This window comes from Acinonyx jubatus, chromosome B1 (genome assembly GCF_027475565.1).
Source record: "Acinonyx jubatus isolate Ajub_Pintada_27869175 chromosome B1, VMU_Ajub_asm_v1.0, whole genome shotgun sequence".
Taxonomy (NCBI): Eukaryota; Metazoa; Chordata; class Mammalia; order Carnivora; family Felidae; genus Acinonyx; species Acinonyx jubatus.
Genome location: NC_069382.1, coordinates 197,009,842 through 197,537,717, shown reverse-complemented (window position 1 = coordinate 197,537,717; position 527,876 = coordinate 197,009,842). Strand labels below are relative to the sequence as shown.

The 527,876-nt window shown below is 53.3% G+C and overlaps 11 protein-coding genes and 3 long non-coding RNA genes across 37 annotated transcripts; 6 read left to right on the top strand and 8 right to left on the bottom strand.

Annotated features, from left to right (window-relative positions):
* Positions 1 to 60,111: 60,111 nt before the first annotated feature.
* Positions 60,112 to 64,313, top strand: LOC128314595 (uncharacterized). The gene is made up of 3 exons (XR_008296437.1): positions 60,112 to 60,333; positions 61,231 to 63,374; positions 63,761 to 64,313. It is a non-coding gene; the product is annotated as an uncharacterized LOC128314595 (long non-coding RNA).
* A 10,075-nt stretch (positions 64,314 to 74,388) lies between these two features.
* Positions 74,389 to 82,939, top strand: GRPEL1 (GrpE like 1, mitochondrial). The gene is made up of 4 exons (XM_027075536.2): positions 74,389 to 74,546; positions 76,999 to 77,161; positions 78,423 to 78,504; positions 81,288 to 82,939. Exons 1-4 carry the CDS (start codon positions 74,485 to 74,487, stop codon positions 81,632 to 81,634), a joined length of 654 nt encoding a protein of 217 aa, XP_026931337.1. The 5' UTR covers positions 74,389 to 74,484; the 3' UTR covers positions 81,635 to 82,939.
* A 1,613-nt stretch (positions 82,940 to 84,552) lies between these two features.
* TADA2B (transcriptional adaptor 2B) lies at positions 84,553 to 100,019 on the bottom strand. Of its 2 annotated transcripts, none has more exons than XM_027075438.2 (2): positions 99,675 to 100,019; positions 84,553 to 87,022 (listed from the first exon to the last, which is right to left on the bottom strand). In XM_027075438.2, the coding sequence occupies exons 1-2, from the start codon at positions 99,942 to 99,944 to the stop codon at positions 86,030 to 86,032; spliced, it is 1,263 nt and encodes a 420-aa protein (XP_026931239.1). In that variant the 5' UTR covers positions 99,945 to 100,019; the 3' UTR covers positions 84,553 to 86,029. The 2 variants fall into 2 exon arrangements, with proteins under 2 accessions (XP_026931239.1, XP_053073601.1); XM_053217626.1 differs by lacking the exon at positions 99,675 to 100,019 and adding an exon at positions 88,791 to 90,237.
* A 232-nt stretch (positions 100,020 to 100,251) lies between these two features.
* On the top strand, positions 100,252 to 108,002 carry CCDC96 (coiled-coil domain containing 96). The gene is made up of 2 exons (XM_053217625.1): positions 100,252 to 107,186; positions 107,316 to 108,002. The coding sequence occupies exon 1, from the start codon at positions 100,522 to 100,524 to the stop codon at positions 102,259 to 102,261; it is 1,740 nt and encodes a 579-aa protein (XP_053073600.1). The 5' UTR covers positions 100,252 to 100,521; the 3' UTR covers positions 102,262 to 107,186; positions 107,316 to 108,002.
* On the bottom strand, positions 107,795 to 318,299 carry LOC106982728 (TBC1 domain family member 14). Of its 16 annotated transcripts, none has more exons than XM_053217615.1 (21): positions 318,123 to 318,287; positions 284,086 to 284,582; positions 266,015 to 266,152; positions 254,183 to 254,249; positions 252,917 to 252,998; positions 247,587 to 250,884; positions 245,832 to 245,903; positions 241,225 to 241,333; positions 205,499 to 206,237; positions 168,740 to 168,860; positions 141,597 to 141,715; positions 139,759 to 139,841; positions 138,472 to 138,589; positions 136,399 to 136,505; positions 133,299 to 133,379; positions 132,283 to 132,377; positions 129,413 to 129,484; positions 128,565 to 128,693; positions 124,622 to 124,731; positions 113,949 to 114,207; positions 107,795 to 110,412 (listed from the first exon to the last, which is right to left on the bottom strand). In XM_053217615.1, exons 2-21 carry the CDS (start codon positions 284,314 to 284,316, stop codon positions 110,347 to 110,349), a joined length of 6,096 nt encoding a protein of 2,031 aa, XP_053073590.1. In that variant the 5' UTR covers positions 284,317 to 284,582; positions 318,123 to 318,287; the 3' UTR covers positions 107,795 to 110,346. The 16 variants fall into 16 exon arrangements, 15 of the variants coding, with proteins under 15 accessions (XP_053073590.1, XP_053073592.1, XP_053073591.1 ...); XM_053217617.1 differs by lacking the exon at positions 318,123 to 318,287 and adding an exon at positions 317,297 to 317,614; XM_053217616.1 differs by lacking the exon at positions 318,123 to 318,287 and adding an exon at positions 294,647 to 295,132.
* Positions 318,300 to 320,991: 2,692 nt separating this feature from the next.
* On the top strand, positions 320,992 to 322,474 carry LOC113604306 (uncharacterized). Its single transcript, XR_003426167.2, has 2 exons — positions 320,992 to 321,188; positions 322,237 to 322,474. It is a non-coding gene; the product is annotated as an uncharacterized LOC113604306 (long non-coding RNA).
* Positions 322,475 to 382,986: 60,512 nt separating this feature from the next.
* On the bottom strand, positions 382,987 to 384,340 carry BLOC1S4 (biogenesis of lysosomal organelles complex 1 subunit 4). The gene has a single exon (XM_015080907.3). It carries the CDS (start codon positions 384,282 to 384,284, stop codon positions 383,628 to 383,630), a length of 657 nt encoding a protein of 218 aa, XP_014936393.2. The 5' UTR covers positions 384,285 to 384,340; the 3' UTR covers positions 382,987 to 383,627.
* A 2,752-nt stretch (positions 384,341 to 387,092) lies between these two features.
* Positions 387,093 to 395,016, top strand: LOC106982714 (MORF4 family-associated protein 1). 3 transcript variants are annotated; one of them, XR_008296435.1, is made up of 3 exons: positions 387,093 to 387,620; positions 388,160 to 388,246; positions 393,898 to 395,016. XR_008296435.1 is itself a non-coding variant. In XM_053217614.1 (2 exons), the coding sequence occupies exon 1, from the start codon at positions 387,224 to 387,226 to the stop codon at positions 387,605 to 387,607; it is 384 nt and encodes a 127-aa protein (XP_053073589.1). In that variant the 5' UTR covers positions 387,093 to 387,223; the 3' UTR covers positions 387,608 to 387,620; positions 393,898 to 395,014. The 3 variants fall into 3 exon arrangements, 2 of the variants coding, with proteins under 2 accessions (XP_053073589.1, XP_026932048.1); XM_053217614.1 differs by lacking the exon at positions 388,160 to 388,246 and having other exon boundaries at positions 393,898 to 395,014; XM_027076247.2 differs by lacking the exon at positions 393,898 to 395,016 and having other exon boundaries at positions 388,160 to 388,310.
* A 4,016-nt stretch (positions 395,017 to 399,032) lies between these two features.
* On the bottom strand, positions 399,033 to 401,664 carry S100P (S100 calcium binding protein P). Its single transcript, XM_053217613.1, has 2 exons — positions 401,453 to 401,664; positions 399,033 to 399,237 (listed from the first exon to the last, which is right to left on the bottom strand). Exons 1-2 carry the CDS (start codon positions 401,588 to 401,590, stop codon positions 399,088 to 399,090), a joined length of 288 nt encoding a protein of 95 aa, XP_053073588.1. The 5' UTR covers positions 401,591 to 401,664; the 3' UTR covers positions 399,033 to 399,087.
* Positions 401,665 to 415,439: 13,775 nt separating this feature from the next.
* On the bottom strand, positions 415,440 to 417,071 carry LOC113604370 (putative MORF4 family-associated protein 1-like protein UPP). Its single transcript, XM_027076321.2, has 2 exons — positions 416,551 to 417,071; positions 415,440 to 415,583 (listed from the first exon to the last, which is right to left on the bottom strand). The coding sequence occupies exon 1, from the start codon at positions 416,899 to 416,901 to the stop codon at positions 416,566 to 416,568; it is 336 nt and encodes a 111-aa protein (XP_026932122.1). The 5' UTR covers positions 416,902 to 417,071; the 3' UTR covers positions 415,440 to 415,583; positions 416,551 to 416,565.
* Positions 417,072 to 426,535: 9,464 nt separating this feature from the next.
* LOC113604329 (putative MORF4 family-associated protein 1-like protein UPP) lies at positions 426,536 to 429,375 on the bottom strand. Of its 3 annotated transcripts, none has more exons than XM_053217612.1 (3): positions 428,767 to 429,375; positions 428,337 to 428,464; positions 427,328 to 427,451 (listed from the first exon to the last, which is right to left on the bottom strand). In XM_053217612.1, exons 1-2 carry the CDS (start codon positions 429,115 to 429,117, stop codon positions 428,345 to 428,347), a joined length of 471 nt encoding a protein of 156 aa, XP_053073587.1. In that variant the 5' UTR covers positions 429,118 to 429,375; the 3' UTR covers positions 427,328 to 427,451; positions 428,337 to 428,344. The 3 variants fall into 3 exon arrangements, with proteins under 3 accessions (XP_026931873.1, XP_053073587.1, XP_026931946.1); XM_027076145.2 differs by having other exon boundaries at positions 428,337 to 428,461; XM_027076072.2 differs by lacking the exon at positions 428,337 to 428,464 and having other exon boundaries at positions 426,536 to 427,451; positions 428,767 to 429,372.
* A 98-nt stretch (positions 429,376 to 429,473) lies between these two features.
* LOC113604412 (uncharacterized) lies at positions 429,474 to 441,959 on the top strand. Of its 3 annotated transcripts, XR_008296434.1 has the most exons (6): positions 429,571 to 430,275; positions 434,167 to 434,388; positions 435,004 to 435,062; positions 439,348 to 439,459; positions 440,115 to 440,271; positions 440,884 to 441,959. It is a non-coding gene; the product is annotated as an uncharacterized LOC113604412 (long non-coding RNA). The 3 variants fall into 3 exon arrangements; XR_008296433.1 differs by lacking the exon at positions 429,571 to 430,275 and adding an exon at positions 429,474 to 429,524 and having other exon boundaries at positions 439,348 to 440,271; XR_008296432.1 differs by having other exon boundaries at positions 429,561 to 430,275; positions 439,348 to 440,271.
* A 1,457-nt stretch (positions 441,960 to 443,416) lies between these two features.
* Positions 443,417 to 445,678, bottom strand: MRFAP1 (Morf4 family associated protein 1). 2 transcript variants are annotated; one of them, XM_027076635.2, is made up of 3 exons: positions 445,551 to 445,678; positions 444,999 to 445,432; positions 443,417 to 444,492 (listed from the first exon to the last, which is right to left on the bottom strand). In XM_027076635.2, exon 2 carries the CDS (start codon positions 445,393 to 445,395, stop codon positions 445,012 to 445,014), a length of 384 nt encoding a protein of 127 aa, XP_026932436.1. In that variant the 5' UTR covers positions 445,396 to 445,432; positions 445,551 to 445,678; the 3' UTR covers positions 443,417 to 444,492; positions 444,999 to 445,011. The 2 variants fall into 2 exon arrangements, with proteins under 2 accessions (XP_026932436.1, XP_026932378.1); XM_027076577.2 differs by lacking the exon at positions 445,551 to 445,678 and having other exon boundaries at positions 444,999 to 445,544.
* An 18,202-nt stretch (positions 445,679 to 463,880) lies between these two features.
* MAN2B2 (mannosidase alpha class 2B member 2) lies at positions 463,881 to 494,589 on the bottom strand. Its single transcript, XM_053216183.1, is given in 25 exon segments — positions 463,881 to 464,059; positions 464,062 to 464,077; positions 464,154 to 464,264; positions 465,329 to 465,599; positions 466,257 to 466,410; positions 468,060 to 468,202; positions 469,191 to 469,243; positions 469,246 to 469,412; positions 469,415 to 469,466; positions 470,336 to 470,469; positions 472,041 to 472,485; positions 472,939 to 473,029; positions 473,154 to 473,343; positions 475,168 to 475,191; positions 475,194 to 475,290; positions 475,293 to 475,321; positions 475,324 to 475,369; positions 479,526 to 479,759; positions 480,625 to 480,711; positions 481,473 to 481,559; positions 481,562 to 481,644; positions 483,531 to 483,582; positions 483,865 to 483,919; positions 484,013 to 484,189; positions 494,513 to 494,589. Coding segments are annotated over 25 exon segments (3,054 nt in total).
* Between the last annotated feature and the right edge of the window lie 33,287 nt (positions 494,590 to 527,876).

Sequence of the window (527,876 nt, the reverse complement as noted above, 5' to 3'; positions counted from 1 at the left end):
TGGAATACTCCTCTGCCTTGAAAAGGACAGAAATTCTGGGGCGCCTGGGTGGCTGAGTCGGTTAAGCGTCCGACTTCGCTCAGGTCACGATCTCACGGTCCATGAGTTCGAGCCCCGCGTTGGGCTCTGTGCTGACAGCTCAGAGCCTGGAGCCTGTTTCCGATTCTGTGTCTCGCGCTCTCTCTGCCCCTCACCTGCTCACGCTCTGTCTCTCTCTCTCTGTCTCAAAAATAAACAAACAAAAATTTAGAAAAAAAAAAAAAGGAGAGAAATTCTGACCACACTGGGACATGGCCGGACCCAGAGGACACGGCGCTCAGTGAAATAAGCCAGGCACAAAAGGCAGCCAAATCCCACGAGTCCAGGGACATGAGGAGTCCAGAGTTGTCAAACTCAGAGACAGAAAGTCGAGGGGCCGATGCCGGGGGCTGGGCTGGGGAGCGGGGGGAACGGGGCGATGGCTGTTTCATGGGGACAGGGCTGCCGTTCAGCAAGACGAAAAGAGATCTGGAGACAAGCGGGGTGACAGTTGCACGACGTAAATGTACTTGATGCTATTGGACTGGAAGCTTAAAACCGGTTAAGGTGGCAATTTTGACGTGATGTGCATTTTGCCAGTTTATTTAATTTTGTACACGTCGTGGGTTACATCCATCACCTTCCTCTCCCTCGTCCTGGTCTTCTTCCCCACCAGGGATTCAGGTGGGGGTGGCTGCCGGTCCCCACCCACGGGCTGACTCTGGTCGTGGGGGCGTCTTCCTGGAGCCCCCGCCGGAGAGCAGGCTTAGTGGGCGCCGAGCCTGATGGATTAGGAACGTCCACCCCGGGCTCAGGCGGGGCCAGCGGCCGAGTGGCCCGTGCGCCAGTCCTGGTACACGACGTTTGGCCTCCCGGGAATATTTAACTTTCACAGGAGGACTTGGGTTGTGTGTCCACTGGGGGGGTGGGGGGTGGGGGAGGGAGGGCCGTTCTGGGGAGGCACAGGTGAGTGGAGAGGGGAGCCCCCCACCCCATGTAACCAGGAGAGCTCTCCCCAGGTCCACACAGCGTGGGTCTGCAGTAGAGCCCCTCCCCCGCACTGCACAGTCGTGGGCGGTGGAGTTCGCGGCTCCCTTTCGGAACCGGTGAAATCAATACGGTTTGAGTGGAGGGAGGAAGGCGGGCCGGTGGGCAGGCCCGTGGGGGAATCACACGGAGGTCCCCGTCGGTAAGTGTGCTGAGAGGTGACTGACCAGATGATTGAACGCCACTCGTACTAAAAATATTTTTAGAGCCCTTCTCTTGATTTATACCCAAAAGAAAATACCGCAAAGGAGAATGAGTTTTCAACTCGAGTAGCACTTATGCCTGACCTAACTAAATTAGCTCTTTTAAACTGGTGGTTTGCTCTGATGCCTGTAATAAAAATAACAATAATGTGCATTTAGAGGGTGTTTTATCCTCTCTGAAGCACTGGGCCTTCTGCGGTGGACATTCCCCTTCACTGGGCTGGAGACCAGCAGGGTGACGGGGTGGGGGGGCGGGGGGGAGGGAGAGGAGGGTTGGGCGGGGGCAGGAGTAGTTCCCCAGCGTCTGATCACGTTTGGTAAAATCAACAGATTTCAAACACGCGAGACAGTGGGGTTCGCGGTGCCCTGAGAAGAGAGAAAGGGGCCGGGAGTCAGGTCTTTCCCTCTGTCAGGAACTGGGTTCCGTCTCCCCAAGTTCAAATGCGGAGCCCTACCCCCCAGTGTGGTGGTCTTTGGAGGCGGGGCCTTTAGGAGGTGACGGGGTCCTGAGGTCATGAGAGGGGGCCCCCAGGACGGGATCTGCGCCCTTCTAAGAGAGTATGCTCCTGTCTCTGCCGCGTGAGGTCACAGCAAGGAGGCGGCTGCCTGCAAAGCCAGGACGAAGAACGCCCCTAGGCCCCTGCAGCTGTGACCCGGTGACCTGGGACTTCCCAGCCTGAAGCTCTGCTCTTTAATCCGCACCCCCCCCCCAACGCCGCTGTCTGTGTTGCTTCGTTGTGGTGTCCCCAGCTGACACCTCCCTTCTTTCAAGTTTGAGTGTGGGCTTTGCTCAGCCTGGAGGGATGGCTTCGGGGGCCTGCGGTGACACCAAGGTGCCCGGGGTTCCCGCCATCCTCCCAGCGCTCTGCACCACCTGCCCGAGTCTGTAGGTGACTCAGTCTACGCTCCCGGGCCCCTCTGCCCTGCCAACTCCTTCCCACTCCGCTGTTCAGTTGAAGCTGGTTCACTGTCACCTCCTCCAAGAAGCCTGCCCTGACCACCCACATCCTCAGGAGGGTGGCGAGCCCCGTCCTCCCACAGGCCCCCCCTCACTCCATGTTGTCACTGTCCATGAGCACATCAGCTTCCCCCACTGGATGGCAAGCTGTCAGGGGCGGAGGCTTCGAGTCACGCCACCGTGTCCGGGCATCCAGCACAGAACAGACTCAGTGTGGGGCTCCCTGCTCGCCACCCGCAAGCCCAGCCCCATCACAGGCTCTGGCAACAGACTGTCCCCGAATCCGGGGAGGCCTGAGGAGCCGGAAATTCATGCCAGGTGGTCATTCGCTCGCAGCCCGGCCTCCAGTCCAAGAACCCTACCATCACAACTTTGTACAACAGGTCCCACCCCAGACCCGCCTCAACACAGGTATCCCAGCGGAGCCCCGGCCCTGAACACCAGCCCTAAAATCACAGCCAGGGCCGTTTCTGGAGTGAGTCCTGTGGGCCACCCGCGGGCCAGCTCTTTCCATGAGTCACCTCCTTCAGCCTTGTGCGACGAGCATCCTTACCCCATTTCCCAGATGAATAGACTGAGGGACTCCCAGAGCCCCACGGCTAGCAAGGGGCAGGGCCGGGACTGGACCCCACGTCTGCTTGACTCTAAAGCCAGAGATTCCCACCCAGGACCACCGTGGGGGCCACCGGGTCAGTGGGAAGAGGGCGGTGGGCTCATAGCCAGAAAGAGCCCAGTGTCTCCCGTTGTTCTGGGACCAGCGCCTTCCCTGCAGAAGCTCCCGGTCATTCACAAAGGAGTCAGCTTGTCTTCGTTTTCACCCCGGACATTCTTCTTCATCTTGAGAGGCTTTCGGCTGCAGGCGACAGCATCCCGGGTGGAGAGCACAGCCTGGGCGAGGGTACAAGCCCCTGGGGAGGGGTCTGCCGCACGGTGGGCAGGCGAGGAGCACGGAGGCGGTGAGCTGGAGGGCTGAGCCGGGGCACGGATCTGAAGGCCTCAGACCTTATTCCCCCAGGCAAAGGGGGTCACTGTGGGGCCTTGAGACAGAGGGGGCCCTGGCCCTATTGCCCCTTTGGAAAGCATACGCTGGGGGCCACTCTGCAGGTGGATTGGCGGGGGGTTCTGTGCCTTTCCCGTTTGAATTACGAGCTGGTGCCTCTCCTCTCCCAGGGGTCACCACGCTCACCCCCACCGCAACCCCCTGGGGGGTCACACCTGGACTCACCGCCTTCCCCTGGGCTTCTCGGCCTCCTTATGCTCTGGCAGCTTCTGCCCCGCCCTCCTCATTCAGTGTGGTGATACAGAAAACCCAGGTAAAGAAACCTCAGGCCGGGACACGAAAGGGCATTCGCTTTCGTTACAGAAAACCAACCAGGCCCCAGAAAGCCAGGCAGCTTATGCCTACAGCGATTCCAAGACTCCCTGGATGAATAATATATGAATAACCATATAACTTTGCATTTTTAAAATGCTTTAGTCCAAGGGCTTTGGGCTCTTTGAAAATCATGAATTCGATTCAGGGAACGTTCCCTAAATACCTCCTCTCTAAGCTGGGCATAGGGTCATTCCAGAATCACGGGCATTCGGGAAGGATCCACGAGGTGCATGGGAGCCTTACTCAGAGGGGAACAATGGGGTTCGAGGAAAGGGCTATTGCACAAGCCTGGGCTGGCTTTGAGGAACACACAACAGAAGGTGTTGTCCTCCAGGGTCAAAAGCAGGAAACGGACTTCATAGCTGAGGGAGGGGCCCCCGGACAGGATCTGTGACCCAAGGAGGAGGACACAGCCCCTTCCAGAACCAAGGCCAGGCAGGGAGGAGTAAAGGAGGAGTACCCTGGCCTCTCTCTCGGCCACCCTCCAGTCTCCTGCGGGCGCCTCCCACTGGCTGAGCCGGGCAGCAAGTCTGAGGCCAGCCTGGGGGAGCAGGTTCACAGAGGCCAGCCTTCCAGGGCCGGAGCAGGGTGGGGAAGGGCAGAGAAGGGGTCTGAGAGTGGCAAACGGGTCTGGTCTGCACACTCGGAAGATGCCCTTTCTTGGACGCTCAGAAGTTAAAGGATTGCACGCGGTCCTTGGGACATCCCTTAGGACACCGATGGCATTCTTACTGTCCTTTTACGGCTGCATGAACTACAACTTAAAGAGTTTATGGGCTGAGTTGTGTCCCCCCCAAAATTCACCTGTTCAAGCCCTCACCCTCAATATCGCAGAATGTGACTGTATTTGGAGGTAGGGTCTTTCAAGAGGCGATTAAGTTAGGGATGCCTGGGTGGCTCAGTCAGTTGAGCATCTGACTCTCAGTTTTGGCTCAGGTCATGAACTCGCAGTTTGTGGGTTCAGGCCCTGCATGGGCTCCGCACCGACAGCCCAGAGTCTGCTTGGGATTCTCTCTGTCCCCCTCTCTGCCGCTCTCTCTCTCTCCCCCTCTCAAAATAAATAAATAAACTTAAAAAAGAAAAAAGAGGTAGCCAAGTCAAAATGGGTCACCTGGGTGAGCCCTGATCCAGTATGGCAGGTGTCCTTATAAGAGGAGATCAGGACATAGAGACACAGAGGGACGACCACGTGAAGACACAGGGAGAAGACGGCCGTCTACAGGCCAAGGAGAGAGGCCTCAGGAGAACCCACCTGCCCACGCCGTGGTCTTGAACTCCCAGCCTCCAGAACGTGAGAGAATAAACGTCTGCTATTCAAGCCCCCGCCTGTGGTCCCAGGAGACGAACACAGGGCACTTGTAAGTGGTGATCTGGGGTTGTGGCCAAGGGTCCCTGCCTCCTGAACCTGCAAGTCTCCCCCCGCCAGGGGGCCGAGGGACGGCAGGGCTGAGCTAGTGATGCCCCCAGCCCTGACCCATGAACGGTTATAAAGGGCACTGGGAGGGGTCTGCCACCACCACATCCTATGTACTTATTTCCTACCAGACCCCAAGGCCTCTCTCCCACCAGGCATAAAAGGCCCTTGTTAGAAACGATGTCTAATCCCACTCGTGACGCAATTAATGCTAAGCAGACGCCCCTGGTCTCACCAGGAGAGGGAGAGAGACAGCAGCTTCTGACCCCCCAGAGCAGAATTCTGGGAGACTGGGTGGCCCTGAACCCGGAGTCAGCCCTGAGGGTTCCTCTCTGAACCCACCGTGGCCCTTCTGTGGGGAACAGAGATCTCTTCTGGGCTTCGCCAACCAAAATAGGTGGCAGAGAGAATGACACGAGGGGTTTGGGTTGGGGGTATGGGTCCTCCCGTCCACCATGACCTAAATCAGAAGTGCTGTGGCCCAAGACTTGACTGCAAGGCTTCTTTTTCTCTTTTTCCTTTTCTATTACACGTTCATTGGTTTCCTAGAGCAGCCGTGATAAAGTGCCACCAACTGAGAGCCGGAAACAACAGAACTCGATTGTCTGGCAGCTCCGGAGGCCGGCGGTTCCGGAACAAGGTGGCGGCAGGCTGCCTGCGTCTGCGGGTTGTGAGGGGGAACGTGTCCCAGGCCTCCCTCCCCCGAGGACGGGGTTTGCCGGCACCTCCGGAGACCTCTACCGTCACCTTCCCGGGGCGCGCCCCCTGCGCACGTCCAGCTCTGCGCCCAAACTTGCCCTTTCTGCAACCACACCAGTCGTGCAGGATCAGGCCCACCCCGACGACCCCGCGGCAAAGACCCTGTCTCCAAAGGAGGTCACGTTCCGAGGCCCTGGGGGTTAGGACTCCCAACGCATGAATTGGCAGGGGCCACAACTGAATCCAGACACAGTAGAATCCGCGTGCACAAGAGTATGGGGAACAGAAGTACCACCACCAGCATCAAGAGGCAGAACAGGGCCGGCCCCCAGAGGCCCCTGTGCCCTCCCTGATGATAGTGCCCCGAGGGCACCAGGATCCGGACCGTGAACTCACGGCGGCTGGCTGCGCTGAGTGCTTCTGCACCCACCGCGCGTCCAAACCCGGAGCCCTTGGCCTGTCGTCTGAACGTCACAGAAGTGGACGCCGACCCCCGAGTCTGGCTGCTTTCACTCAACGCCGTATTTACAAGGCTCACCCCTGTTGTCACGCATGGGTTCCCATCGCAACAGACGGCCAGAGGGTCCCGTTGTGGGGACACGGCCCCGCTTACATCCGTTCCCACTGTGTGGACACGGCACCACCCCCCCCTGGGCTGTCCCCACGTGGACCACCGCAGACAGGCCTCCAGGAACAGCGTGCGTGTCCCTCCCTGCCCACGGGGAGCAGGAGCGTCCCAGCGGACCTGCTAAAGCAGGGGGGATGTGGATCTCTGACTTCCCTGGAGCACGGCGCGCCGTCTTCCCCAGCGCTGACGCTGACTGAGAGCAAATTTCGGGGAGAACGGAAAAGGATGCCCAGAAGAACTCGCACTCCGGTTCTCAAGAGCATGGCTTCCAGCGTCCCCGGGAGGGCTGGACCTTTCTGGACGCCATCCCTGCGCCGGGCCCTCGTCGACTTCACTGACCATCATCCCCTAACCCCCCGAAAGATGCTGTCCAGCCGCCGCACCTCACAGGGGAGAAGCTTCACTGGCAACTGGGGACGAGGTGACATACCGAAGGTCACACACTCGGACAGAAGCCTTCCAATCTCACGGCCTCGTTGAGGGCAAAGGCGCGGGGCAGCGCTGGACAGGCTGGCTCAGCACAGGCAAGAGATCACTTAATTCTCCCCGGCCCGCATCCCTCACTCTATTAGCTCCCGGACGTTAGGGAACCCGTGTTCTGACTCCGACAAGCTGTCTTGGCTGTGTTAGAACCTCGGGGCAATTTAAATGTGTTTTGTGTTTCATGACTTATAGATGAGGCCCCTAAGAAAGCCTGGTCAGACAGCGACAGCAAGCATGTTAACAGAGCAGCGGTTACGTGCGTTATTTCTGGTCTACTTAGCAAGTGGACCGCTCTTCTCCCTCCTGGAAACCTTTGTTTCGAGGCGCTCCTCTCTCTCAGCAGAGAAATCTCGGAAAGTCTATTCCTGGGAGAAACATGGGCTTTGTCCCCCGCCCTCCTGGTCTTTGGTCGTGCGGCCATTTCAGAACCGTCCAGAGCCGTGAGATGTGCCCAAAGTCAATCCGCAACAGAATCCTCCCGAGACACGTCTTCGGCTGGAGCCCTTGGCGCCCCACGTCTGTCCCTGTCCCTGTGGGCCTCCCCCTCTCGGTGACCAAGGTTCTGGCAGCTTCCAACCCAGAATGAGTGACCCACGGCCAGCACTGTTGGGGTCCCTAAGCCCATTCACAGTGAGAGGACACTCGGGGCCGCCCCAGGGGACAGGAGGCAGGGCCTGGCTCCCCTTACACCTGTTGAGAGAAGTGAGGGTCGGGCCAAGTGGCCCCAGGCGCAGTTAACAGCAGGACCAGCGCTGGGGCCCCGCCTTGCCCTCCGTCTCTCATCCCCCTGCTCTGGCCACAGAACCAAGGAGGACATCCCAGTTTCCAGTTTGCGTAAGGGGTCGGTGCGATGGAGACGAAATTCAACGAAACAGTGAGGTTAATAACAATAGCACTGCCCGTGATGGGTTCACTTGCGCCCCCTCAAAAATTATAGGTTGAAGTCCTAACCCCAGGACCTCAGGACGAGACCTGATTTGGAGACAGTCATGGCAGGAGTAATCAATAAACTGAGGTCACCCTGCAGCAGGGGGGCCGCAACCCAGTAGGACTGGTGTCCTTACAGAAAGGGGACAGTTAGACGCACGGCAGGTGCAGACGGAGGCAGAGACAGGGGTGATGCTTCCACAAGGAGCGCCGGGGACACGGGGGAGGCCCGGGACGGGTCCTCCCTCAGGACCCCCGAAGGAACCAGCACTGCCCACACCTGGATTCTGAGCTTCGGGGCCCAGAACCGCAAGAGAATACCTCCTGAGTGTGTGTGTGGCGTTATAGCATCCCCCGGGAACCAACGCTCCGCCCCCTGCTCGGCAGGTACGTGCGACAGCTTTAGGCCGGAGTGCAAATGTGGGCCACCACCAGCCGGCTGCGTGGGACCGTCTCCAACCTCTCTGAGCCTCAGAAGCTTTGTGAGTTACGGCTGCCTTTGACAACAAATACTTACATCTCAACTCAAAATGACTCACACCGTAAAGAAAAGGTACTGTCCTCACCGAGTAAGAGGTCTAGGGGTGTGGTCACTCGAGGGTCACTCCAGAGAGAGGTCACTGGGACCCTGAGCGGTGAACCCAGCTACCCCCTGTGCAGACCCCTAGCCCGCAGGGTAATAAATAACAAATGGGCCGTGAGAGAATACGTGGGTGGTGTTTCAAGTCGCTCCGTGTGTGGGGATCTGTTCTGCAGCGACAGGAAACTAACACAGCGAGGATCAAGGTGAAAATGAAATCCACCTACCGGCCCCTCCGCGCGGCTCAGTCCAGCCGGATGAACTGGATGAGCGAGCTGGCTCCTGACGCACCGACAGGGGCAAGTGTCAAACAGCAGCCCGTGTAGCGAGCTGAGCAAGTTGCTAGAGGAATAAACTACGCAGCCGTCTGTGCAGACGCGGGACAGCGTAGCGTAAGTACAGAGCCTCGTGGGAAGGACAGACTTCAACATGGGGACAGCAATGGGGCGCCTGGGTGGCTCAGTCGGTTAAGAGTCGGACCTCGGCTCAGGTCATGATCTCGTGGTTTGTGGGTTCGAGCCCCGCGTCGGGCTCTGTGCGGACAGCTCGGAGCCTGGAGCCTGCTTGGGATTCTGTGTCTCCCCCTCTCTCTGTCCCTGTCCCACTCATGATCTGTCTCTCAAAAATAAACATTTAAAAAAAATTTTTTTTTAAAAACATGGGGACGGCAGTTACTTGTGGGGCAGAGGGAGGGGGATGGGCAGTGCCCGTTCTGCATCAGCAACATCAAGTCTCCCGTTTGTTTTTGGAAAGAAAGAAACCTACAATCGTAAACAGTGTCAATGGTGGGTACGCGGGTGCTTTTTAGTCACTTTCTGAATTTTTCTCCATGTTTTAAGTATTTTTAAAAACTTCTTGGGGCACCTGGGCGGCTCAATCAGTTGGAACGTCCAACTCTTGGTTTTTGCTCAAGTCGCACACCGTGCTTCACGCTGAGCATGAAGCCTGTTTCACAGTCTCTCTTTCTCTCTCTCTCTCCTCTTCGGGTACACACGCACTCTCTCTCAAAAAAAAAAGATACATAAAAATTCTTAATTAAAAAAAATAAAAACTTCTTAATTGGTTCTAATACATAGGCCTGACGTTTAAAATCCAAGGATTTGACACAACTTTGAGAAAGCCGCCATCCGGGGGGTCCAGCGCCAGGCTCCCTCCCTCCCGCCACCCACTCATGCGACCCCCCCCCCCCCACCGAGTCCTAGATTCCCCAAGGGCAGCACGCTGTGCAGCCCGAGGCCCCGAGGACACACGATGCTGCCTGGTGGGGTCTGGTGAGGTTTACGGGGCACAATCCACGGCGTAGCCAGTTATGACCCGTGACCAGGGCCGGTTGTTCCAACGGGTAAAGGTGTCTGACCTACCTCATCAAGGCAGTCAAGGGGCAAGACGAAGGTTGGAGGCCCCGCCTCAGCCCGAGCTCCCCCAGAGGGGGTGGGGTTCCATATTTGGGCCCCACCCTGAGCCCCCTTTCCATGTGTCTCTTTACCCTCACCCCCCTCGGCCCACCAGGATGGCCACGGCCTGGCCTCTGCCTCTGAAACATCTCCAATCCTCTGGCCCCACTCCCCGCCTCCCCCACCTGTCTGGCTATGCCTGAATCAGTTCAGGCGCCGTCTCCTCCAGGAAGCCCACTTGTGGGACTCTGCCCCCTCCCCCCATCCAGAGCAGAGCCTACACACTGCCCACCTACAGGAGACGAGCATGGAGTGAACAGCTCTTGGCATGACCCAGGTGTGTGTCTGTCCCCCCACTAGCCTGTGAGCTCCCTGAGGCCCACAGCTCTGTCCTATTCATCACACACGAGGCTCAGTGCAAAGCAGGCCTGCAGGCAGTGATGAGCCAGTGAACAAACGAATGAGTGAAGTGACTGGTCCAAGGTCACACCTGCTCTACCTCAAGCAGCGTCCTGATCGTCTAAGTTCACAGCAGGAGCAACAGACAGAGTGGGGAGGCCGCCAGCCGTGAGCCATGCAGAACTGAAAACAAGCTGGCCTCGGAGATGCCCCTTCCAGAAGGAAACGGAGCTCTGGCCCCAGTTCCCCGGGCATGCCCACAGGGAGGACGTCTCCAGAGATGCCCAGGGCCTGGCCACTCTGCCCAGGGCTCCTCACAGCCTCTGACCCCAGGGGCCTCGCCTGGACTCAGGACTGAGGGTCATTTTTCCAGATCCTCAACTGGCCTTTTTTTTTAATTTTTTTAAATTTTAAAATTTTTTAAAATTGAATCTAGAAGGAATGCATGCTTGTTAAAAAAAAAAAAAAAAAAAAAAAAAAAAGACCCTGACAGTCCAGAGGCAGATAAAGAAATACATACAGGAAACACATAAGGGCTCCCCCCGCACCCCCCCCCCCCCCCCGCCGTCCAGACCAGCATCATGAACAGGGCGTTGATCCTTCCAGACGCCTGCCCTCCCCGACACACGCACATTTGTTTATTTTACAATGGCTCGCTTTAAACATTCACATCCTGTCGCCTGGACCCGGCGAAGCCTCGTGCGCCTCATCTAGAGGTAGGTTCTCGAACGCGGAGTCCAATACTCCACGTCCGTCACGATGTGGTTAAATAAGCATCATCCACTGCACAGAATCAAGAAACAGTGTAAGACTCTGGGAAGGAAATGTGATCCTATGGCATTAAAACTACTACTCAAAGACACTCTTCTTTGGGTCGATGAAACAGAATTGTCTTTTATTCCTTCATTCAACGAGTATTTGCTGGGGCCCGGGATGGAGCGGGCACTGGCCTCACCGACAAGAACAGCGGTGAGAGACAGTGGCGGTAAGTCCCGCCCTCTTGAGCTTACCGTCAAGTGGAGGGAGGGGGACATCAAACACAGAAATAAATAAAGCTCCAGAGTGTGTCAGACTCCTCGTCCCAAGGGAGCAGCAGAGAGCAAGGCGGGGCCAGGGCAGGGGTGAGGGTGTGCCCACAGCTCCAGCGTCCTGGCCCGTCTCCTGCCCCTGCCTCTCCGCTCGCCCCCCGTGCCCGGGCCCTGCGCTTTCAGACGTGGAGAACACATCACACACTGCAACCTGGGCTCTGCCACCTGAATGGCCAGCAAGGGGCTGGGCGGGGAGAGCCGGACCTGTGAGTGAGTCAGCCCCCTGGGCGTGGGCCTTGACCTGTGAGAAGCAGGAGGGGAGAGCCGAGCGGACACATGCCACCCCCCCCACACTCGCACCTGCGGACCCCTGCAAGGCGGCCCCAGAGGACCAGAGCTCAAGCAAGGTGCCCTCTTAAACGCTCCACGAGGCACTAGCCTCACTAAGCAAGGGCACTTGACAAAAACCCCAAAGAGGTGAGGGAAGAAGCCATGTGGATATTTGGGGAAGGAGCATTCTAGGCGGAGGAAACAGCAAAGGCCCTGAGGCAGGAGTGTGTCTGGTGGTGTCTGGGAATGGGAAGGAGGCCATTGTGGCAGGGGAGGTAAGCTGAGAGAGGAGAACCAGCCATCAAGTAAGTTGGGAGCAGGGAGGAGGAGGGGGAGGGGCAGACATTCACGCTCATAGGCACAGAGTTCGAGTGCCCATCACACAGGCCCGTGGGAGGCCGCACAAGCAGTGGGACACGTGAGGCTGGGGCCAAGGGGGGGGCGACCCGGGACAGGGACTGCCGGGGGGGCACCCGTGCTCATAGAAAGCACTGGATGAGATCTCAAGGCCACATGCACCAAGTAACAAGGGGAGAGTCCGGGAACTGCTTCCGGGGCACATGAGAGTCCTGGAGTTGGGAGAGGAAGAGGAGAGACCCAGGGCGGTCAGCAAGGCAGGGGGCAGGCGGGAACGCGGGCGGGCCGGAAACGAGAAAACTCTTTCAAAGGACAAAGTCAAAGGCAGCACGTTCACGGAGCAAGGCGCGGATCAGGACTGACCATGGTACTCGGTACTTAGCGCGGAGGCCATGGCTGAACCCGAGGCACCAGTTTCCCTGGGGCAGCGAGGGGAGCACCTGACTGCAGGGGAGGGTGGTGGCCAGAGGGGAGGAGCAGAGCACAGGGCTCGAAAGGGGCTGGTGCTGCAGGCTGGGGCCAGGAGAGTTTTCTGTGAGGACGGCAGGAATAAACCGCCTGTGCTCCTGTGCTAGCGTTAAGGATCCAGAAGGGAGGGAGGGAGGGAGGGAGGGCGGCCACCAGCACAGAGAGAAGGGAGAGTTCATCCTCATAACAACAGGAAAGGAGGGGTGACAAGGACAGACGCTGGTGAGTGCGCACAGGTGGCGGCCAAAGAATGAGGGGGAGCTCTTCTGTTCTTACTTCCCAACGAAGTAACGGGCAAGGCCACCCCCGGAGACTGAGCCGGGGGAATGTTAGCCAAACAGGTGCACGGATGTTCAGACAAATGGAGAGATGGACGGCTGAGTGGGTGGGCGGGTGGGTGGAAGGAGAGACACTACAACGGATGGGTATTTGTGGGACAGATGTACACGTGGACAGATAGATGGCTGCGTGATGTCATAATGGATGGACGTGGTTGGACAGGTGGGTGGTTGAATGGACAGGTGTTCTTAACTTGCGCGTACCCAAGAAAGGTCATTCATCACCCTCATTGCTCTCAACAGAGACCTCAAAGTCGGGTCATTATTTTCGAAAAGAAAGGATTGGACTAGGATATCTGATCGCTCTCGGGGACGGACCCGGAGGCAGCTGGTCCAGAGCCCGAGTTAGTTGAGCACGAACCTGTGCAGGGTGGTGAGTGAGGCACTTGACATAGGATCGTCCCAACGTCCCTGTGACTGGCATGACCGACCTTCACTGTCCAGACCAAACAGTGACACTGTTGAGATGAAAGCCAGAAGCATCGGTAATAAGCCACGAGCACAGGCGTCCGACAGGCGTCCTATGCTGTAATGTCTGTTATTCCCATTTAAAGATGGGGGACCTGGGGCGCCTGGGGGGCTCAGTCAATTGAGCGTCTGACTTCGGCTCAGGTCACGATCTCGAGGTTCGTGAGTTCGAGTCCCGCGTCCCGCGTTGAGCTGACAGCCTCTGTCCCCCCTTCTCTCTGCCTCCCCCCCACTCTTATGTACACATTCTGTCTCTCTCTCAAAAGTAATAAACGTTGCTAAGCGAAATTAGTCAGAGAAAGGCAAATATCATATGACTTCACTCATGAGGACTTTAAGAGACAAAACAGATGAACATAAGGGAAGGGAAACAAAAATAATATAAAAACAGGGAGGGGGACAACACATAAGAGACTCTGAAATATGGAGAACAAACAGAGGGTTACCAGAGAAGTTGTGGGAGGGGGGCTGGGCTAAATCGGGAAGGGACACTAAGGAATCTACTCCTGAAATCATTGTTGCACGATATGCTAACTTGGATGTAAATTAAAAACAAAACAAAACAAAACAAAAACAAATAATTTTTAAAAAGGGAAAAGGAAAAAAAAGTAATAAACATTAAAATAAATAAATACAAGGGACCTGAAACTCAGAGAAGTTCAGTGACACTGGGATCACCTTCCTTCCCGTCATCCCCAGCCACTAAATGTCCCACATGAGTGGGCAACACCCTTGCCAGGGCCACCCTCACCACCGACCTCAGACACCCCTGCCCATCTGGGGGGCTCACCCATGACCCTCCACTGCAGACTAAGGCTGGCGGTGACCCTCCGTGGCCCCGAGACCCTGGCCAGAGTGCACCTGCACTTCCGTGTGGGACAGGCCCGTCCACGCTGTCCCCCTTCCGTTCTCAGCTCACACTCTGGCGTCTGTCCTGCGGTGGGGGGGCGGGAGGGGTGCAGAGCCAACAGGGGTCCCCCCACGGCCCCCAGGCCCACACTCGGGGAGCAGCTGGGAGGGAAACTGAGCACAGACATCTCTCTCTGCAACACCGGGTCCTACTTCTTCCCTGCTCTGAAGTTCAAAAATTGATCACGAAGTAAATACCAATGAAACTACAATCCAGGTCAAAAAACAGGGTGCTCCCAAGGCCTGCGGAAGCACCCCTCCCAGCACAACCCCTACCAGAGGTCACACACTGTCCTGACTTGTGTGTGAAACACTTCCTTCCTCTCCTTTATAAAGCCACCAGTAAGCTGCATCCCTAAACACCACGCTTTTCCTCAACAGCGTGACTGCAATGTAATTGACGCACAATAAAAATGTTTATTTAAGGTATAAAATTTGGTAAGCTCTGACCCTATCTACGTGCCTCTCCCTCCTCCCCATCCCATTCTCTCTGGAAACCACTGCTCTGCTTTCTACAGGGGGTTCCCACTGGGCCACCGTCCCTCTCCAGGCGCCCCCAGCACGGCACAAACCAGTCACAAACCAGAGTTCAAAGGTCCTGCACTTTTTTTTTTCAACATTTATTTATTCCTGAGAGACAGAGAGAAGCAGAGCATGAGCAGGGGAGGGGCAGAGAGAGAGGGAGACACAGAATCCGAAGCAGGCTCCGGGCTCCGAGCTGTCAGCACACAGCCCGACACGGGGCTCGAACTCACAAACTGTGAGACCGTGACCTGAGCTGAAGTCGGACACTCAACGGACTGAGCTACCCGGGCACCCCAGTGGTCCTTCACTTTAAACTTCCTGTTTGACCCACTGCATTTTCTCCCTCCAGGACCCAGGCTGCTACGGGGACTCTGGTTGAAACTGAAAGGACATCCTTGGTGTAGAAGTCCACGCTGGCCTGTCCTTCTTCCCTCCAGGTGAGGGTATTGTTCGCTATCTCCTGGCTTCTGTAGTTTCTGTTGAGAAGTCAGCTGACGTCCTAGTGGCTGTTCCCTTGAAGGCCACCCGAGCGCTATTTCTGGTTGCTTTGAAGACTTCCCTGTATCTTTCGGATGTGGCAGTTTCGCCGCGGGGTGGAGAGACGTGGGTTTGCTTTATCTGTCCCACGTGGGTTCACCCAGATTCCTGAATCTATGGCTTCCTGTCTTTCCTGTGGCCTGAACTGTGTCCCTTCCCCCAACGCCATCCCCCCAAAATGCCTATGTTGAAGCTCTCACTCCCGGGACTTCTGGATGTGACTATTTGAGGTAGTGTCTTTAAAAAGGTGATGGGGGGGGGGGGGCGCGCCTGGGTGGCTCAGTCGGTTAAGGGTCCAACTTCAGTTCAGGTCATGACCTTGCAGTCTGTGAGTGAGAGCCCCGAGTTGGGCTCTGTGCTGACAGCTCGGAGCCTGGATCCTGCTTCAGATTCTGTGTCTCCCTCTCTCTCTGCCCTTCCCCCGTTCACACTGTGTCTCTGTCTCTCAAAAATAAATTTAAATACTTAAAAAAATTTTTTTAAAAAAGGTGATTAGGGACACTGGGGTGGCTCAGTCAGTTAAGGGTCCGACTTCGGCTCAGGTCATGATCTCACAGTTCGTGAGTTCGAGCCCCGCGTCAGGCTCTGTGCTGACGGCCCAGGGCCTGGAGCCTGCTTCGGATTCTGTGCCTCCCTCTCTCTCTGCCCCTCCCCCGCTCCACTTTTTGTCTCTCTCTTCCTCAAAAATAAATAAACATTATGAAAAAAATTTTTAATAAATAAATACAAGTTAAAAAGGGAATAAAAAGGTGATTAAATTAAGGCTTCTGGGTGAGCCCTAATCCAATCCGATGTCCTTCTGAGAGGAAATAATGAACGCACAGAGAGACACCAGGGATGTGTGTGGGCAGGGGACGGCCACGTGAGAACACGGCGAGAGGCCCACCTCTGTGAGCCAAAGAGGGAGGCCTTGGGAGAAACCAAACCCACCCACACACCTTTGGCTTCCAGAACCACGATAAAGTAGATTTCTGTTGTTTACACTGCGCAGGCTGTGGGACTGTGTTACAATGAACCCAGCAAACTACTGCAGTCTAGCCTCAGATCCCAGCCCTCACCTCAGATCCCAGCCATCACCTCAAAGAAACTCAGAGAAGTTCAGTGCACTCACATCAGATCCCAGTCACCCCAGATCTCAGCCATCACCCCAGATCCCAGCCGTCACCCCGGATCCCAGCCCCAACCTCTTCAACATTGCTTCTGGCCCATTTTCCTTCCTCATGTTCCAGAACTCCAATCTCACGTACGAAAGATGTCAGACTGTACCTCACCTCCTACGTTCGTTACTCTCTTTCAGGGGCTCTCTGTCCTTTGACCCTGCACTTGATTCTGGGCTTCTTAACTGTGACCCTTCTCCCGAGTCACTGGTTCTCCCTTCCGCCGCATCTAACCTGCCGACAAACCCAGCCACCGGCTCCTACTTCCACCTCTTGTGCTTCTGAGGCCCCGAGCTTCTGCTCGGCTGCTTTTTATACTTCCCAGTTCTTCGTGGAAACCCTCAATCCTGTCTTCTAATCTCTTTGGACACAGGAAACGGTCGCTTCAAAGTTCTCGTGTGCTGACCACCGTCCGGACCTCCCGCGGGTCTGTTTCTATAGCCTGTTGTTCACGTAGAGCGTTCACGCTGCCTTGTCTCCCTACGTGCCCGGTGATCTGTTCTCATGTACAAACCCCGGATTTGTGAAACAGAAGTTTGGGATGGCGCTACCCGTCCAGAGAGGACTCACATTCCTGTCTGCCGCATCTCTGGGGCACGAGTCGCCCCGACGGTGTCACTGCAATTTCAGAGGTCAAGGTCACGTGAAGCTTAAGCACAGTATCCACGAGGGTCTGTCTGCTTCTGGTTCACCCTCACTAACAAGGTGCAGCCGCTGCAGTCCTAACTCAAACAAGGCAGGACAGGTTCCCTGGGTGCGTCCCTGGGTTCGTTCCCTGTGGCCGCTGTCATAACTCGCTACCAACTTGGTGGCTGACAAAAACACAGATTTATTTTCAGACAGTCCTGGAGGCCGGAAGTGTGAAGCTGGTTTTACTGGGATAAAATCCCAGCAGGGCTGCTCTCCTCTAGAGGCACTAGGGGAGAACCCGTTTCCGGGCCTTTTCCAGCTTCTAGAAGCGGCCGCGTCCCTTGGCTTGCGGCTCCTTCCGTCTCCAAATCCGGGAGCCCGGCATCATACATCAGTGGTCACACGGCCTTCATCTTCTGTGTCAAATCTCCCTCCGCTCCCTCTGTGCTTACATTTAGGGCCAACTAGATAATCCGGGATAATCTTCCCATCTTAAGATCCTTAATCGTATCTGCCAAATCCCCATGCAAGGAAGGATAACACAGGATTAGCACCCGATACCCTTGGGGCCATGGTTCCGCTGACCACAGCCTTGGACCCCGGTTCTTGTCCCCCGGCCATATGAACCCATCAAGGCACCGCTCGGCATCTCAGAAAGCACGCTCCAAGATAACCGTGGCCCCAAGGGCTGCGTTCTGGTGCCCGAGCCTCTCTCTGCCCCCCTCCCTGCCCCAAGATCTTGCCCAGGGTCCCCCGATGGTCTCGTTACTTCCCTAAAGCCTACAAGCATCATCATTACTATTGCATTTCCCCGTGGTGCTTGTGGGAAGGTTAGTTCCACAGCCTGGGGAACAGAGGCTCATCGTGCTCTCTCCGTGATGGACAGACAGTGGGCAGGGGTCAGGCCCCAAGTCGGATCCTCCCGAGGGCTGGGGGTCAGGTTCTCTAAGTGCCAATATCGAGAGCAGACTCCCGTAGGTCCCCTGACCTCTAAGATTATCGACTCTGGGAGCGCCCGGGTGGCCCTACTCTGTGCCCAGAGCACGCACAGTGAGGCCTGAGTGCGGTGGCCCGGAGAGTGCGGAAGCCAGGCTGCCTCGCTTCAGATCCTGCCCTCCCTGCTTGGGTTCTTCCCCTTTTAAAATGCTTTCGCTGGTCCAGGTGAGTCAGAAGTGGGTCCTAGAACTTGGAAACAAGACCAATTCCATCCACCTCTGAGAGAGAACTGTTTCTTCCACAAGTTTCCAGAGAGCTGCTCGCAGAAACCCCCTCTGTCCCCAAGTAAGGAGGACACCTGCCCCGGGACAGAGACAAGGTGCGGCCGCCTTCGGTGGCCTGGGAGTCCCGGAAGCCTCCGCACTCAATCCAGGGGCCCCGGCGTGCCTGTAGCCTAACCAAGGACCATCTCTACTCACTTCCGGAAGGAGCAGATGGGGAACCAAATGGAAGACAGACGGCGTTAATCCAGCCACACGGCTGCCAGGTCGAGGGGGACCTGCTTTTAGAAAGAATCCCCGGGGAGAGGAGGATTTGGGCCCGAGCCTGACAGAAATAGCTGCTGGGAATGGCTAAGTGCCTACACCCTCATTCTGGCACTTCGCGGCGAGAAAGAGGGAATCGGCCGATAACAGATCAATCACTGTAGCCTAACATCTTTTGATGAACGAGCTCACCTAATACCAAGACCTGGTTTCAAAACACCGTCCTCGAAAAGGAATGAAGCTGCTAGGGGGGAAAAGCTGGTTCCGGATCTGGGGCAAATGTAACACCTTGTGGTGTGATGGAGGAATGGATGAGGAAAGTCTTTAAATGGGGAGGAGAGGGGCGCCTGGGGGGCTCAGTCGGTCAAGCGTCCATGATCTCACGAGTTGTGGGTTCGAGCCCCGCGTCGGGCTCTGGGCTGATGGCTCAGAGCCCGGAGCCCGCTTCCATTCTGTGTCTCCCTCTCTCTCTGCCCCTCCCCCGCTCCACTTTTTGTCACTCTCACTCTCTCAAAAATAAATAAACATTTAAAAAAATAACAAAAAATTTAAAAATTAAAAACAAAAAATGGTGAGGAAAGACTCCCACTGGCCAAGCCGGGGTCGTTTCATCACTAAAAAGAACAGGGACTGGGGCACCTGAGGGGCTCAGTCAGTTAAGCTTCCGACTTCAGCTCAGGTCATGATCTCACAGTTCATGGGTTTGAGCCCCGCGTCAGGCTCTCTGCTGACCGCTCAGAGCCTGGAGCCTGCTTTGGATTCCGTGTCTCCCTCTCTCTGTCTCTCTCCCGCTCATGCTCTGCCTGTCTCTCAAAAATAAATAAACGTTAATTTAAAAAAAATTTTTTTAATGTTTAAAAAAAACAGGGACAAGGACGGATTATACCACACACTGGGGGGGACAGGAATCCATACACGTGCAGTGGGGAGGGCAAGCCCCAAGAACAAGGGCCAGTATTCACGGCAGGCAGGATAATCTCATTAGAAAACCAGCATTTCACTGCACTCCCCATCCCACGGATGCACCCCCAAACCACGGCGTGGCCAATGGAGCCTCGGAGCCCCACCCCACTGACTGGGGACCAGTTACTGAGTTCCTGGGGGTGTCAGGGAGACGTATCCATGCACCAAGAACCCTGGCAGAGACCTCCTTCACCAGGCAACCAAGCCTAGCCTCACCCACAGGGACAAACGGCTTCCCGCCCTTCCTTACACCACGTGCGGAGAAAGACGCGGCAAATGTCTAACTGGATCCACTGGGGAGGAAACCACCGGCGAATCCAAAAGGACACTCTGCAAGGTAAGTGGTATTCTTCTAAAGTGCCAACGTCATAAAAGTTTTTCAAAAGGGTGGCTGGGAGCTACTCTAGGTTACAGGGGACTAGAGGCCATGGCAGCTAAGTGCAGTATGTGACCCTTGATTGGATCCTGGCTTTGTCAAAAGGAATGGGGATATCTGAATGCACATTTATTTTAGATAATAATATCGTATCAATGTTCAATTTTTTCAGGTGATCGCTGTTGTGATGGTTAATCTGATGTGTCAATTTGGAGGGTATTTTTGGATAAAATGAACCCTTAGGAGCGCCTTGGTGGCTCAGTCAGTGAAGCCTCCAATTTCAGCTCAGGTCAGGATCTCACGGTTTGTGAATTCAAGCCCCGCGTCAGGCTCTGTACTGATGGCTCAGAGCCTAGAGTCTACTTTGGATTCTGTGTCTCCCTTTCTCTCTGCCCCTCCCCTGCTCACGTGCTCGTTCACTCGCTCTCTCTCTCTCTCAAAAATAAACATTAAAATTTTTTTTCTTTTTCATTTTTTTTAAAAAACACTTAAATTGGTGACCTCTGGGTAAAGTAGACCGCCCTTCGTAACATGGGTGGGCCATGTCCAGTCAGTCAGTTAAAGGCCTGGACAGAACAAAAAGACTGGCCTGTCTGAGCAAGGGGGAATTCTGCAGCAGACAGACAGCCTTCAGACCTCACCCGCACCATCAACTCTTCTGGGTTCCCGGCATGGTGGCCCACACTGCAGATTCCGGACTTGTCAGCTTTCACAATCACGTAAGCCAATTACTTACAATGCGTAATACATACAAATTCGACATAAATCATACGTAGAGAACACACTGTATGTATTACACATGTTGTACTTAACATATGGTTTATGTTACACATGTTATATGCAAAACACATATTTACGTATTAAATATACGTAACATATACCCACCTCGTTGGTTCTGTTCCTCTGGAGAAGAATAACAAATACAATGAAGTTGCGGTTACGCAGGAAAACACTGTTGTCCCTAGGAAATGGGGCTGAGGTGGTGTGGAGTGAGGGCGCATGTCTGCAACTTACTCTCAATGTCTCAGCCAGCAAAAAGGTGTGCGGGACGGTGTGCATGGGATATGTATTCTACATGTGCTCTGGGTACACGTGTCCCATGTTGGGGGGCAGGGGTGCACGCGTACATCTGAGGCAAAGAGGGAGAGAAAGCACACAGCGGTGGCTGAACGCGAACAATCCCTAGATTCTAGCGAAAAGGACACTTACGTTTTTAAACTTTTTCCATCTTCCTATAGGTTTTAAGTGTTTCAGAATAAAAACACAGGGCGGTGGGGTGGGGGGGGGGGGGATCCTTTGACACCTCCTACCGCCTCTGGGTCACGACTCGGAGCGCCTTCTGGGAGGCTGCTGGGTGCCGGGGTGCCAGCGAGCAGCACCCCACTGTGCCACCGTGGTTCTGGGCCAGCCGAGAGGACACAGGAGCCAGCGGGTGGGAAGCAGGCACCAGCCCTGTCACGGATCTCTGGCGCTGGCAGGGGGCAGGGAGAGCCATACGGGCGTCCGGCTGGAACAGCCGGCCTAGGAGAAGTCTGGGTGCGTGGAGTAGCTCTGCCTTCCTGGGTCACTGCTCCGGGCGGGGTGGGAAGGGGGAGGCCCAAGCCTCCCCAGCCCGGAGCTTCCATACTAAGGACCAAAGAGGGATGGTCCCAAAGAGGGTGCAGGGAATCCCTCCGCCTCTGGGGAGGAGCCCAGGACGAGGCAAGGTGTGGGAAGGCCCCAGCTAAGGCCTCTGTAACCGTCACACGACGGTGCCTCCCTGTGCTCCCTGGTCTGCTCCTTCCCCGCTTCCCGGCGGCCCAGTCCGCTTCCGCCTCCCTCCTTAACCACCCAGGCTCCTCTCTTCCATCTGCTACACGGTGCTGTTCCCTCTGCCATACCCCATGGCTCCCAGCCACCGCTCAAGGTGCCCCCGCCCGGTGGACGGCTGTCTCAGGAAGACCTGCAAGGTGGCTCGAGCCCAGCCACCCTGCACAGGGTCTGTCCTCTTGGCCACAGAACACTCACCACCTTTGGCAAAGGAACGCCTCCGCCCCACGATGCCAGCTAAAATGAGCACGAGGGCCACCCTAGATGCACAGACACAGCCAGACTGAGTGTGTGTGATAAGGCTGTAACAGACCAGGGTATAAAGCTGACATCAGGGCCGAATCAACACCTGCTGGGTGAGGGCTCCTTACCTCGGGAGAGGCCCGGGGTCCCCATAGGTCTGCCCAGTTGCAGACGCTCTCTGGAATTCCTACGGTGTTTGAGGTCCTGGAGCCCGAACTCTGACTCCGGGACAACAGGGGGCACACCCTGCTCGGTGGCTGTGCTGCGGCGAAAGGAACACCCAGGAGGACTCCCCGCGGAAGCCACTGGAACCTCTGAGTGATGCCAGGCAGCCACAGGGGCTGCTCTGTGACGGGCAAGGCCCCCCCCCCACCCTGGTAGTAGGGGGTCAAGGAAATTCTCACACTGGACCAGGAGGGGACAGTGTGCACCTGTTCCCTTCGGCACCGTTTGGGTCGTGGGAGTTGGAGGCAACCTGGGCCTCCCTGGGGTCTGTGGTGGGTTAGACCAGGAAGCAGGGAGCAGTGAGAAGCAGCAGAGTAGATGCTGAGAGACTATACAGTGGCCACACCACATATAAAAACAGAACTCTGACCTGCAGCCCACAGCAACCTGCTCAGGGAGCTGACCCCTGACCCACAGTGACCCATCCAAGGAGCCAGCCCCTTACCCACAATGACCTGTCCCCTTACCCACAGTGACACGCCCAGGGAGCTGACCCCTTACCTACAATGACCCGTCCAGGGAACTGACCCCTTACCCACAGCAAGCTGCCCAGGGAACTGGCCCCTTACCCACAGTGACCCGCCCAGGGAGCTGTAAGTCAGATCTGCAGGAAGTCAGATTGCTGTCTCTAATCACAGTCTAGGAACCCGAACAATGACCCCTGTGACCTTCGGCCAGAACTTGATCGATAACGGACAACTTCCCTACTTTCTGTCCTGCTTCAGACTCAGGACCAACCCGAGAAAGCCACACCTGCTCCCCTGACCAGCCGCATGGACGCCCCCTTCCAGTGGGCCTCCCCAGCCTCCTGAGCAACCCCAGCCTCCCTGGCCTCCCCTCTCCGGCCTCCCCAGCCTCCCAGCCTCCCCAGCCTCCCCGGCCTCCCAGCCTCCCCAGCAGCCCCAGCTTCCCATCAGGCCCACCTGAGCCCCCTTTCCTCCTCTGGGAAGCTCCCCAACTGCTCTGCCCACCCCTGGGGCTCTGGCAAACGCAAGTGAGGGGGCCGACCCCCCTGCTCCAGCCAGTGCTGGGGAGACAGCTTTGCCTTTCTCGTTTGGGGGGGGGGCGGTCTTTGCTTATTTCTGCAATATACGGAATAATAGGGACAAAGCTTTAAAAACACGCAACTTGGTGAAAACCACGGACGGTAGGGGTCTCATCTCCTCGGTGTGAACCTGACCCAACCGTGGCCAGCCAGGCGTCAGGCTCGGGGGCAGATGCGGTTCTGGGACATCATTTCCAGCTTCCCGTCCAGAGCCCGTTCCTGCAGTTACCCGCCGCCCCCCACCCCCCGCCCCCCCCAACTCACTGCCACCACTCCTGCAGTCCAGCTTCAGAAAGGCCTGGGGCCCATGTGAGCCCGCGGGCCATCCACCTCCGAGGGTGCAGGTACCGGGAGGGTGAGGGTGCTGGGCCGATCTCCCCTGTTGAAGCTGAAGTGACAGGCTCTTTGGTTTCCCGCTTCTGGCCGTGGCGGTGTGGTTCCCCCGGATCTGGAACACACCCCAATCCTACCTCCTGCCCCTCCTCGCCTAGCAGCCCCGTCCTCACCCCCCAGAACTCAGCACACACAGCACTGTGGTGGGCGTGGAACCTGCAGCCACCTCAGCCCACGGCCCTTACTATCTGGGTTGTCACCGGTCACTTGTCCCGTCATACAGGTCAGGGGCCCCGTGATGGGTAATGGCGTCAACTCAGCTGGTTATATTCGTGCTCAGATGTGGGTATGGAAAGAGGGAGGGAAGGGGGTAGGGAGAAGGGGGAGCGGAGGGGAGGAAGAAAATAGGGGAGGGGAGGGGAGGGGAAAAAGGAGATGGGGAGGGGAAAGAGGAGGAGAGGAAGAGAGGGAGGAGAGGTGGAGGGCGGGGAGAAAGGGAAGAGAAGAGGAGGGGGAGGAGAGAGGGGAGGGAGAAGGAAGAAGGGATGGGAAGGAGGAGAGAAGGAGAAAGGGGAGGGGAGGGGAAGGGAGAGAGGACGGGGGGGGGGGGGGGGGGGGGAGGGGAGGGGAAGTCATCCGACAGGTAGGCCACTGTGTGCCTCTCCGTCTTCCCTCTGAACCCCGGCTGGCTGGTTGGTCCCCAATTGCCCCCCGACCCTCCTTTGTGCCCCGTCCTGTGCAGAGGCTGGACCTCATCGGAGGATCCCATCCCACCTCCCCGTCCTCGGCTTCCAGGTGGGCTCAGCCAGGGGGAGACAGGAGGCAGGAAAGCTGAGCGGGGGTTCATCTGCCACCTCCCAACCTGCTGCAGACGGGGGTCACTGCGCCCCCCTCCCCTCTTCTGGAGCCTCGGCCACCACCCGCTCAGGTCCCGCCCTCCACCCCTGCAGGCAGTAGTGGCTCCCCGCCCTGTGCCTCACCTGCCCTGTGGGTCCCCCACCCACGTACATGGGGCCTTCCTTAGTGCCCTTCCCACCGTGCCCCTCTGGAGTGGGTCAAACAGTGGCCCCAAAGTGACAGGCCCACAGCCTGACCCCTGCACCCCATGATTGTGACCTTCTTAGAAATGGGGTCTTTGCAGGGTTAGGGAACTCGAGATGACACCGTCCTGAGTTTAAGTCCCCGAATCCAACGCCTGGGAACCCTATACAAGAAGGGGGGTCTGAGACACAGACACACAGAGAAGGCCACTCCGTGATGGACGCAGAGACTGGACTGACGTGGTTGCAAGCCTAGGAGCGCCGAGGAAACTGCTGGAAACTGCTGGCAGCCGGGAGAGGGACCTGGAACAGATCCTCCCTCAGAGCTTCCAGAATGAACGACTCTGTCAAGCCCTGGAGCTCAGACTTCCGGCTTCCTGAGTCGCAGGTGGATAAATTTCTGACCACTGGGTGTGGAAGAGAGCCCGCTGGCCTCCTCCGCACTGGGCCGTCGACCCAGGAGAAATCACAGCAGCATTCGCCATCCCCTGGGCTTGCTTTCCCCAAACTCTGCCGCCTCCCGCAGGACAGACACGGGGACACACGGCTCAAAGGAACCTGTCTCTCCAGGGGGTGGGGCCACCGTGCCTGCCCAGCAGCAGCGAGGGGACCCGCGGGTCTGTCTCAGATTCCCGGGAGATGAGCCCACCTCATCCGTCCGCAAACCCTGCTGCAGCCGCCCTAGGGGAGCCCCAGAACCTCACGGCCAAGGCTGGACCGTCCAGCCACCTGCTGCTGGAGGGGCCATTCAGCGACTGTCAGCGCCCCAGGGCTGGGCTCCCAGCAGCTCGTGCAGGCACAGCCAGAACCCGGGGACCAGAGGTTCCAGGTCGGCACCAGGACACCCACCCCGGCGCCTCCAGGTCCCACTGAGCGCGAAGCTGCGTCAGGAGACACACACCGTAATCTGGCAAAAACGCTGTTCTGCGCGGAGGAAACGCAGCTGGTGCTCGTGGCTCCGGCCAGATCCCGGCTCCGGCCTTCTCCACTCTGGTGCCTCCTTCCCCGTCACTCTGCCCTTTGGTCTATCTTGGGTCAGCCCAGCCCGCGGCAACAAGGGTCCCTGCTTAAACAACAGACTCCTACTTCTCACAGCTCTGGGGGCTGGGGACTGAGATCAGGGTGGCGGGCGCCCGTTTCTGGGGGGGGGGGGGGGGGGGCGCTGCTGCAGGTGGGACGGCTGCCTTCGGGCTCTGTGCTCACTCGGTGGACAGCCAGCGAGCTCTGTCTCTCTTCTCATCAGGGCGCCCACCCCATGCGTCAGGGCCCCCCATGACCTCCTCTAAACTTCACCACCTTCGTAAAGGCCCCATCTCCAAATATAGCCACACCCGGGGCTTTGACACAGCAGCTGGGGGCACATTCGGCCCAGAGCAGGTGGCCCTTCTCTGCGTTTAGCCAGTCCTGAGGCCTCTTGGGATTTCAACTTTTGCGTCCAGTCGAGTGCGCAGCAGGCCCTGGGGACGCGTACTGAGGGGCCCTGCGGCCAGAAGCCTCTCCCTACCCCCGCCCCCCAAACCGGGCCTCACCTCCAGGGCATCCCAAATGCTAACCCAGCTGGTCCGCCCGACCAGACTGGGGCCTCAACCCTGGCACAGTAAGATTTGAACAAATGCTCACATGGTTTCCACCAGCCCAGAGATGACCCCAGGACCCCCGAAAGTGCCTGCCCGAGCAAGCTCAAGGCTGCCAAAGAACTGATGACAGGCTGCGTCCTGCAGCGAATTCACTAGAACTGACTGGCTTACACGGCAGCCCCGGGCAGGGCAGAGCGGGTGCTGTGAGACGCGGTGGGGCCGGCAGGGGCCGGGGGTCCTAGTGGGTGCAGAGGGCCAGGCCATGCGTGCCGTATGGCACAGGGACCATGGTGCACAGAGGTCCATGGGCACAGACACCAAGGCCCCGCATGCTGACCTTGCCTCTCCCCTGACCCACGCTGGCCCTTCTCCAAGGCTCTTCTCTCACCCAGACAAGCTGCCCTCCACACCACAGCCAGAAACCCTGACTGGCTCCAGAAAGGTCCAGAACGCCTCGGAGGGCAGCAGCACGCATGAGCCTTTGCAACAGGACCACACCGTGTCTGCTGCCCCACCATGTGGGGTTCCCATGATGGCCGGGCGACGGTAATGCCCACAACTGCCTGTGTGGGCCTGGCTCCCCAAGGCCGGAACGCGTGTGAGAGCTGGGTGCCGAAAAGGGGGCAGGTTCAGAGGCTCAGAGCCCGACCCCAGGCCCGCATCCCCTGCGGAGCACGTCCACGGCCTTGTGTCTGGGCTTTGCTCACACGCTGTGTGGCCTGGGTGGGCTGTTCGGCCTCTCAGAGCCCCTCTGTGCACCGGGCCGCCAAGCCGGTGTGGACACACGTGGTCAGCGCAAATCAGTGCGCCTGGACCTAGGTGGACAGCGTCTTTACCTTTCAAGGGACAGAGCCTGCTTCTCCCAAACCTGGGGGCCGGCTCTGGCTCACGGGGAAGGGGGTGGCCGGTGGGGTCACAGCTCTTTCCTCACAAACTGACCGTGTGGGTTTTGCTCAGGCCACCCTAACAAAGTTCCGCAGACTGGGGCATGAACAACCCTCGCGGTCCCGGGGGCGGAACATCCACAATTGAGATGTCGGCCAAGTTGGTTCCCCCCCCCCCCCCTCCAGGAAGCCTCTCTTCTTACACGTGGCTGGCGTCTTCTCCCCGTGTCCTCGTGTGGCCGTCCCTCTGTGCGTGTCTGTGTCCTGATCTCTCATAAGGACACCAGTCAGATCGGATCAGGGTCCCCCCTAGTGACCTCATTTCACCTCAGTCACCTCTGTAAAGACCCCGTCTCCAAACACATCACGTCTGAGGTCCTGGGGGTAAGGACCCCCACGTACAAATTTTAGGGGGGACACAATTCATCTCCTAACACTGAACATCTCAATTCGCTCAGCAGGGTGGGGACAGAAATGGGCATCCTATGACAGAGCGTGTGGCCATCGGCCCAGAATATTCTCGTGGTAGAGAAGGCTCATGCCCGTCGATAACCATGCCTCTCCCCTCTCTGGGCAAAGAGGCAACAGGGCAGGGCAGGGCTGGGCGCCTGGGTTCTGGGGACACACCACTCGCCTGGCCAAAGAACGCCCTAGCAGGGTCCACCCTCCCCACCCTCTCCATCCTTCGTCCAGAGCCCAGATCCCGGGTCACTGCCTGGAGAGCACCCAGCCAGGAACTCCCACAGTGGACTTTACTTACTGAACCCGCTGAGACGTGGGAATTTTACTGCAGCACATTCTTGCGTTGCTGACCCTAATGCCGTCCTACACGCCCACGGGTCCCTCACTCGTTCAGTAACCTTGCCCTCAGCGGTGCTGACGGGCCCAACACCGCTGACCTCATGCAAAGCCAACCATCCATCAGCTCGGCCAAAACTCCTCTCGCCCTCCAAACAAATGCTTCCTGAGTGCCGACGACGTGCCAGGCTCTGCGGCTACAGCCATTCACAGATCGGCTCACAGATCAGCAAGCAAGAGAAGTAAACAGACGAGGACACAAGGTGTGGCTGGGCCCATCACAGAGGGCAGCTCGGGAAGAGCCCTGCCCGGGCCCTGGCTTCAGGGGAGCTCCCAAAATGCACCGGTCAACAAGGCAGACTCCAGATCCGGGCAGACCCGGTTTGAAACCTCAGCTCTTCAGCTGAGACCTACATCAACTCACTTAACCCTCTGAGCCTCGGTTTCCTCACCTGTATAATGGGGCCCAAAGTCACACCAATGCTGTGGGGTGTGTGAGAGTCAAAGGAGAGGACTATAAAGTGCTTGGAAGGCACGGCTCCTGGCCGGGGAAAGAGGGCAGGAAAGCCCAGCAATCACCGTCCTAGTAGGAAGGTGAACCAGAAAAAGGAGCATCGTGTGCAAAGGCCCAGAGGCAAGAGAGAAGGGCGGCACCCTCCAGACCGCAGGGGCTGATCAGACGGGAGCAGGGGCGCACGGGTGAGTGACAAACACAGTCCTTCAGAGTCAAGACAGGACGTGGCCCTTCTGAGTGCAACAGGGTTTTGAACGGACGTGACAGAGTCAGATTTCCTGAGAGTGGCATCACTTCCGCTTAAGTGTGAAGGACACCCTGGGATATGAGAGGCCCGTGATCAGGCATGAGACGGTGGATACCCGGGCCCAGCAGGCACAGGGGGAGATGCTGCAGAGACACAAGCCACGTGAGAGACAGAAACAGCAGGAACAGACCCCCGCCAAGCCGGGTGCGGGGAGGCCCAGGGGGAGCAGAAGCACTGGCACCCCCCCCCCCTTCGTCATCCAGGGCGTCGGGAGGCACAGCCTCGGCCTGGCAGAGCACTCAGGCTGACACACGAGGTCGCCACCGGCCACGGACGTGGGGGGCCACGCCTGCACCAAATCCCAGGCGGCCCCGCCGAGCCCGCGGTGGCTGGCTCTCGCCTCCCCGCACACAAATGAACATATTCAGTCTCCATCTGGGGCAGGAAAGGGGGAGGGTTGCCACCCACAAGAGAGATGGAAGGACCCCTCTGAGAGACAGACGTGATCAACAGCCAGGGGCTTTGATTCACGAGGGAAGATGTAAAAACCTGCATCTGGATAGCTGGGCGGGGAGGGGGGTGAAAGGGTCAGAACTGAGGCACGAGCACAGAGGAACACGAGGGCCCAGAAGCTCCGCTTGGGGCTGACCTCTGGGCTGAAGCCAGCTAACAGGTGAGCACGCAGTTTGAAAGGAAAGGAACTTTCCAACACCAAGAGGGGCTTTCCTGCCAGCTCGCGGGAGGTCACCCCCAAGGCGCAGAGACGAGCGCCCCCGCTCGGGACGTTCGATCAGCACGAGCACTGGCCGTGCACTTTCCGGGGGGGCAAGTCAGGCCCGTGGTGTCCGGGGAGGTGGGAGGGGGTACAGGACGCAGGTCCTGATGGAGGCGACAGGTGGTTCTGTGACCCGACCCTCAAAAAGGTCTCTAGCGGTCAGGGTTCTCCAGAGAAAGAGAAACAGTAGGCTGCGAGCATGGGTGTGTGCATGGAGAGAAAAAGATTGATTCTAGGAGTTGGCTCACGGGATGGTGGGGGCTGACAAGTCCAAAGTGAAGAAGGGTGGACGGGAGACCCAGAAGAGGGTGGGTGTGGCCGCTTGAGTCCCAAGGCCACCTGATGGCAGAACTCCCCCTTCCTCCAGGGACCGCTGTCTTTTTTTGCCAAAGCCTTCGATGGATTGGGTGAGGCCCACCACCCTTATGAAGGAATCGTCAGCTTTACCGAAAGTCTGCTGCTTTAAATGTTAATTCGTTTCTTAAATATCGTCACAACAACATCTAGACTGGTGCCTGACCAAGTCTCTGGGCGTCACGGCCCAGTTAGGTTAATGGACAACATTAACCATCGCGGGGTCCCTGTCGGTGCACATTTGTTCTCAGGGTCCCCCGTGCGCCTGGTCCTGGGTAGGGGACGCGGTGGCAGAGAACACAGCCCCTGCCCCCACAGAGCCCCTGACGTGATGCGGGCCTTGGGTCAGCAGACAGCCCCTTCTCCCTGACCCAATGAGAGCCTGGACGCAGGGTCGAGCCGCTCCTCGCTGAAAACGTGGCCCTCATCAGGATCGGGCCGTGAGGGAGGAGGGGGCTTGCTCACACTCCCCTCGGGGTTAGACTCACTCACAGAGTCCCAGAGTCCCAGGGGAGTCACAGGCCCCCCACACCCACCCTGCCGGCTGGGTGTGGTCCAGGCCGCCATCTCGCTCTCCGTGCCCGTGGACAGACCCTAAAGAGCCTGAATGGCAGTTGCCGTGTGCCGGGCAGCATCCTAAGTCCCATACAGACGATCCATTGAATCCTCTCAGCAATACAAGGCCCATTTCACAGGTAAGTAAACCGAGGTAGAGAGGCAAAGTTGCCCAGGGTCACAGCAGCGGCCCGGCCAGGATTTGGACACAGGCTGTCTGGCGCTCAGTCCCAACCCCACACACTACCTTTCAAAAGGAAAGAGGACAGGACTGAGAACACCCACTCATCGTCCGGGGCTCACCCCTACTCCCTGGGGGCCATAAAAGAGGGCTGGTGAAGGGGCCTTGCCGTGAGTCCAGCATAGGGCTGCCAAATAAAATACAGGACGTCTGCTTAAATCTGAGTTTCACGGGGCACCTGAGTGGCTCTGTCAGTTAAGCGTCCCAACTTCAGCTCAGGTCATGATCTCGCGGTCCGTGAGTTCGAGCCCCGCGTCAGGCTCTGTGCTGACAGCTCAGAGCCTGGAGCCTGTTTCAGATTCTGTGTCTCCCTCTCTCTCTGCCCCTCCCCTGCTCATGCTCTGTCTCTCTCTGTCTCAGAAATAAATAAACGTTAAAAAAAAATTTTTTTTTAAATCTGAGTTTCAGGTAGGCAACAAGTTAATTTTTTTAGCATGAGTATATCCCAAATAGTGCACGGGACATACTCATACCGAAATCCCACAATTCCCTGTTTACCTGAAATCTGAATTGAACTGAAGTCCTGTGTTTCTATTCACTAAATCTCTGACCCCTGTCCGCCAGGATCCCTCTGTGGGGACACAGACGGCATATGGACTGTGCCCCCGCCCCACAGTGAAACACCAACGTCACAGTGTGCATGTGCAGAGTCTCTGATGGAAGGGAAGGTCATCGGGGAAAGGGTCCCAGGGGGTGGCTCGTCACCCATCACCCTCCCCATGTGAGTGCTATGACACAGACGGGTTCACGAGGGGCACCGCAGACCACAGCCAGGTGACGAGACGAGGGGGACCCACCTCAGGCTCTGAGAGGCCACGAAGCCAGCTCAGCCGGTCAGTGAGGAGGACCACAGGGGGGCTCCCACAGGGAGTGACATCGGAGCCAGTGCGCCGACCCTGGAGGACCCGGGGGCCCACGCGGCAGAGGGGCCGGGCTAGAGACTGGAGGGACCCTGGCGCGTGACATGGCTGACCCTCAGTTTCCTCCCCTGTAAAATGGGAGCAGCGATCCCTCCTTGCAGGGGAGCAAGGCACGTGCCTGGCCTGGGGGAGCCTCCGTCTTCATGCTGTGGAACCTGCCCTGTGACGGGGGTGACGGGAGTGCGGGCAAAGGCCCCTGCTCTCCTCCTGGGCCAGGGCTGCGTTGCCAGTGGCAGAGGGGGTTGCCAGAAGGGTCTCCCTCGGGAGGCGGGTGCTCGGGGCACAGCACAGGCAGGAATAGGAGGGTCGGGGGCTTGCAGGTGGGAGACCCGCAGGGACGGGGTGGGCTCCAGGTGCGGGAGAGAAAGCCCGGCCCAGCAGGCAGACCTGGGCACCAGTAGGGAACGGCCAGTCCGGGAGAAGCCGGGCTCAGGCGTGTCGGCCACAGGGGGCAGGTCACTTGATGGCTCTCTCTCCCTGACACTGGGTTTAGACCCCAGCTCTGCCACTTACTGGGTATGTGATGTCTGGCAAATCACTGAACTGCTCTGAGCCTCGGTGTCCTCGCCTGTAAATGGGACAGTAACAGTGCCAACCAGCAGAGATGTCACGTAGCTCAAAGGAGATCCACACACACCGGCACTTGAGACCTCGCTGGAAATGAGCGACCTCTCCTGCTGCGTGACCAGGCTGCCCTGACACCGCTCTTTTCCTAAAGAAGACCTAAATGGTATATTGGCGGAAATACACGGTGGTAAGTCTCACCAGCTGGGGACCTGCCTGACCACGTGCGGGTCTATTTCTTCTGGATGTTTTCAATTCGTAATTTTTCCACACACACACACATCACGTGGTATGCATAATCTTGCCTTTTGCTTTTTTCACTTAAAACGTAACCATAAGCATTTCACCCTCTTATTAAAAGTTTTCATCACCAGCATTTTTGTTAAGAGGATACAACATCTTTTAACAGGTCGATACAGAAGAACTCATTACCCTCAATGTCTGGATTTTTACTCTCGTAAATGATTCTGATAAACATCTCATCCATTTACCTCTTTGTCCAAATTCTTTTTCCCACCTCCAGTCCCCAAAGTGGAATTCCTAAGACAACTGAAAGGCTCTTGACAAAAAGGGGTAAGTCACTTCCCAAATTTGCTGAAATTCAGCTGCCTAAAAGCCAGGCGGTGGCCGTGCCCACAGAGCTCCACGTGGGACCTCGGGACCGAGGTGTGGACACCTTTCAGGGGCTGCTCACAGCCCTAGTCTCCAACTCCATTCTCAGTGTTCCCTCAACTCTGACTCCCAAGAAGCCACAGTTGTGGAAACTTCTGGTGGAAACTTCCAGTCACAGGCCGAACAAGATGGCAGGTGACATAAAGCATAATTCTGCAACTTGCTCCTTCCCAAATGTTGCGTCAGACCAAAGTAAAACACAAAACAAAACAATACAACAGCTCTTCTGAGGCCTCTTAAAAGCCCTGACAGGGCCTGCATCACCTGCACTAACAATACCATTTCCCCAATTTCTCTCTTCTAGAAAATGGACTTATCTCCTGGGGCCAGGAAGAACATGGATGCTCTTAATTCCTGGGATCACGTGGTCATGAAAATGCCCTATGTCAAAACTTGCAAAGTACGACAAAAGTTGTTCTTAGAGGGGGGCGCCTGGGGGGGCTCAGTCGGTTAAGTGTTCACCTTCAGCTCGGGTCATGATCTCGCGGTTTGTGGGTTCGAGCCCCGCGTTGGGCTCTGTGTTGCCAGCTCGGAGCCCGGAGTCTGCTTCGGATTCCGTGTCTCCCTCTCTCTCTGCCCCTCCCCCACTCACACTCTGTCTCTCTCTCTCTCTCTCTCTCAAAAAATAAACGTTTTTTAAAATTTCAAAAAATAACATACCTACATAGAAAACCCAAAAGAGATCTACAATCAAATAAATTATTAGAAGCACTAAGAGAATTCAAAACCATTTTTGGGCTTAAGCTCTACTTAGAAATATCACAATTACATTTTTATACACCAGCAATAAGCAGGAAATGTAACTTTGAAAAGATACCATGCATAGTATCAACACAAAATACTAACTACCTAGAAGTAACTCTAATAAACATACACAAGACTTTTCTAAAAAAGTATCCTTAACTAAGATATCACACACACACACACACACACACACACACACAGTTAAGCTCACCCTTCTTAGTGCACGGTTGTACAAATTTTAACAAATACATGTGGTCACGTGACCACTACTAGTCAAGATAAAGAGCATCTCCAACAGCCCAAGTAGTTCCCTTGCGTCCCTGAAGCTGTCATCTTGGGCCCCAGCGTCCTGCACACCCAGTGGAACGTGTAAGATACTTAGGAAAACACCATCCTATACCAAGGGCTGAGCTAGGGGGTAGGGTCCACGGTCACAGAGGACAGGATAGCGAGGAGATGTCCCCATAATGTGACCCTACTGGATAAAAACTAACACAGGTCCTCAGGCACAGAGAAATTAGGACGTTTTTGTACAGTGGGGTCAACGACCTTCCCCACACCCATAGGTTTCTCCAACCCAGAGCCCTGATGCACAGAGAGGTTATGTATCCAGAGTCACACAGCACATGGGTGGCAAAAGTCTCAAGCCTCCTGCCCCTCTGCAAACACTCTCTCCCCACCATAAACTCTTCTTCCCGTCTTTCTCTTCAGCCCAGCGCCTTGGAAGCATACGGAGGGTAATGAGCGAGGGGAGGTGAAAGCTGAAATTCACATGAGCACTTAAGAATGACTTTTCAATGGTTCAGTGACATAAGGCCTCCAATGGCAAATCTAAACTCTATCAGACAAGACAGTACAGGGGAGCGAGTCCATGGTGGCTAGAGTGAGGGGAAACGGGGCGGATGGGAAGGCCCGGGGCCTGGGGAGGTGCTGGGGTGGGCACCTGCGGGCCTCAGTCCCAGGCTCCGCCAACCAAGGCATTTGCATCCCCAATAGCAGGGATGCCTGGTTCCCAGCCCACTCCACCTGGGATCCGGATGGTCCCCAGGGGAATAGAGGACTCCATGCCCAGTGCTCGGCAGGACCTCAGCGCCAGGTGGCCGGCAGCTGGGCCTGTCCCAGAGGAGCCCCAGAGGGCAAGGGCCAACCCCACTCACACTGTGTGCCCTGCAGCCAGTGAGGCAGTGGTGGGGCATGAGGGTTAAGTGTGTCACTGGTGGGGACTGGGCACCCCGAGGCCTCCACGCAGGGAACTTTCCACTGTCTCCTCCTAGGACGGCCGTCCCTCCACAGGTCAGCCTGTCAGGCTTCTATCTGTGCTCAGACTCCTCTGTGCTCCCTGGGGATCCTACAGCGCTGCGTGGTGACGGCCAGACTCCTTTGGTCTCCCCAGCTAGATCGCAAACATCCCCAAGGCACAAGACAGCTGGCAAACCCCATCTTCCCCACTTCCTCGCTGTGTGACCTTGAGCAAGTCTCTTAACACCCCTGTGCCTGTTTCCTCATTCATAAAATGGGGCTAGTGACAGCACCTTGCTTATATGCGCTTGACTTCAGAAGATTAACGGAATGGATAAATGACATGTCCCCAGTGCCCAGGGATTCAGAAACACCTGCTAAGTGACTGCCTGGGGGAGGGCCTCTCCTCTGTCACCCCGACACGGCTTCTGTCTAGTACTAAAGCAGTGATGCGGAGTCTGAAGAGCACAGACCACGGACCGGGCTGCCTGGGTTCAAACCTCAGCACCCCTGACTCCTTGCTGTGTGACATCGGGAGGCCCCTCAACCTCTCTGTTTCTCTGCATGCTCATGCCTGCCCCGTAGAACTGTCGGGGAGGAAACAGATGAGCCCTTGAGAAGTCAGTGCTATTACAACCATTAATAAAAATTCCTTTCCTTCCCCTCGGGCTCCCCTTCCCTCACCGGGAAGGCTGGAGGAGACGGGGAGCAGGGAAGCTAGGACAGGAGACTGATGAGGCCCTGGTCAGCCCCCCCGTCAGACGAGGCTGACAAATGGAGCCTGATCCAGGAAGGATTTAGCAAGCCCCTCAAGCCGGCCGTAAATAAAGCACTGGCGGCTGGTGGGGGGAGGGGGGGCAGGTGGCAGGACAGAGACAAACGAGCGACAGATGGCCAGCCACCCATCGCCCTCCTGTGGCGGCCAGAGCCCCCAGCACGGCCCACCCAGCAGGTGGCCTGGGAGGCGGGTGCCCAGGTCGTGTATTTGAGAGGCTGACTGCAGACCTATCAGTGGGCCCTGAGGGGAGGGGGCACTGCACCCCAAGGGAGCCAGCTCTGTACCCACGGGCCGAGGTCCAGGCACTTCAGCCTGGAGGGCAGCAAGGTGCCAACTGCGCCCCGCCCTGGGCCCGGACGCCACTTGGGGGGCACTCGGCAGGGTAAGGCTCAGCAAGGCTGACTTCTGGGAAAAGCCCACTGATGTCTTCATCCATTCATCAGTGAGCACCTACTGTGGGTCTGGCAGTGGGTGGGTACACAGCAGGGACAGAGAGCCCCGGGCTCTGGACCCTGCCTCATGGAGCACACGGACAAAGGCTGCGTCAGACACAACCCCCCTCCCACGTGCCAAACGGCCTCCCAACAGTAACAAAGACGATCACAGTCAGTCATGCAATTCTGGGAAAGGTTGCACGTCCCACAGAGCCCAGGACAGAGCTCAGAGCCACATCTGGACACCGAGAGGATGCCCAGCCCTCTACTGCTGGGCCCAGGAGGCAGGGCCATTGGGGAGGGGCCCTATCCTTAGGTTCCCAGCCCAAATCCCCCAGCTGTGGGGACTGGGAATGCCGGTGGGCTTCCGGGAGGCTCAGAAACACCCCAGCGGGCACGCCCTGAAGATCAGCAGGGCCGAGCCAGGCAGGAGGAAACAGGCTCCCCAAACAGCGCGGGGCCAGGCTAGGAGCACAGAGAGTAAAGATGAGTATGTGCCAGCCCCGGTCCCCCAGGAGCCCACGGTCTGACAGACACAGACGGCCATTCGGTGACAGCCACGCACAGGGGCGGCAGGTCTAAGGGCAGGAGATGCCTGGCAGGGACACTTCTTGGGACAGAACCGAGCAGATGTTTGCAGGATGCATCGGGCTCAGGCAGACAAGGAGAAGGAGAAGGCCGGCAGAGGGAACCGCGGAGGGGGGAGGCTGGGCGGAGCTGAGCACGGGCAAGGGCAGGGCCAGAAGACCTCGGCCTCATACGGAGTGTGAGGAGGCGGGCGAGGAGGGAGGCTGGGGAGGTGGACGGGCCCCAGGTTAGGCCCAGACGTGTCCTGGAGCTTCACACACACGTGCACTTGACCTGCCAACACCTTGAGAGCTGGGTGCTCTTATCTCCCTGGACAGAAGAAACCGAGGCACAAAGAGACTAAGAAACTTGCTCAAGGCCACTAGGCTAATACACTGATCGAGCCAGGATTTAACCTCCCACCACCACCACCACCACCAAGCCCAGACCTTAATGCCTCTCGGGCAATAGGGAGCCACGGGAGGTTACAGAGTGTGGGAGTGGCTGGGTTCTCGGTGTGGGGCTGGGCAGAAAAGGGGTGGAGGACGAGGCTGGGGATGGGGTCCTGGCACAGCCCTGACACACTGCAGGAAGGAGCAGCACAGAGACCCCAGAGCCAGGCCGTACTCGGGGCCCTGCTGCAATGGAGGCAGATGTGCCAGCCCCAGATGCGGGGGTCGGAGAGCCTCCTCCAGCAGGTGGCTCCCCCCCTTCCTTATGGGGACAGGCCAGCGTCCCTTCCTCCCCAATCCCCAGAGCCCCTGCCTCCGTCCAAAGGCCAGGCCTTCGGGCTGCTCGGAAATGCGGGTGGCATTGGTGAGGCTCTGCCCGGACACCCCATTTCAGATGCCCCCGCTTCACCTTTGCTGGGGGAGGCTGGCCCCGGTCGTTCCACCGTTCTGTTTTGTGGCTTACCTGCAGGTGAAATATCCAGAGAATAGCCCTTCTCCTGCGAAGCCCCCCGTTCTAGAGCGCGGGGGGCCACGGGGGAGCAGGAGGCGGGCGGGCGTCAGCGGGGGAGCCTGCGGCGCCCCGGGGCCCGGCCGGGCAGAGACACGGCTGGGTCTGCGAGAGTAACAGAACACGAAATTCATATTAATTTTCTGTGTAGCCAGGATTTGAATTTCAAATCAGGCCCCAAGTTGATTCAGATTGACTGCAGCCGGTCTCCCAGAACCCGTCAATCGGCGCCCAGCCACTCGGGCAGCCAGGAGACTTTCTCAGAGGGGCCTAGCGCCTCCAGCCGGGCGCAGGGGCTTCGCACCCAACAGGCAGGCTGACCCGCCCCAGGCTCTGCCTCCAGGGGCCGGGTCCAGACCGTCCCCTGGCTTTCCATGCCAGCATCCCCCCAAAATCTCCACTTGGTGGGAGGGGGGGTTTGTTCGGCTTTGCTGAGATAGGACCGACAAAATGTAAGATACTTAAAGCATACGCTATGATGACTGGACACGCAGATCCACTGTGGAAGGGCACCCCAACTAACTAACCAGCTCATCAATCACCTCCCCTTTTCACGGTGTGTGTGTGTGTGAACACGTAAGCTCTACACTCAGCAAGTGTCAGTGGTACAATATGATGTCACAACAGTGTGCTCAGCTATAATCACCATTTTTTAAAAGTTTTTTTTAATGTTTATTTATTTCTGAGAGAGAGAGACAGAGTGTGAGTAGGGGAGGGGCAGAGAGAGGGAGACACAGAATCCTAAGCAGGCTCCAGGCTCTGAGCGGTCTGCACAGAGCCCGACGCGGGGCTCGAACCCACAAACCGCGAGGTCGTGACCCGAGCCGAAGTTGGATGCTCAACCGAATGAGCCACCCAGGCGCCCCTATAACCATTTTTTGTAGTAGCTCCTCAGGCCTCATTCATCTTACAGCTCACAGTTCGTGCCCTTGGACCACCGGCTCCCTACCCCCACCCCTGCCACCCACTAACTGAAGGCTCCCCCTGCACTGGGGCACCAAAGGCACGGTCACCCGTGACCTGTTCCTGGCACCCGCTACCCACGTGCTTACCTGCGGCAGGCTCCGCTTTCCGGAGCCTCATTTCCCTCACCTGGGAAATGGGACAACAGCTCCCGCTGGCTCTGCAGGGGATCTAAGAAGCATTCCATTCACTCAGCAACACTCTGCAAGTATTTAGCGCCCCCCAGGTTCCAGACCGTCTCCTTGGGGCAGGGGCAGAGGTGGACACCTCAGTGAACAAACCAGACCAAACTCCCTGCCCCCAGGATGCTGAGGTCCCAGGGCCGTGGTTCTCAACCGGGGGCGGGGGGGGGGGGTGCCCCAGAGGACAATTGGCAATGTCGGAGACAGTTTTTCCATAACCCTGGGGTCAGGGTGCTACTGGCAATCCAGGGGGTGGGGGTCGGGGTCATCAAGGCACAGGATGGCCCCGAGCAGGCAGTTTACCTGCCCCAAAGGCCAGTAGTGCCCAGGGTTGAGGAACCCTGTTCTAGGGGAGGCAGTAAGATAAATAAATAAGCCGAACAGATTGCTAGAAAGGGCTACGTGACAAAGAGTTCAAGTCCGCACAAAGAATCAAGAACATAAGTTCCGTCTGCCTCGGCACAGCAAGAATGAGGCTCGGAGGGGAGGGGACGCTTCCAGCCCTGAGACCCAAAGACAGGCCGCCCGCTTGGCATCAACCCGGGCCAGAGATGGCCCCCAGAGGCTGCCAGTGGGACCCAGAGATAAATGGGGCCAAGTGCCTGCCCCCAGGGCCCCCGGACGGCCTCCTGCCGTCCACAGCCGTTGCCGAAAGGCACGCGCTCCCTCTGTTTTCAGATTTGTAAGAAACAAGCATGTTTCTGCACTTCAGGCTCTTTCACACCTACTTTCGTCTCTTGCTGCCACGTCGTCGAGGTCTCCCCGTCCCGGCGCGGGGCTGTGCGGGTGCGCCTTGCCGAGGACCTTCCAGAGCTGACCCCTCCACTCCCCAGGTGGTGGGCACTGGGGTGGCGTCCAGGCCCAGCGAGTGAGCCAAGAGCTGCTAGGACACTCCCCGCGGGGTGGGACCGCCGGCTCCCGAGTCCCCACGCCACCGCCCGCCTCCGTGAGGTCTTGCCGAACCAGCTTCCCCAGGGGTGCACCTGCAAGCCCACCGGCTACAGACAAACCTTCTGATTGGCCCTCATCCTGCCCGTGATTGGGCGACGCGTAGGCACGTGACGCCCATCTGGCCAATGAGAATGAGAAGAGGGCTGCCCAGGGGATGGCGGCAAATTCTCTAACTCCCGGGACTGGCTGACCTCCGCGCTGAGCCCTAACCCGAACCCCGACTCACAGGGGCTCGACGGGCTCCCCTACGCGTCTGGACGCGACGGGACGCGCCAGCCACCTTTGCGAGCACCCGGAGACCGCGCAGAGCAGATGGCAAGCCTGGGCCCTAGGCGTCCATCACAGAGCCCCTGAATGAACACCCACCCTCCGGCCCCCCAGGCCCTCCCCTTGGCCTTCAGCTTGTTAACAGGGAACTGAACTTCTTTTCTGACTTCGAGTTGGGTTTGCTGTTGCTTTCAGCCCAAGGTGCCCCGACCGCCCCCCAGCCTGGTTCTCCAGCCAATTCCGTGGCGGCTCACCCGCCTTTTTATCAAACTCATATTGTGCTTAAATCAGCCAGGGTTGATTTGGGTTACTTAGAACCCTGATGATCCAGAGGAGAGTCTGAACCCAGTCCTGTCTGCCAATGAGCAAAGGTGCCAAGACAGGAAGGAGGGAGTGTTTGGAGACAGAGGTGAGAGAGAACGTGGGGCAGAGGCTGGGGCTCCAAGAGGTAACCACCCCCTCGTGGGTGGGAACACCAAGGTCACAGGGCAGGAGCACAGCAGGGGTCAGATTCCAGAGGGACTTCAATGCCAAGGAGAAGAATGTTGATTATATTTTTAAAGTCCTGAGATTTTGACCAAAAGAGTCACCTAGTAAAGTTGGCACTTCGGTGGGGGCACCTGGGTGGCTCAGTCGGTTAAACGTCCTGCTCTCGGTCTCAGCTCAGGTCATGATCTCAGGGTTTGTGAGTTCGAGCCCTGCATTGGGCTCCACACTGTCATCCCAGAGAGTCTCTCTATCTCTTTCTCTTCCTTTCCCCTACTTGTGCGCTCGCTTGCCCTCTCTCTCTCAATATAAATAAACAACAAAAATAAATAAAATTCTCTTTTTAAAATTGGCACTTTAGGGAGTTCACCTGGACCAGGTAGTTAGGGGCCCAAGAGAGGGGTCTGGCATCCTCGGAGCCAGCCAGGGCCCACACCATCTCAGCTGGTGCACACAGCTTCCCCTCCCCAGGGAAGGGACCACCACAGCCCCCCGCTGGTCAGGGCCACAGCAGGAATTCAGACAGACACCAAACCCAGGGCTGTTTCGCTACATCCTGCCACCCCAAGTGTAGGAAGAGAGTTAGCACCCGGGTGCGATCCGGCCAGAATCATCCCTGCTGAAGGGAGAGACCTGTACGCCCACCAGCAAAATGTTTCTGTAATGCTTCAAACCCGGGGAGCGGGTCACTAGCTTTAAGGCCATCTCGTCTCACGGCTGCCGAGGCTGGGGAAGTGACATCCCATCTTTTTATGGGACATTAATTTAAATAAAGCCTTTGCCAGATGACAATCCTTGTCTGTGGGTAGTGAAGTAAGCTCTCTGCAGGAGCAGGGAGAGACATAAGCCAAGCTTTCCCAGGGTCTCAGGGAAACCACAGGGTAGGTCTGAGACCCTGGCCGGGGAGGCAGAGCCCAGAAACTCCTGCGTCCGCGGGTGGCGGCAGCAAGGGGCAGCTGCCAGGATACCCCCCTCCCCCAAGCTGGGCTCACTACAAGCCTCTTCTCAGCCTGAGCAGGCTGCTTGGGGTGTGGAAGGGCATGAGGCATTTGCAGAACCCCTGGGACGGCCGTGGAGAAGCAACGGTCCCTGGCACCTGCCACGGCCAGGCCCTCCGGGGTAGGTGTGGTTGGGTTCTTCCAGTGACCCCCGAAAGAGGTGCTGCTCTTACCATCCCCGTTGTGCCGGCAGGCAAGTGAGGCCCAGGGGCACTGGGGGACCTGCTGAAGCTCACACAGCTGGCAGGGCCTGAACTTGAACCCAGTGCCGTCCACACTCATTTACTCACCCCTCACCAGTGAGCACTGAGGGCACAGAAAGGCTGAAGGGATCAGGGAGGCTTCATGGAGGAGGAGGCATTGCACTGAGCCATGAAGGGTGAATCGGAGCCAGGGGCCTTTAGAGCAGGGAAAGGTCTTTCCCTGAAAGGGGAAAAGTATGAACCAAGGCTCAGAGGTGAGGGCAAAGGTGCAGGTCAAAACAAAATCCCTTCAAGCCCCTGAAGAATCCCCCTTTTGAATGCGTCCAAACTGGGGAGCTGGAGAGACTCTAAGTTCCAAAGGAAGATTTGCTATTCGCTGTCTCCTTGAGCAAAACTCTCAAGCCAAGATTTTAAAATCCTCTTTCTTCTTGACAAAGACATCTCTGGTTTCCAGCCTGTGTTTCTGGCAACCTCATTCCCCGAGTCTCGGCATCTGGGAGAAATCATGCACTCAGAAAAAGAAGGCGTGGGGCCGCCAGCAGGGAAGAGGCCAGAGCAGGGGGTGAGCCAGCAGGGAGGAAGCAGAGAAGGAAACGAGGGGAAGGGGGCCCTGGAGGGGTTCTGCTCCAAGGGGCGCCACCAGAGGGAAGGAAAGTGACCCCGCTGAGTGCCTGCCTTTCGGTTGGGCCAACGCTGATAAAGCACCTGCTGGGTGTGCCATGCCACTGTGTCCTGGGACAAAGGAATTAAACTCTTGGGACTCCTTTCCACCTCGGGAGGATGAATTTGCTTTCTTTTTTTTTTTTTTAATTTTTTTTAACGTTTTATTTATTTTTGAGACAGAGACAGAGCATGAACGGGGGAGGGGCAGAGAGAGAGGGAGACACAGAATCGGAAGCAGGCTCCAGGCTCTGAGCCATCAGCCCAGAGCCCGACATGGGGCTCGAACCCACGGACGGCGAGATCGTGACCTGAGCCGAAGTCGGACGCTCAACCGACTGAGCCACCCAGGCGCCCCTGAATTTGCTTTCTAGATCAGACAGGTAGTCTACCAGAGGGACTCAATCAGTTAGATGCACAAGGAGGAAGAAACATTACTTAATTAAAGACGTCCCCAGTGGAAGAGGTCTTGTGTGGACGGCTCCGGCACTGGCAAGGACAGCAGCAGCCAAGCAGGTGCTTCCAGGTGGGGGGCTCTGATCCTCACAGACTCTGAGCACCCACTCTTCACTGGCACTCGGACCACACAAGACTCAGACACAGGCCTGGAAGGTACTTCTTGGCCCGCAGACCTTGGCTGGGGACAAAGGTGTGTCAGAGGCTATCATGTGAGCAGAGGCCTTAAATACACTTGCATTTTGAGACTTGGCGTCTTGTGCTCTGGTGATCCGCCGTGAGCCAAGCACCCAGAACAAGACACATGAAGGGGACCTGAAACCGACCCAAGGCCCGGAGCCAAACCCTGCTGGCCCACAGCCTTGGCCAGACTTGCTGCAGCCATCCTGAAGATCTAGGAGTGACAAAACAAGCATTTCCTGTGGTAAGCCAGCAAATATGGGGGTGATTTGTTACACAGCATCACCGCAGCAATAGCTGACTGATACAAAATGACCACACGGTACAATAACTGCTTGGAGGTATACTCAGAGCTCAGAGGAAATCCTAAGGAGCTAGAGAAGGCTTCTGGGAGGAGCTGACATGTGGTCTGAGCCTGGAACAACACATATGAGAAGAAAGTCAGAAGATGCTCCGGGCAGATAGCGTAACCACAGGAAAGGAACAAAGGCAGGGATGAGCCGCACTGCAAGACACTTGGTGTCACCAGAGCTTGCTGTGGGACTTGTGGTCACGGTAGCAGCCCCACCTAGAGCCCACCAAACAGGAAACTCACATGGTTCATGCCAACCGTCGAGCCCAAGTGCTAATACTTCCTCATTAGCCAATCTGGCCCCCGCCGTCCTGCCCCTGGGAGACAAGCCATTGTCCATTGTCCTCCACGGCCCCAGTCCGGTGCTCGCTGGAGAGGGGAATCTGCTGGCCCACAAATCTCCACGTCCACCTCTGGGTCAGGCATTGGAGAGAATGCCGTTCATTCCTGGGGGCCGACCCCCTTCACCGCCCACCTCCTCCTGGTGCAACTGGGGAGCTGGGGACAGCCTTAGGGGCTGAACAGGCAGCTCCAGGGTTTCACAGCAATCCAATTCCCTCAAAAATCTAGCAAGCTTCCAGTCCATTCCATGTGCATGTGTCCACAGTGAACATTCTCGTCCAAGCTTAGGCTCAAAGCCTCAAGACTCTGAGTGTCCCCTGCCCTGTGTTCTGCCCACTGCCCCGGCCCTGGCCCAGTCACCTTTGTCCTGAGATCATTCAAGACGCCAAGTTCCAGAGAGAAACGTCTCCTCAACCAGATGGTTTCTGGTGGTTCTCTCAAGAGCCCCGGAGAAGGACCGGACATCAGCCCCCCCGTGGCTGTCCACACCGTGTCAGCTTGGGGTGGAAAAACATTGGCCCTTTCGGCTCTGGAGGGCCCTAGGTGCTGGGATGTTTGGTCACATAGATGCCAGCTGGGCTTTCCATCTCCTCAAAGACAGGCTGGGTCTGACCCCAGTCCACACCTCTCGGGCGGGCCTTCTCTACGATCCCCAAGGAACCAGCCAACATTCTGAACCTTTCCGTCCACGTCCCCCACGCTACGACCCCAGACAGCACACGGCCGTCGTCCCAAAGCACAGCAGAGGACAGTGAGATAGAAGACCTCACCGCTGCAGGACCTGGGTCACCAGCTTTCCCACCTGTGATGAGTCCGCATTGCACAACACCCCCCGCCTTTTCCATTCAGCCAAGTCCACGTTTCTGGAGGTGTCACTTACGACATCCTGCTTCCGGGCCCAAAAATCTGCCTCCGGTTTTTAAGCAGCTGCACGGAAGGGTTACCTCATTTTCCACGCTCAGAGCCCCCAAACGGGCCTCAGTTGCACTGGCTGCTGCTTCCCTGGACATCCCTAGGCCCTGGGGACCCTCGCTGGGAGGCAGGTGGGCCCTCAGAAGGGCACGGGGGAGGCGGGGGGAATGTGTGGACTTTCTGCTCCCACCAGAGTGTCGAATCTGCCGAATCTGCTTCCTTCCCTCCTTTCCCAGGAGTTGGGTCCCAGGGAGCACTCCCCAGTAACCCTCTGGCACGCCATACTTCACCTTGGAGTTGGCTTCCGGGGAAGCCCAGCCAGGAACACCAAGACGTGTATCACTGGCACGCCAAGGAAGGTGGTGGAAGTTCTTCACTGTGAAGGCCGGGCTGCGACACAGATCCAGGAAGAAGTTCAAGGGCCACACAAGGGAGCAGCAGGCCTCAGGGGCCAGAGCTGCGAAGTCCCTCCAACATCCAGGAAGCTCAGGTCCCGGGGCCAAGGGGGCAGCCAGGCTGCGTGCAGGGGGGAGGGGAGGGGGTGGCTGGGGCAGAGGCATCACCTGCAGAGCGTACAGAGAGCACGCGCACACCTGTGGCCTGCGGCAGTGTCCCTCCGAACCTGGAGACTCGGGTGAGTCCTGTCCGGGTGCAGGGATGAGACACAGAGGCAGGCTGCCCAGCGTTTCAGTCATAGGGTGTTTGAGCAGCAAACCTTCACCCCTACCTGCCCGGACCACAGCCCCTGGCCCACGAGTCCCTGGGCAGCCTGGGGACACTGGGGGCCTGGGAACCCTGCGGCCCCGCAGTAAATGCCCACCCACCCCTTCTCTGGGCAGCTGCTGTGCCCTGGAGCCAGGAGCCCGCACACCCAGGCAGCAGCCAAGGGGGCAGAGGCTTCACCTCCACTTGTGAAGAAGAGAGGAGTCCAAGGGGTTTCAGAGTCATCCCAGAGGCTGGCGGGGCCCTCAGGGTCACAGAGGGGCCGGAGTTGGAGGAGGGGGCTGGCGACGGGAGGAGGGTGAGGCCGCTCTCTCCCGAGTTCATCCCAGAGTGCTCCCTCAGGGAAACCAAGGGCCAGGGGGAACAGAGCAGAATGCCTCAGGCAAAGAGGCAGAAAGAATACGGGACGCATCCCATTCCCCAGACTCTCTGGCTATGTTCTGATCTCCATTCCTTTTCACAGGCCGTTCCCTACCCTGGTAGGTTCTGGGAGGTTCTCCCACCACCCTTTCAACAAGCAGGCTAGATAGCAGCAGTCCAGGGCTCATCAGGAAGTTCCAGAATTTGTTCAGAGACTCAGGCTTTTTCTATCTTCTTGCTCTGGGATCCGCAGCACGTAGTTTCCCCCCGCCACCACCACCCCTTAGAGTCACAAGATGGCTGCCAGAACACCAGGCATCATATCACCATTCCAGGCAGGAAGGAAAAGTCTAAGTATGTCCCAGAGGCCCCACCCAGAAATGCACTCAGAGGTCTAGGGCAGCACTGGGCCACATGGCCACCCAAAGCACAAGGGAGCTTGGGAGTCTGTCCTTTATTGGGCCACAGTGCTGCCCCGACACAAGGGAGCATCAGGGTTCTGGTTGGTGTAAAGAAGGAAGGGAATGTTGGATAGGCAACTCATCCTCTTCCAACTGTGTGGAGGGTGGACAGGAGGGATCAGAATGGAGGCAGGAGACCAGGGAGGGGCTGGGCAAGGGTCCGGTCGGAGCTGAGAGCGCCCTGGGCCGGGAGGACAGACCGCACAACACAGCAAGGTCTCCAGCCTCCTGATGTGTGAGAGGAAAAAGCTGGACAAAGCGCCTGGCCAGGGCAGTCAGCTTCCCCAAGGTCCGTGACCTTGTCAAGCCGGCTGCGTGGGGCCATCGGCCCCGTCCACAGCGGCCTCTCCCCGGTCACCCTCACACAGCGTCCACCACGTCCCTCTGTCCTCCACTCCCCAGCCTCCCTGGCTTCCTCCAGGCCCGGAGGAGGGGTCCGGTGGGGAGGGCGGCTCTGTGGCTGGTGCCGAGGAACATTCCCTGGGCCCTTCACCACGGCCCCAGACCGGAGGGCTGTGGCGGGCGGGCTGCTTCTTTGCTATCCTCCCAGGCTTAAATTCCGAGTGGCTGTTTGCCAAGACCTCTGCCTCGCGAGGTTTTCAGGGCCCCCCAGAAGGCGGCTCCCACAGCCCGCCTCCTTCCCTGGGCCGCTGGCGGTGCCCGCACCCACGGGGAGAGGGAGCTGAGCCGTCCTCTCCCTCCAGAGCCCTGTCCTGTCTGCCCCTCACCTCCCTCCCCGTCACCATCCCTGAGATCCTAACATGGCCACTTGCCTGAAGCCTGCCTCCGTTTCCCCGACTGCCTCGCCCACCGTTGCCCCTCCAGGATCTCCCCTGCAGCCCCGCCGTGTCGGTGCCTCTGTGTTCACCTCCTCTGCAGGCCCAGCTCACATGCAGCTCACACGCGTGTGCACATGCACACACACACCGCACACACTCCCACGGCCACCACCCCACCCCCAGGGACGTCCTGGCTGCGGGCCCGTGGCCCTGCGGGAGCCACACCAAGCAGCCAGTTTCTCTCCTGACTCGTCACGCAGGGCAATGCAGGGCCGGGCGGGCCTCTCCTCTCCCACAGAGCCGCTCCCCCCCCCCCCCCCCACCGTGGGCCCTTGTCCCTGTGCGGCACCGGGTCCCGGCCAGTGACTCCAGCAGCGTCCCCGGCAATCGCTCTGCCCCAACAACGCACACACAGCAAAACCCTCCTCCTCTGCCTCTGACCGAAGGTTCTAGTTGTGTTTGAGGGTCCCACTCGTGACCCCCACATCTCCCACCTGCAGGGCCCTTAGGTCAAGGTCAGGACTCCGCCATTGCTGTCTCCCTGCTCTGGGCCCAGGGTTCAGCCTCCTGGGCTTCCTCTGCAAGGCCTCCCTGCTCCCAGTCTAGCTGTGTGCCTTAAGGGAGGCCGCTTAACCTCTCTGAGCCTCATATCCACCTTAAGAGGAGTCACGTGGAAAGGAAGGGGACTCCCAGAAGTCAGGGAAGCTGGACAGACGAAAAAGGAACAGATGAGCCCCTGTCTCCCCGGCATGGGGGTCATGGGGTAACGGGTCGGTGACTCGGCAGCGCGTTCTGTCCCTAAAGGGAGACTGGAAACACCACCACTTAGCTCTTTCACTTTTCTGAGAGAACAGCCACGCCCTCCCACACGAGAGCCGTGGCCGTGGCCGTGGCCCCAGGCTGCCTGCTGGCTGGACACGTCTTGGTTTTCACTTAGTCTCCAGAAAGACTGGTTTCTGGACCCAGGTGTGGGAGGCAGTGTGGACCAGATGGAGGGAGAGGGGCCTGGATGGGACCCCAACAGAACACAGCCTGTAAAAACCCCACCCAGCCTCCTTCCTGCCAAATTTCTCGTTTCTCCCAAGAGCCCCCCTCGTGCACACACTTCGAGGTGCCAGTCGCCAGCTTCCGGCCGAGAACACGCCGCTGACCAAGCACTTGGCGGCTGGCCGGGGAGGATCCCGGCGACCTTGTGTCGACCTCACGCGGAGGGGCAGTGCTGGCAGCCCTTCTAGGACATGTCACGTCGTGCCCACGACACGGTCTGCATCTCCGCCGACATCACGCGCTCCACACACACGCAGAGGACGGCTGCTCTTGCCCCTCCTCCCCACCCTGCCTTTCTTCACGGTCCACACACGCGGAAACGTGAGGCAAGGGCTCGCCTTCAGGATCCAGGACCCCGCGCGGAGACCACTGCCCCCGAGAGGGGCGGAAAGGCGGAGAGAACCCAGGAGGTATAACACCTTCAGGGGGCCCCATGATGATGTTTGCCTGGAAGAGATTCCGGACCCCCCCCCCCCCACCACCACCATGCCCTGGGCACAGCAGACAATGTTCACAGACAAAATGACAAGGGACTCCATGGGTATCGCTGGGAGACTCAATCTAGCAGAAACACATCTCCCCTCGAGTGTATCCTGTAAAATTACCCAAGAAAGGGGTGCTTTGAATTGAGCAGCACTCCCCCATCACCGTGCTGCTGTCATGGGGCACCGCTCACGCTCCGTGCACACTTTCAGGGTCACTTACTTACCAAATATCGATTGAGAGCTTGCTTGTCATAGAACTTGCCCTGGACACCGGGATACAGCAGTGCCTGGGCACACGGGGCGCCGTCCCAGGGGCTGACACTTCTGGGGACGAAAACGGGGTGCCCGGGGAGGCGCTGTTCCACGGGCCTCTCAGCCCCGTGGGAAGAGCGGGCGTGGGGCTCGCAGCCAGCACACAGGAGGCCTCTTGGGTTGAATAAAGGAATGAGCAAACGGAAAATAAGACAAGATACGTAGACACCATTTGCTAGATATGAATAGAAGGACCCAAACGAAAATCCTCAGGAACACAGCCATGGCCCAAAAGCGGCTCTGCAGGTGACTCCCTTGCTTTATTCTCGAAGCAGAATCTCTCAGGGGCCTCCTTCCTTCCTTGCCAGAGTTGCCAATTTTAGCAAATAGAATTCAGGATACCCAGTGAAATCTGGATTTCAGATCAAACAACGATTCTTTTTAACGTAAGTATGTCCCATACGTTGTTTGAGATATACTTATACTAAAAGTATTCACTGTTTATCTGAAATTCCAATTTAACTTGGCGTCCTGTGTCTTACCTGGCAACCCTATTCCCAGGTAAGGGCAAGAGGCAGGGTCAGAGGAAGACCTGGAACTGGGGCCGTGCCAGCCTCCCAGGAAGAGCCTGGACAGGGGAGGCTGGTGGAGAGGCCAGCCTGTGAGGACACACCTTTTGTGCACTCTGAATTTTGTGCGCTCTGAATTTTGTGCTATGTACATGAGTTACTTCTTTCTTTTTTTTCTTTTTAAATGTTCATGTTTGAGAGACACAGGCAGAGACAGAGCGGGAGCTGGGGAGGGGCAGACAGAGGGGGAGACACAGGATCCGAAGCAGGCTCCAGGCTCCGAGCCGTCAGCACAGAGCCCGACGTGGGGCTCGAACTCACGGACCGTGAGATCGTGCCCTGAGCCGAAGTCGGACGCTTCACCGACTGAGCCCCCCAGGCGCCCCTTGGTGCCCCAATTTCTAAAATGATTATTCCGAAAATGAGAGTCGATGTTAACGTCAGGGGAAGTTGGGGTTCAGCTCTCCTAAGCCATTTCAAAGTTAAGCAGGGAGCTCAGTGCGGGTCAGGACGTGTCTGAGCTCCTCCAACCACGGCAGCCGCCTGGCTTCCCTTTTTGAATTTAGGGCCCACGCTCCCTTTCTCCTTCACCAATGTGAAGAAAGCGTGAACTTTAACAAGACCCGCTGATGTGTCCCCCCTCGAAACGGCCACACGGCAATCTGCACACACATGTTCAGAGCAGCACCGTGTGCAACAGCCGAATGGATGAATGAACGAGCAGGCGCACGAAACATCTACACCGTGGGGCGAGGGAGAACACGACGCTCGGTGGGAGGAGTCGGACACAAAAGGCCGCATACCGTGGGATTCCGTTCGCGAGAAACGTCCAGAACGGAAATCCGGAGAGACGGGAAGGAGACTAGTGGCTGCGAAGGGCGACGCCGGGGCCCGGGAGAGACAAGGGTGACTGGTAGCAGGTGTCCCTCTGGAAGGATGCAAATGTTCTAAACTGGGCTGTGCTGATGGCTGCAGATGCTAAAACCCATTTACTTGCCGATAAAATGGGAGGATTAAATGGCGTGAGAATCACAGTAAAGCCGTTGGAGAGCCTGAGTCGGTTGAGTGCCCGACTCACGATTTCAGCTCAGGTCATGATCTCATGGTTCATGAGTTCGAGCCCGGCGTCGGGCTCTGTGCTGGCAGCATGGAGCCTGCTTGGGATTCTCTCTCTCCCTCTCTGTCCCTCCCCAACTCATGGGCATATGCTCTCTTCCTCTCTCTAAAATTAAAAAAAATAATTGTTTCAAAAGCTGTTAATTCTTTGAAAGATCCAATGGTCCCTTCTTCCCCCAGAGGGAAGGCAGAAGTCCTGGGAAGTGCTGTGTGGTCTGTCCCCCCCCCCATGCCCTCCAGCGGGCCAGGCCCCCCAGCCTGGTTTCTCACAGCCCATCCCCCTCCTGGACCTCGCTTCCCCAAATGGGTAAGCCCTGCCCCTGTCAGTGGGGCCTGCCCACCCTCCTACCGTTAACCTAGCTCATTTCTATCTCTTTCCTCCCTTCCACACAGTGCACAGCCCCTCCCCCATCGACCCAGCCCATCTCCTCCCTCCCTCCTCACAGCCCCACGTGTCACAGACGATGCACTCACTTTGCTGGTGCATCACTTGTCCCCACTGGACCACACGCACCGCTCAGCGGGCGCCACACGGATGCGTCCCCAGCACCTACGACAGTGCCTGCCACCCACTCAGAGCTTAAAACCTATTTGGGGACTGGAGAAGATGGGGGGTGGGCTGGTGGGAAGAGGAGCGAGGTTCCTGAGCCACCCCTCCCCCCAGAAGAAGCAGGGCTAGAAATGTCTGAGGGCCCCAGAAATAAAACAGAGCAGCTTATAGATCTGACGGTCCCCTGGGCTTCCCACGGGCGTCCAAACTTGGCGCCTGCAGCTCAGAAAGGGGAGTCTGTTCCCTCCCCTACACCAGCTTCCCATCCCCTCCCCGTGTGGCTCAGCCAAGGCACCCCCGCCCCCAGGTTCTGCCTCACTCCGGGTCTAAACCACAGCAGCCCTAATAACGGTCCTGGATGAGACCTGCCTCCATCCAGGCCCCCCATCGAGGCTGCCTTCACCCCAGCTCCTGTCCTCACTCAGATGGCGCCTATTTGCAGAAGCCAAAGCCACTGGAGGGGGGAGGGGGAAGCTCCTGCTGGAAGAGGAGGAAGAGACAGATCCCTCCATCCCTCCCCCTCCCCCTCAACTCCTGCCCGCAAAGCGTTCTTTCTCACTGGCATTTATCTAAACCTCGCCCAGAGAACTGTGAGCCATGCCACCCCCCCCTCCCCGCATCGCAGGCGGACCAGCAGCCTGGGCACACAGCCCATGCGGGCCTGGCTCGGGTCTGGGCACCATCCCGGCCCCGGGGGGGGGGGCGGCGGGTTTGCCGGGAGGAACGTGGCCGGCACAGCCTGCCGGTGACGCTCGGTGAAGTGGGAGGGCCCTTCTGCTCGGAGAAAGACTTGGCAGCCGTCTGTGTCTGCGCACCGAAGAACCGGAGTTAAAATATTGTACCCAAAACATGAGGCGGTTTCCATACAGAAATCCCTGGGGATGATCAACTTTGGCACGGCACCTGAAAAGGCGGCTCTTTCTACTCCGGCCCATGTTCAGAGCGGGCTCGCACACGCGCAAGACCAGAAGCCTGTGGGTCAAAACCCACGGCAGGTTTTGGGCTTTTGTGCTTCGTGCCCAATCTTGTCTGGGCTCTGCCACCAAAGCCCTCCGCGCCCCGTGAGGACGTCCGAGCCTTTCCCGCCTGCCTGCTTCTTCTCCTTTGCTGGGACCTCCGGGCTGTCTGTCCTTCACGGGCCTGAGCCCGCAAACCCAACCTCTGTCTTCTTGGCCCAGGACTGGGCCCGAGAACGACTCCAGGGATCGGCTGCTTGGAACCAGGGGGGTGGGGGGAGCTCTCTCTTGCCCCGGGACCTGAGTTCTGAGGACACAGAAGCCTGGATCTTGGGCACCCAGCTTCCCTAGCTGCACAGAAGAACCACAGAGTAAAGCCAAGGCCAAGAGAAAAGCCAGAGCTGGGAAGTGGAGAGAGAAGCGGGGACACCCGCACCCCCAGATTCAGCAGAGCCCAGAGCCAGGAGTCGCCTGGCCTTCCTAGTTACAGGAGCCACCAGCTCCCTCTCCGCTGCAGGTGCAGACAAGAATGTCCAAATGAGAGGTGCCCAGGTGGCTCAGTCTGTTGAGCGGCTAAGCGTCTGGTTAATCAAGCGTCTCTTGATTTCAGCTCAGGTCATGATTTCATGGTTCGCGGGATCAAGCCCAGCGCCGGGCTCTGTGCTGTCCGCGCAGAGCCTGCTTGGGATTCTCTCTCTCTGCCCCTCCCCTGCTTGTGCGCTCTCTCTCTCTCTCTCTCTCAAAATAAATAAATAAACTTAAAGAATAAAAAAGGAAATCCTGAAATCCTGACATCTGTTACAACATGGCTGAAACATTGCTCAGTGAACTAAGCCCATCACAAATGGGACAAACGCTGGGGTCCCAGAGTATGTCATTTCACGGACACAGAAAGTGCAATGGGTCGGTGGGTGGGTGCCAGGGGCTGCAGGAAGGGGGACAGGGAGTCAGTGTTTACTGGGAACGGCATTTCCGTTAGGAAAGGCAGAACGTTCTGGAGATGGAGGGTTGGGGACAACTGGATGACATCCTGAATACACTTGGTGCCGCTGAACTGGCCGCTCAGCGGTGGTTAAGATGGCTTCGGGTTATGTGTTTGCACCACAGTGTTTTTTTTAAAACCTGGAAAGCATGACCTGAAACATGCTGAACGGGACGCGTTAAATGACTTGGGCAAACGAAACAGGGAAGCCCGACACAGCTGTTCGCAAGCCACGAAAGTCACTTTTGGAACCATGACAGGAGTCATGATTTTTTTGGTGTTTGCAGAACACTAGCCAGGGCTCACGCCTGCTCAGCTAGACACGTGTCCTGGCTGTGGACCAAGGCCATGGGACCGGCTGATGTTGCCCGTCGTCAGGAGGGGCCCAGCCAAAACCATTTAATCCCCGCACACACAGAGCGCAGAGACCCTTTCTCATCCCCACATGAGCTCAGCCGAGCTGAGGTTCCAAGAGCTGTAAACCGTCGGAACATATGGCCCCCGTGTGGCCACAGAGCAGGGCCACGCCCAGCCTCTCCGCCGCAGCTTCTTACCTTCTAGATGTTTCTGCGTTTACAGCACGTACAATGTTCACAGCTGTGAATCTTGGGAGTTGAGAGAAACCCTTCACACTCTACATTCCACACTTGATCAGCGTGTGGTTCACCTTTTTTCAATCACATGTTTCCATGTTGCAACTTAAAAACACATTTAAGAAGATGGGGTCCCTGGGTGGCTTAGTCAGTTAAGCATCCGCCTTCAGCTCAGGTCATGATCTCACGGTTCATGAGTTCGAGCCCCGCATCGGGCTCTGTGCTGACAGCTCGGAGCCTGGAGCCTGCTTCAGAGGCTGTGTCTCTCTCTCTCTCTGCCCCTCCCCCACAAAAAATAAACATTAACAAATTTTTTTAAAAAACAAGTTTAAGAAGAAAATTTCCTTTACGTGGGAAGGTAGGATTCTAAAAATCAAAAATGAGTGCAGGGCGTTGTATTTAGAGAGAGCTCACCCAGCCAATGATTTTATCTGGTCTTCAGAACGACACCAGGGTGCACCCGTGAGACAGGAAAGAGGTGCTGAGAACATGTAGGTCGCCATCCAAGCACAGAGGGCTGAATCTGGCACAGCCCGGGGGCCTCCAACTCCACGTTGAGCAGAGCCCCAACCAGGTAAGCACCTGTGTTTCCTAATTCCCACAGCCAAGGCCGGCCTCTCCCCATCCCCCGGCTGCCTCTCTCCCTCCTGGCCTGTCTTACCTGCGCGGTCACACCATTCTGGTGCCTGCCTTGGAAGCCAAGGGGAATGACCTCTCTATGACTCGCGGTCCCGGAAGGCAGGGCACAGCTCCTTCACTTCTGAACCCTGAGCGCCTAACACCAAACCCAGGGCTTAGATCAATGTGGAAGGAAGGGAGGGGCGGGGAGGGAGGGAAAGGGGAGAGGGGGAAGGGGAAGAGGTCAAGATTAGGGGGTCGATTGTCAACATAGTCTCTCCTGGGTAGGAAACGCCAGCAGGGGCTTTGCACATAGCTCACTAATTGCTAATCCTTCAGGCAAAATAAAGTCATCATCAAAAGTATTAGTTCACGGCCATGGCAGGAGAGTGGAAATAACACTGCCTGTGCGGTTATACAGGGAATTCTACCCTCCAGCGACAGCCGGCAGTGAAGCGGCAGTGTGGACAACACTACTCCTTCCGCGTACACTTCCTGGCCTCTGGGGACACCGTGGGTGCAGGCAAGTCACAGCCGGGCCTTCCGCAGAGCTGGAGTCTGGACGCCTGCAGCCCAGCTCTGAAACCGTCCTCCCCTGCCACCTCCCCTGGGCATGCAGTGGGGCCTGATTCAGCCTGCACAGGGGGCCGGAGAGGGGCGGGGAAGGGGGAGGAGAGGGGGAGGGGCAGGAGGGGCTGGAAGGAAGTAGGAAGGGGGCGGGGAGAGGGGAGGGGTGAGGAGGGGCGGGGAGAGGGGGCGGGAGGGACTGGAAGGGGTGAAGGCAGGGAAGAGGCAGGAGGGGGCGGGGGGGGGCGGGGAGGAGGCGGGAAGGGGCGGGGAAGGGGGCGGGGAGGGGTGGGAAGCAGCAGGAGGGGGAAGGAGAGGAGCGGAGGAGGGCGGGGGGGGGGGAAGGAGGCGGGGAGGGGCGGGGAAAGGGTGGGAGGGGGCGGGGCGGGGAGGGGTGGGGAGGCAGCAGGAGGGGAAGGGGAGGGGCGGAGGAGGGCGGGGAAGGAGGCGGGGAGGGGGCGGGGAAGGGGTGGGAGGGGGCGGGGCGGGGAGGGGTGGGGAGGCAGCAGGAGGGGAAGGGGAGGGGCGGAGGAGGGAGGGGAAGGAGGCGGGGAGGGGCGGGGAAGGAGGCGGGGAGGGGCGGGGAAGGGAGGGGGGGCAGGAGGGGCTGGAAGGAGGTAGGAAGGGGGCGGGGAGAGGGGAGGGGTGAGGAGGGGCGGGGAGAGGGAGCTGGAGGGACCCCTTCCAAGGGGTGAGGGCAGGGAGGAGGCAGGAGGGGGCGGGGGGGGGCGGGGAGGAGGCGGGAAGGGGCGGAGAAGGGAGGGGGGGGACGGGTGGGAAGCCACAGGAAGGGAAGGGGAGGAGCGGAGGAGGGCGGGGGGGGGGGGGCGGGGGGGAAGGAGGCGGGGAGGGGCGGGGAAAGGGTGGGAGCGGGCGGGGCGGGGGGGGGAGGGGCGGGGAGGCGGGGAGGCCTCGGAGACAGAGAAAAGTTTTCAGGTGGAGTCCAGAGCAGGGAGGGTCCGGCGTCCAAATCCATTCCCTGTGTCTGTCATTGAGGGAGCAGGGCAGGGAAGAAGCGAGCCCCGAGGAAAATGAGGGCAGCCCCCAAGCCCCATAACCCGAGTTCAGCAGAAAGATTTGATCCTAAAGGCCGTGGGGAGTTCCGGAAGGGTTTAGACAGGTGACTGCCAAGGTCAGAGTTTTATCCCAAGGCTGTCTTTTGGGGAACCCAGCCTCAGGCACCAGAAAGACTCTGAGCACAGCCCCCGCCGGCCCAGCAGGGGCAGGGACTTGATCAGAAGTAAGCCTTTGCTTCAAGCCCCTGGGGTTGAGGAGCCCTTTGTCACAGCAGCATGACTTAGCCAAGCTGGAGACCATAATCCCGTTCGGAGAAGAGGACATAGGGCTCAGGGAGGTAGGTGGCAGTCTAGATGTTCCCAGAGCTGTCCCACAGCCACTCTTCGCTGCAGGGAAAAGGGAAGGAGGGAGGTGTCCCCGCTCAGCCTTAAAGGAACAGCAGGGGCTGTGGCTGCAGCCCACGGCTCCTGTCCACTCTGGGAGCTGGCTCTCCGACATCCTGTGGGCCTCTGCCCACCTCCCGGCCACTCCTCAGTCCGCTGGCAGCTGTTTCGGCCGCTGCCATCAGACCTGGGGCCCCAGGGGCTGGGAAAGGTGACTCTTCCCTCTGGTGTTTGTGTTCTGTCTCCACGGAGTCACACAGCCTTTCTCAGCCTGTTGGGGCAGGGGGGCGGGTAGAGCGGTGACCTCAGCACACAAGCACCCACTGAGGACAGCCCTGGTGCCCCCACTTTGCACCTTCCTGGGGGCCGGGTTCTGTCTTTGGTATGGAGTCAGGGAGGAGGTTGTGGGTGAATCAGACCCTCCTTGGTTGGGCTGAAGGATCGTGACCATTTGTTTGTTTTCCAGAGTCAGCAGGCCCTGGAAATCCTCAAGGTGCCTTTCGTTAAGTGTCTCCTAGGGTGTTAATGAGAGGAGGAGAGAGAGACAGAGAGAGGGAGATGTTCTGAAGACCTCTCAGATCTGACTCACCTCTCGCAGCCGAGGGTCAAAGACACGCCAGGGGTGGGGGTGGGGTGTATTGAAGAGATTTTTCTCTTTAACAACTTGAAAGCCAGGTCTGGGCAATTCAGCCTCTTGGCCCCCTGATAGGGCCGTAAACTGTTTGCAGGCTTCCGTAAACTGTTTTTCTGCATGCCACGGCCGGGGTGTGGATGATGCCTAGAACTCTCCCGGCTCAGCTTCCACGGTCCATTTGCCTTCTGGTCTCCCCAGGGACTGAGACGTCCTCTCTGTGCCCACAGTGGCTGGACAGGTAGAGAGCTCCCCGCCCCTGGGGGTGTGCAAACCAGAGATGCCACCGATGGTTCGAGGGCCCTCGAGGGGGACCCTCCCTGCCAGTGTCAGCTCAAGCATCTGCCAGGGGAATGTGAGCAGGTACAGGCCACGCAGGCCCAGGAGGTGGCAGCCAGATGCGACCCGCTGCTTTGCCTCGTCCTCCTTCCTCTGTCGTTACAGGGGGATGTGGCCAGCTCCTACCTGGGTAAGGTACGTGTGCAGACTTTGAACTCCCTTCCCCCAGCCCCCACTGCCCGCCATCACCCCATCCCTGCCCTCACCCCCCCCCCCGCCCCCGTCACGGTGCTTCCTTCTTTCCTCCTTCCAGACCTCCCTCCTGTCTCCACCAGCTCACTCCATCCCTCAGACACGATGACCCAGGCCACTCAGGTTCCTGTCCAGAGACCCCGGGGCTGCTGGGTGACCGTGGCCATCCAGCTCCTCCCCCCTCCCCCATGCGGAACCACAGCCCACAAGCGAACTCGGGCCCCACAGAATCAATCCTGCGGTCCCCGGCTGTGGTCCCCTTGCTTACAATGGGGTGAGTTGAGGGAGGGGACGACCACCACACTGATGGATCGTCATGCACCATGTGAACACAAGGCCTTTCCAGGTCACTCGACATCTTCCGCCTGAGAGTGGGCCAGGGGCCCCCCTCAGGGTCGTGGGCATGATGTCAGGTCCCTGCATGATGGTCCGGGTGTCCTCACTTCCTTCTTCCCTGACTTCCTCTCTGGGCTGTAGCCCTGTTGAGCTCTGATTTTTATTTTATTTTATTTTACTTTTTTGAGAGAGAGAGTGAGAGAGAGCGAGAGCAAGCATGAATGGGGGAGGGGCAGAGAGAGAGAGGGAGACAAAGAATCCGAAGCAGGCTCCAGCCTCGGAGCTGTCAGCACACAGCCCGACGCGGGGCTCGAACCCACAAACCGTGAGATCGTGACCTGAGCCAAAGTCGGTCGCTTAACCCACTGAGCCACCAAGGCGCCCCTGATTATTGTCATTAATAAAATGTGTCTGAAACAGCTACCCCTCCGAGTGTAAGGGTTCAGGGACGGAACAGCCCACGTGGTCACTGCACACACCTTTCCCCTCTTCCGCACTGGCAGGAAGGCCGCTGTGCCCCGCACCTGGGCGCGTCTCCCCTGCAGCCCCAGGATGATCAGGGGGAAGTGAACTTTCCAAAGGGAAGACCTGGCTTCAGAGAAGCCCCACCGGCCCCTGCCGCGGGGCACAGCGTCCCTCACGCGTCACCATATGCCACGCTTGCACCCTTCTCTCTTATGGCCTCAAGATCACTCCATCTCGCAGGTGAGGAAACTGAGGCTGGGAGCAGTTAAGCAATTTGGCCAAGGCCACACAGGAAGAAAGAGAGCGCGTTTACAAATACAACTAGTCGAGCCGGCCTTCGCGCTGTCTCTGCCACCCCCCCCCCCGCCCCCGCCAGACTCAGTGGGTCACCGAACGTGGGGGCTGGCAGTGCAGCAGGGGTCCGGCAGCCCACCCCCGTGCTCGCCCTGCTAACTCCAGGGCTGCGGAGCCCCGGGGCCGCCTGGGACAGATGGCGAAGGGGATGTGAGCTGTCCGGTGAAGCCCCCAGGAAACCATGACTTGGAAACCCAGAGGGAGGCTGAAGGAGGGGAAGGATGGGAAGGCTCGGCTAGACAGGACGCACACTTGACATTGGAGAGAGCATAGTCGCTCGAAAAGTGTGCTGGCTTCAAGCATGCTTCATCCCGTACAGCCAAGCATCTGTCCATGCATCCGTCTGTCCGTCTATCCATCCACCCACCCACCAACCACACATTTAACCATACATTTAACCTTTCACTGGCCATCCAGCCATCCAGCCATCACCATCCATCCATCCATCCATCCACCCACCATCCATTCCCTCCATAAGAATTTACGATGAAGCCCCTCCCCTGTGCTGGGAGCCATCCTCAAGAAGCTTGGCCCTGTAGAAACAACTGCAACACGACGAAGGTTGGCGGGGCTGTGCCCGAGAAGTCCTGTGGTCTGTGGAGTCCCGGGAGGCACCTGACCCACATAGGGCTTGTCCAGGAAGGCTTCCTGGAGGGGGCGGTGCCAGAGCCAAATCTTCAAGGATGAGTGACGCGCCCAAGCAAAAGGAATGGGGGTTCCCCCCACAGCACAAGCACTGGCGCAGGGGTGGGGAGGGAGAGGGTGGAGAAGAGGGCCGTGTGGAGAGATGGGGCCGGCTGGGGAACGAACCCACCCAAAGGGGCTGGCCCTGCACACCCCGGTGACTCTGTAGAGGAGGTTTAGGGGGGAGGTTTCTCCCTCATAAATGTCTCCTCTAACTGTCGCACCCATGGACCGTCGGTGGCCCGAAGGCAGGGGCAGGCCGTCCTCCACCGCCAGCACCCGCGGCAGCACCGGGCACAGAGCCGACAAGGTCACACGTCTGCTGAGTGGGTGTCGGCACCGAGTCAGGGCCTTCCCGGAGGGGCTGATTCCCAGACGCTCACGGCCACTGTGCACAGCCACCTGGAGACCGCTGGGCCGAGACACAGGTGCCGGAAGCCGGGAGTCAGGCCGGCACCAGGGTCACGGCCAGAGGCCCCAGGACTTCCAGCTGGAGCCCTCTGCTCGGTGCCCCAGGCAGCCCTAACCCTCCCCCTCATCTCCACAAAGTTACAATTTTGCTAAATCAACGTAACATTTCGCCTTTTCGAAAGTCATAACCAGCAGGGTGATGCGGCTGATAGAGAATGTTCCCCGTGGGGCTGCCGGATGCTCTGTGCGCTTTTCTGTGGCTCCTGTACAGGTGTTTTGTGTGGTCTGTTCTGTCGCTGCCCCAGTGGGCACGCCTGCTGAGGGGGATTCGGGCACAGGCCTGTCCCAGCCCCGACCTGAGCTCAGCGTCCCCGGGGAGGGGGGCGTCTGGGGGCATATGTTCCCACGTTTCGCTCAAAACACCCGTGAGCGGCACCCGGTGATCGGGTCTCCTCCTCCTCAGCTGTGGACAGACAAATTCCAAACGCCTCCAGTCCCTCTCGTGTGGGGACTCATCTGCCACAGGTGCCCTCCCTATTGAGAGGAACAGAAATACGGGGCAAAGAGAATCCCATCCTCCCTGGCCGCGGAGTATATGGGGCACCGTTCGGCACATTGATTTTTCAAAACACAAATAGTGTGCAAGATATTTCCAGGAACGAACAAAGAAAGCCTGGGGACAACTTATTTAAATCACCTCTCTTGGCTGAACTCTGCAGAGGCGGGGAAACAGCAGGGCGGCTGGGGACGGGGCCCCCGGAGCCCTGGCTGGGGGCCCAGCCCCAGTGAGCCCTGCTTATCACCTTGAAGCAACCGCTTCCTTCCAGACAGGGCCAGGCGCCTGGCGAATGAGCCCAACGTGTCCAATAAATTGAGGCTGACGCGGGGAACTGAAGCAGGGGCGGCCCAGAGAGAAGGCCTCCGAGGTGGGGGGGGGGGGGGCCCAGAAGGAGCCTCTGCACGGTGGTATCACTATCCCAGCACGTGAGGGAATCCACACGGTGGAGGAGGACGAAAGGAACCCAGCGAGGAAGGGAGGGGTGAGGAGGGGGCAGTGATGGGGGAAGGAAGGAGGGAAAAACAGTGCCTTCAGACCTCCCAGGGCAGTAGGAGGTCACTCTGGCCTGGTCAACAGCCCCCGAGAGGAATCAAGCTCAGCCCTCCTCCTCAGCCCAGACAAGAGCTCAGACCTCTCGGTGTGGCCAGGGCCCCGATGGAGGAAGGCACGAAGGAGACGCCTGAAGCGGCTTGCACAATCCAGGAATGCTGCCTGGTGGAGGTGACAGCGAAGTTGTCAAAAGGTAGCTATCAGCCAGGTAAAGGGGCTTGGGGTGGGGGGTTCAGGAGGAGAGGAAGGAATGTTCCAGGCTGAGACTCTAGAGAACACGGGGTCTCTGCGAGATACTCGGTGTGCTGATGGGGGCTGGGGGCAGGGACTGAGGCCAGAGGTGAGGGGTACCCGGCGGGGGGTGGGGAGGGGGGGGGCAGCCTTCCCAGGATGTGCGCTTCCTCCCGGCAGCGGCAGGGAGCCACCTGGAGGTTATGAGAAGGAACTACCTGATCAGGCGTTTGCAGGGGCCTGGCTGGCGGCTCCTCCCTCTGTTCTGACTCAGGGAAGGAATCAGGAAAACCACTTGGCAGAGGGGAAGCCAAAGTATTCCCTTTATTGCTGGGGAAGTTGATTTGGCAGAACGTGGCTTCTATCTGCTGGCCAGTGGGTCTCCAAACACTGAGCCCCAGGCCTCCCCAGCGTGAGCACCCAGAGAAGAAGGTGGGGTCCCCGCTAGCCGACCTCCTGCATTAGCTCTCTTCCTCTGAGCAGGGGGAGGGAGGCCGGCCAGATTATGCTGGAGTCCCCTCCCCAAGGGAAGGACCCGTCAGGAGGGGCGGCATCAGCCGCTCAGTCCCCGGCAGAGCTGCAAGGCCGGGCTGAGGAGGTTTGGGTAGACAGAGGCCCAGAGCCCCCCCCCCCGGCCCCCCAGACAGGCGGGGTCTGTCCCACCGTGCCTGCAACTCACGTGTGGCCAAGAGCCAGAATGGGCCCCGGCCCCCATGGAGCCCAGGGCTGTGTGTTAGAACACAGGAAACCAGAGCCCAGAGAGAAATAGGTCCCGTTCTTGGTCACACAGCGAGTTAGGGACGGAGGCCGTCTGGGCATGCAGGTCCCGACGCCCGGCTCACAGCTCTGTCCCCTACAGCGCTTTCTACCTGCGGGTGACCCTGAGGATTTGCACAGTCTGGAACTCCGTGCACGCGGCGGGTGCACTGCCAACGTTGGGAGAATGTCACCAGCAGAAATCCTGGCATGTAAAAAACAGATGCCATCACCCTCCCGCCTGAACCCCTTTTACAGATGGGGCAAAAAGAGGCTGGCCTCAGAGGACCAGGCGGCCTGACCGGCGACCCTTGGCTCAAGGAAAATCCCTGCACCCCGAATTCTGTGCAGGTCCCCGGGAAGCAGGCCGGGGACTTCCCAGCCAGTCCTGCCGTCGGCTCAGAGCCAGTGCTGCGGAAGACGCCCAGCCCAGAAGCAGGGGCCCAGGTCGGTACCAGTCAAGGCTCCCCAGAGGAACAGAACCAGTAGGATACATAGAGACACATCTAAGAGGAGTTTTATCATAGGAATCCGCTCACAAGGTCACGGAGGCCGAGGAGCCCCACGATCTGCCACCTGCGAGCTGGAGACCCAGCAAAGCTGAAGGGTGGTCGGGTGGAGTCGGAAGATCGGAGGGCCGGGAGCGCCCGTGTCTGCGGGCGGCAGAAGGTGGATGTCTCAGCTGAAGCGCAGAGCGCAAATCCGCCCTTCCTCCCCCCTCAGTGGAGGTGGACTGGGGGGTGCCCCCCACATCGGGGAGCACAGCCCTGCTTCGTTCCGTCCACCGCTTGAAGTGCTGATCGCTTCCGGAGACACCCGCACACGCACAGCCAGAGAGTGTTCCACGAGCCAACCGGCATCCCCGAGCGCAGCTGGGAAGACACACGAAATTGACCATCACGAGGCTCCGACTCTGACTCTGTCACAAAACACCATGAGCCCCGAGGCGGTCAGCCGCCGGTTCCAAAGCCCTCACGTGTGCCCAGCCCTTCCTCTGCTGGGGGTGGGGACCCAGCAGTGAAAATAAACGACCCTTCCCCCTTCAAGGACCCCGCAGTCCAGTAGAACGTGCGGGTTAGTCCTTCCCTCTGGGAACACTGCATCAGGGTCAGCCGGGTTGCGGCACAGGGCTCGCACCTGTCACCCTCCCCCGCCATGGCGGCAGATGACATCACCAGTCCACTGGGGGCCCCCTTCCCTCAGCCAGAGGGCCCCTTCCCCTCCCTCCAGGGGGCCCTGCAGGCAGCTGTGGTCACATCTGCCAAACCTACGTGCCGTCCTGACGACTTGGAAGGTCTGCCCAAGATCCCATTACTTTGGGGTAGAGTTAAAGTCCCACCCAGCTGACCGCTTTGTCACTTTGCCCTCACTCTCTGGGCCTTTCCTCCATGTGCTCACTACATGCTATTATCACCTCGGATTGTAATTGTTAGGTCAGCCAGCAGCCGCCTGGTTTCCTCCATCGACAGCAAGCTCACTGCCTCTGGTGATGAAGTTCTTTATGTTGGTCCCAAATCCCTCCCAGGCCCTGGTTCATGACTCACGCTTGACTTGAAAGGCACAATGTCAACCGATAACTAACAGCTGTTTTCTGTGGACTGAAACCCCACTCCCCTGGGTCCGAAACCCACCCGGCCCCCAGCATGGCTCAGCGCATGACTGAATGAATTAACCACAGCAACTGTGTAAAGCCTTGGCGGGTTCTCTTTTCCCTGTTTCAACAGAGAAACTGAGTCCCGGAGAGTCAAGAGTCTGCAGACCATGGCAGAGGGGATGTTGGAAGCCATGCTCCCTTCTACCGAGACCCTTGCTCCTTCTGAGAGCACATTCCGCAGAGGCAGAAACAAACACCCACCCCTCCAAGCCCGTCGGCCCCACGTGCACACAGGCTTTTCCTTCCAGAACCTTCTCTGTCTGCTTCCTCCCTTCCCACCATCTGGGATGGAAGCCTGCACTTGAACTGCCCGTTCCCATAGTTGTTCCCCAAAGACAGTGGCCTGACTTTGTGTTGACACTCACAGCACATGATAAAGGATAAAAGATTTGGAGCCACCCTTGAGGGCCAGCAGGGGGAAGGACTCTGTGAGAACAGCCATCTGGAGAGAGATAAGGGGAAGGCACAGCAAGAAGAGACAATGCCAGGAGCTCCTTAAAGAAGAAAGACAGCATTTCCCTGCAGGTGCTTAGCAGCAGCTGTTGAAGCTGTTATTCCGGGCAGGGCCAGAATATCTACAATCAAAATGTCAGGTAACGGCAAGCGTTGGCAAGGGTGTGGGGAAATCAGAGCCTTCACGCACTGCTGGTGGGCACGTAAGTGGTGCACAGCTGCTCTGGATCCTACAGATGTTTTTTTGTTTTGTTTTGTTTTGTTAATTTTGCTCAGTTTGTGTCCAAATCCCAGACTTGTAATGAAAAACACTTTTCAGTTCTGTCTAGGGACATGGAGTCTCTGCAACAAGAAACAAAAAGTCCGTAGAAACAGTTTCACTTTGTTTTACTAAATGCAATCTCCTGCATTTTTCAGGTTGTTTTAGGTAAACAATCACAGATCACTGTGATAAGCATCTCGAAGGAAGGAGCCACGTTTTCCGTTTTATCCTGATCATGAGTTTCTGTCTTACGCCTCCCTCCAGGCTCGGGGATTCCAATCCTGGTCTGATTGACACACTGCAGGATCCCAAGAGCAGCGTCCGCAGAAGGGCAGTGAGCAGTGAGGACGTGAGTAAATGCTGGTAGTGGTGGTGGTGGCAGTGGTTGCTCTACGCTGCACCGAAGCAGAGTGGCACAGAAGCTGGCTCCTGGAATCGGTGTAGGATTCTGTACTCTCCACCAGGCTTTCCCTGAGTGTGTCCCCCGTGCAGCCTTGGGCACAGAAAGGAGTAGAGATCCGAGCCTGACTTGATGGGATTTAGATGCTGGAATGGTTAAGACTTTGGGGGATATAGGGATAGTGTGAATGTACTTTGCATATAAGAAGGACATGAATTTGGGGGGCCAGAGGGCAGATTGTTATGGGTTAAGTGGTATCCCATTGAAAGATACATTGAAGTCCTAAGCCCCAGTGCCTGTCAAAGCGACCTTTTTGGGAATGGAGTCCTTGCAGATGTTAATTAGTTAAGATGAGGTCATACTGGAGTCGAGTGGGCTCTAATCCAATATGACTGGTGTCCTTAAAAGAAGAGGAAATTTGGGACACCTGGGTGGCTCAGTTGGTTAAGCTTCTGACTCCTGATTTCAGCTCAGGTCATGATCTCACGGTTCATGAGCTCGAGCCACATCTTGGGCTCTGCACTGACAGTGTGGAGCCTGCTTGGGATTCTCTCTGTCCCTTTCTCTCTGCCACTGCCCTGCACACACCCTCTCTCTAAATAAATAAATAAATAAATAAACTTAAAAAAAAAAAAAGAGAGAGGAGGGAAATTTGAACACAGATGTAGCAGGAGGAAAAAATTTGTTTTTCTAAGCTTATTTATTTATTTAATTTAAAGAGACAGAGAGAGAGCATGAGTGGGAGAGGGGCAGACACAGAGGGAGAGAGATAGAACCTAACATGGGTGTTGAACCCACAAACTCTGAGATCATGACCTGAGCTGAAACCAAGAGTCAGATGCTTAACTGACTGAGCTACCCAGATGCCCCCAAAATATCTGTTGTTTTAAGCCAACTGTATGAGCTTCCTAGGTACATAACAAAGTACCACAAATTGGTAAACAATAGGAATCTGTGGCCTCACAGTTCTGGAGGCTAGAGACCCAAGATCAAGGTGTCACAGGGTTGGTTCCTTCTAGGGTTGTGAGGACGGGTCTGTTCCCTGCCTCTCCTTGCCCCCGCCCCCCAGCTTCTGGGGTTTAACGGCATCATTGGCACTTCCTGGCTTGTAGACATGTCTCCCGATCTCTGCCTCCTCTGTGTCCAAATGTCCCTTTCTATAAGGACACCTGCCATGTTGGACTAGGGCCCACCCTGATGACCTCATTTTAACTTGATTACTCTGTAAAGATCCTCTCTTCAAATCAAGTCACATTCTTTTCTTTTCTTTTCTTTTTTAATGTTTATTTATTTTTGAGAGAGTACAATCGAGGGAGGGGCAGAGAGAGGGGAACAGTGGATCTGAAGAGAGCTTTGCACCAACAGCAGTGAGCCTGATGTGCGGCTTGAACTCACGAACCATGAGATCATGACCTGAGTCGAAGTTGGACACTCAACCGACTGAGCCACCCGGGTGCCCCAAGGTGACATTCTGAGGTCCTGGGGGTTAAGACCCCAACGTGTAAATTTTGAGGGGACCCAATTTAATTTATAACACCTGTTCAAGGTTCAGGGCCTGGGCTTTTTTTTCTCATGCTAATTGTAGATTTACAGTGTAAATGTGCCATGAATTTTATCAACCTTGTTTTTGTGAGAAGTATTGAATTTGTTGGTCTCGTATTGCTACGTAGAAGGAATTAAGAGTACCCAAGCAAGAGGTGTCGATCTCTGCCAGGATTTTCCTAAGCACGCCCATTCCTGCTTCCAGCAAAATGTTTCCAAATCTATCCCAGGTGTTTTTTGACATTATTAATTTTTTTAATTGCGGTAGAACATATACAACATACAATTTACCATTTTAGCCACTTTTAGGTGTACAAGTCAGTGACGTTAAGTACATTCAGTTTGCTGACCAGCCACCACCACCCCCCGGTCTCCAGAACTTTCCAAACAGAAACCCTGTCCCTATTAAGCACTCGCTGCCCGCTCTCTCCTTGCCCAGTCCCTCGTAACCGCCTCTCTACTTCTGTCTCTCTGGATCTGCCTCTTCTGGGCATGTCCTACACGCGGAATCATACGATATTTGTCCTTTTGTTGTCTGGATTATTTCATGGAGCACCACGTTTTCAAGTTTCATGCACGATGTGGCAGGTGCCAGCATCTTCTTCCTTGTTAGGGCTGAATACCATCCCATGCGTGGATGGGCCACACTGTGCTCACGAGCTCCCTCGCCAAGAAGGCCGCGTCCCCTCTCGGCAGCCGGGAATGGGGCCGTTTGGAGCACGAGAGTACAAACATCTCTGCATTCCTGCTCTCAGTTCTTTCAGGTGAATACCTAGGAGTGCAATTTCCCATCCCGGATACGTTTAACTTTCAAAAATCTTTAGGACCATGTACTTGCCTCTTACCTGAGCGTCTGACAAGTCGGTAGAAACCCAAACATTCCCGCATGGGTTTCTGGTGGGAAACTCCACTGTTCCCTGGAGAGAAGGGCAAGGCCTGGCGTCCGGCCTCCTTCCGGGGCCTCTCAGCACGGCCACGCTGGACTCTGCCTGTGACCCGACTGGGGGTGGAGGAACGGAGCCCCTGAAAAGGTCAAGGCGGGGGCTGGAGGATCTCCCTGCAGCAGGTTCACCATCTCATCGCGACGCAGATGTTAAGACTTGCTCACACTTCCTGAGTGCCGGCTGGATTCCGTTGGAATAATAGCCCAGGGGGAGAGCTGTTGGGGAGGGACCCCGGGGTGAAAAGTGGCAGCAAAAATCATAGCAGGGATCAGATGTCCTTTGTATTTGAAAAACAGAGTAATGCCAGGATTGAGGCTCCCAGAGCCAGAACGTACATGTGCACACACACACACACGTACACAAACATGCACACATAGAGACACGTGCGGATACACAGACACAGCTCTGGCTTACACGTGGGCCCCGGGCTCCTCATCCAGCTTATGGTGAAATTGCCACACTGTGGGGGCCACGCGGTACTTACTCGAGAACAGGGCGCATGGAAAGAGTGTGAGGTCCAGAGCGCAAGACGGTGGGCCCTGGGTCCTGAACTCAGCACAGCTCCCTCCTCCATCCACTGGGGTTACGGTGAAGCCTGCCTCCGACGTGACCGTCAAGAGCCACTGTAGTGACCACAGTCCATCGCAAGTGATAGAAGACCAACTCAGAGCAACTGAAGCAAATGGAACCGATCTGTACTTGGTTCCTCACGCTGAGAGGGGGGCTGACAGTGCCTCAGGAGTGAAGAAATGGCTTCCAGAGTGAGGATTTAGGCTCTGGGACAGGGACTCAGACCCTCAGACCTCCCTCCCCGCTTGTCTCTGGGGCATGGTGGGCAGGGACACAGGGCACCAGACCCCCATCTCCCTGTGTGGGGACCCTGGCAGGGGGAGACCCACTTCCCCTAGCTTCTATAAAGCACGTCCAGGGAACTATCTGATTGGCCCTGCCTGGGTCACGTGCCCTGTCTTTGAACCAATCACTTTTGCCAAAGGACGGGATCTTATCAAAGGCCTGGGTCACAGGCAAGCCCTCAGGCTAAGAGTGGGTGGGGGCCCAGTCTGTCCAAAGAAGGGAATCAAAATACATGCCAGGAAGTTCAAACAAACAAACAAACAAAAAAGCACAACAATTACAAAACAATAGAGAACTACCACGGTGGCCGAGTAAAGATATGTGACCCCCCTGGAAGAGCCCCTGGAACAGAGCAGATCCTCAGCATCCGACGGCCGCTGTCCTAATAGAGAACAGGCCAATACAAGTTCCCTTCCCCCACCCATCACCGCCACCACTAGCGGGGAATCACCCTTGAAAACCACTTTAAAACATTACGCGTGTTTTCATAACCCAATTTTTGAGAAAGAGGCTCTGGGTTGAAGTTGTTTGCTTCGTACCCAGATGCCGCCTGTTCCAGAAACAGAGCCCCGCACCGGCCATCTGTAACACCACCTGGGGCTTCTCAGATGCCCTTTGCAGCTCACGGTGGGGGAAGATGGGCCGAGGCCCGGCAGGAGGCCGGGTAAGCCAGGCAGGGGCATGGATGGGCTTCTCCCTAGGGTCGCGGCCCTGGCCAAGCTCCGATGTGCTTTTCTGCGGCCTTAGGGTGCTGGCTCTGTCTCTGAAAAGAACATCTTTGGCTTCAGAAACTCCCTTTGGGGAAGGGGAACGCCCCTGAGTTTCCACACCTAAGGGGAAACCGTCCAATCTGCGAAGCAGCGATGATTTTAATCCTGCCACGGAGAGGGACGACATTCTGATCTAGTCACCAAAGAGCCTTCTCCTACTCAGACTTCCCAGAGGCCTTCACCACGCATCCGCTCAGCCGGGCCTGCACTGAGCGCCAGGGGCTGTCGTGGGCCGTCGAGATCAGCAGTGGGTAAAACAGACCCAGGGCCGCCCCCACGGAGCTTACACTCCAGCGTAAGGCCCACTAGAAAACAAGACGGACGAGACATAGATCCACACCAGGGTGGACAGGGGAGGTGCAGGGCCGAGGCTGCGGTGGAACAGCGGGAAGGAGCAAGCTCACAGGCTGCACGCAGTGACCCAGCATCCCAGCTTGCAAACCTCCCCCTCCACCCACCCCCGCGCTGAACGTCCATAAGAGATTGCGGCGGCGGTGTGGCCTTTCCCCTCCCCCAACTCCTGGGGTCTGACCTTTGGGATGCTGCAGTGATGATGGCCTTTGCTCCACCCCAATGGTGAGGACAGGGCCACGCGGTGGCGAGGGCAGAGCCGCAGGGGGAAGGAGTCTGGGCCCCCGAGAACCTGGGCGCACAGGGCCACCATGGGAGCCGCGCGCTGCCCACCCTGGACTTCCGCACGCGGGGAAGTTGAGGTCTGCGGTTTGGGCCACTGCTGTTTGGCTGATCCAGGAGGGGTTAGTGTCCTGTGTGGGCCCCGCACCAGCGCAGCTGTGTCCTGACGGCCAGCCCAGGCTGCCAGTGGCAGGGGGAAGGGACAGCGGGTCAGGAGGCTCCCCGGCACCCAGCTTCAGACGCAGCCCCCGGGAGCCCCGCGGCTCTCCAGCACTGCCCGTGGGAAGGCACCGCACGCATCACCCATCGCCATCACGTCACCCGTCCCCTGAACCCTGTTGCTGGTGGCAGCCACGGCCACTGTCACCACCACAGATCATCTGGGGGATGTGCAGCCGAGCCGCGTGCTTCTCCCAATACCACGAGTGTCCTTAGCCTCATTATTCAGGGGAGAGACCCACTTCACCCCTGTTCACTGTGGCCCCGCAGGGTCACAGCCATCACTCCAAGATGCCTCTGGCACCAGTTCTGGGCTTGTAATCAATCCAAGGGCAGAGTCGGGGGGAGCCGGACAGCACAGGACTCGGCTTCCTACTGGGAGCGCGCGTGCGCGCGCGAGAGAGAAAGAGAGACGCAGAAGGTGGGGGAAGGCTGATGTTGCCTGACTACCCCATGGTTTGCATCTTCCAATGCCTCTATAATAAGCTCAATTATTTTTCTAATGAGGAACCGTCCCTCCTGCCAATCCTCACCCACAGAGCTTTTCATGGTTCTTTTTTCTGGCCCATGATGGATTTGACCAACACACAGGAGGGTTCGAAACGCAGTGGGCTTGTGGTGAACAATTTAATCAGCCTTAGATTCAAATTATCTCTCACGTCCGCAGGCTCTGTAAGGAGCTCTCCCCAGGATTCAAGGGGCTCACCGCCTCCTCCCTCTTTTCCTGTCCTTTGGGCAAGCCAAGGCCACCCTCTGCCTACCTCTGCGGGAGAAAAGAAGGCCACCCGGGGGGCCACCTGAGCCCCACGTGGTCTGAAAGCTGCAGGTATCTTTACAATGTTCTCAGGGAAATGCTGTGAGTTAATGGCACATTCACTTGTTCCCCGTGCAAATGACGGGGCTCTTTTTGCAGAAAGTTATTTCAGCTTCAACGGCTGTGGCCCCTTCTGGTGGCATGTTCTTGCCAAGCACATCCTTTCTGCTTGGAGCCAGTGTGCTAGGGACAAGGGGCAGTGAAACTTGCTGCCAGACCTCAGGTACCTCATCCAGGCACGTCTCGGGCCTGGGAACCCCGGCTTCCTCTGGGCAGAGGGTTCAGCCACCAAAACAAAGGAACAAGCAAAAGTGGGCCGAGAATGAGCCACAATGATGAAAAAGGGAACGAGGTGTATGATTAATCCATTCTGTGTGCTGAGATCCAAAACATGATCAAAGATGGGGCGCCTGGGTGGCCCAGTTGGTTAAGAGTCCGACTTTGGCTCAGGTCATGATCTCGCAGTTCATGGGTTCAAGCCCGCGTCGGGCACTGAGCAGAGGGCTCCAGCTGGAAGTCCTGGGGCCTCTGGCCGTGACCCTGGTGCCGGCCTGACTCCCGGCTTCCGGCACCTGTGTCTCTTTGCCCCACCTGCCCTCGGGCCTCGGGGCCCAGCGGTCTCTGTGCACAGTGGCTGTGAGCGTCTGGGAATCAGCCCCTCCGGGAAGGCCCTGACTCGGTGCCGACACCCACTCAGCAGACGTGTGACCTTGTCGGCTCTGTGCCCGGTGCTGCCGCGGGTGCTGGCGGTGGAGGACGGCCTGCCCCTGCCTTCGGGCCACCGACGGTCCATGGGTGCGACAGTTAGAGGAGACATTTATGAGGGAGAAACCTCCCCCCTAAACCTCCTCTACAGAGTCACCGGGGTGTGCAGGGCCAGCCCCTTTGGGTGGGTTCGTTCCCCAGCCGGCCCCATCTCTCCACACGGCCCTCTTCTCCACCCTCTCCCTCCCCACCCCTGCGCCAGTGCTTGTGCTGTGGGGGGAACCCCCATTCCTTTTGCTTGGGCGCGTCACTCATCCTTGAAGATTTGGCTCTGGCACCGCCCCCTCCAGGAAGCCTTCCTGGACAAGCCCTATGTGGGTCAGGTGCCTCCCGGGACTCCACAGACCACAGGACTTCTCGGGCACAGCCCCGCCAACCTTCGTCGTGTTGCAGTTGTTTCTACAGGGCCAACAGCCTAGAGCCTGCTTCGGATTCTGTGTCTCCCTCTCTCTCTCTCTGCCCGTCCCCTGCTCATGCTCTCTCTCTCTCTCTCTCTCTCAAAAAACAAACATTAAAAAAACATGATCAAAGAAGGCCCAGACAATAAACGTATGGCCGCCTCCCGGGCTTATGCTGTGGCTCAGTGCACGGGGCTGGGGTCTCCATTCTGGGCCTTGGAACCACAGGTGCTGGCAGGCTGGGCTCTTGGGGGGCTCCTCAGGCTGCTGGTGGAGTGCGGCTCCTTGAACAGCAGATCCGAGGTCCTCATTTCCTTGCTGGCCAGCAGCGGAGGGCCTTCCTCTGCTCCTAGAGGCCACGCCCTTGCCTTGTCTCTCACTCGTCCCCTCCATCTCCAAAGCAGCCACCCGACCCATTCTCATGCTTTGAAAAGCTCTGTGACGTTGCCTGCTGGGGCAAACTCTCCACTTGTGAAGGGCTCACCGAGGCCAAGGCCGCCGGATAATCGCCATTAAGGCCGACTGGCTCGGGCCTTCCATTACGCCTGCCAAGTGCCTTCAGAGAAGCATCTAGATTCGTGTCGGATTGGCTAACCGTAGGGTGGGGATCTTGGGCCCATCTTTAGAATTCCACCTACCACACCATTACCATATTTTTTTTTTTATTGGCTCATTTCAGAGTTGGATAAAAGGATGAAAATCCGTGTCCCTGCTCAGGGACAATAATAAAATGAGAATGATAATAATAATAACAAAAACAATGCAGCTTGTGGCAGCCAACATGGATGCAGGTCTGACTTCGCCTCTGACAGTCATACCGAAGTTGAGAAAACTATGCAAAAGCTCTGCCTTTTCCCGCCTCTGTGACCTTGAACGGGTCACCTAACCTGACTGGGCTCCGTGTCCTCCTCACCATATTGTGTGCTGACCCAAAAGAACATCTGCCCGGAGCCTGGCACCCACGGGCGCTCGACTATTATGAGGATCACACCCATGGCCCACACGCTATTGGGCCGTCTGCCAGACCTTCTCCCGAGGTCGCCTTCTTAACCGTCATCTCATCTTCGTTGGGGGCGCCACGCCCACGGGATGGCTTGCTTTTCCCGCATCGCTGTCCGCGGCACCCATGACCTTTGCTAAAAGTGTGTTTTGCAAGCTGACCCAAGAGTCTTCCCATACAAGCAGCTTCATCTCCATGGAGAGGACTTGCACTGAAGATCTCGGGGAACTACCTCAGCAGGATCTCAAGAGCAGTGGCCAACTGACATCTTCCCAGGCGTGACCCAAGCTCCCTTTGGAGCAGTTCCCAATGTGGCCACGAGGTGGCAGCACAGGCAGACTACTGTTCAGGGAAATTCCAAGGGCCAGGATACAGATGGAGAGGGCATGGCTTCCTGGCAGGCCTTGACCAACTGGTGGCCGGGTCTCCGGTGGGGCATCGCCCCCGCGACAACCTGTGCTTGTCTCTGTCTCGGGACACAGTGGCTATAACTCTCTGCTGGTTGCCCGCATGCCGCGCTACAAGCTATTTAGGATGCCCATTTGATTTCTTCTGAGTTTGAAAAAGTTAGGAAATGAATATTTGTATCTCTTTTAGACTTCACAATAAATGATACGATCCCAGTTTTATAGGTGAGCAGATCAAGGATCAAGGCCAAGACCATGTAAGTGGCTTGCCCAATGTCACAGCCAGTGAGAAATATCACATGACCATTTTACATTTTATCACAGAAAATCTCAAATACACAAAATAGTCATAACTCTGACGGTGTTCACCACCCAGCTTTAACCATTATCGACATTTTGCCACCGAGTTTCTCCTATCCTCATGATTTCCTTACAAGAGTATTTATAAAGCAAATTCCAAACACTGTGGCAATATACTGCAGATGCTTCTGTTTGCATTTCCAAACAATTGGGACATTTTTACCTAACCATTGGGCCATTACATCTCCCTAACAAAAGCGTCAATAACTCCTTAGTATCATCTGATACTGTTTATACTCAAACTCCCCCACCTCGTGTCACACAGGTCTTTTTTACTTAAAAAAAAAAAATTTTTTTTTTAATGTTTACTTATTTTTGAGAGAGAGAGAGAGAGAGAGAGAGAGCAATCAAGGGAGGGGGCAGAGAGAGGGAGACACAGAATCTGAAGCAGGGTCCAGGCACTGAGCTGTCAGCACAGAGCCTGACACGGGGCTCAAACCCACAAAACAGGCAATCATGACCTGGGCCAAAGTCGGATGCTTAACTGACTTGAGCCACCCAGGCTCAGAACAAACCAACTATAAAAAAGACATGTATAGTTCCTTTGCTCTAGGATGATCCAAATAAGGTCCACACATCCATTTAATTATGCTTTTAAGCTTTTATTCTCAACAGTCCTACTTCCTTTTTCCCCCTCCAGCCCTTTACTTAATTAATAAACTGGGTCCTTTTTTCCATAGAACAGCACACATTCTGAATTTGGCTGTTTGCCTCTCCCTGCAGGTGTCACAGGCTCGGGCACAGCGCACACATTCATTCAGCATTACCAATGCTTCTAACGCGGGCAGAGCAAAGAATAGAGGCTTGGTCCTCACAAGTGTGAGGACCCCCTGGGAGACCACAGGGCCAGCCCTCCAACTTACGGGGTGCCTGCAGGCTCCGGCCTGCCCTCTTGGCAGACAGGACTGCGGGCCAGGAGTGCAGGAGCAGGAGCTGAGCCAGGGCTCCTGGGGGCCCCTCGCTGGAGGGACAGCAGCCAAGGGGTGTAAGAAAAGCCGCACCTCCACTTCAGGGCATGTGATAAAGTACCAACGGCCTTTGTCAGACTAATGACAACGTTTGGATATATGAGCTTTAGCGGAGTCCCCAAGGTATTCCTAGGTGCTCTTCTTATTGTTATAATTTGTGTTTCGTCCCGAGGAAAGCGAAGGTGCAAAGAAAAGCAACATACACGCGTATCTCCGTCCTCCACCGTCCACACGGTAACGCTGTCACATCCGCCTCCCAGGTTCCGGCACCCGCCCCACCAAGTGTCCGGGACTGAGAGTGCCCGCCAGCCCGTCCCCGGTCCTGCCCGCCATCCCCACCACGAGTCCGCAAACGGCGGGTTTACGGCGGCCCTCACGTCCCCGCAGGTGCACAGACTGCGCCCCGGCCCTCAGGTGACGCGCGCGTAACGAACGCCTGACACTCCGGAGACCCGCACCGCGCTGCACCCGCCCCCAGGACGAAGGGCAGCGGAAGCACAAAAGGGCTCGCCGGTCGCAAGTCTCTCGGGCGTGAGCAGTGCACTTCCGGAGCCCCGCCCCCCGAAGCCTTTTCCCCATTGGCTCTGCCCTGGACCCCGCCCCGCCCGCGAGCGTCTCCTCCCACAGTTCCCTTCACCTTTCACCTCCTCACCTTCTGCGGCTCCGTAAAGCCTAAGACCTCGCCCACCGAGAGGGGAAGCTGAAGCGTGAGAGAGCGCTCAGCAATGACCCACAATTATTAGTTAATATTTTATGTCCATCAGGGGAGAAGCGGTTACGGACTGGCTGCAGGGAAGTAGTTGGGCGGGGAAGCAGGCACAGAATCTACGCGAGTGGCCAGGCCTCCGAGGGGGCGGGCCAGCGGCCTCTACGCCTGCCTGGTGCGTGCGCAGTGACGGCGGCGGCGGCAGTCATGGCGGCTCGGTGCGTGAGCGTGGCGCGGCGTAGCCTCCCGGCTTTGGCACTGTCTCTTAGGTAAGGGGCGCTCTGCTGCGGGTGGCTGAGGAGGGGCGTGGGCCCCAGTGCCGCTCCTGCTCGGGCCGGGACCGCGCCGCCGGCCCTGCCCGGCTCTGGCCCGGGAGCTGGGCGTGCTGGGCCCGCGGTTCGCCGACGCGGCGCGCGGACCAGCCGCGCAGGGCCTTCGTCTCGGCCCGGCTTCCGGCGCCGATCCCCAGCACTCGCGGCCTCGGCTCTGGCCCCGCGCCGGAGGCCGGGTCGCTAGCAGTATCGGGCGTGCGTGCCCGGGCAGCGCCAGGCCGGGCCCACGGGGGCGCTCGGGGAGTTTGGTGGCGGTTCCCGGGCTTTTTCCACTCGGCCCCGAATTCCTTCTCCACCTCCGCCTTTTCCGGAGTCTCAGGTCCGAAGTGCCTCGAAGCCCGCTCCGTCGTGGAGCGAGGAATGTATTCAGACAAGTGCAGTGACTCCGCAGGGAAGGCCTCAAGAGTCGGTGCGCTCGCCTAGTTCATTATTGTTATTATTACTTTTATGTGTATTTACTTGGAGAGAGAGCGCGAGCGGGGGAGGCGCAGAGAGAATCACGAGCTGGATCCTTGCAGAGCCGGAGGCGGGGCTCGATCCGACCAACCGTGAGATCATGACCTGAGCGGAAATCAAGAGTGGGGAGATGAAATGACTGAGCCACCCCCGCGGGCCCTGTTTTCTCTTCTTCTCATCCTGCAGCTGCTGTTTCTTCAAAGTCCTACCTCATAAGTTAGTTTGGGAAGTAGTTAGCATCTTTGCTGTAGGAACTGCTCAGAACCAAGTTATTTGCCAGAGGAGCTGCTCTGGGCCAAGTGGAGACTGGGCAGAGCAGGACCTGCACTATTCCTTGGAGGAGCTTTTGCACATGGATGGGAAGCCCCGAGAGTGGGCGAAGATTACCTACAAGGAAAGGGGATGAAGGTGTGATTGCCAGCCTGATAAATTATGTAAAACAAAACAGGGGAACAGAGAGCGGGGACCCACCTGGATTACCTGAGTAAAAAGGCATTTTTTTTTTTCTTTTTCTTTTTTTTTTTTTTTTTTTTGCTCAAGTAGTTTGTGGTTTTGTATCTAAATTCACGGCCAGGAAAGCGATCAGCAAGGTAGAATTAATTGCTGTCCTTGAACTACTTTTGTGGAAAGAGGCTCACATGGGGGTGGGGGTGAGAGCTGAGTAGCCGTCATGGCTCTGAGAGCAACTAAGCTCCATGAGGCTCAGTCTCGCTCTCTGGAGACCCGGATGGGCACGGACTCTTCCCTGTCCTTCCCCTGCCACGCTGCTCCCCGACCCTGTGTGGGCTGAGCCACAGGAATCGGGACCGCGGAGCAGAGCGGAACTGCAGAGTGACTGCGACTTTCCCACCCAGGAATCAGCACCACGGAAAAATCAGACCGGCCTCACAACAGCACGCTGAGTGTTTAGGTTCTGAGCTGTTTTAAATCACAAAAATAAAACACGAAAGAAAGGTTAGTGCGGTCCTCCCCCTAGTAACTGTGGGTCCTTCCATTCTTCTCCGGGCCTGAGACTCAGGGTAGGTACACAGGATTTCTGGTTCGTCCTTAGAAAGGGCGTCACGTCTTGCCGGTTTCTCTCCGTTGCATCTGTTACCGCACAGTACAGCTGTAGCGTGTCCCAGAGAAGAGAGCCGGACGTTGTTTTTGGTGGCTGCGGAGTAGTCCATGTTGTGGAAGCAACAGTTTATCCAACAACGTCCCCTCTGACGAGCGCTCTGTTCCCAGCCTGTCGCTGTGCTGCCGGAAACCTCCTTGTACGTGTGTTCTGCGTACTGACAACTCTCCGGTTCGTTGAGGCAGTTAATCTGGGCAGAAATCTGAGTTTTGAGACCATTCTGTCATTCATGAAAAGCTTCGTGACCTTGGGCTTATGACTTAACCTTTTTCCTGTGGGGGTCAGATTGGATAAGATCTAAAGTCACTTCCAGTATTCGTTTCAGAGCTCTTTGTTTCCCCCTGTATATCCCTCCGCTTTCCTACCCCAATCCAGACTCCTTATGCGTAACTCTTATCTGTCCTTCAGAGCCCCTCTGCACAAAGCCTTTCGCGGTCTTCCATTTCCCCAAAGATAGAAACATTCTCCTCTGAGCCTTCCGGAGCACATGGTTCTTCTTTTATCATGTTTAAACCCAAAATTATAGTACCTTGTCTGTAGATACCTTTTTTAAATGTTTCTATTTTGAGAGAGGGTGTGTGTGCACATGTGCAAGCAAGTGAGGGCAGAGTGGAGAGGGAGAATCCCAAGCAGGCTTTGCACTCTGAGCGCAGAGCCCGATGCAGAGCTCGATTTCACGAACAGTGAGATCATGACCTGAGCCGAAATCCAGAGTTGGGCACTTAACCAACCAAACCATCCAGTTGCCCCTCACACATCTGACTTTTAAGCAAAAAACCCACAGTCTTCATTCATAGCGTTGTGGACTTATCTTAGATCCTCTCCTCGGCTGTTGTGCACCGCTATGAAACAGAAGAACAGTGGCCAGAACCTGGAAGAGGACGTGGGTCAAAATGAACAGAAGACAGATACTCCCTCTACAGAGAAGATACTCCTGGACGAGAAGGCCAAGCTAGAAGAGCAGCTGAAGGAGACCGTGGTAAGGTGGCACAGGCTCTTGTGGGGAGTGTGGTCTGTTGGACTGCAGGCGAGGTTCTTTGGATAAGTTTGGTCATTCGCCCGTTGGGACCTATAGCAGCTTCTTGCTGAAGAAGGGACTAGAACCCAAATCCTGTGTGGCTCTGGTTCTGGCATGAGAATCATCTTCACGCGCCGCATAGATTATACTGAATTAAGACTTGAGATGGTGTTTACAGGTGAGGAACACTCACTTTGGCACTTGAGCTGGGTCTTAGGGGAAGACCAGGGTTGGGGCCAGAGGTGTGTGTGGTGGTTGTGCTCTTCCAGGGAGGCAGGGAGTTTCATGAACTAGTTAGAAGGACTGATTGTTACTTCACATGAAGAGGCATAGGTGGCACAAATCTGGACCTTTAAGGATTTGCAAATGATAATATCAAACGCTATATACTGGCTCTGTTCTTGCCACCTTGTGTATATTAATCCTCACAACACCCTGTGAGCCAACCGTTAGATCCCTGGTTACAGATGGGGAAACTGAGGCCAAGAAAGGTTAGGTGAAGTTCCCCAGGTCGCTTGGCTACAGAGTGGCAGAGCCAAGGTTTGAGCCTCCAGAGCCGGCTTCTTAACCACGGCACTAGAACCGCCTGCAGACGGAAGACAGGTGAGGGTAGAGGCCCCAGAGTAACTGAGCCCATGTTAAAGCAGGAGCGCTCAGTAGATGAGCGCGATGACGGCGACATTGGAGAAACGAACAGGGCGCCATTGTTCAGTGATCGCTACCCAGCAAATGTTGGGATGGAGCCACGTCTGGGCAACGTTCAAAGTATCGAAGGTTCGCAGATGGGGTTTTATCTCCTCGGTGGGCTGTGGTTCTCCTCAACCCCTCCAGGTGTGGAAACTGGGTGCGTCAGCCCCAACCAGCCTTCTAGGATCCACTGAGGTTGGAAATTGTGCCGAGGAAGTGAGTGGTCCTTCCTTGATGGGTGATGAAACCATCAGAGCCACGAGAAAGTAGATGTTTTTCCTCGCCCTTTCCCAGCTGTGCACACGGGGGCAGTATAAATGCGAGGCACCTTGACATTTTCCTCTCCACGCATTGAAAATAAGGACACAGGTGTAACTTACTTCTGCGTATTAAGCTGCACTGCCTGTGGTCTAAAATCCCAAACATGATAAATGTCATCTGTGTTTTGACTTGGAATTTGCTAATGTCAGATTTGCTCTCATGAATTTGTTCCATGATTCATTCATGTAAATTTCCTGTTTTTTTCTTTTTTTAGGAAAAATATAAGAGAGCTTTGGCAGATACTGAGAATTTGCGACAGAGGAGCCAAAAATTGGTGGAAGAGGCAAAATTATATGGTAACTTTAAACACCATATGATATCAATCCTAGAGAACTGTGAGGTGGGGAAGGTGGGCGGAGTGCGTCTGTGGGTATCAGACAGCAGAATCCGCCAGGGTGAGGCAGTGGAGAGGCTGCTGGGTGCATTCTCTCTAGTTGAAATGGGTCAGCAGTAAAGTTGTAAGGAGCAAAAGTCACGGTTGTAACTTGCACTAGAATTCTAGGTGTAATCTCTCCAGTAAGGAGTGTGCTCACTGCCCTGCTGCGTGCAGACCTTGGTTAGCCTGAGGTTGTCTGAGCCTGCAGATAATTCCAGCAGGTCGGCCTTCCTGATGATCTTTCTTTAGCTACTTCAGCAGTAACCCGTTAGAAAGATCTAAGCTGTCTGCACTGTCAGCATTTACATACTCGTGTTACTGTCCTTCCCATTTTACACTCGAGGTCATTGAAGCTTAAATGACTCTCCACGCGTCACGGAGCCAGTAAATGGTGGTGGTGTCCGTTGAACATAAGGCTGCAATTTGAGTACTCGCTGAACTCTTTTTACGGAACCGGCAGGCAGGCATCATTCTCCCACATTCTAGAACCACCTCGGGCTCACAGTGAGACATTAAATACTTTGCCCAGGGACACACTGTAGGTTCACAGTCAAGTGGACACCAAGATCCAGATCTCGTGCTGCCACACCGAACAGATAGCAGATCTCTTCTCAACGTATTTTTTATTCCTTTTGGTGGTAATGCCGTTCGTTGACTTCTTATCTCCCTGGCCTTCAAATGCCTGGGTCCTTCAGGGATTGGGCTTGGCCTCCCCTCCTGTCGTCGTGCTCCCCAGGAGACTCGCCCTCCAGTGGGTCTGAAAGGCATCACGCACAGGTTTCTTGTGGCTCAGACATTTCTTCTGAGTTCTACTCCTGTGTGTCCTGTGCGTGCTCCCCGTCTTTACCTGGATGTCTCACAGGTATTTCAGTTTTCGCTCTATCTGTGCTTTTCTTTCTCATTTTAGTAGATGATTCTGTTATCCATCCTAGAGCTTATTTAGATCAGTAATCTGAAGTTACCCTTTCCTGTCCCTTGGCCCCACGCGCATCCCGTCCCACGAGTGGTGAACGGCTGGTCTCTCATCCGTCCACTTCCCTCTGCCGCCTGCGCCCTGGTCTGAGCCAAAGGGATTTTAAAACACAGGCATACCTCACTTTACTACACCTCGCAGATAATGCAGTTTTTTACAGATTGAAGGTTTGTGGCAGCCCTATGTTGAGCAAGTCATTTTCCCAACAGCATCTGCCCACTTCATGTCTCTGTGCCACATTTTGGTAATTCTCACAATGTCTCCACCTTTTTATTGTTATGTTTGTTACGGTCTGTGGTTACAACCCGCCAAAAGCTCAAATGATGGTTAGCGGTTTTGGGGAAAAAATATTATTTAAGGTATGCTGTTTTTTTTATACATAATGCTATTTTACACTTATAGATTACAGCATAAACATAATTTGATTTGCTCTGAGAAACCACAACATTCATTTGATTCTCTTTTTTGAGATGTTTGCCTTACTGGGGTGGTCTGCAGCTGAGACCGAAGCGGGCCTGTGCAGCTGGGACACATGTCCACCCGTTCTGCTAACCCATCTGGAACCTTCCTCTACTCTGGGCCCGCCTCTTCCCTGTAGAGTGGCCGCTCTTCAGTCCTCAGATGTTTGGATAACTTCAGGCCTTGGCTCACAGACCTCTCCCCTGACTCTCCAGTCTGAATGTAGCCCCTTAGTAGGATCTTTCCTCAGCGCCCTGGAACGCTCCTTCTGGGGGTGTGGTCTGTAATCGTACTTGTCACCTGTGGGATTACCTGGTGCCGGTCTCTCAGACCGTCCAGTCCGTGAGGGCAGGCAGTTCCCCAAGAACTGGCACAAGCTTAATCCACGATAGACGCACGTGTTTTTATTAGGTAGGAATTTTTAAATTCCATTTTACTTATTTATTAAGAGTTTGAGAGCGAATGTGTACACGAGGGCGTAGGAGGGGCAGAGAGCAAGGGAGAGAAGAGAGGATTCTAAGCAGGCTCTTGACTGTCAGCACAGCCCCGATGTGGCGCTCAGTCTCACAAACCGTGAGACCAAGACCTGAGCTGAAATCAAGAGTCAGGACGCCTAACCGACTGAGCCACCCAGGCGCCCCTAAATTCCATTTTAAAGCAGGAGGGAAAGTGACAGGAAGTCATACACAGGTGTTGCCTCCTGCAGAGCCAGGCACGGGATGCCGCGTCGTGCCCCGTCAGAGCCGTGGGGGAGGGAGGTCCCCGCTCGAGCGCTCCGCTCACCCCCAGCTTCGCTCAGCATCTGACACGTTGTCCTGAAACCGCACACCACCCGCTGGGATACACCGCCTTGGATTTTGCGTGCCTTTTCTCCTGTGTTGTTTTTTCTGTTAGGTGACGTGAGGTTAAGGCCCGGGGTGCGTCTGGGGGACTTTGACCCAGCGCAGCTGCCCCCGCCCCACTCGGCCTGCGGTTTGCGGGCAGCAGCGGTGACGTCCGCGGAGCGATGTGTGCGAGCGCGGGGTTTCTCAGCCCGGGCAGCACTGCGGGGGGTGCGGTTCTGCATGTCGTTAGCTGTTTGCCTTCGTGCCCAGTTAGCTCTGGTCCGAACCCAGAAAAGGTTTTTGGTTTTTGTGGGGTGGGGTTTTTTTTTCCCCTAAACATACCACGAACATTCGAGGACAGGTGAACGGTTTGCAAGGCTACCGTTCAATAGCTTGTGCAGCAGTGGGCGGGGAATGCAGATGACGAGGTCTTTCCACCTCATCTAGGCATCCAGGGCTTCTGTAAGGACCTGCTGGAGGTCGCAGACATCTTGGAGAAGGCGACGCAGAGTGTCCCGAAGGAGGAGGTTAAAGACGACAACCCGCACCTGAAGAACCTGTATGAGGGGCTCGTGATGACGGAGCTCCAGATCCAGAAGGTGTTCACGAAGCACGGCCTGCTCCGGCTGGACCCCGTGGGGGCCAAGTTTGACCCCTATGAGCATGAGGCCTTGTTCCACACGCCGGCGGAGGGGAAGGAGCCGGGCACGGTGGCGCTGGTCAGCAAAGTGGGTTACAAGCTACACGGGCGCACGCTGCGGCCCGCCCTGGTGGGGGTGGTGAAGGCGGCGTAGCGGCCGCCGCAGGGCTGCCCTGGGTCCTGTGAGATCATTTGCTGTAACTCCTGAAAGGTTGGCTCATCTCTTCTCTACTTTTGACCCTTTCCCAAATCTTGTTGGAAAACTGTAGTAACCAGCGGCTAAACAGAGAATTCAGCCGGTTGCACAGATGTGTGAATGACCTCTAATTCGGGAGTCTGTTCATTGATTTTTAATACACCTTTAATAGCCCCACATGCTTACGGAACAGGCCAGCGGGACGCTACTGGAGCCTAGTGTCACGGATGACACGAGCTCGATCTGCTCACGGCCTGGCGATGTCCACGTGTCGTAAGCCAAGTACGTGTCTTCAGGAACCACGCTGGCCACCCGGCTGCCCTGTGGCGCACGCTGTCCCCTGTGCTCAGCCTGCTGCCTCCATCCAGTGAAGGGAAGGCGAGGGTTTAAGCACGTTCCTGCTCGGAACAGTTCCACGATGCCCTTGCTGGAGTACGTGGGTTCGTTTATAGTTGGTTACCGTCTAGCTGCCGTGGGTGGCCTCCGGCTTTTCTCTGGAGACGGGAAGTGAGCACGAGCACCTGAACAGCCCTCACCACCTTATTTTACCGGTAACTGAATTTGACAAAATCGGTCACTTTTGCCCTGTTTCTTTCATCTATTTGTAGAAATGTCCAGATCTGTATTAGCTAGTTACTGATGGCCTGGAGGTTATTTTCCCCAGTAAGGTGGACTTTCTCAGAATCTGACAGCTGCATGCTTGGTATATTTGAAACGTTAATGTTTAATTTTTAAATTTTATTTAAGAGGATTAAAGCCCTAATGTTTTATTTTCCTACTTTCTGATAACCGTTTTGTGTACTTTGGTGGAGGGGATCCACCTACTAAGTGTGACTTAGTCTTCCATTCTCTGCTCAAATCCCAAGGCCATGTACTTGGCCCACGTCCGCACACAGGTCAGCTTCCCTCTGGTGCAGCCACAGGCTGGCATGTAACTGGGCCTCTGCTGGGGGCAGATGTCTCCACCCACAGACCTGGGAAGGGGACCAGGAAGGGGACTGCACACACACGGGAGCTGCAGCAGAACACCTCCCCTCCATTCCTCATTCACATGGAGAGAAAAGTGGAGCGAGCGACGTTACAAACCAGAGAGAATCCAACCTCCCACTGCCTTTGCTTCCAGGAGCTATTTGTAGGAGTCAAGGTCAACACTGTTAAATTCATTTACTGCATATAAAGGTGGGGCAGTTTATTTTGCTTGTAATTTTGAAAGATGTAGGTAATATTCCCATAATTAAAATTTTAATTTATACCACTTCAAAACATTCTCTTTTCCTTTAAGCACTCTTAAATTACTTGGTCAAAAACTTGCCCCAGAACTGCAGTCAGTGTAGTGCACTGAGAAAACCCAGCTGGGGTCACAGCTCTGCCCTTTGTGTAGCTGGGAATATCTCGGGTCACCTTCCTGGAACTCCTCTGTAAAAAAAAACCAAAGCGGCATAAGTGACTCTCAAACGAATTTCTACAAACGGGTGCAGCCCCCTCCCTTGTCGACTGGAGCTGCCGCTGCTGAGAGCTGAGGCCGAGAGGTGGACGGCTGGACTGCGTCTCACCACAGTGTCGCCACCAGTGGGGACACATTTAATTACATGCCTGTTTACACTGGAAATCAGATCGGTAACTGCATTCTCCTGGGGTTTGCGGAACTGCAGGCTGGACGCGTTCAGTGCAGACCATCGAGCTGGCACAGTCTGCTCACGAGGAGCCTTCGCGGCCTGGCTCCGGGCTGGACGCACCTTCAGGGAAAGAGGGCCGCCTAACAAAGCAAAGTTACCACTTTGGAGGGAAAACTGGTCGGACACAAGTGCTGGGCTAAAGCCTGTCCCACGCTGCCCCCATCTTGACTCCGTAAGCTGTCTCACACCTGAAGCTTGAGGAGCACTGACACCACTTTGTTCCCAATTTGTGAATATGTAAAAGGTGATAAAAATTGTAGAGTTCAGGGTTTTACACATTCCTGGGATGTCGGCCATCCGGAAAACATTCTTTTGAATAGCTGGATTATCTAACTTTCTTGGCTCAAAGTCTGTTTAAATTTTGAAAACCAATTCCATGGGATTATGGGGGCTAATTTTTCAGGAGCATTACATATGGAAACTCAAGGACTCTGAGCCAGCAGGAGCAGTAAGGACTAGCGTGACCGTAACAGCTGGAGTTGATGGGGTCAGAGGCAACCCATGATAAAGTCACTTTTGCTCATAACACATTGTTGTGTTAGTACTTTAGCGTAAGTTAGGCATTCACTGTGTTTTAAAACAGTCAAGCCTAAATAAATTCTTCTTACTCTCCGAAAGATACATACACTAAAAACTTGCATAAGCACAACATTTTTCACTTGATAGCCCTTGGCCTAGGCCACACATTGACAGGGATCTTTTGCTTCTTAAGCTTAAGTCTGGCAACCTCACCAAACCAGGAACCGGATGTAGAACATCCAATGAATGCCAACAGCAGAGTAGCTAACAGCTTGCATCCCAGGCACTTGGAAGACTCAAAAAAAACCTGCTCTAAGGGCCCCAGCCCTACAGTTTCCAAATCTCCAGGGCTGGGCGGGACCCAAGGGTCCGCAATTCCAGCAGGTTCCCAGGACAGATGCTGCTGGTCCAGGAGCTTCAGGTGAGAATCACTGGCTAAGACTCCTCCCGTCAACACTAAGCACCATCTCCATCACTGCTCCGTGGTAGATGGCACTGCCCTCTGCCAACCATAGTTGCCCTGCGGGCAGGGGGGTGGGGGTGGGGGGATGATGCGGAGGTGGCCTCGTGAGTAGTACTACTGCTCACTGGTTTTTTCCCTTCTGTCCACAGAGAAGTCCTGGGCTTAGCTAACGGAGCGCTTTCTGCCAGCATGCAATGTACTTTACAACTAAAGCCACATACAGTATATTTGAAATGTTTTATTTAATGCTGAAAAATTTACCCTGGGGGACAGGAGGGTGTAAAAAGAAAGGAAAAGGCACCGTAATTAAGTCCTTGGAAATGATGAGGGTCTTTTTTTCTCTTGTCTTTCAAATAACGTCACTTTAATGTTAACTTCAAGCCCAAACATTCTGGAAGGTCAAGTCTCTTGGTAGCTATGGGGGCAGGAGAGGCAGGATGAGCTCCAGGAAGAATGGGGTGCTGGGGTCTGCGGTCACTCTGACTCTAAAGCAGGGTCTTAAGACATGAGAACCAACCCTGAGCAGCAGGAAGACAAATGACTCAAGTTCCAGAAGGAAGGTACCGTGTATATCCATGAATGAGGGCCCTGGGCAAAAGCCGAGGCCAGCGGTCCAAGACCGGGACCCAGAGGAGCAAGGCAGGGCCTCGCCCTCCAGACTCCTTCCTGCTCCGCCAGACCCTGCCGTGTGAGCAGCCCAGTCCAGCCGGCTGGTCTGCAGAGCGCCGGCCACCACCCGAAGATGCTTGAGCCAAGCTAGCACAGTCAAGGTCAGTTTCAGCGGAAAAAGGTAACTGTGACCGCGATGAAAATCCTGGAGAAAGTGTACTCCAGAACTCAGAGGCGTAAACCTTCTAGAACGAGTTCTTCCGAGTAAGACGCGTCGCAAGCATTAGAGCAGCAAGCAGCAGCCCCCTGAGCTGGCTCAATCCCGGCACCCATGCTAACCCTCCCGCACCCAAGCTCCCCACTGGCCCCTTCCGCACACAAGGGAGCCTGCCCAGGGCTCCCGTGCCTGCCCAAAGTGAGCGGAAACGGGGCAAGGGGCGGTTTCCCGACTTGGGAACTACAAGCTGGAACCCCACGCTGCCGACACTCGAGGAGAAGCTCATCTGGACCCTGTTCAACCCCAGAGTCTTCCTCTAAAGCTTATGTGGAAACTTCCCGTGCTTCTCTGGCCTCACTTCCCACCTGCCCCACCCTGGCCCCCACCTAAAGTGCCGTGTGCTGGGGCTGTGCTGGGGTGTCCGCGTGGGTGGCCATACCCCCCCCCCACCTCCAAGGGAGCCCCCAGCACCAGCCACAGGTCATGTCACAGGGTAAAGCTGGCAGCTGGCGGGCGGAAAGTCGCTCCTCTTACCCACAGCACGAGTTGCGTACCAAAGGGAAGACGCAAAAGGAAATTACCCAATCTCATAACCCCAGACTGAACATAAAGGCCGATCGTCACCTTCAGGTATCACCTTAGGACTACGTTAAAATAGACCTGTATCGGCGTCCCCCATGATCCGACGTAAAATCGTTACTATTGCTTCTTTCAGAGGACCACGAAAAGAATTTATAGCCTACAAGAAAGGAACTCAATTTGCTTAAAAAAGAGCAACAGCGGGTGGGGGGAAAAGCGTTTCCTTCCCCCACCCTCACCCCGGCCCTCCTGGCTCCCGGAGCCGCGCCCCGACTCTCCACGCTGCCGCTTCAGGAGGCGTCCCTGGAGATCCAACCACTTTCCGTGAGGAAATTTAAAATCCTTTTCTTTAGCACTTTGTCCAAATAGCTAGGCAGGCGACTTTTGGAGGGAATCCCCTGTCGCTTCTGCAGGTGGTCTTTGATGATGATCGTCTTCACGGTCACGTAGCGCGCGGGGCTCAGGTTCAGGGAGCTGCAGAGCACCTTCTCGCGGTCGGACAGGAGCTCGAAGCCGGGCAGGTTCTCGATGGCCGCAAACTCGCCGTCCTTGCCGTCCTCCCTGCCCCGCCGGGCGCCCGCCGCGCCCTTGTTCTCCTTCCGCTTCTCACGCTTGTGCCGCGCCGCCTCGTACTCGGCCGACTCTTCCATCTTCGTGATGCCGTTGCGCCGGTAGCGCTGCAGCTCGCGGATCTTGGCCCGCAGCATCTTCTCCTTGTGCATGTTCTCGAACAGGTCGTCGAACTCCTTGCACGACATGAACTGGTAGAGCGGCCGCAGCTTCAGCCGCAGCTCCTTCTCCTCCTTGGTGATCTTGCGCTTGGCCGGCCGCTCCTTGTCCTTCTTGTCCTTGCCCAGGAAGGCGGGCACCAGGTTGTAGTCGCGGGCGATGTTCTTGCGCCGCTGCCTCTCCCTGAGCTTGCGCACGTACATGTCCACGTGCGCGCGCTTCAGCTCGATCTCCACGTCCTCGTCGTCGTAGTTGACCGAGAGCCCGCTGATGAGCGTCTCGGCGTCCTGGTCGTACTCGATCTCGTAGTCGTCGCGCAGCGGCATGTAGCCCAGCTGCTGCTGCTCGGCCACCGAGATGTCTAGGGGAGGCAAGGGGGTGGTGAGGCTGGGAGAGAGGGGCCCTCCGCTGGGGCACGTGTGGTCGGTCACCCGGTTGGGGATGGTGTCGGGGATGCAGGCTTTCCCCAGGTTTCCGTGGATGTACATGCTTACGTAATGCTCCATCACCTCCTGGGGGGTGCGGGAAGCTCCAACGTGAGCGGCCATATCTTCCTACAAGACAGAGGTCACAAGTTATTCCCAAAGTCGGAGTGTCGGGCTCGGGGCTTGCACGGTTCGCTGAACATTTTCACAAAGGTGTGCCTGGACCGCTTCCTGTCCACACCTCCCCCACCCCCAAAGGGCATTCGATGGCTCCTCCTTGTAAGCTGGGCCCACGGCAGGGATGTGGGCACTAGAAGGAGCCGTCAGGGACCATACGGGCAGGGATGACCCGGGCAGGCACAGCTTGCCGGGGCTCACTGCTGGAGTCGGCTGCACGCTGACACCGGAACCCCCATCTCAGGTCCAGACTTTGCTCTCCTGGGTCCTTGCAAAGGACCAGCAGAGCCCACTGCAAACCCTGCACTCTCGGGGCCAGCAGACTGTCCCCCCTCTGTGAGCGGAACAGGACACGGGTGGGCAGTGGCCACAGAGCTCCTGAGGTGCCCTGCCTCTTCCCAGTGCGACCAGAGCTGCCCGCCCAGGGCTCCCGACCACAGGAGGGACCCTGTTCCACGGCACTGCCCGCCTCCAGGGCCCCCGGGGGGGTAGGGAGGTGGCAGCCTGTCCCTTTCCTAGGTGGCGGTGCAGAGGACCAGGTAAATGCCTTTCAAAGGGGTGGGGACCATCACTGATGACGGCGTCCACAGTTGGGTAGTTAAAATCCGCCCGGTGCTGCGAGCACTCACTCCCACAGAAGGTGACCCGTGAACACAGGGTTATTAACGAGAGGAAATTATACAGCTCCCCCAATCTTTTCCTTCTGCCAAGAGGCCTCTTCCTTAGTCAACCGCTAAAGCCACTTCACAAAGTAGCTGCCCGAAATGCGCACTCATTCACCGGCAGCCACTCGGCCCCTGCCTCCAGCCCCCACTCACCCTGCACTCTGCTCTCTCGGCTCTGGCGGCCGCCAGGGCCCCACATCAGCTGCTCTGCGCCCCAGTGACACTCACCCCTGCAAGACTGGGGTGGTCTCTGCACCCCCAAAGGCCAAACTGGAATCCAAGAAAGCAGCCAACCCACCGGGGCTGACTGGTGACAAACGGGGCGCTGTGGGAGGGCCACGCTCCCACCCCACATCCGGCCCGCACCTCAGGCACACGGGGCACTCTTCCCACTGGGTACCAAGTGCCCGGTGCAGGGCTCCACAGCCCGGGGACAGGGGCGATGCTGGGGCCTAATGGCAGAGGCCTCTTGCCAAGAAAGGGAAAATTAAAGCAAAACCAGATTCTGGTCTTAAGGAGATGGACTGTGGACATGATTAACTTCTCTAAGACATTACCATTTGCATCAGATCTGTTCATTATATTTCCCAGGAAGCATCTGGCTCCCCCCCCCCCCCCGCCGCAAAAAAAAACCCCAAAAACAAACCAAGTCACAATCATCCCCAGCATCTGCTGCCCCTGTGTGACCCATGCTGCTCACTTCCCATCTCTGGGCCTCGGGTTCTTACCAGTAAGGGAGATAGGGGTCAGCCCCTCGCCTCCACAGGTGCTGCGGGCACCGTGCACAGAGCACGGGCAGAGGCTTCCGGTGCAGGAGCCGGCTCTGCGAGAGTGAGGGGGTGGCCAGCACAGGCCGGTGGGTGTCCTTCTACCCTGGCGAGCCGTGCCGGAAGAACACCGTCCCCGACACCATCCCTTTCGGGAAGATCCGGAGGGCGGAAATGCCCACATGTGCCCAGCCTGAGCCCCCAGTGGCCTGGCCGGGCAGCCCGAGGCATGGCCAAGCCTCGCCCGTCAGCTCCCCCACCCCTCGCCGCAGTGGCCGCGGCCCCTACCAATTCAGAGTCGAGTGTCCGGGGAGCCTCCTGGGGGAGGGACTGGGGTACCCCTTCACCCGGAGGCTCGGAGGGGCCGGGCTGCAAATCTGGGCTCACGCGGTTACGAAGTCGGGCCCAGGCCTCGGCTCCCTCCCTGGCCGGGTGAGGAGACCTGTAGAGACAGTGGCTGTGAGCGTGCAGAAGCCGAGCCGCCCTCCCAGAGAACGTCTGCTCACCCCGAACCTCGGCAATCTGCCTTTCAAAAACCATTGGATGCTCAGAGCACCACATCCAGGATGAAATTTAAATCCTGAAAAACAGAAGGGTTCTGAGGAGTCACATCGAATCATATCTGACCAAACCAAGGTATTTTTATTTATTTGTTTAGAGGTTCTTCCGATCACCTTTGACACTCTGGGAACGAGAGCAGAGAACAGAAACCGCAGGGAAGCCTTGGAGCACTGGGTCGGAGCAGGGACACACGGGACCGCCCTCGCCCAGCAACGGTCCCCTCACACACGCAAGGCAAGTGCAAACGCATCACGGGAGCGTGTGTACACGCTGCTACTTTTGTGCAAAGGAGCTGGAAGACGAGATGCTATTTGCTGGGGCTACATCAGGACACGACAGGACACTCGGCCACGCGGGGCAGCAGGGCTGAGCTGGGAAGGAGCCACTCCACCATACACCTGTTTACAGCTTAACCGTTTTCAGCTGTATGAACACACTGTCCAATTTTAAATTGTAAGGAGCAATCCCCCAACGGGAGGAAGTGTCAGAAGAGTGACTCTGTCCCACTCTGCGCACGGCTGTGGGCCCAGGACCTGGCACCACAGCACAGCAGCCAAACCCGAATTACAGCTGAACAAAATACCAGCCAGCACTCCCCGAACGTGTCACAGTCACAAGAGACAGAGGAAGAACCATCCGGACTGGAGGAGACGCGTCAGCGAGACATCACTGGGGGCTCCTGGGTGGGCCCCTGGCCGGTCCACGGTGAGAGAACGGTTCTGCATCGATGCAAACGTCCTGCTTTCTGGAACTACACCGTATGCATGCAAGATGCTAACATTTTGGGAGGTTTACGGGACGGATGTATATGGGAACTTTGTGTACTATTTTTTCACTTCTCTGAATGAATCTAAAATAAAAGTTATTTAATTTAAAACATAAAGTTAAGGGGCACCTGGGTGGCTTGGTTAATGAAGCATCTAACTCTTGATTTTGGCTCAGGTCACGATCTCACGGTTCATGGGACCGAGCTCCGAGTCGGGCTCTGCGCTGACAGTGCAGGGTCTCCTTGGGATCCTTTCTCCCTCTCTGCCCCTCCCCCACTGCACATGTGCTCTCTCTCAAAATAAATAACTTTTCTTTTTAAAGTAAATTCTGCCTCCTAATTCCCTGTTAAAGAATTCTAAGATTTACATCCAAATGTTAAAAAAAGAAAACAGTACTTGAGAGGACTCTACCGTTACGTGAACAGCGCCCCCCCCCCCCCCCCGCCACGGACAGATGCAGTGTTGCTCTACATTCACAGGCAGGTGACAACAGCAATGTCACACTCTACAAACATGCACCCTCCTAGGGACACATGGATGCAGGCTGACCAGTGACCGCGGCTCGGAACACGAGGTGTCTCCTGCTTCACGCCCACAGCCTGGGCTCCCCACCTGGCCAGGCAGGTCAGCCAGCTGTGCCGACGCTCCGGACATCTGGCCCCTCTTCGCGTGACAGAGGGGGATTTGGACTCTCACATGGACCCAGGTTGTGAGTATTTACGAAGCCACAAATTAGAGGGGCCAGCGTCTTGTCACCAGGGGCCCAGGACCCCCCCGACTGATCAACCTTATCCGTTGCCCAATGACAGCTAAAAGACCTGCCAGGAATGATGCTGGCCATCGGCCACCACTGGAAGAGAATCGCCCCCGGGGGCCGCTACCTTAGTTTAATGATCACTGACGAAGGCCCAGGAAAACACACAAAACCTGAATTTTCAAAGACTTTGAAATAGAGAGTAACACGACAACGGAACAGCCTAAACGAGAGTGAAGACACGGCTTTGGCTCTAACAAGAATCCACAGAGGACAGACAGGTTCCGTGGAGCGGAATATACTTTAAAAGAGGATTAAACACGGCAAGAGACACAGCACCCACCTTCCACCCCCTCAATGTTTAATCTTCATGGGTCGGCAGTCACGCAAGACCTGCCTCCCTCTCGTGAGGGACTAGTGTCCTGTCACCTCACTACAGCGCCACAGGTGGCCGCAGCAGAGCGGTGCCAGGCCAGTTCTTTCCCTCACGTGTTCAAGACCAAAGTCTCTGCTTAATACAGATGACGGACAGATGGACAGGCAGAAGCAACAAAGTGGGTTTGGGGGAATAGATCTGGACAGGCAAGTTCAACTCAATGAAACCACATAAATGTACCCTGCAGCTGGTGTTCTCCAACACAAGGAGCATGTGGGTCAGCACCCCACAGTCTATAGTAACACAATCCCAGTTTTGTTTCTTTATGTTAACTAAAAACAAAGACACCACTTTTGGAAAAAGATAAGGAGAGAGAGGTCCGCTACTTCCTTAAAGTCCTTTGAAAAATCAAGGAAAACACGCCTCCAGGACACTGACCGGGGCTCTAAAGTCTACTCTCCAAGGTCACTGGGCTCCCACTAGGACGCCTCCCCTCCAGGACAGGAAGTAAGCACCCCAGTGAGTCATGACTCCACTGGGTTCTCTGGGCGGTCTGGTCTCCTTCCGGCCCTTTCATGGCTCACTGGAGCTAGCCTCCAGCACCTGAGCAGGGACAGGAAGGAGAGAACAGTCCAGAGAAATCGTGGGCGATGTGTGTGGGCCGGCTCCCCCAGCGGAGCCGCTCAGGGTCTCTCTCCTCTGTTCTGTGGCCCGCACACACCTGCAGCCGCCCAAACACTTCCTCAGCTAGGCCTGTCTGCCAGGCACATCCTCCAGACAAAAGCAAACCCAGCGGGGTCACTCCTGCCTGACAAACCTTTAGAGGCTCCTATCAGCCTCCTATCAGCGAGTCCACTGCCTCTCAGACTGCACTGGCCCGTGACCAAGGGGAAAATTTTTAAAAATTTTTTAAATGTTTATTTATTTATTTTTGAGAGAGAGAGCACGAGCAGGGGAGGAGCAGAGAGAGAGGGAGACAGAATCCGAAACAGGCTCCAAGCTCCGAGCTGCCAGCACAGAGCCCGAAGGGGAAAATTTTAAAACACAGGGACAAGGGGTGCTTGGGTGGCTCAGTCAGTTAAGTGATTTTGGTTCAGGTCGTGATCTCACAGTCGTGAGATGGAGCCCCATGTGGGGCTCTGTGCTGGGCATGAGCCTGCTTGGGATTCTCTCTCTCCCTCTCTCTCTGCCCCTCCCCCACTTGTGTCTTCTCTCTCAAAATAATAAACTTTAAAATAAATAAAATTAATAAAATTAAAGGGGTGCCTGGGTGGCTCAGTCGGTTAAGCGTCTGACTTCGGCTCAGGTCATGATCTTGCTGGTTCATGGGTTCAAGCCCTGCGTCAGGTTCTGCGCAGACAGCTCGGAGCCTGGAGCCAGCTTCGGATTCTGTGTCTCCCTCTCTCTCTGCCCCTCCCCCACTCACACTCTGTCTCTTAAAAATAAACATTAAAAAAATATTTTTAGGTAATAAAATTAAATAAAACACAGACGATGTAAGGGTCTCCCATAAAGCTAAACGTTTCCACTTAAAGGACAGCCCTTCATTGCCAGATTACGTTGTTCTTATTGGGCAGTACTAAGATAATCTTTTTTTTTGCAAAATGGTAACAGATTATTAATTGGACCTTTTCCTTTTTTAAATATCCTCACCCGGCAAACTTGAAGTTAGCAACTCAGCCTTCAGAACTTTTTTTTCTTTCAACATAACTAGTCCACCAAGTCTGGGGGTCTGGGCAGCACGAATCTGTCAGGTCGGCCGGAAGACACATGTGTTTCCAAAGGGCCTCTCAGATCCGCGCTCGCCCCAGTCAGACCCCACAGGCCACAGGTGCCCTGGAACCCCTGCTGGGAAAGCCCTTTCTCGGTGCCGCCAGGCGTGGCTTCCAGTACTGGCTCCACCCTCGCTGACTGAGGACTTGGACAAATGACTTAAGCTCCCAGTGCCTCCGTTTCCTCATCTGAATTAGGGAAGCACCACCACCACCTGCGTCGTGCTGCTGGGGCGAGCAGATGACGCATGGCCCTAGCTGGGGGCTGGCTGTTGTCGCTCACGCAGCTTGTTCTCGCCCCACACCCAGGTCCCCTCCTCCAGGGAGCCCGCGGTAACCCACCGAGCTAGGTGTGGGTTCTGGCTGGGCCGCTCATGGATTGTGATCCTCACCCTCCCAACTTCAGCTTCCTCATCTGTCGTCCCTTCTCTCACAGGGTTTTGTTAGGATAAAGTAAACCATCGTCACAATGAACAGGTGTGTGCGTCTGCACGGGTCACCTGGATGCATCCCCCGTCAGCCCCACTGCACAGACGAGCAGCTCAAACCTCGGCTGCAGCTCCCCCCGGGGCTTCCGGAGCTGGCAGTCTCGCTCCAGAGCACACGTCCCTGTCACCACTGTCATCCGGGGCATCTGGCGGGGCAATGACACGGTGCGCACCACCGGGAGAGCTGTGCAGTCAAATGCCTCCTGATCCTTTAAAAAGGCAGAGCGGGGCCAGACCGCGGGGCTTCCGCGCTCCTAGAACGACACCGTCTCCAGCTCAGCGCCCCCCCCCCCCCCCCCCCCGCTATGTCTGGGGTACGTGCCCTCTTCGTGTACAGGCCGGCTCTGCTACCTGTAGCTTCCCAGAGCACCTCCCCGGGCAGGAGCCCTGCTACCCGCCCCCGCCCTCAGGGCACACCCCTCCTCAACCAGCAGCACCTGCCCTGGAGGCACCAGGCAGAGGCCAGGGCTGGCTTGCCTCCCCAAGGGCTCGGGAGCCAGACTCAAGAGGCGGACCTTCCTTCTTCTTCAAGGCAAGAAGCTTCAAAGAGACAGAAGCAGCCAGAAGGCCCAGCACACGAACCCACGGGTCCCTGGACCGCCCTGCAAGCAGAGACCCCAGGAGCAGCTGGGGACAGCAGAAGGGAGAAGAGGCCTGCACAGGGCCAGCGAAGAACAGAGAGCTGAGGGATGTCTGTGTCCTAACGGGCAAGGAGGGACCGCTCTGGCTCCGGCCCCGAGGAAAAGGGGGGACGAGACCCAGAGCCCCGTGGCCGGCCTCCCGCTCTCCTGCCTGGCAGCTCGCTCAGCCAAGTCTGTGAGCCCAGCACAGCGGGACCCGGTCCCTCCCGAGCTGTGGGATGTGCGCCCGCCGGGCCCAGTGTCACCTGACCGGTCACCGGCCTAACACCCGGGCCTCGTCTCCCAGCTGCATCCCGCCCGGTCCGGCCTCCAGTCACCCGCAGAGGTTAGAGAAGAGCCACCCGCCTCTCAGGGGCTGGGAGGACGGGGCACCCGCTGCTCGGCCACCAAGCCCGGGCCGTCCCCGTGCAGCCCCCGCCTCCCCCGCAGACACACTGGTGGTCGGTGCCACCTCCCACATCAGAGGCCGACGACTAACACCGGCTTGTCGTCGGTCCTTACAGGTCACCAGCTGTTCCAGGGACCCCATTTCCCTTGGCCCCTGAATCCGCTTACGTGGGAACGTTCTGCAATCCTCGGTTCCAGGTTCCCCAGCCTCCTCTCTAAATTCAGAGAACTCACACAGCTGTGACTGGCCCTCGAGGGGACAAGAACCTTTCGGGTCAAATACACCTGTGAGAGCCTCACCAAGTGTGTCACAGCACGACGGGGCCTCAAAACAGGAAACAGGTGACCCAGTCATTCCACCGCGAGGCGTTTACCTGAAAGAAGGGCGGGTGCGGACTCCGACACGTGTGCAACCCGTGCCCACCGCGGCCAACTCCCAACAGCACAGGTGGGAGCAGCCCGGGCATCCGCGCTGGACGGACGGTCGGATGGACAGTGGGACGGACGCACAGCAGAATGTTACTCGGCCTTAAACAGGAAGGACTTTGAGACACCCTACGTGAATGAACCTTGAGGGTGTTAACCTAAGCGAAATAAACTAGTCACAAAAAGCCAAATGGTGGGGAATTCCTCTTATGTGAGGTCCCAAGAGGAGCCAAATTCCCAGGTGGAAGGCAGGAGGTGGGCGCCCGGGGCTGGGGGCGGGGCAAGCAGGGCGCTGTTGTGTAAACAGGTACAGTTTCTGTCTGGGACGATGAGAAAGTTCTGGAGGTGGTTGGTGGGGATGGCTGTCCAACAGTGTGAACGTAACTAATGTCACTGAATCGGACACTTAAAAATGGCTAAAACAGAGGCTCCTGGTGGCTCAGTTAAGTGTCCGACTTCATCTCAGGTCACGATCTCGCGGTTCGTGAGTTCATGGCCCCGCGTCGGGCTCCGTGCTGACAGGTCAGAGCCTGGAGCCTGCTTCGGATTCTGTGTCTCCCTCTGTCTCTCTTTCCCTCCCCGGCTCGCACTCTGTCTCTCTCTGTTCTCAAAAATGAATACATGTTAAAAAAATTTTTTTTAATGGCTAAAACAGAGGCACCTGGTGGGCTCCGTCAGTACAGCGTGTGACTCCGGATCCCGGGGTCGTGAGCACAAGCCCCACACTGGGTGTAGAGCTTACTTTAAAAAAATGGTTGGGGCACCTGGGTGGCTCAGTCGGTTAAGCATCCGACTTCGGCTCAGGTCATGATCTCGCGGTCCGTGGGTTTGAGCCCCGCGTCGGGCTCTGTGCTGACAGCTCGGAGCCTGGAGCCTGTTTCAGATTCTGTGTCTCCCTCTTTCTCTGACCCTCCCCTGTTCATGCTCTCTCTCTGTCTCAAAAATAAATAAATGCTAAAAAAAATTTTTTAAAAATGGTTAAAATGATAAATGTTATTTGTATTTTACCACAATAAAAGAAAAGGGGGTCTTACTCTCTCTACATCAAAGGTTCTTAAGGATAGGGTCCCCGAACCAGCCCCAGCACCACCAGCATCGCCCATGAAGTTGGTAGAAATGTGAATTCTCACACCAGACCCCAAGGCCCCAGACCTATGACTCTAAACCCAGAACCAAGGCAGGAGGGGGCAAGGTTTGTGTTTTAACACGCGTCCCCCCACCCCCACCCCCGCCCAGGGTGTTCTGAGTCACACTGCAGTTTGAAAACCACTGCCCTGCATAAATCTCTTACTTCTGGCTGGCTTCTCCAGCTGGGCTCTTCCCTCCCCCTCCCTCTCCTTGATGGCAATTAAGAACCCCACTGTCAGGATGCTCCTGGGATGGGCCTACCCGTTCTAACCAACACGCAGAAGGGCCTTCCGCCTTGGTGAGAAGGTGAACGTTCCCACGGTTCCCAAACATGGCTGCGTGGACCACATCCGAACTCCATGGGGGTCTTTCTATAAACACGTATTTCCAGACCCTTACGGATGCCAATTCAGGAGGTCTGGGGGGGGCGGGGGGGGGGAGGGCCTGGGAATCTGGGACTCCTCAGGGAACTCTGCATGCACTCAGGAAACCAGAGACAGATGGTTCTGGGCATGGAGTCAGAGGACCTGGGTCAAATTCCAGCTCTGCCACGTTCCTTCACCCACAGCGGTTTCCAGCAAGATCTGTATCTCTTAGCTCTGAACATGAGCAGCACCCACCACAAAACCGGCTGCTTCCAGGCTCTCGACACCCTTGTGATGTGACTCTGGCTCACTGTCCACCTGTCAACCCTTCCCTGGTGTCATATTCACAGGCATCTCCCCACCCTCCTCAAAGACACGGGCACACAGTGTCAGAGCGCAGCTACACAGTTCTTCCGCAAACCCTCCCGGGCTCACCGTGAGCGTCCCTCAGCCACACCGTCCCTGTGAGTCTGCGCTTCAGCCCTCGGGCAAATGGGAGCAAACAGCGCCTGACTTCACCCCCCTTCCCCCCGCCAGGAATCCCACACAGAGCAATGCCATCTGGAGTTAACAGGTCACATGTGACATCTGAAAAATTAGAGCGAACAGGCTCACCTTCCTCTACATCACTGCTAGGGATTCGTGTGCCGCCTCTCTCCACACGGCACCCCAGCCGTGAACCCTGCACTCCCCTGGTCCCCTGGCCATCTCCCCGCTGCCCGTCCCATACACTGACCTCCCACTGAACCAGGTCAAGACTCTGCCTCTCTGAAAAGCCCTTCCAGGCCGGCCACACCTTTAGCTGCACCAGTAAGCTCCCAGCCTCTGACCCACAGTATTTAATGCTCTTACACGAGAGGTTAAGGCCCACACTTCGGAATCAGCCAGGCCCGCACCCGAGCCCTGACAATACGGGTGACAAAAGCCAAAGCATCCTGGACAAGTATTTTAAATTCTCCACGTCGCTGTTCCTTGCCTGTAAACTAAAAACCCACTCCCGGAGCTGTTGTGAAAAGCACGTGATGGGGTACACATGCCAAGAGCCTCACTCAGAACGGGCACATGCTCAATACGGCACACGTGGGACACATTGCTTATGTGCACGTACCTGGACGTGTGCTCGGAAGGAAACCCCACGACGCAGAACTGCAGAAGAGCCTCAGATGAAGCACAATGAAGTCTAGCGGGTAGAGCAGGTGGCCCGAGAGCACAGCTAGAGAGACACGAGAGCCCGCAGTCTGGCAGCACTCCAGGCGTGGTCAGCAGGCAGAATCTCTGGCCTCCCCCTGAACCCACCGCGGGTTCGGCAGGGAGAAGCCCCCTCGGCACCCAGGCCCGAGCCCCTCCTCCTCCTCCTCCTCCGGCTTTGCCTCTTGTAAGAGCTGAGACTGCTGGCTGCTTTGAGAAGGAATCCACAGTCCAACAAGCTCCCCAGGTGATTCCTGTGCACGTTCGTTTCAAGAGTAGTGCTTTGGAGAGGGCCCCCTTCCAGCCCCACGCTCCCCCCAAAATACTACAGACAGTTTAGTCCTCATGTGTTCCCCCACGGTGCTGCAGGGAAGGCAGCGTGGACCAGGGAGCAGGGCAGCTGGGAGTACAGACTCTGACGTGTAGCTATTCAGTTCAGAACGCGCTGCCCAGGGCTGCTGGGAAGATTTCACGGGAAACAAACTGCTCAGCACACTGCCTGGCACTCAGCAAAGCGCTGGGGCCACCTTAGCTATTTTTGGCAACGACTGCAGAGAGAAGTGTGGAGAGAATGGAGAGGGAAGCCTCTCCGAGGCTCTGATGTGGAAGCAGAAAGGCCAGTGACGAGCCATGAACGGGAGGAAGAGCACTCTAAGCAGAAGAGGGAAAAAGTGATCAAAGGGGTAGCAGCTGAGGTCTCCGGAGGCCATGAGATTTACTCTAGGTAGACCTGGAAGCCGCCGAACGCCGATGTGTTGGGACATGTCCGCAAAGATCACTCTGATCATGGTGCACAGAATGGGCTGGAGGGCACAAGACTGAAGCAGGAAGACCAGCTAAGGAGGCCCCAGAGGTGGTCAAGGCAAGAGAGAAACACCAGCCTGGACTAAGGTTGTGAGCAGTGGTTAGGTTCTGGAAATACGCTGGAGATACAGCTGCTGCCCAACTGGGTCTGGAAGAAGGACCCGAGGACAGAGGGCTCTGAGTCTGCAGTCTGCGAAACTCAGTGAGGTGGGGGCAGGTCTGGGTCACGTAGGGTCAAGATGTCAGAGCGATGAGCAGGGAGGACGCCCGGTAACGGCTCACCATCGAAGGCTGGAACTTAGGGAAGAGGCCCTGGCTCAAACGACTGAAGGCCGCTTGAAGCCAGAGACCAGGCCTTTCTTTCCTGCAGAGTCCTTCAGCACCGCGCAGTGCGCTCAGAGCAGACGCTCAAGGCACATCAACGCATTTCAAGACAAAATGAGGCTTTCAGAGCATGGCCATCGCCATGCTGGCGCTTAGGTGAGGATTCGTGGAGCGGTGTGTGTCTGGGAGTTGAGAGAAGAGGAAGGATTCCCAGGCTGCAGAATGGGTATTAGTCCCCGGAGGCTGGCTCACTTCACGGAAAGGAAAGCAGGCCAGGTTTGGGAATGAGGGGAAAAGAGTGGAAAAGTCTTCCAGAGGGAGCCCAGGAGGAGGGGAGTATTGCCAGAGAAGCAGCAGCAAGATGAAATACCGGCTCGGGGAAGGAAGGGGGGCCTCGTGTGGAAGGGTCTGGAAAGACTAAGGAGCTGGGGTCGTGGCTCCTCTCCCTACTTCTCATCGCGCCTGCAGGTGGACACGGATGAAAGCTGCCCAGCCCCAAGGGGGAGAGCTCCTCAGAGACTGTCCAGAGAAGAGCAGCCCCTGTCCCCCCACCCCCCAGGGGCCTAGCACACGACCCCGCTGGCCTACACGAGCCCCGACCTCGCCTTGGCCTCTCAGCTCGGCCTCCACACCCCACTCCCGGCCCAAGCTCCTTTGTTCGGAACTCACCCAGCACTCGTCCTAGGGTGTCCCGGGCCTGGTGGGGACCCGGGGAGCCACGAGTCCCTGCCGGGGGACACAGGGCACACGCCCCGACAACCGCACAAAGCCAGCGGGGCCGTGTACAAAGCAAGTGCACGGACGCCTGAGAAGGCGGAGGGCGGGCGTGAAGCCTGTCTGGCCGCCTCCTCCTCCACCACCACCACCACCACCACCACCACCACCACCACCACCGTTCCCTGGGGCAGAACCGAGTCCTTCGCCAGTCCGCGCTCCTACTGCTCTGTCAAGTCCACCGACCTGTCCCCGAGCGGCAACTCGACTCGGGTCAGGCGCGGGTCTTGCCCACAGTGTCTGGCTTCGGCCAACACCTATGGAAGTCCTCCTGAGGTCAGGAAAGCCACGGTCCGAACCCCCACCTTGCTACTTCCTGGCTGTGTGCCCTTGGGCAGGTTGCTGCACCTCTCTGCGCCCGCCTCCCCGCCGGCGCGGGCACGGAGCGAGCAGGTGCGCGTCGTGCCGGCCGCTCACCCAGTTTCCGAAGCCGAACTGCTCGATGGCATCCAGCAGCAGCTGCTCCTCGCGGCTGGTCCAGCCGCCCTCGGCCTCGGGCCCCCACAGCGTGAAGCGCCCGCCGTCCACCAGCTGATAGCCGTGGTAGCGGCGGTGGTGGCCGATCTCGGCGCCGGCAGAGAAGCACTCGGGGCACAGCTCGATGTCCTGGCACTCGGTGCAGCGGAAGCGCAGCGGGCTCACCTCGGCCAGGCAGTACACGCAGTACTTCTTACCGAGCTCCGCCATCTTCCCCCGCCCGCCGCCCGCCGCCGTCAGCGCGCCGCCGCCCGCGCCCGCCGCCGCGCTCGAGCAACCGCCGCCCGCGCCCGCCGCCACCGCGCCGCCCCGCCCAGGCGCCGCCGGAGCCGGCCAGCCGGGCCGCGTCCCGCCTCAGCACGCAGGCGCCCTCGCGCCCGGCCCGGCCGCCGCCGCCGCCGCCTCCGCCGCCGCCGCCGGCTGCACCGCGCAGGCGCCCCGCGCGCGCCACCTCGCGGGGGCCCGGCACGCCGCGCTGCGCCTGCGCGCCGCTCGCGCCGGCCGCCCGCTCCCCGCGGTGCCTCCAGGCCGCCCCGCCCCAGGCCCGGCGCCGGGAAATGGGCGGGAAGGCCGCGCGGCGCGAGCCTGCACCCCCTTCCAATCAAGGCCGCCCGTCGTCCGTCCGCGGCCTCCCATTGGCTCGCTGTCTCCGGAGGCGGGGAGAGGGGGGCCGGGCATCTGCCTTACTCTTGGCCAATCGCCGGGCCCACCGCGCGCGCCCCTGGTTGCCCCTGGAAACCCAACAGCCGGCGTCCGGGATCGGTAGTGCCTGCGGAGCTGGAGAAGGATGGACGGCCTCTCCGAGAACCCTGGGGACCCCGAGGCGGAAGACGGAGATGTGGCGAGCCTGTCCTCGAAGCTGTCCGGGGTCAAGGCCATCTCAGGCCTCCAGTCCCCGGCCGAACCAACGGAGCCGGAGCCGGAGTCGCAACCGGAGCAGGGGACCGTAGAGGCTTCGGCAGGAGGCGCCGCCGAGGATGAACCCGCCGAGCCCCGGGAAGGGCCGGCGGCCACCGAGGCTGGGGGCGAGGCGGAGCCCGGAGAGCCGGAGTGGCCGGCCGAGCTCGAGCCTGAGCCGGAACCCGAGCCCCCGGAGCCGGCTGAGGCCGGGCCTGAGGAGACAGCCCAGCCGGGGCCTGAAGACGGGCTCGCGGAACCGGAGGAGCAGGCAGAGGCAGAGACGGAGGAGGAGGGGGACAGGGAGGTGGACGAGGAGGAGGAGGAGGAGGAGGAGGAGGAGGAGGAGAAGGAAAGAGAGAAGGTGGCGGCAGCGGTGGTCCCGCGCAGGAGGAAGGAAGCCCCGTCTCAGGTCTCTCTGCCTCTGTCCACCACCGGCCGGGAAGAGGCTGTGTCAGCTCGGGAGGCCGAGGGGGAGGAGAGGCAGGGGGCGGAGAGCGAGGAAATGGAGGAGCTGGGCCTGCTAAGAAGCCCGTGGAGAAGCCAGGTAAAGCTGAAAGATGAGGAGGAGAGCCTCGACGATGAGGACGGTGAATGGACCGAAGAGGTGCAGAGGCTGCAGGAGCAGCAGCTGCGCGCTGAGCTCCTGCAACAGTACCAGTCGCTGGTGGCGGAGCGCGGCCACTACCAGCGCTACAACATTTACCTGCAGCACAAGATCTCCGAGGCGCTGCGCAAGAAGAAGGGCCCGGATGCAGCCCAGGTGCCCGACAAGGGCGCGGAGCCCGAGGCCCCGGGGAAAGAGCAAGCGTACCTGCGCTATCTGGCCATGCTGGAGGAGCTGAGGAAGCAGCGGGCAGACGACCTGGACTGGTATCACCAGGAGCTGGAGCAGCTGAAGCAGGAGGGCACGGAGGAGCTCGCCAGGGCGGAGAAGGAATGGCGAGCCTTCCAGGCGCTCAAGAAGCAGGTGATGGTGCAGGCCATGGGCGGCTCCTGGATGAGGGGCGGTCGCCAGGCCGCCCTGCGGCAGGTGGAGCAGATCCAGGCGCTGGAGGATAAGAAGGAGAAGGAGATGAGTGCCGTGAGGCTAGAGAACGTGCAGCTGAAACAGAGCTTGGTGCATCTCGAGACCCGGATGAGGGCCCAGGAGGACCTGACCGAGGGTCTGCTCCTCATCGATTTCGAACAGCTCAAGATTGAGAACCAGACCTTCAATGAAAAAGTCGAGGAGCGAAATGAGGAACTTTTAAAACTGCGCAACAAGGTGACCCACAACGTGCAGATCGTAACCCACGTGAAGGAAAAGCTACACTTCGTGGATTTACAAAATGCATGCAAGAAGTCACAGCTTTTGGAGATTGAGGCTCAGGTAGCCCTAAGGAGGGACATCTTGACCAAGACTAAGAAAGCCCGGGACGGCCTGAGGATTGACAACATCAAGTTGAACCAGAAGTGTGGGCTTCTGGGCAAGGAGCCACTCCTTTGCGACCTGGAAGAGAAAGTGGACAAGGCAAAACTGCTCAGGCAGCGTCTGGAATCCCTGAAGCGCCATCACGCCGGGCTCATTATGTCCTGCAGAGGCGTGAAGCAGAAGATGCGGGAAGCCAAAGCCTTTCTCCCATCTTAACACACACGACGATGGGAAGGGCCGGCAGAGCGCCTTCCGTCGCAACGACTCTCCGCCCTCGTGAAATCCGATTCTCCGCTCGTGGCCATCTTTAAAAGGCCTACAGTATTGGGAATGGGGCTGTATTTTGTATCGACCTCATCATTTTTCAGCTTCCAAGTCTGTCCTGAGAGCAAAATGGGGTTAACAGTCGGTTTTACATGGCGTTAACTAAAATAGGCCCAGAGAAACACACACCAGGGATGGCTCGGTGTCCCGAACGTCTCACAAGAAGCTGTCTTTTAAAAAGCCTTTCCTTACCTGAGAAATTCCATAATTTCAATGCCCCAATCCCGAGGAAAATGGTCCCTCCTCCGCGTGTGGGAGGGTCTGACAAATAGGCAGGGGACCAAGAAATTTCCTGTGCACGCCAATTATTAAATCCCCTTCGAATTTTTAAAACATGTAGTCCTGAACATTTAAAATATGTAGTACATTCTCAATTCAAAGCTCCCTGATTACTTTAGATGAATCTAAAACTGTGGTGTGTGTAGGCAGCACTAGCGACTGGGTAACAAGACTGGGTAAGAAACAAGACGCAGGAAACAGGAGAAATGATACATAGGAAAAGGAGCTGTGGTTTTGTCCTCTTTCCTTTTGCCATGAGAGGGGGCTCAGTCTGCTTGACCGTTCACGTTTGTTTCTGGCTCAATGACGGTCTTCAATTCTAATGAAATGTTTTCTTGGATCCTCTAAAGAAACACATTTGTCTATACAAAAACATGCACTTTTATTTTCCAGTGAAGACAAAATGATGATTGTATTGCGTTTGGCCAGGTGCACAATATAGGGAATAGTGACTACCAACTGTCCATGAGCCTTTTGTTTCCAGCAAGATAGTTGTGGATCTTGGGCCCTCACTATGCACATGATTTTACTCTGTTTCCACTCTTGAAATGTCTATCATTCCTTGTGTTAATGTAAGAAATGCCTGATAGGTCTGCCTCTTTAATCCAGAATCAGTGATTAACATTTGCAGTTTCCTCCGATGCTTCTGGAGCTGGGGGTTTGGCTTTATTTCTCCTTAATTTTATAATTTTTTAATCTTTAATTTGTGAGAGAGAGAGAGACAGAGTGCATGCGGGGGGAGGAACAGAGAGAGAAGGAGACACAGAATCCGAAGCAGGCTCCAGGCTCCCAGCTGTCAGCACAGAGCCCGATGCGGGGCTCGAACCCACGAACCGCGAGATCATGACCTGAGCCGAAGTCGGACGCTCAACCGACTGAGTCACCCAGGCGCCTCTCTGCCTAATTGTAAATTGAATTTTGAGCCGTGCAGATGTGAGATCAGAAGTGTTCTCCCATCCGCAAACTTAAGTAGGTCCTAGGAGGAGTGACCTGTTTGGTGCTGAACACCTTGACACAATGGTAGAAGGCCTGCTCTAGGCAGATGACTCGGTGGGTCGTGGGTACTTCACAATTATTTTACCTTTGGGTGATGCGATCTTACGTTCCCTTTCAAGCCAATGAAGGTTGGTGAAAATCCCTTTTCTAACTTCTACAGCTTAAATACACTCCTTTACAGGATCAGGCTTACCCAACCTGGGGGAGTAAAAAGCATTCACTTCCTGCTTCCACCCTCCTTCTCCCCTACAGTCGTTTTCTCCCCTCTACCCGGTTCCTCAAGGCCAAAGAGAAGGTGTAACTCACGAGCAAATGGAACTTCATCTTCCGCGTGCCTCAGGCTAAAAGCAGCACAGGCCACTGGGTTCTTCTGTGGTTGGGAAGGCTTCAAAGTGCAACTGGCAACAGGCACCTGCCTTCCCCAAGCAAGCAGCTTTCGTTGCAAGAGTGCGTATCCCTTGGGTTCGCTAGGGGGGAAATGGGTATTTTCAGCTGACTCTGACCCACTGGCAGTTAGCAAGGCTGAACCAAGCACTCCTGAACCAGCCCTGAACCAGGCTCTCGTGAGCACAGAGAGACTGATGAAGTTGGCATTGCTTTAAGCTGCAGAGTTACCGGCGTTCTCTCCAATTACATTATCTCATGCTGGAGATGTTACAATTAATTAGAAGACCAAGAATGTGTTGATTACTTCCTAGCGAGGGTCCTAATTAGATTACGGGAGAGCTCTTAATCGTGAAATAGCCATGCATTCACACGTGGTTTCTTTCGACTGCCTCAGAGGAGGGAATGCCACACCCCGCCCCCCCCCCCCCCCCCGTCTTCCTGATGTGCCCTCTGTGCCCCACGGCCGCCTGTGTTTAGCCCCATCCCAGCCTCTGACCCACTGCTTTATGACCGTCTGCTTAGTTCTCTGGACCCCAGTGAGACAGAGGCCCTCAGGGTAAGTAGACGGTCGTCCTCCCCAGTAGTCAATACAAAGCCTAACACATAATCAGTGCTCCATAATTTGCCGGGTTAATACATCAACATCATGCCACTCTCCTCTTCTGAAAATAAGTTACTTGAATGCCTATTGTATGCCAGGAACTGCTAAGTGCTCTATCGGGTTCTAAAATGATCACAGGTAGAAAGAGGATGTCTCCAGAAGTAGGAGCAATGAGAATGACAGGGTCTTGGAAGGACACCACTCCAGAGACCGAGTCCATTCTGGCAGGGACCACTTCCGAAGAGCCTCCCTTCCTCTAGAAGATTTCGGGGGGAGGGGGGCGGGGCTGGACTAGAAATCTCTAAAATCAAAGGCTAGAGATTTTGTCACCTTGTCAAAAATTCGGGCCTGCAAAATGCAGGCACAGAAAAATCTGAGATGTTACGTGAAACTTCTTTTTAAATTGGTCCGAGTCGAGGGGCACCTGGCTGACTCAGCTGGTTAAGTGTCCAACTCGTGATTTCGGCTCAGTTCATGATCTCACTGTGAGTTCGAGCCCCATGTCAGGTTCTGTGCTGACAGCACAGAGCCTGCTTGGGATTCTCTCTCCTGCTCTCTGACCCTCCCCTACTCTCTGTCTCTCAAATATTAAAAAAAAATAAATGGGTCTGAGTCAGAAGTGTCCCAGGCCACTTTTGTCTGTTTGTGGCCCCAGGGTCAGGAGGGAATCAGGCAGTACCTACATGGAGCCCAAGGCATCTGAAAAGGAATTAGTAGGTGAAAGTCATTTTTGGAGACTTACCCATTTCAGATTATAAAATTACCTAAGTGGTCAAACAAACGCTTTCTTTCTTTGTAAATTGGTCTGAGCCATAATTTAGATTTTTGCCCCTGGTCGGGGATGCCTGTCTGATATGATAAAGTCACTCAAAATTAATGCACCCCACTTTGGAACTTCCGTTTTCAACTTGGAAGACAGTCTTCGTGAGGACAAATTGTACAAGCAATATGGTCGGGAACGACTCCGGGTTGGGGGGACCCGCCTCTGAGCGGCCGGCGGGAGCAGGGGCCACACAGGCTGGGCACCGCTCGGGCCCACACCTCCTGCTTGCCAGGCATGCTCCTGTCGTAACCACAGTCTGAACAGGCACAGGTTTGAATGAATACATTTCCACCCGCCCCAGCTTTCTCCCTGATGCAGGCTTCTAATATTTCACCCAAAAGATGCCACGATGAGCACAGAGATGCATCGAGGAGGAAGACCGTGTAGCACCCGCAAATGAAGGCTTTGGCATCAGGCTGAGCTGGATTCTGGTCCCTTCTGTGACCTGGGACAAACACTCGACGTTTCTAAACCTCAGCGTGCTCCCTGGTACGATGGGGTAAACGTAAGAAAAAGTCAAGCGTATGAAAAAAGTGTCTTTCCTAGGTGGTGAAATTATGATTTTTATTTTTTGTGTGCTTTGGGGCATTTCCAAATTGTATTTAACATGCATCCGATAATTAGAGGGAAGACACTGATTTTTACAATTCGTAAGTTCACCAAGAGTTCAGACACCGAAAGTCTGTATGTCAAGAGCACGAATCTAGCTCTCTATGGTGACGCGTTTCTTTTGATGACAAGTAATTCAGCATCTTTTTTAATCCTCACGAGCCAGGGGATGGAAGCTGGTACGCTTTTTAAAAGAGAAATGAGGCTGATGCAGTTTAAATACTTCTGCTGGCGTGGCCGTGCCCGGCGGAGCACCCCCTCCTGGCGCCAGCCGGCTGCAGGCGCAGTGGTGCTCACGGAGGAGCCCGAGGTGCCTTGAGCCAGCCAGCGCTCCAGGCCTCGCAGAAATACCCGGGGACTTGCGGTCACGGCGAGCCGCTGGGTGGGCGGCTGGGTGCTGTGGCGTCTCCCACGGCCCCATCTGAGGACTCGCCTTGGCTCTAAGGCCTGCCTCTGCTGGCCAGCGGCTCCCCTCAAGGTCCCGCGGGGACCCCTCCCTGTGCTGCTGGAGTATCTCATTCCCTCTCTGGGCTTTCGCGGCAGGTGCACGTTGGGTGTTTGAACTGTCCGCCCCCAGTGTCCACAACCTCCATCCCCAAGGCTCGTACGTCCCCAAGGTCCTCCCGGAGCTGGCTGGCATGGCTGCCTCCTTCCCGGCAGGCTGGGCCTTACACCCAGGAGGCATTCGGGTGAATGAATCCAGGCCTCGCCCCGCACCCCGCACTTGGGAGTTGAGGTCAGGGCCAGAGGAGGAAGGCCTGTGCCCTGGGGAGGGGGCCGGCAAGGGCCCAGGAGCCACAGGGCCAGAGTCTGAACCCCAGGCCCGTCCAAGCAGACCAGCTCTCGGCATCGCACCCGCGGAAAGGGGACGCTGACAGGGCTGCTGTGGAGAGAAATGGGGCCTGGGGTGGGTGAAGCGGTGCAGTGAGCCCCAGGACACGACTGCCATCCACCGTGGCCACCCTCGCGGCCACAGTCCCTCAGAGCCTGCGCCAAGTGGAGAAAAGAGAACTGTGGCCCAGGGCAGCGACGGGACCCCCTCGTGAGGACAGATGGGAGCCTTGTGCTGGGGGCCAGAGATGGCGAACGCCGTGACAGTGAGCTGCGCGGTCCCTGGGGAAGGTCAGCGGGGAGGCCAGTCCTGGGGCGGAGGGTACGGAGGTCCCCAGGGCGCGGACACTGGAGGGGCGGCAAAGTCCGCCTGGGGACAAAGAAGGCAGGAGCCCCAAGGGCCGCATACTTTCTGGCCAGGACTCGACAGGCTCCTCCCCGGGCCTCCAGCCCTTGGTTCCAACCGCCCAGCGCCCCACCGACGAACGTGAGCACACACGTGACCTCTCGGACACTTACGTTCTCAGCCACGGACAGGGACGGAGGTGCACAGCAGCCCGGGAGGAGCCCACGGTCACTTGGAGGGTGGCGGTGGTGCCGGACCGCGACACCAGCACTCCGAGCAGGCTCCAGGGTGAGTGTGCACCAGCTGCTGGGTCGGGCGCAGAGGTGTGAGCAGCGAGCCTGGCGGCACGCGGCACCAGACCACGGGGGTGGGCAAGTCTGAGGTTCCCCTTCAGCTTGGGGTGGGGGCACACGAAACTCCCAAATCCCTTGACCAAATTAACTCCTTCACTGAACTGGGCCTCGGATTTTCAACCAGCACGACGCTCGAAGTCAGGTGTTGCCATTTTTAAGGTGGGAACTTCAATTTTAAACCAAGCGACAGTGAACACAAGTAACAATTTTACATGACTTTAATAAAACCACATATTTACAGTTCAAAAAGTCCTAATTTGATAGACTTTACTAAATAAAATTAAAGGTTAACTGTACAGGCAATTAAAACATGATATGTAGCAAGTATTATCAGGAATTTTTCTATCAGCAAACTATTTAAAATAGTCAAAAACTGAGCAGTTAAAAAGTACCATTTAAAGTGAACAATGTTTCTAGGTGAGCTTTCAGGGACCGGTGGGGACGCAGCTTTTGAGCCTAAAGTGCCAGACGCGCCAAGGTCGCGAGCCTGAAGTCCTGGAAATCGCGGGCACAGGAAGGGGAAAGTGCAGACTTCCAAAGGGGCGTGGCATTTCTACTTGTTTCCAGTTTTCCTCAACGGTAGCGTCCAACAGAGATGCCCGGCCGGGTGCCCTCTGCTGCCCTCTGCGGAAAGGGGCCGCGGGACCCTGCGTGGGGACTCAGGACCCCCGGCCTGTGAGGGGGACACATCAAACCGCAAGACCTCACGTGGTCCCTGAACAGGTCACGAAAACCTCTTCCGAGCTAAAGATTCGCTAAGGATTCCCGGTCGGCATGGGATCCCGTTTAAAAACTTAATGCATCAGTAGTGACGTAAATCGAAAGAGATTTAACGTCCAACTGTTGGGACAAAAAAGGGTTAAGGGCTGGGTTCTGAATGCACGTGACGTCCCACAAACGCGTTCCGCGGCAGTGGCACAAATGCCCCTGTGGCGTGGCTTCCTGTCCCGATTTAGGAACATCTTTATGTACAGTAAGAAAATATATACATCTTTCCGGACAGAACGCCCACATCACGGAACGCAAGTCAGCACGTGTGGGAGGAACGGCCGGGCCGGGCGAGGGGCCGGCTCAGTGTGGGTTACATTCAGCATCGCGGTGTCCGGGGACGGCTGCGTCTGGAAGCGCGAGACCTCGGTGAAGACGGGACGCCCCCCTCCCCGCCCCCAGAGGTGGGGAGAGTCAGCACTTGAAGGCTGAGGCAGAAAGTGTATCCAAGATGATCTACAACCTCCTGGGAGAACTCGGTTAAGTAGACACGGGGCGAAGGCAGTTCGAGAAAACAGGACACACGGAAGAGGGCTGGGGTGAAGGGCACGAACGGGGCCCCGGCTCCGCAACTGGCCGTCGCACCTGCGCGTGTCGGCAGCGGACGTGGTGGGCACGGAAAACCCGTAAGGGCGAGGTCACGGTCGGGCCCCGGCCCCCTGCCGGTCTCCTTGCCGCATGCCTGCTCTCGGGGCCGAGGGCGGACGTGCAGCTGAGGGGGCGGCGGAGGGCCGGGCGCAACCGACGGTGCCCTCGCCCCGTCCACGGGCACTCGCACAGCCCGGCTGGCACACGGGAGCCGGCTTCCACACAGCTGCCCGTCCTTTGGGCTACTCCGTGTGAAACCGCTCGTGTCTTTGAGTTTGGATAAACAAAGCTCTTACAACAAAATTCGTAAAAGTCAGTCAAGGGAAAGTCAGAACAAGAAAGCTGCCGGCTGATGAACTTGGGGGAAACCAGCTAACGTGGGGAGAGGCGCACAGGACAAACCCCGAGAGCCCCGAGTGGCCCGTCGTCCGTACCACTGGAAGCGTGCGGCCTGCTCATCGGCCCTCACCTCGGTCTACCTTGAAGCCGAGTACGCGAGGAGGGAACATCTGGTACCAGGACCGGTCCTGCCGTTCAGGTGACAACAGAAAGAGCAGCAGCCCGTGACAGCAAGGGAGCAGGCTCCCCGCCCCCCCCCCCCCCAGCCGCCTGGCCTCCGCAGATGGGAGGCGTGGGGGTCCTCCCGTGCTCTTTCCGCCAGGTCTCGGGCCGTCCGTGTGAGCAGCTCTTCTGCTCAGGAGCTGGAGGGCGCAGCAATCTCGGAGAGCACGGGTGCCCCGGAACCTCAGCGTGCATGGGACTCGTGCTGGGATTCTGTCAAGGCCACGATGGAGAAACGCCAACCCAGAGGTCAGGTCGAATCCCAGGGAGCCCTCGGGCACTCGTGCGTGACCGCCCTGGGACAGCCCATTCTCCTTTCCCACAAGCTTGGGTAGGTGGGCTGTGAAAACATCACCTCCAGCTCTGGACAGGTCGTCCCGGGAACAGAATCGACAACCCCTTCCCTACTCACGTACGTAAATGAGCCAATAACCTCTCCGAGGCCTCCCCGGGAGGATTTCTCACACACCTTGGCTAAGGAAGACTGTAATGTACTTTTCATTAGTTGACATAAAAGCATGACAATTTAATTAACTTTCGCTGAAATGAGGGGGGAGGGGGGGATTAGCCACTGCCTTAGGTTGAAACCATGCAGAGTACGCAGTGTTGGCCCTGGTCAACACTGGCTCATCTTTCCACCGAGCTTCTTAAGGCTAAGCCTTGGTGTAGTTCTTTGAAAGTTGTTTGTTTTGTTTAAGGCCAACTCCAGTGTTAGGATCAAACGTGAAAACAGCCCGTTCTCGTCCGCGGTCAGCGCGTGCGTGCGTGCGTCCGAAGCCACGCAAGGTGCCACCTGGAGGTCTGCTCGGTGCCGAGCGCGGGTCCGCCTGTCCCCTCAGTGTCTGAGCGACGGGCTGCCTTTCTCCACGTCCCGGCTGTCCTTCTGCAGCGCGGTCAGTACCTGGAAGCACAGGGGACGCCCGTGGGTGATCTGCAAGGACACTGGACACAGGTGTGGTGACGGGACGCACGGCCTCCTAGCAGGGGCCTCTGCCTCCCCACGTCCGCCGCTGCCCTGTTCCGCCTTCAACACCCGCAGCCAGGGCCCTCTTCCAGACTTGAGAATCCAACCGTGCCGCCTCCGGCTAACGTCCCACAACCATGTCCCAGCAGCCATGGTACCAATGTCCACACGGGGCTACAGGGTTCTCCTCCCACATCTGGCTCCAGCCCCTGGGCTCACCACCCCCAAGCCAGGCCACCCGCTCCAGCACGCCAACGAGCGCCCCCGGACCGTTAGCGCGGCCGCTCCCTGCCTGCCTCTCTGCTTCAGCAGCAAACCGTGCTAACAGACCCGGGCTCTTCTCAGGCCCTCCCGAGCTTCCCCAAAGTGACTTGGCTCCCAACTCTGTGCTCTCTCGGCTGTTGGTTAACACCTTCGTTTTTAAAGACACTACATCCCACTGCGACGGCTTAACACAGCAGTGGCAACAGCAAGGGCTCCCTAAGTCGGCGCAGCTCGCGCACAGCGGCTGTTAGCACACAACAAGCCCCGCAGTCAGGCACCTGAACGACGGGCGCTCAAGAGATCGGCTGTTCAAGCAGCACACACGTTCCAACCTGGATCTGCCTGATTCCAGAACCAAGCGCTCATCTCCTGAGGCCAGGCCCTGTGTGACTTCAACTGAATCACAAATTACATGGGGTAGAGCAGAAACATCTTCTGTAGGTTTCAAATAAATCGCACGGAAAGACTAACAGTAGATAAAGGTCCCCCGTCCAGCTCTGCCTCCATGGGACTGCCAAGCAGACGCGGACGTCTACTGGTTTTGGAAAGCTCGCCAGGGTCTTAACCCGAAGCACAGCATTTGGGAGAATGTATACAGACCACAACTCCTGTGGGACTTAGAATGGTACAAACTCGACGCCCACCTGCACCCCCAGCATCAGGCCAACGACTATCACGATCCCATTATTAGAAAACGTCCTACTGTTCACGAGCCTCTGACCTACCTTTAACCAAACATTTTTACCTTGTCCTAAAACACAAGAAGCGACACAGAAGACCTGGGTTTCCTCCTTCCCTCTGTGCGCGCGCGCGTGCGTGTGTGTGTGTCTGCGCCTGCCTGTCGGCGGGGGGGACACATGGGGATGTGCGGGCTGGGTACCAGTGACAAGCAAAGGAAGGTCGGCAGACCCATGACTGCACGTGTAGACAGTAGGCACAGTCCCACGAGCTGCATGAAGGCTGCCAGGGAAGGCCTCGGCTCACTGCCGCGACTTCAGGGAACCACCGTGAGCAGGTGCGTCAGGAAGACCGCAGCACACCCTCCCGCGCAGCGCACACGGCCCAGGCAGTGCCCACCTTCACACTCTCAACCATCCTGAACCTATGGCCCCGTGTCTTCATTTCGCACCGTCCGCTTATTTCTTAACCAGAGGAAGGCTCTTTCTCTGCCTGTCACCAGATCCCTGCTAAGCGGACCGCCAGTCCTGCTCACAAACGAGCCGAGCGTATTCTGTCCCAGTTTTACTGAGGCGTACTTCCTTACCGCGTCATCTGTCCGGTGAGAGCGTACCGCTCGCTCAGTGGCGTGTAGCGTGTCCATCCACGTGTGCGACACTACCGCGGTCCGCTTTAGAGCGTCTGCACCGCCTCAAGAAGGACCCTGCGAACTCCCGTCCCCGCTACCCTGCCCGGTCTCGCCCACTGCCTGGGGAACCACTCACCTGCCCTGGACTTGCGTACGAGCGGAATCATAGGGCACGTGGCCTTCGGCGTCTGGCTTTCTCACACACAACACACGGTTTTCAAGGCTCACCCACGTATGCAGCACTTGAGAAATGCAAAGCCCATCACCCTCAGCACAAAACAGGGCCTCTCCCCGCCCCCAGTTAAGACCAGGGGAGCACCTCATGGTATTGCCCAAGGTCCCGTCACAACAGCCATGCTTCTCCCCAAAAGAGCCAGACGGGAAGGGAGTCTGCCAGCCAGACCGAACAGCACATCACAGGGCAGCAAGGACAGAAGGGGCCAGCTCAAGGGCCAGGACAGCAGACCCAGGTGACAGGGGAACTTCCCTCTGGTTAATCAATGTACTCCATCGTACGCTTTCAAAAGGGTGAATTTTATGGTACATAAATTACATCTCAATAAAACTGTTATAAAAATAAATAGGCTGCTGGAGCCTGATCACCTTCGCAGTATTACGACCAAACATAAACACCCGAACACGATCAAGCCGGTGGATCTAACAGTCACTTTACAGGAAATCGCCCATACTGAAGACCACGGTCAACACCCCTGCAAGGGTACAGCCAGCAAGATCCAGACCCTGGGAAACCCTGTAGATCCAATGACCTCATTTCTTCAATAAATACAGAAGGAGGGATAAAAGGTGGGGTATATGGATTTAAAATCTCCCACTAACACCCTCTCAAAAAATAAATAAACATTAAAAAAATTGCTTAAAAAAATAAAGGTGGCACCTGGGGGGGGGGGGGGGTGGTGGGAGGCTCAGTCAGTTAAGCGCCTGACTTCAGCTCAGGTTATGATCTCAAAGCTCATGGGTTCGAGCCCCGGGTCGGGCTCTGTGCTGACAGTTCAGGGCCTGGAGCCTGCTTCGGATTCTGTGACTCCCTCCCTCTCTCTCCCTCTCTCTCTCTCTCTCTGCCCCTCCCCTGCTCATGCTCTCTGTCTCTCAAAAAGACAAACGTTAAAAAAATCGTTGAAATCTCCCACTAACACAAAGGGTAAATGAGGGATGTGCTGTTTGGCATACACAGGGGAGTAGAAACATCCACAGATAACTTCCCAGTGCGACCTACCGCTCAGACAAGCTTTGAGCCTGTAAGGCTCAAATAAGCCTGTAAGAAGCAAGGCTTTTTTCCTTTTTTGCCCAATAAAGACTTGGAACCAGCAACACCGGCTAATCCCCCAGGGGACAACCCTAGACGGGACGTCCAGAGGAGGTGAGAGGGATCTAGAAGGAGGCCCAGGTTGGACTCGCTCCCACAGGGCAGCTCAGCCACTCCCCCAACTCAGCCACCAGAGGGCCAGAGGACACAGCCCAGGGGGGCCACCCTTCAGCCCTCCTGCCCTCCGCTGACCGCTGAGGGCAAGCATTTCGCCTTTGTGGGTCTCGTCTGTTGATCAGCGATGGGGGACAATCCCTTCCGCCCGGCGCCAAGCACAGCAGTGGGGGTGGTGGCGGCGGCGCCTGGTTTTACAAAATGCCTTCTAACCTGTGGACAGCACAGGGTCCCCCCGGCGCCACTGCAGAATGGCTGAGAGGCTTCTGTTACCCGCCCCTCCACCTGTCCATCCGATGACCCCCCGTGGCAGAGCCCAGCCTCAAACCCAGGCTCCTCATCTCCAGTCCAAGGAGGACTTTCTTCAGAGAGGGCTGGTTTCTCAAAAGGCAGCAATGAACTTCCTCAGTCATGCTACTGAGCCAAACTGCTCTGCAGGGAAAAGAGAACGAAGGATCCGTTTACCTGAGCCCACTTCTTGTTTCGACTTTGCATCTGAATTGTAGCTATGGAGGCGAAAACTTCCTCCGCGGGCAGGTCCTCTGGGAGCCTCGTAAGGAACTGGGCTATGTGAATGAAGTCCATCTTGGTCAGGATGTCCTCAAACAGCTTCAGGATGCCCAGGGCCGTGCGGAACAGAAACTCCTCCCCGTCACGACAGAACACATCCCATATGCGACAGGCCAGGTCGAGGGGCAAAGACTTACTATATAAGGTAAAGATCCTGGAAAAAAAAAGTTTTGAGTTTTTCAGGTTTCAGATGGCACAAAGAGTGAGTTCGGAATTCAGGCCTAATTCGTTAAGAACACTCCCTGAGTCAGTGATGTTCATACTTAGACACAAGGTGCGGGGGTCGAGGCCCACATTCATTCTGAAGGCCGGTTTTATAAAAAAGCACTATCGGCTTTCATGCAGATTCTCTGTACCTTCTCTATATTGCTGACTCTGATTGCACCCATTCAACAAGTATTTATCGAGAATCGACGATGTGCTTACTCTGTGGTAGGCGCTGGACCCAAGGTTAAGAGCTTAGAGTCTCAGGCAAATCGAAACAGTCAACAGAACCCTGTAACCAGTGTAGGCATGTGCACGTTACTTCTCAAGAGTGCTGTGTACTTTCTCCCCCTGGGAGTCTGTGAAGGAACAAAGCAAACTCTTCCACGAGAAACCGATCTTGTACTTAACGGAAACCATCAGGTGAAAAAGTGAAGCGCACAGGCACTCTCTTAAAATACGGTGACAATTACCATCCAAACTACCCAACAAATACCATCTTGGGTGACCAACTGCATCCTCGGGTTTAAGCATTTCTAACCCGGAAAGTGCCCGTGTCACAAAGCGAGGCGAATCCAAAGAGACACAGGCCAAACGGATTGTCTGTGAACCCACCCTCCTCCCTCAGCCGGGAGACGCAGCCTGGGTGCCATCCCCAGGACGTCTGCTGACCCCCAGGACCAGCCAGATGCTCCCTCTGACCCTGGGGCTTATAACTCGTGTTTGCCCTGCTGCTCCCCACAGAGACGCTCAAGAGCAGGGACCCTGGCCAATTCCCTCCAGGCGAGCATGTGGCACAGCACCCGGCCGTCTCTGCCGAGTAGGTAAGTGAGTCGGCACTCCGCCAATCTGCTCTAGTGTCCCAGACGTTAGCGGCTCTCGCCACCTCCTCCCCAGCAGCAGTGTTCATCAGAAGTGGGGATTCTCGGGGCGCCCGGGTGGCTCAGTTAAGTGCCCGACTTCGGCTCAGGTCATGAACTCAGGGTTCATGAGTTCGAGCCCCACTCTAGGCTCCGAATTCTCTCTCTCTCTCCCCCTTTCTCCCTGCCCCTCGCTCACTCTTGCTCTCGCTCTCTCTCAACAATTTAAAAAATGTGACAAAGAAGTGGGGCTTCTCAGTGGCTGGGGCACGTCCCCTGTCCCTCCCGGAGAATCGCCCGTCCACGGTTTCAGTTTTCCCGTAGTGCCCGTGCCAGCTCTACACACACAGGGCCCGTGAAGGCACCGGGGCTCCAGTGTTGGACTCAGACTACGGCGCTGCCCTGGTCAGAGAGTAACATCCAGCCTCCAACAGCAGGACTCTGCTTCCTATGATAGATGCCACCGCAAGTTTGTGCCATCCTGGCAAACGCGCTCACGAGGCTCCCGCGCACGGGCTCTCCTGTCTGCAGTGAACTCCAAACTCTCACGTGGCAGCGTGCTCAGCCCCAGAAACAGCCTTTCCCCCAGAGCCCAGAGGAACACTTTAGGCAGTCCGGGCGTGCATGCAAAAGAGCATGCTAATTAAGACCCCAAAATATCCAAGGCTACCAAACTCTAACAAGAGTTTTAAGGAAGGCATAACAATTTAGATTTCATTCGGCCCAGACGATGGAACAGGCAGACAAGTGTCACAGGAAGGCCCTACCTCATACAAACCACAAGAGCTAAGTTTAAACTGAGGACCTACTATGTGCCGGGCACTACAGCAGGCACATCACAAGCACCCCCCACTCAACAGCCAGAACCACCCCGGGAGACGGGTTCCGTTAGCTCATTTGACCACAGGGAACTGAGTCCCAGGTCCTGCCACCGGTAAGTGACAGAGCCAGGCTGCGAACCGGACTCCAAAGCCCATGCCCGAAACGACTGGACTGCTTGCTCTACACGGTACCGGGCGAGACACTGTTGAAACCTGGCTGTTAATCTATCTATCTGGTTATTTATTTTTAAAGATTTCATTCTTAAGTAATCTCTATGCCCAATGTGGGACTAAAAGCCCACAACCCTGACATCATCCACGGACTGAGCCAGCTGGGTGCCCCAGGACACTTTGTTTTTTAAAGTCACAACAAGACTTAAGCCTGAATTGTTAACATCTCAAAAACGGAAAACCATTTTATCATTCGGTCAAGAAAACACAGTTAAAGAAAGATCCAAGAGACTTTTTTACGTTTATTTATTTATTGTTAGTAATCTCTATAGAGATTAATCTACAGAGATCAAGACCACACGTTCCATCGACGGAGCCAGCCAGGCGCCCCACTTTTTTTTTAAGTTTATTTATTCATGAGATCCAAGAGATTTTTTTGTTTCTAGTCTGAATCTAGAGAACATTCTCAGTTCTACCTACAAAATGCACATTATTAACGCTATAAAAAAAAGTGCAGAACTGACCTCCTCCAAGATACTCTCTCACCTGCCAGTTCATTCCTGGAAAGCAAACCCGTGACATCTTAAAAGCAGCGTCTTAATAAAAAATTATCGGAAAACAGACAAAGCAACAGGCAAAGAGCAGAGTAACAACGAAAAAAATGCGTGTGACGTGACCTCCCTGGGTTCAGATTCACGTGTGCATCTCCACAAACTACTTTAGCCGTCCTGAGCTTTGTAAAAGTAAACATCTGAATGATCAAGAACGCCACGGCCAGTACCCGCCACACACCCCTGCTGAGGCCTCGCGTCCATCCATACCAGGCTCTTCCGCTGCTGCATGCGGAAACTGCCCACACCCGAGCCCTTCTGACGCTGAGCAGATCGGTCCGTCCGTGAAGGTAAGTACCTCTGAGCCTACTGCTAAACGCTAATCTCTGTGTTTTGGTGACGAGGCTACGTGGCATCAGACAAAGGGACAAAGTTCCCCGCCCTCTGGGGATAAAGGGGATAAAGTACCCAGCGTGTCAGACGCTGAACAAACACAAGCAGGGGTAGGAGACACGGACTGCCGGCCTGGATGTGCACACACGTGTGAATGCACACACACACTTCTCAACGGGATGGACGAGGAAGCGGCGTGTCCATAAAGCCCTGAAAAAGAGGCCACAAGCCAAGGGAGGTCTGGACGGTGTCCAGCCAAAGGAAGGTGTCTCCAGATGTGAGGAAGGAGTGAACCTGGCACAGTCGAGGAGGAACAAGGAGGTCGCTGGGCCGAAGGCAAAAAGAGCAAAGGAGAGAGTTCCACGGAGAAGCCCGTGCAGACCCGGGCCCAGCACGGGCGGGCCTTACTGGCGGCTACGAGGTCTTTGGGTTTTATTCTACGTGCAAGGCAAAACCGGCAGAGGGTCTGACCTGACGAGGCCCCTGTCCACGGTGCTGAGACGTGCCCGTCGCGGACACGGGCCTCCCTGGGCAGCCGCTGAAACCACCCAGGCGAGGTCAGAGGAGGCAGGCCGCAGTGGAGGCAGCCAAAGCGGAGGAACTCTGGTCTCCGCGGTGGATAAATGCAACAGAGGAGTCAAGGACGCTGGGTTTCAGCCGTGCAACCTGAAGGATGGAGCTGTCGCTTAAGGAGACGTGGGGTCTCTGGCTGCGTCATCAACGTCAAGAGGTGAGTGTGAGGACACGCGGTCTGAGTGTCAGACGTCCAAGTGGCCAAATGATTTCATCCTTTATTTAGGACCTGGAGTTCAGGAGGGCTCTGGGCTGGCGACAGTCGGTGCAGAGATGGTACCAAACAGAGGCAGCATCCCAGCACCAGACAGGGAAGAATGACAAACGTTGAACTGATCCCCGACACATTCCCATGTAGGAAAGTGAGCTGAGTCACACTGCACATCATTCACCGTTTTATGTGCAGACACAGAATCATCAGGGCCCCGAACGTCACACCTTAAATAAAATGCTCCTTTTAAAGACAACATTTTGTAAATCCCCTCTCACTCTTAGAAGGCCGTTTCCGGGACCGTGGGCTTGGCCTGGTTTCTTGACCGGTGCTGGCGCTGAGACCCGTATCTTTCCCAATAGCCACCAACCTCGGCCCGCAGAGTCTCGGGGACGGCACGGTCCGGGCCCAAAGCCACGCACTCCTTCATCACACTCAGCCCCGAGATGGCCCCCTGGTCTGCCCTGCGCCTCCCCTGAGCCTGGTGGACTCTGAGGCTTTCAGCAACCAGGGCTCGGCCCCTCGCCCCTCAAGCCCAGGGTCGCGTGGCTCCGTCCCCTCGGGCTCCAGGGCAGACACCTCTGTCCGCTCACCCTCTTCCCACCCCTCCTGCAGGAGCACGGCTCCCACGGAGAGGGGCCTCGTGCCAGTGTCAACCGCCTGCTCCACCAAGACCACTTCTGACCCCACACTCGCAGACACTTGCCTGGATCTGAAACCATACTTAGCTTCCAACACCTACTGTGAGTAAGACGCTCAAACGGTCCTCCCGCTTGCCTCTCAGCAGAGGGCGTTTAAGCAGGCACCGCTCACGCAGCTCAAGAGCGCACGCGCTCAGCTCCCGCTCCACCAGGCTCTGCCCTGGCCCCACAGCGGGGTCGGGGTCAGGGTCGGGGTCGGAGCAGCAGGAACAAGGGGGCTGCTGTTTGCACTGGGCCCTCCCGCCCTTCCCGTCTCCAGCCTTTCGTGGGCTCTCACTGTGCCCAGTGCGCTCGGCTTCCTCCTGCTCCAATCCTGCACCGACCCGGGAGGGCACGAGGGACAGGGCCCCGAGGCCTGCCCAGGATGGCTGCAGGGTTCTCCCCATGGTAGCAGGAGAGCATTCAAGGCTTCTTCTCCTCTGGACCACCGAGTATGATGGCACTTTATACCAAAAATGGTAACTTCAGGGGCGCCTGGGTGGCTCAGTCGGTTAAGTGTCCGACTCTGGATTTTGGCTCAGGTCGGGGTCTCACAGTTCATGAGATCGAGCCCCAAGTCAGGCTCTGCCCTGACAGCAGGGAGCCTGCTTGGGATTCTTTCTTTCTCTCTCTCTCTCTCTCTCAAAATAAACTTACAAAAAAACGATTAACTTCAGGTATAAATTCAACGAACGCAAATTAACGTTATTTCTGTGTTGCTGAACTAAACAAGTGGCTGCAGGCTTATAAAGGACACCAAACACAGCTTCTGTGCATCCGTCTCCCCCATGATGTGCGGAAGGAACAGGCCAGCTTCCGAGGCCTCCCAACTTCCAGAAAACATCCTTCCCTGCAATGTCTGTTCTAACTGTTCGTCTGAGCCTGCGGGAAAGCAAGGGGGTTCCGAAGGGGGAGAAGGGGTTCTACTACTTCCAAAGCCTGGCTCACTCTCAGAAACCAACCCGACCCTGGTCCACCCCCAAGGGCCCGGCGCAGGCAAGAGCTGGCGGGGAGTGCGGACTTCTGTTCTGAGTGCTGCTTCCTACCGTCTACGCGGCTTACCCGATTTATCCTCGCTGCAACTCCACAAGGACAATCCTCACCCCCACTTTCCAGACGAGGAAACTGCAGATAAAGGGCGGCTGTGGAGAAGTGTATCTCAGCCCGAGGCACAAGAGCCACCAGCGGTCTTTGCTGCAGGGAAGCCACAACCAGAGACCCTCAAGGCCCCAGTTCCCAGCTGTGCCCAGATTCTCCTAGGCCTACGAGCCTCTGCCCCCAACCGCCTACCTCACCACGCCCTCCCCGTGTTCGTAACAGACTCGGCCGAGCAGCTAGAACAGATGCTGAGAAATGAGGAGCTACCACTTAGCCTGATTAGATTTTGTGAGGATTAAATACATTAACATGCCAAACATAACGTGCATTCATTAAACACTGGGAGGCAGTTACTTAAGGCTCTGTTCCAACTCAGTTAACCAGTCCGATCCCCGGCCCGATCCTGGAAGCAGTCACGTCCATCTCAGTGCCCCCAGAGCACTTTCTAACTGGGCCCTCACGTCCCAGCCCCGAGCAGGGCCGGGCAAGCACCGGGCAAACCACGGGAGCCCCGCACTGTACCGCAGGCTCCGTGTGCGGCCAGGCCGGGGGCGTGCCGGTGACACACGGGCTGCGCAGGCCCTTCCTGCGAACGGGCTTCCCACCGCAGGCTCAGACCCTCCCCGTCCGCGCACACACACACACACACACACACACACACACACACACCGATGAAAGCCCTGGTGCACGCCAGACGCTAGCCCGGGCACTTGGGAGCTCAGCGAGGCAAGCCTTGCTCTTGGGGCGCTCGTAGGTTGACTTGTCACCCAAAAGTCAACATCCACAAATAAACGAGTACAAGCTGCAACAGAAACTAAAATCTGCCAACTTTAACTTCACCCTGAGCCTGTCGCTCAAGGTAGAGCTGCGGTGTAACGACGGGCTCTGCAAGGACCCCCGGACGCTAATCATGACGCAGACTGTGCCGCGGATTCTTTTACTAATCCGAGATTACCGCAAAACCCACTCACATCTCTGGAGAATTCTGCCACTCGACAGCGACAAGGAACAGTCTGAAGAGTTCAACGGCCGCGTGTCCGTCCTCCCACACGGGGCCCGGCACTGGCCACACGGAGGTGACTAAGCTCGGTCCGTGGCAGGAACAGCAAGAAACAAAAGATGCCCTCAGAGTGGGTCAGGGCTGTGATGGAAGGAGGCATGCACTGCCGGGGTGGAAGGAGAGAAAAGAACATTCCGGAGGAATGACTCTCCAACTGCGCCAGGTTAATGGCCTCTAAGCTAGAATGTGATCATCGCAGTGCAGAGACACCATCCTGGGAATAAAGCAGGAACAATTCCCAGCTGGCCTCCGGTGGGTGGACAGCGTGGCAGGAAAGAGTGGGTCCTGTTAGTGCCCACACAGCTCACCCAGGACACTCGGCCAGCCAACCCAGATGGGGCCCTCGACCCTGGGACACAGAACAGGCCAGAGAGCCTTCGTCCTCTGGCAGTTAGTAACCGGAAGCCTAAGTCCACCCCGGTTTACAGCACACGTCAGGTGTGGCCCCACCACTATGGGTGCGCATGTGGCTCTGGGAAGGTGGCAGGACACACTGAAAAGGCAAAAGCTGAGCGCGACCAGCCTGGACCGCTCACTACAGGTGGGACACCGGGCAGGGGCCTCAGGGGCCTCCTCTGGGCTAAGATGTGCTTACGCCTGCCGCGGACACCGTGAGGACAAAACAAGCGTCTCTGCAGCGTCAGCTTCGAGGGCAGGTCCTGAACAAGACGTGCTCTTCCCCTGGCTTCCTCCTCGCCGCCAGCCCCCACCTGAGCTCTTACCTGTGAGCACCCGGCCAAGACCCTGACTCACCGCAGACCATCAGTAACCGTGGACGGCGAGGGGGAAGTCCAGAAAACGTGGCTTTTCCTGTGCTCAAGTCAACCTACCTCCCAGCCCCTGCTGCAGCTGCAGACACAACGTCCTACCTGGTCCTTACTCTAGAAAGCAGTAAAGCAGGGGCCTCACCAGGGCACCGGGGGCCGCATTCACGAGGCATCGGGCGCCACCAGGACCCATCGCCATGGTCTCAGGAGTGGAATCCCTGAGCTACCTTTGCACCTAGACAGCCTGCACTGGCTTCAGTTTTCGTCACGGACGGTCCGGTCCAGGCGTTCCTCTCCCCAGGCGCATCATCAGCGCGCGGACGTGATCTCCGGAGCCTGAGCTACGGGACCCAACGCTCGGGTGACACTGCCTTCCCACAAAGTCCCTCAGAAGGACTCGTGGGACAGCGCACGAGGTCTGGAGCGGGAACCTGAGTTTGAACGCCAGCCAGCTGTGGCCTCGGGCAGGCCACGCTGCCTCTCCGAGCCTTGCTTTTCTCATCTATAAAACGGACGTGTCACAATTCGCTCCAAGAGCTTGTTCTGAGAGTTAAGGGAAACCCTGTGTGGGAAGCCCTGCCGCCGGTCAACATGGTGCCCCTGATCTTTGCCCCCACCTGGATCATAACTGCCTCCAGACAGAGGAGAAACGAACAGGTCCTGTTCGGAAAGGATGGTGCTCTTTACGCTGTCCCTGCTGACCCCGTCAAGATTAGTGCGCTGTGGGGGCACCTGGGCGGCTCAGTCGGTCAAGTGTCCGACTTCAGCTCAGGTCATGGTCTTGTGATTTGTGAGTTCGAGCCCCATGTCGGGCTCTGTGCTGACAGCTCGGAGCCTGGAGCCTGCTTCCGATTCCGTGTCTCCCTCTCTCTCTGTCCCTCCCGGACTTGAGCTTTCTCTCTGTCTCCCAAAAATAAACAGTAAGAAAAAAAAAAGATTAGTGCACTGTAAAATCAATCAGAGTGGGTGACCTCCAGCACTTTTTTTATTGTTTTATTATTTTTAATTTTTTTAAAATGTTTTTATTTATTTTTGAGACAGAGACAGAGCATGAGCAGGGGAGGGGCAGAGAGAGAAGGAGACGCAGAATCCGAAGCAGGCTCCAGGCTCCGAGCTGTCAGCACAGAGCCGACGCGGGGCTCAAACTAATGAACTGCGAGATCGTGACCTGAGCCGAAGTCGGACGCCCAACCGACTGAGCCCCCCAGGCGCCCCAACACGTTTTTAAATAAATAGAACAGAACAGGAAATTTCAGGATGCTTTACACAAAACAAGGGCTAGGTATCGTCTGAAACTGGTTTCAGTCCTGTATACAGAGCGAATTTCTGGGCACGTGGCCACACACTGCATCACAACACAGAAATAATTCCTGTTTGCGAGTCAGGGTGAAAAAGTCTGAAAGACACTATTCCAGGACAGTGTTCTCCAAACTTCGCTTTCAGCCTGAAATCCTAAGAATGTGAGTTGGAGCCCTAATACAGGTAAGGCAGAAGTTGAAGACTCCGGTCTGGTCTGACCGTCTCCCAACACACCCCCACCCCCTCCCAGGGCGAAGTCACGGTTAGCACCGTGGCAGCACCAGCGGGGGTGCAGAGGGGAGCCTATCTAAGAGGTCATTTGCTAAATACGGGTGCCCTGTGAGACATGCCAGATAGGCCAGCCCAGAGCGCCCCCGCCCCAGGGGTCACTTCACGGCCTGATGCCTACTCCAAAGTGACACCAGCTACAAGCTCCAACCCCCAAACCCTGGTTTCCAGCGAGTATTCAGCAGAGTCATAATAACAGTCTCGGGGTTTAGGGTGGAGGCAACAAATGCCAAGAATCCCAAAGGTTCATTCCCAAGGGGGCAGGCAAGTCTGCTTTATCTCAGGGCCTGAGCCTCGTTTCAGATGACCAAAAATCAAACCAGCTCCAAATCCGTTACCAGCAGTTTTAGATTCACTATGTGAGTGGTGCTGAAGCCCAAATGGGCCTTTGGGCCGAGTGACATCGTTTTCGTCTGCAGAACCCCTCTGTAAGCCGGGCAGTGGCGTTACCTTCTAAGGCCCTACAAGGCTCATCGCTGCAGGCGAAAGATGAGACAACGGGCTCAGAGAGGGTTAATGCCCAGCACACGGCCACGAGGCAAGTAACAGGAGAGGCTGGACCAGGGCTGAGTGTTCCAGAACCACACTCCTCCCACCTCTGCTCCACAAGTCTGCCCCCAGACACCGTGCTCTCTGGGGTGACGTGCCACCCCCTCCTCAGGCAGCCACATCCACCCGTGTGAACCCCAGAACTCTCTAACACCTGCTATCTGTGTGTCTACTCAGATGTGCAGGGGGTACCTCAAAATCACTGCGGCCAAGCCAAATCCGTTAGCCTCACTGCCCAATTTGGCCCGATTCGGACCTCAGCTGGTGGAATAGTCGTGCCCCTCACCAGATGGATAACTCTCGGCCTTCTCTCACACACGCACACCAACTCTCTCGGGGACCCAAAGCTTTCCACTCCCGGTCTCTCCGTTCCCCACCGTCCCCCAGCTTCTGAAGCCTCAGTTCGAGCACTGGTCTTTTCGCCTTTATTTGTCTCTGCCCCCAGGCTCCCCAATAACCTAAGCCTCACTTCCGGATAGAACCCACCTCCGTCCTTACCCCAAGCAAAAGCCCGCAAGCGTTCCCGGTGGCTCCATAGTCCTGCACCTAAGACCCACGCGACCTGGCCTCCCCACCTCTCTCACCTGCCCCCTCACCCTCGGCTCTAGGCTCCAGCATCACCAATGGATGGCCACGGCCCTGCTAATTCTGGACCACCGCGTGCCCACATCATGCCTGGGCTCCATCTCATGGGACACCTCTGTGCGCTGTGACCCCCCAAGCCTGGGTCCGGGGCTCTGTCCATCTTGCCCTCCTAACAGCATGCACCTCACGCGGCACAGCCGCCCACAGACACATGCCTTCCCTCCGGACAGGGCTCCTGACAGGAGAGCACTGTGTCTTGCGCCCCACTCGTCACTAGGTCCCAGCAGAGAGCCCAGCACAGACCTGGGGTTTAGTGACACCTCGCTTGATGAATGGACACATGGCCCTGAAAACAAATAGGTCCAGGAAACCATTTCTCCCCTTGAGGGAATAAAGGAGGACAGTCAGAGTCATAGATAGTAATAAGGTGAGAAAACACATAGGAAATTCAGTCTTACCAATCAATTAGGTAGATGTCTGGAGTTAAGTTGTTTTTCTTGAAATGAGCAAATAATTTCGGCAAATTTTCTTCAAAGAATACCTCAAATGCAGCAAAATAGGTCAACATCTGGGGAAATAATGTGAAATATACCAATTATCAGCACAGGTTTGCAATCTACAGAAGAAAGTCAACATTCTTTTTTTTTTTTTAAATGTTTATTTATTTTTGAGACAGAGAGAGACAGAGCATGAACGGGGGAGGGTCAGAGAGAGAGGGAGACACAGAATCTGAAACAGGCTCCAGGCTCTCAGCTGTCAGCACAGAGCCCAACGCGGGGCTCAAACTCACGGCCCATGAGATCATGACCTGAGCCGAAGTCGGACGCTTAACTGACCAAGTCACCCAGGCGCCCCTAAAGTCAACATTCTTAACGCTTTCAGGATACAATGGTCTTCTTGCGCAGTTGCTAACCCGTCTTGACGGGGAACTCATCGCCGGGCTCGGGCAATTTCTACATCAACGCCTTCTCTAGTCGTCACAGGGGCATCACTAGCTACACTGTAGCATCTCCTCAACTTACAAAGAAGAGAACGGATGCCCAGAGCGGTCACTAACTTGCCATCGGTGTGCGGCAAGGCTGGCCTTGAACTGTGCTGCGAAGGTGGAGTCTTTGTGGGCTCACTGTTCTTCTCTAAGAAGCAGGACCGGTTAACCGTCTAAAAGAACCGGAGGCAGCGTGCGTCCCTCACTCACAACCCCAGCGCATCCAGAGGGGACAGAAGACTAACATGTGGCACAGGCAACGCCTTGGCTTAGAAGCGCTGCCCTTGTCATGCAGCAGGAGGCAGCCACAGCCCGTACCCCACTGGCATGTGCCTCCCGGCCCCTAGCGGGTTGGTACGAAAGCAAAGTGCACCGAGCAGGGGAGCAGCACAGGAACAGAACGAACAGCTAGAGCTGGATGAGAAACCCTACACACCAGAGCCTGGTGGCCCAGTTCTGTCCCGTTTACCAGCAGGATGCATGAGGGCGATGGCACTCTGAGACCCAAGGGAAGGATGCACTATAAACCAGTGGGCCCCAACGGGGGTGGGGGAGGACCCAGCCTCCCAGGGGGACATCCGACGATGTCTGAGGACATTTTTGATGTCACAGTAGCGGGAGGTGCGACTGGCAGGGATGCTGCCTGTCTCCCCTGAGGCACAGGACGCCCCCCACCCCCCACAGCTATCGGGCCCCAAGGTCCATAGGGCTACTTTTGGGAGACCCCATTCAACACTATGATTCCATGATCTTTCCTTAAAAATATAAGCTAAAATTCTCAAGTTTATTTATATTAAGAAAGAGTGTATACGTGTGTGTGGGAGGGAGGGAGGGAAAGGGAGGGAGAGAGAGAAAGAGAGAGAAAGAGAGAAAAAGAGGGAGGGAGGGAGAATCCCAAGTAGGCTCTACACTCAACATAGAGCCCAAGACGGGGCTTGAACTCACGAACAATGAGATCATGACCTGAGCTGAAATCAAGAGTCAAATGCTTAACTGACTGAGCCACCCAGGAGCCCCTAAGCTAAAAAAATTTTTTCTTAAAAAAATTCTCTTTTAAGTTTTTTATTTTGAGAGAGAGAAAAAGAGAGCACATGTGAGCAGAGGAGGGGCAGAGAAAGAGGGAGAGAGAGAACCCCAAGCAGGCTCCACAACCAGCACAGAGCCCGACACGGGTCTTGACCCCACAAACCTTGAGATCATGATCTGACTGGAGATCACAGATGCCCGAATGACTGAGTCACCCAGTTGCCCCCCTAAATTAAAATTCTGAAGTACGGTTTTTATTACAGGTTTCTAAACAGAAACCTGGGGTCTTATCTTCAAAATTAGGAAATTTAAATATAAATTATTTTATTATACATAAAAAGCTTTTTCCTGACGGTGAAAGTCTGTAAAAAAAAACTTAAGAAGTATGGAAACAAAAGAGGAGCATCTGTAAATACTATCAATGTTGTGGTTCATTTCCTTCTATCGTTAAATATGGTAGCTATTATGGCACATGTTCTATTTCAGATACTTTTGAAGAAAACTAGCTTTTTATCTTCAATAACTCTTCCACGGTACAATCTTTTTTGCAAACATCAGTACTGCACTGGTTTGCTGCCAGATTTCGTTACTTTTCATTCATTTATTTTAATTCTGGTATCTGAACACGCTGTGCTGAATTAGTTTCAGACGTACGTACAGTGAGTGATTCCACGATTCTGCACATTACTCGGTGCTAAGTTCACTCTTCACCCCCAGAACCTCTTCTCCACCCATCTCCCCACGCCCCGCCCCGCTAGTGACCACCACTTTGTTCTCTATAGGTGAGAGTCTGTTTCTTGGTTGGTCTTTTTCCCTTTGTTCATTTGTTTTGCTTCTCAAATTCCACATACAAGTGAAATCACGTGGTCCTTCTCTTTCTCTGACTTGTTTCACTTAGCATCGCACTCTCGAGTTCCATCCGTGTCTTTGCAAGTAGCAAGGTTTCATTTTCTATGGCTGAGTGATATTCCACTGCGCACACCTCGTTTTCTTTCCCCGTTCATCTGTCGACGGACACTTGGGCCGCTTCCATAGTTTGGCTACCATAAACAACACCGCTATAAACACAGGGGTGCGTGTATCCTTTCAAGTTAGTGTTTTCATCTTTCACGTTCATATACCTAGTAGTCCAACTGCTGGATCATATGGTAATTCTGTTTTTCATTTTCTGAGGAACCTCTAACCTGTTTCCACAGTGGCTACACCAGTTTGCGTTCCCACAATGGTGTAAGAGAGTTCCCTTTTTCTCCACATCCTGGCCAACACCTGTTGTTTCTACTGCCAGATTTTAAGTAACCTTCTGTCTCCCCCTAAACTCCCTTTTAAACTGTTTCCATTTTCATGATAATTTTGAATTATTACAGTTATAAATAATTACGTCAGACCACCCCTGTGCGTAATGCTTTGTCCATGCTTGTGACTTTCTCGGAACGGGACTTTCTTTGAACGGTTCTCACAAGCAGAATTAGACACCCATGCCACTTGCCACTACTGACGCTCAGGACCGAACTGCCCTCCACAAGGACTCGTCAACGTCCTACGGGCCGCCATTTGTGCAGCAGTTTTGAAACACTTCTTTTTTTAAACGTACGTGCTGCCTGAGCAAGAAATCCTCAGAGTCCTTAGGACATTAAGGAAGAAATATTCTCCAGCTGATCTAAACTATCAGATCGTTTTGGTCTAGAAGTACTGGTGACAATCATCAGCAAATTATCAGCCAATCCAGACAGCACCCATTAAAAAGGCCAATGGCCTTGTTGAACGGGCGACTCTTCTTCCGGGCCATAGAAAGCCCACAGGCTTAGGAAGCAGAACGGGTTGAGCTCATGCCCCTTCCACTCGCCAGCTGCGTGACCCGACGGGTCATGTCGTTTCCGAGCCTTGGTTCATCTGCGCCACGCAGGGGACCCACCCCCAGGAGCAGGTGAGAGTGACTCCTGTCAGCTCCTTCCACCTATTCTGTGCCTACAGCAGCGTCTACACAGTGCGGCCTCTGTCGAATCAAGGAGCTGGTCTTAACCACGTCTCCTCTCTGTGGTGAGCGCACTGCACGAAGCGGGGCCCCGGTGTGACAGTGGGAGGCAACGGAGGTGAACGAGGCGACATTCTGTTTGACAGACCCAGATGCGGAGCCTGCGCCTGGCCTTCTGCTGTGCCACAAAGTGCGTACATGCGGGCAGGAGCCACCCCTCCTCCCTTGTTTAAAGAATATATTTTCAGAAATACTTCTGAAAGAATGTATTCAGAAACACATACAAACAAGAAATACATACAAATGACTATTAACCGTGCACCTGGAAAACACATTCCCTTCCCCTCTGACACAATGGTTAGCAATGCGGGTTGTGTGAGGACAGGGTACCCAGGGCGTATACGCTGAAGATACTCACAAGGCCATGGTCCACTCGGAAAAATGCCATTTGACAGGGTTTATTCAAAAGGTTAGAAAAAGCAATGAAGGCATCTGCAGTATCTAGGTTCAAGATCAACACTGCCGCTATGAAGGACATGCCCTGGACCTGAGGGAGGCAGAGAAGGGGGTTAAACTCACGGTAGCCCCACAGTCTGAGCTGCTCTTTCATTCGAAAGAGGAACCGTCAACACCCACCCTCGTGCTAGAAAGACCCACACAGCCACCCCCCCACCACCACCCGCCCGAAGCCGAACTGAGAGCCTCCTGGACCCTGACCTGTCCCTCCTCGGACGGCTCTGTCACATCAGCCGCCTGGCCCACGCCCCTTCAGTCCCCGCCTCCGTCCCCACAGAGAACGATAAATGGACCTCCCCCCGCTACACATCTGGCATCTGAAGTACCGCCCTCCCGAATGTAGCGTCCCGGTGCCGTGGGAACGTGCATCTAACTTAGTGTGTTAAATCTAAGACCATGCGCACGCACACTTGCTAAGCCACAAAAACGGCAGCAGTGGCTTTTAAATGGTTACTGCTCAGGATCTTTTTAATTTAGTGCTGGAAAAAAAAAAAATCACATGCAAAAAATGAAAATCAAACCCAATTAAAACGTGATGGATGCCACAGAGCGGCCGTGTCAGCTCGATCCCTTTACAAGAAAACGGAGGCGACTCCATTTACCACCAGGCTCTCCAACCCCCTCGACCACCACCAAAAAAAAAAAACCTGAAGGCACGCAACCTGACGTGTGCAGCCAAGGTGGGCTGGGCAACATTCTGACTTTCTTTGTAGAGGAGAACGGTATAAGATATTGAAACAGTTCACTTACATAACCCACATCCGGTCGGTAACAAGTATAAGCGCCCAAAATACTGTGCAACGTGTCATGGTACGGACCGCCCTAAAAGGATCAACACACCAAAAACAACACGTGCGTAAGTCTGGTTAGTACTCACGACGGCGTGTGACGGTGCTGCTGCTCCTGCTGCCGGTCACGCCGGCCGTTTACAGACGACCAAGCAGTGGCCAAGCACGGGGCTAGCACCTCTCCACGCACAGCGCAATTCAACAAGCGGACTACAAACCCGCGGTTGACAAGAGAGGCCGCAGACGCAACCCGCAAAGCTGCTTGGAAGAAAGCGGGCAGCTCAGGCGTGAACGCCTCCCGAGGAAACCACCCTTCGCGGGCTCCCGCTGGGTGACTATCTCCCCTGCCCAGTTCAGCGGGCATGCCCGCTCCCCGCCCCAGGGTTCTTCGGGAGTGAGCGCCACCCGCCGTCCCAACCGGCCTCTCTGCCTCCCTTCCCCGGATTCTTTCGTGTTTCTCAGCACGGCAGCGTTAAGAACTACCCTCCAAGCGTCCAGGCCCGCGAGCGACCGTGGTATTCCAGACACCCTCCCGGTTCGGTTCGGCCATCCCTCCCAGACGTGTGCTGGGGCTTCCAGTCTTCTAAGTGAGCGCAGAAGCCAGTACAGAGCCACGTCTGCCGGAGTCCGTGTGTCCAAAGATGCTGTGAAAGCACCGGCCCGGCCCGCATCCCGCTCTCCCTGCCCGCGTCCGTCACGCGGCCTCAGTTAACTCGAGGACTAAAAAGCGTACACGGTGTGTGTGACGAGGAAGTCACTCTACAGGCGGCTGCATGGGACTCAGAAAGAACGCCGTGGCCTCGACCATCGCCTTCTGGCACACAGAAAATGTCAGGTGAAAGAGACACTGCCAAACCACAGGGGAACGAAGGGAGGAATGCCCACAACAGGAGAGTAAATGAGAGAAGGGGGACGGGCAGGAGCTCCCGTGGTGGCACCAAATGCCCCCCTGAACACGGGTGTGGACGGTCACCACCTGAGAAACACCAGAGTGCTACAGCGAACTTTCCTTACAGGTAAATTGGTTCTCACTTAAAGGACTTCCTGCCCTGCCGAATGCTACGTGTCCTTTCTCTGACAAAGATAACAGCTCCTGATTTTAGAAGCCCGTGCTTTGGCCATCTCCCCACGCTCTCCCCCTCCCACTGCCCTTTGCTTTTGTAATATTACGTGTCATAAAATTCGGAGCTGAGGGAACCACAGACTGAGGACACACCCAGAGGAACCCGGAGGAAAGAAAAAGGCCAACGTCTCTGCCATCTGCCCCGACCTCATCCGAGAGAGATCCCTAAAGCTCGTCTTCTTCGGGACACATCTCCCTGCACCATGATAATCGCCCAGCAGATCTGTTGAGAAGGCTGAGTCCCCGAGAAAGACTCTGGGAGATCACTCTGGGTCGCCGGCCCTGGGAACACCAGCCGTCCGCGTCGGCAAGGCGCCAGCACCTCCCGGGCCCCGTCCCGGTGCTCCCACCGCCCTTCTCAGCTACGCTGCAAGTGCGTCTCAGCACTGCCCTGACGCTCCCCTTCCTCCAGGGTGTGGGCTCGTGGATCGGCCACAGCGGCCAGGAGGCGGTAAGCAGGGGCCGCAGCACCGAACTCCATGCTCTCTGTTCGATCCTTCAGCGAGGTTCTCTCCCGGGGGAAGTGGAGATGCCCTGCACCATCCGCTCTCTGATGCTTCCCTTCTACTCCTCCTTCCGCCCGGAACGTCTTTCCCATTCTCTGGTCCCTACCCCAAGCACAGCCCGAGAGCCCTTCCTCGGTGACCCGGTTCCCGACACCTCCCCCACGCCCTGGCTGCAGCTCCCCCGTGCTGGGACACACCCAGGTTTCTGCAAAGCCCATGGGTCTCTAATGTCTACACCTGCATGCCGGGCTCACTCCAGGTGGCCGGTGAACCATGGGTTCTGGTTCCCTAGTGTGTGCATGGCACGATCCTAGAAATGGGCCTGACAGAAGGGGATCGGGGATTCCCAGGTTGCTCGGCAGGCCCCAAGGTGAGTGCGTGGAGGAGGCCGGGGACACGTGTGGAAGCTGGTGCAGCGACCCACGAAGGATGGGCATCTGCACCAAGTAAGTAAGGGTGGCGGGAACACAGAAAGGACAGATTCGAGGATATTTCAGAAGCAGAACTGGCAAAAACCGTAACAGACTGGACACGGCAGGGTCCAACAAGCCCCCCAGGTAAATGTCTGCTGTCAGAAGAAGAGGCCTTCTGTTCCAGAATCCACTGCTGGCAGCCCTGCGTCCCGTCTTTGCAAATTCAGAAACCCACGGGAAAGCCCCACGGGTCTCCTTCCTGCCATCCAAGAGAATACTGCATCCCGGCTCCCGTGGCTGGCTTCTATACCCAGTGGTGTCACACTGTCCTGGGCCATCTGCTCAGAAGCCCACCCTCACTGCAACCCGCGGGTGCCAAGGACTTCTGCAGCCGCCCTGCCCCGCCCCACACCCCAGGCTTGACCACACCGGATCACGTCCTGAGTGGTGCTGTGTGCGGCCCCAGAACCGAAGCAGCACCAAGGGAAGCTGTCGGACGGAACAGCACACGGGGCCCTTCTCGAGCCACACCTACCAAGGCTTCCATAAATACATTTCCAAAGGAGGCCAGAAGGGCCTTTAAAAGCAGAGACGTGGCCATGCTAAATGTCTGTTGGAAAGAACCAGTTCCCCTCATTGGTGAAGTCGAAACGTATTGACATGACACTGCCCTCCCCCCACTCCCCCCAAAATCCCCTAGTATTTTCACACTTGATTACAAACATGTACGGTTTGGCGTCTATGACGTTTAGATGAAGCATACTCAAAGCAACAAACTACCACCACTTACTTGCTGGAAAATGCAGAGATTCGGAAACGTTCTAGAAATGTCCAGTTTAATAAGCTCCAAACTGGCTTCTCGGTCTGCTGCTGAAAAACCGGCATCTATCAAAAGATCAAGAGTCACCACACCTGTCAGGGGCAAGCAAGTGCGAAATCAGAAGGCTCTGAAGCTTTACAGGGATCAAACAGGGGAGCTGCTCTGCACAGGGACAGGGGCCCAAATGCAGCGTGAGCCAACAGACTCCACTTTGGGCTTCCAACAGTTTGTGGGGTTTCTTACTGAAGAGCAACGTCTCACAGCCCCGTCTGATGCTAGGTCATCATTAGGTATCTTCCAGGGTCTGAAATCAAAACCTGACTTGATGTTACCTTACGTCAACAAGTGGGAGGGACAAATGAAGGACGATACACCAATGGCTCCAGGCCCGGGAAACAACACACGTTTACACGGTCTCCAGCATCGCTGGTGGGAACTCAGCCTGTGCGGCAGTTACCGCGGGGGACACTCTCGTGTTCCGTTTCTAAGAAATGTTTACGGATGACTAGTTTCGTATTTTTTGAACTCCAGCACTCATAGTACACAAAAAACCACGACAAGGTACTAGTTAAGCAACCGGAGTCATCATTCCTGTGCATCACGGAAATTCCAGAAGCTCGTGTGGCAAACGTGCAGCACCCTATCTCCCTGGGGTAGTTCCCATAATCCTGCATGAGGCAACCCTGGCCCAGCCCTAGGGGCCAGCCTGCTGGAAATCACGTGAACAGTGAATAAAGGAAACCCCCCAGTTAGGACCGGCCTTCTTGCACGTCTGGACACAAACACCCCACAGGAACTGGTAAATGCTTTCTCCTAAACGTTGTTTCTTCAACTTGTTTGCTCTAAAAAAATCCCTTTTCCTGTGAAGTTTTTTTGTAAATTTGCACCAACCACCATGCCTGTTAAGTAAACTCTGTTGGTTATGTAACAAATAAGGACACACGTAATTGACCAAGGTGGCCCGCGGGACTCAGAGCCACGTATACCTTCGTTCTCCGCTTCGGAGCCTCCTGTGCTGAAGGACCGCCACCTCTCCTTGGCTCGGGCAAGACAGATGTCAAAGAGCTCTGGAAAAGAAGCCTCCGGGTAAGTGTCACATGCACATGGGAGTATGTCTCCTCACAGGAACCAGAGAGGACACTGCTGCCTATTCAACCACAGACTGCACACCCATTCAGCCACGTACACAAGTCCCCCCAACGCGGCCAACGACACCACCAGGGACTAAGAAAGAACACACGACAGACCACTTGCCTGGCGTCTACTTAAATTACACAACTCACCCATACAATGCTTTCGTGTCGGACTTGTTTGTGGGTCTAATGCCTCTAGCAGGGTGAGCTCCTCGGGGGCGAGACCACAAAGGTCTTTCGCTCATTATGCGTCCAGAGCAAACGGCGCCGGGACAGACACAGATCAATACAGTCAATGGGTATCTGACCGATGGAGGGGGGTAGAGACCAGCGGAAACCCATCTGGTTTCAGACAAGGACAAGATGAAACTGCTACCCTCCACGGCCCAGCCTTCCTAAACTTGCTGCCTGAAGCGGGGGGCGGGGGGCAAGCAAAATGGGCAGAAGCTTCAAAACCTACAGGTTCTTGCTGGCGGGGCACCACCAGGATGAGTCCCCGCAAGGCAGGCTCCAAATCGCCCGGTCCCAGTGCTGCCCGGCCATCCACGTCCGGATCACGGACGGGCCCCAATGGATCACTAAGACTTTACCTGCAGCTACCCAGAGAACTACTGTGACCTTATTTTCCCCACTGTTACCTGCAGAAAATAAGGCAGAACACCACCTCTGCCTTCCAGACAGCACATGCTATTTTTTAAAATATAAGCCGAGAGTTCCAGTTAACAGTATGACGCTCCAACAGGTGAAATCTTGATTAATGACCTTTCTCCAGCCTCGTCAAAGATCTGAGAGCCAGCATGCTAGTGGGCCGGGGCAGAAAAGGGTATGACTGTGAAATGTAACCTCACCCTATCATCGTTAGACAGGAGGGTGTGGGGAGCCTCGGCCTGCTCTCACTTTCCAGGAGGTGGGCCCAGCTTCGGTCACGGTAGCAGAAGACGGAAGAGAATGGCCACGTGGCCCCTGAGCACAGGGAGCCCCTTCCCAAATGAGGTATGTGACAGTTAAAGCACAGACGCCAGCAGGCTCACGGGAGGATGGGTCAGAGGGCCAGGGTTTTAAAAAATATGATCTCCGTGGCTTTACTCCTGGGTCAACGGGGACACCTTCTTCCCAAATCCAATTTCGGAGCACAAGCCTGACTTCCCTAACAGCGGATTACTTCCCTAATAACTAGTATCACACTGACTTCCAGTTAAGTGTCCAGTCTCACAACCACAACCTTTAAGAGCAAAACTCCAGGCCTTCCCAACTTGGGAACGCGGGCTTCAGAGTCAGGCAGGGGACAGCCTCCACCACACACGAGCGTCTGGGGCACAGGATGGCCGTCAATGCTCTGTAAGATGTGCAAGCAAAGACTCTAATGTGATGTCCGGCCTGGACAACTGGAATTCACGACCATCTGTGTTCTTACACTGGCTTAAATATTCAGTAAAACGAAGATCAGGTAGAGCCCAATAGGTGGCATTCGTTCATTCAATGCACCTGTCGTATGCAGAGCACTGGGCTGGGCACAGGTGACACAGTGGAGAGCATGACAGGCGGGACCCCAGCTTCCTGAGCACCAGCTCTGGCGGGGGCCACGGACGCTAGGCAGCTCAAGAAAGATGCAATTTAAGTAAAATGAGCGAATATCAGCATTTAGATAAACTTGCAAGGTATGTAACTGATTAAGTAGCTGTGTAGCCTAATCTGTTCTGATATGGTCCACAGAAGACTCTAATTCAAATAAAATCTACCCAGGCATCAACGAAAACCAGACACACACACAGCACTCTGTACCACAATCGGCCATTGAAAGAGTTCAGAAAGTTTTCAAGAATAAGGACCCGGATAATCGCTCAGCAGTTCCTCCACACCTCTACCTCTGGGGAAGCTTTTAACAAATCAGTTGCTACACGTTAAATGTTACACATCATCGTCTCACATGAAGAAGGTAGAGTTTGGGTTGGTATGGGTTGGCCAAAAAGGGAGCCTTGAGGACATCACTATATATAGAAACCAGTAACCATCCACTGCCTGGCCAAGGCCACGATCATGGAGAGAAGATGAAAGCCTTGTAAGATTTAAAAAAAAAAAAAAAAAAAAAGCAATAAATAAGTAACACGAGCCCTAGCTACACAGAGAAGATCCAAATTAATCTGTTTTCAATTCCAATGTCTTCAACAGGGTAAAAACCGCCACCATCAATTGCACAGGCACTTCCTGGGCACCAATACAAAGACGACGAGGAAGCAGGTCCGGTCTCAGCAGCTGAGACCACAGCCAGGGAGAAAAGGAAGAAATAGAGACCACCATCTATCAAGCACGTAATCGTAAGTCTCTGAGCTCCTGGCGTCCATGGCCCGTTGCGCGCACAGGCTCACTGGGCGATGGGCTCAGAGCGGAAGGGAGCCCATTGGGCGCCGCTGAAGGAGGACAAGGGCCAGTGCACCACACAGGGCATCCAGCGAGACAAACAGCCCTAAGAGAGGGGAGTACGCATCTCGAGGTCTCCTCTGGCACAAGCTACCGGTGCGTCAGGGGCCCCTGCGCACAGCAGCCGTCCCTCTAAGGTGCCTGGAACAAAATGCTGCAAAAAACCAACAATCCCCCAAATAGGATGCCTCCACAGAAACCCTGTCATGTGCCCATCAAGACGTGCTGTCCACAGGACTCTGACATGCCCCAGCCCGCCGATGCTCTGACACCCTGTCTGTCCAGGGAGGAGGACCGGTATCGGGAAGAAGGCAGTTGTTTGCTCTGAACTACCAGGTAACTGAAGCAGCTAGGAGTGACCCCGGCCTCCCGGAGGACGGTCACCAGGCCTCTCACAAGACACGGCTTCACGGCAACGGCTGCCTTTCTTCCTAACAGGCCAAAGGGGACAGGAGAAGCCAGAAGGCTGGGGGTGGAGGCTGGCGGGGGTATGACAAATGGATTCTCCAAGCCTAGGACCACGCAAGCTACTCACCATGGGTGATGTTTAACTCGTTGCCAATGGCTAAGCTCCAGACTTTGCCTCTCACACTGGGAGGGATTCCCTGCCACCATAAATCTCGAACTTTTCTAGAGCACCACCTGGACAAAAACGGAAGCATGAAATTATGAGTTTGTTCTCAACGAAGAAATCTGTTTGCCCGTGTGCCGAGCCCCAGACCACGAGAGCGGGGGATACACAGTCACGTGGTACAGCCCCTGCCCTCAGGGAGCCTGCAGCCCAGGGTTCCAGAGGCCAGGAGACCAACAACTGGCTTCCACTGGGCAATGGCTGTGACAGGTGTGCCAGGGGCCCCACATGAGCAGGAAGGGCGCTGCCGCTCAGGGGACCTGGGGTGCTATTCTGGTGCTATACTGGAACCCCAAGTGACCAGTAGCAGGTGAAGCAAACAGAGGCTGGGAAGGGCTTTCTGAATGGAAGGCACAGCGACAAGAAATAGCCTGGCCGGCTGCAGGAACTGCCGACAGCTGGGCACGGTGTGGGGGTGCTGGGCGGCACGGCCGCAGAGCCGCAGGGGAGGGGATCCCAAGAGCCCCGTGGCCGGCCACCGCACTGCTGCGCACCAGCCACCTGGGTAATGAGCTGCCAAACTCCACTGGCAGAGGAGACTCTGCTAACCCAGAACGTTCGGAACTGCACAAAGGCGCTGAGGTCTGCTGGCCGCGACGGACACGCTCTGCCAACACACCGGACAAACGTAAAGTGCCAAAGACTCCCCAGGCGCCTCTCAATGCAGCGCCAGCTGGTGCTGCAGGCACCGGGTCTGCATCCCGCTCCACCCACACCCGCGGAGCCCAGAGCAGATCGCCCCCCTCTGACCCCGTAACGTCCCCGCTAACACCCGGATGGTGAAACCCTCCCCTCCAGGGGACGTAGCACAGAGGTACCCGGCACAGTGCCTGGAGCCCCGCCGGCGAACTGAATGGCAGCTGTCATATAAACGCACGCATCTAGATCACGTCAAGCATTGGACAGCGCAGCACGGATGGGGAGGGGCGGTTCTGCAGCCCCAGGGCTCTGAGCACCTCCACCCTTGTTACTGGGTCCCAACTGAGAAAAAGGGTTTCCCAGCCATGTCCAGCCCAGAAAAGCAGGCTCTGGGAACAGCTTGTTTACCTAGTACACATGCTCAACGGCCATCTGACCCCGTGACGAGAGCGAGTAACAGCCGGGCAAGTGCCAGAAACAAGTCCCCAACATCCTGCCACACGGTTCAGTGGGAAGGGACAAGAGCTGAAGGGAAATTCGCATCCAAGCTCCCTGGCATGCCAGCTGACGGGCTGAGGCCCGAAAGGAGGCACCGGCCTCTGTGCGTGGCCCTGGAACTGCTGTCCCCTCTCCATTCTGAACACGCAGGAAGAAAAGGTCTACAGCTGCCCCTCTGCTGTTAAGATGACTGCAGCCGCCAGACTCTGCTGGGTACTGGCCAGTGGGGGGTGTCGTCAAAGAAGACCCGGTCCCCATCTTCAGAAAGAGGACTATAGACACGTGAGCACATGGATGCAGCAGACCCAGGGGTCTTCTACAATCACCTGGGCAGGAAGGTTTTCCCCAGGGAAGTCTCAGCTTTAAAGAATGAAGAAGTAGCTGGATGAGGAGTTACAGGGCAAGAGCACTCTAGGCAAAGGACATGGAACATGCAAAGGCCCTGCGGCTCCCTAAGAAAAGGGCTCATCAAGGAAGGAGAGCTGGAAGGTGAGCCTACAGATAGAGCAGCGGGCTATCTCACAAAGGAATTCACACTGTTGGCGGAGCAGCAGGAAGTCACGGACACTCTACACAGGGAGGGACACAGACCTGGGCTTTAGAAGATCCCTCTGGCTACTGGGCACAAGACAAACTGGGGGTTAGATGGGGGCTGTCGCGGGGTCCAGGCAAGGATCGACAGGACGCAACCGAGGCGGGGAGGGAGACTCCAGGCCACGCGAACACGTTAGGTAAATTCGCCGAGGGCTGTGACGGGAGCTACGGCGAACAGTGCCGCCAGCTGCAGGTGTCAGAGAGAAGCGCCTGGTGGCCTAGCAGCCCGACTACGCCGCGGCTTACATGGTCTCCCAGTTAGGCAAAACCTCGTTGTTCCAGGCGAGGACGGCGTTCCCGATGCTCTCCTCCAGGCGGCACCTTTCCTCCAGCTGCCTCCTTCTCCGCTGCGCCTCCTTCAGCTCTGCCGACCGCGACCGGAAGCAAGAACAGAGCGCCTGTTACCGGACACCCACCCTGTTCACGCCGCGTGACTTTCCTCAGGGTCACGCTGCGAAGCCACCATAGGCCTCTCTCTCTCTAGACCCATTTCAGGCTCACGGAGTTTCAAAAGCTCAGGTGTCATCCATCTCTTGGGAAGCTTTTCAGGCAGAGCACACGTACGGAGGCGGTACTCACGTAAGAACACAGTTCACCGACCACAAAAAGAAACCCGTGAAATCCACCGCCTGGTCAAAAACGGGAACATTACCGGACCACCAGAAGCCCGTGGCCCCTGTCCGATGCCCTTCTCAACAGAAGCCCCAGCCTCGGCCCCCCTCCTGGTGTGTAAGCAGCCCCCCTGAGAAATACCCTGCATCTTAACTGACACATCCTTTCTTGTATCTTTTTTATGGTGGTAAAACACCCAAAACAAAATTTACATCTTAACCATTTTAAATGTAGGACCAGTGGCATTGAGCGTGTTCACGCTGTTAACGCAGCCATCGCCATCGTCCGTCTCCAGAACTTTCCCGCCTTCCCAAAATGAAAAACGCCACACCCGTTAGACACGGACTCCCGTGCCCTCCTCCCCCGGCCCCCACGTTTCTACTTCCATCTGTGTGTCCTTCAGTGAGTAGCCTCTTTCACGGAGTGTAAGGCCCTCCACGTTCGTTCCTATGGTAGCACGCCTCAGAATGTCCTTCCTTCTTACGGCTGAATTAATATTCCACTGTATGGATGGGCCACATTTTGTTGATGACATATACTTTTCAAACACGCTGGACTCCTAGAGATTTTAAGTGTTGCAAGGGACTTTATCAAAGCCAATCACATCTTCTTGTAAATAAGGAAAAGAGAGCCCAGGGAGGGGAGGAAGTCTGCGCATCACCACTGGCTGAAGCTTTCCCCAAACCAGCACTTTCACCCTGCACGGTCTCTTTTCTTGTGTAAATTCTATTACCTTGAATAAAGCTACCGGGAACGGATGGTTAGTAGAAACATACACTCTTGATGGAACATTATAAACTTCAAAACATTAAGACATTCCCCAAGGTTCAGGATCTAGGGCTCCAGAAGGTAAAACACTCTCCAGAAAGAGACAAAAATCTCGTGCTGTCTTACACAACCGACACGCAAGAATCCCGTTACCTCGTTTTTTGGCCTGAACCACCATTTCTTCATACTGCTGCCTGTGTTTCTGGGCTTCTTCAGCTGGCTTCGCTGGGAGATTTCTTGATAGAAAATAAACAATTTTCACCGTTTTAAACAGCAAACAAAAGTCGTTGAAAAACAACACTTTCAGACTTACTAAAAAAAATGACACACTCAAAGACCAAAAAACTACATTTGTTACAAAGACACAACAATTTCATAAACTAAACATACTTACAGACGCTAAAACAAGCTCACTGTAAACAACCTGAAGTACAAAGATCACTAGAAAGAAAAGAACAATTGCCCACGGTCCCAATAAACACTTCACCTTTTGGAATTTTCACCCCAGCCTCCAAAGCAACTGTGAGCTGACAACGCACTAGTTAACTGTCACGGTCACTGTGAACCAGGGGCCCTCCGGGAGGGCGGCACACGTGTACGAACACGTTCCTGGGCCAGTTTCTCAGGGGCACAAGGTCTGTTCGTATTCGCTACTGGCTCATCTGTTTGGTTTCTTATACACGAATGTGCACCACAGTTCTGAGCACCTGCATGGGGTGTGCAACTTCGAATCCCGGGTAAAAACACTAAAATGCAGGCTCCTTCAGGAAAGCGCGGGAGAACCTGCTGGCCCTTGACAAGTGGGAGGCGGCAAGGTCTGGCTGGTGCGCCCCGCGTTGGGGCACATTCGGAAGGAGCCACCGCCCTGCTGCAGGAGGGCACGGTGCTGTCTCCCGGAGGCCACCGTTCTGGGAGCACTGATCCTCAGTGGGCTCTTTCCACGTCTCTGTCCGCCTTCCTAGTCCGGCACTTCAGGGATTCTCTCCCCGTCCACGACATACCCACCAATTCCAAGGACCACGAGTTAACATCAGAAGACGCATTTCTTCTTTGGGTTTTATCGGCTTTAAATTTCAGAATGGGCGGGGACCCAAGGGACCGCTGCTCTACAATCTCCCTTTCTCCCTCTTTTCGCAGCTGAGGGATCTTTCTGTTCCAGCGCGGTGTTCTATGGAAGCTCGATACTGAAGCGAGGTGAGCTGCGGCCTGTACCTCCCTAAGGTCTCCAAGTGTGGTCTGTAAACCCGTCCTCAAAACCGATCTCATCCGTGCAGGGACACTAGAGGCCCAGAGAGAGGCGGGCCTGGTGAGATCGCTGCAGCCCGTGTGCTGCCGATCCCACAGAACCCAGCAGGCCAGTCCAGGACCTGTCCTACAGGACTGGGGCGCCCCTGCAACCCCGCCTGTGTGCTACATACACTTCCCGGGGTTCTGGCAGTTACAAGCCGGTCCACAATTTACAATAGCTACTTAAGTATTTCTAAACGCTGAATTAAAATGAAAAACCACTTGAATGGAAAACCCGGAGTCAGAATTTCTGTGTTAAAGGACAGTTTTCCAGATAAGTTCTTTTATTATTATTATTATTATTATTATCGGAGACTACGTGTCAATGTAGGGAATAAAGAGGAAATGAGGAAATGAGCATTTCTAATATGAAATATGGCTTACTCTTCTCCCCTCTGGTGCCCCCAGCCCTTTTCTAGGGTAAACTGTACTTATCTACTAAAGCAAACATTCTAGAGAGTCTTTTAAGACTCATGCTGGTCTCGTGGCGCCTGGCTGGCTCAGTCGGTTGAGCGTCCGGATTCAGCTCAGGTCATGATCTCACCCGTTCCTGAGTTCAAGCCCCACGTCAGGCTCTGTGCTGACAGCCTAGAGCCTGCTTCAGATTCTGTGTCTGCCTGGCTCTCTGCCCCTCCCCTGCTCATGCTCTCTCTCAAAAGTAAGTAAACATGAAAAAAAAAAAAAAAGAAAAGAAAAAGACTCACGCTGGTCTGTCTTCCAGGATGAGTGCGGTGGTAGAAAGTGGCTCAAAATCAAGATTCTTCCTCACATTCTGCTTCGGAGAGGGCGGCTTGCTAGGTCGTCCAGCCTTGTCTTCATATTCCTGGGACAGAGAAACAAGGCATACCTGTGGGCCTGGCCAGCTCAGGTGTTATGACGCCCTTCCGAAGGCGAGGAAGCTGTTTTGTAATCAAGTCTTTCACGTGATTTTGAGGATAATGCACTGAAACCATTTCCTTTTCAGAAGGAAGAGCCACCCACTAAAGGGGTCCCACAGCCCCGTGGGGAGAACCGTGCCCCTCCCCCACGCGGGTGGGGGAGCCGCCGAGGACCGCCATCCCAGCAGCCCCTTTAGAAGGGCCCACAAGCCACCTCGGGTGTCCTCCGCTTCTCCTGGGTTAAGAGGCGTTATCTTCCGGCTTCTGAACAACGTCAAGTTTTACTGATGATTGCAGTGGCCGCTGGGAAGCTCAGAGCCAGAGCAACAGCCAATTCCGGCACCCATCTGATCCCCCGGCTTCATCTCATATACCCACTCCCGACCGAAACCTCAAACCCACTTTCTTTTGTCTCATCGCATTTTATGTATTTTTGTTGGCTTTAAATCGCTTCTGCGATGCAAGAGGTTAAAAATTTTTTGCGGAAGATGAAAAAGCCGTTTCACTTTACATATATATTTTTTTAATTGAAATCCAGGTGACACAATGTTATATTGGTTTAAGGTGTACAACGTACCAATTCCACAGACAACTCTGTGTTATGCTGTGCTCACCTCGCGTGCAGCTACCGCCTGTCCCCACACAGCACTAGGACAGGATCACTGACTCTATTCCCCGTGCTGCGCGCTTTGTCCCCATGACTTACTCGCTCCACAGCTGGAAGCCTGTATCTCCCTCTCCCCTCCAGCCATTTTCCCACCCCCACCCCCTCCCCTCTGGCCACCACCAGTGTGTCCTCTGTATTTACAGATGTTTCTGCTTGTTGTTTATTCATTTGTTTTGCTCTTCACATTCCACACATGAGTGAACTCATCTGGTATCTGTCTGACTCATTTCACTTAGCATAACACCCTAGGTCTATCCATGTTGTTGCAAATGCTGTTTCATTTTTCTTTTTTTAAAATTTTTTAAAATATTTATTTTTTGAAAGAGAGAGACAGAGTGCGAGTGGGGGAGGAACAGAGGGAGAGGGAGACACAGAATCCGAAGCAAGCTCCAGGCTCCAAGCTGTCAGCACAGAGCCCGACACGGGGCTCAAACTCATGAACCGTGAAATCATGACCTAAGCCGAAGTTGGACGCTTAACCGACTGAGCCACCCAGGCGCCCGTTTCATTTTCTTAAAAGCAGAAACATAAAAAAATTCTTTAACATCTTTGTATGAAGCCATCACTGCAAGTTATTACATAAATATTTGTGCCATGAACAGCCTCTCAACCCCTGGGTAACTAATCTGTCCCACGGACTGCAACCACAAAAGCTTAGTCACATCTGGTGACCCACATTCCAAATGCCCAAACAGGAGAGTTCAGGACAGTCAAGCAAGTTGGCACCAAGGAGTCCGGTTTCCGATACAGCGCGCACGCGCGCGTGGGTACCCTTAGCCCTCCACAAAACAGGAAAAAAAAAAAAAAAGGAACCAATACTTTCTGATTGCCTATTATAGACGAGGCTCCCGGGACCCTCACTTAAGGGAAGACAATCTAATTGGTAAGACAGGACAAACAAATGAAGAGTTAACCTAAGACGTAACACCCATTTCAGGTAACAGAAACAGTATCCCAAGTGGAACGCAATTAACTACTAAATGAATTTTATTAACAGCTGCCAAGGCGGGTGTTACTGGTAAAATTATTTGGCAAACGATTCTTCTCTCAGCTAGAGAAGCCTATAGAGGCTTCTAAAAAGTGGAGAGGCAAATGTCTTTCCTCAAACTACGTAAGCTATGAGAAGAGAGCGCACGGAGAAGCAGGTGGGTGGGGCTGTTCTGTACGTCTGGATGGACAAGATTAGATGACATCACTGTCTACTCTAACTTAAAATGGTTCCATTAAAATACTAAAACGACTTCTGCCTGCCCAGACCGAGAAAACAGACTCACTTTTTCATCGATTCCACATCTGACCACATGCGGTTTCGGGCACTCGGCTGCAATCTAACATGACGCCAGGCACTGGAAGCTTCAAATCTAGCACCTGGATGCCCAGATCTTGAGTTCCGTAGACAATCTACCAAAAGCTGTATGTTAAGATTCTGAGGCTTGCTGCATTTTAACAAGAATTAGTAACGAATGCCCTGTAAGGTCCTATCTGGTGACCATGGTCTAGCGACCTATATGCCAAGGCCCAAAACGACAAGCCCCAAGTTAAATGTCCCAGAACGTGGACACCCGTTTCCATTTGCTGTGTGTGCTTTACACACACTGTGTCACTTTATCTCGGTAACAATCTCTGTGGCGAGGCTCCCCCCCATTTTATAGATAGGGTAACTGAGGCTCAAGGTAAAGTGACTTACCCCCAAACACACAGCCGGCAAGGGGCTGGGGCTGGCCACTCCGCCACTCTGTGCCAGCCCAATCTCTTTTTGACTATACTTAAACCGGTGTGCAGCTTTAGAGGGAAAAGGCTACTTGGGTTAAGTGTGGCCTCTGGAGGCAGACAGGTACGGGAGCAAATTCACCACCAATACCCAGCCGTGGCTTCAGGCAGAACTTAGAATCCCTGAGCTTCGTGTCCACATGCGCAAAAAGGGAAACCGTACTGACCAGACAGCGCTAAGGAACAAGGAGGGGCTTGGTGCAGAGAAAGTTCTCGATAAAGGGCAGCCCTGGTTGCTGAAACAAGTGCATAATGCACACGCGCACGCGCACACACACACACCACCTCTAGGGCCAAGCAACCAAGTCTACAAACAGCACAGATACAAAAAGCAGTAGAATTAGCCAAACGCCTTGATGCATAACCAAAAAACATCAGATCTCTTCAGTTAGCGCTCAGAAGCTCTTTACAGCGAGTGGAAACAGACGTTAATGAGCCAAACGCTTGGTGACGATTTTACACACACAGTGAGCAGAACCTGGCCTTCACGCCAGCCCTCTGAGGAGCCGCCTCCGTCCCCAGGCCACAGAAGGGAAGGTGGAGACCCAGAGCCGTCAATGACCGGCCCAGCCAGAGGAGAGGAGCTGGGGTCAGAAGTCAAGCCTCTGGTCCTGCAGTCACACTTGCCACCACTCCCCGGAACTCAGGCGAGCCACTCACGGACATGATGCAGAAGTAATTTAATCATTCACATCCCATCCAAACAAAGCCTCCAACCATGACAGCAACCCGTCATACCGAATTAAGGGCAGGTGCAGGGCAAACACTTTTCTGTTTTAGTCACATAGAGCGCTGCATGATTAAAAAAAAAAAAAAAAAAAAAATTGAAGAGGACTGTCCTGCCCATACTTGAAATCCCAGGGAAAGCCTTTCTAGAAGGATATAAATGGCGTCAGCAACGGTTTACAGGTCACGTGCTACGCCCTGTTCCTCCAGAAATCCCAGGGAAAGCCTTTCTAGAAGGATATAAATGGCGTCAGCAACGGTTTACAGGTCACGTGCTACGCCCTGTTCCTCCAGAAGTTCACACAGAGGTGTCTACAAGCTCATTTTCCAAACGAGACGAACCGATTTGAGAAACTGAGGACTACTGCTCTTTTTTGCTGCCTGACCACCGCCACCGTGGGGCACATGCAGGGTCCCGAGAAGGGCCCGTCCCAGTGGGCTCCGCCTCAGGGCCCAGCGCCCCCATCTGGCCGAGGCTGACATCTAAGGATGTGAAGGAGCAGACGCGCACACTGGCCAAGACGGGCCTGGCTCCCTCACAAATTGGTGTGATCCCAACAGACTCAGGAGGCACTGCCCAGGTACATTCTGTGACAGTCAGTAACATCCCAAGAATTCCCAAGTCCAAAGGACTTGCTCTGGATCTACCTGAGGATGTCCACCATTTAATTAAGAAGGCTGTTGCTGTCTGAAGGCGTCTCGAGAGGAACAGAAAGGATAAGGATGCTAAATTCCTACTCATTCTTTTTTGAAAAAATTTTAAATGTTTTATTTATTTGAGAGAGAGAGAGAGAGAGAGAGAGAGAGAGAGCATGAGCAGGAGAGGGGTAGAGAGAGAGAGAGACACGGAATCTAAAGCAGGCTCCAGGCTCTGAGCTGTCAGCACAGAGGCCGACGCGGGGCTCGAACCCACGAACCGTGAGATCATGACCTGAGCTGAAGTCGGACGCTTAACCGACTGAGCCGCCCAGGCGCCCCTAAATCCCTACTCATTCTGACCAAGAGCCGTATTTACTGGTTGGCTCAATAATCGTTAAGACCTAGCAAGTCCTTCCCCCAGTTGGAAATATGAGTCACTCACAGCCTCTGCCCTCATGGCATAAATTTGTCTGCGCACTCGAGCAAATAAGATCATTGTTTAACTAGGAAAAAAGAGAGGACTATTCACTCTAAGGATCCTTCAGGGGGGTGTGGGGGGAGGGCAGTGAATAAAACGTCCCTAGAAAAACAACTTTCAGCCATGAATGATCAGCGTTAGGGTCGGCACGTGATGGGGCAAGAGCCAGGTCTCTGGAAGCAAAAAGAGTGAGTTCGAAGCCTGGCTCTGACCTGAGGCGAGTCCTCTCTCTCCTCGCTCAGCCTGCTTCCTCACCTGTGAAAAGGCATCAAGTGTGAAGGCTCCTGGGAGGAGGAGGTGAGATGAGGTCCGTCCAGTGGCTGCCACGAAGCATGAGCCCTTTCTTTGGGCCAGGCCCAGCCTCAGGCCAATTTATCATCATAAAGTCCCTTCCCTTCTTGGGACCCTTATGGGATCAAATTTTGATGAGCCTGCAGACTACTCAGTATAAATCACCTGTTCCAGCGACAGCTAGAGTGCAACGCCCTGCACGGCCCCAGCGGGAAATGAGAACAGAGTTCTTCAAAGTTCTGGTGACAAATCAGTTTAAGTGGTCATGGTAACATTTTTTTTCTTCCTTTCTTTTTTTTTTTTTTTAAAGTTTATTTATTTTGAGAATCCCAAGCAGGCTCTGTGCTATCAGTGCAGAGCCTGACACGGGGCTCACACTCACGAACTGTGACATCATGACCTGAGATAAAATCAAGAGTCGGGGGACGCCTAACCAACTGAGCCACCCAGGTGCCCCTGCAACATTTTCTTTCTTTTAAACCAAACGATAAAAAACACAGAATCCGCACAGTAAGGACAGTTGGTTTCACTTCTACACCTAGTTATGCCAGTGTGCAGTCTCAAACTGTCTAAGCCGGGGCAGGGGGGATGGTGGTGTCAGGTCAAAAAAGCTTACAAGCCACTAATTTGCAAGTCTCTGCCCTGAGTGGCTTACCATGCGTCCTGCTGGGAAGACAAGACCGGCACCAGCGAGAGCAGCAAACAGAACCTACTGCACTTAACCAGGGGCTGAGAGGTGGGTGTGGTCCGATGACCTAGCAAAGGGTCCAGGAAAATGTCAGGGCATCTGAGCAGGGCCTCAGCTCCACGCAGGGGCCACGAGCAAAACAGATTCAGCAGGCAGGAGGAAGTTGGAAAGGGACCTTATCTGCGAGGGAACTACAGGGGGCCCGGCACTCGAGGAGACCCAGGCCACAGCCCTGAAGGGCTCTGGTAGGGGCAGTAAGATGCTGGCAGAGGCTACGAAACCAGAGAATGAAAAATGCCACGGGAGAGCAAGCCCGGAGGACAGGATGCCTACAGCTGGGGGAAATCAAGGAAAGCATCTCAGAAAGGGTCCGTATGAGTGGACAGAGGATCAGGGTGATTGGCCCGGAAGCCATGAGGGAGAGGCCTGCGACAGCACAGGCGGCGGCCAAGAGACACGCACGAGAGCTGGCTTATTCGTGGGGTAGGACGAGCGTGTTACGTGGGGAATGACGCCGAGGCAAAGCTGTGTTGCTTTAGGTTTTACGGTCTCAACAAGCCGCCTAGAGCTGCCTGGACAAGCCTCGCCGGAGAGGAGCTGCACTGGCACAGAGCCGGAAAGCAAACTGAGTGAGGCGTGGCGAGCCTGTGAGACGCATCCCATGGAAGGATCCCCATCGTGGGTGTGATCTGAACGACGTTAAGGGCGAGGAGAAGGGGGACACACTCCTAGGGCGTATAACCTGCCGTTAGGAAGGGAAAAAAAGACCTCAATAGGCATCTGTTTTAAGAGGACGAAGAAAAGATCAAGCTTCTCTCTCGAATGATGAACAGGAAGTATTCCTGGCGGGACGGCAGGAGGGGCTGTCAACGCCATTTACAGCCCTGGGAAGAGTGCGGCCAGGAACGGAAGCCCCCGGCCGCCTGGAAATCTACACTGGCCGGAAGGAGAACGGGCCATCAGGCCACACCTGCACTCCAGTCCTTGACTCAACTGTATATGGTACCAAGATCAGCCTTCTCAAAGGACGACGGACGTGCTGGGGGTATGGCTCCAACAAAGCATGGCGGGTCACCACACGTGGCACCCGTACGACTGACGTGAGCCAGTGTCGATGGCAGCACAGCCGCCACATCTGCAGCGCCGGGGACCCAGGCAGCCTGCAGGGGAAGCACCAGGAAGGAAGCAGGCTTGGGTCTCGACCAGCACCTCCTCAACTATGGCCACCGCAGCGTGACCTTGAGCGCATCCCTTCACCCTTCCAAGCCCGTTTCCTCATCGATGGACTGAGAATGGGTTAACCTAAGGCACACAGGCACAGCAGGTACCCAGAAAATGGCAGGGAATTCTTACCTCGTCGTGTTACTAAACACGACTCTTCTCGGTATCTCCCGCCAGGAGGGGTACTTAACAGGGCCGAAGGGAAAAGTGAAGGGCAGTGAAGTGCCTGGAAGGAACACTGCGCTGGTTTCACACTTTGCCATTTGTAACAAGCAGTTCTGGGGGGAGAGGGGCACGGCTTTGGAATCTGAGACGACACCGCTTTGGTTTTGACATTTTTAGCGGGGAAGAGTGGCCTGTCCAGGTCTCACGAGTGCTCAGTCTGCCAGAGGGCAGTCCTGGTGACCACCGAGGCTTGACCTCACAGGAAGAAGGCCCCCTCAGAGCCTCCAGTCTACTCACCAGGCAGTACTTTCCCAAAGAGCATTCGCCAAGTTACCGGAAACGGCACTCGGGAGAGCAACTCTCCGGAGCCGTTTCTAATTGTCGTGTCCCTTACAAAAGGTCTACAACACAAAAGTTAATCTGCGGTCTCGCGAATGAGCTGTGGGTTTCAACAAGATGCTGCAATCTGACCACCCTACTGGGACCCGGCGCAAGCAGGGTACGGGCTCATCTTCACACAAAGGCTTCCCCCAGGCTCACAGGCACAGGCCACTCTCGCCTCTGAGAGGGGAGCCCGGCCTGACCCGAATCCGAGAACAGGCTGCAATCTCATGGGGGGTGGTTAACAATCAGGAGGCGCCGACTCGCTCGCTCAGCCTCTCACTGCACCATTAAAACCGAGGCCTGTTAGAAAATCACGCGGAACCGCACACACAAAGAATGCAGGGAGGCGCGCGGGGCGCACGGCGGCCACTTGCAAGCCTCGGCTCGCTGGAGCAGTCGTGTGCAACACACACGCACGCACCGGGCGCACCCACGCAGGCGCCCCGGCTGGTGACCCGCGGTGGCCCTCTGGGGGGGGGGGGGCGGCCCCACTCACCATGAACGCCGCGGGGCTCAGGGGCGCGCGGCCGGCGGCTCCATGCCCGGGCGGGCTCCGGCGGCCGGCTCCGGGGACCTCGGGCGGCGGCTCGGCGGGCGGGGGCGGGGGCGGCAGGCCGCGCAGTCGCGCGCAGATGCCGCGCTGCCGATCGCGCGCTCCGTCTCGGCGCGTCAGGCCTGGCGCGCGGACGCGGGGAGGCGGGGAGCCGAGAGCGGTGTGGGCGGCGGGGGCGGCTCCCCGTGTCCCGGGTCCTCCCCCCCCCCCCAGCGGTCCCGACCCCTCCGTCCCGCCGCGGCTCCCCGCGCCCGCTGGAGCCGACGGAGGCCGACACGAAGGGGTGGGCGACGCGGCATCTCAGCGCAGCAACATCATGCTGGGAAATGGGACACTCTTAAAAGGAGGCAGCACAACACCGAGCACAGGGCAAAGCTCTGCTCTGTAAGGTTTTTTAAAATAAAAAAATGTGCACTACCAAAAGGAACTATGTAAAATATCTACACTACTAACCTCTGGGTCGTGGGCTTATGATGAGCAATTTTTATTCTCTACACCGTTGCTCATTTTTTTCTGCAATAAGATTAGTTCAATCCGAAGGTCAGGGTACACACCCAAACACATCCTGATAGCAATCTGACCAACGACTGCTTCTGGGGGGATTGGCTGGGAAGGGGCATTAGAATCTGTGCGGGGTGTCAGAAATGGTATCTTTACACGCACTCATCAAAACTAACCGGAGAGCACCCTTCAGATGAGAGCATCCCACTGCTTATAAATTATACCTCAATTTACAAAAATCTTTAAAATCTGCATGGGGTCAAGCGTTGTTTCTGGTCAGTCCATGGGTCCAATGTCCAAGGGCTGAACAAATTCGGTCTGAGACAATGCAAGACTCCTCTGTGATGGAAATTCACAAGTCCCCAGACTATGAGTACCAGGCTTTCCCAGGCTGATTTTCTGGATAACCGCATTCCCAAACTGCCACCAGAAACTTCTTCACTCAGAAAGAAGTCCATGATATCCACGAGGCCACACAGAACGACAAGGCAATGAGGAGGAACAGGAGAATACATGGAGAGATGAGTTTGCATAAGTCATTGGCAGGTGCAGCCATTTTGGGAAAGCGTCTGGCGGTTTCTTACACCGTTGGATGTGTACCTACCGCACTCCTGGGGACCTGCCCAAGGCAAAGAAAACAGGCGTCCAGAGAGAGACTTGAGGCAAATCTTCACAACTCGAGCACACATTAACTGAGCATGGGGATGGAGAGGAAGGAGCCGTGGACACAGGGAGCACATGTTAACTGAGCATGGGGATGGAGAGGAAGGAACTGTGGACACAGGCTACGATGCAGGCAAACCCCAGAGCGGGACACAGTGGAAGAAGCCACGCAAAGGCTAATCTGCACGATCCATTTCTATGACATTTCTTTACAAGGCAAATCTCTAGACAGAAGGCAAGTTAGTGTCTGCCTGGAGCTGGTGGGGGGAGTAGAGACCCACTGCCAACAGGAACTTCATCGAGTGAGGAAAATACCCGAATACTGGATTGCACTGGGAGTTGCACAACTGCGTAAACTTACTAAAAAATCACTCAGTACGCACAATGAGGAATTTTATGGAATTATACTTCGGCAAAGCGGTTTTCAAAAAGTAATAGGATAAACGGGGAGAGGTTGATTTCGGATACAAGGACTGCGGGGCACCTGGGTGGCTGAGTCAGTTAAGCGGCTGACTTTGGCTCGGGTCACGATCTGGAGTTTGAGCCCCGTGTCGGGCTGTCTGCTGTCAGCAGAGACTGGGATCCTCTGTCTCTCTCTCTCTCTCTCTCTCTCTGCCCCTCCTCAACTCACACTGGCTGTCTCTCCCTCTAAAATAAATAATAATAACCATTAAAAAAAAAGGATTAGGGAAAGCCTTAAGAGAAATTAGTCAAAATTTGGAAGACAAAGCACTGGGGGGTGGGGAATACCTTCCATTCATACTTGGGCATTTTTAACACACCTGCCTGGAGCTGGTTCAGTTTTCCAGGAGACTATGCCTGTGCTTTTTATTACTTTATCAGAGCCCAGAAAACGTGAAGTGACATATGAACTGGTAGATTTGTGTCCAATGGAAAAAACAACTCAGAAGGTTTTGTTTTCTTGCCCCTACCAGTCTGTTGGTTTAAATCTAACCTAACAATCTTATTTTAATTCTTTTATTTTTATGCCGATGAACACCTAGTTCTTCAAATGCCTTTAGAATCAATTTTGCCATTTCACGCATCTCCATGTGTTCAACGCATCTTTGACCCAGAGTCATTAAAAAAAAAAAAAAAAAAAAGATAAATGCCCGGAAAAACTGGCAGAATTACTGTTTTATACCAAGAGAATCACAGGACAAATAACTAAGGGCAGCATACAAGCCTCACGGGATGCCGGTTCATGAAGAACAGGCTGGTGCAGCTGGGGAAAAGAACGGGGTCTGGTCATGAACGTGGTCACGGTCCAATGGAATGACTGATCACTCTTGCAGGTGCGGTAACAGCTCATGGTTACGTAGGCGCATGTCTTTACTCTGAAGATCTGGACGCTGAGGTAGTTAGGGGTTAGATGACACGGTATCTGCAACTTACTTTCAAATGATTCCATTTTTTTAAATGTTTATTCATTTTTGATAGAGAGAGCCAGGAAGGGGCAGAGAGAAGGAGACACAGAATCCGAAGCAGGCTCCAGGCTTTGAGCTGTCAGCACAGAGCCCGACGCGGGGCTCGAACTCACAGACCGTGAGATCGTAACCTGAGCTGAAGTCAGTGCTTAACTGATTGAGTTACCCAGGGACCCTCAGATGATTCCATTTTTAAAAAATAGAGGCACAATAAAATGAATGTGATACGGGTGTTTACTAAATTGTTCCTGGAACCCTTCCGTAGATGCAGAGTTTTTATTCACAGGACAGACACGAGGGACAGATGGCTGGTGACACATCCTTCAGGTCCTGTCATAAGTAGCCACCCCCATGGAAGCACCCCTGCCCTGTCCACCTGAGCTAGAGCAAGGCCCCACCATTCTCTCCTAGCACAGCACTAATCACACTCATAATTACATGACTGTCTGATTGAGATTTATTTCCCTCAAGGGACCATGAAACCTCTGAGACTGGGGATTCTGGTAGTCTTTTCACCACTGAAGGCTAACAAAGTACACAGCACAGTGGAGACACCCAGCAGCTGTGAAGTCATTTTCCCTCCCTCCCTCCCTCCCTCCCTCCCTCCCTCCCTTCCTTCCATCCATGCATCCATCCATCCACCTATCCTTCCTTTCATCCATCCACCTATCCTTCCATCCTTCCTTCCTTCCATCCATTCATCCATCCTTCCATCTTCCTTTCTTCCTTCCTCCCACCCATCCACCCATCCACCCAGCACTAATGGTGCTTGGCCCCAGGAACAAAGACGAACAAAGTCCCCGCCCTCGCCTCACTCATAGACCAGCGAGCAGACAACCGGCGGTATACTGCAGGAGAACTCGAGAAGCCTCCAAGATTCCCAAGAGCCCCAGGAGGCAGCTGAGTGGCCTGTGGGGTTGCTGCTGGCTTTCAGTTCCTGGAGCCAAAGAGGGCTAACGTGGTAAAGCTCCGTTCTCACACACAGGAGTGGGTCCTCGGCCTCCCCCGGCTTCCTACCGACACCTAGAGCCACATCCACTGGAAGTCATACAACCTGAGCCCACAGTCTCACCAAATTCAAATATGACAGAGATATGTGTTAAGCGTGCGTTAAATATGCATTCAGATATGCTTACCCAAACACATTGCTTATCTCTTCTGGCAGATTGTAGCCTGCAAGTTACTTTAAGAAGGTTCTATCACGTTATTTTAGAATTGAGGACCACTTACAAAGTTTTAACTACATGTCATAGCATGTGGTAACAAGTTGACTTTACTAAATTTTGAAACGCAAAGCAAAAACCAGAAGTTAAAAGAGCCTTCTCTCCATCTCAGCATGGCTTTAAAGCTCACATCCACCTGTAAAGAACTCTTCCTCCTGAAGTCTTCTGAGTTAACCAGAGCTCATTCCCAGGCTTCCTGCGTGTCTACCAGCACAGTGGATTTGCTTCTTTGATTCATCTGTAACATCGTTGTCTTTACCCTTTGCGGTCAAGGAGGTCAGACTGATTCACTCGTTCAGGGCCACACCCCAGCAGGCAGGCCGGCAAACCCAACCTTGCTCCAGACCACTACATCTCCCGGGGATGGAAAGGTCACCGAAGGAACAACCTCCCGATCCTGGGGACTGGTGAAGTAAATCGCGCTACGCAGAAGACCATTACTTAAGGGGTAAGAATGAGATCGTGAAAGAATATTTAAGACCATGGGAAAATGCTTACGTTGTCATAAAAACAGGAAGAAAAACAGCTCCACGGGGGAGTGTTTCGGAATCTGGATGCTCATTCATCCATTTAACAAATATGTATTAACCACCCACTAAAGCTTGGCGCCGTGCCAGGCCCTGGAGCTAAAGCAATCGTTGAGCCTAGGCCTTGCTCCCGTGAGCTTCTGGTCTAGCAGGGGTTGAGAGGCAAGGAGTGAAGAAACAAACGAGCAAGAACGTAGCATGGGGTAGAGTGCTGCACAGAAAATACCAGAGTCCTGTGACGGTGATGACCGACGGCATTCTGGGTGCTCAGACGGCGGGGAGGGTGCAGGGGGCAGGGAAGACGGCCCAGAACACCACCTTGGAGGGGGCACTGGGCCGAGACCCGGTGCGTCTCATTCAGTCCTAGCAACCCCACAAGGCAGGGACGGTGCTAGGCTGAATGGTGGCCCCCATGTGTGCCCGTGTCGGGCAGAAGGTGCTTTGCAGATGGGATTAAGGTTATGGACCTTGAGACGGCAGACATGATCCTGGATTATCTGGGTGGGCCCAAAATAACCACAGGTATCCTTAAACGATGGACACAGGGAGGCATGACTGGAAGGGAGGCCACACGTCCACGGAGACAGTGGTTGGAGTGAGGCGGCCGCACGCCAAAGAACGCCTGCGGCTTCTAGAAGCTGGAAGGTAAAGAACAGACTCTCCCCCGGAGCCTCTAGAAAGACCGACCTGGCCAACACCTTGATTTTAGCCCAGAAAACTCATCTCACGCTTCTGACCTCCAAAGCCGTAGGGGAATACGCGTGTGCTGTGGTCAGCGTGTGCACCGTGTTACAGCGGCCCCACGACACAGGCAAGGCCAGCGTCACCTCCCCTGCCTCTCTGTCCCCAGACACGGCACCTGAGGCTCCGAGTGGCCTCCTCGGGTGAGAGGCACGTGGCAGGTGGCAGGGCAGATCTGAACTCAGGCAGTCTGACTCCACAGCCCCTTACTGCCAACTTCTCTGACGCGCTGCCTCTCAACTAAGATTTCAGTTTCCTACAACAGCGCTCCCTTCACAGGGCTGAGGTCACACTGACCGTCAGACGCAGGCATGAGCCCAAGGAACAAAGGCAGCGCTTGCCTATTGCTTCCGGGAATACCAAGGGGTAGTTTCTAGTGCCAACATGAAGGTCCCATCCAAAGTGCTTCCACACTGACGAGTAACATTGTGAGCTCAAGTTAGACATGTCTCTTACAGGAAGGTTTGAAACAGCCTTACTCTCAGGGTGCCTGGGTGGCTCAGTTTGTTAAGCAGCCGACCTCGGCTCAGGTCATGATCTTGCAGTCGGTGGGTGCCAGTCCCCATCGGGCTCTGTGCTGACAGCTCAGAGCCTGGAGCCTGCTTCGGATTCTGTCTCCCAATCTCTGCTCCCCCCACCCCCCACTCCTGCTCTGTCTCTCTGTCTCTCTCTCAAAATTAAATAAGCATTGGAGAAAACTTTTAAAGAAAAAAAAAAAAAAGAACAGCCTTACTGTCCTCTGATCTGAGGTTTCTTGGAGTCCTCTGCAGTCGTCTGTGAAGGAGCACAGAAAATGCCGCCTCCAAACATGCCACTTTGGCACACGGACGATCATGAATTAAAGTCTCTCAGAAGCAGCAAGGACGCCGTGGCCCTGCCTGTCCCCCTGAAAGCGGGAAATGAGTCTCCTGTGTGAGAGGCACCCTCCCTGCACCAGGAGGACAGACGTTTGCCTTATCACCAGAGACGGGGAATTTAGGGCCGACAGGGCTGTAAAAACAAACCTTACTCCTTTTCACTAACTTTCGGCCCCAAGTCCAAACCCCCTTTGTCTCGTCAATTCTTCACAGTTTTCTTGTCTCTCTGCCTAAAAGGTATAAAAGCCACCTGCTTTGGTCACTTCTTGGAGTCCCCCGTACGTACAACATTAGTTTTGCTCCTGTTCATCTGTCTTATGTCTATTTAATTACTAGACCAGAAAGAGCACCCAGAAGGGAAGAAGGGAAGATGTTTTCCGCCCCTGCACCTGCTGATTCTGCCTCCTCAGGCCCACTGGCAGCATAAGACAAGCCAGCCAGACCTGGAAAAGGCCAGAGGAAGGCTCTCCCATGCTGCTCCGACAGTGTTAAAGGGATTATAAAATGCTTAACAACAACAACAACAACAACAACAACAACAACAACAACAACAACAACAAACCACCTCAGTCTTCCCCTGGAGATTAAGTCAGTGGGAAGAGGAGTGCCCTTTCGGCTGCCACTGTCTTTGTGTCAACACCCTAAACTGCCCAGAGAAGGGCAGGAGCATTTGAAAGTTCCCAAGGGCCACCCCTCTGGGTCTTCCTAGGAAGCCGCCTCCGTTCGGCCAGGACCACGAAACGCATTCAGGTCACACACACACACAGGCCACCAGACTGCAGACGCCACCGCCAGAGCCCAGGGTCAGTGGGACACTGGCTTCAGAACGTGGGCGGTGCTCTCTGACAAAGCACAGCCTACTGTGCCTTTGAGTTACTTGCTCTGATTTCCTGAGTAGCTGGGGTGTGCACACCAGCGAGAATTTGCACAGCTCGCACGGCCTGTGACTCTGTGATAACCGTATCGATGTGGGTGACATCTGTTTGCAGGTGGTCTGGCTCAGAGGAAGGCCTGGGAGGGTGGGCACTAAACTGTCAGAGGCCCTCGCCACGAGAGACTGTGAGGTCTTAAGGTGAACGGACGTTCCCGTTTACTCTACTGCGACGTCTACCATTTGGGTATTTTTTCATGAGTTATTTTTATAATTTGAAAAGATACTTTTAAAGCCACTTTGGATGGAATCCAAGGCTTTTGCCACTCGCAATTTCCAAGCCACAGGGACCACCTGCAGCAAAGCTTTTTTCTGTTGTTTTGTTTTTCGCTTTACCCACCCACCAGAGTGAAGGTGCGGCCATGAGGGAGGGCCGGAACAGGAGAAGCCACTGACCTTTACTGAGCCCCCACTGGACGCCAACGGCGTCCCCATGCTCATCCTACTCGACCCTCACAAGCAAGGGCAAGGTGGACATTATCTCTGCAGACGAGGAAAAGGCGAAGTCGCCGGCCCAACGCCACAAAACTGACTGTGAACGACAGGACCAAGACCAGAGGCGGGGCCCTCCGATCCCAGTCAGAGTCCTCTGGGGGGGGGGGGGGGGCCCGCCTTCCCAAACCCCAGACCTCTGACTCCTGCACTGTCGGGAGGCCCCAGTGGAGATCTACGGAGAACTAACACACGCAGCCCCTATTCCCGAACCCCCCTCTCTTCCTGGAGCCACAGAGCAGGAGACTGACGGGGAACTTACCACTTGCACATTAGGAAAAATAAGCAAACCTTAAGAGGCACCATTCACCGGAATTTCAGTTTACGTTGTTCAAAGGCACATACTTCTCAGAATGAAGTGACCATCACCACAATAGATGGGAGACCATCCATCCACGGAATAAAAACAAAGTGCAAAGTAACCGACCACACTGCCATTTCCCCTGTAGAAACTTCGCAACTCTCCCTTTTTTGCTTCTTGTCCAGAAAGGCATCATGTACAAGTTTGATAAAGAATTAACCTGCTGCTGACTTCAGCTCAGGTCGTGATCTCACAGTTCATGGGTTCGAGCCCCGCGTCGGGCTCTGTGCTGACAGCTTGGAGCCAGGAACTGCTTCGGATTCTGTGCCTCCCTCTCTCTGCTCCTCCCCCACTCACACTGTCTCTCTCTCTCTCTCTCTCTCAAAAATAAATAAAGCTTAAAAAAATTAAAAAAAAAAACTAACATGCTGCTTCTCTAAAACCCATATTAGGGGAACTGGACACTGAGACTCACTCTCCACAAAAAGTCGCTGTTGCACACAAACATTACATCCAGCACTTCAGCAAGCCCAAACTCCCTGATCAGGTGCAGCTTCCTGCATGCATGGGATTCCTTAACGTTTAACGTATCCCTCTTTGCTCTGGCCACTAGGAAGCTCAACGTCAAATGTGTACTTTGCCTCTAACAGTTACATGAGAACTTGTTGTATTTTGGGATATCCACTTACCTTTGGCTTCCTCTTGCTATCCTTTGACCAAAATTCCTCAAATTTTTTTTCTATCATTCTTTGCACATTTAAAAATTTTTTTTCAAGCCGACATGCACATAAAACAAAATTCAAAAGGTATGAAAAGAGATGCAGAGGGGCGCCTGGGTGGCTCAGTCGGTTGAGCATCAGACTTCAGCTCAGGTCATGATCTCGCGGTCCATGAGTTCGAGCCCTACATCGGGCTCTGTGCTGACAGCCTGGAGCCTGCTTCGAATTTTGTGTCTCCCTCTTTCTCTGCCCCTCCCCCACTCATGCTCTGTCTCTATCAAAAAATGAATAAATGTTAAAAATAAATAAAAATAAATTTAAAAAAAGATGCAGAGAAAGTAGGTCACCCTCTTCCCTGTCTCCCACATACACAGTCAGTTCATTCCCCGCTCCATAACAATTTTATCGTGACCAGTTTTGTAAGTATCCTACCAGATACAGACTGTGCATTTACAAAGATATGCAAATACCTTCATACACATAGAGCACGCTAATATAACGGTTTTTCACTTAGCTTCTTACGATCTGCACTTTACGTCACTTAGAGATTTAACCGACTCCCTACTGCCAGGCATTTAGATGGACTGCTTCCAATCTTTTGTGCTGCCATCAAAACCCTTATACAACCATCATTTTACTCACATACTGATTTCTTTCTTTTTTTTTTTTTTCAACGTTTATTTATTTTTGGGACAGAGAGAGACAGAGCATGAACGGGCGAGGGGCAGAGAGAGAGGGAGACACAGAATCGGAAACAGGCTCCAGGCTCCGAGCCGTCAGCCCAGAGCCCGACGCGGGGCTCGAACTCACGGACCGCGAGATCGTGACCTGGCTGAAGTCGGACGCTTAACCGACTGCGCCACCCAGGCGCCCCTACTGATTTATTTCTAGGATAAATCCCTAGAAATGGAAACAAGGGTCAAAGGTGCCCTGGCTGATTCATTCATCGTTAGTTTTATTTTTAAAACCAACATACAGTTAGTTAGCTTTTTTGATGTATACAGTTCTATCAGTTTTTTAAAGTTTATTTATTTATTGGGGGGGGGGTGCAGAAAGAGAGGGAGAGAGAATCCCAAGCAGGCTCTGAGCTCTGCACTGAGCCCGGCACAGAGTTCGATCCCATGACCGTGAGATCATAACCTGAGCCAATGTCGAGTCAGATGCTTAACCGATGGAGCCACCCAGGCACCCCTTACAGCTCTATCAGTTTCAAGACGTGCCATCTTCCAGCCACCACTGCCACAACCGAAATGCAGAACCATTCCATTAACCCCAAAACCTTCTCCCTGCTCCTCCCTGGTAGTCATCCCCTATGCCATCCCTGGCACTAAGCTTTTATGTTTGTCACACCTAGAGTCCTACAGCACGTAAACTTTTGAGACTAAATTCCTACACTCAGATAATACTCCTGACATTCCCCCAAGACTGTTGGTACAGATTACACCGATTTTTTTTTTAAACGTGTTTGTTTATTTACTTTTGAGAGAGAGAGAGAGTGCGCGCATGTGCGCTCGAGCATGAGCAAGGGAAGGGCAGAGAGGAGGAGACAGAGAATCCGAAGCAGGCTCCAGGCTCTGAGCTGTCAGCACAGAACCCGACACAGGGCCTGAACCCACAAACAGTGAGATCACGACCCGAGCCGAATTCAGAGGCTTAACCGACTGAGCCACCAGGCGCCACACAGCGGCTGATTTTCAAATGCTAAACCAGCCTTGCATTCCTGGCACAAATGCTGCTTACGTGTATTGCCCTTTCTTTTTTTTTGTAAAGTCTTAGCGACTTCAACATGCTAATGCTATGTTGAGGATTACGTGTGTCTGCATGAAGGATACTGGTTGCCAATTCGCTTTTTTTGTACTGCACTTGTCTGGTTTTGGTATCAGGGTAATACTAGCCTCATAAACGGAGTCAGCAGGTAGTCTCTCTAAAATTGGTGTTATTTTTCTTTAAATATTGGTAGAATTCACCAATGAAACTCTCTGGGCTTGGAGAGTTCTTGTTTAGAAGGTTTTTCACTACAATTTCCGTTTCTTTAATAATCAGGGGATGATTCAGGTCATCTATTCATCCTAGAGGAGTTTTGGCAATTTGTGATTTTCAAAGAAATGGCCCATTTCGTCTAAGTTACCAAGTTTATGAATGTGGAATCATCCATGCATTCTCATTATCGTTTTAATCTCTGCAAGGGAGGGTCTGTAGTCATATCCCCTTTCTCACTTGTGGTGGTGATTTGCTTCACCTGTCAATTTTATCAGTTTGATCAATTTTGTTCATCATTTCAAAGAACCTGCTTTCGGTTTCACTATTATTGTTTGGTTTTCAATTTCATTGATTTCTATTCTTAGTTTATTACTTCCTCCCTTTTGCTTGCTTTGAGTTTATTTGCTCCTTTTATGGTTTTTAAAGTAGAAAATCAGATTACTGATGAGAGAACTTTCTTCTTTTCTAATAAGCGTTTTAGTGCTATAAATTTCCCTCTAAGCATCATATCCCACAAAGTTTTAGATGTTCTATTTTCGTTCAAAATATTTCCTTTTTTTTTTTTTTTTCTTCTAACTCTTTGTGACTTCCTCATTGTCCCATGATTTGTTTAGGTGTGTTTCTTATTTAATTTCCAAGCTTTTGGGAAGGTTCTTGCTATCTGTGTGTCACTGCTTTACGATCTGATTCCACTGTGGTTAGAGAACACATTTTGTATAACTGTAATCCTTTCAGATTTATGGTTTCTTTTTCAACCCAGGTTACGGTCTCTCTTGGTGAATGTCGCGTGCACGCTTGTCAAAAATGTGCGCTGTGCTCTCACGGGGCGCTGGCGTGTTCAACAAACGTCGGTCAGTCCTTCAGTGTCCTGGCTGATTCTCTCAACGGCCTATCAATCACTGTCTAGACAGGAGGGTCGACGTGCCAGTAACGACGGAGGATTTGTGCACCTGTCTCAGATCTGCCTGTCTCTGCATCATGCATTCTGCAGCTGCCGCCGGTGCACACACGTTCGGAATCATTCTGTCTTCACTGGGGAACGTCCTGCCTGGTCGCTGGGAACCTTCTTTGCTCTGAAGTGTACTTTTTCTTATGTTAGTCTATCTACTCCGTCTTCGTTCTGATTAGTGTTTTCACGGTATACCTTTCCCATCCATTCAGTTTAGCCTACGTATTTTATATTTGAAGTGACTTTCCCGTGGACAACACATATTTGGGTCCTTTTCATTTTTTTTTCATCCGTCCTGACAACCTGTCAGGATTGGGTATTCAGACATACAACTGGTGCATTCAAACCATTTATAGGAACATAATGACTGACATGCTTCCGTTTATCATCTTATCTAGATTTTTCCTTCCTCTATTTCCTCTTTCCTGCCTTGATTTCATTTTTTAAACTCTTTTTAGAACTCCATTTTAATTCGTGGTGTTTTTAACTCTCTGTTTGTATAGTTTGGTGGTTGATCTGGGGATTATCATGCATATCTCATTTTTTACAATCTTACCACCGTATCCCCTTCTGTATCTACAGACACTGAAAACCCAGACAAAGTTATAGTTCTTGCCCTTACTCAAACACATTTCAAAGAGCTCACTGGGAGAACGGCGGTCTATCGCACCTACCTAGACCCCCACATCCAGCTCTTCTTCCGAATGTTCCAAGGGATGTTCCAAGTCTCCTTCCGGTGCAATGACCCTCCCATCTGAAAAACTTCCTGTAGCAATTCACTCACATCTGCCGGCAACAAATCCCCTACTTTGCCTTCATCTGCTTTATCCCACCCTCACTCCCGCAGGGTATTTGTGCCCGGTATGGGATTTGGGACTGATGGCTCTTCTTCTCCAGTACTACATTTCCTCTGGCTGCTTGTAAGACTTTTTTATCTTTTTTTTTCTTTAATATTTATTTATTTTGAGAGAGACAGACAGGGAGCGTGAGCACAGAATGGGCAGAGAGGAAGGGAGACACAGAATCCGAAGCAGGCTCCAGGCTCTGAGCTGTCAGCACAGAGCCCGATGCGGGGCTCAAACTCATGAACCGTTGAGATCATGACCTGAGCCGAAGTCGGACGCTCAACTGACTGAGCCACCCAGGCGCCCCCAGACTTTTTGTCTTTATTTTTCAGCAATTTGGTTATGACATGTCTGGGCACGGGCTTCTGTGGCTTTCTCCTGTCTGGAGTTCACTGAACCCCTCTCCCCAAATCTGTAGGTTTATCTCTTTTGTCAGATTTAGGACACCCTAAGCCATTATTTAGTCCAAAATTTTTCTCTGCACCCCATGTTTCTCCTCTCCTTCTGAAACACCAACAGCACAAATGTTAGACCTTTTAGTACTACCCCACGTGCCTCTAAGACTCTGTTCTTCTCCCCCTTTTTCCTCTGTACTGTTCAGATGGAATCAAGTCTGTGGATCTATCTCGGCGTTTACTCCTCTTTCCTTTACTATCTTCATCCTGCTACTGAGCCTATCCAGTTAGTTTATTTCAGTTCCTGTATTTTTCGTTCAAAAGTTCTACACAGTTCCTCCTTCTATTTTCAAATTCTTTACTGATACTTTCTACCTTCCTATTTCAAGAATGTTCCCCTCTTATTGATTGATTGATTGGAGTATTTTCACAATGGCTGCTTTAAAGTCTTTGCTGGAAAATCCCAACAAGTGCGCTACCTTGGCAGTAATGTGTATTAACTGTCTTTCCAATGGGACAGCAGATTTTCCTAGTTGTTGATATGCTGAGGACGTCAGAATGGCATTCTAGACATCTTGACTATTGCATTACAAGACTCTGGGTCTTGTCCAAACCCTCTGGAGAATGTTCGTATTTCTGTTTTAATAGGCAGTTGACCTGGTTGGATTCCACTGCCACATTCCAACCGGCTCCAGAGTCAGCTGACTTGCCAAAGCCTTTCCAGCGCCTGTTGGCTATACCCCACACGTGCACCGCCCAGTGGCCAGTGTGGGACCTGTGTGCTGGTCTATTCCAAAGTTCAGTTCTCAAAGTCCACAGTTGCCAGTTAGAGGCGGATCCATGCATCTACAACTTGGGGGTCAGCCCAGGAGTTCCTAACAACCTCGAAGGTCACTTTCCCGAACTCCTCCTCTCTACGATGTCCCCAGAACTTGCTGATTCCCCGGGTGGCCCCTTTTCTGGGTTCTCTAATCACACACCTCCCACATCTCTGTGCACCTTGGGCCAAGGGTAGGAGGAGAGAGAACAGGGCATCAGGGGTTTGCCCCACCTCCTGGGAACAGTTTCCTGTAATCAGGTTCCCTTACTGAGAGTTTCAGGCGCCTGCCGGCCAGTTTCTACTGCCAAGAAACTGAGTGGGGGATGGGATGAGAGAAAGCAGAGAAAAGGAAAAAATGAAAAGTAGGGTCTCTGCATTCTGAGTGTTAGAGTACCCACTCCTCATCCAGAACTAGACAGCCTTTCTTAGTGCTCTCTCTGTCCACATTAACACTCGTCTCTGGGTTTTAGGATACCTTGAGTTCAGGGTGGGGAATCTCCGAGGGGGGAAAATCAATCTCAGAGGGGGGTAAAGTCAATCAATTCAGCAGTACTGTGAATTGTGGCCCTCTTCCCTGATCCACCTGCCACGGTTCACTTTTCAGAATGCTGAAAAGGCTGCTCTATGTATATGTTCAAGTTTCATAGCTGCATTCGTCAGAAGAGACAGGTTAGAGCACACTTCCTCCGTACGCAGAACTGAGACCTGCTCATGTTTGCAAACTGCCTCGAACCTACTTTCCAAAGGCATAAGGGATGCTGCAAATGAAGGAGGTTTTCTCACTGTCGTTTTAGACTGATCTGTAGGCCCATCACCAGTCACCTGCACGGACCATCCAGCCTTATCTTCTCTGCAGTTTGGGATGATGTAGGTTTTTCTGACTACCCAGACTTCACAGAACCCAGAGGTGAGGAGAAGGGATATCCCTTTAAGCTGTTCTGGATCTGCCTTCTTCTGGGATTCTCTCTTTAACATCTAAGAGCTGACTTGAAATTCCAGAAGGCCATCCAAGATGTTCCAGGTGATACAAGCCCAAATACGTGTATGCTTCTTTGCTCACATGACATCTTTTATCCAGGACACTAAAGCCCACACACTGTACCCCTCACCGTAATCCCTGCCTGTCGGTAGCTGCCTCGGAGCCCAGACAGGACATTTCCTGACAACGGTGCCGATGCCTCAAGTCTGTATACCCAGTGTTATGTCTAAAAGACTCACAAACTTTGCTCTAAAGCGTCCCCAGATGTGTGCAGTCCCCATTTCCAACAGCTCAAGCAACTGAGGGACAGTAAAGCACATCCGTGTCTCACCAGGCTGACCGCACCAGATCATCTGAACCCCCAGCAGGTCACAGCCCTCCAAGCCGGCCGCACCAACAGAGTGCCAACGTCAGCAAGACGGCAGTCAGACGGGAGGAGGGGTGAGAGGAGAGAGAGGAGAGAGGTCAAGAACAACTGTCAAGTTTAGACCTGAAAAAGAAGGCGAAGTCTATCATTTTCCAAAATGGGGAAAGATGCAAGGAGGAGAGGCCCAACAAGACAGGAAACAGAAAAGTAAGAGTATAGCCCAGACTTGTTAGCCAGGTGGCTGTCAGACATCCAGTGGAGCACCCAGCAGGCAGTTAGACGCGGAAGTTCAGGGAAGAGGCCCCGCCGGGAACAAAGGCGGGGGCTGTCAGTGGAGGCGCGATATTTAAAGCCTGGAGTCCTGCGGAGATCTCCTCCTGGGTGGCCAGGGACAGAGCAGCACCTGGGGGGACTCTGCCATCTGGAGGGCACCCAGAGGGGAAACCTGCAGAGGAGGGAGAACGTGGTGACCTTGAAGTCAAGGTCAGAAAGGCTCCCAAGGAGCAGGGGAGAGGCTGATGAGACAAGGGCTGAGGAACGCCCCTTGGACCGGGGAACCGGCAGTCACTTGAAAACCCAGTGGTGCAGAAACTGCACGACGCTTATCACAGCTGCAACTACCTGCAGTTACTCTGCTCCAATCTGTTTTTGCCTGATTTAAGGCAAGCCAAGTTCCAAGCCAGGCGCAGGCCAAGGAAGTCTTGCCCTTCGCTGTAATCCCAGGAAGGACCCCCACGGTGGCTCAAATATGTGGAACAAAGGACCATGGAAGCCGAGGAGGAAGGTCCCTCTTTATCCGGGAAGCAAAGGATACACTGGCCCAGCACTGCCCAGGGGGCCAATCTGGCCGGGCCCTGCCCCGCACACACCCAATGACGGGAGGCCCGAAGGCAGCTATCTTCGGATCCCTTCTCCTGGCTTTATTCTCGGGGCCTCTCCAGTTCACCGGCGGTTGCCACAGCTGGTGGGCACTTGCTGTGCCCCAGCCCCAGTTTCTTCAGCGGGTCTGTGGGGGGAAGGCCTGAGAACTCGTGTTTCTAACAAACGCCCAGATGATGATCGTGTCCCCCCAGGCACCATGCTTTGAGAAACACTGGTTTAGTGTGATTCTCGTAGCTATCCTTGGTCATTTTTGTTCCCCTACTTAGAAATCATAATGTAAGCTGAGAGACAATGACTTTTCAAAATCCTTCTGAAGTTTGAAAAGATAACTGAAAGTAACATTTCAACATTTCCTAAAAATGGCAGCTATGTCTGTGTCAGGCTCAAGCGAAGGGAATCTGGCCCAGTTACAACGAAGTCACGTGTGTCCCACGTGCCCCGGGGCAAACCACAAGCAGCCCTGACCACTCGCTGGACCTCTTTCTGAATTAAACGTCACAACAGCCACTCCTCAAGTACTCACTCTGGGCCACTCCTGGGACAAAAACGGTCCACGTACATCATCTCTGAATTTATAACAACCCCGTGAGGAGGAACCACAGTGCCCATTCTGCAGATGAGAAAACCAGGAAGTAACTGCCCACAGTTATACGGATAAGAAGAGGGGATGCTGGAAATCAGACCCACGTCTGCAAGCCCAGAGATCTTGGCGGGCATACACACCTGTCCCCCGGCCTCCACCAGGATGCCTTGAGGCACGACGCCGGCCCAAGGGCTTGTGTGCTCCCGGCGCCAAGACCTGGCCTCAACACGGTGCAGTGTCTGCGCACACGAGTGAAGGGACCTGCGGAGGCCTCAGGCTCACCCTCCCACACAGTGTCCTGTTTCCTGTTGTTCAAGGTGGACTTGTCCCAGGAAAGAGACGACAATAACAGTAAACGCTCTCCAGCACCTACGACATTCAATACCGTTCTGAGCACTGGAGGTACATTCACACATTTCGTCCTCACCCCTCCGAGGCTGGTCCGGTTATTCTCCAAATTTCAGAGAGGACGAAAATGGGGCTCAGGAGGTTAAGGGACTTGCCCACACAGCCAAACAGTGGCCGAGCTGGGATACAGACTCTGACAGTCTGCCTCCAAAGTCTATGGTCTTACAGCACTACGCGATGGAGCTTCTCTCTGGTAATAAAAACATTCCAAAGAGAAGGGGAGGAGGAACCGGAGTTTGCTACACCTGGCACCGTCTGGCATCACGGGCCTCGGCAGCCGGCGCCGGCTCTGGGCTCTCTAAAGCGTGTGGGTGGAGAGCCGGACCAGGCTGAGCTTTGAAGGCCGCGACAAAGCGTGTGGGTGGACATCTGTGGCAGCCGCCAGCTGCTGTACCCCCACGACAGCAGGTACCCGGCCCTGGATCCCTGTGAGGCCTGGCCAGCCCGGGGCGGGAGGGCCGGAGACACAAAGCACGAGCAAACAGGACACGGGCAGGATTGTATGACCCTTGCCGGTACAATTACATCCTTTATTATTGATGGTTGAAGCCAGATGGTCCTCGTCCCTGCGGTATTGGGTTGCCACATAATTAGTGGACCTAGTCACTCCAGTTCACAGAAATCCTTTAGGTTCAAGAACATAATCCATGTCCACCTTTAAAAAAAAAAAAAAAAGTACGACAAAGAAAACAAAGAAATTCAAACATGATGTGAGTGACAGTAAGAGTCACGGGAAAATCTCCCTAGAATAATGGTTACTTTTTTCAAAGTGTGGATCTCTTTAAAAATTCCTAAACAGCTTGGCCATTTCGTTTCTAAGAAATTTATGGCAGAGCTTTGCATACAGACTCCTCAAATTTTAATTGTGTGCTATTGTAATAAGCCTACGCAAGGAGCGCTTCAGAATCCAAATGTAACAACCCATAAAAATGAATTCCAACACCAAAGTACTTCGCGAGCCTCCTGGGTCCAGACGACCGCTCTGGGGAACGTCAGACAACATTCAGAACAAATTTAGTTTGCCGAAGCTTTCACAAAATGAAATAGGCGCACATCCACCGCGTGGCTGGGGCCAGAGCCCCGGGATGTGCTCCCCGCCTCGCCCCACACGCCGCACCGCTGTACCTAACACGTTTAATACTCAAAGGGGCCGTCCTCTGCAACCGCGCAAGCGCCACTCCGGGCCAGCCCCACTTCCCCTCCTCCGGACCAGTCCAGGAGCCACATTCTTGCCAGGGTGACGCCATCACGGCTCACACGAGTAAAACCCTCCCAGGGACATCACCTCACACGGGCCCCACAGACAGCCCCTCTCACTGCTCCCTGGGCCCGGCCTGCCACTGCCCCTTAGCACAGGCCGCCCCCACCGCCTGCGGCCCCTTCCCTGCCGAGGCAGAGGAGCAGCCAGGGCCCTGGGGCTGGGTTCCGGCCCTGCCCAAGTCACTGAGCCTGTCTAAGTGCTCCTTCCGTGAAATGAGGACGGTGATAGTACCTTCTTGAGAAGACTGTGAGTCTTAAATGAACCAGACACCCAAGTGCTGACTCATCTGAAACCAGCACACAACAATCGCTCACGATCCCTGTTGTTAATAACTCCGTCACACCTTTGACCTCAACCTCGTGTGCCGCCTTGCCCAGCAGGCCGTGCCCCTGCCCCCACACACACCCATCCTGCTCCTTTCCATACCCGCCCTGGAGTCCTCTCCTCACCAGAGGGGTGCTCTCCAGCACGGTGCTGTGTGAGCTCTGTAAGCCCAGGGCCACGCACGAGGCCCGGCACTCACTAGGTCCTCCAAAGTATTTAGCAGGGGCGCCTGGGGGGGGTCTGTCCGTTAAGCGTCTGACTTCGGCTCAGGTCATGAACTCATGGTTCGTGGGTTCGAGCCCCTTGTCAGGCTCTGTGCTGACAGCTCAGAGCCTGGAGCCTGCTTCGGATTCTATGTCTCCCTCTCTCTCTGCCCCCGCCCTGCGTGCTCAGTCTCTCTCGCTCTCAAAAATAAATAAACGTTTAGAGAAAAAAAAGTATTTACTAAGCAACTGCCAATGGATACAAAACCGAGGCTGGAGGGGTCGGCCTGCCGGGGACAGTGTCACAGCACCGGCAAACGGCAGAGGTAAGGATGGCTGGGACTCGGAGCCCTGGAGAAGACGCGGGCTGTCACAGTCAGAACTTCCAAGGCCACAGAGGCCCCTGGCCCCGCTGAGTCTGGGCACGAACCTTCTTTGCAAAGACAAGCACATGTCTCCAGCCGCTGGCATCGCCCCCTGCTCGGGGACGGAGGCAGCCTGGCGGTGATGAGCCGTCACAGGCCTGGCCTGGCCCCTGAACCCTGTGCCCTCCCCACCTCAGACAAGTAGGCAGCCTGTGAGCCAGCAAGGGGAAGGGGATCATCCTACAGCCTGGGTGAACAATGGCCCTCGCATTCCTGGCCAAATCAGCACCGGAAGGATTGAGCTCCAAGAAACCCATGGGATCAGAGGGCAAGAACGCTTTAGTATCAAACATCATTAACACACCTCTGACAACAAACACATTTACAACTCTTGCTGGAAAAACTGATCAAATTGGGTTATAAAGACCTAGAGCCCCGCTACCTCTTTCCTATACGCATGCTGTGAGCTACAGGAAATGAAAAAGGTTAAAGTCATCAACATTCTGAAGACAGACTTACATTTTAGGAACTTGGCATGCAGATTAACACAGTTTTCCAATTTCAAAGCCTCAATAAAGGCCATTTTTACAAGGTTCATAAATATATGCTAATAACATGTTTCTGTGTTTTTATATCTTGTATACCTTTTGTATTTTCTTTGAATCTTTCTGAGCATTCTCTCGGAGTGGTACTTTTCCAAATAACTTCCATCCCAAGTCATTCTGTCTGTCAAGTCTTGCATTCTGTTTTCTAGCAAGCAAATTCCTACAGGAAGAAAATAAGAGGGTTAGGAAACTTCTGGGCATTTACAAAAATACCAGGACAACGAGTCACTCTTGAATGAACACAAGTAGACTTTCCTTTGAAACAACAATGTGATGAACCACAAGCTTTAATTCTTCAGATGTGATTTTTCACGTAAGACACAGAATTACGCAGCAAGGAAAAAGCCCTTAAGCCACAAATAAGTTTTTTGTTGTTCCACTGTTACAGGTACAAATTCTATAACTTAAAGTAAGGAAACACCTCATACTATAACAAAGTCTATAACAAAAGTGACCTTTAAAGTCAGACGGTACTGAATTGAAACTTGGCTTCAACACTCACTAGCTGTGTAACTCTGACCAGTACATTAACCTTTCTAAGCTTGTTTCCTTATGTTTAACAAGGGTCTTTGCGGGAATTAGAATTACAGGTACACAATCAGTGCTTAAGAAATAAGAGCTGCTAGGGGTGCCCTGGGGGGCTCAGTCAGCTCAGTGTCCGACTCTGGATTTTGGCTCAGGTCACAATCTCATGGTTCGTGAGACAGAGCCCCATGTTGGGCTCTGTGCTAACAGCGTGGAGCCTGCTTGGGATTCTCTCTTCCTTTCTCTGACCCTCTCCTGCTCATGCCCCTTACTCTCTCTGTCTCTCAAAATAAATAACCTTTAAAAAAATAAGAAAAAAATTATATTAAGTCAGAGCTGCTTTAATAATTAACCTCTAGCTCAGTTTAAATTACCTATGGGGGGCACCTGGTTGGCTCAGTTGGTGGAGCACACACCTCTCAATCTTGGGGTTGTGAGTTTGAGCCCCACCTTGCGCACGGAGCCTACTTAAAATTAATTATCTATAAGGTAAATTTATATTGCCTATTTATAGTCTCCACATATAACGAAAAGAAAGCCACTCAAGAGAGAGTCCAAGGTCTTCCATCCCAACAACATGTAAACAGGTCCCAAATAACACAAATAAATCCCGAACGGTAGTACAAAATAAACTACGTGCTGGAAGGCCCATTCATTCAAAACAAATGGTTTCCAGGGCTCACTGGAAAGTAGAAGATGAACCCGCAGCAGCTCGTGTGCTAGAAAGTAAGAAAGTGCTGAAAGAAATATAGGGGGGACACATCTGAAGGGAACGGCAGCCAGCTTGAAACAAGGGCTCCCACTGGCTACATCTGGAGCAATCTAACCATCAAGATAAATGATGAGAGCAAGGGACTATAGTCGCTTGAATGAAACAAAAATCCAAGCACCCACATGGATACAAACAAGAGGAGGAGGAGGGAAAAATGTCGCTGAACAAGCCCAGGAAGACTGATGGAGGCAGGAGAGGAGGGATGGGGGCGAACCTGGTAGCTGACAGCTGCAGGAGGAAGAGGGTTTCCAAAGGGCTTGAAAGTATCTCCCACAGATTATGTGTTAATTACAAAGGCAACCCTCCTCAGGCAAGTGCTCGAAGCCGCATTCCCAATGTCAGAGGAGACAGCACAGGCCCGCGGCTCCGATGTGCCCAGAACAGCACACCATGTGGATGGAGGGAGGCAGGCAGACAGATAATCAGAGAAGATCCCTGAAACAACCAACAAAATGTGAATGCGGACGGCGGACTGAGAAACAGCACAGGGTTGATGTTGCATTTCCCGACCTTACAACTGCACAGTCGGTGGTTATGTGAGAGAATGCTCTTGTTCTTAGGGGATATACAGATATATTGAGGGGGAGACAGGCATGATGTCTCCAGCTGATTCTCTTAATGCTTCGAAGAAATACTTACTTGCTTATATGGCACATATACCACACTCACAGGACAGATAAAACGAAGTGAAACACAGAGTGTATCGAAGTAAAGAATGCATGGAAGTTCCCTGTGTTTTTCTTGAAACTTTTCAATACATTTGAAATCAGATCAAAATAGAGTCATGGGGCGTCTGGGTGGCTCATCAGGTGAGCATCCAGCTTCGGCTGAGGTCATGATCTCGCAGTTCATGGGAGTCCCATGTCAGGCTCCCTGCGGTCAACGTGGAGTCTCCCTCTCTCTCTGCCCCTCCCCTACTTGTGCACACGCACTCGCTCTCAAAAATAAATAAAGCATTAAAAAAATAAAGTTATGAACACTTTCAGAAAAGGAAACAAATGGTCTCACTGTCTTCTCTTCTGTTGTGGTTACAATAGAATCCATTTCAGAAACCGTTTCATAGCCCAAGGCAATTCTATACATACCTTTATAACAAGAAAGAAACTTTGGTTAAAAAGAAAGAAAGAAACTCTGGGCTATCCCCAGGCCCAGCCTGTGTACCGCCTAACAGCCATTGGTGAAACACACACGGTTCAAACCGAGCTAAAATGTCAGGCACCCAGAAGGATACTAAGAGCCTGGGCATCCAGAATTCGGTTCACTAACAGCTGACGTTTTGCTAAAGAGGAGTTGCCTCTGGAGAAGGGGACTGGGCACAAGGGACTAACGGTGAGGAACCCCAATGCACCTGGAAGGGGAGGGGACAGGAGTGAGGGCTACACCTCCTGATGAACCTCAACCCTATTGTGGAGGGGCGCGTGTCAGTGAGGGTCTAGAGGGACAAGGAACGGAATAGAGAACCCCACAGAAGCGACTGGGCATCTGTGCTCCGGGAGGCGGAATGTAAATGTGGTCCTGGTCACAGAGACGGGGCCAGCAGGGGCAAGAGGAACAGAAACATTGGTTTTTCCGTCCACTGGACAACGATGTAAATCTGTACAAATGTAGTGCAGATGAAACTTACCAAAATCATGATTCATGACAGACCATGACTTATCAAAGGCATCTTTGGCTGTTATTATTTTTTGTGGATGAGAGCTGAGGACCTCGGAACCTCCCTCCCTAGCTTCAGCTGTGTGTGTCACTGGCACAGGTAACCGGTGCCTCTTGCTCCCCTTTCAGGTCGGTGGGTCATCGGAAGGCTGGCATGGATCTGGCTGTTGGGCCCAGGAGGCCACATGGAACCGAGGACCTGCCTCCTCCCATCATGTAACCAAACCCCACTCCCGGGCAGGTGCAGTGAGAGAACTCAGATGGGGCAGGGAGAGCCCAGTAGCCCTGACGGTTCCCTTTAACCCTGTGCGGTCCTCCTAAGCCAGAGGCGCCCTTGGGAAGACACAGCCGTGGATCCCTCAGGCTGTCCCTTCACGAGCCCTGTGCCATAGCGAGTTAGCAGAAGCCCTGGCCCTCAGACAGCCTAAGCGCTCTCATGTAGTGGAGTAGACAGTGGCCATAGCCAGTATCTGTGACACCTCACCAGGGGGCAGAACACAGGGACTGCTTGATTCAAGCTTCCTCAAATCCACCTGTCCCACCACCATCTTCGGGAAGTACTCCCGTCCGTCCTGGTTCTGCAGAACCTCTGGACTCACTCTGCAAAGCCGACCCAGACCGGCTGCCGCCCGTCCAACCTCCGGGCCTGGGCTCCCACGGAAGCTATTTCCACAGCACCCACCCTGCTGCTCTGTGCCTGTCGGGTGCACACCCTCTCTCCACACACCTGTCTCTAGGGGTGCGGGCTGTGGGGGGGCAGGGCAGAGTCACCTCTGCATCCCCAGAATTCTATCCAGCACGCAGGAGGCGCTCTATACAAACGGGGCAGCCGCATGTGCAGGGGAGGCAGGTGCAGAGCTATGAGGAGGCAGAATGGGACCTCAGCCCATCACCCTCCAACCTGGGGCCCGTGGAGTGAACCACCTCCGAGGGCGGCAGTGATGCCTAAGTGCAAGCTTCCACACACGCTCCAGGTGAAGGGCAAGTCCAGACAAAACAAGGCCCAGGACTAAGAACTAAACAGAGATAAGCTCTGAGCAGGGTTAAGAGAATGCCCTGAAAGAAGGGGCCGTGGAAGGTGGGGGAGGGGGGGCGGTGAGGGGTTGCTGGGAGAGGAGGGAGGAGGGCGGAATAGAACACCACAATCTGCTCCCAGGCCAGAGCCCTCCTGGGGGGCAGCCAGCAGCTGTGCACGAAGGCTGCGGGCAGCGCCCGGAGCACCGTTCCAAGCCGGACACAGAACCAGTCATCGAGACTCCCTTTGTTTTGCATCCCCAGTAGAGGGCCCTTTGCCCCAGGGCTAGCTAGAATCCTTTGCGAAGGAAGAAGCATTCACTCTACTGGCAGCATCAAGGACCTCAGCTGTCGACCTCAATCCAGTCTCTGAAGGGCAGAAACAACACCAAAATGGGCCAGACTCTCACCTGCGCCGGAAGGGAATCAAATCAGCAAGGGCCAATAAACAACCAGTGGGTCCTCAATCCGCAGGGCACAATGACACGGTCTAACCAAAGCTGTCGGCATCGGGGTTCCCTGAGAGCCACCCGGGCTCCGGATGCTGAAGCCTGCCCCACCCACCCGCACCTCTCACCCACAGGCACCCACGTGGGGGCGGGCACGGCTTTCCTCCTGACTAGCCCCCTTCCTCCAGGATGCCCGCTCACATCCTGCAGCCAGCGGAGGAGTAATGGCTGAAGGGGAAGCACTGAGGACTTGTCCACAAACGAGGTGAACCTCATTTCTAAGAGGCTGACGAGGGCCTTACAATCCTTCCTGAGCCTCGTCCCGGGAGCACCCCCGCAGGCAGGTGGCCAGAGCGGAGATCTCTCATTCCTGCACTGAATTTTTCTGAGGGCCGCACCACAAGAGGCAGTCTTACTTGCTCGGAAACCCTCAGTCTCTCCCCAGGTTAGCTCCAAAGCTCTCACCTGATTTGGCAAGGGTCTGGCCCCTCTTCCCAGTCCTCCTCCTTGGGTCATTCGGGGCCGCGCACACATCCGGGCAGGCACACAGCCTGTCACCCCACCCCACCCCCACCCCCCAGTGTGCTTGCCCCACCCTTTCTTCGGGTGCCTGGAGCACAGGACCAAGATCCATCAAGCCCTGGGCCCCTGCAGAACTCCCGCTGCATCCAACATGATGCTCCAGAAATCTCTCCGCCACACAGTGGGCACAGATGGATGGCACCAGCCCTGTTCCCCAAATCCCTTCAATGGCTTCCACCTGTTTGTGGCACCATGGCACATGTCGTTCCCCCAACCCTCAAAGTGCTCCTGAAAGAGGAGACGTGAGGGCCTGCCCCCCAGGCGCGTTTCAAGGGTCAAACAAGGCGAGGACCTCACAGGCCTGGCCTACTGTATCACACACACTCGGTTCACATTCACGACAACAGCAGCTGTTGTCACCATCATCACCACGTGGCGTTTCTCCATTAGGGGACTGACAGCACTGTCCTGCAGCTCAATCCCCTTCAGCCGAGCTAACACTCTGCACCCTAAAGGCATTAGAGAGGGGGGCAGATGAGAGGCGAGGTTTACAGGAATGGTGGGCTGAGGGAAGGTGACCCAGCAGGGGCTGGCCCCACCAGGGATCTGTTGATAACGCCTATCCTATCCGGACACATTTTCCAACAATGCTGAAGAGGCCTCCGGAAATACACTTTGGGGCTGTCCGTGACTAAGCCACGCCCAACTACAAGGGAAAAGAATAATGCTAAGAGCCTGCAGGAAGCAAAAGAAAAGACCCTTGGGCAGGAAAAGGGAGCCAGGGTTTGAATGGGGCATCTCCCCCTGGCTGGAACAATCATTCTTTTCATTTCAATAGGTTAACAACTCAGAGGAAGAGACATGGGACACCCATGACAAAGTAACGCTAAAAACAATGGCGTGTTAATTTCTGCCTGTCAGCTCTCCTGCCTGCTGTGGAGTGCCACCCACAAGTGAGGGGCATCATCAGTAGCAGGGGCAAGATCAGGCACGGACACAGGTAACTGGGACGAAATGGACTATCAGGACCTGGTCATCACCAAGACCAGTCGGGCACGGCTTTATGCAGACTCTGACCGGTGCTCCCTTTCCTCCGACTCCCCCACACTATAAGCCACAGGATCCTTCCTTCGCCAGGCTTGTCCAGTGCCTTATCACGTGGCTTATAGTGCTTATACTTCCCAGGCAGGAAGTAGAGGGGGCTGACATGTGACAAGGGCCAAAGCGGGGCGAGTGGGGAAACATACAACCTGGAGACCTGAACGCCCCACGCCTCCTGACAGAGGGGTCAGGCCCTCACCGCCCAGGACGGACCACCAGCCACACAGGCTGCTGAACACATGACAAATGTGCGTGTCATTGCACCGAAATGCGCCAGCTGGGACGGAGTGTTCTTCAAAGTGTCAAAAAAGACCGAAAACTACCCAGGGGTTCATGACGTGTCCATATACATCAGTAAGAAGGGTCAGGGGATAGCCTGGCTGGCTCCGTTGGTAGAGCATGTGATTCCCGATCTTGGGGTCATGAGTTTGAGCCCACACTGGGTGTAGAGATTACTTAAATAAATCAAGCCTTTTTTTTAAAAAAAAGGGGGTCAGGGCCATTTTTTTGAAGGACCAACAACTATTCGTCGTTAAAGGCAAAAAGCGAAGCACGTAACAGCATAAAGCACGCCACACAGTATGTGCACCTGCGTTGCTCATACCAGCACAGACTACCTCTGGGAGAAGACGGAAATGGGCATTCTGTGCTCGTGCAACAGCTTACCCGGTGGCACGGTGCAGAAACAAAACTCTTCACCACACACTCTACTGCACTTTCTGGATTTTGTACCGTGCAAGCGTATCGCCTATTGGACAAAGTTAACACGGGCACCTGGGTGGCTCAGACGGTTAAGCATCCAACTCGGGTTTCGGCTCAGGTCGTGATCTCACAGTTTGTGAATTTGAGCCCCATGTCGGGCTCTGCACTGACGGTGTGGAGCCTGCTTGGAGTTCTCTCTTTCTCCCTCTGTCTCTGCCCCTCCCCTGCTCACACACACTCCCTCTCTCAAAAATAAATGAACTTAAAAAAAAAAATAAAAAGGAAGAAAAAAGTTCATATATAAAGAAGCCGTTGCTAAATTAGGGATTTCTGCCAACAAGAAAGGAAGCGAGGGGTGCCTGGCTGGCTCAGTCGGTGGGGCGTGCAACTCTTATCTCGGGGGTGGTATGTTCCAACCCCATGCCGGGTGTAGAGATGACTGAAAAACAGAAAAAGAGAAAATTAGTGCTTCTGCACCACCCCCACCCCCATCTTCCAAATCAGGAAGGCTTTATCAAACCCCAAAACAGTGCCCGATTTTCCTGCCCGTCCCTAGTAAGGCTAGGTGGCGAGTGCCAGGAGCCCCTGCTGTGTCGGGTGGCAAGTGCCCTAACCAACAAAGAGCTGGAGAGCAAGTGAAACGGCCAGTGATGCTGCACTGGTACAAACGATAAACACTTAGAAAAGAGAAGTGAAACCGTATGGAGCCGCACCTGGGAAGGCACTGGCGGCTCAGCCCGCGTGGCTCATGCACCTGCTCTGCCCTGCGCTTCAGGACCCCAGCCGTGAGCCGGAGCAGTGAGCACGATACAAGCGTCCCAAGGAGAACGGCCTACCTCCTACGAGTTAGGTAAGTTCCTAAGGTCGCCCACCAGGGACTCAGACCCCCGCCCTTCCAGGCCTCTGCAGTCCGGCACAGCCTCCGACCACACAGCCGAGAACTCTGGAAGGGCACAGAGCCAGCCCTGTGGTCAGCAGGGCTGTGCACACACACTGCCGTCCACTCCCAGACCTCATACAGACCAGCAAGGCTGCAGGGACGTGCGCGCAGGAACACGACAGAACGGCTGAAAGGCAACTGTCACCAAGGGGCCACAGGCGTACCTGCGGTCCCGTCACGCTGACCTGACCACCCTGCTCCAGCAACTTCAGGCAGAGGCAGAACGGGGGCCTTCCTGGTGAGAGGCCCCCAAATCTGAACCCCAGGTTCCCAGCACGGGCAGCCCAGGTGCTTACCTGCTCCAAGAAAACTGCAAGGTGGGACATAACTTTGTTATCACCTATTCCTGGCTGAGAAGTGACGCGCAGGAGGCTACAAGGGGCCTAGCTGTGGCTCCAATCGGGGCTCCCCACCCCAGCCTCCACCCCCACCCCCTACCCTCGAGACCACACCCCCCCACCAAAGCAGCAAAGGCCCAGGGCCTCACGGTTTTCATCTGTAAATGGAGATAACAAGTCTTCGGAGAACTAAGTGAAATAACACACAACTCATCGGGGCAGGTGTGTGTGCAGGGGCCACAAGGAGAGGTGACACGCTGGGAGCCTGTGCTTTCTGCCTGCACAGAGTTTTCCAGCTGGAAATATTTATCGGCATTTTTAAATATCGAGAAATCAAAGAAAAACCTGGGCTTCTGGCTTCTCCTGACATACCGTAAGAGCTGGCCACACAGGCACGTGTTCCTGCACGACAACCAGCCAGAGCTAAGCTGTGGGTTCATCAGGGCCGTGCTCCACCTGGTCCTCCACTGCCCACACGTCAGGACACCTGCCACTGCAGTGTCCCCCCTCTCAGCCACCTGCAGGGCCAGATCCCAGTTTTACGGGGCCTTGAAGCTTATTCATTTGGGGGAATCTTCTAGACATAAAAAAAAAATGTTTAGTTATGAACACAAAATTAGGCAGACATGAGGAGTCCTGAAGGTCAAGCATCATTAACATCATAATTCTAACACTGTCCTTTTGGCTTTGGAAACCTGGGACGTGCTTCCATGTGAGGACACTCCAGCGAGGACTTTTTTAATGTTAATTTATTTTTGAGAGAGGGCGCACAGCAGGAAGGGGGATGGGAGGAGGGACAGAGGATCCGAAGCGGGCTCTGCGCTGACAGCAGAGAGCCCGACGCGGGGCTCGAACTCACAAACCCTGAGATCATGACCTGAGCCGAAGTCTGACACTTACCTGACTGAGCCACTCAGGTGCCCCCCCAGCAAGGACTTCCATCCAAAGTTCCACCTCTCCATTTTTCGACAAGAGACCGTGTAGTCCAAGGACAGACCCCTTTCTTCTTAAATGGTGTGGGGCTGAGGTGGTGCCTTTCAGCCCCGCCCCCACTAACTTTCAGACATTACTGAAGTCAAAATAAGGTGATTCCAGGAACAATCTAGAATGCTAGCTGACAGACAAGATTAGGTGCTGGATCTGGGTCCCTGGACCGGTGTATTTCAGAGCACGTGAAGTGTGTGCTGAGGGCAGCACCCAGAGCCAGGGCCCTACCTGGTGTAAGCACTCAAATGTCTTGCACGAGAGTTACCAACTTGTTCCTTTATGTGCCTTCATCACAGAATGTAAAGTCCACGAGGGTGAGTCCCGTCTCTTGTGTTTACTGTGGTGCCTTTAGGGCCTAGAACAGTTCCTGGCATACAGGAAAACATGTTTATCGAACACACGCTTTTTGGAGGAATTTTCAGAAAGAACACACAAGAATTATACCTGCCCATTTAAAACAGAGCAAGCCAGGGGGCGCCTGGGTGGCTCAGTCACTTAGGCATCCGACTTTGGCTCAGGTCACGATCTCACCTGTCTGTGAGTTCAGACCCTGCATCGGGCTCTGTGCAGACAGCTCAGAGCCTGGAGTCTGTCTCAGATTCTGGGTCTCCCTCTGCCCCTCCCTGGTTCCCGCTCTCTCTCTGAAAAATGAACGAACCTTAAAAAAATAAAATAAAATGAAATGAAACAGAGGAAGCCAGCATTCAGAGAGGTTGGGGAGTCCTGCCCAGAGACACACAGAGCAACACGGAACCACGACTTGGACCCGAACATCCACGGCTGCTGCCCGGCAGCTGTCCACACTGCCCCAGAGGGTGGAGGACGGCGGGGGTGGAAGGGCGCAGACCTGCTGGACCTGGAGGAGCAGGTTCCACGGGCCACAGACACTCAGCAGGGACTGCTCAAAACTCCTTGGAATCTTGGGAAATAAACCTCCAAAGTCCTCCTCCTTCAAGATACTGTGCATGTGAACTCCAGGTTGTAATTCGACGGTTCCCTGGGGCTTCTTGCTTTCTCCTTCCTTTGTGTCGTTGACAAAACATAACCAAAGCTTGTTCCAAAGTCCTCAGAAATCCGCTAAAACACTGTCACGTTCCATTCCCAGAACAGACGGGTATCTTCTCCACCATTTCCTGAATCACAACCACCCTTCACAGATCACCTGTCAGGTGCCCCGTACCGCGCCTGGCACGTCCCACATATTCTGCATGAGAGATGGAACTCTGGAGGGAAGCCCTTGCTGGAGGGTCCTCACATGGAGGCACGACCCAGAAAGGGATCACAGTCCACCCACATGGCACAGACAGGAAACAGAGTCTCGGCGAGGCTAAGGAATTTGCTCCTGAAGGGACATCTAAATCCTGGTACTCCTCCGGGGTAGAGAAGGCAAAAACGGTAAATGATTCCTCCAAAGCCTATTTCTTACTTTTTTTTTTTTTTTTTCCCCAGATCTCCACCATCAGAAATCAACATGCCCCACTGCCACATCTATTTACACTGGGCCTCTGACTCCGCTCTGAAAACACAAGGGGAAAAGGCCAGCCCACTCAACTGTCACAGGCACACAGGACACAAAACCGCATCCTACAAACCCAACCTCCTGTGTGATAAAACCCCATCTGCCCTACAGGAAATATGAGGCGACTGAGACAGACACTGAGGTGTTCTTACTGTGGCCAAACAGCAGGCCCAAAGCTCCTAGTCGCACACACAGTCACAAGTACCCGAGAGCCAGAAATATTCAGCGTCTCTCTTCCTTCAGAAAAGGTTAGCCAAGGAGCCTCTGATGTTATCAAGTGGATCCCTAAAACCGGAGGGAACAGCCAACACGGGAGTGCAGCGAGCATCAGACAGCACGCGCGCACACACCCGGGCCCCCGGCTCCCGGGGCACGCAGGCCCTCGCTGGAGCCTCGGGACCACACCCCTTCGAAACTGAGAAACAACTCTGCCCGACGGGGGCAGGGGTGCTGAATCACACCAAAACCTACAGACGTGGCAAAATCCGAGCTCCAGGTAGGCCTGTGATGACAAAAGCAAAAGCAAGAGGGGCGAGACTGCAACCACGAACCTGTCCACGAACAGCAGCGCGGGGGAGACAGCCATCGCGTCTACTGGAGCCACACGCCTCCGAAAGGCCAGCCCCACAAGTGCAGACTGCTCCCGGGCGACATTCCTGGAGCCGGGAGCCGGAGCCACAGTCCCAGGGAGGCACCCTGGGCACCCTTCCGGGCCCTGCAGCACAGTCTGGAAGGTTAAGGCACGCAGGGCAGGACGGGGCGGACCAGCTGGGAGGGCAGAGGGCGGGGGCGGGGGCGGGCAGGGCTCTGACTCTGAACTAGTCACACGGAGGGAGGAGGGCGGGCAGTCGGGGAAGGAAAGCCCGTGTGACCAGGTGGGTTCCCGGGGGGCCCTCGCATCTCTGCAGAGACCACAGCCACCCCTGCCAGGGGAGGCCAACTGGCCACAGGACCCACAGGCATCTCTGACTGAGAAATAAAGCGAAATCCCCATTTGGAACAACCGCGAGCATCTCCTGTGTGCCCGACCTGGTACTTTGTGGAAGAAGCCATCGGGTATTCAGGTGAGTTCCAACACTGTCACGTAAGTTCCTGTCAAAAACTTGCATTAGAACCATCACTAGGGGCGCGTGGGTGGCTCAGTCGGTTAAGTGTCCGACTTTGGCTCAGGTCATGATCTCACGGTTTGTGGGTTCAAGCCCCGTGTCAGGCTCTGTGTGGCCAGCTCAGAGCCTGAAGCCTGCTTCGGATTCTGTGTCTCCCTCTTTCTCTGCCTCTCTCCCACTCACACTCTGTCAAAAATAAAAACATTTTTAAAAAAAGTTTTTTTAAAAGAACCATCACTAGATGGGGGCACCTGGCTGCTCGGTCAGTAGAGCCTGGGACTCTTGATCTCGGGGTTCTAAGTTGGAGCCCCATGTTGGGTATGGAAATTACTTAAAAAAAAAATCTTAAAGGAAAAAAAAGTGCCATCACTAGAGTATTCTCCCACCTTCATGACTCCAAATACCATTAGGTATAAAAAAAGGACAAGCTCTAACTAACAACTTCAAGGTCAACAAAAATGATCTACTCTAAACCCACAAGAAGTGACACAGGTAGGCTCTCCCTTGGGGCATCATTAAGCCTCACTCAATCATGTGCCAACATTAACCCATGGTAAAAAGTCCTCCACACGCCCCAGCCAGGGTCCTCCGTCTAATGATCAGCCCTGCCAGTGTGTGTGTGTGTGTTCACAACTGCACAAGAAATGTCTGACTAGAGAGAGTCAGTAGATGGCCATCTCCAGCAAGAGGAGGTGGTGAGGGGCAAAGAGAAATTTTACTCTCACTTTGCAAACTTGTTATTGCTGGGTGGCTCAGTCATTAAGCATCTGACTTGGCTGGGCTCACATCACGATCTCACGGGTCATGAGTTCAAGCCCCACTTCGGATGCACTCGAGCCCTGCTTTGGGCGAACATGAGCCCCACTTTGGGCGAGTCCCGTTTCTCTCTCTCTCTGCCCCTTGCTCACTTGCACCTTCTCTCCGCCTTTCTCAAAAACAAACACACAAAACACCAATTTCTGTTACTGCTTTAAAAATCCCAAATGAGCATGTGTTACTTTTGCAATCAAAAAGAAAAGGAGACAGACGATGGAATCTGAGAGGCAACCCGGCGCTGGACTGGTCCTGAGTGCTGAGACTGCTGGGCTCCGGGAATGAAAGCCTTGCCCCAGCACAGCTGGTGGCGGGGAGGTGCTGGCTAAGGAATGGACTCTAGCCATGGATCCCACAGCGGGGACCTGGACCAGAGGCAGGCCTGGGAACGAGCTGGAAACAAATTCTTGAGCCCCCTGCCCCCTGCACCAACTGAATCACACTCCGGGATAAAGCCCAGCAAGCCCTGTTTGAATGAGCCCCCCGTGTGGCTCCGATGCTCATGCGTTTGAGAAGGACTGTTCGGACTATGTTTACACACTTAAAACTCCTGCTACCTTGCTGGAAACTTCTGGTCCATTCCTCCCTACCACAGGAGTGGAGTCCACATCTGCTGGTCCGGCTCGGGAGTTACCGATCACTCCTCCAGCTGCCACAGGGACACGATAGTCGAAGTCCCTCCCCTTCCTTCCTTCCCTCAGGTTCACTCCCAGGACTCTCTGCGCTCCCCCTGCACCAGCATCCTACAGCTGCACCTGCCCACATCCCTCCTAATTCTTCCCCCACCTGCACCACTCAGGCTTTACCCACTACACCTCAGCAAAACAAACAAACAAACAAACAAACAAAATCCAAAAATATCTATATTTTAAAAACCCACAAAGAAAACTCAGGTCCAAATGGCCTCACTAGTGAATTCTTCCAAATATTTAAGAAGAAAGACACGAACTCTTTCAAAGAACAAACCTTTTATTCCACCCCCAACCCCCAAAGGAAATGTATTAACTAGGTCATTCAATAAACACATTTGTAAGCATCATTAGCCAAGAAAAAATGTATTCAACTACACTTTCTGATGCCCCTAGAGGATCATTTGACATACAGAGAGTGCGTGTGTGTGTGTGTGTGTGTGTGTATTTAAAAACTTCCCCCATGAAGGCCTTTTTTTTTTTTTTTAAGTTTATTTATTTGTTTTGAGACAGAGAGAGAATCCCAATCAGGCTCTGTGCTGTCAGCACAAAGCCCGATGTGGGGCTCGATCTCATGAACCATGGGATCATGACCTGAGCCGAAATCAAGAGCTGGACACTTAACTGAGCCACCCAGGTGCCCTTTTTATTATTTTTTAAAATTCATACACAATAAAAGTGAGCTTCTTGGTGTACACTTCTATGAGTTGTAACACATCGGTAGGTTCATCCAACTACCAGAGAAAAATCTTATAGAAACTTTGAGAAACAGAACACTCAACCCATTTTAGAAAGCCAGCATAATCCTGATACCAAAACCTGACGAGGGCATTGAAAGAAAGCAAACGTTACAGGTCACGCTCTAATGAATATAGACAGAAAAATCATAAAATATTAGCAAATCAAATCCAGGGACAGACATGAAAGGATGTATGCCATAAATAAGTTGGGATTTTTCCAAGAATGCAAATTTAGCTTACTTAACGTTAGAAAAATACAATGTTACTTATCCCAAACAAAATAAAGGAGAAAACACATATAATCATCAACAGATGCAAGAAAAAAAGCATTTCCTAAATAATGCAACACATTCATGACTTTTTTTTAAATCATAAAAACCAGGAATAAAAAGGAAACTTCCTTAACCTGATAAAAGGTATCTAATAAAAAGTACGGTGTCTGATAAGAGATGTCCTAACAGCAAACATCACACTCCACGGGGAGATGGCGAGAGCTCTCCCAGAGACCAGGACCCACATGGGGTTTCTGCCAACACCACTCCAGTACGGCACCGTATGGGAGTTCCTACTCACGCGGTATGGAGAAAACAAAGGGAAAGGCGTAAGGATTGGAAGAAGTGAAGCTCATCCACAGACCACATCATTTTCTACAAAGAAAATCCAAAAGAATCCACAGATAAACTATTAGAATAACTCAACATAGCAAGACTGCAGGACTCAAGTTCTATATACAAAATTAACTGCATTTCCAGCATTTATAAAATGGCATCCGTAAAACCATCAAAAATTTACACAGATCTTGGAATAAATTTAATGAAAGAAATGCAAGACCTTTACATTTAAAAAAAAAACTATAAAATATTGTGGAAAAATTACAGGAAATCAAAATAAATGGAGAAAATACCACATTCAGAGACAAGAAGCTTGCGCATAGGAAAAAATGATCAACAGATTCAATGTAATCGCAAAGAAGACTGCAGCTTTTGGGGAGCCTGGGGGGCTTAGTCGGTTAACCATCCAACTCTTGATTTCAGTGCAGATCACATGACCTCACAGTTTGTGAGACTGAGCCCTGAGTCGGGCTCTGTGCTGACCGCTCCAGACCTGCTTGGGATTCTCTCTCTCCCTCTCTACCCCTCCCCAATCCCTCCTCTATTTCTCAGTAAATAAACTTTTAGAAAAATTTTTTCTAACTGCAGATTTTTTGGTGGTAATTGCCAAGCTGATTTTAAAATTTATATGGAAATCAAAAGTATGTAGAAGACTGAAAATAATCTTTTACTTTTTAAATTTCTTTTTAAAGGTTTATTTATTTATTTATTTTGACAGAGACAGAGACAGCGTAAGCTGGGTAGGGGAAGAGAGACAGGGAGACAGAGAATCCCAAGCAGGCTCCACACTGTCAGCACAGAGGCCGACACGGGGCTCAATCTCCCAAACCGTGAGATCAGGGACCTGAGCTGGAACCAAGAGTCAGACTCTCAATCAGCTGAGCGCCCCCCCCCAACCCCCCTCGGCGCCCTGAGTCAAAATAATCTTAAAGAACAAAGAAGCAGAAGGACTCATTCTATCAGACAGTAAGACCTATTACATAGTTATTATTAGTGAGAAATGGAACATATATGGTCACCTGATTTATTTCAAAGGTTCAATGAGAAAGATGATGTTTATAGCAAATAACCAATACCTCACACTACAGAAAATGAATTCTGATGGATCATGGATCTAGTTGGAAACGGCAAAACAAGGCTTCTGGAAGAGAACAAAAAAATCTCTTAAACAAATACAAAAAGGCATTAACCATTAAATGAAAGATTCTGTCAGTTAGAATTCATTAAAATTAAGAACTTCTGTTCGCTAAGGAAAAAAAAACATTAAGCGAATGAAAAGGTAAGCTAGAGTGTAGAATATATCTGCAACACATCTCACAAAAGACTGTTATCCTGAATATATCAAGTATGCCTACAAGTCAATAAGACAACTGCAGGGGGCGCCTGGGTGGCTCATTTGGTTGAGCCGCTGACTTCGGCCCAGGTCATGATCTCGCAGTTTGTGAGCTCGAGCCTCGCATCAGGCTCTATGTTGACAGCTGGGAGCCTGGAGCCTGCCTTGGATTCTCCGTCTCCCTCTCTCTCTGCACCACACCCCCCCCCCCCCCCCCCCGTGCTCGCACTCTGCCTCTCTCATAAATAAACAAACATTAAAAAAAATTAACAACAACCATAAAAAAGACATCTGTAGGCACTTCACAAAAGAAGATTCCAAATGGTCAGTAAAATTTGAAAAGATGCACCCAACCCTTAGTGGTCAGGAAAATCCGAGTTAAAGCCAAACACAATACCCTTTACCTAAACTTCTATTGCCAGAATGGCAAAACCAAAAAGCCGACAACACCAAATTCTGGAGAGGCCGTGTGGCGCCCAGAACTCCTGCACCCTAGTCCAAGTATGTGCAAGGGCACTGCAGTACCACTCAGCAGCGTCCGCTAAAGCACCCCGGTACAGATGCACCGAAACACATGAGCGAGAACACTGTGACCAGCGTTCTCCCTACTTGTCAAAAACGGAGCAGATCCAACGTCCCCCTGCAGAGAACATTCAGCGGTACATCTGTACACCCCGAAACTATCCATAATGAAAGAAAATGAACGCTGCCACACAATAACCCAGGTGAACGTCACACAAGGTTGAGCGAAGAAAGCCAGACACAAAGTATGTGCCATATGACTCCAGTTAGCCAAAGTCCAAAAAAAAAAAAAAGGGGGGGACAACTAATCTACAGTGATAGAAGTCACAAGTCACAACAGCGGTTGCCCTTGGGGAGTGAGGTCCAGACAGGGGAGGTACAGGATGGAGATGTGGGGGGCAGGGGGTGCTGGTCACACTCTCTACAGGGCACACGTGTGAATGGGCTTCCTCCGTCCACTTTGGTCATCACCAGCTCAGCTCAAACCCCGCTCCTCTCCTCGGGAGCCTTCCTGGCCGACGGGCCCCTCCCCACCTCACCCCCTGGCAGAGGGCTGGGGGTGTATTTCAGTTACTTCCGCGTCACTTCCCACCGCCCTGGGGGCAGGGAAGGCACATCCTACTTGGCCTTTGCACCCCCCAGGGCCTGGCATAAAACCTGCAGGACAGTCTGCAGCACAGGTCAGTCATTAACTAACGCTGACACGTGCCCCGGCTGTGTGCCTCTCCCTGAGAAGTCACCGGGTCCACAAGACCCGTGCGTGCCTGCGTCACACGGCCTCCTTGAGATCTCCTTCAAACATGCCCCAGCAGTTAGACACAGGGCACAAGTTACACGGGGAGGCCCTCTCTGACATCAGCTTAGGTTTTCACGAGGAGAGAGAGGGCAGGGCGAAAATCCTGTATAATGCAGTAGGGAACATTACTTGACTAAGGGCACAAGTACGAATTTATTTTTATTAAGCTCTGAGAAGCAAGGAGAGAAAGACGCGCTGCTAGTTAAGGACAGCCTGTAGCGTCACGAGGCAGGAGCCGTCTGGGCAAGCCCGACAGTTGAGAGGTGGGATGAACGGCCACGGTCTTCCGATTTTAGGAACCTTAAGGAGGAAGAGCTGACCTAAGGCGCGCGTAGCATGCACGGGATTCCGTGCCAGGCAGACCTGGGCTCACGTGCCAGCTTCAGCACACGCTGACTCCGGGTAAGACATGAACCACCTCTCAGTTTCCCACCTGCAGAACGGAGTCACCCCCCTCGCTTTCCAGGCTCGGGACTGTCACCTGCGCTTGCCCGTCACGCTAAGGGAAGCTTATTCACCACACAGGGAATTCTTTTTCATTCAACAAATACACGGCGAGCGCCAACTACGCACGTCCCGGGTCCTGCATCGAGTGCACGGAATACAATCACTGGTGACCAGGGACACAGGCCCTCAACCTCGAGGGGCTTATGAATGATTCTCCTTGTCTTAAGGACGGGGAAATTCAGAGCTATCACCTTGCCTGAGGTCACACGGTCAACTGAAAGGGCTTGGATTTGGACTCACTCCATACCTTTCACCGGTGGTCCTCCATCCTGGCTGCACAACAGAGCCACCTAGGGAGCTTTTAAAAAAATCCCCATGCGGGGCACCCGGCTGGCTCAGTCAGTTGGGTGTCCGACTTCGGCCCAGGTCATAATCTGGCAGTCTGTGAGTTCGAGCCCCACACGGGGCTCTGTGCTGACCGCTCAGAGCCTGGAGCCCGCTTCGGATTCTGTGTCTCCCTCTCTCTCTCTGCCCCTCCCCTACTCATGCTCTGTCTCTGTCTCTCAAAAATAAGTAAATATTAAAAAAAAAAAAAACAAAAAACAAAAAAACCAATGCCCAAATGCCACCCCAGTAAGGAAAGTAAAACTCACCTCTGAGGGTGGGGCCTGGACACCAATTTCTTTTCTGTTTCCTGGACAACTCTGTCGTGCAGCAAAAGGGCAGAGAACTTTGCTCTTTAACGAATAAATGTTTCCCTTCCCATGCTATCTTGTTTCCTTAGCTGACACTTTAATCTATATGAATTCAAGATTAACTCCTTTCCAGCAGCTGCTATGAACAATGAATTACTATCTTTTAGATTCTGCTTTGAACTACTCCAACAACTGTACTCACTAAAGCGAAACCAAACTGTCAACACCTGCCGTACAGCGTGAGCTCTTCTAGTCTCTTCCAGTCTCCTGCCTCCACAGAACCAGGCAGTGGGAAGACTCCTCACCCAGGTGGCTTTCGGAGCTCACCTGAGTGTGCCCTCTCCCTCAACGGCGGCAAATCCAGGCCATGCTCCCAGAAGCCAACAGATCCCTGTCTTCTCTCATATAGAGAAGGGCGCAAAGCAGGCCCCACCCATGTGCGTTTAAAAAACAAAAAAACAACGCTCTTCCCCGCGGCTCCAGGAATGAGAGTCCGTACTGCGCAACTACACAGAACCACGTCACGCTCTGCTGCCCTAGTGCCAATCAGGAACATGGACGGGGCATGAGCCGGAGATCAGGGCTGAGTAAGACCCCCACCCTGTCCTTGAGGGGCTCATAGTAGCAGCAAGGCATACAAAACTAGACCAGACTATAGCGAAGGCCCAGGAGAGCAGGTCCAGAGACCATGTGTCTGGAGGAGGTCCCCTCTGTCCTGGGGATGCGAGGAAGGCTTCAGAGGTGTCTGTGTTAAAGATGTACAGAAATGGGCATAGAAGACACAGGGCAGAGGGGAGGGGAGCATCGCGGGCAAAGGCAGGGAAGTGTGAGCCAGCAGGGCTGGGCTCGGGGTCAGTCTCCTGAGCACAAGCAAGGGCCCAGCAGGAGGAGAGGAGATAAACCACAGGCATCTCTTCGTTCGGCAGACTGCAGTACCCAGCAGGGCAAACCCTCCCGCTTACAGCAAGTAGCCTGCGGCCAGAGCTAGGACAAATTCTAACGGTCCATCAGCCTTCACGGAGACCATGGACAAAGAGCTCCTGGGGGCTCTCCACCATCACCTCGGGCCGGAGCACATCAGAGCCGACCAGGGGTGGGGACGGTGGTCAAGGAAACAGGAAGCACTTCTGGGATTCTGTCCCAGGCAATCATGGGAATAGCAGAAAACGCACACTGACCTGCACACAGGTAATTCTACCACCCCAAAGCAGGAACAGAATCATTTCCTTATTGTCGGACAAGTAAATGATTCACAAGAAGGAACACCACCAAGACATTAATAAATGTATGAAAATTTCTAATTAGGTGGGGAAATGTAAAAGGCAGGATACCAAACTCACAAATAGCACGCGTTTTCAGGTTTAAAATTCATACAAAGTCTTTAAGGAAATACGGTAGAAAGGAAAAATTGGTAGTAGGTATAAAAGTGTAAAGGACAAAAATAAAATAGTGAGCGTAAAAAAAAATAAAATAAAATTTTCTGGGGCGCCTGGGTGGCTTGGTCGGTTAAGCATCCGACTCTCGATTTCGGCTCAGGTCATGATCCAGGGCCATGGGATCGAGCCCCGTGTCAGGCTCCATGCTGAGTGTGGAGCCTGCTTGGGATTCTCTCCCTCTTCCTCTGTCCCTCCCCACTGACCCCAAGTGCACGTGTGTGCCTCTCTCTCTCTCTCACTAAAAATTAAATAAATAAATAAATAAATAAATAAATAAATAAATAAATACTTTTTAAAAAAGATTCTCTCGGTCCCTCTGCTCCTTCCCCAACTCGTGCTCTCTCTAAAATTAAAAAACAAAAAAAAAACACCAGAAGCCTCTCAGAAGAATGTTCCACCTCTGCAAACACCACCCACTGCAGGTGTGAAACCCACGCAGCTGTGCAACCGGATGTGGGAAATCAAACTGTTGGGATGAGTCTTCTCCCAGTATCTCGAACAATAATAAAATCGAAAAGGAAAATACATGAAAGTATACCAGATTTATGACTTTTTAAAACTTATAGTCTCCCTATCATTCGCTTCAGATTATTTACTGAACAGCTACTAAGTGTCTGCACCGGCTAGGAAAACAAGGAACGAGATGAGGCCTTGCCTTCCAGAAGCTCACGGTCATGGGGGTGGGAAGGGGGTCAGCGCTGTCTCAGAAGTCCAGGGGCTGTGGGATCCAAATGAAGGGGTTGTGGTGATCAGAGTAGGCTTCCTGGAGAAGGTGTCACTTAAGCTGAATCCTAAAGGACAAACGGGACTTGTCAGGCAGAGGGAGAAGGGGCAGAGGTGCAGAGACAAGACAAAGCTGGTTCAGAGGACTCTAAGTACAAAATGGGAGCACAAAATGGGAGCTGGACGTCTGAGAGGCGGGCAAGGGTGGATCCAGAAGGTTCCTTGTGCCACGCCAAGTGGTTTGGAGTTTCTCCCACAAGTGGTGGGAACTACCATTTTTAAAGGCAAGAGCATAACAATGCATTCGACTCCTCAACTCTAGGCATTTAATCCTCATGAAAAAAGAGGGGCAGGGGGTCAGGAAAACGATCCTAAAAAACGGCCGAGGCTCCCAGCTATTCGCCAAACCCACTTCCTCACTGTCCTGGGCACTGGCCCCATTCCCCAACCTCCCTCACAGGTAGGTTTGGCCACGTGACCAAGTTCGGACCGACAAACCTCCAGGGGAGTGATGTCTGCCTGACCCAGGAACCTGCCCCCCAGCCCCATCATGAGCTTTCCCCTTCTTTGACCTGATGCAGAGGAACCTGCAGACCTCAGGCAGCCATCGCCAGAGCCACAGGCCAGCAAGACCTTGGGAGAGCACGTGCTAGAAATGAACTTCCACTGTGCTAACTTCAGGCTTCTGCAGCAGCTGACACCCACACAAGTCGATACGTACTCATGTGTCCTCCCCACCAACTCTGACCACCACTCAGTTTCTTCTGTTTTAAAAAATAACTGTTCCAAGGAACTTCTAAGAGGAATAAAACTTGCTCAATCCAGGATACGGACTTATCAGGTGCTGGGACAAGGGCTGATCCTGGGCACACGTGTCCTCATCCACCTGGCCTCCCTCGGGTTTCTTCTTCCCGGGCCAGGCTCCCTTCCCCCTCTGCACAACTTGCCTGCTGTGGCAGAGGCCACACCCTCTGGACCTCTTAACCCCTTCAGGTGGGGAGTGTGTTTCACACCCGAATCTGAAATCTAAAGGAAATCAGGACCTAAATCCAAACCCTAGTTTTCAAACTCCTGCAAATGTTTTCTATTCCTGTAACGCTGGGTGCACAGAGCCTACGTTTGAAAAGGCTCTGGCTGGAAGCAAAGGGGAATTAACGGGGAAACTGGACCTTTTCGGGCCCCAAACGGGTATTAGGCAAATCTGGATGACTCATCACTCTTCCATTTATAGAACCTTACAGGAATCCTGAGATAAACCACAACTACTCACAACAGAGAATCAGCAAAACTGGAAACAAAACAAGCTCACTTAACATCAACAGGAACTAGCTGATGTGATGTGGCAATCGAGTGAGATGTGTGTGCTCACGGAAAATACAGAAGGCATAACAGAATTTAATGTCACCTGTGCCAAATATTCAGTGTCCTCACAAACAAAATAAATACATATACATTATAGGACAAACATTGCTGGGTACAAAATAGAACCAAATAGCTTTAATTAAACGTCGTTTAAATGTTTGTGTTATTCCACGAATATGTTTTAAGTAGAACAGAGTTTTATACCCACCTGGGCAAAGGGAAATTGATTTGTGAGCAGCAAGCAGCTGGTGGCCCAAGAGCTGCTTTGCAGGAATGGGGCTGCCCGTGGGGTCTCTCCAAACCCCCAACCCCCTATCCTCCCACAAAGTGGCCTGCATTTGTTATGGAATCACCCCTCCCAGGCTGACCACAACCTCACCAAGGGCAGAAGGAAGGCAGACTGGCAGCCGACTGGCAAAGTACCGAAACACAGAAATCTGGGAGTTCCCGTAAGGACACAGGGTTTGATTTCCCAATAGTGAGAGCACACCGAGGGTGTTCCGTAAACTCAGAGCCCAATGAATCTGGCACAAATACATTCTCCTTTCCCCCACTCCCCAAAGCCACCTTGCTTACAGATGTGAAATTTCTTTAAAAAAATTTTTTGTAATGTTTGTTTATTTTTGAGGGGGGGGGGAGAATGAGTGGGGGAGGGGCAGAGAGAGAGAAAGAGAAAATGAGAGGGGGGGAGACACAGAATCAGAAGCAGGATCCAGGCTCTGAGCTGTTGGCACAGAGCCCGACGTGGGGCTCGAACCCACGAATCGTGAGATCATGACCTGAGCCAAAGTCGGATGCTTATCCAACTGAGCCACCCAGCGCCCCAGATGTGAAATTTCTAAGGACCTCAGCACCTCCCAGAAGCCAGGCAGAAACACTACCGAGAAATCAGTGTAGCCTGAAAGGTTTATCAGGAACACAATATAGCTACTGAGGACAAATAAATAGATGTGCAGGCATAAGTTCCTTCCTGGTTCAGTTCATGCCACTCCTGAACGCTACTGTCCCTGACACTCCAGAGTGAAGGTGCCTGCCCTCCCCACCAGAGATGAACAGCAATTTCAATGTCCACACCCAACAAAAAGTGGCTGAACTTTAAAGATTTCTTTCCTCAGGGGCGCGTGGGTGGCTCAGTCAGTTGAGCATCCGGCTCTTGGTCTCAGATTGGGTCTTGATCTCACAGTAGGGAGTTCAAGCCCTGAGTTGGGCTCCATGAAGTCTCCTTAAAAATTTCTTTCCACAGGTACAGAGAAGTTTCCTAACCCATCCAAGGCAAGGAAAATAGATCATCAGACCCACTGAGACACAGAATTATTTTCCCATTCCCTTGACTTCAACATCTAGTAGAGGGTGGGGTGCATCGTGGGAAAGTGACAGTAGCCCACTTTCACGCAAGTCAGCAGTGACACAAAGAAGTCAACCCTGTTCACCCTCCAGGCCTGATGGAATCCTTGGTTTCTAGGCTTTCCCTTTCTGCTGCTCGTCTCCTGGGCAAGCCGGCACTTACTAGCATTCACTCACTCGCTCGTTCAAGTGAGAAGCAGGCAAGAACCCCCTCATAAACTCTAGTGAGGGCACGGCACCATGCCAAGCACCGTGCCAAGCACTTTATATGCTTTGCCTGGTTATCGCCATGCTGGAGATAAGAACCCAAGGTTCAGGAACATAAAGCAATGTGCCCAGCCACCCACCAGAAGGGCAGAACAGATATTCACAACCTGGCTCTACGACTGGACTCTCTGAATGCCCTCCGAGTTCCCTGTCCCCACGCTGGAGGCACGACAGAACACGTCTGAGAGGTGAGGGCCCCGCCCCTCCGCCATGTGAAACTCCCCAGATACTAAGTGTGCACTGGAGCTCAGAGAGTGTCAAACAGGACCTCGTGTGAGATTCTCAACACTGCACGGCGGCCGTCTCCCCAGTCCAGGGGAGAGAGCAGGCCGTTCCTCCCCACCCGGCCTGCTTCACCAGCAGGCCACCCTGCCTCGGCTTCCTCCCCTCCCCCCGGACCCTAGCGGAAGGTTCTTCTGTAGGCTTCCTTTGGTTCCATAAACTTCACTTCTGATTCACCTGTTTCCCAACCACTGTGTGCTGCTTTTATATGTCAACGAGAACAAAGGCTAAAAGTCAAGTCACAGTTGGTCACCTAGACTATCCAGACACGCTGAACAACAAAACTTTCCACAATGATGGAAAAGCACCGGGGGCACCTGGGTGGTTCAGTCGGCTAAGTGTCCAACTTCCGCTCAGGTCATGATTTCGCGGTTCCTGAGTCCAAGCCCCGCGTCGGGCTCTGTGCTGACAGCTCAGAGCCCGGAGCCTGCTTCCGATTCCGTGTCTCCCTCTCTCTCTGCCCCTCCCCCGCTCACATTCTATCTCTCCAAAATAAATACACATTAAAAAAATAATAATGGAAAAGCACGAGTCTGAGCCAGTGAGGTAGCCACTGGCCACACGTGGCTACTAAGCACTGGGTGTGGCTTGTGGAACTGAGGAATCAGACTGCCAACTTTAACCCAATCTAAGTAGCTGCGTGTGACCAGTGGCTAACAGACCAGACAGCACGGGTCTAGACTCTAGCACGAGCAGCAAGCACGCCCAACGCAACACCCCAGACGACCCAAGAGGCAAGGCCAAAGTGTGCACGAGATCCTGTGGGGCTTGGGACACAGAGCCCACTGGCTTCTGCTTCTCAAGGAGGCTGGGACCTCCTCCAGCACCCCTCATTCCTCTCCTGACACCCTGCTTTTTATTTCTCCCCAGCACTCAGAGCCTGACACGGTGCAGCTCTCGCCTGCGGCAGACTACGCGCGCCGTGTGTTACTTCAACTTGGGGGACGGGGTCACTGGCCGCTGCATCCTCAGCACTGGGTCCCGGGGGGGCATCCCGGTCGACCATCTGACAAACGTCTACTGAGCTCTAACTGGCATGGTTCGAGCTCGAAGCAGGCCCTCACGAGGCACCGAGTCTGGGGGACCTGCCAGAAGGCACTCAACAATGGTGGCTGCTTGGGCGGGAACCACGGAACGGCAGCAAACTGCTCTCCGCTCTTCTGGGACTCTCTGGCGGGTTCTTCTCGTGTAGCGTGTGCAGCAACGCAACCTGCTCCAGAAGGGGGTCGCCGAGCCTGGGAGAGGAAGGGCTGCAGACAGACGAGGCCCTGAATCAGGAAGGTGCCTCCTACCCAACCTACCCAACTCTCCATTTGACACACGGGGAGTAAGCGGCAGAGCGGGGACAACAGCCACCCCTGCCGACTTCTGCGAGGTGTCCTGCGGCTTCTACAGCCCCTCCCACGTGTCCGCAGCCGAGCACACAACGGCCTTGCAGAGGACCCTCCTGACAGTAGTCAAGCATCTGCAGAAACGATTCAAGGACACAGATCCTCAGAGAAGCACAGAGAAGGTGTTCCTGAGTGAGAGGCCCCCACTGTCCCCAGGCTTGGTCCTGGGCAGGGAAGATGTCTGGGCTGGTGGCCGGTGGGGAAGGCCAAAGGAACACTGACTGTAAGCCATCAGCTGAAGTGAGGATGGGGGGGGGAAGGGGGGTGGAGAAGGCCAAGGACAGCAGATGAGGAAGTGGCGCCCCACACCCCACACCCTGCACGATGCTGGTCCATGTTCCTCCCCCTCCTGCTGTCCCGGCATGCTGGGCCTCTGCAGAGGGTCACGTGGGGCTGCATGTATGCCAAGGCCCAGTGCCCAGAGCAGGACGCCCCAGGCCAACCCGTCCCCCAGAACAAGGTGCTGTTCATGAATGGGACTTTTCTTGAACCCGCACCCGCCCACCAAAGCAGGGCACCCGTCATCACAACGCCCCCGGGACAAAACCGCCGTTCCCCTTCGCCCATCCAGCCCCGGAGCGGGTAATTGAGGGTGCACTGCCTCCCTTCTTCCACTCTCCCTGACGGACCGACCAGATGCAGCTGGAACAGCACGTGACCAACCAGGGCAGAGCTTCACCGTCAGACAGACCAGGGCGGGGTTGAGGCGGAGGTGACCCCTCCAGGCTCCACTGCCAGCTGGGGGGACCTAAGCCCAGTCATCCGCACGGTAAAGGCACCCCCGCACCCTCAAGCCTGGGCCCTCACATCTTGCTCCTCCAAGTCCCCCACCCGCCCAGGTCCCCAGCGGTCCTTCCCTCCAGCTGCCGCTCACCCTCCGGACATCCCCCCACCCCTACCCAGCTCGAAGGCCAGGTCACACTCTTACCTGCTGCCTCCCCTCCCCTGCCGCCTCTCGGGTCACCCTACTCACTCAGCCAAGCACACCCACGCCCCGCACGCATGCCTGTGCCCCACACACGTAGCCCCTGCAAGCTCTCCCACCACGGAGCCAGACCCTGCCCGCCCCCTGCCACCTCGCTTCCCCATCCTACTTCCCCACGTGCCACTACGACTGTGACTTCCTCACCTCCTCCTTCATCACACCTCCTCCTTCACCCCATCGGCCCATCCTCATCCTCACGGTCAGCAGAGGACCCTGCTTCCTACTTCACAAGAAAACCCACTGCCGGCAGCAGCAGGAATCTTGCTCACCGTGGGTGGGAATGCAAAATGGGGCGGCCGGCTGCCGGCAGTTTGGTGGTTTCTCATGAAGTCAAACATGCTCTTAAATTCGATCCAGCAATCAGGCTCCTTGTATTTACCCAAGGGAGCTGAAAACTCATGTCCACACAGAAAGCGCACACGCGTATTTACAGCAGCTTTATTCGTAATGGCTAAACCTCGGAAGCAACCGAGATATCCCGCAGCAAACGAATGGAAAACCAAGTGGGTCCGTTCCAGACAATGAAATATTATTTAGTGCTAAAAAGCAATGAGCTTCATCAAGGCATGAAAAGACCGGGAGGAACCTGAAATGCACACTCCTAAGTGAAAGAAACCAATCTGAAAAGGTGACACTGTTAGGATTCCAGCTACGTGACATTCTGGGAAAGACGAAACTGTGGACCCAGGAAGATCAGCGGTTGCCAAGGGTGTGTGGGGAGGGGAGGGGGGTGGACGGTGGAGCGTGCAGGGTGTTTAGGGCAGTGGAACCACTCTGTGTGCTACGACAGTGATGGATATGTGTCACTATGTATCCATCCACACCCACGAAAGCCCAACACCGAGAGCAACCTTGATGCGGAACTGCGGACTCTGGGTGATGGTGATGTGTCTGTGCAGGTTCACTGACTGTAACAAGGTACTTCTCTGGTCAGGATGTGGATAATGGGGGAGGCCCTGCCTGTGTTCACAGATGGGGATTATATGGGAACTCTGTACTTTTTCTTCTTTTTTTTTTTTTTTTTTAAGGAGGCTCCACACCCAACATGGGGCTTGAACTCATGACCCTGAGATCAAGAGTCACATGCTGTACCGAATGAGCCAGCCAAGCACCCCAACTCTGCAGTTTCTGCTTAATTTTGCTGTGAATGTAAAATTGCTCTAACAAATCAAGTCTATTAAAAAAAAGGAGGCTGTCTGGCAAAAAAAAAAAAAAAAAAAAGGAAATACATTGAAATGACAAATCTATATTCACACACACAGCAACACAACAAAGCAACACTGAAAATAATAAAGTAGTCCAAGTGCACTAAAAAAAAAAAGGAAGCAGACTTCCACAGACCCCTACGGCCACAACCATCCTCCAGCATCCTTGCCCACAGCCCCTGCTTTACCACTCGTTAATCTGGATGATTCCACCCAGCCAGAACCAGTTTCCCTACACGAGCACCAGTTCCCACCCCTTCAGATGCCGCTGAAGGACACTGCATTGCACAAGTCCCTGTGTGTCCCACTGTCTCCAGTGCGTTCCATTCCTACTCCGCTACGAGGTCGTTCTTACCAGTAAACAAAAACACCTACGCCTCCAACCTCAAAGAAGGAGACCTCGCAGCACTTCCTCCAGCTGTCACCCCGTGTGTTTACTCCCATCTGTGTTGCCGTTGGCACCGTCTCTCCTCTTGCTCCTTCTCAAAGTCCCTCCACGCTGCCCCCCACCTCACCCCCTCCCTCCCCCTTAGTGTAGGCATAAACTACGAAACTGATAGGACAGTCACTAGGCTGGCCTTGTGTCATCAGTGAGCCCATAAAAACCGACGGGGGCTCTCCCCGGGCAAAAGAGATGCGAAGCGCGAAGAGGATTCTACACGGGGAGATTCTCTGTCCCTGGCTTTGAGGACACAGGGGACAACGGCAAGGAATAGGAGAAGCATCTAGTCGCTGAGAGCAGCCACCAGCGGACAGCCATCAGGGATCTGAGGACTCAGTCCTAAAACCACAAGGAGCCGAGTTCTGCCAGTTACCGGACTTGAACCTGGACGTGGTTCGTTCCTCACCCCAGCCTCTAGATCCCCGTGAGCCGGCCGTTACCTCAGTTACAAGGCCATTACCTCCTTGTAAGGCATCGAAAGAGAACCCACCCACACGATGATGGACCACTGATGCTGTTTTAATCCACTACATATCTGTTTGCCATTTGTCACGTAGCAAACTAGTAGACGACCAGTACGTCTCCTCCACTCAAAATTCCGCAGCTGCCCCCCTCACTCTGAGCCGAGGGCAGCGCTACGCTGGCCTACAGGCCCGGAGGTGGGACCACCCTGACCGCCACCCTCCTCATCGCTCACTCAGCCCTTCACGGGCCTCTGTGCTGTCCCTCCACTGCACCGGGCCGGCCTGGGACTCTGCTCTGCCCGGCGTCTGCTTGGTCAACTTCCTCCCCTGCTTCGTCTTTGCGCGAGTCTCTCCCCCTCATGCACCTGACGGGCACCGCGTCGGTGGGCCACGCGGACCAGCCTATTCTATGGCCCGGCCCCTCCAGGCTCTGCTGCCTCGTCTCTCCCATGGCGCTGATCGGCACCAACATCTGTGCTCCCCTACTCACGGGCTACCACCCACCTCCCTCCGCTAGAACAGAAGCTCCTCAAAGACAAGTGTCTTTGTCTTGTTCACAGACGAATCCCAAGCACCTAGAACAGCGCCCTGGCATACGGCAGGTGCTCGGTAAGTATTTCTTGGGAAAAACGTATGATGAGAAACGTGTTGCAGGGCCTAGCACAGTGCCTGGTACACTGCAGGCACTCAATAAATCATGGCTGCGATTTGTTGCCAAAAGGAAGCAAAGGAAGCAAACGAAGCACAGCCCGGCACGGGGAGGCAGCCCACCCCGACGATCTCCGCCGCTCTTTCTGAGCACAGCCTCCTGCTGACGGACAGGCTCTCCAAACGGCTCCTGCAGCAGCAACCAGACAACCTCCAGTGTGTCCTGCCCGGACAGCTGGCCTCCTGTGGCTCCCGGCAGCCACGTCTGCAGAGGGACACCATGTGTGACACCCTCTCCACGCTGGAAGAACCACCTCGACATGAAGTTTACCTGGAGCCAGAGAAACCTCTCCAGTCGGGGCTCCAGTGACCTCCCGGGTGCTGCAGCGGTGGGTGTAACAGCTTCGCTGCGTAAATCAGCGGCTGGAGAAGAAAGGCAGGCATTCCATAATCAAGGGGTTGGGCTGCTGACAACCCGCCTGGCACAAGAAGTCGCACAGAGGAATGGAAAACCCGGGGTGGGGTCAGAGGACCCAGGCTAAGCGTGTGCCCGTGCAGACACTCACAGCACAAAGGACCACAGTCCGAGTAGCCGAGACGCCTCACGGACGTTTGGTTACTACCATGTCAACCACCCGACTAGGGGGCCTTGGTAAAATCTTCTCTGCTTCTCCCACTCACAGCCTCCCGGGCCTGTCATGGACCCTGCCCTTCCCCACAGCCCGCCCCGGAAGGCCTCGGGACACAGGGCTGACCGCAGCCTCACTCCCACCCGGCGGAACACCCAGATAACTCCAACACTGCGAGAGGGAAAGGCCTTTTAATCCGCTCACACACGACGCCCTCTTCCTATTCAGGGAATGCCGTGCCCTGACGGAGACCCACAGAGTGACCTCCCCGACCTGCTGCAGTCTCCTCCAGCCTGCCCTTGCACAGTGCACCTGTCTGCTCCAGGGACATGCTTGCAGGCTCTGCGCTGCACCTCTAACCACAGCTCATCTCCTCCTGCCCTCCCGGCCCCAGGTCCGCACCCCCATGCTACAAAAGGCAGCGTGGGGGCGGGCTCAGTCAGGAGAGCATACGACTCCAGATCTCGGGGTGGTGGATTTGAACCCCGTGTTGGGCACAGAGATTATTTAAAAATAAAGAAGTAAATTTTTAAAAAGAGGTCGTGTGTCTCTTATAGAAAGAGCAGGGACTTTGGAGTTGGGCCAGTGAACGTTCAGGTCCCAGCTCGGCCATGTGGTCTCCGCTGGGCAGACAGGCCCCACCTGACGGCTGCGCAGTGCCTGAGAACAGGTCAAGTGCCCGGTGCAGAACACGCACTCGGAGCAGGACAGCTACTGCCTCCCCCGGGAGCTGCTCGGAAGGCGTTGCTGAGCCTGCCCCCCACCACCCCCCCCCCCCCCGGCCTTGTCCCCAAGGCAGTTCACCAGCACCGGTGCCGACCTTTATCTCACTGTCCGCTCTTACATGCTGGGTCTTGGGTCTGAATGCGGTCCTGAAAGCCCTGCCCAATCTGGGCTCCCACACACCTTTCTGGTCGCCTCTCCTACCTCTGCGCTTTCCCAGCAATGCTGAGCTTTCTCCTGCTGCCATGACTCTACCCACGCCGATCCTTCTGCCTAAGGAACACTGTCCCGACCTCGTGCATACTCTCAAACACCCGCTGCCCCCTGTATTTCTTTCTGGACCTCCCCAGGGGCTTGCTGCCGTGTTCCCATCTCTCTTCAAGCCATCATCACACCGCACGCGGATTTACACGGTGGCCTCCAGCACTAGTCAGCCCAGCCTCGTATCTTCTGGCTTCCCTGGCCCCCTAGCACTCCGAGCTCAGCACCGGGATCACTTTCCTGTTCATGGCTCCGTAAGGCAGGGGCCCTCAGCTCATTTTGCAAACAAGGACACTAAGGCCCGGGAGAGGCTGAGTGCCTGCCTTACCCGAGACCACATGCCAGCAAATAGCAGGTCAAGGGAACGCCAACCAGCGCTCCTGCCCAAGTATCTCAGTAGTGCGTGCACACGCATGAGCGGGCGTGCGTGCACGTACACACCAGCGGCTGTTTTCTGTAAACCCTGACATCAGGTCAAAGCCACCAGAACATCAGCATGGGAACATGCTAATCCTAAAGCGGTCAAAGTCAAGTCAGGCAAAAATAAACAAGACAGGGATATGCCTCCTAGATGCCTAGGGCTTCACATCCACATACACTTCCTCCCTGTGACACGCGAACTTCTTTCTGTTTTCCAGACAAGAATCCTAAGTCCAGAAACCCAAGCCCTGCATCCCCGCTATGTTAAGCTACTTCACTACCCGTTGCCTCGGTTTCCTTACCCATGACGAAGAATTACTTACCTAAATCTATCAGCTTTCGGTGCAGGATACAAAAACTACAAATTTCGAGCAGAAAGGGATCTAACTCAAGGACTTGGGTGATTTCAAAATCTTCGTGAGGCCTCAAGTAGTGGGCTCTAAGCTGGGCCCCCAGGAACAGCTCCCCACACCGTGCCTGCGTCGAAGGTGCCAAAGAACCACGGGATTCAAGAATGCAGCAGGATCAGGAACCCACCACCACGGCCACCCCTTCCACCGCGGCTGCCTCTCAGCGGCCAGGAAATGAATACTCGGCTGATGCTGGGACCCGATTCCCGCCCAGAACCCCAGGCCCAAGACACACACTTCTAACCCTGGCCGCCACAGGAAGGAAGGCGGCCTGGACTGAATGAAGGTGGCCTGGAGGAGGAACAAGCCCGCCGGTGGGATCTGCCTACCGCCCCGCCCCACACCGTGCTCTCTCCCGTGATGTGCCACAAGGCTGAGAACGGTACCTCGCAAGCTCCAGAGGCTGCCTGCTATTCCCGCACAGGGGGTGCCGGCCGGCACAGGTTTCTCAAGTACGGCCGCCCTGCTGGGAAACTCACCTCTCAAGAGAGAAAGCAACGACCCCACTCCTTCCTCAGCGCGGCTCCCAAGTGATCAGATCCCCAAAGCCCGGGTCAGTACAGAACTAAAAGTTTAGTTCAACGCATTCACCCCAAGTCAAGATGCCTTAAAGATTTGTTTTTCTTAAAACAATGGTTTCACATTTTTCCGTATAGCAGGTCCCTAAAAAAGGAGAGACCTTACACGAAACTCCGACAGAAGCAGAGAGCAGGGCCAGAGATGTGATCTGCACACTGGGTTTCTGCTCTGTCCAGAGCTTCTCTCGCACGGCCTCACTGAATTCTTAACAACCGCTCTTTAAGACAGGTGTGATGAGCCCCCCGGCACACACGGGGACCGCGGAGGCGAGGGGAGCTCCTGAGATCACACAGGTCAAACCTGGGTCCCCTCGCCTCTGCTACAACTCAGGGGGTGCCAGGGTGAGCCGGGCGCAGACCTCGCCCCTAAGCGGCCCGCAGCCAGGTCGGGAGGCAGACCGGAAAAAGGCACCACTATGGTTCTTTACGGGCAGCCCGAGGTCGCACCGCCCCAGCCGCCCCTCCTCCCCACGCCCTCTGCTTCTCCTGCCTCCGGTGCGGCTCGAGCATCTCCCCCAGATCACCTCCTCGGACAGCTTCGTAAAGGGCCACCCAAAAGCAGCTGCAAGTGCTCAAAGCTGATTACCACCTTCCGGGCCGGCGCAGATTAGCAGCCTTGAACCCCTGGCTTCACAGAAAGAATGCTTCTCCTGCAGACAAGTGTGTTACTGACTTCCTCTCCCCTTGTCCGCCCAGGTGTCTAGATAAGTACTGTTAAAACACAGCAGGCCCTCGGAATCCCACAACAGTCCCTCCCTCCAAACGAGATGAGGATCCTCCTGAAGTTGTATTATATTAGTGAATTTCCTTCAAGGAGACGAACACCAACACTCACAACCCGTTAGCCCAGTGGTTCTCAACGGCTGGGTAACTTTGCCCACCACCCCCCCCACCCCGCGCCTCCCCAGGACATATGGCTATGTCTGGCTGTCGTAACCGGGAAGCGCTCCTGGCACCTAGAGGGCAGAGGCCAGGGAGAGCCATCCATCTCAAAGCGTCAACAGTGCAGAAATCCCGATTTAACTTTCTGAATAGCTTCTGATTGAAGTAAGCACAACGTTAAGAGAAGAACTAAAGAAAACTTTAGAAAAACGTATTTTAGAAATGACAATATTTATGGGGCTCCTGGGTGGCTCAGTCAGTTACTCGTCCGGCTTCAGCTCAGGTCATGATCTCGCGGTCCGTGAGTTCAAGCCCCACATCGGGCTCTGTGCTGACAGCTCCGAGCCTGGAGCCTGCTTCGGATTCTGTGTCTCCCTCTCTCTCTGCCCCTCCCCCTGCTGACACTGTCTCTCTCTCTCAAAAAATAAGTAAAGGGGCGCCTGGGTGGCGCAGTCGGTTGAGCGTCCGACTTCAGCCAGGTCACGATCTCGCGGTCCGTGGGTTCGAGCCCCGCGTCGGGCTCTGGGCTGATGGCTCAGAGCCTGGAGCCTGTTTCCGATTCTGTGTCTCCCTCTCTCTCTGCCCCTCCCCCGTTCATGCTCTGTCTCTCTCCGTCCCAAAAATAAATAAACGTTGAAAAAAAAAAATAAAAAAAAAAATAAGTAAACATTAAAAAAAAAAAAAGAGTAGAGTAAAATAACTTCCTCAAGGTCACACAGCTTTTAAGGGGGAGAGCTCACACTGGACCCAGCCAGTCTGACTCCTGCCACCAGCACTCAACTTCAGTACCCTCACAGGCTCACGCACTCACACAGCCCTCACGCCCCGCCCCCATGTGTCTGTGTCCCCCAGCAGCTGTGAGCTCCGTGAAGCCCGGGACCTCTCCGCTCAGGGCGGAATCTGCAACAGAGGCACCTACTGCAGGCTGGGTGAAGAATGGATCAAAAGAACGAAGGGAGCCTGGTCCCTGTCACTTCTCTGCTCCTGTCTTACCCAAGCCGCCCTCATCAAGCAGTCAGGGCCACCAACAGGTCTGCTGCCTCAGGCCACAAGTCCCATGACTGTCTCCACCCCTTCCTCGGAGCCTCGTTCTCGAGACCAGCCTTCCACAATACTGTCTACGTTTCCTCCTATGATTTCCTCCTATGATTTCCTAGAAATCGGCTCCGTGAGGACAAGGACTAACAGAGGCTAGGGTAAAGGAAGTTGCCTGGGGGCAGGGGATACAATGGAGAAACAGGACTCAGAAGCTTGGGCTGGAAACCCCAGAGAACCAGCTCCGGCCTCAGCCCTGCCCTCAACGCAACTCATACGGTCCTAACTGTGTACCAGGCCCTCTCTGTAACCCACCTGTAAAATGTTTTGTGGGTTCCAAACATTTTTGGCACAGAACCCTTTTCCCCTCAAAGGAACCCTAGGTTGAAACTCTTCTCCAACACTTTAAGATTCTAGGACAAAAAACTCACTAGACTTAGCACATGGTATCACATATTTTGATCCATTTGTCATTAATATTCCACCTGCTTCCCAAACGTACTTAACACTGGCTCACAATAATGTGACAGCCACCAAAAGGGTAAGGGAGGGGGCGCCTGGCTGGCTCAATCAGTGGAGCGTGTGACTCCTGATCTTGGGGTTGGGAGTTCAAGCCCCACATTGGGTGTAGAGATTACATCCATACACACATACGTACATACACTTTAAAAGAAAAATTTTAAGCGGCATGGGGACAAGAAGCAAAGAATAAAACACAGATGTGGGACATTCAATTTCCATGGCACCAAGTTATGAAAGATTTTCAAGAAACGGCAGCTTTACCGTACTATATAATCTCACTTATACATGGACTCTGAACAACAAAGCAAAACAGGAAGAGGCTCAGAGACAAAGAACAGCCTGGTGGGAAGGAGGTGGAGACGGCAAAACAGGGGAGGGGGATTAAAAGGAACACACTTCCAGTTATAACACAAGTCAGATGCAGGGTGCAGTGCACAACCTGGGGGACACAACACAGTAACAGGAAACAACTTTACATGGTGACAGATGCCAGTGAGATCTGCCTCAATGATCACTCGGTGACATACATAAACGTCCAATCACTCTGCTGTACACCTGAAACGAACATCACACTGTGTGTCAACGACACTTCAATTAAAAAAAAAAAAAAAAAAAAAGTAGCTTCAGCAATGATCCACAGTGATCGACGGTGTTTCCTTCCAAAGGAGAAGAGGCTCCAACACAGACGCGAGACGAGGCAGCGGAGCAAGGTGGGGTCCTGACAATCCCAGGGGGCAACTGCCACCTGAGAGCTTACTCTGTCTGGGTCCATCCAGGTTCCCACGTGTGAACCCACTTCGGCCCCATGACCACACGTGAAGCAGGTCTCAGAAGGGTACCTTGTGTGTCAACAACACATTTTGTGCTGGGCGCTTTCTAATGCTCGTTTAGAGATGAGAAAGTGAACTCGCAGAGGTGAGGTAACTTGTTCAAGGTCACACAGCTAGGATGTGGGCGCAGGTCTGTTAAATCCAAAGCTTAGCTCTTCCCTCCGGGCTGCTTCCCAGCCACCCCCATTGCGAACCAGGCTTCCCAAGTTTGCCAAGAACCCCACGTGGCTCTGAAAACCTGCCTCGCAAGCCCTTCCCTTGAGATTCTGACTCTGGCGCTCTGGGGTGGATCCTGAGAAGCCACGTGTACCAGGCACCCAGGTGGTACCCGTAACCAGGAAACGCTGAAAACAACGACCTGAGTAAAGAGAACAGCTCGGCCACACACATCTGAACCACAACCTGCTTTAGGGCTCTGATCTCAGAAGGGACGGTGACCGTCCCCCCCACAGCTCCTGGGCTCCTCCCCCTGAGTCGGTCCTGAGTTCTACTGAGTTCTGGGACTAGGGATGCTACTTGGGGTAGCTTGACGCCTGTCTGTCGGCACATCGGGGACAGGAGGTGCCTCAGGAACCGCAGCTGCGCCAAAGATCTTCTCCAAGTCTGGTCTCAGGCTCACTCGAGACGCCGCACACGCAGAGGACGAAGCAGCGGACGCGGCGGGGAGTCACCATCGGCGCCCGCAGTCACGGAGTCTCCAGCTGACTCTGCCAGCACGGCACACCACCTCACGGGGACCCCCAGTGCCACAAAGTGTCCCACACGGGCTTTGCTACGGTACACACACTCGGGGGGAGCTGCAGCGGACCACGGAAACAGGCCCGGAGCCCACACGACGAGCAGCTGGGGAGGTGGCCACTCCCCCACACCCCCTCTCGCACAGCCCCCGTGCCCTTCCTCACGGCGCTGCACGGCGTGGGGGTTCACAGAGGCTGTGTGACAGACTGACGTGTCCCCGCCCACCGCCCCCGGCCCGTGAGCCCTCCCCAAAGTCATCACCTGTCACCACTTCCATGGTCCTACTACTCCCGTCTTACCTGCCAAGAGCAGAGCGGGGGACATACACGCCTGCTGAACAAAACCACGAGAGCACAGGTAAGAGGCAGGTCCTCTGCGAGCCGTGCCCCCAGGGCCCCAGCAGCCCCGGCTTGGCGCCTGCGTGGCCTGGTCCTCACGCAAGTGGGAGAGCGGCGGCTGTGGGGCCGTGCGAGCACACACCCCGGCAGCAGGGCCTGGGCCACAGCAAGGACGCCACGGCACAGCCACGCAGGGCACGGGGGCCGGAGGTGGAAACGCGGGTTATTAATGCCGAGACCACCCAGGTTGGCACGCTGTGCTTGGCCCAAGAGGCTCAAGTTATTAGCATAAAAGGCCCTTCAGGGGACAAGGTTGATTTGGTGGCACCGGCCCCTTGTGGATCACCCGCAGGCCCAGCAGCAGGTCAGAGGCCGGGAAGGGACAACAAACTGTGCGAGTGCGCCAGGGAGGGACACAGAAGTGACAGCGGTGAGGACTCAGACAGCAGAATCACCAACACAGCTCCACAGGACCCTGGGCCACCGGGAAAAGACGCGATTGCCTGCGTGACACAGGGCCTGCTCAGCAAGGCAGGAAACCCCTGTTTTCGATGAGGGCATGCGGCTGGCCCGGTCACCTAACCCCTGCAGAGACAAAGATGGTGTTACCTGGTAAAGAAGTTACTAAATGGTCCCAGTATTTTCGATTTACTCCCATCCTCCGTTCCATCGACACAGTCCTGCCGGCGCAGCTCCCGGGTTTCCTTGGCGGAGCTCAAGGTGACGTCAGTGAACTGAGGGTCGTCATCATTCTCCAGGGTCACGATGGCACTGGAGCTGCTCGTGACCACAAGGTCCAAGATGTCCTCATTGCTGACGGAAAGCGTGGCTGACAGCTCCGTGCCGAGGCTGGACACGCTGCAAACGGAGACATCGTCGCTGCGGTTCAGGGCCTTGGAGGCGGGGCTGTAGAGCTCGGCCGCGTCATAGCCCGTCCGGGGGAACGTGGACGACTTCCGCACGCCCCGCTCCCACTCGGCACTGCCGGGAGCCGGTGGCGTGTAGGACGGCAGCGGGCACGCGCTCTGGCAGGCTCGCTCCGGGACGGTCCCCGACTCAGATGGCTTCCTCTTCACGTGGGCCACACTGCAGGGGACAGGTTCCGGGTTACCGATCTCGAGGGTGGGAATGCCCGAGTCCACGGACTTAAGGCTGTGCTGATCTTCTAAAGGCCCAAGCTTCAGCTTGGGCCCGTACTCTGGCAACGAGAGGGATCTGGGTGCCTTGAGATTCAAGTGTTGTAGATTCTGAATATGATTTCCTGGCCGACCGTCCAGAATGCCCATCAAGGCTATGCCATTTGTAGAGGTGGAGAGGTTTCCATCAGTCATCTTGGTCCAAGGAGAAACTAGGAAAAAAAAAAAAAAATACAAAAATGGAAAGTAAGATCGTGGCTACAAAAGCCTAAGACACCACTCTGCTAGTGCACAGCTCGAATGTTCTGATGCCCTTTTTACAGAGGAATCCTTGAAAAAGTCCCACGTACTCGAGTTTTCATTTAGGACCAGAAGCTAGAGTTTTAGCATATATTCCCACGATATAAAGTGATAGGGCAATAACCTAAAGGCTACATACGTCTAAGGTAAAAATACTTAAACAATCCCCTTCCTCATCATCACCAGCACCACACCGGTCACATGTCTGACCCCCAGGACAATACTGGGGGCATGAGGACCAGGCCAGGCAGGGAGAGAGAGTTGTTTTTCACGTTTCGTTTTGTTTAATGATAAACAGAATACCTCCATCAAAAATACGTGAATTCATGGGGCACCTGGGTGGCTCAGTCGGTTGAGCATCTGACTCTCAGTTTCGGCTCAGGTCACGATCTCCTGGTTTGTGAGCATGCCCTATGTCGAGCTCTGCGCTGGGAGGACAGAGTATGCTTGGGCTTCTCTCTCTCCCCGCCCCTCCCTGCTCTCTCTCTCCCTCTCTCTCAAACATTCAAAAAAAAGTACATGAATTCGTAACCCACATATAAGTCAAGTTCTACTTATTCTGAGCATAAAAATCAAGATGTTGCCATCAAGACAGGAACCAAGATAAAGCAGGTATGCCGTGTATGGTAAGATGACCCCAAGCACACCCAAGTCGGCTGCGGCCCCCATGATGCTGCGGTCGCCTTACTTGCATCTGCAAGGCAGGGCATATCACCCCCATGACCATGGAGGAAACCAAGGCTCCAAGGGCAATAAACGGGTTCGAGATCATAGTGTTACTTGGTGGCAGAGCCTGGACTGACCCCAAAACGGGCCAAACCTAGTGGATGAAAAGCCTAGTGTGGGGTTGTCAAAACCCAGGTAGGAGGCTGCTTCGGGGAAGACACATAATCAATACAAGAAAAACAGACCACGGACCCACAATAGAGATTTGAGTGACAAGAGTCAAAGCTGTTGGTGACACACACCCCTGCCTACAGCGCTCTGGCCTAAGGCTGGGGTGGGAATGACGGGGTGGCAGGTGCACAGGCCTGGACAGCACAGCCCCTGGGAGACTGAGAACCCAGGTGGAGGTGATGCGACCTTCTACGGACCTTTAGAATGTCACAACTAACTGGGGCGCCTGGGTGGCTCAGTCGGGTACGCATCTGACTTCGGTTCAGGTCATGATCTCACGGTGTGTTGAGTTGGAGCCCCTCATTGGGCTCAGTGCTGTCAACATAGAGCTCGCTTCGGACCTTCTGTCTCCCTCTCTCTGCCCTTCTCCTACTCATGCTCTCTCTCCCTCTCTCTCAAAAATAAATTTTAAAAATAAAATAAATAAAATGTCAAAACTAAAGAACCTTGATGGGGTTACTGAAATCTGATCCGTGACATAAGACAAGAGAAAGAATGGTACTTTCTTGGGTCCCAATGGGACTCTTCCTGGGCTCTAACCCCAGCTGCGCTGGACTGCCTGGGCAGAATTAAGAAAAGTAGCAGGAGAAAAGCATTCCAAAGGCACTCTCTTGGCAACAGCTGTCATCAAAGAGGCAGCGGTGGAAGGTTCTGAAGCATGGCGGCAACAATGGTAACCACCCCCTTTTGGGGGTCACTGGGCCTTCCTGAACCCCTTCAGGAAGCCTGGCCCCTTCACCACGTCAACACAGCAAAAGCAAATTCACTAGAAGCGAACCAGAGGCGGGGGGGGGGGGTGATCTCCCTCCCTCCCTCCCAGAAATCGAAGGAACCAGCCAGACCGTGCAGCACTGGAGCCAAAATAGAAACGTGAAGGAATGAATCAAAATGCAGAATTCAAAAATAGACTGAACTATGTATAAAAACTTGAAATATGACCGAGTGAGTAAGGATTATTTAATCATGATGTTGTACTGATCAATTATCAATTTTTCTTAGAAGGCAGAACCACACCGCACTGCACCAAAACAAAAATACCAAATTAGACTCTAATGTAAATATAAAACTATAAATGTGTCACCTGAAGTGCTTCTCTAACCTGCAGCGCAAAAACTCGGTTTATTCTCCGAAAGAATCTGGCATCACCTCGGCACACGTGAACACAGTTTCGGTGTCTCACGGTGCCCGCCGCCCTCGGTTTCCTGGGCTGGAGCCTGCACTCTGCGTCCCCAGTCCCGAGCTCCTCCAGGCAAAGCCACGGCAAACTCTGAGACCCTGAGACCCTGCTCTAGGAAAGTGCCCGAACTCAACCCCTCTCTGTAGCGACAGGATTCACAACAGCGAGACACAGAGAGATTCACAGGTACCTGGACTGGAGAATTGTACGCTTTTCTTTTTTTAATCAAAAGGAAAATACGGTAAGAAACATTTTCAGCACATAGTTAAGAACTAACGTCTGGCAATGTCAAAAGTTCCTAGAATTATCAAAAGCACCATCAGCACTCTGACAGGTCAGGCTGGCAAAAAGCCAGCAACACAAGAGGAAATCTTCACCGTGAGCGGGGCCGAAAGCCTGGTGACCTGGCCAGCCGAAATGAAATTCTGGCTCTGCCACTTACCACGGGGAGAAGCTGAACCTTCCTGGTGCCCGGCAGTTAAATGGGGCAACAGCACGAAACTCACGGCTGCTCTGAGGATAAATGAAATGAGGCATTTCATTTGCGGGCACGTGGGCACGCCCCACGTCTGACCACAGCAGGTGCCCAGTAAATGCGAATTTCCTCTCCTTCAGCCGCATAAAGAGCTGAGTACCTGCAAAAACTGTGTTCAGACTGAGCTTTTGACACTAAAACAGGAACACAAAACAAGCGTGCTCAGTGAACACTAGGACCCCTGCTCCGAATCGCCCAGGTGAAAGCGTGCGGAAGGTGAACGAAGCAGGTCTGGCAGAGCCCTGGGGGCCAGGACAGCGGGACGAGGGCCTCTTCTGAGGAGGAAACGAATGACCTTTGAAGGCTCCACTGCTTCCAAGTCCAACTTAAGTTCCTTAAGCCTCACAAACAAGGTGGCAGCCTTCAGGGGAATAAACGGAGAAGCAAGAACGTACTTCCGTTTGCAACACACTCTTAAACCAAACCCCGCAAGGGCCAAGGCCACCTGTCCTCAAGCCCTTCCGCCTGGGGCCACCAGTACAATGAAGCCAGAAGCCGCGGTCCAGAGCACCTGCCTTCCGAGGCTGCGCACACAAAGCGCCCGCTTCTCAGAGAGGCTGCAGGGTGGACTCTGGAAGCCTGCCAGGAGGCCAGCTGCAGATGCCGGCCTCCAAGTCACACGTTCTCTAGAGACAGGATCAGCCTGAATTCCCCGAGCCGGCACGGGGTCCCGCCCCCCCCAGCCCATCCTTGCCAGCCTCAGCAGCCTCGTGCCGTCACCCTCGCGCCTCTCAAAACCCAGCCGCGCGGCCCCACTGCCCGGATGCTCTCCCCAGCTTGGCCACGGGCGCCCCTGGGGATCTGGTACGTATGCCGCAAGGAGACCCAGCCCACCTGCGAGACCACCTCCTCTGAGAAGCCTTCCCCTACTCCCCCCGGGAAGCTGCGGATCCCCCTTCCTCTTAGGCTCTTTTTGGCCACACCCCTCACACAACTGTATTTACAGCTGTCCCCAGGTCTCTCTGCTGGTTTCTAGGCTTCGGGCAGGTACAGCGCTAAGCTAACGGGTTCCAGATGCCACTGCCTGGCAGGGACTGAGGACTCAAAAATCCATTTGCGGAGTTAATCATTATTAACGACGATGTCCTAAGAGGGCAGGCTTCAGGGACAGTCCATCCAAGAAACCTCTGCTGAGAGCTGGGCTACGCTTCAAGAACGTGGTGAGCAGCGGAGGTCGTCACAAGATGAGGAAGAAAATCCCCGCCGTCAAGTCCGGGCATCGTGTGCGGACAAGAGACACAGCAAGCGAGTGACGAGGAGTGACGACGGGCTACCGCGCCACCCGGCGAGCACCAGCGGGCACGTGACGGTTCGGAAAGTAAGAGACTTCCTCCCTCTGCACTTGCTTCCCAGAGCCTCAGACAAAACCCCTCGCCCGCAGCAGTGGCCGTGGCAGCAGGCTCCCTCCCCACTTCTTCCGGGCCCAGGCGGCCAGCCACAGGCACGCGATACAAGGTTAATGATGACCAGCCATCATCACCTCCCAGACCTGGAAAAACACACAAAACGTCAAGCGCAGACATGAGGAAGGCTTTTATCCCAGGCAACAAGACCACCCGCGTTTTATTTACCAGTCACAAAACTGAGTTCTGTAGCGAGCAAAGAGCGAAGGGGCCCGAGACATTCGAATGCCCTTCTCCCCACGGGGGTAGGTCTGCAACACAAGTCAGGAAGCAGACGGCAGTGACTCTGAATGAGGTTCTGGAACACAATTCCATCTTGAACAGAAGTTTAATTTTCTTCTCTTTACTGTATATATATATATTTTTTAAAGTAGGCTCCGTGCCCAAAGTGGGGATTGAACTCACGACCCTGAGATCCAAGGTTGCTCTCTCTACTGACTGAGCCAGCCAAGCTCCCCTAATTTTCTTCTCTTTAAAAAGCGGTGGTGGGGCACCCGGGTGGCTCAGTCAGTTGAGCGTCCGACTTCGGCTCAGGTCATGATCTCACAGTTCGTGGGTTCAAGCCTCCCCGTCAGGGTCTGTGCTGACAGCTCGGAGCCTAGAGCCTCCTTTGGATTCTGTGTCTCCCACTCTCTCTGCTCCCCTGCCACTCACTCTCTGTCTCTCTCTCTCTCTCTCAAAAATAAATAAATGTTAAAAAAAAATTTAAAAAAAAAAAAAAAAGCAGAGGCACAAAGTCTTGACCAAGTCTTCGTCAATAAGCAGTTCACAAGGCCAAACCCAAATGACTCAATTACGTCCCCGGCAGAAACACCTCCACTCATCGGTGGCCTGGGGCAGAAATAATACTGCCCACCCACTCAGAGGTTCCCTCCTGTCCACAGGCCTTTGCTCGCCGCCGCCCTCCCTGTCCCAGCTCCTCCCTGGATGCTGCTTTCTCACACCCCGTCAGCACCCGGGACACTTCTGCTCTCCCTGACCCTCCAAGGAGGGCACGCCTGCCCTTGCTGCCAGACGTCCCATCAGCCCTGCTCCACCGAGTTCCATATCCTTAAATCTTTTTTTTTTTTTCCATAGAGCACGAGTGGGGGACGGGGCAGAGGGAGAATCCCAAGCAGCCTCCTCACTCAGTTGGGTGGGGGCTGGAGTGGGGGGCGACTCAATCCCCCGACCCTGGGTCATGACCTGAGCCGAAGTCAAGAGTCAGATGCCCAACCGACCGAGCCGCCAAGGGGCCCCTCCGTACCCTTAATCTTGAGAGGAGACAGGTTCTGGCTCCTTTCCGTCAACCATGGCCTGGGAATACACCTGTCACAGGGTCAAAGTTTCAAGAGGGCAGGACCAGGTCTACAGCACCCAACACCCCCAGAGCATCACTAAAACTACAACTTAATGAGTACCAGGTTCTGTTCTAAGCTCCTAACATCACCATTCTGTTTTCATAGCCCTCATAGCCCTACGTGCTACGTATTACCCCCCCCCCTTGTACAGAGGAGGAAACTGAGGCCCGTGGCTCACCCAAGAGCTCCACTTTTATGTGGCAGCAGCTGGGGCCTGAACCCAAATCTGTGACTCCCAGGCCCCTCGGTCTCCTTTGCTACTTACACAGCTCTAAGGCAGACGTCAGGAACCTCCCCAAATCCTCATCCCTCCCGTGAAAGAGCAGACTGCCTTCCGCCGTTTCCCAGATGGGAACGAAGCCAGGCTTGAGCCGCGGCTGGGTAGGCGAGGCCCTACCTGAGTCTTCTCTTTCCAACACCCACGTCATTCTGTACAAGTCCCCTCCGGCTCCTTCATGCTTCCTGGGGAGAAGTCTGGTGAGACCACCAGCCTCCTGGCAGGACTGGTGCACACACACACACACCTGCCAAGCTTTCACCTTGACCCTGGAGGACAGGACCAGTCAGGAGAAACAGGCTAGTTAAGCCTCTGAAGTGAGGTCCCCTTTTTTTTTTTTTTAAGTAATCTCTACACCCAACGTGGGGTTCAAACTCTCGACCCTGAGATTAAGAGTCACGCTCCTCCGACTGAGCCAGCCAGGCACCCCTGAAAGGAGGTTCTGACACCAAGGAGAACCCCCTGATCTAGGTGGTATCTCCCATATAAATGAGCCTGCTTTGTACAGGGCTCCACAAACACCAACCACTGGGAGTCCCTTTCTCTCTTTAATGTCATGGCTTACACAGAAAGGACCCTGGAAAGAAAGGCACAGGATGTTCTGGAACTCGCGTTCCTTGGCATTAACAATTAACATGAGCCGCCTCTGCTCACCAAGTGTGCTTTAGGTGTTAGGCGCAGTGTTCAGAGTTCACACCCGCAATCTTTGTAACCTCCTCAGCAACCCCGAGAGTTCAAGGTACCCTCACCGCCAGCTCACACACAAGGAGACAAGGCACAAGGGGCACGTGTCACGAAGTAGCTGTGCGAGGGCCGACCTGGATACGACTCTAAGCCTTCCTCTTCCTGCTGCCGCGCAAGCAGCCTACGATGGTGGGTTAATTTGCACTATGCAGAATGGGAAAGTCAACTACAAAAGTAAGTTGGTTTTTACGTGGGTTATTCTTCAGGATAAAAATAACCCTAAGACAGACTTTCCAGAGAGCTCGATATACTCCTCTGGAAGGTGAATGGCCACTGGCAGGTGCCTGGAACTTGACACCCTTGTTTAAGTAAGTTTTGGCCCATCAGCAAACCAGGTAGAAACTGGGGGTAAACTGTTGAGGGTCCCCAAAGGCTCCTTCACAACCCTAAGGAAAAGACATTTAACTTTCACTGCCCAAAAGTAGTTATATTAAAAAGGCATAGGTGGGACATTGTAAATTAAGGACTTTCACTGCACGGGCAGTGGGGGCCGGGGTGCCCCCCTTCCCTAAGGTATTTCAGTTACACAGAGTGATTTACCAAAGTGACTCATCATAAGTACCTATAAAGTGACTGACGGGCAACTGACAGATTAGGAAGACACTCAGACCACTTAACCAAACCAGTGCAACTTATAATCTCGATTGCTGGTAAGAGAACCCATTCATTGAACACTTACCATGCACCAAACACGCTAGGTGCTATCACACGCTCTAATCATCGCAAGCCTGCCAAGCACACTGAAGAAACTATGAGATTCAGAAAGGGTGAGTACATCATGTCAGGTCACACAGCAACAGGAACCGGATTCAAACCAGGTCTGACATCAAAGCCCACACAGGACTTGCTGGAACGTTTAAAGATTCAGACCCTAAACGTTGTGACAATCGATACGCTACATGTTGAACAATTTTTACACTTCTCTGTAGGTTAGACTGCAAGAAAAAGGTTTTTTTTTTTTTTTAAATGAGGGGCACCTGGGTGGCTCAGTCAGTTAAGCGTCCGACTTCGGCTCAGGTCGTGATCTCGCAGTTCGTGAGTTCAAGCCCCACATCGGGCTCTGTGCTGACAGCTCAGAGCCTGGAGCCCGTTTCAGATTCTGTGTCTCCCTCTCTCTCTCTGACCCTCCCCCGTTCATGCTCTGTCTCTCTCTGTCTCAAAAATAAATAAACATTGGGGCGCCTGGGTGGCTCAGTCGGTTAAGTCGGTCACGACGTCAGCTCAGGTCGTGATCTCGCGGTTCGTGAGTTCAAGCCCCGCATCGGGCTCTGTGCTGACAGCTCACAGCCTGGAGCCTGTTTCAGATTCTGTGTCTCCCTCTCTCTGACCCTCCCTAGTTCATGCTCTGTCTCTCCCTGTCTCAAAAATAAATAAACGTTAAAAAAAATTTTTTTTTAAATAAATAAACTTTAAAAAAAAAATGAAATGCACAAGAGGGCAAAATAATGCAGGTTCTGGAGGTAGACTGCGCAGGTTCAAATCCTGGCTCCCCCGCTTACAAGTTGTGTCACCTTGGAATAGTTTAACTTCCCTGCACCCCAATTTCCAGTAGTACAAGGGGAACGATAATAGACCGTATCTCCTTAGGCAATGGGCCAAATTGGGCAAGAAATCTACATAAAGCCTTTAGAATCAAGCCTGGCATGGGCTGAACCTCAGATGTTGGATGGTGTTACTTCTTCCTGGGTACTAGACGGGGCCAGTCGGCTTAGGCCTGCTATTTAAGTAACTTATTTGCATAAAGCCCAGACTCGGCCACTTTGTGTCTCCAAGCCTCACTGTATAGTTCCTTCCTGTCACTAATATCTCACACCTGCTCTGTGGCACTAAGCTCTGGGCCTCCACTTCCCATTTGTAAAATGAGGTGATTAGCCCAGCTTATCTTCTGGCTTGGCAATCGAGAATTCTTAACAATTCAGGCCCTAGAAACTTCATAACCGCCCTGAAACATTAACAGATAACACACTCTCATTTTCCTAAAATCTTCTTTTCATGTTACATGTAAATACCTATTTTGATGGCACATCTTCTCCAAGGTCTCAAAGTTCTGTGAGCACCCACAATATGCTGGGCAGGTGTCCCCTGTGTTGAGGCTGGGGACACGATGATCAGGACCTTTGACCAACAGGGGAGACATATTCTGAAACAAGCTGCCCTGATAAGCAGGTCCTCAGTGTCAGCGAGAACTTCAACAGAACACAAGCGAGGGGACACGCAGGCACGGAAGACAGGCCTTCACACACTGGACAGAGAGGAGGAGGGCAGTGGGGTGGAGGGGTGGAGGGGCGGAGGGGTGGAGAGGAATGGCAGGGTCAACAGAAGCCAGGTGGGGCACCACTGAGGCTAAATGTGAGAGGGTGGGCTGGAGGCAGATTTTGAAAACTCAGTTTCACAAGCATGAAGCAAAGTGCTCAGCAGGAACCTGCTGGGACCGTGGAGGACACCAAGGCCCAGTGACCCGGCCCACCAGCTGGGTGACTCGACCACTTACTTCACTTCTTTAATGTCTCCCAAAGGATGTAGTCACTCGATAACCCTGAGCCCCAAGTACATGCCAGGTGCTCATTAGGGTTGGGGATCAGCTGGAGCCCACAATCCAAAGGGGTCAAATATATACAACTGGGGGCGCCTGGGGGGCTCAGTCGGTTGAGTGTCCAGCTTTGGCTCAGGTCATGATCTCACAGTCTGTGAGTTGGAGCCCCGCGTCGGGCTCTGTGCTGACAGCTCCGAGCCTGGAGCCTGCTTCGGATTCTGTCTCCCTCTCTCTCTGCCCCTCCCCCATCATGCTCTGTGTGTGTGTCTCTCTCTCTGTCAAAAATAAATAAACATTAATACACACACACACACACACACACACAAAACTAAGCCTGGGGGGGAGAGGCGGGCAGGTGGTTAAGAAGTCGGGAAGAAGTCATATGCAAACCTGAGACATGGGTTGATAAACTGGGCAAGGGGCAGCGTTCCAGAACTCTAAGGACCAGCCCTTTGCAAGGAGTAGCAAAGCACTTAACAGTGTGCCGATGCGACCCTTCTATAAAGGAAGCCAAGACAACGAGGTGCCAACATCCTGCTGGTAGGGTCCCAACACGCCAGCCTCAACTAGCCTCAGTAAATAAAGTGAAGTCGATGCGCAGGAGCCTCCTGCACAGAGAACTTTCCAAAGCAAAGCTTTCAATTCCGTCCTGGAGAAAATGGTGCTGTGCAATTTTAAGACGAAAAGCGGGGGCGGGGGATGGTTCTGGCCAGGTAAGGCTCTGGCCACTAAAATGCGCACCGCCCAGCCTGGGGTCTGGGGCCTGGGGTCTGCGGTGGGCCAGTCCTCCCGCTTCCTGCAGAAGCTAACTCCTCAAGGCCTCACCCCTGCTTCTTCACCGCAGCTCCCCGCCCAGAGAGGGCCGCCTGCGGAGCGCCCCGAACGCCAGCTCCACACCAGCTCCGGCCCCTTCGGCCGGGAAGGGGCCCGGGGCTCGGGGTCTCCCGCACACAGGGAGTCTGTGGCCCAGGAAAGGGGGTCTCTGAGGCCGAAGGAGTTCCTGGACAGGGACAGGGGGGTCTGAGGATGAGGGGGTTCCGCGGTCTAGCGACAGCAGGTCCGAAAAAGGAGGAGGTCGGGAGCTGCGTCCCAGGAGCCGGGGGGGGAGGGGGGACCCCCAGACGCCAGTGGCCCCCAGGTGGAGGGGCCACGGGTTTCGGTGGTTCCCGAAGTGGAGGGCGCACAGGGGTCGGGGACCCAGAAGTGGAGGGGGACCCGGGGTTAGGAGGCCCCGAGGTGGAGAGGGTCCCGAAGTGGAGGGGTCTCCCGGGGGTCGATGGCCCCCCGATGGTGCACAGGGTCCTGGAGGTCGGCGGTCAGGGACCCGCAAGGTGGAGGGGTCCCTGCAGGGCAGCATGCGCGCGCCAAGCCAGCTCCCCTCCGGCCCGGGGAGCCCCGTGCGTCTGAAGGACAAAACTTTTCGTCAAGTTCCGGAAAAGGAGCGTGTCGCGCGCGCGTCTCTCGGAGAGGCTGACGAGCCGGGAGCCGCCGGGCCCCGCAACGTCGCCCGGGCCCCACGCTCTCCCCCGGTGCGGGGGACGGCGGCGGCCAGGCGGCAAGGGGGCCGCCGGTGCAGGACCCGAACCCGCGCGCCCGGGCCCGGCCCGCCTCCCGCTCCCGCCGACGCAGCAGCAGGTGGCAGCAGCCCCGCGCGTCCCGTCCCCCACCCTCCCGCGCGGCGCGGCCCCCGCCGGAGGCCCTCAGTACCGGAGTTAGCGCGGCTCCGACGCCATCTCCGGGGCCCGCGGGCCCGCAGCCCAGGACCCCCGGGACCCGCGACTTGTGCGGCGAGGACGCTGGGCGCGCGGCAGGCTGTGGGCCGGGCAGGCAGGTGCGCGCGAGCTGCCCGGGGCCAACAGTGGCGCGCGCCCTCGCCCCGCCCCCTGATCCGCTCCGCCCCCTGATCCGCTCCGCCCCGCGAGCCCTCGCCCCGCCCCCTGCCGGCCGCCGCCGCTCTTCCGCCCGGCTGCCGCCCCCCCGCCGCGCTGCCGCCGCTCCTCGAGCTCGACGCTCGCCCAGCTGCCACTCCTCGGCCGCTCGCCCGCCCCCTGCGGGCCCCGGAGCGGCGTCGCCGACCCTTTTCTCTCCCGAGGGCCCAGCGGAGCCTCGAGGGGAGGCCCGAGAGGATCTTCGTGTCCGCACAGCGCCGGTGGACACCCGCCAGGGGCCTCCGTACCTGGTCGGCTCCACCCGCGGCCATCTTGGAAGTGGGAAGCGGCCGGGAGGGGGAAGGGGCACGAGCGGGCAGGGACCAGGCCTGAGGAGCCGAGCGGCGGAGCGCATCGATGGGCTCCCCTGCCCTGGGGCAGGTGTGCGAGGCGGGCGGATCCAGGCCAGGCCCCGGTCATCCTGGCCTGGCCTTAGTCTCTCGGTCTGTTAAACGGGCTTTTCTGGTAGTTCTCCTTTGGCGAGCTGTGACACGGTACTTAGCGCCGTTGTTCCCAGACTTGGCTGCACCTTAGTATCGCCTGAGGATTTTGAAAATTCCGACGCCCGTGCCGCGCCCCAGGCGGATTAAATCACAAGTCTCCAGAGGCAAGATAGTTTGGGAACCGCTGGCCTGGCGTGTATGTGCGTTATTTGGCATCAGCATTGCAGAAACTCCAGAGACAGGGTCTGTGATCATACAGAGTGGGAGAGGAGGTCGCAGGCCGCAGGTCCCAGGAGGGACAGGCAGGGAGAGAGGTCAGAAGCCAGATGCTGAGCCCGGACAGCCTTCCAGGACCATGCAAAGCCCTGAATGAGAACGCTCTCCTTAGCTGGTTAACTGATCCTAGCTCGTCCCCTAGCCTAGATTCTGGGGCCAAAGCGGGCTTATCCTGTGTACTGCTAGACTCCCTGGGCCTGGCACATAGTTGGGGCACTTAAATATTTGTTGAATTGTTATATTCTGGGGACACGGAGAGCAGAAGACAGACTTTAAGTGGCTGGGACCCAGGAGCCCTGAGGGCTGTCACTGGCAGAATTACCAGAGCGGAAACCTCAGGCGATCAGCTAAATCTAAAGGAGGATTTGAACTGGCAGAGGGTCAGGGACAGGAAGGGTAATCTCTCCTTCACGGAAAGCATCTGGAAGCCTGCATTGGAGGATTACTTTGCCCGGAGCTGTGGTCATTAGTGTTGGGCAAGGAACCCCTAGCTTGTTTCTCCTGCCTGCGTGCTAGGTCTAAAAACTCAGCAACTGTTAGTTACAATGGCAGGAGGGGCCTCTTAACAGTGCTTGGTGCATAACAGAAGTTTTACAAATGCCTACATTTCTGGGTGGTATTAAGAAAAAATAATGCCAGGTCTCCTTCAAACCCCAACATGCCTTCCCCAGCTTATTAAAGAAACAACAACAAAAAAAACCCCACTAACAGGAAAGTACAGACTTGCTTCTGACCTGACTTAATTAGCAATTTAATAAACAGGATTAACGTCTGCTTTTACAGTGTTCCTTGCAACTCCCCAAATCCCTTCCAGCCCTCATTCTGAGTCTTAGGGTTTTAAAACCCCACAATGACTAGGAACCATTGTTCTGAATCCAGAACCAAAAAAATTTATGACCCACAGACTTGCCTTTGGCGCCCTCTGTCTGCCTTTTCCTCACCCTTTCCCCCATCCTGCTGCCCACCCCCAGCTCCCTGCCCAAGCCCAGAGTCCCTCCCTGGGCCCCCCCCCCCCCCCCCGCGCCAGTCATTGACACCCTCAGGGAGTCTAACAAAATTAAAAGTACAAGGAACTAGATAAGCTGTGTGGGCGTCTGCACTCCTCCCGGAACCCTAGCATCTCCCAGCCCCCATCTGTGATACGGACACAATTATGTAGGGTGTCCCACCTCTGCCGCCTCACTGCTGACTGCCTTGGCAAAGCCATCCAGGCTCCCCCGTGCAGACTGGACCCCGGAATTTCCCAGAATGATGCTCACTACAGTGGTTCCCGTGAGGGCCGCAAAGCCATTGCAGAGGAGCGAGCGGTGACCGTTAGCTCCCCCCCGCTCAGTTCCAGGCCTGGGACTGGCCGACCCCTCCCCGGCTGTGCCCAGAAGCCTTCCCGCCCTCCCCAGCTTGCCCCACCTACAATGCTCACGGCACCTTCACCGCCCAAGTTGTGTGAGGGTTAGAGACAAAAGAAATGGCAGTGACGGCTAAATGTAAAAAATTGTCTGGCTTTGTCAGTTTCTGGCATGTTTGAGGAGCTCTTGGCACCTCCCCAGTAATATAATGCGCAGAAAGTGTGTTGGTCAAAGGTGAGGGGAGGGGTGCTGGGAGTCCTCAGAGACCCCACCCCATGGAAGGTCATCTTCAAGCCTTGACCTCTGAGCCTCCCTGGCAGGGAGGCTTCCTAAGCAGGAGCAGGTGTCTGATACCCATGGAAACCACCCCTATACCAGCCCCATGCTGGGCTCTGGCCACACCAGAGCCACTGACCCCCCCCCACAGTTCCTGCCCTCACGATCCCCAGTCTCAAGGGGCAGATAGACAGGTCACCTCCAAATTCAGCCCCATCTCCTTGTAGGGAACATGGTTAACCGACCAGATGCAGACCCCAGAGGGACATAAGCACAGCGTCAGGACGCTGACAGGTCCTCAAGGCCATCCCTCAGAGGGGAAACTGAGGCCCAGAGGGCAAGTGGGGTAGGAGGTGGGCACAGGACGCGGCCAGAGGTCTCCTGCCCTGCCAAACCACCTTTGCATCCCTTCTCAGGAGAGGGGGATCTAGTCTCCCAAACACACATTTTCTCAGACTCTTCCTCAGCCCCCAAATGTGAGCTCCATAAATATTTGTTGATGGATGAATAAATGTTGCCCGTGGCTGGCCCCGTACCCGGTGCCATCCCAGCTGCTCTGTGCCCTCCTGGCTGTTCACCCCATTAGCACAGTTGAGCCCCACAGCCTACCAAGCTGGCTCAGTGACTGGCCTTTTGCAGGTAAGGAAACGGGCGCTGGGCAGTGAGGCTGCTCAGCCGGGAGCCCCAAGCTTCTTTTCCGCTGTGCAGAAGCTCTCGCCCGCTCGCCATCCTCCCGCCCACCTTCCGCCACCCCAGCCTCTGTTCAGAGCCACCAGGGCCAGACTGTCCCCACGAGGTGGAGGCGGATTGAACAGCTTGGTTTATTTCAAAGGAGCATCCCCCTGGCCACGCGTTTGCAGAAATCCACCAGAAAGCATGTCCTTTCTGCCTTTATTCCTTGTTGCGTTAACCTCCTTCACCACGGACATGGGAGCGCTCATTTTCTTGGAAACAGTGCCTGGAATTTGGGGTTCTCTTGTTGCTTCTGGAAATCGAGCGAAATGATTAAAAAACAACAACAGAAAGCGGAGACGGGGCTAGCCCCGAGAGCCGGAGGTCAGCCTTCCCACAACCTCAGGCCCAGAGAAGAAAACCAGAGACAGAGACTGAAAAGTGCCAGAACCAGAGAAGCCACCGTGAGCCTCTGCGCTTTGCTGCGAGAAGCAGGCCTCAGGCCCTCACACCAGAGCCATCAACCGGTACTCTACCCACTGCTTTTTTGTTTGGGCTTTTTAAAGTTTATTTTTCGAGAGAGCGAGAAAGAGCGGGGGAGGGGCAGAGAGCGGGAAACAGAATCCCAAGCAGGCTCCGCACCGCCAGCCACAGAGCTGGACTTGGGGCTCGATCTCATGAACCCCGTGAGATGCTGCCCTGAGCCGAAACCGAGCCTGGGACGCTTAACCAACCGGGCTGGTGCCCCACTCACAGTTTTAACGGGTGCAGCGACCTGTTTCCTACCAGTAGTAGATTAAAATCAGTGAATGCAGGGAGGCAGAACTGGTAGTAACACAGTCACGAACAAGGGAAGGCACGGCTCCAAAAAGGAAAAAGCAAATGAAAAAAATTATAACATAGAATCTCTTCGGTCTAATAACACACCTGAAAGGAGCTACCCTGATAAAGTTGCCCCAGGGGGCTGGGCGGCTCACTCAGTTAAGCGTCTGACTTCAGCTCAGGTCATGATCTCGAGGTCTGTGGGTTCAAGCCCCGTGTCAAGTTCTGTGCTGACAGCTCAGAGCCTGGAGCCTGCTTTGGATTCTGTGTCTCCCTCTCTCTCCGCCTCACCTGCCCACGCTCCTCTCTCTCTCTCAAAAATAAATTTAAAACAACATTACAGTATAATCAAAGAGTATGGAATATTCCACAGGCATTAACAGGAAGAAACGCTGATGTGAGTATCAGAACACAAGTGATTATCTTCTGTCCCTACACACTTTGAAACTGTTAGATTTCCCGACAAGTACGTGCTCTGTTTATAACGAAGACGTACTAAGATGTTCACTGATGGGGAACCGGTGGATTTCAAGAAGCACAGTCAACCTTCGGATGAGGGCTGTGCGGCCCGGGCCCCTTCGTACGGAAGCCCTGAGATAAACGAGGCAAACCCCATTCCCGGGCTCGTGCTCCGAGAGGCTGGGGACTCCGTGCACCGCCAGACAACGCAACAGAGCCGCGTGCCTGTGGTCTGCGTGGTCCACGCTCTGCAACAGCGTCTCCAACCATTCTAGCAACCCTATGAGGCTGTACTGTTGCCCCATTTTACTGGGAACGCTTGACCCCAGGTGGATCTGGCCCCACATCAAAGGTCGCTCATTCCCAGAGCACCGCACATAATAGATGAGAAAAAGTGAGTTACGATGAAACCAGTGGACCTTCCAACTTATGGAATGCATGGCCTTGCTGGGGCGAGGGGGAGCCCCCCGGGGGCTCCCTGTGGCCTCTGGCTTCCTGAATCTTAAGAGGTGCCCAGGACTGGAGGCCTTTAAGGCTGTGGGTATGAAGGAAACAGAAAGTGCCTGGGGGTGGAGATCCGCGTTCCAGCATACCACAGTGGAATTTTCCAAATAGCCTCGTTTTTTAAAGGCATCACTCAGTCGCCTGCCACTGCCACCATCAGAAAGCAGAGCCTGATTTAGAAGCTGTGGGGTCAGGCCCCACGTGGGAGCGCACGAGGAGGGTGCAGAGGGGGCAGCTCCGTCCCACACGTGATGATCCACCGTGGGCCGCCCCTCGTGGCCACCCGTGAGGCTCCGTCACCGGGCCCGAGGTCTCTCCAGACTCAACCCAGACTACCTGGGTTGTCCTCACATCCGAGCTATTGCCCGGCTCTGCCCTCTACCCAGAAGCCCTGACTCCCTTCTTGCTCTAGGTCCCGGGCCCTCCAGTGAGTGACTCCCAGTGTTACCCTGGGTGCTGCCGCCCCCCAGCAACTGCACCCCGTGTTGGGCTCCTGGCCGCCCTCCCAGATACCCCGTTGCCTCGTAGGGTCTCTGCACAGTCCTCCCGTCCCTCGGAGGCAGCAGGGACCCACACCGAGGAGGGCAGACCACACCTCACGTGTGTCTGCTCCCTTCATCCCCGCACCTGCCTGGGTCACAGAGAAGAAACTGAGGCTCAGACAGGGGAACCTTCCAGCCCAAGTCCCCACAGCAGGTGAGTACACGGGCAGGATCTGAACCTCCTGCCCCAGGGGGTGAGACCCCACCCACACTACACTCACCCCTCGCTGAGTCTTGGCTTGCTCACCTGTAAAATGGGGATGGCCGTCGATCACATCCGTGGGCTCTTGGGAGGACTTGGGAAGACAGGGCTCCTGGGGAGACGGGGGGGGGGGGGGCCAAGAGGGATCAGGGAGGGGCAGGTGGGGGTCTGCGCGTAGGAGGGGGCATGCGCAGCACCACTCAGAGGAGGTGAGGGGGTGGGTTCCGGGGCGCATGGACTCGGGTCCACACTCTGGGGGACACAGAGGCCGGCCAGCCTGCCTCAGTTCCCCATCAGGGCTCCAAGCAGGTGTCTGAACCGAAAACGTACAAGTGCAAGAGGCCCCCACAAGCCCCTCCAGAGGCTTATGCGGGGAGAACACGGAGGGTGAGAAAAGAGGCCCAGGTTCAGAGCCAGGACCCGAGGCGCCGTCCCAGGCTAACGGCTCACTACACCGGTGTGCTGATGCGGGAGGGGAGGGGAGTTTAACACATCTGGCGGGAGCCCCGAGGTCTGAAGGGTGGGAAGGCTCTTCTGTCTGCCCCGCATCAGCCTGGCCCTGGGAAGTGAAGCCCAGCAAGGCTTTGGGCCACCCGTGTAGGGGCGCGGACACTGACCCCTCCCTGGGGCAGACAGGGCGTGAAAGCCTTGCTGTCCGTCGGCCTCTAGCAACCCAGGGGAGGGGCGCCAGTGCAGGCAGGGGTCTGCAGGCTCCAGGCTCCAAGCTGTGTCAGCCCAGAGCCCCACGCGGGGCTCGAACCCACCAACTGGGACATTCGAAGTCGGACGCTTAACCGCCTGAGCCACCCAGGTGGCCCGGCAACGGTCCCTTCTGACCCCACCTGGACTCGTCAGAGTTAGGCTCCACTGCTGAGCGAAAACCTCACTTTCCCCACTTCTGACTTACTTGTTTTCATCTTCAGAACCAGTGTAATTGTGGAAGGTGTCAAATCTCTACCAAGGAGAGATCACGGTGCAGTGAAGCCCCAGGCCCACAGCTCAACCCTGACCCTCCCCACACACGGGGGTCTATTTTTCCTGCACTTTGAAGTGTATCTCAGGTCACAGCCTGGTCTATGCACATCCCCGGCAGCAGTCTTTTTCTTGGCCTTCTTCTGTGTTTCGATTCCTGTTTCAGAGAATGGTGGAGGCTGGTGAAGAAATACGGACCGTGTCGGGCCACGCTGGTCTCCTCCGTGTCGCCCAGTGTCGGTGGATGTGCTGCTCAAGTGGGCACAAAACTGTCAGCACACCTGATAAAATTAACAAGAATTCCTCAATATATCCCAACGTCCCAATTATCTTTAAAAATGTCTTTTTATAGCAGCCAAATCAAGTTTCAAAGGCAACAAACTGCACTTGGAACATAGATCTCCTACATCCCTTTTAATCTAAATAGTTCCCCCTTTGATGGGGCACCTGGGGGGCTCAGCCGGTTAAGCGTCCGACCTCGGCTCAGGTCATGATTTCACCGTCTGTGAGTTTGAGCCCTGAGTAGGGCTCTGTGCTGACAGCTGGAAGCCTGGAGCCTGCTTCGGATTGTGTCTCCCTCTCTCTCTGCCCCTCCCCTGCTCATGTGTCTCTCTCTGTCAAAAAATAAATAAACATTAAAAAATTAAAAAAAAAAATAGTTCCCCCTTTGAAACAAAAGCAAAAATGAACTCTTGGGACCTCATCAAGATAAAAAGCTTCTGCAGAGAGAAAGAAACAAGCAACAACACTAAAAGGCAGCTGATGGAAGGGAAGAAGATATTTGCAAATGACATATTGGATAAAGGGTTAACCGACTATAAAGAACTTATCAAAACTCAACACCCCAAAAAAATAATAATCCAGTGAAGAAAGGGGCAAAAGACATGAACAGACACTGCTCCAAAGAAGACATCCAGATGGCCAACAGACACATGAAAAGATGCTCCACGTCACTCATCATCAGGGAAATAGAAATCAAAACCACCATGAGATACCGCCTCGCACCTGTCAGAATGGCTAACATGAACAACTCAGGCAACAACAGATGTTGGCGAGGAAGCAGAGAGAGGGGAACCCTCTTGCGCCATCGGTGGGAGTGCAAACTGGTCCAGCCACTCTGGAGAGCAGTGTGGAGGTCCCTCAGCAGGTCGAAAATAGAACTACCCTAAGACGAGCAAGTGCACTACCAGTCGTATCAAGAATGAAATGTTGCCATTCACCACGACATGGATGGTTCTAGAGTGTATTCCACTAAGCAAAATAAGTCAGAGAAAGACAAATACCGTATGATTACTTTCCTACATGGAATTTAAGAAACAAAACAGAGGAACATAGGGGACGGGTGGGAACAGAAGAGAGGGAAACTATAGGAGTCTCTCTTTTTTCAGAAGAATCTATTCATTTTTTTTTAAAGTTTATTTTTATTTATTTTGAGAGGGAGATAGAAAGCAAGCAAGGGAGGGGCAGAGAGAGAGAGAATCCCAAGCAGGCTCCGTGCTGTCAGTGCAGAGTTGGACGTGGGGTTTGAACTCACGAACCGTGAGATCATGACCTGAGCCGAAATCAAGAGTCGGATGCTTACCCGACAGACACACCCAGATGCCCCCAAATCATAAGGGACTCTTAATGATAGAGACAAAACTGAGGGCTGATGGAGGGAGGTGGGTGGGGGATGGGCTGGATGGGTGATGGGCATTAAGGAGGGCACTTGTGATGAATCACTAGATTCTATTCCTGAAACCAATCATTGCACTCTATGTTAACTAACTAGAATTTAAACAAAAATTTGAAAAGAAAGACAAATAAACGGTTCCTCCTGTGCCATATATTTGTTGGTGACACGGGATCGCGTATCTTGTGGAATTTTCCACATTGTGGATTCGCCTGGTGGTGGCATTTAGCAAGCTCCTCTCCCCCCACCATTTCCTACAAACTTAGACTTTCATCTCAAGCAGTGGTTCTCAGCCGAGGGCGATTTTGCCCCCAGAGGACATTTGGCCAAGTCCTCTGAAACGGGTCCCTTGGGAAGCTCTCTGATTTGGGGACAGAAGCAGGGACCCGTCTCGGGGTCACTCCGAGAGCCCAAATGTGTACTTCCTATATGTCCCATGAGGAGTCAGCAGCTCGCCTCACTTTGAGTGATGTCACCTTGGACTAGCGGGTCCCCATGCTGTCAGTGTCACCACCTGATGGGTTAGCATCATCTCGGTCTAACCACGAGGGCTGCAGAATATGGGGAGACCTGTTATTTTTAGCGTAATGCAGTTATGACTTTAATGCTCCCTCACACACAGTTTACAAAGGGCTTTTCCATCCAGGACCAAATAGCCAAACTCACTGCTATGCTGCAGGCGGGCTGGATGATCGCCGAATGATTTTCTCCAGACGAGGAGTCGGGTCAGAACAGGGACACGGCCTGTGTAAGACCCCGTAGGTCAGCAATAGCACCAGGCTAAGCCCAGACAGGTTCACCTGCCCAGAGCTCCATTCACAGGAGTCTCCTGAGCTCGCCCGACTGTAGGAAAGGGAGGAAATGCCACCGCGGGCCTCTTTTAAAAGCTGCAAAAGTTCTAGAAGATTCTCTCCTGTCAGCTGATTCTAAAATCTCTCTCCATAGGTGGGGGGATGGGCTAAACGGGTGATGGGCATTAAGGGGGGAGGGCACCTGTGATGAGTGCTGGGTTTTATATGTAAGTGATGAATCACTCAATTTTACACCTGAAACCACTGTTACACGGTATGTTAAACTAGCTTGGATTTAAATAAAATTTAAAAATCATTTAAAAATAAAAATGCTTTTGAAAAATAAAAGAATCCCTATCCAACCTCGGAGACCACTGTTCCGCCCAGAACGAAATGGTGCCCCTGTTCACACCCCTTCATGCTCCCTGTGATCTCTAGGATGAACCCTTCCCAAGAGGCATTCAAGGCCCCTCACAGACTGACCCCTCCCACCTCCCCACCTCCGTCTCTTCCCGAATCACCGTCCCCACCCCCGCCATCCCCACCTGGACGCTGCCGGTCGGACTCCCATACACTCACAGAGATGCTGGTGTGGTTTGACCAGTTGACTCTGGTGGCCACTAGAGGGGAAATCGCACCTTCCCAGCACCTATACGTGCTTTCCTCTAAACCTGGCATAGGTCTCCCCTTTCTGGTTTTACAGAGGAGGAAACTGAGGCTGGAGAGTGTGAATGGCTTGCCAAGGGCCACATGGCGCGAGTTAGGACTAATGGCTGGAGGCGGTTGGCCCTGGGAAGGGAGGGTGGAGGCTCCTCGCTGCACACTCCATCCGGTTTCCTAGGCCTGGGGAGGCTGTGCCCAAGCAGCGGTTTCCCCTGCTTTCCGCGATCGGTGGCCAAAGCTGGAAAGCCAGACGCTGCCAAGAAGGAAACCACTCTGTCAGCTGCCCATCTGGACAGTGATGGCCGGAGACAGAGCCTCTCCAGATGAAATGGGTAACTCACTCTGGAGGAAGGGCCACGCTCCCTCTGAGTGTGTAGAATCAGCGGTCGTGCCTCCCTCCTCCCCGTGCCCTGCCCAGAGATGCCACATGACCTTGGCGAGGCCGCCCGGCCAGTCGGGGCCGAGCTGGGCCTCACCACCAGCCTCACCTCGGGACTTCCCGTGGCCCCAGACGGGCTGCCACGCAGGGAAATTCAGGGGTAAGATAAGGAAGAGCCTTCTGATGTAGAGGGCTCCCGGGACTTGGAGGGGTCCTCACCCCTGCCCTCAAACCCCTTTAGGAACGGTCGTGGCTCAGGTGGGCTGGAGAGACCCTCTGAAGGTTACGTAGGAGAGATGGAGAGAACGCTGTAGGACCTTTATCGCCAAAGAACCAGGGCTGAAGGAGGTTTACAGACTTAGAAAAATAAAACGTATTACCGGCACCAGCTTTAGGGCCTGGCGCACAGTAGGATCCTCATACAGATCTGTTGAACGCATGAATGTTTCCAAACCCTATTTGAGACCAAGGCCAGAGATCAATGTTTCTTCCCAATTAGCAGCTTAATGCCAACATGAAGACACCCGGGCCCCCAAAAGACCCCAACTCGCGGTCCCCAAGGCTCACCAGCCTTGTCTGGGTAACAATGTCACCCGTGATGGCACCAAGTTTGGGAGAAGCGTAGGTGAGTGGGGGTGACCCAGGTTCAGCGTGAGGAAGTCACCCAGAGATCAGTGTCTCTCCACTTCCTTCCCCCTCCCCCCTGCTCAGGAAGGGGCGGTGCAGGTGGGGGGTGGGCGTCTGGGCACACTGGAGGGGGGTGGTGGGGAGGAGCCCAGGACCACCAGACCGGCATCCTGGCGAGGCCCTTATGCAGTGAAGGGCGGGGGGGGGGGGGGGGGGGATCGGCCGGGAGGGGGCTGTCAGGTGCCTGCAGGCTCCCCAGGGTGGGGTATCGAGGCCTTGCAGGTGGGGGGTGGGGGGGTAGCGACCAGATCAGGAGCGCAGGGCAGCGAGGAGCCAAGGGCCAGGTCTGCCACTGACAGTTGGGGGTCCTGCACGTCTCTGAGCATTTCCCCGGTCCGTGATCACTGGGCCGGAGCGAGGCCTGAGAGCGGAGGCGCGTCAGGTGGCCTAGCAGGGAGCCAGGGCACCAGGCTGCCCTTTATCGCTGGCTGGCAGCGTGCGTTTGCAGGAGGATGTGGTGGACACGGTTGACATTTGTGACCAGCAGGAGTTGGGGCCCCTGGCCTGTGAGAGGAGCTGGAGTCAAGCCGGGAAGGGGGTCAGGACTTGCCCGAGGCCCTCGATGACCCCCAGGGAGCCGTGGGGTGGAGCCTGGGATTTAGGGCACCTGGGCCAGGCCTCCTTCAATGCCCCTTCCTCTTCTGCAAAGGGAGAAGGCAGCAAAGGAAGAAGCCGTCCCCTGGCTGGGCCAGCGGCCTCAGGCTCCCCCACCAGGCCAGGCCCACGGTGGGTCAGGTTCCCACGGGGGGTCTCCCCTCTGCCTGGGGGTCTGAGGAGGGGCTGGGGCAGTGGAGGAGGGGCGGCCACAGGGGCAGGAAGGCAGGCCCCGGGCCCCAGACCCTGCGGCAGACTGCAAGCTCGGCACAGGACGGGCCTGAATGGCTGGGAAGGGCCCGGACGCCGGGGACGTGCTCTGGCCCAGGCAGTGGTCGGATCATTGCAGGAGCCCGGGGGTCGGCGGGGGAAGTGGGGCTGACTGGCCCACGACACAGGGGTGTGTGGAGCCGGACAGAAGCCTGCGGAGATGGAACTCCCCGGACTGTGCCATGAAGTGGCCCCGCGTCTCAGCTGCAACCGCCCACATGCCTGCCCCCTCACCCCAGACTCCGCTCTGACGGGCCCCCCAGCCCGGACACCACCCGGAGCAGGGGGGACAGTGGGACCTCACCCCTGAGGCCGGGGCTTTGCTCCCCCCGCCATCGATGCAGCAGGGGAAGGAAGGGGCCGCCTGGGGATGGGAGCTCCTTCTGAGAGGTACCGACAGGGGTGCGACAGGCTCCTGGGCGGCCACTCCAGGACCGCACCTCGCAGACTGTGTCCTCGCTGCCCGGCTGTGCCAGTTCCTCTTTACAACCGACTCCACGGGACGCACGGTTACGGTCGCCACTTACACGCAGTTCGAATCTTGGCTCCACCTTTCAGCGGGTGCCAGACCTTAGCGAGTGCCTCGGTTTTGCCACCTGTAAAACGGGGCAAACGCACCCACCCCGCGGGGTTAACAGGGCAGGACACCTGGAAGAAGGCCACAGGCAGGCGGACACTGTCCCGGTGTGAGGCGGTGGCATCCCCACCAGTCACCGCTCGTTCAGTCGGGTGGGGCGGCCGCTCCTGACCGCGTCTCTCCCACACCAGTGACGCAAGGCCGGTGGCGGGAAGCTGGGGGCGGCTGTGACGCGGCAGCTCCCTTCCCGGCCTCTGTGCCCGCAACAGAGCCCGCCCGTGATGCCATCCACCCGCCGGCTGGGCCCTTCTTTCCGTTCCTGGACTGCTGGGCAGACACAGGCCACTGGGCGCTGCACGGCCACTTACCCACGTGCCCGGAGTCTGCCGGGGGTGGCGTCTGCGGTGACAGGAGCAGCAGCATCAGTCACAAGAGCAGCGGCTGAACGCCTGGCGTACTTTGAGAGAGGGCTTTACGCCCTGGGTGTGAGCAGCACTCGGCTGTGATGTCACAGTCCCGGGGACAGAGCCCAAGCTCCGGGTGGTCACGCGAGGAGCAGAGGCCCAGCCCGGCACCCCCACCCCCCGCTGGCAGGTGCGGGCACCCGGGAAGCAAGTACGCGGGCCACGGGGCGCAGCTTCCGGGGACGATCCGCGCACCTGCACAGGGGACCTCCCTGCTGCGCTAACATCCTCCAGTCCTGCCTCGGGCACTTCCGGGGAGCTCGCTCTCCGCGCCACCTCCCCGCCCGAGTGGGCACTGCTGCTCTACCGGTACGGGCTCAGGTCACACCCCTGCAGTCATGATTAAGGTAGACAGATCCTGAGGGCGCCTGGGGGGGCTCAGTCAGTTAAGCGCCTGACTCCTGGTTTCGGCTCAGGTCTCGATCTCACGGTTTGGGAGTTTGAGCCCCGCGTCGGGCTTCACGCTGACGGTGCGGAGCCTGCTTGGGATTCTCTCTCTCCCTCTCTGCCCCTCCCCCTGCTCACTTTCCCTCTCAAAATAAATTTTAAAAACTTAAAAATAAATAAATAAAGAGGTAGATCCTGGAGGTCTCCTGAATCCCAGCAACCGGTCAGTCCGAAGCTGACACTGAGAGTGCTTACTAGGCAAGAGACCCTTTTGTAAGCATTTGACTTGCATCAGTTTACCCAATGTCACACAGCCAGCAGTTGGACCTAGGTTTCCACATTAAGAGGGCCCTTATCCAGGGGTCACTTCAGATATGGGGCGCAGGGCAAGGGGGGGGGCACGGGATAGGGGCTTTATAACAAAAGGAGTTGGGGCAGCCGTCCAACTAGCTGGTAAAAAATGAGGCTGAATCCTTAAGCCTCGCTCCTGGTATAAAATACACACGCTTCAAGGATCAACTCTACAGGGGCGCCTGGCTGGGCCAGTCGGTAGAGCACACGACTCTTGATCTCCGTCCAGGTCGTGAGTTCAAGCCCCACCACGGGGCATGAAGCTTACTTAAGGGGAAAAAAAAAAAAAAAATCGATTCTACATAAAGTATATGGGTTTTAGAAAAACACAGAAGCGTTATTTTTATACTCTTTTAAAGGTGAAAAAAGCATTTAAACAACATGCCTACACATCCCAGAAACCATAAAAAAAATGGATAAAACAAAATTTAAATGATTCTCCTCCACCCCAGATTAAAGACAATGCCAACCTGAAAAGGCATGGGCCTCAAATAACCCGAGCTGAGTGTCCGCTGACAGGTGGAGAGAAACAGGACGGACAAGGGGCGGGGGACGCTGTGACAGGCACAGGTGCTGCACAGGCTGGGGGTCTCCCTTCAGGAGTGAGCGTACAAGGGCACACGGGTTTGAAGGTGTCCGCAGAAGTGCTATGCAGGACACGGAATACACATAAAAGGAACGTTCTTAAATGCTGAGCAATGAGGAAAGTGTCGTATCTACAGACTGGAATAACGCGGCTATAAAAAGGGAAACAGGTCTACAACTCCTGCCACGAAGACATCTGAGTAAACACCTATTTCCCACGTCACAGGGCAGTGTAGTTCCACCTTGTGCTAGAAGCTTCTCTCCGTATGTTCAAATATACATTCAGCCGTCGAGAAAAGTGTTTTTGCAGAAATGTTAGCAGCGACCATCTCACGGCGATGGAAGTAGAGTTTTCCCTTATACTTTTAAAAATACACCGATTTCTTTTTCTACGGTAAACACCGATGTTTATATGCACTCCCCGTCCCGCCCCCTCCCCCCGGAACAAAAAGACGAGGCTTTGTCTACAGCTACAGACAGAAATCCGTGTTCTGTGCAAGATTCAGGTAGTAGTTGGGGGGGAGGGAGGAGGGATGGCCCCATTTCTCAGCAGACCACCCCCCTCCCTCTGCAGCAAAGCAGCAGGCCAACACTTTGAGCGAGACCCGTAAGAGCTAAATCAGCTTCTTCTGAACGAGGTGAACCGGCCACTTCCCACCTCCCGCCGCACGGAGCTGAGACAGGCCGCGGCTCTTCAGGAAAGAGCCTTTGCTGTGATAAATGAAGACAGCCAACCGTTTTTCAAATGTTTTATTTGATGTTAACTCCACAAGAAAACAAAAAAATCAGTTACTCTGGTGTACGTGAAATCAGAACAATACAACCACGGGGAAACAATCTCAGCCCAGGAATGGAAAACGGGTACTTCAGTGCTACGGGTACGCAATGCGCTTCATACCACAGTGCGTTTCAGCGTTTTGCCAACTTTTTAAAAAATGCTTTTTCTTTGTGATCATCCATTCACAAAACTAAAAACCACACTTTCAACTCTGCTGCTGAAAGCCTCCAGGCTTCAGCCACTTAGCTATGAAAACAAATAAATACATAATCTGTTAATCCCCCTGCCCACTTGTAATCCAACCCCATCCCCCCCCCTCCCACCCCACCCCGTGGAAGATGCAGGGTCTTCCTACCGGTGCGAAGGGAAGTCGGCACCTTTGCCACCTGGAGCCCTGTCTTGATAAAAAGCAGCTGTCCAAAATCAACTGAGCTAAAGGTTGTGTCTGAAATATATTTTATTTGGTCTCTGCTACATTAAGCAACGATTTCTAGAATGATCGTCACCGTAGTGATTTTAGGAATTTACAACTTCCAATTCTTTTTTGCCTTTGCTGTTAAATTGTATTTCAGTGCAGATGCTAATCACTTTTTAGGAAGCTCCGGAAGAAAGAAAAATACATAAAACCTTATAAAGTCTGTAAATAAATAACAGCAACGTAAACCTTACACACGCGCGCGCACACGCACACACACGCACACACACCCACTTTAAAGTGTCAAAAGATGTGCTGTATAAAAACAAACCCTGCCGTGTGGCGAGATCCGAGCCAACCGTCCATCAGGTCTCTCACAGCGAGGACACACACAACCGGGACGACCCCAGAGCCTCGGGGTCGCTCGCCCGTGTCATCAACGACGAGAAGGGCAACACCACCCAGTGCTCGAAGCACATCAGGGATTCCTCGGCCACTTCGCCCCCAGCCAGTCACCACACGCGTGTGCTGCCCGCCAAGGGCAGTGGTGACGCGGTCTCGTCTGTGTCACGCTTTTCTGCCATTCCTGACGATACAGACGTGCCAAACTGATGCTACAAATTAGGTTGTTTTCTTTTGTCTTTTTCGTAAGGAGTTAGTTTAAAAGGAAACACAATCTGGTTTTACAAACACCGCTCCTCCCAGCTTCACCTGCTGCCCGGCGGCATGAAAGCGCGAGGAAGTGGCCATCATGAGTGGACGGGACTGGTGTGAGACGGACTGACCCCTGGGTCCCCACGAGAGCGGAAAGCGAGTCCCATGAAGCAATCGCACAGGTATGGGAGAAACTGTTACTCCCCCCCGCCCCCAACCCACCACACAGAACTTGCCCAGAACATTCTCTCAAACACAAAATGAGATCTAAGCTCTACTAAAATCACAGCCACAACAGGAGCTAGCTGCAGCAGCCGAGGTTTCTTCGGGGTGACGAGGTGGCCTTTACTGCACGTCAGACGTTTATCATTTAGAGTTCTGGAGGCTTCGAGTCAATGGAGGTCACCAGCAAACCATAATTTGCAACTAAGATCCAAACCACAAACAACCCGGAAGGGGTGTTTTGGCATAAACGTAACTGCAACCTAAGAACGGGCTGGGGGTACGCTCTCTACCCCGCTGGGCCTCGTACGCCACCCGACACCCCAGAGCCTTGGCTCCTTCAGCTAGCAAGAAATCACACACCATAGTATCTTCCATGATACTTGAGGGGGAAAATCCTAAGATAGAAAACACAGTATCGTGTAAGTCTCTAAAAGCACACCCTTGCGGTTCCTACTTCAAAGGTACATGAGATCTGACTGAATGAAGACCGTGGATGAGTCACTCATGCTTCCCTCCTGCCTTCAGGAAGGCACCGATCCATTGCAGGGGTAGGTGTCTATGTCCCAGTTCTTAGAGAACAAAGCCTAAAGGTCCCAAAGCTCAAGTCTCTGGAGAGCGAAGTGGCTGCGGACACCGCGGTGCTAGGGTAACAGTGACCGGGCTGCAGCCCCAGGACAGTAGCTGCAGTCAAGATGCGGAACGCAGGGCTACTCCTAGACAAGCACATGCACACCCATTCTGGATTTGACAACACAATCTAGTCTATTTCAAATAGCCAAGAATTTAACAGCTTGGAGGAAAAAAAAAAAAAAAGTTCAACAGGATAGCTGTCCTCAACTCTAAAATAAGCAAGAAGAGAAAGATAATTACTGATCTGAATCAGTTAATTGAAGAAGAACCCTAAGTTGTTGTTTTAGATTAACAGGCCTCACAAAAGGGTAATTTGCCATCACAGATCGTTTTCAAGAATTAATTTGCACTACGCTGCAGGTTTAGAGATGAGTTCGAGAAAAGAGCTCCTCTTCGCCAGGGTCCGCCCACTCGCCCCCACCGTCCGAGCCGGAGCCTTCCGAGCCGGAGCTGGCGCTGGAGGAGATCTTTCTGTGGAAGCCGTTGGGTTTTGCTCCGGCATTTCTCTCTCCTGCACACCTTGCTTCATAAACAGAAGACACCTGGGATGAAAGGAACAGTTTCAACAGATCAAAAGCCAGGTTTTTTTTCACAAGGGCTACGCGAAATACTCTTGACACAGAGATCAAGTAACAAGTCCATGGTTTTCTCGGGGAGAGTTACACACCATGAAGTTTCGCTGCTTCAAAGCAAAACCACCTCTCCTTCCTGATCCGTAAGGCGTCCAGAACCCTAACTCAGTATGTTCGGTCCCTGGGACAAAACGTTCTGTATGTCAGGGCTGCCCAGAAACAGCAGTCTAAGTGCCGACCACGGGTGGGGACGAGGCTGGGCGCGGGGACCCCCGCCCTGCCGTGTCTCCCTGCCACGTGGGGAGAGCCCCCAGCAAGCAGACCAACCAACGCAACCACACGCTGCGGTGCAAACCAGGCGACGTGGCCAACGGGGAAGGGGAGAAAGGACACACACACACACTCCAGACAGGTGGGCAGGGAAAGAGCTCTTCCAAAGAGTCCTCAGCTGAAGGTGGAAAAGTGAGCCCCGTAGGAGTAAGAGCGAGAGGTTGTCCGGGAGCCTGGCCTCAGACACGGAGTCCTACAAACCCCCTGTCATGTGGGACAGTCCCCCCACCCCCCCCCCCACACCAGGTGGTCAGCACCTCTGTCCCCCAGGACACTAAATGCAAATGGCAGCCCTTCCCTAGTCACAGGAACGACCAGTGCCCACCCCCAACTCAGGCAGAGTGATCGGCAACAGCACCCTCCCTCCACAGCAACTAGCGATGGTCCCCGACCCCCGAGGCGACTACCAAGGCCTCCTTCCCTCCCCCCACAGTAGCCGGCAACGTGCCACCCCCCACCGGCCGCTCCCCCCCCCCCCCCCCCGTCACCTTAATTAGCAACGTCCCCACCCCCATAGCAACCAGCTCACCCCGTCACGGCAACCAGCGGCACCCCCTCCCCCCGGCCACGGGAACTAGCAGCCCCCCGGTCATACTTATGACACCCCCATTTCCAGCTGGGCAGCGCCACCCCTGGTTGGGCCCCTGAGGCGGAAGCAGAAAGACAGCTGCGCGGAAGGAGGGAGAAGAGAGGGTGCGAGGCCAGAGGCACGCGAGGGCAGAGCGTAGTGACAAGAGGCCACCGTGGTTAGGAGCGTGAGTCGCAGAGTCCCAGCAGAGGCTACGGCTCAGGTCTGCACTTGCGGCCAGACACGCGGTCCCCGGTCTGTGCGGAACAGCACAGTGGCGGCACCGGTCGGGCATCGCGAGGGCCAGCGAGGGGACACCCGACCCAGACGGGGCACGGGTGACGAGGCGGAAAGAGGTGCAACAGCTGACGGGTGGGGCGGGACGGCGTGTGCAGGTGACAGAGGCCGGACAGTGGCGGCTGAGCTTGGGTGCGGCAGGGCGCCATTCACTGAGGTGGGACAGACTGGTGGGGGGAGGCCCACAGGCCTGTGGGTGATTTGGGGGAAAGTCCTCGCAGGACCTGAGCTGACACGGAGAAGACAGACACGTTTCCTTCGGTTCATCAGCCTGCCTGCCGGGAGCTCGTAGAAACCCGACGCGGCCCGGTGCCGGGGCTGAGACCAGAACGCCGCACTGGGCGTGTGGAGGGGACAGGAAGGCGGAGTCCGGCCACGGAGCCCAGCTCGCGGACTCTGTGGTGGTGCCCACCCAAGGGCTCGTTGGGGAGCGACAGGTCCACCAACTGGTGGGCAGAAATGCCCGGGGCGGCACTGGGAAGGACAGGCTGGGGGAGCGAAGGAGGGGCTGTGGGAAGCCTTGGAGGTAAGCAGACGAGGAGGGAGGCGATGCAGACATGGGCTGAGGGCCACGGGGAGGAGGAAGGTCACACCCACAGAGCTGGGTGACCCGGGACAGTGGGCGGGCGGGCGGGAGCTCCCAGGGCTCTCAGGCTGTAGCCTGAGTGGCAGAGGTGGGGGTGGGGTGGGGGGTGTGTGTGGCCGTTAGTAAGTTAGTAAGGAGGACAGTCCACTTACCCTATTAAAATCTAATGGACGCTCTTCGTTACTGGGCATGTCTTTACCATCTGGACACTCTTCTATACCATTCTCTCCCTTGGCATTTGTATAACATTCTTAATCATTTTGAATGGAGAAGGGAAAAGAGGGAGAGGGGGGGAAATTTCATTAAGACATGGTTATGAAACATACATTCCTGTGTCATTTTTTGCTGACACGTCAGATCAGTTAGGTCTACCAGCCCTTCGGCGAGTTGGACTAGTCACTAAGAGCAGACACAGTCACCACTGGCCAGCCAGGTGTGCACGAGCAAACTGCTACGCCCATTTAAAAATTCTGATAAACCGTTTATCGAGTTTTTGAAAACTAGGCTGGCATTACACACACGCCTGTCATCCCACCATGAGACACCCGTTCAGCAAATACTCGCACCTGTAATGTGACAGGCCCTGGGAACACAGGACAAAGACCAACAAGGCCAAGCTCTCAAGAGTGTATGGAGCGGGAAGGGAGACCGACGATATACCCTGCGTGGTCACATGACAAACAAGCAGACAGGAGGAAGTGACGAGAGAGAGCAGCAGCCTTGTTTGCTCCCCCCAAGTCCACACCACGCTGAAGGACGCCGTTACGGTATCTGGACAACAGGGAAGGGAAAAGCGGCTAGTGGTTTGGGTAGGTACGTGGCCCCCAGAAGGGGATGGATCTGGAGGCTACGATTAGAAGGAATCAGCAATCGTCGAGCGCAAAGCTTCTCAACGCTGGAGCTTTAAGCAGAGTCTGCCCAGGCTCCACGTGAAACCCCGACTGAGCCGCGCACTGGGCCAGGGTCCAGGCAGCAGCTGCGACAAGCCCCCCGGGTGGTTCTGACGCCCTCCTGTCTTTGTCTAGACCAGCCCCCGCACCCCTGCACAGACACAGTGCCGGCCTGACACAGACCCTGGCTTTGAATCCCTGTGTCCAAGTCCCCTAATGCCCCCAACCGAGCATCCGTTTCCCGCCGCCTGCGGTCCAGCTACGGGGCGTTCAAAGGCATGGCGCGCTCCCCGTGCGTGAGACCAGGGACGACAGGGTCGGCGCTCCAGGACTGCTGTGCCCAAGGGACGGCCTTTCACCGAGGCCGCACCGGCCGCACCATGCTCCCCATGACCTCTAGCTCTCTCTGCTGTCTCAGGACCTCGGAGTTACCAGCTCAGGCTCTGGGACTAGACGGACTTCACAGCAGATCCCCCGTTCTGCCACACACCTGTGATGTAACATGGCAGATCACTGTCCCTCTTTCGAGCCCCAGCTCCCGCATCTCTGACACGGGGTGCCCCCTCGCCCTCACGCAGTCCTGTGCGAGGTAAAGAGACGACGCGTGTGCAGCCCCAAATGTGGCACCGGCACTCAGTGACACCTTCTACCGCTGCTATGAACCCAGACCCGGGCTTATTCATGCCTTCTGGGCAGTCCCCACGCTCCACCCAGTTCGTTACCACGTGAACCAGGTGAGCGAGTGTATCAGGGAAGGTGACTAGTTCCTGGACTAGAAGACGTGCCCAGACAGCTGCATCCAACCCCGCCGCGATCCTTCCTGTCCTGCTTTAGGAATTCTGTACGTCCGAAAGGAGTCTGTGCTGAGCGCGGATGACGTTCCTCACAATCCTCACGTGGACGGTCCCCACGTTCTAGGCTAGGACCACGCACCAGTCCCACGCCATGCGCGCCACTCCTTGTAAGTATCCCCTCGGGGAGGCACGATCTGCAGCCTCCTTTTACAAACGATGGAGACACAGAAGGCCTGGTCACGGCCCAAAGGTCTGGCAATGGAAGCACTGGAGTCCTGCTCCGTTTTGTCTCCCGAGCCCGTTTTATCTCCACAGAGTCCCCGGCACGGCCTTCTCTGTTAAGACTAAATAATACCCACACTTACAATGAGCCTTCCAAACATCTCAACTCCAGTGCGGGAGAGCTCTAGAGACCCCCATCCGGGAAGATCTGTCAGGACAGAGTGTGCAGGGCCCTGGTGCTCCGGCTCCTTGCTTCTGGCCGACCCCGTCCCCCACTGCACTCTCACACGGTTCCCCCTTGGCCGGGCCCCCCAGGCTATGCCGAATGCATCCAGCTCCCGCACCAGCCAGGGCTTCTCACGGGGCACCTCTCCCCGCAGGTAGCCCCAACTGTCACACGGCTCGTGTCCCTGCCCTCTCCGGTCTCTGCACAGACATCCCCGCAATCAGGAGAGCAGGAAGGAGGGCCGTCTGCCTCTGCGTTCCCAGTGCCCGGCACGAGGGCGTGTAAGACATGCTTGCCGCGTGGTCGCGCGTGTGAACGCACGGCAAGGCCAGCAGGAGGCGGGGCGCGGGCCTCCAGGCCAGACGGGCACCCCCGCCGCAGGGCACCTGGTGCTGCCCTACTGTCGAAGGGCACGGCCCCCGCTCCTTCCCATCGAGGCCGAAAGCTTCCAGGTCAGCCCCTTAGAGCAGCACACGCTCATTATCAATCATCAGCCACGCTGGAAGCTTCGGGGGCAGAGGGGAAGGCGGAGGCTGCCTGGTTTCCTGGCTGACCCGCTCCTGAGACCGCACGCCCCCGCCCCCACCCCCACCCCCACAGGCCGACAGAAGGCGGCTGTGGCGCCACCATCAGCACAAGGCAACTGTGCAGGGATTTAATGCAGTTGTGAGTGGAAGGTCGTTCAAAAGCCTGGTGAACGTTACTCATCCACTGAGAATTTCTGTATTTGCCACCTCACAATTAAAAAAGCATCACGCACTGACCATCGCTTACGGCACCTACCTGGGACTGTACTGGTCACCAAGGACCCACAGCTGAGAGTCGGGACGGACTCCTTACCAACACACGAAACTAGACTAAGGCTGTGCAGACGGCCCTTGACACACTAACAAAAGCACGAACTTGGTGTCTGAAAAATCACCCTAACCTCCCAGAGGGATTGGTCTTCCTAGACCCCTGGCCCTGCCTGCTGCCACATCCCTCTCTCCCTCTGGCACTTTCTGGGTGGTCCTCTCACTGCCCTACTCTGGGCACTCAGCCTCCCTTACCTGTATTCCTGTTAACTCATCTCTGACTTAACACTCACCCGGTGCAGCACGATGGACATACGCCAAGGCCAGATTTGTGCTCCCATCACCCCGGCGCCCCCCTGGGCACCGAGTACAGACAGCTACTACAGGGAACGAAGCTTCTGGACCACAGGAAGACAGCCTGGACGCAAGCCTGAGCTCGATGGCTAATATGCATGATTCGGACAAAGTACCAAACCTGAATCTTAGAGCTTCCTCATCTGAAAACTTCGGCTGACATTTCACAAGGCTACTGTGGGGCCTACGTATAAGAAAAGATTGAGAGCACCTGGTAAATAATAAAAGGGGACCTAGATATTAGCTAATGCTAAGGCAACAGGCCTTTAATAAATGCGGTTAGGTAAACAAAGATGCTAAAACTGAGGCCCTCGCACTACACTTTGGGACCCAGCGAGCCTCTGGGAAGGAGGAAGGCGAGTTTTGGGGGAGGCGATTTGAGGCTCACAGAATAGAGAGAAGCAACCACCCCGCCTCCCGCCCGGGCAGAGAGGCCGAGCTGCAAAGGGAGGCCAGCGCAGGCGTTCTGAGCGCCGGAGTGCGCGAGGCCTGGTGGCCAGTGAGGGGGGGTCACTGGCTCCACGTTCGTTACAAAACAACTGGAGATGTGACAGACCTGCGGACGTATAAATGCTAACAGTTTACGTGCTCCTTCCAGCTCTAACAGGGGAGACCAGACACTGCAGCCGACAGGAGCCCCCGAGACAGGAGCCCAGAGTCTGCCTCGCCCACCCCCTGGAGCGAGCCCACGGCCTTCACAGTCCTCACCTCGCCCCGGACTTCAGGTCAGGACTTTCTATAGCTTCTGGGCATGCTCACCCGAGAAGCCCACAGACCAAATGTGCTGCTGCCCCATGTCCCCCACTGCCAGCCCCCTCCAGCCCCACCCTGCTGCTCAGCCCTCACAGACTCACTTCACCGAGCCCTGGCCTCCTCTCCGAAACCTCTCCTCGCCACCCCCCATCTACTCCCCCAGCAGCGCCTGAGGCCAGGCACTGACCCTGTCACTCGCAGACCCCTGCAGGAGCCTAGAGCCCCAGTCGGTACCTTCGGCTTTTCAACTGCTCCTCAATTCCCTCTCCGCTCTGCTGATAGAATTGTTTTAAAACACACACCTGGGGGCACCTGGGTGACTCACTCGGTTAAGTGGCAGACTCTCGGTTTCGGCTCAGGCCATGATCTCACAGTTTCGTGAGTTCAAGCCGCGCATCAGGCTCCGTGCTGACGTTGCGGAGCCTGCTTGGGTCTCTCTTTCTCTGCGTCCCTCCCCCACTCTCTCAAAATTAATAAATCAAAAAAAATTTTTTTTAAATAATAAAACACACCTCTGCCAAGATACCCTCCAATTCGCAATCTTTTAAACAACCTTCCCTTCCTGCAGGTTAAACCTGACCTAATTCGGCAGAGCTCCCAAACCTCCCGATGGGCTCCTTCCCTGTCTGCCTCTCCAGCCTCAGCTTACAACCCAGCTGGGCCCGATGGGTCCCTGTTCCCTCCACCTGCCAGAGATCCTCTTGCCCCAGCATAGGGGGTTCTCTTTCACGGGCTCTGCCCTTGCCCGGCTTCCCCATCTGGGCGTCTTCCTGAAGATCCCCCCATAGCTGATGATTTCTGCCCCACGATTCACTGGGATCCTGCCCAGGTGCGGTCAAAGGTCGGTCCTGCTTTTAGGTATCCGAATGCCTTTCCCCACATCAGGCTAAGGGCAGGCTGTAGTTCTCATCTCTGTGTCTCCAGTGTCTCACAAATGCTGGCTACACGAAAGCCTCTTGGTAAATGTTTTCTGCACTGATACTCATAGTGGAAGAATTGCTCGTAACGAATTAGAAATCTGAACGAAGGAATCAATGACCTACCTTCACACTCTGACGCAGGAAAAAGAGGAGAGTACAAGGCTTTTTCCCACCAAGTCTGTTTTTCTTGACTTCTATTCATTCCTTGCACATCAGTGTTCAATACAGGAAACTGTTGAGGTTAAACGAACACAGAAAAAAGTTTACAAGCTTTCAGGATAAAAGAGAAAATTCAAGCATTATTAACTATGAACTATAAATCCAGGATTTTTAAATGAGGACTATTTTTGTTGTTGAAGTAGGCTTCATGTGTCTGACTTCAGCTCAGGTCATGATCTTGCGATCCGTGAGTTCGAGCCCCGCGTCGGGCTCTGTGCTGACAGCTCAGAGCCCGGAGCCTGTTTCAGATTCTGTGTCTCCTCTCTCTGACCCTCCCCCGTTCATGCTCTGGCTCTGTCTCTGTCTCTGTCTCTCTCTCTCTCAAAAATAAATAAGTGTTAAAAAAAAAAAAAAAAATTTCAAGTAGGCTTCATGCCCAGCACAGAGCACAATGTGGAGCCTGAACTCACGACCCTGAGATCGAGACCTGAGCTGAGATCAAGAGTTGGACGCTTAACCGACTTGAGCCACCCAGACACCCCAAACTAACATTTGTTTTTGTGTTTTTAATACTATTCTAGACAAGGTGAATTTATTTATTTTAAAGATTCTATTTTTAAGTAATCTCTACACCCATTGTGGGTCTTGAACCCAAGCGCCCCAACAAGGTGAATTTGAAAAGCCAAAGTGTTCGTAGCACATAAAAGACGTTTTTCTTAAGAAGCATTTATATTGGAAGTGGAATGAAAATCTTTTTAGAGACACAACAAAAACTCTTACGAGGCAGAAAATATTCCCCATAAACATCCCCACGTAAGGCAAATTTCTGTATTTTGGAAATGCAGAGAAGTAACAGGGCGGTCCCAAGTCTCCACTGGTGTGCAATGCTCTGGAGAAAAGGGAGGACCCTCTTCTTCATGCGCGCGGGCAGGAGGGAGTTGAAGACGATGCGGGACAGAAACGGTACAGGCAGAGTTACCAACCTAAATGTCTTTGTAACTAAAGCATCTGCTTTGCTGAGACCAGAGGACGGTGAAACTAAATCCAAATAAAGGACTGTGAATATTGCACGCGTCTTTACTGTTTTAGAGAATGTTTTGTTATTGTTATGTGTTCGAGGTTGAAACCTGAGCTATTTTAGCAACCAATGACCATCAATCCTGACAGGATTCTGTTACTCTCTTACATATAAGTTGTTTTATGGATCTAAGACTTTTTGATTCAATAATGGATTTTTTATTATTTACCTAACGGGAAACACCGCCAAGTCTCATTTTTCGCTTAACCTCGCGAAACACTCTTAAATGGGAAACTGAAGAACCCAGAGAGGCCAGCGAACCTTCACTAAGTTCTCCCCCAGCTTACTCCAACGCTAGCGGTCAGTACGACTACTTGCTAGGCAGATCTCACAGGGGTAGCCTCACGCACATGAAGCCAGCAATAGCCAAGGTCTACAGCGTTCAAGATAATTAACTATATCCAGCACATTAATTCACAGAACCCTAAGATCTTTCTGGAAGGGCCTTGCCTTCGCTCCAAGGCACACCTACTCTATGCCAGATGGCAGCTCAGTGCTACCTGGGAGCAACACAGTCGCCCTCACCCCCAGAGCACCACTGAAAGCAGACGGATTTGGAGGCAACAAGTTCCTACCTGCAAAAGAAAATGTCCCAGGCAGCGGCGGAGGGATCGGTGTTGACTCGCGCAAGGGCAGCTGTATGGCTCACCGTGAAACCCTGTCTCGAGACCGCGGGGGTGGGGGCCAGGTTAAGAAAGGGAGAAAGAACTCATCGCGGACGGTGGGAGGCAGCTGGAGAGCAAGCCGGAGGGGCCGGCATGAATGGAGAGGAGGCTGGACTAGACTGGAGCAGGACAGGCAGTGAGCTTCTTACGGGCAGGGCCCATGTCTCATGGATCTGTGCACCTCCGGGCACAAGGCACACTCAAAGCAGACACTCGATGCCTGCTGGCCTGAAGAAAAGGCGCCACCTGCATGCAGGTCCCTGATCATCTGGTGTGCCATCCTCTGCCTCCCCACGCCGCCCCCCCGCTCAGGCTGAAACCACTGTTAAAGTCACCCCAGTTTCTGCTATGCTTTTAGGATGTTTTCTGCCTCCTCCCCTGAATGTCAATCAAAGGCACAGACTTCTTTGTGCCGTTCCATGCTACACTGAACACACATCCGATGAACCTGCACTATCTTACGACCTCTTTCCACTCCGCTATCTACAGCTTCTGGGTTGGTCAGCAAAGATGACCACGCTTTGCATAAATAACGTCCACCGTATGCACGGATTCAACTTCTGGTTGGCGGAGAACGGACGAAGGGAAAGCAGGCGAGAACACAGCTGGGACGGGCCGGGCGCCTCTGCCGTAGCTCCGCTCTGCCTCTCCCCCAGACGGCTTCTCATCTGCAAGCCTGTCTTCAAATCACACCTTGGCTGAGAGCCGGCCCCGAGCACCTACTTCTTGGCAAGGGCTCCAGGCACCCCGACGTGCCCTCTCCCTGGCGCAGGCACACCAGTGAACACTATAATCAGTCACATGCTGTCGGTGAATGTCACCGGCAAGGGCAGGGCTCCGTGCGTGTTCCCAGCACCCAGCCCGGCGCCTGGACAGAGTGGGCTCCCGAGAAATATTCAATGAATGAAGGAAACAGTGCAACAACAGAGAAGACATGTACTTGGGCCAGAAAGCCTGACCAGAAACGTTTCTGGCACCAGATGGGACACTCAAATTCCACTTTTTAGGAGCCGGAAGCTGGGTAGAGGCCCCACCCAGAACTCTCACTGAGCTCCTGGGCTTGGGAGAACAAAGGTGACTGGTGGTCCTGAGGCTACTCCGGGAAGAGTACTGTGGCCCCCCAGCCACAGTCAGCCCTCAGGTGTCCGGGTCACGAGAGGAAAGGAAAGCGAATATAAACGGAGGGACGCGGAGGGACGCGGAGTGTGCACAGAGAACGGGTTCCCCTTTACTGACGGCAAGTGGCAGTCAGCAGGAACCACTCGGGCTCCGTCCCGGACCCTGGGGTCAGTGGCACAGGTGGGCCGGGTGCCATGCCCCAAGGGCCAAGGACGCCCCCCCCCCCCCCCCCCCAACCCGTTCATCAGAGCCTCTGACCGCCAGGCGTCCTCTCCTGGCCGGACCACAAACTCCTGGAGACGGCTCGACCCTCTGCTGTTTCTCCGCGCTGCAAAGAGCACGGCACCAAGTTGGCGACCGAGTGAACAAGGAGAACATTTACGCCACAAACGGACACCCAAGGCATGCTCCGCTGCTCCTCACCTCCGTCCTGTACTTGAGAAGCCACGAACTAACTGCTGGCAGGTGCTCTACGCACGCGAGAAACTCCAAGCCTTTTCACCTTTGCTTGCACTGTCCGTTCTGCCCCGAGCGCCCTGCTCCTTTCCCTGCTGCCCTGGGACACTCAGGGGTGTTCAGATAGCCTCTGGGACCCTCGCTGCCGGGAGGGCTCTGCTCTGGGCTCCCACGGCATCCTGTGCTCACCTCCGCCACACCACCTACCGTGTGACCTACAATTACATTCGCCCCAATGCCCTAAAAGATAAGGAACCGGCTACGTAAATCACAGCACATCTGTCCACACACTGGAACCGAAAAGGAAAGGCGATTATAATAAAATGCCATTTCTGTGAAAAGAAAAAAAGAAAGAAAAAATCTATGCGAATGTGTATTTGCTTCTACGTGCCTAAATATCCTGGAAGGACGTACCAGAACACATGCTCATGGCTGCTGGGGAGGGACCTGTTCACTGTGTGTATCCACCCTCCTGTACCTTCGGAGTTTGAGCCCTATGACTAAAGTACCTATTTCAATTAAAATAATCCGCTTACAAACTGGTCTTCGTAACAAGACTGAATTCTCCAAGGGCAAGGATGATGTCCTGTTCATCCAGGACATCTACCTTAGCGATGAGAAGGTAACAGGTATGCAAAACATGTTTGCTGAAACTGACTGAACTTTTGAAAAGAATCCACGCTCCTGGGCACCAATGCTATTAGAATTTCTACATTTTAAGTTTTTTGTTTTATTTGGTCATTTCCAAGGAAACTCTGCACCCAACCCAAGGGGCTTGAACTCACCATCACCACCCTGAGATCAAAAGTCGATGCTCGGCCACTGAACAAGCCAGGTACCCCTAGAATTCCTACACGTTAGTCCACCCGCTCTGAAAAGGCGGCCTTTGAACAGTGACCTTTACCAACGGGGCTCCCAGACTGCCCCCTCTCGGGAAAGGGGGGGAAGACGACCCTCGTAGGGACTCCCCTAGACTGACCAGGCAGTGTGACGGTGGAAAGGTATACACTCTGCTCCAAGCCTGGCCCCGTGCTGTCCTGTCAGACCCTCTCCCAACCTCCCCATACCTCAGATCAATCTATGATGGGAGTTCTGACCCCGCTCTACAGCCCAGCACCTCTGCCCAGGGGCCGGGCCGAGAGCCGCGGCTGCAGGGAGACCAGCAGACAACCCCGCAAGGCCCTCTGAGGACTTTACGAGAGGCCTTCCAAGACAACCCAGAATGCTGATAACACATAAATCCATCAACATACTAGAAAGCGAAGGAATATGGCAGTGGTATGATGTAGAATCTCGCTTCTTCCCTCTTTTTCTTTCTTCCCAATCTGGAACCAGGTGAAATACAAAGTACATAAAGGAAAATTCAAGGATAAAAAGAGGGGCAATAAACAGACAGATAAAGGCTAACAACATTATTGGTTTTCTTTCTTGGCAGCTCGGATTTCAACGTTTCAATGGGATTCAGTTCACACCTACAGCTCTCTGGGCAAGCCAACCAGAGCAGTGACTCTCTGTGGGGCTTCCCCCCATCACGAGCACCCACGTCCCACCTAGGCACTGACCCCGCAAGGGAGGAAGGCAGAGTCTATATCCGTAAGGAGCTTATAACCTAACAAGAAAAAGTACATACATGACTCACGAAAAATGGGAAATGCGGGGCGCCTGGGTGGCTCAGTCGGTTAACTGTCCAACTCGGGGTCAGGTCACGATCTCGTGGCTCAGGAGTTCGAGCCCCGCGCTGGGCTCCGTGCTGACAGCCCAGAGCCTGGAGCCTGCCTCCGATTCTGTCTTCTCTTGCTCTGCCCCTCCCCTGCTCACACTCTGTCTCTGTCTCTCTCTCTCAAAAATAAGCAAGCATTAAAAAAAAAAGAAACAAAAAAAAGGAAAATGCGATAGAAAAAGAGGCACAGGGTGCATGAGAAGTAAGAGAAGGGAGAAATTACTTCCGATGCTGGTGGGGGTGGAGAAAGAGAGGGAAGGAATCAGGGAGCGGGTCAAAAGGCGGCGGGGTCTGGAGAGCCTCTTGGTACAGGGGGGTACAGGTAGGATTTAGACACAGGAGAGGTGGGTGGAGCGGGCACGGGGACAGATGCCGGGTAGGACGTCTAGTGGCTCTCTGGCCACTCGCGGCAGGACTTGTAAACACCTCCAACTATCTTTTTAATACGCTGCTCCTGGAAAAAGGCCAGGCACGGCCAAATGACGGTTGGGGAACAGGCAGATCACTGTGCTTTGCTGCGAAACAGGTTATTACCTCAAGCGTGATTTCTAGCGCACTCAATTGAACCTCGAACCACTTCTCGGGAACAAAGGGGACCGTGACTCCCATTCACAAAACGACTACTACTAATGAACCTCGTCTGGCAGACTCAACACGCAATCCACGCAGCCCGAGGAGTACGTTACTCGGTACAAAGCGAGGAACGTCATCACAGTTCCGTGGAAGCCCTTCTGCCACATCTGGACCGTGGGCTAGTTTTCACGCGTACCACAATCCACGCGAGAGCACTCGACATAGACGTGGTTTATTTTACGTGTGAAACTAAGTTTCAAACCCATCAGCCCCTCGGAGGCCCTCGGGCGGGCGGGCGGGCGGGCTCGCTCGCTCGCTCCTTAAAGAAACCGTCCGCTTCGGCTTCCAAAGGGCAAAGGGCCTTCTGCGGAGTTCGGAGCCACTTCCCGATCCATCACCTTCCCAGTCTGGAAGGCTTGAGGATGAGGTTCTGCCTGACGCACGGTACGTGCAGGTCAAGACTACACCCGAGAAGCTCCTATCCTGTGATTTAAAAATGTCTTTCCTCTGCAGAAGACGTCTCCCGTCTGGCTCAAATTTATAGACATCAAATCCACTTTAAGTCCTTCTGTAAAGTCATGAGAACGTAAGTTTTAAGACATCTAAGCTGATTTCCCAGTAACTGAACCCTATCCTTCGCCGCCCGATACGGCCGTTCTCACACTCAAGTCCAATGCACAGCTTTCATCACGTACCAACACACGCACACACCTACCTCTCCCAGCTGTCCCGAAGAAACTGGATTATCTTCATAAGCAGGAAACTGACAACCTGCTTTGCAACTGCAAAAATTATTAATCTCTTCCTCGCATGGCGCCATTATTTTACAATTTGCTTCTGAGCTTTCTAAAGCAATTTCCGGAGATTCATTCATGCTGCACTCCAAACACCGATTCCGCTTCCCCGCCGGCAGAATCCCGGCTGATTCCTCCTGAGAATCCAGCGATGTCTGAGCGCTCTTTTCCATGCCGGACTTTTTTAACCTGGGGAGGAATTTTCCAGACTCGAGCTCCGATTTTCCATAGTAATGGCCTTCTTTCTCCGCGTCTTCTTCCAGCGGCTGGAGATCTGCCTGTGGATCTTCAAACGTATCGGCTTGAGAAGGAAGGGGAATATTTGCTTCCTCTTTCTCAGATTCAAATTCCGACTCACTTCCTCCTCCTGGGGACAGCTCGGACGCAGAAATGGGGCGGAAGTGAGTCCTCGGAGAGATCCGAATAGCCCTGTACTGCGTTCTGTCGACGCCACATATCCTGGGGTGAAAAACTTCGCCGTCCGAATCAGAGCACAGGATGGATTTCGGCTTAAAACTGGGGCTGAAAGAGGCGATCCCTTCGGGTTCGAATGAACACTCCACGTGAAGGACTTGTGAGAACGGATTGCTTAAGTCAAAGGAAGACAAGGAATATTCAAGCCCAGGATCCTCAACCTGCAAGTTGCCACAAGCTCCTAGTAAGTCTTCATGGAAGATAAAAGAAAATCCCTTATTTAATCCATTTTCCCCACTCCTCGGCGGATCGTTCTGCTCAAACGACACGAAGGGTTTCCACAACTGCCTGTGACCGGGAGCGAAACTGTTTCCCGGGGTCATGAAGACATCCGTACCTGCTATGGTCACCACGTCAGAGGCCGCGCACTGCAGCAGGCTTCCTTTCGTGGGAGCGGGTGGGACGACCGCCCACTCCCCGTCACTGCTGAAGGTCTTGAGTTCTCCGTAAACTCCTCCGAGAATGAAGGTGTTCTCTTTGTCCTGGGCCACGTCCCAAGGTTTCGAGGGTGTCGTGTAGTCGCCACCGTCCACCTTCGACAGCTCCCCGGACGCGAAAGCTCTCTTCTCCGGGCTCTCCTTCTGGCCCTCCCACAGACGGTACTCCGACCTCTGCACGGCCTTGCTGGGCTCCCGGAGGGTCTCCGCCTCGGCCTCGGCGTCCAGGCGGCAGCAGTAGTTGTTGACATCCGTCGGGAACAACTCCTCGTCCGTTCGCTCCACGTCCGCCGTAGCGACAGAACCCCCGTCTGCCATCTGTGTCCAAATGTCTTTAATGACCCCTGAGCTGTAACCGCCTCCACGTGGACCGCTCTCGCCACAGCCTCGCGCAGTTTCCAAGGTCTTGGGTTCCGTCTTTTGTTCCAGCTGAATACCGCAGACAGATTCTAGCTTCGATGTTTGTTTGAAGACTAAGGTGGGAATCTCTCCCAACGTTCTACTGTTTTGCTGGCAAGCTTCGTCTTGCAGGAAATCTAGAAGTTCTTCATCTACATAATTTGACGAGACTCTAGGAACCACATAATTCATATCTTCTGCGTTAAACTGCGTGGACTCTTCAAACTGAATATTTAACGTCTCGTTGTCCGAACGCGTCTCTTCCGAATGGGACCATGGGCTACAAGTTCTCGTTGAGAGATTAGAACAGTGTTCGTTTTCTTCAAAGGCACTATTTTTGGTCCATATGAGCAATCTAGACTGTGTTTTCCCAAGCATATTAGCACTAGAATCTGTATTTTCATTCCCCAAGTTGAGTGTTTCAAAAGAAAACGGTAAAACAGAATTACTGCATTGCACTTCAAACACTGAAAAACAAGAGTTTATACCAGATCCTTCATTAATATCTGAAAAGAGCTCCTGATTGCCAGCAAGCAAATGTGGATTGAGCGCCGTGCTGTCCAAGATCGGGGAGAGTCTGATTGGAGAATCCCCCCCAAAACTCTCCCCGTCGGCATCGCCCGAGCTGGATGAACAGCACTCCCAGAACTGAGCCAGATTGCCGAGGTCTTGCAGGAATAAGCCCTCGGCACCCACGGAGCTGGTAGAATCTGTCCATATTGCACGTTCCCCTTGCAACTCCATTCCATCTAACACTATGCAACATTCTGCCTCAAAATCGGTTTTCTCTTGGCTTTTTTGTCGAATCATATTCAAAATCCGACTTTCTCCTTGCGTGGTTTCTGAGGCACCAGGATCCAACATGGATTGATCAATGTCCACTTCATAGAAGTGTGTTAATTCTGACAGATGAATACCATCCAGATATTTGTTGTCCTCCGGGAGAGGACAGAACGAGGTCCCAGTGAGGTCAACATCCTCATCGATGACCGCAGGCATTTCTACAAAATGACCATCAATGAAAGTACCTGCTGCGAGGTATGTTTTATGCATATTATTGTTGCTGATACAAAGACCGTGCACGGACTCTGACAACTCATCCACCGCCTCCGACGGCAGGTCGCTCGCATCCGGTCTGTTTCGGTAGGTGGTCTCTAGTTTGCTTTTCCTGCTCAGAGGAACGAAATACTCGGCAATCGGCTCCGTGTACCACAGCGGCTCCTCCTTGTACTCCCTGTCGTTTCTGCTCTCCAGGGACAGGTCTCTTCCTTCGGCGCTCCCGGGGTCTCTCCTCCCCGGGTCCTTCAGGGGCCTCTTCCCGCGCCGGCACAGCGGCTTGACGGAGCCGCCGCCACCACCGCTGCCGCTGCTGCTGCTGCCAGCGGCGTGGATGGCCCGCTCGGCCTTGTCGCCGGGCTTCAGCGACAGCCTGCCCGGCCCGTTCCGCCCTTTCTTGTTCCGAACTTCTCGCGTCTTGTGTCGGACTTTCACGCACTTCACGGAGGCTTTTAGTTCTCCCCGAGGACCGCTCGAACTTGAGCCCGCTTCACTCGAGCCGGAGGACCACGAGCGAGGGCGAATCCGTCCCTCAGGTTTGTGTCGGACCTGCTTTTTGTACAGGGCGGGCTTCTCTTCTGTGGCGCTGTGCCCGAACCTGTCCTCCTTCTCGCTTCTGCTCTTGCTCTGGGCTCTCTCGTGTGCAGTGGTGCCCGCCTCGCGGCTTCTCTCCTTGCTTGCTTCGCCTTCGCTGTTGCAGTCTTTGGGGGAGGACGTGTCTGTGCTGGCGGGGGGCGCCGTGGACGACGACGAAGAGCTGGAGTAAGAACAGACTTTAGACCTGTTCCACACGGTCATGATCTCCTGCAGGCAGACTGGCTTCTCGGACAGCGGTGGGAACGCTTCGTAGTACCTGAAACACAGAGGGAAGGCTTCAAGGCGGGCACTCAGACGTACGAGACACAGCAGGCGACATCACCTCCCGTTTTAACAGCCACCACTGACGTCACCCACGAACCATGAACTTTAAAGCCAAAAACGAGCGACACAGCAAAACACGCCTTACGTTTAGTCCCGTGTCTTGAGCAACTTTATGTTCAGCACGGACACGAGCCCTCAAAGGATATTTAGAATATTGGGAAGAGGACGGTTTTCGTCCTTAAGGTCTTAACTGAGAAGTCACAAAGGACAAATACAATGCAGTGGCAAGCAAGTCATCTCTTGGTAAGAAATAGCTGCATCTGAGTCTCCGCTCACGTGACTTACTACGCTGGTGACTTGAAGCTCGTTATCTGCGGTCCGTCCCGTCTGCATTCTCAGCCGTACAAGGGCGGCCACGGGACTTCTCTCCCGAGGCCCTTTGGAGCACGGGGAGGGGAGGAATTTGAAAGCCGGAGCGCACGAGCTCTGAAGCCACGCTCCCCGACTGGGAACCTTGACGCTGCCCTGACTAGCTGTGTGACCTCAGGCATGTGACAGAACGTCTCCGCGGCCTAGGAAACACACGTAATACTTTTAACTGCCTCACAGAGCTGTGAGGAGCAAAGGAATTAATGTACGAGAGGAGCGGGAATATTATGGGACTGTTGTCACCGTTACATTTTCTCAGGAGCCATGCCCGGCATTAAGTCAGACACGGCACGGATGAGGAAGGGTACTCGGGTGTTCGGGCAAGAGGATGCTGGTGCGGCCCAGAACCATTAGGAAAAGCGGACCACAGCAGAGCCCTGACGTTCCAGAAACGTCGCAGTCTGGGGAGTACCACTTGTGAGGCACAGGAACCCGTGTCCACACGAAACCCGAGGAGGCCAGCGACTCCTGGAAATGCAGGGTAGGTAGAGCCACGGAGCCTGCTTCTACAGGGCCTGAAAACAAGGAAGACGACTTTCCAATCTGCCAAGAAGCCGGTAGTCCCGGCAAATCTCAGAACAAGACGGACTGCCAAAGCAAGAATCTAGAGTCGGGTTGCCTACCAAGGGCACCGTACTCTGGAGGCAACAGTCAAGGTCACATGTGAGGTGACAAAAGGCCATGTTTTCGAAGGGCCTATGTTTGATTCTCCTTTCCAGTCTCTACCAGAGCTGTCTAATGGGAATACATCGTGAACCTCACAGAGAATTTTCAACCTCCTAGGAGTCACATTAAAAGTGCAAGAAAACACAGGTGAAAGGGAATCCAATGATGTAGTTTACTTAACCAAATATATCCACAACATCATCCTTGCAACATATAATTGATATTTGAAAATATTAATGTAATATTTTACATTCCTTTTTATACCAAATTTGGAATCTCGTGAGAGTTCTATATTTACAGCACATCTCAATTTGAAGTGGCCACATTTCAAGTGCTAAACAGCCACACGTGACTTACGGCGGCCACACTGGACAGCAAGCACCTGTCCACATCAACCAATAAAAGCTATTTTCACCTGAAGTTCTACAAGTTCGTAAGATTCAAATAAACTGTACAATAAGCAAGTTCTGCTTATAAAGCAGCTGATTTTACCGGCCATCTACAAACAAAGGACTCAGAGCACCTTCAGGAAACAAGCTTGACAAGGTCAATGACTCGCCCACACTTCTTTGTAGGCAGCCGTGGAAGCCCGCTTTCCCTGCGTGCAGAACAAGGGCGAGCCCGCTTTCTCACAGCCGTCTCCGGGGACTGGTGTGACAGCACACTGGGTGCACAGTCAGTAACAACCGTGTTTCATTCGCTCACCCAGTTCCCAAATCCTGATTCAGTACGTATGACAAGGACAGGACCGTCTCATTCACCTCTGAATCCTCAGTGTCACGCACACAGTAAGTGCTCAACACATGTTTCCTGGATTATAAAATGGGAGACTGAATACAAGACAACGAACAAAACCGGTAAAGCACACAGCAGTTATTAGTCGGATTTTTAACCATGCACATTTTGTTAATGAATACAATCTTACATACATTTCCACTTGATCCTTTGCTGTAGGGGATAATTCTGCCTCTGGAGAGGGAGACCCCTCTAACTTTTTGTGAATCTTCTCTTCTGTTATGAAACAAAAATTCAGAAAGATTGGTCTTATATCTAGTTAACAAATGATTTTTTTTTTTTTTTAAGTTTCTCAAGGAACTTTAGTCGGAAATCATATAGGCTTAGTGGCTTGGAAAGAACTCTATACCCATTTGCCTTCTTGTTCAATAAAGATCTACTTCTTCACAGCACCAGAGGGAATTCTCTGGCTTCACCATACCGATGGGGGGCTGAGGGATGAGAGCTGTTCGCCTCGTCACTGACACAGGGCTCTAGAGGCACCTGACTGACAGACTGACGTCCCCTATTAATTACAGCAGAAGGAGAGAGACCATCTGTTTAATTCCAGAAATTATTTTCTCGCTAAATTCCCCACTCATGGACTTTGTACTGACTCCTCTCAACCGATACGAATCTGTTAAGAAAATCCATTACGATCAGCTCTCTTACAACATCTCTGAGCAAGGGCTGTGTTTCAACAAAACTGAAGCAAAGGGCTATACTCTCAGCTTAGCTCACGGTACCTACTGCCTTAGGTTAAAAACAAACTGTGCCCTTAGAAGGAAGGCTCAAGGGTCACTGGGCAGCAAAATGGCCATGAAGAGGGCAAGAAAACCAAAGACCCTTAACTTTAACACATAGCTTTCACTCCAAGGGCCTGCAGAAAAGTTGGCCCAAGAAGCCGTGAGGATTCACGAGTCGAAAAGACTTTCACGAGCTTCAAAGACTGCCCTTCCAAAAAACCTCCAAGAGTCAAGGCAGAAATTCCTGTCAAATCTGAAATAATCACTGTCAACACCCTGGGAGGCCTTGATGTCAGATATTCACGGGGGACAAGGATGGGAAGGAGGGACTATCGCTCCCGATCCCGATATCCCTGGGTTTTGATGTGAACATGACACCAAACATCCCTCCATCGTGAGGGCGCCCGTGGATTAAGTGACTCCGCTGAGAGCAGGGACCTATCGACAGGGGACCGCTAAGGGTGACCCAGAAGCCACTAAGAGCTGAAGACACAGCATGATGCTGCCATGGAGACACACTGAACACAAAGACTTTCTTCTTCTTGTCTGTCTCTGGCCGATCCTAGGGTGTCCTCAACCATCTCCCTTGGTGCCCGCGGCCCTGGTGCGAACGGCCCGCTGTGTGCAGGGCGCAAACAGCCTACTGTGTGCAGGCCCTCCAGGGGCTACGCTCACCTTGCTTGCTCTGCAGGTCTTTCAGTCTGGAGCAGAGCTCCTCCACCAGGGTCTCGATGCCAGAGCTCTGCGCGAGAACAAAACACACATTAGTTTACTGCCAGGTGTATACAAACTCAGGTGTCTGCACACCCTTGCTTTCACATAAAGGTCTTGCAAACCTTCCACGTTCCAAATGAAATGCGTTATCAATACGTAAACAACACAAGAGTTGAAAAGCTACAGGTTTGCTGATCCAATTTAGTACACATATTTTACTAGTAAAGTATATTGAACGGCACCTGCTGATAAAATGTGAAAGTATGAATGCACCGCCCAGAATGGCTGGTCTTCCCAGGGGTATGGCATGTCACCCACGGTGCAGCCTACGGACCTGAACACTCATCGTACGGCCAACGGTCACCATCAAAAACAATATTCGGTATCTGCGTGAGGAAATCTCGTACCGGACTCAGTACAAAGAGGGGGGAAAAAGTCACAAACATCGCGTGCGGCTCCTCTGGGAGCTCATGGTCTAGGGAAAACAAGGCAATTGTGTTCTTTTCTCCAGTGAACACTGACGACTGCAACAAGAAAGCACTCAGAGCCACGGCCCTGAGCGAGTGTGAGAGCTTTGTCTTCTCTTAAAGGTCACGAGCAGGGCACGGAAGAGCCTGAAACTGGGAGGGGAACAAGAAGAGCCAAAGCTCCCGGAGGGACAGATGCTGGAAACACGCACAAACAAATAACCGTTGGCTACGAAGACTTTGAAACTTGAAAGTTTTTCTATTTCTCACAGGAAGAAAGAAAAGTCCTTCACAGAGTATGAAAAGGGAAGACGAATTTCCGAGGACCTTTACTCAGTGGTCGAAGGTCCTATTTAAACCGGAACGGAGTCTCTCTCCGGTGGGCGCGATCCGGACAGGTGCACGGGACTCCGCTCCACCCGCCGCCCTCATGGGGCCTTGAGGGGCTAAAAATAGAACTGTTCCCCATTCACTGAACTCAAAATGACTCAGCACAAGTATTACAGACATCCTAAACAAGAAAGCACACAGTTCCAGTCTGAACAGCAGGAAACAGCGCAGTGAAAATGGTTAATTGTAGACGCTGCCAGTTACACTCTATCCCTGACATATCACAGCTTTTAGTAGGGACGCAGGACAGAGGGCGACAGGCAATGGGCCACAGAAGGGCTGTCCCTCCCTTAAAAACACCCCTAAGACCCGTGGCAAATGTTAGTCACAAACACTGCTCTGACCACATAATTCCATCAGGAAGACTCTGCTTACCATAACGTTCAAGGTGTGATGAATATGGCTGTTTTAGTCCATTTCCTCCAGACCACAAACCTAACACCGGTGTCAGCTGACCCGCTGCTCGCTGCACGCTGTTCTCTACAGCGAGCCTATGTCACTGTGTTTCTAAACCTAGCGCCAGTCTCCAGTGCCGAGGGCCGAGCCTCTCGGGATCACCATTCAACTTCGCTCAGGTCCCTGCGACGGCCGGCCATTTAATATTCTACACGGAACGATCCTCCTCACTAGTGACTACACAGTATTTCTTTGTTACGCTTTGTTTTGGAAATTACCTCCACACATCTGTGAAGTTTACTCGTTCTGGACAGTAAGGCAGCTTGAAGTATACGCATCTGCTGTCCTAGCCACGTGGCAACGAAACGGGGAGCTTACTCCCGAACGCGGCTACGAGCACGCTCCACCCCCCAGGCTCTGTCCTCTTTCCCCGACTACTGCAGCATCCTACTTAGGTGAAAAGTAATCATCAGATCGTTGGGCTAGGCCTGAAAACTGAGGAACAGAAAGGGCCACCAAAAGCAGCCTCGTCCCCGGTCGTCTCCCGGCAGGTACTGTTCAGTGTTCACCTGGAGCCGGTGGCGAGAAATTCTGCGTACTTTCCCAACTGTGATATAAGCCGTTAGATGTTTTACGAGTACACCACGTCCACGAGGGCACTCAAGAGTACTTGAGAGCCTGTGGTGTCCGAAGAAATAAAGTAAACGAGACCGGTTTTAGTGACGGCTGTAAGGGAGAACACGCTGTAGGTGCACAAGATGCTCCCGTTCCCGCCGAGCTCACACACTGCTGTTCCTAACTGCACTGCCTACAGGTACGGCCCAGGATCCCAGGAGCGTGTTTGAAAGCCCCCCCCCCCGCACAGTAAGAGCAGCTAAAATTCAAGGACCGGAACTCCAAATCTGGAAGCTGGTGATGCACACGTGGGGACTGGCAAGTTTCTGAATGCACGACCATTCACTGCTTTATCACCGGCTCAGCCAACGGTCATGAGCAGGGTCGGTCGACAGCACACCTGGGCTGGGCGTGACCCACGGACAGGCAGGACCCTGTCCTCCGGGGGTTTACACTGTAGTAACGCCTACTTCTCAGAAGAAATGGGCTCCCACGTCCCACCGGCCTGGGTCTGAATTCGCACCCCGCCACACGTGCACCGGGCAGCAGGGCCCATGTGCTGCTTTACCCGTGACCCTGAGACCACACTTTCCCCCTCAAGAGGCTCGAGGCCCAACGAGGATGACGTACATGTGAGGCCCCATCGGAATGCCCGTCACATCAGTCATCTAAATGTCGATGCCACTTCTAGATTTTGTTGATGTTTTTCATTTTCCAGAATGTCCCTATTGGATTCCCAATTTCTAAAATGCCTTTAAATTCTGCTCTGGGGGCACCTGGGTGGCTCAGTAGGTTAACTGTCCGACTTCGGCTCAGATCATGATCTCACGATCCATGAGTCTGAGCCCCGCATCGGGCTCTGTGCTGACAATTCGCAGCCTAGAGCCTGCTTCCGATTCTGCACCTCCCTCTCTCTCTCTCCGTCCCTCCTCTGCTTGTGCTCTCTCGAAAATAAATAAACATTAATAAATAAATAAATTTTGCTCTGATTGGAGTTTGAGGTTGGAGGAGTAAGAAACATAGTTAACCGGACCCAGAGAACCCCAAGTCCTCTGGATTCTGCCCGGGCAGGGGGCCCCCACATAGCCATGCCCTTTCACAGAAGCTCGGGGTGAAGCTAAAGGCCCGGGCTTTCCATGGAGACCCAGCCTCGGTCAGACTCTGCAGCTACTGTCCCGCTGCTTCCGGCAAATTCTCTCGTTGGTTCCCATCTTCAGGACGTCTCCGCCCTCTCCACGCCAGCCATCCTCCTCATCGCCAACATAAAGGAAACACAGTCAATCGCACACACTCCCCCACCCCGTTCTCTCTCCTCTCCACGTCCAGAGGTTTCTGTCGCCATTCTAACCAATTCAAAGGTTCACCTTTTATGGACAGATGGTTTGAACTGGGAATTTCCCAACTGCTGGACAGACACTCCACCCCAGGCCTGCGGTCACTAACCAATGACACTCGGGGACCTCGAGCTGCCCGGTCCGCTCACGGTGATGTGAGAGTCAAAACAGGTCTGGGTTTGAACACCATCCCAGGGCTCGCCCGTGACGCTCCCTAAATCGTTCACCCGCCACAGACTCGCTTTCCACACCCGGAAAATGGTGTGGAAAATCCGCGGGGGATTTCCTCCGCTCCACCTTCCAACCCTTGTGCTGAGCTTTTTCGTTTGCACTATCACATTCAGAACGTGAGGAGGTCATCCAGTCCCCTGAATGTCTCTTCCTCACCCTCAAGGCTGCGGCAGCTGGACAGCGATTCGGACAATTCGCCGGCTTTCATTCACTCCTGCGTCTCCATTAAGGTAGCTCACACCCTCCCTCCCGGGAGCCCGGTGTCCCCTCCTGCCTCCATCCCCACCAGGATGGAAAAGTATAGCACTCTGTGCCCCCGGGAACCGTGTCCGCAGGCACGCAGCCCCAGCGCCGGCCCCACCCACGGTGGGGCGCCAGCCAGGGCCCCCCACCCCTATCCTCTTGGAATGCTAACTCCTGGGCCCCCTGCACGTACAGGCCTACGCTGGCCGTGCGGCCGTCACAGCCAGCCTCCCCGCCGAGAGGCCAGACAAGCGAGGAGAGCAGCCTGCATCTTCCGGTCCCAGGGCCACTGGACTGCAGCAGCGTGAGACCCCACACGAGACCAGCCACAGAAGAACCTCCCAGCCGAGCCCTGGCTCACCCACACGACTGGGAGCAAGCCAGACGGCTAGTGTAAGCCACCCACTGTGGGGTATTTTGTCATGCGGAAGCAACCCAGGTACAGACGGCCCGACGCTCCTCTGCTCAGACCCACCCTGCATGGGCACGGAGCTCTCTTACAATTTTTCAGATCTCGGGTTTTAATTTCTAAAGCAGAGTTGGAAGATTCGTGGGAGGAAACCCAACTAGGTGCCGAGGCAGGATTACTGGTGACGATTCACTGTGAAGGACCACTTTCATTTTAAAAACCTTTTTAAAACTTAGAACGAAGTTAACGTTAAACCAGTAAACAAAAGAGCACCAGGGGAGACAAGGGAGAACGCGCACCAGCGTTCACGAGCTCACGCCTTTGGCAGCCAGGGAAGTTAGAGGAACAGGTGAGGCGGTCGGGCATAGCGCAACAGGAAGTGGTGGGTGAGGCGTGGGCTGTGCGGAGCCAACATCCCTGGCCTACGGCCGAAGATTTAAAAAATGTTAAAAACCCAAACAAATGAAAAGCTGTTTCTGCCACGGCACCTGCAGGAGGGCTGTGATTCCCGCCCTCGACCACAGGAAGAGCTACAAAAATGTACCCGCTGGCTACCTCCAGCTCTCACGTACATCTGCTCTCTAGAATACGATGTGAGAGAAGAGACACAGCCACTGGATAAATATCGTCACATACCTGTCACGTGCGAGGGAGGACAAGATCTACATCTTCTTAGAACGATGGGCAAAAGACAGTTATTTGTCACAGAAAGTGGAGGATGTCAGCCTCTGTTGTAAGTAACGATCAAATAGATTAATCAAGCCTTAGAAAAAAGTTAACTGTGCTCTGTATCGTCTTTAGCGGGGCAATGGGACGCCAGGAGTGCGTGGGACGCCGGGTGCGTCAGGCGCGCCGTCCCGTGTAAACGCCAGACAAGTCATTGGACTTCTCTGGGCCCCCATCTCACTGTCTACAAAGAAAGAACGCTTCAGCTGGAGCAAAGCTCCTCAACCCTCCTGTTCCATCGCCACACCTCGTTTGTTTAGGCAGACCCTATGTGTAGAAAAATGTTCTGTTGCTTACTTTACTTTGGAAACGGCAGTTTCTTTCCCCTTCAGATACCCACACTCCTCCGGTAGGTAGCAACTAGACTTCCTGAAGGAGATTCAGGCACAGAGGCTTGTTGGGCTCTGGGTCAAATGTTCGGATACACTATTCCTCACACCTCACGGTTCAATTAACAAGAGTAGCCCAGTTCCTCAACACAGAATTTAACAGTTATTTTTAATCTAGAAAGCACGATCTCTTAAAGAAGCCAAGAGTGGGCACATAAGGAAAGAATGCACGTAACAACAGGTTAGTGTATCTTTCTGGTTAGTCCCGTAGCTTTCACCAAATAAAAGCCCGTGATGGTAAAACAGTTAAAAACACCCTGACTCTAATCCAGCAATCTGACATCCACATATCAACTCCAGAAAAGCCCTGTGTGCACAAGGATGTGCGTGCAGAGCGCTCCCCAGACGACCTCTAGAAAAGCCCCGTGTGTGCATGAGGGCACACGTATGCAGAGTGCTCCCCGGACAAGCCTTGCGTGTGCACAAGGACACGTGTACAGAGTGCTCCCTACTGTACTCTTTATTAACAGTCAAAAATGGGACAGAATCGAAAGGTCCGTTGCCAGAAGAATAAACAGCTATATGGTCTTACAATGGGCAACTGTTTAGGTGTGAAAAGGAGTTAATCGCATTATGAAACACAGATAAAACTTCAAAAATGTTGACTAAAAGAAGTTGCAAAATATGTGCAGTGTGGTTCCGCTCACATAAAGTTAACATGTGAAAATCTCCCACTGGTGTGCTCTCGAAGCAGTGTTTAGTTGGTGAAAGTATACAGATACGCACGGGAAGGACAAGTCCACGTTCAGGACAGCGGGAGCACCTGAGAGGGACGGACAAACGCGCCATCGGGAAAGAGCGCAGCGGGGGGAGGGGGGCTTTGCTTGTAAGAACTTACTTCTGAAGCCAGGCACATGGCTATTCAATGCTCCGTATTCTCTGTACCTTCCCCCGTCTGCCTCTGCACCCTGGCGCACTCGGTCCTTTTTACGTCCCAGGCCACAGCACCTCACGTGCCTCTGTTTTGCCCTTTCACCCCCCTCAGCCACAGATTTCATAGCAGCTGTTCCCCCTTTCGTGCCTTTCTCCTACCCTTACTTCTTGACATTTAAAAGTCAGGAATTTCCTGCAGAAACCACAATTTCCCACCTTTCCTAAAGCGAGCTCAGAAGTTCCGGCCCCATCGGGACCACATCTGCCATGGCCGCAACCAGCTAGTGCGGGGCTGGGCCGGTGCCCCACAGGCCGCACCGCACCTTACTGTCTTCCTTATGCAGCTTCCCACCTGGCCCCAGAGACAGGGGCGCGCCAGGTCTGGGCGAGATACACACACAAGCCAACGGTCTATTGTCCAGCCTCCTCCAGAACCACCCAGCCGCCTTCCGGAGTCTCCACTTGGCCCTCTCCCTGGGAGCTCACATTCAAAGCTCTATTCACACCCTCACCCACCCACCCACCCACGGATTAGTGTTTCTTCCCTGATTTCCTTTCCTCAGACATGAAAATTCCATTCTTGCAGCTGCTCAGACCAGAAACCTTGGCTATCCCTCGCTGGGTTCCTCCCTCTTCTCCACTCCAAATGGGGCCGTCAGCTCTACCTTCAAAATATATCTAGAATCCAACTAGTGCTCACGGTCCTCTACCTTCCAGACCACCGCTTTCTCGGAGTCTTCCCCTGCCCCCCACCACCACCCCCAGCCCAGCGGCCCATGGGGCCCTATCAGTGTCAAAGTCAGGTTACACTAGCCTCTGCTCCAGACCCTCCAGCCCTCTGCCACCTCCCCGAGGAAGAGCCAAAACCCTCCCAACGGCCTCCAGGTGCCCCTGAATGCCCCTCCCTCCACCTAGAGTGAGAAGATAAGGCCAAGGCTTCTTCGGCAGGGCTGGCTGTGACCACACAGCCACCGTGAGCCTTCTCAGCTTTAGCCACGGGCTTCTCAGGGGTCTGGCCTAGAGGGGGAGCACAGCCTCACCTCTTGCACAGCTCAGAATCTCATACATTGTAAGTGCTCCATAAATGTTAGTTACCATTGTTCTGATCCTTGTTTTATTATCCAAAACGAGTTAAGTTCAGAAGTCAGTGTGCAAATACATCGTCAAAATTAACTTTAACAGTAAACTGCCAGGAAACACGTAACATGGTTTTTGTATCTTGTATATCCAACCCGGCACAGCCTACGAACAACACATATGCAAATACTACGATGGAGTATTACTCTTACTGGCGGGTTTCGGTCAGTGTGAGAACATGAGCAACTGAAGAAGGGCCCCGCTGTAGCCGGGGCATCAATCCTCTGCGAGGCTCTTCGATGGGGTGGGTGGGGCAGGACGACACCCAAAACGTAAAGCTATACTGCCTCTGAGCCTCACTTACGGCCCCCCCAACGGCTGGATGCAGCTCCTCATCTTCCAAGGACGCCCCCGAATGGACGGCGAACTACCACCTTTAGTGCAGTTTTCAGAAGCTCCATTAAAACAAGCAGAAATAGAACTACTTATTATGAAAACAAAACTAAAACAATATGAAAAGCCTTAACCCTGGGGACAGAGAAGGCAGAGCCCACTAAACTTGAGGATTGTAAATAACGATAGCTGACAAACCTCAACGCTCTTTTATGTTTCTTAAAACGGGGCAAGGGATCTGGATGTATTCAACCTCAGGCACATGCCGCGTCCACTGACAACAGAGACAGAGAGCTCAGGAAAGCATCGCTTAATAAAAGCACATTTGGGGGACGTGTGAGCTGCACCAGCCCCATTACGGGCCCTGTTACAATGCAACCACAGCAGGTGCAAAGCATGCTACAGAAAATGAATGGCCAAGGGCTGGGGGAAGGTGGGGGGGGAGGGGGGTTCAGTCGGTTGAGCGTCCGACTCTAGGTTTCGGCTCAGCTCATGTCACAGTTTGTGGGTTCAAGCCCCGCGTCGGGCTCCGTGCCGACAGCACAGAGCCTGCTTGGGATCCTCTCTTTCTCCCCTTCTGTCTGCCCCTCCCTGCTCACACACACACTCTCTCAAAAATAAACATTCAAAAACAAAAAAAGAAAATGGCTGGCCAGAGAACTGTGTGTTTTTTGCACGTGCAAGCAAAGGGAACTGGCAGAGGCAGTTTCAGCAGAACCTAACAAACAGCAAGGCCCGTGAGGGTCATGATCTCCTGGAGGAATAAACACTCACCAACCGCCCAAATTCTTTGCCAAATTTTAACAACGTGTACAGTTAAGTTTGACATAACTGTGTTTCGTGCTGTTTTGGCGATGCCTCTGTGACAAAACATTGAGGTAAGCAGGTCAAAGCTGTGATGTGGGGCACAACTTGTCGCAGGGACAAAGTGGAAGGAGACACAGAGTCACCTCACGAGCATGGAGAGGCACAGTCCGGGAAGTCAGCCTCTCCACGGCAACCATGACGCACTGGAGTCTGATGCCACGGCTGCTTTTACAGCAACGACTAACGCCGTACCTGTAATCGTGACACAGGCACACGTGGAAGTCACGAGAAAAGAACTCATGTCCCAGGTAACGCTTAACCTCACCTCTACCGGCCTACCCAACAGAACGATAGCAGCACTCAGGTTACCCTCGCGGTTACATCACTAGCATTTCCGTCAGACTGTAAACTGTCTAGCGGCTTTTGATTCTGATCAGCTGGCAGTGGCTGGGTGGGAAAGCGCGGAACCACGTACATCACCATCCTCAGTCCTAGGAAATGAACATCAAACCCATAGGCCAACATTCACTGTGGCCCAAACAGAGAGCAAAACGTTAGCGTTCTAATTTCCTAGGTAGGACCTCTTTGTGCCTTTATTTTCACTGCAGCCAGCAGGCAGAGTCTAGAAAGAAAAGCCTGGGGACGTATAGCCTATAGTTTATGAACATGCACAGTGATTCCCTTCTGTTGTTACAGGCCACAAAGAAAGAGGATTTTTCCCCCTAGGTTCTTTCCACTGACTCCCCAAAAGCCAGGAGAGCCCGCCTGAGGACGCTGTGCTGATGCACACACATCACAGCGGGGGGCGGTCCGAACAAGGCAGGCGGGGCTTGAGAACTTCCTTCTTCCGCTTCCTTCGTTCCCTAAGCTCTTCCCTAAACTCGCACCCAGCTCCTGGCACATGCCTGGCGGGTTCCTTTCCTCAGCTGATTTTCAGTTGATAGGATTAAAAACAATCATTAGGAAAAAGCAATGCAACAATTATTTTACAAAATAAGAAGAAACTCGACAAGTATACTTCACTGGGTTTGTAAACAAAACTCCCAGCTTTGGCTTCCCAGCAAAGAAAAGCATTTCTGCAAAGCAACAATGTCAAGAACCGCCCTCCTCTGTCTGCGCCGCACTGAGTCTGTCCACCGCGCACCAAGGGGCCGCCAGCACTTGCCACGCCCGGCCAGCATCAACCGGCCAGAGAGCAGAGCTCAGCAGGCCGGGGAGCAGGGGCCCACACTCCTCATTCTTCGACCGTTCGCTCGGGGCGCCCTTGTTTTCCACTCAGCTTCCCTCCGCCATGAGTCAAGGCAAGAGTCATTTCACAGCAACTCTGGTCCAAAGCAGAAATAAGATCCCTTCCCAGACTGAAACCCTCAACTCGCATTCTCCTCCCAACCATGACTCAGCAGCTTCTTTGGAATTTGCTCAAAGAATTTACCTGAACTAACCTCTCCTTTAAAAAGGCACCTGCATTTTAAACTCCAAATTACTTTCCCTTCTGGGTCGGGTAGAAAATGGCTTTTGAGGAAGCATCCGACCACCCCCTTGTCTCTGTGTGAGCACTGCCCCTGCTCAAGGACGGGACCCCCCAGGCAACTCTGCCCCCTCCTTGCCACGCATCCAAACCGGTGGACTCCCGGCCACTTGTGTTTCTCCCTAGGTGACAGGTGCTGGGTCCCAGCTTCCACCAGCCTTCAGCCGAGAGGGAATGACCCAGAAGCAGAGAGAGAAGCGAAGGAGAGATTGTGGCTCATTAGAGAAAATGACTCTGGCTGTCCATCATTTTGCTGGCCGTTCAGGCCGCTTCTCCGGCCCTGCGTCTCCAGCACTCGGCGTCGCGAGTCCCCTGTGTGCTGCAGGTGTGTTCCCACTCCTTAGACCAGGCTCATTACGCCCCACTTGCCAAAACGAAGCGGTACCTGATCAAGACCACCCATGAGCGGTCACTTCCAAAGTCCTATCCCACAGTCTACGAGGCAGCAGTTTCGAGAGATCAGAGGTTAACAAACCAAAGGGGTGGGGAGGGGAGGGGAGAACAGAGGGAGAGGACAAGGGCAGGACGACAAGGAACACTCCTTAAACACCTGAGCATTCAACTCCGTTCAAGAGAAATTCGGTACCGCCAGTGATCGTACTCGCTCAGTTAGGTACCAGGACATGAACACACGGGCAGCTCACAGCCTCAGTCCCCGAGGAGCACAGTGAGCGCGGTGACGAAGGGGAGCCAGGACGAACACCCGCAGTGGAGGACGTGAGGCAGCACGAGGCCACGGGAGCCCACGCCAGGGGCCTGGGCGCTCACAGACGGTTCTGAGCAGGAGGAGAACACACTGCCGGGAAGCACTGAACAAACCTCAAGAGGCATGCGTGGTGGGCGGCAGCCAGAAAGAATACACCTCTGTAGATTATCAGATGTAGCAACCCTGGTTACCCCAACATCAGCCTTTAGAGGACTCAGCTCAGCAGGCAGTTTCGGTAACTTGTATGAATCCTCCCAATTCGACTCTGCTTTACAAAGGTACTTTTCGAACCGCACCGTCGCAAACAGTGGTGAAAGCAACATAATTTTCTAAGTGGTTATGATCTCAGAGAGTACGTCTTGTCCTGAGTAATAAGAATTGCATAGTATTAACCTAAATGGGTGATTTTACTCTAAATCTATTTTGTTCTGTCAGCATGAAGGACAGGAGAAATATTTTATGTGAAGTATTAGAAGACGGATAAAAATAATCTTATAGGGGGCACCTGGCTGGCTCAGTTCCTAGAGCAACGCGACAGGCACGGAGCTGAGAAAAAAAATCTTACGATATTTTCTAAAAAACAAAAAATTATGAATCATAAACAAAGACAGTGTCCTTAAAATACCAGCACTGCTACCCCACTTATGAGAATGCAGCTAAAAGTAATATAGGACATGGAAAAGCCACACGTGGAAACACTCTGGAGAGCGTTAACAAAAACTCAAGAGCAAACTAAGTAGGGGCCCCTGGATGGCTCAGTCAGAAGAACATGGGACCCTTGATCTTGGGAGTCAGGAGTCTGAACGTAGAGATAACTCCCCCCCAAAAAAAAAACTAAGTAAATAGCCAGTAATAAAGAGTATATTATATTGCTGTTGGAATATTGCTTGAGGAAATATAACTTAGCCACTAAAAAGAATGAAGATAATGTAAGAAGATAGAACATGTTAAATCGGAAAAAAAGGACATAAAATTTTGTGTATACTCTAATAACACTTGTTAAAGAATGTACTTTATAAAACTCAACTTATGAAGAAAAATGCCAAAAAGGAGAAAAGGACCGTGTTCACATCACAGTGGTAAGACAATGAATAGTTTATTTTTCTAAGCTGTTTTGGTCAAGACGTTGCATTTGTGTACCTTTAGCCCCACCCCCCGCCCCACCTCTTTCTTCTTCTCGTAAGTATTAGAAACAAAATGCAAACCTACTTCATCAGAAGCAGAACGAAGACACTGGACAGCAGCCTGTTTTTTCATTTCTTCTAGAGTTAGATCTGAGCACTTTTTCTTACTCTTTCCCCATTTCTTATAAGCGCCTTTTTCCCAGCCCAGGAAGATGTCATTCTCCTAAAATGAGATTAGACAGAGTTCAATGAACAAGATGAAATAACAAGTTTCATACTCTATTATTTCCCACATGCTCACACACACCTTCCCTACCAGGTATGTTCATCACAGAATGGCACCCGCTAATAAGAGACCACAGAACACTGTCAATCAGAGCACTTGACGAGAATCCATTCATTGGGCATCTATTATTGAGATTATCATTACCTTATTTATGATCTTGATGAACCTGATCCACTGACATTCAAAGTAAATGCTAATGAACTCAGACATTTTTAAGTAAATGCAAGTATTGTATATCTAAATTTCAGTATAAATTCCAAATCATTCACAATTAAATGTCTTCTCTTCTGTGCTTCCCACTCTTTTGATAGTGTTCATATAACTACCAGATTTTAACAGTTAGCAGTTAAACGGTTCAGTCCCTATTTCTTCACCTTATCGTCTAAAAAGCAACACACATAAAATGTTTTATGCTGGCATTTTATGTTTCCCCTTGGTTACATATGCCCGTTAAAAAAATTCGAAGAAAAACTGAAGAGCAGGAAGAAGGCAAAATTATCCGTGAGCCTACCATTCAGTGAAAACTAGAATAATCTGGACTGCTTCATTTGGTCTTTTCTGTATGCTTTAAAAAGCAGAGATCTGAACTCACACTATTTGTAGAATATCGTAATTGTACTTAACTTACTGATCTGTAAACATTACCCCCATGTTACCACAAATTCTTTGGCTATATAATATTCCAAGATGTAAGTTTATAGCTCTTTCCCTCAACTGGGACTTTAAGTAGTATCTTGAATTGCTTTGCTACTTTGTTTTGCCTTTTAAAAAGGTTTCCATTTAACAAATTATGATTAAAACCAGTGGACAATAAGGGAAAAAAGATCAGAATGACAGACAAAGGCAACATTTTAAAAATTACTTAGAGGACATGGCCTACAGTGGGTCGTCAGGAAACAGATATGAATATATGAATAAGATGAAAAAAGAAGGACAAGCATAATAATAATGAACTCAAAAGATTTTAAAAGATGTAGGGCGCCTGGGTGGCTCAGTCGGTTAAGCGCCAACTTCAGCTCAGATCATGATCTCATGGTTGATGAATTTGAGCCCAGCATTGGGCTCTGTGCTGACAGCTCAGAGCCTGGAGCCTGCTTCGGATTCTGTGTCTTTCTCTCTCTCTTTCTCTCTCTCTCTCTCTCTCTCTCTCTCTCTCTCTGTGTGTGTGTGTGTGTGTGTGTGTGTGTGTGCCTCCCCTGCTCACACTCTGTCTCTCTCAAAAATAAATAAAAACATTTTAAAACATTAAAAAATAAATAAATAAAAGATCAAATCACATGCCATCTAACCCAATTTTTACTTTGATCCAATGCACAGAAATCACTTTTATTTCTTATCTGTGCCACCAGATAAGAGCGGGAGAACAATCCCTCCATCTACACCCATCATAATTAGCACACTTCTACTTAATTTCTTGGGCATGTCTGCAGATCTCATGAACCTGCAAACCAGATTTTTCTGGCCGAGTGGTGTCAATTCCAATTTTCCGAAGGAAAAGGTGTTCGATGGCCAAGTGAGTATATCAGTATATTTCCGTTATCTAATGTGTTTGGCTGGACTACACCTGAAACCGCACATTCCTTATCAGTGGTATCTTCCAAAGACAGGGCTTGTCCTCTGACAGGGAGAGTGAACAGAACCATAACAATGCAGACTCAAAGCTTCCAAAGGCAGAGAGAAATGTAATTTTCTCTACTGTTCATAGTACTTAGAGCAAAGAGGGCAGAAACGTTATTTAATTATGGAAAAAGGGACTCCCTGTTGTTTGAGCTGCTGGGATTGGCTCTTTCTCCTTCTTGAGCAATACGAACATCTCTCTACCCCGCAGAGGTAACACCTTCAAAGATCCCAATCAAGTTTTATTAGGCAGACAGAAGGCACTTTCAAACTTCGCATGGACAGGTGCTCTTTCTGAAGGGCAGTCTGACAACACGTGTCCAACTTTTCAAACATGGGCATGCACTTTCAGTCTAATAATTCTACTTCTGAGAATTTATCCTAACCAAATAACCGCCCTCGTGTGCATGGATTTAGCTACTGCAACGCTGATCAGGCAGCGGTCAATCAAGACAAACCAGCAGAAACAACTGAAATGCCAAATAAGGAGGACTTGGTTAAATAAGTTACGATTCATCCAGGTGATGAGATATAGCCATTACGGAAATTATGAAGCATATTTATTGACACACAAAGCCATTCACAGTGTACGTAAGACAAACAGTTTATACAAAAGGACGATCTCATTTTTTTATTAACGCATTTGCACATACGCACACACTGATGTGCATTAAAATGTCTCAGAAATGAACTAAGAGGTCACTAAGGAGCTTATCTCTTGGTGAGTAGGAGGAGGACACTCATTTTATTTTCTGATTTTTCTTGTAATTAGGCCATACTCCCTTAATAGTCAAAGCTATATTGGGGGGGGGGGGGGGGAGGTGCGCCGCGCCTGGGTGGCTCAGTTGGTTAAGCGTCTGACTTTGGCTCAGGTCGTGATCTCACAGTTTGTGGGTTTGAGCCCCGCGTCAGGCCCTGTGCTGACAGCTCAGAGCCTGGAGCCTGCTCCAGATTCTGTGTCTCCCTCTCTCTGCCCCTCCCCCTGCCTCTCTCTCTCTCAAAAACAAATAAACATTAAAAAAAAATTTTGGGGGGGGTGCCTGGGTGGCTCAGTCGGTTGAGTGTCCAACTTCATCTGCGGTCATGATCTCACGGTTCGTGAGTTCAAGCCCCCCATCGGGCTCTGTGCTGACAGCTGGGAGCCTGGAGCCTGCTTCGGATTCTGTGTCTCCCTCTGTCTCTGTCCCTCCCCTGCTCATGCTGTATCTCCTTCTCTCTCAAAAATAAATACACATTAAAAATTTTTTTTTTAATTTTTTTCTTAAAGCTGTATATTTTTTTTCATAGAAAACGTATTAGGTCAAGAATATGGAGAAATGAGAAGAGCTCCTGCAGCTCTTCACTTACAACGGGAATCTGGCATTAGCTTCATGTTTCCTGTTTGGCATCCCGAGGTTTATACACGAATGTGGATTCACCCATTCATCCAGTAACGACTGAAGTGTCTTCTTTAGGCTCTAGGGATTATAAGAACGAACGCAGCAGAGTCCCTGCTTGCCAGACGTGCACAGTCTGGTGCGAAATACAGACACAGAAGCAAATGACTGGGGTATGGCTGTTGCTATTAGAAATGGTACAAGAAGCACTTAGGAAGCTCACTTGGCTGCTAAGCGGAGGCTTCCCACGGAAGGAAAGGTGGCTGAGGTGGAGCCTTGCGAGAGCGAAGAGAAGTATGGACTAGAGAAGGGGAGATACCAGGCAGAAGAAACAAGGTGCTAGAGCAAGGGACCAAGGAACAGCAAACGTTTTCTGTAGAGAGCCAGACAATATTTTCAACTTGGCAGGCCAAGAGGATCACCAAGGATATAATTATAGGTACTTTTACAAAAAGCAGAGAAAGTCTCACAATGTTTTTATTGATGGAATTCAAACTACAATTCAGTACGATTTTCTGTTCTCAGCCCTACTAATGAGAAGGACAAAACTCTTGGGGGAGGAGAGGAGATAAAACATTTGCTTCTCTGGGGTACACAGTTAATGTTCCCTACCATCAAAATCAAATACAAATGTTCGTCTGTTAATGCTAATTTTTTACAATAACAGTTGTATTCACATACCACAAAATTTACTCTTCTAAAGTGTGCAATTCAGTGGTTTTCAATATAATTCAGTGGTGATTAGGCAACCCTCACCACTATCTTTTTTGGGTTTTTGGTTTTTTTAAGCAGGATCCACACCCAACATGGAGCCCAACGCGGGGCCTGAACTCATGACCCTGAGATCAAGACCTGATCTGAAATCAAGAGTCAGGCGCTTAACCGACAGAGCCACCCAAGCACCCTTCCCCTATCTCATTTTAAAACCTACTCACCTGGGAATGCAAGCTGGTGCAGCCACTCTGGAAAACAGTATGGAGGTTCCTCAAAAAAAACTAAAAACAGAACTTCCCTACGACCCAGCAACTGCACTAGTAGGTATTTATCCAAGGGATACAGGTGTGCTGTTTCAAAGGGACACATGCACCCCAATGTTTATAGCAGCACTATCAACAGTAGCCTAACTACGGAAAGAGCCCAAATGTCCGTCAATGGATGAATGGATAAAGAAGATGTGGTATGTATATGTGTGTGTGTGTGTATACACACACACACACACACACACACACACACACACACACACACACCAGAGTGTTACTCGGCAATCAAAAAGAATGAAATCTTGCCATTTGCAACCTCGTGCGTGGAACTGGAGGTATTATGCTAAGTGAAATTAGAGAAAGACAAAAATCATATGACTTCACTCATAAGGACTTTAAGAGACAAAGCATATGAACATAAGGGAAGGGAAACAAAAATAACATAAAAACAGGGAGGGGGACAAAGCGTAAGAGACTCTGAAATATGGAGAACAAACAGAGGGTTACCAGAGGGGTTGTGGGAGGGGGGCTGGGCTAAATCGGGAAGGGACACTAAGGAATATACTCCTGAAATCATTGTCGCACTATATGCTAACTAATTTGGATGTAAATTAAAAAAATAAAACACTAAATAAAAAAAAACAAAAAAGCCCTACTCATCGCCTCCAATGAAACCCTGTACTATCAGCAGGCTAACTCCTGACCCACCGTCTCTGCAGATTGGCCTATTCTGGACATTTCATACAAACGGGAAGGATACGATGTATCTCCTTCTGTGTCTGGCTGCTTTCAGTACAATGTTCTGAGGGCTCATCCACGCTGTGACATGTGTCAGCACCCCACCCCTTTTAGGGCTGAATATTATTCCACTGCAATCACATACCATATTCTATTAATTTGTTGATGGGCATTCGGATTGCTTTACCTTTTGGCTATTACGAACATTCATGCACAAGTTTTCTCTTGTATGTATGCCCATATGTATGGGCATATGTTTTCTCTTCTTCTGATTACACACCTAGGAGTGGAGTTGCTGGGTCACAGGCATCTCTGTGTTCCACTTTCTGAAGAACTGACAATTTTCAAAGCAGGTTTATATCCCCACGACACCGGCAGCGTTTCAGGGTCCCACTTCCTCCACATCCCCACCAACGCTCGTCACCGTCTGGGTTTTATTTTAGTTACCCCAACGGGTGTGAAGTGGTGTCTCATCACGGTTTGCATTTCCCTAATGACTAGGGAGCATCCTTTCATGTGCTTACTGGCCACTTGTGCATATTCTCTGGACAAATGTCTATTCAAATACTGGCCCATTTTATAAGTATCTCTTCTGAACACACATCCCATTAGATACAGGATTTGCAAACATTTTCTCCAATTCCAGGTTTGTTTTTTGTTTCACTTTCTTGATAATGTCCCTCGAGGCACAAAAGTTTTTCACTGTGAGACAGTCTAATCTATTGAGGTCTTCTTCGGCTGCTTGTTTTGGTGTCAGATCTTAGAAATCACTGCCTACTCCAAGTCATGAAGCCTTACTCCTACGTTTTCTTCCAAGAGCTTTACAGTCTTAACTCCTTTCACTTAGGTCTAGAAACCGGCTGGAGTTCATATTTGCGTGAAGCAGGAGTCCGACCTCCTTCTCCCACACATGGCTGCTCAGTTGTCTCGGCACCTCTCGCGGAAAAGACTATCCTTCCCGCACAGCACGGTGCTGTTCAAACACACGGAACACAGCGAATGCTGTTTCGTTTCATACAGCTGCATGCGTGCTGCCTTGTAGGAAGTTCTGGGGTCAGAAGTGCGAGTCCTCCAACTCTGTTCTCCTTTTCCAAGATTTTTTGGGCTATTCTGAGCCCACATGTCTATATGGACTTTAGGATCAACTTGCCAATTTCTGCAGCACAGGCAGCTGGGACTGGGACAGGGCTGCCCTGAGGGTGCACATCAGCGCGTGGGGCTGCGCGGTCTTACGAACGTGGGCTCTGCTGGTCGTGAACACGGGAGGTCTCGCCACTTACAAGGGTCTCCTTTCATCTCTCTCAATGATGTTTTCAGCTGACAAGACTTACTCCTAAGCACTCTGCCCTTTCTGATGCTACTGTAGATGGAATTTTCTTCACTCCATTCCTTAGGATTTCCTATACACAAGATCGTTTCATGCATGAAACATACGGGTTTCGTTCTTCCTTTCCAATCTGGATGTCTTTTCTTTTCTTACCTAACTGCCCTGTTAATGCTGATCCAGAGGAAGACTTAACTAACGTACTTCATCTTTGAAAAGGTCTTTTCACACAGATACTGCCAAATGCTGGCATTAACCCACAGGCGTGAGTTTAACACGTTAACTGCCCAGAAAGCATTTATAAAACCGTTAGATTCTCCTCTTGTGTGCCTTTCAGCACATCATTACAGTGCAGATGAGTCTCGTCCACGTGAAAGGCAGGTAGAAGCCTCGTGACTGAACAGTCACACAGACTGTAAGATACAGACGTTTCCTTTGCCCGGTGTCAAGCGGGAAACTGCGGCTGGATCTGCAGTGTGACCTTGGACAACACTCTGATGCAAAGCCGGCCGGAATGGGGAGTCTGCGGGCTTTTACTTCCGACAGAATGAAAACGTACAAAGCAGATTGCCATTATTTGTGACCCGAACAGTGGTGTTATTAGTTAGCTGTTAGAATGGCCTCACTGCATTATAAATTTTGCAGATAAAAGCTGTTTCGCCTTATAATTTTAGGTTGACTTCATTAAGAAACATCAAGTCTGTAGCAAAAGGTACACAGCAGCATAGTGGGTACACTTTTCTTTTTTTCTTATTTTTTAACGTTTATTTTTAAGAGAGACAGAGTGTTAAGTGGGGGAGGGGCAGAGAGAGAGGGAGACACAGAATCCGAAGCAGGCTCCAGGCTCCCAGCACGGAGCCCGACGCGGGGCTCGAACCCACGAACCGTGAGATCATGACCTGAGCCCATGTAAGGCACTCAAACGACTGAGCCACCCAGGTGCCCCATAGGTACAGTTTTCTGCATTCTGTTTTTTCCACTTATATTTGAGAGCTCCCTTACTCCATTTTTTCCCTGGCTTCATGTACTGTGTGAATGTATTGTTCAAACAATAGCACTGAATAATCAGCTTTTAAAAGAACACAGTATAAAAAAACAGGTCAAGACATTTCTATCTTGTTCACGGTTATGTTTTTAGTCTCCTATGCTACACTCATTCCAAGTCCACTTAGAGGCAAACGTACAGTATTGGACATGTGCCAAATATCTACTCAATGAACTCAGTAAAATCAAGCACGATTTTTCAAAGCCATAGTCTTAAAGACAGCACACAGTCACCGAGTACCAGAAGAAGAGACATGCTGAAGAACTTTCTCAGCATGAAAACCTATTACCAAGTACTTTTCCAGACACTACTGTGAGGTGACATAAGGCCAGAGTTTTGATTGACTTCCTCTTGCTGCCTTCTGTCAAAAAGGAAACTGGGAGCGGGAGGAAGGAAAGGAACACACGCCACCCTGAAGTACAGCTGGGATAATGACGTCTGCCGGGAGCTGCGAGCATCCACCCCTGCCACCCACACCTTCCGGCTAGCAGCGCCCTGAAAAACCCAAAGCACCAAGTGTTTGAATGAGACTGGTGCCACCCCCACCTTCAGGCCCCAATTGGCTTAATACAAATCAGCGTCGTTTCATCCCTTCGGTCACAAAGATTGGCTCAGACACAGGCATGGGACCAATCAGAAATGGGCACCTGAAAGTGAGCAGAAAACAAAGGGGGGGGCGGGGGGGGGAATGCATCCTCCGGATGCCAGAACCACGCTGCCTGCGACCGGCCCTCCACCTCCCTGGAAGCTGGCTGCAAAACCCAGCTGACAGAGGGGGGGCGGAAGACAGGCAGGGCGGGAGTCCCGGGGACACTGTCAAAGCTCTGAATCGAACAGGCTGGGGCCACCCCTATTAGTTACAGGAGACCTTTTCCCCCCCCCGGAAGCCAGTTTAGGTTAAAATTTTGGTTGCCTGCCAAGGAAAGATACAGCTAGAATGTGAGGAAGGGCCTTAGTAACAAATCCACTTCTCACTGCTCAAAAGAACGGCGACTTGCCTCTAAAAACCAGCATCATTTCAGGTTAACGACATCTGTTTTTATAACTGGGTCCTCCACCAACAGTGACCACTCCTCGCTGGCCTCCCTGCCCTGAGGTGCCCAAGCAGCTTACCCAGCAGCTCACAGGCCACCCTGCGATGCTGACTGTCGAGAGCCAAGGGTCTTTCTGTCTTGGGGACTGAAGCGCAGCCCCCAATGCGGCACATCGGGTTCGTCAGGGTCCGTCTGCTCACCCTGCCCGTCTCATCGCCCGCTCGCACCCCTGCCCTGCTCTTCTCTGGCCTCATGACATCAGGCCCTTCCTGTTTCTGTGACCTCGCATGCACTCTCCCTTCCTTCTCCCTCCACCTGCCCAAATGGTCTCTCCTCCGCCATTCCCCCTGCCCCCACCCCCGCACGCGGTGTCCCAAGCTCTGCACAGCCAGAGTGTCTCACAGATCCCGCACCTGCCCGGACCATCCCTAGTCAGCTCTGTATGCCTGGTGCCTGCCACAGCGTCTGGCATGTCACGGGCATCCACAAAAAGCAGAAATGCACGTTGTAAAAATGCAATTACTTATATTCAAAACCATTTCTCTATTCCATGAAAAGATTTTACCCCCCAAAAATGCATTTTATTATGATATCTTAGGAAGTCTGTAGACACGAATTTGCGTATCCATCACCAGTGCTAGCTCCCACTCTGACTTTATTTTCGTATTCCCTATGTGTAAGGTGTATTTAATCGATGTGTATAGAGTAAATTTATGCTGCAATACAGCCTATGTGGTGAGACACCCGAGGAAGCCGGGGCGGGTCAGCTGCAGCAGTACTGTTAAGGAGGACAGCACTCTCACAGGGAACACTGGGATGCGAGCTCTCCCCCAGGCAGAGAAATGCTAACCTACTGCCGGCAGGCTGCGACAGCACGTCACTAGTGGCCCCAAGAATAAAGAAGTCATCAGCCCTACTCAGTAGTCAGTACTGGGATTATTCTTTCTTAACCTCTGGAAAATAGAGATAATGCAATAATACAGCTACATTTCTAGAATGACGGGCTCTGAGCTAGAAAATACACCTCAGTTAGGAGATTTAAAAGGAGCTGCAACAAAGCTACAGTTGAGCTAGAAAATACACCTCAGTTAGGAGATTTAAAAGGAGCTGCAACAAAGCTACAGTAACCAAAGCAGCGTGGTGCTGGCATAAAGACAAAGACGAGACCAAAGGAACAGAACAGAGAAACCAGAAACAGATGCTCGCAAAAATGAGCAAGTGATTTTCAACAAGGGTCCCATGACTATTCGATGGGGAAAGGACGATCTTTTCAACAAATGGTGCTGGGAAAATTGGGCTTCCACTTACAAAAGAATGGCCCTGGACCCCTACCTCACACCATACACAAAAGTTAACTAGAAATGGATCAAAGGCCTAAACGTAAGAGTTAAATCTGTAAAACTCTTAGAAGAAACATAGGGAAAGCTTCACAACATTAGTTTTGGCAGTGATCTCTCGGACAGGACACCAAAGGCACAGGTAACAAAAGAAAAAATAAATAGGACTTCATAAAAATTTTTAAGTCAAAAGACACTGTCAACAGAGTGAAAAGGCAACCCACAGGATGGGAGAAAAGATTTGCAAACTGTGTACCCGATAGGGGGTTAACACTAAGACATATGGAGAACTCCTAACATTCAACAGCAAGAAACAACCCGATTCAAAAACGGGCAAAGGACTTGGACAGACAGTCCTCCACAGCAGATGCCCAGATGGCCAATAAGCACATGAAAAGATGTGCAACATCACTAAACATTAGGGATAATGGGAATCAAAACCCCAATGAGATACCACCTCACACCCATCAGGATGGCTACTATAAAAATAAGTGATAAAAATAAATAACAAAACTGTTAGTGATTTTGCGGAGAAATTGGACCCCGTGCAGTGTTGGAGGAACGTAAAATGGTACAGTTGCTGGGAGTTCCTCAAAACATTTAAAACAGAATTAACAGAACTACCGTATTACCCAGCAATTCCACTTCTTGGTTATACACCTCCCCCCCAAAATTGAGAGCAGTGTCTCAAAGAGATACTGTTTCATGTTCACAGCAGTGGTATTCACAATAGCTAAAACATGGAAGAAACTCAAGTGTCCGCTGAGGGATGTAAAAGCAAAATGTGGCATTTTCATACAATGGAATATTACTCAGCCTTAAAAAAGGAGGAAATTCTGGGGCACCTGGGTGGTTCAGTCATTTGAGTGTCTGACTTCGGCTCGGGTCATGATCTCATGGTTCATGGGTTCCAGCCCCGCATCAGGCTCTGGGCTGACAGCTCAGAGCCTGGAGCCTGCTTCAGATTCTGTGTCTCCCTCTCTCTGCCCCTCCCCTGTTCACGCTCCCTTTCTCAAAAATAAATGAGCATTAAAAAAATTTTTTTAAAAGGAGGAAATTCTGACACATCCTATACCAGGAATGAGGGCTTTCAGTACCTAAACAGACAGAACTGTGGTTTACCCAGATGATGGAATACCATTCAACATTAAAAAGAAATGAGCTATCGGACTACAAAAGGACCTAGGGGAGCTCAAATGCTCATCACTAAGTGAAAGAAGCCAATCTGAAAAGTCCACACTTTGTGAGATTCCAACCAGATGACATTCTGGAAAAAGCAAAACTATGGAGGCCACGAGGAGACCAATGGATGTCAGGGCCTGGGGGAGAGGGGGATGAGCAGGTGGAGCACAGAGGACGTCTGGGGTAGTGAAAGTCCCCTGTAGGACACTGTGGTGATGGATACAGGTCAGTCCCCATGCACCTGTCCAAACCCAGGCAGTGTCCAACACAGAGAGCGAATCCTAACACAAGCTATGGAATTCGGGGGATTACACAATGCAGGCTCAGTACCGAACGTACCTCTCGGGTGGGAGAGGGGGACAGTGGGGTAGCTCTGCACGTGTGAGATGGGCATGTACAGGAAACGTCTGTGCCTTCCTCTCAATTTTACTGTGAACCTACAACTGCTCTAAAGAAGTCTTTAAAAAAAAAAAAAAAAGTGGGGCACCTGGTGGCTCAGTCAGTGAAGCGTCTGACTGTTGATGTCGGCTCAGGTCACGATCTCACAGTTCGTGAGATCCAGCCCCACACTGGGCTCTGTGCTGACAGCGTGGAGCCTGCTTGGGATTCTCTCTCTGCTCCTCCCCCACTCACACTCTCTCTCTCTGCCCCCCCCTCAAATAAATAAACATAAAAAAAAAAGGGACTGGCAGCAGACCAGTTACTGTTTAATAATAGTCTATATTATAGACTATTTAATAAGGTCTCCTGCCCAGACTAACCAGAAAAGCCAGGTAAAATATGCAACCAAGCCAGCATACAAACCTGTGCTGAAGCATATGGACCTGTTGAAGCATCCAGGCCTTGAGAAGATGGGGGGGAGGGGGAGGGGGAGACAGCTGTGCCAGGCAAGGGCAGCCTACGGCAAGCATGGGAGCACTGACATCTGAGCCTGCTTTCTCCTTCGGGAAATGTGCCCCTTCTAGGCCCAGGGCAAGACGTGGAGGAAGAAGATGGCCCTGTGAGAGACAGAGAGACCAGGAGAGCCAGGGGTGGCCTCTCAGGGCAGGACAGAGAGGCAAAGTGCCAGGAGGAAGGGGTGGGAAACAGGCCACACTACTGGGTTCTCCTCTGGACACACGAAGCAGGTTGAGGCTGGGCAGGGCACACGGGGACTTGTGTTGATGGTAATGTTCTATTTATCTACCTGAGTGTCATTACATAGATATGATCTTTGTGAAAATTCGCCCATCACTACCCTGGTCGGGATGTACTTTATGCCCCAAGGAACAAAAAAAAAAAAAAGCTTAAGGAAAAACCCTCTTGTATTTTTGTGCAGAATCGATGGATGCCCCCTATCTGGCACCTAAAAAGACCTAACACTGTAAGAACACCTAAAGCAATCACACAGACTGAGGGATGAGCACGAAAGGACAATCTTGGAGGAGGTGGACAAAGATAAAACTCCTCAAAGAAACAAAGAGAACAAATCACGAAGAGTGGATAACACAGCAAGCGGTTTGTTTCAAACACAAATCCCAGAGTGTGTTTCCCCAAACTTGAGCAGCATTTTAGAAGAACGTGCTACTGGGGCGCCTGGGGGGGCTCGGTCGGGTGAACATCCGACTCTTGATTTCAGCTCACGTCATGATCTCACGGTCCGTGAGATCGGGCCCCACATCAGGTTCTGCGCTGCTGGAGTGAGGCCTACTTGGGATCCTCTCTCCCTCTCTCTCTCCTCCTCCCCTGCTTGTCGCTCTCTCATTCTCTCGCTCTCAAAATAAATAAATCAACTTAAAAAAAAATAGACGAAAGTGTACTTTGCATGCAGGTACTCTGAGAGGGCTTCTTTTTGGCAGCTCAGCCGCCTAATCACTCCAGACTTCCTCCGGGGCACCTCCTCTCCAATTCTTAGTCCCTACGCGGGTGCTTGTAGCCCAGCCAGCAAAGTCCCCTCATCCTAGGAGCTGGGGTCGAGGTTGGGGTCATGACCAACTTGGCCTACCGGGACGAAACCCTGCTCTTCCTGCTGGACTCTTACAAATGAGGGTGGGAGGGGTGCCCGGGTGGCTCGGTCAGTTGAGCGTCCGACTTCGGCTCAGGTCATGATCTCACTTTGTGGGTTCGAGCCCCGTGTCAGGCTCTGTGCTGATGGCTCGGGGCCTGGAGCCTGCTTCAGATTCTGTGTCTCCCTCTCTCTGACCTTTTCCCAACTTGTGCTCTGTCTCTGTCTCTCAAAAATAAAGGTAAACAAAAATTTTTAAATGAAGGTGGATCTGGGCTTGCAGCGGGGAGGGGACGGTGAAGCTTGAAAAGCAAAGCAATAAAGAAGGCAAGCTTCATGGTGGGGCACTGATTCCACGGAAGGCCCTGTATCCAGCTGCCACTGAGGCCAGCCCCAGCCTCTGGGCATTAACAAAGGATCCCAAGTTGACTAGCTGTGTGACCCTGGGCAAGTAACTTAGCCACTGTCTCTAAGCACCTCCACCCCTGGGGCCAGGAGCACTGGGCCTGAGTGCTCTGACGTGTGGCCATACGCAGGGTATGTGTGCTCACTGTGAGCACTGCTTCCTTTGAAGCCAGACCAAGCTGGGCTTTCTGTCATCATCACGGGCTGCTGATAAAGCTTTCACAATACCGAGAACGTTAAAATATAAAGACAAAAAAAACGCTGTAATAAATTCTCGGATGATGGTTTTCATTCAATGATGAAGGAAGATTAAGAATGTGGGGTTCTACGAATGACATAGTGAAAAGCTGTCCTATCTTCCTCAGACGACTCTTCCTATTCACGACAGATTACAGGGAACCTGGTGTTGACCATCAGCCCAGCACAAGCCTGAGGCAGGAAAAGTAAACTCCCACCTTTAAATTATGGCTTTACTACAGCTTCCCTTTGAGCCGATCGTAAGACTGTAAAATATTTTTTAATAATTTAACTCCAGTCTATTTTAAGAGTTAGAGACGTGATGCCCCAAGCTTCCCTGCACTCGCTTTCACCCTAGAGGGACTCCACTCAAACTTCAACTGTGAACTAACAATGAACTTCCCCCCACTTCTACAAACCATAAGTGCATTAAAAGACAATAAATCCATTCCGCATAGTTTCTAAAGCCTGCCTTTGCAGTAGAGTGTTCTTACATTGTTCATTCAATAATTATTTGTTATGTATGAAAACAAAAACAGCAAAACTCTCTAATATAAAAGTAGGCACACGTTGGATCTGACAGACAGGAGTTTAAATCCCAACTCACTGCTGTGTGGCCTCAGGCAGATCACCTAACCTCTCCGAATGTGCACTGCTACACCAGTGGAGACAGAGAAAATACTACTTCCCTCCAAGGTGTGGTATGGAGGCCAAATAAGGCAGGCCTACATGAGAAATGTCCGGCACTGCCCTCGGCACACTGTGGTGTTCTCTACGTGACCGGGCTACTGATTTGAGAAGGTAAAGGCATTACAGGAGAATGGCCACTACGAAACGTGGCGGGATAACGGAGTTAGAAAAATCACTACTTTGCAACCATCAAAGTAACAGGTGATTCAGGTGGAATCATCTACGGGTGAGAAAACTGCCAGTCTCTCCAAACGGGTCACCTGATGATTACACAGACAGAAAAGAGCGTCCAGCTTCCCACGGGAGAAACCTGGCAGACGTCCCCAGACCAAAGCCAGCACTGCCACGATGCCACAGACGGACGTCGTGTGCATCTGCCATGACGCATGATGAAGAAGGAAACTTGGTGGCTTACGGGAGGTCACTGCCATAAACACGTAAGCTGTCTCTACACAGAAGCAAACATCAGGCAAACCCAGAGTTAAAGGATATTCTGCTAAGCAACTCTCCTGTTAGCTTCAAAAATGTGAATGTGGTGAGACACAAAGGAAAGCTATGAACTATTCCTGATTAGAGGAGTAAAGAGGCGCACAGTCTCAACCTGGATCCTGGGTGGGGGCAAGTTACGATGAAGGGCATCACTGGGCAGCTGATACAAGGGGAAAACCGGCAGGATATCATGATGTGCCCATGTTAACCTCCCTGAGTCTTCTAACTGTATCCACGTGGCGAGGAGAAAGCCCAATCTTAAGAAACACACGCTGATTTATTTAGGGTAAGAGTACCAAAAGGAGGGAAGAGAAATAAAGCAAAAGCAGGAAAATATGATCAACGGGTGACTAAGAGCACACGAGAGTTCCCCGTCATGTTCTCATTATTCCCATGTTCAAAATTATTTCACAAGAAAGCAAACATTTTTCAAAAATGAGCGTCTGATTTCTGCCCTCCAGGACCTTCTAATCTACCGGGAAAGAGAATACATTCTAATAACCAGAACGAAGAGATCGCCAGTGAAAACATCACGTTTGGAAGCAGACGGCGCGGTCTCATCAGGAGCGAGAAGGACCCGTGGGCAGTGGCGGCTGGGCCCGAGCCCGGGTCAGGACAGTGGTGTACATTTCCATCTGGAGACAACACCAGTGAGCTCCGGATGGCGTGAGCGGGCATTTTCCAGAGTCTGGCGGCCACGACCAAAAGAAGAAAGACACGAAGAGCAAAGAGAAAGAAGAACGTGTGGAAACGAGGTGACTGTGGCGCCCCCAGGGCACCCGCGGGTCGGGAGGTGCTGCTCGCTGGGGCCGCGCGGGAACCGCCGGTGCCACCGCTGCGTTACGATCCTGCTCAAATCACAGGCTGGCGCTGAACTGCTCGTCTTTCCGGCTCAATCAAGACCTCGGTCTGATCAGCCTCACTTCCCACCCAATCATCCAGTGCAGCTGAGAACTCAAGAGCTCTTGGTGGGTGTGTTTTAACCAAGATTAGGAAAACTGAGGGATTAAACATGGCAGATAAGGCTAGAAGCTGCAGCAACAGCCTTAAAACTGGCCGTGTTCAAGTCAAGGTTAGACGTATTCACGAACTGAGGGTAAGATGGGAGAAAACAAACACCCAAAGGTGGAGTCGTTTGGCCCCCCCAAATGAGGAGCTGGGCCACCACACGTCTGACCCAGACATCAGGGACTACACCTGGCCAGGGAGCAGGGCTGTGAGCTGGCATCTGAATCACAGAAGGTGGGCAAGGCCCCCCCCTCCCCCCACTCCCCTTTCTCCTACCAGGGAGACTGCCCTCGGCTCTGCACTTGGACTCCCTTTCGGGGGTACCGTGAGCGCATCCCCCCCTTGAGTCATGAAAAGTAACAACAGGTCTACCCGATCTCCTAGGTCCCCTGTTAAAAACAAGTATCATTTGCAACTTGACCTTCCCCATCAGCATGGCACTTGGCACTGGGCCGAGGGGAGGGGTATTTTAAAAGCCCCGATTTCCCTTGGATTCTCCTTGTAACTGCACACAGGTTCTGTTTTCACCAGTCCTCATCCTCCCGCTCCCTAAAGATGAAGCAGAACTCTGGAAGGTGGATCCAACAGTTGGGCACAGATAGGTGCCCTGCTCCGGCCCCCCAAGCCCTACTGAGAAAGGAACCAGAGGAATCACAAACACATCTCCTCAGAGAGGTGTTCAACTGTAAGCTTAATCCCTGTGCTACAGCACGCTGGACATAAATACTTCGTGCTAATAAACTTATTAACGTTGACAAAATATTCTAGGTGGATACTGTTAGCACACAACCCTAAGAGTACGTGATTTTTGAGTTAAGAGAAATATCGTCCTCATTTCCGGAAATAAAAATTCTTCCAGGGGCACCTGGGTGACTCAGTCGGTTAAGCTGCTGACTCGATTTCACCTCACGACCTCACAGTTTGTGAGTTCGAGCCCCATGCTGGGCTCTGCACTAACAGTGTGGAGCCTACTTGGGATTCTCTCTCTCCCTTTCTCTCTGTTCCTCCCACTTGTGTTCTCTCTCTCTCAAAATAAACAAACTTAAAAAATAATAATAATAATTCTTCCATGTTTGTAGATTTAACATCTTATTTGCCTCTAAAAATATTTTAATTTTTTTTTTAATGTTTTATTTATTTTTGAGACAGAGAGAGACAGAGCATGAGCAGGGGAGGGGCAGAGAGAGAGGGAGACACAGAATGGGAAGCAGGCTCCAGGCTCCGAGCTGTCAGCACAGAGCCCGACGCGGGGCTCGAACTCACAGACTGTGAGATCGTGACCTGAGCCGAAGTCGGACGCTCAACCGACTGAGCCACCTAGGCGCACCTCTAAAAATATATTCTTTACATTTACTGGAAAGAGGATGGAAGACAGAGCCTTAGTAAGGAAATTACACAAAATACTGACTGTCAAAATGACACATTTCCTGATTCTTAGGTTCTAAGTCAAACCCCTGAAAATGCCAACCTCATTCCCACCAGCCAGGGCAGCAAGCAACCTGGCAGCAGGGAAAACAGCTGTGTCCAGCTGGAAGAAAACACGTCTGTAACCAGTGATGAGGGACCAATGGTAAAACACGCTGGCAAAATTCTGCACTTATAGACAGGACCTGGAGGCTTCTCCGTGGTCTGGAAGGCAAAGCCAGCTTCTTCCGTCAATGAAACTTTACCCCTGCTTTCAGTGTTAGTGACGGTGGGTTTAAAAGCCAGCAACAGAAACTGCCCACCAAACACTCCGGGTCACGTGAACGTGCTACACGGAGGTCACCCAGAGCCCGTGTGGTCCCCGGTGACGACCGTGTTGCCCTCTCGGTAGGCCTCACTCTCAGCACCTCCTCTGGGAGGGGGACCCTGAAGTCGGACTTACTCTTTCGGAGAACCCGGATCTGCTTACTTTTCACTTGCAACCCAGCACTGAAGTCAAACGAACTGCGTGCGGGCCGACTTCCCGGGGGATCTACAACGACGTACCGTAAAGTCACGTGCTTCATGTCACACGCTTTGCTGAACAAGCAGTTTAACATGAAAATGAAACCTTAACCTTCAGAACGTTAAGAAGTGTAACAGACACAACGATGAAAAGGTCTCGTCCCGACGTGTGACGTTCCTGATGGCGGACACCAGCACCCGGCGCAGTGCGGCTCGCAGGCAGGGGGCCGCCAAGCCCTCACCGGGCCCTGACGAGAGCCGGGGGGCCTGAGCCAGAGTGTGATCGACGGGGAGAAAGGCCAAGAGCGGAGAAAAGCGCTGTGCTAAACAGTGTGCTGTGACCCAGAGCACCGATGCCCCCTGGCGCGTTCAACGTCTGCGGACCGCGGCAGTCCGCCAGCCTGCTCCAGAGCGTAAAAGCGCTCCCTGAAGAGAAAACACAAACCTGCAGACACAACCACGCATGTTCACAAAACACGTAAGACACGGAAGTACCTGTTCCTGTAGGTCGTAGTCATAGCTGTCGTGCAGCAGGAGGCTGAGGACATACCGGGTATAAATCATGGCGTCGATGCCACATTTCTCCAGCTCCTGTCCCAGCCAGGTCTGCACTGGGCCCAGAGCATGGAGCAGAGACATCTCAGACACAGGTACGGGGCCTGGAGAAGAGGCTGAGGAGCTCTCAGATGGTAAACCGTCCACGACAACTGTGCACACAGGGCGCATGAATTTAGGTTGCTGACATCCTTAAAACGCGAGGCATTTTCTGCAGGTGACGTTCTGTTGGTATCTGGAGGGGATTTTCACTCCAGTAAAAAGGAGAGACGCCGGACATCTAGGATAAGCATCTATTTTCGCGGGCTGTCAGCCATCTAGACCAGAATTTCCCTCTTCAGACATGACCAATGAATCAGCATCCTGGGAGCAACACACACACAGATGTGGTTTACTTTACTTTCACATTGAGGCCAGATGGAAGTCTCCGGCAGAACCTACGAAACGAGAGAGAAAAGAAAGGCACGCGTTATATACAGATATAAACTAAGTTACTGACCTTTTGGAGCAAAAAATCCAAAAAGACTGTCTATTGAAATTTGGTGTCTTAGAACACTGATTTCTTTTTGCGGTAATCTTTGACATCTGAAGCCAAGTGACATTTCAAACCCTTAAAAGCTTAATATCATTCAAAAGAAAGGAAAACTCAGAACTTTATACTGTTGTGCTTACGCTCAATCCCAACGACACGTATCTTGCTATCTGAAGAGACCGGGCTAGTAAAACTTTGCTCATCTGTAACGCTGGAAGGCTGTGTGCAGTAACAAATCGCTAGTCCATTTTTAAGTGTACAGAAACAAGCAACTGAATTGTCATTTCGTTCAGACGCTGGTTAAAAATGAGTCCTTTTTATTGAAGGTTTCACAAAGACAATCAATCGCTTCGTATGGCTAAAAGCTTTCCACAGCTGCTCACCACTTACTTATTTCGTAGAAGTTAAGGTAAACCGTGGACCTGGCTCAGAGCTGCGCCAGCTTGTACCGTTATATTTGGTGCAGCTTCCACACCTTGGCTGATGGTTTGCTTACTTGTGCGACAGACGCCATGCTCTTAACAGTCTTTTCCCCTAAGTTAACCTACTTTGCATATGTCAAACTAATCGAACAGTAGCCTTATCAAATCATAACATTCCTATGTTAGAGCGCTGATGAACTTACTTCACCAGAAAATAAAAACCAATACAACGGCAGGTAAATCTCCTTGGCTCAGCGTTTGCATGAATTTTAGCAGACAATAAGAGGGTTACCAAAAGTGACTTTTAAAAAAGTATTTCTGAGGTTAGTAAAAGCATCAAGTCAAAAAGACTTCCCCAAAGATTTAAGTCTCCGTTTCTTGCATTTCATGAAAAACTACACAGCGAGTTTTACAATCATTAAATATAAAGAGGGGCGTCCGAGTGGCTCAGTCGGTTAAGCGTCCAACTTCAGCTCAGGTCATGATCTCACAGTTCATGGGTTCGAGCCCCGTGTCAGGCTCTGTGCTGACAGTTCAGAGGCTGGAGCCTGCTTCGGATTCCGTGTCTCCCTCTCTCTCTGCCACTCCCTGCCTTCTCTCTTGCAAAAATAAATAAAACATTTTAAAAAATTTAAAATATAAAGGAAAGTGTTTAAATCTACCACAGGACTAAGTTATTAATTTGTCATTAACGTATATTCTGCTTTCTAAAATTTTCTTTACAAAACTGTCTTTTCTGATTTATGGAAACTAGATAACCTAAAGCAAACTTTTTCTATAATTTTTACCTGCTGAAATTTTCCAGCTGACTCTCAAAACATTTTTCATAAGTTCTTTGATATGTTTGGCACTCAGGATGCCAGACAGGTCATCAATTAAGCAAGACAGGGAATTCTGGGGACATCACTTGAAGCAAGGTGACAAGCCGGTACTCATTCAATGAAGATCAACCAAGATAGAGGGAGGACTTTTAGCAACAGCAGAAGGAAGCAGATGAAAGAATGGAAGGCAGCTTGGGCTCACAGGACACGGCACCAGAGACTGCTAGAGGGTGACCCTCGAGAGTCCAGCACCCGGGCGTGCATGGGAGGAGCTGCCCAAGCACAGGAAGGGATCATCACAAACAGGACCTGACGCTCAGCATGGTGAGGGACGGTGCCTGCTTCCCACCAGCAAGACTGGAAAACCTCCTAATTCAGGGACTCTGGCCACTCAGAAAGCTCCTGACTTAGAGAGGGGGAAGGAACTGACTCTAGACAGAATGGCGCCTGCCTAACATATCCTAAAAGCAAGACCTGAAAGGACCATACCATTGCCAACTAATTTCACTTCAGCCCCAGAACAAATCTCGAGAAATTTATAGGAACACAAAAATATGCAGCACCTAAGAAAGTAAAATTTACGGGCGCCTGGGTGGCTCAGTCGGTTAAGCGTCTGTCTACCTTCGGCTCAGGTCACGATCCCAGGCTTCATGGGTTCAAGCCCCGTATCGGGCTCCACGCTAACAGCACAGAGTCTGCTTCCAATACTCTGTTTCCCTCCCTCCCTCTCTCTCTCTGCCCCTCCCCTGCTCTCTCTCTCTCAAAAATAATATAAACATTTTTAAAAACTAAAAAAAAAAAAAAAAAAAGTAACATTTACCATGGCTGGCATCTAATAAAATATCAGCAGACATGCAAAGAAACAGACACAGAGGAAGTAGAAATGAAGAGATAAATTAACTGAAACCAACTCAGAATTGACACAAAAGTTAGAATTAGCAGAAAAGGACCTTGAAGCAGTTATGACAAAACGCCATATGGGGATGAGTAGAGAACAGAAGATATCAAGTCAAACATCTACAGATGAAAATGACAGTATCTGAGGTGAAAAGTACACAGGATGGGGTTAATAACAGATTAGCCATTTCAGAAGGAAAAATAACAGAGGGTTTTTTTTTAATGTTTTTTTATTTGGGGGGGGGGGGGGCAGAGGGAAAGAGAGAGAGAATCCCAAGCGGCCTCTGCACTATCAGTGGGGCTCGATCCCATGAACCATGAGACCTGAGCCAAAAATCAAGAGTCGGATGCTCAACCAGCTGAACCACCCAGGCGCCCCAATTACAGAGTCTTCAACTACAAAAGAAACCATACGAAATGAAACAGAGAGAAAGGAACAAATTAACACAGCCTCAGCGAGCTACGTGACAATTTTAAGAAATCTAACATACGTGTAATTGGAGAAGAAACAGAAGGCAACAAAGATATCCGAAGAAATAATGGCCAACGTTCTTCCAAAACGGATGACAGCTAAACACAGAGATCCAAGTTCAATGAACTCTCAGCACAAGAAACATGAAGAAAATGACACCGAGGCACGTGGCAAGAAACCCCTTCAAACAAGTGACAGCGGAGGAATGCTTCACACCAGACAGAGAAGAGACATTAGGTGTAACAGAGCAAAGAGAATGAGGACACCAGGTTTCTTGTTGGAAACAGGCAAATGAGAAGACGAGGGGGCAAAAAAGACTTGAAAAGACTGAAAGGAAAAGCCAGCAACTTAGAATTCTGTACTCCTCAAAAAATCTTGCAAAACAAAGGGGAAACAAAGACTTTTCCAGACATGCAAAAGCAGCAGAGACATCAGAAATGATAAAGACAGTCCTTGGGGCAGAAGGAAAAGGACACTAAAACAAAACGTGGACCGGGAACAAAACGTGGATCCACTCAAAGGAACAAAGGGCACCAGAAACATTCCTATTACTTAAGTATCTTTAAAAGATAATTCAGTGATTGAAACAAAAATAGTAACTATCTGTTGCCAGGTTTACAACATATGTATAAGCAGACCCAGGACCACACAGCAGGAAGAGGAGCGGAGAAAACGTAATACGATTACCCGCGCTCCTGTCACCGTACGTGAAATGGTAGAATGCCACTTGGGAGAGACTGGGATAAGATAGGAGCTCATAATAATCAATGTAAACAGTCTAACCAACCAATTAAAAGGTAGAGGTGGCTGTGTGGGTGGCTCAGTCAGCTGAGTGTCTGACTCTTGATTTCGGCTCAGGTCAGGATCTCACGGTTCCTAAGGTGGAGCCCCCGTGATGGGCTCTGTGCTAACAGCGCACAGCTTGCTTGGGATTCTCTCTCCCTCTCTCCCTGAATCTCCCCTGCGATCACATGTGCTCTCTCTCAAAATAAACAAACATTTAATAATAATAATAATAATAGTAATAATAATAATAATAATAATAATAGGCAGAGATGGTCAGATTGGACTCTAAAACTGAAGACCCAAATATATGCTGCTTACACAAATATCCACATTAAAAATAAAGACACAAATAGGTTAAAAGGACGGAAAAAGATACATCATGCCAACACTAGCATAAAGCAAGGTTGAGTGTCTACAATAATGGGATAGATTTCAGAGCAAAGAGTATTAACAGAGAAAAAGGTCATTTCATAATGATAAAGGGGTCAATTTATCAAAAGGATATACCAGTCCTATTTATTAGATATCTAGTAGTAGAGTTTCAAAATGTGTGAATAGGAGCATGTGGGTGGCTTGGTCGGCTGGGTGGCCAACTTCGGCTCAGGTCATGATCTCACAGCCTGTGGGTTCAAGCCCCACGTCGGGCTCTGCGCTGACAGCTTAGAGCCTGGAGCCTGCTTCACATTCTGTGTCTCCCTCTCTCTCTGCCCCTCTCCCACTTGCACTCTGTCTCTGTCTCTCAAAAAGTGAACAAACATTACAAAAAAATTTCAAAATGTGAATAAAAACTAACAGAATTTCAAGGAAAAATAAACAAATCCACAATTATACTAGATTTCAAAACCTTTCTCTCAATCATTGAAAGAAGTAAATAGAAAATCAGTAAGGATATAAAAGACTCGGCAGTATTATCAACGAATTCGATATAAGACTATATTCTGGGCCATAGAGAAGGTTGCAACAAACTTTAAAAGGACTAAAAAATCACAGAAAATGTATTCTCTGACCACATGGAACCAAATTTCAAATAACAGAAACGTATTACGTAACTCTACATAACAGAGCAAAGAAGAAATTAAAGGAGAAACTAGAAAGTATTCTGAACCAAAGGAAAATGAAAATGCAAGACATGCTATTTCTAGGAAGCCACTAGAGCAGTTTAGGGGAAAACTAGTAACACCAAGACATGTAGTAGGAAAGCCCTCAAATCAAGGACCCCAGTTTCCACCTTGAAAAAATAGAAAAGAACGGGGCACCTGGGTGGCTCAGTCGGTTTAGTGTCCAATTTCACCTCAGGTCATGATCTCACGGTTCATGAGTTCAGGCCCCGTGTCGGGCTCTGTGCTGACAGCTCGGAACCTGGAACCTGCTTCGGATTCTCTGAAGCAGAGCCTTCTCTCTGCCACTCCCCGCCCCTTGCGAGTATGTGTGGGCGTGTGCACACACGCGTGCTCGCTCTCTCTCTCTCTCTCTCTCTCTCTCTCTCTCAAAAATAAATAAAAACATTAAAAAAAAAACTAGAAAAGGAAAGCAAATGAAACCAAACTGAGCAGAAACAGGCAATATTAGAGCAGAAACCCGTGAAACAGAAAACGAAACACCATGAAACCAAATGCTGATTCTTTTAGACAAAGTCCTTTACAAGCCTCCAGCCAGACTGTTGAATAGAAAAGACATAAATTACCAACATCAGGAAGGAGAGAGGTGAGATCACTACAGATTCCATAGATTAAAAAGGATAACAAGGGGATGTCAGAAAAACTTTACACCAATAAATTATACAAAGATGAACTGGCCAAGTTCCTTGAAAACACAAATCACCAAAGTTCACTCAAAAAGAAAGAATAAATAGCCCCGTATCTACAAAAGTGACAGAATTTGTAGTTTAAAACATTCCCACAAAAGAATCTCCCACCCAGAAGACTTCAAAGCTGAATCTCACCAAATATTTAAGGAAAACGTGATGCCATGTCTATCCACACTCTTCCAAAAAAGTAAGGAGAACACTTCCCAAATCACATGATGAGGCCAGCGTTATCCTGACTCCAAACCCAACACATTATAGGAAAGGAAAACCACGGACTAATAGGCCGCATGAACACAGATGCAAAAATGCTGAACAAAACGCAGGAAACCAAATCCTAGAATGTATGTCAGACCCAGAGAGTAGGGATATCCAAAGAAGGCCGCTCATGACATCGACGCACTTGTCTTCGGAACAGAACCTTTAAAATACTAGTTTCACGCTAAACAACTTAGTGTAAGGCTTTTTTTCATTATTTAAATGCACTAAGGCCTTAAATAGTCATGCCATGACAGACTTTGTTCACTGTGAAGACAGAGAGAAATGCTGTTTTAGTTGTTGTTATGTACCCTTAAAAATTTTTTTTAATGTTTATTTTTCAGAGAGAGACAGAGCGTGAGCCCGGGAGGGGCAGAGAGAAAGAGACAGACAGACACAGACACACACACACACACACACACACACACACACACAGAGCCTGAAGCAGGCCCCAGGCTCTGAGCTGTCAGCACAGAGCCCGAAGCCAGGTTCGAACTCACAAACCGTGAGCACGACCTGAGCAGAAGTCGGACATTTAACCCACTGAGCCACCCAGGCACCCCTATTATGCGCACTTTAAAACATGGTTTCAAACCAACCATAGAGGTTTGTTGTCATTAAGAGATTTCACCCTTCTTTAGCCAAGCTCAAGGATTCAAGAAGTGGGTAAGAAAAAAAGTAAGTATACAAATGCAAAATGAAGCAAAGCACGCTGACCTCCCAAGATCTCACCAAACTGGTTAAAACCTTCCCTGGCATTCTCACCTCTAACAGAACTCGTTCCTCGAACTTGTTCAATAGCTGATTCTATAGGGCTTTTATTTATTTTTAACATTTATTTATTTTGAGAGAGAGCGAGCACGAGTGGGGGAGGGGGAGAGAGAGGGGGAGAGAGAGGGAGAGAGAGAATCCCAAGAAGCCTCCGCACTGTCAGCAGAGTCCAACACCAACACTGGGCTTGATCCCAAGAATCGTGAGATCATGACCCGAGCTGAAATCAAGCAAGCGTTGGACGCTTAACCAACAGAGCCACCCAGGCACCCCATGTAATTTTTGAATAATGGGCCAGATCCCTAGACTCACTAGCGATGATGATGTTTTTTTTATTCCTGATGGTTCCGACTGCAGAGAACCACAGAAAAAGAGCCCAGGCTGGTACATGTGCTACCACCAGACGCCCTGGCAGTTGTCTGTGCAACACCTCTGAGTGAATGCTGGTAGTGAGGGATCTGAGACAGAAATGGTACAAGATGGCTCTTCCTGCACCATAATAGCAGGTCTGAATGTTCTTGGAGCCAAAGAGTGTCCGTGCTCCTTCTTTTGAACCTCAAACTGCCAGGTACAGAAGACTGGGCCAGAACTAAGCTTCCTCTCCCTAAGCAGCAAGCCTTCAGTAGAGGGGTGAAGGCTGGACCAAAAGAGAGTCTATTTCCAGTTCTGAACGGAAAGGAGACTCCTAGGTACGCTGGCTCATGATTTTTGTTAAATTAAAACTCATTTTGGGTAGGATCTATCACATGGTCAAAACGATGGGAGGGGCCTGACAAGCGGAGGCAAAACCCGTGAACGTCCATCTGGCAAGTTCAAGAACACAGCTGGCAAACACCCCAATTTCAAACTGTCTATTCATCTTTATACTCCTTCCAAATGTGAAATTTAGCCAGTATAAAGTTAAATTCATTCAATCTAACTAAACTCTCCAAAAGAGTTTTGAAGAAAAAGTATCACTGTTTATACTCAAAAGGTTTTTGTTTTGCTTCATTTTTCAACATTTGATTCTCCAGAGGTTCACAGAGAAGAAAAGACCCTTGGACCATCTCGAGTGTCTGTCTCCCAAGCAAGACTGACCCAAGTCATCCTAAAGACTGGGCTGCATTTGGTGGTAATTTATAAGGTCTCACAATAATATACTTATTTTAGAATATCTTTTTTCTTTTTTACTTCAAATTTTAAATGGTTTCCACCAAGGACTCAAAATATACATATAGCTACAATTAAATGAAGTTTCTACCACTTATGGCTTTAATTTTTTTTTTTTTTTTTTTTTTTTTTTAGAAAGAGAGTACGAGTGGTGGGGGAGAGGGGCAGAAGGCGAGGGGAAGGGAGGGAGAGACAGAGAGAGAATGAATTCCCAAGCAGGCACAGCTGGGATCATGACCTGAACCAGAACAGAGTAGGACACTTGACTAACAGCCCCCGGGCGCCCCTCTTGTTCAGTTCTTAAAGGCAGCATGGAAAGGGGGAGAGCACACAGCCCAGCAGCCACCACTCGGAGCTTTCTGTAGTCACTCTCACCTCCGCTACTTACTAGCCGGTTTTGTGCCTGTAACTTCCTGGGGTCTGTTTCCTCACCTGTAAAACCGTAATACACACCTGCCCTCCCAGCAGCTCAGAACCTCACGACGCTGCTCAGTGAGCAAATGAGACCGACATCTATGTATTTTGTGGCCTTTGCATGTCCTACAGTGTCATACAAACGGCAGGTATTGTTACCAACCACCCCCTCGAGCTGTTACATTTACACCTACAGGCGCCTTCACTAATCGGATTCCATGAAGAATGGTATTTGTGGAAAATTTATTTCACTTTTAGGACAAAAAATACTCGATTTCCTTACTATCCTTAAGACAATGAAGCATGAGGGGTGCCTGGGTGGCTCAGTCCGTTAAGCGTCCGACTTCGGCTCAGGTCACGATCTCACAGTTCGTGAGTTCGAGCCCCGCGTCGGGCTCTGTGCCGACAGCTCGGAGCCTGGAGCCTGCTTCGGATTCTGGGTCTCCCTCTCTGTCTGTTCCTTCCCCACTCGCACTCTCTCTCACTCTCTCTCAAAAATAAATAAACATTTTAAAAAATTTTTAAAAACAATAAACTATGAAATCTCCGTCACTTACAAGAAACTAGCTTCTAGTCACTTCGAAGCCTTCCCTCTTGTTAACCAGTAGCTTAGTTCTCTGCTACAAATTCAAAGAGCTCAGAGTGGCAGAGCGCAGAGGATGACCCCAGAAATACAACGGCTCCTTTGCGGTCCAGCTCTCTACGTGTTTTGAGGCACACACCGCAGGGCAGTGTCCACAGAGAAGGCCCACCAGCCCCCAAAAGGACCGACCCACAGGAGCTCTGCTGCCCAGGGTAAAATTTCTAGCCCTTTTCGAGTCCGAAGTATTAAAAATGGCCCCGGTGGTGAATGAAAATCTTCCCCCAAAGACTGGGGCAACTCTGTGCAGGCTTGGGGCTTGGGGATCGATCAAAGCCTCCGGGCCTAACATTACTCTGGGCCCAGAAGTCAACGTGCTGGACTTGGGGGCAGGGAACCTCTTGCAAGTCCCGCTCACTCCAGTGACACCTCCAGGAGTCCCTATGCCACCATGGGTCCTCAGGGCCCGGGGGCCTGTGATGTTTATGATTAGATCTGGGACCAGAGTAACAGACTGAATTTTTAAAATAAAAGCATTTAATTCTCTAACTATCTAGTCCATAGGTTTTCAGTCATATAATTAGTCCCAAATGATGTGTCCACTGAGAAAAAAGGAAAATGGACCTACTTAAGTGATTACATAAGTACTTCTTCGATAATTAAGACATGGGAAGGCCACAAATTTCAAATGAGTAATTCCATAACGAGGGTTTTTTTGTGGTGGGACGAAGGGTCATTTTGAAGATTTTCTGCCAAAATCTCTCCCCTTACGTAACAATGCTCCATGAAATACAATGCTGTCTTTCTGTAGTCTTTTTATGATACCACACACATTCCTAGAAGTAATTCAAATGACAGCCCCATTAGTGTGCCTTGCGAGTCCTCCGGGGCACAGGAGCAGTGTTTCCTACAAGCTCTAAGAAACAGACAGTCTATGGTTTAGTTTCTGTAGAGCTCAAGCAGAGCAGACAAGTGACCAGCTGAATTTAATTATCAAACTGTTTCCGGGGCAACTGGGTGGCTCGGTTGGTTAAGCATCCAACTTCCGCTCAGGTCACGCTCTCAGTTGGTTAGTGCGAGCCCCACATGGGGTTCTGTGCGGACAGCTCGGAGCCTGGAGCCTGCTTTGGATTCTGTGTCTCCCTCTCTCTCTGCCCCTCCCCCGCTTGCATTCTGTCTCTCTCTCTCTCTCTCTCTCAAAAATAAATAATAAACATTAAAAAACATCTTTTTAATAAAGTAAATAAAAAATAAAGTGTTTCCCTTCTTTTTTTGTAATAAAGTGCACATAGTTTTAGATTTGCCGAAAACACATAAAAATTATTTCAAAAGCACCATCTCTGGGGCGTCTCGGTGGCTCAGTGGGTTTAGCGTCCGACTTCGGCTTAGGTCATGACCTCAAGGTTTGTAGGTTCGAGCCCCGCATCGGGCTCTGTGGTGGTGACAGCTCAGAGCCTGGAGCCTGCTTCAGATTCTGTGTCTCCCTCTCTCTCTCTCTCTGCCCCTCTCCCACTCACACTCATGCTTGCTCGCTCTCAAAACTAAATATTTTTTAAAAAAAATTTTTAAAGCATCATCTCTGATATGGTACATACCTACCACGTGTGGAATGTTCTCGATTTGCCTGCATTGCAGCACAACTGATCATAAAGAGCACCAGCCAACAGTTCTGACTCATGCTTCCGGGGCAGGGGGAAGTGCAGATCTTTTGGAGGGAAATCTGTTCAACCAAAAGACTCACTCTTTTTACTCTCCAAAACTTCTGCTTTTCTGCTCAAGTGGATCACACTTTCGAAAGCTACTTTCGTTACAAAAGTTTGTTAAAGTTCTTACGAAACATGAAAAGAGAGGGACACCCACACACAATTTCTCCATCAAAATATAACTCACTGTTAGTATTTTCATGTGGTTATCATCAGTGTTTTCTCCCTCTGTAAAGAACTTAAAATGTTTTATGATTTTAACACGTTAAATAATAATATAGACTTCTGTATTCTGCATTTTTCACCCAACATTACATCTTCTCGGTGCTGTTCTAGGGTCCAATATGGCAGCCACCAGTCAAGTGTGGCTATTTATATTTTAATTTAAATTCAGCCATGCCAGGGGCACCTGGGTGGCTCAGTGGATTAAGTGTCCACCTCTTGATTTCGGCTGAAGGTCATGATCTCATGGTCAGGAGACAGCACGCTGTGTCAGGCTCCACGCTGAGTGTGGAGCCTGCTTCAGATTTGCTCTCTCCCTCTCCCCTCTCCCCTACCTGTACATGCACGTGCATGTTCTCTCAAAAAAAAAAAAAAAAAAAATCAGCCACACTAGCCACATTTCAAGAGCTCAAATGCCGCAGGTAGCTAGTAGCTAGTGGCTAGTGGCTACTGTGCATACATAGGACATTTCTGTCGCTGCAGAAGTTCTACTGAACAATACTGGCTTGATTCTCTCCAGCAAACGAATTATGTTGGACTAAACACAAAGTCGTTGGCTCTTTTCAACAGAATCCACGTACTCTCCCTAGGTACCTGCGGACTGGACAAGACGGTCCTCCTCATACCCCGAAGACAGAATGCTAAGCACAGCCATTCCGAGACGGCACGATGTGCCAGAGGGACTGCTGAAGGAAACCGGAAAACTTCTGCCTTTGTGTTTGGCAGGTCTCGAGTTTCACCAGGTCAAATGGCAGTGCAAGTAGAAGGTCATCATGGAAAGCTGCATGACAACGTCAAACGGTATAAAGAACAGCAAGAACCGGGAAGCTCTCAAAGCAGAAAGAAAGCTGACAACAACCAAGAAGGAGGCCAAGGTTCAAAATTCGGGAAGAAAGGTTATTGAGTCAAAGTAGGATGGATTACGCTGCAGCAACAAACAACCCCCAAATCACAGTAGCCTCACACAAGCTCTAGGTCCTGCTCCTGCCCCACGGCCACCCAGACTGGCCGGGACGCTCGGCATGATCACGGCACAACTACGCTGGGGGACCTGACATGACGGTACGGCCAACCCCGAACCCTGCTAGGCCCGGAGGCAGGGAAAAAGAACACCTGTGCCAAAGGATGTCCCAGCACTTTGGAAACTCCCTCCTGCAAGTGAGCCCTCCACCGCATCAGTCAGAGCGAGTCTCACGACCTCGCCCACACGAGGGGGGGGGGGGGGGGCGGGAGCACGCCCAGGGAGGAGGGGAACAGCAGTCGTGGGTGTCAACGGCCCTAAAGACTGCTTCCAGGGGCAAAATGTGGGCCTCTTGATAGGCAACAGCTCTAAAGTCTGTTGAAGCCAGCCTTCTGGTAAGGTGAGGTGGCCTCCTGGAAGCAGATGAACTAAAACACTGCAAAAGAAAAAGTAACCCCCACAAAAGGGACTCACATGCTCAGGGAGGTTTCAGAAGACAAGTCCGTTGCTGAAACAGCAACGCCTACATGGCAATGGGGCCAATTCCTGCCCCCTCCCCTCTCAGAAGCTGTCCCTAATTACTTAAGGCCACACTGCTCTCTTCCCGGTGACACTCGGGGCACTCACTGTCCTCCCCGCTCTCTGGCTTTCAAAGATGAGCAGCCATGCTCTTCTCCAACTGCTTCCAGCATGTGATTCCTTCACGAGCAAGGCTGAAGGTTCTTCAAGACCAAACCTGCGACACGGTCCACATGCTAATTGGCAGAATGCTTAGGCCTTGGCAGGGGGGCAAAACTGTACCAAACCGAACAACTGCCAAATCCAAACGGGTGAAGGAATTCTGAAAGACAGCCTTGGGAAATCAAACAACATTCGTACCACGGGGGAGACACGGAGCTCCAGTCAAGTTCTCGGCCCCCAGGCGGAAACGCCTCCAACCCGGGAGCCCCACGGAGCGCTCTCCCACCACCCACACTTGTCCTGGAGGCTTCTTGTGTGTCTGGTGCTGCGCGTGCTGTCAGTGATACAAAATCAACGCCTTCCCCGTTTCCTCCCTCCGTACTTACCACCCTAGGTCGGTTGGCTCTGGTCTTCACCCTTGGGTTATCAGCCTGTACTTCTTCCCAGGGAAACACCCTGCCTCCCGCTTTCCCTCTGATCCAGTCCGGCACTTTACAATTTATGCCTTCACGCTAACTACGTATTTTTAACTAGTCTTCCTCACTACGCACTTCACGGCAAATCCGACAAAGTGCTCAGTATTCAAGGGTCTAAATTACCCAAAACTGTCTTTGCCTAATTCTTAATTCCTAATTCCTCAAACTGGGTGTCAAATACAATTTTCACACACACACACAAAAGCCTTTAAGGGGAAAGGATATAAAAAACATAAATAGAAGAAAACAGAACAAAGAAAGTAGATGTTTGAACTACCAAGACTCTGACTTTCAGATTCTATTCTACTACTTTTCACCACGATCCTGAACACCCGCCTGGCAGATCAGAGCGCGCACACATGTATAACGAGGCAGTCGTACGCACACACATAATCCTTGCCTGTTACTTTCTGGTCTCGGTGCATCGATTTGGAACACGAGATACTGCTCACTTTCTTTAGCAGGTAGATGCCTCCAGAGCGAATGTACGGCCAGAGAAGGAAACGCATAGAAAACCTACAGTCTCAACTGGAACTCTGACAAGTGAAGAAACGACAGGCTGAAAGCTGATCACACAAAACCGTTTAGCTTCTGTACCCAAATCTATCGTCGATACCATGAGACCTGAGCCTCTTCCCCATCTACAAATGTGTAAGTGCCAAGAAATAAACTAGCTTTCTTTTTAAGATAAGATAATCCATAAAACTAGCATGGGACCTGAGTGCTTCCTACGCAAAGAACTGCGTAGAGATTAAATTCCATTTTTACCAGCCAGGTTATCAGAAATGAACTCATTAATGTATATTCTCTCCACTGACAATTAAAATGAATTCTTTTCATGAATACAGGATTGTTCTTACAGACAAGACTTATTTGACAGAAACAGGAACTAGCAAATGTCTTACTAAATTGCAGACAAGGAACAGACCTGGTTGATCTCTGATGTAGGAAACAAAGGCAAAAGGAAAAAAAATAAATTTCCTTACAGCTTTACAGCCCATTGACAAAGAGTGGCCTTCCTTGAGGAGCTCAAATACCTCAATGGTGACAACACTTTGCCAAGGGCAAAAGGCAATCTTAGCTTAACATTCTCCCAACCTCCAGCATCCTGTAAGTCTGCTTCAATATATAAAAGTTCCTCTGGAAACTTCCTTTATCTCCACCGCCCCCCCCCCTCAAAAAAAATGTTAGCAATCATCCTCCAAGCCTATGGCCCACTGATACACATCTGAAGGGTCTCATGACTAAGGTTTTTCTGGAAAGTAATAAATATTTCTTAACAGCAGCTAGCCCCCTCAAGGTCCTGGAGACCTTGCTTCCAAATTCCTTAGAGACTTACGTTGTTCCCCCTACCTCTAACCCCTACCCCACCCCCACTCCCACCCAACTTAAAACTATATAATCAGTCATCCATCACAACCCCAGCGCAGCTCTTTCTGCCCATAGGTCCTGTCCCCGTACTTTAATAAAACCACCCATTTGCAAGGAAGACGTCTCAAGAATTCTTTCTTGGCCGTCGGCTCTGAACCCCAACATTTCCACATCAATCTCCCTGTTGAAAAGATAAGAAAAGGATGGGGTGGCTCAGTGGGTTAAGCGTTCAACTTTGGCTCTGCTCATGATCTCATGTGGGTTCGAGCCCCGCGTCGGGCTCTGTGCTGACAGCTCAGAGTCTGGAGCCTGCTTCACATTCTGTGTCTCCCTCTCTGTCTCTGCTCTTCCCACACTTGCTCTCTCTTTCAAAAATAAACATTATGGGGCGCCTGGGTGGCTCAGTCGGTTAAGCTCCAACTTCAGCTCAGGTCGTGATCTCGCGGTCTGTGGGTTTGACCCCCGCATTGGGCTCTGTGCTGACAAGCTCGGAGCCTGGAGCCTGTTTCAGATTCTGTGTCTCCCTCTTTCTCTGATCCTCCCCTGTTCATGCTTTCTCTCTGTCTCAAAAATAAATAAACGTTAAAAAAATAAAATAAAAATTTAAAAAAATAAACATTAAAAAATAATAATTTTTTCTTTTTCAATAAAAAAGGAGACAAACCAGACAATGAGAATGAACAGGTGAAAGCACTCGTTCTACAGAGAATCAGAAGTACCAGACAGACTTCCACTAAAGCAAAAACAAATGGGAACGAGATCACGTGTGTAATGAGACTAAATTAAAGAGAAGAGTTTTCAGTGCAACCTGGATAAATTCTCCCCTGCTGGTGTGCCATTGTCAAATGCTGACAGAACTCAAAGTCCAGATCAGCCTCTGAGTTCTGAGTTTTAACTGGCCTAACCAGAGGGAGATAAACTGCTTATGCGAAGTAACATTGTTTTCTTTCTAACTTTTACTCCGGGGCAGTTATCTGATGATTCATACTCAAATGCTAACATTTCTGGCTTGAAAAGCTGGCCTGATCTTCCCCGACTGAAGTCTCTTTGCAGGTTATCACATTACAATAACCAGTGAGGGGTTTATAATTCATCTGGATCTATCAGACATCAGAATTCGTGAGCAGCGCTACGAAATGGCAGTTTTTATGCCTTCAAAAAAGTCCATGGTGAAGACTTCCAGAAATGCCATTTCTCCCTAGAAGGGGAAAACTTCACATCAGGCAGCTGACACAATGAAAAGCCAAGCAGAAAGCCACGTGGGTCAGGGGAGGCGGCAAACGTGTGCGCAGACACCTGAAAGGCAGCCCTCCTGCGAAGGACAGAGCAGCCACCAGACAAAATCCAAACATCAAAACAAAGCTCATTATTAGGAAATCCTAAAAGCTTTCGGAGAAATTGCTGGAAAGCAATGAAACTAATTTTCAGAAATGCAAAACCTCCCATAAGGAGAAACTAACCTGACCTCCCTCTAGGAAATCAAAAATTTCAAAAACACTAAGCAGGTTTATTTAGAAACAAACAAAAAAAAAATGTGAACAAGCAGAGTTTTAGAATTTTTAAAATGCAAAAGGCTCTAACATGATGAAAACCACGTAGTCAAAGAGAAAACATTTTACCACATAAAATACTACACATCATGGCATATTAAAGTGTATGTCAAAGTGATGCCTTTGCGTGTCAAATGTCTGTGCATAAAATAGCTACAGCTTTCAACTACTGGCCTCAAAATTACAAAGTGATCTGTCTTCTGAGTTTCGATAGGTGGGTAAATGGCCTGAAATTCTGCAGCTGACTGGCAAGACAGTGGGTCAATTTTTTTTAATGACTTTAGAAAGCTGTAAGCAATACATAGTATAGTTCTCCAAAATGAAATTAGGTAATGAGCAATGCTGTGGTAAGAGTTTGGTATCTGTCAGCAAGAGATACCCAATTCAGTATAAAAATTTTGTGTGGATTATCTGATTCATATCCTACTAAGTTAGAAATTTTGAAGGATCAGAATAAAATTCTCCATTTGATTTTGCAAAAAGATACACATCTGAGAACTCAGAATAGGTTCGAAGCACATGTATTTTTCACCCATTGAATCACATGCTTCAAAGATTACATCAAGTCTGTAGCTGTGACTCGTAGGATAACTTACAGCCCCTAGGAAGCTATTGAAATGAACAGTATCATCATTTAAAGTATAACCCGCTACTGTTTCCCCAAAGTGTGTATTCTGGGTGACATAAAATTTTATTATTTTTGCTGTGGAAATTCTTCCTTTTGCAGAAACTAGGGAAGCTCCAGGGCTGAAACAAAAGTAGGCTTGTTTATTTTAGGACATCTTAGAACTTTTAATATGGTAATGTGCATCTGGAACCTCCAGAAAGGAGACACAGTAGATAGCATTTTCCATACTTATTTAATTATAGACCTCTTTTGTGTTCCTCAGAACACACTTTGGGAAATATGACCTTCTAAGCAGAAAGAATTAACATATTCCCTAACGGCCAAGTCATAAGTTAGACACAGATCATCTTAGGGTCCTTATATCCTAAATTTCCTAGAGTTGACAAGTTAAACTGAAGATACCATTTAGGAATAAGATCATTAAGTATTTCTTTCTCCTTTACTTTCCTTTAAATAATCTGCAAAAAGTATAGTTCTACATAGTAAATCAATCAGTACTCCTTTTTACATGTATCCGAAGCTTACAGATTTCCCCCCTTTCCCCTGGGCACGCCTCGATCCTCATCTGGGATTACATTATGCCTTCAAATTACTGAGGGAGGGTGGATGCCTGCATCAATGCATACCAATTATCCGCCAACGCCTATTACAGGCACAGCAGCAAAGCCGGCACCTGAGTGTCAGGGAGGTGTTGACAGCCATTGAAATGATCCTGGGTTTATTTCCATTGACAAAACCACCAAGCTGCTCTTTAGTGGATCAAATAGGTATCTGACAACAGGATGCTAATGGCAGGGCGACCACCAGGAGTGAACTCAACTGGCCAGTGGCTCTCCAACACAGGAAGGCAGAGTGTGGTGCTCAGAGGGCATCCTCCAGGGCCCCCCCGGTGGAGGGTCAAGACAACGGAGATGTACCCGTACTTAAACATCTGCTGGGGTCAAGCACAGCTGCTAAGAAATTTAGAAACGCTACCAATCTGGGGGCACCTGGGTGGCTCAGTCGGTCAAGGGCGTGACTCTTGATTTCGGCTCAGGTCCCGATCTCATGGTTCTTGAGATGGAGCCCCGCATCGGGCTCTGCGTTGAGAGCGTGGAGCCTGCTTGGGATTCTTTCTCTCCCTCTCTCTGCCCCTGCTCCTCCCCTTCCCCTGCTCACGTTCTCACTCTTTCTCTCTCTCAAAATAAATAAATTAACTTAAAAAAAGAAAAGAAAAGCTACTGATTTTAAGTGTACCTTGAGGCATCCCTGAATCTGGGAAACATGCTGAGAAGCCCCACTACTCTTAGAGGCCAAGTACAGTGGCATTAATATGACTGTTGATCTATAGAATTCTCCCTACATCAATGACATCTGTCAAGACCCAAAACATAAATAATTTAAAGACCAGGCAATATTAACAATGCAATATTCTCGAAAATATACTTAATATACCCAGCGACCTGCACAGGTCCCAACCTGCCTGTGGTCCGGGGTTGCTATCCACCTCAAGCAGCAAAGTAGAGAAGACAGCACCTATGACCACAAAGTCCAGACTTGAGGGTTACCTCCAGGACTCATCGCTGTTCACCCAGCCCGTGCTTCAGGACAGTCACAGAAGTGGATTCGTTAACAATAAAATGGTAATACAGTTTCAAAAAGTAAAATAAAATACCCAGCAAAGTAGGACACAAAGGTGACAGAGTTTGGATTGGAATTTACACTAATTAAAACCCTTCTCAAAAAACAGACTGAAATGATGATCTGTAGAGCTCTATATGGGTCAAAACTCTTCAAAATTTCACTGATATACTCAAGTCATTAATATTATTACAAAGGGAAATGTAAATACAAAAAGTAGCAGAAATACACCCTCACATATACCCTAGGAACATACGCTCACAGCTGAGAAAAGCATATACACAAAACCAGTCAAGTATCCAAACACTGAACATAAAAGTCAACTTTCAAATGACTCCCGTTAAACATGAAGTTGGTTAGGGCGGGCTGGCTCATTCAGTTGAGCGTCCGACTTCGGCTCAGGTCATGGTCTCGCGGTTTCTGAGTCAAGCCCCACAGCACAGAGCCCGCTTTGGATCCTCTGTCCCCCTCTCTCTCTGCCCCTCCCCTGCTTGCAATCTCTCAAAAGAATAAATAAACATTTAAAAATAAATATGAAGTTGGTAATGCTTTTCTTACAGATTCTGGTCAAGTTCTCGCTCGTGAAGTATTTCATTTGGGGGTTAGCAGTAAGTATTCCAGTCAAGTGAATATGAAATTAGACAACTCTGGAAAAAAGGGATTGTAATCTCTAGAAATGTGTAATAAATTAGAGAAATCTTCTCCAGATGCATCTTCCAGGTGTTATGTAACCAAGGAACCGGAGCTACTGGAGTGATTTTGGCCCTGAGGTGTGTTGGAGATCCTGGAGCATTCATGTTTCAACCCCTCACTGACAAGGTCAAAGGTCTGTGTAATTTATGCAGAAGTCACTACCGACAAATCACCCTCCTACCCTGACCTCTCAGCCTCAGATTCCAACCCTCCACAGGACGTTTGTTTGAACGTGAGCTGGCTGGCCTCGTCCTGTGGGAGAGCTGTACACGTATGCACTCATGTTCAACCGCCGTCTTTTCTTCGATGTTGCCATTCCTTCCCGAAATAACCTCACACCAATGAATTTCAATCTTCCGTGCTCTCTCTCCATCACCAACCTCCTACACCTCCTCGCTGCGTACTTGAGTCACCACTGTGTAACCTATCGTGTTACAGCAAAGCCCCCTTTGTGCCCTTATGTCTTTGGGGGAGACAAAGACAAGCACTCGGGCTGGATTCAAACCACAACAGAGTCGACACCACCCGGGCCTCCCACAAGGCTAACTAGCGCCCCAACGCGAAGGTGCTGGGAAAGAGGCAGAGGGCCTAAAACTCAAAGGAAGGGCTGACTAAAATAGAAGGACCCACACCCCACCCAAGGGTGTGAGATCTTTACTACGAGAGCAATGGAGAACAGGACTTAAGAGGAGAGAGAGTCGCTGTGGCGGCGGACTTTATCGGTCAGATCTTACTCAGACCCGCTGAATCAGAATTTGCATTTTACCCAGTTCCCCAGGGGACAAATGCACGTTTTTTCTTAAGTAACCTCTAGGCCCAACGTGGGGCTTGAACTCCTGACCCGGAGATCAAGAGCTGCATGTTCTACAGACTGAGCCAGTCAGCCACCCCCAAATGTACTTCACAGTTTGAGAACACCTGCCCTTAGACACCTTTCCCTACCTCAAGGTCAGAAAGACGCCCGTCTGTGTTTTCTTCTAAAAGTACTCCAGGTTTTCTTCTCATGTTGTGGCAACTGAATTACGGCTCCCAAGTAGCCCTTCCCTTCCACGTCCCGTTACACAGCAAGGCCCTACCGTCGCCGTGGGAAGGACTGGCAGTGCCTCCCCGGACGTGGGCCGAGTACGCGCCCTGCGCTGCTCCCCGTGACCCCGGGGTGACACACACCACGTCCAGGCGGCTTCAAACGTGATGGTGTGATTAGGCTCGGCCTCTTCCGGTATCACAGGAAGAACGTGTCCCAAACGCGACAGCCTCAGCCCGGGTCTCAGAATGACGAGACCGTGGCGACCGACTCGCAGCCGCCAACGTGTGACGTGAGCCAGGGAGGACCGTCTGGTGCTTCAGCCACTGAGAACTCGGGGGTTCTGTCACCACAGTACAGCCTTGTAAAACCTAATGAAACGTTCAAGTCCTTGCTCCATCTCCCAGTTACCCACACCTAGAACCAGGGAGGCAGGCACCCGACTGCACGTTTTTCTGTACGGAAAGGGCCAGCGTCTCTGCAGGATCAGCCCTCCACCCCGTGGGTGCTGGCACTTCTTCCCGCAGCAAAGTCCCCCAGAACCGCACGTCTGCCTGGGGCCCTCTGCTGTGCTGCACACACTCATCCCCAGGCGACACCACGCGCTCTTAACTGCTAGACTCTCGCGTGAGGTACCGGGAGTCTTCCTCACAAGGGTCCTCCCTATGCATGGCCCTTGGCTCTGTCTTACAATTTTAGGATCGGCCACCACCTTCGGTGAGAAACCCTGCCGGGGTTTTCACTGGAAACACACTGAACATACAGATCAACTTGAAAACAGACCCGCAGCGTTTACACTACTGAGGTTCCTTCCTAGTTATGAACGAGGACCATCTCTCCATTTCTTGAGGTGTCCTCCCAGATCTCTCAAGTGAGTTTTCAGGTTCCACACACAGATTTATTCCTAGCGCCTAGGCCACAGGCTCTCCTAGGTTCTGTACGAAGGAGAAGTTTTGTGTTTCTAGCGGTGCAGTCCTTAGGCAGGTCAATGCCGCTCTCTGGTTGTGGGGCCGCCCTCACCTGGGCGGGGCAGAGAAGAGAAGTGTCCTCGGTCCGGAACCTGATGATACAGGAAGTGTTTCCACACTTCCTCATTAAAACCAATGTTCTCTGTAGGTTTTCTGCAGACACCCTTTACTGGTTAAGAACATTTCCGTCCACTGGCAGTCTGCGAGGGTGGCTCTCGCTCCGTCACCTAGGTCTGGAATCAGGGAAGAAAGGGACTTCCTTCCTGACGACATACACGTGGTTTTCTCCCAGCGACAGCAGAAGCAGCTTGCTTACGGGCTCTTTACCACCCGAGCGTTCGACACGCTCGTTCTTTGCATCCCAACGACCCATGAGGTAGACACCGTCATTATTCCCTTTGAACAGATGACGAAACGGGAACTTAGAACAGAAACTTAGTTTCTCCAAACATCAAGAAAGAGGAAGAGTCGGGATCCGGAAGCAAGCGAAGCTAACTCCAGAGCCAGGCTCCTGGTCACGACACACCCTCTGGTGACAACTCACAACCACCCAAAGGGCGCTTCTGGCCCCAACAGGGAGGCCCGCGGCAGCAATGGTCTGCGTCCAACTCTGGCTTTCCAGCAGTTACGCTCTGCTCTGACCAGTCCAGTTGGACCACAGATGCCTTGAGAAGTCCTGCAAATCATCAAAGCAGGACAAATCCAAAGAGGGGAAAAAGGAAGGTAGGATTAAGTGAATCAAGAATTTTAAATTCACATGAAATAGGTTCCAAAATTTTGAGAATGAGCTACTGTTCTAAGTACCTTTACGCCACTGGTAATTTTTCGAAAATATGTATAGCTAAAGAAAAACCAGAAGTCTCAACCACACCAAGAAAATCGCAGGTTAGCATAGACACCACGTGAAATCACATTAAGTTTAAGGAAATCGGTATGTTTCATCGGGGGTGGGGGAAGCTTACTGCACACACTAACTGCTTATGCACCTGCCACACACACGTCATACGTGTAGTGGGCGGGAGCAGGGATGGTGGCTGAGGGGAGTCACAGAGAATGGGGAACAGGCTTACCCTACGTTTCTTCAGAAAGACAACCGACAAGTGACATCAAATCAATCAAGTTTTCTAAGAAAACGACCGTCCAGCTGTGGCGGACACGGACGTCCCACCCAGACACCCCCGGTGAAGCATGAGCTGCAGGCCACCGCACACCCCCAGTGCTGTGTGCGGGCGCCTCTTGACGGACCGCCCCAGCCACAGGGCGCTGCCCCTTGCCCGAGAGTGGTCTACATCCGACAACTGATGAGACTGTGCAGGTCTGGTCATTTGGTTCGTTCTGGGGCAACTCTCAAGGGCTATTCTAGCTGCCAGCCTCCCCACGGGGTTGGCCAAGGCTGGGCCGGGCCTACAAGGCAGCCCAGTGTCTCCTTCCTTTCTACAGGCACGGACCCCGCGGGTTCTTCTTAATCAACATCGCACGCTGAACCGCCTACAGCTGCTTTGCAGAGAACCCACTTCCCAAAGAACCGGCTCCTCCATCAGATTCAAGTGACCCTTAACTGTATTCGAGTATCAGAAACCACCACCATTCGGTGCGAATGCAAGACACAGTGGGCGTGACGAGGCATCTGGGGGGCAGTGGTGGCACGTTCTCTAGTAACTTTAAAGCTAAGAGAATGTGATTTCAGCACGTGCACAAAATAATCATCCTCAACGTCCCACATCATCATTTGCTCTGCAGATCAACCAGAATCCACACTTCTATGTTCCATGTTTAGGAACATGGATACGCTCACCAAAGTCCTAGGTACCACAGTCCCTTCAATTAGTAACTCCTTTCCACTCTCCTACGACCACCGTTCAATCTACCTCTGTCCAGCCCCTAACCCAGTAACCGTGTCCTTACAGGATGAGGGAAATGTGGACAGAGACCCACGGAGAAGGCCACACGCACAGAGAGGCAGAAACCGCAGCAGACATGCCAAGGAACCAGAAGCTAAGAGAGAGGCACAGAACAGGTCCTTCCTGAGAACCTCCGGAAGGAAGCAACCCTCCCGACACCATCTTTTCAGGCTGGCAGCTTCTACAGCTCAGCGGGCAGAGAGGAAGGATCACTCTGTTGTTGCAGGTGCCCAGTAGCCCCGGTGAAGTCCTGCGGCACTTTCTACCTTGCGCGGGATGGGAGGGGCATTGCTGCAGCTGCAAATTCCACCTCCTGAAAAGCACACGGCATGGGACAGTGAGGAGAAAGGACCCGGCAGGCGTCAGAGTCAGGAGCACGCCGACTTTGCGCTCAGAGACATCCTCTAACCTGGTGCTGTGCAAACATTTCTCAAAGAAGCAAAGCCCAACACTGCGCCTGAAAGCGGCTCCAGGGGGCACAGGCGAGGAGCAGGGGAGCTGCCCCAACTGCGTCTCCCCACCCCGCCTCCAGAATTCTCTTGCTCGCCTGTTCATTCAAAAGACGTGGGGACCCCTGCTCTGTGCCAGACATGCTTTCACGGCGGGAAAAAACACCAGGCGAAACCAAACGTCTGCATTTTCCAGAGGAAGGCGCCTAAACGTATTCAGGTCCCACGGCGGGCCCCCAGCAGAGCCGCACTGCGCGTGCAGCGGGGAAGCTGGTGCTGCTTCCGTCCCACCTTCCCCCCCCCCCCCCCCCCCCCCCCCCCCCCGTCCTGCAGGCTTCTGCTGTCCTACAACTTTGAAGGACCAAAGCAACGCCTCCCTACTTTGCGTTCAGCGTATCCTTCTTAATCAAAGCTTTCGGTCTGGCCACTGCTGTTCACCATTCCCAAAGACCTGGAGACGTCCTGAGAAGCTGACAGACCTGAACCCTGGGCCGGAAGGAAAGTGCGACCAGCGCTCAGCCCACTTTAGCCAATGGCAGACTGCAGGGTGCTACCCGATCCCTCCCCAGGTCCTCTGCTGCCCGCCCCGGCAAGGCCCAAGAGGGTCCACTCGGGGCAGCTTCAGTCTCCAGGCCACCGCTAGGGGAAAAACAGTTATAAACGCTGCTCTGAAACGTGCACTTATGTTTTTGGAAATGGGAGAACGAACCGCAGGGGGAAAGTGTAACGTGTAAGGGAAGAAATCTTTGCCTGACATCAGGCAATCCAGGCAAACACAGCCAACGACGCAGTAAGCAGCAGCCCGTGAGCCGCGCCGGCCAGGGCCTCAGACCGACCTGGATCCTCTCAGCATGAATTTTCACTTGCCACTCACGTCCATTTGCCTACTCGTACTGTCAGGACAGAGCAGGGCTGCATGTGTGTGGTGACCGTGGGGGTGCCCCGCTCAGATGGCCTTGCAGGAGAACCCGCTGCCGGGGGCCGAGCTGACCCACAGCCTCCTGCTGCTGCCGCACATTCAGAGTCACCGCAGCGACAATGGGCCCACTCCCAGCACTGCTGACCAGGAAGGGGTACTAGGTGACCCAGGCCACCCAGCCTGCGGCAGCCCCCCCAGTAGCCTGACCAAGGCTCTCTCAGAACCGCCCTAGCCTGAGGCGGCCCCCACCCAGTCCCTCCTCCCCTCGCTGCCTTGCACAGGGTCTCACCTGCACAGAGGTCAGAAGGCTGTCCCTCCACACTCCTGCTGCGTCTCTGCCCTCACGGAGGCGCAGAGCCTGATTGGGATTCTCTGCCTCCCCCACTCGCGCTCGCACGCATGTGCACGCTCTCCCCCCACAACAGTAAAAAATAAACATTTAAAAAAAAAAAAAAGAATTTTGGGCCCTGGTTCCACCATATATTATTTGTAACCTTAGAGAAGCCCTCCCGGCCACAGCTGCACCGTGTGCAGAACGGACAGGATACCACCCGTCCAGGGTCGGAGGACGACACAGGAGTCCGTTCCCTGCGGTCCCTCACACCAGGCATGCGGCACAGGAGCTGCTGAGCAGGCGAGGGCTCACCCACCTCCCCACCCACTCTCCCTAACCATTTCTAAGACTCCTTTCCCTTCCACCAAGAAATCTGACTACTTTGTAACCAAATAAAGCTCCCAAATAATCCTATATACCCACTAGTGATACCTTGTTCAACTGAGCCTGATGATTAAACTTTATTTTCATTCCTGACTTGCCTGTGGTGGGCTTATGGTTTATTTTACTAGATTTTAGAAAACAAAATATCATCAGAGATAGAGATCTTAACACTCTTGAAACTTAAGCTGTTTCCCTAAAGCTTTAAGCATGCTTTTTAGAAAAAAACAACAACCCAATGCAAAAATCTAAAACTGGAGTTCAGTACCACCTTCCTACTGCTGGTTTTGCAGCTCCTTTAAAGTCTAAGTTTGTAGCACTCTAGGTTATGAGGTTTCTTATTTTTTTTATTTTATTTTTGAAAGAGAGCTCAAGTTGGAGACACAGAATCCGAAGCAGGTTCCAGGCTCTGAGCTGTCAACACAGCACCCGACCTGGGACGCAAACTCACAAACTGTGAGATCATGACCTCAGCTGAATTAGGAACCTTAGCTGACTGAGCCACCCAGGCGCTCCTCTTTCAAAATTTTTTTTAATGTTTGTTTACTTTTTTTAATTTTTTTTAATCTTTATTTATTTTTGATAAAGAGACCGAGTGCGAGCGGGGGAGGAACAGAGAGACGGGGAGACACAGAATCCGCAACAGGCTCCAGGCTCCCAGCTATCAGCGCAGAGCCTGATGCGGGGCTCGAACTCACTAACTGTGAGATCATGACCTGAGCCGAAGACGGCTGCTTAACCGACTGAGCCACCCAGGCGCCCAGTTTACTTACTTTTGAGAGAGCGAGCGAGAACGTGCACAAGTGGGGGAGGGACAGAGAGAGAGAGGGAGACACAGAATCCAAAGCAGGCTCCAGGCTCTGAGCTGTCAGCACAGAGCCCGACGTGGGGCTCGAACTCACCGACCGCGAGATCGTGACCTGAGCCGAAGTCGGCCGCCCAACCGACTGAGCCACCCAGGAGCCCCCAGATTATGAGGTTTTTTCAAGAAAATACACACTGACTTTGCACACTTATTAGCAGTTTAAAAAAAAAAACTCAAGAATGACGTACATGCACTTACATATGCGGTCCAAAAAGCTTCCAAGCACATAAACTAAATTGTTGATGGTGGTTACTCACAGGGAGCAGCATTAGGTGGTGTAAGGACGAGGGATACTTCCCTTTAAACACTTCTTTTAAAAAGTCTTTACAGGGGGCACCTGGGTGGCTTGGTCAGTTAAGCACCCAACTCTTGATTTCAGCCCAAGTCATGATCTCACAGTTCGGGAGTGAGAGCCCCGCATCTGCTTCAGATTCATTCATTCTCTTTCTTTCTCTCTCTCAATAAATTAACTTAAAAAAAAATCTTAAGAAAAAAGTCTTTACTAGACAGGCTACATAACTGGTAGGGTCCAGTGCAAAGTGAAAATGTAGGCCCTTTGGTCAAAATCATTAAGAGTATCAAGACTGTGCCAGCAGAGCACTAAACCAAGTGAGGACTGTGTGTACAGGTTGCTGACTCATGAAGCTGACCCTGAAGCTTTATAGTTTTCTTTTTAAATTCACACTCAAGTTAGGCAGCATATAGTGCAATAACGTTATCAGGGGTAGAATCCAGCGATTCATCCCCTGTGTGTAACACCCAGTGCTCATCCCAACAAGTGTCTTCCTAAATGCCCCTTACCCACTCGGCCCATCCCCCCACCCGCAACCCCTCAGCAACGCTGTTTGTTCTCTGTATTTAAGAGTCTCTTATGTCTTGTCCCCCTCCCTGTTTTTATATTACTTTTGCTTCCCTTCCCTTATGTTCATCTGTTTTGTATCTTAAATTCCTCAGATGAGTGAAGTCGTACATATTTACCTTTCTCTGACTAATTTCTGTATAATTTTTAACCAAATACTCAATGTGCAATACAAAGAATTCATCTTCCTTAGTAGTACAAAATTAGATCACAGGGCTACCCATGATATAAGAAGAAATTATCCAGGCTGATGTCTGTAGTTATTAAAATATACCCACCAAAAAATTTTTAACATGATCAATGATAATTCAGAGAAGTTAGAAACTTTCTGGTCTTTTTTTTTTTTTTTAGGCTGCATTACAGTAAGAAGGTTATTCACAAAAGTTCACCAAGACACGTGTTAGGAATGTTCACAGCAGCACTGTATGGAAGCCCATCCCATCAAAGAGTTAAATTCTGGCACATTCCTACAGTGGACTATTAGGCACATTAAAAAAAAAAAAAAAACAAAACACAAAACACAGTGAAGTAGGTCTGTACACAGAGATCTGTATGTGCTGATATGGAAAGCGCTCCAAGATGCACTCCAAGATACAAAGTTCAGAGTTTGCTTAAACACAGAACACTCTACAGGGACTCTTTTTTAGAAGTACTGGAATGCAAAAAAAAAAAAGCAAAAAAAAAGCATATTTTTTTCCTGTGACATTCAAGAAACTTAATCAGTGGTTCTTTAAGTACAGGATGAATACAGGAGGGGAAGGAGAGCCAAAGAGGAGACTTACTTTTCATCTTATAACTTGATGCTTTTTTAGATTTCTTAATGTACTTTTTTTTTTTAAGTTTTATTTATTTTTGAGAGACAGACTGAGAACACAAGCGATGGAAGGCGAGAGAGAAAGAGAGACAGACACAGAAGCCGAAGCAGGCTCCAGGCTCTGAGCTTTCAGCACAGACCCCGTGTCCGTTGAAATTCATGAACCAAGAGATCATGACCTGAGCTGAAGTCAGAGGCTTAACAGACTGAGCTACCCAGGCGCCCCACTTAACGTGTACTTGGAAAAATCTAAACAAGTTTTACAACAGTTACTAATATTTGGAGCAATGTTTTAACGAATCATACAAAATATACCTTAATTGTATTAAATAAAGGTTTTAAGTTTACAAAAACGAGAAAACTTCTTTGATGGTACTAGCAAAAAAAAAAAAAAAAAAAAAAAAATTAACAAAAATACCACCAGTACTCAATTATCTACGGTGGTACCCAAGAAAGCAGTGGCAAATAACAGCAACCAAAAAAAGAATTTAAAAAGCGTCTCTTCCATTTCAAACCTTCTCTCGATTACAATCTTCAGAGAAGATGCTAAGAAGCAAAATGTTAATCAGACACGAGAGAAAGCTAGTAACTGAATAAAGAAAACCAAATAAAGGGCTTGAATAAATCCCCAAACTGGGCAAAGGATTCTGAAATAGTTCCGTACTGGCTATTAAGATTCCAAAGGTGCTCTGGAAAATGTAATTGAGCTGGAAACCAACTCCTGCCGGAAAGGGAAAATAAGCCCCGCCCCCCGCACTTGCCACCTCCCCGCACTTCTGAGCTGACAGCCACGGGGCCAAAAAGACCCGTGGAAACGCGCTGCCGCGTTTCTTTGTGCTTCCTTATCGCCGCAATTCTTTTCTCCAGAGGTGGTGGGCTCATGTCAGCATGTACTGAGCGACCAGTCCCCTGTGCCAGGCACCAGGAAGACTACAGGCGGTGTCAGTCACGAGAGGAGCGCAAGCGCGCGCCCGCGCGCGCACACAGGCGCGTGCACACGCGCGCACACACACGCACAGCGCCTGTATTCACAGCACTCCCATTTCTTTACCAGTCTAGCTAGAAACACGCACACACAAAGCAGCATGTTCTCAAGCATACTGTAATCAATGAACTATTGCCTTTATTTCTAATGCAGATACTAGTTCATCCGCTGGGATAGCCCTGCCATCCCCTCAATTCTTTGGGGCAGGTTTTAAGAAAGGTTTATTAGGAATATATAGATTTTCAACGATTTCTTTTAAAAAACTTCATAATCATAAACACAGTCAATGTAAATTAAATAGCAATACATACTCCTAAGTTGCTGGGAATAGGAAACTCCGTATTACATGAGAACCAACAGATACTCCTTTTTAAAGTTTCTAGATACATCTCTCCATCAATAATACATATATATTTAAAAGCAGTGACTGGGGCGCCTGGGGGGCTCAGTCGGTTGAGCGCCCAACTTCAGCTCAGGTCACGATCTCACAGTTTGTGAGTTCGAGCCCCGCATCACGCTCTCTGCTGCCAGCATGGAACCCGCTTTGAATCCTCTGTCCCCCCCCCTCTCTGCATCTGCCCTGCTCACTCTCTCTCTCTCAAAAGTAAACATTAAAAAATAGAATAAAAACAATAACTGTATACTTAATTAAAAGTTTCGAAACTATAGCTGGTTTTCCTCACCTAGTTTCTCCCCCTCCAGCCAGGGGTTAGGACTGCTGACCAAAGGAAGAGACAGAGGGTTGTGGGAAAGCCTAGTGACTGCGAAAGCTTTGGAGACAGTGTCAAATTCAGACTTTCAACAGTCACTCCAAACATTAAATAGAGACATTCTGTCACTGAATAATTACGAGACATAAGATTAGGGGCACCTGGGTGGCTCAGTCAGTTAAGTGTTCAACTCTTGGTTTTGGCTCAGGTCGTGATCTCACAGCTTTGTGGCTTCAAGCCCTGCATCAGACTCTGTGCTGCCAGAGCACAGAGGATTCTCCCTCCCTCTCTCTCTCTCTCTCTCTCTCTCTCTCTCTCTCTCGGCCCCTCCCCCACTCATGCTATCTGTGTCTCTCTCGAAATAAACCTCAAAATTAGAAGAGAAAAAAAGATATAAGATTAAAATGAAAAACATGTGCTTTACTGAAAAATAACATGTAGTGTGAAATTGAACAATTCCCACTTTCCACTTTCTTAAGCCACATGCAAAAAAAACCCAGCTCACAGTTAGGTTTGCTGCTCTCCAGAGGAATTTAGGACAACTGTCATGAATCTGCTTGTGCAAAAGTCCTCTCCAAACAAGTACTCACTTTTCTGCTTACTTCCAAACTATCGAAAGAACAGGATTGCAGTTGGAAAAGCCAAATGATTTCTGTCTTTACACACACCAGAATGTGGGTGCCCCAGCAACAAATCTGCAAACACTGTTACAGTAAACCAGCATATACCATCTATCAACTTACCCAACCACTAGTGTTGTCTACACCTGCTCAAAATAATGGCTAAAAACTGCTACTAACTGAGCACTTACTATGTGCTGGGTCCTGTTCTGTGTCACGTGTACTCACCAAGCTCTGGCAGAAAGCCTTCCAACCCTACTCCCCTCTGCTGAAATCAGGGACTGCAGAGTGAGTGACCTAACTCAGTCAACCACTTAATGGGCAAGTACAACGTAAAAGACTACATCGCACACTAGAAGGAGTAGAGGATGGAGATGATTTTCCTCTCTTCCCTGGAGAAGTTTATAATCCAGCAAAGACCTCCATGTAAAGAATAAACTAGAATGTCACAAGGAAAAATAACTGAGTGGCAGCATCAGTCAAGCACTGTGGGGGAGAATGACGGGAGTTCATTCTGAAAGTCAGCGGAAGCTTCTTTCACAGAGTAGCAGCATTTAAGCCAAGCCTTCAGTATTAAGGCTTCTGTCAGGAAGAAAAAGGCGCAAGGCACTGGACACACACTTCCATAAGTGGCGGAGGGTCTAGGGCTAAAATACAAGATGGCGAGAGTTGTGCAGTCAACACAGAGCTTACAAGTGAATTGAGGCCAGGTGGCATGGGTCTCGGTGATTTCTTTCTCACTAATTCCCAACTGGTGGCAGTGTCTCCAAGGTGAAGATCTCTGTAGGGGAAGCCTACCGTCAGAACAGAACGAGGCCACAAGCCTCAGGTGTGCCAGGATGGGGGGGGGGGGGGACACTGAGAACCCCCGTGGCGCATACTTGGCAGGTGGGGGGCACGGCAGGGTTTGATTCCCACTCTGAGCAACTCTGCAACAGAGCGCAGGAGGACCAGAGAGGAGAACAGGAGGCCAGTCGGCAGGCCTACAGCAGCCACCTACACAAGGACAGCAAGGACAGGCCACAGGAACCGCCGAGGAGGAGACGTGGGGAAAGGTCTGCTGAAACCCTGGTCAAGCAGCAGAAAGCTCAGTTTCCAGCCCCGGTAACAAGGAGGGCAAACGCGCTATGCAGACACCTTGTCACCTTCTGTGGGAGCAAGGACGTGCAGAGCACGAAGTACAGCCACTTTAAGTGACACTGCAGAGCAAAAATAGCACGGACACGACTGTTCTCATTTCACAGAACAAAGACACTGAAGTCCAAGAGAGATTTCACCGACTTGCCCACGGTGACACGGGGACAGAGAGGAGCCAAGACACCAACCTGAATCTTGCAAATCCAAGTGCCCCCCAAAAAAGCCAGCTACCTTTTCTAACGTAGAACAAATCTCCAAAACAGAAACAAAAGCTTTAAAGAAAAAGCGTGTAATCTGCTGCGAGTGCGGTTTTATTCCAGACAGAAGAAATACTGTGAAACTTGTGTTCTGGTTGTCTCTACCCAAGAGACGGGGTGCACGGACTTGAGAGCAGGGCAGGCTCATGGACCCTGAAAGTTCGGACACAGAGGAGAAAGGCGGCTGTTTGTACTTTGTATAAAAACACCACCTGGTAACTGAAAAGAAAGATCTCAAGTGTTAAGTATCTTCAAGGTAGTACAACTACATTTTGAATGTCATGGTTGGTACTCTTATGTCTGCTTATTAAAATACTTTGTAACAATGATATACCAGGAGGATTACAGGCTGGGACTTTATTTAGCAAACATTTGGCCACTTTATTAAGGTTTAAGCCCCTCAGCAAGGGCGGGGGGCGGAGGGGGTGTAAGATAATGGGATGGTCACCACAACCAGGGCTTAACGTATACGATACAATGTGACATAGGTAATAATGAAAGTAAAAATTGAGGATTATGACGGCAGCAACGAAAAATGCACGTCGACAGGACTGCCAGAGGGTCCCAGAGGACATAAAATCGGGCATGGACCTTTAAAAACCAGAGGGGGCAGGAATGAGACAGAGCATCCCAATCAGAGAAAAGGATATAAGCAAAGGAGGGAGGGAGTAGCTTGGCACATTCAGAGAACCAAGCAGAGTCCCATTCAGTGGAACACTGGCGAGAAGACATGTAAAGTTCAGGGATAATGAGGGCCAGTCCCAGGGGCCTTGAACGTGACGCTGGTGCGTCCCGAGTCTAGGCTCCAACAACAAGCAGTCTTCACTTTCTGAGCCAGAGACTGGCAATATCAGATCTGTGTTTAGGACAGAGGACTGCAGGCAAAGTGTGCACAGGAAGGGGTGGGGAGGAGTCTAAAGAGAAAGCATCAGCCCAGAGAGGAATCTGCAGTTTCCGCACTAAGCAGTAATCTAATTAATATTTTAAAAGGAGAGGACTGTTGACACAATTATTTCGCATCTCCCCTCCCCTGATCATCCAAACCACCCTGAGACAGGTATCGCCATTCCTTCCATTTTACAGACCGGAAAACCAGCTAAGAGGCGATTAACTGCCCCAAGTCAAATGCTGCTAAAACAGGAAGAAAACCCAGGCACACTATGCAAAACGAAAAGAATCCTACTGCTTTCGAAAAGTGCCACTGTAAAAGCAGAGTGATCTATAATACCATTAGAGAAACGCCAAAAACCCATGTAATTTTCCTAAAGGTTTGCAACTTGGGTAACAAATAAGCTAATTACCCTTAAAATAATTACAGACTTGCTTCACGTTCATGCCACGTTAAAGACCTGTGCTTTTCTTTAAAAAACAAAACCCTTTAATTCCACTCCCTATGGAATTAAATACTTAAAAGTAGTATTCCCCCCTCCATTCAATGTTCCAGTGGCCAAACCCGTAAACAGGCTAACGTAACAACTAACGCAGGTGCCCAAACTGAAGCAGTAAAATACTTTTTGAAAAACTAAAAATGCATTATTTAGTAAGTACAGCGATTGAATCTAGTACACAGTAAGTAATGACTGCAAGGATCTTACCTAAAGGTATGCAAAGGCACAATTCCGGAAAATGGTTTGTCACCCAAACAAACACACACACACACACAAGGCCTAAAACGATCCTGAGACCCGTTTAACAATGGATCAACCCAAAGGAACCGAGGACAGAATATTTGACCTTCAGGACGCACAGTGGGAGATTCCCCCCACCCCCTCCTGTAAGTTCATAGTCTAGGAAGCGGTCAAGGTGTTCTGGCACGGGTCTCGCGCTGCACAGGAGAAATCCAGCTTGGGGATTTGGCTGTACAATTTTATCCACAGCAACATCACCTATTATCAAATCGGCAGGGCTCCCCCCCCCCCGCACCCCCTCATCAATCTTCTACTACCGTTTTGTGGTTGTTGTCTTCTAACAAGCTAAAGCAGCCCAAAGATGTAAAACGCGTCCTCAGAAACTTGGGACAATGAATCCAAGTGTCCAACCCAGGTAATCATTAGCAGCAACCACAATTAAATCGTTCCAAGGAACCGCACGTCTCTTCCCCGCCTAATCGGCTGTACCTTTTACCAGGTTAAGCCTCTGCACCCTGCCCACAGAGGCCCCAAACTGGAGGGCGGCGACAGAGAAATCAAATTCTGCCACGAATCGGGGGTCTGCTCCAGGACCTCGGCAGGCCCTGTCACCTGCGCGCCGCCCGCGGCACGCGCGGAGACCTCGGGCGGCAGGCGACATTCCACACGCGACCACCCCGTGTCCCCAGCCGGCAGGCGCGGGGAGCTGGGCAAGGCCGCCGCGGCCGCGCGAGCCCCACCGGCGGCCCGAGCCCGCGAACTCCCGGGGACCCGCCGCTCCCTCCCGCGGCCGTCACCTTCGCCGGACCCCGCGCCCCGCCCGCCCCGCGCCACAGGCCCGCGCGCCCGTCAGTCAGCGCCCGCCCCGCCCCGCCCCGCGCGGCCCCTCCCCCGCCGGCGGTCTCCCCGCCCGGGCCCCCCAAAGGACAATGCTGGAGGGGAGGGGAGGGGCGCAGGGACGCGCGGGCGCCGAGGGCGGCGCGGCGAGCGCCCACCCGCCGGCCGCAGGGGGAGCCCCGCCGCCGCCCTCGGGCCCCGCGGCCCCGCGCCCCGCCTCGCCTCCCCGCGGAGAGCCGCTCCCAGCGCGGCCGCACCGGCCCATTGTGCGCACTCATCGTGCGGCCCCCCGCGCGCCCGGCGAGCGGCCGCGCGGGCCGGGCCGGGCCGGGCCGGGGGGAGGGGGGGAAGGGGGGTCTCCGGGGCCCGGCCGGGCTTCTCGCGGAGCCCGCGGCCCGGCGGGGCAGCCCGACCTCCCTCCGGCCGGCCCCGGGCGCCGCCGCCGCGGCCCCCGCGCCCGCCCGCCCGCCCGCAGTACCTGCCGAGCGGCCGGGCGGCGCGGCGGCCGGCGGGGGCGCCTCCTCTCGCGGCGAGGGCTCCGAGCGGCTGCCGAGCGCCGGCGGCCCTGGCCTGCGCCTTACGTAAAGCGGCGGCGGCTCCGGCGCCACTCGGCGGAGGGCGGGAGGCGGCGCGCCGCGGCCGCTCCGCTCCGTTACCCGGCAACTGGCCTCAGCGCCCCGCCAGCCGGGCGCGCTCCATATCCTTCCGCCCGGCCGCCGGATTACATCAGCGCCGGCCCGCCCCGCCCCGCCCCGCCCCTCCGGCCGGCCGGCCCTGTGGGCGGGACCCGGCCGAGCCCCGCGACGGGGCGTGGGCGCCGGGCGCGGCGCGAGGGTGGAGGGCTGCCGGCGGGAGCCCACCCCCCACGCGCGGGCCGTCGGAGGGGAGACGCCCCCCCCTCCCCCTGCGGAGGGGCGCGTGGGGCGGCTCTGGGCGAGAGCCCCTGAACTCCGCCGCGGCTGCCCCACCCCGGACCCCAGACCCGGCTGGGGCCGCGCGGCTGGCGGTGCGCCGCCCCACCCGCGGCCCGGTGCAGCCCCCGCCTTTCCGGGTGCAAGCTCCACCTGTCTGCGCCCCCTCCTAACCGCGTCCTGGGATGGCTGGAGTGGGCGGTTTAAAATAAAGACTTCAATTTTTTTTTTTAAAGAAACCCAGAAGACAAGCTAAAGAAATGTGACACGGCTCTTTTTATTAAGTAGGCAAAAATAAATTCTGGAACATTCGAAAGTAGGAACCAAAAATGAGCACTAACCTTTTAATCAAAGTCTCTTCACACCCACCCACCTGACTTAAATGTGATTCCCAGTCCTGTCCTTAAAAAGCGAATACTCAAGTACGATAGGAGGGTGGAGCCCGGGAGATCACCAATTTACCGAGAGGAAACCCGTCCGGAGGAGGGAGTGACCTGCCTGGGGTCATTGTTCATTGATTGATTTATTGAGCACCCACCAGGCGCCAGGCGCCGAGCTCTTCTGTTCAGGACTTGCAAGGCAACCAGCTCACAGGCTCAAGGCAGAAGCGGAAGCAGAACCTGGGAAGGGGCCAGCTGGGCAGTGCGCCGGCTGCTGGAGGGATGGCTATGGAGAACTCTCATTTACATACTACCTACAAAGTGGTTTTCTGCACACATTTCTTTTACTCTTCGGAAGAATCCTGGATGTTGTCATCCCCATACCACAGGTGAGGAAGCTGAGGCTCAGAGAAAGTGATTTTTCCTAAGCCTTGATGCTAGTGGGTTGGGGAGAGGGGGAGGGGGACGCTTCTGACCTCCGTGTACCACGCTGCCTCTCAGAGAGGCAGGGTTGGAATCCGGACTCCGGGCTCTGAGTGCTGGGGTCTTCCCTTGCACGGCTCCGTTGCGTCAGCTTGCTCACAGTTTTGTTTTGCGAGGTTCAGAGTTCATCGCGGTTGAGTGTGCCTCAATCACAAATCACAGTGCATTCATTCAATCAGCATCTTCTGAGCACCTGTGCTGGGTTTGGCTCCAGGCCAGGCCGGGGTGGCCCAGCCTTCTTGGAGCTCAGCCTAAAAAAGGGAGGGAGAAGCAGGAAGGGTGTGGAAAAGCCAGGGTGGTCTGGAGCAAGGGAGAGCCAAGTAAAGGAGCCGAGCTGCCAGGTACCCCCAAACCCGGGATTTCCCAGACCAGTGAGAGCTCCCTCCAAATGGGAGGGATTCGCAGAGCCATCCAACTTTGAATTTTTGCCACATTGGTAACGTTGCTGTCCTCTACACTCATTTTGGGAAAGAATTTATGAACGGCAAAAAATAAAAATAGTAACAATGTATCTCGGATATTCTCAGAAGAAAGGAAACTCGGTTGGCAATGTTACAGCTATACACACAAACACACAAGAGTTTACTAACCTTATTTTTCTCATTTTGCCACAGACCAGGTTTTCTAAACCATGAGGTAGTGAAATCAGAAGGCTTCTTAGAGGGCAGAAGTATTTAAACTGAGCAGGAATTAACTAGGATTAGTAGGATTTAGAGATGGTAGGGGAAGATTCTAGATTAGAGAATGAAAGTGTCTCGGTTACTTTGTTTCCTTAACAAAATAGCTCCCTGTGCCTCAGATGGTTTTGCTTTGAGAAAAGTCCTAGAAGGTTGGGCTGACTCCAACCTCAGGGACTTTGCACTTCCTGAATCATCTCTCCCCCATATCTTTGCATAGCTGGCTCCTTCTTGTTTCAGGGCTCAGCTACAATGTCCTCTGTTCAGAGACACCTTCCCTGATCCCCAGCGTAGAGTGATCTGCTTTCCCGGTCGTGATGCAACCGCCCTGTTTTTGTTTTTTCTTCCTAGTTCTTATTAGTGTATGAAATCATCTCGATTGTATGTTTGTTTAGTCGTTAAACTCAGCCTTCCCCCCACCCCCAACCCCAAGACCTGCATCCCAGGAGAGACGTCATCTTGTCCGCAGCGTTCACCGACCCATCGTGAGACCTGCCGGTTTGTGGGCAAATGACCGAATGGCCATCTGTACCGTAGTCCAAGAGGACATACGGAGAGAAAACAACCCTGCTCGCTCAGGTGAGCAATTGGGAACAGCGTCTCCAACAGGAACCCTGCACTCTACTATGCCACCCTGCCTGAGACCTTTCTTAAGGCTTCTGAGAAATGATCAGCTGAGTTCAAACCAGAAAAACAGTAGTTCCTTGGCTCTTGAGGGCTGTGATCCGCAGGGAAGGAAAAGAGGCTGGAGGACTCTGGTGTTAACAATCGGTATGGGTGTGCAGGAGCCCACTTCAGGATTTTCTCAGCATAAGTCGGCAGCCATTCATTTCGCGTCTCCAGCCCCAGGACCCGCAGCTGCCGCTCTTTGACCCCTCCATGGGGGGGTGGCGGTGAGAGCGGGAACAGGACCATTCCTAGTGCCCTCTGACCTGGATGTCCTGGATGCCAGCAAGGATTCAGGCCCATGCCAGCTGGGGCAGTGGTTTTGTGACCACACCCCTGAGTCCGGAATGCTTTGTGATGCCGCACAGCTCATGTGTGCCCACTGGCAGAAAGCAGGAGCTGGGCCTCCTTGGCTCTCTGACCTGGGGTATGTATGTAATCTCCCTTTCTGGGGCTCAGTTTCCCCTTCTGCACAACAGTGGATTTAGGCAGGAAGATTTCAAAAGTATCTGCCCGTTTTGGTTTTTCTCCTCTGAGTGTTGGAAACAAAATTTCAATGAAGCTGACTTTGGTAAAAGGGAGAGGCCATGTGGGGGGTTGGGGGGGGGGGGGCGGGAGGTATGCAGGAAATCTCTGGGGGCACCTGGGTGGCTCAGTCTGTCCGGCGTCTGACTTCGGCTAAGGTCACGATCTCGCGGTCCATGGGTTGGAGCCCTGCATCGGGCTCACTGCTCTCAGTGCAGACCCCATTTTGGATCTTATGTCCCCCTCTGTCTCTGCCTCTCCCCCACTCATTTGTTCTCTTTCTCTCTCTCTCAAAAATAAATGAAAATAAATAAATAAATAAGTACATACAAATCTCAGGTGTCCCCCACACAATATCTGCTCCGTTATTGAGCCCAGCTGCACGCCAGGGGCTGTACTCACATTGTCCCAACCCCTGACAGTGGTCAGCTGGGGGAGGCTATTCCCATTTGCAGTTGGAGATGTGGAGGACCCCCAAACAGGTTAGTGGCTTGCTCCGGGGGCCAAACTGCTACTAAGTGGCAGGTTAGGGGGCTTGCCCCTGGGCCACGTGGCTACTAAGTGGCAGGTTAGGGGGCTTGCCCCTGGGCCACGTGGCTACTAAGTGGCAGCTTAGGGGGCTTGCCCCTGGGCCACGTGGCTACTAAGTGGCAGCTTAGGGGCCTTGCCCCTGGGCCACACGGCTACTAAGTGGCAAGCACCAGCATTTGATTGTAGCCCTGCTCTTGCTACTATGCCGCACGTTTCCATGAAGGTCCATCCTGAGTCAGCTTTGAGTGACTCAACGATGATGCCCAGATGAGAACCCCAAGCTGAGAAGCTCCCCCTTGCCTCCCCACGGGCCCAACACCCTCATTTAGGATTCTGACTGGTCTTCTCCACTCAGATGCTGTCAGTCAAGGCAGTGAATGAACCCCTCCTTCTTGACTTTTTCCATTCGTCTCCCCAAGCCTACAGCCCCTCCGGACACCTCTCCTCTCAGCGGCCCTGCATCCCCTTCAGGAGTGGTAAATGCTACTCCAGCATCTGAAGAGTTGAGGTCAAGCCTCTGACACAGCCTCGCACTATGACCTTGAGGAGCCCGCCGACCTCCATAGGGCTTCCATTTCCCAGTATCCGAAACGATGGAGAGACAATGGCCTTGTCCTGCTCATCTGTCAGTTATATTAAGGGCTGAACAAAGTCAGACGTATGATGTCCTCTGTAGACTCTATACGCATGTAAATGTCAAGTCTCATTACCCTTTTTTCAAACTCATTCCAAGGACTGATGGCTTTATCCTCGGACTCCTGCCCCCTCCCCCCCAGTTTGGAGAAAACTCAACAGAGTCACCAGCGACCATCTAATCTAGAGGTTGGGTGGCATGCTGGCCAAGCACACAGGCTGGACGGATGGGTTGAACCCGGGCTTTACCACTTACTAGCTTGCCGACACAGATAAGCTATTTTGCCTCTCAGTTTCCTCATCTGTAAAATGGGCATAACATAGTAGGCTCTACCTCAGAGAGCTGTGTATAAGCGAATCCACCGAGGGGGTCAGAACAGTGCTGGGCACACAGCAAATATGCAACGAATGCCAGCCCTTTACACGTGAACTCTTCTCTGATTCCCTCTTCCTCTACCTCCCCCCCCCCCACCCGCTGTCACTCTGCATGCTCCTGGGTGCTTTCCTCCACCCTGCAGCCTGAACTCACATGGAAACGGACCCTGACCCTTTTCCGAGGTCCAGACCTGCCTCCCACACTTGTCCACCCTGCCGGTGAGGCCTGCACCCCAGCATGTCCACAGCTGACCTTGTGCCCTGATCTGTGCCTTCCGCCCACAGTCCGTGCCCCCGCGCCCTTCTCCATTTATGGCATTGCCCTCTGCCCCTCTGCTGAGCTAGAGCCCTCATGCACTGCTCTGCTGAATCTGCTTCAGAAATGAACGTGCGGTCGGGCTGGCTATGAGTCTGGCACCACCACTTGACAGCTATGCAACCTTGAACAAGTTACTTCCTCTCTCTGAGCTGGTCTCTGTGTCTTGAAAACAGAAACAACCAGAGATCCCTCGGGTAGCAAACACTCATCTCTTGATTCAGCCGCCCAGGATACGAAGCCCATTCTGATCTTTAGGGAACACGCCCACCTACCGGTCCAAGTAAGAAGCGAGGCCAAAGTCTCTCTACAGGAGCCCAAAGGCTAGACATTGACCACACCTCCCTCCCAATCTCCCGGCCTCAGCCCCGATGGCTTGCCATCAATGACAACACAGAGCAATTCAGGAGGCTTCCCTGTGCCCAGGTTTGCTTTTCCATCCCCAAGAGGACCCTGCGTCTGGGCGATTGGTGCATAAGGGGCTTGGAAGTGATTTTTTAATCAACATTTTAAGCTATGAGCATAGCCTACCGGTGGCTTGTCAGCAGCCTGGCCTTTTATAGGAAAGGATGTCCCACCCAGCTGATATTTAAAGGCCCGGAGTAGGTGATCTGGAAGGTCGTTCCTTCCTTTTCTCCATCCAAGGAGGCTCCCCGGCTGTCATACCAAGAGGAGAAGGCATGGGAAGGAATGCCGTGCAGAGAAGCACGGGAAACCTGGGGGTGGACCAGATCCTCTCCATTTACCCCCGTGTCTTAGCCTGGACAAGTTCCTTGCACCTTTCTTCCCAGAGCACAGCGTGAAGCAGATCCCAGCCAGCCAAGGACAACAGGAAATGGACCTTTTCGTCCAACCACTGAGGGCACAGGGCTCTTACACGGTCACTGATGTGTTCTAGCACACTTCACAAGCACTCATGGGCTTGCTCTGTGCTGCATGTCGGGGACCGGGGTGAATCAGACACCGACATAAGGCCCTGGTCCTACTGGATTAGCCCCCCCCCCCCCCCCATTCTAGGATGACCTCATCTCAGCTAATTACATCTGCAAAGACTCTATTTACAAACAAGTCCACCAAGGGGCTGGGGGTTAGGAGTTCAACATGTTTTTGCTGGGGGGGGGAGGCGGAGGGGACACTGTATAACCCACAACACCTACTCTGTCCTTGGCCTTGCACCTTATACACTATCTCACTTAACCTTTATCTCTTCTTGGGAGGGACTATTATTGTTGTCGTCTTACTTTCCGGGACACAGCCTCGGAGAATTTATTTTTAATTTTATTTTTATTTATTTTTAAAAAATTTTTAAATCCGAATTAGCATATAGTGCAACAGTGATTTCAGGAGTAGATTCCTTAGTGCCCCTCCCCCATTTAGCCCATCCCCCCTCCCACAACCCCTCCAGCAACCCTCTGTTTGTTCTCCATATTTATGAGTCTCTTATGTTTTGTCCCCCTCCCTGCTTTTATATTATTTTTGTGTCCCTTCCCTTATGTTCATCTGTTTTGTCTCTTAAAGTCCTCATGAGTGAAGTCATATGATTTTTGTCTTTCTCTGACTAATTTCACTAGCATAATACCCTCCAGTTCCATCCACGTAGTTGCAAATGGCAAGATTTCATTCTTTTCGATCACCGAGTAATACTCCATTGTATATATATGCCATGGTTTCTTTATCCATTCATCCATCGACAGACATTTGGGCTCTTTCCATACTTTGTTGTTGATAGTGCTGCTATAAACATGGGGGTGCATGTGTCCCTTCGAAACAGCACACCTGTATCCCTTGGATAAATGCCTAGTAGTGCGATTGCTGGGTCGTAGGGTAGCTCTGTTTTTACTTTTTTGAGGAACCTCCATACTGTTTTCCAGAGGAGCTGCACCAGCTTGCATTCCCACAGCCTCAGAGAATTGAAGTGATTCTCCCAAGTCCACAGCTGAGCTGGCTCTGCCAAGCCCAAGGACCCAAGCCTTCCAGGTTTCTCCCCTCCCTTCCTTCCTTCCATCCATCCATCCATTCAGCAAACACTTGCTGAGCTCAATCTGACCTGCACTGTGCTGGATTCTTGGGAGGCGAGGGTAAATAAAGTCAGCCTGGCTCCACGGAGCCTACAATCTAAGGAGGAGGAAACTATAAAACGTTTACATGTGTCATTACTAACTGTGATAAATGTTGCAAGAGGCAGCAAATGGGAGGAATGGACTCGGCTGTAGCTAGTTTAGCTTAGTCAGCGAAGGGCTTCTCCCAGGAAATGCTATTCTGATGGAGTCTTAGAGAACGGGAAGAACTGGGTTCTTCGTGGTCAGGAGAGGAGGGGAGGGGAGGGGAAGGGGAGTGTTCCGGGCAGAGGAATAACACATGCAAAGGTGTGGAGGCAGGAAAGGTCCTAGTGCATTCAGAAACCGAAAGCAGCGTCGGCATGGCTAGAGGATTGCAGAGGACTTTGGAGAGGTGGGGTGTGTGTGTGTGTGTGTGTGTGTGTGTGTGTGCGTACCTGCGTGAGTGTGAACAGAGTGCGGATCAAAGCCAGAGCTTGTAAGCTATGGCAGGGAAGACTAAGTCTTGGCTTTGGAGGTATTCGGAGCCTCAAGACTCGTGAGTGCCAGGTCAAATCCGAAGCCGGGAAATGTCCCCCGTTCCCGAGGTAGCCTGCCTGGGAAGCAGAGCAGTGACTCGGGAGGAGTTGGGGTTCTGAGCATGGCTCGCTGGGTGACCCCGGGCAAGTTGTGACCCTTCTTGGGGCTCCTGCCTCCTCCCTTGCAAAGCTATCGGTGCTGTGTGCACCCTCAGAACCTCTGAAGAGGGAAAGGGGGCAAGCCCTTTGGTGACCCACTGCCCTTGACCTCTGACTACATCTCAGGCTCACGTGAAGTTGCAAGTTCACATAGCGTCAGGAGCCACACTCGGGCTGAAGCTGTCTGACTCCGGGTGGCCGCTGAGGCTGTTTCCTCACCTGGGAAAGAGTATTAATAATGCACACCTTGCGCACGGCATGAGCCTTTGGAATTCTTGCTTCACCTGCATTTGCCTTCCAGGAAGGCCCTACGTATTTGTACCGTTAGCGGCAAATGCTCTTAGGGAGCACCTAGTACGCGCAGGTGCTGCGCTAAGAATTTTCACCTGTGTTGTATGTCCGAGTCACCCACCCCACAGGTGAGGACGCTGAGGCTCAGAGTGGAAGTGACTCGTCCAAGGTCATCTCTCCTCGTCTCGTGCCCTTTCCACTTCAAGCAGCCAGAGGTGCCCCAAGATGGGACAGCCCTTCTGAGGAATGGCGAGCACCTCGCAGGCGGAGTCTTCGTGCACAGCCCGATCCCTTGGCTGAGATCCTGGAGGAGATACTGAAGCACCTGCTGTGGTCTGGACAGGATGATATCCAAGGATCCTTCCAACCCTGCAAGTCTGAACAGGATTGAAGGGTGGCGAAAGAGTGCATTTACTGGGGGCGCCTGGGGGGCTCAGTGGGTTAAGCGTCCTGCTCTTGGCTTCGGCTCAGGTCACGATCTCACAGTTCGTGGGTTCGAGGCCCGCGTCAGGCTCTGCGCTGACGGCAGATTCCCTCTGTCTCTCTCAACCTCTCTCTCTGCCCCTCCCCCACTTGCGTGCGTGGAGGAGGCAGGGAGGGTGGTGATAACAGTTGGAGACCCCAGGGGCCTGGAAATTCCTGATACCACATAGGTCATCGTTGAGCCTCCTGGCTGTCCTTGCTCTCCCCCCAAGGACACTGTGCAGACCCAGTAAAAAGGGTAGCATGTGGATGCCTTGACTAGGTCAGGCTGGTGACAATGCATACGAAATGCTTCACCACCTCAGGCCAACCCAGGTCGTGTTTATCTAACTCCGAGCCCAGAGGACCAACTCCTCCACTGGTCAGATGCCTGGCCTTGGGCAAAGTCTGTTCCCTGCTCTGAGCCTTAACTTTCTCACCCATGAAGTACTTATGAAGACAAGAGTCTCCAACACCTAAGTTGTTGTGGGTCTAGAGGGAGACCGATGATCTCTGTAACAGGCTTGCTCCCTGGCCCAAAATCTGGACCACAGGAGTTAATGTTCATGATGACAATCAGGAAGGCTGGTGTCATTGCCCCGGGGCTGGCAGAGGCTTTGTTTGGTTGTCACAGACTTTGCCTGGAGAGGGAACTAGTGGCATCTATGGGTAATGCATTCGGAAAGGAGCTGAGAGATCTTTCCAGACCTGGCTGAGCAGGAGGCGCCATCATGGGAGCCACAAACAGGACACCAGCCACAAACAGGACCAGATGGTTAGACGCACAGAGCCCAAGAGCCAGGACATTTACCTGAGACTGCTGGTCAAGCTGTACAGGCTTCTGGCCAGACGAACCGGCTCCACATTTAGCCACATTGTGTCGAAGAGGGTGTTCGTGAGTCCCGCCAGCGGTGGCCTCTGTCCCTTTCCCAGATGATCAGGAGGATGAAGCTTCCTGGCCGAGAGGAGAAAACAGCTATGGTTGTAGGGACTGTAACTGACGAGGTGAGTGCCCAAAAGGTACCCGAACTGAAGGTGCGGGCAGTCGTCTCCAAGCCGCATCCTCAAAGCCGGGGGCAAGGTTCTGGCCTTTGACCAGTTGGCCCTGGACAACCCCCCACCAACGGGCTGTGGCACCGTCTTGCTCTCTGGTCCGTGCAAGGGCTGAGAAGTACACAGGCATTTTGTCAGGGACCTCAGAGAAGTCTACACCAAATCCCACAGGAGATCCAAGGGCTGGAAGTTTGAGCTCACCAGAGGCCACCCAGCCAGCTGCAGAAACTAGCCCCAGATCCTGGCTTGTTATTAAAAGGATTTTAGATGCAGGGGCACCTGGGTGGCTCAGTCATTAGGCATCCGACTTTGGCTCGGGTTATGATCTCACGGTTCGTGGGTTCGAGCCCTGCATCAGGCTCTGTGCTGACAGCTTGGAGCCTGGAGCCTGCTTCTGATTCTGTGTCCCCATCTCCTGTTCACACTTTGTCTCTCTCACTCTCTCAAAAATAAATAAACGTTTAAAGATTAAAAAAAAAAAAGTATTTTGGATGCAAATTAGAAAAAAAAAAAAAAGAAGAAGGAGCTGAGATGTTTAAAGAGGAAGGGAGGACGGCATTTGCTGGGTGTGTGCTTTCAGACTTCCCCTTCTGGTTTCCCACCAAACCTTCAGTAAAGCATATGAGCCTGACAGTGCTTTTGGAATCAGATTTGATCTTGGGGGGCATATAAAGTGGGCTTCCATCCCCCACCTTTTCAGTCTGTTCTCATCTCAGCAGCCAGCATGGTCTGATTATGGACCACATCAGATCATGTCATTCTCCTACCCTAAACCCTCTAGTAAAGGGCAGTCCTTTTGCCACAAGGCCCTCCCATCAGGCTCCTTCTGACCTGCTCTCATAAACCCCGGTGCCACCTGCAGCAGCCACATTGGTTTATGCCCTTCCCCAAGTCTGCCCAGTCAGCCTCAGGGCCTTTGCACTTGATTTGCCTCCACCTGTAATGCTCTTCCCCTGCATACCTGTGTGGGTTACTTCCACACTGAGTTCAAGGTGGGTCAGAAGTTATGAGTATTAGTTTCCTGGGGCTGCTGTAACAAAGTAGCACCAACTGGGTGGCTTAGAACAAAAGAAATTTATTCTCTTAGGATTCCAGAGGTCTGAAATCAAGGCAGCAGCAGAACCACATTCCCTCCAAAGACTCTAAGGGAGAATCCTTGGTCTCTTCCAGCTTCTGATGGTTCCAGACATTCCTTGGCTTGTGGCCACATCAGTCCAATCTCTGCCTCCGTGGCCACTGGGGCCTTCACATCGCCTTCTCCATGTGTCTGTCTTCTCCTCTTCTTATAAGGACACTGGTCATCAGATTTAGGGCCTCCCTGGACAAATCTAGAATGAGCTCACCTCCAGATCTGTCACTTAATGACATCTGCAAAGACCTCGTTTCCAAATATAGCCACATTCAGAGGTTCTGTGGACACACCTCTTGTGTCCACCGTTCAATCCACTAGATTATGTCCCTAATCGTCGTCCACGGTCATAAAATCTCACAGCCTTTCCCCTTTGCCCTGTGTTACCTGGGTTTTTCTTCCTAGCACTAGGCATCGCATGCTTCTCTGCATATTTATTTGTCTCTGGCCCTCTGCCTGCTCTAACTATGAACTCCAGGCAGGGCTCTACCTGCCAGGTGCACTGCTGTGTTCCCAGCCCCTAAAACAGGGCCTCACACACCGCAGGCACTCAAATAAGGATTCACTGAATGAATAAATAAAGATCAGAGGGTGCCAACGATTTACGGCTCTGTTTGGGTCATTCCTAAGAATTGTTACTAACAGCTCATGATGCTGCAGCGTTTACAGGGAAAACGAATATAATTGATACTCATTAACGTGGATATTATATTTATGTTTATATGCCATAATTATGTCATCATCTGATGACAATGCTTAGGTGTGCTTGGAGGAAGCTGGCATCTTCCAGAAAGAAGTGACTGTAGCTAAGGACGTACGTCAGGTGTGCTCGCGGCTCAGAGGCGGGGGTTTTGCTTCTCAGAGCCAACATGGAAGAGTTGGACAGGGTGGGTTTCTCTGCCTGGCAGTTGCATAGACTTGGGCAAAGCTCCTTTCCTGCTGAGGCCCTTCGAGCTCAGCCTGGGGGACATCGGGGGGCAGGAATGCCACCTGTCTTGCCTCTCCTGACCAAAGGCACTTTTTCCACTGCTTCCCCGGAGCTTGGGACTTCCGCAGCTGAGCTGCATCCCTCCAGAGGTAAAACGGAGAGGATCTGGGGCCACCCCTAACCCTGAGCTGGAATTCTACTCACCCTCAGCCATCATTTCCAGGAGCAGAAAGAAGGTCCCTCAAAGCATGACATCCAGGATGGAGTGTTTCCGATGGGTGGAGATTTTAGAGGCTGGGGCTGGTAGGCTCCATGCGGGGATGCTGGGGTCCCAGAAGGCGATTCTCTAGTAAGAGGGGTGGGCAGCCAGTGTAGGTGAAGGGGCTTGGCCAGGAGCCGAATGGAGCAAATTCACCCTTGCCTGCCCCCGTTCCCCTGGCACGCTGTGGTCCAGCAATACAGGGAGGCACAAGAAAGAAACCCACACTACCGAGCCTCTGCTCTGTCCCTGCATCATCTCATTTCACACTCAAAAATGCTCCCATTCGTTGTGCAAATGGGGAAACTGAGGTTCACCTTTACCAGGGTCACCTAGCATACAGACCTCGGTCCAGGTTTTGTTTCTCATGTAGTTCCGCGTTGGGCCCTCAGGCCTTCCCCCATGCTGTTCCCCAAGCTCGGGGTGCTTCTCAGCTCGGACAAACGTTCTCATCCTCCCGAGTCCGCCTCACGCGTCCTTTTGTCCAGGCAAAGGTGCTCTTCTGTCCCCCTCCCCTGCCCCGCAGCTGCCCTGTCTGTCGTCCCCATGAGACTGGGCCTGCGTGCTCCCTGTCTCCAGCACCTCCCTGCCAGCTGGCAGTCTGTGCTCAGTAAGGGCTTGTGGAACCAGGCTCGGGGCCGGCCCAAACGCCACCACCTCCAGGATGCCTTTCTGGGGCCCAACGAGACCTTCCCTCTCCACCAAGAGCTCTGTTGGCCTTGCTCCTGAAAAGCCCTACTCCATTACCGGTCTTCCCGTCTTGGCAGGATCTATTCCTGTTTATTTACTTGTCTACTGCCTGTCAACCCGCGGGTCAGGGCCTGGCCCAGAACAGAGCTTGGTGCATGGTTGGTGTTCGAGGAAGCAGACCGTTCCCGGCACCCAGAGGATCCTGGGGTGAGGGAGGGCTCTCAGGCCCATTGGAGCTGTGAGAACACGCCTGGGCCAGGAGCCGAATGGATCCCACCCACCCCTAGACCGTCGAGCTGGAAGGTCCCTGACGCCCTACCAACCTAACCCTCATGTAGCAGTGGAGACACGCAACACAGAGAAGGTGTGTTGTGTGCCCAAGCTCACACAGCAGAAGTCACCTGACACCCCCATTCTCCTGACTTCATGGCCACTGATCTCTCCTCTCTCCCAGGTCGCATTTTGTGTCTTCCCTTAGTAAAGTATTCAGCTCTTCCTGGAAGCCACCCTCTCCCCCTGAATTGTACCCATTCAACAGGCACATGGCCTGGAAGTTTCTGGTGGGGAGCCACGGGCAGGGGAGTCACTCAGACCTGAGTCTGAATCCTTCCTCTCCTGCTTCCCAGCAGAGGGACCCGGCAAGTTGGGTCATTTTTTTTTTTTAATTGTCTTAATTGTAGTAAAATACACATAACACAAAATATGCTATCTTAACCATTTCTGAGTACACAGTTCAGTGGTGCTAAGTACATCCATAATGTTGTGCAAACTTCCCACCATCCACCTCCAAGATGTTTACCTTGCCAAACTGAAACTGAACATGGGGAGCCGCCTGTACCCCCCCTCCCCGCCACCCCACCCCTGCGCTCACCAGCCGCCATTCTGCTTTCTGTGTCCATGAGTTTGACGCCTCTCGGGACCCCGTGTAAGCGGAGTCACAGCATTTGTCTTTTTGCGACTGGTTTATTTCACCGAGCATAACGTCCTCAAGGTTCATCCGTGGTGCAGCAGCTGTCAGAATGCCCTTCTTTTCTAGGGCCGAATAACGTCCCACTGCACGGACGCGCCACACTTCGTTCACCCCTCGATGGACACTTGGCTCGCTTCCTTCCACCTTTTGGCCACTGTGAATGCTGCTGTGGTTCCTTTCTTTCTAGGCCCTTATCTTTCACTTGAAAAACGGTGTCCTTGTCCTCATATGCTTACATGAATTCGTTTGCCTGCTATTTGCCTAACGAGCCACGGAGGCCTTGTTTTTCTTCTTATTATTTTAGAGAGAGAGAATGCGCGTGCAGAGGGAGAGAAAGAGAAAAAAAAATCTTAAGCAGGATCCACGCTGGGCCCAGACCCCGAGCCCACCGTCCCACGACCCTGGGATCATGACCTGAGCCAAAATCAAGAGTCATTCGCTCGGGGCTCCTGAGTGGCTCAGTTGGTTGAGCGTCCAACTTCGGCTCAGGTCAAGATATCACAGTCTTGAGTTCGAGCCCCACGTCAGGCTCTGTGCTGACAGCTTGGAGCCTGCTTCGGATTCTGTGTCTCCCTCTCTCTCTGCCCCTCCCCCGCTCATGCTCTGTCTCTCTCTCTCTCTCTCTCTGTCAAAAAGAAATAAACACTGAAAAAAAAAAAAGAGTCATTCGCTCAACCAACCGAGCCGCCCAGGCGCCCCATCACGGAGGCCTTCTTAAGCGGAGAAAAATGCTAGCGTTTGCTGGCTGCTTTGTGTGTATTTACGAATCAAATCCTCACAGGCCTATGAGGCACTTGCCATTACTCTTTCATTTTACCGGAGCAAAAGAAATAGAGACCTTGCCCAAGGGAGAGCAACAGCCAGAAAGTGGCAGAGTGGTGACAGGGACCCTGGCCTCAGCCACACATTCCGCCCCGTGACTGGGTTTATCCCATCCGCCAGGCGAGTGCGGCGTGTTCTCGGATTCACGGGGGGCCCTTCCTCATAACGTGCCACCGATGTGCCCCTGGCTTGTGTGAAGCTTGCCCGGTGGCAGTCTCAATTCCAGCTGCCCTGGGGAGGAAGATGGAGAAAGACGCTAGAAAGTTCTGCAGTGCGTCTAGTTGGCGGAAAGATGCGCAGTCTTTTGAAAAACAAAAACCCATCTTTGGAGAAACAGAACAGCCAAACTCATACAGGAATTATGTGGAAATTCCTATTTGCTACATCTTTCTTGAAAAAAAAAAAAAGTCTCGAAAACCCCACATTCTTCCTTGTTGACACCATCCGAGGGAATATGGAACAGTATTCACAGGGAGGCATTAATTTGCCGCCCAAACCGTCAGAACCCATCCCCTAACCCGTTTCCAAGGTCAGTTGGAGGGGAGGCTGGAGGCGATGCCCCAGAAACATTGCCTGAAGGGGCAAATTGCCATACTGTGACCACACCCTCTGTCGATCTGACGCCCTTCCCAACTGTGGCTTGATTTATAGCATCGCGTTGGAATTTCTGTCTCGAGACCATCTGGCCTAATTACCCCTGTGGCTTGCACAGGCCCCTGAAACTGTTGCTGGTTTTGAGGCGAAGGTCCAGGTGGGTCCTCAGAAGAGCCCCTCCTGGGTAACCCCAAAACCTCAGCAGCCTTCCAGGCGGCATCAGCATTGGCCCCACCTTGTCCGTTGCACTGGGATTGGAGAAATCAGCTGGATCTTTGCATCCAGGAAACAAACAAACAAACAAACAAAGCTCTTTTGCCCCTAAGCAGTTGGCAGCTCGGGAACTCAGCACAGCATTTATTTCTTGTTATTCTTTTCTCTAAAGGAGAAGAAGATAACAAGGGCTAGAACTACCTGGTCCCTGACAACAGCTCTTGTTTCCTGAGAGTCTGCTGTGTGCCAGGTATTTGCACCCGTCCACTCTCGGACCTGCCCCATGGTCCCTCCAGGCCCCCACCCCCCTTGTCAGGTGAGGCTCTGAAAGGACCAGCAAGTCTCCCAAGGCCACCAAGCACGGAAGTGCAGAGAAAGGATTCGAACCACGCCCCTTCTCCACCCTGCGTGTGGCTTCAAGTCCCTTCCTGGCTTTTTGCCTCAATTGCCCTCAATTGCCCTGAGGTTGCAGGGAGTGAGGCTTCGGTCAGGGGCAGGGACTTGGAGGAGGTGATTCAGGGTAAAAGGTCAGCAAAACCTAACATCTGTGGCGCCTGAACTGCCAAGAGCCTCAGAGAAGGGGGGAGAAGGCCGACCAGGAGCTGGGGTATGCAGAGCGGAGTGAGAGACCAGCATGAAGGTTTGGGCTTCTTCGTGTGGCCATAACCAAGCTTTATGGCAAAGATTCAGTGCAAATGGTTTATCAGCAGAATCATGGTACCCAAAGATGTCCAGTTCCGGATCCCCAGAACCTGTACATCTGCTACCCTACACTGGCAGGAGGAACTTCACAGGGGTGATGAAGGTTCCAGACCTTGCGATGGGGAGATTATCCAGGCCAATAACCTGATCACACTGAGTCCTTAAAATTGGAAGAGGGAGACAGAAGAGTGGGTCTGGGAGACGCAGTGTGAGAAGGACTTCACCTGTGGCTGTGAAACTGGAGGAGGGGCTACGAGCCAAGGAACCCCAGAAGGCTCTAGAAGCTTCCAAGGCTGTGAGCTCCTGTCGGCAGGGCAGCTGTGCCCGACTGGGCTGTGCCTTCTCTAGGAGAGGTCAGTCTCCCCACCACAGGGGCCCCGGTTCCTGGTCGTAATGGATGAAGACCAGCAGAGGCATGAATTCTGGCAGCCAGAGAGAGCCCTCGGGAAGAGCTGCAGGTGCTAGAAACTACTGGAAGTTGGTCAAGAGGCCTCCATGGTATCTACGCAGGGGCACACAGGGACGAGACGGCGGGGCCCCCCCCTTGGTGTGACTGTCTCGTGGAGATCGGGAATCCAGCCTTTCAAACGTGTGATCCCCTGCTGGGCAACGTCTCTTGGCTCCCCATTGCCCCACAGTCCCGTCCAGCCTCTCCTGCTTCCCCAGCCCAACCCCACATCCTGCCCCACAGGCACCCCACCCCTCCAGTGCACCCGGCCACTCACACTCCTCAGGGGGTCATATTTGTCACACCTCTCTGCCTTTGCAAATGCTGTTCCCACTGCCTGGAACAGACCCCGCACCTCTTCTTAACAGCTGTGTTCTCCCATGTGACCTATTTCTAGGAACCCTTCCCTGCTCCCCTCCCCCACCCCCGGGGCTGAGTGAGGGGCCTCTCCTGCACAGTCCCCTGCACGCCAGCCCCTCTTGGGCCCCCACCCCTCGGTGCTGCACGGGACATGTCCCACCCCCAAGGCTGTGAGCTGCTGTGGGCGGGGCAGCTGTGTCTGACTCTGCTCTGCCTCTGGGCACCCAGCCCAGGGCCTGGCACGCACGGGCTCAGGGGAAGACTGCTCTACAGAACCCGAGTCATGGGAAAGGCACGTGTTGCTGCCCACAGCCCAGCCCCTGGCCTCTCCGCCTGGCTATTTTTATTTCTTCCCCCCGCAGAGCTGGGGCCTGTAGGGCAGGTTCTCAAACCGAGCCGGTGGGACCAGCCAGGCAGAGTGAAGGCACTTGTCCTTGCCGCCCCAGCCAGAGGCCAGCAGGAACGGAGGTGGGGGCTCCTCCCCTGGAGCACGAGGCCATGACCTCAGCCAGAGAGCTGCACCTCAGAAACACTCCGGCGCCTGCAGGTGCCAGCTCACCCCCCCCCCCCCCGCAGAGTCTCCTAAGACAGAGCCGTGTGACCTTGAGTGGGTCGTGCGCGTCACCTGTCTGCCGAGTGGGTGGGGTCCAGCCCCCCTCCTGCAGATTATTCTGAGGATCACGTGCTAAAGCGATAAGTCCAATTAGAATGTCTTTTTAAATAGGTAAAACAGTCACGTGATTCAGGATCCAAGCGAAGAAGAGGGGGATTTACAAAACCACGGCGAGCTATCACCTCACGCCTGTCAGAATGCCTAAAATCAAAAAGACAAGATACGACAGGTGTCGGCGAGGCTAGAGAGCACGGGGAACCCTCTTGCACTGTCGGTGGGGATGCAAACCGGTGCAGCCGCTCTGGGGAAGAGTGTGAAGGTTCCTCGAAAGGTTAAATAAAAATAGAACTACCCTGTGATCCAGTAATCGCATTACTGGGTACTTACCCAAAGAATACAAAAACACTAATTCGAAGGATACATACACCTCGATGCGTATAGCAGCATTATTCACAATAGCCAAACTTTGGAAGCCGCTCGTTGTTCATCGAGAGATGAATGGGTAAAGATGTGGTGTATGTACCCAATGGAATATTAGTCGGCCATAAAAAAGAATGGAATCTTGCCATTTGCAACAACATGGATGGACCTAGAGAGTATAACGCTAAGCAAAATAAGCCCGTCAGAGAAAGAGAAACACTAGATACTTCATTCATGTAGACTTTAAGAAACAAAACAGGGGCGCCTGGGGGGCTCAGTCGGTTGAGCTTCCCACTTCGGCTCAGGTCTTGATCTCACAGTTCGTGGGTTCAAGCCCCATGTCGGGCTCTTTGCTGATGGCTCGGAGCCTGGAGCCCGCTTCGGATTCTGTTTCTCCCTCTCTTTCTGCCCCTCCCCCATTCATGCTCTGTCTCCCTCTGTCTCAAAAATAAATAAACATTAAAAAAATTAAAAAAAAGAAAAGAGAAAACAAATGAACAAAGGCGGGGGGGTGGGGGAGGGGAGAAACAAACCAAAACAACCAGACTCTTAACCATAGAGAACAAACTGATGGTCACCAGAAGGGAGTTGGGGGCGGGAGGGGGGCAATGGGTAAGATAGGTGATGGGGATTAGGGAGGGCACTTGTCGTGATGAGCCCTGGGTGGTGTAGGGAAGGTGTCGAATCACTGGATTGTACACCTGAAACCAATACGACACTATGTTAACTCTGCCGGAATTAAAATAAAATAAATACATAAATACAAATACAAATATAAATATAAATATAAATACAAATATAAATACAAATATAAATACAAATACAAATATACATATATAATTTTTAAAAGAATGTAATTTGGGATTGTCACGGCAAAAAAAAAAAAAAAGAGAGAAGAAACGAGTATTTTACTCAGTGCCAGTCCAGCTCTCGTCCTCAGGACCCAGCTGGCCAGCTTCCCTGAAGTCCGTCCCTGTGGCTGTTTTTTCTCTTGCTCCCTTTTCCCCTCCCTCCTTCCCTCTCTCCTTCAGAGGCTGTTTATAAGAATATGTATGTTTGTGTTTGTATTTATATTTATACACACACACATCACCATTATGAAGAACCTATTTTGTGCCACATGCGTTGACACAATGTCGGTGCTTATAAATGGGAGCTTTTTTTTTTTTTAACATTTATTTATTTTTGAGAGAGAGACAGAGAGACAGAGTGCGAGCTGGGGAGGGACAGAGAGAGAGGGAGTCACAGAATCCAAAGGAGGCTCTAGGCTCCGAGCTGTCAGCACAGACCCTGACGGGGAGGCTTGAACCCACGAACCGTGAGATCATGACCTGAGCTGAAGTCGGACGTTCAGCCGAATGAGCCCCCCAGGTGCCCCGATGAATGGTAGGTTTTATGCTTCACTGTCTGTCATCATCAGCTTCAAAATTACCAGCTGTCAGCTACTGTTTCCTGAATGAGTAGCTACCAGGCACTGTGCTAGTTTCCCTGCAAATATATGTCCATTTTATGGATGAGGAAACTGAGGATCCGGGAGGCTGGGTAACTTGGCCAAGGTCACGTAGGTGGCTGGTGGCAGGGCCAGGAGTCAAGCCCCGGTTTTGAATCCCAAAGCCTGTGCTCAGAGCCACTCAGCATCCCGTGCATCCTGTGGCTGCCATGACGTCTGACCCCGAGGAAATCGCAGCTTTTTTCTGCACGTGCTCCGGGCAAGCGTCTCTGGTTCCAGGTACGACAGGCGCACAGAGGCTGTCCCACATATCCGCCAGGGCCTTACCTGCCTCTTGGCGTCACCAGTGTCAGGCTGGAGGACCCATGCCAGGCAGCCCACCGCCATGTGGTGCCCTAACGTCCAGAGAGTGCAGGGACTCATGCTAAGTCACAGGACAAGGGAATGACAGGCCCAGAACCAGAACGTAAGCCAGCCCTGCCCACGCCTGTCATATGGGAAAGGGAAATGTTTAACCTGTGCCGGTCTGGAAAGGGTGCTGAGCTGCCCCTTATCAGAGCGCCGCGAAATGTCGCTGAGATTCCGACTCTCGGGTCTGGAACACTCTCATTAAACCCTGAGCTCCTCCGGAGCTTAGTTATCTCTGTGGTCCCACCCTGCGCCACCCCCCCCACCCCCCCAGGGCTGCTGGGACAGGGCCTGGAATGAGGCTAGATGGATGCGTGCCAAAGCCTACTCCTCTGACCTTAGGCATGGCTGATTAGAATCTAGACTCATAAAAGAAGAACTCTCAGGATGGTTCTGTAGTGTGTATACCCTCCCACGCCTGGGGCTTGGGATCAGAGGGCTTCTTTGAATTCAAGTTGTTCTACTTCCAGTTTCGTGACATTGAGCACGTCGCTGAACCCCTCTGAGGTCAGTTTCCTCATCTGTATGACGGAAGTAATAAAACCTACCGTCCAGGTCGTGGGGAGGACCGAGTCAGGTGGTTCAGGTGCAAGGATCTGGCAGAAGGATCTGGCAGGTAAGGCTAAAAGCGTCAGCGCCACAACAGCCCTAACACGAACGGGGCCCCGTTGATGTGCCGATGCAGTGCTGGGCTCTTGAGGTCCTTTCTGCGGAGGATGGGGTCCTCCGTACAGTTTGCTCTGAGTTTTCACATCTCTTACATCCCTCAGGATGGAATCCGCCTGCTAGTTCCTTCATTGCCTGCTGTCCCTGCGCCCGAATGCCAGGGCCAGGACGGCAGGGACTGCTCTGTTCGGCTCGCCACTCCATCCCCAGCGACAGGAACCACCCCGCGTGCTTGCGGGAGCTGTCTGTTAAAGCTCCTTTGAATGGCCACTCACTTCAGCAACTGATGAGGGGGCACCGTCTGCCATTTTGCAGATGGGGAAACCAAGGCGCAGAGAGGTAGGAGTGGCTTACTCTTTACCGCATGACCATAGCCTCCTATCACAGGGAGTGGAGGGGCTCAGACTGCAGGCCCTGGAGCCAGCCTGGGTTCGAGGCCTGGCTCAGTCGCTCACTGGCTGTGTGATCTAAGGCAAGCCACTTGAGCTCTCTGGTCCTCAGGGTTCTGCTGGGAAATGGAAGTGAGGATAATGGCTGACCCGCGGGGTTGTTGCGAGAAGACGTCGGTATATAACACTCAAGAGAAGCAGGTCCGGAGAGATGACTCGACCACAGCCACCCTGCTCAACTCCAGCCTCTGTCCGCCACCCGCACAGGTCCCACCAGCCGGAGTGAGAGACCAACCACACCGGGGGAGTGAGCCAGGCTGAGCAGTGGGATCCCCAAGTAGTTGGGGTGCCCCATCCTGGGCAGGGCCTGGCTGGGGAATCTGCTGCCAACACCACATTCGGCCCCTGGAAATGGACACACCCTCCTTGTTGGCCCGCTCTGGCCTGGGCTGGGAAGGGAGCAGACGGGAGTCACAGGCCTGGCGGGGAGCCCGGGGGTGTGGGACAAGCATGGGGAGCGTGCCCAGAGGGAGAGGCATCCCCAGTGCTGGAGGCCTTCCTCTGCCTCAGCCACGCTCAGGCATGGACCCCGCTGTAGTAGAGGCTCAAGCTCCAAAGGGTCCCCTTACCTGACTCTGGAAGGCTGACTTCCTTGACCAGACTCACAAGGACCCGATGGCAGTTCTGGATGACAGAGTATCTATAAGCAATGAATGAAACACAGGTCTGTACGGCAGAGAATGATCATGCCCAGCATCACTCTCCCCCAGAACAGAATCAAATTCTGATGAAGAATTCGGAAGCCCCCTCGGGAAGGGAGATCAGTTTTGGGGAGACCGCTGGGGATAAGTTTCTGCAAAGAGTTTGTGTGATATGCTTCACAGAGCAAGGGTTTCGGTGCCAGATGGACCTGCCTCTGGCAGTTACCACTTGTGTGACCGTGGACGAATAATGACCTCAGCCTCGGTCTCCTCATCTATCAAATGGGTGTGACAATTCTTCCTCTTAGCCCTGCTAAGCGAGAAGAAGCACATGAAGTCCTTCCTTCCAGAAAATCCTGTTCCCAGCAAGAAAGGACAGCACATCAGGGACTCTTCAGGTGTCTCCAGGTAGGGTGGGAACATACCTGCCTTGCCGTGGGTGCCCATTGGTCCCCCCACCCCCTTGCCACCATTACTCATCATGAGTAGAGCAATTTACTGGGCAGCCAAAGCATCATCAGAACACTTCGTGACCAGTAGGGCTTTTGTATTGAGCTGACTTTGATTCGGTGCCTAGTGGCACGGGGCTCTGGGTGACCCTCTCCGCGGCTTCCGGGTCCAGGGTTTACGCACAGCTCATGTCTAAGGGGGAGCAGTCTGATGTGCTGCTTTCCACCGTGGGGGTTGGTACGAAACAGGTGGCCTGAGTGTCGGAGCTAAATTTGAGTCCTGACTCCACTGTGTGATTTTGGGCAAGCCACTTAATCTCCCGGAGCCTGTTTCCTCTTTTGGAAAGCGGCCTAACGTGGCCCTGGAAAAGGTTAGTCAGTGTGCGCCTTGGGCTCAACAGAGGACAACATCTTCCCAGCTGCGAGGAGGGGGCGCCCTTTCTCACCCAGCTCTGGGGACAGAGCTGAAGACTTTGGGAGGGGACCGCAGATGGCCGGCGGAGCACCCAGGAGGATGGGAGGTGCCCGCTGAGGGTGCCTCGGACGTGAACCTGGGAGAAGCGACACCCCAGAGAGGGTCTGGCAGAGGGAGGGGCTCTCTGTGCCTCTCAGAGGGCAGGGGTCACGAGGACAGAGAGACAAGCTCAGGGTGACAGAAAGGGGAGCTAGCTAGGAGTGTCTGATGGGCCCAGGGTCCCCTCAGAGAGTGACCATGATAGTCCCAAACCTTGGACTCTGCCCATCTGCTCCTTGTCAGCTCTGCCTGTGTCCCTTAAGAATAAGGAGGGCGGTGCCCTTGGTTCCGGGGGACGAGTGGGCAGTGGCTGGCTGAGGAGGAAAGGAAGGCAGCCCGGCCCTGAGTCAGAGGGAGGAAGCCCAGCTGGGCCACGAGGAGTGCCCCGGGGCCTAACAGTCCAGTTTCCGGTGAGTCCCCAACGGCCTCCCGTGGGCCTCCCACTTGGGTGCCCTGAAGCTGAGCCCGACTTGGGGCAGGGCTCCCAGTGGGGGCCTGGCGTTCAGACACCAGGATCCGGGTTCCACGGCTGCCCAGGCAGGAGAACGGGCATGCCCTTGTGTGTCAGGAAGCTCCCTGGACGTGGGGTCCTGGACACTCCCTCTGAGGACGCTGGACACGCCCTGGGGAGACGTTATCACATCAGGGCCCTCAAAGAGCCCGGAAAAGAATCCTCCCCGAAGAGGCGTGTGCTGGTTCGATTCCGTGTCTCGGAGGGAGGCTGGGCGGCCCTCTACAGCGACCCAGCCCAACACTCGGGCTCTGTGCTGACGGCTCGGAGCCCGGAGCCTGCTTCCGATTCTGTGTCTCCCTCTCTCTCTGCCCCTCCCCTGCTCGTGCTCTGTCTCTCTCTCTTTCTCTCTCTCTGTCTCAAAAATAAACATTAAAAAAAAAAAAAAAAAAAAGAATCTAACAAAGGGGGCCGCCTGGGGGCTGCAGTCCATTAGGCTTCTGACTCTTGGTCTCAGCTCAGGTCTTGATCTCAGGGTCCTGAGTTCGGGCCCCCTGTTGGGCTCCACACCAGGCAGGTGAAAGCTACTTAAAACAAACAAACAAACAAACAAGAAAACACAAGAATATATTAAAGAACCAACTTGGTGGGGGGGGGGGATTGGAGGAACCAAGGAAGGCTTCCCTGGGGGGGATGGCTCCTGAGGGAGGATTAAGCCAATGGGGAGTGAAGGGAAAAGAGCTAGACAGGGGGAACAGCATGTGGGGAGGTTGCGAGGAGAGAAGGAGCCCTGTTGCTTGGCCACTGTCTCACTCGTCTGGGTTTCCCTGCAGACCAGGATTTGCTCACCATCTCTGTGCGTGCAATGGCAGCATAGCCACCCTATGAGCCGTGCTGCGTGATCTCAGACTTGTTGCTACGCCTCAGTTTCCTCGTCTGAACACTGGGGAGGGTGGTAGGAGCTGAGGGAGGAAGCATAGGCCCCGGGGGTCTTGCGGAGTCTTCTCAAAGCTCAGCGAGAAGTCACAGGGCAGAGACGTGCTCTGATTAATATTTTAAAGGTGTCACCCACGCTGCCTTGACGGGAGTGGGAGGAAGGAGAGCCTCTAAGTTAGGCGGAAAGAGTTGGATGGAGCTTGGAAGGCTGAAGGCGTTCCTGCTTGGGGCAGGTGGAAGATGAAGCCACCAGTCTACCAGGAAGCCTTGGGGGCACTGAGTTGGGGTCAGGAACAACAAAGAGATCTCTTTGGTCTGTCCTCCTGAGTCCTGGCTTCTCACCTGAAAGTCACCTCACGGCCTAAAATAACTGCCTGAGCTGCCGCCATTGTGTCTGCGTCCCAGGTGGAAAGCAAGAGGGAAAGGAAGAGGAGAGAGGGGGAAAGAGAAAAGCTTCATCAGCTCTCTCATTGGAAGGGAAGAAGAGAGGACTAGACCGGGGCGGGGACAACCGTCTCTGCTACAGTCCTCCTCCCCTGCTCTCTCACTCCTGGCTTGACGTCTCCCCTGCCCCTCTGTGGGGGACACGGTGAAGCTCACACTTCTTTCTAGGACCCGCGAGCCCACCGTGACATGCTTCTGCTGCCCCGTCCAGCCTGTCCCCGGGCCTCTCCCTCCTGTGCGCCCACGTTCCAAGAATCCCAGAGCTGCTTCCTGTTCAGAGGTGAAAGGCATGTCATGGTCACTCCGTGTGTCCTTGGCGCCCTGGCCGGGGCCTGGCCTCAGGCCAAGGCCAAGGTATATGGGAAGGAAGAGGTGCCTTTGCTGCAGCTGAGCATGGTCCCAGGATTATTAGTGACCCTGGAGAAGTGGGGCTGTGCCTTGTCGTGCCCTGGCTGTCCCCATCTCTGTGAGGTCCTCCCTTGCAGCGGAAGCAGTGGGAAGACAGAGGTGGGGTGTGATGCTGAGCCCTGACCCCTCCACAGTGGGTTTCGTGTCCCCGTGGGACCAGGACGGAGGCAGACAATTCTCCACTGCAGTGTGCTCTTTAGAAAGCAAACAAAAAGGACTGTTTTCAAGATTGACAGGGCCAAGGAGGCAACAGGACAGGGAGGCTGGTCTCGGGCCGAGACCACAGGGTCTAGAGCCCACCGGGGCCTCTCCAAACCACGTCAGTCCCCCACCCCCTCGTCCGGGAGAAGGTGCAGTCCGGGGAGGGACAGGGGGAGGGGTCCAGAATGACCAAACAACACTGGGCGCCAGGAACTGTGCGTGTATACGTGGGGGCTCACAGAGCCCACTGGGCTCAGGTGATTGCTCGGTTTTACAGGAGGAGAAACTGAGGTTTCGGAAAGGTTAAGCAAGCTGGTTGGGGTCCCTGGGCTGGCCCCCTTTACTTTGTTTTTCCGATACTTCATCTCACATTGTTTTGTCTGCTGGAGACCAGCTCCAGCAACCAGGGGTTCCCGAAGGAAGAACGGCGCCAGTGAAAATAAAATAAAACTGAAATAAAAAACTAGAACTAAGATAAAAATGGACACAGACAACACCAGTTGAACTGGCCGATTTACTGCAGTAAACGTGGCATTATATATGCTAGTGATTTCCTTGTAACATATGCCATCTATGTTTTGCTAACATTACCCGATTCTAAAATTGTGCCTGTGTATAATCACCCAATAAGGAATAACATGATTGTGTTGTCATAACGTTCCCTCCTGCCCTTTGCTTATTGATTAATTTCTTTTATTGGTTTTATTCTGTATCTATGTTTATCTACAATGTATAAAGTATTTGCTTTGCTGTTTTCACGAAAGGCCATGTATCTCTCAGCACCTCAAGTGGAACAGTTACAGGGACATGACCTGTTCGTTGTTTCCCTGAACCCTTCGTGGTTTTGAAGAACGAAAGTGTTCGCCTGGGTCCGAGGTGCCAGAAGGGGGGCCAGGAGGGCCTTAGAAACCCACGCCTTATACACTCTCAGAGAGACAATGCACCTAGGAACCAATGAACCATTCTGTAGCTTGAGCGACTAGGTTCAGTCGTCATCATCTGGAATGCCTCCGGGGGGCCAGGTGGGCCTAGGGGTTAAAGTCACCTGTGCCCAGAGATACACTCCTTAGTTGCCGGAGTGGGGCTTTCAAATCCATATGTCTCTCCTTTATTGGCCTCCTTTGCTGGCAAATGTATGAGGCTATCCTTCCTGTAAATAGGAGTCTCCATAGGGGATGGCAAGGGCTAAACGTAAGGCCGCGCAATTTCTCGCGGAACCTTATTTTCTTCCCTAATGGTTCTTTTCCTAGGGGGCCTGCCGAGGGCAATTCCCCGACAGACAATACCCCAGGTAGTTTTAAGGCCAAATTACCTAAAGGCAGGAGTACGAGAAGCTTCCCTGTCGGTTGGGCCGCCCTACAGTCACCAATCTGTCCACAGCCCGGGCCCTGCCACTCAGGCTGGGATAGCTCGGCTTCCAGCATCTGTCACTGCTTTTTCCTCCCTTCCTTCCCTCCTCCTTCCCCTCTCTCCTTCCTTCTTTCCTTCCTTCCCTCCTTCCCTCCCTCTCTCTCTTTAAAATTTTTTTTTATTTTTATAAATGTTTATTTCTTGGTTTTGAGGGAGAGAGAATGAGCAAGAGAGGGGCAGAGAAAGAGAGGAGAGAGAAAGAGAGAGAGAATCCCAAGCAGGCTCTGCGCTAACAGCACAGAGCGCAACTCAGGATTCAGTCTCACCAATCATGAGACCACGGCCTGAGCTGGAATCAAGAGTCAGATGCCCAACCACTGGGACACCCAGGCGACTCCCTTCTCTCTTTTAAAAATAATTTCGTGGAGTGAAATTCACAGATCTGAGTGTTTGGGGAGTTTGACCAAATGCACACACTCATCACCACTGCTCCAATCAGGACACAGACCGTTTCGGGCTCCCGAACGTCCCCCACATCCCTTTCCAACAGACTCCCCTCTCCCCTGGGAAAGCCATCCCTGTTCTGATTCCTGTTCCTATGGATTCGTGTTCACCTGTTTTCAAGCTCCGTGTGCATGCATTCAGGTGAGCTCTGCTCTTTCTTCTTGCTTGAATTTCCAGATGCCAAGGGCAACAGAGGTGCACGTGAGAAAGGGCTGTGGTCAGGGTCTATCATTAAGGGAACAGTTTCTGCCCAGCACGTCCTTGGAGCCCGGCTCCCACAGGCAGGGCGTACGTGTCCCAGAAAGTCCTCTCCCCCCACCAGCCTGCTCCCTCCCTGCCTCTGTGCAGCACACTGACCCATTTTCTCTCTGGAAGCCTTCCCTGACCGGCCTGCTGCTGGAGGCACCTCTTACCCAGCACTGCCTTCATAGCCCCGGCACCATCATAATGAAATCGCTGTCGTATTATTTGTCATCAACGCCTGTGTCCCCCACACAGGCGAACCCCCCGGGGCCCGTCCAGGTGTGCTGTGGCCACATGACATCCCAGGTGTGGCTTGCCCAGGACTCATACGTGATCAGTAAAGGTTTGATGAACAGTCGCTTATAGGAGAATGAGTGTCTGTGTGTGTGCATGCGTGGTGCATGTGGGAGAGAGGAAAGAGTGTGGGCCAAGGAGCACCTCGGGACAGGGGCAGACTTACCTGGGGGCGGGGGGGGGGGGGCAGGGCCTCCTACATGCCTGCGGGGTGCATTTCTACAACAGGAAAATGGGTTGGTTGCCCAAACATGAGCCTCAGTCCACCCTTAGCCGCCAGAGGTGGGAGCGAAGGACTGCATGGTGTGCATTCAGGGCTTTGCAGTGACACTGAGTGACTGCCGGGAGGGGGGACAGAATGCCTTTGTCCTCGGCCAGCCAGGGGATGCCTGCCCTTGGAGGCTGGTGACACAGTGTTCCCTTGGGTGCAGGAGGCCAGGACTGCAGGCTGCAGTGCCCCCTGGGTGGGGCAGGTGTGACAACGAGGGACTGGGGCCTGGAAGGGGAAGGGGCGGGAAGGCCAGACTCTGGCCCAGGGAGATGGCTTCACCATCGCTCAGGGCCCAGTGTCCATGAGGTCAGGCATCGTGAAGTCTGGGGGGAGGCACAAGATGGGGGCTGTGGTGATGGGGGAGGGGGCTGATGCCAGAGATGATTAGGAAGTGAAATGGGGGTCCTGGCCATGCATCGGTGTCAGATTTCCAGTGCAAGGTGCTGCTGTCACTGAGACAGGAGTCCAGGAGGGGGGGCAGGTTGGGACCCCCGGGAGGTCGTACCTGCCATGTCGGAGTTGTCTAGGGACATCCAAGGAGAAATCACCAGGAAGGTCTGGCGGGTGGTGGAAAGGTCTGGCCGGAGGGGGTGACCGGAGGGGTCTTCACCCATCCTGATCGTCCACGTTGAGGACGTTTTGGGGTAGAGCCTGATTCCCTAGGGCAAGGGGCCCAGAGGTTTCTCCAATCCTGAGAGTGCCCCCAAGGCAGCAGCCTTCACCGGGGCTGTGTGCTCCAGGGGTCGGCAAGGACTTTCCGCGGGGCATGTGGGTGCGGAGGGTTTAAGGACCTCACTTACCAGGTGATCCCCTATTGAGAGGTCAGAGCAGTGCTCCTTCCTCAGGTCTGCCCTGTGAGAGAAAGGCCCAGAAAGAAAGGCTCATCCATCCCGGATCACAATCCAAACCCCAGTGTGAGCAGAGCCGCCTCAAGCCAGGCCCGGAGATAGGCCTTCACCTTCTTTGTCCCTGCGTCTAGCAAGGGCAGGACTGGTGACGGGAATGCGTCTGTGGCTCACGTCGGCTGTTCCGGATTCACATATATAATAGCATGGGGAGAAAGGGAACTCTCCAGTTTGTTTGTTTGTCCTCTTGGTTGGTTTTTTAAGGAACGTGACTCTGTCACTGCGAGTTCAAGGCAATTGTCTCGTAGGAGCTGAGCACAAAGCTTATCATGTAAAGACTGGAGGCGCTTGTCTTGTCAGCATGACTTATTCATCCACCTAATTATCTCTCATTGATCTAGAATCTGGAAGGGAGGTGATGGCCTTGACAGACAAGTATTGCCACCTTTGTCTGAATTGAAAGATGAAGCCAGACTTCCTGTCAGAGAAAGCATTTTCTGATCGGCTTACTGGACTGACCGAGATGGCTGCCTTTGCCAACCGCTAAGGTGGTGGCTATTTTCCACAGATTGAATGAAATCTATAAATCGAAAGCTCCCACATGTAAAAACAATTTTTTAATGTTGATTTTTGAGAGAGACAGAGCATGAGTGGGGGAGGGGCAGAGAGGGAGGGAGACACAGAATCGGAAGCCGGCTCTGGGCTCTGAGCCGTCAGCACAGAGCCCGATGCGGGGCTTGAACCCATGAACCATGAGATCGTGACCTGAGCTGAAGTTGGATGCTTAACCGACTGAGCCACCCAGGCGCCCCTACGGCTCCAACATTTTGATGAAAATAGACATAAAGCATGTGACAAGGGCACATAATAATTTGGGCGGAGGGGAGTGTATTGAAATTAACAACATTTTCATTTCCCCAGTTCTTTCTGTGTACCTCCAGTTAAACAAGGGGTCTTTGAAAGAGTAACAGGTATAATCAGCAGCTCCCAGATAACTTTGGGTCAACTCTTCTTGGCACCCTACCCCAGGGACTGAGACCGCAGGAGGTCAACAGCCAACAGCTGGGTGACAGATCCCCGCGCAAGCCAGGTGATTTCAGCAAAATCAAAGAAGACTCAACAAATTGACAAGATCATAACCAAGTTCCCAATGATGGATCCGGAAAAATAATTTAGATGATGGCTCATCATTATTTGATTTTTTTTTTTTTGCCACGTATTTTTGAAGGTGTTCAAAGAATTACGTGATATTTCTATGACAAAAAGGGGGATTTCCTACCCCCTCCATGTATTTATATGGAAAAATTACTCCTACGCTTATATTATAAATACAAAAAAGAGGAATAAAACCTAGCTTGAACCATGTCTCATTCTATGAACGGTATTCTTCTGTGGATTCCATGAACTAATTCAGAAAATAAGGCCTATACATATCCTTAACAAATTTCTAGTAATATTGTACCTTTATGTTTGATAATTACTTATTAAAATGTATAACCTAAGACATTTTTACTAAGTATTTTGGTAATGATAACTCAACCCCAAACTAAGATTTTTAAGCCCAGAGGGACTTGCAGTCAAAGAAAATTAGTTTCAATTTATTCAAGGGAAATAATGATTAGATAACAGTAAGACACTTTCCAGCATAAAAATAAATTAGGATAAAAGTCCAGGGGAAACGGAACGGAACTGTGAAGTCACAGAAACCAAGAAACAGCACAAAGTGTTTAATTGTCAAGAGCTTGTCACCCATTTTTAAGGGCATGACGGTGGGCATCAAATTGCCACGGGATTTAGATTCCATTGATCACATCTAAAAGAGCAGTGTAACAAGTTTGTTTTAAAACGTCAACATTTAGGGGCCCCTGGGTGGCTCAATCGGTTAAGCGTCCAACTTCGGCTCAGGTCATGATCTCGCGGTTCCTTAGCTCGAGTCCCGCATCGGGCTCTGGGCTGACAGCTCGGAGCCTGGAGCCTGTTTCAGATTCTGTGTCTCCCTCTCTCTCTGCCCCTCCCCAGTTCTCTCTCTCTCTCTCTCTCTCTCTCTCTCTCACAAATAAATAAATGTTAAAAAAATATATGCATATCAACATTTACAATACATCAGGAAATGACATTGTTTGCAACTGTGTAAATGTAGTATGAAAAACTGAGAGAGTCCAGCTGAAAATATATGCCAGAGTGCATCAGGGGGTTCACACCCCCTGATTTTTTTTTAGGGCTGGTGTGAGCAAAAAAGTTTGGAGATCACAACTCAGAGGATTAGCCTTCAAAAGCAGACCAGAGCAGGCTCAGCTCATTTCCCTGAAGTCCCTTCATTCAGAACTGAGGTTTGTGTCTATTTGTTTTAAGGCACAGAGATGACAGTCGGGTTGGGAGACTGTCAGACGAGAACACATCTGCTGAGTGCAGTTGGAGGGCAGGGTCCGCCTGCTCCAGGCAAGCCCGGCACTCTGGCGGTGCCCATGGACCACGGACTGGTGACTGGCCTTCAGGCAGCTGGCAGCCGGGTGGAGCCAACTCGTGCGGCAATGGGGTAAGATGCTGGTTTTCCAAAGCGCAGGTGGGCACCTGTCGGGAAAGTCACCGGTAAAAAGGACACACACACCCCAAAACTCCATCTGTGCAAGAGCACCGGCAGCCGTAGATGGTCAGTACTCCTGAGAGCTGGCTCACTCTGCACCAGACACTGGCCTGAGTGCCTCCTGTGTCCCATCCTCAAATGGCCTCATGAGCAAGGAGCGATGGGACCAGGCAGCCTGACTCCAAGCCACATGGGGCACGAGGCACAGGTGTGAGCACAGACACGTTCTCGACTCAGAAGTTTCGCGTTTGATTCGACACTTTGTTCTGCTTACAACTCTCTGATCCTGGGTAAGACTTTCAACCTCTCTGACCCTCAGTTTTTCTATCTGCAAAATGGTTCGTAAGAGCTACTATACTGGATCGTCAAGCCCCAGATCTTTCCAGGCAGTGCGGACCGCTCTACGCCTGGAAAGGACTCTGCTGTCATCGGAAAAGTTTGTACCTAAATTTAGAAGACTGAAATCTTTTTTTAAAAACAGGTTTGTTTTTTTTTTTCAGTTTATTTATCTATTTTGAGAGAGACAGAGACAGCACGAGCAGGGGAGGGGCAGAGAGAGAGGGAGAGAGAGAGAACCCCAAGCAGGGTCCGTGCTGCCGGGCCGGAGCCAGACGCGGGTCTTGAACCCACAAAACCACAAGATCATGATCTGAGCCAAAACCAGGACGCTCAACCGACTGAGCCACCCAGGCGCCCCTGGGCACTCCCAGTTTCGAGGGAGAGGCAGCCAAGGAAACAGACAGTAATAGGCAGTGCTGGGCAACAGGAGGACTTCCTGGAGGGGGTGAGGTCTGGGCAACATTTTCCTCCTCTGTTCACTGAGAGGGTCATAATAACCCACAGTTTTTATTTCAGAATCTAATTTTATTTTGAACTACATTGTTATAAAAGTAACACATGCTAAGGGGGCCCCTGGGTGGCTCAGTCAGTGAAGTGTCCGATTCGTCCCGATTCTTCTTTTTTTTATTTTTAAATTTTTCTTAATGTTTTATTTTATTTTTGAGAGAGAGAGACAGCATGTGCGAGTTGGGGGGGGCGGTGCAGAGAGCGACGGGGACACAGAACCTGAAGCAGCTCCAGGCTCTGAGCTGTCAGCACAGAGCCCAACGCGGGGCTCGAACCCACGGACCACAAGATCGTGACCTGAGCCCAAATCAGAGGTGTAACCGACTGAGACACCCAGGTGCCCCAAGTATCTGACTCTTGATTTCAATTCAGGTCACGATCTCACAGTTCACGGGTTTGAAACCCGCATCAGCCTCCATGCTGAAGGTGCAGAGCCTGCTTGGGATTCTCCTTCCTCCTCTCTCTCTTCCCCTGCCCTGCTCGCTCTCTCCTCTCTCTCTCTCTCAAAATAAATAAATAAACTTTAAAAAAAAAAAAAAAGGTAACACATGCTCCTGGTGGAAATTTTCAAGAGTACAGAAAACTATTAAATGAAAAGTGTCCCTTGCTTATCCCCAGAAGGAACTAACTACTGTCCCCGGGCGTCTCGCGTAGCCTTCCAGACACGTTCTATGTGAATGGGAGCCACGTGGGCAAAGCATAAAAGCCCAAATTAATAGTAACAACGGCTTCCCACTTGGTGAGTGTTTACCAGGTGCTGGGCTCTTCCCACTTCCCAATAACATCTCTTGGACATATTTCTATGTCACAATCAGCTCTCCAAGGTACAGCGCGAGAAGCCTGGAGGAGAGTAGAGACCACGCGAGTAGACATCCCCCCCCACCCCCCCCCACCCCCCCCCCCATCTTCGTTAGCATACACCTGGCTCCCTCTGGAACTTCCCTACGGTTGAGTTACTATCTCCTTGGTTTTCTGATAGGGAGATCGAAGCTCAGAGAATCAAAGCGTGTGCTAAGGCCACGTGGTGGCCAGGAGCCGGTCGATGCCATGATTCACCACGTGGAGCTCTGGGGCCTGCGGGAGGCCATACCCTCCTCAAGTCCTGGCTTCTGGAAGGATAAATATTACCCTGGCAAGCTGGAGGCCGGTGTCGAAAGCCCAGGCTTAACCTGAAAGTTCAGGCCAAAGGTCAGCACCGCCCTCTGCCCTGCAGGCCTCCGGGGACCCACGGCACTGACCGGTGTCTCTGCATCCTGGCCGGTGGCCAGCGCTCCCGCCCACGCAGGTGCTCACACAGGGCGAGGTCTCTCGTCACACGCGTCACGCCGCACTTGTGACCCCGTGATTCCGCTGCTGGAGGTTGGGGTCGTGGTGATGGGTGCAAACCTTGATGCATAAAGCATCCTGCAGTGTGGTCTTCAGGGGACCCAGAAGGACAAGCGTTTCGGCCACTTTGATGTTCAGTTGCTCACTGTGTGATCCTGAACCCGGCCTTTCTTTCTTTCCTTTGTTTTTTTAATTGACGTGAAACTCATGATCAAAAAATTCACTATTTTAGCAGTGCCTGGGTGGCTCAGTGGGTTAAGCGGCCGACTTCAGCTCAGGTCATGATCTCATGGTTCACGAGTTTGAGCCCCACATGGGGCACTGGGCTGACAGCTCAGAGCCTAGAACCTGCTTCGGATTCTGTGTGTCTCTCTCTGCCCCTCCCCCACTTGCACGTGCACGCTCGCCTGCTCTCTCTCTCTCTCAAAAAAAAAAAAAAAAATGAATAGGGGCGCCTGGGTGGCTCAGTGGGTTGAGCGGCCGACTTCGGCTCAGGTCATGATCTCTCGGTCCGTGAGTTCGAGCCCCGCGTCGGGCTCTGGGCTGACAGCTCAGAGCCTGGAGCCTGTTTCAGATTCTGCGTCTCCCTCTCTCTCTGACCCTCCCCCATTCATGCTCTGTCTCAAAAATAAATAAACGTTACAAAAAATATATTTTTTAATGAATAAACATTAAAAAAAATTAAAGTGTCCAACTCACTGGCAGTTGGCACATTTCCAGTTTTGTTTAGCCACCACCTACATGTAGCTGGAAAGCGTTCCCATCACCCCCGAAGGAGGCCTCACGCCCAGTAAGCAGTTGCTTACTGCCCCCCCCCCGCCGACGCCCGCCCCCCGTCCTCCCCCAGCCCCTGGGGACCACCCACCCATCACGTTCTGTCTCTGGGGATCTGCCTGTCCAGGGCATTTCCTATAAAGGAAATTATATGAAGCGTGGCCTTGGGATTGGCTTTCTCCACGTGGCACAGTGCGTTCTACATCTGTCCACGCTGCAGCACGAGCCGGCGCTCTATTCCTGGTCAAGGCCGAGTAATCTTCCACCACCTGATGCCTGAGTTGTGTTCACCTATTGTTCTAGCTACAGGTGTTTGCACTGTTCCACCTCTGGGCTCCTGAGCACGGTGTCGTCATGACGCTTGACCCACATAGCTTCCTTTGTCACATCTGCAAAATGGGGACACGGAAAGTACCCGCCTGGCGGGCTTGCCGGGAGGATGCGTGGCTTATAGATGGGAGGCCCTACCTGGTGCATGGCCAGGGCTCCGTTGTTGATTCTGTTGGGTACTTGCTCACCATCTGACATTCACTTGAGCACTTACTGTGTACCATTTTAAGCACCTTACCCGTTCGTGTCAATGCTTTTCATTCATGTATTAATTCCGCCAGCGACTCTGTGGGGTAGGGCCCACTGATCAGTTCTCCTGTATTTATTTATTTTTAAGTTTTTTTAACATTTATTTATTTTTGAGACAGAGAGAGAGAGACAGAATGCAAGCAGGGGAGGGGCAGAGACGGAGACACAGAATCCGAAGCAGGCTCCAGGCTCTGAGCGGTCAGCACGGAGCCCCACGCAGGGCTTGAACCCCAAAACTGTGACATCATGATCTGAGCCAACGTCAGCCGCTTAACGGACTGAGCCCCCCAGCTGACCCTGATTGGTTCTACCTTCTAGAAAGCCGAGGCCCTGAGAGGTCAGCTCAGGGGTTGCCTGTGGAGGCAGGACTTGAACTAGCCGACCTGACCCTGAAGTCCATGTTCTTAATGCTTCTGCTGGCCTACACTTGTGGGGTCGTTTACACTACTATCCACAGAGGTTTCTGGGGTCATCACCTCTGGATCGGGGACTGTGGGAGATTTTCACCTTCTTTTTCCCCTGGACTGTCTCTGTTCCACGTGTCTGTAATTGTTTGTTTTCACAGGGAGCAGAGGATAATTTTGTAATCAGAAGGCAACAGTAAATATGATGTTAGATCATAACGTATTTGTTAAGTGAAAACAGCCACACGTAGAATTTCAGGTATGGCGTGATTCCAAAGGTGCGCAATAAACACCGAGGGGGCTGTTCCCCAACGTATTAACAAGGTTTGTCTCTGGGGAGCCAGATGGGGTGATTCTGTGATGCTTGGTATAAGTTTGTTGTCTTTCTGGCTTTTCCAAGTGTATTTTGACAACAAAGATCACTGTTATATTTGGAGAGAGATTCTAAAAACAAAAGACTGGAGATCCCAGCTAGGACCGGTGGGTGTTTCTGCTCGGGCCGGCTGGGCAGGTGAATCTGACCCACTGACCAGCCAAGGAGGCTCACATGGAAGCTGCCAGATGGGAGGTTCCTGCACCGAGGGACATGCCCAGGGACGTTTGTCATTCCATCTCCATCCGAGGACACAGAGACACAGAGGACACTCCTACCTCAGGGTCCCCAGTGCCTAGACCGGGAGCCGCCTCAGCCTTGGACTGTCCCTGTTCTGCCCGTCCATCCCAGTTACCTGGCCTTTGTTCTGGCACTGCCTTTCACCAGAATTCCTGTCACCCCCAGGGGCGCTCTTCCCAGATCCTCGTGCTCCCTCCAGTAGGATCAGCAGGGCCCGGTGGAGCATTGGGAAGGTGCCCATGATTAGAAGAAAGTGTCTGTCCCGGCTTGTTTCTTGTAGTCCCCACCTCTCCCCCTGCAGGTGCACACGTCCATAGCTCCTTCTCCCTCTGCTTGACATACACTGGGCTCTGGGGCCCCCGTCCCGTCACTGGCCATGGTTTAAAGTGATCCCCATGCCAAAAAATGGGGTAGCTGAGCCTCCCTGGACAGGGCGGTGCTCTAGCCAGGACGGCCAGGGAGATGGCTAACCCATAATGATGACACGGCAGGGACAGAAGGGCTGGAACAACTCCGTCTGGGGGAGTCCAGAAGCTTCCTGGAGGCAGTGCCATTGCACAGGGCTGTGACAGATGGGTGGGAGTTTGGTGAGATGAGCTGGGAGGAGAAAGACTTGTCAGCCAAGGAAGGGCGGGGAGGGCAGAGGAGGCTGCCTCTGACCCCAAGGCCACCTCTGCCTTGGCAGGTTACCCGGGGCCGGCCCAGCCCAGACCCGACAGCCCCTGCCAGGAAAACATGTCAGAGGAGGACGCACCCCGGTGGCATTGCGTGTGAGCAGGGCTGGGACGCTCCTGCCGGGGCACCCAGGACACCCTCCCCGGTGGGCTGCAGGTCAGTCACAACCCGGCTGGCAGGACAGGAGGGCTGCCCCCCCAGCCCAGACTGTCCCCACCCAGCTGTCCTGACACAGTGTCCCCCCGCCCCAGCCTCTTGTGGGCTGGAAGTGCCCCTTACTTAGCAGGAGGAGGGACCTGGCCAAGGCGTGCAACCACTCCGAGCCTCAGTTTCCCCATCAGTAAATGAGGATAAGAGTTCTTCCCTCGTGGCTCTCCAGCACATCCAGCGAGACAATGTCAGGGAATGTGCACCTGAATGTTGGAAGCTCATTGGCATCGGATTGCTGTTACCGTGGCTACTCTTACTGTGTTGACTATTATTATGGGAAAATGCCCGATCCGGTGGGAGAAGCAAGACAGATCTGGATTTGAATACCAGCTCTGCTCCGGGTAACCGTGAGTCTGGGCAGATGGCTTCTTTGAACCTCAGTTTCCCATTTGCAAACCCTTGGCTCTTCATTGGGTGTGGCCAGGCTCCCGGAAAGGCCAAGGTCAGTCCCAAAGGGCAGGGCTCAGCTGGGGCAGCTCCGAAGAAGCAGCGTCCTCTTGGACCAACACCAGGCCACTGCCCAGCCCTCCTGGCGAGCCCCAGCCTCCCTCCCGGCCCCGCGCCCCGCCAGCCTGCAGTGCTAGCTCTCAACGCCTCAGCCGTGCACAAGCCCTTGCTATTTATGAGGTGTTTTGCCTGGAAGGTGCGGCCACCCCCAAATACAAATAGTACTGCTCAGCTGCGGCTGTGGGCAGGCCCTGTGCTGGGCACCGGGCCCATAGGAGCAGCAGGCCAGTGGAGACAGCCAGACAAGCAGCGTCTCCACCAAAGTATAAGCCCAAGGGCTGGGGGCTTGGGGAGGGGCAGGCAAGGCTTTGGGGAGGCGGCCTTTGGCTGGGCCTTAGAGGGGCCCACGGCCTGGACTTCTGCCCCTTGAACCACTTCTCAAGTCCAGGCTGGTTGCCGGCTCTGGTGCCTGACGCGTGCCCGGGATTCGATGGGGGCCTGGTGAGTACGCATGGAGTGAGCAAGCGAGCGAGCGAGTGAATGAATGAATGAAGCATGGAATATTGTATTACCTTTATATGAGACTCCGAATTCTCTCAGGGAGAGAGCTCAACTCTGCAAAATTACTTAGTTGAGCATCCTAGGTGGTAATGGAAGCATCAGGGAACATCTGGGGACTGAACGGCGGCCCCTCCCAGAACTTCTTCTTACCCAGGAGGTGGGTAGGGCTCTCCCCAGCCTAGACCACCTGAAGGCAGACTGTCTGCTCTGACTGCCAGAACCCTTGCTGTGCTGGGTGGCCTCAGGCCATCTACTGACCTCTCTGGACCTCAGTCTTCATGCCTGTGAAATGGGACCGTGACCGCAATGCACACAGGGCTATGCCAGGGTGGGAGCGTTAGTAGGCAGCAAAGCCCGCTGGCTGTGGGGGGCTCCGTGGAGATCCAGGGCGGGCAGCTCTCTTCATTCATGCTCCTGGGCATCCTGGTGCCAGCCGTGCGGGCTGCCCGCACCCTCTTTAATGATTAGGTCTGTCCCCACACCCTGGTGTGGTTCCATCTGCCTGAATGCATTCATTTAGACCCCATAAAACAGGGTGACAATGAGCCAACTCAGAGATGAGGAGAGAAGCCTTTTCAGGGGCGTCCCGACGCAAACAGGCACCCAGGGCTCCTAGGGAGGGGAGCAGCTAAAAGGTCTGGCAGGGCCCGGCCAGCCCTCCTTAGGGCGGAGGCGGTGGTGGGTGCGGGGGCGGGGGGGGGGGGGGAGGAGGGAGACAAATGGAGACAGAGATGGAGAGGCAGAGGGAAAAGGACGGGGAGGAGGGGCTTGAAAGGACCAGAGACAGGGTCAGAGTCAGGTCAGAGACACAGAGACAGGGAGTCAGGAGGGTGGGAAAGGGAGGGGCGGTGAGGGCAGGTGGGCAGGGAAGGGAAATGTCGTGAGGGGGCAGCCTGGGAAGAGCAGCTGAACGGCACAGAAGCTGGGGGGGGTGCTGCTGGAGGGCGTGTGGGGCCCACTTGAAAGGCGCATTCAGCCCCCCCAATGGTTCCCTCCTCCCCGTTCCTAGCGGTGGCCAATCCACGAAGGCTGTCTCATTCCCGGGCAAACACAAAACTTCATGCACACAAGCACGCACCACACTCACACACACTCACCATCACTGACCGACGCCCACAACTGCACAGGTGCCCATGCCCTGTGTGTAGATGGTCCGCACAACCCAGGGGCTCCCCGCCCGCAGCACGCAGGCTCATACCCGGGACCTGATTGTCCCCAGTCCTGGGCCCACAGATTCCCCTAAACTAACTGGTGGGGTCCTGGAACCTCCCAGAGCTTCAGTAGAGGCCCCACAGCCCTGCTTCGGAGCTGACCCTGCCCACTCTGCCTTCGTTCCACAACCTAGAAAACAGCTGGGGCCCCTCCCCATGGAGACGCCCCGACAAGGGGTTTCCACGTCGGGGGCCCCACTGCCCCTGCTCTGCTGCTTCTCATTGGTCCTGGTGTGGTACTCAGCTTCCGATTGTCGTTGCTCACCCCGACTCTGTTCCTCGCCAGCACTGTGAACGGAGCGGAGCTTAGGGAATGGGGCGGGGTGGGGGACACAGAAAGGAGCTTCACGGGACAGCAGCACAGTCATCTACAAAGGGGCAGAGTCCATCATCCACGCAGAAGACGTCCAGATGTGGGCGGCCGTCCGTGACCCCACCCCAGAAGCCCTGGACCGACAAGGGCTCACCGCGTTCTGCCTTGAGTGGCCGAGGGAGCTCTTGCTTCCATGGCGGTCAGCCCACCTCTGGGAAAATGGATTTGCAACAGTTGTGAACTCCCTGGGAGCAGAACCAGCTCATGGTGCGGGGTCAGCCCGTGCCAAGATGGTCACAGAATAGCTTAAGGTTGTCATTTTTATGCATTCACAATGCATACCTTTCCTTTTTAAATTGCGTTTTCTAGTGAGTGGCAATTTATCAAACATAAAACCTGCCATTTAAAAATGATAATCCAGGGGCGCCTGGGTGGCGCAGTCGGTTGAGCGTCCGACTTCAGCCAGGTCACGATCTCGCGGTCCGTGAGTTCGAGCCCCGCGTCAGGCTCTGGGCTGATGGCTCGGAGCCTGGAGCCTCTTTCCGATTCTGTGTCTCCCTCTCTCTCTGCCCCTCCCCCGTTCATGCTCTGTCTCTCTCTGTCCCAAAAATAAATAAAAAACGTTGAAAAATTAAAAAAAAATAAATAAAAATGATAATCCAGCGTTTTTTGATATATTCACAATGGTATGCAACCATCACCACTATCCATTCCCAGAACATTTTCATCAGCCTCGAAAAATACCTTGTACCCACTGGCAGTCATGCCCATCCCCCTCCTCCCAGCCCCTGACGACCCCCAGGGACCACAAATACACTTTCTGTTTCTATTGATTTGCCTCTTTTCGACCTTTTATATAAAGGGATCCTAGAAGGGGCAGCTGGGTGGCTCAGTCAGTTAAGCGTCTGACTCTTGATCTCAGCTCAGGTCATGATCTCAAGGTTCACGGGACCGAGCCCCACGTCAGGGTCTACGCTGACAGCGCAAAGGCTGCTTGGGATTCTCTCCCTGCCCCTCCCCTGTGCATGCTCTCTCTCTCTCTCTCTCTTTCTCAAAAATAAATAAATAAACATTACAAAAAAGAGTTTCTGGACGCCTTGGTGGCTCAGTCGGTTGAGCGTCTGACTTCGGCTCAGGTCATGATCTCAACACTTCGTGAGTTCGAGCCCCATATCAGGCTCACGGCTGTCAGCCTGTCAGCGTGGAGCTCACTTCAGATCCTCTGTCCCCCTCTTTCCATCCCTCCCCCGCTTGCACTCTCCCCAAAATAAATAAATATCTTTAAAAAAATGTTTAATAAAAAATAAAAAAAGAATTTCTTAAAAAAAAAAAGGTATCACAGAACACGTGGCCTCTGTGTCTGGCTTCTTGCACGGAGCATCATGTGTTCGTGACTGAATAATGCTCCATCGTGTGGGTAGACCACGCTTTGGTCACCCAGTCATTTGATGGTGACTGTTGGGGCTGTTTCACACAAACTTTGAAGATACTGTCATTTACAAAAATAATTTTGGAAACACCAGTAGGCTGTGGACTGCTATCCATTCTTGTTATTTTGCCTATTCTGAGATTAATTTCCTCCTATGTTTAAACGTTTTTTTATGAAAACCATAGTGATTGTGGATGAAAGTTTTAACCAAATGCCTTTGGTGGGAGGGAAAGGGAGTCAGCCTCTCTAAATCCACTCGTCCCTAACCCTTTCTGCTCTGGCAACCACAGGACTGACGAGCTGGGGCTGTGACATGTAATGATGGCTGAAGGCAGGCGCCTTTGTGTTTCATTAGGGTTTTCGTGGGGCTGGTGTTTCAGGAATCTGCAGCTCAGTGCAGAAGCAGCCCTTGGGGAAAGAAGCCTCCTTCCTGCACACCTTCCCCACCCTGGGGGCGGCTCTGCGCAGCGCAGAGGCTGGGAGGAGGATGCGGTGGTTACCTCCATGGAATCGGCATCGGGGGGAGGTCAGGCTCTCCGGTCTCACCCGTGTGCCCTGGTCCCCGCTGTCAACTGCGTGCTGTTGTTGCAGGTGCCTTGAGGCCCCTGCCACCTGGAAGTGGGTTTAGGGAAGGGGGTGGTGGAAAGGTGATAAAGAAAGTGGCTCCATTCAATGCATTCAAAGTTACGTGCACATACAGTTTATTATCACAGTAATACAATAAAGCAAATCAGGGCTTTGGGTGCCCGGGTGGCTCAGTCAAGTTCAGCAAGCTCAGGTTCAACTTGATTTCATGGTTCGTGAGTTTGAGCCCGGTGTAGGGCTCTGTGCTGTCAGTGTGGAGCCTGCTTGGGATTTTCTTTCTCCCTCTCTCTCTGTCCCTCCCCCATATACTCTCTCTCTCTCTCTCAAAATAAATAAATAAACTTAAGAAAGAAGCAAAGCAAATTCTTAAAGTCAGGGAAAGAAAGAAAAAAAATCATCTCATCCCAACACACTTATTTGCATTTTAATGAACTTTCAATTTGCCTAAGCATTAAAAAAAGATTAAAAAGCACTTTTTTTTTCCTGATTATAGGTAGACAGCCTCATTGTAGCCAAAATATCAACAAAAAGAGAAAAGGGGAGAAAGAAGTAAAATGACTCGTTATACCACAACTTAAAGACAGTCACAAATGATCATGTCGGTATGCTTCCTTCCAAGCTGTTTTTAAGCTACTGTATTTTCCGCAAAAATTCATCATGCATGACATCGCACTGATTTTCATACAGTTTCATGTCTCTTACGCCTAAAATCAGGGACCGAATTTTTTTCAAGCTGTTAAAAAATTTGAAAATGTTGTAATGCTGCACATCTTAATAGGGTTGCGACACATCAGACGGGGCCACCTGGGTGGCTCAGTCCTCTTGATTTCGGCTCAGGTCATGATCTCGTGGTTTGTGAGATCAAGCCCCTCTCTGGGCTCTGAGCTGACAGCAAGGAGCTTGCTTGGGATCCTCTCTCTCCCTCTCTCTGCCCCTCTCCTGCTCATGCACTCTCTCTCTCTCTCTCTCAAAATAAATAAAGTAAACCTTAAACACATTGTGTGGCTCCTACTGCACTCTGGTCTTTTCATTTATAATCTCTTTCACGTCCTTTGTGCCGTGGTGCAGTTCAGTACAGCCCTTGTTGCTAACTGTCATATGCAAATGTCCCATCACAGTGTAATCCTACTCCACTCACCAGGGCCCCCCTCCCCCACCCTGATGGGCAGCTCTGTGCTGTTACAAATGATGCTTGGAGAAACGCCCTTTTGTAGGTCAAATGTTTCCTCCGGGGAGGTTCCTACAAATGGGCTTCCCGGGTAACAGAGCATGGGCAGTGTTAAGGTTCTGTTGAAGCACAATATTGTAGAACTTGCCTTCATTGACTCTGTAGGTCTGAAAATAACCAGACACCGACATCCTTTGGACGCAAAGCTGGAATATCAAATCCAGCTCTGTTAGGACGTAAGTAAGCAATTCACTAAATAGAACAGCGGCAACAGAGGAACCCTAGGGGGCTTCATTTCTGCAAGAGACCGTCTTAGAATCCCAGGCATCCCCACCAAACTTTCTGGGAGCGGAGAAAAGCTCACGCAGGGATAGCGGAGGGGAATGTGAACCCCAGTGGGGAGGAAGCTGAAGATGTCGCCTCCCAGGCACTTACCCACCTGCATGGGCAGTTGTGTAGGTCTCCGCAGCTGGACCCCCAGGGAAACTGGCTCATCCACGTCCCCAGAGGAGACAGAAAATGTGGGCTGCTGTCGATGTTCAGTTTGCATACTCTCCCTGCATTTCAATAATCTTTCTCAGAGGGTGGTTTTAATTGCTTTATTTTATTTTATTTTATTCTATTTTATTTTATTTTTTTATTTTGTTAAGCAAACTTCATGTGCAGAGCCCAACAGGGGGCTTGAACTCACAACCCTGAGATTAAGACCTGAGCTGGGATCAAGAGTCAGATGCTTAACCGACTGAGCCACCCAGGCACCCCTCAAAAGGTGGTTTTGAAAATTTACTTCTGTGTGTTTTTCTGTTGTTGTTGGTGTGTGTGTGTGTGTGTGTGTGTGAGAGAGAGAGAGAGAGAGAGAGAGAGAAAATGTGCTACTTTGGTAATTAGGGACTACATGCCACTTAAAAATACTTTTTATGGTGCTAAAATATATGCATATGTTATGTGACATAAAATTGACCACTTGAACCATTGTTAAGCACACAAGCCAGTGGCGTGAAGTACATTTATGATGCTGTATAACCCTCACCAATGCCTATTTCCGGAGCTTTTTTTCATCACCTTGAACAGAAACCCTGTGCTCACTGAAACAATAATGCCCCACTCCTTCCTCCCCACTGGTAACCTCTCTTCTGCTTCCATCTCTGCGAATTTGCCTGCCCTAGAGACCTCACGCAAGGCGAATCACACAGTATTTGTCCTTTGTCTGTCAGCACACACGTGGGTGCTTCCATGTTTTAGCCCTTGTGAATAGTGCTGGTATTATTAATAATGAATACTACTAATAATAATGGATACTAATAATGGTATCTGTTTGAGTCATCTTTCGGTTTTTGGGAGGTATATACCTAGGAGGAATTGCTGACTCACCTGGTAATTCTATGTTTAGCATTTTGAGGACCTGCCGGACTGTTTTTCACACAGCCGCAAGACTAAATGTTGTGTAAAAACAAACAAACAAAAAGCAAACAAAAACAAAAAACAACAACAAAACTTTTATCTTTAATATTGCTAAGCTATCAGTACTGCCCAAAGCGATGATTCAGTGCAATCCCTATAAAACTCCCACTGACACTTTTCTGTACAAAAGGAAAAATCTGGGGTGCTTGGATAGCTCAGTTGGTTAAGCATCCAACTCTTGATTTTGGCTCAGGTCATGATCTCACCATTCATGAGATGGAGCCCCAAGTTGGGCTCTGTGCTGACAGAGCAGAGCCTGCTTGTGATTCTCTCTCTGCTCCTCCCCTCCTCAAAATAAACAAATAAACTTAAAAAAAAAAAGTATTTCTAGAAATAGAAAAATCCCGGGGCACCTAGGTGGCTCAGTCGGTTAAACATCTGACTTTGGCTCAGGTCATGATTTCACGGTTCATGCGTTCGAGCCCCGTGTCGGGCCCTGTGCTGACAGCTCGGAGCCCGGAGCCTGCTTCAGATTCTGTGTCTCCCTCTCTCTCTGCCCCTCCCACACTCGTGCTCTGTCTCTCTCTCAAAAAATAAAATAAACATTTTAAAAATTAAAAAAAAAAAAGAAATAGAAAAATCCATCCTAAAATTCACATAGAATCTCAAGAGACTCCAAGTGGAACAAAGTTGGACGTTTCACACATTCTAATTTCAAGACTTACTAGAAAGCCACAGTTACCAAAACAGTGTGATACTGGCATAAAGTTAACAAGCATATAGCCCAATGAAATAGAATAAAGATCCCAGAAATAAAACCTCACATATACGGGCAAGTGATTTTCAACAAGGGCTCATTTAATGAGGAAAGGACAGTCTTTTTAACAAAGGTGCTGGGAAGACTGGACATCCACATGCAAAAGAATGAAGCTGGACCCTTGTCTGATGCCATATGCAAAAGTTAACTCAAAATGGATCTAAACACAAAAGCCAAAACCATTAAACAAACCATCAGAAGAAAACACTGGAGAGAAGCTTTGTGACGCCAGAATTGGCAATGCACTCTCAGATCTGACACCAAAAGCACAGACAACACAAAAAAAGATAAATTGGACTTCATCGGAACTAAAAACTTTTGTGCATCAGAGGACACTATCAACAGAGAGAAAGGCAACTTAAGGAATAGACAAAGATATTTGCAAGGCATACATCTAAAAAGAGATTAGTATCGGGGCGCCTGGGTGGCCCAGTCAGTTGAGTGTCTGACTTCGGCTCAGGTCATGATCTCATGGTTCACAGGTTCGAGCCCTGCGTCGGGCTCTGTGCTGAAAGCTCAGTGCCTGGAGCCTGCTTTGGATTCTGTGTCTCCCTCTCTCTCTGCCCCTTGCTCTCTCTCTCTCTCTCAAAAATAAATAAAACATTTTTAAAAAATAATAAAAATAAAAAGAGATTAGTATCCAGTATATGCAAAGAACACCTACAACTCAACTACAACAAAAACAGACAACTTGATTAAAAATGAGCAAAGGAACTGTTTGGTGTTGGTTGGACTGGTCTTGGGTCCCATCGCATCTGGTTCTGAGCATCCTGGCTTTCCCAGTGACTAATGCTTCTCCAAGGAGGAGGCAGCTGGCAGGGAAGAACGCCTGCCTGGATTTCTCCAACAGGCTAAGAGTACCTGGCTTCCTGGGCAATGGGTTGGAAGCTTTGAAAGAAAAGTAAGAAGCCAGAGAATGCAGAGTGGGCCCCTCCCATCTGCCTACCCATGGCTTGGCCCAGTCGCAGCTCCAGGCTCCCCGGGGGCTCCTAGCCACTTGCCCACCTCCAGCAGCAGGAATGGTTGAATCACCCTGGCAGGGGCTGTCAGCCCTGGAATCTGAGCAGGCCTCAGCAGAGCAGGGTGGCCACTTTGGCTGTCCCCAGCTCGGTTGGTATACCAACTCCCTGGGAAGTCACCTCTGGGAGGAGCCTCTAAGACTACTGGATGGGGGCCCTTGGTCCCCAGAGTCCAGGCAAGTGAGAAGCTGCTCATCAGGGATGGGAGATACATGGGGTCCTTTCTAAGGTTGCTCCCAGTCACCATTAGGTCAGGTTTAAAGCAGAGGGGGACTTGTGTCTTGAGTTTGATGTCAAGGGAATAACAGCGGTTCGGGTGGGTCAGGCCTAGGAGTGGCCCAGTGGAAGGTGCAGGAGGAAATGGAGTGATAGTAATGAAAATAGCAACACTGGGGCAGCTGGGTGGCTCGGTGGGTTACACATCCGACCCTCTTTTTTTGTTTGTTTTTATTTATTTATTTTGAGAGAGAACAAGCGGCGGAAGGGCAGAGAGAGAGAGGGAGAGAGAGAATCCAAAGCAGGCTCCGAGCTGCCAGAGCAGAACCCACAAAGTGTGAGATGGTGACCTGAACCTAGATCAAGAGTTAGATGGTGAACCGGCCGAGCCACCCAGGCACCACAAGCGTCTGACTCTTGACCGTGCCTCAGGTCATGATCTCACAGGTTGGTGCGTTCGAGCCCCGCATAGGGCTTTGGGCTGACCTGCCTGGGATTCTCTCTCTCTCCCTCTCTCTCTGCCCCTCTTCTGCTCATGTGCTCTGTGTGTCTCTCTCTCTCTCAAAATAAATAAATAAACTTTAAAAAAAAAGAAAGAAAGAAAATTCCCACACCGATGATGACTGGATCCTCACAGCACCGTCACTTCTTGGTTCTCTCCACTGCTGTCCACAGGGCACCCCCTCTGCTGAGGCCTCCCTGACTACCCTGGAGTCGCACCCCTCCCCTGCTTCATTTTATCTGCATTCCTGCCAGCCCTCCGGAGCACTCCCTCCTCGCTGTGGGGTGCGGGGCATGGGCTGGGTCTGAGGACCCAGAGGGAGTCCCAGAGGACCAGCCACCAGGGGCCCTGGCTGCCTGCAGGATGACATCGAACTGAGCTGGCAAGAGTGAAACAGAGTTCATTGGAGATAGAGAGAGACACAGACAGAGCGTCTGGGAGGCCCGGAAAGGAAGGGAGCAGGAGACTCATCTTTGTTCAGGGTCTGGGGGTTTTTTTAGGGAGGACGGTGGTCTGGCATGCGTGTCCCCTCAGGCATCCCGAGAGTGGTCAGAACAAAGATGAGGGCGCAGGTGTTAGTCCTTGGAGCCAGGCGGCCTTGGCACGGAGATGTCTACAGCAAAGTGGTCTGGAATGCGCGCACGATGGCTTCATTCTCACCTGGTCCTTCCTTAGATGTTGTCTATTCCAGAGAAGTCACTCCCTCCGTGTCCCTTGCGGGGAAGACATATGCTGTTTGCATCATGAGGTGCAAAGAGGGGTGGGGGTGCAGGTCCTTGCAAGAACAGAGGCAGGAGAAGGAGCAAAATGCAGATTTCCATGGAGTCCTTCAGTTTCCCATCTCCGGCGCTTTACTAGACGGATACGTTCCCGCGACCGCGCTCTGATCACTGCTCTTTCCTCTGCCAACAGCAACGCCCACCACGGAGCGGGGCTCAAAACACATGCACGTGAGGAATGAATGCATCCTGCGAAGAAAGTTTACTTCTCACGGTTTTTCGGAGAGGTGGCGTAACTTCTCCAAGAGCACACAGCCAGAAAGAGGCAGGCAGGGCTGTGATTTGCACTAGAAGTTGGGGCTTCTTGTTTCGTGAACCTCGGAGCCCATTGCCCAGGGTGCCCAGGGTGGCTGGCGTTGATATGTGTTTCTCTCTGTGTGACATGACAGGACATCCCCACGCGTGAGCTCCCAGGAGCAAGTCCTTGGGTTGGCAAGTTCTGTGCTCTCACCTGTCATTGTCATAGAGGGTGAGTGTCCCCTCCTCTCTCCTGCTGGGGGTTTACTCCTTTAAGTCCTGGCTTACAGGGCGCCTCCTCTAGGAAGCCTTCCGTGACCTTCCCCAAGTCAAGGGCTCTCCTTCCTTCTCTAGACAATCCCAGCCTCTTGTACAAACCCTACTACAGAGTCCGTGGTGGAGAGTCATGAGTACAGCAGACAGACTTGGGGGGCAGGCCTTCCCAGATGCGAATCCGGATGAGCCATCACGGACTGTGAGACCCTGGACGTATCGCTTCACCTCTCTGAGCTCCCTGTCTCACCTGGACGGTGGATACACCAATACCCACCCTGCCTGGGCTGCCGCGACACAGCACCGTAGTCCGGGCGGCTTAAACAACAGACATTCACGGTCCCGCATTCCGGAGGCCGGAAGTCCTCGATCAAGGTACGGGCAGGAATGGTTCCTCCTGAGGCCTGTCTCCTTGGTGCCCAGATGGCCGTCTTCTTCCTGGGTCCTTCCATGGCTGTCCCTCTGTATGGGCTTCTGTCCTACTAATCTCTTCTCATAAGGACAGCAGTCGGATTAAATGAGGACACACCCATATGATCTCATTTTAATTTGATCGCCCGTGGAAAGACCCTATCTCAAAATACAGTCACATCTGCGGTGCAGGGAGGGCGGTGGGTGGGCTAGGGCTTCAACATGTGGATTCTGCAGGCACCATTCAGCCCATAGCACTGCCCCCCATCTGACTCCGAAATTCCTGCTACAGTGCCTCTGACAGGGCTCGCCCAGCTGCGGCTTGCACACCTCCAGTGTCAGGGAGCTCTTTACTTCCCAAGGGGGATAAAGGGCGAACAGGATTCCTGGCAGTGGCTGGGATCCTTCAGAGCTGCCTCACGTAGAGGCTGAATCCCTCCGGCCCTTGAGAAATAGAGACGGCTATTTCATCATCCTGAGCGATTCCAAACAGGTTGGTTGCTCCCTAAACAGCAAGAGAGCTTGCTTGTTTTGGAAGGCAAATTCAAAGGCAGATTCCTGCTGATCGACTTATCTGTGTTTTGTTATCTGCCTTGAACAGAAGTGGCTCGGGAAGCCCCCGAGTGTGGATGCCTGGTTTGCACAGATAAATGTCACGTCTACACCCAACGGAAGCTATAAATAGGCCACCCTGGGGTGGGGGGGAGGGTGTTAGGAGTGGCCGCTGTGAAACTGAAAATTATTTTCTACCCACCCAAATGAGTTGGATTGTTCTTGCCGGATCCCATCCAGATGGTGAAAGGGGGCCACGAGGGACGTTCAGATAAAGTCTTACTCAATTCATTTTGGCTTTAAAAATCCATTCTCAGAGCTCAGCAAAAGAAGCAATTGTTATTTTTGTACCCTGATTTCACCCTGTCATTCCCTTTTTTCTGAAAAATGTTCACATTGCAAACATACTACACGTTTATTCTGGAGAGGATGGAAAATATAGCACAAGGTGAAGAAGAGAACAGAAAGAACCTTTAATCCCATCACCTAAAAGTACTGTTAACGTTTGGATGCGTTTCTCCCTCTCTCTCTCTCTCTCTCTCTCGTCAATGGGATTATCCTTTTTTTTTTTAATGTTTATTTACTTATTTTTGAGAGAGAAAGAGAGCGTGTGCGTGCAAGGGAGGGGCAGAGAGAGAGGGAGGGAGAGAGAATCCCAAGCAGACTCTGCTGTCAGCTCAGAGCCCAACACGGGGCTTGAACTCATGAACCGTGAGATCATGACCTGAGCTGAAACCAAGAGTCAGATGCTCAATCAACTGAGCCACCCAGGTTGCCCAGGATTATACTTTAAAAAAATTTTATTTCTTAATGTTTATTTATTTTTGAGAGGGAGAGAGAGACAGAGTGTGAGCAGGGGAGGGGCAGAGTGAGAGGGAGACACAGAATTCAAAGTAGGCTCCAGGCTCTGAGCTGTCAGCACAGAGCCCGACGCGGGGCTCGAACTCACAAATCATGAGATCATGATCTAAGTCAGACGCTTAACTGACTGAGCCACCCAGGTGCCCTGGGGATTATATGTTTTTAAAAAAAGATTGCATTGTATCTCTGTACCTACCAGAGGAGATGGACTGAGTGGTGAATAAGACAGACAAGAGCCAATCCCCTTGGAGTTCACAGTCTCGAGGGGAGACGGAAAAACCATATAAATGAATTTTCAGGCCATTTCCAAGTTCCCTGTTGAAAACAGCACTGCCGTGAGCATTGCTGGAGTGGGGTGCCTGAATGCGCATGTGCTGATTACGTAGGAGACCTTTCTAAATGTGGAATTTGGGGGCGCCTGGGTGGCTCAGTTGAACATCCGACTTCGGCTCAGGTCGTGATCCTGCAGTTCGTGGGTTCGAGCCCCGCATCGGGCTCTGTGTTGACAGCTCAGAGCCTGGACCCTGCTTCTGATTCTGTGTCTCCCTCTCTCTCTGCTCCTCCCTCACTCATACTCTGTTTCTCTCTCTCTCTCTCTCAAAAATAAATATTAAAAAAAATTAAAAAATAAATAAACATTAAACTTTTTTTTAAGAAACAAAAGTGAAATTTGTACACAGGGTTTCTCCCATTGTAAACAAACTGATGATCATCTCCACGCATATTTGTATTTGCAGGACGTTGGGACCATCCGATTAATATCTCCCCCACCTGCGTTGGACGGACCTATAGATTCTCTGGATTTACGGGCCTTGGTGGCTTTCCTGCCTGGGTGAGCCCCTCCCTCCCCTCATCCGGCTTACACATCATACCCTGAGGCGCACAGGGCTCATTCTGTCCTCAGGCAGCGCCTTTGGTCTCTGCATGGTTCCACCCGACGTTGACCTCAAATAGGTCTTCCTGCCTTGCAGCGCGGGCCCTGGCTCTTGAAAATGTGCAGAGCAAATCGAGGGGGCCTCTTCTCCCAGAGGCCCTGCTGAGCCTCTCCGAGGGCTGTCCTTATGTGGACTGTGCACCCAGCTCCCACCGCCGCTGCATGGCAGTTCTTTCTTGGGACTCCACCCAGGGATCGCCTCGCCTCCTCTGAGGAGCCTTCCCAGACCACCCCTGCCTGAGGAGCAGGTGGCCGGGCTCTTCCGCACTCCAGCTCCCGCTCCCGTCTCCTTCCATGGAAGTACCTGTTTCTTTCCCTCCGAGGCTTCAGCTCTATCTCTGAATCCACTGGGCGCCGGATAAAAACCTGCCTTATAAGGGCATCTGGGTGGCTCAGTCAGTTAAGCGTCTGACTCTTGATTCCGGCTCAGGTCAGGACCTCGTGGTTCCTGAGTTCAAGCCCCGCATCGGGCTGTGTGCTGACAGAGTCTGCTTGGGATTCCCCCCCCCCCCGCCCCTCCCCTGCTCATGCTGTCTCTGTCTCTCTGAAAGTAAATAAATAAACTAAAAAAAAAAAAAAAAAAAAAAGCCGTGCCATATAAATGAATGGGGGACAGGATTCTAGTTCCCATATCTCGGACAGACTCTGTGACTGCGGGCACGCCACGTGCTGGGTCTGGGCCCCCCACCCGGAGCTGTGAACTGGACACAAATCAGCTTTGCAGGCGGTGCTGAGCCATCACAGCCTGCCCTGCGAAGGGGCTGTTCCTGCTGAGACCCCAAGGAAGAGGAGTCTCAGGTGAAGGGGCCGGGCAGCAGAATTCCAGGCCCAGGGAACAGTAGGTACAAAGCTCTTGAGACGGGACAAAGCCGGGGTGACCCCCAAATGGATCAGAGGTCACGTGAAGGTGCCCTGGGTTATTCATCCAATCGCTACTCATGGGACATGGTGTGTGCAGCTGGGCCCAGGGCTGGCTGTGGGTTCTGGGGACTGCGTGAGGACACCGGCCCCAGCACTGCCCTGGGGGGCTTAGAGGTAGGTGGGGAAGAGCAGGTGATTACAGACATACGTTAGGCAAGGATTCCTGCCTGCATGACCTGACCTCATTAATACAGTGACTGATGCATCGAATCATGGTTTCATGGGCTCACAGGCCGATTTCTTTTTTTTTTTTTAATGTTTATTTTTAAGAGACCGAGAGAGAAAGCATGAGCAGGGAAGAGACAGAGAGAGAGGGAGACCTAGAATCCGAAGCAGGCTCCAGGCTCTGACCTGTTAGCCCAGAGCCCGACGCGGGGCCCGAACTCGTGAACCGTGAGATCATGACCTGAGCCGAAGTCGAATGCCCAACCGACTGAGCCCCCCAGGCGCCCCTCACAGGCCGATTTCTTAATACGGTGGTTGGTTTGTTTATTCGTTCATCTAACACATTTTGAGTGGCCTTCTGTGAACCGGGCAGGGTGCTGGGCTCTGGGGAATGGGCATGGAGGAGACACACCGGATACCCTCTAGAGGGACAAGACCAATGCTACCTACATGGTGACAGTCAAACGCGGCCACGAGACAGAGCGTCCGATCCCGGTCCAGGGAGGAGCCAGTCCCACTCAGGCTTGGAGGAGAGAGAGGAAAGGGGCAGCCCCAGGAGGACCAGAGGAACAGCCTGTTGCAAAGGCCCAACACCAGTGTGGGCCTGGGAGCTGATCAGCGGCCCTGCCAGCTGCACACGGTTTGCCCACAACAAATCACCCCTTAATTTGCAGGGGTTGCCAACGAAGAGGTGTCCCGTCTCCGGCCACACACGGTGCGTGCGTCTTCCTGAAAACCAGCGAAGGCCCCCCCCTCTCCCCAGCTGGCACAGCCTCCTCCCGAGCAGGCCTGGGGAGCTGGCGGCTGGGTGGCAGGAGAACAGGGCCACATTGTGAGCTTTCCACGGGACGCCGTGGGCAAACAGAAGGGCGGGCCGGCCGGGCGCTCAGAAGAGCCCATTGAGCCCCGCAGTCGCCAGGCCGAGAGCGCAGCCAGGAAGAAACAGGTCTTTATTAAGGGAGGCCCGGCACGGCCTGAAACGGAGGACATACCAGGCCATCTATCTGCAGCCTCTGTGAGGCCAGGCCGGGAGGGTGGCGGGCTGGACGTAGAGCCACCAGTGCGTCCAGAACAGCGAGCCTTCCTTTCTAGCGTTACACGGAGGGATCCGCGTGCGCGCGCGCGCACACACACACACGCACACACGCACACATCTTCCTTTCTCCCACCTCCCTCCCCCAGTTCCCAGATGAAGGGTGGTGATCTGTGAATAATACCACGCGAGCCTCTGCACTCCTGACACCTGAGTTCAACTGCTCGCGACAGTTCCACGAAGTCGGTGCCCTTCGTAGCCAACCCCATTCTGCAGATGAGGAAACTGAGGGTCAGAGAGCATCAGGAACTTGGCCAGGCCCCTAGCTGTAAATAACGGAACAGGGATGGAACCAGGTCTGCGCCAGCCCCAGGCCTGTGCATTTCACCCTCAGGTGTGTGTGTGTGTGTGTGTGTGTGTGTGTGTGTGTGTGTTGTCGTCTCGTTCCAGGGCGTATCCAGAGACTTGACCTGATCGGGACATGCAGGGTGGGCTGGCTCTGGGGACCTGCCAAGCTTACAGCAGCTGTTGGGGAAATCAGCCCCTAAGTACCCCCTTGCCCGTGCAGAGGTGCTGCTCAGGCTGGGACATTTGCTTCACGGGGTCAGAGCCTCAGGGAGCTGGGTCAGTCCCTGGGTGGCTGGTGAGAGGAAAAATCGCAGAGCCCTAGAGAATGGGGAAGGGGACTAAGGAGAAGGGGACGAGGGGGAAGGGAGGGAGGGAGGCTCAGGGGTCTATTGAACCTCTCAGCCCCACGGCAGACCCACCTGCTTGGAGAGGGGGGATCCAAGGTTTCTGGGGCTGTAAAGGCCTCACTGCTCACCTGCCTCCAGCCAGAACCCTCCCGCACATCCCCCCCCCCCCACCCACCCAGTGTGCTCTCCAGGGGGTCCCAATCAAACCTGTCCCCACCTCCCCCCTTATTCAGGCTTTCCTGGCGACAGATTCCAAGGCTGCAGGACCTGCCCCTTCTCGGCCCTCCCCTCCGACTTTGGACTTGGCATGCCAACAAAGCTCTGTAAGCACACTGGGTTCACGGCTGTTACTCTGCTGGAGTCCTTCCCCCGCCTGCCCCTCTGGCAGGTTCCCTCCCCTCCTCCTAGGCCTCCCCTGGCCAGTGCTTGTCGCAGGGGGATTGGTGACTCCTCCGTCCCACTCCCAGCCGCTTCCCTGTCAAGGGCAGGGTGGCGGGTCCCCTTATTCTGGCTGTGGAGCAAATCACCCCAGGGACTTCCTGAAACAAGGATTTGTTAAGCTCACAGGTTCTGTGGGTGGGGAAATCGGGCTCATCTCTGCCCAGGAATCATCTGGAGGTTCATTCGTGTCGGGCCGTTGATACTGGCCGTCCACTGGGGGCCTCCTTCCACGCCAGCCAGTTCGGGCTTCCTCACGGCATGGCAGCCGGCGTCCCCCAGAGTGAGCATCGCCAGAGACGGAGGCAGGTGGAGGGGAGATCCGGGGTGGGGGGGAGACGACTCGGTGGGAGCCGCGTCTGGGGCACAGTGTCAGGAGTGCGCACGGGACTGTGGTTCTTTGAGAAGATTCGGCATCACCCAGCGAGGCAGCCCTGAGCCCAGTGCAGGACCGGCCCTCGCAGCCACTCAGGCTTTCCTTGCTCCCTTGAGCTCACGTCGTCTCCGCCACAGCCTGTAGATGAGGAAACTGAGGCCCAGAGAGTTGCAATAACTTGCTCAAAGCCCTCGGCTCTGGGGAACACCACACTGTCTTCTAGTGACCAGAGGCAAGACGTCTGGGAACACAAGGCCTGGGAACACGCACTGACATCTGGGAAATGGCGGGGGGGTGGGGGGGGAGGGGACAGGTCCTGCCCCTCCTGGGTCACGTGGGCAAAGTCCTGACCCTTGACAGGTGTCACACAGAGTGGGATCGATGCACATTTGTGTCGACGCACTCTGTCATCGTGGTGACCCCCCTTCAGTGACGCCCTTAGAGATCTCTGGGGTCACTAGTGGCAGCTTGGGCAGACCGGACCTGCTTCTTGCTGAGCGCCGTGGAGTGTCTGGACGACCCTGGGTGGAACTTCACTCTGAGTTACTCAGGGAAGCCGCCCCGTGACTCCTGCAGGCCCCAGGACCAAGGTCAAAGTCTTTGAAGTGACTCTTTGGGGAGAGACAAGGCTCCAGAGGTTTCTGCTGCCTGAAGTCAACCATTGACGGGACAAGATGCCCCACCCTGTGGGCCCGTGGGTGTCAGGTCAGCTGCAGGTGTCTTGATCCCATCTCGTGCTCAGCCTTTCTTTCTTTCTTTCTTTCTTTCTTTCTTTCTTTCTTTCTTTCTTTTCTTTCTTTCTTTCTTTTCTTCTTTTTTCTTTCCTTCTTCTTTCTTTCTTTCCTTCCTTCTTTCTTCTTTCTTTCTTTCCTCCCTCTCTCTTCTTTCTTTCTTTCTTTCTTTCTTTCTTCTCTCTTTCTTTCTGTCTTTCTCTCTTTCTTTTTGAATGTGTAAAATTCAGGATCCCTAGCAGGATCCCTAGTTGATTTTTGACACCTCTGCATCATATGCTCTCCGTCTCTCTTGTTTCTGTGTGTTTATACATGCTGTTCCCTCCACCTGGAGTGCCCTTCCCCTCCCATTTCTCTCTGGCAAACTTCAACTCATCCTGCAATGTTTGGTCCAGCCATCACCTCCTCCAGGGAGCCATCCCCAACTACCTGCCCCCACCCCCCCCCCCCCGCCCCGAGACCTCACATAGAATGCCAAGGTTTCTCCTTGTGACCACCTACGATGACTCTTTAGCTCTCTCTCCCCCAATTTCCCTTGAGTGACCCAGGTCAGGGCCTGGGTCCTACTCACTGGCCAGTGCCCGGTACATGGTGCATACTCCAAACGGTGTTTGTTGAATGAATCAGTAAAGAATACATGGTGTGTTGTTTTTTTTTTTAATGTTTATTTATTTTGGAGAGAAAGAGACAGAGCAGGGGAGGGGCAGAGAGAGAGGGAGACAGAATTTGAAGCAGGCTCCAGGCTCTGAGCTGTCAGCACAGAGCCCGAACCTGGGCTCAAACCCACAAACTGTGACATCATGACCTGAGCCGAACTAGGATGTTTAACCGACTGAGCCCCCCGGGCACCCCAAGACTACATGTTAGATCAGGCCATCCAGGGAGCCAGCTGGTCTGGTCCAGCCCACCTCTACCCCTGCCAGGCTATGTGATCTTAGGTAGTTCCCTTTCTTTCTTTCTTTCTTTCTTTCTTTCTTTCAAGCTTATTTATTTATTTATTTTGAGAGAGAGAGTAAGAGAGAGAGTGGGAGGGACAGAGAGAGAAAGAGAAGCCCAAGCAGGCTCTGCACCGTCAGCACAGAGCCCAATGTGGTGTTCGAACTCACGAACCCTTGGGATCATACCTGAGCCAAATCCAAGAGTCAGACGTTGAACTGACTGAACCACTCAGGCGCCCTGATCTGGGGTCGTTTTCTTGACTTCTCTGGGTGCCTCATCTCCGAGGCTGGGAGAGTCTGAAAGCTGGGGGTCTGCCAGCTCCTGTCCGTGTATCTCCATCAAGCAGTGAGTACTTCTTTATGGTGGTTCTCACCAGGTTCTGAGACTGGGAGAGATGGAAGAAAGTCTGACACGTAATGGGTGCCCTGGGACAAGAGCCTGCGTGCAGTGGGGACCTGTGTAACGGGGGGGCATGGCCCAGAGCGGGTCTCCTCCCTGCTCCTGGCTTCCGTTTTCTCATCTGTCACAAGGTGGGGCTGAGCTGGAATTTGAAGCCACGTAGGCTGGCACTTGAACCAGGAGCCGGTGGCTTCACCCCAGTGCCCCATTCATTGCTGACGGCCTTCTCAAGACATTCAGTCACCCCTCTGTCCCACGGACGTCTCCCAGAGCCCCCCCACTCCTGTCTGCTTCAGTGTTTACTAAACTGTGTCTCACACACATGCACACACGTCTCCCCGCGTGGCTTTCTGTCCTCTCTCTTTACGTGAGGGTCACGTGTGCGTCCCCTTGGCACTGGCCCAGATTTATCCAGCCAAAGTCAGGCCAAGTGGCCAGGACATGGAGTCCCCACCAGGAGAATCCTTACCGCCTGATACCAGGGCCTTCCTCCTCGTCTTTACTTGGAAACGTCGTGGGGAGGCACCTGCCGCCTCAGGGCCTTTGCGCGTCTTCCCTTGTACGTCAGCCACTCTTCCCCTCAGCACATTCCGGCTGCCCCCCTCTCCTGGATCAGGTCTCAGCATGGATGACACTTGCCACCAAAGGCCGTCTCCATCCTGGGCCACCCGGGAGCAGGAGCGGGGAGGGTCCTGCGTGGGGAGTGGGACGGCACGGGGGTCAGCGGGTGTGCCCAGGAGCCTTCCGGGGCGTGCAGTGCACCTCTGCTCACAGCCAGGTTAGAAACCGATGACGTCTCTGAGCCCTGCTTCCCCCCCACCCCGTCTGAAAGGTGGGTACTCACCCAGCGGGGCTGAGCCAGAGAATGTGGGCGGGGGGCTGGGCACAAGGCCAAGTCCATGCTGGCTGCGGAACGGAACATGGAGGCTGGGGCGGGGGGGGGGGGGGGGGGGTGGGATTCACGGCCCAGGGTCCTGCGGCCGGGTGCACAGTACTCAGTCTGCAGGTGCCAGGAAGCCAGGGGTCGAGGAAAGGGCTCAGGCCTCTTCCCTGGAGGGGAAGATAAACAGTGCCAAAAAAAATAAGGGGCGGCCTGACACCCAGAAGCCCCGGATGGATGGATCCCAAGGGCATATGCGTGAACAAAGCCACTCCCAGATTACAAACTGGATGTATATACCTCTCTCAAAAAAAAAAAAAAAAAAAATCCATGGAGAGCTGGTCAGTGGTTTCCAGGGGTTGGAGTGGGGGGTGGGGGGTGACCCCCCAAGGGGGTAGCACAAGGGAGTTTTTTGGAGTGGCAGACTAGTTCTGTACCTGGGGCGCTGGTTCCACAGAACTGGGTACGAAGAGAAAAAGTGAGTGCGTGGAAAGGCAGCAGAAATCCGAGTGAGGGTTGTAGCTCGGTTAGCGGGAGCGTGCCAATGTCCATTTCCCGGGTTGGTCAGTGCAAGGTGGTTATGCAAGATGCTGTCGTTGCCGGGCGCTGGCTGAAGGGCACCCGCGAGCGGCCTGAGCTATTTTTGCAACTTCTGTGCAAGTCTGAGACTACTCCAAAATAAAAAAGTTTTAAAAACAAAAAACACCGCGACGGCTTCGTCTAACGGAAGCAGAGCACACATCCTTCTCGAGCCCCCGTGGGACGTTTGCCGAGATAGTCCACGTGTAAGACAGACCCTAAGATATACCGCGTGTTTAAAAGAGTGGAAATCATACAATGCATACTCTCAGACCTCAATGGATTTCAGTTAAAATTCACGACGGCGAGGCTCCTAAATTCTTGGAGCTCAAACGGGCTTCTGAAAAATTTTTAAACTGTTTATTTATTTATTTTTGAGAGAGAAAGAGAGAGAGAGCGCACAAGCAGGGGAGGGGCAGAGAGAGAGGGAAACAGAGCTGTCAGCAGAGAGCCCAATGTGGGACTCGAACTAACGAACTGTGAGATCATGACCTGAGCCGAAATCAGACACTTAAACTCTGAGCCACCCAGGTGCCCCCAAACAACAGCCTTCTAAATAACACGTAGGTATGGGGCGCCTGGGTGGCTTGGTCGGTTGAGCGTCAGACTTCGGCTCAGATCACGATCTCATGGTTTGTGGGTTCAAGCCCAGCATTGGGCTGTGTGCTAACAGCCTGGAGCCTGCTTCGGACTCTGTGTCTCCTTCTCTCTCTGCCCCTCCCTCACTCACACTCTGTCTCTGTCGCTCTCTCTTTCAAAACTAAATAAACATTAAAAACATTTTTTTTAAACAACACGAGTCAAAGTAGAAATCGCGACAGAAATTTTAAAACAGTTTGAACTCCATGAAACTGAAAACGTAACTTATGTAAATTGTAGCAAAAGCAGTGTTTAGGGGGAGGTTGGTAACCGTGAACTTGTAGATTAGAAAAAGCAGAAAGAGGGGCGCCTGGGTGGCTCTGTTGGGTAAGCGTCCGACTTCAGCTCAGGTCACCATCTCGCGGTCCGTGAGTTCAAGCCCCGCGTCAGGCTCTGTGCTAACAGCTCAGAGCCTGGAGCCTGCTTCCGATTCTGTGTCTCCCTCTCTCTCTGCCCCTCCCCCATTCATGCTCTGTCTCTCTCTCTCTAAAATAAAAAACAAGAACAAACAAACAAACAAAAAACGTAGGTTGGGGCACCTGGGTGGCTCAGTCGGTGAAGTATCAGACTTCGGCTCAGGTCATGATCTCACGGTTCATGAGTTCAAGCCCCACATCGGGATCTGTGCTGACAGCTCGGAGCCTGGAGCCTGCTTCAGATTCTGTGTCTCCCTCTCTCTTTCGCTGTCCCTCCCCTGCTCGCTGTCTGTCTCTCTCTCAGAAATAAACATTAAAAAAAATTTTTTAAACACTTTCGAACAAAAAAAGGTAATTAAGAAAATTGAGATTAGAACTACCCCACGATCCAACAATTCCACTCCTTGGTATTTACCCAGAAATACTGAAAGCAGGGTTTCAGAGAGATATTTGTACCCTCAAGTTCAGAGCAGCCAAAAGGCAGAAGCAACCCAACAGAGGAAGGCACAAACACAGTGTGGTCCGTGCACACGGTGGAACAGTATTCAACTTTTAAAAGGAAGGACATCCTGACCCCTGCAACCACGTGGTTGAACCTGGAGGACCTTGTGCTCAGTGGAAGAAGCCCATCACCAGGGACAGACGCTGTATGACTGCAGTCACAGGAGGTCCTGAGAGCAGTCAGATTCACAGAGACAGAAGGCGGAGGGTGGGCGCCAGGGGCAGGGGAGGCCGGTGGGGGTCAGTGTTTCATGGGGACAGAGCGTGAGTTCTGCCGGGAGAGAGTTCTGGGACGGATGATGGCTGCGTGACACGGTGAACGTGCTTAGTAGCACTGACCTGGACACTGAGAAATGGTTAAACTGGTAAACTTGTGCTAAATGTATTTTACCACAAATTCTTTTAAAAAGAATAGAAACAAGGAACTAAAAAAAATCAGTTGAGAAAGAACACTGAAACAACTTGCATAGTAATGGGCTGCTGGCACTTGAACTCAGCTTGTCCCAACGACTCATAATGCCCACCTCCCCATGATGCCTACCTCCCGTGATGCCCACTTCCCCATGATGCCCACCTCTCCATGATGCGCACTTCACGTGATGCCCACCTCCCTTGATGCCCACCTCCCCGTGATGACCACCTTCCTGTGATGTCCACCTCCCATGATGCCCACCACCCCATGATGCCCACCTCCCCATGATGCCCACCTCCCATGATGCCCACCACCCCATGATGCCCACCTCACATAATGCCCACCACCCTGTGATGCCCACCTCCCTGTGATGCCCACCTCCCTGTGATGTCCACCTCCCTGTGATGCCTACCTCCCATTATGCCCACCTCTCGTGATGCCTACCTCCCTGCGATGCCCAATTCCTCGTGATGTCCACCTCCCATAATGCCCACCTCCCCATGATGCCCACCTGCCTGTGATGCCTAACTTCCGTAATGCTCACCTCCCCTGATGTCCACCTCCCATAATGCCCACCTCTTTGTGACGCCCACCTCCCATGATGCCCTTCCCATGACGCCCACCTCCCTGTGATGCCCACTTCCCCGTGATACCCACCTCCAGGCCCCAACCTCCAGCCCGACCCCCTGCAGAAAGTCTACCGGTAAGCATTTCCAGTCTAGAAAGTGACAGGTATTTTGTGTGCGTTGGGGGGAGGAGCCTGCCTCCACTCGCCCCTCCCCCTCCAGAACACACCGAAACAGGTTTCCTGGATTTGCCAGAACAAGGAGCTGAATTACCACAAAGCAGCCCGTCAGACTCAGCCCTGCTCAGTCCTTCTTGTCCACACCTGCTCATCCTCGTGTTTCCTCCATTCATCCGTCAGATTTGGAGGCCCTGCCCTGGGCCAGACACGGTGCCAGGCACCCCGGGACTCAGGGGCGCACAAAATGGACCAAGGCCAAGTTCCGCGCCCTAGTGGGGGAGACAGACAGACAGGTGAATCAATAAACGAGCATGCTCGTTCTGGGTGCAGAGAAGACTGAGGACAACAAACGGGTTGAGGGACAGGATGTGGCCACTGTCTACTGTCCCGCCAGACCGGCTGCTGCCATCCCACCTTCCTCCCCTCCCCCACCCCGAGCAAGAAGAGGGGCTTTGGGGGACAGTCGTGGGCCCCCCACTGCAAGCCCCTCGGGAGTGGACAGGACCTGCTGGCTCTGAATCTGCAGGAGCCAAGGCTGCCACTGCGGACGCCGGTGTGTTTTGGTTCCTGGAGCCTGGGGCCCGACTGGCAGTTTGCAGACGGCCTTTCCTGCTGCGGCAGCGCCCCCTGCTGGGGCAGGAGCTGTTCCTGCAGCTTCGCGGCCCGCCCGGCCCCGCAGTCGCACACCCACTGGAGGGGGCCTGGGGCCGCTTTATTCTCATCCTCTGTCCCAGGCAGACCCCCTCCGGACAGGCAGGCCTCCCTTTGGTGATGAAGGTCATGAAGAAGAATCTCTCATTCTAAAAGAAATGGGTTCCCTTCTCTATGATTGGGGCTAACAGCGTAGGTCACTTTGGAAAATGATTTTTTTAATGTCTGTTTATTTATTTTGAAAGAGAGAGAGAAAATAATGAGGGGGGAGGGGCAGAAAGAGAGGAAGAGAGAGAATCCCAAGCAGGCTCCACACTGGCAGCACAGAGCCCACTGTGGGGCTCGAACCCATGAACCATGAGATCATGACCTGAGCCTCTAAGAGTTAGACATTCAAGAGACAGACACTCAACCGACAGAGCCACCCAGGTGCCCCGGAAAATGATCTTTTAACCTTTTGGCAGGGAAAGGAGTCTCTTCAGAAAGGTAGCTCTGAAAATTCTCGATCAATATGTCCGGGGCACAATTAAGAGTGCTCGTACCAGATTTAACAAGTTCGATCCCTACCTTGGGTTGGACTGAGCTGGCACCTGACCTGTGCAGCTCTTGAAGAAGAATCGAGTCTTACTTTCCTTTGTGTCCTCAGGCCTCCCATGGTGCTTGACTTTCTAGCAAACATGTGATCGGATCACTGTATTTGCCTTTCTATCTGTCTCCCATTCCTGACCCAGCGTCCACTGTATGTCTGGCCGTTCCTTTGCTCTGCCAGCCTGACAGTCATTCGCTCAACAGCTGAGTGTGACAGGTCACCTGCCGACGGCACAGCAGAGGCCCAGCGGGACTGACAGAGCCCATGCCTGCCCGGAGGTGGGGGAGGCAGACCGCAGAGTGACACAGACACAACTGTGGTAAGTGCCTTGAAGGGCACACGGTGGGTATCTTTCAGGGTCAAGGTGAAGCTGGAGGGGGGTGAGCAAGGGAAGAGAGGCCCAAGACAAGGTCATTGATGGGGTGGGAGCCAGACCCTGTAGGGTAGGACAGGCCAGAGAACAGAATTCAGATTTTATTCCAAGGTCATGAGACGCTAATGACGGTTTTAGGCAAAGCCCAATATATCTGGCCCGTGGTTTTTAGAGACAGTTTTGGGTGCTGCGCACTCTGTGGAGAGGGGCTTGGAGAGGGGACGGGGGAAGCAGGAAACCACTTAAGAGACCACTGAGTGGCTGAGTTGGGGTAGCCTTGGGATGGACGGAGAGGGTGCATTTGGGATGTGTCGCGGGTGCTGCCTGCAGTCATACTGATGAATTAGATGTCAGCCTTCACTGCTAACAGCAGATCATCTTAAGCCAAATTCCTTAGAAGACAGCGCCGTGAGTCTGCGAAGCTTCGTTCCTGGTAAAGAAAGTGGGTCTTGCAGCAGAGAAGACCCAAGCTGGGTTCCAGCCGTTTGGGACTGGGTTTTACATCCAAGGGCAGCTGGTGACCTGGCTTCCCTGTCTGTTGTCCTGAGCCCATTTTTCTTATTTGCTTTCACTGGCAGAGGAAACAAACAAAAACCCTTTATGAACTAATGCTTTTCATCTACCCATGCTGCCCCTTCTGAGGGCAGTTTAACCGAGATAGGTTTAAAATCTTAAAATCCCAGACCATTAGTAGTTTGCTCCTCTTAGGTCTTTTGTTTCAAGAAATACTTGGTTTATATATAAAGTTTTATTTGCACACCGCCTGCCCATGTGTCTACATGTGGTCCGTGGCTGCTTCTGCACAAGGGGAGAGCGAGTAGGTGAGGCCATGCGGCCTTGCGGTACTTACTGTCTGGCCCTTTGGGGGCCCGTCCTAGATCATACAGTGAGCAGGTTCACACGGGGCTGCACTTTTATTTAATTTTTTTTTAATGTTTATTTTTGAGAGAGACAGCGCGAGTGGGGCAGGGGCAGAGAGAGAGGGAGACACAGAATCCAAAGCAGGCTCCAGGCTCCGAGCTGTCAGCACAGAGCCTGATGTGAGGCCCAAACTCATGAACTGCGAGATCACGACCTGAGCCAAAGTCGGATGTTTAACTGACTGAGCCACCGGGGTGCCCTGGGGCTACACTTTTATACCCATGACAGATCCCCCTTCTCGGTCCGGTCCAAGGCTCGTATTCCTCAAGTTCTGGCCAGAGGAAAAGAAGCCACAAGGTGCTTACCAGCTCATTAGTACCCAATTTTATGTGTGTTCGTAAGCTGACTTCTGGACGCCTGAGGCTGCCCTTGGACTAAGCGGATGTCAGTTGGGCTCTGGGACACTGAGCGCTCATTGTGTTCTGTAAGCAGGTGTGGGAGTGAAGAACATCTTGACTCCGGTGTGGTTGGTGGGGTGCCCCTCTCAAGCGTTCTTAAACCCCATCCCTGATTATTTTGGAAAGCAGGAGAGCTCCAGACCCAGCAGCAGAGATGGGTCTGCAGAGGTCACCCACATGACAACTGGCCCCCTCCCCCAACTTTTATGGACTTCTGAGAGGGGGAAGGACCAGTTTTCCAAGATCCAGAAGGGTCCCCTTTAAATCTCCAGCTGGTTGGGGTGGGAGGAGGGGGCTGGAAGGTCTTAAGTCGGCAGTGCCTGGGCAGAGGTGGGCCTGCCTCCCGCAACCCCCATTCTTGAGACCAGGGACTTTCACCTAGTATCTGTCTTAAGCTATGCAAACCGGCTTCAAGTCCCCATTCCAAACAAGGCCACACACTAATCTCTATTTAGGACCTCAAGGACAGCACCAAGTGACTAAGAGAATTTCAGAACCCAAGGTCACTTAGAGATAAGCTGTACATGTAATCATGTAAGTTATCATCTAAACCAGCGTTTTTTTGTTTTTTTTTTAAGTTTATCTATATTTGGGGTGCCCAGCTGGCTCAGTCGTAGAGCATGCAACTCTTTGATCTCAGGGTTGTGGGTTCAAGCCCCATGTTGGGTGTAGAGATTACTTAAAAATAAAATCTTAGGGGCACCTGGGTGGCTCAGTCGGTTAAGCATCTGACTTCAGCTCCGGTCATGATCTCCTAGTTCATAGGTTCAAGCCCCATGTCGGGCTCTGTGCTGACAGCTCAGGGCCTGGAGCCTGCTTCAGATTCTGTGTCCCCCTCTTTCTATGCCCCTCCCCGACTTGTGCTCTAAGATAAATAAATACTATAAAAATTTTTTAATCTTAAATAAAATATTTAAAGTTTATTTTGTTTTTTAAAGAATCGTGTCCAGTATTTTTTTTTTTTAAGTAAAGTAAGTGATCTTTTACTGGTTATTCTACTTTTAATTTTCTCAACCCAATTTACTTTTTTGTAGGTAATGAAAGTAAATATCTAAGCATTATATATTCCTAATAAAGTTTTACTTTATAGCACACTTGTTAACTTATGCTTTCTGGAGTTTGGGGATATTAAATCTCAGCCGAAAAATTATTCTAAGTTTTTTCATAATTTTCCCTAATCACTACCTACCTTTTAATATTAACAAGTTTAAAAAGCATTTTAGCAACACGGAAGTTATGTAAGAAACGTATTTTCGGATTCAGTGACTACGTCATCGGAATATACTAACTACAGCAGTCCCCAGTAATTGCCCAATATTAAATGGAGCTCACGGGTGCTTTCAGCTTCTAAATTCAGGAGTTCCTTAATTTGTAATCAATGAACTACCTAAATAAAAAACTGTATTATGTGCGACACAGAAGAAAGCCAAGGTGGAGACTATGTTAGCGGCTTTTCATGATATATGGCTAAGTGACAATATGCCTACTTTACCAGCCTCTGAGATCTATGAAAAATGACACAAAAGCCGCCTAAGCTGTATGTGTATCTGGGGTCCAGCGCCCTCTAGGACCATTAATAAAATAGATTCAGGTCAAGATCAAAGCCCTTACGCCGGCAAAACGTTTTTCAGATTCCATGCTGTCAGGGGGAAAGAACAAAATCCTAATACCACTCATTCACACAAGTGATTTAAGTGTTTACTTTGAGAGGAAAGAAACATACAATTCTGTGAAATACCAGGTAAGGTTTCTCACTTCAGCCTTTTTTTTTTTTCTTTGAAGTTTATTTATTTTGAGAGAGCGAGAGTGTGCTAGTGTGGGAGGGGCAGAGAGGGGGAGAGAGAATCCCAAGCAGGCTCTGCACTGACCGCACAGAGTCTGACTCCGGGTTGGAACTTCCCAACTGTGAGATCATGACCTGAGCCACAATCAGGAACTGGTCGCTTAACCGACTGAGCCAGCCAGGCACTCCTCACATTAGCCTTCTAAAGGAGGTGCTCCCAAGCCACTTTTCCTTATCCTTAAAATCATGAGCAACAGGTCTATTTTCAATCAAACAAAAAAGGAAATCTGTGAAGTCCTTTTCAGAAGAAAAGCCTTTCCAATAAAATGTAAACTTTTTATTAATATTTAAGTTACAAACCAAATGTTGGCAACCACATGTAGACTTGTTTGCTGTGGACAAACGAAGATTGTGGGGGCATACTTTCAAATACAACTTCAGAATTAGAAGCGATAAATCAATCCATCTCAGAAATTCTACCGTTTCCTTCGGTGTATAACCCATGATATGAAAAGTTTAATATAACGTGAAACAACTTACCATCTACCCTCAAAGTAAGCTACAGAAAATGTTATCGCTACTAGGATCGGACAACGACAAGACCTGAACAGCTCAGCAGTTTTTCCTAAGAGTATAAAATATATAAACTTTGAAAAAATAATACTGTGAGTTGAGCTGTAAAACCCAGAAACATAGCAGTTCGGCCACAGTGCACAGAAAAGCTCCTTCGTTTTCTTCTCCGAACCCGGTCCCATCCCGGACCAAGCAGCTCTCAGCTTAGCATTGGAAGACACACAAAACCAAACATCCTTACGTGAAATCAAGAAGACGGGGAAATAAGAGTGTGCAAAAGATAAACATGTCAGACTCCAACATCGTGTATGTCTATCAGCAGAATTTCCAACTGATTTAATACTCGAGATAATCTCAGGCAGCGTGCCCTTGCAGTGCTGCCCGGGGGACTCAGATCTGAGGTCCCTCGCTGCAACAGGGAAAGTGGTCCTCGGTCCGAAACAGGACCGGGGGTTCGTAGCCGCTCTGCTGGGGCCGGCCGGAGGGCGCCTTGCTGAAGAAGGAGGGCACGGTAATCGTGTGCAGCAGTTTCCTGAACGCGCTGGGGAAAGCGCCCAGCTCGGCCTCCGCCCTGGCGACCTGCTCCTCCATCCTGGCCACGCTGGCGCCGATCATCGCCACGAAGGCCTCGAGTCGGTCGATCTTGCTGTAGACCTGCCGCATCTCGGTGGCCTTCGCGTAGATGCGAGGCACGCCCTCGCTGACGACGTGGGAGGAGTCCCCGCGCAGCATGTCCAGCATGCCCACGAACTCGTCCACTCTGGTGAGCAGGTCCTCCAGGCTGGCGTCCAGGGCCTCGACCTCGGGCCGCGCCCCGGCTCCGGGCAGCAGGCAGGCGGCGTAGCCCGCGGCGGCGCGGCGCAGCAGCGGCAGGTCGCGGCCCGGCGCGCCCGACTCTGGGCCCTCATCCTCCCACGGCCCCGAGGCGCTGCTGTGGCTCTGGGACACGTTGCCGCTGTCCCCGCTCCAGACAGCTCCCTGCAGCTCGGCCTCCTCTGCCGCCGGCCCCTCGGGCGGCAGCCCACGGTCGGCTGGAAGCCCCTCCATTGCCGGCTGCGGCCGGGCTGCCGGCCAACTTCCGGCCTCCCAGCCTTGCTCCGCCCCCTCCGCGCGCGCGCACGCCCTTGCTTCCGGCTTCCGCGCGCACACGGGCGGTCACGCACGCGCACCAATCGGTTTCCAGCCCCTGAACGCTCGTGCTCGCGCACGTGCTCACACACTGAACCCTTTTTAACACGCGAAGGTATAAGGGAACTATTTTGAGATGCGTACATCCTCAGTCCACTTTTACACACTCGTGTAGCCTCCATCCAGATCAGACATAGAACATGTCAAGGGCCCGTGAAGAGCTTCCTACCTTCCCTAGTTTCCTCTTGCTGCTTACAGTGAAACGAAAGAGAAGAGAAATAAACTAAAGGAAGGTTCCTGAAAGCTTGATATTCTTGATGACTTTGAAAGTTCTCAGCTTCTTTCCACATAGTCCCCAACACTTGGTATTGTCAATATTTTACTTTTCAGCCACGCTAGTGGATGTATAGTGATTGCTAACTCTTTGTGGTTTTGACTTGCATTTCCCTGATGAATCATGAACTTTTGCACCTTTTTATATACTTTGTGGCCATGTGGATATTCCCTTTTGTGAAGTGCCTGCTCAAGTCTTTTGCCGATTTTTAAATTGCGTTGTCTTTTCCTTATTGATCTATAGACGTTCTCAGTACAATTTTAATATGAGTCGTTTGTCATATAGCTACTGAAATTCAAGATCTTTTCCCACTCTTTGGCTTGCACTTTTCCTCTCTCAATGGTGCTTTCGATGAACACTTCATAATTTTAATAAATTCCAGTTCACCAAACAAGGAAAGTTTTGAGAGTGAAAGGGGGCGCTCAGGACACAAGATATAAAATCTTGGGTAAACCATATAATTATTATGGACTATAAGGATCATATTATGATCATTAGAGATCATACGTCCAATGCCCACCCTAGAGCGACAGGTGGAAACTGACACCCAGAAAGATGTGTTCAAGGTTAACCAACCTGTCCAAGGCCACAGAGCAAGTAATTGGAGGGACTGGGACCTGATGAAGGATGTGTCTGACCCCAAAACCTTTGGAATCAAACAACCTCCATTCACTGTCATAATCGTTATAATGTTATCACCACTAGTATCTGCTGGTGCTTTGGTATTTGCGGAACACTTTGATGCACATCATCTCACTTATGCATCTTCCCACTGACAGATACTCAGGCTGGGATCGCTGGTCTTTATTTATGAGACTGGAAAACGAGAGCTCCAGTCTGTGCCGCTGTGCAAGCGGGGTCCCTCCAAGTTACTGCTAGGGTGGCACAGGTTGAACATGCCTGGAAATAGACTCCAGCCATTCCACAATGGCCTTCTGTCAGTGCTCAAAAACTTTTTGTTAAATGAACATTAAAGCAGCATTGACGGGGCCCTGCTGTTCTGTAGGTCCTGTAGGTGGTGAGGACTGAGACCAGACCTGTCCTCGAGGAACCTCCGGTATGGCAGAGACACTTATATTTTAGGGAAGGAGGCTTTCTCTCTAAAACATTGCCTAAGGTCCTTGAGTCCAGATGGTGAGGAGGGGCTAAGCCCAGGGCCGAATCAGAAGTGGCCCTTTGTCTTGGGTTGCCTACAGTCCGGTGAAGATGATGCAGGCAGCCTGGGTCCAAGGACCCAGAGGTGGGCCCTGCAGGACCAGCTTTGTGAGCCAGAAAAAGGAAAAACAGTTTACCGAATAGCATGAGTGAGCATTTAGCAGATAGAATGTCTGGGAGACTCAGAAAGGAAAGGAGAATGAGTCTCTTCCTCACTTGGGGTTAGGGGTTTATATTGGAAAGGGGTGTAGCGTATGTGTTCCTTCAGGAACCCAGGGCAGGGTCTGACCGAAGGCGAGTGGCAGGTGAATAATGGTGTTATTCTATAGATCATCAAAGGTAGGGGAGTACTGATCCGCTGAGGTTTGTTCAAAGCTAATGTCGTGGAACATGTTTGGGATCCAGCTCGTTTTAGATGTTATCAGGTGTTTGGGGGGGGGGTCTAAGACAAATCTATCTCCTTTCCCCCTGGAAATGGGAACACAGCTTCTTTGGCTTATTCGGATGCAAAATATAGAACTTGAGTAAATGGAGCTTAGCAGAAAAACAGCAGAGACAGAGCCTTTCCAAAATGGAGTCCCTTCAGCTCCCCTACCTCAAAGAGAGGCCAAAACACTCTGACCAGAACAACCCAACCCAGAGAGAGAGAAATCCCCCCAGGACAAAAAAAAAGCTGGGAGCCAGTGGTGGAGAGTACAGAATTAAGATCCCCAGTTTTTGACTTAAGGGCCCTGTCCCAGAAGAGAGAGCAGGTACTGTAGTTAAGAGTAGCGACTGCAGTAGACCCAAAATGGCTCAGGTTCAAATTCTGACCAAAAGCACAGTTTTTAACCAGTTTTTCATCTGACAGGTTTATTGAATTAGGTTAAATGAATTAATCTGAGCACTTACAGCAGTGCGTCCCTGGATGGTAAGCGCTCTGAACGCCAGCCTGTCTTATTCAAATACGAGGGAGGGTGAACTGCTTTCACTTAAAAAAAAATTAAGTAAAAGAAAAAGTCCGGGATGTAAGAACCTCTGCGCTCCCAAAGGCCTATTAGAGAAGGGGGCGGGGCAGGGCGCGGGAAGCAGGTGGAGGCGGGCGTGCGCCCGCCCGCTACGGAGTCCCCTTTGCGTGCGCGCGCCCGCGCCTGGGCTCCGTCCGAGGCGTGGCCGTAAGGGGGCGGGGCCAAGTCCCGAAAGTGGCGCGAACGCGCCCACCGCCGGCGACGGCTGCGCGGACCGCTCCGCCGCCGGGCCTCCGTGTGGGTTCCAGGCTTTGCTTCCCGGAGCGGTTTGCAAGCGGACGGCGTGAGAGGAGGAACTCGCAGAGGTAATTCGGCAGCACTGCTGACCCGTCGACGCCCGCAGCAACGGTTTGGCGGGACAGATGCGACCCTTGGACGTCGTCGAGCTGGCAGAGCCGGAGGAGGTGGAGGTGCTGGAGCCCGAGGAGGATTTCGAGCAGTTCCTGCTGCCCGTCATCAACGAGATGCGGGAGGACATCGCGGCGCTGACCCGGGAGCACGGCCGGGCGTACATGCGGAACCGGAGCAAGCTGTGGGAGATGGACAATATGCTCATCCAAATCAAAACGCAGGTGGAGGCCTCGGAGGAGAGCGCCCTGAACCATCTTCAGAATCCCGACGATGGAGTCGAGGGCAGAGGGACCAAACGGTGCGAGAAGGCGGAGGAGAAGGCCAAGGAGATCGCGAAGATGGCAGAGATGTTGGTGGAGCTGGTCCGGCGGATAGAGAGAAGCGAATCGTCGTGAAGGAGGGCGGGCGGTAAGGCCGGGGGCCGGCGGGGCCCCATGCGGGTCCTGGTCGTTGCCGTCAGCGTGATTGAACAGTTTTCTGGGTGGTAGTAATATTCCAGGAGTGAAGGTACAGCCTCAGTCGCACTGCGTCGGAAATTGGGGAGTGGGAGCAAAGTTGAGGTCAAGAGGGGAGTGGGAGCAAAGTTGAGGTCAAGAGGAAAATGGGTGCGTGCTAGATTGGATAGGTGCTAGGACGTCCTGAGTTTTGTGGTTCCTCCCGCCCCGGCTGGCAATTCAAGAAGAGTTAAAATAATTTCGAGTTTGTCTTTGTGAAACCCCAGAGTCAGTCCCCATAGGACAGTTGCCGCAGGGAGAGTTGCCTAGGCACTTGGCGGGGGGGCGGGAACCAAAGAAAACCTAACCCTTCGAGCAAAATAGGGGAGGGTGAGAACACAGGGGGAAAAAATGGGAAAATGTGAAGCTGTAGGCGTTTACTAGAAATTTCCAGGTTCGTGTCAGAGGGTGGGTGGTTAACTTAAATTTTTTTTTTTTTTTTTTAAACATCAGGTTGCAGAAATCTGGGACTCAGTGTCTTGATGGCAAATTTCTGCCAGTTGTGCGTCGGATTCACAGTTCATGGACTCTGGTCACCTGGTAAGGCTGGGCTGACAACTCGAGGAAACTGAAACAGCTTGTTGTTTATTCTGGTTTTGTTTGGTTTTTATCCGTGTGTCACAGCCTCCCCTAGGGTCAATGGTTATGTCTCCGCACCAGAGGAGGATGTGTCTCCCGGGTACACAGCAAGCCAGTAAAAAACTGACATGGAGCTTTTGCAGTGAAGAAGAATAGGCTGTTTTTAGGTATGACACCACCTAGGAGAATGGGGACCGCATGCTCCAAGTGCCAAACTGCCCAATGGCTTAGAGATGAGGGTTTTGGTTTTTGTTTTAAGTAGGCACCATGCCCAGTGTGGGGCTTGAACTTAGGACCCTGAGATCAAGAGTCCTGGGTTCTACTGACTGAGCCAGCCAGGCACCCCCCACCCCCACCCAAGTGAGGGTTTTTAAGGGCGAAATTTGGGGCAGGAGGCCCCTGAGAGCTGTAGGTTGGAGGTGAAGTCGTTTAACACGTGTTAGTTATTTCTGCTGCCCCTTGGTGTGGTCTCAAGGAACTGTGTTTTATCTTGAGACACTTGGAATCTGAAAAATATCTCTATTTCTTATGTTAGAGATTTCATTAGGTACATCTGATGATTATGTTGACCAGCTGGTTGTACCAGCCTACACTAACTACTTGTACGTGTACAAGCTGGGGGGGGGGGGGGTCGCATTCCTTCGCATTCCTTTGAATGATATGCAAGCACTCCTGTCTCTTGGGCCTGGGTCTGCATGTTTCCCGGCCGGTCCAGCCGTGCCTGGGGACAGTAAGGTCTGCAGAATTCGTTCTTTCGTCTGAACTAACACGATGGATGCCGGCTTGAGTTGGGTTAGACTGTCCTGAAAAATAACTTTTGTCCGAGAAGTACTCTTGCAGGGGAAATGGGGCTTAATGAAAAGTTGTTTCAGTTGTCACGTTAAATCACGTTACTTCACCGTGTCTGAAATGTTGGGGCATGGCCTTGCACCTTGCTTTTATCCATGTGACCTGATTGTTGTCTGGGACTTGTGTAGACGTGGGACCAGAATCTTCTACCTTTAGAGGTGCATGGACGACACTCCTTGGGTGTACCTGGTGACCCGTGTAGGGGTGAGACTGCTGTGGGGAAGACGGAGAAGGAGTAGAAGCCATTCGTAGATGGAAGATGGTTGTGTGTGTATTCTGGAACTTCACTTCCCGTGGGACCGAGGAGAGCTGTGTTCTGTGGCATACTGTCTGGGCTGTGTTGCGCCACCTGCCAGGTGACTTTATGTAGATAACCTAGCCGACCCTGAATGACAAAGAAGTTTGGATACCATCACTGTGGTAATGCGTGCGTTCCGGAGTATTGCGTCAAAGAGACCATCTACAAAGGGTCCGGGGACACTGGAGAAAGGAAAAGCCATCATCAGGGCCCATCTAGTTGATCAGGGTAGACCTCACCAGGACTGGAAGTCAAAATCAGACATGCAATAAATAAGTGTTCATTTGCCTTGAAAAACAAAGATCTCTAAAACTCTCCCCTCTTTTTTTTTTTTTTTCACATAAATACGTTGCTCAAATGACCAAAGTCCCTGCATGTGTTAATACATTTCTTTCGAAACGAACGTGCTTCTTTGAGCGCAGCCTCGGCAAGCAGGACTGAGCTGCTTGAAGTTTGAGGTTCTCTGTGAGCCTGGAACGGTGAGGGAGAATCACTTGTGGCCGGTGCTGTGGGGATGAGATGACAGGACAGTGAGCTCTTGACAGGGATGAACTTGAGGCCATCATCTGGCCTGAGCCCCTGCTTTTCAGCAGCTGAGGTCTGTGTAGCCAGTGGGCGTGTAATGTGCTTCCGGTCTGCTCCAGGGCACCAGGAATGTGAAGGGAAGGCCTGGACCGGAGGAGCTGGGACAGGTAACTGCACCGTAGGGTGCCTGAGAGCAAATGACTGTCCTTGAATGCCGAGTACAACTTCTAAGAGTAGAAACCAGTGGGGGCATCAGAAGCTCAGGGAGGGACTTGAGCTGCAGCACTGGGGAGTGACTGGGGGTCACTGCGGGGACCAGTAAAAGGGGGGAGCAGAGGAGAGAGGGCTTCATTAGAGAACCGATTCCTGTTCATGAGCCTGTGCTAGTGGATGCTCAAAGCCACAGGACAGGCAGGGTGCAATTTCCAGAATCGCTAGAGGGGGTTCGATGAGAACACATACATGTTTATAATGACAGGCCGAGGTACAGGTCTGGGAATAACGTGTGAAACAGGCATTTTTATAGGAAAGTACCTGGGCACAAAGGCAAGTCCTTTACAGAGGCTGTTTCGGTCTCTGGAATCCTGGTCTGTGCTCCTGCCCTTCTGAATTTCTCAGTGGGAACAGAGGTAGTGCCGGGAGCCATTGAGACCGAGGAGCAAGGGAGCCTCAGGGGTCACGTTTGTAGCGTGGGAAGCTTGGTGAGGTCTGTGGGTCGGGGGAGGAGGCGGGGAGGCGAAGCAAGAATGTGGGCGCTGGTGCGGGTGGGAGTTGAAGGTCTGTGCTTGATCGGGTGTGGGAAGGACCGGCCAGCCTTTCCTGGGGTTGAGGCTCGGTGTCTCTCTGCATCCGTCAACCCCAAAGTCTTTGTGGCTACAGCCCCCAAGGTTTGTTTCTCGTTCCTGTTCATATACACTGCAGGTTAGTTTCCCCGTGTTCTCTTAATTCCAGGAGCTGGCTGAAGGAGCACCCCTGTGGGGATATTAGGGACCTTGATTCAGGAAACTTAGTTACAAGTTACTTACTGATTTAAAAACAGATGTTCTGGGGGTGCAAAACTCGCATGCACGTGTTTCCCCTTGATTAACTGATTAATTGACCATGGATTGTATTCCTCCGTTGGGTTGCATTTTATCTACTCAGTCTTTTATTTTGTTGTTTTTTTTTTTTAACATTTATTTATTTTTGAAGAGAGACAGAGACAGAACGCAAGCGGAGGAGGGGCAGAGAGAGAGGGAGACACAGAATCCAAAGCAGGCTCCAGGCTCTGAGCTGTCAGCACAGAGCCCAACGCGGGGCTCGAACTCGTGAACCGCGAGATCACGACCTGAGCGGAAGTCAGACACTCAGCCGAGACACCCAGGCGCCCCTTGTGTGTTCAGTCTCGATGCCAAGCCTCCTTCATGGTCAGGGCCTTAAGAGTCTTCTGAAGCATTTTTGACCCTCGGCCCTTCTGCGGAGCACTGTGGTGACCAGCTAGTGGTCCAACTCCTGCCTGAGATGTGGTGGAATTTGGAGGCGTCCGGGACTTTGTGTGTATTTCCTATTGTAACTCATAAATTCCCCCCCCCCCCAGTTGGATTATGTATCTGTGGAATTGAAACGACTTCCGGGTTCCCTAGCAAATTTGAATTGCCTTCTGCCAGTTGCTCTGCAATCGGCCCTTCGTGCCCAAACTCCCCTTGCTGTGAAGTCTGAAATTCTGTGTTCTGTCCTCTCCAGCCGTCATTTGCATCGGCTGGCTGGTGACGACTGAGTCTTCAATAGTGTTTTGTGGCCATACTTCTCGGGGTTTTGTTTCTTCCGAAAACATCCGAGTGTCCAGTATCCGTCCACATGGCTCACTGGGCCACTTTTCAAAGTCTCCCCTTAAGCGTTAGCTTACCAACGAGGCCCTCTTCTTCTTCCCGTTTAAAGCAGCACTGCCGATCCCTGTCACTCTCTAGCCTCCTTCGTTTTTCTTCTCACTTGCCTGACATGTGATTACTAATTTGTGTCTTACCCACTTCTCCCCATGGAATGTCAGCCCCTGGAGGGCAGGAGATTTTTGTTTTGGTTTCTTTGTTTTTTGTTTTGTTTTGTTTTTTAGAGAGCACAAGCTGGGGATTGTGCAGGGGAGAGGGGCAGAGAGAGAGAGAGAGAGAGAGAGAGAGAGAGAGAGAGAGAGAATCTTAATCAGGCTCCACACTCAGCTTGGAGCCCGATGTGGGGCTTGATCCCACGACCCTGTGATCATGATCTGAGCTGAAATCAAGAGTCTGGATGCTCACCCGACTGAGCCACCCAGGCGCCCCAGGAATTTTTGTTTCCTGCTGAATTCCTAGCACAGAGACCAGTGCTCGGCTGCCACATGGTTGGTACACGATACTTCTTGAATGAATGAGTACCAACTCGGTATGTAAATGTAATTTAAATTTGTGTCTGCTTATCAATGCAGAGAACTCAAACCACAGAAACGTCAGTGTTATTCTTGACTCCTCCCTCCTTCTCAGCAACGCCTTCCTCGCTCTATCACTGAAGCACATTGATTCAACGTCCAGAATGCACCTTTGATTTGCCCACCCCCCTCCACCTGCCCCAGACCACCAGAGCGATGCTCTCCCAACTGGCCTCCCTCCTTCCAGCTTAACACCAATCTTCCTCCTTCGCTGTCAGCTAACGTGAATTGGCTATGTTGATTCCCTGCTTAGAACCATTTCAGAAATTCATTTTGCTGCAGAAGTCTTTATTTACTTACCACTGTTACTTAGCTCCTGCTATGTATCAGGCACTGCTCTAGGCCCTGGAGGATGCAGCCGTGAAGAGGCAGTCCCAGAGTCCTGCCCCTAGTCATTCTAGTAGTGGAGATGACGGTAAACAGGGGAAATCAAGTAGCTTGTTACCTAGAGATGAGTGCCAAGGACCTTCATTCATTCATTTGACTTGAGAAATGAAAGCCCAGGAAGGATTAGAAGTCCCCAAGCTGGTAGTCTGGGGGTCAGAGCCCAGTGGGGTAAGGAGAGCATCCATGCATGGGAACGATGCAGTGCAGCTTGTCACAGCCTGAGAAGGGCAAGGAGGGCATCCGTAGAGGAAGTCAGTCCTGTGAGGTGACTCAGCCCAAGGGGAGAGAAGGGTGTGCATTCAGGGGGCAGACTGGCACAGGGACTGGAGGCCGATCAGGGAAAAGGTTTCCATGCAGGAGAGGGAGTGCCAGCAGAGGGAGAGAAAGATGAAAAGAAAGAACACTAGAATGAGCTCCATGGTATTGGGTTGAAATTGGAGGTATCCGTGTAAACTTGTGCTTCTGTGTATACATTCTACGTTTATACAGAACCACAGATATGTGTGTATAATTTATGTACACACTTACAAATATTCCCTAGTACTGCCTGTTGGAAACAGCTGGAAGCAGTGACATCCCAATAATCTTGAGCACCCTGGCTCTCAGATCTTGGCTTCTAAATACCATCTTCCACTAAAAGGGACCAGAACTTCATGGAGAAATGGTCAGTTCCAGAACTGGAGCAGGGAGGGCCCGAGATATGTGCAGACATCTGGCTGAGACGGAAAGCAAGGGAGTGTCCAAACAAGGTTGGGGATGAGTTAGAAGGACACAGAGGCCAGCTTGAATGGATGGGCCCCACTGGCAGACTGGATACAGTGGGATCATCAGAACAAACAATGGTGGCTAACGTTCACGATGCAATGAGGAATATGGGAAACCACGTATTCACTTAAATATAAACACTTGAGTGAATTACATGCTTGACGAGGAACAGAACATTTATGTAGCTTCAAAGTACCTCACTACAAAATGCTAACAAGTTACAAAGGTGGCAGGAATAGCTAAAGTGGAGAAGGCTCTGATTTGGGCAGTGGGAGCCCATGCAAGGCTGCTTCTGCGTCCTTTTGACGTATCCTGGTCATTCTTTGAACACATCCTTGCTTTCTGTTCTAGATACATCCTGTGCTTTTCTTTCCCCAACGCTGGGCCTGTGGCTGGCTATTTCTTCAATCACCATCTTAATCCAGTGATCAAAGTGGACATGACCAGAAATGGGACAGACTGACACTGCGTGCCATCTGATAAGATGCCGTGAGAAGAGCATCGCATCACTTCTGGGACATTCTTGCCAAAGGTACACAACCCAGGCCTAGTCATGAGCAAACCTCAGACAACCTCAACTCGAAGGAAATTCTGCAAAATTATTAGCTTGTAATCCTCAAAAGTGTCAAGGTCATGCAAGTCTGGGAAAGGCGGCGTAAACGTGATCCCTTTGCTCTATAATAGACCTTATTACGAACAATTGGCTGGGCGGGGTACCTGGGTGGCTCAGTCAGAGGAGCCTCCGACTTGGGCTCAGGTCATGATCTCACGGTTCGTGGGTTCAAGCCCCGCGTGGGGCTCTGTGCTGACAGCTCAGAGTCTGGAGCCTGCTTCGGATTCTGTGTCTCCCTCTCTCTCTCTGCCCCTCCCCTCTCCACTTGCGCTGTGTCTCTCTCTCTCAAAAAGAAATAAACATGAAAACAAAAAAAAAGAACAGTTGGCAAAACTTGAACCGGGTCTTGAGATGAGATGGCGGTAATGGGTTGGGGTGCGTTTTCTGACGGCGGCGGCTGCCCCATGATCACATAGGGGGGTGCAGCTTGGAGGACATTCACTGAAGTCTTTAGGGTGGCAGATCAGCAGATCAGCGGCTTATTGTCAGATCCTGCGGAAAAATAAAATTCTTTATACTCTCTTTCTGAGTCTTCTGTAAGTTTGTGATTTCCGTGAGCTTCCAAATTTAAAGTGCTTCTAAAATGGTTCATAAAGGAAAGCTAAAGACCTTTTTGAAAGTTGAGTGTCATCTCTGGAATGTTGCCGTCGGTCTCCACCTCTTACTGGGCATTTATCGTGAACAACAGCACATAACCTCGAGTCTGTAAGCCAGCAGCGTTTTTGAATTTCTTGGTCAGGAAGTTCTTTCCAGATTCATCCCTTCAAAAGGCTGCCTCTTTGGGGCACTTGGGTGGCTCAGTCAGATACGTGTCTGACTTCGGCTCAGGTCATGATCTCATGGTTTGTGGGTTCGAGCCCCGCGTCGGACTCTGTGCTGACAGCTCAGAGCCTGGAGCCCGCTTTGGATTCTGTGTCTCCCTCTCTCTCTGCCCCTCCCCCGCTCATGCTCTGTCTCTCAAAAATAAATAAATGTTAAAAAATATATATATAAATAGATAAAGTCTGCCTCTTTCCCTTTTGACCAAGAGTTGTTAATAAAATCACTAAGCATTGTTATTATTTATATGTGTGATGTTACTGCTCCTACAATTCATAACTATTATTATAACTATTGCTGTTACACATTGCTTTGCCTTAAAATGACAAATGCGAGAGGTTTATGGCCGAAATCTGTCAGGGTTCCTAGTTGCCGGCACAGAAGCTGACCCTAGCCAGTTAGGCAGTTTCCAGAAGCTCAGGGAGGGCTTGAGAAGAGACTCAGGGTGACGATTCCAGGAACAGTCCACACCGCAGAAGCGGCCCGGGAGGAAGTTGGCCCTGCTCTGAGCACAGGATGCTGCTTCGGTTTACTGTGCCCTCGTCTGCCCCAGCGCCTGGACTCCCGCCGTCTGCACCGCCAGAGACACCCCCCTAGCTCTCCCAACCCTTCACTGGCTTCACTAGCTCTTAGTCACGTTGGGCGTGGATGAATCCGATTGGTGGATGCTAGGTCACATGACAGTACTCTTGCAAGAGAGTCTAGTATTTCCAACTTAAACGGGGGTAGATAGATTTGGCACCTATCAAGGTGCGTAAGTGATGAATTCCCCAAACATAAAAAGGGGTACAGATGTTGAATTGCCAAATGAGTCACAAGGATCCACTAGGCAGTGCTTATGAGGCAGATGCTGACTAAATGTGGCTTAAGCAATATGGCTTCGTATCACCCGTAAGTCCAGAGGTACGTGGCTCTGAGTCCCTTTAGCAGCCAGGACCTCCCAGCACCATTCACAGACTGTGATGTAAGCAGCACCCACTGCGGCTGTGCGGTGGAGTGACCCTGCTGGCCACTCAAGCTCTTCTATGACCCTCTTAACTCTGTCCTCATTGCCCAGTGGCTTCTGCAGCAAGCATCACGCCGTCACACAGCAACGTCTAAGACCTGACAAAGTGAGAGGGTGCGTTTTCATAGCTATGTGCTTTGTTTCTTTTTTTAATCAGGGAGGAAAATCTCTGCCAGCTGAGGGCGGCATATACGGTCATGCAGGTCGTGCACTGCACAGCTCTAGGGGATGCCATTCATGTTACAGTCTTTGCACCTTTGATAAAGTTCTTGTGACAGTTTTCCTGCACCTGCCACTACTGGGTCTTGAGGAAGGGGGTCTTTTCCTAATTTGTAGGAACACACCTTGAAGGCTGGCTTTGGCCGTGTTCCTCAAAGCCACCAGCAGCTCTCAAATTTCCCAGCGGCCAGCGGGCAGGGATTGGCTGAGGAGCCCATATTCCTGGAGTACGTTTCTGCCACACGCCTGAACAAAACTGGGCCTCTGTGACCCAGGAGGGAAGAGGGATGGCGGCCAGTTGGGTGCATCAGTGCCCGCCCCAGTGACAAGGAGCATGCTCAAAGAGTAGGGGCTTGAGTGATTCCGAGATGGAAGAATGTGGGCCATAAAAAGGAAATTTTGCCACATGCTACAACAGGGATGGACCTTGAAGACATTCTGCCAAGTAAAACAAGCCGTGAAGACAAACAGTGTATGACTCCGTTCACAGAAGTTCCCCAGAGGAGACAAATTCATGGAGGAAATAAAATAATGGGTGCCAGGGCCCCGGGGACTTGCTGTCTGATGCTGTCCGATACAGAGTTTCACTTTTGCAAGAAGAGAAAGTCGGGGGCTTGGTTGCACAACACTGTCAATCTACTTAACGCTGTACGTACACTTAGAAATGTTACGTGTTTTCACCGCAATTACAAAAAAACCCAAACCTCCTTTAAGCTAGTAATCCCAGGTTACAGATGGAGTCCATTTTGGGGAAATGATCTGAGCTGGAGATGAAGTTTTAGGCGTGAACATATTAATTGAAAAGCCTACTTTTCAAAAACAAAAATAGGAGCCTGGGTGGCTCAGTTAGTTGAGTGTCTGACTCTTGGTTTCTGCTCAGGTCAGGATCTCATGATTCGTGAGTTCGAGCCCCGGTGGGGCTCTGCACTGGCACCCCCGAGCCTGCTTGGGATCCTCTCTCTGCCTCTCTGCCCCTCCCCTGCTCTCTCGTGCGCGCTCTCTCTCAAAATAAGTAAGCGAACTTAAAAAAACAAAACTACGAAGAACCATATCTTTAATAATGGGCGAATGTGGGTCCACGCATGCCGGCAAATTCCGTGTGGCCATCAAGAAACGCAGGTTGGACATGGCTTTTGTCTTGGAGGACCTGGCTGCCAGGAGCCCCCCAGCCCCCCGGAAGTTGTGAAGCCCACGGAGGTGACCGTGGACTTCACCCAGGAGGAAGGGGCGCTCCGCAGCCTGCCCAGGGGGCTGACGGAGCCTCACAGGAGGCTGGTTTCTGGGGGCTGGGAGTGTTCTGCATTCCAGAGGGAATCTCCCAGTTGTGAGGGAGGAGAGGGGGGCAGCCAGATGGGGTGAAGGAAATTCCAGGGCAAGCGGGCAGCTATGGGAACTGCAGAAGCTGCTTTGGGAACTCCAGAAGCTTCTTCAAAGCAGGACGCTTTGATACAGCCTGTCCTGAGGGGTGAAAACAGACCGGCCCTGTCTGGGGACGAGGAGGGCCGGGGACCGTGCGGGCCGGCAGAGGAGCCCCAGGCGCACGGGAAGGAAGTGGCCAGCTGTTGTTTTCATCCCCCAGCAGTGGGGTTTTCAGCTGGAACACGTGCGAACCATCGGGGTGAGGACTCAGAGAAGACCCCTCCCTCCAGGCTTTCAGGGTGTCAGGACGGGGGAGGCCCGGAGGGCCAGGCTCAGGCTGCAAGGCTGGAAACCTCTCCTACGACCTTGCCGCACAGGGGGGTGTTCTTCCAGGTTCCCCCTCTCTGCGTCTGGGGTGGGGGCAGAGTCTGGGGGATCCGGGTCAGGGGCCTGCACCCCAGCTATCTGCGAGGGCGGGGATCGAGGGTTCTGGTATCTGCAGCTTCCGGGGGAGCCCTGCCCCCGCCGCGGGGGACTGATCATTCCCAGGACAAATCCAATTTGTGACTCACTTGTGAAGCAGCCGGAAGAAATCCGATTCCAGCCCCGCCCCCGATCGTCCCATTAGCTTGACTTTCCGTGCTTTCAATGGTGTATCCGCCCCCATCTAACCTGACGGGGCTCGCCTCTTACAAAACCTGTGCCCTGCTCACCCCGGCGAGGGTAAGCCACTCCTCTTGCCGGTGTGTCCCCGGCCAGGCTCCGGACACCATCTCTGCTCCTGTGGACACGTCCTCAAACCTAAGGGGAGGCTTCAACTGCTGGGTATTCAGAAGGCGACCGGAAGTCTCCAAACCAGGGCAAACGACTGACCTAACTCCCCTGCCCTCACCTGAGTCACGCGGGTTGCTTTGCTTCATGAAGACAGTTTCCTAAAACTGGAAACGCTGGCGCGTGGGCCCTTGTTCTCTGGCCCTTGATCCCCGCCTGTCACCGTTTCTTCTCTAAGTGTGTTTTCCTGTCTGTGTGGCGCAAGCATGTACATTAAAAAGATGGGGCTTGGAAACGCGGGTGGAGACACGGAGGGGCCAGGGTTTGGTGAGCGGCTGTCTGTCTGACCGACTGGACGGATGGATGTGTGTCCCGCGAGCCTCCTTGGATCCAGGACAGGGGGACGCTCACTTTGGGCCCAGGAAGCCACAGAAGCAGGGACGGTGCCTCGGCCAGCCTCAGCCGCGGGAAAGTGGCCCCTGAACCAACCCTTACCCTGTGTCTGTCCATCTCCCCGCAGGCCAGGAGCACTAAGTGACCCATTAGAAAACTTGTGTTGGGGGTGGGGGCGCTGAGGGCGGAAGGAAATCATCCACTTGAGGGAGACAGGTGTGTGTCACAAGCATTTTACTGATCAGAGGGTCGGGGGCAGGCCGGGCCCAGGGAAGCAATCACCCCCAGGGTTCTGGAAGCTGGGGGTGGGTCCGGAGCCCCCCCCGCCCCCCCCCCCCCCGGGTTCTGGGTCTGCAGGGCGTCAGTGGAGCCCCGCCTGCTCAAAGTACTTGTGGCAGGCGGCTGTGAGGGCGGCCACGAACACCATGAACTCGTTGAAATCCACCTCGGCGTCTCCGTTGGCGTCCAGGTCCTTGAGCAGTTTGTCCACGGCGTCCCTGTCCCTTTTATTCTGGAGACAGAGGCCCGGGGTCAGCGCGGAGGGCCCTCGGCCAAGCGCTGGGGCTGGGCGTTAGGGGCGGTGGGGGGAGGGGGGGGACATCCGAGTCACCGAGTCGCCGGGCTCTAGGAAGCTCTGAACTGCCCGAAGGTGTGTGCCGGCTCCAACGAACGCACTAACTCACGCTTTCTTTGTTTTAGGCCGACTTTGAATTGCACTATGCTGTGAAGTTTTGCAGGGGGTCGTCTTTGGATTGGTTAAGATGCCCTAGGGTGGTGACTATTCCCAGGAAACGCAGCCACTCGCGCGCCACCCCTGCACGCCGCCTGCTTTGCAAGGTCACCTCACTGAACCGCGTCTGGTCCACGCACCCAGAACCCGTCTGGTGCCGCGCGAGCCTCGGCTCCTCACCCCCAACGGCGGGCGGCGGCACCAGCCCGGCCTCCAGGCGGGGAGGAGGAGGAGGAGGGCCCAGGGCACCCGGGGGAAGGGACACACCCAGGCTGCGTCCCCCCCCCCCCCCACCCGCCCCCCAGGGGTCTGGAAGTGTCTGCCCACCTGACGGCGGAGGCCCGGCCGCACCCCGTGCAGGGCTGAGACCCAGCGGCAGGAGGCGCTGCAGCCGCCGAGTTCCCAGGGGAACTCGAGCGGGGGCGTCCCCGAGGCCCAGTGCCCCCAGCCGCCCACGCTGAGCTCCCCAAGTTTGCGGCCGACAGCCCAGGATTGCAGCTCCGGGGGGCTTCGGCATCAGCTGAAGGCCTGCAGTATTGAGGGGCCTGAGCCCCTGCTTTGGCCAAGTGCCTCGGCAGGAGGTTGAGAATCCCGGGCTGGGCCACTGGTTCTCAAGTTATGTTCCCCGGACCACCTGCGCCCGCCCCTCCCGCAACCCCCAGGCTTTGGTCTCAAAATCCGCATGGGTTAGACTCTTAAACTTGGTTGGTTATCAGAAAACATCTGCACCCAGGCCCAGTGCCCCGTGGGCGGGGCGTTCCGTGAGCCTCGGGGTTTGAGGCTGTTTGCTGTAATATTAAATTCGAAAAGAAATTAAATTGCATATGTTAGACTTTCATTCACATCAACTTTCCATGGGGAAAAGGCTGATGGAAGAGGAGAGAGGGGTGTGTTGGGGGCTTCCTTGCCTCCACAATTCTGTATTCTTACATTTTCGACCACAAACACATATTTATAATAGACAAAAACAGATGAACTTCATTTAAAAAAATATATATCCTCACTGCATTTACATACTGAAACGCTCAGTGTGTTTGAAGACTGAAAATTTCAGGCTTCCATCTTCAGGCATCAGCTCAGTGTTAGAGCCCTTAGAAGGTGGGTAGGGGGGAGTTTAGTGGGGGGAGGGGGGAGGAGGGGAGAAGAAGGGGAGCTGGAGGGGAGCAGAGAGGACGAGGATCCCTGTGGAGAGGGAAAGGAAGAAGAGGGGAGGGAGGGGAAGGAGGAAGAGGAAGGGAGGGGGAGGGGGGAGAAGGGAGGGCGAATGAGGAGAAAGAAGTAGGAGGAAGGGAAGGAGAGGGAGGAAGGAGGATGGTGGGAGAGTGGGGAAGGGGAGGGAGAGGCTGGGAAGGAGGGTAGGGAAGGAGGAATAAGGAGGGAGACAGGAGAGAGTGTGAGGAGAGGAGGGGAGGAGGAGGAGGGGAGAAGGAGGGAAGAGAAGGCAGCTGGAGGGTACAGAGCAGGGAGGAGGAGTGGAGAGGGGGAAGGAGGAGGGGGGAGGGGAGGCAGAGGAGGGCAGGCCCCCTGGGCAGACATAGCCCACAGCACAGTGAGACCAGCTGCCATCTGTACCCTGTCAGCCCCACTAACACCAGGCAGCATGTGGCCCAGCAGGCAGTGCAGCAGGGGTGTTTGTGGCCCGCAGCCTTGGAGGGGTGCAGCTGTGAGGGACCAGCAAACGCAGCCTCACAGATGGCCCTGGATTCCCCCACCCCACCCCCACCACTCAGGTTCAGGTCTGCATCCCTCGCTCTCCCGCTGAGAAAGAATCTTGGTGCTAAGTGAATTGTGACTCTAGCTCCTAACTCTGGTTTTAAGGATTGACCTGGCTGCACTGGCTCCCGGCTCCCGTTCCCACAGCTCTGGAGGCCTCAGCCCCTAGGGCAGCTGATCCTTTCCTGGACGGGTAGCCTCCCCCTGCCCCCCTGCCGGCTGCTCCGGGCACCCCCTCGGCCCTCCCTGCGTGCCCCCACCGCCCGCACCCCTGGGCGCTCACCTGCAGGAAGCCAGGGAGCTCCTTCTCCATGAGCGTCTTCAGCTCCCCCTTGGTCAGGCTCTGCTTGTTGCCCTCAGCCCCCGCGTACCGGGCAAAGACGTCAATGATCATGCCCATGGCCGTCTCCAGTTCCGTCATGGTGCTGGATGTGGACCCACCGTCCTGCTGGGAGCTGGCTCGGCCGAGGAAATGTCCCACTGGAGGCTTGTAGGCATCTTATAAGGCCCAGCCTCATATTGACACAGAGGGTGGGCCAAACAGGGCTGGACGGTCTGCAGGCCCTGCCCCTCCCCCCTCTGCGTTGCTCAGTCCCAAATGCACTGTCGACACTTCCTGAAACCTCGCCCAGCCCACACCTGTGGTGCACCCACATTTTCCCATGCTTCCCTTGTCTTGGGGTCATTCATCACTGATTCGCCGACACCATGGTCGGGGGACCGTAAGCGGGGGCCTGGTGGGCGTTTGTTGAGTAAGGGATGTGTGGACCAGTCCTGTCCGGTCCTCTGGCCCCTGTGCACATGAACTTGAGGGGGACCTGGACGCCGTGGGCCAGTGTCAGGGAGGCTGTCTGAGTGAACGTGGGACGCAGCATGGTTTTGCTCCCGTAGCGCTTAGCAGAACTCCAGCCAGGACCAGCTTACCCCTCGGTCCCGCTCCCCAAAGCCGCAGCTGGAGGAGTGAGGCAGGCAGACGCATCCAGGCCACACCGCTAGATGAAGGGCCCACCCTGCCCGGCCCCTCAGCCCCCCTGTCTGCTCCTGCTTTCTCCTGCCACCTGGCTAGGGGGCCCCAGGGGCACCGTGTGCTTTCCAGACCTGAAATGCTAAGCCCGTGTCTCCCGATGGCCTGTGCAGAGGACTCACAGTCTATCAGAACCTCAAGGGCTTGTGGCAGATGCAACAGAGCCCCACAGAGCCGAGCCAGAGCTCCATGAGCACCAGCCGCCTTTCCCTCGGTCCCCAGGGGGTGGCACTTTGGGGGCCCGGCTGCCTGGCCTGGATGCCAGATACCGAGGGAACCCCAGGGTGGTGGGAGGTGAAGCCGGCTCCACACTCAGCCCCAGCCTGGCACCCTCCAGGAGCAGCAGCGGGTCCTAGGACAGTCCCTCCTCCTTTCCCAGGACCCTGCAGGGGAGGCTTAGCAAGGACCCCGCAGGCAGGCTCATGCTGTGCTGGCCAAGTCCCGCTTAGGGTGAGACTCCAGGTCCCTGTCTCCTGGGGCCTCACCAGCATGACAAAAGGGTGTCAGAGGTCCCGTCATGACACTTGTTGAAAGGGAAGGAAGAGTGTTCAGGGATGTCACAACAGGGCTTGGGACTATTGCAAGGAGAGGGGACTGGCTCAACTCCCAACACAGCAGAGCCGGCTGGGTTGCAGAGGGCGGGCGTCAGGGGGTGGGAAATTACTAAGAGGAGGCAGACAGGGTTGGGGGATTCTGACTGAAAGCAGGCCAAGGGCTTACCCTCCAAAGCGGGGGTGGGGGGGGTGGTGAGGGGTGGAGAATTTGGTCAGACGTCAAGGGTGGGGAGGTGACTTCCAGATTCTTGCTACAGCTGGGCTGGGCGGGCAGAAGACAGACGGGCCCAAGGAGGGGGCAGGTGCAGAGGAGCCTGAAGGTGGGTCAAGGGGAGTCTGCCAGACCCCGGGGTGAAGACCCGGCTGGGGGCCAGCAGGGGCTGGCCAGCATTATCTAGGACACGGCAGAGGATGCTTCTCCTCCCCCACCCTGATAATTTAGTGAGGAGTGTGTGGGTTTTTTCCAATGTTTTGTTTTCAAACTTGTTGCAAAAGTCAAAGCAAGGCCAAAGACCTCTCCTGATGGAGATCTTTGTAAAAAGATTTTTTTAAGGTTTATTTATTTTTGAGACACACACACACACACACACACACACACACACAGAGTGTGTGAGGGGGAGGGGCAGAGACAGAGGGAGACACAGGCTCTGAAGCGGGCTCCAGGCTCTGAGCTGTCAGCACAGAGCCCGACGTGGGGCTCGAACTCACACACAATGAGACAGTGACCTGAGCTGAAGTCAGACACTTAACCGACTGAGCCACCCCGGCACCCCATCTTTGTGGGGATTTTTTTTAAAGCAGTTAGATGATCACCGTCAGAGTAAACGCAGAAAAGAAGGCCCAGCGGAAGTCACTGACCGCCTCCGACAGCCGACCACACAGGAGGTAACATGGGGGCATGTGACTTACTTTTTTTTTTTTTTTTTTTACATTTATTCATTTTTGAGAGACAGAGAGAGACAGAGCACAAGAGGAGGAGGGGCAGAGAGAGAGAAAGGGAGACACGGAATCCGAAGCAGGCTCCAGGCTCCGAGCTAAAGCCCGACGTGTGGCTCGAACCCACAAACCGCGAGATCATGATCTGAGCCGAAGTCGGACACTCAACTGCCTGAGCCACCCAGGCGCCCCTTGTGACTAACTTTCCAGATAGGTCTCAACTCTTAACATTTTAATAGCAACTGCTGTTACAAAGAAAACCACAGGCCCGAGTGGTGTCACCTGGGCCGAGTCCCCAAACTGGACCCCCGTACCTGATCTAGCTGCAGCTCTGGCCTCCCCCAGGAATGCAACCTGACCAACGGGTCAGAATTATCTGATCAGCCCGGTGAAGTAGCTGGCCTCAGCCCCTTCCCCCCAAAGACAGATGGTCTGCAGGCGATTCCCTGATTCCCTACCTCCCTACCCAGGGAAAGTGTGCTGGCCCGCAAGGTCCTTTTGCTGATAACCTCTCACAAACCCCTTTCCTGTCAAAACCTTCCATTTTGTACACCTCCTGGAAGCTCCCCTCTACTTGCTATCTGGGGTGCTGTCCAGTTCCTGAATCCCTTAACAAAGCCAACGAGCCCTTCAAGTGTACTAGGTTGGATTTTGTTTTTTAACACTACATTTGTCTGCAAAGCTAGCTTCTTCCCGAAAGGGGATGGCGAATTGCATCACGCAGAAAAACCTTTCTGTCCCCGACCAGGTCCGGGGTGATCTTTCGTCCCACCCTCCAGACCTGGGCGCCCCGCGGTCGCTGGTGCCCCTTTACAGCATGGAGATTCTGTGGGGTCCCCGGGTAACAGGAGCGTCAGGGGTCACAGGATCTGGGAGACTGTGGTCTTCGCGGGCCGGCCTGTCGGGAAGGGACCAGCGTGGCTCTTCGGAGGAGGCTGAGCTGGGAGAGAAAAGAGCTCCCGTCTCAGCACAAATGCCCCCTCGCATTATGCTCCCCGGAATCGTCTACCAGGCTGAGCCAGCCCTCTGCGTGTGGGCCCTCCCCCACACCCAGCACAGCATGCAGGGCAAACAGGAAACACAAAAAGACAAAGACCCGGGAGGCCCCGCCCAAGAGACAAAAGGCTGCCTGCCCACTAGGAGCCCAGAGTGTCGCCCACTTCTGAGGGGGACGGGCTGCCAGGAAATGTCTCCTGTGGGTCCGGGCCCTGGGTGGGGTCAGGGGCTTTCGGGGAAAGGCACGTGGGCAGTGGGGCAGGTGAGGCGTGGCCTGCCATGGGAACAGCTCGGCAGGCTCTGGGGTCCGGGTCACTGGGAGGAGGACATCTACGCTCAGCAAACATGACCCAAGGCCCCTCGCGTGTGGCCCAGGTTGGCACAGACCCATCAGGCACAGGCCCCAAGCCATGTTGGTGCGGCCAGTTCTGAGTCACCCAGGCCCCTGCACGGGGTTGGGGGTGCAGGCCCTGACCTCTGGGGTGCCCGGCCAGAGACAGGCTCGCGAGGGCGAGGAGGGAGAGCAGAGGGGCATGGAGGCCCTGGGCCAGGGCAGCACCTGCAGGGTGAAGGGAGGTCTGCGGTGGGGGGTGGGCGTGGAGAGCCAGACCCTTGGAACAGGGGGCAAAGGGGCACAGCGAAGGAACAGAGGCACAAAGAATGCCGCTTTGGAGGGGGGAAATTGGAGTGGACTGAAGAGGAGAACGGGCCCAGAGCAAGAAAGGCCCTGCAGGCCGGCCTCACTGGGACCTGGTCCCAGAAACCGGGTCCTCATAGCCCTGATGGCACAGTAGAGCTCCTGGGGGACTTTAAACGCCAGCTGTCAGGGTCCCGCCCCCCCCCCCCCCAGCTGCAATTTCATTGGGCTGCACTGCCCCAAATCTTCCCAGGTGACCCTGCTGTGCGGCCAGGTAGAGACCAGATGGGCTGGAGGGTTTGCAGCTGGAGACAGGTCAGATTTTCCTTTTAGGTGAACTCAGCAGCTGGTAGGAGCTTCAGATAAGGAGGGTGAGAATGGAGGCAGGGAGGCCAGGGCGAAGGCTGCGGGGTAAGGAGCCCTCCGGCCCTGAAAGTTCAGGGGTCCTGTAGTCACTGCCCAAAGGACATCTGGGAACTGGGGGAGGCCTCAACAGGGGGAAGAAAAGAGAAGGAAGAGGAGGGGGCCGCAGCATCTGATCCACGCTTTGCAGAAGGGGAAACTGAGGCTCAGAGCGAGGACGTGGGTGAGAAGCCCAGGCTCCTCTCCACTCTCACTGCACAAACCGGTTTGATCCTCAGTAATGTAGCAGACAAATATTTGCTGAGGGAGGAGGCTGAGAGAGTTGAGGAAATGAGCTTCTCAGGAATAAGCTGAATGTCAGGGGTCATGCATGTACCATGTAGCTGTGAGGGCAGAGGCCCTGTCTTCGCCCCGGGCACAGGACTCCTGGGAAGGTGGCAGTGAGCCCTGGGCCCCCGAGCAGCCACCTGCAAACCTTTCTCCAGTCTCCCCTGGTCTTCCCTCTGAAAGCTGGAAGTGACATCCGGAGAAGCAGCAGCCACGTTGCCACCATGTGGATGAGGCCATGATGGATTCTTGTGGCTCGTGACTGGAAGCATTCCCAACTGGCTGTGTTAGCTTTCTGGGGCTGCTGTAATCCATGACCACAAACTAGGTGCTGAGAATACCAGAAATGGGTCTTCCCACAGTTCTGCAAGTCCAAACTCACGCTGTCAGCAGGGCTGGTTTCTTCCTGGGGCCTCAGAGGGAGACTGTTCCCTGCCTCTCTCTTAGCTTCCGGTGACTGCCTGAAGTCCTTGGGATCCCTGGGCTTGCAGGCCGCTTACCTCCGATTTCTGCCTACGTGGACGCTGCCGAAGGGCCTCGACAGAGAGAAAAAAGCCCACCCTCACTGTCATCTCTGATGCCCTACAGCCCCCGACGCAGGGGCTCAGGGCCTCCTCCAGAGCCACACCTTAGGAAACTTTGCGGAGTTTTCTTCTGCGAGTCAAGACTTGCAGGTGATAGGGATCAGAAAAGCCGTGACCGTTTGGGCTGCTCAGAGTAAAATCCAGGCTGGCTGAGGTAAAGCGGGCTCAAGACACCTTTCTACATATTTAACCCCCTGCCTGGCTGACTCTCACATGTTCACGTCCTTCCAGTGTCTGTCTCATGGGATCCCCGACACTAGCCTCAATTCTGCCCCATGATCTGCCTTTTAAGCAGAAGCACAGGGGATGCTGGGAAGAGTGGTGGCAGGAACCTGTCTCCTGTCCCTGGGCGCCTGGGGCCTACCTGGCCTTAGCCCCGCTGGGCAGCTGACACGCTGAGTGACTGGCGCGTCCCTTTGCCCCGTAGGACGACTTTCCTCACCTGTAAAATGAACGGTTCAGATTAGACCCGCTCCAGGACTCTGAACTCCTGAGTCCCACCTTTTCAAGGTGCCCATTATCCTTGGGGTGCACAGGGTGTGCTGTTCTGGAACAACCAGGGTCTTAAAAATATTCCTATTTAGGTCGAGAAGCTCACAGAAAATTTCGAGCTAAAGCAGGAGCCTCGCAGTGACCTGTGGTTTTCCATCTCCCGGGCCCTTTCGTTCGGTTCCTGCAAGATGGTCCTTGCCGCCCCGCTAGCCGGCCGTGGGACCCGGCGTCCTGACCTGTGTGAGCGGGGCTCGTCCCCTCCCCTAGGTGGGTCTTGTGTGAGCACAGGGCAGGGCTGATCTCGAGAACACAGAGGATGAGGAGCTGAGAGGCTGTGGCCTCACTGAAGCCACTGTGATGCCTGAAGTCAGCTCGTCCCACACTTGCAGGCTGCCTGTCCCCCAAATTCCGCTTCCCAGCCCTGCCAGGGCCGAGCGTCAGGCCCTGGGCCGAATTCTCTGATGTGGGGCGGGGGAGCCGGTGCCCGGGTCGACAGGGTTGGGTTTGAGTCTGGCTCTGCCGCGTACTGGTGGGGGACCTCTGGGAGCTCAGTTTTCCCCTCGAGATGAAGCGTAACTCGAGGGTTGTGATGGGGAGGGACAGGTTGCCCGTTGACGGCTGCAACGGGCGATGTTAGGTGTCAGCCTGACGACGGGGTCCAGCGCCAGTCTGGGTGTTGCTGCAAAGATACTGCTCAGTGGACTTGCAGGGAGGCAGGTGACCCGCCATGTGGGTGGGCCTCACCCAAACAGCGGACGTCCTCAAGAGAAAAGACCGAGGTTTCCAGGACAGCAAGGGACAGGAAGGAATTCTACTCAAGACCACAGAACAGAAGCGCTGCCCGTTTCCAGCCTGCAGAAAGTGGGCTCAAGACGGACATCGATGCTGCTCTCAATCTCCAGCCTGCGAGCCGGCCCCGCGATATTACACTTGCCGAGTGCCCACAGTTGTGTGAGCCAATTCCCGACGGCCGTGCTCTGTTCCTAACTTGGAAACCCCACCGGGCACACATTCCTGCGAGAGCTGGGCAGCCAAGCTCCCCTTCCTTGCCCGACACTCGGACTTTTGTGCACTCCAGCGATTTGAGTTTTCCCAGGCGCTGGCCCGCTCCGGGTTCGGCTTAGCAAGCACGCGGAGAGGAGAACCCTTTGCTGGCACTGGGCTCGCGGCTGTCAGCGCGGCGCCCGCTTCAGATCCCCTCTCCCTGCCCCTCCCCCACTCGCTCCCTCTCCCTCTCTCTCAAAAATAGACCTTAAAACTTTTTTTTATTTTGTATTTACGATTTTAGTATTATTTTGCTTTTTACATCTAGGGAAGTATAAAAGAACCAAAATAATGGACCCTGCCCTTCCCACTCGGATAACTTCTGTTGACACAACAGGTGGCTCCTGAGCGGTTTGGGGGCCCAGCAGGACTAGAAGGCACGGGCCAGGACCGAGAACACTTGCCCTGCCCAGCACCCCCGCTCCAAGGGAAGTACTGACAGGTGCTCGTGATTCCTTCCAGAAGTGTCTGCGTGTGCCCCAGCTTCCAGGGATCCGCCCGCGTGGCAGTCTATGTCCTTCCTTTCAGGCTCACAAGCGCCATCGTCCGCCCTGATCCGCAGGTGCTTTTCCACCCAGCCCCTCCCGGCAAGTGCTCAGCGCGGCCTCATCCTCCTCTCCTGGCCCCTTTGGGGACAGCCTCCTTAGCCTCTACCCATCCTTCCAGCCTCCCTCCCATGGCACCGCTCCCACAGGGCTGCCCCACAGGTGGCTTGGGAGCTCCGCAAAGGCTGGGGTAGGGGGCCCAACCCTGGAGCTGTGGGGGGTGTCAGGACAGGGATGGAGGTAGGTGGCCAGGAGGCTCCAGGCGGGTATCAGAAGCCAGGGCCGAAGGGGTCAGGGTCAAGGCGAGGGCCGGCATCCTGTCACATCGTGCCACCCGTGCCAGGCTCGTGACCCCCACAGCTGTGTGAGGAAAGCTGGCCGGTGTCTCCATAGTTAAAAGCGTTCTCCCAGGCGCAAGGTCGTCAAGATTTAAACAAACTGTCCCTCTCCCCACACTTCCCACCCTCCACCCTTGTGCTCCAGCAGCAAACACCTTGGCCATCTTTCACATCCAAGGACACCACCTTGTGGTCTAGCTTAGATCAGCGCTGCAGTGGAAGGCGTGCTTTGCCGGGGTCTAACCCTGTGCTTTCCCTCCACTAACCTGCCAGCAGGGGGCCTGCATTAACGGACTGAGGCTGAGCGGCTGTGACCAAGACCTCAGGGTCCACCAAGCACAGCTGTCACCAGGGGCTGTCCGTTTGTGGGAAGGGACAGAATGGATCTGACACATACTACGTAGATGACGGGAGGGCCTCTGCGTCGGTTAGGGGCTGACCCGCACGCCCACCTCGCCACCACAAGGTACCCTGCTGGGTGACGTTTGGGGCAGGCACAGCCCGAGTCTGCCGAATGGTGCCGAGGCCTCTGAGCTGTGGGCAGAGGGCCGCTCGGGGTCCGGGGGGAGGCGGAGGGGTGGTGAGCTCCCCGGCATCACCAGGGAAGCCAGGTGAGTGGCTGTTCCACCAGAAAGCCACAACTCTGACATCTTGTGTGGGCTTTTCAGGTCACCGCCCCAGGAGACGTTGGGGGACGGGGGCAGGAGGGGGGCGACTCTGGTTCATGGTTCATAAATCCATTACCATCCAACACGGAACCCCAGAATCAAGTGGGACTGCTCCAGGAGGGAGAGGGACCCAAGAGGCCATGGAGGGGAGGGTGGGGCAGGGCAGGGTGAGCTGTGGGACCAATTGCGACGGGAGTGCCTCAGCAGGGCTGCAGGTCCCCAAGCACGTGGAGTTCAGGCCTCTCAGGGGAAGCAGGAAGGTGCTGGGTAAGGGGCATATGGACCGTGGCTGGAATGTTCCCAAAGGAAATGTTCTAGAAATGGAACGTCAGTGCTGAGGTGCCTCTGGCTGCTGGTTTCAGACAGAACTGCAGGGAAGCCCATGTTAACTCAACCAGAGGCTGGCGGGGAAGAGAGAGGCGCGGACTTGTCGTGGGGAGCCAGAGGGGCAAGCTGCTGCCAGGGCCACGCTCGGCCTGCGTCATCCGTCACACAGGTCGGTCCCACCAACAGGCGCCTCTCTCCATGTCACGCATCATCAAAGAAAGGAAGAAACCCTCCCTTGAGCCACTGCCCGGTCACATTTCTCTGCTCCACTCCACAGGAGAATTCCTTCAGAGTGCTCTGTGTTCTCTCTCCATTCTTACTCCCTTTTAGATATGGTGGAATGTTCGCAGTGTTCCAGAGGCAACAACCTGTGCACAGGCCCCGGGGCCATCACATGATCGTCAAGGCTAGGGAACAGCCAAACAAGCAGCACTAAGGAGCTGGGGTTGGAGACTGCCAAAGCCCGCCCATCCTGTGGTCCTTTCCACTCTATGGTCCTGACCGCGGAGTTGGTTCCAAGAGATACCTGAATTCTCATTACACACCCAGCAAAACCATATTCCAAGAATAAGGACACACAGGGGCGCCTGGGTGGCTCAGTGGGTTAAACGTCCTACTCTGGATTTCAGCTCGGGTCATGATCTCATGGCCTCTGAGTTCAAGCCCTGCATCGGGCTCTGCGCTGACAGTGTGGAGCCTGCGTGGGATTCTCCCTCTCTCAAAAAACAAATGAACAAAAGATCACATATCCTAGTGTTTACATCCTTACATATTTTAGGACAATAGAGATACCATCCACTTTAAATTCTGGTAAGCTAATTATGCACGTACACATTTTGAAGGGGATAATTAAAGGAATAGGAAAAGAGTATATGAGTTTTAAACCAGTAAAGTGGGGAGAAAAGAATTTAAAAAAACTTACTCCATTGTAAGGCAAGAAAGGAAATGGGAATGTGGAACGGGTCAGAATAAGATAGTAAACCTAAATCCGCATATATCGCAATTACGATAGACGCGCAAGGATGTCATTCTCAAGCCAAAACACAAGAGACTGTTGACCTGGATAAAAAATCCAAAACATACAAAATCAAGACGCACTTATGAAATGTCGAGGCGCAGAAAGACTGAAGCGAAAATGATCAAAATTCACAAAGCAAAAGCGAGCTGGGGCGGCTGACCGCAGACCAAAACTAGTGCCGGACGGAGGGTCACCACACGATTCAAGTTCCAACAGGAAGGGAGGGCCTTTCTAATCAGTGCCCACTGACACAGTTTCAAAGGGCCTGAACAAAGAGGGGACAGAAGTACAAGGACAAACCGACAATCCACCATCGGAGGGAGTTCAACCGGCCCGAAAGAGGACTGCTGGGTCAGGCAGGGATGTTTCAAGGGACTGAAACAAACACTGAGGAACTCTCCGTCCGTCCCTGAGTGGCAGAGCGGAGGGAATGAAGCTGTGCCCGAGGGAGCTGAGGAATGTGGGTGAACACGTGTGACTCTCGGTGACGCTGAATCAATGACCCGACTGTACAGCCCAGCCCGAGTTCAGGGCGCCTCGGGCTATCCAAGAACCGCATCATGGGTGTCCCCAGATGACCTAGGAGTGGGGGTGGAGGAAGATCAAAGATCATTTGTTCAGTGCCCTTTTCCGGAGAACGTCTCAGGCCTGCGAGGAACCCAGCCGCCCTCTGTCCAATCAGACTCGGTCCAGATACAGGACCCGTGTGCAAGTCCCAGGGGAGCTGGACCTCTCCATGAGCTCCCAAAGCCCAGGAGAAGGCCTCCTGACACACACAGGCCTTCAAAGCTCTGCCTCAAGGGCCAGGGCTGAGACTGTCCAAGAGCTGGCTGGTTCCTTACGTGAACTGGAGACAAGGTGAATGTCAAGGCCCCAAGGAAGCTCAAAGACAAGACAGTGCCAAACCACCATCTTACGGTGGCCCAGAGTTGCCCGCCCAGGGTCACAGAGCCAGTTCCTGAGGGTTCCTGCAGCCCCAGTTTCCTCACCTGAACTACGAGGACAGTAAAATGATCACTCGAGTTTGTGAAAATCAGATAACGTATGTTAAGTGTCAAATGCCAAGGAGATTCTTCTAATACAGACTTTTGTCTTATCATTCCACACATCCAGGGTCCTGACCCCAGACGGGAGCCGTAGGACCCTGGCTGTGGGCTGACAGCGAGAACAGGATCAACGCAGTTTTCACTTTTGAGCTCCCTGAGTTTAGCATTTGACCTATTCCATCCCATTCACGTCTTGGAAACACTTTATTCATGAGTACAAAGGTAGTAATACCGATCACCAGCGTTTAGAAAAGGAAACGGACTCCCAAAGAATCCCATTTCCACCCCTCACCCTCCATGTGACCCTGCCGCACAATCACCCACTGTCTGGCCTTAGGGGACAGCCAGGTGAGGGACCTCAGAGGCTGGTGCTTCCAGAGAGGGGGGTGCAGACCCTCAGTCCTCAACCCTGGCAACGCCAGCCCTGCTTGGCTGTGTTCACAGTCCTCCCGGGATCACTCACTGGCCAAGAGCCACGGCACAGCGCACGACTGCCCTTCTAATAAAAGGACCGCAGGCTCAGGGGCCGGTTGGACAGGAAATGGCTAGAACTCCAGGAGTGAGAGCGCAAGCAGGCAAAGGAAGTTAAAGGCAGGGAGGTGGGTTCAGTCCTCATTTCCCTTCTGTGCAATCACAACGGTGAGATCCCCGACCTCACTCCACACCCCTGCCTTGTCCATTTTCCACAACCATGTGCCCGTTTCTTAAACTACAAAAGTGAAAGTGTTGTTGACCTGCTCAAATCTTTCCACGTCCCGCCGTCACTCTACTTCTCGATTGTTTTCAGCCAACCATGCTTAACTTGACGGCCTTGGGACTCAGAATGCAGTACCTTGACCGGCAGCATAGGCATCACTGGGGAGCTTATTAGAAACTCACCCCCCCCCCCCCAGGTCCTTAACTACAGGTTAGAACCTGCATTTTGAGGAGACCCCAAGGGTTCAGTTGCTTGTTAAGTTTGAATAGCCCTACTGCAGGGGCCCGGCCCACAGCCAGAAGCAGCCCCAACTGTGAGACTTCTTTAGCGAGTGGTAGGTCATTTGAAAATTAGTCACGCATTCAAAAATGCTGAGTATTCAGAATATACCAACATAACCCCTGCTATGGAGTACTGGACGGCACGTCCAGGTGCGGCGTGGAGCACAGACTCCCCAGGGGGAGAAGCATGGACACACACGGTCAAGTTTAAACTCTACAAAAGTCGTACGTGAACCGCTACAACCATGCCCTCTAGCCCCCTCACCGCCTCCCCGTTCCCCGCAAACACCCTCAAACCCTGTCCATCACGTCACATTTCTACCTACTGACAGACTTTCGGGGTCGGTTCCAGGACGCCGGTTCCTTGTGCCCGGACTGCTGTTCGGGCATCTGAGCTCACGCTTCTGGGCCTAAACCAAGACTTGCTTCGTCTGAAAAGTTTTCTCAAGCTCCCGATGCTCAGTGGACTCCCTCTTTAGTGCTCCCACCATACTAAAAACACAGGGTACCCACCTACACCTCCTTGTCTGCCAGACCCAGTTTACACTTGTGGTCCCAAACCACATTTTAAAAAAAAAAAAATTTTTTTTTTTTTAACGTTTATTTTTGAGACAGAGAGACAGAGTTGAATGGGGGAGGGTCAGAGAGAGAGGAAGACACAGAATCTGAAACAGGCTCCAGGCTCTGAGCAGTCAGCACAGAGCCCTGACACGGGGCTCGAACCACGGACCGCAAGATCATGACCTGAGCTGAAGTCAGACGCCCAACCGACTGAACCACCCAGGAGCCCCCCAAACCACATTATTGCTAGGGCCACCTCTCACTTTCAAGACTGCCCGTTTGGCAAATGATACGGCTACATTATGGCTACCCTCAACAGGGGCTCAGGCCCCGAACCCCAGAACCACTGCTGGATCCTCGCGCACCCACAGTCCCCTGGTGACATCTTCAGAGCGTGGTCCACACGCCCACTGGCGCCTGCAGCGACCACTCTGCCCTGGGCACCCCCAGCAGTTTGTGGGCTGCCTGCCCACTCTCACCCTTGCTCGCCCAACTGGCAGTTCTCAACCCAGCGGCCAGTGAGTCTCCTCAGACCCGCTCAGATGCTGCTGCTACTCCACGTAGACCTTCAAACCATTTCCACGTCATTTGCACTCAGGGCGATGGCTCCTTCTGACCTCGCCGGCCTGCCATCGTCTCCCATGCTACCTGGGCCACACGCTGGTCCTCACCTCTTTGCCCTGCTCGCTCCACCTACCTACAGGATACTCCTTCCCTAGGTGCCCTCGCGTATATTCCACACGACCTGTCTTTGCTCAAACGTCTTCGTATGTGTCATCTGACCATCCTATATAAACAGAAAGCCTCCCCCGCACCTAATCCCCACTCCTGTGTTTTCTACAAAAATTACCACTACCCAACACACACACGTTTTTTTCCTGCCTTACAACGGTGAGGCACTGTTCTAAGCTACAAATATCAGACCCAAGTGGATAAGCACTCTGTTGACGGATGTACCCACAGCATCTGCGGACACTCAACTTACGTGGTTAACCAAAGACCAGCACCGGGGGCACTGGACTGCGATTGTATGTTTACAGAGCTGTCTCAACCTGAGATCATCTCTCCTGGAAATTGTGAGTGTCCAGCAGAATCTAACGTGACACATGGTCACAGCTCCCTGAAGGCAGAGGCCAGACCAAATGCTTTCACGAGGCCCCTTCCTGCTCTGGCTTCTCTCCCTGCAGATCAAACCTCCCTCTGGCCCACAGGCTTTGAATCAGAAGCACTGGACCTCCATCTGAAAATGATGACAATCAAAGAGAAACTTTCATTGTGAAAAAAATTTATTTATCTCACCTTTTCCCAGCCAAGTCAATGGCTTTGGTAGTTTGCACAAAGATTCCAAAAACTGGCTTTCAATGCTTGTTTTCCAGGCAAACGAACTTTATCACAAGCTACAGCCCTGCTCTCAGTTCCTGTGAGCTCTGCTCTGAGGACCTCGGCCAGAGGTCCTCTAAGCCTGGAAGATGCTCCCTGCTATCAGTTTGGGGCCCACCCCGGTCAGCGCCAGGCTGTCCTCCCCAAACCCTCCAAGCCATGCAAATATCACGTGCAGTTGTGGCAGAGAAGCCCCTGAAATGCCTGACTAGATCAAAAAAGTTTATCTCAGAGTCAGCCAAGACTCACAGTACCTAGATCTCATCCTTTAGTCTAGGTTGCTCACCAGACACGTTACACGATGTGCACCAGTTTACAGGCCACAGAAAAATTACATTTCTGAAAAAAAAAAAAGAAACAGGCAAACAAAGAAAATGAAAAGAACGCAGCTCTCCTCCTCCGAGCTGACGGACTGCAGAATCCCAAAACGCGGACATCACCGCTCTCCGTGCCCAACAGCCCCCGATCTCACCGGGGGCCCTCTCAATCTGATCCAAAGCGGTGGCGTCCACATCCCTGAAGGGGGTCTGGCTTCTTGCTTCAGCAACTGCAGCCAAGTAGCGTCTTCTCTCTTGCAGAACTCCGACCTCAAGTTTCTTTCATGGGTTCCCCAAATTCCAGGAAGCATTAAAAAAAAAAAAAAAAAAACAAAAAGCAAAAAAATGTTATTTTGGAACTTTAAAAACACAGTAACATCACAGTAACGAATATGACCACACAGCAGCTTACAATCTAGACCCTATTCCTTTACGTTAAGAGTACTTACCTATAAGCTGTCTTTTTGAAACGGAATTCACCTAATAATCATAATCATATCCGCATATGTAATACTGAAACCATTTCCCCAGAATGATGCTGGAGATTTAGTGTTTAACATAGTGAAAGTATAGAAAAATAAGGGAGAGAAAACCAAACATTCTCGATTACAGCCTCTCCAAGCAGTCAGTCTAGAGTACGAGTGAGGAAATTAACCGTCACAACTGAAATTCTAAGACTCGCATATCCGGAGTCAAAGGAACTCAATCAACCACCCGTGCAAAATGCTGTGAGGTCTGGGGGCCTGGATGGCTCAGTCGGTTAAGCTATCGGCTCAGACCAGGATCTCACCGTTTATGAGTTCCAGCCCCACGTCCCGCTCGGCACTGACAGCACAGAACCTGCTTAGGATTCTCTGTCTCTCTGGCTCCCCATCACATGCTTTCTCTCTCTCAAAATAAACAAATACAAATTTAAAAAATGCTGTAAGGTAATCGGAAGCGCTCCAATATCACAGCACCTGCAAGTTTCCGTCCTGTACTTGGTTTCACGCTTCTCTAACTGGCCCCCTCGTCCTTCGTTCGCCCGACGGCCTACGCTTTCACCCCAGGCCCCGCCTGCCTGCAACTGCTTTACTACAAATGATCGTCACGTTTCACAACAACGTACTAACTGCTTTCTTCTGATTGCCAACGTAAAAGCGCGACCCTGTGTCTGCCCCCCACCCCGTGCCCCCTCCGCCCGGCCGTGCACTCCCAGGCGGGGCGGCGCGAGCCCCTCGCGGGCGCGCAGCCGGCCGACACCTACCCGCGCCCGCGCCCTTCAGGAGAAGCCGCAGCTGTCGATCTGCCCGTGGAGCTCCACGATCCTCCGACCCATCCGCGCCACCTCGGCGGCCTTCCTCTCCGCCTTCTCGTACAGCTTCAGCACCCGCTCCTCCGCCTCGCCGCTCCCGCAGCGGCCCTGACCCACGGCGCCCTCCACCGAGTCCACCTCGCTCTGCAGCCGGTCCAGCAGGATCCCCACCTCCAGCAGCTTCAGGCGGGCCCGCAGGTGCGCGCGCACGTGCTCGCGCTCGAGGGCGGCGCGCGCGGGGCTCCGGGGGCGGTCGCGGGGCTGCTCGGGCCCCCGCCGCTCGTCCGCGCCCTCGGGCCACATCGCGCCGCCGCCGCCCGGCCGGCCCCGCGGGCCGCTCACCGAAGCCAGGACGCCGGCCGGCCGGCCGCGAGCGCCCGGTGCGGGGCCGAGTTCGGCGGGAGCGCCTCCGTGACGAGCAACAGGTTCCCCCAACTTGGCGCAGCGAAGACGGCGTCCAAAATGGAGCCCCAGCCGTCTGCCAGAGCTGTGCTCACGTGCGGCCCTTTACGACACGAGGGAGCTCCTTTGCGGCCGCGCGGCCCCGGCGCCGCGCTCCGTCCGCGGTCCGTAGGTCCCGGCACGCCGAGGGCGCAGGGCTGGGTCCGGAGGCTCGGCGGTGTAGACGTCGGCCTCCTTGCGCCCGTGTGGCGCGCAGCGTGGTCCGGGGACGGCGCTGACTGCGTTGTACTCTTAGCTGCTTAACGTTCTCAGTCGTGAGTAGCCGAATTGGGTCGGCACTGCTAGAATCCTTTAGTGCAGCGGGCTACGGGGGGGGGGGGGGGGGCGTGCTGAGCGTCAGGGGTTTGGGTCTGGGCCGTCCCGCCCCGGCCGCCACCCGCCCTGGCCTCCCGGGAGGTGGCTGTCCCCGACGCTCCCTGCCTGGCCCTGCTCTCCATGCCGCCCAGCCCAGCCTCCGCCCGGATTTTTGCTCGAAGCGTAGGTTTCATTCTGCCTTGCGTTTTGCTTCCAAGTCTGCGCCTCGCTTTACCCGGACTGTAGTGTAGGTCTGGGTGCACACTGTTTACTCAGCCCCGCCTGGCGCGCAGTGTGTCCTTGGGCGGTAATTCTGCAGAACTGATTCTTCATCAGATCATATAAGCCCGTCCTTAAGACAATAGACCCTGGGGGCAGGTTCTTGGTTCAGCTTCCCCACAGCCCTCACCTGCCGTGGCACACAGCAAGAGCTCAATAAATGTTGCTTTAACGTTATTTCCCAACATTTTTTACAGTTTTTTTAAAAAATTGAAGTGTAGTTGACACACGATGTTTCAGGTGTATAAAGTAGTGATTTGGCAGCTCTATACGTTATGGAATGTTAACTACAAGTGTGGTTAACGTATTGACAGATATTTTAATTTTTTTTTAAGTTTATTTTGAGAGAAGGAGACAAGAGCAAGCGGGGGAGGGGCAGAGGGAGGGAGAGCTTGATGTGAGGCTCAAACTCACAAACTGTGAGATCATGACCTGAGCTGAAATCTATGGTCAGTTGTTTCATTAAGTTTTTTTTTAACGTTTATTTTTTTTGAGACAGAGACAGAGCATGAATAGGCGGAGGGTCAGAGAGAGAGGGAGACACAGAATCAGAAGCAGGCTCCAGGTTCTGAGCTGTCAGCACAGAGCCCCACGAGGGGCTTGAACTCACCGACTTCGAGATCACGACTTGAGCCGAAGTCGGATGCTTAACCGACTGAGCCACCCAGGCGCCCCTATAGTCAGTTGTTTTAACTCACCTAGCCACACAGGTGCCTCTTAACATTTTAATCATTGATATCACCTCCTAGCCAGAGAAAATTTTACTTTATAACTTAAAGGGTTTATGGGGGGACATGTGATTAGATGAGGTGTGCCTGAATAATCCCCCTTTTGCCATATAATGTAACATAATCATAGGAGTAATACCGGGTATCACAGCTCATGAGGACCCGTATTAAAATTCTGCCTACCACAGGCTTCTAGGGATCCGAAGGGCATGATCTCACAGCAGCCAGATACGACCAAAGTAGCAGCAATTAGGCCTAGAGAGCTAAACATAAGAATTGCTTGGCTTTTGGTACATGAATGGAATGGAATAAAATACAGAGAAAACCCGCTAAGTTTTGGAGGCAGCCATGTTAGCAAAAATCCTGCCAGCTTGGATGAAGAAAGACTAGGACTCTCCAAAATGTAGAAAGGTTTCCTGGCTCCCAATTTTTCTACTAGCAGAAAGCAGGGTCAGTAGCCAGAACGGACGTATTTTTCAATTCCCTCCTCCGAAGTGGCCAAGGAGTGTGATGGAAAAGGAAGAACGCGACCCACTTGCGACCCACTCGGAGAGCCCAGACAAGTGTGCAGAACAATGAAGAAGGGCGGGGTTAGCAAACTACAGCCCTTGAACAAAGAATGCTTTTCACATATCTAAAGAGTTGTTTTACACACACACACACAAACTGACCTACAAAGCCTAAAAAAAATGAATAATCTGGCCCTTTACCAAAAAAAGTGTGCCAGTACCTGCACTAGTGAACTGTTTTTAGGTTCCAGGACCAAGGCCTAATCAAGGAATATTCCTTATCCTTAACAGTGAGAGACCAGACAGTATTTGCCTACAGCACATCAACATTGCCGTAAGTCATCAGCTGCTGTAGTTCGTCCTTACATAGGGACGCTATCCTGTCTCGTCACCACCGCGTTTGTCTCTGTGCGGGTGTTATAGATTACATGTTTGTGTTCGCCCCAAATTCATACGGCAAAATCCAAGTCCCCATTTAAATGGTATGTGGGGGCGGGGCCTTCGGGAGGTAATTAGGCCTTGAAGGTGGAGCCCCCATGATGGGATGAGTGCCCTTCAAAGCGGAGACCCCAGAGAACTAGCCTCTCTCTCCTCCATGTGAGGCTACAGTGGGAGGGCAGCTGGTCCACCAGCCAGGAGGAGGGCTCTCGCTAGATGCCAAATCCTCCAGTACCTTGACTGCGGATTTCCCGCCTCCAGAACTGTGAGAAACGGTTTGTTGTTTTAAGCCACCCGGTCTATGGTATTTGTTATGGTAGTCTGAACTGAGAAAGTGGGCAAGAACGAGTCTTTTAAAAAGTTCATAAGCCTCTGCGCCACGGAAAAGCTGATGTGGGTCACGGGATCCCAGACTTCTAGCTGGATGGCATGACTGGAAGAAATGTGGCAGGATCCTTAGAGGAGGATGAGGAAATTTTACATGAGTAATTGGCAAGGAGACAGATTGTGGCAGATCGTACAAAAGATCCCAATTCTCCACCCCTTCCTGCCTCCTCGTCCTTTGCCTTGTGTCTTGCTTTGGCCAATGAAATGTTAGCAGACGTGACACAAGCATATGCTCGAGGTGTGCTAACGTGGTTGGGCCGTCTTCCCTCTGGTCTCTGCTACGAGAACAGGCCAGCTTCTCTTATTGGTCTCAGGAAGAAGAGAGGAGGAACACTTGACCAAGGTGCCCTAGACAGGCCCAGCTTAGGTCAGCCGGCACCACAGACACATTACTTAGCCAGTCTGGATCACCCAAGTCCCAGCCAAGGTGCAGGCCCTTGAGGAATGTTTATTGTCACCGGGACCTAGGGTGGTTTATGCAGCAAAAGCTAATGGGTCCATTCGACGTGAAGCCTGTCTAGGTTAGATTATGGTCCCAGATAAATTAAAATGCCAAACTCTTTTCCTCCATATTTTTACTCCATCCAGTCTTGATTGGAGGAATCTCACTCAGATGCCCAGATGTTCTGTTGTTGTTTTTTTTCTTTAGAAACTTGGGCCTGGGGTGCCTCGCGGGCTCAGTCAGCAGAGTGTCGACTCTTGATCTTGGGGTCCTGAGTTTAAGTCCCACGTTATGCATGGAATCTACTAAAAAAAAAAAAAACCACTTTAGAAACTCGGGCCTGGAGTATCTTCTTCAGGAAGTGGTATTCAGCCCCTTTGCACCTCCGAAGCTTCTTCCATATCCTGTGTTCACTCTGAACCCGTCTCTTCCGTGTCTTGTTTTTCGGGATATCACAGCCCCAGACTTACAAATTTTAGAAAATATAAATCGGTCGTCACTACAGCCGCTTTTAGTATCACTCCCATATGTAAAAATGATGTTCCCAAAACTTGTACGTTTTATAAGCAAGATCACGCTGCTGCTGCCGTCTGCAGACTGCATTTCGCTACATCAGAGAGAGGGATAGAATTGACAGAAGAGAAAGGAAAAAGTCCTGGATTCCGTCTTTTCCCAGTGCGATCCGTTCCCAGATTGATCCACAATCTGTGAACCCAAAACCCACTTGGGAAAGGTCTTCCATCAAGTGATGATTATTGCACGGTGAGTCTGTTTCACATAGCCAACAACAGAACGACTTGTAAAGAGAATTGATTTCTATCAGACTGAAAGTAGAAGATTTGGTAAGTTCTAATCACCATTTAACACTTCTCGTCCACGACAACTGGCCAAAGCACAGATGTGTGAGTGGACAAAACCTTCCAGATGACCCCAGTCGCCACCTGACTGCAGCTTCATGAGACACCCTGAGCTTGAACTGCCCGGCTGGGTTGCTCCCAAATTCCTGACCCACAGGAAGAGCAAGAAATAAATGGCTGTTGTTTTAAGCCACTAAGTTTTGAAGAGATTGTGTACATAACAGCAGATCACTTGGGGAGGTGCTGGTCTCTAGAAATGGTTACTCCTGAGACACAGTGGCACTGGGCAGTGGGCAGGGGCTGGGAAGATGTTGAAGAGACAGAGAAAGCTGAGGCTCTAGTGAAGGTTTTCAGTGAAGGCTGAAAACACAGGATTCTGGAGGAAAGGGGATCTTTGTTACACAGCAGCAGAGAACCTGACAATCTACAGAAAATGTGTACCTAATGAACTGGATGGCCAAACTAAGGACATGTGAGGGCAGTGTTCGTAGTAGAATGTAAGAGGAAGAAACAGCCGTTAAATACAAAAGAGCCAGCAGTTGGTTGAGCGTCCAACTCTTGATTTTGGCTCAGGTCATGGCCCCAGGGTCATGGGATCGAGCCCTGCATTGGGCTCTGTGCTGAGCATGGAACCTGCTTGAGATTCTCTCTCCCTCTGCCCCTCTCCCCCACTCATATGCACATGCTCTCTCTCTAAAAATAAAAGATAAGAGAGCCAGGACTTGCTGGGTTTGCTGGGTTCTCATTCCCAGCCTCTCTGGATGGCAAACAGTGCTACCATTTAGGAAGGGCTCTGAACAGAGCTCAAATCCACGCTGCTGTCAGGAGAATATGGTTTAAAGATGAGACCCAAAAGCACGACTAGAAATCCTCCGTTAAAACCTCAGGAAGATTTATGGTGTTACCTCACAGAGCCTTTCAGACACACAAAAGGCCTTCTGAGGATCTTGAAGGCACGCCTCATGCATCTTCTCTTGCAAACGACAGGATCTCTAAGAATCTGAAGGACACTGTCCCTGCAAATACCACTGGAAGCCCAACGTAGAGTGAGGTAGAGTGAGTTTTGTGGATGTGGCTTTCATGGGTATGTTAATCAATCACGAATAAATAAGAAGCACTGTTTCAGAAGGAAGCACATCAGTTTGAGTTAAAGGAAGACATACCATACAAAATGAAAAGGGGGTCTTGGAACCCCAAATTTCTGCAGGCAAGAAGCAACCGGAAGAAACTACTCGGATTCAGTCCTGAGCTACATCTGAAAAAAGGAAAGATGGTTCAGAGGTTGGGACTGAGGGCCCAGAGGGTGGAGCCAGATTCCCAGAGAATTGTTCCCAGAGAGTAAGACTGGGCCCCGATGGAGGAACTGGGAACAGAGCCCTGCTGCATCTCAGAACTGCTGCAGACTGGTGATGGCCACTTGCTGTTTCCCCTCTTTTGGGTCATGTCTGTAGCAGTTGGGCGATGCTGGTCCCACCACGGTGGGTGTATGGGGCAGACAGTGCATCTCACCAGTGTGCAGCCTGCATATGGAGAAGCAGTTCTCAGGGGCTGTCCCTGGGGAGCCTCTCCCATCCTTGGGTCTGATCTCGATGACCAGACCCTGGACCTTGGGCCTCAGCGTGCTGACATAATGCAGTAAGACTTGGAGGCTCTTAGGGAAAAGTGTGAGTGTGGGTTTCCATAGGGAGGAGCGTCACTGCTGTGGCCAGAGGGACGGGCTGCATTCTCCAAAGATGGCCACCACAGCATTTCTGGTCCCACGTGCTCTTCTAGAACCTTGCCACGTCCCTATCAAGGGGAGGAATCTACGTCCCCTGTCTTGGAATCTGGATGGGCCTTTGTGGCCACCTAAGAGAGTATGGCCCAAGTGATGCTATGACTCCCGGGACCAGCTGAAAAAAAGACACTGCAGCTTCTGCGTGGCTCTCCTGGTACATGCAGTTTTGGAGTCCTAAGGTCTCAAGAAATCCAACTACTCAAAGCCACCACAACTGGAGAGACCACTGGAAGAGAGCCAAGGAGATGCCCCAGGAGCCCAGCTTTTTGGTTTTCTGAGTCCAGGCACCAGACATTGAAGGGAAGAAGCATTTGAGAAGAATCCAACCCCGGCCTCCACCTGACAGCCCAAAATGCTGAGCTGAGTCCTCCAAATTCTTGACCTACTCAATTTTAATACATGTGTTTTTTTATTTGAGAGAGAGAGCATGCACACATGCAGGGAGGGGCAGAGGGAGAAGGAGACAGAGAATCCCAAGCAGGCTCCAAACTCAGTGTGGAGCCCAATGCAGGGCTCGATCTCACAACCCTGGATTATGACCCGATCTGAAACCAGGAGTTGGATGCTCAGCCAACTAAGACACTCAGGGGCCCAGACCTATTCGATTTTAGATTTGTTATGTAGCGAGAGATCACCACGACAGAGTGCAAGAGGCTGCGGTTTGGTGAAGGCTTGAAGTATCTTCTGCCACAAAGCTGAGTCCGTTTTCTCTGGCTGTGGAGCTCATTACCAACTTGGCGGCTTGAAAAAACACGCGCCGATTATCTCACGCTTTTGAAGGCAGAAGTCCGGCATGGCGCGAGTCTCTGCTGGTGTCAGCTGGGCTACATTCCTTGCTGGAGGCCCCAGGGAAGAAACCATGCTGAAGCTCCTTCAGGCTGTTGGCAGAATCCAGTTGCTTGGGTTTGGAGGACCGGGTTCCTGTTTCCTTGACACGTGGCTGCCTCCATCTTTAGGCCAGCGACGTGCATGGAATCCTTCTTTTGCTTTAAATTGCCTGGATTTCCTCTTAAGCTCCAGCTCTCTGCTTTGAAGGGTCCATAGGCTTACACGGGACCCACGTGGCGAATTACGTCTGCAAAGTCCCTTTGGCCTTGTAATATAGCGCGTTAGTGGAAGCAGCACTGTGTGCGGAGATCGCGAGAGCCAAAATTCTGATAACAGAAGTTGAACTTGAAGAACCCCAGGCAATCGGGCGTTGGTTTTGCTCTGCCTAACCTGCTAGTGACCCGCCACCCACGTAACTCAATAGTCAAACACCTCGGTGTGTGACCTGGAACAGAGGGAGGAGCAACACGGGCACGAAGCGCCCCGTGATCGAGGAAGCCCGTTCTTCCAGCTTCTTGGGACATAGGAAGCTCCTCTGTGTGGACCGCCTCCCCTCTAAACGCTCCTGACTTCGTTGAAAGCAAATCTCGAGTGGCAGCATCTCCATCCTGCACGTCTTAGGGAGTTCCTGTTTCCCTCTTCGTGTTCATCCGCTGTATGAAAAAGTTTTGTTACAGAGGATTTTCTTACCCCCTCAGCTTCCCATTACCCCCCAGGCTGGGTGGAAGAGGGCAGCTTTGTCAAGGGACTGTGAAGGAGCTCAGGTTTCCCAGGGGTCCAGGAGAGCGGGCCGGCACTGAAGGAGGAGTCAAGGGGCAGAAGGGGCAGGGAAGCAAGATGACGGGCAGAGTCGGCCAGCAGAGCACAGAATCCAGATGTCCATCTGGAACAGACTCAGTGAAGACAACACGTGCCAGCAACCCAGGGTCTCTGAATGGTCAACGCACGGCGGGGCTGTTACTTGTAGATGGACTGTACCTGCCCACCCACGACTTAACTCAGACGGGTAACCAAGTGCTTTCAGGGCGCGGGTGCGGTGGGGAATGGCAGGGGGCTAACCCAAGTGCACGAGGAATTCTGACCTGTGAGTAAAAGCACTGTGGATGTGGGAACGGGCTCACCAATGTTACCACTGGAGCAGAAAGCAGAAAAATGGTACACGGCTCTCGCAACCAGAAAGCTAGGACTCTGTTCTTATCTGTGTTTCCGATCATCACTCCCGGAAGTACTTGGAAGGGGTTCATAGGAACATTGGTGCATGAACCTGTATCGTCCCGTCAGGTATTTCATAGAAAAGTTGGGTTGATCCAGGACAGTGTCCAGGGAAGGACACTCATGATGGGCTGCCGAGAAGACACAGGCAGCCTAGAAGGCGGCAGAGCCCAGCGTGGGGGGCAGAGCATCCTGAGACCACAGCAGGAGCCCCTCAGCTGGGCTGGAGGTAGCCTGGCACAGAGCTCAGGATTCTGGCTGGGGAGGGAAGGCGAGGAGGGGATCTGGGCAGGGGCAGGGGGGTGTGCACTGGGCTGCAGATGGCAGGCGCTCCCCAGGGAAATGATGGCAGTGCTGTACCTCCTTGCTCCCTGGCTTGAGAAACCTCAGGAGGGAAGAATTCTTGGGGTGTCTCATGCTTCTGGTCGGTTACCAGAGGACACAGAGCCCCTCGGTTCTGCGAAGGATGGAAAGAGGCTTTGCAGCAGTGAGCGCAGAGAGGGCCGAGGGGGAGGGATGGGGGGTCTGGCCTTGTTTCCCACGGCTGGAGAGGGCGCCGCCTCCCCGGGTGCGGCCACCAGCACAGGACACGCCTTCCCGTCAGCCGGCTTGAGAAAGGAAGACCCTGCCTTGAACCTGCGCCTGTCCATCCACGTTTTTCAGGAGTTCTGTGTACACACAGTTTCCACTTCTTACCTGCTTCAGGCTGGACTCTGTCCCACCTCTCAGCTGCAGTGGGGCTATTCGGGCAAGGACAGGAGCCCTCAACAGGCAGCACAAGGCCGGTGCGGCTGGAGGAAACTCCAGCGGCGGCAGGAGGCGGCCAGACAGCGCAGGGGCCAGGTCATGCGGGTCTACCGCCTCGGAAAGCCTTGCTAGGTCAAGGGCAGGAAGCGACTCTCCTCCGGAGCATCTCCCCTCCCCTTCTCGGGAACCTGTGCCTCCACCCAGTGGGGCTGACCAGCTGTCTGATCCCTTTGCCGGCTGCCCACAAGCAGTCCGACAGCACCCTCTCCTGGCTCCACTTGCCACCGACCCTCCAATCCGCTTGGAGCCCGCGTCAGGGACTCGGTTCTCACTGCAACACGCTCCTGATCCCCGGCTCCCCCAGCCATCGTCTCCAGCCACCGTCTCCAGCCAGAAGACGGCAGGCAGGACCCGGGGAAAGCACAAATCTCCTGTCCTCCTCCCGGGTGCCGGCTCCGCTCCATCCTTCGGTCCTCCATTCCGTTCGCTGCTCAAATGCTGCCTCCTTGGGAGGCTGGACTTCCCTGGCCTAAAACAGCTCACACCTCTGACCCTGCGTGGACTTTTCTTGAGAACACGGGGCACAGCCGGACAACAGGGCACAGGTTTACTTGCTTGTTGTCCGCCTCATCCACCAGAAGGAGGTTAAGGGCAAGACACTGTCCCCCTTTCCTGTTCTGTTTCAGAGTACCTGGCATGAGACTGAGCACGCTGTATCTGCAGCGTTTTGTCGTAGGTCTTCTCCGCCACGTCTCATCTCTGTGTTCCCAATTCAGGCTGTGGAGCACATGATGCAAGGATGTCGAACAGATGCACTTCCAGGCCAGAGCCTGGACAAGCAGATTCCATGAGGAACCTTTCCTGCTGTAAGAACTGTGCTTGCTGACCTGCCCTTCCCAACTGTGGGTTTATGGAGCGCCTTCTGAGCCACAAGGAGTTTACTGCATTCGATGACGAGGATAGCACGGCACACAAGATAACCCTGAGAAACGTTTTTTATTATCTGTTTCCTGGCAAAGTTGCAGGGCTTTGGTTTATTTGGGCAAACTTACAAATGCTTATTACATACGTTGTTTTAACCTCAAATGGACGGGGGGTGGGGGGGGTGTGCTATTCAAATGAGCGTAACCAGACAATTAACAGCCCATGAAATGGTGCTGGCCCTGTTCAGTTTAAGTCCACAGCTCCTTCCTGGGACTATTAAGGCACATCCCTCTTTCCAGGCCTCAGAGAGCCGGAAATGCACTACCGAGAGCTGTCCGTGAAGCTGAACCTTAAGCCAGACCACAAACAAAATGTAAGAACACAACCACAAATCAGACTCTACCAGGTTGTCCAAGCTCTCCCAAGAGTTCACGTTACATGCGCCAAATACTGCGACTTAATTTCAGAGGGAAGCCTTGTTGGTGTCACAGAGAAATGACAAGTTCTGAACTTGTCATCACCACTTCCCATCCCTTTTCTGGTGGCACTTTCCAGCGAAGCAGGCGCAACTCCTTCAGCAACTCCGCTCTTTGACAACCGACACGGTGTCTTCCTCGGCCCAGACTTTCCAGCAGTGATTAGGTCACATGAGAGATAGTCAAATGCCCAGAAACAGAAAAATGTAAAACATTGAGAAATTCCAAGCATAAAAACATGACCACCTCATCAGTTTACAATCTAGACTCAAACTGCTTTGAGAACCTTTCCCCAGTAAAAGTTCTTCGCAGAACTAAATACATTTGGCAATCTATAACCACACAGTGGTCACCACACAGACTAACATGCGGATTTAACAGTATACGTAGAAACGACGTCTACAGAAAAACAAAGAATTGAGAACAACAGGTTCTCGGGTTTCAGCTTTTCCAGGGCGTCAGCAGACCGGTCACCCAGAGTCTGACGGTGAACCTATTGGACAATTGGGGAGAAATTTATTATCAAGACGTTGCCTGTGAGAATCGTAGAGCTCTCGATCGATAACCACTCTGTTCAAGGTCTGGCACTCAGAGATCTGGCCAAACTCTAGCATGGCTTCCCCATCTTAAGGCTGTGACCCCAGCCCTCCCTCAAGTGCCTGCGAGGGGTGGGGGGAAGGTCAAAGTTGCTGGGAAAATTTACTGTTTGTTCCAGCCAAAACCTACCGATAGGCAGAGAAGCACTAAAACCCCCTCTTAGAGTAGCTACCTTATGGAAGGTTTGCACTTATAAAGGCTCTCCGCGTGCTCTGAAATGTAAATCTACTACCCAAAACTGTCTCCTCAAGGACGGGAAAGCCATCTCTTTGCCCTCCCATTCTCCGCAGGGGTATAGGGAGATAGGGTGCCCGAAAGGTTCAGCTGGCACCTGTGCGCCCGTCACAAAGATGAGAGTTTGCTTCTCTGAATACGCTCCAATTAGCAAATCCAGATGGCCTCGTCACACGGACCAAAGCCCTCTTTTTACCCTTCAGTGCCTTTCCCCCAGCACAATCCCATCTTTAAAAAGTCCGGGGGGCGCGTGGGGGGCGCAGTCGGTTAAGCGTCCAACTTCAGCCAGGTCGCCATCTCGTGGTCCGTGAGTTCGAGCCCCGCGTCGGGCTCTGGGCTGATGGCTCGGAGCCTGGAGCCTGTTTCTGATTCTGTGTCTCCCTCTCTCTGCCCCTCGCCCATTCATGCTCTGTCTCCCTCTGTCCCAAAAATAAATAAACGTTGGAAAAAAAAAAAAAAAAAGTCCGACGCCAGGAAGCTGACTTCAGTTCACGCTGGATTATCTCCCCTGCTGCAATAGTTACCACTCAATAAGATCCATCCTTACCGCTTCGACTAGCGTCCAGCTTTCTCTCTGACACCTGTAAGAGTCCACTGTCCCGGGATAAACCGTGAAATTGCGCATGCAGAATGCCGCTTCTCGCAGAAAAGGGTCAAGCGAAACGCTCCACACTCCTGGCAAAATTTTGAAATATTCAGTACTGGTCTTCCGTTTCACACTTTAAAATTCTCCTCTCCTCCCCCGTAGTTTGCTTTACGCCTAGGGTTTCCTTGGTTCCCGCCCCCCACCCCCAGCCAGTAGGCAGCCCTACACCTCTTCTTGTTCTACTTGCTACCAATAACCTTCACGTGTCATTTTTAAGAACGCCAAATCACTTCACCAACCTACAAGCCCGGCCCTCGGGGCCTGCCCCCCACCCCGTTCCCCCTCCCCGGCGCGCAGCCCCCACGCCCCCCCCCTCCCCGCCGACACCTACCGGCGCCCGCGTCCTTCGGGAGAAGCCGCAGCTGTCGATCTGGCCGTGGAGCTCCACGATCCTCCGACCCATCCGCGCCACCTCGGCGGCCTTCCTCTCCGCCTTCTCGTACAGCTTCAGCACCCGCTCCTCCGCCTCGCCGCTCCCGCAGCGGCCCTGACCCACGGCGCCCTCCACCGAGTCCACCTCGCTCTGCAGCCGGTCCAGCAGGATCCCCACCTCCAGCAGCTTCAGGCGGGCCCGCAGGTGCGCGCGCACGTGCTCGCGCTCGAGGGCGGCGCGCGCGGGGCTCCGGGGGCGGTCGCGGGGCTGCTCGGGCCCCCGCCGCTCCTCCGCGCCCTCGGGCCACATCGCGCCGTCACCGCCGCCCGGCCTCCCCCGCGGGCCGCTCCGCCGGGTCTGGAGGCCGGCCGGCCGCGAGCGCCAGGTGCGGGGCCGAGCTCGGCGGGAGCGCCGCCGAGGCGAGCGGCGGGCTCGGAGTTTTGTCTCCTCTTAAACAAAACTTTCCCCCAACTTCTCCCCTTAAAGAGCGAAAGCCACGTCCCACTTGGCCTCCCCGCCGCCCACCAGCGCCCGGCGCCCTCGCAGCCCCTTTCGCGACAGAGCCAGAAGCCCTTTACGGCCACGCCCCCTGGGCTCCCCGGCCGCGTGCGCGCGTACGCGCGCAGTTGTGCACCTTCGCCTCCCCCCCCCCCCCCCCCCCCCCCCCCCGGTCGTGGCTCTTCTCTGTCGAGGACCTGGGGTCAGGTCTTCAGGAGGTAGGGGTTTCGCGGCATAGGTTTTAACCCTTGCAAAAATGAGTTTTTGGCCCCAGAGATGCACTTTCCCGGAACACCGGGCTGCAGTCGGTCCCCCCGCCCCACCGCCCCCACTTTGTCCCCACACTGCTCAAGGCCTGCCACCCAGCAGGGTTTCGATAATTTTTTTTCCCTTACACTATCTGGGGGGGGGGGGGACGGGGGGAGGCGATAAGTGGGTGACTTTATGTTCTAGGCCTGTGGCCCCCGGGACGGGCTAAAAGGAAAGACTGGGGGATCCTGCCTGCCTGAGTGCTGCCTGTTTGGGACTGAGCTTTCCTGTGATCAGATGGAGCGAGTAGGTCCACTTTTGAAAGCTGTCAGGGTTATTCAAAGGATTAGGGGGGAAATGGCGTCAAGGCCCATTGCAGACTTGATGAAACCATCGGACAGTGGCAAATGGTATTGTTAGTAGACCGTGTGTCTCTGGTGGTTGTGGGCAAAGCGCTGGAATTAGATCCCGGATTTGGACCCCAGCTTCCTGATATGCTGGCTGGGAGACTTTGGGCAAATCTCAAGCCTGAAAAGGACTGCTGGTGCTGAGTTGCAAGCGGCCGGGTGTAAGGACAAGAGAGAGGCACGGAGGAACTAAGGGTGGCCCCCAGCTGGCAGCCAGCAGGGAAGCAGGGACCTCAGTCCTACAACACGAAAGAACTGGATTCTGCCCACACGGTGAATGAGCTTGGAAGTAGTTCCTTCCTAGGGCCTCCTGGTCAGTCACCCGACCCCTTGATTTTGTTCTTGCCAGACCCAGAGCAGAGAAATCTGCTAAGGTCTGACATTCAGAACGCTGATAATAAATTGTATTGATTTGAGCCCCTAGACTTGTGGTAGTTTCTTATAGCATCAGTAGAAAACTAGTGTCGGAGAGGTCTGGTTGTGAGTGGGGCTTGGAACTTAGTCCACAGGACGTTTACATGAAGTTAGGAAAAAGTCAGTCGTGAGCCTAAGGATGGGGGAAAGTGGATAAAGATCCTTCAGGACTTGTCACAACCTTATTATCCTTTGAGCTCTGTTCATACAATTTAGAGTCTCTCCCGCCGCCCCCGCCAGGATAAGCGTTGAAAATATCTTCTCCCAGCTGAGGGTTGACTTTTCTTTTGAAAATAGACTTTATGTTTTAGAACAGTTTTAGGTATATAGAAAAATAGAGAAGATAGCAACAGAGAGTGCGGGCTTAACTTCCCACTCTGATTAAGGCTCCTTTGATAAACATAAGATTTTAGTTTAAAAAATATTTTGGGGCTGGGGCGCCTGAGTGGCTCAGTCAGTTAAACGTCCGACTTCGGCTCAGGTCATGATCTCGCGGTTCGTGAGTTCGAACCCTGCATCGGGCTCTGTGCTGACAGCTCAGAGCCTGGAGCCCGCTTTGGATTCTGTGTCTCCCTCTGTCTGCCCCTCTGCCGCTTGCACTCTGTCTCTTGCATTGTCTCAAAAATAAATAAACATTAAAAAAAATTTTAAAACATATCTTGGGGCACCTGGGTGGCTCAGTCGGTTAAGTGTCCGACCTTGGCTCAGGTCATGATGTCACGGTTCATGGGTTGGAGCTCCAAGTCAGGCTCCGTGGTAACAGCTCGGAGCCTGGAGCCTGCTTTGGATTCTGTGTCTTCCTCTCTGTCTGCCCCTCCCCTGCTAGTGCTCTGTCTCTCTCTCTCTCTGAAAAATAAACACTAAAAAAATTTTTTAGAATAAATACAAAATCTTTTAAACGTGGGGTGCCTGCGTGCCTCCGTCATTTGAGTATCTGCTCCTGATTTTGGCTCAGGTCATGATCCCAGGATTGTAGGATCAGCCTTGTGTCTGTGCTGGTAGCATGGAGCCTGCTTGGGACTCTCTCCTCCCTCTCTCTCTCTCTCTCTCTCTCTCTCTCTCTCTCTGCTCCTCTCCTGCTCACATGCTTTCTCTCTCAAAATAAATAAACATTAAAAGAAAAAAATTATTTTTAATGTTTATTCACTTTTGAGAGACCGAGAGAGAGCATGAGCAGGGAAGGGGCAGAGGGAGGGAGACACAGAATCCAAAGCAGGTTCCAGGCTCCGAGCTGTCAGCACAGAGCCCGACGCAGGGCTCGAACTCACAAACCGTGAGATCATGACCTGAGCCAAAGTCAGACGTTTAACCGACTGAGCCCCCCAGGCTGAATGCTCTAGTGTTTAAAACAAACTTGAGGCGAAATTCATGTAATATATAACTAAATCTCCATAAAGTGTACAATTCAGTGATATTTCGTGTATTCACAGTGTTATACTACTGCCAGCTTTCTTTAGTTTTAAAATTTTTTCAATGCTCCCCCAGTGCCACTCAGTGATCGCCCCGCAGCCTCCCTCCCCTCACCCCCTGGCCACCATCAATCTCCCTTCTGTCTCCACGGATTTGCCTGTTCTTGGTATATCATATGCACTCCTCTGCTGAGGCTTCCACGATATACCACAGAATGGGTGAGTTTAAACAACAGAGATGTATTTTCTCCCAGTTCGGGAGGCTGGCAGTCCACGGTCAAGGTGTTGGCAGATTTGGGTTCTTCTGGGCCTCTGTCTCTGGCTCGCACGCAAATGGCCACCTCGCCACTGTGTCCTAGCATGGTCTTTTCTGTGCTCACTGAGCATCCCTGGTGTCTCTTCCTCTTTCTATAAGGACACCAGTCCTGTTGGCTTAGTATTCCACCCCTGTGACCTCATTTCACCTTTATTACTTCTTTAAAGGCTACTATGATCTGAATGTTGTGTCCACCCCACCCACCCCTGCCAAATTCATATGTTGAAATCCTAAGGCCTGATGTGATGGTGTTAGAAGGGGGGCCTTTGGGAGGGCTTAGGTCATGACGGTGGAGCCCCCCCAACTGGGATTAATGCTCTTATAAAAGGGACCCCCACGGTATTCCCCAAAGCCTTGGCCTTCTCCTTGTGCCCTGTGAGGGCTCAGCAAGAAGTCCCCGGCTGCTATCAACCAGGAAGAGAGCCCTCACCAGAGTTCAGCCATGTGGGTGTCTTGATCTTGGATTTACAGCCATTTTTGTTTCTAGAAACCTTGCTAAACTCTACTACGAGTGCTGATGATTTATCATTAGATTATTTCAAATCTACGAACTGTGAGAAATAAATTTCTGTTGCTTAAAAGCACCCCCCAGTCTGTGGTATTTTGTCACGACAGCTACAATGGACTAAAACAAAGGTCCTGTCTCCGAACACAGTCACGATGGGGATTAGGACGTCAGCATATAAATTTGGGGGAACACAGTTTGGTCCATCACATCATATAAAAGGAATAGCGGCGCCTGGGTGGCTCAGCTGGTTAAGCCTCTGACTTCGGCTGAGGTCATGATCTCACGGTTTGTGAGTTTGAGCCCCACGTCGGGCTCTGTGCTGACAGCTCAGAGCCCGGAGCCTGCTTCTCATTCTGTGTCTCCCTCTCTCTCTCTGCCCCTCCCCCACTTGTGCTCTGTCTCTCCCTCTCAAAAATAAACAAACATTAAAATAAATAAATATATAAAAGGGATCATACAGAGGCACTGGCTGGCTCGGTGGGAAGAGCATGCGATTCTTAATCTCGGGGTGATGAGTTAGGGCTCCACGCTGGTGTAGAGATTTACTAAAAAAAAAGAAATAAACTTAAAAAAATTTTTTTAAAAAAGAATGCTACACTGTGTGGCCTTTTGTGTCTGGGTTTTTTCACTTTGCATAATATTTTCGAGCTTCATCCAAGTTGTAGCATGTATCAGCACTTGATTCCTTGTTCGGGCCAAAAAGTATTTCACGAACGTGCCACAATTCGTTTATCTGTTCATCCATTGGTGGCCACTGGCAGTGTCTCTGCCCTTTGGCTAGTATGAGTGATGCTGCTCCAAACATCCTTGTACAAGTTAGTATTTTAATTTTGATGAAGACAAAATATCAAGGTTTCCTTTTATGCTTCCCCCCCCCCCCGTTTTATTTTAAGAAATGCTTGGGGCGCCTGGGTGGCCCAGTCGGTTGAGCATCCGACTTGATCCGTCATGATCTCACGGTTCGTGGGTTCGAGCCCCGCGTCGGGCTCTGTGCTGACAGCTCAGAGCCCGGAGCCTTCTTTGGATTCTGTGTCTCCCTCTCTCTGTGCCCCTCCTCCGCTCCTACTCAGTCTCTCTCTCTCTCTCTCAAAAATAAATAAACATTAAAACAAATTTAAGAAAAGAAGAAATCCTTGACCGCCCTGAGGTCATATACTCTCTTCTAAAAGCCTTGATGTTGGTTTTCTCATGGTTGTGGGCAATCCACCTAGAAACACAGTTCGAGGCAGGGATCTACCAGCGGTTTTACCCCCGTGTGTGCCCAGTTATCCCGGCCCTGCTTACTGAATATTTTATCCATTTCGTCCGGTCTGCGATGTAACAGCTGTCAGGTGTCAACTCTGTCAATTCGTCGCATGTCTGCATTCTGTTCCATTAGTCTCCATCTTGGGGCTGTTACTCTAGTGACTTAATTACTTTATACTAAGTAGGCTTTGTAGTAAGTACCGATATCTGGTTAAGCAGGATAAGCCTCCCCCTCCCCACCCCACCCCCATCTGCTTCTTCGGGAATGTCCTGGCTTTTCTGCTTGTTCTGACTTTGAATTCCTTGTTTAAGTTTCACCAGGACAACCAGACCCACCTGATGAGACTTCTTCGATGCACTGGGCCAATTTGGAAAAGAATCAGAATGCCTTCTGTTGAGCTGATCAAAGGAACACCAAGGATTGCCAACAGTCACCAGAAGCCGGATGGGACAAGGAAAGATTCTCTCCTTGAGACTTCAGAGGGAGCATGGCCCTGCCGACACCTTCATTTCTGATTTCTATCCTCTTGAACTGTGAGAATGGATTTAAGCCACTCTAAGCCACTCTTAAGCCACCGCTTTAAGCCACTCGGTTTGTGGCAATTATAGTATTCTTAGGAAAATAATACACCAAGCAGCACCTGGGGGGCTCAGTGGGTTGAGCGTCCAATTTCGGCTCAGGTCGTGATCTTGTGGTTTGTGAGTTCGAGCCACGCGTTGGGCTCTGGGCTGACAGCTCGGAGTCTGGAGTCGGCTTCGGATTCTGTGTCTCCCTCTCTCTGCCCCTTCCCCACTCATGCTCTGTCTCTCAAAAATGAATAAACTTTAAAAAAAAATTAAGAAAAAATAACACACCATTAAAAAACTGTTTTGATCCTATTACAAATGACATATTTTATTATTATTATTTTTTGAGAGGTAGGTTTTTTTTAAGTTTATTTATTTATTTTGTGAGGGTCGAGGGAGGGGCAGAGAGGGAGAGAGAGAGAACCCCAGCATGGGGCTGGGTCTCATGAACTGTGACATCATGATCTGAACCCAAATCAAGCGTTGGAGGCTGAACCAGCCAGGCACTCCAGAGGTAGTTGCGTTTAATTTTTATTTACTTATTTTTAAAATTGCGGTATAAATAACACAGTGTTCTATTAGTTTCAGGTGTACAAAATAGTGATTCAACAATTGTGTACATTACTCAGGTGGCCATCACGGTAAGTGTGCTCATTAATCCCCTTCATGTAACCCCCCCATCCCCCCCCCCCACCTGCCCTCTGGCAACCACCAGTTTGTTCTCTGTAGTGGAGAGTCTGTTTTTTGTCTCTTTTTCCTTTGTTCATTTGTTTTGTTTTGTTTCTTCAATTCCGCATATGAATGAAATCAACTGGTATCTGTCTTTCTCTGGCTGGCTTACTTCGCTTAGCATAATACACTCAGGTTCCATCCCCGTTGTTGCAAATGGCAAGACTTCATTCTTTTTTATGGCTGAGTAATATTCCATTTGTATGCATGCCACATCCTCTTTATCCATTTATCTGTGCACGGACTAGAGGACACCTTTTAGAAAATGCATTTTCTCTTCCTGGTGCATGGAAGCCCTGCTGACTTTCATGTTTCAATTTCGTTTCTAGACACCTTGCTAAGCTCTCCTACTAATACTAACAATTGAGATTCTTTCAAACCGATGATGTTTAAAAAACCATCATTAGAGGGGCACCTGGGTGGCTCAGTTGGTTAGGCGTCTGACTCTTGATTTTGACTCAGGTCATGATCTCACGGTTCGTAAGTTTGAGCCCTGTGTCCGCTCTGTGCTGACAGCTTGGAGTCTGCTTGGGATTCTCTCTCTCTCAAAATAAGTAAATGAACTTAAGAAAAAAAAAAAAAACAACTATTATTAGGGGCGCCTGGGTGGCTCAGTCGGTTGGGCGGCCGACTTCGGCTCAGGTCATGATCTCGAAGCTCGTGAGATCGAGCCCCGCATTGGGCTCTGTGCTGACAGCTCAGAGCCTGGAGCCTGCTTCGAGTTCTGTGTCTCCCTCTCTCTCTGCACTTCCCCCGCTGTCACTCTGTGTCTCTTTCTCTCTCAAAAATAAATAAACGTTAGGGGCGCCTGGGTGGCTTGGTCATGACTTCGGCTCAGGTCATGATCTCATGGGCCGTGAGTTTGAGCCCCGCGTCGGGCTCTGTGCTGACAGCTCAGAGCCTGGAGCCTGTTTCAGATTCTGTGTCTCCCTCTCTCTCTGTCCCTCCCCTGTTCATGCTCTGTCTCTCTCTGTCTCAAAAATAAATAAACGTTAAAGAAAAAATTAAAAAAAAATAAACGTTAAAAAAAACTATCATGAGAATATAATGGTTAATAGCTGTGGTAGTTTAAAAAACATGCCCACAAGTTTTTTGCTACTTTTCTCCTCATGGTTCTGCCCCTTGGTTAGTTATGAGTTATAGACAGAGACTATACTGGGGGAGTTGTCTCACAAGGTCATCTTTATTTGTACAAATAAGAAGATTGTGAAGAATAATTTCCAGAGCCTGACTCCCTATTAGGGTTTGGGATGAATATCCGGAGGGGAGTTTTAACATTATCATGAAATGGAGGTAACTGTCGGGCACTTCTGGCACTTTCTGATCCTCTGAGCAGTTGTCTTTTTTAAATGTTTCTTTCTCGGTTCCATCAGTCAGTTTGTTTCTAAAGGGTAAGATTGACTGTTGGGCAGAAGCTTCTGCTAGAAGTTTCCTGAGTTTGGGGGAGGGGGTCAGACCTGTGACAGAACTCGATTACCTCCGGGACTGTGGACGGGGTTGCTGCTAACAAACGAAACAGCAGAAGTGATGGCATAGCGCCAGTGACCGTGAGCTGTAAAAGAACCGTGCCTTTCATCTGTGGTCCTCTGGCTGGGAGAACTCCCTTGGGGGATGCCAGCTGCCCCGTCTTGAGCCTCCCCAAGGGCAGCACACAGCGTGTCTGTGTCGAGGCCACGGGCAGGAGTGCACAGCGCCCGGCTGAGCCCATTTAGCCCCTCCTGGTCTCCGTCTCCAGGAGGAGCTCCTTAGGGAGGCTCTTGACTTCTGCCCTCCCAGGCCACAGATGAAATATGTACCCTTCCAGGGGAGGGCAGCTTCTGAAGCCTGTTTCCTGCTGCCGCAGGGTGCAGGGCTCAGGAATTCTGACAGAGGTTGAGCAACCATGGGATTCAGCACACCCTGCTTGGAATTTCTTTGCCAGTATAATTTCTTCAAAACCCCAGGATGTTTCCTGTCCGTTTACTTGCAGTCAGTTCCACTGTGCGTGTAATTACAGCCACCAATCTGGTAAAGATTAGTTTTTTTTTGTAAACGGGGTCTCTGTGCTATGTCTTTCCCCTAGCCTCTCGACTCAGTGGTGCCCAGGTGGAGCCAGTGGCTTTGATAGGAAGGTGGCAGTCGTAATTTGGTCTTCACTGCTTGGTCGGCACCTGCTACCTGGGGAAGAACCTTTAGAGAAAGAACATGCTTGAGAGAGACTTTAGGGCCTCAGGCTTGTCTCATCTGTAAGATGGCTTTTTCTGGAGACAACGCTTGTCTTTTTAAGAAAATTTAATTTATACATATATATGTAATTTTTAAGTTTTTATTTATTTTGAGAGAGAGAGAGAGTGCAAGCGGGGGAGGGGCAGAAAGAGAGTAAGAGAGAGAGAACTCCACGCGGACTCCGCACCATCAGCACAGAGCCCAATGCAGGGCCCGAACTCACAAACTTTGAGATCATGACCTGAGCCTAAACCAAGAGTCAGACACTCAATGACTGAGCCTCACGCCCAATGTGGGGCTTGAACTCAGGACCCCAAGATCAAGAGTCTCATGCTCTACTGACTGAGCCAGCCAGGCACCCCTGGAGCCATCTCTTAAAACTGTTTCAGTTTGGGATGCAGAAACCCCTGCCATTTTTGTTTGTTTGAAGATTTTCTTTTTTTTTTTTTCCCCTATATGAAATTTATTGTCAAATTGGTTTCCATACAACACCCAGTGCTCATCCCAAAAGGTGCCCTCCTCAATACCCATCACCCACCCTCCCACCCCCCATCAACCCTCAGTTTGTTCTCAGTTTTTAAGAGTCTCTTATGCTTTGGCTCTCTCCCACTCTAACCTCTTTTTTTTTTTCTTCCCCTCCCCCATGGGTTTCTGTTAAGTTTCTCAGGATCCACATAAGAGTGAAACCATATGGTATCTGTCTTTCTCTGTATGGCTTATTTCACTTAGCATCACACTCTCCAGTTCCATCCACGTTGCTACAAAGGGCCACATTTCGTTCTTTCTCATTGCCATGTAGTACTCCATTGTGTATATAAACCACAATTTCTTCATCCATTCATCAGTTAACCCCTGCCATTTTCAACCCCAAATGACCAGTAGTGGTGGCCTCTCAGGTCTCCTTCAAAGAAGCTACTGTAGGAAGCACACTTCACAACCTCCAGCTGCCACCTCTTTGGTTCTGCCATGGTGGTCATGCCAAGGCCATGGCCATCTGCCCTCAGCCTGCACTCAGGACTAAATTTACCATGCTGGGGGCGCCTGGCTGGCTCTGACCCTAAAGCGTGCAACTCTTAACCTTGGGGTTGTAAATTTCAGCCCCACACTGGGTGGAGAGATTACTTAAAAAAAAATCTTTGAATTTACTATGCTCATCACCCCATCTGTCCCATTGATGAACCTAGTAGAAATCAGCCTAGGGCGCTATTCTTAGGACAAGTTTCCCATAATGCTCTCCAGCTCAGACACTCTTCTGGTCCTGGAGGGACTGGTGAGCCATTGCCTGGCTCCCTGCCCTCCGCCCCACCCTTACCCATTGCCAGCCTGTCCCCAGAGAACTCTGCCACATGGTCCTCAGGCCCGTGAAGGGAAAGCTGCTCGTTCCTCTCATGCCTCAGTCAGGATTTGGGGCCGGCCTTCTCCCCTGGCCATTGTCACGGCACTCTTCGTCCTTCCTCTTGTCTAAAGCGGCGTTCTTTTAGAGGGCTTGCTGCTCATCCGACCGCCCTCTCCGCCTCCCCACCGTTGCCACCCTCCAACTGCTCTCCCCCATCGAATCCCCCTCGTTCGTTGTACACTTCGGCACCCAGCTCCTGGCTCCTTTCCACCCCGTGTCCTGCCATCATCCTGGGGAAGGTCCGTGGCCATCCCACACCGGGGCCCCCACGCCCTCCTCACATCTGATGGGCTCCTTGATGTCCCTTGGCTGCTCATTCCCGGGGGTGACTTGGGGTTTGTTATTGCCCCAAACCGGCTCCAAATCCTTGCTCAGCCCTCCTCCTTTCTGACCATGTCCCCATCCTCCTGGGTGACATGTGTACTATAGTCTCCAACACCTTTTTTTTTTAAACTCACCGACCCGTCAATTCACATTAACAGCGGCTTTCTCCTGCTCTGCATTTCTGCACTTATCCCTTCAGTGTTTACCATTCACTGCTGTAACCATGTTCTTGTCAAAACCCTAATCTTTTATTCCTTGTTTCCTTCCCCCAGCTTTATTCCAGTATGGAAACCGCAGCCCTTGATCAGCTGAGTGCCGCTAGGAACCATCGCCAAGAGGCTGCAGGAAAGCCCAGGGCTTGGGGGAGTCTAGTCGCAGCTGGTGGTAAAGAAATGTCTTCCAAGGGGCAAAGAATAATATGGGCGAGTTTGGGAATAATGGATAACAATGGAACGGAGGGTTCTGTGAATCATGGGGTTTGAGGAAGGAGGGATGGGGGTATAAACAGGAGAAAGGAACCACTGAGAATTATGGGGATCAGGAAAGGAGAAAACAGAACTGACCAGGGGAAGCCCTAGCTTTTTCAGAGCAGCACTAAAGCAAGCTCTGGATGGATTTATTTATCTGGCCAGTGTCAACCAGGTAACAGCTCTGCGTTTATCTTTGGAAGATGGTGGAAACTCAGACCGCTCCATAGTTATCTGCTCCCTGGAAGGGGGAGGGTTCCAGGACCAGGGACTTGGATTTGGGGCTTTTTCACCTTGGAGTTGTTTGAGGGCAGGGCAAAGTGAACAGCTACAAATGAATGAGAAAGAAGATTGTTGTTTGGACAGTGAATGCCCTGAGCAAGTGGGAGGGATGTGATGACAAACGAGGATATAAGCCTAGAAAGAAGGAAGGACGACCCTTCCATCAAAACACGGGAGAGGAAGAGCTGTCGGTTAGCGTAGGTCACGTCATCTTGACAACCCCCGAACCTCAGCGCTTGGAACAATACGGGTCTCCTCCTTTGTGCTACATGTTCATCATCGGTTGGCAGGGGAACTACTCGTGTTGAAGGAACATAGGCTGATGATCCACCACCATCTTGGATGCTGCTCATCCCTGTGCCACAGACAGAACCCTGGGGGGTCTCTTGTTGGAGGTTCAGGCTTGGATTAGAGATGTGCCGCTTTCCTCACAGCTCATTGACCAGGGTTAGTCTCTCACACTGTCCCTCTTCCTCCTTCCCATACCCTCCCCCTCCCCCCCCCCCAAGCACAAGACGGCTGGGAAGTCCAGTTCCACTGCGTGCCTGGAAGGTGGATACTTGGAATGTACTTGGTGAATAGCACGAATGATCCCTACAGCATTTTGTCCCAGATGAGCTTTAGTTCTAGAGGTCACACAGAATGCCCGTGCTGGAAATCACCCCAGACAAGCCAGTACGTGCCCGAGATCACACGGAGAGCAGTAGCAGGATGGCTGGGAGCCAGATCTCCTGTTTCCCAGCCCCTCTGTTCCGTGGTAGCTTGGACTCCAGGGTTTTATCTTCAGCAAGTTTAAGGACTCTTTGGGGTGTCTTCCCTTCACTTGGAGTCGTTAAAACAAAAAAGAAAAAAAGCTTTCCACTTTATTTTTAAAGTCAGCTCTACACCCAACGTGGGGTCTGAACTCACGACCCCGAGATGAAGAGTCACAAGCTCTACGAACTGAACCAGCCAGGGGCCCCGGAGTCATTTTTGTGGATGTCCGTCCAAGTGTTGATTGCATCCTTGGCTGTTGTCGGTCCTACCGCGTCATTAGAATTAAATTTGCTTTCTTCCCAGGGGTCATGTCAGCTGATGAAACAGCTGGATGCAGAAGCCTCTGCGGGACCTAGTGGCCTTCCCAGCCTGATTCTTACCAAGTGTGAGACCAGCGGATTGTGAACAGTTTGCATGCTTTGCCTCCATTTCTTTCCTTCTTTCTTTCAAGTAGGCTTCACGCCGTCCAGCATGGAGCCCAACGCAGGGCTTGAACTCATGAGCCTGAGATCATTATCTCCGCTGAGATCAAGAGTCCGATGCTTAACTGACTGAGCCACCCAGGGGCCCCTACTTTGCCTCCATTTCTCATCAGAGCTTCTGTTACGTACCACTTTGTCTGTCTCCTCTCCAATGCCTCTCCAGACCACCATGCCCCCGTAGCCCCCACGTTTCTTTCTGTGATAGCATTTTGATATGAAAAGACACTTGTAGGGGCACCTAGGTGGCTCAGTAGGTTAAGTGTCCGATCTCGGCTCAAGTCACGATCTCACGGTTTGTGAGTTTGAGCCCCGCGTCGGACTCTGTGCTGACAGCTCAGAACCTGGAGCCTGTTTCAGATTGTTGTCTCCCTCTCTCTCTGCTCCTCCCCCGCTTGTGCACTTTCTCTCTCAAAAATAAACATTAAAAAAATAAATAAATAAAAGGACATTTGTCACACCTGAAGCACCTGAACAGAGAGAGGTCCCGGCTTCAGGGAGGCTGTGCAATGTAGAGAACCTGGCCAACAACCCCAGGGGTCCTTCCTGCACAGCTGTCCATGACCGGAGCTCTGAAGGACAGCCGGGAAAAGGACAGAGAGCCCGGGGCTTGTAAAGGACATACAGATCTACAATAAAAAATTCCGGCAACCTTGGCTGTACTCAATGATGTGATTGTACAGTCTCATAAGACTGCCTCTCGGAATGGCTCCGTAGGACATTCTTTGCTTAGAAAATGCAAGAGATTCAATTACTCCTCCAACTGCTAGCAATCCGGGACAGACTTCAGGAGCTGGGGACTCTGGAATTAGTGGCTGCTGACAAGGAGGAGGAAGTAAGCAGTTACTGAAAGTAATTTAGGAGTAAAGTTTGCAAACCTCTAAGAATCGTCTCTGATTACTTCACAACTCGTAGGACGATAAACACCACCATGTAGCTGCTGAAAAAGAGAATGCGCGTCTAGATGTTTAGATAGGTTAAGATTTTCAAACCAGAGCTTCAGGTGGAAAAAACACAAAAAGGACGTTTGCAGGTTACACAGTGTACTACCATCTATGTAAAAACAAAAACAAACGCAAAAACCCCCCAAGGTTGGGGAGAGTTATGCATATGCCTAAACATGCATAATTTGGAAAGGTACACAAGACACTGGTAAACCGTTGCCTTCCTCGGGAAGATGGGGAGAATGGGTCCACTTTTTTTATCTTTTGAATTTTGTGCCATTGTACTACTCGTTTTAAAATTAACCAAACGCAATTGGCACCCGGAGACAGGAAAAGAGGCATTACTGGAAACTGGTAAAATCAGAAAAGTCTGGAATCTAGTTAGTTGTATCATACCAATATTAATTTCCTAGTTTTCACAAATTTTTTTGGTGGTGGTTGCTTCTCAGTTCATAATTCCATCCTACCCACTTCTGTTAAAACCTATATAGAAAATCTGGAACTTCCGCCATTTTTTTCACACTGTTCCCTGTGCCTGAGAGGTCTCTCATTCTCTCGTCCTCAGAGCTGTATTCCTCTTTCCAGGCCACGTTCACCAGTTATTTGCTTTGAAATGCTTCTTAACGCGTCCAGAGACATGGTATGTAGCTTTTGACACAAGGTTTGCCGCGGTTTTACATTTATCCGTTGGGCTTCCGAGGAAGCGGACTCCAAGATGAAAATTACCTCGCGGGTTAAATTTATTAGGGATTCATTCCCGTGGAAGGGAAGGTCCAGTAAGATGAGGCAGAGAAGTGGGGCAATGAGGCAGACCCAGCAAAAGCCTCAGCAGACCCCCAGGGAGCTGATAGAGACGCCCTTCCAAGTTGTCCCAACTTGCAGCGAGAGGGAAAGAGCCCTTGGACCCCCAGCCCATCAGTCAATGGACATGGGCCGCCCAGGAAAGGGGGCCTGGTCTTGGCTAGGGCAGCTCTTAAGCAGAGGAACTTCTCAAAAGGACTGACCAGCTGAAGGCTGTCGGCAGCACTTCCAGCGGCTGGTGAGCAAGCCCTTCACGGCTGAAGGGGCTGGGAGGGGTGTGTGTGGCCCACCACACCACTGTAATTGCGGCTTCCCTTAATATTGCTAATGCAAGGACTAGAGTACAATTATGTGCCGATCTTCTAGGTTAAAAGAGTCAAAGTACTCTGGCCTGGCTGTCTGAAGAGAGCCTCGGGGGCGACAGGATTTTAAGGGGTTCTTTCCTGCACTAAGAACCGAGATTGTCCTTCCCCTGACCAGTTCCTATAGTAGCAGGCGGAGCTAAATCTTCCCCACAATCAGAGGCTTAGGACACTCATTCTCCAATTGGCAATGATGACAAAGGAAAAGATTTCGAGAGAAAAAAAATTTAGCCAATAACTTTTTTAGGTCTTTTGTCTTTTCAAGCAAATGAATACTTTTATTAACATGGTCATTTTTTTTTTTTCTTTTTATTACACATGGTAGGGTTTTGACCTCAAATGCTTGTCAGGTCTGCTACTCAAATGAACTTAGAGCAGGACAACTTATGAACTTCAAAAATACCTAGTCCCTGTCCAGTTTAGGGTCCAATGCAGACAGTCCTCCTTTCCTTTCCCTGCCCCTCAAGAGCCTTTGCGAGTATCTCTTTCATTTTATGCCCAGAATCCCCGAGATGCATCAGGGGATGCAGATCATCTTGTACAGATGCACATCATCTTGTACAAGATGCACATCATCTTGTACAGAATACCAAGATCTTGTCTCCTATTCTAGGTTCCACGTCACATAAAGCTGAGCTGGGTTGTCTAAACAAACTGACCAGACAAGTTACATCAGATAGTGTACCATACAAAATGTAAATTTCGAACAAAATACATCTCGTCTCCTTTGGTCTCACACAGAAATTAAAGTCCCAAAATACAGACACTACCCTCCTCCACCCCTTCTTCTGATTCATCAAGTCCTAGCCAGATCAGCCCCATTCACATTCCAAGTCCAAGTCTGGTCCCTTCTTCAGCTTCTTTAGCAGTTACCGCAGGAAGTACTCTTCTAGAAGTAACCCAGCGCCTTGGGCACCTCCAGAGCTGGAAAACTCCAACTCTTGCGTCTCATGTGACACAGACTCAAAGTCCCAGGGAGCTTTCAAGTCACACAAGAAAGGGCAAAGCGCCTCAAAATTTAGAAATAACCAAAGCCCAGGAACAAACGTGACTGCTGCAAAAGCTTACAATCTAGGCCCTAATTCTCGTGTGAGAGCATTTTCCAAATAAAAGTTACCTTCCCAAACAAAAACATCGAACAGTCAAAACTTATAGTGAGGTCATCAACCACAGACCATTGCGGAAACGTAGTGTAAGTGAGGACAGAGTGTAGACAGAGGGGGGGGGGGGAAAGAGAGAGAGAGAAAACAAAAGGCTCTCTGGTTTCAGCTTCTCAACGATGTCAGCCAATCTCCATCAGTTGACCAGAATCCATTGGCTGTTAACCTAAAGCGCAATCGGAGAAAGTCATCATTAAGACGTGATGAACTGAAGGAAAAACAAACCAAAGCCCGGCACACCTTTAACCGTGCAGGACGCCAGCTCTTCTCCAGGCCCCCTGACCCATTCCAGTCTTCTAGCGAAACCTGAACTCGTCCAGTAAGAGCCCTTCCCTCGGATAATCCGCTTTCTATTCCCCCTTGCTCAACGGCCGCTGCTGTGACTTTGTCTCCTTAAAGGCCTGTACGATCACGGTTCTGCAATCACCCTACTGACCAGGCCTCTGGGTTTCAACCCAACACTCCCAAACCTGGCTTTCCCAAATCAGCAGCGTAGAGGATTTTTAACAGATTGCTACGCACACCCGGGGTAAAAATCGAGCACGCCTGTATTTCTCCTGCCTCCAACTTCCACCCCACGTGGACCCTCATTAAACACGTCTCGTCGGAGATTAACCAAGGGTCTGGCAACGAGCAGGACCCGCATGGGGCCCCGCCGGCCCCCGGCCTTACCGCCCGCCCTCCTTCACGACGATTCGCTTCTCTCTATCCGCCGGACCAGCTCCACCAACATCTCTGCCATCTTCGCGATCTCCTTGGCCTTCTCCTCCGCCTTCTCGCACCGTTTGGTCCCTCTGCCCTCGACTCCATCGTCGGGATTCTGAAGATGGTTCAGGGCGCTCTCCTCCGAGGCCTCCACCTGCGTTTTGATTTGGATGAGCATATTGTCCATCTCCCACAGCTTGCTCCGGTTCCGCATGTACGCCCGGCCGTGCTCCCGGGTCAGCGCCGCGATGTCCTCCCGCATCTCGTTGATGACGGGCAGCAGGAACTGCTCGAAATCCTCCTCGGGCTCCAGCACCTCCACCTCCTCCGGCTCTGCCAGCTCGACGACGTCCAAGGGCCGCATCCTCCCCGCCTCTCCGGAACCGCGGTATCGACGTCTGCTGCGGAGAGAAAATGGAGACTCGCTAGGCTTACCAACAGAGTTCCAGAATATTCTTTACAACTTTTACCCTTTTAAAACTTTTCGCCTCGCACAAGCCACGGAAACAAGCGACTTACGAGCAGAGAAGCCGCGAACAAAATGGAGTCCCAGCCGTCAACCAGCGCCCTGAGCGTTGCGGCCCCTTTCGCGACACGGCCGTGCCTCTTTACGGCCACGCCTCCCGTCGACCGAGGGGCGGCCGCGCGCACGTCAATGGGAGGCGGGGCAACCGCCCCACCGCGGCTGCGAGCGCGCACGCACGTACTCGCGCCCCGCCTCATCGCCCCTTCCCCCTTCCGCCTCTGTGCTGCGCCCCTCCGCACCCCTCGTTTTGGGGTGAGCCCTTCCCGGGGCGCCCTCTTGTTGGCGGCCTCCGTGAGCGCTGATTTGTGTATTTTTAAGTTATAAACGCGATCTTCCTACACCAAACGAACATCCCCAGACTGTGGTAGCCCCCTCCTCTTTAGTAGGGCAGTCGGACCCCTGGCAGCTGTCTTTAAGTGTAGTTTTCCGTTCTTCCGGGATTGCAGTCAGAAATGTCTGGGTGTCTCTTCACCAAGAGGAGCCCCCCACTCCTCAGTCCCCCAACTCTAGAGTCCAAGGCCTAGTGTGGGTCATCCTGAGGTCCCAGGGGACCCAAAGCTCGGTGGATGTGAAGAAGGTTTTGTTGAGCCCGAACACCTTACCAGTTGAAGGCCCCGTGTGTGGGGGCGTCTTAGGGTTGGGGGTGTCTTCTTGTTCAGCTCTGTGTCCCTGAAGCCCTGGGCAGAGCTCGGCACACATTAGCAAACTTTAAACAGAATTTTCAGCAAAGATAAGTTCATTTCCTAGCCCGTTGACCCAGTCACAGAACAGCGGTAAAAATGTCAGGAATCCAGCTGGCACAAGTGCCTCGCTTTGGGCTTCTGTTTTCTGTCCGTTAAATGGACACAAATCCTAGTTTTGAAGATGGCAGAGTTAAAAATGAACAGAGAAAGCAGTCACAAAAATGTCTTGTAAATACCAAGCATAAACACATGTAAAGTCCTTACGTTTTAGACTTTTCTCGGGTTGTTTATATTTTGGTTGTGAGACAGGAGACCGGTTGACCTTGGGTAGATAGGGATAACAACAAGTTGTTAACACAAGGAAGCAGAAAGTACTGGACCTTCTGAAATACCCACTCCCTGGAACGAACCGCTCGGAACGGGAACCATATCCTGGTGCAGGAACAGCAGGGTTCCTCCGCCTCAAAAGGAGGGGCCACTAACTGATACAAGCCTCCTTCTCTGAGGCCTCCTCCTTAAGGAGCCCGTCCCGGTAACAGGAGGCTTTTTCTTTTGTTTCATTCTCTCCCTAATAAACTTGATGTCTACGCTGCCCTTCGCCTTGTTGGCCGGTTCCATTCTTCAGCTCTGTCAAAACAAAAAATCTGGGTGTTTTAAAAAAAAGCGGTTACCGTTGCTCTACTAAAAATCCAACTTTTGGGCTTCCTTAATATATCGGGGGCAGCTAGCTCGTAAGTTTTTTTGTATGAATAAAAATAAATGGCTCAGACTACAATGAGATGCCATTACGGCCTTGTTAAAAAGGCCCAAATCCAGAAAACTGACAACCCCAAATGCTAGTGAGGATGTGGACCGGCGGGAGCTCTCATTCATCGCCTGGGCGAATGCAAAATGGTGCACGGTTGCAGTGAAAGACCGTTTGGCCGTTTCTTACAAAACTAAGCATATTCTTCCCATACAGTCCAGCAATTGTGCTCCTTGGTGTTTATCCAAATGACTGGAAAACTGGCATCCACACAAAAACTTGCACACAGATGTTTGTTTGTTTGTTTTTAACATTTATTCACTTATTTTGAAAGTCAGAGAGAGAGAGAGAGAGAGAGAGAGAGAGAGAGAGAGAGAGAGAGAGAGAGAGAGAGAGAAACAGAAGCAGGCTCCAGGCTCCAGGCTCAGAGCTGTCAGCACAGAGCCCCAGGCGGGGCTCGAACTCACAGACCACGAGATCAAGACCTGATGGAACTCATGATCGCGAGATCATGACCTGAGCCAAAGTCAGATGCTTAACCGGCTGAGCTACCCAGGCGCCCCACGCCCTCTTTGTTAATATCAAATCCAACGGGAAGAGACACAAGGCACCTTGCAGGTGGATTCTACTTTGGCCGCTGCTTACGATCCTTAGCAGGAGGAAGAGGGGCTTACTTCGCCCTAGCAACAGTCCAGCCAATGAGAAGCCGCTACACTTCAAACTCTCAGTTTACTCCAATGGACTTTGTGTTTACAACAGCCCACCCAAGTTCCCCTTTCCTCTAAAAGAGGGTTCCTCTCGTTTGTTGTGCACACTCACCTATGCTTTTGCCACTGGTTGGTTGTGCTGGTTGCAATTCTCTGCTAGTCCCGAAAAAACCCGTCTTTTGCTGGTAAAATAACTGGCCGTTTTTATTTTCAAGGTTAACAGGGCTCTTTCGGGTATCAACATGAGCTTCCGCTCTCTCCTTAAGGTCTTTGATCATTTGCTAAACGAATGAAAAGAGACATTAATAGCATTTTTCAATTTCCTATAACCTCATTAACTTGTCTGCTTCACCTACCAATTATCTCATTATATCGATGGATTTATTCACTTCTGTCACTTTTTTGCACATATAACATACATATGCAGATATCTTATTCGGTGCACAGAGATTAGACTCATATTATTCGTAGCAATTGAAGTTTCAGAAAGGTTCCCGCCCCCCCCCCCCGCCCCGCCCCGCCCCGCGTCTGCCTGGCTAATTTTTTCTTCCTCTTTTATTAAAGTAATATTTTTCACAGATTGTCCCTGCAACCTGTTTTCACATTTAAATTCTCCGAAATTGTGCTGCATCTTTAATTTTCTGTGATTTAAAAAAAATGATTCACACTTTAATTGTAGGGTATTCTCATTCTTAGCATTACCTGAAAGAAGGCTAAATCTTAAAATTGACGGCTTTTTAGATTTGACAAAATCCCATATTAGTTCAAAATGTTAATGTTGTGTTTTGCCGCTTGGTCAGTGATCTGTTTTCTGTAGTATCTGATCCTGTACCTTGCTCCAGAACAGGCTGTTCTCAAGTGCAGGTGGTTTGTCCCCCAGGGACAAATTGGCATCGCCTGGAGACATTTTTGGCTGTCACTGTCACAGCTGGCGTATAGTGGGTAGAGTCCAGGGATGTTGTGAACATTGCCTGGCTAATTTTGATAGTCTTTTGTTTCTTCAGTCACCTTCCCTTTCTTGAAATATTTCACAAAAAGTCATTTTATATTTTTCATTTGATAATTCCAATATGAGTTGCTTTTGGTTTCTGTGACTCATTCATGGTGTTTTGTTTCCATGTATGTGTATAACATACATTTTTTTTAGATTTATTTATTTTTGAGGTGGGGGAACAGAGGATCTAAGGCAGGCTCTGTGCTGACAGCAGTGAGCCTGATGCAGGGCTCGAACTCAGGAACCGTGAGATCATGGCCTGAGCCAAAGTCGGACACCCAACTGACTGAGCCACCCAGATGCCCCTGACTGAACTTAATTTGGGAGAATCCTAACAGGTTTGGCTCAGAGAGCTACTCCAGCAGAGATTTGTGGTTGTGTCTGTTGGGCACAAGCCTCCAGATAGTTGAGAGCAATCCCATAATTGCAAATTTGCAGAATTCTTTCTCCAAATTTGTATTTATATTTTTATTAACTCTTTCCACCTATAATCAGGATACACAAACTGGTAGCTTTGCACGAGTTGGAAGATTTTCCATTGCATGCCATTGCATGGTTGGTTCAACCCCTCCCGGACATAGTTTCTCATCCCCCATGTTTCTGCTCTTGGTAGGTCTGGATTTGCTCTTTGCTTGTGCATTTGGTTTTATTATTCACCCCTCTTCTGGCCACCTTTGGGGATTTCTCTTACATTCTTGCAAGCTCAGCAATGCCTTGAAAGGCAAGTTTGTTCTAATCTGTGCAGCCTCTGGGTGCAGCAGAAGAGCATTTTAGAATGTCTTATCCACCAAAACTCCAGAAGCAGATGGCCTCCCTGCAACCTACCTTTCCTGCTCTTGCATCCCATCTCATGCTTGGCTGAGAAGTCAGAAGGACAGTAGGACTCTCAGGACACTGGAGCTGCACCCCTCCTGGGGCATTAAGGGAGATGGTGACCCTGGCTGGTGTCTGCCTCTAAGGACTTTGAGACTGACAGGGCTCCTCCCTCTTTGTCACTCACGCCCTGCTGGCCCACAGGAGCACAGACCGCCTTCTTCTCCGAGACCTGAACTGAAGCCTGAGGTTGTCAGAAACGGATGGGGAGAGTGGGGATGTTAACGTGGTTCACAGGCTTTATCTTGTTTGCGAGAAAGAGGACGGAGCACAGGTGACAAAGCCCTCTGGGTGATGGCGAAGTATAACGATTATTTTGATATTCCAAGAAAGAAATATGGATTTATTCATGATTATTAGGGCAAAAAAATCCCAGGAAGTAACTACTGACAAAAACGAAAAGACTAGAGAGAATAAAACAGAAGCTTGACCAACTGAAAAGGAAAACAATAAATTACAAATAGAAGAGAGAAGAAATAAAATCCAGCCCACAAGCAATCCGTTAAAAATGAAATCCAGCTGAGTACATGTTGAAGCTCTTACGGGCTTTATTGGATGATTCATGAGTCAGGCAGCATCCCAACAGGCAGCAAGGAGCTCTGAAGAGTCGTGCAAAATGAAGGATTTTTGGAGGCAGAAGGGGGCCAGACAAGGAAGTTACTAGCAGAGTGGGCTGTTTGGGGTCAAGGTCACCTTCCTTTAGGGGACGGCAGGGACCTATCAGGCAGATGGCCTCGCTGGTGCGGACCAGGAGATTCCAGATTGACTGGATTGAGATTCCACAGCTGGGAGAAGCCGAAACTAATTAAGTTTCTCCATTTGGCGATGTGGGCTTAGCACAAGTGACTCCGCCCTGGGCCCGTCGTCTCTCTTTTAACAACCCTAACTGTTTATAAAAGAGAAATTGGCAGTTGGAGGTGAAATCTAAAAGCCAGGTATGTGCTATTTGCAATCAGGATGAAGTCACAATGACACTATACAAATGAAGGAATAAAGCAGAATTTAAGGTCAAAGGCATGAAACAGAAAGCAAAAAAAGGAATGTTATGTAATGATAGGAGTATGATTTTTTATTTTTTTAATTAATTAATTTATTTTTTTCAACGTTTTTATTTTATTTTTGGGACAGAGAGAGACAGAGCATGAACGGGCGAGGGGCAGAGAGAGAGGGAGACACAGAATCGGAAACAGGCTCCAGGCTCTGAGCCATCAGCCCAGAGCCCGACGCGGGGCTCGAACTCCCGGACCGCGAGATCGTGACCTGGCTGAAGTCGGACGCTTAACCGACTGCGCCACCCAGGCGCCCCTGATTTTTTAAATATTTATTTGTTTTTGAGAGAGAGAGAGAGTGTGGGGGAGGGGCAGGGAATTGGGGAGACAGAGAATCCCAAGCAGGCTCCTCACTGTCCACGCAGGGCCCGTCGCGGGGCTCGAACTCACGAACTGTGAGATCATGACCTGAGCTGAAACCAAGAGTCGGACGCTTAACCGACTCGGCCACCCAGCTGCCCCTAAAAGTGTGACTTACAAAGAAGTGATATCTTTCCGTTCTGTGGCTGTGTTCGAAACAACCCCAAACGTAATGGCTTAGGACCCTCACACTCACCCGTCACAGTGGTTCGGACCTTTGGGCAGGGCTGTCTGGTCGCTTCTACCATTTCATGCAGAGTGGCTGGAGTCACGCTCTCGGCTGCACGGTGTGGCTGGCTGGGACGGGCCGGAAGGCCCAGGGGGCTCTCGCTCACATGCCCCGCTGGCGTGTTTGGAATGGTATTTCTCTCGTTACCTTGCCGAGGATTCCGATGCTGCCTTGGGATGTGACAGAAGCTGGGAAGCGTGGTCTCTGCTTGTGGACCACTTCCCAGCTGACCCTGGTTTACGGCTCGGATGGGGAGAAGGGGCTCCCGTAGAGCGGACCATCTCTGCCGCAACCCACAACCTCCCCATGTTGTGCATGCCGCCTTGACTTAGGGCTGTGCGATCTGGGTTGTGTAAGGGGAGCTGTTACAGGTAAAGTGTGAATTTGGATTTTTGTTTTTCATTTTTACATTTCTGTTTTTCACGTTTTTGTATTTTCTCTTGTTAACGTTTGAATAGTGTCTGTAAACATAACAGTATATGTATATATGTACTATATATTTATGTAAGAAATACATATAACATATTATGTGTATAATATTATGTATAATGTATATAATTACCATAATGTATAGTTTTATTTTATTTATTATTATTTTTAAAATTTTATTTTTATTATGTTTATTTTAAGAGGGAGAGAGAGAGAGAGAGAGAGAGAGAGACAGAGCACAAGCAGGGGAGGGGCAGAGAGAGAGGGAGACACAGAATCCGAAGCGGGCTCCAGGCTCTGAGCTGTCAGCACAGTGCCCGATGCGGGGCTCGAATCCACGAATCGTGAGATCATGACCTGAGCTGAAGTCGGAAGCTTAACTGACTGAGCCACTCAGGTGTCCCAGTCCCTGTTCTTTTTAGTAATGAAATGACCCCAGCCTCTCCTCAGCATATTTTGTTTTTAATTTTTGAATTTTTTGTTATTTTTTAAATGTTTATTTTTGAGAGAGAGAGACAGAGAGACAGAGAGACAGAGAGACAGAGTGTGAGCGGGGGAGGGGCAGAGAGAGAGGGAGACACGGAATCCGAAGCAGGCTCCAGGCTCCGAGCTGTCAGCACAGAGCCCAATGCGGGGCTCGAATCCATGAACTGTGAGATCATGACCTGAGCGGAAGTCAGTTGCTTAACCGACTGAGCCACCCAGGCGCCCCTGTCTCTTGATTTTTTAACTCAATATTTTATATATGTGAGTCTCATCTGTGCTGATACAAGTAGGTATAGTTCACTCAGTTTTTAATTAAGTTTTTAAATTTTCTTCTTCTTTTTTTAATGCTTATTTCTTCTTGAGAGAGGGAGAGACAGAACACGAGTAGGGGAGGGGAGAGAGAGAGGGAGATACAGAATCAGAACCAGGCTCCAGACTCTGAGCTGTCAGCACCGAGCCCGACGTGGGGCTCGAACCCACGGACCTCGAGATCATGACCTGAGCCGAAGTTGGACGCTCAACCGACTGCGCCACCCAGGCGCCCCGGTTAAGTTTAACATTTTAATTCCAATATAGTTAACATTCAGTGTGATATTGGTTTCAAGTGCACAGTATCGTGAGTCAACAGTTCTATACATCATCAAGTGCTCATTCTTGATCTGCATCACCTATTTCACCCATCGCCTCACCCACCTCCCCTCTGGTAACCAGAGTCTGTTTCTTGGTTTCTCTCTCTCTCTCTCTTTTTCCTTTGTTAGTTTTCTTAAATTCCACATATGAGTGAAATCATATGGTACTTATCCTTCTCTGCCTGACTAATTTTGCTTAGCATAATACTCTCTAGCTCCATTTATGTCATTGTAACTGGCAAGACTTCATTCTTTTTTTATGGCTAAGTACTATTCCACTGTGTGTGTGTGTGTGTGTGTGTGTGTGTGTGTGTGTGTGTGACATCTTCTTTATCCACTCATCTATTGATGGACACTTAGGCTGCTTCCGTCATTTGGCTATTGTAAATAATGAATAATGCTGCAATAAACATCGGGGTGCATGTATCCCTTTGAATTAGTGATTTTGTAGTTTTTAGATAAATACCCGGTAGTGTGATGGCTGGGTCATAGAGTTCTATTTTTAACGATGTGAGGAATTTCTACACTGTTCTCCAGCATGGCTGCACCAGTGTGCATTCCCACCAACGGTGCGAGAGGGTTTCCCTTTCTCCGCATCCTTGCCAACGCTGTTGTTTCTTGTATTGTTTTTAGCCATTCTGACAGGTGTGAGGTGATATCTCATCATAGTTTCGATTTGCATTTCCCTGATGATAAGTAATGTTGAGCATCTTTTCATGTGTCTGTTGGCCATCTGTAGGTCTTAGAGAAATGTCTGTTCATGTCTTCTGCCCATTTTTAAATTGGATTATTTGTTTCTTGGGTGTTGAGTTTTATAAATTCTTTATATATTTTTGGATACTAATCCTTATCAGGTATGTCATTTGCAAATACCTTCTCCCATCCAGTAGGTTATCTTTTGGTTTGTTGATTGTTTCCTTTGCTGTGCAGAAGCTTTTTATGTTGGTGTAGTCTCCACAGATTATTTTTGCTTTTATTTCCCTTGCCTCAGAAGACATACCCAGAAAAATGTTGCTACAGCCGAAGTCAGAGAAATCACTGCTCTCCTCTAGGATTTTTGTCGTTTCAGGTCTCATATTTAGGTCCTTAATCCATTTTGAGTTTATTTTTGTCTATGGCATAAGAAAGTGGTCCAGTTTCATTCTTTTGCATGTGGCTGTCTGGTTTTCCCAACACTATTTGTTGAAGAGACTATCTTTTTCCCATGACATAGTCTTTCCTCCTTTGTTAAATACCAATTGACTGTATAATTTTGGGTTTATTTCTGGGATTTCTGTTCTGTTGTATTGATCTATATGTTTACTTTGTGCCAGGATCATTCTGATTTGATCACTACAGCTTTGCGGTATAAATTGAGGTCTGGAATTGTGACGCCTCCAGTTTTGTTTTTCTTTTTCAAGATTGCTTTGGCTATTTGAGGTCTTTTGTGGTCCCATACAAATTTTAGGATTGTTCATTCTAGTCCATTGAAAAATGCTGTTGGCGTTTTGATAGAGATTGCATGGAATGTGTAGATTGCTTTGGGTAGTATAGACATTTTAAGAATATTTGTTCTTCCAATCCATGAACATGGAACATCTTTCCATTTCTTTGTGTCGTCTTCAATTTCTTTCATTATTGTTTTGCAGTTTTCAGAATACAGGTCTTTCACTTCTTTGGTTAAGCTTATTCCTGGGTGTTTTATTATTTTTGGTATAATTGTAAGTGGGATTGTTTTCTTAAGTTCTCTTTCTGCTGCTTTGTTTTTAGCTCATAGAAATGCAACAAGATTTCTGAACGTTGATTTTTGTGTCCCGCAACTTTACTGAATTCAATGATCTGTTCTAGTAGTTTTTTGGGAGAATCCTTAGGGTTTCCTATGTATAGTATCATGTCATCTGCAAATATAGTTCACTCATTTTGATTGCCCTTTGGCAGTGGTTCTCAAATTTGAGCATGCATCGCAATAACCTTGAAAATTTGTTAAAACCCATATTGTTGGGCCTACTCTAGAGTTTCTGATTTGTTTGGTCCAAGGTAGGACCTGATAATTTGTGTTTCTAACAGCTTCCCAAGTGATGCTGGTATTATTGGTCCTGGGGCCACACTTGGAGACCCACTACACTCTCTATTTTTCCACGCTGCTGTGGATGGATCTTTGGGTTGCTTACAATTCATAGCTGTTGTGCACAATGAACACTGCCACAACCTGCTCAAGAACAATGGCCATGATCTGTTAGTCCCATCTGCTCCTGAAAACACAGATCTTGGGTATTTTTGAGAAATTTCGCTAGGATCTCCCAAAACTTTTTGGTGCCTAAAAATCTCTACACGTATCTACCACACCGAGACATAAACCATACTGTCTAACTATAATTAATATACCGGTAAAATTAGGGGCATCTGGGTGGCTCAGTCGGTTACATGTCTGACTCTTGGTTTTGGCTGAGGTCATGATCTCATCGTTCATGGGATCGAGCCCCGCATTGGGAACTGCACTGACAGTTGTGAAGCCTGCTTGGGATTCTCCCTCTCTCTCTCTCTCTCTCTCTCTCTTCCCCCCTCTCCTGCTTGCTCTCTCTCTCTCTCGAAATAAATAAATGAACTTAAAAAATTAAAAAAAATAAAATAAGGGTTGGATTAGAGCCCACCCACACGACCTCATTTTACTTTAATAAACTTTTTAAATATCCCATCTCCAAATACAGCCATATTCTAAGGTCCTGGGGGGTTAGGACTTGAACACACATATTGGGGTGGACACAATTCAGCCCATAGCAACGTTTAATCACAGGTGTTGCCCCAGATCCAGTGCTAGGTGTTCCTTGACACAGGACATGTGCTGTTTATCCCGAAAATCTAAGGAATTCTGAGTTCTGGAGCACCTGTCTGGCCCCAGGCTCTGTGGAAGGATCTCTATTACAAACAGATCCTGAGAGTGTCAGGGTGTGAGGTGGGTCATCTCTGACTGCTCCTTCCAGGGTCCAGATGAGGTGACCTGTTAGAAGTGACCTGGTCAGGTATGTGCTGAGAGCCTCCCACACTCCTGAAATCTCCCATGCCCCGGGTGCCGCTCCCTCCACCTGCAGCCCTGCCAGGAGTTTGTGGTTTTCTCTTTGGTGTGACTCCAGAATCCTTGGCTTGGGCAACCCACTTCTGTGCCCTACTTCTAGCCGGGGCAGGTGAGGGTCAGAGGCGCCCCTTGGACTCAGCCAGACTCACAAGTGCTCCTTGCCATCCTCTCCCCCACCCTTCACGGTCCTGGAACTGGTGTCGGCAACAATTCAGGTGCCTCATTTCCCAGAGGACAGTGTCCAGCGGCCTCTCTTCTCGGCCACACTTCAACTTCAAGACAAGCGACTCCTTGAGAAGCCTACAGTGGATACAGTGGGACACAAGACCCTGTACCTGGGCCATTTCAGACACAGCCCACAGAGGGTCCCCCAGGTGCCCCGAAGTGACAGTGGAAAGACACACAGAGCACATTCTGCCATCTGCTCTCAGCACCCCAGCCTGTCGGGGCTCAGGCCTCGGGGGTGTCTGAGCTTCCCACAGTCCCTGCCCTGGCCTGGGGGTGACCTTCCTGCAGCCTTCCCTAATGGAAACCAGGCCCCCATGCAACTCATGGGCTCCGGAGGCCCCTGCCCTTGTATGCTGCCTCCACACCCCATCATTAGGAACACAGTAGGCCGCGCTTAACACAGGTTAAGAGAGGGGGTGGGGCCTGCAGGGCAGGTGCCTTAGGTGTCATGGTGGGTGTTTCCCTCTGCCTTTAGTGGGGCTTCCTGATTGACTTGTGCACGAGAATGCAGGGGTGTGCTTGTGTGAGGACACCCCCCAGGCGGGAGGGTAGGCGGGGCCAGCTCTAGTGGCCGAGGGAACGTCCCGGGAGCCACAGACTCTGCCAAGGCCTCACTGCTCTTGAAAGTGGATGAAGAATGTCCAAATTTCCTCTGGGTGGATGGTGACCTTGGTGCCTTGCAGGGCTGGCACCTTGCAGAGCTGGAGCCACCGGGGGAAGCAGGGGTGGTCTGTCCTTTGAGCCCCCTGCTTCCCTAGGATGCTTCCATCCAGCATTTCCCCACAACGCCCCACCTGACTCACTCTGTTGTGACCCCGTGATGCAGGCCCTTGGCTGCCCCCTCCTGCCAGAACTTACTCTACCATGGGCCCCTTGCATTTCAGCCCTCCCTTGAGGGTAATTTATAGGTGGTCCTGGCCATGCATGGCCTCATTCCCAATGGTCTGCAGCACTCAGTGCCTAGAGCTTTCTCACAGAGGCCATCTGCTGGGCCTGCTCTTTTTCTATTACTGGGTTCCACTAAACTTGACCTTTGGAGGGAATCCTCTTCACCCATCCACCCACACATCCATCCATCCATCCATCCATCCATCCATCCATATATCCATCCATCCATATATCCATCCATCCATCCATCCACCAACCAACCATCCCTCATCCATCCATCATCCATCTATCCATCCATTATCCACCCATCCATCCATCCATCTATCCATCCATCCATTATCCATCTATCCATCTATACATCCATCATCATCCATCCATGAACCCATCCACCTATCTACCCATCCACCCATCCATCCTTCCAGCCATCCACCCATCCATCCATCCACCTACCCACCCATCAATCTATACTCCATCCATCCATCCATCCTCCATCCATCATCCATCCACCCATCCACCCATTCATGCATCCATCATCCATCCATCCATCTACCCACCCATCATTCTATACACCATTCATCTATCCATCTATCATCCATTCATCTATCCATCAACCCCTCTTCCTTTCATCCATTCACACAATTACCATTCCATAAACCAATACATCCATTAATCCATCGTGCATCCATTAATCATCATCCATCTACCCAATCATTCATCAAACATCCATTCATCCATCATCTCTCATCCATTACCAATCCATCCATCCATCTATTCATCACCCATCCACCATCCATCCAACCATCCACAAACCATCACCCATCCCTCATGCATCCATCCACCCATCCATCTATCCATCCATCCATGCATCCATCATCCATCAACCATCCCTCCTTTCTTCTTCCTTCCTTCCTTCCTTCTTCCTTTATTCTTTCCATCCATCCATCCATCTATCCATCCTTTATCCATTATCCATCATCCATTTACCAATCCATCCACCTATCGATCTATCCATTTACCCATAGATCAACACACATCCACCCATCCATCCATTTACCCATCCACCCATCTATCCACCAATCCATTCACCCGTTCATCCATCCACCCATTGATCCACCCATCCACCCATCCATACATTCACCTATTCATCCATTCATCCATCCATCATCCATCCATCCATTCACCCATCTACACATCCATCCATGCATCCATCCACCCATCCATGCATCCATCTGTCCACCTATCCACCTATCCATCCATTATTTATCTACCCAACCTCCATCCATCCATCCATCCATCCATCATCCATCTTTCCATCCCCAAATGACTAAGTGTCCAGCTATGTAGCTGACGCTATGCTGTGTGCAGTGGACAGAGGAGCTACATGGGACAAAGGAAAGAGTGGGACCAGGAGAGCAGAGGAGTCACCTGACTGAGCCATGGACTTGGTAGAAGCTCAAGTAGGAGCTGGCCAGAGTGAAGGGGACAAAGGAGATCCAGGCACAGGAAACAAGATGGGAAAGACTGAGAAGCATGAAGCTGTCTGCCTGTGGTTCCTAGGAGCTGATGATGCTGTGTGCGGTGTGACCGCAGCATGGCAGGTGTCAGAACCCCCCGGGATATGCTTGCCAGTTCAGGCCTCACTGAGGACAGAGGCAAGGGGTTGTCTGCAGATGCAGTCCCCCCACATTGACCTGTGTGGGTCCCTGGCAGGTGGAAACGGACCCAAAGCCTTTCTTAACCTACTGTGGTAGATTCAGGAGGGTACAGATTCAGACACAGAAAGTAGTCTGTTCAGGGTCACACAGGTCATAAGGGGCAGAGCTGGGATCTGAACCAGGGCTGCCCAGCTCCTGAGCCAGGTTGGAGCAGCTGGGGTTCCCGAGCACGGCCTGAACCGGGGTGTCCCCAACCTCTGTGGTGGGAACGCTCCTGTGTCCTCCAGCTCCAGCGGTACAGGGTGCTCACGTCCAAGGTCCCCATGAGTGAGCGCTCCTCCACGGCCACCATGGACCCCAGCGCCCCCTCCCCCCCCAAGCATGACCTGAAGGGACAGGAGCACTGGGAAGGTGAGTTACCCCGAGGCCCCAGAGCTGAGCAGAGGCAAAGCAGGGGCAGGGCCACAACACAGCTCCTCATTAATTCTCACAGCAAAGTCCGGACAGGACTGTGGCCCCATTTTACAGATGAGGACACTGAGGCCGGGACAAACATGCTTCCCCAAGTGCTGTGTTGGATGAGCATCCCCAGGAGGTGGAGGAGGCTTTGAGTGCCTCCAACATCCAGTCCCCCTCTCCCTGTATTTGCTCAGGGGGGCCCAGGAAGGAGACCAGGCATAGCTGACCATCCCTGTGCCAAATAGGCATGGACCCAGCCTCCTGTGGGGGGCAGGGGGGAGGCCAGTGGCTGATTCTGGCCACTGAAAAGGAAGGGACCGTCTGCTGCCCGGAGGTGGAGACGGTTTGGGGGAAGCTTCCCTGCCCTGACAGGAGAAAGCACTGGGGGGCAAGGCCCTTTTCGCTGCTGCCCGCCCCCCTTCTGCCTTCACATCTGCTGGTGGGGACTGTGCCAGCTTGTGACCAGGGGGGACCAGCAGAAGAAAAACAGCCAGCATGCTGACAAAGGCCGGCTGCAGGACAAAGTGACCCAGGAAGGGACCAGAGAAAAGACAAACGCCTAGAAGGCTAGGCAGGAGGGAAGGGGTGCCCCTCACCCCCGCCAGCGCCCCCTCCAGGCTTTAGTAAGAACACCCCCAACAATCTCTCTGCCAAGGTCTTTGCCAGAGGGGGTTTCACACGAGGCACGGCCTCCCTGCTAGAGCCTCAGCCCGCAGCCAGGGAGGACTCTCACAGGGGTCTGAGGGCGGGCCGGGGGTGGGTCGGTTACCTTCAGATTCACCGTCACAGGCTGAGACAGGACCGGGTCCTCCCCGACCTCACACAGGTGGTGGAGCCACAGAGGACGCGACGGAGGTCTGCCTTGGCCTTTCCTCCGTGGCCTTGAGGGACAGAAGGAGGGCGGCAGTGAGGACCCCTCTGAGCCCCAATCCTCCAGTCTGGACCCGGCACTTTGCACCTGCTCTCCACTTCTCACCCTCACCCGCCCTGCGAGGCAGCTGACACGGCCTCCACTTGATGGCCAAGGAAACCAAGGCTCAGAGAGGTGCAGTCACTTGCCCAAAGCCACACAGCAGGTGGGCACCAGAGGGAAGATTCTAGGTCCGGCAGCCTCCAAGGCCTCCTGCCGCACCCACAGGGGCGATGCCAAGGATGCCTGCAAGTCTGCCCTCTGGTCTGATGTGTGGTCGTCCCTGGGCCTGTCCCCAAGAGTCCCAGTGCTCTGCCGGACCCCTCCCCTGCCCTGGGTGCTGTGGTGTGGCCCGGAAGCCCCGAGGCCGATGCACAGGGAGCAGAAGGGATGTGTCCCTTGCACAGAAGCTTGTCTTGCCTCCGTGAAGGAGGAAGCACCTGCTGGACTATGACCTCCCTCTGTCAGGGGCCCTGGTGGCCACAGTGACAAGGGCCTTCTGCTGAGCCCACCAGCCATGTGTCCTGGGGGAGAAATGAACATGGCTGTGTCAGGACAGGGGGGGTTGGGCCTTCTTGCAACTGCAGCACAAGAGGCTTGTAAACTCTCTTCTACGTGTCCCAGGGCGGTGGTTATGGATTTGAGTCCCGAGTCAGGCAAGTCCCTGTCTCCTGATGACAGTGGGGGTTACGATGGTGGCGATGACAAGACACCTGGTTCATGAGGCGGCCGTGAGCTTGGGGAAAGCGGGAGGATCTCACTCCATCCCTGAGGCTCTGTTCCCTCTGCCCCTCACTCGCTGCTCTCCAGGGAGGAGGGACCTCCATTCAGTGGGCCTGGGGCACCCCTAGTCCAGCCCCTCCTCCTTTGGGAGCCAGCCATCCACAGGAGACCCGTTGACTCTCGGGGGCTCCACACACAAGTGGGAAGGGGACGCTCTGCCTGTGTGGGGGAGGCTGCCTGCCCAGCGTCTTCTGTGACCGGTGGGGGTTCTCGATAATGGGGTTCACTGTTAGGAAGCCACTTGGCTGCGGAAATGAGCTGCGGTCCCCGAGATCCACTTGATCAGAGATGAAGGTGTTATCTGGCCTGTAGTAACTTCTTTTTCCTCCTTAATCTGTGGACTCCTGAGGTCTCTTTGGTGCGGCCAGGACCCGGGTGGGGCTCCGGGGACAAGAGGGTGGCTGAGGGGCAGTCAGCCCTGCCTTTGAGCTCTGACAGGGGAAAGGGGAGGAGAGGAGAGGGTCCAGCTAGACTTTGACAGTAGGATGAGTTGGTTCATGGCAGGGGTCACCTCCCCCAGGAAGCCCTCCATGATGCCTGCTGGGGATTAACATGAACATCAGCATCATTGTCTGGTGGCTTGGCGGCTTCTCCCTCTAGTCTGAGAGCTCTGTGAGTCCAGGGTCCTTGCCTACCTAGGTCACTGCTCCTAGCCCAGTGCCCAGCACAAGAGACATTTGTTCACTGAATGAATGGAAACTCCGGCAGTCAGGATCCTGAGTCCAGAGGCCAAGTGGGAACTCAGCTGTTCAGGGCTCCAGGAGGAGTCCCTGGAGGAAGCAGGACGGGTGTGCAGCCTGAAGCTCTGGCAGAAGGTGGACGATGGCCGGGGGGTGGGGGTGGGGTTAAAAGGGGTCCATGAGAATGGGTGTGGACAAATCCTGGACTGGGGTCCATGCCCATCGTGTGCCCTGCTTGCTGAGTGACCCTGGTCCTCACTACCTCCCTCTGGGCCTCAGTCTCCCCATGGGGCAGAGAAGAGGAACAGGTGACCTCATCGAGGGGAGCCTGGTGGACATGGGGAGGGACGAGGGATTCTTGGACTCAGATCACACAGTCCAAGAGCTGGAAGGACCCTGAATCTCTAGTCCAGTCATTTCAGAGCACAGATGGGGAGCCTAACGCCCAGAGAGGGGACGTGGTTTGTTCAAGATCACAGGGCAGGGTCATGATTTCTCTTTAAGGTCTAGGATGTCAGCATCTCCCTTCTTGTCATCCAGGATCCCCCTGCTCAGAAGGCACCTCAGCGCCCCCTTCCTCCTTTTAGGACATGCCCTTTGAACCCTGGGCTGCAGCTGGGGCCCCCACCTCTTCCCAGTCCCTTGGCGACAGTGATGGGTCTGGGATCAGGCCACCAGCTCCTATCAGCCCCAATCAGGAGCTTTCCCTGGGACTCTGCACCTGCGTCTGGAAATTCTGAGTCTGGTTCTTGGTGGCGGGGGGGGGGCCGACATGCACCGCAGAGGAATTCAAAGCCGCATCCCAGTAAGGAGCAGAGGGTCTACAGGCAGGGAGGAGCACAGCTGAGCGAGGGAGGGAGAGGGGCGGCCTCATCAAGGTTCCAGCCCCTGAGCACCAAGCACAGTCCTCCCTTCCCTCTGTCCTGTGCCTGATCCTTGGAATTGAGTCTCCTACTGGTTCAGCCAGTTCATGTTGAATGTCACCTGCACCCAAGAGAGACCAGACTGGGGCCACTGGGAGATGCTGACCGCAGCCATGAGTCCTCCTGGACACAGTGACATCCCCCTCTGCGAGAAGGGCTCCCAGTCTTCTGGAAGGAGCCACGGACCGATCCTGGGGCAGCCCCCCATCTGCTGGCCAATCAGATTCCTGGTCTGGGATCTGGAGTCTTAGACCCAGAGCCTTAGAGGCAGCTCATGGCAGTCCTGGGGGGATGGCTGTGAACACCTGCTCCCCACAGACTCCCAGCTGCCCTGCCCCCACCCCACCTGCCCAAGCCTCTTGTCCAGCTCCTCCGATCCAGGAGCTTGCGTGTTCTGCAAAACCAGCTGCCTCTTCCCTTTCTTTTACTTACAAACAAGAGAACTTCAACTGACACCCCTCAAACTGGACCCTGATCTCTTCCAGGCTTTGCGTCCCCAAAGCACAAAACCCCAGGCTCTCTCCTCAGCACCGCTCCCCGTGCTCCCTAACCCTAGGTCTGAATGAGCAGGCGCCCCAGTGGACAGCTCAGGAGGTCCTTCAGGAGAGCCCTGGCCCTTACACATCTATGCTGTGCAGCACCCAGCAAGCACTCAATAAGTGCTTCTTGCGTGACCAAGAAAGAGCCTACGTGCTTCTAAAGCCCTGGGAGGGTCCCGGCTCTAAAACTGAAGAAAGGAGAAACTGTAACCACATCTCATCAAAACCTCTGCAAGTGAGGAGAAGCAGCCCCAGTACAAGGTGGAGTGAGAAACACACCAAGTTGCATCTGGGTGTTTCATTGTGTAAGGGCTGCTCCAAAGTCCCATCTTTAATCACAGTTGTTACTTACTGTTTCTCGTGTTCAGTTATTTCAGTAGACGCACGGAACTTTTGTAAATCTACAGAGCTCTGAGTGGAGGCAATGCATGAGCTTTGCTGACCAGACCAGGGACTAGAACCACCCTCACCTGGTGACGGCATACCCAGAAATCGGATAGAACAAGTCTTTTAATGTTGATCCTCTAGGGCTGAAGGCATCAGGCCAAATATGTCATATTGAGACAGAAAAGGAGACATTAGAGCAGAAAATGAAGCATTCAGGGCGAAGGTAGAAGATCGAATTGAAGTGAGTCTCAGATCCACTCACACCAGCTACATGAGCTTGAGTGAACCCGGACCTCTCTGCACCACAGTTTGCCCATATATGAAAAAAAATTGTTTTTTAATGTTTATTTTTGAGAGAGAGTGAGACAGAGCATAAGCAGGGGAGGGGCAGAGAGAGAGGGAGACACACAATCAGAAGCAGGCTCCAGGCTCTGAGCCGTTGGCACAGAGCCTGACGTGGGCTCGAACCACAAACCATGAGATCATGACCTGAGCCGAAGTCAGACGCTCAACCGACTGAGTCACCCAGCTGTCCTTGCCCACATATTAAAAGGATTTTGGATCAGAGACACGTGAGCTGCCTTCTGCCCGCAGTTGTCCCCATCACGGTGCCCACCCCCCAGGTCTGCCCAAGTTCATTCTGGGACGAACACCCCCTTACTGTTTGGCTCTCGATGTCGCGCCCGCCCACCCCCCTGGAGCAGGCCCGTGGTGAGGGGCCGGGGTCCCAGCAGCGGCCAGAGCACAGGGAAGACGACGGAGGTGTCGTTCAGCGTGAGGCTGGTACCCAGACCCCAGTCCAAATTGTTCCACACCGGCGATGGGGCATGACCTGGAGGGAAGAGCGAGCAACAGGCCCGCCTCTACCTGCTCCTGCCCGGGGGGGTGGCCGTGGGGCCCCTTCCTACCTCCACGTGCCCGTTCCCTTGGCTGGAGTCGCGGCGTGCCTGCTGGGACGGCAGCACGAGCCCGCTTCTGTTGTCCTCGAGGAAGGCGGACTGAACCACGGGGTAGTGATTCTGCGGACACAAACATCGCCAGGCTGGAGGTCGGGGGGCCCCCGTCTGGCCACCCCAGGGAGCCCCCCGCACGGGCACAGCGGTAGCCCCGGTGGGGCGGGGAGACGTACGGTCGAGGCTCTGACTGTGGAGACCAACAGACTGTCCTTCAAACCGGCTCCGCTGCGTCCCGACCACATGAGCTGGGGACTCAGCCCACTCAAGCCTCAGTCTCCCCACCTGGACAAAGGGTGCAAACCCGAGCGCACACTCCTGCAGGAGCGATGAGGGATGTGTGGGGTCCAGCCCGAACTGGGTGGGAGGCCGATGGGGGCTACAGAGAGAAAGGGCCACGTGGGGTCCGGGAAAGCGGCCACATCCCCCCGCTGCTCTGTGACCGGCTGGAGCCGAATGTCCTGGGCGGACCCACGTGGACGGTCCGGAGCCCTTGCCTAGCGGAGAAGAACTAGCAAGGGGAGGAGAGGGACCAGAACTCGCAAGCCGAGCAGGGTGGGGACATACCCCTACGGGCCCCCACGGATGGGAAAGAGGTGACGTTGACTGAAGGCATAGGAGGCCCCCAGCGCCGGCTTCGTAGGGGCTGCTCCCGCTGACCCGCCCAGCTCTGGCCAGGGGGTTGTTCCCTAGGTCGGGTCGGCAGGGAGCCATAGAGGGGCTCCTGGTCACCTGCCCCAGGTCACGGGGCTGGAGGCCAAGGTGGTGGGAGCTGATGTCCGGCTTCGGGCCGTGCTCACGGCTTCCACCAGGCAGAGATCTCCGAGGATCAGCTGACGTGGGTCAGGCCCCGCTCCGCCTTGACTGGCATCATCTCGGAATCCTCAGACCCACCCCTGATGAGGCGCTCATCTTACCCGAGAGGAAACTGAGGCACGGGTGGGGACGGGGACATTCCTCTGCATGTGGGGGCGCCAGACGCCAGGTGTGACCCGGATCGGGGCCTCCACCCCTAACTGCACAGCTGGGCAAGGGGGCTCTGCCACTGCAAGGGGCTGCTTTAACGGGCTCCCCGCTCTGGCCTCTGGACAAGGGCCGTCAGGGACCCCCCGTGGCATCGCAGGCTGTACCCGAGTGATGTTGTTCATGTTGTTCGCGTATTTCCGGAAGTGCCTCCACTGCATCCAGCAGCCGCTGTTGTCCGAGGAGAGGACCCGGCGGTTGTGTAGACTGGTGCTGGTCCTCAGGATGGCCTCGTGGTTCAGCTGCAAGGCCCCCCCCCCCCCCCGCCCCCGGCACTCCTGCTCGATGCGATGGCAGAGCAGCTCTCTGCCATGGCTGCGTGGGACGTGGGTGAGTCGGGAGTAGATGGCCTATGTGTGATCCGTGTCCCTCACCCTCCTGGAGCAGAAGCCAAATCTGTGGGTCAGGCTTTGGGAACTAGTGGCTCGCCCTTCCTTCCTTCCTTCCTTCCTCCTCCCTCCCTTCTTTCTTTCTTCCTTCCTCCTTCCTTCCTTCTTCTTTCCTCCTTCCTCTTTCCTTCCTTCTTCCTCCCTCCCTTCCTCCCTCCCTTCCTTCTTCCTTCCTTCCTTCCTTCCTCCTTCCTTCCTTCCTGGTTTTGATCCCACCTTCCCTCCCTCCTTCCTGTCTGCAGCTAGGGCAGGGGGGCAGGGAGCCCTCCTGGGCATATTATGGGAGGAGCCAGGTCCAGGTTCTTGATAAGCAGGAGCTGGGGTGCTCTGCCTGGATGGCTTAGGTCTGTCATGAAAACGCTGTGCTGTCATGAAAACGCGAGACTCCCCTCCTGCGTGAGTCATTGCCCCTGTGGGTTCCTGTCCCAGCTCTGAAGTTGGACACCCTCTACGAGGCACACAGCACGTGCGATGGAGCCAGGAGGCCAGGGAGCAGAGTAACCCTTTCTCCATCAAGCTCCCATGGAGAACGACCATGTGCCAAGCACGGGTCCCAGAGCAGGTAACCGGAGCAAACGTGGACACTCATCCCGTCAGGGCCCCGCCCACGTGCGCCTCGCACGACCCTGGGGGAGCCCGAGCGCACCTGTAGGGGTACTGCCGGATCTCGGCCCTGAGCTCCCCCGCCACAATCTGCATTCCCACTGGTTTCCGGGGGGCGCTTCGCGGTCTCATTGGGTGCAGATGCGTAGTTATTAGAAATGGGCTGCGGATCCGTATCATTGTTGCGGTTACTCTCTCTGCAGAGACGGGAAAGGGGAAACAGTATTATGTTTGTGCACACATGTCCCGAGCACGGTCCTCGCCATCGGGGAGCAGGCTAACGAGCCCTCTCTGCAGACACCAGCCTCGACCTGTGAACACGAGTGATCTCGGCAGAGTAAGTGACAGGCACGAGGCCGCTCGGTGAAGCTCGTGCACTTGCATCAGATAAAGCCCATGAGACGCCCCCTCCTCCCCGAGCCATAGTGGCCTCAGATTCCTCCCATGTGCCAGAGGGGACCCAAAGCTGGAGGGCGACAGAGGCTACATAACAGGGCTCTGAGAGCATAAGCCGAGGGGTAGCTTCCCGCGGAGGTGGTGCCTGCTCTCCAGGCGGCCAGCTGGGCCCACCCTACTCCTTTCCGCAGGACCCCAACCGGCACAAGCGGGGGCCTTTGTCCTGCTGACCCAGATGCCCAGGTGTCAGGAGCCAGCGCCCTCACTCACCTTACCTCATCAAGTTCTCCAGACGCCCGAGGGCAGAGAATATTAACCCATTTCACACTGAGTCACGTAAGGCTGGGTTTCCCGACATCACTGGCCTCAGACCACATGCACTGAAGACATGGTGTAGACACATATATGGTGTAGATGGGTCTATGGTGTAGACAGGTATGTGGTATAGATGGGTATATGGTGTAGACGGGTATGTGGTGTAGATGCATATATGGTGTAGACGGGTATATGGTGTAGGCAGGTATATGGTATAGACAGGTATGTGGTGTAGACGGGTATATGGTGTAGACGGGTATGTGGTGTAGATGCATATATGGTGTAGACGGGTATATGGTGTAGACGGGTTTATGGTGTAGACAGGTATATGGTGTAGATGGGTATATGGTGTAGACGGGTATGTAGTGTAGATGCATATATGGTATAGACCAGTATATGGTATAGACAGGAATATGGTGTAGACAGTTATATGGTGTAGACGGGTATGTGGTATAGATGCATATGTGGTGTAGACAGGTATATGGTGTAGACGGGTATGTGGTGTAGACAAGTATGTGGTGTAGATGCATATATGGTGTAGACGGGTATATGATATAGACAGGTGTATGGTGCAGACATGTATAGGGTGTAGGCATGTACATGGTGTAGATGGGTATGTGGTGTAGACACATATATGGTGAAGACATGTATATGGTGTAGATGAGTGCATGGTGTAGATAGGTATATGGTGCAGATGCATAGATGGTGTAGACACGTACATGGTGTAGATGCGTACACGGTGTAGACGTGTATATGGTGTAGATGCGTACCTAGTGTAGATAGGTATGTGGTGTAGATGGGTATACGGTGTAGACACGTATATTGTGTAGATGCATATGTGGTGTAGACATGTATATAGATTGTACATCTGTGTGTGTGCTAAGGCACAACCACGACCGGGACCAGGAGGTGGCCCTGCCACAAGGCAGAACGTGAAGAAGTGGTTACTTCTGACCGATTTCGGGAATTTCTGTGCTACTGTGGTGGGGATGGACAGGGAGGAAGAGGAGGCATCCAAGAAGGGGCCCATTCGCCCTTTGAAGGGGAGAGAAAGAATCCTTGTCTTTAGTCTGGCCCCAAGGCCTTTCCCTTCTGGCCTTGGCTGCGTGCCCCCAACATCCCTTCAGAAACTCACTGCGGTCCCCGCTCTTCACTGACCACCCACACTGGCTGCGGTCGGCCCGTCCTGCCTGCTCCGTGCTCTCTCGAGAAGGGCCTGTGCAATGACCGAAGGGCAGAGCTCCTGATGGGGTGCCATGCGGTGGCTGCTTGGTTGCTCTGTGGGTGCACAGCTGTGGACAGCTGGCTTGGGGCTGAGCCCCAGGTACCACTCACCTCACAGCCGTGCTCCCCTTCCCTTCTCGCTCCTTCACTCTGACGTTCTTCCAGACACTCCCCCCAGACCTCCTGCTTCTCCCGCACTTCCAGGGCTGTTGGGAGGTCACTTCAAGAAAAGCAAGTGGCTGTTCGAGCAGAGGCAGGTGGGGTGGAATGAAAACTACCTGGATGTGGCCCGAGTATGGACAGGGCTGGCTCTAAACATCTGGGAGGCCCTTTTCCTGGAGGTCACCTGCCTTCTCTGCTGCCAACAATTAGTTGCTGAATGAGTGGATATGTAAACAGATGGCTGGCTGGGTGAGTGAGTGGGCGGAGGCGTGGGTGGATGCACACGTGGTTGGGTCAACATATAGATGAGTGGGAGGGTGAGTGGGTGGGCGGGGCAGATGGGCGGATGGAGGGGTGGTTTGTGTGTGGATACATGGAGGGAACCGGGGCTTAGTGGATGCGTGGGCGGGTGGGTGGTTGGATGGATGCATGAACAAGAGAGATAGTGTATGTATGTAGGTATGTAGGTAAGTACGTAGGTATGTATGCAATATGTAGGTATGTTGTATGCATGGATGGATGGATAGGTAAACGGGAGGTAAGGAGATGGGTGGATGAGTGATTTAGCAGTTGGTGGACAGACGGGATGATTTATGTTGCTTTAAATTTAAGAAAATGCACGATGTGAATAGCATATATTTCCCCGGAGTGGGTCCTCAACTTTTGTTAGGGACCGACAGCCCTGGAATGATAAGGTTCAAGAAGGGCTTTCTTGTACTGGTCTAATCTGACAATACAGAAGTCAAGATGCTAATGCAGGAAGGGCCTTCACCACCTTCTGGTGGTTCCCATAGCAGGTGAGGACAGAGACAGGTGGGGAGTGACAGCTCAGGTCCCAGGACACGCCTCTGCCTCAGAACCAGCAATGGCTGCACCTCACCTCTCCCACATGCTGTGCATCAGGTTGGTGTCACGGTCCAGGAACACGGTGTTGTAATGTCATTCTTCACCTGCAACAGGTGCCTGATCCCTGGACCAGTGCACGTCCACGGCCTGCGCCCAAACTGGGTGGAACTAACTATGGTGGCAACTGGTTCGTGGATGCCCGTCTGGGCCCCCTCGGTGCTCCTGATGCCGTAGTGCCGGTAACTGAGGCCCGGAAGGTGGTCAGCACATGCAGGTCGTATGTAGGTTGTTTCTCCCTTGATTTCTGGACCTGCAAGGCCAGTGGGATAGGACACAATGTGGGTTTCAGGGCTGGAAAACCCCTCAGTCTCCTCCGTAACCTGTGGCTTGCATACCTCCTGGACTGGGTGCTCACTACCCACGAGGCAGCAGGGTCTTTCCATCATGGACTGAGCTGACTTCCCTCCAGGCACCTCCCTGCTCGACAGGACCCGGCCCCAGCCTCATCTCCCTGCCTGGCCTCCCTCACTCCTCGGGCACCAGCATCAGCAACTGCCCTTCCTTCCAGGCACCCCTGCTGTTCCCTGCTCTGAGCATGACATTCGTGCCCAGGGGCTCAGCACTCAGCCCAGCTGGACCAGAATGTGCATTCGGAGGGTTTGCTGAATGATGTCAGCACCCCCTGCACATCCCCAGGAAAACAGTGGCCCCGGGGGACGGGCAGGGTACCCTGGGACACCCCTGCAGCTCTAGGCAGTGGAAAGGATGAGAACAGACCTTGCGCATCAGGTGTCTGGGTGTGCAGGCACAGGCAGCTGGGCCAGCCTGGAACACCAGCACCTCCTCGAGGCGCCCCTTTCAAGACTCTTGAGGGCCTTTCCCAGAAAAGGTGGAAATTTACATGAGAATATCAACACACCCGAGGGAGGGGGCTGAGGAGAAGCCACCCAACCAGGTCAGACCACCCAGGAAGTCCTACAAGGAGGGGACAGTGGGGGGCACTTCGGGCCACTTCAGATGCCCAAGGCCCAGTGTCTGTCCCATGGTGGATCGCAGGACCCTCACTGGATATGGGTTCCCATGGGGATGTCCTCGAAGCGAGGACCCCGTCGGTACACGTTTCCTTTAACTTCTCCCACTTCTGGACGTGCCCGCCATGAGCTGGTGTCACTCCCATACCTGTGCAAGCACCGGGTGGCCTGACGCATCGGTGATGCTGACCCAGGAGGAGTCCACAGTCAGGGTAATGATGGTGGTGACTGTCCAGGCCAAGGGGTTGAAGACCACGACAACGTGTCCCCCACGTTCTGGGTCTAAACGCAGAGACTTGGCTTTACCTGCTGCCCTTTGACTCACCCTACACACCTGGGTGCCCTTGTCACATGGAAATGGAGGCAGGTGAGACACAGCCCTGAGAGCTCCCAGGGGACCTGTGTATCGGGACCGGTGGGCTAGTCGGCTCCTACACTCGGCACCCCATCCTCTGCTCAGGGCTCTGTTCCCGGTCCCCGGGCAGGGAAGGCTGGAAGGGAACACACAGGGTCCCTCCGGAGAGCTGAGGTTCCCCTGCTCCTCTCACATCACTCCCTGACAGCCCCACTTGACTGATGAGGAAACTGAGGCCCAGAGAAATACAGTCACCTGCCCAACGTGACCCGCTACTAAGGTCTGGCTGCCAATTTGAGTGCTTGGTATCGGGAGGGACTGGAGAATTCTCGGGAGGCTGGCGGGGCCAGTCTAATCACCTAGCCCAGCATTTGAGCCCCAGCGATGTGGCCTGGCTTCCATGTCTGTTCTATCCTTACTCCCAGCGAGGGCAGTTCTGGCCATGTCTGATGATTCCCGGATCCCTGAACACATCACACACCTCCCGGCCCCCGCCTCTGCCCAGGCTCTTCCCTGTGACTGGGACACCTTTCCTGACCTCCTCTGCCAGTTCATTCCTCGGGGAGGCCACCCTGGTGAGGACACGGGAATGGATGGCCCCACCTGGCAGGGAACTCAGACCCCAGACTCCAGCTCGGCTGCCACTGCCTCCCCCACCAACCCCGTGATCTGTGGGCTGTGATCCTGTGTGCCGCAGGCCTGGTCCCTGGGGCCCTTCCCCGGTCTGACGGTCAGATGGCACTACACACAGACACGGGGGGAGGGGGGCGGCCAGGTGTGCGGTGAGGTCAGTTGTGAGGATGCACCGTGACCCGGTCTGGCTGATGTGTGGAGCTGGGGGAGGGGCAGCAGGCCTTGTGCACGGGATGTGTCGGGCACGTGAAGGGAGACCAACGTGTGCCGGTGCCCCCAGGACTTCCTGGTTCAAGAAAGCTCCTCAGTCCCAAACTGGCATCACCAGTTACTCTACACCCACAGAAGCCTCCCTTCAAACAGGCTGGAGATCCGCGCCCAAACTGAACTTCAGAGGGCGCTGGGGATCCAGGCTGGGTTCAGGCTCCTGAGGATCCCTGCATCCTCTGCAATCAGGGCAGTGCGGGGCCGCGGGTTCAATCCCTGCTCCGCACTTCCTGGCTGAGCGACCCTGAGCCCGTCCACAACCTCTCTGCTTCTGCTATGTGTGCCCCTACACGGTGAGGATAGTGGAAGTTCCCAGCTTCCGGACTTTCCAGGCATTACGTTAAACCCTGCGTGATGCGTGCTTAGCAGATGCCAAAGCAAGTTGCCGCTTATCAGTCTAAGGGTCACACATCACAGACAGGACAGGAGCCTCTGAGCAGTCAAGGCACGTGCCAAGTTCAGGGGCACACAAGGGAGGTGGTTCAAGACTGAGACTCAGGTGTTCCAGTGCCGCTCCGTGACCCCGCGGGCTCTCTGGTCAGGACGGTCACAGCCTCCTCCCAGGTCTGCAGAAGCATCCTGCGGGGGCCTCGTTTACCTGAGTGGGCTGGGGTCCTGTCCTGGACGATGGAGGCCATCAGCTTGTGCACGCCGTGCAGCCCCGCGCTCAGATTCTCCACATACATGTCCCTCACCTTGGGCGTCTCAGTCCCAGGGATGGCGTCGTGGTGCTGCACCCGTAGCCCGACCAGAGTAGGGGAAGCATGGGATCGGGACCTGCCTCTCCAGAGCACCCGCTCACCTCCCAGGTGCTGGCTCTCCTTCCCTCTCGCCAGGTGCCTGTGGAGAAGGTGAGGGTCCCTCCCACTTCTCACAAGAGGAAACTGAGTCTCAGAGGGGCTGGTGACCTTGTGGACACCCACTGCCTGAGTCCCCTGGCTTGGGCAAGAAACAGACATCTGGATGGGTCCCGTCCCAGGTTCGTCTCTGCCGCCCAGTCTTCCTATAAAAGCTGCTGGAATGCTCCAGGCACCCTCCTGTCTCTGTACCAAGGTGGGAACGGGATCAGCTCACCTTCCCTGAGGGGAAACGGAGGCTCCACCTGGTGAAGCCACTTGTCCTGCCTGCTCTGATAGACTCTAAATTCTATCCACTTCACCCCCAGCACACATTCTGCCAGCAACTCCCTTTAGGTGAGTGTGCAGATGTCATGGCCAGCATGGCTCTTTTCTGGCGGGTGAGGACAAGTTATAGGATTTCTTGGGCCTCAGGTTTCCCATCTGTACACGGGGGACAGGTGGAGATAGAAAGATGGGACAACTTCCTCAGGGCAGCCGCCGTACCGGGCAGATCGTATTCTGCCATCGTATTCTACTGCCCCTACCCTGGGGTGGCCACGTGCTCTCGCTGCACTGGGACGAATTTGAGCTCAGCGAGGGCAAAGGTGCCTGAGGCCACATGGCTGAGCTGGGATTGAGCCCCATCTTGCCCTTTACCCTCTGCATAAATTTGGCCCGAAAGCTTCCTGAAGCCCCCAGCTGAACACTGTCACTGTCCTTGCCTTGGCCCACGTCCACATGCACTTGCCTGTGACCACAGGCCTCCTCAGTGTTCTCATCTGGAAAGTGGACGTCTAGTGACCAGGGGTTGGGACAGCACACCGCACAGGGGGTTTGCAACCTGGTACCGTCACTGAGACGTGTGACGTCACCTCGGAGACCGCCCAGGGGGCCACTGCAGCTGCTTCAGGGCCCGGTCCAGGCCCAGGTGCTGCTGGGGGGCCGGCCACACGTAGTAAGTGGACACGGACTGCCCGGCATACAGCAGTGTGCTGACTCGCCTCGCCAGCCCCTTGAGCCCGCTGTGGGATGCGTAGAAGCCGGTCCAGGCCTGAAATGGATCTGGATAGAAGGGCTGGCGGTTGGGAAGAGTCTCTCTGCCCTGGGGTCTTGCTGAACCAAAGCCCCAGAAAAGCTGGGGAAGCTTGGGGCTGGGAGGCCGGTCTGCCTGGGTCACCTACGGAGGCAGCCACAGACCCCTGCTCTGGCCAGGCTGGGAGTGGCCCAGGATCCCTGGGAGGGGCTGGGGAAAGTGGGAGCTTCAGGCTGGGCTGGGCCAGGCCTGGGTGCTGAAAGACTGGGTGGGGGACCTGAGAGCCGACGGTAGACCTCGGAAGCCTGGAACAGCATGTGAGCAAAGGATCTGGGAGACTTGGGGGGAGAGGAGAGTGCGATGGGGGCCAAGTGGGCTGCCCTTGCCTGGGATGCACTCTGAGTGCAGGCAGAGGCCTTCGCATGGGACTCGAGGGCAATGGGGGGTCCCGGGACAAGCCTGCCATCAGCGCGTCCCTCTGGCAGACCTGGGAGGTGGGATGGCGTGGGGACTTGAGGGGTCCGGTAGCTGCCGTCCTGACCTGCACAGAGGATGAGGCCTGACCAAGGCTTGGGTGGGAGCAGGGTGGGGCTGGGTGCCTCCGGGGGCGGCTGGGTCTCACAAGGTGGGTGACAGTTCCTACTGTTCTTGCCTCCCGCCTCCTCCTGGCTGGGCTGTGCCTGCCTTCCCTGACCTTGCCCCACGGGACCTGAGCCACACCGGGAAGGGTAGCCATGCTCTCCGGGGAAAGGCCGCAGGCTGTGGGGACCGCTAGACCATGTTGCCCACAGCTCCTCCGGCAGGCTGAGGGTCCTGGTCGGGCAGAGGCACCCCACAGCCTGAGCTCTACTTTAGGCACCAGGCAGGCCTATTGCCTTCCCAAGGCCCCAGTGACTCAGAGCAGGGCCCAGGGCTCACCTCACCTGTCCAGTGTCCACATAAAATTGTCTCTGCCCGGGGGCCTTCAGGGAGGGAGCCAAGCCCATTGAATACACCTGCAGGACTGTGCCACATCTCCGCCTCCTAGATGCAGCCCCGCCCACTGCAGCCACTCCTACCTGGATTGTAACCCCGCCCACAGGGATGTAGTCCTGAACTTCAACTATGACCATGCCCATATCAAATTTAACCCCTCCCACCTCTACTGTAACCAAGCACACACCCAGGAAGCCCTCCCACCTGAATGGAGCCAAGGCCTCACGGATGTGACCCTTCCATCTCACTATCTCCCTGCCCACTTCCGTGCGGCCACACCCACCGTTACAGTAACCACGCCCACTTGAATGTATCCCCTCCCACAGTGAATTAACCTCCCAGGTCAATGTATCCCTTTCCACTCAACTGTAACCCCGCGTACTTCAATATGTCCTCTTTCTTCTGGGCCGTAAGCCCTCCCACAATGCAGTAGCCCCTCCCACCTAAACTGTGACCACGCCCACAGTCATGAATCTCCTCTCATCTCTGCATCCAGCCAGCTCTCCAACCACACGCTCTGAATGGTAACGTCCTCAGAACAATTTGCCCACATTCTCACCACCCAGACCAGAGACCAAGGCGACAAGAGACTAGACCAACCCGTCTCATGGCCGTGTCAGCGCAGGGCTCAGCCCAGTTCCAGCCCCGCATGGGGCTGGAACCTGACATCTCTCTGGAAGGGAAGGAAATGGAGAGATGGGAAAATGGGTGCTATGGAGCCATTATGTGAGTATCTTGTCTATACTAAGATGTGTAGGTGAGACAGCTAGGGGGGACAGGGCCCGTCTCGGCCCCAGTGACCCTCACAAGCTCCATCAGCAGGGCAGAGCTGCCCTCCCTGGCACCAGATCTCCACCCCAACCTGCAGATGCTCATACCTGAGGAATAGGGCAGGAAGTCCCATGGTCGTGGATGTTCCAGGTGACACTGTGAGTGTGCATGGCATGGAAGTAGTCAGCCAGTGTGGCGTGCTCCACAGAGATGCCAAGCTTGGAGGCGGAGAGTTAGAGTTGATGAATTCCATCAGAGGTCCATGTTGGTGAACTGGAGCGAGGCGTTGAGGAACTGCTTGTCACAGCCCTGCGGGAGGGGGCATGGCACAAAGCCTTGTAATTCCAGGGAGAGCCTGGCCCAGGCAGAGCCCGCCCCTCATCAACCGCCATGAAGGGCCCTCACACTCTTCCTGGAAGCCTCAGAACCCCAACCAGCTCCCTGACTGCGACCGTTGACCCTTTCTTTTTGTCTTGTCTTGTCTTTTTTTCTTCTCTTCTTTTTTCTTTTCTTTTGTCTTGTTTTTTCTCTTTCTTATCCTTTTCTTTCTCTTCTCCTTCCTTTTTTCTTTCTTATATTATGTTTTACATCTCAAGTATTTGTTAACCTTATAACTGGACTTTGGACCTTTTGAACACCATCATCCAGTTCCCCCACTTCCCCACCCCCACACCTCTGGCATCCATAGATCTAATCTCTATTTCCATAAGTATAGTTTTCCTCAACTCCACATATAATTGAGATTACATAGTGTTGGCATTTGTCTAAATTATTTCTCTTTCTGGGATTTTCTTAAAGCCTATCAGTATTATTGATACAAGTATAATAATTATTTTTGATAATATAGTAATTACGAATCACAGTGATCACAGCCACGACTCACGTTTACTGATTTGGAAGTTGCTTTCAAAAAGACGAAGTCAAAACATTGATAAATTCCTAGAAATATACTACCCATAAGCACCGAATCAGTAAGAAATAGGAAATCTGAGCAGACCAACGACTACTAAGGAGATTCAATCAGATTCAGTCAAAAACCTCCCAAGCCACACGTGTTCAGGACCCGACAGCTTCACTGGTGAATTCTACAAAACCTTTATAGAAGAATTAATACCTATCATTCTCCCACTCTTCCGAAAAAACTGAAACAGAGGGAATACATCCAAACCCATATCCTAAAATCATTACCCCGATACCAAACCACATAAAGGTGCCACAGAAAAGAAAATTACAGGCCAATGTTTCTGATGCACACACATACAACGATACTCAACAAAAATTAGCAAACCAAAGTCAACCATCTATGAGAAGGATCATCCACCATGATCAAGTGGGATTTATTGCAAGAATTCAAGGATGGTTCAGAATCCACCAACCGATCAACACGATGTGTAATGTTAACAATAAAAGGATAGAACACCACATGATCATCTCTATAGCTGTAGAAGAAGCCATTGACAACATACAACATCCATCGATGTAACACCTCACAAATAGTGAGTATAGAGGGAATGTGCCTCAACATAATAAAGGCCGTTTATGACAAGCCCAAATGTAGCATCATACTCCATGGTGGGAAGCTGTATGAGGAAGAAGACAAGGATGCCCACCTTGTACATATTCATTCACCGTTGCATTGGAAGGCTTAGCCAGAGCAAGTAGGCAACAAAAAGAAACTAAGGGCACCCAAATTGGAAAGGAAGAAGTTAATCTGTCACTATATGAAGACGGCATAGCATTGTTACATATAAAAACTTGCACGCACTCCTCCTAGACACAGTTAGAACTAACAAATTCAATCAAGTGTCTGTGTACAGAATCAATATATGAAAATCAGTTGCATTTCTGCACACTAATACTGAACCATCAGAAGGAGAAATTAAGAAACAATCCCATGTATAAATGCATCAAAAAGAATAAAATATCTAGGAATAGATTTAAGCAAGGAGGTGAAAGACCTATACACTGAAAATTCTAAGACATTGATGAAAGTACTTGAAGACGACACAAATAATGTCTCATGTGCTCTTGTGCTCATGGATGGGAAGAATTAATATTGTTAAAATGTCCACATCACCCCAAGTAAACTATGATTTCAATGCAATCCCTGTTAAAATTCAAACGGTGTATTTGCAGAAATAGAACAAACAATCTTCAGATTGGTATGGAAACACAAAAGACCCTGAATGGTCAGACAAATCTTGAGAAAGAAGAACGAAGCTGGAGGCCTCACACCCCCTGATTTCAAACTACATTGTAAAGCTATGGTAGTCTGAATGGTATGGTATTGGCATGACACCAGACATATAGATCAACAAAACAGAATAGAGAGCCCAGAAATAAACCCACACATATGTGGTCAGTTAATTTGTGACAAAGGAGGCAAAAATATACACTGGGGCAAGCACAGTCTCTTCAGTAAGTGGTGTTGGGAAAACTGGACATCCTCACGCAAAATTATGAGACTGGACCAGTATCTTACATCCTGTACAAAAACTAACTCCAAATGGATTAGACATCTGAATATAAAACCTGGAACCATAAAACTGCTAGAATGAAACAGAGGGGATAAAGTCCTTGACTTCATTCATGGTGATGATTTTTTGGATTTTACACCCAAAGCAAAAACAACAAAAGTAAAAGTAAACAAGTAAGACTATATTAAAAAAAAAAAAGCTTTCTGTGCAACAATGGACACCATCAATAAAATGAAGAGGCAACCTACTGAATGGGAGAAAATGTCTGAAAATCAAACATGTGATAAGGAGTGAATATCCGTAACATAAGTACTCATACAACTCAATACCCCAAAGCAAAAAATCCATTTAAAAAATATGTCAGGACATCTGAATAGACATTGTTCCAAAGAAAACATACACATGGGCAACAGGTACATACGTGAAAAGGTGCTCCACATCACTCCTCATCAGGGAAATATGCTTCAAAACCACAATGGGATTTCGCCGCACACTCGTCAGAATGGCTATCGTGAAAACCACTAGAAATAACAAGTGTTGGCGAGGATGTGGAGAAAAGAGGATGCTGTGCACGGTGGGTGGGACTGTGCATTGTTGGAACCATGATGGAAAACAGTATGGCAGACCCTCAAAAAATGAAAAATAGAACCACCATATGACATAGCAACGCCACGCTGAGTATTTACCCAAAGAAAACATAAACGCTAATTTGAAAACGGGGGATATGCACCCCCACGTTCACATCCAGGCAACTCAACGTTCATTTACGCTCATTATTTACAATAGCCAAAATATGGAGAGAACCCAAGCATCCATCAGTGATGGACGGCAAATAGACTTATTGGGCCTGTCATTTTGCAATACAGACAAATATGGAATGGTGTGTTGCAGGCTGAAACGAGCATAATGTGATCTGCCAATTACATCTCAGTCAAAGGAGAGAACTGTGTCATTAAAAAGAAGGTCCCCCCAGAAATAGTCGCGGTAATCCTAAATGAGCCTTGTTGAGATTTTGCCATGGGGCGGAAGACATGAAATGACGTCTTCTGAGACTGCACATGAGAGACGGAGTCCGGCCCAGGGGAGGCGAAGCCTGTAGTTGGGACAGAAGGAGAAGCATGAGCCTGGATGAAGTTGTTCAGTTGCTTCGGACGTGCGGCCCGTGTGATGGCCGCACCCCAGCAGCGCTCTGCAGATTCTGCCGGAACATCTGAACACCTGCGGTTCCTGGGTCACCGAGGAGGGGCCCGCCGAGCACCGACGAGACAAGAGGGGAACGAGGAAAGTTCTCACGAGGTCTGACGGGGGAGCCCAGGCTGAATCAGCCCCACAAGCTGCCCGTGCGATGAGGCCGCGGATGCGTTAGCTCTCGCGCTGCCCAAGGACAAGGATTCTTCATCATCCCGCCCGGAGGATTTTGGTGTGAGCTCGTGACATAAAGTGATGGGGATAGACAGCCTGATGGGCAACTTCCCTTCGCTGTTGGACTTGCACAGACCCCTGGGCACAGGGCTGCAGCGGCCCCACAAACGCCTGCTGCTGGGTCTAGGGTCCTCAGGCAGAGTGGGGGCAAGGTCATGACAGGCCTCCCCGTGTGCTGACAGCAACCTCCACAGAAGGAGCATGGGAATGCAACATGTGTCAGGATGGCCTAAACTCACGCAGCCGCAGGACGCCTCTCTGAAAGGCCTCATGGTGCCTCTGAAGAGGGAGGTCACAGAGCAATCCTGACAGGCTTGTGTGATCCGGACACAAGTCATGTTAGGCGGGCCTTTCTGTTCTCCTTGCCAACAGCACATTCTGCATTTGAACTGTTGGGAAAGTAAATATTTCAAGTTCTTGTTTCTTTATCGTCTAGTTACGACTTCCGCTCTGCTTCAAGACCCAAGTGTAGTTACAGTATTTTGATTGAAATGCTTATGATATTTTGACTCCTGACAGGTGTCCAGGGCTGTGCTGTGGACCCCGGGGCCGGGACCCTGCAGTACCCAGGGCCAGAGGACGTGTGGTGTTCGGAACCAGGCGGCCCTCTCCTTCACGTTCTTCAGTAGGGCCATGGCGTAGTATCTGATGTGCCGAGAGACGGGACGAATCGTGCCGGGATATATCCTAATGATGGGTGGTTCTGGGAAGACGGCTGAGCCATCCCAGGAAAAGCCCTCCCTGCAGGAGAGGGAAGGGTTAGGGGAGCCCCGCCCCAAGAAGGCAAGGCAGCTTGGCGTCCAGGATCCTGCACAGGCAGGCTGCAGGTGCAGCTCAGGGACTTCGGACTGTCACTCGGGCCTCCTCCCCCACCTGTGTGATGGGCAGGTCGGTGGTGGCAGACAAGATGGGGCTCAAATCCTCGGGTTACGGTTCGCCAGCTGTGGCACCTGAACACATCATCTTCCCTGGGCCCACACTGCCTCAGCCGTCTCGTGGAGCCCACACCCTGTGTGTGGCATAGCCCCCAACTAGGCACTCGGGGACTGGATGCCCCTAGTTAGGGTCTTCCCTGCCTCACTCTGGGCAGCAGGGGGTGCCATGGGGAGATCGCGGGCCAGCCTCCAGGAGTGGCCGTTTGGATACTCTCTGGACCTCAGTTTCTTCATCCATAAAACATCCTGACCGGGGTTGGTTGATAAGATAGATGAACGACATCACTGGAAACCAGCTGGAAACCAGCGTTGACACAGAGCAGGGCTAGACGAGTGGGGGTGACTGGTCGTGAATCCCACATCTGGCATCCACTCACCAGCTGCCCATCTCCTGGCGCACCAATTTCTCCTGTTCAAGGAGCGGGGAGCCGGCTCCCCCACGGCCTCCCAGGTACAAAGGGCCAGACTGGGTGGGACCCAGGGACTCCCACCCCAAGGAACCCAGAGGCTGACGGCTCCCATGATGGAATTGGCCAACGCAACTGTCACTGACTCTGCCAAGCTGACCACCGGACCCTGGCTGAGTGGCCCTGCCTCAGTTTCTCTATCTGTAGCCAGGGTCCTGAGAGCTTCTCCCAAGGGGGTGGCTGGGAGGGTGTTTCTGAGGCGACGCAGGCAGAAGGCCTAGAACGAGGCCCCCCCCCCCCCCCAAGGAAGGTGCCGCTCACGAGCAGTAGTCAAATTGGTCCAAGACGTGCGTGCAGATTTCCTGCTGAGCCGACGGGGATGGGGACCCTCACTACACGAACTGCTGGCCCTGAAAACCCAGGGGACAGAGGGAGGCCCGACATGACAACGCGGCAGCCTTGCATCTGCCTCCCCGGCCACCCCTGGGTCTCTGTCAGTGGTTCACGACGCCATCCCCTCCGCCCCCTCGGTAGACCTCCTCTGACCCCCCCCAGGGCCACGTATGGTTGTGGAAACTGCCCTCCGCAGGCGCGAGCCAGCTCCCTCACCCACCCCGTCCTCAGCGGGGGACTGTCTCTGCTCAGGCCCCAGGAGAAGTTCCTAGTGGCTGCGCTGGAGGAGCCCCTGCACGGGGAGCCGCTCATCTCCCACTACGCGTGTGGTCTGTTTCTTAACAGTCCTGATGGTGCGGAAGCTTTCTGGGTTACCAAGCAGGGGAATCCTGGTTGTTAGCACTGACTGTGGTCCCTGCACTGCACCTGTTTCCTGAATCCTCCGTGACTCGGTTTCTGCACCTGAGATGTGCAGGGGGGACGCGCCCAGCTCACAGGGTCCGCTGCGGGCGAACCGGCAGCGACACAGGAAGTGCGCTCTGCGTGCGGCGGGGCACGTAGTGGGGCTCAGGCCGATGTCACTTCTCTTGCTCAGCGAGAGCCCGGTTCCACCCGAGGGTAACGGCTACCGGCCGCGGCTAGCCTTTGTGTCGCACGCTGTCAGCCGAATACTCCCGGACAGAGTCCTCGACAGAGCAGAGGGCTTTGTCACGTGCCCTGAACACGGAGGGAAGGAGGCAGCGGCCAGAGGCGGCAGCGGGTGTGACTCCGCAGTCACCTGGGCCTCCTGCATGGCGTCCTTCAGGTCACGGTCGCTCCGGGAGACGACGGGCGCGTGGACGCCCTCCAGGGCAAATTGGGGGGGGGGGTCGTGGGGGAAGCACCAAAGGAGGCGGCCTGCTGAGAGAACTGTGGCCGGACCCCGGAGGTTTCATACAGGAACCCGTGTCCTTCCGCAAAGAGAGCACGGCCTTGCTGGTGACGCCCGCTTGCCCAGGGCCCCCTGCCCTTCCAGGGTGCCGGAGTGCCATCCGGGCATTGGCTGCAATAGATCCCAGCACAGAGGGCGCCACGCCAGGATCCCCCCACACTTCATCTATTCATTCATAACTTGAGAGCCACCGCATGAGCCCGATGACAGGTTGAGTGCTGCAGGGGAAGGACAGCCCCAGACTCCCGTCAGCCATTGATTCCTGATTCCCAGGCCTCACCCCCAGTGTTGTCTTGGAACCATCCCAGAGCTGAGACCATGGCCTTCGATCACACTGCCTGCAACTACCCACCCCCGTGACTTGGGGACGCTGCCTGCGGCCCACATGACCCTGGGGTTCTGGGACAGAGCCATGAGCAGACCCAAGGCCGGATCAGGCCAGGAGAGGTGACTGCTGGCAGGCGTGGGTGGCTGAGGAAGTCGGGGTCTGCTGCACGCAGGAGGGGTCTGGATGTGGTGTGGGGTCCTCGCCCTCAGGGATGGTGGGGGAAGAGGCAGAGGGTGTGGGGGCAGCAGAGGAGACCAGGACGGAGCCACAGAGGGGCTGGAAGACTTGTGTGGAAGGTAGAGTTAGGCCTGGACCATGGTTGGAGCCAACAAGTCATGTGGGTTAAGTCGGCTTGGTTCTCTGGGAAAGATTCCCCCCCTTCACTAAAAAGAGTCAGGACGAATGCCCCTTTGTCCCTTTTCTTGCCTTGAGTGGGGATGTATGGCAACATGATGCCTGGAGCTGTGGCAGCCACTTGGGACCTGGAGGGGAGGTGCACAGAAGTCGAGGAAACATCAAAGAGCTGCCCAAGCGGACCCCAGACCAACCCCAGCTTGGGCAGTGAACAGAAATGTCCTCAAGACTCAAGTCACTCCTGCTCAGGTTCTCTGAGCCTCCTACACAAATCATCCCTGAGCCCCAAGTGAAGAGGTGATTAGTGAACGGAACTGCTAATTGCCCCCAAGGAACAGTGTCCCCTTCGTTCTTCTAGTGAGACGAGCACACCCCCCTCTTAGCCTCAGCGAGTTGCAGGGACTCCTAGCTAGATCCTGCCTCCCACAGCAGGTGCCTCCAGCCTGACCAATGGGCTGTGAGCTAAATAATGGACTGAATTCCCAGCATCCCTTGAGGCTCCCTCAAGTCACATGACACCGTCCTGCCCAATGAGACACGAGCGGGAATTGTGGACTCCAACCCTCAGCATCCCCTGCATGCAGCTGACAGACCCCCAGGGTGCAGGGGGCTGCGGGAAGGGGCCGAGAGCCGGGGCTGGACTATCCCGGGACAGGAGTGCCCCCTGACAGTCCCAGTGTGTCCTTCGTTCGGGACCGGACCTTCCGCTGCCCTCCACGGCGGGCGGTGGTGCCCCAGCGCCCGAGGCGGGAGCCGGGCTCTTTCCCACTGGGGACCGGGTGGGGGCGGAGCTGTCCCTCTGGCACCTGCCTCTCCTTGGGCCTCCGCTGAGGGTCCCGGCTGCGGTGCTGGCCCCTCAGCGAAGGGGAGGAGGGCTGCCATCTGGCCACACTCAGTTTTTCCTGGTCACCGAGGTGCTGAGGACAGATGCCTCTCCCCGCAGAGAAATGTCCGGTCCCAGAGTAAGGTGAGTGTGGGCGGCGGTCAGAGCAGGAGGGAGGGAGGGAGGGGTGAACACAGGTTGCTCACTGGTGGGTTGGGCGCCCCCGGGATCCCCCTGCCGCCAGAGGAACCCTGTCTGTCCTGCAGAAGAAATGGCTCAGAATGCAGCTACGCCCAGGAGAAGGTCAGAGAGCAGGGTGGAGGTCAGCGGCCAGAGGCCCCAGCCCCTAAGATTCCGTTCGTCCTGAGTCCCCCCCTCCCCGGGACTCATCTGGGCCCACCTGGCCTCCTGGCTTCTTCCCTCTGGTCAGGGCCTGACTCGAAGCTGGGGACCTGCAATGGGTGGGGGAAGTTGAGGACCAGGAGCCGTGCAGGGCGGGTGGCCAGCACTTCCGGCTACTTCCGGAAACACTGGCCCCGTGTGCACACAGGTCACAGCCAGGGGATGCGGACGGCAGGGTCGGGGCTTTTGCAATGTCCCCCCCAAGCCCCACCCTGGAGAGTCCTACAAACGCACTGTCTGTCCCCATCCTGCGGGTACAAGTTAGACACAGAGCAGGGCCCGGCCGGGCTGGCTGTTTGTTCTCGCTGGGAGCATCACGACCCAACCCCAACCCGGGAGGTGTTGTCCTTGGAGCCGGTAAAGGACAGGGAACACGAGGGGAGACCCCTGCAGGGCCAGGAGGGGAGGCGCTGAAGCCTCTGTAAGGGGACAGGGAGGTTTGCGTGAAGGGACCACAGAGGCGGCCACATTCCCGCTCACCTTGCTGTGGCGTCACAAGCGGAATGCCCGCTCAAAGCTTGCTGGGAACAGGGAAGAGGGGGGCTCGGAGGCAGGGATCCAGGCGCCACGCTGGCCGCGCGGGCTCCCCCTTCTCGGGGAAGGTTCACTCTGTAAGCCTCGCCGCCACCGTGGCCACGATGGCAACAGGCCGCCCTCCTAGGGTGTGAGCGCGGGCCAGGGGCACAGGACAAGCTCCCCGCACAGGGCAGGGGAAGTCATGGTGAACAAGAGAGAGATGTGAGGGTCTGAGAGGAGAGGGTTCTGTCGCAACACCACCTTCTGGAGGGAAGCCGCAGAGTCTAGTGTTGAGTGAAGTCTAGAAATAAGGTGTGAGAGCCAGAGGTACGACAAGGACGCCAGGAAAGAGGGCAGAGGGGGGAAGCCCCCGGGGAAGCGTGTCCTCCGCAAAAAGAAACAGAGAGTCAGGAGCCCCAGCAGCCTGCCATTGGGACAGGGGGAGGCTCTGCTTGAAAGCATTTGGTGAGTGGTGAGGAAGTGTCTCCAGGACAAATGTGGATGGTGATGGTGAAGGGGGCGGGGATAGGGAGAGCCTCAGCCTTCTGACCTATAAAATGGGAATTTTTAGGTCTATCCTTAGGGATGGTGTACGCATTACGTCATCTGGCAACGTAAAGTGACCGCCCGTGTCTGACCCAGCGTGAGCACTCAGCTAACAAGCAGCAGGTCCCCCCACTCCAGGTTGTGAGGCTGGCTGCTCCTTGGACGTGATTTTCGAGTTTCATCCATTAACATCCACTTGCGCTGGCTCTGTGCCAGGAGGCCAGAGAACAGATGTGCTGCTTCAGGATGCCCTTGGGTGGGAGCTAGGCAACGGTCTGGGTGGGGTGCCGCCCCTCTGGTGCTTTGAGGTTCCTGGAGGATCCCCGAGGCCTTCTCGGAGGAGGGGGTGAGGGAGCTGGGTCTCCAAGTCCAGGAAGGAAGATGGGGGTAGGGGGATGGCGATGAGCTACAGGGGGAAGAAACAGAGTGATCTCCGGAGCTGGGGTGGGTGGCCAAGGGACCAGGTGCCGGGGAGATGGCTGGTAGGCCACCTAGAGTTGGGCGGGGTGTGGAAGGAGAGCCAGGGCAAGGTGGGGTGTCTGCAGGGCTCTTTCCAGTCCTCTGCTCCCCCCTCTTGCAACCCCTGGGTGGCCCCTCTCCCTGGCCATCCCCACTCCCCTCCCTTCCTGGGGCCAGTTTGAGGGGTGGACATCCCTGAATCTAGACACACCGACATCTTCGGGGTTATTTCTTGTGCCCATTTCTGGCGAGGTGGCTGCGACCCCGAGAGGGTCAGTGTACTCCTTGTCCCTCAGGATCACCGCTGGGGTCACCGTTTGTCCAGCCTTCTTGGAACTGGCTTCTCTGGCCCGGCCCAATCCCTGAGCTTGTTCAGACTCCTGGTAAGTAGGGGAGCAGTATCCCTGCCCCAGGTAGGGCCCGGGTTTGGGAAAGACAGGACACAGAAGGATCTCAGGCCAGAGTCCAAAAGTTAGAGCTTGAGTCCCGCCTCAGCTGCTTTCTTTGAGTCCCTTACTGTCCCCCACCCTCTGTGTCTTCTCCATGAAATGGGCATCATAATAAGGCTGAAGAGGCAGCAGGTGGCTGTGGAGTGGAGGAGGGGCCATGGGGAGCATGGGAGGGAGCCCGAGGCTCCAGTCTTGGCCTCTCAGCTGTCATCCTGTGCTGGCCATCCGGTCCCTATCCCCTACTCCCCACCCTGTGCACCCACCCGTGCCTGCACCATGCACCTGCAACCCACCCTCCTTGTTCTGGCTCCAGGCCATGCTTCTGAGCTGCCCCCCCGCCCCCCCCCCCCCGCCGATGCCACAGGAGTGATGGGCTGGGAAGGAGGGGGATGAAGGGTAGCAGGAAGAGGAAGAGTGGAGGGGAGAGATAGGGAGGGGATGGGAGGGAAGAGGAAGTGGAGGGGGGAGGGGGGAGAAAAGGAGGGAGGTGGAGGAGGAGGAGAGGGAAGAGAAATGGGAGGATGAGGAGGGAGGGGAGGAGGAGGAAGAAGAGGAGGGAGGGGAGGAGGGATGGTGACGATTCTAAGTGTTTGCGGCCGAACTGTGGACGGAGCATCCATAGCCCAGGGCAGGATGACGAATGCGTGAACGAACGACTGATACAGGGTCTGTCGCGGCTTTCCCAAAAAGGGCCAGCCGACTAGCGTTACAGCCTTGTCCTCCTCGCTCTGAGCCCCCTCGTCCTGCTCCCGGCCGGCCAGGAGTCGTGCGAGGCCATCGCCCCAGGAGTTAGACCCTGGGCTCCGAATCCAAGTGTGTGTGTCACGTGCTTGTGCGGGTGACAAATACTGAACACGCCCGTGTCGGGAAGACACTGCGCAATACGGGAAAAGGTTGGAGCAGAAGATCCAGGTCCCGTCCTGCTTTCTTCCGACGCAGGACCAGCCCCATAGTCCGTGGCGCCCAGTGTAAAACGCAGAGCCCGTGTTCAAACAGTAGGCAGAATGCGGTTGAAAGCAGCCAAGAGAAAGCTTTTTCTTTTCTTCCGTGGCCTCACTTTAACCTGTCCTGCTATTTCTTTTTCTTTCTTCCCCCTTCCTTCCCTCCCTCCCTCCTTCCTTCCTCCTTTCTTTCCCTCCTTGCAAGTTATTTATTTGAGATTGAGAGAGAGAACGAGTGAGTGGGGGAGGGATAGAGACAGAGGGAGAGAGACAATCCCAAGCAGGTTCAGTACCACCAGCACAGAGCCTGATAGGGGACTTGAACTCGCGAACCCTGAGATCGTGACCTGAGTTGAAATCAAGAGTCGGATGTGGAACCCACTGAGCCACCAGGCGCCCCCGTCCTGCTATTTCCATTTGCTAGTTAGTGTCATGTTGGCCACAGGGATCCTGGCGGCTGAGTGTGGACCGTCACGGGCTCCTCCAGGCCTCTGTGCCCCTCCTGCCAGCCACAGGCTGATGTGTCCGGGCCGGACTGGGGAAGTCGCCAGCCATCGCCCCTTCCCCGGGGCCCAAGAGGCCCAGAGGCCCAGCGGCCCAGTGCACAGTGGATGGGCCCCACACAGGCTGCCGCAGTCTCTGAGCTGAGAGAGTGGGTGCCTGCACCCCCCGGCTGAGCTGCCTGCAGGGGTGCGGCCTGCTGAGGGCGGGTGGCCTCAGCCAGCCCCACCGTGAGACACCGTGGGCCCACGCATCCAGCCCACCTCCCCCAGCTGCCACCCCACACTCTGGGCCCTGCCAGGGACACGGGGGCAAAGGACAAAGAGGTGCAGGAAGGGTGGGGTCCTGCATGCCAGGGTCAGGGGAGCAGGAAGGACCTGCCCTGGGACCACACACGAGCCGGGGCCCCCGGCACGTGCTCAGCTGCTCCTTTGGATTCACTTACAAAACACAGTCAATGGTGAAACGATGAGGAGTTTCCTGCCTGTGACCACAGAGCAGGAAACCCCAAGCACGGGCTCCTTCTGAGCACGGAGCCCCGTGTAACCACACAGGCCACACACGCTCGAAGCTGCCAGTGCCCTACCCCCATTTCCCTTCCAGCGTGAACTTGCTGGTGATGGGGCAGGAAGCGTCTGACACCCCGGGGAGTGTGGGGAAGGGCGGGGCCTTTCCGAGGGCTTTCCCCGTGTTAGCTGCTCCCACCCCCACGACATGCTACGGGACAGGTGCTGTTGCTGCTGCATTTTACTGAGGCACCGAGAGGTTAGGTGACCGGCCTGAGGTCAAACAGCAAGTAAGTGGCAGATGGCCTTTCAGTCTGCTCCGGGTTCAAGGCCACACCCTGAAAGCGGGTGCAGTCCGACAGCAAGAACGTGGGCCATAAGACAGGGGTGACTGACATCTATCCGGTCGTGGTAGCAGCTTCCTGGGGCCGCTTCGACCAAGGTCTGCAGACTGGACAGCTTAAACAACGGGGAATGGTCTCACTGTTCTGGGGCCAGAAGTCCAAGATCAAGGTGTCAGAGGGCTTGGTTCCTCCGGTGGCTGTGAACAGAATGTGTCCTGGGCCTCTCCCACTTCTGGGGTTCTGCTGGTGATCTTTGGGGTGCTGCGGCTCGTAGATGCCCTCATGGCGTTCTCCCTGTACGCATGTCTGTGTCCTAGCTGCCGGACTGCCTGGTCGGGAAGGGACGCCGGGGGGGTGGGCGACCGATCCCCATTACTAAAGGGAAGTTGGGTGCCAGCTTCATACAAGCTGACACCCAGAGGGCTCACTGGGGTGCCGCTTAGTACTGCCGCACGTGATGAAAAGGTCATTGGGAATGGCAGCCACCCAGACTAGAGAAGACCTTCAAAGACCCGACCCCTCATCAGTGACAGATTGGGCCCTTCCCTGGGACAGCCCCCCAGGAACTGTGTCTGGTGAAATAGGCGTGTTACAGCTGCAGTGATACAAGGACTGTGAGGGTGGGCTTAGTCATGGCCTCCACTCAGCAAGCACCTGCGGTGCGGCCGATCGGGTGCTGGGAAAGTAGGTCATCCCTAAGGCTAATACGTTAGCCAATTACAGGTCACGGTGCAGTGAGCCTCCTCTGCTCTCCTCCTGTTAGAGGTGAGGCCAGAGGCCAGAGAGAAAGGCGAGGTGGCCAGCAGGTGGCCGAGCCAGCCCCTGAGCCCACGGCCTTTGGCTCCAACACCGGCGGTCTGTCCCCACGGCAGGAAGGACACAGGTATCACCAGTCTCATTTTGCAGACGAAACAGCCGAGGGGTTTTCCCAGATGGCATGGCTTGTGAGTGGGAGGATGGGGCCCTGGCCTCCTGGGTGCGGTGGTGACCAGCACATCCACTTGAGATACGCACACGAGGTGCAGTCACGCATACTTGCTACAGCCCTGGTCCATCCAGGGCTCCTTAATCTTTCATCCTTCATCCGCTCCCTAATCCTCTGAGGCAGGTGCCATGACTACCCCATTTTGCAGAGAGGTTCAGCACTGGCTCAACAGCCCATAGCTGTGAAAATCAGGGCATTATTCACGTCAACCCGGAACCAGAGATCCTCTTCACCCCCTGTGCGCTCACCGAGACGTGTCTCGGGTGTCACGTGTGCATCCTAATGACGACACTGGTGGGAAGCAGGCTTGGGGTCAATGCAGGAAGGACAGCAATTAGTAAGCAGCTGTGGTTCTCCTGCACCTACTCATCCACCCATGTGTTCACGTGTTCACTTAAGAGGGCACTGTCGCAGCCCTGGGGACGTTGCAGTGAGCGAGACAGACAAGGCACCTGCTCTTGAGAGAGGTGATAAGCAAGTCGACCTATTAGATGGTTTCCAATGGCGGTACGTATGATGAAGAGCATAAAATGAGGAGTAGGATCCAGAGACAGGCAGCTCCAGACGGAGGGTGGTCATCGAAGTCCTCTTGGAGGAGATGGGACATCGATAATAAGAAAGATGCAAGGAAGGGGCCCCCAGGCAGAGGGCACAGCAGGGAAGCCTGGGAAGGAGATGCCCTTGGTGTAGTCTGGAGCAGTGAAGAGGCCAGTGTGGCTGGAGCAGAGATGGAGCAGCAGGGGCAGGGTTGAGGCTGGAGGGGGGGATGGAAGTGGTACAAGGTCCATCTCCCTGCTCTGTGGAGGGTGGCCTTTGGGGGTCAAGGTGCAAAGTAGGAGACCACTAGGAGGGCTCCAGACCGTGTGACCACTGGGAGGAGCTTCAGAGACCCGTACATTCATCCCTGACCACTGGGAGATAAGACGGGGGTTGGTGGGGGCGGGGGGGAGGGCTGCAGAGTGCCAGGAAAATTAGATCAGGGACTCTGCTGGGTGATTCCGAGGAATTACCCTCATGTTGTCAGGCACATGATGGCTCTGTGCTGGTACAAGAAATAAGCATGCCGAAGTGAAGGGAGGCGGTTGTCATTTAAATTCTCCAGGAAAGGAAAATGATCCTGATGGAAAAGGGAGGGACGGGGCCAATGCAGCAGAATCTTGACAATTGTAGGATCTGAGTGATGCCATGGTTGGATGTGAGTAAATGTTTTCATAAACCAAAATCTGGGCCCTTTCATCCCCCACCCATGTTCTCAGTGAAGTGAGCCGTTGGAAACATTTGGGGTGGCCGTCCCTGCCTGTGGTTGGGACCTTTGCCACTCATGTCCTCCTATCTCTCCTTCTGACGCCTTCCTTTCTCCTTTCCTACTTGGCCCCCCTCCCTTTTCTAGGCTGGGGCTGATTAGCTAGAAGAGCTCTTGTCTTGTCCTGCTCCTTCTCGTGAGGGCCACCAGAGGGCGCCATGATCTAAGAGAGTCGCTGTCCCTGGTGCTGAAATTCGGACCCACAGACTAAGCTCATTATGGGTCCATGAGAGGCTGCTGCCGCCTGTGCTGTTCCTTTGAAGATACGCTTACTTTCTGGAACTGTGGTCCAAGACCTTTGCGTCTCCGAGGGATGCATCTCTGAGGGAAGGGACCACTAAACCCACAGTGTTTGCCATGATTGCCTCCACTGCTGGGGACCCTCCCCTGTCCCCCATATTGCACCTCCACCCCGTCCCTGGTTTGTCACCTCACTGGTTTCCCAAAGTCCAAGGCAGGTGCAAGGGATAGGTAGAGCCCGAGTCACATGCCTGCACCCTCGCTGCAAGGGGGACTGGGGAACCAGTCTCTAGCATCTTCAGTCCATTCCTATAGTGGGAGGTGAGCTCAGATTCGTAAGGGAGAGGATTCCCAGACAAAGAAGGTTTAGATGCTGGGAATCCCCAAAAGTGGCAACTATCCCTTGTGCTTATAGGAGGCATAGAAGCATGATGCCTCAGAAGAGGTAGGTCTGGTGCCATGGGGCTGCAAGCAGACTTTGTTAAATGACATCAGATGGTGTTTGTCATTCCCTGGCCTCATGGAATCCTTGAAGCAATTCTGGGAAGCAGGAATGAGTCCCATTTTACAGATTAGGAAATGAGCCAATGCAGCTGCAGGCCCTTAGCTGGACGGTGAAGCACAAGCCTGGGAGCACAGCCCAGACGCCAGCTGGGCAGTGTCCAGGGGGAAGTGGAGAGAGAAAATGGTGTGGCTGCCTGAATCCACCTCCAGCATCTGTCTGCTGTGCAGGAAGCCAGTATGTGAACACTGAGGCTCATGCAGCCGCTGCCACTGTGTGGCATATGAGCGTACCCCTTAATCTGGTGTGGACTGAGAAGAGCAGGCAGGGGCAGCTGGGATTCCTACAGGAACCAGCAAGGAAGTGGACGTGGGGGTCTTAATTGGGTCAGGTACAGTGGCCCTCTGGGTGGTACCACATCCTGACTGGCTGTCATACCCACTGGCTTCCCCCTGCCCTCCACACTGCCTCCCCACATACCATGCTTCACAGTTTACATAGCATGTGGAACAGCCATACTCCTCAGAGCTTCAGCCTAGCCCACAAAGGTAATATCCACCTCCAGTGGGAGAATGAGGAGACATTTCCTGATAATGAGTTAACAACGCAGAATACACACAGGCTTACAAAAGTGAATTTTGGAATGACCTCACCTGTGCTTGAAAGGTGATGCTCTAAATTCAGAGGCATCCTTGGATGTACATGAAGAAATCACACACACACACACACACTCCCATGGCCTAGGAGAGCATGATAGGGAAAAAAAAAAAGGACTAGGGGAACGGGGTGGGGGGGGTTTACCTATAAAGTCAGTAATGCCTAAGGTTCGAGGCCAGTGATGGCCACCGGGGACTATGGTCTATGATTGACATTGGTGTCCAAATGAAGGACTGGAGATTTTTAAGATTCTTTAAAGATGTTGTTTGTGTCACAAATACATTTCAAATATGAAATTGTTGCACATTATTTATAACTAAGGACAACTGGAACCAGACTACATGTCTAACAATAGGAAGTGGGACTAATACATGTTGGCTTGGGGGGTGCCTGGGTGCCTCATTCATTGGAACATGAACCTCTTGATCTTGGGGTTGTAGGTTCAAGCCCTACGTTGAGTGTAGAGATTACCTAAAAAGAAAATCTTTTAAAAAATGATGGCCTGCGTGTAGGGTGCTATAACCGGATGGCTATTAATAGTCATGCTCTTCAGGGAGAAATTGGGACACTTCATGTATGGAAATATGCCCCAATACACACATAGAAATAGAGGTAGTGAGAGGGAGGGAAAAGGGAGAGGAGATGAGTGATGAAGAATACATGGGGGAAAAAAATAACTAGAACTGGGGTTTTTCAGCATCTGATGGGCCAGGCGCTGTACTTGCCATTCTGTGCTTGTTCACACTTAACCACCACAACGACTTGCAGTAGTGATGGTAGGTCCCCATTGACAAGTAGCCCCTTGGGCTCAGATCCCCCCAAGGTCCCACAACTTCCCAGGAGGACAACTCTGGGTCCTCACCATCAGGCCCCACTGCCCTCCCGGGGGAAGTAGAGACCAACCACATGGCAACCTGCCCCAGGCCCCAAGGACAGTTCCTCTCTGCCCTGTCCTCCCCTCTGGGAACCTGGCTTGAATGACTGCAGCTTCTTGCTTTCCGGAGCTGGTGTGCCACTTTGAGCAACAGTTTGAAGCTACCTGGAGAAGCTTAACTCTCTCATCCTCTATGGGCCAGTGAGTGTGTCCCTGAGCATATGAAGTTCTCGGCATGTGCACCAAATTGGGAGCCTCCTGAATACTCATCAACAGTGAAACAGATAAGGGAAGTATGGTATAGTTAAAAGGCACAATGCCATGGGGCAGTGAAAATGAGTGACCTTCAGGGGTACACAGCATCACAGAAAAGTTTTCAAAAACACCGTGTCAGGTGGCCAAAAGCAAGACCTGCTCTATTTCATGTAAACTGCAAAAACAGGCAAAGCAAAGCAATGTACTCCTTGGAAACACTGACAATAAAGACAGTCATGGAACCTGATATAGAATCCAGTGCAGTGGTTACCTTAGGAGGTGAGGCAGATGAAATACTGATGAAATCCTGCTTCAGGGGGAGGGTCTTGGGGGGCTTGTAATGTCCTAGAGTATTCTGTCTCTTAACCTGGGGGTGGGCGACTGCACAGAAAATCATTTCATTACTTTTCTACACTGTCCATAAGGATTTTGCATAGAGAGATATGGATATATTTATGTTATGTATTGTTATATATGTTACATATTACATGCATGTATAGGACTGATCCAACAGTCCCAGACAGTGAATAAAGGGAGGATGACATCTGTGCCCAGGAAACACAAAAGCATCATCCTGTCACCTGTCCTTCATCCTTGGCTGGAAAAGGCATCACCATGGACCCTGATGCTAGTGGGGGTGTGGCTCAGGGTGCCAGCAAAGACGAGAGAAAGAGGTGCTGTGACATTGAGCTAAACCATTGCAGGAAAGCTTAGGGAGTATTCATGTAGCTAGAGCCTCACAGCTGAAGTCAAACCCACACTCTGTTTTGTATCTTGCATAAAGTTATCCTTTTCTGTCCAGGTCTGTTTGCCAGACAGAGCTTCCCTTTGTGGGGAGACAATTATGTGATAATCCCAAGGACTGTTGAACTCTAGGCTAGACTAAGTTAAAGGAGGTGGCATTTAGTGCAACGCTTGTTCTAGAAAATGTTTGTAGTTAAACTCCCTATGCTTGTCTGCTGAGATGGGTTTGCCCACCATCCTGAATGGGACCTAACTCACAGAGGCTTCACTGAAGAGCTTGACTTGAATACAAAAGAACACTGCAGGATTCTCAACACAGACAAGGGCATATTTCTTTCTTAGCAAATATTTAACCAATGGAATAAGCAGTAGGATTTGGCAGAGCTCACGCGGTCTGTCAAGCTTCTTACTGGGGAAAGTGGGGAATGGAGAGCCATACTGTCACCCAGATGTCTGCCCATGTGAAAGTCACTTTTGGGTCTGCAGTGACCTCCCCTGCCCCTGCTTCCCAGGGGTGTGAGGCCTCAAGGAGGCACGGTCTTCAGAAGGACTTTGACACTGCAGGGGACAATTCAGACCCTGTTTTCAACCAAACAGGAAGGACCCTTCTCTGCTCCCAACTTTCCCCTATAGCTCAGCACCAGAGGACCGTATCCTTTCCCAAAGACCTAATTCTTCCTGCAGGGATGCAGGCTTTCCCAACAAACAGATGCCACAGAATCGCTCTTGGGCTCCCAAGGCCCCTCCAGGGGCCCCATAAATGCTGCCATGTTGGAGGAAGTGTCCAGCTTCACTGTTCTGTGGCAGGTTGGCTGCTGGAAAGGTGGTGCAGCCCCTTCCTTCTGGCTGTCAGCTGAAGTGAGCAGGAAACCGCCCACCAAAACCTCGGGAAACAGCAGCCTCTCCACATGGGGTGTTGTGGGGCCTAGGAAGCAGCCCAGATGACCCAGCTTGACTCATGGACACGAGCACAGGTGACAGAGAGCCTCAAGTGAAGGGCAAAGCCTTGCAAGGAGAAGGTTCATCTCACATGTGTGCACCTGGCCACCACATGGCTGTGAACAAGAAGGCCACACCTAAAAATACTGATTGGTGTTTTAGGGAACATCAATTGGGGCACATTTCTCTTCACATGGATGTGCCACCCCACAGGCTCACCTCCTATAGAGTTTCATCTCCACCATCCTGCCTAGCACAGACACCTGGGGAGATCTGGCTCGGAAGGAAACCTCCATGTCTCCATGTAGATAAGCCCCCATGGAGGGGGAGAAGGAAGCCCAGTGTTTCTCCCACCCAACCACCCCACTGGTTTACTGAGACAAAGAACCACTTTCAGTGGTGGAGTTCTGGTCCAGGGCCAAGCATGGAAGTCCCGGAAGACAGCAGGAGCCCAGTGTGTGATGATGCCATGGAGTCACATGACCACCTTTGGATGCAGACTTTAACATTTTGGGCTCAAGATACTTTACAACCCTCTCTCCTTAGGCTCCAGCTCTCAGCAGTCCATCTAGCCAATTTTTCTGTTACTTGACGCCCAATGGTTTCCTGAAAGATGTGCATTTATTTGCAACAGATGTTCCCACGTGTGCTCTCATAAGCAGACAAGGAGGAAGTGTGAGTGAGAGTCTCTCTCTGACAATAAACATCACTGGCCAGCCACATCCTTTCCCCTGTGGTCTCTAAGTGATGATAAGAACATGTTTACACAAACTAACAGAAGCAAAGAAACACATACCTGAAAAGTATGTCCCTGTGGTTGTGTGTTTGTGTTGACTCCAGATTATAATTCTGCAGTGAGTATCTTCAGGCATACAAGCTTATTTTTCCTTCTTTTATAATTTACATAGGGTAAATTCCCCCACATGTAAATGCTGTGTCAGGGAGGATGAAAGTTTTCATAGCTCCTGCTGCCTAGTGTCACGCTGGTTTCCACAATGCCACATTGGTGTTTGCAGCTCACCCACCCCTTCCCAGGATCAGGAGATAGATTATTGGAGCCGGCTGTGTGTTGTGATTTGCCATAATCTATGAAACTCTGTTACTGTGCAGTCACACCAACGTTTTCTGGGGCAAGCGGCACCCGGGGATTGCTCGGTGAGACCCTCCCCCAGAGAGTCAACATGGGTCCAAGCTGGTCTCTGAAGAGTGAGGTTTTGAAACACAACCCCATCTGAGATAAAACTCTGGAAGGGGGTGCCGACTGGCAGGTGGACAGCTTGGACACGGACAGGGTAGAGGCTAGGAGCGGATGGAGGCTTGAGACAAAGGAGGGGTGCTTGATCACGGGTCAGTGAGAGCGTGAAGTTCCTGTGCCAGAGTAGGAAGCTGGGTGAAGCCATTTCCACCTTCCTGCACACACGCATGTGCACCCACTGATCCACCCCAGTAAGATAAGCAGTGCCACCAAGTGGAGAACAGAGCCATGACACCAAACCCTGTCCAACTGCGCTCTCCAAGCACATCCCCTACAAGACCTGCACAAGTCACTCCACCCGCTTAGTGTACAGACTATAGAGGGCTTCATAGTTTCGCTTCTAGGGGAAACTGGATATAACTTCATTCAGGTTTCATTCGGTTTGCTGGTTTGTTTATTTGTTCATTTCTTTCCTTCTGTTTTTGCTTAAACTGTTTCCTTTTTCCTTTTTTTTCTTTCCCTTTCTTGGATACAGAGGGAAAATATTTTTACTATATTTTTAAATCTTTTATTCTATTTAATTTTCTTTATTTTATTTTATTCTATATTGCTATATAATTTTTTGTTTTTTTCTTACCTTTTTTCCCCTTTCCCTTCCCTTTTTTCTCTAGTCTATCAAGCTTCTTTCAACAAGAAGACCAAAAGACTCTTAGGATCTAGCTTTCTTTATCAGATTTTTTGTTTCATTTTTAATGTTTCAATTTTTAAAAAATTTTTTAATATTCATTTATTTTTGAGTGAGATTGAGAGAGAGAGAGAGAGGCAGACAGAGCACGAGCAGGAGAGGGACAGAGAGAGAGGGAGACACAGAATCCAAAGCAGGGTCCGGGCTCTGAGTTGTCACCACAGAGCCCGATGCTGGGCTCAACCCCAAAAACTGCAAGATCATGACGTGAGCCGAAGTTGGATGTTTAACTGACTAAGCCAGCCAGGGGCCCCTAATTTTTATTTTTTATTTTATTAATTTTTTCTTCCTCCAAGATGACAAAATGAGGGCATTCACCCCCAAAGAAAGAAGAGGAAGGAATGGCAGCCACGGACTTAACACAGATATAAGTAAGATGTATGAACTAGAACTTAGAACTATGAAAATAAGAATACTAGCTGGTGTTGAAAAAAACATCAAATCCCTCTCTGCAGAGATAAAAGAAGTAAAATCTAGTCAGGATGAAATTTAAAATGCCATAATCGGGGCGCCTGAGTGGCTCAGTCAGTTAAGCGTCCGACTTCGGCTCAGGTCATGATCTCTCAGTCCGTGAGTTCGAGCCCCGTGTCAGGCTCTGTGCTGACCGCTCAGAGCCTGGAGACTGTTTCAGATTCTGTGTCTCCCTCTCTCTCTGACCCTTCCCCGTTCATGCTCTGGCTCTCTCTCTGTCTCAAAAATAAACGTTAAAAAAAAATTTAAAATGCCATAATCAAGATGCAATCTCAAATAGATGCCATGATGGCAAGGATGGATGAAGCAGAACAGCAAATCAGCGATATAGAAGATAAAATTATGGAGAATAACGAAGCAGATAAAAAGAGGGAAACAAAAACAAATGATTATGACACAAGAGTTAGAGAACTCAGTGACTTATTAAAGAGGAAAAACATCTGAATCATAGGTGTCCCAGAAGAGAGAGAAAAAGGGACAAAAGTTTATGTGAGCAGATTATAGTGGAAAACTGTTCTAACCTGGGGAAGCACATAGACATCAGAATCCAAGAAGCACAGCGAACTCCCACTAGATTCAACAGAAACTGACCATCACCAAGGCATATCATAGTCAAATTCACAAAATACACAGACAAGGAAAGAATTATGAAAGCAGCAAGGGAAAAAAGCCTTTAACCTATAAGGGAAGACAGGTCAGGTTTGCAGCAGACCTATCCACAGAACTGTGGCAGGCCAGAAAGGAGTGGCAGGATATATTCAATGTGCTGAATCAGAAAAATAGGCAGCCAAGAATTCTTTATCCAGCAAGGCTGTCATTCAGAATAGAAGGAGAGATGAAGAGTTTTCCAAACAAAAACTGAAGGAGTTTGTGACCACTAAATCAGCCTTGCAAAAAATTTTTTAATATGAAATTTATTGTCAAATTGGTTTCCATACAACACCCAGTGCTTATCCCAACAGGTGCTCTCCTCAATGCCCATCACCCACTTTCCCCTCCCATATACCCATCTACACCATATACTTATCTGCACTATGTACACGTCTACACCATATACACGTCTACACCATGTATGCATCTACACCAAGTATGCATCTACACCATGTACGTGTCTACACTATATACATGCCTACACTATATACGCATCTACACATATACCCATCTACACCATATATGCATATACACCATATATGTGTCTGCACCATATGTGTCGACACCATATACCTGTCTACACCATGTACGCATCAACACCATATACACATTTGCACCATATATGTGTCTACACCATATACATACCTACACCATATACGTGTCTATACCATATACATGTCTGTACCATATAGCCATCTACACCATATACCTGTCTACACCATGCATGCATCTACACCATATATGTGTCTACACCACATACCCAGCTACATCATATACATGACTACACCCTATACATGTCTGCACCATATACCTGTCAATATCATATACCTGTCTACACCATATATGCATCTACACCACATACCCGTCTACACCATATACCCATCTACACCATATACGTGTCTACACCACATACCTGTCTACACCATATACCTGTCTACACCACATATGCATCTATACCACATACCCGTCTACACCATATACCTGTCTACACCATATTCCTGCCTATATCATATACTGGTCTACACCATATATGCATCTACACTACATACCCGTCTACACCATAGACCCATCTACACCATATATGTGTCTACACCATGTCTTCAGTGCATGTGGTCTGAGGCCAGTGATGTCGGGAAACCCAGCCTTACGTGACTCAGTGTGAAATGGGTTAATATTCTCTGCCCTCGGGCGTCTGGAGAACTTGATGAGGTAAGGTGAGTGAGGGCGCTGGCTCCTGACACCTGGGCATCTGGGTCAGCAGGACAAAGGCCCCCGCTTGTGCCGGTTGGGGTCCTGCGGAAAGGAGTAGGGTGGGCCCAGCTGGCCGCCTGGAGAGCAGGCACCACCTCCGCGGGAAGCTACCCCTCGGTTTATGCTCTCAGAGCCCTGTTATGTAGCCTCTGTCGCCCTCCAGCTTTGGGTCCCCTCTGGCACATGGGAGGAATCTGAGGCCACTATGGCTCGGGGAGGAGGGGGGGGTCTCATGGGCTTTATCTGATGCAAGTGCACGAGCTTCACCGAGCGGCCTCGTGCCTGTCACTTACTCTGCCGAGATCACTCGTGTTCACAGGTCGAGGCTGGCGTCTGCAGAGAGGGTTCGTTAGCCTGCTCCCCGATGGCGAGGACCGTGCTGGGGACACGTGTGCACAAATATAATACTGTTTTCCCTTTCCTGTCTCTGCAGAGAGAGTAACCGCACAGTGCAGGTGACCCGGGAGTTCATGGAGTACCACGTCAACAATGATATGGATCTGCAGCCCATTTCTAATAACTACGCGTCTGCACCCAATGAGACCACGAAGCGCCCCTGGAAACCAGTGGGAATGCAGATTGTGGCAGGGGAGCTCAGGACCAAGATCCAGCAGTACCTCTACAGGTGCACTCGGGCTCCCTGAGTTGTGCCAGGTGCGTGTGGGCAGGGCCCTGACGGGATGAGTGTCCATGTTTGCTCCGGTTACCTGCTCTGGGACCTGTGCTTGGCACATGGTTGTTCTCCATGGGAGCTTGATGGAGAAAGGGTTACTCTGCTCCCTGGCCTCCTGGCTCCATCGCACGTGCTGTGTGCCTCGTAGAGGGTGTCCAAGTTCAGAGCTGGGACAGGAACCCACAGGGGCCATTTGGACTGTGGCTTTGCCGCTCCTTCCAATGAGAGGTGGAATACACCTCCCCTCTATTAGAGTCAGGGCCAGCGCGTAACTCATCTTGACCAATAGAAAGAGGCAGAAGTGACGTGGGGTAACCTAAGAGGTTTCAAAGCTTCCAATTTGGTACTTTTGCAGCTCTGAGCCGCCCCGCAGACAAGGCTGGCTACCTTGCTGGTCTCTCCACGTAGAAGGGGAGAGACTCGGCCAGGCTCCAGCTGTTCTAACTATCTGGCTGATGCATCTTGGATCATCTAGGCCCAGCCAGCGTCTGGGTGACTGCTGGAGATCCCTGAGTAACCCAAGGTTAACCAACAGAATCACCCAGCTGAGCCTGGCCCAGATTGCAAAATCGTGAGCAAATACGTGACTGCTGCTTTAAACCACTGAACTTGGGGATGGTTTGTTACACAGCAATAGCCAACTGATACACTAAGTAAGGTCTGTCTACCCACTCTCCATATCCTCCACTAAACTTGTCCCCTCGAGGTCAGCTCTTGCCTTCTGGGCACATCATTCCTTGCTTAGAACCCAGTCTCCTCGTCTATCAAAAGGGAGGGTTGGGGCACCTGGGTGGCTCAGTCAGTTAAGCATCCAACTTCGGCTCAGGTTATGATTTCAGGGTTCGCAAGTTCAAGCCCCACATCAGGCCCTCTGCTGTCAACATGGAGCCCACTTTAGATCCTCTCTCCCCCTCTCTCTCTGACCCTCCCCCGTTCACATGCTTTCTCTCTCTAAAAATAAACATTTAAATATTTTTTAAAAAACGGATGGTTAAACATGATTACTGAAGTACTTTTGAAAAAGGTTTATTATATTTTTGACAGAGAGAGAGTGTGTGCATGAGTGGGGGAGGTGCAGACAGATGGGGGGGGACAGAGGATCCAAAGTGGGCTCCGTGCTGACAGCAGAGAGCCTGATGTGGGGCTCAAACTCTCAAACTGTGGGATCATGACCTGAGCCGAAGTCGGATGCTTAACTGAGCCACTCAGGCGCTCCTGAAGTACTTTTTAGCTTTGAAAATTTTGTAACATTGAAAGACCTGAAACAAGTTGGAATTAGTTTTAGGGCATAAGACAATGACATATGATGTTCGATTCCTAGGAAGGATAATCTATTATTTTAATTGCAGTGTTTAAAACACCTTGAACTCCTCAGCCAGGAAATTATATGTGAAACTGGTTTTCCTGTGGTTGGGAAAGGACAATTGCAATGTTAAAAAACACTCTAACTGGAAAACAAAGGATAAAATCTAAAGGCTTCAATCCAGAGCCCTTCTTGGAAAATGGTGAACCCACCTGTGTGTTGGTTCTCCCCATAATCATCCACAGGGCCAGCGCCATGTGTCAAAGATTCGTGAGCTAAAGCACAAGAGATATTCAGGAGGGAGAGTTGAAATGTCATTTAGAAATTAGCAAGTGCAATTAAAAATATCAATTGAGCCTCTGGCAAAAAAAAAAATGAGTAAGGGGTGCCTGGGTGGCTCAGTCGGTTAAGCATCCAGCTCAGGTCATGGTCTCACGGTCCGTGAGTTCGAGCCCCGCATCGGGCTCTATACTGTGAGTTCAGAGCCTGGAGCCTGCTTCGGATTCTGTCTCTCTCTCTCTCTCTCTCTCTCTGCCCCTCCCCCATTCACACTCTGTCTCTGTCTCTCAAAAAATGAATAAACATTAAAAAAAATGAAAAAAAAACGAGTAAGAGGGATGATAAACTTTCACACCAGAGGAAATGCTATGTTGGGTAAATCTACTGGAAACCCAACCAGATGAATCCACTCTTATTTAATCACATTCAAGGGGTCTGTCTACCTCTGATCCAATGAAGCACTCTTGCTGGGAGCCCACACCTGCCCTCGTGTCCACCTGCACTGGTGTGAGCAATGCCACCCTAGACCAACGTTTCCACCTTCTCTTGAACCTGGCTCCCACACCTTCCAACTGCATGACCTTAGCTCTCTGTGACTTAGTTCCCTCTTCCAGTTTCCATGGCGCTAAGAGCAGTGCAGCCCCTCTCTTCCCGTCTATCCCCACAGTGGGCTTGAGTCGTGCCTGGCCGGGGGGAGTGTTCACTGTCATCAGGGTCCTCAGCGTCTTTTCCTGTACTCCTCATGTCTAGCTGACCAATTGCTCTTGTTGACTCCACTGGCACAACAGATCTCAAATGCTTCTAACTTCCTCCTTTCCACAGCCACCACTGTGGTCTGCACAGCGGCCATCTGTCACCTTGATGATCCCAGGCGCCTTAAACTCTTGTCTCCATGCTCTTCCCTGCTCCCTTCAATCTGTTCCCTGCACTGCAGCCCAAATGGCCTTCTAAATTAAAAACAATTTTTTTTAGTGTTTATTTTTGAGAGAGAGAGAGAGAGAAAGACAGAGTGTGAGTGGGGGAGGGGCAGAGAGTGAAAGACACAGAATCCGAAGCAGGCTCCAGGCTCTGAGCTGTCAGCACAGAGCCTGACCTGGGGCTTGAACTTACGGACCACGAGATCATGACCTGAGCCGAAGTCGGATGTTTAACCAACTGAGCCCCCCAGGCGCCCCCTGAATTTCAGGCCTTTTAATATGTGAGAAAGATCAGGTCACCTATCTGCTTAAAACTTTTCCCTTCACACATAGAATAAACCCAAACTCCAACCCACACCTACACGGCCTGGCTCCGCCCCATGTCTGAACTCCATCCCACCACTCGGTCCCCCATTCACCAGCCTCTTTCTGCTCCTCGGCCATGGCTGGGTTGTGACTGGTGTGAGTTTTTGGCACTTGATGTCCCCTCCCTCTGGAATTTCACCCCCAAAATCACCCTTTCTTGTCCTTCCAGTCTTGGTTCAAATGTCACCTGTTTCAAATATCAGATGTCATATAGTCCCTGGCTATCCTGTCTCAAGAAGCTCGGCCCCCTCACTTTGTGTCCCAACACTCCGCTTTAATCTTATCTTAGCCCCAAATCTCTCTGAAATTGTCTCTGTTCACTTATTTGTTTATTTCTTCATTGTCTGTGCCCCTGCTCCACCCACATGCATACACATGTGCTTGCTTTCAGGCATGCACACACATACACACACACATATGCACACACATTTGCATGCACAAGCACAGATTCAACATGCAGGAGTACATACAAGCACATGTGCACATCCACGCACACACGTACTCTCAAATATAAACCTCCTGCTCCTGGCTTGTTAGCTCTGTGTTGCCCAACCCTGGAATGGTACTTGGCCCATAAGAGACCGTCTCTGAAATATTTGTCAAATGAATGAATGAGACCAGGAATCTGCCTTGATTTCCAGCTTTGACCCTCACTAGCTGCGTACTTGAGAAAGTGCCTGAATTTATCTTAATCTCAGTTTTGTTGTTTCATGTTTCATGTTTCATGTAATCTCATGTTTCATTGTTTCATGGGGGGGTACGTGAGGGTTACGTGAGAAAAACACATTAAATGCTTAGAGCAATGCCTGAAATGAAGTGCCTAATAACTGTTCGTTCTTCTGGTGTTGATGGTCATGGTGGTGGTAAGGGTGGTGAGGGGGACAGTGGTGGTGATCGTGATTCCTGATGAGGAAATGATTGAGGATGAGGCATCACTGGCTCCCTAGTTCCGTACAATTATATAACATATGTAAAAGGCTTAAGGTGGTGCTGGACAAATGGGAAATGCCTAATAACTGTAGGTTCCATTTCAGTTTAGTTTAGTTCAAAGCAAATGTGTCCTCTTATGATAAAACCCAGTGAAACCAGATTCAATAAAACCACACTCTAAAATTCTGATTTAACAGCGTTAGCTGGTCATATAAGGATTATACAAAGGACTTCGTTGTGTTTTATTGCATCTTAGGGAATTTTGTAAATAGAATAATTAATTCTGTTCTAAGTGTGAGGGCTTTAAAAAGATTTACTGCAGTTAGTATAATTTGATTACATCTTAGCGCTAGAAAAATTTCCAAAGAACACATGATCTACTCACTCACTCACTCACTCACGAGTTCACTTAATAAGCATCTACTCACTAAACATGTTCATTTTTGCGGAGCTCAGGTCTTACTGGAGGCTTTTTCAATCCAGTGTAGCAAACAGACCCCGGGTTAGATGGAGTCTTTCCAAAGAGTGGGGACAGAGATGAGTTTTTCCAAGGAGCTGTTCTACAGGCACGGAGAGAGAAGGAGGGTGAGGAGCGAGGGAAAGAAAGGCTTCTTCACAGGGACCTGGAGAGAGACGATGGTAAGCAGCCTGGCCGCACAGATGGGTGTCTATTTGTGTCGGGGCTCGGTGTGAGCCAGGTGAGTGTGAAGGGGACAGATTCAGGTGTGAGGGTGGACTGGCCTGGACCAGTTCGCAAAGGGCCTCCAAACCCAGCCCAGGGGGGCAGCTTGGACTCAGGGAAAGGTTGCACACAGGACACCTTGGAAGGGGTGGAAGGGGATATCTGGAGTGGAGAAGGCAGGGAGGGGGCCCCTGCAAGCCCCTACCTCCTCCCTACTTTGCTGAGGTTTCTACTCGGGGAGCACTTGCTCTGTCGACACTACCCGTCCTCTCCCCTAATGAATGGCCTTCCGGTTCGGAGTAACTTAGGAAAATATTTTGCAAATTTGTGGTGAAAATAAATGAAATCAACACTAATTTTGAGGCATTCTAAAAATGTTCAAGTACTGATGGGATGTATAAATCGGGCCTCTTATATTTAAGAAGCGGAAGAATACAGAAACAGAACCGTGCTAGTGAGCACTGAATTAATTTCATGTAAGGACAAAATAACTCTCCTCCCTCTGACTTTGTTTTTCTGTTTGGAAAGTACAAAACCTAGTATAATTGAGTTATTCTTTTCCTATGTATCTAAAATTTTTTAAATGTTTATTTATTTTTGAGAGAGAGAGAGAGAGAGAGAGAGAGAGAGAGAGAGAGACAGTGTGAGCGGAGGAGGGGGAGAGAGAGAGAGGGAGACACAGAATCCAAAGCAGGCTCCAGGCTCCAGGCTCTGAGCTGTCAGCACAGAGCCTGATGCGGGGCTCGAACCCACAAACCGTGAGATCATGACCTGAGCTGAAGTCGGACGCTTAACTGACTGAGCCACCCAGGCGCCCCCTTTTCTTCTGTATCTAAACAGCAGGTGAAAATATTGTGTAATTAATCTGTTCAATGTTGTGAACCTATGATACAGAAATTCAATTTCATTTATTGAATGAACCACTCAGCTGGGGGATCTGATATTCTGTTCAGTTCAAGAAGAATTTATTGGAGCCCAGGTAGAATCAGGTACTGCTCTGGGGTTTGCACATCTGTCCCACAGGGGTGCACATCTGTCACACCTCTCAAGGCAATATGGTTATGACTACTTTTGTAAGAACTTCCTGGGGATCAAAAATGTCACCTGCTTAGCCCAAGGTCTCAGTACTGGTAAGTGACAGAGCTGAGCACTGGACCCACTCCTAGCTGACCCCAGAGGCCCTGATTTTTCCGGAACTGCACCTCCCTGACCTGCACGCACAGGAATGCAATGTATCGACCTTGCTCTGTAGGGAGACTGTTCAGGTCACCTAAACTATTAAGCTGGGGAAGTTCAGATACCTGGATTCTAGAATGTGCTGGTAGAAGGTGGAATGAAGTCAGAACAGGATGAGCCCAAGTCAGCTTGTGGCAAAGCCTGGTGCATATTTGTTTGCTGTGGTTGCCATGGCAAAGCACCACAGACCGGGGCAGGGGCGGGGGACGGGAGTGGCTCAAAAAGCAGAAATGTATTCTCTAATACTTCGGAGGCCGGAAGCCTGAAAGCAAGGTGTCGGCAGTGCTATGCGCCCTCTGAAGGCCCTGGGGACAATCTGTTCCAGGACTCTCTCCCAGCATTCCTTGGCTTATCAATGCACCACAATAATCTGCCTCCGTCCTTCCATGGCATTTTTCCTGGCGAGTCTCTGTGTTTCTTCTTATAAGGACACCAGTTATTTTGCGTTAGGACCCCCCCCCCCCCAATCTAATACGACCTCATTTTGACTTGATTCCGTCGGCAAAGACCCTAGTTCGAAATTAGGTCGTATCCACAGATACCGTGAGTTAAGACCTCAACGTATCTCTTTGGGGGAAACAATTCAATCCACAACGGGATGCTCATACAGATGGGGGCTGATCAGGGAGGGCCTCTGGGAAGAAGTGACAATTTTAAAGGCAGAATCTAACCAGCTCTTACTCAGTAAATCTTAACCAGTAAACCAGAGGCTGTGGCAGACTGGCGTGGGAAGGCGAAACACTTCCCTTGTTTGAAAACTGAGGACTCTCAGGATCCCAGGACTTTGTCAGCACGCGTGGGGAAAAGCGATGAATTCGTATGAGGCAGCAGGGGGTTTATTGGTCACCCACTGTGGGTTGGCCAGATGGCTGGGAAGCAATAATGCGATGCCACCCGACAAGGGCTCTGGGGTTAGAGCTGCTGCCTTAGGTTTGCATCTTAGCTCAGCTGTTTACGTGACCCCGGACAAGGGGCTCGTCGCTCTGCGTCTTGGTTTTCTCCTGTGTAGAGCGAGGACTGTAGAGGCACTCGCCCCAGAGGGTCGTCCTGTGGACTGAACGAGTGAACACCCCTTAGATGCACAGTGTAATCGTTCAATGACTTTTAACCGTCATCCGGTCCTGCAGCCCGGTGCCTGCTCTACGGCAAGCACTCAGTGCACATCATTCACTCAGCAAGCATTTATCAGACGCCTCCTGTATGCCGGCACTGTGATGGGCGTGGCTTTCATTTTCCTGGGGGCTCCGTGACCAAGGACTGTAACAGAGTTCTGGAGGCTGGGAGTCTGAAATCAGGGTGTGGGCAGAGCCAGGCTCCCTCTGAAGGCTGCAGGGGAGTCTTCCCTCGCCTGCCCGAGCTGCGGGTGTGGCCGGCGATGCCGCTTCGCCGGCTTGCATCTGCAACGCTGTCGTCCCATAAGGTTCTCTCCGTGTGCCTGTGCCTTCTCGTCAGGACACCGGTCACGCTGGGTTGGGGTTCGCCCTCCTCCGGTATGACTTCAGCGTAACTGGCTGAGCCTGCAGTGACTCTATTCAAATCGAGGTCATGCTCGGGGTACAAGGGGGTGGGACTGGGCGGGGGCCACCCATATCACCATCGGTGACTTCTTTCCCTGGCAGGTGTGCTCAGGACCCGCTTCACTGTGCCCCTGGCTGCCCACCGTCCCTAGGGCATCCCCGGAGCCCTGCCCCAGGGTGCTGCGGGCTTTCCGGGACCATCTGGCTGTGCAGTTCGCAAAGAGGACCGTGAGAAGGACTTCCTGTGCATTCAGCAAATGCTACCTGTCATTGGGGTGCCAGCCTCGGCTCCGTGCAGGGGGGGGGGCAGCACCAGCCTTATTTGCAGGTGGCTCACCTGGGTCAAGGGCAAGACCGACCTGTTCTGGTGACGCCTACCCTCAGGGACCACTGCCGGGTACCTGCCCTATGCGACAGGCACTATGCTGGACACACGCTCATCTGAACTCAGCCCAACACGGAGGCCCTAGAGTCAGCCCTCGGGTGCAAAGCCAGGCTGGGCAACTTGGTAGCTAGGGGAGCCCAGGAAACCCCCTCCGCTGCCCCGAACCTCGCTCTCTCCTTCGTGAAATGGCCACAATGGGAGTGATGCCTTCCCAGGACGATAAGAAGGCGCTCCTTCTATGGTAGGCGCTGTTGGGATCGATCTCTGAGTGCACAGCAGCCCCATGCTGCAAATGAGGAGACGGAGGTTCTGAGAGGCTCTGTGGCTGGTCATCACTAGGAAGTAGGAGGAAGAAGAAAGTACCTCTTGGGCTTCTCAGGGAGTCCTCCCACATCTGCCCCCTGAGTGTCCGTTGTGCTGAGCTGGGGCCCAGACTGGGCCTGGGGCAGGGAGGGGGAACTATGTGGATTTGGAAGCCATGCAGGTCGGGTTTGCCCCCAGCTCCCACACTTCCGGGGTGGCTGAGCCTCTTCTCGTCCCCGCCCACGGGGAGGCCGACGGTGATCAGGGCTGCCTAGGCTCGGGGCGGGTCTGGCAGATTCTGGGGCTCAGCTCGGGGGGCCCCTCGTCCTCAGATGTCGGCCACATTTTTCACCATCATCTTGCTCAGTAACAAGACTGATATTTTGATGTCCCTTCTTCCTCTCTTGTCTGTCCGTTAATCGGCTCCAGATCTGGGCGGAGAGGTTACGTACTGGCCTCCTTGTACTCCACACCCAGCTAGACAACCCTGTATCCAGCAAGCGTCAGGCAGGAACCTGGACTTACCCTGTCCAGAGCAACGAATCGTCCCTCCCCAAACCTCGGCCCCCCCCCCCCCCCCTGCTCAGGCCTCCAGTCAGCCCTGGCCCCTGAGGGCTGGCCCGGTTGCGTCTAACTGTCCTCGGCCCGGCCCAACCTCCGGGTGTCCCGCCACACCTGTGGCTTTAGCTGGGCACAGACACCTCAGTGGACACCCCTCGTAGCCCCGGAGCTCAGGGGGCCGTGGAAGGAAATGGGGTGCCCAAGAGCCTGGTCTCCCAAGCCTCTGAGGCGCAGGACGCCTGCATGACTCTAGGCCAGATTGTAAGGCTGGCGGCACCGGTCAGAGCCTGCAGCAGACTGACCGACGCGCCTCTGAAAAGACGCGTCCGTGCCGTCACCCCCGAAACTGGTGAGCGGGACGTGTGTGCACACGGGTCTGTGAGATGTGATGGCGTGAAACGCCTTGGGGTGAGGTCGTCACGAGAGAAAGGAGAGGAGGGTTTCAGGTCGGGGAGGGTCGCCATGTGAAGACAGAGGCAGAGGTCAAGGTGGTGCTGGTTCAAGGCCCAGGAGGACAAGAGTTGCTAGCAGAGGCAGGGCGAGAGGCGTGGGGCAGATTCCCCCTCACAGCCCCAGACGGAACCAGCCCCGGGGACACCTGTGTTCGGGCTTCTGGCCCCAAAACTGTGAGACTGTGGAGCTCGGCTGTTTCCAGGCCCCCGGGTGGTGGTGCTTCCTTATCACGGCCGCAGGAAGCAAGACAGAGAACTCAGCAGGTGCCAAGCATCCATCTGCAGAGGAGGCACGAGTGCCCATTCTACAGAGGAGCTCACCAAGGTGAGAGGCTCGAAGACTCGGCCAAGTGGACCTAGCTAGGACGTGGTCACAGCTGGGTGCTCGCCGGAGTCGTGCTGACTGGTGGGAATTCATTCCCATTCCCCCTCCCCTACACCTTTGAGCGGACGTTCTGGTTCTCGGCTCGTTCCGAGTCCATCCCACAGGGTACGGCCCCTCGCGTCCCGAGTGGTGGAGGCAGCCACGTTCCCAGCCACGGCACCAGCGCCCTCAGAGAGCGGTGCCCCGTGGGTCCCACAGACCATTCTGGGGACCGACGGGGTCACGGCAGCGCCCTCTGACGACAACAGCCGACATCACCGTGGGGGCTGGCCTCCTCTCCATCCCGGCGAAAGACGAGTTCCGTCCTCGAGGGTCTCGCCGCCCACCCGCCTCTGGACGGGGTCTCTCGGCGCCGTGTTGAGTAGAGTGATTCCTGTCTCACGTCGGCGGCAGCCAGGCCGGGAGAGTCACGGTGAGAAACACAGTCGTGTGCAGGTGAGGCGCGCCCGGGACAGACAGCGACAGGGCCATCCCGAGTGCCGAGCACAGCCCCTGACGAGTGAAACTCGGCGGTGAGACTCCAGCCGGACACTTGGCTGAGCTTCACGATTCAGGTCTGACGGCACACACCCTCCTCTGCCACTGGGCCCCTCACCCCCTCTTTGGGGTCGTGGCAGGAAGCAGGGTGGGGGGCACGAGAGGGCGCTGGACTCGGAACCTGCAGACGAGGGGGTGCCACCGCCGCTTGGGGAAACCCGTGACGTGCCCAGGTAGGTTCAGAGCCTCCCCGCCATTGCGTCACATATTCCTCCCAGCAACCCTCAAGGCTGGTGTATTAGCCGCGTCGCACGCACAGAGAAACTGAGGCATGAGAGGGGCGAGGTACGTTTCTTAATGACCCATGGCTGGCAAGAGAAATCCGAGTATACCCTGCTTCGACACCCTCTGGACGCCGCTCTGTTGCCTTCGTCTGGCCACCGTGTTGGTTTCACCCCGACTCAGTTTCTTCATCTGTGAAATGGGGAGAAGGAGCCCATGTTAGAAGGTTGTTTGGAGAAGCACCGGTTTAAATGAGAGAGAGCCCACAGGATCAACTCGGAAGCCCGAAATCTTTACTCAAATACGAAATGCCATTGCCATGTCTCAAGGGAGGCAGAAGATAGCAGGAGATGGCGGACTGTGGTCAAAATCCCACCTTCGCCACCTACCGGCTGAGGATGCCAGCCGAGTTACCAGTTCTCGCTGGGTTTCTGTTTCCTCGTCTGCGAAATAGGCGTCATCACTGCGCCTGCCTTGCGGGGAGTTTTGTGAGGACTGGCTGAGAAAACGCACAGCGTTTAGGATGCGCCCGGCTCCTAACCGGTCCTCCGGGAATGTCTTCGTTCTTATCACCGTGGGGACCACCGGGGTTCGGAAACCTCTTTGTGCTGATGCGGCAAGACTCAAATGAGGAGCAAATCCAGCTCCCTCAATTCGCGGAGGCTGCGATGCACACAGCTTGGAAAGTAAGGTTCAGAAAGGTTAAGTAACTTGCTGCAGGCCACACAGCGTCCGTAGCAGAGCTGTGTTGGCCCCAAGTCGGCCTGACTCAGCGCCTAGCGCCCAAGTGCTTCTAACGCTGACGGGACACCCCGTTCCAAACACGCGCGCCACAGGAGGCTTCGCTGCACGGCTCCTGAGGGGTCTGTCTGACGTCTGTGTCGCCTCACACACAGTAGGTTCTCACACACTGCTCAGCTGGTGACAGACTACCATTCCCGTTAGCCACCCCCGAGTCGCCGACGCGGTCTGATCGGTAGTGGCCCCTTCACTTGCTTTAACACATGCAACATCATCATAAAACCTGTGGCACAATTTCATTTTTTACCCAGGTCCCTCCTCCCGTTCTTCGTTACTCGAAGAGCCCCGGGTTTGTTTGGGGTGCCTAAAAAAACTTCCCAGAAGCCTTTGCAGCTAGGATGAGACCAAGGTGAAGACTGTTGGGGGGATGGGGAGGAGTTTTCCAGAAGGGTTTTTTTTAAATGGACCAACTTCAGGCCCTTTGTGTCTTCCTCCTTCCTGCCTGTAACACAGACGGGAGCACAGAGGTACAGAGCGATTCTGTCACGTGAGGAGGCAACGAGTATGAGGACAGCGGCTGCCCGCTAAGCGAGGCCGAGTGGCGAGAGTGAGGGTCCCTGGTGACGTGGCCGAGCTTCCTTCTCACCAGCCCTGGATGACCCCTGGGCCTCGTGGTGCTGGAACGAACAAACCTCTTCACGGCGAAGCCATGGTTGGTGGGTTGAGGAAGGAAGGAAGGTCTTCGCCGAAGGGGGGTCCTTCCGTGGAGTCATTCTTGTCCCCTCTGAGGTCGCTTAACCCAAGACGCCCTGCTCTGGTGTCTGTTGTGTGCCAGACCTTTCCTCATCTTTCAGGGCATCTTGCGGGCCGGCGACCTTGCGGTGGTCCCCTGCACTGCTGTCCCCCCCCCGCAGGTTTGTAACCCCAGGCCTCTTGCGGCTCACTGGCCCACTCAGCATGCCCCGCGTCGAGGTGCATAGAAACTTCTGGGTCCTACTGACCATGTGGTGAGGAGTCATGCTTATCCCTGACTCCTGAGGTTTCTGTCCACACGAAGGGAGCTCCTTAGTGAAGTCCCAGCCTCTCCCTGCCCCACCTCCCCTCCCCTCCCCAGGAGGGATGACGGTAAAAAACAGCCTCTGCCCTTGACCATCTCTCTGGGCAACAGCGGGTCCAGAGGAAGCCTGTGTTTAGCTCCCCTCCTCTGGGCACAAGACGGACGGCAGAGGCCTGCCTTGCCCGCAGCGGAGGCCCTGTGCGTGACCAGGGGAGTAGGTGTGATTCCGGGGTTCAGGGACAGCTGGTCCCATTGCGGCCATGCACCTAAGCCGTGCTCTCCGATGTCACATTACTGAGGCGGTGCTGTTCAGTTCCCCACGGTGATGGGCTGAATGAAGTATACCCTCCCTCAGCCCTGTATGTGGAACTCTTAACCCCAGCACCTCAGAATGTGACTGTATTTAGAGACAGAGCCCTTGTAAAGGTGATCAAGGTAAAATGAGATTCGTAGGGTGCGTCCTGATCCAATCTGACCGGTGTTCTTACAAGAGGGGATTAGGACACAGACACACAGAGGGACGACCATGTGAAGGCACAGGGAGAAGACAGCCGTCTACAGGCCGAGGAGAGAGGCCTCGGGAGAAGCCACCTGCCCATGCCTGGGTCTTGAACTCCCAGCCTCCAGAACGTGGAAGAATGAATGTCTGCTGTTCAAGCCCCCACCTGCGGTGTTTTCCTGTGGTGGCCCTAGGGAATGAACACAGCCATCTGCCTTTCTTTAGTGTGATCACTTGGGTGGGTTAGAAGCTGGTACCCTATGTTGAGCCCCCTGCAAAACTTGCAAGATGGCCGTCCCGGGGTCCATGTGCGAGCCTGCCCATCAGGCTTCCCTTCCCCTCCCTGTATGCCCTGTGGGGGTGAGGGGAGCTGCCTTGGTTCTACCTTTGGAACCCCAACCACTTCTTGGCCCTCTGAGACTCTACCCTTCTGCCTGGGTTGATATGACTCGGCAGGCATGAAGCTCTGAAAACGGACCAGTGCCTGCCATTATCGGTCCTTCTCCTGTGCCAGAGCTCCGTTCTCCAGCCGTGCCCTGCACCCCATGACAGCCGACACTTGCTGGGCACCACCATCCACCGACAGCTATCTTTCACGTAGGAATTACTGCCACGGCTCTATTATGAATGAGGAAACTGAGGCACAGTTACAGAAGAGCTGGGATGCATCCAGGTCCGTCTGCCCCCAGAGCCAGCCAGCTGTCACTGCATACAGGGCTGACTGCTTTGCTCTCGCTGGTTCTGCCCTCCCTCCCCACAAGGCAACGAGTTCGCTGAGCCAAACAGTGGGGGACTCAGGACAAGCGGGGCTAGTGAGCCCTGAGAACAAAGACATTATTTCTGAGCCTTCCCCAGTGTCTCCACAGTGCTCAGTTCCAGCCTGTCACTCCCCGGCCCCATTTAAAGCTTCCTCTCGCTCCACGGTCCTCCCACTGGGTCCCGGTGCTAAGGCCACCCGGTCCCCCAGTCTGGGGCAGAAACCCAAAACGGAAGTGCCCAGGAAGGTCAGAGTCCTTCTACGGCTGCTCATAGCGAACACAGCCCCAGCCACAGTTGGAGCCCTCTCCGTGCCTGCTGATCCTCACTCTGGAGACCAGACACTGAACTGGGGAGGGGGCAGCTGACACAGACCCTGTGGCCGACATTCAGAGCAGGTGCAAGAGAACCCACGTCTGAGACTCCAAAGCCCTCATACCTCCCATTGCATGTGGGTCCGGCTCCTCCAGGATGCTGTCCCCACGCTGTCCCCCCACCCCTGCGAGCCCCTCCTGCTCCTAAATTCCTGGGTAGAGGTGGGCACTGGGTGTGCACAGGCTGGTTTATGGGTGTGGACAGAGCATTGAGCTCTGCACAAGTGTAGGCCCAGCGGCCAGTGGTGGGAGCTCTCAGCCATGACCTCATGGTGGATGGAGGGACCAGGTGGCCGCTGGGTGCACCTGCTTCTGATGCCATAGGGTGGTCACTGGTGGGTTGGCCGTCTTGGAGTTTCATCACCTCTTCCTCCCTTCCCCCCCCCCACTCTTCTCTACTTGGCCCAGTGCCTCTCTCTCTCTCTCTCTCTCTCTCTTTTTTTAATAGACTTTGGACCACTTAATGATTTCATTTGGTCCTTTATTATTTTTTCCAAATTTTTAAATGTTTATTTATTTTTTAGAGAGAGAGACAGACAGACAGACACACAGAGCATGAGCTGGGGAGGGGCAGAGAGAGATTGAGACACAGATTTCAAAGCAGGCTCCAGGCTTCGAGCTATCAGCATAGAACCTGACGCGGGGCTCGAACCCACGAACTGTGACATCATGACCTGAGCCGAAGTCAGATGCTTGGCCGACTGAGCCCCCCAGGTGCCCCTGGCCCAGTGCCTCTTGGCTAACATCTGCTGAGTCAGCTCTACTGTCTTGTAAGTCTCCATCCCGGAAGGAGACAGAGACGTGAAAACAGGGAATGTCTCTTGACAATTCCTACTGGCTTTTCTAAGCAACGTGATATTCTGTTCCTTTCTCACTGCTATACAGATGAGGAAACTGAGGCTCAGCGAGAGGACAGCCATGGTCACGAAGCAACCTAGCAGGATGGGCCCAGGTGCGTCTGTACCCAAGCCCAGAGTGTACTTGGCCACGTGTTCTTGGGTCAAGAGTTGTATCTTTGCAGCAAACTGACACTGGTATTTCTGGGAATGTGGTCCAAAAACCTCCCATCCACCTTCCCCAGAGACGCCTGGTACCCACGGGCTGTCCTCAGGGGTTCAGCCACTGTAGAGGTCACAGATACACCCCTGGGCAGCTGGCGTCCCTCCTGGGAGAGGAACCCCAGGCCAGGGCCCTCGCTGGCCCCCTGTATTAGGGAGGAAGCACACAGGACCGCCATCAGGCCACTGGGCTTCTGTCACTGCATTTCTCCTCCCTGCGTGGCCCAAGGTAAGCACCCCCTCCCATCCTCATTTTCCTCATGTATAAAAGTGCATGATAAGAACAGAAGATAAACAACACAATTTAAAAATGGACAAAGGACTTGAATAGACATCCCTCCGAGGAAAACCCACAAACGGTCAACAACACAAGATGTTCGACATCAGCTGTCATCGGGAAAATGCGAATCTGGCTCCTCTCCTCTCTGCAGCCCTGTCCCGCTGGCCTGAAGTTCATCAGCCCTGCTGCCAGAACGTGCTTGGAGCCCCTCACTCCTCCCACCTGTCATCAGGATCTCTTGTCTGACAAATCAGTGCCTCCTAAGCTCTGCTCCCATCCTGTCCTCCACAGCACCCAGTCCCCACAGAGGCCAGCACGATCTGTGAACGCGCGGGTCCGATCGTGTGTCAGGCACGGTGGCCTTCCAGTCTTGCCCGTCCTGCCTCGTCATCCTTCCTCCAGGCTCGCTGCCTCCACTGTCACCCCATTCACTGCCCGCCGGGAACCCGGCCCCCGCCCTGTCCTCGACTTCCAGCTCTTTCCTGCCTGTGGCAGAGTCTCCATGGTGGCCACTGTCAGCTGCTTCTCACCCTGGTTGTAGCGTGGTTCCTCGTGTCCCGGGTTGGAGCCTGCTCCCCTCTCCTGGAACCTGGGCTGCCTGAGCGTCTGGCTTAATCAGCAGGAGGCAGTGGAAATGACGTCTAGGGTTCCTGAAGCAGCATCACAAGAACCATGGATTTCTGTCCAGGTCTATTGAGTTGTCTTGAGTCCATCAGACTGGGAGAAGCCAGCTGCCCTGATGGGAGAATCCAAGCCACATGGAGAGGCCATGTGTAGGCACCCTTGTCACCCGCCCAGCTGAACTCCCAGCTGACAACAGGCATCAACCACCAGCCGTGTGATAGAGCCTTCTTGGGCGTCCAGCCCGGTCGGACCTTCAGATGAGTACAACCCCAGCTGTGTGGAGATCTGGGGAAAAACATCCCCAGAGAGGGAACAGCAGCTGCAAAGGCCCTGAGGTTCTGGAAGGCTGGAGTGGCCCAGGGAGTCAGTGCCGAGGTGCGGGAAGTCCCGGGGCTGATCACGGGCAGGTGGCACAGGGCTCAGGGCCATCGTAAGCATCGTGGGTTTCTCCAGATGGATGGGAGGCCGTGAGGGGTCAAGCCACATGTTGTGAAGAGACAGTCGTGGGAAGGACAGAGACGTGGGGCGCCAGCGAGGATGCCCCGGGACACCCAGGCAAGGTCGGTGCAGGCACAGTGATAGCGGACAAGGTGGCCCACGCGGCCGGCCCCGGGGCGTATTTTGCAGGTGGAAACAGCAGCATTTCCAGCAGAGGAGATGTGGGTGTGGGACAGAGAGGCTTCCGGGACCACTCCAGGGGTTTCCGGCCTGAGTGACTGGAAGCGTTGAGTGTTGTCGAATTAAATTGTTGACCCAGCAAAGTGGTGATAGGCCCTTGCTGAAGGTTGGGGACAGGGAAAGGCTAAGTCAGTCACTCTACCTATCCTGCTCCCTGCCTACGCTTCCAGAGCGTCTCGTAATCATTGAATGTCTGATTTGCTCCTTTCCTGTCTCTGTCCCCGACTGGGAGAAGCTCCAGGCCCCAGGGCAGGTTCTGGCAGGTGTACAGGAACTCAAAATTGTCCTGGAGTGACAGGAAGGAAGCACGGAAGGTGGAAGGAAGCAGCTGAGAGGGAAGGAAGAAGGGAAGAAGGGAGGAGTGGGGGGGGGAGCCGGAGAACAGGAGGCAGGAGGGGGAGACAGGGCCTGACCTTCCCAGGCTGAGCCTCCCCGTCAGCCTCCTTCAGAACCCGAGGTGGTGAGCGCGCCTCCCTGCGGCCCCGCAGTGCCCACAGAGCACGGATGTGCTGTTTCCTTTCAACTCATTTCCTAGGGGACTTCCTTCCATACAGGTGGCACCGCGGGCTTCGGGTTTTAGGCTCAGGCTTGCCCGTGGCTCGCTCGTTCCAGCACTGAGAAGCTCTACAGAAGCAGTGTTCACCCCTATGTGGAAAGACGCCCGTTCTCTCCTCTGTCCTCAGCCGCAGAATCCACCCCACGCCACGCTGCTCGTTCCTAGTGCTCCGGCCGCCCGGTAGACCAGCGAGGACAGAGACGGACCCCAGCCGCCTCTTCTCCAGCCCAAACTTCCCCAATTCCAGTTCCTCATTTAGTCATCCGAGAAGTGATTTCCGACCCCCTCTATGTGCCAGCCCCGGGCTGGGGACCGGGACCAACCAGACAAAGAAGTCCCAGTGGCCCACCTGATGGAACCCGCCTCGGGAGCACCTGGACCAGACGTGCCGCAGCCACACTGGAGGCCGGCATCAGCCTTGAGGAGCAGACGGGGGGAGGGGCAGTGTGGAGGGAGGAGCGACTCCACAGCCCCCTGGGACGCCCTGAGCCTCAGCTTCCTAATCTGTGAAATGGGCCAGGGACCAATCTCCCTCACGATGGCCAGGACCACGGATCTCTCCCCCATAGCTTCTTTCTCTGGAGGCTAGCCTGGCGCGGGGGACAGCCACCTCCTGAAGGAACGAATGAATCAAAGTGTCATGACGGTTAATGGCGCTGATATATCACCCGTGTGATTCCTGTAGGTGCTCTGAGGGATTCTCCTGGGGGCACCCCAGCTGACCTGGCATTGCCCATCCCAAGAGCGGGTCCTGGTGACCCTGAGAGTGTCTGTCAGTGCGTGCCTGATGGCTCGGGGCCCAGATTCCGGCCCCTCGCCCACAGCTCCAAGGCCCGGTTGGCAATGGCTCCGTCGATGGCAGCAGCTGGGCTGATGGCGTCGGAATCAGAGAGCAGCATCCCGGGCATGAGGCAATGGGGAGCAGAGCGGGGCTTCCGTTCGCCGGAAAACAGCATGCGGATCGCTGAGTCATTTATGGTTAAAGATTCCCGCTTAAAAGAAGGCTTGGATCCCTCAGATGACTGCAACCCCAGCTGTCGCTGAGATGGCTTTCAGAAGGAGACAGAGACAGAGGCAGGGACGGAGAGATAGAGAAAGAGAGACAAAGCGAGATTGTCATCTAAAAGATGAGCCGTGTTACAGGATACAGATTCAGCGACACTTCCAACACCAGCCCCACCAAGAACCATGAGGAGGTCCCTCCGAGGTTGGAGAGGGGTGATGGGGAAAACTCAAAGAAGAGACCCTCTCCCTGTGGCTGGCTGTTTGAGCCGCCTGTGTCCCCCCTGCCCCTGGGCCTTTGCACAGCCTGGGAGCTCGTGGGGCTCAACAGACGTTTGCTGCACGAGCGAATGAGCTGGCGGCTCCACGTTGCTCGCCTGCCCCTGGCTCCCTGGGGTCAGCACAGCGCCAGCTCCTCTGCCCGGGGGTGTCACCTCCCGCGGTCCCCTCTGCAAAGTGCTGTCCCTCATTAATATTCCACAGCACACCTGGTGAATCATTTCCACCTCACTTCTCCGTGTTAATCCTTCGCACCTTAAGTTTCTAGTCTTCAAATGATGGAATAGTTGGTAGGGACAAAAGAACGTAAGGTGGAGGCTGTGCAGATTACGGAGCCTGGAAACATCTGCGGGCTCTACACCAAGCGCCCAGCATTTTCCTCTGCCCGCTTCCTGCCCAGACCCTCCGCCTCCCCGTCTGCACAAAGTAACCGCCATCCTATATGTTCTACATATCGTTGCCTCGTTCCTTCACGGTTTTATCACAAAGCGATAGCCTGAAACCACCCAGTGCGTAGCCGAGCACGGCTTTTGAACTTTATATAAATAGACCAGGCTGGTTTTTTATGCAGTCATTCCTCATTCATTTTCACTGCTGGGCACTGTCCCTCCACGTGGACGTGCCAGCAGCTACCCAGCCCCTTGTGAATGGATGTTGGGGTTGTGGTCCTTGCTCTGTTCTCCCGACAGTGTGCCGTGACTGTGACCGTATGCATCTCGGAGAACACGGCTGCAGGTTTCTCTCTGCGTTTACCAGAGAGAAATTGCTGGGTCTGGGGTGTGGACGACACCCCACTTTACACTGGCAGCCGGTGTTCTGAATCCTTCGCACCCGTTCACTATCCCTCAGCAGACCGAGACCTGGTCGACTGTTCATATACACAGAACTTTCTAGATTGTGCCCATCTGGTGGGTACGATCTTTTGCGTGATCTTGATTTCTGTTTCCCTGGTGATCTTTTCATACATTTCCAGGGGCTTCTCGTGACCTTGTCTATGAAATACTTGCTCTGTTTTTTTGCAAAACGTCGTATTGAGTTCTTTGGTTTCTTGTTGACATTCAGAATTTCTTTGTACGTTTCCTGTGTTAATCAGTTGTTCATTTCCTGGGTAGCAAGTGCATTCTCCTTGCGCCTGGCTTGTATTTTCGCTCTGTTTATGGTGTCTTAAGTTTGTGATTTGGTGCAGTAAAATCCATCCTCTTTGCGACCTGTTTAAGAAATCCTGTCCTTGGGGCGCCTGGGTGGCGCAGTTGGTTAAGCGTCCGACTTCAGCCAGGTCACGATCTCGCGGTCTGTGAGTTCGAGCCCCGCGTCGGGCTCTGGGCTGATGGCTCAGAGCTTGGAGCCTGTTTCCGATTCTGTGTCTCCCTCTCTCTCTGCCCCTCCCCCGTTCATGCTCTGTCTCTCTCTGTCCCAAAAATAAATAAACGTTGAAAAAAAAAATTAAAAAAAAAAAAAGAAATCCTGTCCTATACTGGGGTCATAAGGATAGTCTCCTATAATGTCTTCTAATAGTTTTCAAGTTTTGCCCTTCACATTTTCTTTTCTTTTTTTTTTAATTTTTTAATGTTTATTTATTCTTGAGAGAAAGAGAGAGAGAGAGCCAGAGTGTGAGCAGGGGAAGGGCAGAGAGAGAGAGAGGAGGAGACACAGAATCTGAAGTAGGCTCCAGGCTCTGAGCTGTCATCACAGAGCCCAACACAGGGCTAGAACTCACAGACTGTGAGATGATGACCTGATCGGAAGTTGGATGCTTAACCAACTGAGCCACCCAGGCACCCCCGTGTTTTTTTGTTTTTGTTTTTTAAGTAGGCCGCTGCGGAGGCCACTGCGGGGCCTGAGCTCACGACTCTGATTTCAAACCTGAGCTGAGGTCAAGAGTCGGAGGCTTAACTGACTGAGCCACCCAGGTGCCCCTTGCCTTTCACATTTAAATCTCTAATTTGCTCAGAATTGATTTTTGTGTAGGGTTTGAGGTAGGGATCTAAATGAAATGTTTCCCCAAAGGGAGAACAACTCATCCAGCACCACTTAGTGAACGGTCTGCCCTTCTCGCTGGTCTGACCGATACCTCCTCTCCTTGTTCCACCAGGTTCTTTGTGTGCATGGCCTGGGTTCTGTCCTGCTCCGCTGACCGGTGTCATACTGCCTCAAGTGTTGGAGCTCTACGATAGGCCTTGCGATCTGATAGGGCAAGTCTCTACCACCTCCCCCCAGCCCCCCCGGCCCACCCCGGCTCTAAGATCTTCTCCTCCTAAGTCGTTCTTCTTCTACAAGTAAGTAACTAGCTACTATACTCCTATCTCTGCATTCATGGACACACACAGTTAGCTCTGGCATCTTCCCTTTGCCCCCAGAGTTGATCCATTTCTCTGGGGTCCCCTCTCCCTCCTTTCTCTGGGTAAGTCCTGCTCGGTCATGGACTCAACTCCAGCATCGTGGCCTTAAAAGCTTCTGGAACAGTCCCGCAGAGAAGAGCTAGGTAGTTGTTCTTTTGGTTCGATTGTCCTCACGTGCTGTGTTGCCCTTGCTTGCTGTTTGCTCAATGTTCCCCCAGCCCGGACCCCCCAGAACTTTACCTCCACCAGCCCCGCATCCTCCGCATTGGCTGATGCACACTGGTGCTCAGGGAACGCCCATCGGAACAAACTGAACGTCCGCTTCGCCTTGCCTGTCTTCCCCTACAACTGCTCCTTTCCGCATTCCTCCATCACGTATTTGTTACGGGTGAGTTTTCTCAGGGGCAATGAAAGGGAGAATGTTCAAGCAAAACCTTTCTTGAACCCATTTCAAAGATCTGTTCTCAGAGAATCCTCAGATGCCCCAGCTGGCTGGTGACCACACGGGATCATGGTTGGTTTGATTCTTTTCATGCTATGAATGTTTTATAAAGTTAGAGTTTTCTGTGGTGCCTGGGTGGCTCAGTCAGTGAAGCATCTGACTTCGGCTCAGGTCATCATCTCACATTTGTGGGTTCGAGCCCCACATCAGGCTGTGTGCTGACAGCCCAGAGCCTGCAACCTGCTTCGGATTCTGTGTCTCCCTCTCTCTCTCTGCCCCTCCCCCGCTCATGCTCTGTCTCTCGAAAAAAAAATAAATGTTAAAAAAAATTTAGGGGCGCCTGGGTGGCTCAGTCAATTAAGTGTCCGACTTCAGCTCGGGTTGTGATCTCACAGCTCATGAGTTCGAGCTCTGCGTCGGGCTCTGTGCTGACAGCTCAGAGCCTGGAGCCTGTTTCAGATTCTGTGTCTCCCTTTCTCTCTGCCCCTTCCTCGTTTGTGTTCTCTCTGTCTCTCTCTCAAAAATAAACATTAAAAAAATTAAAAAAAAATTTAAAGTTAGAATTTTCTTTTCATGGGTAGTGGGTTGAATTTGTTTCCCAGAAAGATATGTCTATGTCCTAACCCCCAGTACCAGTGAGTGTGACCTAATTTGGAAACTGGGTCTCTGTAGATGTCATTTAAGTGAAGGATCTCAGGACAAGGTCATCCTGGATTTGGGGGGCGGGGCACAAATCCAATGACCGGTGTCCTCATAAGAGAAGGGAGACTAAGATACACAGGAGGAGTCAGAAATGTGCCCACAAACCAAAGGACCTCAAAGATCTCCAGCAGCCACAGCCAGGGCAGGCATGGAATGGATTCTCCCCTAAAGCCTCTGGAAGGAATCAGCTTACTGACTCCTCAATGTTAGCCTTGTAAGACTCATTTTGGACTTCTGGCCTCCAGAAAACTCTGAAATAACAAATTTCTGGGGTTTTCAGCTGAGTTGGTGGTAATTTGTTGTGGCAACCCCAGGAAACTAACACACCCTGAAAAAATCATCTGGCAGGTGACAGCTGGGAAAGCCAGCCTGGGCGCCTTCCCTCCCTCCCAGATGGCAGTGCTGTGACAGGTTGAGCTGACGGTTGCCACAGCCTTGGGACGAGGGCTCAGACAAGACATGCCAGCGTCCTCACCCCTCTCTCATCCCAATTCAGCATTGCTTTCCTTCTTTTTCTTTTAATGTTTATTTATTTTTGAGAGAGAGGGAGAGAGAGACAGAATCCTCAGCAGGTTCCACGCTGTCAGCACAGAACCTGACGCGGGGCTCGAACTCATGAACCAGGAAATCATGAGTTGAGCCGAAGTTGGACACTTAACAGACGGAGCCTCCCAGGCGCCCAGCTTTCCTTCTGAATCACTGCCAGAGCCTGTATTGAGCCTGGACCAGACCCTGGGTCCCCTCCCTAAGAGGACTTGGGGGGCAAGTAGGGGTGGTGCTCGGCTCCCTGGGACCGGCCACCTCTCAGCGTCACGCACGACCTCAGCGCCCCCTGCTGCCACGTCCTGAAGCCCACCTTCCTCACTGGTTCATGCGGCATTTGCTGCACAGATACAGACTTGCTGTCGCTCGGGCTCGGGCACGGCCGATGTGCCATTGGCTGGGGTTCGGGGTGTGAGGTGGCCTGTCCACTGCCTGTACTTGGAGAGCTGGTGGCCAACACCGTGTCTTGAGGACTTTCCTTCTGGCCGTGGAGGGCACTTGGCAGGGCAGGCTGAACAGCCGGGGAGTTAGGGCCTCTGGCCAGCGGGGAGCTCGTGGGTCGTACCCTCACTTGCACTTTGCTCCTCCTTGGGGGGCACCTTCTCCTGTCAGGTGGGCAGCCGGCTGCTCCCTCTCCCCTCCTCCTTCAACCCCTCACCGCTTGGTCCCTGCACCTGTCCCGCCCCTTCTGAGACACCCGGCCTCTCCCGCCTCCTCCATGAAGCATGGCCCGGCCAGGCCCCCACCGCCTCGGCCAGGACCACTGTGACGGCCTCCGGCCCGGCCCCCACGGCAGCCCCCGTCTACACGGCAGCCAGAGAGCGGTGTCCGAATCTAACCGTTCCGATGGAGTTTCCCTCCTGCTTCCAACGCTCTCGGCAACAGCGTGGCACCCAGCTCTTCGGCTCACGGCCGCCTTGGCTCTCCAGCCACTCTGGACGGCGGGTGGCCGGGAAGGGCCCCGTGTACCGTGCACCCCTGTTTCCTGTTCCCGGAACCCCAAGAGGTGCCTTCCCACTCCGGACTCTGCACGAGCGGGCCCTCCTCTCCGGAGGCCTGTGGGTTCGTGTGGCCCTTCTCTGGCCCGCCCTGCCCCTCCCCGAGCGCCATGGCACGGTGTCCCTTGCTGCTCCATATGCTTGCTGGCCTCCGCCACGGGCTGTGAGCATCGCGAGTCTGGGATTGGGTTTGTCTCGCTGCCTCTCGCAGTCTGAGCGTCTGCATCGAGTCCGGCTGGGGTGGCCCTCGGTCTGGGCGGGGGGTGGGGGTGGGGGCGGTCCTGCTGCTTCTGTGTTTCTGTGTTCTGGTCAGCTCTCCCCGGTGGAACGAAGACTCTCCTGGCAGGGACCGGACCTTCCTCCTCTGTCCCTGTGGGGGCCTGACAGAGAGGATGTTCTCGGTGTTTGTTGAATGACTGAATGAGGGAGACGGTGAATGAGCGAATGCAGGGTGGGCTCCAACCCACCTTCACATCCCTACCGACCCACTATGGTGGGTCACTGTGGGGCCTGTCCGTCCAGACACCCCGCAGTTCCCTGGCCGTAGGGTTGGAATGGAAGCACTCGGGCTGGGTGGACAGGGCCGGTTCTGCTCCCGGGCGCTGCTCAGAGTGCCGCAAGACGCGCTGACAGATCAGGCGGGCCGTAAGGGAGCTTCAAAATGTACAAACCCAGGTGCTCCGCGAGGCCAGGTGGCGGCAAGGTGGGCGCACATGGGGCACGGGGGCAAGTGAGCGCGTCTGGATTGAAAAAGGCCGAAGCGTCTACCAACCAGGGAGGTCTGCTCTAACATTCCAGCGTGCACCGGTGATTTATGGCTGTTGCTAGGTAACAGTACACCGAGGCGGGTGTGATTTTAAAACCAGGGCTCCCAACCAAAGAGTCGACAGAAAGAGAAAACCATTAATCGGGCTGGTGGGGGGGTGTGTGTGTGTGTGTGCCGGGGGAGGGTTTAAATGCAGCCCAGAGGACCGAATGCTGTAAGAAGCAATTAGAGCGAAGCCGAGGGTATCCACCCCTCCGTGTTTGCAGCCCTTCACGGGGGTATTCAACTGCAGGCGGGGAGAGCCAGCTGCTGACACGGGCTTCTCCTTCAGAAAGGCACCAGCGTGAATTTATCTTTTGTTTTGTCGTAAATCAACTTAGTACGTGTCGCTTTCTAACACGGCACTGCTAGGGTACGAGATGCACGAAGCATGTAATCCTGATGGTCAGGATAAATCTCCTTCGTTTTACATCACAAACGGCCCCCGCCTCTCAACAGCACCGTTCACTTGCCGAACACATACTGATGCCCACTGTGTACCCGGCTGGGGTGTAAGAGTGAGCAAGACAGAAGTCTCCCCCCAGCCTGCCCCTGCCTTGTGAAGCTGACGTTGGGACATCTGGGGGGGGAGATAGACACTAAACAATGGTCATGATTAACAAGCAAATTGTATCTTATGTGAGAAAGAAAAAGCAAAGCTGAGTAAATGGGAACGGGGGTTGGGGGTGTGTGTGCAGGGGAGGGTGGCTGGTTGTAATTGTAAGTAAAGGGATCCTGGTTGGCCTCATGGAGGAGGTGACGTTTTAGTAAGGTCTTGAAGAAATGAGGGAGTGCGTCTTGGAGATATCCAAGGGGAAAGCAATCCAGGTGGAGGGACGATCCAGCAGGTACAAGGGTCCTGAGGCAGGAGAGGCAGCAGGGAGGCCGGTGTGGCTGGCGTGGAGTGAGCTGAGCTGGGGGGAGAGTGGGAAAGGGAAGGAGGTGGTATAGAATCCTCAGGCCACTGGGGGTACTTCGTGACAAGAGCCAAAGGCTTGTTGGGGAGGGGGAACCGTGGTTCACTGGGCCATTCTTTTTTTTTTTTTTTTTTTTAACGTTTATTTATTTTTGAGACAGAGAGAGACAGAGCATGAACGGGGGAGGGTCAGAGAGAGGGAGACACAGAATCGGAAACAGGCTCCAGGCTCCGAGCTGTCAGCACAGAGCCCGACGCGGGGCTCGAACTCATGGACCGCGAGATCGTGACCTGAGCCGAAGTCGGCCGCTCAACCGACTGAGCCACCCAGGCACCCCTCACTGGGCCATTCTGTACCAGGTGCTGTGCTGGGGGTGCCCTGCCCCCAAGAGGTAAGTGACCCATTTATCTGGTTCACAGGCAAGCAGGCCGAGGCACCTGTCCAGGCCGTGAGGAGCTGTGAGTCACGCTGGGGCTGGTACCAGATCCAACAGTTGATAAATGGCTGAGCCTGGATTTGGACGTTAAAAAAAGCGTTTTTAATGTTCATTTATTTTGAGAGAGAGTACGAGCAGGGAAGGGGCAGAGAGAGAGGGAGAGAGAGAGAATCCCAAGCAGGATCTCGACTGTCAGCACAGACCCTGACACAGAGCTCGAATTCATGAACCGTGAGATTGTGACCTGAGCCAAAATCAAGAGCTGGACGGGGCGCCTGGGTGGCTCAGTCGGTCAGGCATCCGACTTTGGCTCAGGTCGTGATCTCGTGGTTCAGAGCCCACCTGTGCTGACAGCTCGGAGCCTGGAGCCTGCTTTGGATTCTGTGTCTCCCTCTCTCTCTGCCCCTCCCCTGCTTGCTCTCTGTCTCTCAAAAATGAATAAACATTAAAAAAAAAAAAAGAGTTGGATGCTTAACCGACTGAGCCACCCAGGTGCCCCTGGATTTGGACTTTTACTTGCTGAGTTTTTACCTGCCAGCTTCTTACCCGTCAACCGGTTCCACACAGGGAGGGACAGGTGAGGAGCAGAGGTTGACAGCAGGGGCTGGACACCAGAGCAGACAGCCCATGTGATCGGGGACGAGTTACTTCGTTTCCCCACTCCCTGTCTTCCTTCCCAATCCATAGAGCGGAGGCAACGACAGCCGCCTCGCAGAAATAACTGGTTATAGAAGGAGGCCAGCTGGTCCAGCACTGGGCACGGAATAGACACTCACTGAATGAATGCTGTCTCCTTCCCACGAAACACGCCTTCACTGAACAAGTGCATTCGTGTGGGGCTCCAAACCGTGGAGGCGAGCCCAGGCCCCCGCCGCCCGCAGCTGGGTTGGCCAGCCGCCTTTCTGGGCTTCCACAGCCCCTGTGATTTTTTACCTGCACAGGTATGGCAAATACATAGGAACCTCGACGCTGGCCCCCGTCATGTCCCGATGCCAGGGCAGACATCACTGTTGATCACTGATGAACTCAGCCTCTGGATTCTGCTCAGGCCAGCAGACACTCTGGAAGGTGCTTGATCGCTGGCACCGTACCTTGTGACCCCTTCTTGCCATTTCCTCCCACAAACTTCTACTTATTCTTCAAGGCCCGGCTCAAAGGTCTCCTCCCCCTGCTGCCTTTGCTGACTCTCTGTGTCCCCCTAGTGTTTGGAGCCCCTGCCCCTCAGTCCTTCCCTTGGATTAACGTTTTGGGTCCCCTCTCTGGACTGTGGGCTCTTGAGGGCCAGGCCCTGGCTGATTTACATCTTGTCCCCAGAGGCCGCTCTGCAAGGGGCTGTTGAACAAAGGAATGATGGGGGAGGGGAGGAAGGGAGGGAGGGGTGTGTCCTGTGGGGACCACAGGAGATGGGCTGGGAGGGGTGGCCCACCGTCCAGGCTGAGTGTTTCCCACAAAGGACCTCGCCTCTTCCTAGGCCCTTAAGAACCCCTGGACACCCATGGGGGCCAAGTGCTTTTCAGCTCATGAAGGGTATATTCTAGACAGAGATGGAGAGTGAATGAATAGACAAGTGGACAACAATATCGTGTCAACTACTTTATTCTGAACTACTACACAATCATGGAGCTGGCGTTTGGGATGCGGTCACATCGGGGAAGGCCTGTCTGAGGAGGGGATATTTGAACTGAGGCCACAGGAAGAGAGGAAGCGAGCAGAAGAACCAGGGGAGAGTGAAACTTCGAATCTGCTCAGCCACTCCCAGTCGCCCGAACGCTCCCCTTAACTGCCAGGCGGTCCCGTGACACCCACCTGGGCAAGTGCCAGCAAAGCACCCCACACCGTGTCTGGCACACAGTAGGTGCTCATCATGTGGCAGGGAGGACAGCTGTGAGTGCCCCCACTTCTGGGAGTGGGCACCTGTCTTGCATCCTGGGCCGGAGAGGCTCATCCTGTGCCCCAGGCTCTCTGTGACCGCTCAATGCCCCTCTTGTATCTACCACCTCTGGATGAGAATCCCGACGCTGAGGTCCAGTCCCACATCTGGGGCCCGTGCCCTGCAGACAGGCCTCCCTGTCCCTTCCCGAATGGCCTGTAGCTCGTGCCCAGGCTCCAAGGGGCCCTCTCTGCAGCGCAGCTGGGTCTGGATTCCCAGAAAGCAGAGCCGGAGAAATACGTGGGTGTAGGTGGTTTATATGGGAGGGGATCCCAGGGCACATCATCTGGTCCCTGCTGTGGGGGAAGGGGGCTCCAGTCCCCTGAGATGTGTACAGAAGGTTCCGGAACTGATTCCTGGGAGGCAGGGACAGAGGCAGTTCCCCAGGGTTTCGCCTTGTAAATTGGGAGACCGCACCTTGGGTGGCACTGATTTTCCACCCTGCACTCCACGCATGCCCAAGACCCAGCAGCATCTCGAAGGCCTGGGGCTAGAACGCAGCAGGATGCCGGAACCTGAGGTGAGGCTGGAACCTGGGCTGATGGTCCAGCACAGCTGTGGCTAGAGCCAGCGCTGTGCTGGGGCTCTCAAGGTGTCTTCCCCAGCCCCATTCTCATTCTGCTCACCATGACCCCAGGCAGGCCGAAGACAGGACCGCCCTTGCTGCGGGGACTGGCCCAGGGGTAGGCAGGTGTCTGGGCTGATGCCATCAGGGTGCACCCTGGGGTTTGTAGCTGTGGTGGGTGGTGAGGGGCTCTCCTCCTGCTCCGGCTGAGATGCTAGGAGATGTAATCTCCAAGGTGCTGCTGGCCGTGGCCAGAGAAGTCAGCCGGCAGCAGGGGAGAATGAGGCCACCGCCTGGGAGAAACAGAGAGGAGGGGCAGACAGGGTCCTGTGGAGTTTAACCCCCAGCTTCCACTTATTCCCCAGGCTGGGTCTGTCTTCAGAGGCTCGGGTTTACGTCCTCTTTTGCTAAGCGAGTTGGGTCTGGCTTTGTGTCACTTGCTGCTCCGTGCTGGCCCTCCAGGACAGTGGTCCTCAAGGCCTGCAGCAAGGCCAGCAGATGCAGCCAGGTCACAGCCACACCACCCCCCAAGCCCTGCTCCAGGATACCCAGCTCCTCTCCTGTTTGAACCAGGCTGTCCAAAGCCCTCTGGATTCTAATAGCCCCACTGGACTTGCCTCTCTGGTTCCCAAGGGATGCTTGAGATAGATGTTCCTGCTGCCCGCATGACTCCCCGGCTCAACCCACCAGGACACCCACCCCCCCAGCTGGCACTGCACCGTGTGATCATGGCCCAGCCTGCATCACCCCCTGGGTTGGGGGGAGAGGAAGGAGGAGGAGCTGGCCACCTGAGCTGCAGGTAGGTTCCCTAATCGTCCACTCACTCACCAATTCACCGGACACAGGAGAACGAGCTCCTGCTGCTTGCCAGGCACTGGGGGTGCTCACAGCGGTGACAAGACACAGAACATCCACCCCCATGGAGCTGACCTTCTAGTGGG

Bases quoted from the DNA above. Each gene is read 5' to 3' on its own strand.
- TADA2B (XM_053217626.1), bottom strand. From the start codon at position 89,063: ATGTGGTGCTCTGAGCATCCAATGGTTTTTGAAAGGCAGATTGCCGAG. The intron at 87,023-88,790 runs GTAGGGGCCGCG...TCTGTCTTGTAG, and splicing joins GGACACTCGACTCTGAATTG to GAAGATATGGCCGCTCACGT.
- LOC106982728 (XM_053217615.1), bottom strand. From the start codon at position 284,316: ATGCGCCCTGTGTGCACAGTTGTCGTGGACGGTTTACCATCTGAGAGC. The intron at 138,590-139,758 runs GTAACGGGATTC...CGCGGTCGGCAG, and splicing joins GGTTCAGGCCAAAAAACGAG to AGCTGAAGGAGGCGCAGCGG. The intron at 110,413-113,948 runs GTAAACGGATCC...CTGTGCTTCCAG, and splicing joins GAAACAAGAAGTGGGCTCAG to GTACTGACCGCGCTGCAGAA.
- LOC113604329 (XM_027076072.2), bottom strand. From the start codon at position 429,117: ATGTGGCCCGAGGGCGCGGAGGAGCGGCGGGGGCCCGAGCAGCCCCGC. The intron at 427,452-428,766 runs GTAGGTGTCGGC...ATTGTCCAATAG, and splicing joins CCCGAAGGACGCGGGCGCCG to GTTCACCGTCAGACTCTGGG.
- MRFAP1 (XM_027076635.2), bottom strand. From the start codon at position 445,395: ATGCGGCCCTTGGACGTCGTCGAGCTGGCAGAGCCGGAGGAGGTGGAG.
- LOC113604370 (XM_027076321.2), bottom strand. From the start codon at position 416,901: ATGTGGCCCGAGGGCGCGGACGAGCGGCGGGGGCCCGAGCAGCCCCGC.
- S100P (XM_053217613.1), bottom strand. From the start codon at position 401,590: ATGACGGAACTGGAGACGGCCATGGGCATGATCATTGACGTCTTTGCC. The intron at 399,238-401,452 runs GTGAGCGCCCAG...CTCTGTCTCCAG, and splicing joins AGCTCCCTGGCTTCCTGCAG to AATAAAAGGGACAGGGACGC.
- GRPEL1 (XM_027075536.2), top strand. From the start codon at position 74,485: ATGGCGGCTCGGTGCGTGAGCGTGGCGCGGCGTAGCCTCCCGGCTTTG. The intron at 74,547-76,998 runs GTAAGGGGCGCT...GACTTATCTTAG, and splicing joins GCTTTGGCACTGTCTCTTAG to ATCCTCTCCTCGGCTGTTGT. The intron at 77,162-78,422 runs GTAAGGTGGCAC...TTCTTTTTTTAG, and splicing joins AGCAGCTGAAGGAGACCGTG to GAAAAATATAAGAGAGCTTT.
- LOC106982714 (XM_053217614.1), top strand. From the start codon at position 387,224: ATGCGACCCTTGGACGTCGTCGAGCTGGCAGAGCCGGAGGAGGTGGAG.
- BLOC1S4 (XM_015080907.3), bottom strand. From the start codon at position 384,284: ATGGAGGGGCTTCCAGCCGACCGTGGGCTGCCGCCCGAGGGGCCGGCG.
- CCDC96 (XM_053217625.1), top strand. From the start codon at position 100,522: ATGGACGGCCTCTCCGAGAACCCTGGGGACCCCGAGGCGGAAGACGGA.